The sequence below is a fragment of the Mya arenaria genome, chromosome 1 (genome assembly GCF_026914265.1).
Source record: "Mya arenaria isolate MELC-2E11 chromosome 1, ASM2691426v1".
In the NCBI taxonomy this organism is placed as follows: Eukaryota; Metazoa; Mollusca; class Bivalvia; order Myida; family Myidae; genus Mya; species Mya arenaria.
The window spans coordinates 13153412-13730127 of NC_069122.1; the positions used below are offsets into that span (position 1 = coordinate 13153412).

Consider the following 576716-nt stretch of genomic DNA (forward strand, 5'->3'; position numbering starts at 1 on the left):
CTACGTTTAACAGTTTCCTGCTTACTTGACCGAATGTTGCTTTGTTCAATTATTTAATTGATTACTTGTATTGCTCAGCTAGAAAATGAGTTGTTGACATTTATTTGTTGTTGTTTTTTTGTTTTTTTTTAATGGGATTACGAATTTGTCCCTTACATATTGTTTTCGTATCTATCTCAAATGTTTGCCGATTTTTCTGCCAAAGCCCTGACTGCCGGCAAAGCATGGAGTCAAAATTTGGCCCAACTTCGGCTCAGCATTTTCAAGGTATTTGGCAAAATGGATATCATTCTAGTTTTATTTTTCATTGAGCCATGATTGGTAAACTTTAGAATTCCTGGAAACTTTTGATAAATTGCAATTACGGCATTTTGACATTTTTTTAAACAGATGTCGATATCTTTATTGTTTGAGATGTTCTTCCAACTTAGATGTACATTTGTAAAAATATAACTTCTTAAACATTGTAAGATGCTACCAAAATATAAGAATAAGTCATTAATTTTATTTCACCAAATGAAAGTTCTTGAAATATGCAACCTGTCTGACCCCGCCCAATTAAAGCAGTGATAACGATATGAACAGTTTGTACACCCGGCATAAGATAATATCGGTCGGTTGTTCACAATAAAAATATAGGGATTAAATTTTGCCTTCGCATTAATCCGTTTTATGGAACGCTATGAATAGGAACTCCAAGCAGAGTGGTGATTTCTGTGACTGGCGATAACCGTAGTTGTTGAGTTCCAATCTCTTTATTTATGCCTACTTTTTAATTGTCTTACTTGGGATTGAGACATCTTGCCGGGATCATGAACAGCGTATTTGTGCCTCTCGTTCTCATGTAAAATGCGTGGCAGGGCGTTTTCGCTACTTGAGTTGGACGATGACTTGCTCTTAATTTTAGATCATCGTTCGTCTTGAAAGATATCTGCGTTGCTGAATAATAATATTTGTCATGTGTTTCCGTTCCGGATAGAAAAAAAACGACCCGAGGTCCCCTCGTTGCCAGGTAACGGGGCTTGTCGGTGTGCTAGAAATGAGGTTCTGCTTGGGCTCATAATTTGGTGGCCGTTTCAATAAAGATCATAGTCGAAGTCAGTTGTAAATTGCAATCATCTCTTTGTCACAGTTTCATTTTTTTGCTACATGTTTAAGCGAATTGAGTCAGTATTCAAAATGATCACTAAATAAAGAAAATCGATTTCTTGCCATTGGTGATGTTTATACAGAATTAAGATTAATGTATTTACGACTAGAGACTAGAGATTTCTATTGGAACGAACCCTAGAAGTACCATCGGTGAAGGAACTGTTGAAAATTCCAGAAATATTCCGCATGACCACGCCTTAAACGAGAAATGCCGCCATTTTAAAAACTAATCAACCCTCTTGTTTGGTGTAGTTTATTTCAAATATCAGTTCTTCATTATATTATTATGTTATATTATTATACTCAAAAGGTTATTTGGACAATTTAATGCTTCAAAATATGGAAAAAATAAATTTAAAATACTCTTACACAGCTACAGTATCAATAGAGAAGGTGGCATTATTGCAATTGGAATTTTTGTTTAATATGTAAACGACAGACGCGAGTTGTTGGGTGGTACGCATATGGTATACATAGGCCTTTAATTAGACGTTGCCACGCCATCATTACATCCATTTAACGTTATGTGAGACTCTAGGCGTGATTCCAAATCATACTGACATTTTAATAAAGTACTATCCATCGCTGATTTAGAAACCAACTTGATTTAATAACCTTAAGCATATGATGTGAAGCATTCTTTAATTACTCGTTTATCAAAATGTAGTCTATTTTTTTCTGGTATGTGGTCAATAGACGGGCCTCGATCACGACAAATTTTGAGCTGGTAATCTACTGTGAAATATACGCGGTTGCATCAGCATGACTTTTGAATAGTCGTTTTAGATCTGGAAAAACAATGCTTCGTTCATCTTTAAAAACAATCGCAAGCATTTGGCAATCGGCAAAGTCGGGACGGTAAGAATCCATCTTAATCGCAATATTGACTTACATATTATTTATCATTCTTTTAAGTAAATATTGATTTAATATGTTTCAAGATGTAGCGTATTGTTTATCCTGGTACATTTAAGGAGTGATATTCCCTCGAATGATAACTAAATGCTTTCTACTTATTTAACGGAAGTAAACATTCAGCTATTAAAAACGTGGCCATCTTTTTACGCCCTATTGAACTTGATAAGATCCGAAATACATTCTTATTATAATCGAATTCACTTGTACGATGTTAAAATAAAAACACACTACAACGACATCTGAACAAATATGACGCATAAGAACAATTTTAAAAGAAATTCATCATCTTGTTACATTTTAGAGACCATTTTGGACGCAATTTTGATGTTGATTGTGTTCAAAATGTAGTGAATAATTAAAACGGTATTTTTATTTAAAGAAGAATTATTGAGGGAATGTTTTAAATACCATGAAAGCACATGGAAAATTTCAGTGTATTTTATATTTTTTGTAAATTTTGCAGGCATCTTAAACGCTTTTTAAAATATTAATCCTATTTTTTAATAATCTCTCTAACAAATCCATCATTTTAAAACATGTTATGAAATCCGACCAAATGACAAGGTGCATGCACATACGAAAGATGATGCGAGGCCATCATAGTATCCTGAATTTAGGAAACAAATATTCTATCCACCACGTGTGTTGCAGGGTGCCGAACTAAAAGGTAATTCATTCGATAGCTAATAAATTAATTGAAGTCAAGGTGAAATTACAGACGATGCTGACGTTATTGAAGTGTTAGTCTAACGACACCATTTACGTATGCCGTTTCGTATCATGTTGAACTTATCGAATGCTAGATGTTCGGCAAAGTCTTCCCAGACATTAATAAGAGCGAACATAGAATAACGAAATTACAGATTTTAACATAACTGATATGCGCAAAGACATTTTCAGATGAATTTTATGTGACATATAACGGAAGCATTTGAATCCTAGAACTAAATTCAAAATATTATCTTTTGTATTTAGTTAGTTCTTAGAATTGTAAAGATGTCATGTATAAATACGTTGACTTGGTCAAGCTGAGATATCCTTTTTGACACTGTTTTAAGGAAATACGTTAAAACATAATGAACGCATCAATACTTGACACTGTACATGAAGCTATGGAAGAAGTAAGCAATGACACTGTTGCCGATTTGAATACTACTTTGCTAGATGGAGGACTTAGCATGAAGGAAATTATAACGGCTTTGGTTGTGGGAGGACTGGGAGTCACAGGTGAGCAAATTTTGTTGTGTTAATTGATTGTATTTATGTATAATATACTTTTATTATAGGAATAAAAGCATGTTCATTTGTAACCTCTGCTTTATTGGAATTGAATTTGCTAAAACTTTGTTCGGGCAGTTCCAAGGAAATTTTACTATACCGATGAGTTGAAGAGAAAAGTTTTCTTACAAAAAATACCCGTTCCTTTCAACTCCTATACTAAACTGTTATCGTGTTTATTCTACATCAAAACATGTTGGCAAATATTTTTAAAAAAAATATGAAATAAAGGAGGGCGTTGTTTTCACAAATGACAAGCATTTCGGAAAAGTAAAGAAATGTAATAATATAGAACACAAAAAATCATAAAAATTCTTATTTGTACGGGTACATGATAGATATATTGAACGTTGGCAGGAACGTTGGTTGGATAGATCCGATTGGGCGGATTTTGGGCCCGTTCGGAATGAAAACTTAATTGAAAATAAAATCATATTAGTGTCAAATATTCGTTATTCTGATTTATACTCGAGTAAATTGATCCATAGCCAGTATTTAAGAATAACACAACACTATTGAAATGAATCAACCAAGGTATTTTCATATTTCACGTTTAAATACATTAAAGATTATTGAAACTATGACCAGGATGTTTTAAAGAAAACGTTACCCTGGATCTTTGTTCTATCATATTATTAAAGTCAGATCTATGTTTTTGCATTTGATAACATTCTTGTCTAAATGTATATTTGTCTTTTGCTATATATATAGATATTTCTTCCACCTCAGATAAGTAGATACAATAATTTAACCATGCTAGATATTTTTATCTTGCCCACGGGCGAAGATAAAATGCCCGTATGGAACTCCTTTTAATGGTCACCACATTGTAATGACCTCCCTTGTTAAAGACTAACGTCTGTAGCATCATGGAAACCTTGTCTTGTGGCAATATCTAGAACGCTAGTTAATTATTTCTCGCTTCGAATGTCACCATAAAACAGTTTTCACGCACAATTCAAGAAATAATGCTTCACTCCCCTGAGGACTATTTAAAGACCGATTTGACTATAAATATAGTCGGAATCACTGCGCGCATATCAATGACAACCACGAACTATCGTATATCCATACGCAATCATTTTCACTAAGCACAAAAGAGTTCCAGCAAAAAACACATGTTTACTTAATTATTTTTAACTGAGGTGGCAGAAAAAGCATGTACCATAGCCACTCGTGTAAGATAGTTTCATCCCGACTCGGTAAACCTCGTTTCCGCAAAACACCCCACGATCGGGTCGGAATGAACCTTACACACTTATCCATGGAAGATAATTATAATTTCGGCAAGGGGTGCTTAACATAAACAACCAAAATATGTACAGTGAATATAAAGAAATATTATAAATATGTGTATGTTGATAATATTTGACATACACGCCAGCACCAAGGATAATACAAAAAGGGTTCCGGCAAAATATCAAATCCATTGTCTTACTGTTGGTGGCATAACATAGAGAAGCTAGCCTAAATTAAAAAAGGTTCGGTTATAAATAACTTTTAGTTGTATTACATTAAATTAGTATCACAGTATGTTATAAAAGTACACTGTTTGTATATTTATTTCTTCCAAAGCATACCAGGACTGGTATTCAGTATTGCTTTTAACTGGATCTAAGAACGATGTAGCTAGTCGAATTACTTGTTATTAATAACTGACCAATAGTGTGAATACGGTCGATGATGTATGACCATAAAATGGACTTAAGTTGCATATTGTATTCCACCCCAGAGCTTCACTTAAGCATACTTATTCAAAATAACAGTACATGTATATCATAAGAGGTACATGATAAGATTGATAAGTAACAACAAATTATTTTAGAAAATGCCCTTACCGAAAATGTTTGAAAGACTTCTTTTATAATATAAACTGTTTTTTCAGATATGTATGCACTTGAATTCTTCGTATCATATGGATTGCTGTTGTGTTTGGACAATTGCAAATCACACAAGAAACAAACAACGCCCCGACATTCAAGGCGCGCCAGCCTTGTTTGAGTTTTGCCACCGCCGATTTCCAAAACTTTGATAAAGCAATGTTGAATGTTCAGGGATAGAAGTTAATAAAATTTAGTCATTTATTCATTTGGTTGTAGATTGCTCACAAACCTGTTCAGAAATAGTATAACGGAAAATCCGGTCGAATATCAATTTATTTTTGATGGGTCCACTTCATTCGCGTTCTGTTCGAAAATCCACTCTTTGATCCGTGTGAGATTTTGTCATCTGCGGTTCAGTTAGTGGCGTTCGTATTTTTGTTCAGTCCTTTTATATTAATGTCTGATTGTATACAGTTTCTAGCCACATGGTTAATTCGTTAGTATGCTTGTTAACCTGTATAACTGCATGCTTTCTGGTGTTCATGCAAAGTAGAATGTTGTTTATTTAGACCAATAAACTAATTTCCACCTTTTTTGTCAACTCGCTATCATCTATTGACAGCGTCTGATCAATGAATTAATGTCTTCACGTTCATTTGTGTGTATTTTCATGGATGTACTTAATATAGCAGTGCTCGCTATCACCTAACGTCGGAAGTCCAAAAAATTGTACGTTGACGGATTATTTTACGATTTTGATATGGCAAATCATTCACGTAAAATTGTTTCTTTTAACCAAAAGTGGGTAGTTATTCCGATCGGGATTCCGGGTTAAAGCAAATTGCGTCAGTAAGATATCATAAAAACAGGAACTATAATCAGATAATGTTATCTTATATTTAGTTCAGTACACAAAAACATAAAATCCAGCGACAAATTAGTTTGATGTGGGGGGTTTTCATTTCGTACTGTCAAAACATAACGATATATATACATGAAGGGCAACTGCATGGCTGCGGTTCACTGTTTTACAACAATCAGAACACCTCGGAGATAGCCGAGTTGATACGATTGTATTTATGAGGTATTTCGCGAAACTTCCCGGTAATGGCCGAGTTGTTACGATTGGCATAATTGTTGTTTGTTTCAGTCAAGTTTCGTTTTATTGCAAAGGTAAATCCTGTGTTTTAATGCTTTTAAAGCTAATATTGCTATTCTTTTAATCACTTTTTTCAATAGCGGCTGATCAATAAGCCAATTATTCACACTGTTTATTGTGTGTTTATTTAATATGTATGGATGTGTCGGGATATAGCAATACTCGCTATCACTTTGCAACAGCGGCTGATCAATTAGCCAGTTACTACCGTGTGCCTGTGTTTTTTCAAGCATGTGTCTGAACAGGGTTATTTTCTCTAAAACCTACCAACAGCGGCTAAATAATAAGCCATTTTCTACACTTAAATGTGTGTGTTTTTCAAGGAAGTGTCATATCCACTCACGACCACCGATGATTACTGAAACTATTTCAACTCATATTTATGTGTGTGTTTTCAGGAATGTGTCTAAATATAACAATACTGGTAATCACGTACCAAGAGCGGCTCATCAAAAAGGACTACCGAATGTTGTATTACTCCTTCATCACGCTCGGAGACCTCATGTTCTCCACACACGCTTTCCAAGTCTCCGTGAACACCCTTTTTCGGTAACGTATATATTCAGACTAATGTACGTACTATTAACTCGATCTGCCAGGTAATTTGAAACCCCTTGTGACAACTGATCCTAGTTTAAACATAATAAATACAAAATAATAGTATACAAGTCTTGCATGTATATTTTATACATTACATTACATTATTCGTAGGCTAAAGAATTTAACGGCTACCCTGACAATATGGTACACTACAGTAACTACACCTAACCATTATGATTGAAATTACACAGAAATCACAATTTGCGTTTACTATGTATATTTTCTCTACCTTGGGCACTCGGTGCATTACTATTACATATTTAATGAAAAACAATCAAAAGATCTCCAATTTACAGGAATTTTTATGTGTTCCGCCTATCCGCTGTGTGCTTGCTGTTCCAAATCGTGTTGGGTGTGATTGCCTACCAATGGTCTGCCATGTGCATCATTTTTCTGCTCGTTGACCTCGTTTGGAGCATTAAAAATCCCTTCAGCAGCATTGGACCCAAGAGATTCTTCTCTCAAATCACATGCATTGTCATGTTCATCATAGGTAATGTCATTCGGAACACCGCGGCCATTTTCCATGGTTTAAATAAAAGTATTAAGTAAATGTAGTGTTTTAACGTGGATGATGTCTATCTGAGTTTTAATTGGTTGCCAGTGAAGTGGTAAATTGCTTAAAATGTAAGATTCCGAAGAATAGAGTCATTAAATTTAACTGCTAGATTAAAATTAGTATGCGATGTACTTGCAGTCCAATTAAATGTAAAGATTTTTGACATTGTAAACCGGCAATATACCTCCATAGGTGTTTTCAATAGGAAATGGCCGAGGAGTTCCGAAAGAGGCAATGTTCATTCCAGTTAACATATATATCAACTTAGTCGGGCAGACAACTACAAAATGTTATAAACTGCATATAGATAATGATAAATAACAAGCCTTATGGTAGTTTATTACGAAAATTTTCATTGAGTTCGAACGCACGACCTTTGGTGGAGATTGTTTTCTTTATTTCCGTGTATTCACTTGTTCTTAAAGTAAATCAGTTACCAGTACTACCAAAATGTCTACACCGTCGTTTCTTTTCACTGTTTTCTCGTATCTTAAATGTTACTTATAAACTATCTTAGAATTGTGTGTTCAGTCCAATAACTGACTATCTGAAGACATTTTTTTTAAAAAAACAACTACAGTTATATTATAATTATTTGTTAAAGACCAGGCCCCTTTGTATTTATAACAATATCAGGAACAAATTCTTTCTAAATTACAGTTGGTATATTTGTCTTAAGAAAAGCTACGTTATTCAAACTAATTTTCCAAAAGTATTAATATGATATTAATGAGCCTTACTGTGTTTTAACTAGCGTGTGGATGATTATCAATATTATTGGTACAAACCGATGACTATTAGCTATTCCCATCCCCCCTCCTGTTGACTGTGTAGATATAATAGGAATACAACATCATATATGAATTGCAGTTTTGAGTTCTTGTTTATTTGAACCATGTTTATGATGGACGTGGGCATCTCTCCCTCTCCGACCACACACACAACCTAACCCTTTAATTTTCTATTACAATTCAAGAGCAATCTCAATTAAATCAACATGTATTGTGTGCCTCTGCTGAACCAGCCAGTGTATATATCTTTACGTACATATTTCTAGGGGTGACGATGGCGATGGCCCCATTTATGATCTGGGATGACCTGCCCCGTGAATTAGAGTTCTGTTCTCTTGCCAACGTGTATGGCGTCCATTGGGACGTTTATTTACACCAAGCGATCATAATGATCAGTGTTCTAATTGCTACAATGATTGCAGTCAGCTGTGCGCTTCTGTGGAATATATACAAGTAAGTAATAGTTAGATGACCTGAAGTAAATTCTGAATGAAGAAGAGTGGGCGGAGCAAACGTGGCGAACGAACCCGTCTTATTCATAAGGAAATTACCTCAGGTCATCTAACTGACTTAGAATACTACCTCATTGGCTTATACATTGACCACGTAAACTTTGTCGCAGGGTGTGTGTATCGGATGAGTGGCGGTAGACCCATGAAAGGTTATATCCTTAATAATTAAGTCTAATACTAATTGGTTGCCTATCTGAACTTTTATTGGCTTAAACGTGGATTATACACAAGTAAGTACGAGTTAAACGATACTCGAAACCTGGCGAACTTCGTGTGTTTAAGGCGACAACATTTTCAGTGTACAAAAACATGTAAATCATTGAAAAGTGTACATCAGTAATTTGTCATATGCGTTACTATTTCATAATCCATTAATCAGCCATCAATGAGTTTAAGATATGTTTTATCAAATAATCATAAAAATGGCAAGCATAGGTATCAATTACAACGTAAAACAAAATTTCATGCGGTATATTAAAGTGATATATCATTTTAAAGGTTACGTCATTACAAACTCAAATATGCATATTTGTTAAATATCCATCAATTTTTGACAGAATTATGGCCCTTTTAATTTTACATTTTTATCATTTTTTTCTGCCAAAATAGGTCAATTTCAAAACTTCGGAATTAAAATGAAATAAATAATGTCAAACAACACATTTTGTTTATTTTCTATAAATTTAAATCACATTCCTAAATATCAGAACTTAAACAAAGTTTTAAGCAAATTATTTCACTTTAAAAAAAATATGAAAATACGTCCATTTTTATGAAATTTTAAAAATGCTGTATATTTTGAAGAATGAGCTTGAAAAAGATAAAAGTCAAAGAACATTTACATTCTTCCATTCACTGCTTGACCGTTGCATTTTTACAATTAATAGTATTATAAATAGGAAGATTAAAGGCAAACAAAAATTAGTTGCCATGGTAACCATTCAATAAAATACAAAAACATGCTTTAAACATCGCTTTTTGTTAAAAAGAAGAATTATGTATATCTTGCATTGATTTGCCTGACAATTGTAAAAAAGGTGAACTTCAACCCATCTAGCAATTCTGAATATTTCAATATTAGTATGAGATTGTTAACATTTTTTAAGGTTAATTATAAATAAAATTGTATACAAAGTATGACCAAATGAATAACAAATAACAGAAATATTTCATTGACTGAAGCGGACATGCTAAAAAAGTATCACTTTGAAAATACTAAGGTTTTTAGACAACAATTTCAGTTTCTTAAGAAAACTAGACAATAGTTACCATGGCAACTGTTTAAAGTGACACTCTTATTCAATATCAATGCATACGCATGTATAACAAACATATACTTTGACTGTTAACCCATTAACAACTTACTTAATAATTCATTTATGGACAATATTCAGTATTGATAAAATATTGTAACCGTGTATTCAATAGCTGAAAACGCAAACATATTAAATGATTGGTGAATTGAATGCATAAAGATTTACTGTGATCTACTATGATCTCAGATGGTAGAAATACTGTCATTTATGCATATTTCCTTCAAGTAAAAATAGGTATCCTTCATTAGAACCATTGTTTTCAACATTTATTCATCCTCTTTGGAACAATAAAACAAAATAATTAATTGTGGTAAATCTTATGCGGGAGTAAGAGTGCATCTTTAAAAGAACTTCTTTTTTTTAAATTGACATGGAAACTATAAACACGAATAATACCAGTTACTGTTTAGAAACAAACAAAAGGACAATATTTCTGTTTCAAACCAAATGTAAAATACTTTTGTGGTAAATTATTTGAATCAAAATGTGCATAGATTTGAAATCATATTGTCCATGCATGTATTTGAAACCATTCATAACAAGTTTTACACATAAAAAGACAACATTTTATATGGAAACATTTTCACTCCATAATCACTCAAAAAATGAAGGAACTGTTTATGCTGTACAGGTATATTTGGAAATGCAGATACTGCAAAAAAAATAATCCTCTTTGCACTACACTGTAATCTTGGATATTGCAGGAATTGAGAGAGAATCTGTGAGACACTTCTTGGTATGACTGTTGCATGATAGAACCACTATCAAATACTGAAAAATACTGTCAAATACACTAAGCTGTTTTTTCTCAGAGACCATCATGAGCCTGAAAATATAACAAAGGAATGTGTTGATTTCAATACACATGTTCACAAAAGAAACTACATGCATTCATTTTATATGGCAACATACATATTCAGATGTATACATAGAGTGTAAAAAGGTGTTATCATAATTAGTTAAGGAAATACATTATACAGTAGAAACTCACTAAACCGGAACTCTACAAAACCGGAATCCTCCGGATACCGGATTTTTTTCAGAGTCCCGGTTTTCCCCTTCTATTTTCAATTTAAAAAAATCCCTACAAAACCGGAACCCAGGAATTCTGGATACCGGACAAAAAATCGAGAAAATTTGTTAGTTGTCAACGTAATTTTACCTCACAAAACCGGACATATATTTGTTCCAACATGTCAAAATGATTTTGTGTATAAGGAATTTGCGAATCGCGTGTCACTTTGTTTTGACAGCCGGTGCGTCGTTAAATATTGCAATAGGTTTCAAGTTACTTGAACCATTGCTGATGTAAAAAAAAAAATATTATCTTTATGTGTTTTCATTTTATTCCAGTTTTCAACTTCCCTTTAAAGGTTAACTAAGTTAATATTTTGAGTAAACTTACTCCGTACATCAAATCCTCACTAAACCGGAATCCTTACTAAACCGGAATCATCACTAAACCGGAATTTTTGCCCAGTCCGGACCTTGTGCGGTTTAGTGTGTTTCTACTGTATTACCAGATGTTATCTTAATAAAGTTGACATACATACAGAGAGAAATAAGGACTTTCTAATACAAAACTTTCAACATTTTTATACTGTTCAACATTTTTGTCCACTTTTTGTACATGGCAAATTACTTTTTCTTGATAATAATTTATTTTTCCTTTCAAAATTATTCCTCAAAAAGGTCAACATAAGTTTAATAGAGCAAATAAATACAATTTGACAAAAAGTGCATACAATTAGGTTACTGAATCTGCATCAGTCAGGTGAGAGTGAAACTGAAAGTAAACAAAAACATATTAATGATAATTATGTATTATTCAGAGAGGGACAACTATGTATATATATGTAATGAGGATTGATGTCTATACACAGTTTGGTTTTTATCAGAATTAATTTAAGAATTAATTCAACATTACAGCTCAAACAAATGTCAAAAGCATTATTTATTTTACGAATAATAAAATATGTCATCATACAAAATGTCACAGTTTATAATGAGTTCTCAATAACTTAAGGCATAGTTCCAAAGAAAATTAAGCAAATGGCATGTTCATGAGATATTTTCTGGTAAATATGCATCATAGTTCTAAGTTACCTCAGTTCTGCAATCCTTCCCATCATTCTGACTGGCTGAAGTTGAGTGGCATGAATGTTTTCTATGGCTTTATTTCTCACTGAAAGGAAAAAAAAAAGATTAAATAAAAAAGGGAAAAAAGACCAATAAATGACAAAACTGACTACCCATGAATTGACAGACTTACTAATGTGTAAAAATACTCACAATATTTAGTCAAAAAGTAAGAACAGCCATTTATGGAATGTGAAGTTTAAAATAATTTTAAATGAATAATCACAACATTGAGTTGAAAATTAATGACAGCAATTGAAATCCTATCTTAACAGGAATTCCAATAAATTTGAAGACTAAAGATGTTTGAAAGGTTGAATAATTTTTACAGAGAGTGATTTTATAATCCAAGAAACTATACAGAACATAAAAATGTTTCCTGAAATTTACACCTTAATACATTGATATGTTGAAATTTGAAACTTTCCCATTATTATTTAAACATTAGTTACTTGGTGATAATGTATGATCTATAAACAACTTAAATTGGTAGGCATCCAATTAACTGTTTAGAAGATGAAAAAATGCTAACTTTCTTAGTTTCAATTGTGATTGCCTATATATATAAGCTAGCCTGCATTTTTCTTATTAACCAATAAAACACTAAATGGAAACTTGGCCTTGTAATTTGATTAATTGGGTTTTGGTTGTCGAGCTCCTTTAAGTTATTTAATATGAATTTGTCGGACAATGCCCGTGGCAGAAACATGCGCATAAACGATAACAAACTTCAGCTTGACAGATTCTTAATTAATAATTTAGAATGGCTTTAATAAAAAATAACTGCCAATTATCCATAAGTTTATTTACATTTTTTTAAACCAAAAGTGACCAGAACCCTGACCAGATCCCTAAAGAACCCGGTCTGTTGATTTCATTTAAACCAATCACAATATCCAAAATAAAAACAATTGCAAATGTCTTATTTATTTAAATTATAAAATATTTGACCAATTTCCATGCAAAAGAATTGGCAACCCCTAATAAATAGCATTCTAAATATAATAAAACAATGATATGCATAAACCTACCTCAATGTTACTATTTACAGAGGTTGGCATTTTAAAAGTAAACAAAAAATACTTCCTGGTTATTCGGATACTCTCGGCTTTTAAGGTTACATGCCTTATGAGTCATCAAATTGTTATTTTTTTGGCCACTCTCAGAAACTATGGTTTATAAATAGCCCTTGCTGGAAAAAGCGACAGATTACTGAATCAAATGGATAGTATCACTGTGTAGATAAATGAATCAATATTTAGAAATTCGATGATGCATTGTTGTTCTTTTTCGATTTGGATCTGTAATTCAGCATGTGTTATCCCCTGTTTCAGTTTTTGTCAAAATAAAAGCAGAAAATATACATAAGAATTCATTAAAGTTATACTCACCGATGCAAGAGACATCAATGTATTCTTGTTAAGTCATTGACAATCAAAACAAATCTTAAAGTATCTGAAATCGGAAGTATAAAATGTCAGTCAAAACGTCCCAAGACCGGCAGAAAAACGACATATTACAAAAAATGCTTGTGAAACTTTTTGCTCGTTTTATTTTGTTTCACATAATAAGATAAAACCCAGTACTACAGTCGATAGATAATTTATCCATGATTATTTTGGTACCATTTTCGGTAGTAAGTATAAATGTATGCAGGAGTAATATCCATTGGAGTGAGGAGTGGTATTAGCATTGTGCAGAATAAGGAAGTGTAAAAAACGACGTTACGTTGTTACTGCTAGCATAGGGACATATACTGAGCATTATATCTTTATATGCAACATAATTGTTGTAGAAACAAGAGCAAGCTTAATGTAACTGTTCGGATTTTGAACTCTTTGGTATACATGTCACCTTGTTATGATTTGGACGACACACACATGTATTATTTTTTTTACTTAAATTAAACTCAGTGCCATCATGTACGTATTTGTAAAAATATAAAAAATAACAAATAACTTTATTTTAACATACATATATTAAAACCTTCCGTCAGGTTAACATATAAATGTGTTGGCTTACCGCAATGGAGCTATTGAATTGTCTTCATTGACTATTGACTTTTGATTATTAATACTTGAGATGACTTTCATAATTGTGGACCTTGGCCCTGTGCCCTTGAACGGGTATTTTTTGTTTAAGTTTTCGACTACTGGGTCCGTATTACAGTAGCATCTAAAGAAATGTTTTAACTTATTTTATTTAAAAAATATTTTTTTTCTTTAAAATGGAGTTTTCCTTTCTAAGAACTTAGAATTGTCAATATTTTAATTGCAGAATGTATAATAATCATTTGAACAATTTCTTCCAACGAAATAAATCAGTTAAAGAAATTTCTGAATTTGAGGAAAATGTAAATATTAATTAAGGATGCGTCTGGTATATGGCCCTGGACTTGTTCCTGTAGTTTTTCATATAGATTCTGAGTCTATATTCAAATTTTGAGTTTTTCATCAAAATAGAACAAAACTGTATTATTTTAAATCTTTTAGGACCCACACTCCGGAAACAAAGAAGAGGGATTACTCATCGCAGTCCAGGGTACAGCCTTGCGAAACAGACTTACCTCAAGGTAAAATGGAAGAAATTGGGTTGACGCTAGTCAGGTTTTTAAATCAAAAGATCTGTCTAATTGAAGCAGATGTTTTTGAAAAAAAGTGGTTTATTTGAGTTAAAATTATAATGCAAATGAATAGGAAAATCAAGAAAATCAGTATATTCAACCTTAATAATACCAATTATCAAAAGCAAACAACAACAAAAAAGCCAAGGGTAAAGGTCAATTTATCTATAATATTTGATGTACATTCCTGTTTTAACATTACCACTTTAGCTGAAATAATGATTTGTTTTGATTGTGAAATGGGTAATAATGAAGGCAGCAGACCACACCAACTTTCTTTTTGTTCAATTGCATGTGTGTAAGAATGTTTCCTACTTCAAATAACATTATAAAGAGAATGTACATACATGTTGGAAGCATTTCGTGCTCAGTATGTCGGAACTACAGAAGTAAAAAACAAACATTCATGAATATCAATTTCATTTTAAGACGTTTCAACAATTTCTGGGAAACAGAATCCTGCCTTCGTAGCGGAAGAAGACGGCATCGACCTTACCCTCAAAACCGTCAGGAACAGCCAGACACCACGGGCACAAGGTATGCCTTGTTAATTGTTTGTTTTTCAAAACAATATTGATTACTTATGATTCTGTTGATAACAGATATATGTCATAATCGTAATCAACTTACCAGACCATGGCATAAAAGTATGGTCGTCACCTATATTCGCTAGCAATAGACTGGATAGCTTGGGGTTCTTGAGTGAATGTGACCCTTTTACTTTTTTGAGTGCGAAAAGCGAGACAGTTTGTATTTTAAACAGTCTCAGAAATAGAATACAAAAAACTAACAATGATTTTCTTTTAGTCGAGCGACCAAATAACACCAGAACGGATCGTTGCGAAACACAACGCGAAGTTCGGCGACGGGAGTTTATCCGTGCCAGTAGAACGGTGGCAGTATTCATGGTGGCCTACCTTGGTACCTGTACACCCTATGTCATCATGTTGGGCCTAGGTAACAGCATCTTTAGACTCGAATCTTCATACGCGTGTAAAGACTGCCAGGGTCCGTATATGCTAACGCAATAAGCCTGAATTTCAGAATCATGATTAGAACATTAAAATCTTTATTGTTTCAAAATATATTTATTTACAAAAATATCATATTAGGTTTGTTTGATTTTAGAACAGATTAAGAGGTACATTACTCGTGAGCATCTTTGCTCCTACAATAGAATGTTATGACACAATGATCTGTTGTTTTAATGAATCTGTATCATATGTGGATCCAGGTGTTGGATCGTAAACGGCGCAAACCCCACGCACACCCCACCCAAAATAAAATGAAAAAATAAAATAAAATAAATAAATATATAAAATAAAGAGAATCGTCCAAGTTAACATTTTATTTCAACATAGGAGGAAAAGGTAAAAATAAGGCTCAAAATGCATCATTACGGACCATCAATTGTTCTTTAAATCTAGGGGATTACATCTTATAACAAGAAAAATAATTCCAAGGGAGAGTAGCAAAGCAAATGGTAGCAACCCTAAATTACGCTCCTCTAACATCAAATCCTGGATTCGCCCCTGAGTATTGCAATTCAGACACAAAACGTAAGAGAATACGGACCCTGTGTTATCAGAAATGTAGCTATACCCTAAGGGGCTTACCGTGGAAGCTGCTAGTAACATTGCATCGTGTTGAAACATTATCACATTTCATATATCAAAGTTAGATAGGATGATGTGACGATATCAATTCTGCTATTACACTCTTTTTTCTGTTGTTTGACATCAGTACACGCCTTGGTACGACAATATAGGATCATTTCTGCCATATCACTCTGGTATTTTATGTCGTATGCCATCAGGACAACCCTTAAGATTACAATATACGCTATAATATCCTGGTATTTTCTGTTGTATGATATCAGCCTTCATTTCAGTGATAATATCCTGATAGCTTCTGTCTTTAGCCCTCAAAACGGACCTTTTCTGTTGAATGCCATCAGAACGGTCTCTGCTTATGACACATGCAACTGTTATCAACGTTATGTTATCTCTCAAGGCTCGCGTTCGCGTTACCTCCCTTTATACTTTTAACGCGTGGCACGTGAAAAGTCCGATTGTATTTTATTATTTCAGGCATTGGGTGTGGAAATTCATGTCGGACGGATACAATCGAAAGCCAGGTATTCCGAGCTCTGATGTCGACAGGCGTCTATTGCCTGCCTATCATTGACCCGATCCTATATACCAAGCGTTTCTTGGTCTTCAGGCAAGCCCTGAACGCCTTCGTCAACAAAGTACGTTGCTGCCACGCTGAGGATGCGGACGCCAACGTTGTCGTTGACGTCAACCAGGCTGTCGAGTCTACACGCAGCTTTTCGCACAGCAGAAATGACAAATAATAAGAATTCTCTGAAGGCATGTTTTTATAAAAAGGAAAATTATGATTCTGATGTAATATTGTAGTCAAATAGTATAAATACAAGACTTAAGTAAATGTTGTGCTATACATGCAGTTTAGAAATATGTTGATTCTTTGTTGTGCTTTGTTGTAAAATACGTATGTTTGTGTTCAAGAGATGTACACAATGGTTTAGTTTACCCTAGGGTAAAACGTTTGTCGATAATCATTGAAACAATGAGAAAGCTGAGATAAGTTGACAATCAAAACCATATGTGTTTCATTTTCATACGAGTGTTCACCGTATGTTTGTTGTGTTACTGTAACATGGCTTAATTGCATTTGTCGTGAGGATATTTACGATGTACGCAATACCTTAGCAACTTTTGCAATTACTAAAATCGAGTACAGTTACCGTCCCACGTTCCGTTCGTGCCTTTATATTTGTCTATATTTACTAATAAAGAAACACATTACATGTTGAATTAAGCACCAAGAAAACTTCTTGTTAACACAAAATAACAAGATAACAAACATTGTCGACAAAAATGATTACTTTCTTCTTAAGCAGGTTCATTTCAACCAGCACAAATCTTTAAACGTTGACAACTTTTGTTCCAGCTTTTACATTATTGCGTCACAATTATTCATTTTTTTTGTATTTACTAAAAAACATCTAATCCCAATACATGTTTACAATTGAGTCAAATATTTTTCCCCAATCCTGATTAAACTAATTAAGAAACATTCGAGAGATTTGGGCCTGGACCCATACTGACTGACATCTGAGTTCGAGCCTTAAACTCAGAAAATTGAATTTTAAATTAAACAAAGCGTCATTAATATAATCCATAAAACTAATATTGAATAACACAAGTTGTTATTTTACAAAATAAATCAAAATGCCTCTAAAATTTGTAAATATAAACCCAGTAATAAGGGATGAAACAAACTTGAAATGAAAGGTTTTCAGCTGTGTGCAAATGTTCTAGCCGAATTGTATAGGTGATGCCTTACTTGCTTTTGACAATTGAGTGAAAGGTGATTTCATAATTATGTACATGAGTGTCTGCTTATGTTGAACTGTATTTTAAATTATATCATAATGTCGATTGTTTATTGGAAAGTAATGGTGAATTGTATCCATATAAATTTTATATATATATTAATTTTGATAATAAAAATGATCTCATGATCAAACAAATAATGTTGGCAAAAACAATCGTAAAATTCAACGTGTGTTGGTTACTTGGTGAAATATATTGCAATATTACTCTGATACAAAAATGTATGCTCTATATAATCTATATAAATATCCGCATTCTGATGTGTTTATGATACTGTCTTATTACATGCTTGTTGTGGATGGCGAAATAAAGTGTTTGGTAGTTTCTGTTCTTTGAGTTAAGTTTTTTTTATTTGACAATATTATATGATGCGGGGTTAGTGAGTGACTCGATATGGGATATACGGGGCAATGGAACCATATCGAGAGCGAAGACTTGACTTTGTGTTTAACTCTTGCTCTAGCATATTTTTTATTTATAAGTTATTGCACAATGGTGAAGGGCTTACTTAATCTAATGCTGCTATATTGCACCATTTAATCATTTGCTTATATTTTCAAATATATTGATATAGCTTATGTTAAGAAATTATAATGCAAGTTGAATATCAGACCTTTTATAGCCCCCCCCCCCCCTTCCATGTTATTAATCCCCAAACACCGGCTTCATTTTCACACACAATAAAGTATAAGGAAATCAAAATAGATGTGTATTCCGGTAGTCAAATTTATACCCTCTCAACCACTACATAGCCCCTCACACACAATATGGTATGAATCCATGCCTCCCCCATTGAACACTCATGCATCTGTCAACTTTAAATTAGAGCTTATTGGATTTACAGAAAAAAAAAGATGTCGAAATTTTATGTCCGGGTACTTGCAGAAGTTGTACCGAGCCTTCTGGAAAGTGTTAAAGCATGTACGTATATACCTAAAGTGTTTACCGGGTGTTTCGGTTTTTCGGTAAATCCACCAACGAAGGTACCAATTAGACCCGTTTTAAATTGGGATTTCTACAAATATGATTTTTGTACCCGTCCCCAACTAACAAAGAAATAGTAGATCTTTTATTTTAAGAGAAATGTGTTTGTAATCAAAAAAGGCGAAGTATTAGTTGCACAAAGCGTCCAACCGAACCGTTTTACTTTACCCACTTAACAGTCTTGTGCACTCAAGCGTTCAAAGGAAGTAAAACAGTTGAAAAATCATTGATTAAAACAACTGGATTGAAAACAGTACCTTATGTGGCTTCCTCAAATTAAATTAAGCTACAGCTCCGGAAATAGGAATGTGAGTTGGTCTAAAATACTTGTCACATTGAAAGTGCATTTGTGGAAGTATTATCTATCATCAACTACTCCATGTCGAATTCATAGCATAAACAGTAATGGTAAATAGCAAAATAAGTTGCAATATTGTACATCAGTGTGTGTTTCAATTGTCAAAAGGGAACATAATTTTATAAACAGACATTGTAATAATGTCTGTACTTTATCTAGCCAACAAACCACTAAAGAGCTATGAACAAATATTGTTGTTTTAAGATGCACTATTACTCCCAAATAAGTTTTACCACAAATAACAGCTATTTCAATATACCAAAAAGGATAGATAAATGTTGAAAACAATGGTTCTTATGAAGGATACCAGGTTGAAATTGAACAAAAGGTGCAGAAAATATGGTATTTCTATATTATTAGACTATAAAAGATCACAGTATTTTTTTAGCACTCACCAATCATTTAATAGTTTGCGTTTTCAGCTGTTAAATACACGGTTACACTCTTGTTATAAGAATTTGATATTTTCTATAAATGCATTATCAAGTAAGTAGTTAAAGGTTTATCACTCAAAATTTATGTTTATAATACTTTTTTATGTATTGATTTTGAAAAAGAGTGTCTCTTTAACTTCAATTTTCTGCCAATTTGCAACCTCCCGTTTACATTTAATTTAGGTTTGGAGGTAAGTTAAGTTTAACGGTAGGTTTGACCCGTAAATCAGGCTTTTAAAGTTATCAGGTCTTTTATGCAACCCATCAGAAATGAAGTTAAAACCGGCCCCTGACCGTTTCTTGACCCCTACGGCAATGTTATGGCAAAATTCTTGAAAATTGCTGAGTGATAACATTCTAGTTTATGTGCGTATTGAGGTAAGCCACAATTTTTGTTTTCTCTGATGTTTTTTATTAACTTTCAAATTTGAACTTTTGAAAAACGTTTGATCAAATGACAGCAAATTGTAGAGATGAATATTTATTTTGCTGCTGTAGTTTTGTATCTACAAATAGGAACATTTCATCATTTATATTGACACGGAAATATTGAACTTTGATAATGTTTGATTTCGAGATAAATAGCACTATTTGAAATGCACACCTTTAATTGTTTCAAATACTCTACTAAGAAAACAAATACTGTATTATATACGATAAAGCTTATTAACGTTGTAGAATGCAACCACAGTATAAGAAGGGTTTGGATTTTACCTCCCCTGATATAATAATTTGAAATAATTAGTTACAATGTTCGAGCCGCAGGTTTTCTACAACCATGTCTACAGTTCCTACACCCGACTCGGACGACATCGGACGCTTTTGACCAATATGACTATATAGGAAATTAAGTTCGCATTTGCGACTGGCCTGTGATTTCGTTTGCTGCAAGTTACCAAAGTTGTTCTATGCCAAACTCTAAATTTAAAACTCCTTATTACCGATCTTACCCTGGGGTGGGATCAAATATTTAACTTAAGTTAACATTTGATCATACATCATTGACTTCATTAACGCTATCGGTCAGTTATTTAATAACAAGTAATCCGATTAGCTATATCGCTCTCATATCCATTTAAGACCAATATTGAACACAAGACCTGACCAGTATCTGGAACAGTGTATTTGTGTCTCTTGTCCAGCTATATTTGTGTCTCAGTACGCCGGTCGTACTATTTTGGCTTTAATGATAACAGGTTTTATATTTTAGAGCTCGTTCGTATTGAGTGGGAAATATTTTTGCGGATATCTGCGTTGCTGAATTAAGTTGCTGGTTGGTTACACAACATGGAGTGCAATCAGGGGAGGTACTGTGGATGAACCCAGAAACATTGCGCCTAACTTGATATACCACGCTCATGACAACACACCTGTGGACACGATCATAAGAGTTAGATAAGCATGTTCACAACATTGTTTGCACTGAGTTTGGTGCAACTTAAAACGATTAAAATTCGATACATATTAAATGATTCCTCATGGGAGAGTGTCAGTTGCGCGTGCATTCATAAGATATATATAAAATTGATGATTCAACACTAAACATCGTGCACTGATTTATCACATTATCCTAATGCCTTCTGTCATATTTTTTGCACAGCGTGCATAGACAAAAAAAGATAGGTTTTGCAATAATTGGCAATGCTCTTTGCATATGAACTTATGATAAAATAGGACGAATGATAATAATTTCATAGGATTGCAAAAACGGAATTAGGTTCATTTTAAAAGTATGGCATTATAATACGACGCCGGCAACATAACAGTCATACAATACGTTTATTAAGGCGTACGACATAACAACATCGTCGTAAACACATGCTCATTGTTATGAAATTATGTCAAGAATTATGTTTATGAAGATTGGAAGTGAGAAAACAGTCATACATTTTGTAATACTTCAACAAGGTATAAAACGTATTTAAGCTATAAATATTTGCATATCATTACAAAAACATGCGGACTAATAGTTACTGCAGAGCTTTAACAGCTCATATTTATGAACAGTGTTTTTTGCTGGTGGTTTTTAAACACAGAATGACGTACATAATAACGTTTTATGACAACCAATGCTACCACAACACCTCGCTTCTTCGCAACTCAGACAGGCTTAACCATATGAGCATAAGATATGATAAGACACATTTTATTTGCGTTGCCAAAATGCGCCACGTAGCGTGGAGAACAAGAGAAAACACTACCAAGCAAAAAAGCAGCCCCCATACGTATGCGATAAGTTTCTTCACCCTCAACTAGATAAACAAAGTAAAATACATATAATTGTATGTGGCATAAGAGCCTGTTGACACGAGAGATGAATTTTATATGCACCTATTACCTGTTACCTGTACTGCCGAGATTTATTTATGAGCCAAATGAATTACTAGGGAAATGCATTGATCATTCAAGGGTGGGTTCCATTATTCATTAAACGAATCTTTTGACAAGAGACATCAAAGAAGTTGCGCATAAGAAAATGTCTGGTCTGAGCCGTTTTGCCCTATTACAATATCAATTGATCTGGCCTAAGACAACAGGTTTTTTTTCACTAACCCAGCTTTTAACTTTAAAACAGCCTCAATTGAAAAACAAAAAAATGGCTGCTGTAGAACAATCCGCAACACAAAATTTAATCACAAGAAGAAATGTTGACCTATTCGGTGTCTGTCAAAATTGAGTAGAAATACATAACCCTAATGCCATGAAGTGAATATGCTACAACCAACCAATTTACAGACTTTCACAGGCTACGATTTTTCCAATATTTACACTGGAAACTAACAATTTTGGAAATTCTGTGTCAAATTATGTCAAGTTCTAGGCACAAAGATTACCTGTTTCATCTCTTTAATTCAACTTTAATGAAAATTGATATTTAATCAAACGCACTCTTCTTTCTGTGTTAACAACCGGACCTTGAGCCATATAAGCTGCAGATTCTACTGACTAATACATAGTTTGGGCATGACTCCCAGCTTCATTATATATATCAATAGAAATCATCACCGTCCAGACTTTGAGTCCAAGAATATCCATGTTTCCTTTCATCGCGCTGTTGTCTTTCGTAGTTCTTGTTCATGATCGTATTAGATAAACACTTTACTGATCAATGTCAGTACAAATGCAATGCAAAGCGCTTAATATCAAGTATTAGGCCGGTTTGTTGATACCAAACTAGCTTCAGTTTTGATTTCAAGGGTCTCACGGCAGTTTGGATACCTGTATCGAAAGTTTTGTTTGAAGTTACAAATGCATTGTTTTGTGAACAGTTTCAACAACATGGCTGAGCATCTGCATGTAGCCATTATTTCTGAACTTCTTCAAAACAATGATACGGTAGATGGTCGTTTGTCTGTTTTATCTAAATGGTGTTTCAACACACATGTTGGATTACTGACCACCATGTTGTTTTTCACAGTGAACTAGTTTTCAGATGGAACAAACCGACGAAACCGCACCGGAGGGGGTTTCAATTGTAAAAAAAACAGTTTCGGTTTTGTTAAACACACGATTGAACTAGATTTCATTTTTAAGTGATAAGGATACTGTGGTATGTGCATCATGTGTGCATGACATGTTTCTCCTTCAGTGTTTGACTTGCTATGCTTCTTGTGGCTTGAGAAGGATCTTTGTCAAATGAGAGCTAAATGGGCTCGTTGCTGTTTTTCCAATTCCTTTATTAACTGGAGTTGTTCCTTTGCTCGCATAAATACAAGTAACAAAACCAAAAACAAAACAAAAGTTACAACAATAGAACATCGCATTTAAAATATCATCATCCATTTTATGCCCAATTGATACAATTACTATACAAAATATAATGTTTTGCATTATTTGCTGTATGAAGATAGAATTACAAGAAAAATAATAACAGTCCCTGGGATGACCTGTTGTGGAACCAAGCAATTAATGTATACTTGGTCATATTACCAGTTTCCTAGTCTAGCACTTTTTGAGTTTTTTTTTTCAGTTTTGAGGAACAATTTATCCAAGAACGTTAATTAATAAAGTAGTGAATATATCACTCAGAAACAATAGTCAGTGAAGAGTAAAATACTCAAATTGCAACTTGTCAACGTGTGGCAAGTATTATCCGAAGGTTGACAATATGTGCTCTCACCCTTAAGGCAGCCAATATCTGTTTTATTATAACGAATATAATGTGGAATTGATTGTGTTCACCGAGATAATCCCGAAATAGAGCAACAGCCTTTGTTACGTATAATCCATCGTGTATTGTCTGAACTTTCGTCTCGGTCGACAGTATGAACCGCAGGCTAACAATATGCCCTGTCACCCCCCCCCCCCCCGAAAAAAGAGTCAATATCTATTTTATCATACCGCACAAAAACTGTAGAATTTATTTTCTTAACCGGGATAATCCCGCAATAGAAATAGAGCAACACCCTTACATACAATCACCTGAATTATCTGATTTTTTTATGTTTCTAGTGTCAATAAATCATTCTCACTGACAGCTGCAAATCTAGTTGCCATTAATGCAGCAATTTTCGACTGTTAAACAAAGCACTAAAGTGATGCAATTATAATTTTTACAGAAAAATTCACGAAGGCGGCGTATTCGGTTTGGGCAATTTAGAATAAAATATAAAATATATGTGTGTGTGTGTGTGTGTGCGTGCGTGCGTGCGTGCGTGCGTGCGAGCGTGTGCGTGCTTGTGTGCCCGCGTGCGTGCGTGCGTGTGTATGTGTGTGATGTTCCGTATATTCACTGAATTCATCTTTAGGAGATTAGTGTCAATAAATCTGTGAAAAAATAATCCTTGCTGGACCATTATCGGTTATTATTTACTTCAAAGTGTAGTGCGTTATAACATATTAACTAAATTTTCGCAATTACGAAGTACTTTTCCGTTATAATTGAATATCATTCCTTTATAACGAAATGATTTTTTCTATTTCGATCAAAATGAGTATATGTGTTTATGACACTCCAGGGACTCCGTATAGCCACAATTAATTGTATCCTATACGTATATCTGAATCATTTTAAAAGTACAAAAAATATTATCTACATTGTGGTGGGAAATAGAACATATTATCTTACGAAACAGTAATCTTACAACGTCATCAATAGTAATACCATTCTGTAAGAATGCAGTATTAAATGGTGATAAAATCCAAGGAGCACTCATACAGGATAATATCATGATGGATTATCACATGTTTTGATTGTTTGACGTATTCTAAAAACAAATTGTTATTTGGTGTTTAGCTTTACTCATAGTGGTGTGCTCGAGAACTCGTTTTTGTTTCTAATGCAGTGTACATGTTCAAATATATTTGAGTTTGTACACTCGGTCTGATAAAATTCTAAATGCATTTTATACCCTTTTAACATTAAAATCAAAGCGCTAAAAGCGTTGACAGGCTTTCGAACTGCTTTGATTTGTGAGAACAGTCATGTAATGCCGAATGGAACGAAAATTTTGTAAACATTTCAGAGACAATATGAGACTCTCTCATATTGTCTCAGTAATTTCATGATAGAGTGTTAAGCATACATTGCATATGCATATTTATAAACCACTGACATTAATCTGGGTTTTATTCCACGAGTAACATAAGCTGAGGGCAATATTAAGATACATCAGTACATATAGTATAGGGAATAAATAGTATGTGGGTGACTCGATCCAGATAAAATTTGCGCGAGGATCCTGTCATTTTTAAAAGAGCCCTTAAACATGAATTTTATTAACATGCTCTGTGTGTATTGTTCAATGCACTTTGTTGGATGCATTTGGTTAAGCGTGCATACCCTGATAGTTTATGAAATACAACTCAGTCATGTTTGAAATTTTGAGTAAAGGTTACTCAAAATATCAAATGCTTTATCTTTGTCAGTGCACTGTTTATGAATAAAGTTTCAGATGAGGTTTCATATGCAATCGCGTATTTCTCCATACCTTTTTAATCATTTGGTTATTCCACACATAACAGCATCCGGATTAAGTTTGCAAATCCGGAATTTTTGCAAACTTATTTTTTTTATTTTTCACCCAATGTTTTTTATTTTTGTATTTTTAAAATGTGTTAGGTAATACTAATAAGAGATATTTTTTGTTTCCTGAAATTTAATTTAGAAATATGTTTTTTTGGCATTTAAAGTCAACTTTTCCAATGGGAGTCCCATTGGAAAATGGCCTTCCCATTGGAAAAATGGTTTTTCCAATTGGAAAATCAGCCCAACATTTTTTGTTGGAAAATTCTCCCACATTTTCAAAAAAGGAATTAGTGATTAATAACAATCATTATCATTAATGGTTATAATGTTATCTAGAAAAAGTGCGTTTATAGTACTTTTTATCATTTTTTGTAAAAAAAAATCCCGTCGACCATTTTTTCCAATTGGATATTTCCCACAATTCAATATGGGAAAAGTCAGGAAATTGGAAAACTCCAATTGGAACATTGTCCCATTGGAATCTTCCAATTGGTAACATTGGCAATGGGCTTAATCCAATTGGAGGTTCTGGCAATAAATTTTAATGGGAAAATATTTCAACTTTCCTAAATCTCTTAAAAGAACACCTATTTATTTATTTAGGAATATATTTGAAGTTTTGTTTTATTGTTTACCTGTGTCCTGACATTGTATCCATCCAATTCCAAGCTAATACTTCTGTGCTGATATCTTAGCGATAAGATTTAAGCATCTTTTAATGAATTTGAATGCAATAAATCATATCAAAAATTACCTCAACCAGTGACACAAATTCCATTTTTTAAATATCTTTACACTAGTTTCATCTCCTCAGACGCCATTTTTAATCGATTAAGTTGTGGTTACAAACGACTAAGAACTTATTCATTTTTTCAAAGCTATACTCACTTTTACGCTTGAAAATGTTATTTCGGTTGTCAGTACCTTTACACAGAAAATGTACCATTTTCTTGATTTTTAATGAAGATGTAATTAATTGATGGAAATCCATATGAAATGTTTTACCTAAGATAATAGTTTATTTCATACACACTGTTCTGCAGGGGAGCAGGACCTTTCAACCCCAAGAGGCTTTTTAACCCTTCTAAAAAAGAACACTTTTCAGTTTTCAACCCTTAGACTTTTAAACCCCTATTTCAAAGACTTTTCAACCCCTACCTGTTTGGACTTTTTAACTCCTATAACAAAGACTTTTCAACCCCTAGTTGAATTATTTTAATAACCATATTAAAGACTTTTTAACTCCTAAACCAAAGACTTTCCAACCCCTATTATTTGGTTTTGAGCTGGTCCAAGCTAAACACCATTAAAAATGCTACAAGGCATTTTAGAATGTTAACATGCATCATGTGCCAATGCCTTCCTCAAACAGTAATACTAGTATATGTTTTAGAAAAAAATATCGAACTGTACAAACATGTAAGGCTGGTGAATTTTGCATTACAAAATAAACGCTATTGGTAATTAATGCCATGTTGTCACTTTACTACATACCCGGTAGTAGTATATAAGCCAGTCATCCTACAAGATAGCAGTGAAGCAAAAATACACATATGATGATTACTTGTAAATCATCTTGTATATGTGGAAAAAATTAACTTGTTATCTAGCTGATTGTAAAAACACTTTGTCATTCTTAAAGGGACTCGTACCTCATTGGCACCAAATAATCATTTTCCAGGTAATGTGTCTGAAATAATTAGTTAACTCTTTGATACTGAAATTGCAGAACAAAATACAATGAAAGTATGAAAATAAAGTCTTGCTTTAATCAGGGGTGAACCTACGCTTTTTACGTCATGGACAAATAAATAGCATAACCACTCAGCAAAAGGGACTCATACATAATTTATGGATATTTTGATCATGCATACCTTGGAAGCAACACCTTTTATTTCGTATTTAAAACAAATTTGCTAAAGAACCACATTTTACAAACTACGAGCTATAACTTATACAATAAACTCATACCTGGTTGAGCATTTTTGATGTAGAAATGAGGCACCCAAAATGCCAACAAGTACATATATGCATGCATAAATATTGAAGCAATGGTTAACATCGTCGCTTAAGTATATCCCTCACGCATCAAAATTAATTTTGCAATTGCACTAGTGGCCAGAAGGAGGGGGGGGGGTGACCCCCCCCCCCCAACCACAACATACCGATGTCGTCCAAGTTAACTTTTCGTTTCGAGGCAGGGGATACAGGGTAATCCAGAAGAACTGGAAAAAAGGTTGTGAAATTGCGTAAATTTGTTTATTTTTTGTTTAGTGACACTGTTATTCAAAATCAATACATACACATATATAACAAACATCAATTGTGACTGATAAACCTTTAACTACATACTAAATAATGCATTTATTGAAAATATTTATTACTGATAACAAGATTGTAACCGTGTTTTTAATAGCAGAAAGCGCAAAAAAATATTAAATGATTGGTAAATGCTAAAAGATTTATTGTATTCTACTATAGTCTCATAAGGTAGAAATACCGTGTGTAATGCTCATTTCTTTCAAATTTAACTCGATATCCTTCATAAGAACCATTGTTTTCGACATTTATTCATTCTTTTAGGAATATTGAAACAACATTATTAATTGTGGTAAACCTTATCTGGCAGTACTTAAGAGTGCATCTTTGACTTTATTACTCGAGTGAATGCACCTTCAAACCGGTTTAACACCAACATGTCACAGTAATCAATACCATCTGTGTTAAGATGTCGGGAATCAAACTCCGCGCAGTGTTACTTCCCTTGCAGTACAGTAATTACTGTACTGTTTTACAAAGGGAAGTAACCCTGCGCGGAGTTTGGTCGGGAATGTGTTAGACGAATGATTTTGTTTTATGGAGCTTTGAAGAGCGATGAATGGCACTAAAGTGGTGCCAAATGGATATCTCAAACACCCATTGGTAAGTCATTTATTTTTTTCCATTTAATTTTTTGTCTTGATTTTTGAATATATAAAAAGTCAATAAGTAGGACATCTCGTAAAGAACGTTCACTTGAAACAGTCCTCTTCTTATCCACACTTCGACAGGGAGTGGGGCTACTCTGCCTAAATAGCCGTCAACGAGTATTTTAAGAAATATCCAAAATAATAAAAAATGGTGTCCCAGTGGTTGCACCAGTCAATTGCAACCATGCCCCCCCCCCCATAGTCCACCTAAATGACCGTCAATGGGTCTTTTGACGATTTTAAGACTATGGCAGTTACAGGGATACACATGAAATGTCAAAATAATAAAAAAAAGTATCCCTAATCGCTTATTATTGTAGCTCCCCCCCCCCCGCCCCCCAGTCTAAAATTATAGACGTGTAATACATTCTTCCAATCCTTACTGGTTGACGGTACATTTCCTAACAGGGCACAAATCCTGAACACCGGCTAAAACACGCGTTTGTTTACCGTGATCGATTATTCGATGATCTAGATCAATACAGAGGCTTGCCTTGGTCACACTTGCGAAGTTTCATCTTGTTTTGTTAAGCATTTTTCTAAAAAATGCCATTTATTTATTATAGCATACTTTTTAATTATAATTGTATGACCATGTATTTTCGCTTTTCAAGTGTTCGGTATTTTTGCCCTCCATAGCGTATTTTGAAGGGTGATTTACTATCCATAAAATTGAACGATTTTCGACATAATATTGACGAGATCGTGAATCTGTACTTTGACAGCTGTTTTCACATGAACCAAAGATGTTTCATACGAAAGTTTAACTTACTACAACATAAACTCTCCAAGATAATTGTAAAAAACATCAGAAAGTGTTCGGATTTGTGACCTTAGCCAGTAACGTCTAAACGGGCTTGTGCAAAAACCGGGGGTGTTTTGAAAAATATTGAAATTGTATGAAGTGAAGTATTTTATGGTTTAAATTGATCATAAAGGTTTATATTCATACTTTACCATGTAAGTGAAAAGTTATTTTGCATTAAAACACATTATTTACCTTTCCAATAAAACAAAAGTTGACTGACACAGACAACAATTATGCCAAGCGGAACAACTCGACCCAATCGTAATAACTCGGCCACCACTGACAAGCTTCTAGATAGACCTCGTAAATACAATCGTAACAACTCAGCCATGGCCGAAATGTTCCAATTGTTTAAAAATTGTGCCCTGAAGCCTTGCAGGTGCCCTTCATGTATATATCGCTATGTTTTGACAGCAAAAAATGAAAAATAAACGTCAAACTCATAATTATTCATAGGATATGACATTTTTATGTATGGAACTGATATAAAATTACATAATCTGGTAATATTTCTTGTTTTATGATATTTTTGAGATGTTAAATGCTTTAACCCAGAATCCCGATCGGAATAACTACCCACTTTTGATACTAAACAATTTGTATGTGAAGGATTTGCCATATCAAAAAAGATACAAAAATCCGTAAACGTACAATTCTTTGGTCTACTAAGATTTAGCTTGTGAATGTCATTTTACAGCGAAATCAATAAGTTAAAAAAATACTCATGACCTGTTCCTTATCAATATGAAATATCTTTAAACTTTTAGGAACATTATGCAAAAAAAAACAACAGTATGTTTTACCTTCGGTATAAGAAAATAACTATTTTCTAATAAAACTACTGTTGAAAAATGTAAGCTAATGAAATGGAAAATAAAAAGATGCTTCCAAACATGCCATATTTTCTTGAGACCATTCAGGGGGATTAATGTTCAAAAGTCTGAAAATTCAGGGGGATTTTGGTAGTATTCAGGGGTTTTTTTAGCAGGTCTAATTTGACAAAATTTCAGAGTATTTTAAGACGCAAGTACAAAAAAACAAATTGCCATAATTTTGAAAGACTCCCGAGGGGATTATGTCCAGAATTTAAGGGGATTTGGGTCACATACCAGAGAATTTTCATCATCGCCATGTAGCATTACGGGCATGACACACGTGCCAATTTACCTTGTCTACCCCTTTTTCCAGCACTTCATCTATATTTTAATGAGACACAGCCATATTGCATAATAAAAGCACGCACTTGCAAAATAGAATACTTCACAGAAAAATATGTTTAAAATTGGATACAAAATCTGCTCATTATGATCATAAATGATGACTTTCAGACTAATAGAGAGAATGGAATGATTTATCAATATTTTTCATTTCAATTCCCAAATAGTCAGATTTGTTTGCTTCTGATAAAAAGCAAATGCATAATTTATTGTTTAAGTTCATAAACATATCATCTTTTGGCATTCATCAAAAAATAAAAAACATCACCACCATAATATTAAAATAAATAAAAGTCATTTCATCCGAATTGTCTACTTTCAGTTTCTCTTCTGGAAGTTCTGTTATTTTCCGATATTTGAGATGAAGGTCATGTCATGTATGTAAACATATTAGTGGGTCATTACAAATAACAGCATTGTCTATTAGTTATTTTAATCCTTTTCTTTACCAAATAATGTACTGTCACCTTTAAATCATAAATCATTTTGATGACAATGACACATGTTTAAACACTTTAATTTGTTACATCCTCTCTGATTGGATAAAACCTATAGTTTTAACCAATGAAAATCGTCCTTTTATCTGACATGTCTAATTGACATTTCTTATGCAAATTCTGACAGTTTCAATCAAAACAATGCATGAAATGTGCCCTGCTGACTTATTAAGTGTCACCCAATTGGTGTTGTTAAAACACACCATCAGATGATAATCCAATTAAGACAAGAAGGGCATTATAACTGCAAACAGGCATATATAATTAAACCCTGTGATAATTTTGCGTAATTTTAAACACACTTCTTTTAATTTCGGGGGATTTTCATCCCCCTCCGGGAGACCGGGGGATGGGTCGAAATTCCGGGGGATTTTCCCCCCTCCGGGGGATATGGCATGTATGTCAGCTTCTGGGTTGCTTTGAAGTTGAACTGCTCACATGAACCCACAAAAGATGTGTAGGTATGTGCTTAACAATAAAGGATAAAACATTAAAATGAAGCATTTCAAGTGGAGGTTTTCATTAGGGTAGTGCTACATTAAACACACACTTTACAATTATTTTTTTCTCTTTTTTAATCTATTTTCTTTAACCAATGGACTATACAAACAGTAGGGTCAGTCCCAGTATACAGGACAATTATTCAATAAAATGTTTATCCTTTTGATATCATAATTGGTAAAAAAATATCAAAATGTAAAGAAAAAATAACAGAGACCGGGTTCAAACTGTGGTCGCCAAAATTGCAGTCCAGTGTTGTATCCACTGCTATGAAAGTTTACATTTGTTTATTTGATTTAATATATACCTAGCTTGGTAACATTAAGTGATAACATCGACTAGCCAATCACACATAAAAATTAATTATACTAGGTATACCCACCTAGTAATCTTTTTTAATGGAAAAAAAAATGTGAAAAATCAATTAATTGTAAACTATGTGGTACTTCAGTTAGTTAGTTTCAATGCATTGTACACATTGATACCAAATTCATGTCAGTTTTCGACAATTTTCTCTTCTTTCGCTATTTCATCATACGGTGTATAGCCCCTGAATAAAGTTTCACTCTGTTTCATTGAGTATATTTCTTAAAAATCCTTTCTTTGTTCTAATCTGCTAAAAGGTCAAAAAGGTCACAGTCATGTGAGCATCTTTGAGGCCTCTCAGTTATTATAACCAATGCACCAGTCAATTGTAACGGTTACTAACCACGCACACCCCCCGGTCTGGGGGTATACTGGGAATAGTCGGGAAATGGGCCGTGTTTTTACTTTCTATGTGGCCACGCAGGGCCGGGTGACCGCAGTGGTTTTGTCTTTGAGCCAAATTTAGCTGAGATTGGGCCTTATATAGAGTCTCTGGTGTGCAGGGGCATTTGGCCGGGGTTTTACCATCAGTTCGTTCCCGCAGGGGAGGGGATTAGACCCAGGGTTGGCTGGACCGAAAGTCAAAGTCCCCGCTATTCCCTGGACCTGGGGGCGCCAGGGTTACAATTGACTGGTGCACAACATATAAGATATTTATAAAATAAATAAAAGTACAGTTAATCAATAAATTTTAATGTGGTAAATTAACAAAGAATTAGATAGATGCTTTATGCAAAATCTCACAAAGATGTAAAAAAATACAAAGGAGTTCAGGTTTGCTAGTTTGTAAAAATATTTCATGGAATCATGGTAAATTGTTATATTATATGTCCAATGACAGCCCATATATTTTCTAACTACTTGAACCTTTCTTGTTATAATTCTTATTATTTTTTGTTTTAGTTGATGTGTGATGCTGATAATACAGAGACAGCTAGAGTGACAGAGTTTGATGAATAAACTTAAATTAAAAAACAGTGAGTACAATAATCTATTTTAACATGTCTTGTGTGTAAAGTGTGATTCCGAAGCAGTAAATATATATATATATATATATGTATCTTTAAGTTTTGAATCACAAATTTAGATCAAAGATCTATTATCACACAAAACTTAAAGGATATATATGAAAAGTCATGTGAATTGTGCAAGTCATATAATATAAAATTTATATTGATCAAGTCAAGCCATGCCATGTAAAAAAAACTGACATCATATCAAAGATTGTATGAATCATTCTCAGAGCTATTGAAAATATTTAATTGGTTGTAAGCGGACCATGCACGGTAATTTTGAGTAACCCCACCAGCCAATACAATATGGCTAAAAAGGCTTTGATAATATTTTTTATCTAATGTTTATCTTTCCTAAAATATTTATATTTATAAATCTATTTACCAGTATAAATCTGTATTTATTTATTTATTAATGCATTTATTTGCTCACTAATATATACAATACACTTATCGTTGTATATTGTCTAGCTAATACATGTATACAAATATGCATAATATGCATAATTATGGGGGGGGTCATAATTACCTATGGTGTACTGTCTTGTTCTTACGAAGATATGATTTTGACTAAAATCCTTACTGAAAAGGCAGTGCAGACTGGCCTGTTTAAATAATTAATTAAATCTTAATGGGTTTAAATGTATTTTATTTTATTTTTAAAGATATTTTAGAGTTTAAAAGGAAGAGAGTCTGTTTTAAAGACTAAATAATTATATAGTCAGGATAAAAAATAATTATTTTTCAAAATCAAGTTCAAATAATTTTCCATTATTTGGCAAATGGAAAAAAAATAAATATATATTAAGAATGTTTTACTCGATAGAAAGTAGGCCCAGTATCTTTTGCATTGCAACACTAAGAAAGTAAAAATTTATTTTTTGTCTTTTACCAATTCCATCAAAGTCTGTGAGTGGCTCATGATGCTTAGGCCTGCCAATTTAATGGTTTTCGAAATCATAAATTGAGACAACTTATAACTTTTGTATAAAATCTTCAAAGCTTTCAATAACTTAACATGTCATCCACCTTATTGTCTCAATTTAAAAATAGTTTTCACTCAACAACTTACTTATTAATCAGGATAATAATTTGATAATGACTATCACTATCATTCTGTAAGATAATGTACTGGTACATAAATTTAATCCCCAATATGTCAGATGAGTGTGATAGTATATGCTCTTAATAGTTGTAGCAAGGAATTATACGTAGGAAACAATAGAGTCATTGGACTGTTACACGAATTTCAATAGCTCGAAATTCGCCTTTTATTTGTACCAGCATGGGAAAACCCTGTTATGTTAATACATATAGCCCGGAAGTAACAAATAAAAGGTGAATTTCGAGCTATTGAAATTCATGTAACAGTCCAATGACTCTATTGTTTCCGAAGTAATGTTTGTATATTACAACGGTTTAATTTTGTTTGTACCGGAGGATTAGGTCGGAAAAACTAGAATAGCTATAATTCCGGGCTACAACTATTCCGGGCTATATGTATTAATATATATATATATATATATATATATATATATATATATATATATATATATATATATATATATATATATATATATATATATATATATATATATATATATAAATGCACGAAATCAATGTGGGATTTTCATTAAGTTTTGGTTAAACCATCTTTGTAACAAATTACAGTTACTTCCAAATTACATCTTATTCTACATAATACAAACTGGAGGACAGTTCTTTTTATTTGGTAATGTTAAGAGACTTGAAGACAAAAAATAATGTTTAAATTCAGAAAACCTTACACAAAGTAGAAACCTTCTATTAATGTCATTATCTTGAAAAAATGAACATGCCTTTTAGCAATTGTATCAATCTGTGAAAATCTACATTTTGCCTTCGACATGTTATACAATTTAAGGATATTTACATGGAAATTAAGTTCAATTCTAAATTGACAGTCATGTATTTCTTCCAAAATTTTCATAGTATAAGGAACATGAATTTTTTATGAATTTAAGTGCATAACTGCAGATAATGATCATAATCTTAAATCAATTACAATCATCATAGTCATGCATATAGCCGCCTTTTCAAAATATGATAGTGATTGTCTCAAATGACCAGTCTTTCTCTGTGGGGGGTGGGGGCTGTCAGTCATAAGGAAACCTTTAAAAGGCATATTCATTCAGCCAATCAGATGTCAGGTTCAGTGAAAGGGGCGATGCCAGGTCAAGTAAAAGGGGTGGAGCTAAAATAAATACTGACATTCAATGAAGATAGATCCCCCTTTGGCCTCACAAATATGTTTCAGTCACACTAGGGGGTGTGACAGGGTCAAGCCATAATGGAGCCATAGGCAAGCAGACTTTTATTAACCCAACAACAACAACAACAGGTGTAATTCTTACCAACTGAGGAAAAAACTTTAGAGGTTTTATTATTGCTCATTTTTTATACAAATTAAATATCTAACAATGACAAATATAAAATATGATCATTCAAGCATAATATTGACACCAAACATGACACATCTTGCAAATGGTCTTGAATAAAATTCCTACACTTTTTATAATGATAATACATGGGACCAATATCAAAACCATTATCCTGTTAAATAGGACAATGGATTTGATATTGGTAATTCGCAGACAATACAATGTAATTAAGTAAAAAAATACACAGTATGCACATGCACACTGGCTTCAAACAAAAAATGTTGCTTAGGCCAAAAAAAAGTATTCATAGTTTCCAGTTAAATATCAAAAAAGGTAGGCATACGGTAACTGTTGTTTTTTTAGGACCATGTTTCTTTGGCAAACTGACCTATATCAGGGAATTATTAAGGTCTTTACTAAAAAAGCACATATTGATCAAAACACCAAAAACAAAAAAGGATCAGAAGGATAAAAACAGGGTCAGTTGGGCGGAAACAAAGATTTTTGAATCCTTATTTTGTCAATGATGTCATGTCAGTGATCAAAATGATAACACAAGTTAAGCCCTGCATTCTGGAATGTGGGGCTAAATTCTTGATTGTGTTATAGTAGGGCCAAAAATAAAATGATTTGGTTAGGGTTACATCCTTTTTAAAAACAGAAAGAGTAAAAAGTATAAAGGATTACATTTTTAAAATACATAATATATATGCGTTTTCACTTTGAAATACATGCATTGTTACAGTCTTGTTTTCAGTAAGTAACTTTTCCTTAAATGCATTCTTTGGAAAGTAATTTAAGGTTTATTATTCAAAATATATGTTAGTCAACTTGTGTATGTATTGATTTCCAACTTTTTTATTTTTTGTTTAAACTTTATGTATTAGAATTTCTTTGTGTAAATACCTGCTTATGTGATAAAAGACTGCTGACTAAAGATTAGATTTCAGATTTTGATATTTCCATTCCAAATTTAATGTTTTACAGCTTAAACTGCTACTAACAGTTTAAGAAAAATGCATAAAACATCAATTTTGGATGGAAGTATGAAAAGCTGCAATCTGATATTTTGTCAGCAGTCTTTTATCGCTGGTTTGCAGATATTTACGCAAAAATTCGCTTGTTCGAAGACAAAAATTTTAAAAAAAGTTGTCAAAACGTTCAATCTGTGAGGTTGCAGCTTTAATATAAGACTAACGTAAATATTAAAAACAAATGAGGCCCCTTTAATATTAACATGTCAATATCAAAAAGAAGATGAAAACTATGAGAAAGTGTTTTTATAATTAAAAATAAATTGCTTAAAGCAAATATCTGAAATTAATAATTGTCAGGCAAAGCAGCCTGTAATGAATATGAATATTAGATTTTGGCCTTGAACACCTTTTTAAGAAGAGTGTTTTGAAGTAAGGATTATCATAATGCTGAACTTAATATTGTACTGTAGCTTTGTAGCAAATCCTTATGATTAAAGTCACTGTGTCTTCCTTATGCTGTGATAAAGATCTCCATAGTAACATTTCTAAACCTAATAAATTAAGTGAAAAAGGGTGTTTATTGGGGGTAATAAAACACATCTTGATAATGGCCAATTAGTTTTAATCTTTCAAGTGTTGGTAGGATGGGAGGGGGGTCTTAACTTTTTGAACTGCCAATATTTTCCTGGTTATTTTGTCCACCATGTCAAAATGATCTGGGTTGTTTTGTCAACCCTGTCTAAATGGGTTGGACGTGTTTTGTCCCCTTAGTCAAAAATGACATGGGATGTTTTGTCCTACATTTTTATAAAGGAGTTCAGAATAAATAACACATTAGTTTTCGTGCTTATGTAAAATAAATGCAAATGACTTTCATTATAAGTTTAAAAAATACTCTTAACGCTGCATTCTCACAGATTTACCATTTTTACAACTTTTTTATTTTTGTCTTGGAAAGAGCAAATTTTTGCGTAAATATCTGCAACCCATTGATGTAAGATTGTTGATAAAAAAACAGATCTTAGATTTTCATATTTTCGAAAATGTTAGAGCTTAAAACCTTACTAACGGTTTAAGAAAAATGCATAAAACATCAATTTATGAACTTAAATATAAAAATCCGCGATCTAATTTTTTGTCAGCAGTCTTATTAACTGGTTTCCATGGATTGTAGCAAAAATTGGCTTGTTCCAAGACAAAAATTAAAAAGTTGTCGAAATGTTTAATCTGTGATAGTGCAGCTTTAATTATGGTAGCTTTTCAGTCATTTGCCTATATATGTCTATTTGATTCAGTAAATACTTCATAATATTAAAGCTAGGCTTATTAGGATATGCTTATTTTTCATTGGGTTCTATTTTTAGCACATAACAGCTTCATTACAAGAATATATTAATTATTATTAAAGCTGCATGCACTCTCACAAATTTACCGTTTTTATAACTTTTTTATTTTTTTTGTCTTGGAAAGAGCAAATTTTTGGGTTTAATAGTATCTGCAAACCAATGATAAAAGACTGCTGACATAGATCATATCGCAGATTTGCATATTTTCGTTTGAAAGCCAATGTTTTGTGGGTTAAACTATTACTAACAGTTAAAGAAAAATGCATGATCTAATTTTTTGTCAGCAGTTTTATATCACTGGTTTTCATGGATTCTTGAAAAAAAAAATACTTCCCTGTTGGCCAATTGAGAACAAAATCAAGAGGTTTTGGGTTTTGCTGTTTATATGTTCTGGAATTTTTCAAAAGCATTTATTTATAGGACTTATGAATTTTATGTACAGCATTCTGTATATTGTCAAGTGTCCTATTTTTTAAATTATATACAACATGTATAAATTTAATGTTTCAGGAAATAACCACCATCTCTCTCAGAGGTCATCTTTCTCATTATTGTGGGGAAACCTCAAAGGGCATCAGGAAAACCTTCATCAACCTCTTTGTGCCCAGTGGCTTGTGCAACAGTGTTTCAGAAGTATAAATACCTTTTTAATTTGTGTATATCATTTGTATAATGACTTGTTTTTATATATTAAATATATATATATATATATATGATTTATTATATATATATAGATGGTTAATCTTATGACTTCCTGATAGTATTTAAGTTGTGAAATATTAAATAATCTAATCATAAAAAATGCTTGGAAATGACAATAAAAAAAAGATAATTTTCGAATAGAAAGTTTCACCTGTCCTGTTTATATTACAAATCATTTTAAATCAGACAGAAAATTCAATATACTTGTTGTATCTCACTGTTTATTTGTCTTCACATTTTGTATTGTCACATCAAGCCTGTTTGAACATCCTAGAGAAGATAAGTGTATAGAAGTGGATATGATATAATAAATATGCATATAAATGTGCTTGGGATTATTTTCAGATTATCATTAAAATGGGGATAATGGATGACTGGCCACACATATGGGGCTATGGACAAGCTTCAGAGCAGGCTGCCAGGTGGTGGTGTTAGTAGTTTATACTCCGGGTCCCGGCGTGAGCACATTGAAGGGTCCCAGAGTGACAGTTCAACCACCGCACACCTATCCTGGGCAGAACCAGTACTAGGTGCCTTCACCTCTGCAAGGAACTGACAGCTTCTGTACATGCCAGGTGCAGTGGTACAGTGCGAATGGTCGTAGAAAGGATTTCATAACCAATCACAACAGAGGTGACCTGGTCCGCCCGGGAATCGAACCCGGGATGTCCAATTCAGAGTCCAACGCTCTACCGATTGAGCTGACCGGGCGGACATATTAGCTACATTAGATGACAAGCCATCTATGCTGGACATTCTTCACAATAAAATGTGATGTCACAGGAGCTGTCTATCTCAACAGCTCACACTGTCCGTATTTGACTAAAGGAATGAATGAAGTCACTGCAGAAGTTAGATTGCGGAATGTCCATGTCACTACCCATCATTTGGAAGGAGTTGGATAAAAAAAGTGTGGCCTATGTATTGAAACAGGTCCGATTTCCAGTTACGGACAGTCTTGATTTGTCTGATTACATTTTTGACCAACATGATGGTCTAAAAGAACACTTACTGGTAACTGGTAAAATCATGGCCCAGTTGTTCCAAGAGGCAGGCGAGTGGGAAGTTACTAGACTCCATTTCTTTATGGGTTGATCTGAGGTTCCAGTTCAGTTAAAGTACTGATAGAACACCAAGTGTTTGCCATAATACAGCAACATTTGATTTGTAACTATGTATTTGTTTGAATTGTTGAAACAGTACTGTTTACTAAATAATGTGTATGTATATGAAGAATAATATTATAAATAATTTGTAAGAACCTGATATTAAGTAAAATGTCGATAAGTCTAAATATGTATCTGCGAATCATTTTTGTATATCTGTAAAGATTACATTGTCTATATTCCTCAATTTATATTTTTCTTTTAGCCAGTCAATAACTTTTCTTAAGTTCTATCTTCAAAATTGTCGGGACAGGGATTATAGCACTTAATTAACCCAAATATGTAACATTCAATGCAAAATTTCTAATTGGCTGCATTTAGGCAGTTCAGATGCAGGAACAAACATCACTTGGGTCCTTAATAATAGCTTTCCATCTGACATTGAAGATCCAATAAAAGGAATTTGTAATGTGACTGTTTATTAACTCTCAATTTATTGAAAGTGAAATTACTTACATGATTTGTAAGAACTAAATTATAATGATATCAAATGATTGTTTAAAGTAAATAAAATAGATGATTACATACATGAACTATTTTTATTTTTTGTTTGTCAATATGAAGAGTAATGCAATGGCTTTTGAATTTCATAAAAAAGGATGGAAAAATGTATGTTTATTGTTTAAGCAATTAATTAAGTAATAAAAGTTTTTTTTTTGTTTTTTTTCAAATTATGCTATCTTATAATACAGATTGTTATTTGTTTAATTTTTGTACAAATGAAGTATATAAGGTATGTCTAATGTTACAAATAGCAAAAATTCAAATGCAAATCATGGTGACTTGACTAAATGTGAATGCTAATTGAATCAAAATAGTTAATAAATAATAATGTTCATTTGAAACAATTGAGAGTATAAGTTTGGTTTGTGTATGCCATATATTCCCGGGGGGGGGGGGGGAGGGGGGGAATGAAAAAATGAAAAGTATATTACTATGCGCAGTGCTATAATAATTAATAAGTAAATGTTTTTAGCTCACCTGTCACATAGTGACAAGGTGAGCTTTTGTGATCACAATTTGTCCGGCGTCCGTCTGTCGTCCGTCCGTCCGTAAACTTTTACTTTAAACGACATCTCCTCATAAACCGCTTAGCCAAACTTTACAGGAATGTTCCTTGGGTGGTCCCCTTTGAAAATTGTTCAAAGAATTGAATTCCATGCAGAACTCTGGTTGCCATGGCAACGGAAAGGAAAAACTTTTAAAAATCTTATTTTTCAAAACCACAAGGCCTAGAGCCTTAATATTTGGTATATAGCATCATCTAGTGGTCCTCTACCAAAATTGTTAAAACTAACCCCCTGGGGTCAAAAATGGCCCTGCCCCGGGGGTCACTTGTTTTACATAGACTTATATAGGGAAAATCTTCTTCTCAAAAACCACAAGGCCTAGAACCTTGAAAATTGGTATGTGTCATCATGTAGTGGTCCTCTACAAAATTTGTTCATATTATTTTCCTGGGGTCAAAAATGGCCCCGCCCCAGCCCTAGTTTCATTACATAGTGTTATATAGTAAATCTTTAAAAATCTTCTCCGAAACTGTAAGGCCCAGGGCTTAGATATTTGGTATACAGCATCATCTAGTGGACCTCTACCAGATTTGTTCAAATTATTGCCACAGGGTCAAAATTGACCCCGCCTAGGGGGTCCTTGTTTTTACGTAGTGTTATATAGTAAATCTTAAAAAAATATTCTTCTCCAGAACCGTAAGGCCAGGAGATTAGATATTTGGTATACAACATCATCTTGTGGACCTCTATCAAAGTTGTTCAAATTATTGCCACTGGGTCAAAATTGGCCCCGCCCTGAAAGTTATTTGTTTTTATATAGTCTTATATAATAAAACTTTAAAAATCCTCTTCTCCAAAATATAAGACCTAGAGCTTTCATATTTGGTATATAGTGTTACCTAGTGGACCTACACCAAAGGTATTCAAATTATTGTCCCAGGGTCAAATTGGCCTTGCTCAGGGGTCATTTGTTTTTACATTGTCTTGTCACTGAACATCTTTTCCTCTGAAAGTAAAGGTCAGAATGACTCCATACTTGATATGTAGCATCCTTACATGGTCCTTTCTCAACTTTGTTCAAATGGTTTTGTTTGGCCCCTTTTAGGGGTCACCAGAGCAAAAAATAGAAAAACCTTTAAACAACTTGATCTTATTAACTGCTTGATGGATCTTCAAGTCTGAAGCATCCTAGCATGGGCCTCTGTCAGGTCTTTTCAAATAATTTTGTTTGGCCCCTTTTAAGGGCCACCAGAGCTAAAATTAGTAAAAAAACTTAACATTTTCTTCGCATGAACCCCTTGATAGATCTTCAGCAAATTTGGTTTGAAGTGTCCTTGCATGGACCTCTCTTAAATTTGTTCACATAATTTTGTTTGGCCCGGTTGCTATGGCAACCTAAAGGAAAATGTCAACAATTGGTTATAATCATCTTCTTCTCCTAAACCGCTTTGACAATTTTGATGAAACTTCATAGGAATGATCCTTGATTGGTGCTTTTTCAAAATTGTTCAAAGAAATTAATTCCATTTAGAACTCTGGTTGACATGGCAACCTAAAGGAAAAGTGTCAACAATTGGTTACAATCATCTTCTCCTAAACCGCTTGGACAATTTTGATGAAACTTCATAGGAATGATCCTTGGTTGGTGCTTTTTCAAAATTGTTAAAAAAAATTAATTCCTTGCAGAACTCTGGTTGCCATGGCAACCTGAAGGAAATTATAGGCTGTCGTGTCCGCGCTGTGACTTTCTCTTATATGGACAGATTTTAAAATGAAAATGCCATATGTTTTCAACATACCAAGACAATGTGTCGTGTGCAAGACCCATGTCCCTACCTCTAAGGTGAAAGAAAGTGTTTATTCACAATGGAATGCTGAATATGAGGACATAAAGAGTGTTGGCTGTCATTTAGTATGATTGTTTTTTTTTTTGCTCAGAGGCAATTTAATATAACTTGCAATATGTATTTGACACATACAGGCAAGATAAACTTTTTATACGCCCGAAGGGTCGTATTATGTTATGGCCTCCATCGTCTGTCCGTCTGTCTGTCCGTCTGTCCGTCCGTTAGCAATTCCGTGTCCGGGCCATAACTTGGTAACTAATAAAGCGATTTTCAAATAACTTTATACAAATCATCACTACATTAAAAGGATGTGTTGCGCGCAATTTCCAGGTCCATACCTTAAAGACTAGAATCACCATGGGGGTGCGTTAGCAATTCCGTGTCCGGGCCACAACTTTGTCACTAATAAAGTCATTTTCAAATAACTTTATACAAAGCATCATTACATTAAAAGGATGTGTCGCGCGCAATTTCCAGGTCCATACCTCAAACACTAGAATCACCATGGGGGGGCGTTAGCAATTCTGTGTCCGGCCACATCTTTGTTACTAATAAAGTGATTTTCAAATAACTTTATACAAATCATCACTACATTCAAAGGATGTGTCACATGCAATTTCCAGGTCCATACCTCAAAGTCTAGAATCACCATGGGGGGCCGTTATCAATTCCATGTCCAGGCCATAACTCAAAGACAAGAATCACCAATGGGGGGCGTTAGCAATTCTGTGTCCTGGCCACATCTTTGTTACTCGTCCGTTAGCAATGGGGGGACGTTAGCAATTCCATGTCCAGGCCATAAATCAAAGACTAGAATCACCAATGGGGGGCGTTAGCAATTCTGTGTCCTGGCCACATCTTTGTTACTCGTCTGTTAGCAATTCCGTGTCCAAAAGGATGTGTCACGCGCAATTACCAGGTCCATACCTCAAAGACTAGAATCACCATGGGGGGGGGCGTTAGCAATTCTGTTTCCGGGCCACATCTTTGTTACTCGTCCGTTAGCAATTCCGTGTCCGGGCCATAACTTGGTAACTAATAAATCGATTTTCAAATAGCTTTATACAAATCATCACTACATTAAAAGGATGTGTCGCGCGCAATTTCCAGGTCCATACCTCAAAGACTAGAATCACCATGGGGGGGGGGGGCGTTAGCAATTCTGTGTCTGGGCCACATCTTTGTTACTAATAAAGTGATTTTCAAATAACTTTATACAAATCATCACTACATTAAAAGGATGTCACATGCAATTTCCAGGTCCATACCTCAAAGTCTAGAATCACCATGGGGGGGGGGACGTTAGCAATTCCATGTCCAGGCCATAACTCAAAGACTAGAATCACCATGGGGGGGCGTTAGGAATTCTGTGTCCGGGCCACATCTTTGTAACTCGTCCGTTAGCAATTCCGTGTCCGGGCCATAACTTGGTAACTAATAAAGCGATTTTCAAATAACTTTATACAAATCATCACTACATTAAAAGGATGTGTTGCGCGCAATTTCCAGGTCCATACCTCAAAGACTAGAATCACCATGGGGGGCATAAGCAATTCTGTGTCCGGGCCACATCTTTGTTACTCGTCCGTTAGCAATTCCGTGTCCGGGCCATAACTTGGTAACTAATAAAGCGATTTTCAAATAACTTTATACAAATCATCACTACATTAAAAGGACCTCAAGCCGAATCTTTTTCGGGCGTATAATGCTCCGTTTCGCGGTGCTCTTGTTATGTACTTGTTCATAGATCAATGTCACATTGGGGGGCATTTGTCACATACTTTGACAGCTCTTGTTCAATATTCTTTGAGAAACAAGCTATATTAATAACAAAGGTTAAACTCTTTTACTCAGGGCCATCATGGCCCTCTTGTTTTATGTATTATTTATTTATCATATGCATTGACAATTGATTAGAATTTCATAATATATTATTTATTCTTTTATTGTATGTATTCTAGATCATTAAATAAATGTAAGTAAATATGCATTCAAATTTCTGTATTTAGTCTTAAATAATAAATGTTGATATTGTTAAGACCAAAATCCGCTGGACTTTAGACCAATATTCCCTGGAATTCAGACTAAAATCCACTGCAAAGCCTCTCAAAAGTATGGCATGCATGTATTTGTGTCTGTCTTTTACCTTAAAGGTTGTACCCACCAGGAATACTTTTTGTATCCTCTCAAAATTCAGACTAGGAAACTGACTTGAGGTTGAATATATATAAGATTATGTTTTTCATCATCTTCAGACAAATAGAAAATAGCTATCAGCTAAAATCTTATTCAACAATAAATGTTTTAGAATGCTAAATATTAGCAGTACACAGGGTATAAATCTTGTGAAACACATAGCAATAACGTGCTAAATAATGCACGTGAATCTAGGTAACTTGTAGTAGTAGAAGTCAAGTATCATCTTGGTTTATTACAGCAGAACCAGTGATTACGAACTTCGTAATCACAGCCCCAGAAACAGAAGCGTTTTTATTAAATCTCCCAGGTTGCGGAAACATGGCACATCGCAGGTGCGGATCCAGGAATTGATGTTAGAGGGGTAGTAACTTAGGGGCGCAACTTTTGACATGTGCTCCTCCCTCAGAACCGAAAGTATATGGCATAAACTGTTTTACGGGAATTTGAGGTTACTCCCTCATGTATGTAGTCGGAAATGGTGCATTATGAGCTTATTTTATTACCTTTGTTTCTCCGATATTGATGAAAACAGTAAACTTCGATTATTTTAGAGGTGGCGCACGCCGGGCGCTTAAACCGCTAGCGCTTCGACCAAATTCCCTGAGCTACACAGTCGGTCCAAGGCCAATTCCCCGCTATTTTGGCGCGAACACAAAACCACCGACTGTCCCCCCGGACCTGGGGTGGGGGGGGATGCTTACCATTGACTGGTGCATTACTTTAGCGACAGCGATAGGTTTTCATATTACTTTTTCCCTGTTTGAATGTAATATCTTAATTGTCTGTTAATATGTTCACTGATAAAACTTTTGCGGCCTGGCACATTGCATCTCATTAGTCATGGCAGTATTCTTCAAGTTCAGGCTTCTTTTTTTTCAAAATTCAAAATGTTTATTTTTTAAACCATTCATTGATTTATCAACACCATATTCACACATTCTCATTCACAAGAGGTTTGATAGTGATAAATCAAATGTGTAACGCATGGCACCATCACTCTGGTGAACGAGAATAATTTCATATAGCACAATGTACATGAAATAATGACAGTATGGCGAGTCGTTCCTTCACTATTTTTACCCATAAATACCATAAATTAAGCCTTTTCATACAATAGATCTCCATCACCTCTCCGACTCCTTTATAATTTGTGTAAATATATGAACATAATCATGTGGTCTTTAACAAAGATAGAAGTGTAAAAAAGTTTATATCTTCGACTTCAAAGAACTTCATTAATGCTTGTTCTTGACCAAATTTTAGTTGCCTTTAACCTTGAAAATAATCGGTTAAATGGCAAGATGTTTGTAATCAAGCTTAACGACAGCGTTTTTGTGACATTGATGAAAGATGGATTTTTTCATTCGGAACTCCTCGGCCATTTTTTCAAAAACAACCTCGGATGTATATGGACGGTTTACACACTTAAAAAAGTGGTACGTTTAAGTCCGCTGCAAATAGATCGCGTAGTAATCTTATTTAGTAGTTAAAATTTATGACTTAACTCTTGGGAATCGTAATTATGTTTGCAATAATACACTTCACTGGCAATCAATTTAAACTGAGAGCAATGAATACAACTCTTAAACACTACATTTAATTAATGATTTTATTCAAAAAAATACGGACTACTTCAACAGATGTACCGGCATACATCCGAGGTTGTTTTTGAAAAAATGGCCGAGGAGTTCCGAATGGGATTTTTTTTGTTTGTCTTTTTTTTCAATCGGATAAAAAATTGTACTAGTATCTGATACAGGGTCAATGAAGCAATACGATGGTTAGACGTCATGCTAACCATTGTATAGTATAGCAGCGATGAGGAATATGGATAAGTCGACAGTTGACAGGTAAGGACATTGTAAGAAGTGTCATTTTGCTAATTTTTGCTTTAAATATGGCAATATTTTTCTTTATTCCCATTTCCTACATGTTCCCATTACAAAATCTTACCTGTCCTTCCAATTGGAAATTTCCCATTTTAAAACTGAACTTTATTCTCCAATTGGAATGTTCCCATTAACCAAATATTCCAATTGGAATTTTCCAATGTTCATACTTTCCCACTTTGAATGTGGGAATCCTCCAATTGGAAAGATTCACTCATGGGAAGGATTCGCAAACAAATGCCTTAAATGAATCTATCGGTTCTTCATTTTTAATGAATATATTATTTTTCATGTAGTGAGTGTAAAATATTCTTAATTAAACAGTCAATTTCAATTTTAAAAATTATGTTCCAAATTCTCCCACAATTTTAATAGAGCCAGTTTTCCAATTGGAAAAGCTTGAAAAAGCCATTTTCCAATGGGAAGGCCATTTTCCAATGGGACTCCCATTGGAAAAGTTGACTTTAAATGCCAAAAAAACATATTTCTAAATTAAATTTCAGGAAACAAAAAATATCTCTTATTAGTATTACCTAACACATTTTAAAAATACAAAAATAAAAAACATTGGGTGAAAAATAAAAAAAATAAGTTTGCAAAAATTCCGGATTTGCAAACTTAATCCGGATGCTGTTGACATTAAATGAGTATTTCAAGTGACTGATTCTCATTTGATTTGATAGAGTATCATCATCTTTTTAAGTATTTCCGATATAATTCATAAGCATGCATATACTATATTTAGATTTTTATGTTAATTTGTTTAATTACATGACTATTTTTACAAAACGTAGCAGGCCGAAAGCCTTTAAATGCTTAAAGCGTTTTGATTGTCCGACTTCTTTCCGACTTTTCTGATATCTTCCGGGTAGTCTATGTCAACAGCGAATCGGGTACCAGCGAGATACCGGGCGTATTTTATGACAGTGTCAACACCATATGCGTATCTAAAGCTGTTTATAATCTGTATCCTGGAGATGTTGTTGGTTTTTTTGGCGACTGATGATTCCGTGACGCTCAGCATTGTCAATATATAACTCACAGGATCTAGGTTCATATGATCAAACAAGACGTCTGGCCTTCTCGTGTTGCTAGATCTATGATTTTAAACGTCAACGCCATGATCCTTTCGTCATGTTCATCAACTTTCTTGCCTATGGTACTGACCCTCAACAAAGTTAAATTAGGAAAATTGCACGTTCAGTTTCCCATCAACGGCAGTACACATTCCAGGCCTACCGTATCAGTAGAATGTAATTTCCTTTCCCTGTTTACAGTATTCTAATCATCTACGCCGGCGGTGCCGGTTGGAGCGGGCTGACCTGGTGTTTCTGCGCAAATCTAATATGCATTCTCTATCCCATGAAAAGCATTTAATAACTGTGAGAAACTTTGAGATTCACTGTATGATCCATAATGTTATATAAAGGACAATCCAAGTATCAAATCAATCTCTAGTCCTTAAAAACACTAAATCAATACAAACATATGAGATACACCTATGAAACTTCAACTTGAGTGTTCATCACTTTAAAATTATTAGAAAATGTTAACAAATTGTAGTCTGAAATGGTGCATTTTGAGCGTATTTGGAGCCAAACTCCGTTAATATGTTACATATAGCATTGTTAATTGAAAGTTAATCGATCCAAACACTCTAATTTATAAATATGAGGATGTCATCCCCCTCATCGATGCGCCGAGACATTTTGGAAGTTATTCCGGATGCCAAGGTAAGGTACAGTTGACTGCATTTATAGAGCAACTTGAATTCGGATTCCGTAGTCATATACTTTTAACATTAAAGTAAAATCCGGATTTAATGAAAAAAGCAAATGCAACTCAAATAATGTTTAATTCTGAACAAAGTATAATTGTACAAAATGATATCATTTGCAAATCTTAAACAGTATGTAAAGATTCTAACTCTAATAAGGAAGGGAAGTAAAGAGAACGAGGAGGAAAGAGAAGTGCCGTTATTTTCCAATACCCGCTTTCAAAACAAATCTGCAATCGAAGGCCAATCCCAATAAGCAAACGTTCCGATAGAGAGTATACGATATTGCACAAATACCTTCGTAATAATTTTCTATAACATTGTAAAATGGATTGTTAAAACAAATTCATTAATGTCAGGTGATATCTAAAGACACGAACGTACACAAATACAAACATTGGTTATAAATTTGTATCTCTTATATTGAATTATCATTGTTGGTTTAAATGAGCCAAAAAAACACATCATCATATTAATCTAAATCAAGGCTTGTTGGACTTCAAGGTGTGTTCAATGTGGCTTAAGTTTTAATCTACTTTTAAAACATGAACGTGCATAACAAATAGAGTAATTTATTTATGAATATATGAGTATAACTGTTAAGTACCTAATTACCTAATGAAGTCTCCATTTCGTCAAGAGGTTGATTTTCTCATCATTGACATATTGCAGTGTTCTAGCGATATTCCTAGATAATCCTAAAATGATTCCAGCTTAATAGTGTGGAGATTTAGTTGAAATAATTAATTAAAGCTTTGATAAGATTTAAGCATACAGCCAAAGGTGTGTATCCTAAAATAGTTTTGTCAAAATCACTTTCATATCACATTTCATAGTCAGACTAATGGGCCACATTCTAATTGGCTAATAAATATCATTCGGTAAAAATCTTAATTTCTGGGCATTCTCCTCCAATCTTGGAACTCCGTTTTATGAACTGCCGATGAACAGTTATAGTCACCAGGGCAAATAGTGGGGATTTCAAGACAAGCATTGATCAGATCTAGACACTAATGTGCTACTGCAATTACAAGGGTGAATTCAGATATCAAGCTGGTGTAACTGGGAGTTAAAACTGGAAATTTAAAGCAGAGTTCTAACTAAAACTTGATTTTAGCGTAAAAAATACATCGTTTAAATGCACTGAAAATACGCAGAAAAACCCTTAAAAGACGGTGCCAATACCACTGCGTTTAATGCAGATTCAATGCGAATCTAATGGCATTTAACACATATTTTTGAGAAGGGTATTGTCCTAACTTCTGAAAAAAGGCTGTCAACCTACTTTTGAATAGCACGAAAAATAATAATCTGGCAACACATTGAACCATAATTATCCTAGCTTCTGTCTAAGCTGACACTTCACTGGCTATAACTGACACAATCAACTTATATAAGTATGGATAACAATAACCTACTTTGACTTAAACTGGATATACACTGGCAATGACTTTTTCATTCTCTTTAGTCTCATGCAAAACATATGCCAACTGCATAATGTCAAATGTATATGAATGGCCAAAAGAAGTAACCTACGAGATTATCAGCATAACACAACATTGTGTATTGTAAATATAAATGAAATTTTTCGTGTCACACGAACAATGTGTACATTGCCCTTAATGGAGTGCACCAACCGCCCTGCTAGCGCAGATGGTGGAGCAGTGTAACACAAATGTTCGTTATGCATATGGAATTCACTATTGAGCAAACTCAACTTCGTTAAAAGCACCATCAATGATTTTATTGAACAATATGTACTTGACATTCCCTTCGCTGATGAGTGAAGAATAACATTTCTTTTGATTTGTTCAATATTAAAAATACGTGTGTTGTTAACAGGAGCGCTGGCATTACCACTTAAAGATGCACTATTACTCCCAAATAAGATTTTATACATCTTATACAATTGTTTTAGTATACGAAAAAGGATGAAAACATGTAAAATGAAAACATGGTGATTATGAAGGATAACGAGTTTAATTTGAAAGAAAGGTGCAGAAAACACGGTATTGCATACCTACGAGACGATAGTAGGTCGCAGTAAATCTTTTAGTATTCACCAATCATTTAATAAGTTTTGCGCTTTCAGCCATAAAATATACCGTTATAATATTGTTTCCAGTAATTAATATTTTCCATAAATGCATAATTTAGTACGGTGTTTAAGGTGTATCAATCAAATTTAATGTTGGTTTAACATGTGTATGTATTGATTTTGAATAAGAGTGTCGCTTTAAGTGAATACCGAACAATACTCCTACAAAAAGCGCATGCAAGAACGAACGTTCATGTGTTTGAGATTTTATCGTTTTGTCTAAAATGCCGTGAAAAAGTCGAATTGAAGTAAACTATGGTAACTCGAAACAATGACACGATTCTACTGTTATTAGAACGATAAATGTTCCTTAAAAGGTCATTAGTCCATCTGAACAATAACTAATAGTGTTTAGATTAAACGCACACATTAGTATGATAAATGTTTCTGAAGAATCCCGCTTTCAGATTCCCCTTATATTGATAATTTGTGTAGATGAACTGCCTTATTGTCCATTAAATCCCCATAAATAAAACAAATTTGAATCAGTATAATCTACGCTCTCGTTTGATATTATTTAAGTAAAAACCTGAACGTGTTTTTCCTGAAGGAATCAGTTAAACAAAGGCTACAATTTGTCTTTAGAAATAAAATGAGATCTCCATTAAATTCAATTAGCTCAAAGTTCTGAACTTTCGTCATCTTTTTTTCTTTGTTTCCAAATTATTCCTCTTTTTGTTTCATCTTTTTCTTTGTTCTGAAATAACTTCTTTATTTGGCTAATTGATAAGTAGATGTTTGAAATTGCATCATATTTAACAAATCCTACACTATATAAAAGGAGAAAACGAACGTTCTGTGTAGTGTTGAATTTGTCAAAAAAATATAATTTGTTATACCGATAAAGTTTGTTCAAATTCACCAGGCGCAATGAAATACAGTTTTTTTCTCCTACTACTGATCATGACAATGTTTTGTAATGGCTTTCTAAATCAGGAAAACCTTATACTTAACAAATACAGGAAACGCGAGTTCTTAAACAAGGCAGTCGCCATTTGTACCAGCAACAGAAATTTTACGGAACCTTTAAAATTCTTTGAAGCTAAAGAACACCGAAGAGAGTGCGCATGTAAGTAGTTTCTTATTCATATATCCATTTGTTAATTAATTGATGTATCTGTGTATTTGTGTAGTTAATTCATGTACTCGCTTGAGTCGCGTGAGCGTGAAGTTTTCAAGGTGGGTGTTGGAGCTAATGGTAATTGTTCGGTCACCGATAGACCTGTGAAATAGCATAGCATGAAGTGTTGAGGTTGAGCGTTACAGCTGATCGAAACAATTCGGAAATCTCCGGCACGCTCAGACTAGACCTGTAATATCACAGAGCTGATCGCAGCTATTCGACAATCTCCGGCACGCTCAGAATAGAACTGTGATATCACAGAGCTAATCGCAACTATTCGGCAATCTCCGGCACGCTCGGAATATACCTGTGATACCACAGAGCTGATCGCAGCTATGCGGCAATTTGCGGCACACTCAGAATATACCTGTGGTACCACAGAGGTGATCGCAGCTATTCGGCAATCTGCGGCACATTCAGAATAGACATGTGATACCACAGAGCTGATCGCAACTATTCGGCAATCTCCAACACTCTCGGAATAGACCTGTGATACCACAGAGATGATCGCAACTATTCGGCAATCTCCGGCACGCTCAAATAGACACTTGATACCACAGAGCTAATAGTCATAATAGCCTAAAAAATTCAAATCACATTTGCACAAATAAGGGAATTTAACATTATTCCGCTAATTCTGATTATTACATTGAAGCACATTTTATCAAATGTTAAGGCAATGGTGTTTGCATGGTATAAATCAGCTTAAGGGTTGAGCTATGGGTTTCTTCGAATTATATGTTTATAAACAAATTTAGGCCAGTGCCAATATAATATGTGAAGGAGCGGCTTACATAGATCAAAAATACGAAATAGTATTCCGATTATTTTTATTTATTAAACTTTAGTTTTTTCTATTTTTTTTATTTTTTATTTTTTTTTGTGGGGGGGGGGGGTGCATTTGTATGAACTATTTTTGTTTTGGTTTATTTCTATATATTCCAGTCCCTGTTTGTGTTAATCGTACGTGCAAGCATGATTTGTTTTAATATTTAAAGCGGTCTTGATACGGTTCAAGTATAAATTTATTTTTAAATAAAATATACTAGTTAGCGTCCTCTTTACTCCCAGAAAGGATTTGTTCGGGTATAACTTGGATAAATGAAATCTATTTGAATGTACTTCACACACAGACAGGTAGGCTCTTCCGACAAGTACGAACTTACCTGCAAACCCTAGAATTTCAAAAATCACGGTAAACAAAGGAACAAGCAGGAGCAGAAAACATCTGCCAATGAATGTCGCAACGGAATGCAATATTTTATACTTTTGACAATAATTGGGCGAAAAAAACGTCGCTTCCCAGTAGCATTCAAGTTAACTAGAGATTTGGATCATTGTGTACCAGGATTGCCTATTGATATTAATCATTAATTGAATAAGTATTTCAATGTTGATTGGCATTCTTAATTCATTTAACCAAATATCGCTCATTCCGCATTCATGTGTACGGCCTCTAAACGTCTTCCTTACCCCTTTTATAAATATGTGTCTCCCTATCCGTAGGCGACTGAAGACGTTAACAAGATTGGTGAAAGCATTAAAAGGCTGTACGCGCGACAAGCGTGATTTTGTTTCATTTACAATTCTGTTCAAAGGTAATTAAATCGAAACCGAAACATATTTTAAGTCGACCAAAACTGTAACCGATGTTAACCGACTATCAGCTTGTAACATAATACAAATGTAATAACTGATAAGCCTATATGTAATAGATATACGAGCATTGCTTTATATCGCAAGTTTATTGGTAGTGTAAAGTTAATTTAATGAATCCCACTATTGGCTGAGGACGTTTTGACCATTTATACAGGTAAGATAAGGCAGGGTCTTTGAGTAAACACATCTGTGTTAATGTCTATAACTGTCTTTTCTCCTCGATTCTTGGCAAACATTTTTTTACCATTCTTATCCTTGCTTTCGATCCCTGATTTTGATTTTCAGTACTTAAATCTGAAGGCCTGCAGTCTTCAGGTGTCAGCCTATAATATGTTTATCGCCATACATTATCAAGTGCTTGTATTGGTGATGGGCGATGTCCAGGAGTCATAGAGAGCACCATGTTATTCATTCGGTCTCATTCCCGTTTAGCCGATGCCGCTTGATGTTAAAATCGGCCAGATTCCTCGCAGCTTACAATCAAAATATTGTAAAACATGTTTTACCCATACTTCCACAAATCATATTTTAATACATATATGAAGAACGCGACAATTATTCAACAATTGTCTTATGATTTTGGTGAAATTGTTCTTCATCTCGAGTGTCTGAACAATAATGTTCATTAATTTACTTAAAAAGTTGTCATAAATGTTCCGTCTTTCGGGGTTATGTTCCGTCATTTCTATCAATTCTGTCATTTCTATCTCATTCAGTTTGCTCGGATGATGCAGATTGCGGCAAATCACATGCATGCTGCTTCGAAGAAGATGATACTTTCAAGTTAACAACAAAAACTGAATACGAATGCATTAGTAATCGCTTTCCCGCAGAAGGGTTTCTAGCCTATAATATGGTTGTAGACGATGGACACTGCAAAAATATTCCAGGTATAAATCATAATGGTCTGTATGTATTTCTTGACTAGAACCCAGCAATCAGCAATCCGCGAGATACTATATGTATTTTGGCAGGGGCTCTGTACTACTCTTGTCCATTTTCAGAATTTTCTGTCAGATTGTTAATGAGAAAAACAACACTGCAATTCATTTGGATGTTTTTTTTGTATCAGAAAATGTAACAGTGTTGTATGTGTGACAGTTGACAAGTGTGCACTGACTAACAGTCCAGTCTGCAGCAGCCCATGCATACAAGCTCACATGTGCAAATATATTGCAAGTGTGCTTAATGGTGTCTATTTTAAGCATGTATGTTTATGATATTATGATATAGGCTTGTTGTCATGGTTGGTGTATTCATTTAAGGATTAAAAATTCGACATCTTTGATTTTATTGGGGTATGGTACAGGGCTTCTAAAAGTTTTACAGCATAAATTGTGGTTCAAATAATTCAGCAATTCATTTGTTAATAGTTGTTAACTTGTTATGAATAATCATATCATCATTTATCAATTTAATTAAGCCATCTTTTAAGTAACGCGTATTTATACAACAATAGCAACTGGTACACGGAATTTGCTCGCGAGCCCTACAGCAAAAACGAAAGTAAAAAAGGGATCAATACTTATATTTTCATTTTAAATAATTATTCATTATGATTTAAAATAGAATCAACTTCTGCAATTCAGTATGTATTTTTACAGATTCTGAAATGTAACCTACAACATACATTTGTTTAAAAGAAAAGCTTAGGTTTGTAAAGTCGTATATCATTGGTTAAACGACGTAGCGCTAATCCAATCGGAGCACAATATTAAAATAAGCAATGACGTCATAAATCCTTGCGTTTTATATAATATAAATGTCAGGGTTAACATATACAAAAGATTGACGAATGAAAATGATACTAGATATACAACAAAAGTTACTGGTATCGTACGTATTTTACAGGTCACGTTCCTTGTAAAGAGCGCAATATGTCCGTTCTTGGGAGCGTGCACCCTGTTACGTCAACAAAGACAGGTAATGTTTACAAGAATGAAATATGCGCTCAGTGTAACAACGATGCGGGCAGTCTGATTGCCTGGGGTATGTTCTTTACATGTAAATCGGAAAAGGCAAACAATTTCTTCACGCTATTGGATACTATCAACAACTACGGCAATGAAATCTTTAAGAACTTTGACTGTGCTGTCACACTGCGTTCACCAACATTGGCTGATACTGATTCAAAACACTCCCAGCAGTGTTTTAGACATTTGACAAGCGATTGTTCCGGGCCAATGCCTCCGCCGTACGATTCAGGTCTAACACAAGCATATATAACTAATTCATGTGAGGGCGATTTTTTTAATCCGTGCATTTACAACAGAATTGTTTACAAGAATATTTATTGTGCTCTTTGCAATTTTGTCTCAACGCCTTATGCACAATCTTTCTGTCAACCCATCTACACGAGTTCCCAGACAACTCCTAATGATTTCACTGTCCTTCTTCAACCAAGAAATCTTGACGACATGGTTAAAACTAGCGTTGGTCTTAAGATTGGTGCCCAACTAGAGAATTCAACGGTAAGTAAGTTATTCGGTTGTCTTTGAATATATTGGCGTGCATGTGTAAATGCAGTTGTATGTCAACTAATATTGATAGATACAATCACGTTTCTGATAAGCCATAATTTTACAAATATTGTTTAAACAGTCTTAAATTAATTCTTAGTTGAGCATATTTTCTATATTTGGTATCAAACATGTATTCTTATTTAATTCATGTAGATAATTTGTCTTAATCCAGCCACCTTTAAAAATCAAATTTACCTGAGCACTGAGCACATTTTTATTGCACCAGTCGTATTACATTCGACTGTTATTTCCTTTCATATCTATATGTTTTAACCAAATTTAAACATAAACTTCAGAATGTATTCATTCTTAGAACTGTCAACATTGTCATGCCCAATTCCAGAATTGGTATAGGCAGTATATAGTTGTTGCATGGACATTTGAATTACAGTCAAATCTGTTGTCCCGGGGGGAGCGGAAGACTTCTAAAGTGTCCTTAGGGCGAGAGAGCGAAAACTTCAGTTTAGAATGTCATCCATGACACAAATGCCCATGCAATAACTGTGTTATTACCTGATTATATATTTTTGTTCAAACACGGAAAAGACAAATACTTAACGTCTTCATATCGCGACATTGTTTGTATACGTCTGATATTGATTTGTTAACGCCTTGTAATGATCTTGAGCATATAGACGTTTGAGCGCTTGAAATTTGTTCGGTATTCTCCGTGAACCATTTAAAATTGCAAATCAATACCGGAATTTCACGAGTTTAAACGATATGCAGTTTATTTTTAGAATCTCGGTAAAACCCATGACGTACCTATGACGTACCCTCACGCGGGTAACAGTTCATACTGTTTACCGGTCAACAGTTCAAAGCATTGTAATGTTGATAACTAATTGTAAAACAGTCGAAAATAGTGAGTTAAATTTATATACGGCATCGGGTAATTATGTAAACTAAAGTAGTAACATCATGAACAGTATTTTAATCACCAGAATCTTTGTTTTTTCAGTCCTCCATGTCGTGTCGACACCTTCATTGTCCTACAGGTAAACAAAGGCTCGGAAACGGAGAATGCGCAATGGTGTATCAGCACACAAATATCAATGTTTTAACTGCATTTTTCACATTTACGGTTGATTCTGCACTATCAAGCGAATTTGGCCAAGTGGCTACACCAGATACGCTTAAGAGTATGTATGGTGAAATTGTATTTATTGGAATAGACGACGCTAAATCAACCAGTATGTTCCTTGGTAAAATGTACCGTATGGAACTGTCTGGTGACACGATTGATGAAACAATTCAGAAAGTTGAAAAAGATATTGAACTAGGAGTTGATATCAATCTCAACAGAACATCAGTACAGGCAAACTTAACGCTTGTAGGCAAGCCTTTACCTTGGTATGTCAATGCGTCACTTGTCGTTGACTTTGATCATGAGGCTCTATTAAATGCATCTCAAGACTACACGACATACAAACCACTGTACGTTCATGCTCTGTTTTTCCAACAGAAGCAGATGAAACGTCTTACAACACTGGAGTATGGAAGCTTATACACCTCTGATCAAGTCGATTTGAATCAAGATGAATTCATTCTCCACAAGGGCGCTGAAAAAGGAGTCATTTTATACAACAGGTATACACAGATCTATCTGATGAGCAACGCATTTTACTTAATTCAAAACAAGGACGGGACTGACGTCAAAGCGCGAGTAGCTCTTGCAGAGAGTGGTTTTGAAAAAGTAGTTTGCAGCAGTGCAAGAAAGGTTTCATGCCATTTGGGACAGGTTCTGTCAGTACTTTTAACAGTCACTAGTATCAGATATTGGTAGTTGCATATCAACTATAAATGTGCACAGTTATGTTCATTGTTCCAAAAACAATTGTATCGAGCCAAGGATGTTGTTGAAATAATTTCTTTGTTAGAAATGCAAAGATGTGTTGTATATGCTTATTGTAATAAATCCTAGCAATCGAGACGAATATTACTCTATATCTGGAGTGTAAATCGCTTTGGTATTCCTTTTTTTATTTGTAAGATAATCAAAAAATTCTTTGCAAGGGTTAACATGAATCTTGATCTTGATTTATGGGTTTTTAGTAATTTCCTTTTTCAGCATATCTTAGCGAGAAACAACCACAAGCATACGAATTGGTTGACCATCTGAGTATTGCGAGTTACCTGCAGTAAATAATATATGTATACAGTCCGTAACATATAAACTATGAATATAGCACGGCCGTAGTATTATTAATAATTTTACATAGTCCTTCAACTTGAAATTTACGCATATTTTGTATAAAGTAACACCTAAGCATTTCTATATCTGTATTTATAAATGTGAGATATTTAGCATAAATATATAAAGTATTAATTCCCTGTAAAGTACCCTAAATACATTGCAAAAATGAAAACGCTGATGAAAGGATGAAAGGTGTAGGGGCGAAAAGATTTATGTTACGTTTTTGAAAATCTGTTAACGGGCAATTAAATTTGAATCTAAAAATAATTTTGGGCTAGCCCCAAACTCTAGCCGATGAGTACCTATGATTAGCTAAGAATAGATAAAGTCAGTTGATTTTTGTGCAGTTAGCTCGTTTCGTAGCGTACCCTATTTTTAACAACACAATACTTTCCTTTTTGTAACCCGGACGCATTATTTATTTTAACTTGTCATGTGAAAAAGAAGATCTAATGATACCTGATTTTGCATTACGGTAATAAAGTCAGAAAGGCTGTTGGCATCAGCATTGGAGACACAAAAAAAACTATCACAGCGACTACTTCCACCAAGCGATGGCTGCAGGTAAGATACCACTAAATTTCATATATTTTATATAGTAGACTATTGGGCGGAAATGGTTAAGCTCCCACCAGGGGCTATTTAGTAGACCATAATTTTATGAAAGTTTATCATATTACATGTATAATCATTTTAAGACATGTGTACGGTTTGGCTGTTGGAGCGTTTGAAAACTTTAGCATTTTAAAAATCGTTATCAATAATTTATATATTTCGAACATATTTTTTTCACTTAAAATACTACCATTAAATGAAAGAGAAAGAACATCAAACGGAATAAATTCTTTAATATATGACGTAACATTTCACATCAATATCTTTCAGCTAAAATAAAATATGTTTCATATCTCAGAATACTGCAATTTACTTCCCTTCAAAACTTGCAATATTTTATGTTGAACAACAAGCACCAAACGAATACGAATCGATTTGTGGATACAACTTTAATAAGACATAAAACTTCAGACATTACTGATGAGTAAGACATAATGAATGGTTTCACTGTTGAACTTTCACATGTATTTAACGTCTTATAACCAGAAAAATATGTTTATACATATGAAACAAATAACGCTTACAGTGAGCAGTTGTCGACAGTTTGCTATCATATCTATACCATGATCCTTGGTCACGCCACAAAAGCAAACTTTATACGTTATTAAGAAATTCTTATGAATGTGCATGTAGAATATGTTACAAAAATATTAAAGTAAAACAGGACAGTCTAAACTCATTGAAGTAACACTTTTCTCATCACAGGTCTATTCTGTTGTGCATGCTTTAATGGCCAAACATGGGCAACACTAATTATTTAGCATAAATCGCAAAAAACATGGGTGATATACGGCCATTTTTTAAATGTTTAGACACATTTAATGTTTGCTGTGGACGTATTATGAAGTTTTGTTCATTGCAGAATCAGAATAAGAGTGCGTTTAAAAAAGTTTAATTAAGACACGAGCCTTAACACATTTTAATGATTATATCAAAGGGCACTTTTTTACCCAATTAGAATGTCTAGCTCTTCATATATATGTGCGCATTCAGTTATCACACTTTATAGCTTTGTAGGAACTCTCGGTGTAATACAACGTCTTAAAATATGGCAAATAAAAGCATATCAGTTTGATACTATTCTACAACGAAAATAATGAAAATACAGGTGCAAGAATTCACTAAAATTTAGCTAAAAAGGTAAAACAAATGGCATATTTTGATTCAAAACACAGTTTCAAGTGACGCAATTTTCAATTCGTAAACAAACAATCGCTAAGCTAATTCATTCAATAGATTTATTATTTAGACCTCTAAAATTACGTACAATTCCGAAAAAAAGTCAACACGTCTGGCCTCTGGGTAGCGAAAAAAGTGATAACTAGCTTACCAGGTCAAAATATCCTTTAATATCACCCAATTAATCAATAGATCCGCCATTTTGTTCCGCATCGAACATGACTCTCACTTAAGATTCCGCAAAAATAATTTACGTTGGACCCCCCCCCCCTGTTATAACTAACGCCATCTGGCAGTCAACATTGAATGTCTACAAGTCTAGTTGTTTTTCAAAACATTACGGATATGAATAGTAAGTTAAAGTGACACTCATTTCTAAAATCAATACATACATATGTATAACAAGTATGCATTTTGAATGATAAACCTTTAAGTACTTACCAAATCATACATTTATGAAAAATATTAATAACAATATTGTAGCAGACTGTTTTTACTAGCAGAAATCGCACAAATATTAAATGACTGGTAGGTCGTACATGGTTTCCAGTATTCAATCATAATCTCATAAGGTAGAACTTCTGTGGTTTCTGCACCGTTTTCAAATTAAACACGGTATCCTTTATTAGAACCATTGTTTTCAATATTTACTCATCCTTTTCGGTAAATTAACACAGTTGTACTAAGTGTGGTACTGTTTATTTGGTAGTAAGAGTGCATCTTTAAATTTATTACTTTGAAAACTAAGTTGATGAGTCAACAATAGAACATCGCATTCATAACACCTTAGTATATATTTTGTCGACATTTTTTATAATTTATGAATAGAATATACTTTGCAATATTTGCTGTAGCTACATATGAATACCAGAAATTAAATTCAAGTATCAGACCCCTGAATTGACGTATAGACAAACCTTGCAGTAACAAGGTTGTCGACAATTCAGTGGTGGGGCTGTGCCCTATGTTTACATGAACAAACGTGAGTATGATTTATATTTTATTTGATAATTTCATTTAAAGGACATATTTCGAAAATCGGAGAATGTGGTACCGTGTAAGAACACTTCTACTGTAGGCTGGTTACTATTTCGTTTCAATATTGTGCAAACTGTGGTGCCAGGAGCTTTCCTCCCGAATCGGACTTGGGCATATTTTGAGATCTGATTGCATAGCAAGTACATTTCGGTGCTTACACACCCCGTAAGAACATTCTCACGCATGCAAACATAACTGTAATGTATATTACCTATGCCGGAACACAACAAAACTAATAAGCACGTTTGTTCATGTAAACATAGGGCACAGCTCCACTACGGAAGTGTCGACAGCGCTCTTGTTCTTTGCACCACCGTATAGTGGTCGAGCTGGCGTTTAGAGGCCGTGAGTAAACAAACACTGGTAATGGAGATTTGTTTTGTTAATGTTAATAAGAAAAGTTTAGATATTAAGATGTTTAAGTATACTTTATAAGAATAAAATCAAACTATATCAAATAATTCTCGGCAAATCACGATATTCCACAATTTAATTTTGTTTTAATTTAGCCAATGCTGAACATCAAGCTGGACATTGATGGTAAATGCTGTTATATGTTGAAATGTCAAAAGTCTGTTATTCACTAATAAATATTCTAGTTAAATAATACTTTTCTATCACAATATCAAAGGGCTGTTATAAATAATTATTCTATTTTGACCATGCCGGCGTTAAATATGAACACTTGTCGATATGATTGTATGAATGGTTCCATAAATTCATTGAATTTAAGGTGTTTTAGTTGACACCAAACTAGCTTCAGTTTCAGTTTCAAAAGGTTCGGGGGTTGGAAACTTGTTCCGAAAGTTTTGCTTGAAGTAGCAAATGCATCTTTTTTGTGTTCAGTTTCAACAACATGATGGAGTTTCTGCATGTAGTTATTATTTCAAAATTTCTACTAAATAAGATATCCGATAAAACTGCCTCCATATGGGGATTTCGATAGTTTAAAAAAAAAGTTTTGGTTTTAGTACAACAAACGATAAAACTAGTTTTCATTATATTTGAAACTTGCACGATAAATGTACAGTTCGTGAAACCGATTTAAAACCAAAACTAGTTTATTACCAACAAAATATGCCCTAAACTTATGGTTGCCGAGAAAAAGCCTGGGCAAAAACATGCAAGACCATGCAAGGTAGTTTTAAATCACTCGCGCGAAAGAGAAATATTACTTTCAAACGTATCGTGGTTTAATAGAAAAAAATATTTAATTTGTAATTACAAAATAAGAAACTATTACCGGTTTTAACTCAATATCACTTCTTGATAACGAAAGATTTTTCTATTACAACGATTTTTCCTCAACCATTTGTGTGTGTGCACTTCAGGGTCTCCGTAAAAAAAGACAAATTACTTAGAAACAATTTATTTTATCCTATAAACATTAATGATGTAATAAAACTGTGTTAAATGTTGATAACATGAAAACAATCCAAGGGGCCCTTGTACAGGATTATATGGTGGATTATAACAACTTTTATTGTCTTACATATTCTGAAAAGAACATATTTGTTCGAGTACCTCCAAGTTAGTTGGTACATGTGGTTGTTCTTATTGACGTACCCGCAAACTCGCTTTTATCTAAAACAAATGTACATGTAACATGTAAGCATATCTTTCAGCTTGTGGACAAGAGGTCATAAGCGGCTGATGTTTTTTATTGCTTTTAACATGTGGTTTTTCATATTGGTGTGCTCGCAAACTTGTTTATATCTGAACAAATGTACATTTTACAAGTAAGCATATATTTCAGTTTGTGGGCAACAGATCTTGTGCAGCTGATGTTTGTTTAGAGTGCTTATTGTACACGACCTCTATCTAAATACTAGAATTGGTTAGTAATCAAATTAGCGCAATGTGGCTTTTGTCCTCTTGATGTATAGCTACCGTTGTAGTGCTAATGCCAATCAGTAACATGTGAGATGAAAATATGAAATGTGTTTGCGCCTCCTAGCATAAGATTCACAATTCGCTCTAAAACAGAGAAGGTATTCCAACAACCGTCATGGTTTCTTGGTCAGTATTTCTCTAGAGTCTGGGTATGAGATCGGAGATTCTTGCTCTGAAAAAATACACAATTGGTTATTTCATGTTCGATTTCTAAATTCTACATTAGAAGAAATAGTTACGGCACCTACAAACCGAGTTATCATTAACAGCAATCAGAGTAAACCCGTCTCTTCGACAGTCATGACCGGCAACTTTTGACACGGTTTTAATAACTGTAAAAAATGTCGAACTTTGAGAGCATACACTAACAGTGTATGTATACCACGTAATAAATTGCTTCATAAATGCTATGTCAGACTTTAGAAGACTCTAAACAAAGCTAACTTCACTATTTCTTCGCCCTTTAAATGAAACATAGCGCAGTCTACGCCGCTTAATGAGCCCCGCCTATAGTATTTTACCAGAGTTTGATTGAGATTTTAGTTTCTTAAAACACTTCGACAAACCTTTTCACAATACGGCCGTTTGACGGGGCACTGTCAAACTATTATTTTGGAAACAGGTTTGTCCAAGTGTTTGATGAAACTAATCATCTTATCAAAATTCGGTTATATGACGTACTATATCACGTGGTATACACACGCTGACTAAAGCTTTATTGTGAGTATATAATTTCAATCCCGGGGGTTGCAGGTGACGTAGCTGTTCTGAACCATGTTGTCAAGGACAACGTTCAATAAATAACGTGCAGTATTAGTGAAATTTGTTATACTTTATTCGTAGGATAGTTTTAGAACGGAAACGTACTTGGATGTTGATAGTAAGTAGACTAAAGCGAAGGAAACACCCACGAATATGACACAATTTATAGATATAAAGCATAGCCGCGCACTATACTTTTGGTAAAATGTGACAATATGATTGTCGTCAGTTAATTTTAAAGTGGAACTCTTATCTAAAATCAGTACATACACATACATAAGATAAATTTTGGGTAATAAACCATTACGTACTTACAAAATAATGCATTTATGGATTACATTAATTAATGGTAACACGATTTTAACCTTGTATTTCATAGCTGAAAACACACACATATTAAATGACTAGTAGGTCCTTAGAGATTTACAGCTCATAATAATAATATCTGTCATGTGTTCCCGTTCCGGATAGAAAAATCCGACCCGAGGGCACCTGCACTGCCTGGTAACGAGGCTTGCCGAGTTACCGGCTACGCAGCGTGCCCGAGGGTCGGATTTTTTATCCGGAACGAATACACATGATAGATATTTTTCTAGCATACCTTAATTATTTTTTTGTGAAGAAACTGCATAAAAAGCTCATTTTTGTACATTTCACCAAAAAGCGCGTGCGATAATGTTTACTGACGTCATGACGCGCAGTAATTTTTATTCACTGTCAACGTCAATAAGTTCCTTCGATATCAAGTCTTTGAAGGGTTATTTCGTTTTGTTGTGAAGATATATGTTTGCAAAGTTAATGTTTATGAAACTCATCTATTGAAATATCATAATTATGGTTACTTAAAGTATATGATAAAAGAAATAAAAAGTATTACGTCACAGCGCGTGACTCATCTGGCATGGGGGGATGCCAGATGGGATTTTCCAGCACGGCTGACGTCACCGGAAATGTATATCCGGTGTGCTAGAAGGTGAAATACCGTTGCCTTCATCATTCTTCTAAATTAAACACGGTATTGTTGAGAGAACAATTGTGTTTGATATGGATACACCTTGTTCGGTAAATTCAAAAAATTATATTATGGTGGTACTGCTAATTTTGGGAGTTAGCATGCATCTTGAAACTGATTTTTCTCACTCACCTATCAAACTCTTTTGAATGATAGCATTTTTTTCATTGGGTTACCCGGCATTGTGGAGTATGGGACTTTACGAGGCAACACTCAATCATGGATGGAACACCTTAAAGCTGGACTCTCATTGATTGAACGTTTTGACATCTCTTTTTATCTTGGAACGAGACCATTTGTGCGAAAATGCATGAAAATCAATGATATAAGACTGTTGACAAACAATCAGATCGCATGCTTTCATATTTGTGAAAAAAGAGATTTTTATGCAGTTTCCTTAAAGCCTGAGTAACGCTTGTAGCCATAAATTATTATTTTTCGAAACTTAATATATGAAAAACTGCGAGCTGAGGTTTTGTCAGCAGTCAGCAGTCTTATTTATATTTGCACAGCCAAGTTTCCGCAGTTCATTTGTGACAAGAAGGAAAAAGAAGAGTAACTCCGAAATGGTTAAAAGATATAGGTTTTGCCAGACGGATTTAATTGTTAAGTTTCAAATTAGAAAACAAGTGTGTAAGTTTAAAAGCGATCACATCGTTGGACGGCAATAGTCCCCAAATAAAATGTATGCAACAAGTAGCATCCAAAACGAGGCTAATTTATGACAGAGGTTATGTCGCACTATACAATGTGCGGTTACACTAAACTAATTAAGTTGCGATATCTCCTACCTCCAAGGCAAAAATACAATGAGGAAAATCATAATAAAATAATGTCTCGCAAATATAAAATACTTTATAAATGGCTTGTAAAATATCATTTTCACTGTTTTCATCGATATCTACGCAAAATAGCTCTTTCAAAGACACAAAATATTAACAAGTTATTAGAACGGTAAATCCGTGAGAGTGCAGCTTTAAAATTAACCCTCTCTGATTGATTCCGCTTCGCTTGCCGGTCAAAGTAAAGCCTCCAGGTGCGATACATTAGGGAGTCATCATTGTAACGATAAGTGTTAATTAGTGACATACCTTGGAGTAACTAACGAAAACATTCAATTAAGCAAATACTCTGATGACGTCAATAATATACATTTGTTACATTGTATATTTTGACCGCGTTTCGTGTTTCGAATAACTGGTTAGTTTCCGCCTATCTTAACAAATTTACTATGTGTTAGGATTTTTCTTATGATTGTAATTTTCCTTTAACGAAATCTATATATTTATTGATTAGAAAAAACAACAACATTCTATATTTATAATGCATTGGTTGGAATGGGAGATGTTTGTTGTAAATATACGCTTGCCGGATGTTCAATAAAATACTAGCATTTCCTTTTTTCAAACAGATAATATTGAATTGATATTGTTCACTGTACTGTTTTGAATTTGTAGCCCGTTCTGAAATTCAAGTCAAATTTAAACAGGCACTGGACTGGACACAATTTCAACTGCGTAATTTTCAAAAAGGCGTTACGTGCGCATAACAATTTGCGCGTTTTTTTATTCTAATAAAATGTATTTGAATATCTTTTAAATCGAATCTTGGACGTATCATGAAAGTAAGAAAATGATTGTTTCAGTATAAATTAACAAATTATTTCACCTCCCGAACATCGAAGTGAATATTTTACCCGTTGCTAAGCAAGTGCTTAACAATAACTTTTGATCCTCACTAGGTGAAATATTTCACGATCTTACATGGACACTATATTCCCACCAAAGTGACGGATATTTTACGGAGACATGGTTGACGAAGAATGAGAAAGATTGCCATTACAGAATTCGACATAGCTTGGACTTTTGACTGCATAATAACACACACACACTGAATAAACCATTTAGCTACACAAAGCCTATGATTGCTGGGATATGAATTTTACTTTGGTTCCAGTCGGTCCTTGCGAGGGTGGGGCTTGTAAAACCAACCCAACTGTTTGTTTTTATCCGTTTATATTAAAAAAGTTATTCGTATAAAATCTAATATATATGGTTTAATGACATTAAAAGATAACTAGTTTTCATTTTATAAGTATAGACTGAAGGGCATTCGCTCACGATGTATGGGGTCAGGCAACGAAGTACGAACGTTTTATACATTAATACGGCTAGACACCAGATGATACAACTGCAAGAAAAAACGAAAATCGTCAATAAATTACAAAGAATTGACATCGTTGTGTACAACGCATTGAATCTTACTAACTGATGTATCACTTCGCTTACAACACATGCATCTTTCACAGTTTTTGCACATTTTTTCCACTTTTAAATTTACTAGGGTTGTCCACAATGTCAATCCCAGTAAGTTTTAAAAACAGCGTCGGTATATTTATCTGTACTTATAAACAGATGCCATTTATACCAGGAAACCATTAAAACCACTATTTTAAACGGGGAAACACAGATGAGACAGCAACATCATTGTTGTGTTTAATATTTCATACATATTAAGTGGTGTATTATCGGCTTCTTATTAGCTCACATCGCGATTCTATGCTTGTTTTGAGGAAATACAAACTTTGCCGATTTCTGGACCATCTTGTGTCAAGCCCCTTTAACAATGTGAAAAAATAGGCTTTAAAGGCCTTGTTTAAGCTTTCTATAAGTGACCCCCCCCCCCCCAAACCGTGTATTTGTACACAACCTCTGTTAATTGGTCTTAATCTTATTGCCTAATTGTCTTAGCAGATCTCCAGTCTGAGTATCCTGCTGTGCAATTTCGATGTTTTATTATATAAATGGATCCTAAATGGCCCTGGGCCAATAAACAAATACACAGGAAATTCGCCCCTACTGTGACGCCAGTGCAATTAACAGGAGATGCACAGCAGGGGATTACCATGCCAAACATGCCTTAAACAATGCCGTGAACCAATGATAAAAAATCATTAAACGAGTTTTTAGACATGCGACAGAAAGCCCCTATGGTGCTGAAAAGCGTTAGACACACAATTGAAAAAATAAATATTATGCAATACACTACTACAAAAACTGCTTTTTTAACAACTGGATATATAAAAAAAACTAAGCTACACATATTTGGATTTATCATTATTTTTGGCTTTAAACAAACGAAAAAGGCGCTGAGTACTTTTAGCTCTTGGGATATATGTTGTAACTTGGAATTAATCACAGAAAATATATGAATGGAATCAGTATAATTAAAAAAATATACAATTATGTTCAAATGAGAATACAACGATGCATGGCAAAATACAAGAAGAAGTGAAAGGAATAAATTTTTTTAGATTAAAACAATACAAGAAGATTCAAAAAGAAAAATTGGAGATATACAAATCGAAATCAAAGTGTGATATAGTCATTTAATTTATGGAGTCATGAAATGTTATTTAATAAAAAGGTTGAGTTCCGTTCTGTGTTCGGATATTTACGATATTCAGTTGAATATTAAAACTTCGTTCAGCCACGTTTTTTAACAGGTTAATCTGTGTTGGCCAATGTTCTATATGTATACTATGACTATTACATTTCATTGGTGGTTTGGTGTCAGTTGTTAATAAAAGTAAGTAAAATAACCCAATTTCAACAATGTTTAAAATCAAATCTAGGAGAATGAGTGGCTTTAAAAATCCTCCAAAGCCTTAAGAACGTTGACATCCCGATTCCGTGCACTTTCTGTAATATATTTTGAGAGCGCACAACTGTCTTTGATTTGGTTGGCTTCCAGGTTTTTTCCATCTTAACTTACCGTACCTAATTCTAACAGTTAATCTGCAATAACATTGGTCGCTAATTGAGCATAGCCTGGAATAAACAAACAAACTAGAAACAGAACTGAATACATTTACTGTGTATAAAAAAGCATTCCTACAGAAGATTTTGATTCTTTCTGCAGCTTGTTATGAGAAACAAGTGTAGTCAATCGCGGCATGAGTCAAAATCCTGACAAAGCAGTGTTAGAACATATGTCTCTGATCAACTGTTTTCGGATTGCTATTAGTTAGACTGTCATTTAACATTGTGTGTGTATGCAATCTGTGTGAATAACGGTTTGGTTTGTGCATGTATTGCATATGCTGCAAATGCATTTATATGAAAAACAAGTATTGCTGCTAGTAATCACGTTACGAAACAATATAGGAAATATACAGTCGAAACTCGCTATGTCGAACTCTGTCCTCTCGATGTTGCGGTTATATTGAACTGTTTTTCGAATATTTTGGATTTAATTAGAAATGTTTTGTATTTCGGTTATGTCGAATATTCGTTATCTCGATTTCTTCCCGAGGTCCCAATGACTTCGACATAGCAAGTGTTATCATAAGAAAGGTTTTACGTATGCAGAAAAAGAGTTTTTGGCTTTCACCGATTGCAATTGATATCTTTACATTCGATATGAATTTAATAAGGATCAGAATTAAATATGCAAACTGTAACAACTTTATGTATGATGTACACTTGATTATTTATTTAAGTATCAGTTAACAAATACCTTTCAAAATTTAACAACAATACATTGGGAATCAATGCATCAAAATTAAAATGGCTGTGGATGAAGCTACCAGCGAACTAGCCCCTTTGAGGGTCGGATTGCTTAACTACGCGTAAATGATGTTTATAAACATCTGTATTGAGGGATTTCTGCATTTCTTGTGATCAGATTTTCAATAAATTTAATAAGCTGGGTTATGACAATATTTTCCATTGATGAAATAGATGAAATGAAATGTTCTGAAATAAAGTTCTGTGTTCTGATATTAACGATAATCAGTTGAATATTGAAACACCGTTCCGCCACATTTTTAACAGGTTGGACTGTGTTTGCCAATGCATGTTCTTTATGTATACTATAATAACCTCTCGTAAATGGCACCGTACCACCGTATGGGTTTTCTCTGTTGAAACATGTGGCTGCGGTTAGCAAAATCATTGTCTCTTATGATTGCCATTATCCCATAATACCAGTATTATTAGGACTCTACATTCTGTAAGCCCCAAACTGTTATGGTTATACACGAGAAGCTCAAAAAAGATTCGAACACAACATTTTTTATCTTCATTGTTTATTGAGATAATTTATGATAAGTTATGATGATTGAAATAATACCAGCAGCCTAATTATACCTAGCAAATACTTAATGATTAAGAAAAATATCGTTTATAATTGAAAAATAATTTTGTCAGAAATGCATCGTTTTGATCCCTATGGAAGCATGCATGTCTCTGAATGATAAAACAGAACGTTTGAATTAATCCATCAAGTAGAAACCTTATTAAATGCAAGGATTATTGACATTTGCGAGACAGGGATGTCTTGGTATGTTATTTTAGACAATTATTCCTGTCGTTATTTCTATCATTATACCATATTGGAGCTCAGATATGGGACGTAAGATGCCAAATATCTGTGAGAAAATCTCTTCACCCGTTGTAATGACCAGCAAGAAACTCCTTCGATTGGCAGAAATCCAGGGAACTGACGCGTCCTATGTCTCATTTGACGAACGGCCTTATGAAAGAGTTTAAGATCGTCTGGTTTTGTGAAATAAAAACGTTGTTGTCAAATCCATGATGTCGTTTTTAGCTGTGTCATCGGCGTTGTTGCTAAGCACAAAAACAAAAGATGCACTCTTACTCCCACTCTTACTCCCAAATAAGATTTACCACAATTATTTCAATTGTTTCTATTTACCAAAAAGGATGGCTAAATGTAAAAAAAAAATTGTTCTTATGAAGGATACCGAGTTTTTTTGAAAGAAAGGTTCAGAAAACATGATATTTCTACCTTATGACACAATAGTAGACCGCAGATAATATTTTAGCAGTCACCAATCACTTAATATTTGTGCATTTTCAGCTATTAAATTCACGGTCACAATTTTGTTATCAGTAATAAATATTTTCTATAATTGCATTAGTTAGTAAGTAGTTTAATATGTATCAGTAAAAATTAATGTTAGTTATACATGTGTGTGTGTTGCTTTTGAATAAGAATGTCGCTTTCAAGATTGACTATTATCGGGGTATTTCCATGGAACCTAGTACTCGTGTTACAGTTCCAAACAAACATATGTATTAAAGGCTCGTGACCAAGACTTAAATTACAGTTAAGTAACGCCCCTTTTAAGGCCTAGTTCAAGCCTACTTTAAGTGCCCCCCCCCCCAAATCTGTGTACAGTACACAACCTCTGTGTATTGATCTTAATCTCTTTGCCTTGATCCCCCCTACCAGATCTCCGATCTGAGTATCCTGCTGTGCAGTTTCTGTGAGCTCTGATCCAATAAACAAATACACTGTAAATTGGCTCCTACTGTGACACCAGTGCAGTTAGCAGGAGATGCACAGCAGGGGATTATCCTGCCAAACATTCCTTAAACTAGCCTTTAACGACTTGAAAAAGACGAGCGTTTTTTCTATCCGCTTGCTCACTGTTTATTGATTGAAACGGGAAGACATCATAATAGACCCAGAACAGATATAATTTGTTCTTACGAGCATAGCAATAGAAATGTCATTGAAGACGAATATAATTTCCTCCTTGTTTGTCTCATGTATTATAATCTAAGGACATAATACTTTAAAACTTATTTTTGCCATTGGCATTCAACACAAACGTTTATAACTTTGATGTAATCAGATTCTAGAAAAGAATACGAAAATTTATATGTAAACGATCACAAACCTAATAAGATATTGATCACAATGCCATTTTTGCTACTTATATGCAATTTTGCGGAATCTCTCTACTGACTATGTTTTTGCTTTTTACAACAATGTGGTATATAATTTATATTGTCTTTTATTGTTGTGAACTATAAAGCCGAATAAATTTTACGTTATGTTTGTTATGTTATGTTTTTATTTGTAATAGCGAAATCAAAGAGATCCCTAATACCCGTACACTTTGAAGTGTCCCGAATGCGGAAAAAAAAAAACGTGATGATATGAAAATGTTCGTGATTTTTCTCTGATAGGAAATTCATGGTATGTGCTCATCATCAAGAAGAAATATTAATAAAGCTGCATGAAGAATACTCAGAATTCTTTTTCAAAGAAAAGTTACCATCAAAACAAGTTCTTAGCATGCACACAGTAATATATCTACAGAACAGGATTGTTCAGGGCCGAAAATCACTCCCGCCTTGAGTCTGAGTTCTAGTTTGACTCAAAACTGCGCAATTATATCCATGTTGTTATAAAATTTATCCTTCAGGTTGAATATTGCTTAAAAGTGCTGTATTTGTTAAAAAAAAATACAATCAATTGAACATCAATTGTATAAGTTAGTAAAAACAATTTAAAGACATTTGAGTCTATTACTACACATAGGCTCAATACATTAGTGAATATGGGCCACTGGGCCATATTGCAGAGGCATAATAAAGGCATAGTTTAATCCTTCTAAAAGTGACCCCCGCCCTCCGCCCCCCCCCCAAAAAAAAAAAAAAACACACAAGAAAAACAACAACAAAAACTGTATTGTACACAACCTCTGTGTACTGATCTAAATCTAATTGCCTAATTGTTTTCTCAGATATCCGGTCTAAATATCATGCTGTGCAACTTTTGAGATTGTATTATATAAATGGACCCTAAATGGCCCTGAGCCAATAAACGAATAAACAGGAAATTGGCCCCTACTGTGACCTCAGTGCAATTAGCAAGAGATGCACAGCAGGACATTGGCATGCCAAACATTCTTTAAACTAGGCCTTTAAGTTATAATTGAACCTTGATTTTAACCATTTCCTTAACCCTTTCGTTCCACAGGAAGAGAGTGTTACATTTGTTTTGTATATTCTAGAATTATAATATGAGAACTTAAGTGGGTTTTTTAAATAAAAACACAATTAAAAAAGTTACTTTTTTGAAGAAGAAAATCTTTTTTTAATTATATGGGAAATCCCCACTATTCTAATAACTATTTTTTTTGCAGAAAAATAACAATTCTTAGCTTAACACTTACGTTAAAATATGATATTTTTTTCTTAAGAGGCTTCTGTTATACTGGCCATAAACTTTGTTCAAGTTGAAAACAATGCTAGCTGTGTCCTTGAATTTTTAAAGCTTATATATTTTACGATGTGGTCATGTATTGTAACACAACACAAGAAGCTAAATCAGCCACCAGTAAACATGTGTTATGCTGTACGTCATGCCATACTTGGGTTAATATGTTTCTGTTTCTTGAGATACTTTCCCCGATTATGTTTTCATTATTTGTGGAAGACTTAGAATTTTATTTACAAAATAGAAACGATTGTGGTTTAGCTTTACGTGATATTTCTTTGATTTTATTGTTATTTGCTGATGACATGGTTGTTCTTGGTGAAACCCCGGAAGACTTACAATTGTCGTTAAACCGTTTATATAGTTATTGTAATACCTGGGGCTTAGAGGTCAATATTGCTAAAACTAAAATTGTAATTTTTCGCAAAAGAGGTGGCACAAAACGTAATGAAAAATGGTTGTATGCAAACGAAGATGTTGACGTTGTAAATGATTTTAACTATCTAGGAGTAACTTTAAATTATACTGGCAATTTCAGCCTGAATACCCAAACATTATATGGTAAAGGTTTAAAAGCAGTAAACACATTGCTGTCAAATCTTAAAAAGTATGAATGTAAACCTAGGGTAGCTTTGCAATTATTTGATGCCTTTGTTTCATCTATAATTACATACGGGTGTGAAATTTGGGGATTTACGAAGTCTACACAGCTAGAAAAGATACATTTAAAATTTTGCAAAGCCGTACTAGGCGTCAGACAATCGTCTTCAAATGTTGCTGTTTACGGTGAATTGGGTAGATACCTATTGTATATAAATAGATATGTACGTATTGTAAAATACTGGTTCAAACTTAAGAAAAGTGACAATATAATTACTCAATCTGTCATAGAAGACGCAATGTCGAATATTAATAACAATCAGGATAATTGGTTCAATAAGGTTAAGAACCTTCTCACCAGATATGGCTTTTATGATGTATGGTGTAATGATACACAGCTAAACGAAAACCAGTTCATTTGTATTTTTAAACAGCGTCTGATAGACGAATATTTACAACAATGGCATGGAAGTGTTAATGAAAATGGTGTCTTAATAGTTTATAGAGTACTTAAAACTGCATTCGAGTTTGAATCCTATTTAGACAATATTATGTCAAGAAATCTTAGAATTGCTATCACAAAAATACGTATATGTTCGCATAATTTAAGAGTTCATACTGGCAGATATGATAGATTAGAACGCCACTTACGTCTTTGTCAAGTATGTGACTCGAACGAAGTAGAAGACGAATTTCATTTTATATTTAAGTGTACACCTTATGTCCAATTAAGACAAACTTATATTAAAGGTTATTATAGAATAAGACCTAGTATGTTTAAACTTGTGCAACTTCTTAATACACAAAATACATCTGAAACATTTAGGTTAAGCAAATATATATCGGAAGCATTTAAGCTGCGTTCTACTTTATTAATGAATCAATAATTATAAGCCTTGATACACATTTTTATCTCAAGCAGTGGTATGCTTTGTTAACATTTGTAACCATTGGTTACTATTTATGTTGATATATACTATGTGAGTCTGTTTTATTGTTAGAAATTGATCAATTGTATCATTTGTTCCAACATATACTAGTATATAAAAAGCAAACTATTGGTTATTGTATTGTATACTATTATAGTTTGATTGATTCGTGTTTTCTATTCCAGTTCATCCTTAATAATAGATTAATTATAATATTTATTTAATATTTCACACTACATTGTATAATTGTAATTGTAATTTATAAAATATGTATATGAAACACAAAAAAACTGTATAGTTTACGTGTAATAAAAATTCTGTTCTGTTCTGTTCTGTTCTGTTCTGTTAATTGAAACTAGTTTCATAATTTCAACGTGTCTCTATTTACAAATTAATGTTTTGTTAGGTGTTTTACATCTGTAATTTGAAATATGCAACTGTGTTTGTGACAGGTTAGCAAACGCCAATGATTTAGGATGTTGCTAATTGCCAAACAAAGGAGGTGTCAGTCGAAGCCATATTCAACTCAACTCAACTATACTTTATTGTAAATGAATGCCTCCGGCCCAGAATACAACATAACATTGTAAAAAGTATAATAATTGAAACAGTGCCCCCTTGCTATCTCGATTATCTATCGGTTTTCAATAGCAATTATTATTTTTGAAACATAGTATGCTACTTGCTTTAAAGTGTATGCATCTTGGGAACTCATTAAGTTAATAAATGTTGACTGACATGTCTGACCATTGAACCAATTAAAAAGGTAATTTGCTCTTATTTCCCCGTATTGAGGACACTCAAAAAAGGCATGATACTCATTTTCAATGATCTGTACGTTCAGACGTGTGAGACAATAAAAACAGATGCGATCATTACGCTGAACATTATAATGTCTGCCTAATTCTATATTTAGTTTATGGTTAGAGCATCTAAATCGCGCTAGTGATCGCCTTATCTGAAATGGTATGTCAATGAATAAGTACTCTTCAGGATTCAATAGCGATTTAAAGCATTTATAAGTATCGCAGCGCGAAGAGCTATCGATATCGTTATGCCAACTTTGCGCCATACAGTCTGTATCGCGCTGTTTGAATGAATATAAAAACATGGTCATGTCCCCGACATCTTGTGCAACCCAAACATACCCAAACCCAAACCTAAACAGCAAATCTTTAATACAAGTTGCTCATGTTCGTCTTCCAATGTCATCTAAGGATTTCAACATTAAATAACAGTTTACTGGAAATCTATGGTTTGGCATTTGCAGCAATGTACACCAATATTTGATACATTTAAAATAATATATAGTGCAAAGTGGAAGACGTCCGCATTCACCCAATACCATGCTATTATTTATACTAGAATTAACACCCAAAAAGTATCTGCAAAACTCTACATGTGATCGTTCAATTATTTCACTGTGTTCATAGCCCCATATTTCAGACCCGAAGGTGAGTATTCGGGTGACCATACTATCAAACAATTTAAAAATATCGGAATGGGTAAAATATCCAAGTGGTTTTTGGTATTGTCTGATGGAGAGGCTAGCCTTACGAGCCTGTGATGCCAATTTTGTTTTAGCTTCGGTCCATGATAATTTTGGTGTAAATAATAAGCCCATGTATTCATAAATTGACACAGTATTGACTTCTTCACCGTTTAAAAACCATTTCTCGTAATTGCGCAATGGCCCCCCATTCCTAAAGACAATAATTTCTGTCTTTTTTAGGTTTACTTGCATGCCGGTATCATGGCAAAAACTTGAAAGTGCATTGAGTTGTAATTGAAGGTTATTTGCTGTATCCGCACAGTTCGCTATATCGTCAGCATACATGAGACAGTAAATATCTGGAATATTATTTGTAATGAAAATGCCATTCCTGCATTTTTCTCTTATATAGGCAACGAAATCATTAATATAAAGAGAAAATATTATCGGAGAACTCAAATCACCTTGTCTAGTGCTTATATTACATAAAAATCCGTGAGTAATAGTATTTCTGTCAATTTTAACATGTGCATGTAGTTTCGAGTACATGGATGTTAGTACTACTAATAATTCCCCATTCATACCTTTCCCTGCCAAACTAGATAACAACTTAAAGTGTACTTATGAATCAAACGCCTTTTTAAAATCGACGTAAAGAACATAGAAACGACCACGTGGCCTTGTAATATACTTTTGAACCATACTTTGTTGGCAAAATAAGTTATCCACGACCGAATACCCCCACCTAAATCCCGCCTGTGATTCCTCAATACTATTCTGAGTATCCGCCCAAGCATATATGCGGTCGTTTATTATACTTGCGAATACTTTATACATAACATTTATTAATGATATGCCCCTATAATTGTTTGGGTCTTGCTTGTAACCTGATTTAAAGATCGGAACAATAATACTTTCACTCCAAGAATCTGGAAATTCACCTGTGTCTAGAATGCGATTGAATAACATATTGAAAATCGGTGTTATACTAGGGATAGTGTTTTTATAGAATTCTGCCCCTATTCCATCTTTACCGTGTGATTTGCCTATTTTTAATTTCTTTAAACTTTTCTCTATCTCGTCATTTGAAATAGGACGATTTAAATGGTCGTTGACGGCAGCGGTCTTGTTTGGAATACTATCAGAAATAATATTTTCAATCGGTACCTGATTTTCCTTGTATAATAACGATTTAAAGTACTTTGTCCATTCGTTGGATGAAATAACATTACTCTCCAATGAATGCACTTTTGAGCATTTTACTAACCGCCAAAATGTCTTAGGATTATCTCTAGACCGTATAAGTGAGGCGCGTTTATTTCTCTTATAAGCAACTTTTTTGCCGTACATAGATTTTTAAATCTACGCGCCTTATAATTAAGAAAATCTGTATTATTATTCGTCCATCGAAAACGTCTCAAAGATGAATATTTATCCCTCTTTGCCTGTGTACAACTTAAATCCCACCATGCTGGTTGGGAACAGCTAAACTTTTTTCCCGATCCACAACGCATATTCAGAGCGGACATCGTATATAAATGTACTATTTTAGCTATCGCATCATTAATATTCCCCCTTATTGAATGTATAATATCATCTTTCAAAGTATCGAAATTGTTTTGAAATATTCGCTTAAAATTATCCGACGCACGCTCCCGCCAGAAGTAGCGATCAAACGTTATAGTATCATCCCCTTGTTGTGCGCCATCAATTGGCTGCTTCTCAACAAATGCTAATTTCGAGTATAATGGATAGTGGTCAGATATATCATAGGTTTCAACATTAAAATATGCGATACATTCAAATAATTTTGAAGAGACTATGTGGTAATCAACAATACTATGGCCTTCGTTTGCAATACAAGTGAAATTGCCAACACAATCGCCGGGTAATCTACCATTTACCAGGTGTATATTATGTGTACAACATACATCAATTAAAGTCATACCAAAACGGTTGACCTCCGTATCTTTACTTTTACGTGGCAAGTCAAACTCATCTTGACCATAATCAACTTCCATATTATACAAATAATTTAAGTAATTTAAGTTATATACATATTGACGTTACCTTACTGTTTTATTGTTTCTTCTTTCGGAGGTGGTTTTACCACAGCCCAGCAAACAATAGCGTTGTCGCTGTTGTACAATATATTTGGTGTTAATTTTTTGACTACACACACTGTGTTATTACATCAAGTAAAGGAAAGTTCAACATAATAATATCGTGAAAAGAACTTGGTGTCGTGAAAAGGATTTTGGTTTGGACGTGAAAGCTAATTCCCCATTGGTGCTCCAATCTACTGGTTTATAGTTAAAAAAATCCACGGCACAACACATGTCTGCGGCGAACGTCTGCTGTTTGGCTCCTCGTTTGCAGTGTATACTCTGCGTTGCAAAATGGGTACAGAATAAAACAGATTGCTTACGTTAGGGAACAGCTCGACCTACTGAACGCATTGCAGTTTTGTAAATGTTTATTAGAAGTAGTGCATATTAACTTTGTGTCCATGTATTTTTCAGAGTAATACAAGGACTGTTTACTCTAAGATTTCATGTAGGCAACATCTGTTCATCATGAACAATTTTAATTGAAAATTTTAATGGTATTCTCGTTTAGATTAAGGCTAATATTGTCCACTTGAACGTTTTTTTTGTAAAAGTCGGAGTTAAAATAAGAAAAGAATACACAAGAACACACTGTTCTGGACTACACATAGCAATGACTTTTTTGGGTGAGGATCACCAACTCACACCTGACCACGATATTACCATATAATCTTCGGTTTGGAGCAGAAGCATGTGCCCAAAACACGACGCTAACGAGAACGAGACATTCTCAAACAACAATATTTTGAACGGTCCGCGAAAAAGGATAGAAGTTCACCATACGACGTTAAGCCGTCCTTAAACATATCTTTAATTATTTGCAGTATCTGACCGATTCAACGAATATTGCATCGAACTCGTTTTTGATAACTCAGTAACAATGCAAAAAGTGTGCGGTCAGTATTAAAATATCCCTTAGCCATATCTGCCTGTTCCATGTAAAGTATCGGGTCGATTAAACCCAAACCCATTACTAAGCATGGCCAAATAAATACTCGTCTTTTAATCCGATAGTTATTCTTCAACTTAACAAGACGATTGTTACAGTGTAATATTTACACCTCAACTTCCATTCCTTAAATGAACTGCCTTTCGGCAATTGCGTTCATCAACCGATGCACGCAACATCTTCGGATATGTCCTTCGGACTTCACTCACTTAGACCAGCCCAATTGCGTTCATACCCCGATAATGACATCAACCCCACAATTCATTCCTTAAATAATTACAAAATCTGTCATGTTCATTTTCAGCGGGACACCCATAATTCATTATCGTTTAAACCATTTATGAATTTTAATTTGCAAATATTTAACTGTTAACTTTTAACTGTTACTTTAACAACTGAAAACATCCAATAATTAAGGTTCAAATGCATTCGTCATTATTTTTGGCTTGTCGACTTTCAGTGGGACGCTTAAAGTACATGTTTTATAAACAAACGAAAAAAACGCCGTGTACTCTTAGTTCTTGGCATATATGTTATAAACGTAATTTGACAGGTAGATGGGATAAATCACAGACAATATCTGTATGGAATTAGTATAATTGCATTGTTAATACATTGCCGTCATTTTCGTTGGTTGTTAAAATTATAAGTATCTTCCATGGCCGAGAGTGTAAGATAGGTTCATTCCGACCCGAGCGTAGGGTAAACCTCGTTTCCGCAAAACACCCTGCGCGAGGGTCGGGATGAACCTATCTTACACGAGCGGCTATGGTAGATGCTTTTTCTTCCACCTCAGTTAAACATAATTTAGTTAAAATGTATTTTTTTGCTGGAACTATTTTGTGCTTAGTGAAAATAATTGCGTACGGATATGCGATAATTCACGGTTGTCATGGATATTCGCGCAGTGATTCAGAGTGTGTTAATGGTCTGATCGGTCTTTAAATAGTTCTAAGAAGAGTGAAGCATTATTTCTTGAAAGGTGCGTGAAAACTGTTTTCTGGTGACATTTGAAGCGAGAAATAATAAAATAGCGTTCTAAATTTTGCCACAAGACAAGTTTTCCATGATGCGCTACAGACGACAGTTTTCAACAAGGGAGGTAATTACAATGTGGTGACCATTAAAAGAAGTTCCATACGGGCATTTTATCTTCGCCCGTGGGCAAGATAAGAATTTCTAGCATGGCTAAATTAATGGATCTACTTATCTGAGGTGGGAGAAAAATGAAACCGCACAGAAATGACAATCAAACGTGCATGAAATGTTGAATAGTATCCCTTTTTAACCTAAATGCACTGACTCTTTTTTCTTCTCTGATCATTTTTGTGCTTTTACGAACCCATTTATCTTAATAAATGCAGATAAAAAATAGTCGTTGGACTTGCCTATGCTACTTAGGATCCACATATTTCACCTAAATGCACTGATCTTGTTTTTCTTTGAACATACCTGTGCTTATTAGGACCGGTTATCTAAATAAATGCACATGAACATTTTTTGTTGGACTTGTCTATGCTAATTAAGACCCCCTTTATTACACCTAAATGCACTGAACTTTTTATTTAAACGTCCCTGTGCTTATTGGAACTCATGTACACATGTATTTTAAAGTGACTCGCTCATTTTTTGGACCCCAAAAAAAGTTTTCCCGGTAATGCATCTGAAGACACGTATTGTATCATAGTTTTACTCTATGATATCGAAATTGCAGAAAAAGAACTGTTACAGCATAAGAAAGTATTTTGGTTTTAGTGAGGTTCTAACCCACGCCGGTTAAGTCAAGAAAAAAGTAGAAAATAGCCGGCTAGTTCACACGGCCAACGGGACCTGTTAAATATACATTGATAACATCAACTGATAATGTCAATCAACCAATCACGCAACATCACAGACGTAATTAATTTCCAATCGCGTTATATAGAATCCGTATATTTCAATCAATTCAAGAACACATTTACATTGGACTCGCCTGTGCTAGATCGAACCCTTAAATTTAAATAAAAAAGTGACATATCTTTGGTTGTATTTGCCTTTGCTAAGTTAAACCCGTTAATTTCATTACACTCAGTTACATATTTTTCGTTGAACTTGTCTGTGGTAAGTCGGACCCGTATGTTTTACATAACTGCACTTTTTGTGGTAACGTCGCGATGAATGTCTAATTCAAGCATACGTGTGTAACGAAAGTCTGGCACATTTGTTACAAATGCATGCTGTGATACTTCAAGATCATGAGAGCCGTTATATCATACATTATTGTTACAACTACTTTGCAATGCAATCAAATCTAGTACTTTGGCGGTGGAGTTTAGCACTTAGAAATATACAAGGTTGCAAAGTTCTGCCTTTTTGTGTTTTTTTGCATTTCCGCCACTCAACTTGGCGCCTTTTAGCATTGACGCCCTGTCACTTAGCGCATTTAAAGCGACTAAACACCACAGGCCCCAATTTCTCGAAGCTTCTTAAGGTTAACAGGTTTAAGTAGCTTAGTTCAACAAGCCAAAAACATACTTGAATTTGATTTTGTTAAGTAAAAATTGTTTATTCTAAATATCATAAAGATTATTACTATTTAAAGTCTAAAGTAACTATAACACAAATTATAGAAAAACAAAAATAGTGAGCTTAGCTTAATCCGGTTATAAAAGACTTAAGAAGTTTCGAGAAACTGGGGCTTGATGATACCATTGCAAGAAAAAAAATGGTCAAAAACTTACACACAATTGATATCGTTGTGTATAACGCATTTAATCTTACTTACTGGTGTATATCATATCGCTTACGGCCTTGTATCAAACGCTGTTTTTGTGTATTGTTCTTTTGAAATATATTTGGGGGAGGGGGGGGTTCTTACACGTAAACTTTCACATGCTAAATATGAACCCCGTTGTCTTGAACTCGTTTGGCTCGAATTCCTCGTTGGCTCGAATTCCTCGTTGGCTCGAATTCCTCGTTGGCTCGAATTCCTCGTTGGCTCGAATTCCTCGTTGGCTCGAATTCCTCGTTGGCTCGAACTGGATGTAAATGACCAATTTCTTTATAGTAAATTATACTGAATGTAAGCAATCCCGCGGGATTTGGCTGTACTATAAACTAGGAAACCATTATGTGCTGTTTTTGAACGGGTGGATTCAGCTGAGACAGCGACGAAATCTTATTTTAATCAAGCAAAATGATGTTTTATTGGCCTCATACAAGCGTGTTTTGATAATTATAGGCTTGTTTTGATGACATGCTGTATTTGCCGATGTTCGGACCTGCTTGTGTTTAGCCCATTTAAGATTTACGCTCCGCTTTGCACTTTTTCGCATTGTCACATTTTCGCCCTTTCGTCACGAAATGAAAAATAAGAAATGTATAAGCCGATGTATCAGTGAAGTTAAGTTCGATAAATTATTAATAATAATAATGATAATAATAATAATAATGGTTATAATATCAAAATAATAATAGCAATCAGGTTCATTATTTTAACGCGTAATTTGAATTACTATATGAAGTGTATAACTGCATAACTATTAAAGATTCTTAAGAGTAAAGTCCTGTTTATGCTGGTTTTTGAGCGGTATTCATAAAACTTCTCAAGTTATTTCTTAACTTAAGTCAATTTCTTAAAATGTTCTTAGTCATAAGTGTTTTTAACAAATAAGTTTTTTTTTCAAAAAGGTCAATAGAAATAACTCATTTTGGAAATTCTCTATTTTTTATTTCATTTGACTAAAGAGATAATAAAATTAGGAAAGTGACTTAAGTTAGGAAATGACTAAAGAAATTTATGAGTATCGCCCCAGGGGTTTAACTGCTAAATTGAAATTACTCCGCGATCTTCATGAAGCGCAGGTAAATCATTCTGACATTCCAACCGTCCATATCCATCCGAGGTTGTTTTCGATCTCAAATGACCACGGAGTTCCAGTTGGCTTTACCACTAGCACAGTACTTTAACCGCAGTAAACAACTGCTCACTAAAAAGACTTCCATCATTACTGTTGATGCGTCCATTTCTTACAGGACCCACAAAATCCCATTTCAAAATACACGAGTAAAAGACACACAAATTCAAACAGTGCTTTTTATCGATGTGTTCGACAAATTTCCAGTTTAATTGTGAAGCACTGACGTCATTTCTATTAGCTTTCAAAACAAATTAACCGTTAAGCGAGTGAAATTCGAATCATACAAGAGTACGCATTACTTGCTGTTTAATACTTATTCTGGTATGTTATAGTCATAAAAGCATCAGACTAAGATAATAATGGCTATAGTAAATAACTCGTGTTATTGTGCAACTTTTTTATCAGATCTAAACTATAATTATTATATTTTAAGGTGTCCGATGAACAATCATTTGACTTAAGGACGTCTGATGTTCCAATATTTTTGATATTACTCGAAAATTAATTCATGTTTAAAGAAAGAATATGGTTAGCAACTATTACACACAAGCCATTCAAATTGCAAAACATACAATTTCATGTCCGACTTCAATTGAAACAAAGCGCAAAACTGTATAAAATATAATGACTTCATCTATAATGATAAAGCTATTTCACTATAATCGACACACGGTATGTCGAACTCTGTTATCTCGATATTCTGTTTTTTTTATTTTTTCGAAAAAAAAAAATTAAGTAAGAAATATTTGATATTTCCGCTAAATCAAATGTTTGTTATCTCGAAGTATTTCACGAGGTCCAAACGACTTTGACATCACAAGTTTTTACTGTATTACATTTTAGTAAGGATAATACTCGGATTAAGATACCCGAATGGTAAGGGTTCAGCAGGCAATAGAATTAAGCGTTATGGCCAACATAACGACAAGATTGGAAAGATAAAGATGATTTGTAAATCGGATATCTTAAAATGATTTGGTTTCCAACAAATAAATGAATAAACATGTATATTTAAACACCGCAACATGTTGGTATCTTGTAGACTACATTGCAATCTTCACGTAATTGATATTTTACAGCACTAATAATTTGCGAACGCTGTCATTTCTAAAAATTGTTAATCCGAAATAGCGTTATTCCGAATGTTTAATCTGGGACCGGACTTCGGATAAATGGTAGATGAGTGTCATCGCTACATATAGATTTTAATCTACTTGCCTTGATCCCTCTTTGGTTGTCCCTGTCGATTTTTGTGTTTTAAGTCCTAGTTAAATCCCTCTATAAATGATCCCCCCCCCCTAAAAAAAAACCGCGTTTTGAAATTTTATTACAAACAAGGACCGTTTATGGCCCTGAACCAATAAACGAATACACAGGAAATCGGCCCCTACTGTGACACCAGAGCAATTAGTAGGAGATGCACAGCAGGGGATTATCATGCCAAACTTTCCTTAAACTAGGCCTTTAAGCTTTGTACGACGAGTATAAGTACCATATGGATAATTACTGTATCTGTATCATACTTCTGTAAAGAATAACCACGTGTGTAATATATGTTATATGATGTTGATTCAATTGTAAATGTGGCGGAGACTTAATAAACTATCAACTATATTTCTATGTGTACCAATAATGAATATGACGCTCAATTCGGAATACTGGGCCTATAAGTAACAAAATTGCTGCCGTCAGCTCGAAATTATCGATATACGCCAGCAATTGACCCATTCTATGGAGGGGCATTGAAACAAAAGTTACATCTTACATTCTGATTTGTACAAACATTGACAAGCACTTTGTAATGAGCCACGATGCAACATCCCAGAGGTTGCAAGTTCGGAAAGTTGTACGTAAACAGACGGAAACTATCGACATAATCGTCAATCGGAACACCTTGGCCATTATCCAACAGATTAATAGCCTGTCAGAAATGGCCGAGTTGTTACGATTAAAGAAACTCAAGTAAGTTACCAGCGCCACCTGGTGTCATAATTTTAGACACTCGTATATATGACGAATTACATCATGTGACTTAATTAAGACAACAATGAGAAAAATAAGCCATCTAAAATTATAACTAAAATGTCAACGCATCCTTTGGTCTTAAATAAGTTTTAGAATTTAAAAAGTGAGGCAACTCAGGATTCGACAACAAAGAGGTCGGTTCATATAATTTTATACGTATGCAGACTGGACAAAACGCCCTGTTCTCAAAACACATTCGCGTCAAAGAACTGTCCGTGAGTCTTCCTCATCCTTTTAAAAAAACCAAATTTACAATAGTTCAAAATTTTAAGACACGCGTGCTATACATCTCTAAATTACAACAAGTTAAGACCAAAATAAATAAAACCATATCCAATAGACAGAGCTGTGGGACCACTTTAGATGTCATTCGTCGTAGGGCCTGCGGCATTTGGGTTTCAAAATTACTAATTTTGCGATTATCCCACAAAAAGGTGGGAATAAAACTCCCCCTTTGGCATCACAAATGTGTTTCAGTCACACTAGGGGATGTGACGGGGTCAAGCCATAATGCAGCCACTATAGGGCGCGGGCAGACCTTTATAAACTCAACAATAAACACAAACAAACGTGAGTAAATTAGGCTGCGTGGTATATATCCCGATGCTTGCTAACATTTCTAATTTAAGTTGAGTATTGGAAAACTAAGCTAGTAAAGAAAGTGAGCTAGGACGTAAGCTATAAAGATAGCTATAGTAAAAGATAGCTTAAACACGATTATTTCTAAGATTTAGAAATAAACTTTTAACATGCTAGCAATACAGTTGCTCGAATAACGAATACATGATGCAATGAAGCAAGATGTACAAGTGAGAAAGAAATATGTACAATTCAGAATGCAAGATGTCATTTTTTGCTACAATGCCCAACCGTACATTTTACCTGAATCATGTGCCAAATAATTTCCTAAACTGTTCATTAATGTTCTGACATAATTGACGACAAGGCGTTTTCGCTTTCATGAAGCATTCAAAGACTTGGCTTCCCCTGTATGCATTAATTTCTACTTGGCGAAGAGATGCACATTTGCATAAGTGCTGTGCATACCATTTTATAGCCTGCAACTCAGTATTTCACATTCTGCTTTATCGCTCTCCTCTCATCGACAGCAATTACATGTCGTCTCCTAAACGAATATTGTAGGTATAAAAGCCCACATAAACTCATTTAAAACCGTTTTGTGATATGAGTTAAATGCTTAGCAATTAAACTTGACATTCATGACATGCAAAAACATATCACTACGTCGAACTTAAATGTTTTGAAAATTAAAGGTAGTTGATCTGGGGGGTTTTGCCTTATTTTTTTTTTTTTTTTTTCTCTCTGTTTATGTTTTTCATAACGGTGTCCCAGACATTACAAAAGAGCTAAACTCATAGGTAGGCTTCCGGGGCGCCGTCGATAGTCTTATTCCTTAACTTCATAGTTGCTCTTTTTTATGCCACGACCGATTCATTGTATTTTTGTCTTACTTGTGCCGTTTTATTATCGTGCGCCTATCGTACTACATTCACGCGACATTCTTACGAAACATGTTTGGAATACCGAAAGTTTGGTGCAGATCATGCGACAATTTTACTACAATCGCACGACGGCCCGGTCTGTCATATGTTTTATGCCAAGTTACTTTCTTGTTATTTTCGTCATTGTTTATGTATTAAAGGCCTAGTTAAAGGAATGTTTGGCATGATAATCCCCTGCTGTGCATCTCCTACTAATTGCACTGGTGTCACAGTAGGTGCCAATGTCCTGTGTATTCGTTTATTGGCTCAGGGCCATTAAGAGTCCATTTCTGTAATAAAACTTCCAAACCTGCACAGCAGAATACTCAGATTGGAGATCTGATAAGGGATCAAGGCAAGTAGGTTAAGATCAATAAACAGAGGTCGTGTACTGTACACAAGTTTTTTTTGTAGTTTTCTTTCTTGTTTTTTTCGGGGGGGGGGGTCATTTATAGAAGGTTTAAACTAGGCCTTTTACAAGGGGGCTGTATTCAATAACCACTTTAGACTCCATGTAATGTTAAGATAAGAATCCAAGTGTTTTATTGGACTATAAAAATAACTTAGGAAAATAATAAGATCGATATTGTATACGACACAAGGCGTGTAATGGATCCGTGGTCTAGTGGTAACACACTTGACTGTCAATCAAGGGGTCGCTGGTTCGATTCCCCGTCGCACAATTAACAGATTTTAATCGTCTTCCGGGAGGGACGTTAAATGGGGGTCCCGTGTGACAATGCAAAACACTTGTTCACGTTACGGAACCACGGTAGCTCTAACCAGACTTACATTCTGTGTGTGCACTATTATGCTCCAACAACCTAAAATGACCAACAATCTTATCGGAACACTCGCCGAATGGAAAAGGCCCGAGTGCGAGAATAAATAAGCTTACACACCACCACAAACCACACCCAAGGCGTTTTCGCTTTCATGGAGCATTCAACGATTTTTCTCTCCCTGTACGCATTACTTTCTACGTGGCGGACAGATTCACATTTGCATAAGTGCCGTGCATGCCATTTTATTGCTTGCAGCTCGGTAGTTCACATCCTGCTTTATCGTCCTCATCTAAAATAATTTCATGTTGTCTACTGAACAAATTATCGTAATTAAAAATATTGCAGGTAAAACGTTTTGTGATATGAGTAAAATCCTTTCCAATTTTACTTGACATTCATTACTTGCATAACAAATCGCTACGGCGAACTTGAATGTTTTCTTAATTAAATGTGGTTTGTCCGTATTTGCCCTGCCGTTTTGATTTTTCTTTTTTCGTCGTGCTGTTTCCACGTCCTGTGATCGGGTTATCAAATTTGTATGGAAAACATAACATATAGATATAATCATGTGTAAGCTTCCTCTGGTGTTCTACTCCAAAAGTATGCCATGGCTTGAAATTCGTTCCTCCGCATTTTATGCCACGACCAATTCATCGGCTCTTAGCTTTGAAGTGTCGTTTTTAATGTCGTGCGACAACCGTACATTCGTACGAAAAATGACATGTCGCGGATGACAAACGTTTTGGGTGTAACTCGTGGGACAATTTCATGACAATGACACGACATTCGCAGTGTGTGTGTGTGTGTGTGTGTGTATACCACGTGATTAATTGCGTCATAAATGCTTCGTCGGAAGGCAATGTTTTGCTTCGACTGAAGACTTTAAACAAAGATTACTTCATTATTTCTTCACCATTTTAAATGAAACATAGTGCAGTCTACGCCATTTAGTGAGCCTCGCCTTCGGTATTTTACCAGAGTTTGATTGAGAATTTAGTTTCTTAAATCACTTCGACAAACCTTTTCACAATACGGCCGTCTGACGGAGCAATATAAAAACATTATTTTGGAAACAGGTTTGTCGAAATGTTTGATGAAACTAATCACCTTATCAAACTTCGGTAATAAAACGAAGGCGCGGCTCTTAAAGCGGCATAGACTGCCCTTTGTTTTATTTAAAATGATGTAGTAAAAGAAAAGTTATGTTTCATTTAAAGGCCTAGTTTAAGCCTTCTAAAAGAAACCCCCTCCCTCCCCCCACCCCCACAAAACCGTGTATTAGTACACAACCTCTGTTAATTGATTTAAATATAATTGCCTAGTTGGCTTATCAGATCTCTGATCTGAGTTTCCTGCTGTGCATTTTTCGATGCTTTATTAAAAAATGGACCCTAAATGGCCCTGAGCCATTAAAGCAATACACAGGAAATTGGCCCCTACTGTGACACCAGTGCGATTAGCAGGAGATGCAGAGCAGTGGATTATCATGCCGAACATTCCTTAAACTAGGCCTTTAAGAATTCAATTTAAGCAAAATGCTGCCTTCCGACGTAGCATATACGACGTAATTTATCACGTGGTATACACACTGATTCGTGAGATTGTGAGATAATCCCTCGAAGTTCATACGAAATTAACAAATAGCATAATACTCGCAAGTTACACTTGTGTGACTTGTACGTTTTCCGTGAGTTATTCTTCAATATCTGCGACATAACAACGACATGTTATGCCTTCTCTGTCTGTTACTGTGATGGAATCCTCTAAACACTAACTTGTCTACTTCAACAACTTTGATAAAGTCTTACGCAATTTCAACCCCGACTGAAAAATGTATACTTCGTACGACAAAATTCTCGCGGGTTTTATTGTGGCTGAAGCTTAAATTGGAATCCTGCCGAGACGTGTCGTGTATTTATCGTAGATAACCACAGGCCATGAGATGTGTGTAATAGTAATAGGTTGTTGAACTGACAGCCAGGCAAAAAAGTGATGCGTTACTTAGTTGATAGAAATGCTAAACATACGTACAATGCGCATAACCATGTGGAACAATAAAGCATAAAGCGGCGTCCTTGAGCAATTTACCTAGCACGGATTGCGCACCCGGCATCCTTCACCCATCCCCATTCAAAGCATGTGTCGTCAATACCAGGAGAAAATAAATAAATACATACATTGAATTTCATCATTTCTGATTTTTAGTTTGACATTCAAAGAGACTCGCTCATGTTTTTTTTTTGTTTCATGTCAATGCATCTGAAACACTTATATTATGAATAATTATTTTACTTTTTGATACCGAATTTGCAGAAGAAAATACAATTTAACTATAAAAAAACTCGTTTTCGTGAGGGCGAAACCATGCTCGCCCCCAAGGAATCTTACATCACCTGGGGGATAGTTTAACGTTTAAGCCTTTTGTTGAAAAGCGTCACTTAAAAGTTATTCAAAATCGTGAACTTCAAAGTCAATATTTCAGCATAAAATATCATAATTAGAGAGTTCCAGCCATCAGTCTATACATTTTAATATTCCTATTGATTTGCAACACTTTATTTTGTCATCAAAACATGGGCGAGTCCCTTCAAGTCAGATATTATAAAACAATCTTTGTTGATCTAAGTAACAATAGAGGCTCTTGGTGTTGTCCCTTTCGATTTTTGTGTTTTAAGGCTTTTTTAAGTGACCGCGATCCCTGCCCCCCCCCCCCCCCCCCCCCCCAAAAACAAAAACAAAAAAAAAACAAAAAAAACAACAACAACAACAACAAAAACAAACAAACAAACAACAACAACAAACAAAAATAACAACAAACAAACAAAACGTGTATTGTACACTCCCTCTATGTACTGATCTTAATCTAATTGCCTTATTGTTTTATCAGATCTCATATCTGAGTAGCCTGCTGTGCAGTTTGGGAGGTTTTTATTATAGAAATAGACCCTAAATGGCCCTGAGCCAAAACACATATCCACAGGAAATTGGCCCTACTGTGACATCAGTGCAATTAGCAGGAGATGCACAGCAGGGGATTGTCATGCCAAAAAATCCTTAAACTAGGCCTTTAACTTTCAGTACAAAATAGTTAGTTTATCTATTGAATTTGTCTAAGTCCGCATGTGTATCAATCAAATGCAATGGACATACAAACAATTTGTTTTTGTAATATATATGTTGTTTTCGTAAAACATGACAGTACTATACCTAGAGCATGGAAAAAGTCCTACAATAGTTTATGCCTAACAACAACTACAAGGACAAACGTTGCGACCATGAGCATGTCCTACATGCTGGATCTGGCAACTCTACTGTCACTGCGTAACACATTCGCACTTATTGTTAAATAGAAACGTATGCACAGAATATATTAAGGTAAATAACTTCCGTTTTTGTAGAAAAAATATCGTTACGTTTATAGCAAAACTAATAAAGGTATAGTAGGGGGAGTATGCCAGAAACAATAATGTACGCCTAACGACAACTTCAAGAAATCTTTTGATGCATAGCTTCAAGTTGGCGCAATAAAACTGGATGGAAAAAGCATGCATCTAGATCAACACTGGAAAGGTTGTGTGTTCTTCAATGTTAAAGTATTCAGTATAATACTGTCTTGTATTCGAAGGACATTATTGTTGATAATATTGTAACAACGTTGTTTTTTTCTGTGAACACACTTTACTATTATATTAAAGACACACTCTTATTCAAAATCAATACATACACATGAATAAGAAACATCTTTTTTCACTGATAAACTGCAAAAAAATTAAATGATTGGTGAATGCAGCTAAAATATTTTACTGTGATCTACTATTGTCTCTTGAAGGCCTAGTTCTAGAATGGGGGGTCAGTTAAAGAAGGCTCCTACTGTGACACCAGTGCAATCAGCACGAGATGCACAGCAGGGGATTGTCATGCCAAACATTCCTTGAACTATCCCTTTTATCAGATCTCCAATCTGAGTATTCCGCTGAGATGCTTTGGAGGTTTATTATATAAATGGACCCTAAATTGCCCAGAGCCAAATACACAATAAAATGGTTCCTACTGTGCCACCAGTGCAGTAAACGGGAGATGCAAAGCAGGGGATAATCATGCAAAACATTCCTTAAACCTGGCCTTTAAGACACACCGTCAATCACATTGTATTGAAAGTATCAACAATATTTAAATGCAATTAATTAACCGGTACCTAGTCGGCCCACTTATGATATTGAACGCGTTTGTTTCGCCTTGTACATTCTAAATATATGTAAAAGTTTAATTTGGGCGATCTCCAGAAAATATAGCAGGCGTGTCTCGGCCGCAGGCTAACTTATTTAGTGTGTGTCGGTGCATTTTTGCTCAAAAAGAAGCCAAATCGTACACATACCTGTTGACGTTACGGACATAAAGTAGCTCACCCGTACAAGTAGAACTTTGCAACCTCTCCATTGTTTATTAGGGCTTTGTAAATAAGGGTTTAAGATTTATATTCTTTAAAGACATGAAGTACTTATATCTTAAATCAAATAAACATGAAAACAAGATGTTTGTATTAAATTAAGATTTAATTTAATTTTTTCATACATTATCATTTATCATTTTACTCTTTTAGTACACGTATAATAAGGTATATCACTGTAAGTGACAAATGCGCCTGAGATACCGATAAATCATTGGTTTACGCCTACATTCAGGATTAGTTTACATGAATTATTAACACATATGTAGCACCGAATGAATGTCAGTTGTGTATAGGAGCGATAAACTTAGAGGTAGAGACCTGAGATTTGCTCGCGTCACACCCAGAGATACCAACCGACACACCAAGACATAAGGACCTGTGTGCTGCACCCGGCATATCACCTGTGTGAGACAGCTATGTTTGCATGCTACAGTGGGAATTTTGGAACATTTTACCAGAAGGAATACGTAAATCGAACACGGAAAATACATTTAAAGCCTGCTGCAAGAAGTTCTTTTTACATCATCATTTGCAAAAACAGTTCTAAGAATTGTACGCATAACTCCTTGACTATTGTTTTTACATTATGTATATCTCGAGTAAGGTGTTAAATACATGTGTGACTGTCCTTCTTACTCAGTGAATTGATTTTTAATGATATTTTTGGTTAACTTTTAGGTACAAATTGATGTATTGTTCGGCATTGATGTATTAATTAATGTACTATATTCATGTTTCTTTATGTTTTCGTATAACATTTGAATACGTACGATTTTGAAATAACATAAATTTATGCTTGCGTTTTCATTCTAAGCATTTATGTGTGTGTGTGCGTGTCTGTGTGTATGCTCTTTCAGAAGGCCACATTGTAAATAAGTCGTGTGTTATATTTGTTATAATATGATGCCTATGTCTTAATGCGTTACCTTCTTTCAATAATTAAAAGTTATTATTATTATTATTATTATTATTATTATTATTATTATTATTATTATTATTATTATTACCATATTTATATTTTAATCCCCCTCGTGACATACGTTTACACAAGTTATAGCCCGGACAAGAAAATAATAGAACGGAAGGATGAAATGACGCACGAACGCATGCAAAGACGTACGGACGGATGATGCGATTTTAATGTTCCCATCTTTGGGGTAATAATACAAACAATTAAAGAAAGAATAATATGTACACTAAATGTATTTAGGATTGCCCAAACAGAGTGCATAGACGAGTCTTTCCTTAGATACAATTCTTTGATGTAATATACTTTTCGAATACACGACGGGCAATCATTGGAGCCATAACATTTTGTTATGTGTTGAAAATGCTCCAACGCGTCTTCCGTTATAGTGCCAATGAGTGGAATATGGATGTAAACAGCGAGTATGGTTTCTTATTTTCATTTTTAGAGGTTTTTACGAGTAAAAATAAAACAAATGGAGAATGTAGTTCCACGTAGGAATGGCTATGAGTTGTCCTAAAGGTAAAAGTTCTGAATAAATTTAAAATCAGATCCTCTAGAATTTGCATAACTTGCTAGACGTTAGTGTTGGCAACGTAAAAACCGTTGGCACTATAACGGAAGACGCGTTGGAGCATCTTCAACACATAACAAAATGTTATGGCTCCAATGATTGCCCGTCGTGGAAATGGTAAGAATCACGGGTAAAAATTTAATCGCTACGAAAACGGTAAGTACGAAAATACCGGAAATGTTCGTTGAACTAAAAAAATACCCAATATGACAGCCTTTCTTGACTAACTGTATTTTCAAAACTTACATTCACCTTCAGGTGACATTGTAAGCTGTCGGAGCATTGGTGTCAATGTCCGTGAATGGGGATAATCCTTAAAATGGTTTGTTTCCGGGTTTTTTTTTAATAATGTCAGATCTCTTTAAAAGCAGTTTTAAGCTCAGATGACAAGTTATTAGTCTCTTTTCTGGACAAAAGTGTGTCCCCTGAGAGGCCAGAAGAAATAACAAACTCGCTAAAGCGAAAGGCAGACACATCCAAACTAGCACTGACTTTTTAATGTTGTTTTCGGGTAAACCAGTTCATATTTTAGCATCAGCCATCATTTGTTAGCTGCCTAAGATATCCTGTGAACCTGATAAAGATTTATGTGACAAGCTTTCCTACATGTGCCCTGGGGTCCCCGTGCACTAAGGTAGTATGCATTAATGACTGACGTGGAAAATTGTGCAAAAAAACGTGCAACTTTGATACGATGCAGGTTAAATTGCCAGTCCATGTTTACAGCAGCTTCAGAATTATTTTGGTTTGGTAGACTTATGAATGTCCAACTGTTAAAAAAATCCCTGAACGCTTAAAGTGACACTCTAATTCAAAATCAATACATTACACAGGTATAACAAACATTAACCTTTAACTCAGACTTACTAAATAATTCATTTATGGAAAATATTTATTACAGATAAACGCATATTTAATACTTAGTAGCTGAAACGCAAATATATTAAATGATAGGTGAGTGTTAAAAGATTTACTGTGATCGACTTTGATCTCATTAGGTAGAAATAGCCTGTTTTCTGCACGTTTTTTCAACTTAATTTCGCTTTCCCTCATGAGACCCATTGATTTCGACATTTATTCATCCTTTTTGATATATTTAAACAATTGAATTGATTTTGGTAAATCTTACGTGGGAGTAAAAGCGCATCTTTAATATTGTGACTGTAGTTTAATAGCATGATACAGAGTGTGAGTAAAAGCTGAAAGGTACATAGAAGCAGTGTTCAGTATAGTACATCTATAGCCAGAAGTTGTAGAAAATACATTTACATATGATTAAGATTATAAGCTATTTAATGCAACGTTAAAGTATAATCGGCCATTTGAACCGCATATACATTCCGTTGCACATTTTTAACAATTACTGCTAAAATTCAAAACAAGTATAATTGCAGTACTTTTGATCATAGGTTGTTTATGGATTTCAAGAAATATTTATATAAAAAATGTGAAAAAAAACACCAAATGGTTCATTCAGTATTGAAGCATCGACCGGATGATTTGGTCAAAATAAAATGCAATCAGATAAGTATTATATAACACAGCAAAACAGAACAGAACGGTCAGTGTTAACTTGAACATGTACAGTAAACCGTCGTTATTACAATATTGCGGTGCGTCCAATCTGATAAGTATGCATGTAATGAATAGCATGGAGCGAGGAATTGGTTCCCAGAAACCCCACAAGAGAGATCACATGACCATAAATTGTGAATAAGGAGGCGCTAGCAGTAGTTTGTCTAAATGCAATTAAGAAGCTTTATTAATCATAAACACACAGCTTGACAATAGCAGTTATATGCGAGAGCGAAAAAGGCGATCTCGCGGAACACCCGGAGAGCTAAGCCCGGGTAGCCCGGCCGCTTCGTCGGTGCAGGCAGGTAAACAGGCAGGGCTAATTATATGCGTACGTATCAGCAATTATTCAATAAAAAATCTTGTAATCCTGCCGAGATGATTATTGTTAGATTGTCGATAAAATCTCTCACACTATTATTAGTGGTCAATCTCACCTCACAGGATTACATGATAAAATTCAGGAGGCTTATCAGTTTCCATTCATGTTAATGGCTTTCACGGTCATATAACTACTAATGATTCCATCGTATGATATAAGATAATTAAATCTAGATGATTTGATATAATAATCTAAATTGTTTTTGTTAATTGTCTTTTTTGTTACCAGCTGATTGGGGCTTTGATTGCCTTAAATAAAGATCTTAGTCAATCGTAAATTAAAATGATCGTTATGTCATATTTTGTTGTTTTGCTACATACCTGTGTGAATTGAACATAAGCTAACAAAAAGTTGATGAAATAAACTAATCAACTTGACGCTTAAATGCCTACCTTAAGCCTTCTATAAGTACCCACCCCTAAAATCCGTTCACAGTACAAAATATATGTGTAATGATCGCAATCTTTATTACCTTGTGCTCTCTATCAGATCTCCGATCTGAGTATCCTGACGTGCAATTCTGGAGGTTTTGTTAAAGAAATTATTGTTGTTGTTTTTTTGTTTTTTTCAAATAATAATATTATAAAAATGAGTTTTTAATACTATTGGTTGTTTGTTTAGTTTATTCATACTCGCAATCAGGCCAGGCCCATTCGGCGAGTGCGTTTTAATAATAGTTTGAAGTATTATTCCCATTTATAACGTTTGCGTATCGTGAAACACTAGAATTCAATTGTATTTTGCGTGCAAACCTTTCAACACACCATATAGAATACAGAGAATTTATTGAGTGGTATGTAACACGTTTTTCTTGAACCTTAAATACGGTAGAAAATAAATGCATTTATTATCGAAATTGATAGGTTTAATACGGTAGTGCTTGTATATTTGAAGCGGTACGATTGGTCATTTAAAAAAATGAATTTTCCTCTGGGAAAAACTAGTATTTAGTGATCTGCTGATTTGGTCAATCATTCGACTAGCAATCAGAGTGTAGTACACATCGATGTTGTAAAATAATTGTGTTTTTGTTATCCAAATTATGATAAAGTGAGGATGTTTTTTGAGTATAATTAACATTAATTTAAAATCCTCGTTCAGTTTGTTACGCTTTCCGTTTCAAATGTACGCGTGCGAAGTTTATTCTTGTTGAGAGCTATTTGCGGCATTGATTCCGGTTATTTCCAAAATGCACAAGCATGAATCCACTTTTTATGGGAACTTTGTGCCATTCATCAAGTTTGGCTTCTTTAATATTCAGAGGAATCAGTGCCTGTGTGCAATGGTTTGAATTGCAATGACATATAATAGCATACATGTCGGTAAAAAGCTATACATAGCTTATGTTTCAAATATTATGTGTGGAATCCGACAATAAACAAATATTGATTTAACTTGACTTGATATAGTATAAAATACAGTCGAATTCCGTTGGCTCGAACTCGTTTGGCTCGAATTCCTCGTTGGCTCGAACTGGATGTTAAGAACCCCTTTCTTTATACTAACGGAAATAATTCCCGCTTGGCTCGAATTTTCCGAGGCTCGAGGTTATCTAGGTCCCTAGGATTTCGAGCGAACGGGGTTCGACTGTACCCTGCTTGTAGGACCACCTACACTGTGACCATCTGTTTATTTAACCCAAGGTTAAGGTTATAAATATTTTATGTTAGGCATAAATGAAATAAAATAGAAAACAAAAGTGCATTTTCTAAGCGAATCTTTTTCATGCATTATTTTATTGTGTAAAACAGATGTTATATCAACAGTTCGTTTCTCTGATATAAAGCACATTCAGTAATAAATTGCATTGTTAAACACCTTAAATCCGATTTCAATACTGTTTGCTGCTCTGGTATGTGGCGCGCAATGATATGATTTTTGGATGTTTTGTGAGCCATATAACTTTGGTACAATTTGACAGGTGTTAAGATGCATGCAAAGAATATGAAAAGCTCATACTTAAACTAGTTCTATAAACATGTTTATTGAGCCTTGATATTTGCCGAATATACCATTACACTTCCGATTTCAAATGAAATAAAGACCAAACGAAAATCAAACTACGATAACCTTATATTATTACATTTTCAGACTTTACTTTTAAATATATGTAAGTATCCAGCCACTCTCTTTCAAATAAAACCAGAAGTATATGGTGCTACCAGGTACGGAATTCATAAAACATCTTAAGTCATTTCCTTACTTAAAAGTCAATTTGATGAAGTTAAGTTAAAGTAATAGTAAATTTATTATGCTTTTTCTACATAAAATGTGCATTTTGAATTAAGTTGATGAAACTAAAGAAGTTTTGACATTTTAAACAAAAAAATATCACATGACTAAGTTAAGATATGGCTTATTCAAGATGCTTCATAAATACCGGCCAAGGCATCAAAGGTTAATATATCACCAAAAAAATAAGGGAGGTAGGTAGGCATATTCTTTGAGAACCGGGATTCTATACCAAACCAACCTATACTAAGTTATATCACTTTAGTAGAACATTTTAAATATCAACGGGACAAAATATGACATGTTCACTCAAAACATGCACATGTTTTAGGAAAAATGATTAAAATTCAACGCAACGGCATAAAAAGTGTAGGGTCGGTTGGAAAAATAGCGTCGGTCGTGTTTGAGGAAAAAGATACGCGAACGTATTTATTAAGCAGTACCCTTGCAAAGAAAACGCGAAGTATGTGATGATACCGGGTGTCAAGAATTAATAGAACAAATCAGAACACAAGTTTATTTCCACACACAACATCAAACATATATGCATAAATGAAGTAAACAATGATGGCCCATGAATAGTACGGCCTTTGGCACGACCATTCAAAACTGTATACATAAACGGGAAAGCTTAAGTTATGAATAAAGGATATTCCCAAACAGAGACGAGTGTTGATGTTCATTAAACGGCAACATTAAAGGACACAATACAGGTCGACGCCCACATTTCTTTTCAATGCACTATCATGTTTAATCTTTTGACTTAAATGATAAAACAAATAAATTATTTAGGTACAAATAAAACGCAATATTTTGGCGCTTTTCAACTGGGGAATATGTGGCCACGTAGCTATTAATAAAACAAACACATGAAGGCTAATAGTGTTTTATCAGTACATAAATCATCTGCTTTTTATAATCTTAACTACATTCGTTTGCATTTTTGTATGTTCCAGAACGTGTTTTCTTCTTATTATTATTTGAAAGCTGCACTCTCACAGATTGAAAGTTTTGACAACTTTTTAATTTTTTGTCTTGGAAGGAGCCAATTAATGCGAACATGCATGGAAACCAGTGATATAAGACTGCTGACAAAAGATCAGATCGCAGATTTTCATATTACAGTTCAAAAATTGATGTTTTATGCACTTTTCTTAAACCGTTAGTAAAGCTTTTAGCCATAAAATATTATTTTTCGATCGGAAATATGAACATCTGCGATCTGATCTTTTGTCAGCAGTCTTATATCTAATAATCACTGGTTTGCAGATATTTAAGCAAATATTGCCTCATTTATAGAAAGAAAAAAAGTTGCCAAAAGGGTACCTCTGTGAGAGTGCAGCTTTAATAGCTAGATCGTCGCTACCAATAAACTAATAGAATCATGCAAAACTCAGCGTTTCCAGGTCGTCCGCAATTGCCGACAGATTAATGATCAGTATCACATAATCTATACCTATCGTCTCCCATCTGTTTTTTATTACACCCTTACTGCTAGATATTATACGAATACACCTTTGTATCGTTTAACTTACATGGCAATGTGAGCGAGTGATCTGTGTATGACGCGAATGACGTCATCGATTTTTGAGCACATGCGCAAGGATTTGAGCTCGTGCCCAGCGGAACAACGGCCACTCTCATAAAAGCAGGCGACACGACAGAAGGCTCACTTGTTCTCTTGTGTGAAAATTCGATTGGTCTTGGACTCATTTCTCGTGTGGAAAAGACAACTAACTAAAGGTATGTCTACATTAACAACTTTGTATAGAATATTATTAGCGCTATATCTGTAAATCATTGATACTAAAGCCAAAGAAAATATATTTATAACTTCAATATAAAATACTTATGACTTGAATACTTAATATTTGTCGTGTATATTTTTCCATCGTATTATATATAATGTTATTGTTTTTTCTTTCGTAATAGTCTAAATTGCAGGCAATACAATATTTTATTATCACTTTTCTGTATTTGCAACAGTTTTATTTGTTGGAAAGAGTAGTATCCGATTGGAAAGTACAATTCTTCATTATAATATAATACCTTCTTTTTATAATATGATTATTAAGATTTGGTCAATAATTTTTATTTCATTTATATTTGTTCCAAATAGAAGTATATTTGAAAACTCTTCGTGATTATAGACAATTTTCTATTTATATTATGATTTATAAGGTTTTAGTATACATTTGTTTTCACCCTATTTATATTATATTTAGAAGAGAGATATATTGCAAAATGTATTTCTTCATGATCATAAAATATATTAGACTTGTGTCATATTGCTTAGGTTTGAGTGAATCCATAGTCTATTTTAGAAACTGCGATGCTGAATATTCTTAGATACTTGCTTAAGTTGCATTGATTTAGAAAGAAAGACGTTGGTTACCGACTATATAATATCGCAGTGTTGTATTACCATCTTTATCACAGTTCATGAATACAATACACATGTATAGAAACATATTTTATAGTTATGCAGTCGCATATCCACCGTATATTGTTGTTCAGAATGTTATTCATTTGGGTTTATGTTCATAATTTGTAATATATCATAATAACATACAATTATATTGCACAGTCGAAACCCATTGGCTCGATATCGCTTGGCTCGATTACCTTGTTGGCTCGATGTAAATGACCGTTGTATATACTCATTGTAAAAATATCCGCTTGACTCGATACTCGCGAGGCTCGAAGTATTTTTACCTGTCCCTGGGATATCGAGCCAACCGATTTCGACTGTATACGTTAGTTTAATACATAGACATTTTGTTATGAAGTTTTTACATTTTCGTGAATTTTCGGAGACAATTAAACGACGCGAATATATAAAGAAGGTATAATACGAAAGTCTGAAGGACCATCGGAAATTCAATAAACTGTTTTACGTCGATATTGTAAAATGAGTTACGATATATTGTCATAAAATAGATATTATACAGAGATGAAAAAACAGCAACAAAATCTTACAGTGTTTTAGTTGTGCTCATATTGTTAATCATGAACTCATTTTTAGGCAAGATCAAGCAACATGCTTTAGTATGGTGCTATAAGATCGATATCCCCTGAGTAAACTTTATGAGAGTAATTTGCCAGCAAATTTCAACCCTCTTTCTTTGACATTAATTGGATTATATTAGTTAAGGTTCCGCAATTATTCCAAGTGGAAAATATTACCACGATACAATTAAACATTTTCTCATTTTTCACATTGCGATAATATCCCAGAATTTTGGAATACAAAATTAAGTTAAGTTCGTAAACTTTTGTTTTATGAAACGAAATCAGTGAATGTAATTGTTGGAATAATCGTAACAACTTCATTCTACAAAACTGCAATAAATGTATAAAAAATACATAAAAATACTGAAATTCCATTGGACGAAATATAATGTCGAGCACTTAATTGATTATCATGAATTCATACGCAAGTTTTTCAATTGAATAGTAACCTAGACTACATAATGTTATATCCCTGTTAAACACGACTTTCACCCTTTTAACGCAAAATGCCTTTTCAAATAAGCATGTTTAAAGAAAACCTACTTAGAAATACGCTAGTTCTTTGATAGCCCTTTTAGCCATTACATTTAGTATAGCAAAGCCTTTATACGAATTTAAGGTGTCGGATACCCCAAATGATGAACTTTGACTGCCTGATAGGCCCACATAATTTTGATATCATTTTAAAGGCATATGCTTGCCTATTACGAGTATGTAAAATGAATGACCAAAAACTGCATTATATTTAAAGTTATTTCAGTTAACATTTTTTTCTTTATTAAATCTGAAATCGGACTTAAAATGACCTACATTGCGACCAATCGAGGTAAAAAAAATCCATATATCAATTTAAGTAAATTAGTTTTGCAATTTCTTTTTGCTGCGCATGAAATAAATGATATCAAACGAAAATGAGGTAATTATACCTGTGAATCGGACACCTTTAACTCGCATACAAGTTTTGCGGTTACTAAAATTTACACCGTTCGACCTACAACATCGTGTATGTCAGTGAGTCCTAGAAAAAGAATTAGGAACACAATTAAATAAACGCTGAGTAATCATTAATCAAACATTATGAAGACGTTCATGATAAGAACTTCTGAGACAATAAGTCCCCCATTCTTTGATGTAAAAAAATTCTAACATTTGCCTTACATACGTAGCTACATTTACGATAACAATAAAATATGACTGGAAGTATGTTTAACATTAACAGCGAATTAGTGAGAGATAATTTATTGTTATTGCACTCATTCCTTGCCAAAGACTTTCGCGAATAATTGCGATAGAGTAACTGTCAGGATTAGTGGAAACATATGTCACAGGTTCTAAGATTACACTTACCTGTTTAACCTATCTGAAGGACGAGGTGATTGATACTGTATACTGGCTCAGGTCTTGATTTGGGAGAGTTCATTACGTGTGCAAAAATAGGTATTTCAGGTCGAATTCGTGTTTAAATAGAAACATAGGGTGAATTCTTGGGTCCTTAGAAGTTTTTTTTATGATTACCTTACGAGTTCAACCAGTACATGCTTTCAACACGGTATGGAAGTCATATTTATCTATTAGTACAACAAGTAAATGTCGCCCACTCCTGAATTAATAATAGTCAAACTTACACTAGAAATATAATCCATTAGAAACATCAGGTGTTCTTGATGTTATGCAATAATATACAGGCGATGAATTAACATTTTAATAAAAAGTACTAAAATGTAAACGCGACATTCGTCTGCTGAAAAGTGTTCTTCATAATAAAATCAAATGTGGAATAAAGCATACAGTCGAAACCCGTTGGCTCGATACCGCTTTGCTCGATTACCTCGTTGGCTCGAACTTGATGTAAATGACCGAAACTTTTTAATCATCGAAATATTCCCGCTTAGCTCGATATCGCTTTGCTCGATTACCTTATTGGCTCGAACTTGATATAAATTACCGATTTTTTTACTCATTGTAAACATTCCCGCTTGGCTCGATAAACGCGAGGCTCGAAGTATCTTGGCCGGTCCCTGGGATATCGAGCCAACGGGTTTCGACTGTACGAGATTCTTAATTTCTTAAATAAAACGAACACCTATAATATTTCTTAACCATAAATAGTTTATGTAAAAACGTACAGTGGAAAGGTCTGCTTTGTCCTTTTAATCAAATATCAAACTTTTCTAAGAAATTTGAAATTCTTAATTTGTAAGATTTTTTTTTTGAATTAGCAGATTGAACTATATCGCGTTTATCATTTGGTATTCTTATGAAGAATTTCCAAAAAAAATCCAATTTATTCCTTTTCCCCTTTGATATTCAAGATCATTTTTTACAACCCCAGATTTCTTATAATCCTACTTAAAGCCATAATAGTACTTATCATATTAAACGCAGACTTGGTGGCCGTTGTAGGTCGTGCTATCTTATTGCTATACGATGGGATTAGAGTTCTGAAACATTATAGGCCTCATGGTGCCTTTTCTTAGAGGTTATTGTCATAATAAACTACAATTACCTGATGGCTGAATCATGTAATTGCCTAAGAGGATCTCTTCAAGGAAAGAATCGAAAGTAAAATATGTTATGTTTTTCACTGACATACATGTATATAGCCTAAAATCAAAGCACTGATAGTTCCAAAATTTTCTTCATTTTACAGCCGCTAGAATTTTAAATATACAATACAAAACTCGAACGATCAGATAAACATTACTAAAACTGATTGCTTCTTAAGTCAGAGTCTGTCCATGCAATTTTGATAACGATTTTATAAAGATTGCTATTTAAAATGTTGTTTTATATTAGCAGTTAAACTGATTTTGAATCTTGATCTAGAAACTATAAATGCCAGTCACTTGTTACTGATATGGGGCAGTCACTTGTTACTGCTGTTGCTAGTAAAGATGACAACGTTTAAAATGTTGACAAACATTTCGAGTATCATCAAAAAGTGACACCTCAAAATACAAATGGTCATAATACAGAACACCATCATATGCCAAAAACGATAAATCTTTATCATAGATATGATATCATGCATTTAAAATGAAATTAGGTGACCGTCCATCCTTTATAACATTGCAATATATTATACAAACTTGTCTGTGCATCCAATTCGTAAAATATTATTAGGAAACTACATCTTGTAAGTTTTTGTTAATTTATGCTTGTTGAAATAAATACTATAATATTATGTCAATACATAAAGCTATTATAGTTAGTGATTTTATCAGGATTATTTTACATTTTGATACCACTATTGAAAAGTTTTTCTCTCAGAAAAGGCTTTATATAGACACTGTTTTCATCAGTTTGTTAATATTATATTTACAAGTTTACATAACAAAATACCAGAAAAAAATAACTGTATGTCTGAACAACTGTGTTTATATGAAATAACAGTTTGTATACGGGCTTAGGCAAATCTTGTGCTACAGCTGAACAATGAGTAATGCTATAAAATAGATGTTAATAGAAGGAATACCTGAGACCGAAACAGTTCTGTGATGTGATAATTATGGTGAAGCTTCCTGCAGGATAACCGTCTTTATTCTGAACTCAATCTTCGTGGCGGTTCTCCCAGGCATGGGGGTGGGGTGTTCAAACTAAACACTGTATACATAAATACTTTATTTTTACCATATTGTACCATAATTAACAATGAATTGCAGTTAAAAAGCAATAGTATAATTTAAAAGTAATTAAATGTTTTATGGCAACTTAAACATAAGTAAGATGCCATTGTTTGTACAGCAGTGCCCGGGATGAGTTTACATAAAAAAAACGTCCCAAAAAGTGTGTTATTGCGAATCGTTATTTACGCTTATGTTTCGTTTCTTTTTTTTTGGGGGGGGATGCAGTAAAATGCAATAAAAGCTAAAACAGTATTTAATCATCTAAAAATAAACGTAAGAAATCGTTATTCAATCGCAACAATACGCGCATGTTTACTGATATAATCTCGTCATTAAAACATCTGTTAGTATATCGATTAGCCTTGGCTGAAGATTTGATAAGCGGCAGGCTTCATATGTAAAGAAACAACAAATAAATAAATAATAGTGTTACCAATAACAACTTTTAAATCAAGTTTGTTCATTTGTTGACTCAACTTGTCTTTAAAAAAGCATGTATACGAACTTATAATCTGCTACTACATGTACAATTGTCTTATAAATATAATGTTACTATTTATAAATGGCTTTTGTTGTCTCAGCAAGTCATACGATCAACAGTACGATAAACCAGATACAAGAGCGATTATGTTATCACAATTATACATGTCCCTACACATAGCTTGCATATTTTGCGACAACCGATAAGCCTTATCTGGCTCGATGGCGAACGGTTATAAACGCCAGGTAGTGACAGATACACGGGAGGTACGCGGGTGTTTTAACACCTCTTTAATTATGGCCGAGATAATGGCCTCATTAAGTACCCTTGATGTTTAATGATCAGGGCAATTATGACTACCAAGGTTATAGTATTCTCTTGATATTTCAAGGTTTTTAGTTGCTTATTTCGTCCATTTCTCCGTAAATACGAACACAATTTATGACAGCCATACAACTAGGCGTAGATATATTTGTTTATTTTTATATTAACAGTTTGCGAATAAATCATAAATATACTTAATCAACCGTTTAGAAAAAAAAAAACGTTTTAAAAATTAAATTTAAACAACATGAAATATAGACACCAATTGTTTATTATAAACAGTCGCGAGCGTGTAATAGAAATTCCTTCGGTGTTTATAAGGGGCAGAAAACTCACTGTTTTTAAATGATAACGGTTAACAATAAAAAAATGTACTTACTTAAAATGAGCAGTAATATAAATTATGTATTTAATAATGCCAAGCAATCTCAAGGTTAAAATAACTACATCGCCATTTACAACGATAAATCAACCATTAATTAAATGAAGTAAAAAGTTAAAGTTATTGTTTTGTACTGGAATGAAACCAAGTGTCTCATCTTAAATGTAAACGTTTATGGAATTGGTTTTCAATGAGTACACACAATGAAATATTACAGGTATCTAGAAGAAAATAACTGTAATAATTCTTGCAGGGAATCATCAATGTCAAGATGGAAAATGTCGACGAGGCAAATTCTGTCACGCTGTTTTATATTGGTTGAGGTCCTGTAGAAAAAAAATGCTTAGATGAATATAAATCCATGGGGAATATGATATATGATACCCTTGACAATTCTAGTACAGACCTTATTAGCCATAACTTTCTAGAAAGTAGACTTAGCAATTGAAACTAGCTAACAAATCGTAAATGAAATGGACTTCAGTGATATATTTCCCTGTAAACTACACCCTAGACTCCAACAAATCAGCTTACAGAGTCTATGGGCAGTTTGATCTTATTCGTCTCTGGAACATAATTCATAATACTGTTCAGGTTTTGCAGACGCATTTACCCAGTTCGATGACTTTGCAGAAATATGCCACTGTACCGAGGAACAATATTTTTACCATTTATTAAATGATTTTATTATTCGCTTTTTGCTCTCAGTGCAAATAAGTTAATATAACAAATACAGTTTTTGTGTGGTAAATGAATAATGGAAAACATATATTACTCTGAAGAGCGATGTAAGTGCATGCTTAAGTATGTAATTATTTGCTGATATGAAGAGTTGCATTTTTGCACAATAATATGAGAAAAAATATCTTACACTGCAAAAAAGTTCATCGAAATGACTTACATTCCATGGTTTCTATGACAAGATTTTCTCTGATTAGTAACATATGGTTTTGATAGTTTTTCCTGGAATACTGTCGAAAGTGCGAGCAGCACTTCGAGGTTGATTACTAGCCGCGGGTGTTACTAATAAATAGTCCGTCTTTACTTCGTAGGAATTTGGTTCATCGTTGTACGGCGCTATCTAATTTGAATTGTGCGTCCTAGGTAGTTTGTTAACTGATATACCAGACTATTGACATTTATCAAAATGTTATGATACAGTATCATACAATTACCAGCCTAGGTTATGAAATTGCAGATAGTTGGCGGTGTGCGCAGCTGGGCCGGTATTTATAAAAGATATTAAGTCGGTTTTCAATTGAAGTCATTTTTTTCATAGATTTTAATAAAAGTGCTTTTTGAAATTATAAAGCTATAGTTTGAAATGACCAGTGAGACACTAAATTTAAGAATTTGACTTAAGTTAGGAAATGACTTTAGATGTTTTATAAATACCGGCCTTCATCTGTTCCAATGCCAAGTTGTGGAATTATTACGGTTTTAATATTATTTTAACTTGATCTTACTTCAATTGGGAAATAGCTATGCATATATTTAATAACTAATCACGCTTGAACCACTTCTTAGGATAAATTTTGTTATGAAAATATAGTAGTTTAGCTTCTGGAAAATGGCAAGATGGGAAAGTCTAGACTACCTCGATGGATTATCGTTATAATATCGGAAGTTTCCGCTCGGCTACGATGAGTTCCTTATATGGTAAGCAGTTCACCGAGTTTCGTGGCTGCTTGTGCTTTTTGAATAATCTTAGACTATAGCTTGGAGTTTGTACTGTCATGGCGCCTATGCTAGTGCAGAAAATACCTAGTGCATATTTGCTTTAAGCTGAGATAAGCTTTCCCCTTACGACATTTTTGCATCATGTTAGCTAAGCATATTGTGAAACTGTAACATACAGCATAGAAAGTTTATCTTTACCATTTCCCGGCATTGACTTTTTGTTGATAAACGAAATGCTTTCGACAGTGTACCGCTTGACTGATAATATAGCATGTCAATGGAAAACATTTTTTTTCTTTTCTAAGAATTTGCCATGCTTTTAAAACATATAAAAGAAACCTGTTCCTTTCTTCGAAAATGGAAACTGGCCTGATAGTGGTTTAGAGAACAGTTTTGTTTGATAGTGTAGCTATATAGAATGTTTTTGAGATTTGTATGCAGATTTATTACAATCTGAAGCATGAATAATTTCCCCTATTTCCTACCCAATTTACAGGCATGTACTACTAGCATATTACCATAAAACCTATAAGTAAACACTAATCACAAATATAATTGTAATTTCAACAAACTGTCAGATGAATCCTTCTTTCGTCATGTTTCTGTTACTATTTTTATCAGGAAGAGTGTGCGCATAACAGCTATTTAAGAAATTGTTTTCAAGTAGTCCTGTTAGTAGTGCAGCGCATTAGTTTCAATTAAAACAATCGATGTAGATATATCCAAATATCGAAAAACTTTGACGTTTTTTTCTTTTCTTTTTTAATCACTAAATGATAATCTTATTCATAAAATCACATACAAATCATGAATAGGACAATTAATGAACAAGAAGATCATGATATACAACTATTTCATGTTAAAACATTGCATATGCACGAGATAAATATAATTTCATTTTTAACATTATATTCTTAGTTGCTTTTAAAATTCATAATGGATTTCTTTGAGAAAAAAAGACAGCTCGAAATACGACCTAATAAGTCAATACCTAAACATACCTGAGTCAATATGTGTTTTATGTGCACTAATACGGCTCTGTGTGTTGGAGATAGTATATTAACATCTAGACTCACATTAGAAATAATTAGAATCAGAATGTTTGCATGGTTTGACATAACAAAATCGAGTGTTTCAGTTTCTGATACTAACCCATTCAAAAAACATACTTTTTAACCGTTTGTAAGTAATTAAACATTTAAACCAAAATTAACTTCTATATTCCTATCAACAGTCAAACACAATAACTATCCTCTTTAATCCTGAACACCAAACAAGGTGTCCTAGTCTTTCAAAGTCTAAAACGTATCTCCTGTAATTGGTGTTGTAACTATTCCCATATCTGCAATCCTAATTAAAAAAATAGTCCCTTAATCACTCCCATTCATATCTTTATTAAATAACTAAAAATGTATTTTTTTGTTTAATTGTAATTATGTATTTCCGTTCTTTCAGAATTAAAATGGCCAATGAATTTCTTGTCGCCAAATGGAAACTCTGGTACAAATCCCTGGATGTGAACCATGACGGGAAAATCTCAATCGAAGATGTAGAGGAATCAAGGTCAGTTGTTTTAACTGTTGACTATGAACGTCTGGGTCCAATGTTCACAAACAATCTGAATGAAACAAGGAAAATTATAGGGACAAGACCAGTAGGTTTTGTTAAATATTGACCCTGTTGAGAGTCACATAGCTAGGGCCAAAAGTACTGAACGAGAGACGCAAGCGTACAAACACCACACACAGATAAAACATGCATAAAAAGTCCACTGGAACACAAGTGGATTCGTTCAAATAACTATAATATAGCTCATCCGTTGCATAACCCTTGTTCTACTGAGTCCGCTTTTAATATAGAATATTTAAGGCTAATTTCATGTATTAGCCTAACATATTTATGTTCGAACATTTTTGAAAAAAAAAGCAATTGAATCATTATCTTAATCACTCTTGTTGGAACGACGTTATGCGAGAGTGTGATCTTTTTTGTCTCATTTATTTTTTGCATAGCATTTATTTCAACAAACAGTTCAAATACAAATTTATAAAAAAAAATCTATGCGTTTTCTATATGCGCAAACGCACACGCGCACACACGTGCGCTAACAAACCATACACACGCGCGCACACGCACACGCGCAGACACACAGACACACAAGCATACATTCTTGCTCTCCCCTATGGATTGTATGAGTATTATGATGTCACAGAGAGTAGAAAAACAGCTACTTATGGTTTGTGCTATTATTGCTGCGATATTTAGTGTGGTCTTGTGTTATGGGGAAAACCAGAGAAGCCGGAGAAACCCACTTGCCCGATTTCTTGACCAAACTCATATACACCCAGGCTGAGAATCGAACCATAGATATAAGGGAGTGCGCTAACCACTACAATCAGCGGACAATCAAATAAACAACATGCCATTTATTCGTTCATCCATTAGCTTCATTAGCTTTATGTCCTTCAAATATTTGGCTACTTATCTTATCCCTGTAAACCATGTACAATTGTAAACAATAGCGTTTTACTTTTAGATTTACATGTCCTGTTAAGCATACAGATTTTCTTAAAATTAAGATGAAATACAGATTAAACATTTAAAATATCGACTTATGAATCATATGTCTAATATTCAAGCGATTTATATAGTGTTTTGCTTCGTAGAAAAGTCGTAGATCATCTTTTTGATCATCACAATCTATTTGATACGAAGAAATGTTTAACAATAACTATAGTAATGCGAAAAATAAATAATTATAAATTCATCAGGTTAAAATCTAAACATGGCTAACGATAAATCAATTGTAACAAACGCATCCAGTATGATGAGTATGGTAAAGATATATTATCAGATGAAAATGAATTAATTTGATAAATGTCAACTATGATATGTTTATCTGTTTTGATAGTCATATCACAAGTTTTAATGTGACACTCTTATTCAAAACCAATATATACAAATGTATAACAAACATAAATTTTGACTGATTTAACTACTTACTTAATAATGCCTTAATGGAAAATATTAATTTCTGATAACAAGATTGTAGCCGTGTATAGCAGAAAGAGCAAACATATTAAATGATTTGTGAATGCTACACGATTTACTATGGTCTACTACTAGACTCGTAAGGTAGAAATACCGCGTTTTATGTGCATTTCTTTCAAATTAAACTCGGTATTCTTCGAAAGAACCATTGTTTTCGACATTTATTCATCCGTTTTGGACTATTTAAACAATATCATTAATTGTTGTAAATCTTATCTGAGGTTAAAAGTGCATCTTTAATGAAAACAAAATACATTTTTGACAGTCTTAAGCAATGCAATTCTAAAAAGGTAGAAGGCTTTCATGTTAGTCTACATGAGAACAGAACGGTTCTGCCAAGGACAGCACCCTTCCATAACTCTTCCATGTTAGTCTACATGAGGACAGAAAGGTTCTGCCAAGGACAGCACCCTTCCATAACTCTTCCATGTTAGTCTACATGAGGACAGAACGGTTCTGCCAAGGACAGCACCCTTCCATAACTCTTTCATGTTAGTCTACATGAGGACAGAAAGGTTCTGCCAAGGACAGCACCCTTCCATTACTCTTCACCTAAAACCCTTAATTGAGTGCTATGTCTTGTAAACTTATATGGAGACTGCTATTTAAGATTATCAGCATAGTTATTATTTAATTTTTTTAAATCAATTGGCCTTATTTTATCAAAATATGTTGAATGTTCATAGTTATAGTACTTTGTATTTCATACATATTTGTTCGCTTATTTTGTGTTGGTGTATTTTGTTTTTAAGCAATACATACAAATATCGGCTTCAAAATATCCAAATACATGTGATAATGACTATGATCATTCAACACACTTTGAGGGTTGCGATGTACAAACAAGATTTTCGATTTATCATGCCATTGTTTATTGGTCGTTATCTTAACGTTGGATGTCTGGGGACAACATATAATTGAAGTACCATTTTAAGTAATACATTTTGAAGAAAAATAAACTATGTGTAAAATAACTGACCAAAAAATCATACAACAGATTATCGCATTTGTAATTTTGAGTTAGTTCAACTGAATTCGGACGTGTCCAATTCCGCAATCTTCCAAGGCTATCTTTGTATCAAAATAGAGTTACGAGTCTCGTGAGCAGACCCCTTGAATAATTTGTGCAAGAAAGCGACTGCATTTAGAATGAATTTATGTAATTTAAGTATTATCAAAAGATATATGTGTTTTAAATGATCAGTTATTTCCATTTCTGCTATATCACGAGCTCTATTTCCAAACAATGTATTAAATATTAGATTTTGTTCTTATTATAGGAGCAAGTTTTCTGACCTGCACAACCTTGATGCAGATAAAGCCAAGACCGTCCAGGACAACTTCACAAAATGGTGGAACGATTTTGTCTTCCGCGGCAGGACTGGCGAGATCGAAGAAGCGGAGTTTATTGATTCGCTCAACAAGGACTTCACCACTGACAAGGTCAAATTCATTGAAGGAATGACCACCTGCTTCAACACCTTCTTTGATGTGATCGATACCAACAAAGATAGGTCCATCTCCGAAGACGAGTTTCTTATTGCCTTCAAGGCTTACGGGCATGAAAATGTAGTTCTAGATACCAAATTCTTTCAAGCCTACAACCCGAAGGACGGACTCGTATCTCTTCGTCAGATTGTTGATTCCTGGATCGAATTTGTCACCAGTGAGGATGCGAGCAAAGGCAGCATTGTCAAGGCCGCCTTTGAGTCCGGTGTATAAACCAAGAGAATAAGACAATTTGCTCATAAGATTTCAGTTAACACAGTTTTTGATTGTTCGTGCATGGTTGGTGGGTTTAAAAGTTGTTGTAATTTGAAAGCGTTTGTGCTGGTAGCTGCTTTATTGTAATGACTGTTTGTCCCTTTGGACATTTGAGCATTTTCACACAAATTATAATATAAATAAAATAGGCAGTACGCCGATAATATTATGCAATCAGTATCATAAAGGAGACTATATGCGCGGGACTCGGGTTTGTAATTCAGAAAATTGCTCGGTGTTCAGGGAAACAGTGTGTCAGGAATGAACATCAGAAAATCGTCAGGATCAATTTATCTTTCATGTTGATTTGTGTTTCTTAGATTACTTGTTTCGATGTTAATAAAGTATCCCAAAATGTTATTTTGATATTTGTTTTGTAGCGAAGACTGGTTAAACTTTATGGCTGTAGTTTTAAAACTTCTAAAATTATTGTTGCCGGAAACGGTAAAAAATGTTAAAATACCAGGAATGGTATTTTCGTGACCCCAAATTTACTAAAACGTAAACTATTCAAGATTCAAGATAATTCCACAGAAAGGTTGCCACAAATACTTGGAGTGAACGTCCTTAGCTTAGTTCAAATAATAACTGTAGAACTGACATCGACAAAGAGAGCATATGGTCATTTTACAAAGTGCACTTTTTCTGTTCAAAAGTGTAATATGATTAAAACGTATATACCTAAACCACACGTATAAACACTGAATCTAATCTTATTATTTATAAGTTGGTTGAATACTCGTAAGAAAAAAGAAAGGTACATGTCAATCTTCATGATACACGTTATAGTCATTACAAGCTAAGCGATATTTAAGTACGAACACATGCTGGTAGTTAAGTATAAGGAGTTTCCGTACGACGTTAAGAATAATGTTTTTAGATGACTATTTCTTATTACTCCAAACCATTTTGAGTTATTCGACCCACAAAAAAGCTTTCTATGTAGGTACGATATAACTAAATGTCAAGTACCCGGATGCGGTCTAAAATGCACTCTCTATAAATAAGATTAAACATGCTACTTCAGATTGCTGTTTTGTTTCAATCTGAGTAATCTTATACTTCGCTTACATTGAATTCTGTCCAATACCTGCAATAGCAGAGGTCAAACTCATGAATGCCTCAGAGATTAAAAACATTTTCGCTGGACTAAAACTGTGCTTACTTCCTGTCTGATGCAGAATGGATAACTTTACATAATAATGGTGTGTGAATTTTCATAGGAGAAACGCGACGTACCATGAAATATCAATTGGTTGTGAACTGAATTTCAAGGAAATACCAAACGCTAGAAATGTAATTGAGTGAATATAGCAGCCTGTTAACATTGATTTGTAAAGGGAGGGATACAAATTGTTTTAAACATACCTGTGACGATATACACAATTTTGTTAACTTATGATATCTGGTGACCTTAGATCGAGTCGTTTAAAAGAAAATATCTACAAAACCTAACTATGTTTTTGTCAAAAAGGTTATTTTCGCAAAAACAACTTTATTTTCGCCAAAACTAACCATATTTTCAGATTTTTATCAAAATCTTACTTTCCCGAAAATAACTTTATTTTAGCCATGTTTAGATAAAATAATATAATCATTTAAAACTTGTACCAGAAGTGTTATGTCACTACCGCAACGATTCAATTTATTTCCAATTATAAGACTGTCACTTGACAAACAATGTGGAATAAACGAGTATACATGTATATACCAAAAATGAAAGTTAATACTTTACAACAAATTCGGTAACTATTGTTATTGTTATAATATATCTTTATGTTTATCTGTTGCAATTTTAGAATAGTTGATGAATGATTTTGATGCATGTATATGTAAATGAATGTGGGTCTTTTGTCGCATTGTTAAAACGTTGTATACGTAAATTTTGTTGTAGTTTACACTACTTTATAAAAAGACACTGATTAACCATGATATGTAATTTTAACAGGATCTTCTTCTTTCTTTTCTTCTTCTCATTCTCTGTATTTTCCTTCTTAATAGTATGACTATTGCATTGGTCAATAATTATTTCTTCGTTGTCATCAAAGTAATTACAACTACAATTCTATATTATATGTTCCCTTAAATACTGAACGTCATCGTTTTTCTATTTATTTAACGTATTTCAAAATCTTAACGAAATGCTTCAGTCACAGAAGCTTGAACAGGTCAATACATTTCATAATATGCAACCTCTTTCGAATCGCGATGAACAGATGCTTTTTGAGATTTTGGAAAGAAGTCTCCAAGCGTCCTTGAGAGCGGTAAGAACTCTTATTGTAACCCAATTTCCGATCGAATGACGCCTGAAATATTTTTAATTTTCTACCTTATCCAATATATATACTCTTTTGTCACTCTATTGTACATTTAACATGAATTCCTGTTTGAATGCATTGTTCACAAGTCACAAATTTCGCACAGAATGATTTGTGTCTAATATATGTTAACTACAAGATAAATTCAAAAATGACAAAAAAGTGATTTGCGATAAAAAAAAATGTGATAAAAAATACCCGTACAGCTTAGCTGCACCATTTTCCCAGCTCCTACATATTGAAAGCCTCTCAAACCAAAAATCACATGAAACCTCGTACGTAAATTTCCTAGCCCCTACATTATGAACGCCCCACAAACCCTCTGCCTTACCAAACCTTACACATACTTTTCCCAGCTCCAAGATCATGAAAGCCCAACTAACCCAACACCATATCAAACCTGATTCATAATTGTCGATGCTCCTTCATTTTGAACGCCCCTCATTACCTATACCATACCAAAGATCATATATCATTTTCCAAGCTCCTATATTTTGAACGCCCCTAAACCCCTCATTCCAATATCAAACCAATCCTCATTCATCATTTTACCAGCTTCTACGTTTTGTACGCCATCCAAACCCTCAACCATACCAAACATCATACATTATTTCTAAGCGTCTTCATTTTGAACGCCCTTCAAACGTGAATCTTACAGAACCGCATTACGCATATAACATTTTATTTGTGTCATTGAACATTGTGGTATTTTGTCGCTTTTTATGTGCTTTTTTGGTTTTGAAAAACCGCCATTAAAACGTCTTGAAAGCATTACGTGTGATAGTATTGTGTTTGTACTACTGTTTTCAAATAATCTAAGCTAAACGTGCTGATCAACTGGTTTAAGAAAGCAGTTGCAAAGAGGAGTACTAAAAATGAGGTCAAGAGTTATCACCAAAAGCCGCCGAAACGCATTCGCAATTTTGCCTGCTGTTGGCTGTCAGTCATATAAGCGGTACACTCAAATGGTCACAATATCAGTTTCTAGCTTCAAATTTATCAGTTATGTCATCTGATTCTTTACATGACTGTTGGTATTTTGATATTACCGCAACATAATTTGTTCAATTTGAAGCTGAGTAAACACTCCAATTTTGTAACTATTCAAATCTTTGGAACGCTAATTTCATTTGTTAACGGTAGTATAAATGCTAATACCAAACGTACTGAAAGTAAATTGTTATACTGTATGTGAAATGTCCTGAATGCTATGCTATTAAAATGCTGAATGACTTAAACGCTTGCCCCGGTTTCTCGAAATACCTAAAACAATAATTGAAAATTTACCTAACTAATTTTACCACCGAACAGCCTAGCATGATTTCAAATTCATATTATTTTATATATTGATAAAGACTGATTGGCTTTTGAAAAAAAAAACGTTTTGGATAAAAAAATAACAAACTGTTCTTACATTATAACTCAAAAAGAAAATGTGTATTCAACTGTTTTTATTCTCATATTTCATGGCCTTATAATAACAGTATAAGTACAAATTTGATTAAGATGTTAAAACATATATATGAATACAAAATTCCTTTCTTTTTACAATATACATAGAATTTAAACAGAACATAAAGTTGAGAGATAACTTGAAATTGTTCGAGGAACTGGCCCCTACTAATGTCCCAGTTGTTTTTCTACACTTGTTAGTATTAAAAAAGTTGAATGTATTTGGGAGGCCTGGTGACCGTTAATAACGTTCAATTCAAAGGATGCATTGTGTAAAAATAACTTGACAATCTTTATCCTGTATTATGAGTCGGCAAAACAGGTCCAAATTCATTTAAAAAACAACAACAATAAAACACTAACTTCAATAATTTTGTCTTTGGTGTATTTATGACATTTTTTAAACATATTATTTACCTGAAAGCACTACCTTTTCAAAAGATACCAATTGTATACAGGGTCACTAGGCATCAGTATAATCTTTATTGCAAAGTTAACGTATTGTCCTAAAATTGTCAACAGTTTTCAGAAGCTATGACTATCTATTAACAAACCTCAGACTATTTATATCTAAAACGTTAAATATAATTATTGCAATATTTCAGACGATGGCCAACGAGTTCTTGATGACCAAATGGCGTCTCTGGTATCAATCTCTTGACGTCAACCATGATAAAGTGATATCCCTTGATGACGTCGAGGAATCTCGGTAGGTATTAAACGGACGTAAAACAAATGACGTCATCATAATTGTATGGTGTGGCAAAAAATGACACCGAAGTTTCAACTTCAAACATATTCCAACTTAACATATTGTAACTTGAACATGAAACTTAACTTGTCGCATTTGTTTGTATTTACAATGGATGGATTACCTTAACCTTAAGGCTGCTGAGCATTTTCTTGTTTAAACATTATATATTTAACAACGATTGTGAACAAAGTTATGATAGTTTACACTAAGTCACTCTCGTCGGCACAATGTTGCGCGAGAGTGTGGTCTTGTGTTGTGGGGGAAACCGGTGTATCCTGAGAAAAACCCACTTTTCTAGCTTAGTGACCACTGATCAAACTCACATGCGCCCAGGCCGGGAATCGAGCGCTAACCACTGCGCTAACCGGACAACTAAATAAAGCTTTCCAATACAAAGTACCAAAAACGTGAAAGAAAAAATATTCAACACATCCCCGTGGATCTAATAGAATTTCGCGTTTAAACTCACCAGTGTCACTGACGACGCTCATTAAGTAGCGTGTGGCATAAGTGAAAAGCGTAACACTCTAGTTCCTGAACCAATAAAGTCCGCCCATCTAGCTACCGTTAAGATATGGACATTCATGCTAAGACGAAAACAAGGGAAACTCATTCAAACAGGCTACTATGTAACATAAACAGAAACACTGAGACTAAACATATACAATGTAAATACTGATTCATTAATACTATGCAAATTACGTAAACAAGCATAGCAGACAGAATCCTTATTTAAAAGATGAAAGTGTAAATCGCAAATTGATAGAAAAAAATGACCAGCCAATCTCATTACCACCCACCCACACACCAAAAGCGACGTATGCGCAATACAAAATATGGTTTACCTTTACAGCATAAATACATTTTAACAACAACTAAATACCAACAATTAGTTCATTACCTTAACATCGCCACTGTCATCCAGATTCAACATCTCCGACTAATTCTTCTATATAAGAGTTCACTTTCACTGACGGGTACAGCCACCTTTGATTTACTATCTCTGTCGCAAACTGCCACACATGGTTTCACAATCTCTGACCAAAGTTGCAACCTGTGATTTCACCCTTTCTCGCGGAAACTGACACACATGGTTTCATAATCGGTTACTGATATTGTAACCAATGGTTTCACTATCTCTAGCTAATATTACCACCTACGGGTAAGGCATTTCACACTGATGCTGTAATGTAAGGATAATAATATGTGGCTAAAACTGTCACCTATGGGTTCACCATCTGTTACTGATACCGGCATTTACTGAAATTGACACCTACGGTTCACCATCTCTGACTGATACTGTATTCAATGGTTTAGCCATTAGACTGAAAGTGTATTCTTCGTCTTCACCATCTCTGACCGATACAGTCACCTATAGTTCCACCATCTCTGACTGACACTGCATCCTATTGTTTAGCCATCTCAGACTTATATTGTATTCTTCGTCTTAATCATCTCTAACTGATACGGTCACCTATGGCTTCACCATCTCTGACTGATACTGCATCCTATGGTTAAGCCATCACAGAATGATACGATCACCTATGGCTTCACCATCTCTGACTGATATTGCATCCCATGGTTTAGCCATCTCAGACTTATATTGTATTCTTCGTCTTCATCATCTCTGACCGATACGATCACCTATGGCTTCACCATCTCTGACTGATATTGCATCCCATGGTTTAGCCATCTCAAACTTATATTGTATTCTTCGTCTTCATCATCTCTGACCGATACGATCACTTATGCTTTCACCATCTCTGACTGATACTGCATCCCATGGTTTAGCCATCTCAGACTTATTTTGTACTCTTCGTTTTCATCATCTCTGACTGTTACGGTCACCTATAGTTTCACCATCTCTGACTGATATTGCATCCCATGGTTTTGCCATCTCAGACTTATTTTGTATTTTTCATCTTCATCATCTCCGACCGATACGATCACCTATGGCTTCACCATCTCTGACTGATATTTCATCCCATGGTTTAGCAATCTCAGACTTATATTGTATTCTTCGTCTTCATCATCTCTGACCGATACGATCACCTATGCTTTCAACATCTCTGACTGATATAGCATCCCATGGTTTTGACATCTCAGACTTATTTTGTATTTTTCGTCTTCATCATCTCCGACCGATACGATCACCTATGGCTTCACCATCTCTGACTGATATTGCATCCCATGGTTTAGCAATCTCAGACTTATATTGTATTCTTCGTCTTCATCATCTCTGACCGATACGATCACCTATGCTTTCAACATCTCTGACTGACACTGCATCCCATGGTTTAGCCATCTCAGACTTATTTTGTATTCTTCGTTTTCATCATCTCTGACTGTTACGGTCACCTATAGCTTCACCATCTCTAAGTGATATTGCATCCTATGGTTTAGCCATCTCAGAGTTATATTGTATTCTTCGTCTTCATCATCTCTGACTGATACGGTCACATTTGGCTTCACCATCTCTAACTGATACTGCATCCTATGGTGTAGCAATCTCAGACTTATATTGTATTCTTCGTTTTTATCATCTCTGACTGATACGGTCACCTATGGCTTCACCATCTCTGACTGATACTGCATCCTCTGGTTTTGCCATCGCAGACTTATATTGTATTCTTCGTCTTAATCATCTCTGACTGATACGGTCACCTATGGCTTCACCATCTCTGACTGATACTGCATCCTCTGGTTTTGCCATCGCAGACTTATATTGTATTCTTCGTCTTAATCATCTCTGACTGATACGGTCACCTATGGCTTCACCATCTCTGACTGATACTGCATCCTCTGGTTTTGCCATCTCAGACTTATATTGTATTCTTCGTCTTCATCATCTCTGGTTAATACCATAACCTATGGTTTCTTCTTCTCCAACTGATACTGCAGTATATTATTTAGCCATGTCAGACTGATATTGTCACCTTGTCTTTATCATCTCTGACTGATAAAGTTACCTATGGCTTCACTGTCTCTGACTGATATATCATATATGAGTTCACCATCTCTTATTGAAATTTCCACCTGTGGTTCCTATATCTCTGACTGATACTTCAACAAAAACCTACCCAATCTCTGATTTTGCCACGTATTGTTTAGCCATCTCTGACTATCTGACTGATTATGTCACCTATGATTTCATTACCTCTAACAGATACTCCAGCAAACAATTTCGCAATATCTGACTTATACTGCCACCTATTGTCTAATCTTTTCTGACTGTCACTGCCACATATGGGATCGTTATCTTAAACTGATACTACAACGAACAATTTCGCAATATGCGACTTATACTGCCACCTATGGTCTAGCCTTAACTAACTGACATTGCCACCTATATTTTCACTATTTCAAACAGATACAGCAACGAACGATTCCGCAATATCTGACTTATACTGGCGCCTATGGTCTAGCCTTTTCTGACTGACACTGCCACCTATATGATCACTATCTCTTAACAGATACAGAAACAAATGATTTCGCAATATCTGACTTAAACTGCCACCTATGGTATAGCCTTTTTTGACTGACACTGACAACTATCGTATCACTATCTCTCACAGATACTGCAACGAGCGATTTCGCAAACTCTGACTTATACCTCCGCCTATGGTCTAGCGTTTTCTGACTGACGCTGCCAAGTATAAGATCACCATCTTTGACTGATAGTGCCACCTACTGTTTCACTATAATTTACATATTCTGCCTCCTATGTTTTTATCATCTGTGACTGATACTGCCACCTATGAGTTGATTCTGGACAGAGTAAAAATAAGGACTTAAACGTTTACAAGTAATTATTTTATCTTTGAACCAACGTTTTGATTAAAAGTCGTGTTCATTTTTACACAGCTCCCGTCTTCTTATATATAAATATGGCTCTGTTGTTTCATTAAACACCGTTGAAGGTCGGTCGTTGGGACAAGGCGTGCGATGTCGCCCACAAATTGAACTGGTGGCCTCGTTTGTGTTTTCCTAACCTTCGATTATTAAAAAGAAATTCAAAAATGCTTTTATATATAAGATTTGATTTCTAAAGTAAAGGGTTTATGCTCTAGTGCTTAACGTTACAATGCTACAACACGGCATATGAATTGGTTGTCTTAGAGCAAACCAAATCATAATTGGTATGATAATATATATACGGCATTGAATTGTTAATGCTTATTTCAGGAAGAAATTTTCTGAGCTTCATCATCTTAGCGCTGAAGAGAAGGAATCAACCATGAAAAGCATTGAGCAATGGTGGGAAAAGTACATCTTTCGAGGCAGTTCAGGACAAGAAATAACACAGGAGCAGTTCTTGAACCGACTGAACGCCGAATTCAAAAGCAACAAAGAAAAGTTTATTAAAGACAAGAGGGATTGTTTTTCCACTATCTTAGGAGTGATCGATATCAACCATGACAAGTTTATCGATCAGGATGAGTTTGTCTTATGTTTTCGCGCTTACGGTCATGAAAATTTAACCGCCGATACCGATTTCTTTAATGCATACAAACCGGTCGATGGTAAAGTTCCGGTGAAAGTGATCGTAGATAGTTGGACGGATTTTTTGAGCAGCGAAGATTCATCTAAGGAGTCAATTGAGAAAAAAGCCTTTGAATCGGGTGTTTAATCTTAAACATTATTAACAAGAAACCAAGTAAAAGTTTTGTCATAGACAATATGAATTTTTATAACGTAATTCATCAATTTCATTATCCTTGGTCGAATAAGAACCAAAAATCGGCAGCCGCTTTCAGTGATATCGAAAATAATTTAGTTTGGACTTATTTTTTGAAACAAACTATGGTTCAACGATAAAGTTAAAGTAATCTTCTCATTGTATGGTCAGTGTTTACACTAAAAAACTATAAGGTTTGAACAGTAAAGAAGTATAAACCCGCCACCGTCCATCCCTCTCCCATCCCTGACAAAAAAAAATGTTCTCGTTATGAATCGATTTATCCGCTATTGTAGCGGTCATTTTTTGGTCTTACCAAACATGTGTACAAATTAACCAAATGTTGCATTTTTAACCTCTATTTGATCTTTATGTGTTGCAATGTCAAAACGATCTGATTGTTTTGTTGTTTGGTAGACATTATTAGTTATTAAATTATCAGAAACTCTTTTGATATATCTGTTTTCCTTTTCAATAATATGAAATAATAATAATGAAAGACGGTAGTCCAAACCTTTCAGATTCTCCTTCTAAGGCTCAAAGGAAGTCTCCATCGTAACATCTCGGCAATATCCGGCAAACCTCGGGATAGACCTCGTAAACTGGCTTCGAGATATACGACAAAGTGATGGGCTGCTTGCTATTAAATTAATTATCATTAGTGTATCGATTCGATAACGTTGACAATTCACTGAAATGTATGATTTTGACTCGTGTCTTAATAACGCTTTGGAGAAATTGAAAATAAACTCTCATTAATATTATAATATCACTCCCACTCATCCATTAAACATAAAATATGTCCCCTTACGGTTGGAAAAACATACAATACGTATCCAAATTGGCACAGCAATGATAGACTCTTTTTACCTTCCCGTTTTATTTTCGTGGTCAATCTGTTTATCATTGAAAGAGGTATTCCGACAAAGATCTCTAAGAAAAAATAAATAGCTGAACTCAACTGCCTCCTGACTGAAATTCAGACACGATTGTATTCGAAAGCATTGCATCACATTTTTTATTGTGTAAGATAAATGTGATTTCTTCTAAAATGCTAGGTTATAATAATTCTAATCTTTGCCTGAAAGTTTTGGAAAACATCAACTACTCACCATTTTGTTTTATATTGTAGCCGTAGAGGTTATTAAATTCAAAAACCTATGACCCTGTATCGTCCACAACAATCATAACTTTATTTATTATCATAGCTCATAAAAGCAAATATAGACCTTTATCTGTTTACCTGGATCTTACAAGAGCGGGAATGTTTTTTTTTCTCTCACCTCAGTTAAACAAAATATAGTCAGAATGTAGTTTTGCTGTAACTCTCAAGTGCGTAGTGAAAAAATTAATACCATACTGGCACATTTTTATCTTTGCCCAGGGACAAGACAAGGATTTAGAGCATGGCCAAATCTCTATTCATCTGGGGTGGGAGAAAATCGAAACTTCAGAGCTAAGCACACAGCTTTTGTTTTAAAAAATTAAGAATTGGAAGCACGAAATACCTTATAGTTACTGCATCCACAAAAGGGGTTTGTGAAATTATACACGAGTGTATAATTTTAATTAGGTGAAGTGGCAGTTTTGTATCATGTAAACAAGGACAACGATCAAAAATAAAGTGTGGTATATGAAGTTGTAATTGATCCGCATGATAGTTATAACATGGTTTAGCTTTGTTTGCTTTTCACCGTTCCGATAGGGGAGATAATGCAGAGACGAAAACAAAACAAAACTCTCTCTAGCTTGGTGCTTTTTAAAACTATGAAACCCGCACTTTCGAATTAATTGATAGTGTTCATTTGCAGCTTATTGCGCGTAACACTAAGTATATCGCTAATATTCAAAATGTATTCCTTACGTAATCATTGAATATAATCCCGATATCAGAAATAATTAACTACACTGTGGACGATGTACAGATGATCGATATACAACTGATGCTCGTTAAAATTGGATAATTATGTATATTAAAAAAATAACAGAAATACAGATATACCTGCAATATAATTAGTGCTCATTCGCCGTTGCATCTTAATAATATTACTCGTTATTTATTTGTTGAAATATTCTGTACAGTGACTTTATTTAGCCGATTCAGCCGAATAAAGAAAGTGTCATAGAAAAAAGTAGTTCTCCATTCTGGCATTTGACTACAGTAGGCGTGTTGTGTTTCATCATTTTAGAACGGCGCTCATTCAAAGGCTAGTTCTTCTTTCTGGTATTTGACTACACTTAGCGTGTTGTGTTTCATCATTTTAGAACGGCGCTCATTCAAAGGCTATTTCTTCTTTCTGGTATTTGACTACAGTGGGCGTGCTGTGTTTCATCATTTTAGAACGGCGCTCATTCAAAGGCTAGTTCTTCTTTATGGTATTTGACTTGAATAGGCATGGTTTGTATAATTTCTGACTATTACTATTGTGTTTATCCAACGGCGTGTTTTTCATGCCTGTATTTGACAATTCTATGCGTACTGCCTTCTACCATTTCTTGCTGCTAGAGCGCTCATACACTGGGTTGTTTTTCTTAAGTTTCTGGTATTTGAAAAGACTAGGCGTGCTGTGTTTTATCATATCTAATTTTGAGAACTGTCTTCATTCAATGGTAAGTTGTCCATTTGGAATTTGTAGCACTTGACGTGCAGGTCTTATTACCACTTTATGACTTTTTAGTTTGACCTTCAGTCAACGGCTAATTGTTTTGTCTGATAATTGACTAAACTAGGCATACTTTATTTTACCATTTTTCTGACTGGTAAATGGTCCTCATCTAACGCCTATGAAGTATTTGATAAGACTAGGCGTAGTGTTTTTTTTCCTTTTTCTGACTTTAAGAATGATCTTCATCCGATCGTCCTTCGTGGTGTCTTTTATTATATTATGACTGATCAAATGGTCCTTATCCAACGGATATATGTCAATTCTGATATTTGAATAGCCTAGGTGTTTGCTTTTTACCTTATTTGCATTGTTAGAATGGTCTCCATCCGATGGCTGGTTGTCCTTAGTGTTATTTGACAAGACTAGACGTACTGTCTTGTATCGTTTCTGGCCTTGGGGACGGTATTTATCCGACGGCTAGTTCACATTTCTTGAATTTGACTACACTAGACATGTTTTTATTTTACCATTCTCTAACTTTTAGAACGGGTTTAACAAGATTGAGCGTGTTGTCTGGTGTAATTTTGAATTGTCCTTATCTGATAAAAAGTTACCCTGTGTATTGAGTGACTGTTTGAATCGTCGTTAGTCATTGATCATTATATTTTTTGTGTGACCTTATTAGTATAGACAAAGTGTATATAGTAAATGTCATAGCTGTTTAATGGTCTTTATCCGGAATCTACTGGTTCTTGGTGGCATTGAACAAGCATAAGTGTGGTTTCTGTTCACAGCTCAGCTCTCGTTGTAAGAGGTCATGAAATAATTCTGAAGATCGGATCTTTAAAGTATAACTATATGTTCCACGTGTACAAATGATCCCAAATTTGATTTCATATTCACACTCAGAAAAGCGATTATGTTGGATGACAAAAAATCACTGTCATTTACCTGAATGTTAGTAAAACCGTTGGAATAACATTGTGTCTTGGCTAAGTCTCGAAACCGTTCCGTAAGCATGGGCACTGGAATTAAATATTATTCTTTAATTTGTAGTACAAACTGAAATAGACGCTATTGTATCCTTTCAGTTCGCCATGGCCAACGCTTTCCTCGTCTCGAAGTGGAAGATCTGGTACAACTCTCTTGATGTGAATCACGACGGAATGATTTCGTTTGAGGATGTTGAAGAGTCTAGGCAAGTCACTTTTTCTACTCAAATTAAAGTTATAATCATCCTTACATTCAGGTGCAAACAAGGATCAAATGTACACCTTTTTTGGAAGGCTTTCTGTCAGGCGTTAAAGTTAAATTTAGCATTTAATTTCAACAGCTCGGATCTAAACTTAGTTAAAGATCGCTTATGTTAGCTGGATTAATGTTGTTTTTGATGTAGCTTACACTATATTCGTTTAATATCTTGTGCAACTGTCTGAATCGGTGACATTGTAGATAAAATGTTACGCAGTGCGATACAATTTCATTTTAGTGATATTTAGTAAACTTATTATTTTAGATATATTTATATAACACTATTGTTAAAATTTCTCACACATGTGTATTTAAAAGTAAAAAAAACAACACTTCGATTAGAATACAATCTACATTTTCAGCCAATGAGAATGCAGATAGGCAGCCATTAAGTAGTAGACTTAATCATTTATAATTTCAACGTTCGCGCGTGTTTAAAGGTCTGCATACTGCCAATCATGACCCCTGCGTCGGATTTTGCGTCGACAATATGCCGGCCAATAGGATGGTATTCTAACTCAGTTATATGTCATCAAGTGAATTCTTAGTGATTAAGAAGGACTCGTTCGTTACGATCACTCCGCCCATTCTTAATCATTACGGATTCACTTCATGTCATCTAACTGTGACATGAAATTCTAGTAAATATTTCATCTTCAACCTTTCATTTGACCTTTTATTAAAATAAATATAAATCAGAGGGATTTGTCTCCTATTTTTGCTCGGTGATTGTATATATTGTGGCATCATCTTGGAATGATATTTGTGTAAATCAGTATAAGATCGGCGTATGTTTTATTAAGTGATCACAAAAAGCATTATAAGCTTGAGCTTACAAGTGATATATATCTTGATATAACATCGATTGTTTTGTGCTTTTGCTCAAAAACCATTTCAACCCGGCATTGAAATCATTGTTACTTTTATTACCAAGTACGGAAACCATAATATTTAAAAGCAGTGAGAATATTTCATCACCAATGTTTTTTCATTTGTACATGCATTTCAAAAAAAGAATGATTACGGTAAACTTTGGCTATGTCCTAACATTACTCACGCTCAATTCATATCATTGGACGCAACATAGAACTGGTATGCTCAAATGAGGGCAAGAGAGCGCACACCTCTTTATTTAAGGGATGGGGTGGGCGTGGCGACCCAATCCCGTTTGATAGTAGTTCGTAGCTCAATGCCAACGGACATTTTACAGGCCCATATCTACATTTTTTTTTTCAATTTTATTTAAATTAAATTACAGGAACAAGTTTTCCGAGCTTCACAATCTTGACGCGAAACAGAAAAAGGATGTTATTGAGAACTTTGAAAAGTGGTGGAACCAGTATATCTTCAGGAAGAGGAAAGGAGAGGAGATATCGGAGAAAGAATTCCTTGACATGCTGAACAACGACTTCAAAACAGACAAAGCCAAATTCCTATCAGAAATGGAAGCATGCTTTAAAACGCTTTTCAATGTAATTGATACCAACCAGGATCGATCAATCTCCGAAGACGAGTTTCTGATCGCTTTCAAGGCATACGGACATGAAAACGTTGCATTGGATACGAAGTTCTTCAAGTCTTACAATCCAGATAAAGACGGATTGGTGCCCTTGATGAATATTGTCAATTCGTGGATCCAGTTCACTACCAGTGAAGATGAATCAAAGCCGGACGTCGTCAAAGCCGCATTTGAATCTGGGGTATAAGAGACAATGGTGTAGGTCCATGTTCACCACACTTTAACCCTGACCAATCAATAGCGCCACACGTGACTGGTGACGCGCGTTTTGTTTATTCAACAGCGCGGACTTTTATGGATGATTGACACAAGACCATCGCTGATTGCTGCAGTTTTTATAAAATTGATATGACGTATAACTTGAATCGAGCACGTGACATTGCGGGACTCGGGGACGGATAAATAAACGTGTTAGTAATTCACGTCATATATCTATTTTAGCCGGCTATTGTTTAAAATGTCCAATATACCTTTTTCACCACCAATGTGTTGCTTTTTTCTCAGCCATACCTTTGCACATTCTGTTTATCCGTAGACATAATGAAAATGACAGTACTAAAGACAATAGTTATATTTAAAGGGGCATAATATGGGTTGATAATTGTTAACTTATAATACATTATTGTTTTTTACTCATCAGACTAAAAATATCAATACAAAAAAGCATCGTGTGTAGATAGACAAATAGTCATATCAGTGTTTGATTGTTGATTAAAAGCTACGTGGCCATAATTTTACAATTTAAAAAAGTTACAAAATAGCGCTAATAATTCGTCTAACTGTTCACAAACCAAAGGCTTTATTTATTTTAATCAATACAGCCAAAATTGTACCAACCTTCATTGTGACCCTTTAAGATGGTTCCTAATTTTCACTAGTCATACAGGCACATAAGGCCCATCTTTATATTCTAAGACATTTCTTAACTAAAGTTGATTTCTCTTAGTCAAAATAAAAGAAAAGTAATACTATGTATTCTCAATATAATCAATGGATATAAAGTCCTATTGATTATATTATGTTATTCTATTAAATTACCAATGAGAACCTTAAAATCGAAAACTGATTTGAAACGTTTAATAAAAGACGACTGGGTCTAGCTTAATACATTGTGAAAAAAGTTAAACCTATTACTTTTTTCTAATGTATGTTTAGAGTAACAGCGAAAAGAAAATCACGCATCTGGATGGTAAAGTTGCAAAATAAACGCATAGAAGTTAGTTTACAAAATTTGTTTTGTCAGATAACTATGCATTCATGTCTTTGATAATACAAATAAATTAAGCCAACATGGAATGAATCATAGTGTAGATTCAATTGTATCAGTGTGAATTATCTGTACAGCAAAACTCTGTATATCTTCAATAACTAAAACGATGAGTGTGAGAAGCATTAATTGAATGTGTATGGTGTTGCTTTTTAGTTTATTAAAACGATGTTATGGGAAAAGAAGAACAAGGTAACATTGATTTGAATTTAAAATTGATCAATTTGCTTTTAATATGCATTTTTGTGTCGCCTTCAAAGTATGGCAGACACTGGGGAATCATTTCATTGTCGTCACACTCGCTCTTGAATACCCTATGGAAAAGTCACCCGGCAATGTTTACAGTATGCGCTTTGCGCATGGCCAGTTGTTGCTCCTATTGATTTTAGCGTCGGTAGTTTAAAGGTTGGGGTCGTAGCAACCTTAAATACAACAAGAGCGATCACAGAACCTCGCATGTAAAGTTGTCGATAAAGGGACATAACCTGGCAATTGCAAATGTCTGAGATATTGGCGTATGTTTGAAGAGCGGTTTTTGTACTAAGTTTCATTCTGAAAATCTTGAACACATTTGAAGTATGTCCTTAAACAAAGTTTTGCAATTTCTCTCGAAAACAGGACATAACAATTACTTATCTTAAAATTATGGGAATATTTTCTTTGGCAACATGTACAGCAATATTAGTTTGATGACCCATAAAGAGCCAAGATTGAAAGGTTCTTTTTTACTTACTGTATCGAAAATAAAACATAAGGCATAAAAACATGAATATGCCATAATTCGACAGTTACTTATAAAGTCAGAGTTATTACATTGCTATACACGGGTGTAGATTGGTACCAAATTTCATTCGATGTTTGACGTGAAAGTGGTTGTAGAACAAGGACGCCGACAACGCCGACGACGACGACATTAAAACTACCCATTTTCTCTGAAACGCTGACCAGCTAAAAACTGTTTCGGATCAATTACTTGTTAATGATACCTAGTGTCGATTTCAGATTTCTCAAAACCACGAGTCAATCTCATTCTTTACATTGCTTACGTTATCGATAGGATCTACTTAGCGTAATGATACTTGAGTTAATCGCCGGCGGCCTCATCACATTTTCGTATATCTTGAATCCTATTTATGAGGTGTATCACGATCCCGAGTTATTACGATTGGTCTCTGAGTTGAGCATAACTAGGCAAACTGAGCTTGAATAAATGATCTCATTGTTGTTCAATATATTTTGTTTATCTGTTTTTCATAAAACACTCGAGTTGTTTGGCATTACTTGTAATATTATTATGTGCGACAAATGGTCAAATAATTTGACTAGAGCAAGGCCTGTAACGTTCACATAAACGCACGCAAAAAGGATATTCTCGACCAACTGAGCTTTGGTGCTCTTTTTACAATTGCTCGTGTGATTGATAATGCAAATATGAATGTGCTCAAATGTTGGAGTAAACAAACCTTGAGGCACTGGTATTGGTGTTGCTTTATAACGTATGAACAAAGCATTATGTATAAATCTTACTCCTTACACTCATTAAAAAAAACATAAACAGAGAACTTTTCAAAAAGATTCCTTCAAGAAAAACAGTTATTTGTGCCCGAAAGCTCACCTTAAGCCGATGACCACGAACGTACCGGAAGTGGCGGAAAAAGCGAGTTTTCAAAAGCACGCTTCCAGAAGAAAGTAAAGCTTTCATGCCTCGAAGCATGTGTCCTGGCTCATCCTAAGGTAACACAATCAAATTAACCTACATGTGTGTAAAAACGGGTTATAATTACGCACCTTTAACTCACAATAACGTTCTAAGTTTATTTGTGTTTTTATTTTTAAAAAGTCGTTTTCTTGTGAAATCGTTGTTACTATATCTTTGAATAACACCCATATGTTGGTTGAAAAGGGATTTGCTTCCGGTTTAAAAGTTCGGTTTTCATTTTTTATAAAAATATGTTCATTAAGTCCAGGATTTGTTTAAGAGAATCTAAGTGAGTTTTTAATACAAAATTCATCATTTATTATTCCTCTAGATTTTCTTTTTGAAAGGGTTTGACATGATATCATAGTTTACTTAAATCTTCTTCTCAGTATACATAGTTTACCAATAAACGTTTCGCAACAGTTTACGCAACGTTTAACGGTATTTGAAACGCTTACGTTTTGTGATGTAGCTGGACAATCCAATAGGAGCTATAGAAGTAATACGGGTAAATAAATACATTAAATATTTAAAGAATTAGTTAATCTTTGTTTAAAAATTTTTGGTCATTGAATGATGCTGAAAATACATATTGACAAAATATTCAAATAAACAGTAATGGCTTTACAGAGATTGCATAAAACTTTTGAAACGCTGTTCACTTATACATAGAAGATAAACAAAATATTGAGACTAAACATGATGTATCCTTTTATTTTCAATACCAAACACATTTACTTAATTACAAAATCAAAATAGGTCTCAATAGAGATAAACATCATGTTCTATATATGATGTCATTAACTGGAAGTCCTGCACTTAGTATCAACGAGATCCGTCCACGGCAGTCGGCCCTCCACTGGTAACATTTCACGAAGGCTGTCGCGTACCTGTACATTACATTTAAGTAAAACCACCTGATTATACTGATAATAGAGAATCACAGAGCACATATATGCAGTTGCTAGCATGTAATCTGGCTCTTTGTAAGGACCATGTGGCATTTGACCCTGACCCTAAGCTGTCTGGTACATGCAGGATTGAAAATAAACAACTGACAGAGCATAAGAAAAGAAAATATGAGTGCAATTATCAGCTGCTGGTCCTTCACGTGTATTTGTATGCAAAACATTTACCCTTCTACAGTTATTCGCTTTGCGATATCTTACTTGCAATTTCGAAATAATGCTGTCTTCATGTAAGTATCGCTCACACGAACTGCTGTTACAATTCCATTCCAAAATATTTTAACTTATTTTCAAATTTACATCAACCAAAGAATACCCTTTTAAACTGAAAACACATTTTTTGACAATTTCGCTCCGTCCAACGTTAATACAATCTTAAGATTTCTAAATGGTTATATAAATCAATAAATACTGAAGAAAAAATAAAATAAACAAGCATTACCTTTTCCACCTCACGGAACACTCGAAGTACATTTCTTCCCGCTAGTTTTTGAAGGTCAATATCACTCCAGCCACGCTTAACCAGCTCGGCAAACAGATCAGGGTATTTCGACACGTCCTCTAGTCCAACTGGAAAACTTCAATGGAAAATATGTGAGACCAAAATCTTGTACTGTGGAAGGAAGACTACAATTGACCCCAAACATACATCTGTAAATGCGCATTCAGTCTTACATGGGTTACTGCTTATTTACCCCGTGTTGCGATCATGTATTCCGAATATTACAACCATTAGAAATCATTCAATATCAAATATATTCCTTAACATTGCACATGTATACAATGATTTCTTATCTTCATTCACATTCAATCTCATAGTGTATACAACAACCATATACCAAAGCATCCAGTTTGCTCTCTTTTGACTGCTACAAAAATGCACAAATTTGAAAAATGTTATAAAATAGTAGTTGTAGCAAATTAACCTCGAACATCACTTTAGATACATAATATTCCCTTTAACCCATTTAAGGGTTAACATGCATCCATTCACATACGGAACAATGCTTTAGTTATACAAAAGTAAACGGTTAGTTTTTTTTATTTTATACTAACCTTTCAGCACCGTCATAGTCAGCACCAATACCAACATGGTCAACTCCAATCAAGTTCTTGATGTAGTCAATGTGGTCTAGAATATAGGAGGCAAACGAGTGTATAGCCTAACATTGCAATTTTCTGAACAAATCATCATTGTAATTTGGTAACAGAAATGCTCTTAGTATTACAATCATGAAGATAATACACCTGCAAATATATTCGGACACTAACCATTGTTCTAACAATGGACTTCGCAGAATAGTTGGTAGTTACTTCAATGAAGACATTTTGATGTCCACTTCTCCATTAGAGATAAACAGAATGGCCTTACATTTACAATAATCGTGTCCTAAACTACATAGACATTCTTCATTTTTTTACAGTTGAAGTTGGTGGTCTAATAGAAAAAGAAATACATATGATAATATTGTTTTCTTTATGCTACAGTGTACCATAACGTTGAAACAGCAGCGACGCAACAAAGCATACGGTTTGCTAATACGCTAAGTCGATCCTTGTACACCAAGCGTAGTTCTTGTGGTATATTGAACATCATAAACCGTATTCTATATTTGAGACGGACGACAAAACACCCAACAACACTAGTACCATGTTTAAACTTAACTATACGGTAATTACATATGAACAAAGTGAAATACTAAAATTTTGATAATTTAATTCCAAACAAACATAGAGGTACACAAACACACGAATAGGTATACCTGCTACATCTGTAAGCTCTTGGGTCGGTTTGTTGTTTGGTGGACACACTACAAAGGGAGTGTAGAAGTTCACCATCACGACCCCGTCTTTCTCTTTCTGCAGATTAAATCGTATCATGACCAGCAGTAGTATATTTTAATACACCTATTCGGTTATTCGCCAACAAGGCATGTTTCCTTTTACAGTTAATTGTACAAAAAAATCAGTAATGCAATTATCAACGCAAATGTGGCTGTTCACCATCAAAACAATTCTTCAGTTATTAAAAAAGCTAACGCTATTAAGGTAGACATACAATTTTTTGATCTTCATTCACGAACCTGACTTGTTTTTCCACAACGTGAATAATATAACACACCATTATCCACACTTGTTTGGTTATTTTCTTTTATGTCCCTCCTCTTCCGTTTATTTCTCTGTGTTCAATGATGTCAAGTTATACTCTTACCGAAATATATTTTGTTATTCACCAGTATGACCTTTCTCCCCCACTGGATAAATTGAACACTATGCTGCAGTTATACGTATATCACCATATGTTTAGTAATTCGACAACACTACCCATTCCCACATTGCCTTCCTCTCGAGCAGAGGGAAGTGCATAATAAGCTATACGTTTTTATTCACATATTTGGTTATATACAATAAAGTCTCCGCTTTACTCATTCGACAGGCTATATTTATTTATTTAAAGAATAAGTTCCAGTCAAACACTTGTCCACACATATTTGGTAATTCACCATCAATAGTCAATACTACACCTTTCTCAGTTTACGATGTAAGGATACAATACACTAAAGAAAACCTCTTATAACCACACACAATGGGTTATGTTTTGACGTCATAAGTTGTGTATACAGTTGACATGTGAACTGAACATAGTTGTTTTGAATGTAATAAAAGATTCATATCTAACAAGTTCCGCTCATTTAGACTTAGCAATTCGGTACTTAACATTTATTAGATATGGTAGCAACTGTTATCAACATAGCTTTGTTATAATTCAATGTTCATGTAATTGTATGATTTTCTTATCCATGGCCAATAGTATATAAGTGGTTTAATAGCAAAAGCAGGTTACCAAAATAGCTCACTGCCAGTTACATCAATGTTTCACGCCCAATATGGCATGGTTGTGTCTTCGATTTAATTCTAAATTCCAACTGCTTAGGGCAGATGATTTGAAATGAATTCACTTATCATTATGCATTCTAAATCAGTTACCGTTTTGACAAGAACATCATCCTGAACGTTGCGGTGATGATTGCAGAGCCGGAAGGCGGAGGAATGGGAAAATATGATTGGAGCACGTGAGACTTCTAAGGCAGCCAACATGGTGCTCTTGGACACGTGCGAAAGGTCCACGATTATTCCCAGTCTGTTCATCTCTAATATGACTTGCTGTGCAAAAAAAATTTCCCTTTAAGATAAACATGACAATAACACATGTTTTAGTTTTTATCACAATATTTTAGTCAAATGTAATTCAGTTCTGTTTATTAAACTATATATCTAATGACAACATTCAAGCAAGTGATAACTTATTGATAATAAATATATGTTAACTATAGAAGCAATGACAAACTGTACATACTGTTCTGTCAATAATCTTGCCATTTTATTTACAAAAAACAACATTTCGCATTAATCGCTTCTTCATTTGAAACGAAAATTTTACAAACAACGTGTCGATCACTTAAATCAAGTAGATAAGGGGTTACACCAAGCAACTTACGTAGTTCAAAGTAATGCTAGTCAAATAATCGATACAATAAGGATAAATCCAGTAGCCGTCAATTCAAGCATGGTATTGTATAAGGGAGAGACATAAAACGTCAAAAGACAAAACACAGATACAACATATGCTCTGCAAAAATATAAGAACCACATAAAGAAACAAGTATATCTGAATTGGTATATGTAGTTGTTCGTTTCATTTCAGTTAGTTTACTCATACAATACATTCATTAGTTTACTCATAACATTCGCAACTGATCTGAATAACAGAACATAAATTTAGCCCATCAAGCAGCAAATTGATGAACGAATCGTAAAGATCGTATGTTTACAGTTAAGTGCTTTCGGTCATAACAAAGGTGTATCTTGGAGCGAAGCAATCATTAACCTATAAAACTAATTTTGCAATCGAGTAGTGGAGTTCTGATTTCACCACATCCGGCAGCGGAAACTATTGGTGTAAATGATTACAATGAGGAAAGGCGCCCACTGCATATTAACAATTAATTGCGTTTGAGCGATTCATTACACGTGCTCTGACAATTGATAATCACATAAGATTGCAAGACTCCTTTCCATTTGATCTTCCCGGACAAATTTGATAATGCTCAAGCTAAATTTGCCCTATTTGGTCGAGCTTTGCTAGTCACCAAAACAAATGACAGCCGTCGCAACATGTCAATAGACGTGGAGAGCATTTTCAACTTTAATTCGGTAACTAATCCAAGTCATATCGCATTGCCCTATAAAACGTGCATTGCTAACGTCAACCATAGCTACCAAAGAAGGAACACCAAGCGGGACGTACTCAAAAAGACGAACATCGAGAACCATATTTTTTTGGCAAACCCATCCTCTCCTACATATTTAATAGATATGACATCATATAAGAAACGCAATGTTTCTGCATTTCCTGTAAACTTTAGACGAGTTTACCTGTGCCCTATCCATAAAGGCGAACCTTCAACCGATCTTAAAGCGCATCAATCATCACGAATGTTTCGTTCTCTTTCTTTTAGAATGATGATTGCAAAATAATACCTCCTTGTCATGCACTGTTTATCTTAAGGACGATAATAGTGTTTTCTCTATAAAACATAAAATAACCTGTCAACTTTACCTTATTGTTAACAAAATCATTAGGAGGAATTTCTGTCGTTTTGCTGAACATTTCAAGATGATTTGTACCCTACACATTGGGTCACAATCATTGCATTTTGATTGGTAACTGAAATTGTATCTAATACACAATCACTGTTTTGCTTTTGCTGTTTACATCTCTTTTCACATGTAAATAATACTTTCATCTGTGCAAATTTGATTGACATGTAATTTATTACCAATATCCAAATGTGGTCCTTGAAATATTTTGAGGAGCATATTATACAAAAGGGTTTAAATATAAATAAAATATGGGGTGAATGCATTGGAACTGTCAGTTAATACCGAATTTCACTTGTGGCTTAAAGCGGTTTTCTAGTTCAACCTCTTTATTATCAAACCTTTACCTATACGAGCAAATCACAATATAGATTAATGCAAATACAATGTACAATTATTGTATTGGAATATACCTTCCCAAAGTCAGTAAGTCCTCCCAGCACAGTTCCGTTATATCCGGGTTCATCTACGTGCCAGTTATCTGCCCTTGATATAAATATGTTTCAACATTTATATATAACACTTGATTGTTTTATGATTAAAATCCAAACTAGTACAATAGCAACATTTTTCTTCAACAAAATTATATGCTAGGTTCCCTCTGTAAAACATAAGGACCCAACGAATGTGCGCTGTTGTCACCGCACAATATATTACCCACGTACACAAACACATGTTCAAGCCTACCAGTCATTGTATTAATGTGTCTCGGTGTTCCGAACATCTTAATAAGCACGGGCAACTATTTATCAAATGACATTTCCATATCGTTTTGTGACTACGAACTGAAGAGAATACAAATAGTTTGTAAATTTATATGACTCCACCACTTTAGTTTGTATTAGTTATGGAATGATTCTGTTACAGCAGAATAGTTTCTCCATTTTCCTTGTCAGAATACTACTGTTTTCACATCAAATTAAATTAGCATTTAGAGGTTATGGAGTGTGCTCTTATCAGCTACTTGACGAGCACGCTTTGCTAACTGTATTTGCCAACAGTACACTAAAAGTCCACTACTCTTTCATTTACAGTGGAAGCCTTCTGTATAAAACAAGATGCATTTGCCATCCATCGCAGTGGCCGTGCTATTACTTGAAGGCTTTAAATATTTCATTTTGGTAAAGGCCATGATGTTTTTTTTTTATCAGTCAACTTTGCATGTATAAGTTTCGATTAAATTGACAATAAAATGAATAAGTATGTTATTAGAGTCCTAAAGTGCTTATGTCATTACATACTCGTATATCTTATAGTGACAAGTGTTCATGATATATTACTTCATGTTATTTTTTATAAAAAATACCATTTATTTATACGTGTCTCTAGGTTTCTATACAAAAAAGCTTATTCGATATGATTCAGCTATAATGGCAAAAGTATGAAGGACACTTTTTAACATAATTATGTTCCCTCGTAGCTCATAAAGTGCATCAGAGTTTAATAGACTAGCTCAAGCGAATTTCAGTGGTCTGTTTATGAACATGTATGTGCGGTCTTATTACAGGTGCATAATTTACTGTAATATGAGTATATACAAGACATAATTGATACTTTTCTCGCAAATGTAATATTATCAATTTGTGGAAAAAATGACGTACAAAATGCGTTTTGGCACAATTTCGCCAAAAAGTGCTTGCCAAGTTTTTATTGAAAATTAAATTTGATTGATATTGCACTTGAAATGGCTTAATGTACATTACATAAACCATACAATTCAAAACCAGAATTAACGCGTTCTTGTGCCTATCTCATCATACTTTGGGGCGGGTATTTCCAGCACTGGTCATATGACCGGAAGCACACATTCGGTATACAAGAATACACACAGTTTATGCGTAAATCAGCATATTACCTCACAATACATATTTCAAATACTTACCACGGCGTATTACAGCTGTGTGTGACGGTCATGTATCTGACACCTAGATCATAGTACATGCGCAGTGTTGCTAAACTGCTATCAATCGAATGCCCTCCTTCTAGTCCTATGATGCTTCCTATCTTGCCCGCATCGAATGCATCAATTACACCTACATAGTATACAAAACGTAATTTAGATCCGTAAGGTTTTAGGCAACCCAATATATCAACACAAATTGATAATTAAGCGTTTATGATTCATTAATTATCAAAGTCATCTATTTTCAATATTACAAAGCTTAGCTGGACATGATTTATATGGCTATTATATAAACGTTACTCCTTTGAAAGTACTTGCCTTTTGAAGATGAATTCCTTAAAGAAAATATAAAGTTGAATAAAGCGTCCTGACTTTACTAAACTTTCAGTCCTTTGATTGTATGAAAGTTTTGCAGATTAAAGTTATCTCAAACCGTTTTGGGCTGACTAGGAATGTTCCGATATGTGACTTCCCTTTCTTCAAATAGTTTACATAACTAAACATTTGGAAGAAAGGTTGAGCTAACACATGTCGTTTTTATTCTGAACCATGTTTTTTGCATTTGTTCCTAATTATTGTTCAATGATGCTTTTAATTATGAAACCGTATGATCACACAGTCTTAACCCTTTAATTTTCTAAGGCAGACTGTGTGTGATGCTCATATTTTCAAACAAAAACTGCATCGTATCTTTGAAATGTTTTTGCACTAAGTACTTTTAATTGTATTCCTTTGTCTGCAGATAAGAGTTGTGATCCCTAATTATTGATTTTCTTGTGGTTTACCTATTAGTTAATTAGTATTTGATTTATTATTAAGTTTCCTCAAGTTTATGCAATATTTGATAAGATTTACCTTTTACGTTTAAACTTTATTCAGGATTGTGGTACCTAACATTTCTTGATAAATATACATAGTTTTTTATATATAGTATGTATGCACTGTGCTGTTTGTGGAGTTTTGTGCTGTTCTTCCATGTTTCTTGTTTGTGATTTTATGTTCTATGTCTTTGGCGTTAACCCAGTGCCATTAAACCCGGTTTATGGTTAAACTTTTTGCTACTGAACTTGTTTCTGTAGCTTTTTGCATAAATATTATTAGGAAAAGAGTGAGGTTTATGCACGTAAACTGGTTTAAATCCCCAGTTTTTTTTATTATATACCAATCATTAATCCACACGCAATACACATCGCAAAATATGGTGGTCCGTATTCCACTCCAGTGCAACACTGCCGTCTTCCACTCTTGTGACGTCACGTCATAACAAGTATCGTTGCGCAATGTTAAAATGACGTCATTAAACAAAACAGTGCGTCGATAAAATGACATTTAATATGAAACCATGTGGCTCTCAAGTGATCTAACCAGTTACGTAAATAATAAAAGGGTTATTAAAACTGAGTTTGTTCCGGAATGTCGTATTCGACTCTCGTGGATATTTGCAAATTTTGATTTCACTCGGCTTGCGCCTCGTGAAATCCGAAACTGCAAAACTCCCATCGAGTAGAATACAACCTCCCAGATCAAAACGCAGTACTAATATCCATATTACAGTTTACTGACCGTTCAAAAAATCCAAGTTGAACGTATTTAGCAAATATAAATGTCGGTACAGTTATAATCGTATGATTATACTTTACTTAAAAAAGCAGTTACTAACATTTATTAGGAGTAGGTGTATTTAACATTAATTAAGGCCGTTACATAACAGATTCAATGCCGTTCTATATTAGATATACACGTTTAATAAATTCGTTCGACCCTACAAGTTTGTTGTACATAATACTGCTTGAATCATGTTTTCTTGTCCATAATCATACAGTATTGTGCAGGTAAGAGTTTATACGACAAAAATTAAGATGGTGGCATTTGAAAAAGACGCTGCTGTTAAGTTCATACAAAACAGGGTATACCACATGCAACATCAAACATACATAACTAAAGCATAAATTTAAGCAACTTCTTTGTGGAAACATCAAACTGTACCTTGTGCTGTATCGGCATACTGGAAGGTATCTGGGTATTTCTTTATAAAACGTTTTATTGTATCCAGCTGTTCGAGAGTCAATCGTACTGCATCCACGTACTGAGAATGACACGTCACCCAACATGACCAAAACTAGAATAAGACCAGGTATCTTAAATTTTAATAATAAGATAAGAAAAAATAATTGGCTGAGATCGGTGGCAACAACTTAAATATGATGTGAGGTATCATCATCGAATCTCTGTGGCTAATGACAGTACATGTTTGACCCGTGATCTTGTTCCGTATACTTACATATTCTATAAAAAAACAGGTAATTCCATTCACATTAAAAATAATATCACTGATGTATTCTTAATCTCAACAGGTTTCTCAAAATCAATATATGTCCTTTAAAACAGGATCAAGTTCACTTTCGTTTCGGCATTAAATGTGTATATACTTATCTCAAATTTAAGGGTTTTAGTACACATAAGTAATGGTTAAATAATACACTTATAAAAATGAAATGCGACGCAGTCACACGACTGATTATCCTGTATAAGTAAAACAATAACAATCCCTTAGGTTTAAGTGGTCTGCATTATTTGATTATGACTAACTTGGTCATGCACTTTTTATATCTACCGCCTCACCGGATTTTAATCAATAACGGATGACTGCTATTTTACTGAAATAAATGAATTGAAAAAACTTGAGAAATACTGAGTTCTCAATGGACAATATATAATGTTGACCACTTAATATAATTTTATTTAGGAAAAATCAGATAAATTATTGTTTTAAATCTGTAAAATCAAATAATTAGGTGAAATGAATTAACATTCTTAACTTGTTTCGCTTAACACATTGCGGCAAATTTGGGTCAGTGCCTTTGAAAACAGGCTATAAGTAAGGTCACAAGAGCTTACCTGAGCACCCAAGAGTCCCTGCTTAAGTCTTGGAATGTCTGTCTGTGCCAACACTTTGTCCCAGGTAAGACGTAGGTCGGAGGTCAGATCTACAGTGTTTACGGAATCGTTTGCGTACGCCAGGTAAAGTTCAGCAAGGTCGTTATGCCTAAAAGAAAACAAGTTATTATGGAGTTGTTCAAAAATGAATATCAAGATCCCGAGTGTTTGTCGTTACAATGGGGACAAACAAGCTAGAACATAAACGCCGTAAAAACAGTGCTATGAGTTAATTTATGTACGAATGTTTTTGTCTCCTCATTGAGCGTTAAAATGTTTTTTGAAACGTAATGTCACATAATCCAGATATGAGGCTCAAGTGATGTTAAAGCTGACAGTCAAACACGTTAGCTGACGTTAGCAAATTGTTGTGTGTTGTATTCCTATTGCATCGCAGCGCATACATTTAAGACGGGGAACTCATTGCCAACGTTAGAGGCAAACATATTTTCTGATGGCTGGGTAGGTAACCATCTATTAAATGTTGATTAAAACGTTATATTTTGTGTAATATTGTGTAAAAATACCTGTTATTTTGCAGGTACCAGTATATTTTCATATTTTTATTTACACTGAAGATATGTTTAGTTTTGTTTTATAAATCAGGTTTTCTAATAATATTATTTCGTTAATTGAAAAGCAAATAATGGATACCCATCAATAAGCGGGTATGACTGGAGGACGCATCTTGCTCTGTCTAGGTCGGGATGTGGTGACTTTGGGTTCACACTACAGTGGGGAAGGTGGGTTGTCGGCATTGTTACTGAAATACATGCAATGATAGTTTCCCAGGGAACTGTTTCATTAAAGTTCTAGGTTACAATTAATATGATTATATCTGTTCTTTATTTTCAATACTTCATTTGATACATTTTTGAGTAGATCTTTAGTATCTTAGTTGGAAATACAGTCAAGTGATCAGATCAAAACACATGTTTTAGTTAAAAAACACACCATTTATTTAAACGCTTATCCATCCTAACCCAAAGTTTGCATAAATATACAATTAGCAATAAATTCGGTCGTGAAGATTTTTGGAAAATGAATTTTCTAAAAGAAGGTGATGAAAATATGCTTAAAATAACAATTATTAAAATTACTTGTGTCTATGTTTCTACATTAACAGTTTCAGTTTAAATAAACATAATGTTATGTTAAGGGCCATTTGGACCCTTGATGCCCTTTTCCGTTATTCAACTCAGATGGTAAGATATTTCGACAGCACTGTATCAATTTAGTATTTTTTCTCTGAGAGAGTTGCTTTCGCATTTTCTGCTGACTCAAATCTTTTAATATAAATATATATGATATTTTGGACTTACTAGGCTACTATGTAAGTATGCAAAGTAGTTAAAAAGGCATTTCATACCATTTGTGTAGCTTTGATCGTCGATTATAAATCTATCGGAAACAGTGTTACCATTCACCGCCACTATGACAATGCAGAGGTAAAGCAGCATTCTAAAATGGACAAATGCATTCAATGGATGTCAGACAATGGGAGAATTATCACACCATACGAACAATAGGGACATCTTATCAATTATTACAAAGTTCAGGCGGTACAAGAGCAAGATTGTCTGGCAGATTTGAGATAATTATGAAGTGAATGTCACCAATAAATTTGAAAGTTCAACTTGAAAACCCAAATTATGTTTGCCTTTACTGGTTCATAAAGTTATTATATTTAAAATACACTGATAGGTAGAATGTGCTTTGAAATTGCAATTAATGCACAACTATTTGTTATCGTCGAAATTATGTTCAGCTCATTAAATAGTGAAACATTGTTGCATGGTTGCATTTAATCGTTTAACGAAATAAGTTTTCGAAGTACATGCATATTTATATTTAAATATCTCTGAGTATATTGAGAAATAGCGAAGATATGTTTAAAAGAGAAGTATTTATTGAAAACCAAACAAGTTATGTATTTAGTGCAAATCTATGAATATTGAATGACATAATGTTGTTTATTTAAAAAAAGTTCAGTTATAAGATCACTAAGCCAATACCTGCCACAAAGTATATCTTCCCACGGCTATATATTCTAATTGCCCTTTGAAAATAAACTTATCTTTCGTACGAACCAGCATACTATATACAGTTCATTATCACTGGGAGGCCTAGTGACTTAATTTGTATGTGTATATGGCGTATTGTTATAGTTTAAGGGACCTATGTTGAGATAAACAAATCATTTCGCAACAACGCACAAACGTACTATATAATGTTGAGACAAACTGCTTCAGACCGTTCACTGCATGTATCATTATATTGTGGTATTGTGATTTCTAGAAGATATAAATAAAGATATTAAGCAAATTGTACAGCTAAAATTAGCCCATGAGTCATATTGCAATACAAGTGCGTATTGCTAGCCATTTTATGTGTACAGATGTTTGTTTTATTGGAATGCAATAGTTAAAGGAATAGTTTATATAAACGAACCGTTTTGCAATAAAACACAAACTGCAATCACTGCAACTAAGCAGATCAATATAACGTGACGTCATTCAAACATTTTATGTTTTGTCGACAAAAATCGCTGCGAAGGAGGATGCAAAACTCCCGATGAAGATGGCTTTGATATTCAGATCAAACTCGTTAACCGACAGGCCGAGGGAACATGATGAATACAGTATACACTCTTACCCAATGAACAAAATGTCATTTCTAAGATGTGTTCAAATCCATTAAAGAGTATTGTGAACATTTTGACTTTAATTTAGTTAACTGTGTAACTGTCTCTAAGCCCTAACTTAAACTGTATAAGATCTGGAAAAAAGTTTGTTTACTGTTGTTTATGGTCAGGTATTAAGTATGCGTGTAATGTTGTGAAATTCCATGTTACAAAAGGACCACTTCATTTGTACTTTAAATACAACTATGATGGAGATAACGATTATACGAGAAACGACGATGGTGATAAACATTACAAGTCGAACCCGAATAACAGTGGTTAAAATAAATATCAATACATTCGAGACAACAACGACAGAATGGATACATATGTTGACAAAAAAGACAACAACGCAACTACCGCATCGTTCGACATGATTAGGAGAAATGACGTTAACAGTCAAGCAGCTATTTTTATTTAAAGATAATTTAACAATCAACGAATTGTTAAGCCTTTAATAATCTTTTGACTATAGACTATGCCAATTTGGTAAACAAACCTTTACAAATCTTGAATGTTTGACGTGTTAATCAACAGCAATAGGAACACTTCCGTACAGGGAACACAATCCGGGACAAATGCCATATCTAAATGTCTTGTATATAATTGATAAGAGCACTGTGGAACACGCAGACATTATATTTACTTTAGTGTACGCTTATCTTATGAAGGCCTCACAAAATAACTGTATTTTACAACTTAAACATGCAGACAATTAACATCATAACCTTCGTTGTGACATTATGTTTCTTGGCACGAGACACTTTCGCATTTGTATTGGTGCACCAGGCGCCTCGGAACGTATCAAAGGTGCTAACGGTGGATAATGGGGGGCAGTGGGAAACCTGGCGTGACCCTCACTTCTGTGCTGAGGGGGCTTTTGCCGTTGGATACGATATGAAGGTTGAAATTTCTTACTCAAAAGTTTGTGAATTTAGCATGACTTCTTACCTTTGCTCTGAGGTACCTTTGTCTAGAGATAAAACACGAAGCTGTTGCTCAGCCTTTCCTGTCCATAAACTCGAAGAGAGGCATTGTCTTGAGTTATGTCTTGTCCATTTGTCGTGTCAAAAGAGGTTGCGGGGAAAAACAACGGGAATTTTATCTCGCCCATTTTGTGTTTAGGGACGTTGCCAGGAGAGATAAGGTGACGTCCATTTTGTGCCGTTTGAGATGTTTCAGTAGATATAACGCGTTTTTATGTCTGGTTAATTTCGTAAAATAGAACTTTGCTAGAAGATGCAACATGAAGTTATAACTAACCTTTGTTATTGACTGAGGGACGTTGCCAGGATATATAACATTGATTTATCGCTTAAGAAATGCGACATGAATTAGGTCCTACTTACTCCTCCGGTTGGTGATATAACGTGAAAGTGTTTCTGAGAAAACAAGTTATTAATGGACCTATTTCTAAGGAAGGTTTCATGAAGGTTCAACTACTAACCGAATGCTTAAATATTAATTGCTGTTAAGCAAAATATATTTTCCATCTCTAATCATTAAAACACACTTAAAAGTACTGCCACACGATATATTTTAGATGTGCAGTAGTCTTTCAAAAATATAACATAAAAATCAAATTAGTTCGATAAAATCTGTAGCTTCTATATATTTGTCGTTAAAGATAGATAAATGTAGTTATGAATCATTTACATGATCTCCAGGATTGTGGACTTTTACATGGAGTATAACACCAAGTTATAATTTCACCTTGCGTAAATGCCCTACTGTTGTGCAAAATCAAGATTTATTTTCATTATATACAACTTCCGGATTAAAGATCGAGAGCGACTCAGCGTCCGACGACACTGGGATGAACGGGATCCGGCTGGAGTGCCACTTCAAGTCAAACGGACACTTCGGGGGCACAGTGGGTTCTGGGGTGGCCCCTTATGGAGATTGGCTCGGATTGACGCGCTGTGATAGTGGTCTCGGGGTCGAACACTTTCTGGTATCCTTTTCTCTTCAGGTTGAGGCAGAGGTGAGATCAAAACGCTCGCTTTAATTGTTTTTCAACGTTTGAGACAGACTCTTTCTATGTACTCGACCTCAATATATCAAACTGAACTGTTATCGTACAATTTTATATAGGTATCTTATACTTCGCGATTATTTTCTCATATGGTACTTTAAAATAGTGCTCTTTCTAGGATTAATTACTATTGAAGGCCAATAGTAGGGTCGATCACAATACACAATTTGACTAGATTCGCCATATTTAGTAAATACCAACATGCGAAATTTGGTTGAATTGACTGACGGAAAAAGTTTTTTCAAATTCTGTTTTATGTCCATCAGTTAAACTTAAGATTCCTTAGTTTCCAAGCATTGAGTGCATATATTTTAATGTTATAAGAATAGGATGCGTTTTGGTGCCGGAATAGTCGACAAAATCCGTAAAAAACATTACATCCATTGTGTCCTGATTGGGATTGTTTCTATTTGAGAAACACATCTACAATTGAAAACATACGAAATAGACCGAATTAAGTACCTAAGTTTATTCAACATTTTTTGTTCATATATGTGTTTTGGAAGTCGAGATCTGTGAAGTTTACCTTCCCAACCCTCTTTTACATTAAGCCGTTGACGTTCATATTGTGTAAGGGCTTTAAACTAGCGTTCATTTACCTAGACGACGGACGACACCGCTGCCAACTACGCAAAGTTCATGTGCAGGGATTTTGCGGGAGACAGCAGCCCCTACGAGATTGTTCATAAGCCCGGACACGGTTATTGGGGCACATGGGGATCATTCAGGTATATGACGTTATTGTTGGTGTGGATTATTCCAGCCTATATGTTCCGTAAGACGGATAGGCATTCTACCATATCAACACTAAAATACAGTGATTCGGAGGATGTTAAACGGGATTCTTGTGTGTAAGGACTAAACTCGCAGGCCAATCGTGACGGATAGTCCTATACTGTCGTTAAATACTTACATTTAGCTGTTTGAGACTAAGCGTTAACAATGTCAAACGATTTCAACTATTGGTTATTTAAGCACCAACTTTTTATTTATGACCAGAATAATGCGTAACTGGTCTCGAATAGTCTTTTTGACTTCAAATAAATATGACTGTCATTAATTTATTTCAGCGAATTTTGTGATCCGGACAGCGCTATTTGCGGTATCAGCACAAAGATAGAAGATGACACCTGGGACGATACAGGGCTGAATGACGCGAGATTTTACTGTTGCCCCTTTTAAACCTGAACATCTAAATAAATCAGTTTGTCTATGCTGCTTTTGTTGTTGTTGTTGTTGTTGTTGTTGTTGCTTGCTGTTGTTGATGAGTATGATTTGGATATAAACAAAATGGTCATGTCTTGATGATGATGATGATGATGATGATGATGATGATGATGATGATGATGATGATGCTGATGAGAAAGATGATGATAATGATGATGATGATGATGAAAATGATGATGATGATGGTGATGATGATTTGGTCTAACATTTTTCAATGGGAGTAAAATACGACTCCTACTGTGAATATCCTAGTTCAAACATATATAAATACATTACTGTACAGTTTCGAATTTTAGACATAATTAAAAATACACTTCTCACGTGGCCATTATCAATTTTCAGTACGAATACGTTTTGCAATAAATTGAGAGTGCCATCAAGTAAGTATATAACATTGTATGGGTTGTATCGACCAAGGTGGTCAACATATGTTGCAGTGCCCTTGACATCAAAATGTTGATTCATGACAACTGGTAATATATTGATCGACTACTTTAGCATATTCACTTCAATTATCTGCTTATTTGTTTACTTGTTTAAAACTGTTTTCATCTAGCCTTGGTTTTCGCAAATGAAAGTCTTCATATATATTTCTTTACCAGAGCTTTCATAAAAGTAAGTATCATACATATTTTTGTATAGGATATGCTATTTTTGCATTAGTTTACGTACCGATAAAAAACTATGTTCTAGTGTTAAGTTGATGGTTAAATAGCATATATTCACATTTTCTCGGGCGTGGACATCTATGGTCTAATGTGTGGTAGTGACCTTAAGAAGAACGCATTCGTGTACTGAATAAAATATAAGATCATTACGCCACACTGGCCCAAAAGTAGTTTTTCACATGTTGTTTGAGAAACCGTTTTACATCATGCGAGTGACTGCATCCTTTACCTTCATAGTGATACGACCCAAGGATTTGAGTGTTCGATATGAAATGAAAATCAGAATCCCTACCGCATTGATTCTGACTGTTGTTCCAGATGGGGGTTAAAACACAAAGAACCATTTAAATGTTACACAGTTTAGATTTGTATAGTAAATTATCACTGCCATATGAGGTTATATTTTTCCGATATTTTTCAAGGAATTTCAATAACTATTTTGTAACGTGAAAGCTCAGCATCGATAATGCTTGCATGTTATTTTTGATATTTCTAATGTTATGCAGTAACATATATTTGAATAAATTAGTTAATTTTTCATTTAAATCTCAATGGGGCTAGAAACCCTATAGTCCAAAAATGGTACAGTATTTCCTCAAAACAAGCCAATAAATTTCAATGCGAGCTAGTATAAAACCGATAAAACATCATTTTACATGATTAAAATGATAAACGCAACATTCATGAGGAAGTGTTATATTTCATCTTGATTTCACGACTCTTTGTGTTTTTAACAGGAACTGACGTCATGAACATATAATGTGAGCTCATCCATTAAGGTGGGACTTCATCAGTTAAAATAAAGTAAATTGCGTTGATAGAATCGACTTTATTTTGTTATTTATATTATTGTTACTTATATATATATATAGTTGTTTGATGTGTAAATTCTCACTTCAGACAAAAGTAAAATAAAATAAGCAGTAAGAAATCATATTGTATTTATTTAAATTGTAATCATAGAAAATCTACATTGTAAATAAATCAATACGATTTTACACCAATTTCAAAATATATCGTCTATTTCTCACTCACGCTTTGTTGAAAATGTTGAGCAGTTCAATACCCGTGGGACGCCCCTCACGCAAAATTATAGCTGTCAAATCTATTTCCGCTTCGTGAATCAAATGTGCTACGATATTTTTTTTATTCACTCATTTTTAAATGCAAGCATTTAATGAACATTAATCAATGAACTTTTATTAATTCATCTGTGTTCCAAATAATAACAGTTAATAACACGTGTTGCAAGAAATTAAAATCCCAACTTGTCCTAAAACGTTAACCTGTACTAAAGTGTTAACCTTATATTCTAAGTCAATAAAGGACCGCCATTTATTGAATTTCTAGTTATAGAGCGGACAAAAAGTGCGACGTTATCAATTACCATACCAAAGATATTTTTGCAATCTATTTTTATTAAAAGTTAATATGCAAAATTGTATCCACATCTAAAAGCACATGCGACACAAATACTGGCTGAAGAGTTAAACAAATCGCAAATAAGTATTAGCATAATATGTATACAACGTAATAAAGGTAAAAAACATCAATTACAAACAACACAGAAAATCAATAACATGCCATTACTTAGTCTTTAAGGTAAATTTATTTACAGCAATTCAAACGACACATTAAAAGGCAACAACAACCATACGAGGGGTTTTCTTGAAAACAAATAGAAAAAAAAGACAACAGTGAATTAAAATTTGTTCACATATAAGATAAAGAGGTAATTGCACTGTATTGAAAGTAAATATTCAGATTGCAAGATAATCTTTTACGGCCATTTATATGACTGAACTAACATCTAAGTAGGAGATCATTCCAAAATTTGTTTGCGATCAATCGGCGTTTGAGAACTCATGACTATTAAAGGAAATGTAGGGTCTTTTTGAACGTGTATACCTATCAATATAATAAGTTTCACTCCTTAATCATGCAAATTCACATCTTCTGTATGAACATATGTTGACGCCGTTTCAATGTGTGTACCTTCGGGCTTCCTACTAGGAAAACAACTCAAATTTTATCCGAAATTTATCATAATAATCATATCTATATATATAATGGAAATTCAAAATGTTCATGTTAACGGAAATATAAATGTTCAAACCATATAACTTTATTATAAAATACTACATAAAAAAATAATCGTCAAATAACGAAGCTAACACGTTTCGAAGACGGGAGAGAACTTGCCTGGAAAGAACAAACTTACTATAAACCCGTTTGTAGACAAAGAGATCAACCCTACAAACACAGTCTATAATATCATGAAATACCGGGTACAGACACAGACAATTTCTTGTATGTGTCTATGTGCATAAATTGACGTATTTTATGTTACCAACCACGAGGTAGCAGTGAGTCTCGGTGATCGTAAACGTACTCTTTAATGTTCCAGTCGGTGATATTTTCTTCACCTGTTTCATTGGCATCACCAGTATATCAAACAATGAATATCGCAACATCAAAGGCAATCTTAAGGTTAAGCATAGTAAAAAAAACAGTAATTTATTGAATGCCTTGCTTACATGGCGCCAGGTTATATCCACAACTTTGTTTTTGCTATGTTTATAAAGTTCTAAATCGTCACCATCAATTGGTATTCAAATTTGCTTTTCACCTGCTGATATGTTTTTCATATTTCTCTTGGCGCAGCAGACTCGCCTTGTGAACGACACTAGCCTTTGAAGACACACTGGAACCATTGAAGTTTCACTCTTGTAATATACTTTAAAATTCAGCAAAACAAGGGCGACAATCAATGCACTGTATATGTACCAGAGAAAAAACAAACTGATTATTATATGAAAAGGGTCAGACGTATCTGGAAGCTTATCCGCAATAAGGCTCATATACACTGATGTTGCCAATACAATACGTGAGCAACACAAGTACAAACAACGGCAGTACGAAAATAAATGCGGGTCTCATTGGGTTCGTTCAAATACAAATATGATTCTTGCATGAATCAATAAATCTTAATAATCAATACATTGATAAACACTTTGATGAATGAACTTCCAGTTTCCCTTTTTTAACTCTTCTTTGTTAATTGAATGCTTCAACTTTTAAAGCAAGCATACTATATGGCATGTTAAAATTAGGTTCAACGTAACACACTTGTCGATCAAATGGATAGTATCTTGTGTCTATCTAACATCTCGTTTCTATAACTTTGGTAAATCTCCACACTAAAAGTCCTTCCGGATGTGCATATAAAAATATTGAACCTTTGAAAGATAGCATTTGATATATACGAATAGAGACAGCCAATACTTACTTTCAGGTACCAATGGAATTATACATTAGTGGTAAGTATTGAAGTTCTTTATTTGTATTTATTTATTTCATTTGTAAACTTATCAAATTGACTGATGGCAAATATATCTAACAAATTTAACAGTGCTATGCTGTCAGGTGGTAGAAATGGACTTGTCTATACGTCATTCTCATATGCGTGTTGGCCTCCATTTTGGTAAGCCTGGTGACTTCTCAAAATGAGCAAAAGTACAAGTGTGTGCACAGCCAACCTCTTTAAATACCGTTGCAATATTTACATTAGGCTCATGTATGTTTTTTTTTTATTTCGAAGGTTATCTGAATGCATTTATTAAACTAATCAAAGTAGCATAGGAAATGCTGTTAAATTTTATGCTTACACTTATGCAATCCTTGTTAGAAGAACGCAGTGTCTAGTGTGGGTTTGTGGTTTGTAAGTCCGGTTTCCAAACAATATCTTCATCTAACGGTATGCCTAAAGGAGGCAATTTAACTTCTCTCCAATATTTAGGCTTATACCTCAGCCTCTCATCCGCCCACAGACAAGCAAACTTCATTATGGTCGACATTCGATCTTCCACTTCATTTATTTCTACTAAAGCCATCGATTCTATTCCCACAGATATAATTTGGAATTCTTCAATAGTACCGATGGCTGGACTAAGAGCTTTGTTGTATCCATTCATCATGTTTGTAAATATCTGTCGAAACATATCTCTCTTTTCGATCTATTGCTCAATAATGAAACTGAAATATACTCAGACCAATACAACGACAGTGTATCAGCTTTAAATCAATATCGTGATATCAAATATTATTACGTTTGGTGTTATGAATGCCCTGATGACTACAGAGGGCGTTGAAGCAAGCCAAAAGTAATACAAAAATGGTGTGCCCTTAACGGGGGCATTATTATAATCATAGTCAATGGATGTACACTAAAATAAAATAAACTACATTCCAGGAAAATGTTTGTATTTAGCCCCTTAATGTTTTATTGTACATTTCATAATGACCAGCGTGCATACCGAAGAGCGTGATCACTTTGCGTTCGATACTTTATTGTATCGCCAAATCGGTCGAACCACTATATGCAAAATAGTGCTCCAGTTGTTCTTTTAAATTATGTAAAATGTGTTGATAAAGAATACGAATACTTTGGTAATTTAGCACAGATATAATATCGTCATCAGATTATGTATATTTTGGGTGAAATAAAGTGTGTATTTACTTTGTAATAAAAGATATACACAGGATTCTCTAACATTCGAAAGGAATTTCATTACTTTTTTCATTATGGATTAAATAATACACATCAAAAATGCGTAAATTGTTGATCTGACATTTAGGCAAAATTAAAGCTATTAAAGCTACTTTTTACCGATTTGATTTCGACGATTGTCAACCAACAACTGAGCTGGTCCCGTATGGTACAAGAGTGATTGACTTAAAAAAACACAATTTGACAAAAACTTATGAACAATTAAAATTAAGAGATGTTTTTGTTCTTGCAGTGGCTGAGTGAGAGACTGTGACATAAAGCATGGACGGGAAGATGCTTTTAACACTTTTCATCCAACTTAATGGCTGACTGAGATATTCTAAATAAATCATGGATGGGGAGGGTGCCAGCAAGAAAAAGTTGTTCGTGAAGCACCATGTAAAGTAACGAAATGTTTTGATTAGCTGAGTTTTAGTGATGATTATAGTTACTGCAGCGAAATTAAAGAAAATGTTTAATCCATGTTGTTTTTTTTTAAATTGAACATAAGGAAGTGATCATACAGGCGACAACTGGCATTCAAATGCTTGTTTAATTTAATTGGTTGTATCTGGTCTTAAACCGACCTATAGTTGAGCGTTGAAAAAACTGTTCTCACTTGACTTGAGTGTGTGTGTTTTTTTGACACAGCAGAATCCAATTGTGAAAACAATTTAGTCTCATACACCAGTAACCGAAATACGCACTTATTGTTAGTGGCCTGTTTTTTTTCATTTGAAGGAAACACGGTCGATATATTATCAAAGTATTGTTGATGTTGTCGTCGGCGTTGTTGTACAATATGTTACACTATAACCGAAACATTCAACACATTTTTGTTAAACAATTGATGTTATCATATTTTAAGACGAATCAAACAACAATACCCGACACAGATAACTTGCGTTGCATAAAGTCGTAACATATTGGCTTATTACATCGACAATGGTTAATGGTATCAAAACATTGCGAAACAAATGATGAAAATAGCGAAACAAAATGTTGATATTTTCATATTCTAAACATCAACCATTTGGGAAATATCGAAATGGACGCGTCATTGATCTTACATTTATAACCATGCTTCGAAAATACATTTAAATCAGAAACTTTGTATAAGATCACTAAAGGCGTCTAAGCAGCATTTACGATAGGGCATACCTTTTATACACGTAAATGAGATATACGGTTATTCAAATATGCGTGGCAGAAAATATAACTTCACTCAGTCTGATTGCTTTTCGTATTTACAACATATTAATGTATGTACTGCAGGACGGCTTCCTTGATATTTATAAAGAGCACATGGGCTTCCTCCCTGTATTCCAGTCTCCCCGCATCACTAGACACAGCCGTATTATAGTATTCAAACGAAAGAGAATAAAACGGTGTATTATTTGTTACAAAACAATGTTTCACAATCGTTGTAAAATACCACCAGTTTAAACAAATAATAGATTATTGCTATTTAAAGCCCTAATGGTCATTTCATTTTGCGGACATTACCCGTCGCATTTTGAGTTTTTTTTGTATTAATATGTTTGCTGAGGGTGAAATGTGACAGGTTATAAACCACTTCCTATCGATCGTCGCCGAGCAATAATTGCAGTTTTAAATATGTGTTTCCTGGAAAATAAATGACAGACTGTCGACATAAATTGGACCGTTGTTCGTTCATTGCGTAGCAGTAATTGGTATTATGCCGAAACACACTCGTTTGTGATCGCTTCATTATATAAAAATAAAACCAGCAATATTTCGGTAGCGAAACAGTTTGGTGACAGGTTGCTTACATCATTTTCTGAACGTTGCGCTATATATAAGCCTATCGCCGAGAGATCCATTTAACCAACCAGAGACGTAACATCCTTTGCCGTGAGCGTGTATTTGTTGAAAATAAAACTGTTTGTTTTTTAAAACTTTTCCACACCAAGCTTTTGATTATTCAGTTGAAGGGCGAATAGATGATCATAATTCAATCGATATCAAGCCATATAGTGTGTGTCGACGATGGTGCTGTACAAGCCGTGTAATGCACACATGGCAAATATGATGATATAGCCATAATAGAATAGACAGGATTTTTATTCATACATGCCTATTATTGAACTTCACTAAATAAAGAGCAATATTTGAAATTAAATTCAACCAAATTGACAACTACACCACACACAACTACTGTATCGCTCTACGTATTTAGCCAAAAATATCGTGAATAACATGCAAAATAAATGTTTATATGGGTTTTTTTTAAACGCCGGCTCTAATTTTACAATAAAACGGTTTTATAAAGGGAGTTGTGTTTTTGATTACTCTTATAAGATATAATAAAGTTGCAATGATTAAAGATGAACATTCTTAATGATAATTTTAATCTAGGAAAATATTATACGGCAGCTTTTGTGTTGGAATGGAATAAAAATAATATTTATATCCCGCTCTCTCTTTAGATTTTTCCCGACAAAATCCTTAATACAGAAACAATTTTCTGGCAATACCTGCAAACAATTTATGCTATAATATGCTATTATTTATTTGATCATACAGATGACTTTATAAATACAAAGTCACTTATTGCAAATATATAGCGATATAATTTCCATCAAATTAAAACAATTCGGGACCATTACTGATTTCTTTTAAATGTATTGTTGATTATTGTTTACATGTTGAGATATTATGAAGATGTTACTAACGCTAAAAAAATCATACATGCATAACAGTTATAACAGTATTTAAATTAACATTTTGAAGACAAGTTCAAAGAAAAAAATATTGAATAAACGGAATAGGTAACTTGCCTTTGTGTATGAATTTTCCAAAGTTAACACAACATTACAGGTTATGGACAAAAATAACACTGCAAAAAATATTCAACAGCTATATATCGTGAATGTCATAACAATTAGCTTCATAGCCATACGTTGGCTATCGGTTCTTGTTCGCTATGAGATTGAATTGTTTTGAAAAATCCAATACGTCACTAGACAGGAAATCAATAATACGATAATTGCAAGCATATTTCATTAATATGGAATAATCGGTTTAGCTTTTTATAGTAATTAATCTTTTGTGGGAAAGCATATATAATGGGGCGTCAAGGATGAAACCTTCGTTTCAGATATTTTACGGAAACTCGAAGAGCCTCGTTTTCATGGGATATTACTTCACTTAAATTGGGATTCATTTTGAATGCAAACCGAAATTAATGTTCAGCTCCAGTGACCAGTTTTGGAAAAATCAACTCCATTGAATATGAGTAACGCGCAACCACTCTTCAATTTAAAACAGTTAAATAGTTTATTTTATACCCTCATCCACACTGCAAAGAATGGTAGTCTTCGACCCATTGAATATACTTATATAATATTTACATATATATATATATATATATATATATCAAAACTACTTCAAACCAAATATACTGGATACTAGCTTACGCTACCTTGGTTGGGAAGATAGCTACAATTTGATATGAACCACTTTCTGTATGTTTACAGTACTAGGTGAAAAGAGGATTAGATTCATTTTTGAGAGGTTGTAGAATGTGGTCATGTTTTATAACACGTGTATACATACAGGAGAATACTACTGTAAATAGTACTCCATACTAGTGTTTAAAAAATGGACTCCATTTGCTATCGATAATGGAATCGAATCGGACCAAGCATTTCGATTTATTATCGGACGATACTCGAAAGTTCATAATAATTATCAGTAAGGAATGCATTCTTTAACCAGTATCATCATAATCATTTAAATGGTAAACCTGGAGTCAGTACATGAAATGCTATAGTCATGCTTTTGGCAACAGTAAGTATTTTTTCATATCATTTCTTGTCATTAATAACTTAACGAATAAAAAATAAAGTAAGTAATCTTAGCACTTATCCATGTAAAAACATATTAAATATTTGGAAAACAGCATAATATTCAATAACGTGTTATATTGAACATTTTATTAGAATATCTTAGTTTACCAAACAATACCAAATAAGGTTTCAAAAACAGAATGCATCGAGCCGTGATTCCCGGTATTTGCAGGTATGACCGGACCCACTACACCATAGGTTATTGAAGAACGTTTTATGAAATAAATAACAATTAAAACAATTTGTAATTTTGGCAAAAGAGTTTACATTCAGTGCATTTGTGTAAGAGTGTGACCTCTCTTGTTAAAATAATCTCACCGATAATTTACCTGAATGTAAAATTGACATTTACTCGACTTTTACCAAAAAACCTAAAAAAACCACATAGTTACCGGAAGTAGCATTAGCGAGACCAACCACTATCGAGTGTCTCCGACAAAGCAGAGAGGATTTATCGATTGTACTCGATAATCGTTTCATCACTATACAATTCTATTAAATTTTAAACAGGCATATTATTATAAATGCGCTTTATAATTAGATTAATTTGGATACTTACGTTAAAAGGATATAGCTAATTATTTGTAACATAAACAGACGATAAAACTGTAATGTACATTATGTCTTCAATACTAATCACAGGCAGGTTGATATATATACGCGATTCTACCGTAATAAGAATAATATCGTAATAAGGATATATTTATTATTTATGCGTCTCATTTACAAAACTATACAAAACTAGAAACTACAAACTGCAATAGATTATCAATACTTGTAAAATGTATAAAATCAATGTTCGACAGGAAATTTCAACGTGAACGTGGCAAAGGTAAATGGCATTGTCAAATGGATATCCATTTTTTTTGTTTATATTAAATTATATTCTTTTAAACATACAAGGAAACGATTTAATTAAAGTCAAATAAAAGTGTAATATAAATTACCCGACAAACTATGGAAAACGTCTCAATTTCATTTTTAAAATTACCTTGCCATTTAAACTTAAATAATTATATTATGCCAAACAAACCTTTCAAATATATTCTGTGGTTCTGTGGAATTAAATTACAAAACGTAATGTTTTATGTAAATCGTGCATCATCCTTATAAGAGAAAGTATGTTTGTTTTCTCTCATCGTATTGTAGTTTGATTAGTCAGTGAAGTTATTGTTCAATAGTACAGTTTCGCCTTTGGCCGCGATTGTGCAGGCTTATCGGTAACAATTCAATTTTCTATAATCATCAAATATGTTTTCTTTGACTATCTCTGTTCGACTCACATTTAGAGAACACTCTATACTTTGTCCTAAATCTTGATCTCTATTAAGCATTTCATAGGGTTCCCCCGCAACTGAATGGATATAATTCGTTTGGAATTGTTCTAAATCAAAACGTGTTTCCTCCAAAGTTTTAGCAGCTAGCTTTTCCCTGTGTCCAGCCTTGGTCGTTTGACTAAGTGCTTCAAGGTCCTTGCACATAATGGTGCTATCAGATTTGACGACTCTACGTCGGGGCTTAACTTCGTTCGCATTATCTGTCTTACATACATGACCAAGATAACCATCAGATTGTGTGACGCTGTGCAAGGATTTAGTTTCATCAGTACTGTCAATTTTATTTTTACCTTCAGATTGTGTGATTGCACGTCCGGAAATATTTCCATCCGTAAGTTCATTTAAAGGCATGATTCCAACGTTGATTTTATTACAGTGATGTAATGGGTCTTGCTCACAGGTGTATAAATAATTTTCCATGGTTTCTATGATAATTAAAAAGGATCAAACTGTAAACAATTCGTAAGCAAAACAAGCTTATAAAGACTAAACATCAGATGGTCCTTAAATCAGAAAATACAGAATTTCATCAAAACTTGTAATTAAGGGCTATTATGTGGCCGATGAACCATCTGTTTACATTATTTAAAGAATAAACGTAACCAAAATCGAACAAATTATGTCAAATCTGACAAGAAAACACATTTACATTATGTCTAATGTGAAATTTAAATAAATGGAATAAATGAATACGAACCTTCATTAATTTCGGTATAAACTGTTGATCTTTGCCGTCTATGATACCGGGGAGATTGCTGTCCTGGTGAAACTCCAACTGGAAATACTCTACAAGGTTCCATTCGTAGATTATGCTGTCGTTTAAACATGCATATTTACCAACATAAGTCATTTTTGAACCCTTTAAGAAAACTGATACAGATTATGTGTCATGTTAAGTCAGTGTGCATTGCCATTCAGTTATGCTACGATAACTAAATAGCATGTGTTTCGCTTAAATCTCAAAGAAATAAACAAAGAAGCGAACAAAGAACTTCCAACATGATGTTCTGATGCCTTTTAACTTATCAAGTTTGTAACTCACAATATAACGCAACTTTTATATATAAAAAATAACCAGTGCCAATTGTAAACCAATTGTTATACGGAAAAGCAAACGTCAAAAATGTGTTATTATCCTGCAGTAGCAGAATATACTACAATGTACCAAAAGCCTTCTGTTTACTCCCAACTTCAATCTTAACGTGTGAATTTTAAGAATGCCACTGACTAAGAGTTTAGAATACGTTCGTGCATCCCAAAACATATTTTGTGACACAAACACGTTATCGTTTCCTCTTTTCTCTCAATTTCTACCTCTTTCGGGCCAACAACAAGAAGATACTCCTGACAAGGAAGACAACCACGGTGAAAACAGCAGCAATGACTATCAAGGTTGTCTTAGAAGAGTTGACGTCCTCTTCATCAGTCAGTTCTGTAGTCGTAGTTGGCAAAACATAATACAAAAGAGAGTTCTATAATAAAGGGAAGAGAAATGGCATTGGAGGCAAAATAAACATAAACTTGAAATGAACATGCAACCTTTTGTGGAATGATAGGTATTCAACCCACAAGGACGTGACTTTAAGAAGCCTGTTGATCCAATATTTGTTTGGTATCAGTCGAAAGGTTTATATGTACAGAAAAAGAAATGTAAAAATGAAATTCCGAAAATAATACAGTGAAATTATGGCTAGTAAAAATTGAAAACTATTTCAAAAACAAAATCCGAATATGTTAAACTAAATAGCAAATATACAATCCGTAAATTTTATATGAACAATGTAGTCTGGGTCCTTTCTTTTACAAATTTGTTTCCAGTAGGCAAATACTTTTCAAATCATACCAACATCGTTTCGAGCAATCAGCTATTGCAAATGAACATTTAGGTTAAAGGAGCTTACATAGAAGTGGATTTTAAGTACCTGATAAAATAGTGTTTACGAATAACTATTTTAAATAAAATAATGTTGAGGCGCTGCGTTGAACATCATAATACGTTATCATATCAGATTTAAAGCATGCAATATAAACACACTTCATTGGTCGTCTATTGTTAAAAAAGGCAGTTAATACTTTGAACTTAATTCTTACCCACGCAGAATACACCACTCCACCCACGTGTACAGCCATTAATACATTTCCCCGTGAATGAATTACAGCGGTTTCCATGTTAGTCACCTTGACAGTTAACACTACATTTAGTTTTGCAGTTCTTGTCCCAATAATCGTTCTCACATCCAAACAAACATACACTGTTAATATCGCATATAACGTTGGACGAATTTATTTTGCAGTGTCTACATGTTTCGTTGCAATTATGTTTATAATGATACAGATAACAGCTTTCAAGCATTTGCCACTTTGTCTGTCACATTGTGGGAAACCGTCTCTTTCTAAACATTCATCGCCACATTTTAATGTACAATTTTCTGAATACGTTCGTGTACAGTCCTTACAAATTCCACTTGATCTATTACATATTCCATTTGTACATTCTTTGGAACATGTTTTCACGTAATGCTTTCCATAATAACCAAGTGTACAGTCCTTACAAATTCCACTTGAGCTATTACATATCCCATTCAAACATTCTTTTGAACATTCTTTCTCGCAATACTTGCCAAAATAACCAGGTTTACATTGACCTACGCAGCCTTCGCGTAAGGACCTGTTTGATTCACACTGCTTTTTTAGAGCTGAAAACCAAAACAGTTTTACAATATTTTATTCTGTTTTACTAAATAAGGGATGGAAATATTAAAAATGTTCACTGAAAATATCGTTTAATGCGGAATGTTTTATATTTTATTGTTTCTGTTATTCAGATGCGCTTTTGTATACAAATCGATACAAAGGCGAAACGATAACTAGGGATATCTAATGATAGATACGTGCACGCATGCGTTAACTTGTAGGCTACTGAGCTTGTTCCTGCAGAGGCCAGTTGTTTATTGCCAAGGCAAATCATAACATTCCTTTCGTAATAGAATTATTGAATATTCAGATGTTATGCTAAGAGGTCAATGCAAAACAGATCCGCTTTGAGGAGAAGTGTTTGACAAACAAATGATACTAACGATACACTACTACAAAACATGACTATAAAATAATCAAATAATTCAATAAAAACAACATTATGTTCATGAGCACCATCCACTAAAACCTGTCAACTTGTTGTACGATAAAACTTGAGCGATACCTCCAAAACTCTTAAAGCAGTTCTTGAACAGTAAATGTGGTACAACTCATGGATAACAAGCAAACATAGTGGGAATGTAGAATAAATATTATGTAAATATATTTGAAACTGTTGGGGGTTATTGTAGCCCAAATGTTTTACCACATTCAATGATACGTTTATTTATGACCAGATGGATGAAGGAAGTTGAAAGAGAGAGAGAGAGACATTCATGGCGAACGATGTATAGCGATGGGCAAACGACATTCAAAGTAGCTCACCATGTGCAGGTGATATTAAAACATGCATTATAATGGATCGCAAATGACATAGCAACAAACTGCAATACACGCTTAAGTATTTACCGCAGGCGAAAGTGTGTTCATCTTCACCATCGTGGCAGTTGTCAATTCCATCACACAGTTCATGTACAGGGATGCACTTTAGGGACGTGTTGCAATACACTTGCCCGTTGGCCAGGCATGTTGTAGAACCTTAATATAAAAAATAAAACAATAATAATAAGAAGAAGAATTATAACGGTATAACCTGTAACAGGAACATTGAATAGAATGGATTTTTTATATTTTTCTTCAGAACGTGTCATTAAAACACGTGATAGACCTTTTTCGCCAATTGGAACTTTAATACTGAAGAAATTGCATTTACATTTGCCATCCGTATTCGGATAAAATCAATAACACACAGGTACTGGTTATTATATTATTTCTTTAAATTCCCTTAATTGACACAAAACAAAAAATATGTTTTTGTAAATAACGATGACCTACCGAGTTTACCGAGCTGAATTTAGCGATCTTGGGCGCTGGAGATCCTATCGGTTTTATTATTTGATATATTGTAGTAACGATATAAACAGTTTATGTCTTACAATTGTCATCATTGTAAACTATCTTTCTAAAGTAGTCTAAGAATTAAAAAAAAACCACAAGAATAAAAAAATATTCTCGTAGTCTAAATGTCACCATATTATTTCTGCTATCAGTCGTATAGCTTCATATTATTTTCTACGGCAAAATGCATAGTGTCCGTGTTAAAAACGTTTCAATCGGATATAAATGAGACAAAGTGACCTTTTAAGGCCTGGTAAAGACATGTAAAGAACATTAAGTGCTGTCCCAAGACGGCCTTCTGGTCAGGCTGACGAAAACCTGACCTCAAAGTACTAGAAAACATAGTTGGGTAGAATAACTTGAACGGACGATGGGTGGTTGTTTATCCAAGAATAATTCAAAGTGACCCATTGAGACCGGTTAACTTGCATGTTCATGGCATCAAGGGTTAACCTAGGCACCGCAAAATTAATTACGGCCATCTTGATGTCAGGTTGACTAAAACTGAACTCCCACACCCGCGGTTTTGGTTAACTAGGCACATGAACCAATGCTTGGTGGCTGGTAGACAAAACAGGTGATGTGACCCCTGAATATCGGCCTTCTGTCCGCCATGCTGTTAACTTCACGCAGCAAGGACGCCAGACCGATATTCATAACAAATCAAACGTTCAAAGATGTACAAAATACAAAATAAATGTCATGTTGGTCTGTAGCTGGCTAGACTGAGCATTATACATGAACATCGACCGAGTATTTTCACTGAAGTAACGGATAATGGACATTGACTTGTGTTGATTTGGATTTATGTGGCTATAATTCTTTATAGATGCAGTGTTCTTTTAGCATAACTTCATTGTTGTCATTCAATTTCTGGACGTGGTATTTTCTGGCGCTATGGTAAAAGAGCAGTTCGTTTGGATTGTTCTTTGACTTCGTCGCCATTCGTTTCATCGTGGAGTTTTTATTCTTTTAAAACATTGTATTACACTAGTAACTTTGTATGTATGACAAATAATACACGGTTATATCACTCTTGTGTCGTAAGTTATGCTACAGATAACAGATAAAGCTTAAAACATGCCTTACATACACTTATCAACACATAAATAATAGTCGACACAGATGTCTTACTGCAAGAAGGATGAACTTCATCTTCACCGGTTCGACAATCTTTGTATCCGTCACATAAAGTAAACTTGTGGATGCACTCCCGCGACGTGTTACAGAAGAATTTGTATTGTTTATGGCACGCATACATGGCTGCAATGATCAAGTAAATTGTTACATATAATACCTAATTAGTGAAAATATATGCGTTCAAATTGGTACACAAATATGACCATTTGCTATTTCCGGTTTTAATGGTAGAATCATTTGTATCCATGGCTACAGTGTAAAAACCAAACCTAACTTTTAGCATAGTAAGTGGTCAATGAGCCTAAACACTGCACATATAGTAACTACATGAGTGACATCTAATAACAAAAAGCAAGAAAACATATACACAACCTACATACTTATTTATTTGTGTATAGTTGTCAATGCTTCTAGGGAAAAATGGAATGAAAAAACAACAACAAAACATAACTGACCATTCAGACTTGCATTTACCCTAGAGTTATGTTCAATTAATTCATCGTTAACTAGTGAAATATCCAGTTATATTCAGGAGTATTTCTATACATATATTTTGAAATGGCAAGAGGTTTCTCATGCGAAGGTTTTCATATAGCTTAAAACGAAAAACGAAAACTAGCTCCTCTCCTACTCAACCACAAGTTTTACAAAGGGATTTTAAACACTCTTAATAGCTCTTGAGCACTTTTTGCAAAGATAAGCTTTAAAAAGCCAAACGTCAATTTCATTTACCTGAATCAGAGTCGACCCATGGAAGTAGAAATGCCTTAAACAGAAAATAACTTAGGTGTTATACACCGAAAAGCCACTTAAGAGGCCATTACATTATCGATGTAAATAACAATGGTATTGATTAGGCTTTGTGTGAGTCATGCATAAACATATTAAGATCCATACATATAAAAAAAAATGAAATAAAAGCCTATTAGAAATTATTAATAAAAGCGGGTAATAGAAATAGTTAAACGTTTGACTGTAATAATATCATTTGTATGTCAATTACTGAGACTGTTCAGAATAAAACAATATGTAAAACTCATTCTACGAGAAATATTTCCACTAGCTAAATCGCTAATTTGTTTGAAAAACAAACAATTTTGTATGTTTCATAAGCTTTACTAGATCGCGTGTGGCACAATCTACGTTTAAATACAAATCATATGATAAACCAGTAACGCTGGTACTACAATTGGGACTTTTTTATTGGTATTGAGCAATGTGTTAATCGACGTCTATAACATATATTGGATGAAAATGATCTAGTACAACATATAATTTAGCATATTTTGTATTTTCTTAAGATATTTATCAGACAAAATAGGCTGAAATAAATCTAACTTCCTGTGAGGACACAGTTTGATATATTTGACTGCATGAACTATAAATTCCAGTCTGCTCTGACCAGTAGATAGTTTCCTATTTAAAAATGGTATCACCGCCTCGCTATTATGATGAATGATCCAACTACATGTGTTCCTATTTTGAAATAAATCGAGATTAAAAATGTAGGGTTTGAGAACAGTATTGTTTATGCAAAACATCTCAACATTTTTTTGCAATATTTTTTTGTAACGTAGTTGGCTGTATTTAAATAATAATTTAGGATCAAGAATGAATGGTAAACTCGTTTTTAAATTTAAAACAAAAAACATGAGAAAAGTAACGTTCTTTGTAAAAAAAACAACAATTTCATAATGTTCTTGTTAAGACCAGTTTGTGTCAATGATATTGCACATTGAATCAGTTGACGGATAAACGACGTTTTCATTTGCCAGTTTAGGACATATAACAGTCTGGAATATATGAGAGCGTGATATTTTAGTAATAACATGATCCTTTGATATTTCATTGACTCTTCTAGGGTCACAATACACGACTAAGCCGATTTCGGTAATACATATATGTCCATTGGACTGCAAAAAACATGAAGAAGAGTGTTGAACTCAAGCGACGATCAATATTGATATCAATGGATATTCTATAATACTTTCTGTACAAATTTAGAGAAAACAGTGTTAGATGGTATTGCAAGATTATCAATGTGCCAACGTTAAAGAATGTTTTAAAGTGAAGGATCTTTTAAAAAAGACTTACAATGAGGCAAAACAGTATCCAGGCCATCATGTCGAACACACTTTCAATTGTCTTGTTAGGCCTAAAACTTCTGACTATAATATTGCAATTTGAACGCGCAGATCAAACGCAATCAGTTCACTGAAAAAAAGCTGATTTCCGCAGTAAACTTAAGACGACAATACAAGAATTACTTCAAAGGCATTCTCTCATCTATATGTTTCGTCCGTTTTTAAGTGCAGGACATAAAGAAAATGCATAAAATAACCCCTTTACTTGAAGACTGAAATACTTGGGGCCAGTTTCATCCCCAAAACATATCTTTTACTTGAGCTATAAATTGAATTAAAACATGTTTTTGTAAATCAGTTGTATAACTTATATTGAGCAATACCTTGAGGTTCGTTACAAAATATTATCTTAATCAAAATATGGTAAATACATACAACAGCCCATATTAAACCATCAATGGAGACAGTTTGAGTCTGTTATGTGTTACAGGAAAATTATCAAATGACGTTTAGTGAGATATGTTTTTGGGTCAATATTGAATCTATCATTATTTGTTCTTTCTGTCGGTAGTGCCGAAAACTGAAAGCCTATAGCATCTCTCTCGAGTCTGTTTCCTGTGTAGAAGCCAGAACTGATGCCCATTCTGAGATACCATTAGAATGTCACCCGGTTGAAATCGAACCCATAACCACTTGGGTTAAAGGCATACACCTTAACAACTTGACCGACCTCAACATCAATGTTCACATTTACCATGGATAAGGCGATGCTAATTCCCTCCTTTCACTAAGCGTATCCAATTGTACTCATGTATGTTCCTCATTTGTTTGTATGCTTAATTTCAGATATTACAACACTGCCAGGAACCAATTATTGTTGTCAAATTATTAAATTATTACTCATTCTTTTGTATATTGTGTTGTCAAAGACCTCTTGTTCAAAAATGAATCACAGCAGTCTCTTAGATGTAAGTTACAATTATATAAACAATACAATGTAACATAATAATAGATGGGAATTTTAATTTATGTGTATGAAACTTCAAATTGTCATGAAAAAATAAAACGCATATTAATTTTTTGATGATATTTAGACGTGGTACAATGCAATTGTAACCTGATGAAGAATAGTTGCAGTGAATGATTTGAGGTTGAACTCGTTTCTTGCAGTTTTTACTTATTTGATGTGTTTGTACCAGATCCTTTAACCTACTCCTGTATTGTTAGAGAGCAATCAGTAAATATTGGAAACAAAAAAACGAATATTCTCTAATATTGCATGGTCTTATTGAAGTATTTTTTTCATTCTATAAGGAGTAATCAAAAGAAGTAAAGTTTATCACAAAATCAACCAAATTTAAAGAACTTCGTGACAATGAGGATGTTGTCTAACCTATTCGATTAAATTTTAGTCATACAACTGAGCATACCACGAAGTAAAGAAGTACAGAACGTTAATAAGTAATTCTTATATAAAATTAGTAATAATGAGTCCATCTTAAATCATAAGGCTTCTGATGAATCGATAAATAATCGCGAATCTGACGCAGTTGTAGATATTGTCTCTGTTTTAGGTTGCATGCAAGTTCCAGATCTAAAAGTGATGCGGAAATTAATTGTTTCCATTGATATTCCTTTGAATCATCAATTCATATATTACTGTCATAACTTATTAATTGTACCTAATCATAGATATTAACTTAATTTCCCTTTAATTTGGGTTTTACTACAGAAGAGGTTCGAAAGTAGAAAGTGGAATTCGATTGATTATTGTGAGATATATCTATCGAGACTGTCAATAAAAACAACGTATAATTATATAGTTTTCAGTGTTTGATTAACAAAGTCCTTGTTCATCACCGAGGAATCCTCTGTGAGGCCTTGATAAAGTGTTTTTGTAGATGTTTGTAAGTCGAAAGCAATAAGCCGTATCCACTGATAAGACAAGTGCCTGGATAAATCAGCTAGTATAGCCCATACGTATCAATGACGGATTTAGTGGTATTTATACGGTATTTATAATTCACCAATTATGACTTGCTTTCATGTATTTATTGAAAATGTGAATATCCAAATGAAGAATAAATGTTTACTTTCTAGCTTCCGGAAATTTAATACTTACTTAAAATGTCAACATAAAAATGCTCGTTAGGAAAATTATGGCCGAAGTGTTTCATTCTTTAAAAGTCAAAGAAATGAAACACTAAAACGCTAAACGAGACTTAACAGTTTATATAAAGTAACTATCAGGCAACGTAGAATGAATGGCTGTCATGCACCTTACTTTATTCTATTTCATTGAGGAAATGATGGCAATACAATGTTTTTTGGCCTTTTCCCGAACTTTGCTAACTCTCGCAACTAATTTTAACTTAATACCCTTATAATGTTTCAAATACATCTAGCCGGACGATTTGAATTGCAATTGAATTAATCAAAAAGAACAGTGATACGGATATATCTCAGTGTGAGTATTAAAAAACGTTTTATTGTGTAACTTTGCTTTAGAAAAGTATGATATCTTTGATACCTTTATCTTAAATGCAATTTTACAACAAAACCAACATGCGGTTATTTTTTTATCAGCAAAAAAGACATGTTATGATCTAAGCCTGTGAGGTTGAAATTAATTAAATATGTCGACATACGATCTTAATACATTATAGCCTAGAATGTGTGATCGGTAATGGTAATATGAACTAAGGCGCTGCCTCTACGGGCTTGAAGTGTTATTGCCGGAATCGTAGTTCTTTTTATGAAACACATGTTGTACAATACATCGCGACCGGTATTTTTGGCCTCTCGGGTCATCAAAAACAACCAGCTGTTTTATATAAACAAGTCGCAAACCTTTCAGTACTTGTTCTTTCAAGTTAAGCACAGAGCCTTAATTTATGAATATTCATATGGCAAGGACGAAGAGGCTTTTTTGAATTTGTTTTTCAGCTGTATAATTATTTTTATATCTGGTCTACAGTCCAGTACAGTCCATACTTTCAGTGTGTGTATACCACGTAATAAGTTGCGTCATAAATGCTATGTCGGAAGGCAATATTTTGATTTGAAAAAAAATCTTTAAACATAGATAACTTTGCTATTTCTTCACCATTGTAAATAAAACATAGCGCAGTCCACGCCGATTACGGAGCCCTACCTTCGTTCTTTAACCAAATTTTGATTGCGAGTTTAGTATCTTAAAACACTTCGACAAACCTTTCAGCCGTCTGACGGAGCATCGTCAAAACATTATTTTTTACCTCATCAAATTTGAAAATAAAACAAATGCGGGGCGCTTTAAGCGGCATAGGCTGCCCTTTGTTTCATTTTAAATGGTGTTGTTAATGAAAAGTTATCTTTGATTTAAGTCTTCATTTTAAGCAATTTTGCCTTCCGACGAAGCATATATATAACGCAATTTATAACGTGGTATATACTAGTGATGGGCCGATGATCGCCGATAATCAATTATATCGGCAGACATTCGTAATTTGGCGATCGGCGACCTCATCGTTCCATAATCGAATAATCGAAAAAAAAGTTTGCTTGAATTCAGTTGAAATTTCCAACTTTATATAACGCAGTAACTTAGAGCTTAGGGAAGTAACCGATACTTTGAGTTTTAACAGAACTTTCATTTAGTTTTCTTTGCGTTCAAATAGCTTTATGATATCGGTCGTCCAGGTGCTGGACAAGTGCAAATTATTCCAGCGAAATGGTTAGGGTCATTCAAGCCCAGATTCTTATGAAACTAGGCTTGATCCACCCCAGCTGTGCTCACATATTGAAATGAACGTCAAGATCAATGTAAAAACTGTTTGAAGAATGGAAATGTTTGTCCAACTCCGAGAATACGTGAGAAAAGTTTTGCTTATTGAATTTCCAATTACTCGTTATTTTTAATAGCTAATGCCGTCCAAAACCAATGTGTTATGTCTCATTTTTCTCAATTTAATTTTCAAAACTGGTTTAATTAATGCACCAGTCAATTGTAACCAAGCACCCCCCCCCCCCCCATTATTCAATATGCCAGAAATAATACCTGTTTTCTGACTGAGGCATTAGAAATGAAAACTAAGGTCCTTATTGATATATACATCAGAAAGGCTATCCCCGGTATATCCCCGGACCTGGGAGGGGGGGGGGGCGGGGCGTGGTTACAATTGACTGGTGCTTAATTAAGACCATAGTGAAAGAAATCGGCTAAGTAGTGTGAAGGAAATTGTTCCTATTACCAGATGTAAATCATTGTAATTATTGGTCTTTCACACCTTCCATAAAGCAAGCAATAAGTATTTCACAGTTTATTTATGAGTCCTTAATTTACATAGATACACTATCTACATACATTTATATACTAAAGCTATAAAATATAAGATAATATGCACATGGCCATTGTAAATGAGTAATGTGAAATGCATACAGTTATGTTGCAGTAGACAAATTATCAAATATTATTAACAAAAACTAGGTAGCATATAATTATAATGAGGATAAAACATGAGCATTCAGCTGATACTGAAGACATTTTAAAAAAGAGAGTAAAAGATGAGTTGATATTCTTGTAACAATAACATTCAATACTCATATTTGAAGATTTAACTTCAACACTATCCATTTCATAAAATATGTTGATTTAACTGCAGCATCAGTAAAACATTCCTTTGACCAAATGCATGAGTATAATCCCTTATTAACAGTAAATAAAACAATTATTTTTAGTATCACATGCCAAAAGCATTATCACATTTGAAAAAAAAACTACATTGTTTACACAGAAAAAAATACAAATAAAATAAAAGTTAAGGAAGTTTTTTGTAAAAAATATGAATGCAATAAATTGCCCATTGAAGGAAGGGTCAAACATAAGCACATTACTCAACTTCATTTTTTCAAACCAAAAGATTTAAGGGGTTTACTTTCATCTTCAAAAACTAGTAACTAGTATATTTTTTAAAGCACATTTCAATATCTGCAATATATTTCCATCCCATAAGTGTTTTGTTTATAGTATAATTGTAGAATAAGTCTGTAATTAGAAAATAAGTATTTAAAAAAGTAACAGAAAAAATGCATGATTTTTTTTTAATTGAAAATGAAAACAAAAGTGAGCCTTAGTTTCAAATGTTTTATCATTTGAATGTGGAGGGCAACATAAGTGAATGAATAAGTTAATGCTATAATATATTTAAGGCTTATACTAAGAATAACTGATAATCTATTGAAAAAGAATGGATTGAAAGTTACTGCTACATGGTCTTAATTAAGCAGTGTAATGTACATGATTGTCAAGTTTAGAAGTTGTTAATAACTTTCCTGCTTATACATGAACAAAAGCAAGTACTTTTTGCTTTTGATTGTTTTCCTTTAAAGCATTGATATAAAATAAAGAAAAATCCACTTATTTGAGGTTGTCATTTCTGCACAGGATTGATTATGGAGGAACATATCAAAATGCAGTAAAAGTTTTGCTGTTACTTAAAGCTGCGCTCTCACAAATTTACTGTTTTGACAACTTTTTTTTTAATTTTTGTCTTCGAATTAATTTTTTTGTGTGTAAATATCTGCTTACCAGTGATGAAAGACTGCTAAGAAAAGATCAGAACGCAGATTTTCATATTTCCATTCCAAATTTAATGTTTTTTGGCTTAAACCGTTACTAACGGTTAAATAAAAATGCATAAAACATCGTTTTGGGGACGGAATTTGAAAAAAGTTGTCAAAACGTTCAATCTGTGAGAGTGCAGCTTTAACATCAGAAATCACAATAAATGAAAATAAAACAGGTATCACACATGTCAGAAAATTACATAAAAAGCTGTTTAATTTCTGATAAAAATAGGATAGAAACTCTATCCCTAAACTATTACAAAAACAGTGCTATTACTACTTCTTAAGCATATATGTACAATTTTTTTGTCCTGAGTAATATGCCAAAATATGTCATTATATAAATATTTACCCGAATGTTGACAATATGTACTGTCACACTGGAAACCATGCAATATTCATTTTATTATACCGAACACAGTTACATTTATATACATATATAAGATTTTTACCATGACACAACTTTCAAGTTTAATCAATTTATTCTGTTATTATTGTTTGTTCACATTTAATAGCTGTCATTTTGTTGCAAATGTCGTTTAGAAATAAGGCAAACACCGGTTGTAACCAGATTCACAATACATTTTAATAAGCGCTTACCACCTCAGACTTGGGGAAACCAAAAAAGCCTAGTTTTAGAATCGCATGCTATGTGGTGTGAGACCACAGTTATTTTTGATATATGTTTCATTTAGACACCAACCTGGATTCTTACTTTAATACAGTCCCAATTGAAAAACAAGTAACTGGCTGCTGTAGAACAATCCAAGACACAAAATTTAATAACAAGAAAACATAGGGTGGACTATTGCGTTTTCTCACAAAATTGAGTAGTAAGACATGACCCTGAGGAATAAGGCTACAAACAACCAATTAACAAAGTTCCACAGGCAATGATTTTTCCAATTTTTACACTGAAAACTATCAGTTTTTGCAATACAGTGTCAAATTATGTTAAGCTCTATGCAAAAAAGGCCACCGGTTTCTTCTCTTTCATTTTTATTCAATACTTTAATTTTACAATACAACACAACGAAGTACACAATCGCACAGTTAACAGTTAGTTTGGCATGTATAGTGATGAGTCATAAATTATGACCTGAAGGTCATATTATCTGGATACCGATTGCATCAATTTAGCTTGTTCCTTATCCGTAAAAAAACAACGTTATGTCATTATGGTGTCCAAACAGCAACGTATGAACGATTGAATTTACAATAACAAGTATAATTCTTAGTACAACTCACCGTGAAAGCAACGTTAAATCCGTGTTATTGCATCATGATGAAAGTTTCAATATAATAGACACATTGAAGGAAGACATCACGCGCACCTGCAATGTGCCTATATGCAAATCATTGTTTACATCAGCTGTCGTAAAATGCGATAAATACATTTAACTTAATTATTTAGATTTACAGTTTAAACGGTATTTTTTAAGATGTGGGGTAAAAAAAAACACAATTGTTATGACAAACCCTGTTCGTTTTGTATTATTATTGCAGAGTTATGAAATATAATTTCCGTTCAAAAGTAGTACTCTTTAGACGTGTATTCATTATATGTGTTCTCCACTCCTTTTATGGAAGTGCCGAAGGTGGATTGTACATGTAACTCGGGTATTTCCGTATTGATTTTCATTGGTTAACGGAGGTCAAACCCCGCCCCAAACATAAACAATTTGCTTGCCGGCATGCACGCGCTTTATATGAACAATGTATGACGAGCTCTTCTGGTTCTCATTTTCACGGTTTACGTACAAACCGTAAGAGGGCTTGTACAGCTCGTATTACTCATCCTAATTTCTAGCTATAATCTCGAAAAGCTATGTAAACTTAAAATGCTTCCTCGAAAAGACCAACTGATCGGCGGAATGACAATACAATACTTATTTGACCACAGGCTATAATGTGATTAACTAAAATATCTTAGTTAAAATGTTCATCTCATTACACTGTGATGTAAATTGACTAATATTTATGAAGCAGAAAAAACATATGCTTCAATACAATATCCGGACAGAATGTTCATCGCCATTTTTAGCCGGGCCGGGCTTTGGCGTCCGCGCAATGTTTTTCTGACACAAAAAGTATGTTTTTAAGATCAAAGTCAGTACGAATAACGACGCCATACGACACATATATGAGATAATGTTCATGTGGCTTTTTATTAATTAAGTTTTTATATCCGAATGAATTTCAATTTCTGTAGGCTCCTGATTTTTCCAATTTTGCTTTATCTTTAGACTATAAGAAGACATAATTTTACACCTTGAATTTGCTATGCCAATATATGTCCGATGGTGGTATCGAAAGGATTGTATCGGATCTTGCAAGCGTTCAACTCAAATAAATTATTTTTTTGTCTTAAACTATGCTGGCTGATTTCTGAAAATGACTTAAAAACATATATCGCCTTTTTCCCCTATTATAAGATTTAACAAAAATAAGAAAAAATAGAATAGGTCGAAAATCACCAAAATATATACACATTTTTCATTGGTTTACAGTTAAATGACTGGGATACGTACATGAAACTTCTTTCCTACACCGAACCAGGATATCCGTCCATGTCAACCACTTATCTCAAAGGAAAAAAGGACACGCCTGTTTGTACGTGACTATGTTTAGCTGACGGCTGTCACACAGCCGTCCTAATTGCGTTAAATATATTTCATAAGTGTATCCAATGAGAATTTTTTTCTACGAATTATCATCACACTTACATCGGTGTCATATTCAAAAGACAGGATATAACTGTCTGCTATGCCTTCATATTGTTTGTCAATTGAGTAGTATTTACATTCATGTGTTCAATCGTGACAAACCTGAAATAAACGTATTTCATATCTCTAATGCCTGGACAAATTTTCGCTCTGATACAGTAGCATGAATACCCTGGGATCTGAAAAAGCACCAACAACGTGTCCTTATTGACGAATCATTCTATATGTAAGTGTATGTTTATTTCGGGTAATATGCGTTCCTTATCCGGACAATAAAGAATCAAGATATTTAAAGATTTATTTACAAAATATGAAGATATATTACATATTTTACAGTTGAATCAATGGACATTTTATGCAAAGTAAACACATAGAAATAATGTTATATATACAGATATATATATTACGTTCTGTTAATTGTAATTATTACATGCCAGTTACGAAGAGTTTTATTTGCTATCATGTATGTCAAAAAGCGCTGAAAGCGTTGAAAGCCTGTAGGCGCGACAGGTGTGATTTTACATTTTTACATTAACTTTTCACAGTCCAAAAATTCTAATCCAAAATATATTTTCAGTGACTCCAAACTAATACCAATAAGTCTCATTTTAAGAAAAGGTAACGTAAGTTAATGAATTATTAATACAATTTGCTTGTTACATCACAGTTACTGATAAAACTATATATACTACGATAAATATACATAATAATTGCTTTAATCTCCGAAGTTAATTTATAAAGTTAAGTAAATTAAATGAAAACAAAAATTGGCTAAGGAAATTTTGAATATTTGTAGGTAAAGTAGGTAAATTAAAATAGAGTCTTTTAACCAACACATTTCCATTTTCATCGTAATTGTCTATCAATATTTATCTCTCGGGTCCACAACTATAATTATTTTAGGTTATTTGGCTTACTATCCAATTCACATAAACGTTGCACATTTTGACGGAATTTATATAAAGTGGTATATTAATATTATTTCGCACTTTTTTTAAACCACATAACCTTATATTATATCCCAATATGCAAACCCCGGCGCATTAATTGTTTGAACATATATTGTCAAAAAGAAGATCTGACGATACATAATTTCGATTTGCAGTAATAAATCCCGCAGCCTTCAGCTTAAACGCTATAAAGTAGTTTATATCATCAATACTTCTAACAGGCAAGCTGGTTTGAATACGCGTGTATACATAGCCATTAAATTATTCATAAGTCACATTTACAAAACCTAGAACTAAAAAGTTTTAAATATCATCAATACGTCTAACATCAAATTTTGTAAGCGCGTTTACGGATAAATAATTATGTCATAGCAAATCAATTTTTCAAACGGCATATTAAACAATAAAGGGAAGAAAATACATGAAAAAGCCAAGTAATTCAAGTGTATAATAAAAAATTAAGGGGCAAAAGGCAAGTGTTTAAACAATACTGAAATTTAGACACAAACGTCCATATACCACAAACAAACACCACAAACCATTTATAAATCAAAAAAGCCTCTCGGATAAATAAAAAATACTGCCTTTGAAATTATGCCAGACACATCTTTTTAATACTCTCTTTAAGTTCTGTGAATTTTTAATGTCATTATTCAAATACCAAACGAACTATTATGACAATATTATCATGCCACACCGACAAAAAGTAAAGTGTGACCTTTTGCTTTTTAGCTAACGACCTGAATGTCATGCATGACACATCCTTCCATGATGCTCTAGAATTGTGATGAAAATCTCAATAATAATAGCTTACTTTTGGCCGAGATATGGGTTATATAGAACACATATATGGAGCGACAGTCAGTGCTATAAACATTTATATCACTTTCTGGGACTTAACTAAACAATATAAAATCAAATTGCCAAATTGAATAATGCGTAAGCTTTATACGAAAATGTCGTTTCGTTTCAGTTTATCTCTTTGTCGTTTGCTTTTGCCTTTTGGTGCGTGTTTAATCATCCACTTTTGCTTCGTGTTGAGATTAAAAAAGCAGTTGGGTAATATTCAAGCTTCTATTATCTTCACAATATATTTCTCCGACTAGAACCTGATGCATCATTTATAGGGAAGACTCTATTGTTTGTTGATCTAATTCATTATCACAAACTTCCCTTGCAATAGCATGAATATAATCCACTTGATATTGTCCTAAATCACCAAATATTTCTTCCCCCTTCTCGCTATCTCTTGCAGCTGGTAGTTCAAAACTGTTATTAGATTCTGCGATGCTATGTCGAGGATTAAGTTCGTTTATATTGTCCGTCTGACAGGCATGATCAAGATCACTATAAGAATGTGTGATGCTCCGCCTCGATATTGATTCGTCACTAATTTCAAGTTCATTCTTGACATTCGTGATGCTCTGTGGGGAATTACTGTCGTCCGTGAATTCATTTGAAGGCATAACTCCGATATCACGGTCATATTCTGTGGCGTTGATTTCATCATTTTGATCAGGTGAGTTTTGTTCACAGATGTAATGAAATTGTTCCATGGTATCTATATTAATTGAAAAAAAAGCAAACATTTAAACCAATTTAGTGTAGTCAGCTTCATTCTTAATCTCCGATTTCGTTACAAGACAAGATTCAAATATTTGTGAGGGATAATCATACTTATTAACATTTTGTTTTAAATCTTTTTGTTATTATTTCCAATGTTAATATGAGTAAACTGATGACATTAGTATGTACCTTCGTTGATATCGGCATACAGGGAAGAACTTTGCGGTCCCCGAGGACAGGTGGGTTGTTGCCATGGTGGAACGCCAACTGGAAATGCTTGTCCTGGTTCCATGCGTTCATTCTGCTGACGGGTAAACCTACATATACGAACAAAGGGAAGCATGTTTGCAAAATAGTTAAATAGTTAAAACGCAAACTAACCAAGCTACATGTAGAACCAAATAACATGCAATATGATGTTATGGTGTCATTTAAGCTATTTAAGCGATTTTTTGATATAATTTTCTTTTAACCAGCGCAAAATATATACTTATTATTTAAAGCGATACAAACATTAAAAATCGTTATCCTGCAGTAGCAGAGTATACTGTTACATATAAAAAACGGTCTGACTCCCCTTTTCAATCCAAACGTGTGTATCTTTAAGATGTCGCTAATGAATATTTCAGAATATGTTCGTGCATTCCAATACATATCTAATTATACCATCATTATCCTTCATAAGCAGGGTGTTATATTAAATATAAAAAAACGGACTCCAACTAACAATCTAAACGAGTGTATTTGAAGGATTTCACTTATGAATACTTCAGAATATCTTGTTAAATTGCATGTATTTGTTAATTCGTTTCCCTCGATATGTACCTTTTTCGAGCCCATACGTAGCAGATAATCCCGACAACAACGACAACCACAGTGGATATAACGATAGAGGTTATCTTTAAGGAGCTGACGTTTTCTTTATCGGTCGATTCTAAATACAATGAAGCGTTATAATATAAATGGCTGGGGAAACGAAATAGCCAAAACCTGAATTTAAACAAGCAATGATTTCTAGAACAACCATACGATATCCGGTCCACAAATATGGGATTGATAAATAACTGGTGACCTTAAATTATTTTTGTATTATTTGAACAGGTCTTGTGTACAGAAAATGAATATGTAAATAAAAACATACCGAAAATAAAATAGCCAACAAATTTGCAAAAATATTTTACGTCATTTTTCAGTTTACTATTCTAACAGTAAATCATTTATGTACGATGTACTTAAGGTCATTTATTCAAAATGAAAGTAATCAGTAAGCAAATTCTTTTATATTGAGGCCAATACCGAATGGGGCAACCAGGCATCAAATATTAGGATTAAGACTAATGGAGCAAGCAGAGAACTAGCTTCAATTGAGACCAATATCGTATGGGGAAACCAGGCGTCAAATATGAGGTTAAAGACTAATGGAGCTAACGGTGAACTAGCTTCAATTGAGACCAATATCGTATGGGGCCACCAGATATCTAATATAAGGATTAATATTAATTAGACTATTTTGTAATTCATCAACAGTTTTACCAAAAACAACCATATCATCAGCAAATAACATCAGTATAATCGTAAGTCCGCATAGCGGGTCACCTTCTAAAAATAGCTCATGATCATTAACGAAAAGGGCAAATAATATCGGGGACATTATCTCCCTTTGCTTAAGGCCGACAGCACACTCAAGATATTCGGACAGCGAACTACATTTTTTTACCCATAATTTGACATTTGCATACATATTCTTAACAACTCTGAGCATTTTTCCATCAACTCTTGATCTATATAACTTTAACCAGAGGCTATTTAAACTAATGCAATCAAAGGCACGTTTCATATCAATAAAGGCACAGTACAATCTTTGATTATCATTTTTTGCACAATTGCATTGAAAATAAAAATAGCATCTGTAGTAGACCGACCCTTTCGAAATCCAAATTGAGAATCGCTCATAATGTCATTATTTTCTGCCCAGGTGTTTATTCGTTTATTCAAAATACCGGTTAAAATCTTGTGCAAAACAGCTGACTAGCGTTATATCCCGGTAATTACTTGGATTGCAAGGGTTGCTCTTTTTATAAATTGGTACGATAATGCCTTTAGACCACTCTAGGGGGAAATGACCCGAATCGATAATAGCATTACATAAATCAACAAGATGTGACACCAAAATATCCACTGACTCGATAAAATAATCATTTAATAATTGATCGCCTCCAAAATCTTTTCCCCTCTTAAGGGATTTTGTAATACGGTTATCTAGTTCCTCAAGCCTACAATTTAAATTTTCAAAATCATGGTTGTTGATAAAATCGCCCGCCTCATAGTTTTCAGCAGAAGGTATATCATTTAGCAACGATGAAAAATAACTGTAAAAATCTTCAATATAAACATTGTTATCTATAGCTTTTTAAATAATGAAAGTAAATGATCTCGTCTCGTGAAATAACCGACCGTTAGCTATACGCCAGGCAATGGATTTACATAAATCTAACAATTTTAACCCAAATTGGTTATTAACATTATCAATAGAACTTCTGGACAAGCCAGAATCGGGTACATAATCTTCATAATCTATTAAGTTGACAAATCTATCACACACAATATAGTCACGTTTATTTCCCACTCTCGCATTCCAGTCACCTACTTATAAAACTCTGCCTTGAGATTGAAAAGTCCCAATAACTTGTTGAAGTAAATCGAAAAGATCAATATTAACAATATTATATGAAGGTGAATTTTCGGGCCATATGTAAAGCCCAGCTAAGTATATATCACTATCTAAACAAAAAAATCTTTAGATAGCCTTAACCACACAATAGTATCGTGTCTATTCAAAACTCATGTATAATACGAGACCGCCATTACATCGTTTAGCCCGCTTATGTTGAAACTTTCTGTAAAAATTCAAACATTTATAACCTTCAATATCATATCAAGAGTCTAAATTGTCCCATGAATGGCCATGATTCATATAAAAATATTACATTATAATTGCACAGCTTAATCGAAAAATCTGAATCAGTTAATTTATCACGTGTAAGGCCGAAAGGACATGCAAATGGACGAAAGGATTGATGGATGAACAACAGAATGTACGAACAAACAAATGCGCACACGCACGCATGCTCGAACGGACGAACGTAAGAATAAACAAAAAGAAATATTGTAATAAAAGATCAACTGAAAAAAGTGTGGTTAACAAACTGAAAATGATTTTGTTTCCTGTCTCAATTAGTAGTAGATTTGTTTCATAATTTGATTCTTTAAATTATTTCCTGCTTTTATTGTTAACTATAATGACTTTCATTTAAACAATATTCTTTGTGTTTAAGGGAAGTTAATTATTTTATTCAATTGAAAATCGACTTTAGTTGAAGTAATAAAATGTTTTTTTTTATCCTACCGTAGATATTTGCACTGTGTGTCCTCTTAAATTCAACATACATAATCACATATAACTTTCTAGTTACAAATGCAGTATGTTACTCTTACATCGAAACTTAATAAAGAAGCGATAAAGGGACTGTGTCACAGATTGGCACCAAAAAAAAGTTGTTTTCTGTAACGAATCTCATGACGATTATCTAATAGAATGTGTTACGCTTTGATATCATAATTGTAAAAAAAGGAGTACCAAAATGTAAAAATAAATTGTGTCGGATACCGGGTTCGAACCCACGTCGCCAAAATTGTAGACCTGCGGCTTACTCACTGCGCTACAATGGCTTATTCTAATCGGGTGACATAATTAAGCTATACACCTATCTCGGTAATATCACGTGATAACACCGACTAGCCAATCACGCTTAAGGAATGAATTCTACCTGGTAGACGTACCCAGTAAACTTTTTAAATGGAAAAATACGAAATAACTGCTAAAGTTAAATTGTAAACTATGTGGTACTTCAGGTAATAAGTTTCAATGCATTGTACACATCGATGCCAAGTTTATGTCAGTTTTCGACAATTTTCTTTTTTTTCCCGCTATTTTATCATACGTGAGACAGCCCCTTTAAGCGTGATTTTGTAAGTAAAATCTGAGGCAGGTATGTAAGATTGCCATATCTGCTGGTTTGTATAAGTTAAATATTTAAACCATCGGAATACAAATGGAATAAAAAAACACCTTTGAGAAAAAAACACGCTTAAATCTTGTACAGTGCATGTACACAATAGGTGTCATAAAGGTGATAATTAGTCCTTCACAACATGTAATTTCCGTAGCACATGGAGCGCAGGCTGTTCAACTTTTATAGGAAAATCAATTTTCAAGGTTTCTACACGTTTATGAAAAATGTTTATGACATCAAAATGCCAGATGTTGAAGTTTTACACAAACAAAACCGATTTACTCAAATTGTACATTTTCAATTACTCGTATTTTTAAAAAAAAATATGTGACACATTGTGTGAATGAATGAAGTTTGACAACAACGCTTAAGAGACAGTTACACATTCCATTTCTGAAGCATTTGAACTGTGATACATAGATAATGATACATCAATGATACATGCTTGTAAGCAAGCCAGCATATTGTATTGTCCTGGATTATGCTGTTATTGATGTGTATGAGGCATTTAAACGAGTTATTGACGTCGCATGGAAAATATGTTAATGTTGTACCATGGAGGGTCACGTGATCAATTGGATCAACCAACATTATAATTGTAAAAATAAACTTTAACATATGTTTGATAAAAAACAAATTTTATGAACAAAAAATTGTATTAACTGATCACAGAAAAAAGAAAGAATCAATATACAAAGGAACATATGTTTCATACCGTTTGTACAAACTTTTCGACATACATAATGGTGTTTATTAACCTGTCCCCAAATTTAAAATCCATGGAGCTGTGGATGTTCGAGCAATCAAAGAAACTCGGTTTTAACAACTTGTTAAGGTCATTGTCAGACTCGTCAAAAGACCCGTATTAATATTCTATGGCCTCGGAAGAAACATGTATGGTTTAATGCATTTATTATTACAGTTATTACATTAAAGCATCTAATTTATAGGGGTTTGATAACCCCTATAACGTCGTCCATAATTTTAAATATAGGTTGAACGGCCGTTTCCATCTTACTGTGAATATTTTCTACCTGAGCTTAGTAAGCTACGCAGGTAATCTTTACTCTTTAAGGTTAAATCTCACAGCTACATAAAACTTAGGTATAATTGCACGTCAAAGATTCCAAGCTAAGTTTGATAAATGTATGCGATCGAAGTGCAATTGGACATGAAGTCACAAGGCATGTGAAACGTTTAATACAAATGCAAATTTCACAAAACTTAATGTTTTCCATGGTAGTTTTTATTTAGTTGCATATTTTACTTTCACTGTCAAGCGGCGATATTCACCCTAATCCAGTTCTCAGGGTAAAACACGACACTTTCCGTGGTAGTTCACATAGCGATATGTCCACTTAACTCAACTTTTCTTTGTTGTCCCAACTACCTTTCTGTTATGCACTATAATATTCAAAGTCTTCTACCGAAACTAGATTTATTGTCAACTGAAGTTCTTTCGATATCTTTACTTTTTCTGAAACTTGGTTAGCTGATGCAATCACAGACGACCATATTCTCATCCTTGGTTCTCAAAACGGTATCACTTTGAAAAGAAGGAATGATTTGGAGTTGATAGCGCTACAGTGTCTCTGGTTAGAAATAAAGATACGCACATTTAAAAGTTTACTAAGCGGTGTGTTCTATCGTCCTCCTAACTCTGATAGTAACTAGTATAGCCTTATTGAGGATTCTTTAGATTTGGCGAGAGAAAGCGTTTTAAAGGATATTATCATTACAGGTGATTTCAATCTGAACACTTTAGTCGATAGTCCGGGGCGCATAATAAACTCTTTATCACAACAGTTTGCCATTGAACAATGCATCTCATATCCAACACACATTACAGAAAATTCTTCGTCAATTATCGATAGTTGTGTATTTCCAGCTCGAACTCCTTAGTCTATAGTGGAGTTGGAGTGTTATTTCTAGATCAAAACATTCGTTTTCCTTGCCATATTTTTGGATTTTTTAGATACCATAAACCGGTAAAGAAGGTAACTCGGCGTAGACTATGGAAACATGACAATGGGAACTATACGCCACTTTGCCAGAAGCTTTTGGACACTGATTGGTCACTAGTTAGGATTTGTTCACCTCTAATTTTACTAATCAATTGTTGATATTTCCAACAGCTGTATTCCTAACAAGGTTATAACTATCAATCCTCTTTAACCTCCTTGGATGAATAGTGACATTAAAATAAAAAATCGACAGCGTAAAAGGGCTTATAGAAAGGTCAAACACACTAACAATCCGATAGACTGTATTAAGTTTCGCAAATTGCTTAACGATGTTGTTGCTCTGATTTGGAGTTCAAAGTTGAAATACTTTGACTCTCTTGCTTTGAAACTTAAATACAGTGAACTTAGTTCAAAGGACTGGTGGAAAATACTTAAGTCTTTTATCACTCCGGTTAAATCACGAGGTATTCCTCCACTACTCAACCCATTAGATGGTCAGTGCGTTGAAGACGACCAAGTCAAGGCCGAAATCCTTAATGACTTCTTTGTCCTTTAGACCTACGTTAACGATTCAACTCAAGTATTACTTGAACTTGATTTAACTAATGGTGATGCTAAACTTGATTCGATTGTTATCGTACCTTCCGAAGTCAAAGATGCTATAAGTAGTCTCGCGGTTGGTAGATCACCTGGGCCTGATGGCATTGATAATTGTATTTTACTTGAAGCTTCTTCAGAACTTAGCCAACCTTTGTGTGATTTGTTAAATGCTTCGTTAACTTGTGTTATTCCATCTAATTAGAAATATTCAAATGTTTGCGATGTCTTTAAAAAGTGGGATCCTTCTAACCCATTAAAACATCGCCCGATCCCTCTTTTGAATACTATGGAGAAGGTATTTAAAAGAATTATATTTAAACATGTATTCAACTTTCTTCGTGATACAAGGTTTTTTACTCGATCCCAATCCGGCTTTCTGCCAGGTGATTCTACTGTCAACCAGCTTAACTACCTCTGTAATAGTTTATGTGAAGCTCTCGACAACGGTCTTGAAATACGAGTTGTTTTCTTTGCAATAAGTAAACCATTTGAAAAAGTTTGGCATCGTGGTCTACTGTATAAACTCGAAAAAGCAGGCATTTGTGGTCACTTACTATCTTGGTTTTCCAACTACTTAGAGAATAGGCGCTAAAGTGTGGTAATTCCGGGAGCCACTTCTACATTAAAATCAATTGAAGCTGGAGTTCCCCAGGGCTCAATTTGGGGTCCTCGTTTGTTTCTTATATACATTTATGACATAGTGAACGAGAAAGAATCACAGGTTTAACCTATTTGCTGATGATACAAGTCTATTTTTTATAGTGGACACCCCCCAGAGTGCAGCTTTAAAACTACAGACAGATATAAACAAAATATATATCTGGGATGATAAGTGGCTTGTTAAGTTCAATCCCAACAAATCTGAATCAATGGGCATATCTCTGAAACGAAACAAAACCATTAATCCGCCAGTGTACATGTTTGACACTGATATCCCGTTTGTTAAATCTCATAAACACCTGGGTATTTTTCTTTATAATGAAGGCAATTCGCATACTCACATTAACTATATTAAAGAAAAAGCTTGGTCTAGAGTTAAAATCATGAAACGTCTACGCTATCAACTTGGTAGGAGGTCTCTGGAGGCGATTTATCTATCTTTTTTTAGGCCAATCTTGGAGTATGAGGATGTCATCTGGAATAATTGTACATAGTATGAAAACAATTTTTGACAGAATTCAAAACGAATGCGAACACATTGTAACTGGTTGCACTCGCCTTGTTTCTCTGCGTCTGCTTCACAATGAATCTGGTTTTGAAAGCTTGGAAACAAGGCGTGAAAAACACAAGCTTTTACTCTTTTACAAAATGAAAAATGGTCTCTCCCCTGATTATCTTTCAAGTTTGGTTCCTCAGACTCTTGGTCAACCATCAACAAGATCACTTCGAAACGCATCCAATATCTCTAGCTTTCGTACACATACGTCACGTTATACGAATTCATTCCTTCCTTCATTAATTTCAGCATGGAATAGTCTCCCAGCTGAAGCACAAAACATTGACACTGTTTCGGGTTTTAAAGCGTACCTTAATTCGGATAGTTCCATACCAAATACTCTGTTTTATTATGGAAAACGTCGATTACAGGTCATTCACGCTCGCTTACGATTCGAATGCAGTTCATTGAACCATCACCTTTTTGTTAAAAATAGTGTTCCCTATCCATCTGTGCGTGTGGAGTTCAGGAAACAACGTATCATTATCTTCTTATCTGTCCCTTTATACTGACCAAAGGAGACTTCTGCTTAATTCTGTGGAGGCTTTGACTGACGTAACGCTTCTCAATTTATTATACGTTGACAGTCTGCCCTAACAGAAGAAAAAAATAAGACACAGTTCACCTCTTTATTCAAATGACAAAAAGATTCGATACCCAGTGACAGTCACTTCCTACTTCTAATAACTAACCCCACCCAGGATTGTCTCATATTCTGTAAACATGTGATATTTAGCACTACCAATCAGGGCTCAGTGAAGAATAAGCACAGGAAGTAATTGATTAAAACCAACCACCCTACCCTCTTTCTTCTCTCTTATCCTCTTGTACCTTCTTATTCTCTTCTCAAACAGAATTAACGACTTTTGTATTCGATTGGTGAAAATAAACTAAGCTTACTACAGCATTGTTAATCACACAAAATGTTTAACTTTTAGCTACTGTCTTGTCTGTAAAAATCTTCAAATATTTAATAATATTAAATAAAGCCAAATCAGGTTTAACACTGCCATGATTTCAATTTAACAATATCAATATCATTATGTCATCTTCATTGAAAGCTGTAGAAATGTCCGTCATTAAATATGTACTTTTGCTAAGGTTTGGAGAAGAACATTTTAGGATGTATTTATCTTTCGTTCTAATCCTTTTCTAGATTGTACATGTCTTTATTATATGTGTGTATACGATGATGAATAAAATATGTTTAAACTAAACACGATATTAATTGCCATAAAAATACAACTTAATGTTTTAAATGTATTTCATGAAAATGTCTGATTTTTTTCCGGTCAAAGTATATCGACCAATAACAGTTCGTCTCTGTTTACACGTGCTCTCTAGTCTTTGTCTTGTCCAATCAAAAACATCCTTGGAGTTCCTAAGGGAACGCACACAGTCAGTGATTGGAGGTTCGGTAGACCAGTTGTAGCTGTTGTTACAGAACTTGTTGCTTGGAAAATTGGTCAAACCGAGGTAAATAAGCTCAACGGCTCACCCCAAAGGGTAAAGATGAGCTAACCCTTGGAACTGCGGGCTTTGGCAAACAAAATGATGAAAGCGATGATTCTGTAAGCCACCAGCATTGCACAAAGAAGGCTGACGTCCAGCAAGACGTTGTCCTTTCGGGGAGAAACAAATAAAAGAGTTGTAAGAACAAATTTATTTGATTTTTTTTCAAATTTTAAAGTTGAAAAAAAAATTAAGTTAATTTATATATTATATTAACAGTTAGCGCCATTAGTTGTCAAAATTTTGTTTTATCCAGATACTAAAATAAATTGTGATTTAATTCAAGATCATCACATCATTGTTTTAGCAGTTCGCGTTGACTAAAACGCAGGAATTTACCATGAAAACATTGAGATGGATTAAATATAAAATCACCATTAAGTATAACGTTATTATAAAATAAATCGTTTTAAAATATACCCTAATATATCAAACTCTGGAAATTTCAAGATCAAAGTTCAGGTAATTTAAAACAGAATCAATTTATGTAATTTTTATGCACCAGTCAATTGTAACCACCGTCCTCAGGTCCAGGGAATAGCGGAGACTTTGACTTTCCGTCCAGCCAATCCCGGGTAAAATCTGCGCCCTGTGGAACCGAACTGCTGGTAAAATCCCCGCCAAATGCCCCCGCACCCAGGGACCCCATGTAAGGCCTATCCCCCGCTATTTTTTGGCGCAAAGACACCGGAAGGTAAAAATACGGCCCATTTCCCCGGGTTTTCCCGGTATACCCCAGGACCTGGGGGCCTTGGTTTCAATTGACTGGTGCATTAAATGACCATCAAGCAGGAATAAACACAGGGTGCTCACCTGGTCATAGTTGAGATAGCTCAGAACCGAGTCGCCGTCCTTGTACAGGCATTTTGTGTTGTTGCCGTTGCTAGAACATTCTAGAAAAAATGGTTAAAAAATTGAACAACAAGTTTTATTGTTCTAGGATAATTCCGTACTAGTTCTGAAATACTCTTTTTGTATCTATGAATTGTATCAAGCATAAACATTGAATACACTAAGAGATATTAAAACAAAATACCAAAGCAAAGGGCGTTAAGAACATGTTAGTTACTGCTTACACTCACAAATGCTGTCAATGTTCTGCCATCGGTCAACAAGGGCGTTTAGAGTATGTTAGTTACTGCTTACACTCACCAATAATGTCGATGTTCTGCCATCGGTCAACAAGGGCGTTTAGAGTATGTTAGTTACTGCTTACACTCACCAATACTGTCGATGTTCTGCCATTGGGCAACAAGGGCGTTTAGTGCATGTAAGGTACTGCTTACACTCACCAATACTGTCGATGTTCTGCCATTGGGCAACAAGGGCGTTTAGTGCATGTAAGGTACTGCTTACACTCACCAATACTGTCGATGTTCTGCCATTGGTTAACAAGGGCGTTTAGAGCATTTTAGTTACTGCTTACACTCACCAATACTGTCGATGTTCTGCCATTGGTCAACAAGGGCGTTTAGAGCATTTTAGTTACTGCTTACACTCACCAATGCTGTCGATGTTCTGCCATTGGTCAACAAGAGCGTTTAGAGCATGATAGTTACTGCTTACACTCACCAATGCTGTCGATGTTCTGCCATTGGTCAACAAGAGCGTTTAGAGCATGATAGTTACTGTTTACACTCACCAATACTGTCGATGTTCTACCATTGGTCAACAAGGGCGTTTAGTGCATATTAGTTACTGCGTACACTCACCAATACTAACGATGTTCTGCCATTGGTTCACAGGGGCTTTTAGAGCATGTTAGTTACTGCTTACACTCACCAATAATGTCGATGTTCTGCCATTGGTTCACAAGAGCGTTTAGAGCATGTTAGTTACTGCTTACACTCACCAATACTGTCGATGTTCTGCCATTGGTCAACAAGGGCGTTTAGAGCATTTTAGTTACTGCTTACACTCACCAATACTGTCGATGTTCTGCCATTGGTCAACAAGGGCGTTTAGAGCATTTTAGTTACTGCTTACACTCACCAATGCTGTCGATGTTCTGCCATTGGTCAACAAGAGCGTTTAGAGCATGATAGTTACTGCTTACACTCACCAATGCTGTCGATGTTCTGCCATTGGTCAACAAGAGCGTTTAGAGCATGATAGTTACTGTTTACACTCACCAATACTGTCGATGTTCTACCATTGGTCAACAAGGGCGTTTAGTGCATATTAGTTACTGCTTACACTCACCAATACTAACGATGTTCTGCCATTGGTTCACAGGGGCGTTTAGAGCATGTTAGTTACTGCTTACACTCACCAATACTGTCGATGTTCTGCCATTGGTTCACAAGAGCGTTTAGAGCATGTTAGTTACTGCTTACACTCACCAATACTGTCGATGTTCTGCCATAGGTTCACAAGAGCGTCTAGAGCATGTTAGTTACTGCTTACACTGACCAATACTGTCGATGTTCTTACATTGGTTCACAAGAGCGTTTAGAGCATGTTAGTTACTGCTTACACTCACCAATACTGTCGATGTTCTGCCATTGGTTAACAAGGGCGTTTAGAGCATGTTAGTTACTGCTTACACTCACCAATACTGTCGATGTTCTGCCATTGGTTAACAAGGGCGTTTAGAGCATGTTAGTTACTGCTTACACTCACCAATACTGTCGATGTTCTGCCATTGGTTCACAAGAGCGTTTAGAGCATGTTAGTTACTGCTTACACTCACCAATAATGTCGATGTTCTGACATTGGTTAACAAGAGCGTTAAGAGCATGTTAGTTACTGCTTACACTCACCAATAATGTCGATGTTCCGCCATTGGTTAACAAGGGCGTTTAGAGCATGTTAGTTACTGCTTACACTCACCAATACTGTCGATGTTCTGCCATTGGTTCACAAGAGCGTTAAGAGCATGTTAGTTACTGCTTACACTCACCAATACTGTCGATGTTCTGCCATTGGTTATCAAGGGCGTTTAGAGTATGTTAGTTACTGCTTACACTCACCAATACTGTCGATGTTCTGCCATTGGTTATCAAGGGCGTTTAGAGTATGTTAGTTACTGCTTACACTCACCAATAATGTCGATGTTCTGCCATTGGTTAACAAGGGAGTTAAGAGCATGTTAGTTACTGCTTACACTCACCAATAATGTCGATGTTCTGCCATTGGTTATCAAGGGCGTTAAGAGCATGTTAGTTACTGCTTACACTCACCAATAATGTCGATGTTCTGCCATTGGTTATCAAGGGCGTTAAGAGCATGTTAGTTACTGCTTACACTCACCAATACTGTCGATGTTCTGCCATTGGTTAACAAGGGCGTTTAGAGCATGTTAGTTACTGCTTACACTCACCAATAATGTCGATGTTCTGCCATTGGTCAACAAGGGCGTTTAGAGTATGTTAGTTACTGCTTACACTCACCAATACTGTCGATGTTTTGCCACTGATAACGGCAAGAACTTCGTTGGCGTATTTAAACCAGGACAGGTACTCTAACCAGATGAAATATACCGGGATGGAACTGAAAGAAATAAAGTACTATACAACATAGGGGTAATACACTTTTTCGAGGGCGTAAACATCTGTGGACGCCCCCGAAGAACGTCTATGCCAGAGTGTACAGCACCAGGTCACAAATTTTACGCCAGAGAAAAAGAGCATTTTCGCTTTGACTGCATACTATTTCGCTATTACTGCCTTTAATAAAGACGGAAATATATTGTTGTTTTGAAACGTAAACATCTTTTAACAGTGTTCCGTTTTTTTTAAAGACACCGTGTTTGATAATAATTTGATGACGTCATCAATTCAGTTTGACACCAATAATGAAACGAATGCGGGGCTCTTCAATGGACATAGACTGCCCTATGCTTCGTTTAAAATGGTGGGAACAAGAAAAGTAGTCTTTGTTTAAAGTCTTCATTCGAAGCAAAATGCTGCCTTCCGACATAGTATTAATGACGTAATTTATCACGTGGAATAAACACACATGTCTTACGCAACAAAGATGTACTAAAGGCATTTGCAGGGTAATTTTCAAAGTAATTTTTATCATAATTGGAATATAATATCTTACTTATCAAAATGGTCAATCAGAATATTATTGACAACAGGTTCATGATTGTTGGTAAATGCTACAGTTGCCATTTGCCGTCCGATAATATCAAAATATACCCACTCGGAGTTTAAGAAGAATCCTCCGAACATCATTAGCGGAATCATGAGAGGCGGGGAAATAGCCAGAGCCGTGGTTACAGAATTGGCCGCCGCTGACACAATGTAGCCTGTAAAGGAGAGATGACAGTGTGATAAATAGAGAGGGAACAATGAGGGGATTCATAAGGGGCGAAGCTATAGCCAAAGCTGTGGCTGTGGTTACAGAGTTGGCCGCCGCTGACCCAATGTAGCCTGTAGAGGAGAAATGACAGTGTTATAAATAGAGAGGGAACTGTGAGGGGATTCATAAGGGGCGAAGCTATAGCCATAGCCATGGTTACAGAGTTGGCCGCCTCATACACAATATAACCTGTAGAGGAGAGATTACAGTGTAATAAATAGAGTGGGAAAACTAAAAGAAAAAAGAAAAAAAAGGCGGAGCTATAGCCAGAGCTGTAGTTACAGAGTTGGCCGCCGCATACACAATATAACCTGTTGAGGAGAGATGACAGTATAATAAATAGAGTGGGAAAACTAAAATAAAAAAGTGAAAGTGTAAAAGTGAAAACATAGTGTTATAAATAGAGAGGGGAGAAAACACAAGAGGGGAAGCTTTAGCCAGTGCCGTGGTAACAGAGTTGGCCGCCGCAAAGATATTGCAGTCATGCGCTAACAAGCAAGTGGTACGAGAAGAATACTGTGAAAAGGAGCGCATCTTAGTGAAAAGCAAACGTTAATCTGTAGTTTTTTTATGAACTGTGCGTATAACTGTGCGGGGGGGGGGGGTAAACAGTAACTTAAGTCAGAGGTGTGTGCCTTGCTAGAAATGTTTATATTATCAATGGTAGGATGGGTGATAAGTTTCGTTTAAACGGCATTTGAGCAATGGCCAGGTTGTTTGCTAGACGACGACGAGAACACCAAGGAAATCATAAATCCTCGATGTTTTTTTTTATCGAAAAACAGATGCGCTTATTACAAAAAAAACAACAACAAAGGAAACACCATTATATGAAAAATAAATCCTAAGCACAATAGTATGTGTTTAAGCGATGTAAACATTATTCACCGTTCATGTATGTTAACAATCAATAACACAAACATTACTCACCGAAAGACACAGCAATGTTGGCGACCAAGAGGAGAACACCCGTAAACACACAGAACGCCTCGAAGGACGAATAAAGACCTTAAATAGAAATCACACAATTATTTTTAAAGCTGCAATCTCACAGATTGAACATTTTGACAACTTGTATTATTTATTTTTCTTAGAACGATCCCATTTTGCGGAATGGTAATCAGTGATTTAAGACTGCTGACAAAACATCAGAAAGCAAGTTTCGATATTTATGTGAATGATGTTTTTATATGCATTTTTCTTAAATGTACCGCTTTTAGCCATAACTCATTAATTTTCAAACGTAAATATCAATAACAGTGATCTGATCTTTATGTCAGCAGTCTGATATTGAAGGAAAAGTGGCTCATTCCAAAACCAAAAATAAAAAGGTGTAAAAACGGTAAAACTGTGATAGTGCAGCTTTAAAGTGATGTCACCGTATTTAGGGCGTTCGCTTTGATCTCTCAAATTCGGCAAATTGCGATTTAGCGCGAAACTGTGGTCTTGTGTTGTGAGTGAATCAAGCATACGGAACTTCTCGGTCATTTTCCATCAAAAACAACCTCGGATGTATGTCGGTACATCAGTAGAAGTAGTTCGTAAAATGTAAAATTAAAGTATTAATTAATTGTAGTGTTTTAACGTATATTTTGTTTATCTAAGATTCAACTGATTGCCAGTGAATTGTATTAGTGCATAAAATAATTAAGATTCCCAAGTTTTTAAGTTTAACCGCTAACTTTAAATTACTACGCGATCTACTTGCTGCGTACTTGTATATAAAGATTTCTGATATTGTAAACCGTTCATAGACATCCAAGGATATTTTCGCTGTGAAATGGCCGAGGTGTTCCGAATGGGATAATTCGAGGTACCCGGAGGAAACCCACTTGTGACGCTTGGTGACCACAAACCAAACTCATATGCGACCAGGCCGTGAATCGCCTTGGTGGGAAGCGAGTGCGCTAACCACTGCGCTAACCATACGACCCACAACATAGAAACTCAACGTGTCTTACCAACCATCCAGTACGTTATAGCACAAAATATCATCGGTATAAAGATGAACGACGGCAACTGAAAACAGACAACAACAAAATTAGTTGAGCAATATAAGGAGCTGGGGTCGTTTCACTAAAGAAACATTCGATATAACCGAAATATTACGCCAATACATTCGAAAAAGGTTCGACATACATGAAACATCGAGATAACAGAGTTTGACAAAGTGTGTTTTGACTGTATGTTAATTGTGCAAAATTAACCAGTCGCTCATTTCAACTTAGTAAGGAATCCGTTGACCAGTTATAGAGTCAGTCTCTCAGCAGAGGGCAATACAGATTCCTATACACGGATAGGGTGGGTCACTTATAAAAGGCTTAAATAGGTTTTTTATCTCCTTGAACTTTGAACTATGTACAATACTTTATTTGTCGCTCACCTCCGAGAAAGTTTTGCAGAGGAAGTAGATGTCCACACGGTAGAGTCCGATACCATATTCTCGCAGGAAAATCGGCATCTCAAGTGGAAACGACTGAAAAGGGGTTAACATGAATTTATTGATTTAAAATCACTGCAGCAAATTTAATAACGAAGTATAAAACAAAACAAAAATGCTTTATATAACATTTATGGTTACAGTCGAACCTCGTTGGCTCGAACTCCAAGGGACCGGCGAAAATACCTCGAGCCTCGGATATTCGAGCCAAGCGGGATTGAGAAAACATTTAAAGTGACACTCTTATCCAAAATCATTACATACACATGTATATCAAACATAAAATTTCAGTGATAAACCTTTAACTACTTACTTAATAATGCATTTATGGAAAATATCAATTACTGTTAACAAGATTTTAACCTTGTATTTAATAGCTGAAAACGCAACAATATTAATTGATTGGTGAATGCTAAAATATTTACTGTCATCTTCTATCGTATCATAAGGTAAAAATAGCGTGTGTTCTGCACATTCCTTTCAAATTAAACTCGATAGCCTTCATAAGAACCATTGTCATCGACATTTATTCATCCTTTTAGGTAAATTAAAACAATTGTATTACTTGTGGTAAATCTTATTTGCGAGTAAAAGTGTATCTTTAAAACAAACAGAACACAATATGATATATGCAACGAGTGAAATATTCACTTTTGGTGTTCACGAGGTGAAATATATTACTATCTCACACGGACACCAAAAAAAATTTTTTTTATTATATACCTTAAATCTGAGATAAAATTGGATTATTTACACCTTTTAGATATAAAACGCGTCATTGTGTATGCGTACTAAACGCCTTTCGAAAAATACGTCGAAATTATGTCCCAGCCCTGTGCGGGCTGACGTTTGATTTGGAACCGAAAGCGGGCTAGAATTTCAAAACAGTGAAAAATATCAAAGTGATATTTTCACTGTTTGTTGGAGTGAAATATCAATTTCATTTCGCTAATCAATCTCTTCAAACCATCGGATGAAAAAAAAAAAATCAAATATGATATATGCGAGAAAAAGTTTTAGATTTAATATTTTTTTTAAAATAAGCAGAATCACACTTACTTTGAGAACGCCGAAAACGTTGGAGAAAGTCATGTTGGTAAGCATCAGGAAAAGGACACCGTTGATGTTCATAACGCCTTCTTGATTGATGTCCAACTGTAGATAGATCACGCCCAATATCAACCCCAACATCTACAAGTGAAATGAGAAGATATTAAAATTGATGTTCATAACGCCTTCTTGATTGACGTCCAACTGTAGATGGATCACGCCCAAGATCAACCCCAACATCTGCAAGTGAAATGAGAATATATTAAAATTGATGTTCATAACGCCTTCTTGATTGACGTCCAACTGTAGATGGATCACGCCCAATATCAACCCCAACATCTGCAAGTGAAATGAGAAGATATTAAAATTGATGTTCATAACGCCTTCTTGATTGATGTCCAACTGTAGATGGATCACGCCCAATATCAACCCCAACATCTGCAAGTGAAATGAGAAGATATTAAAATTGATGTTCATAACGCCTTCTTGATTGATGTCCAACTGTAGATAGATCACGCCCAATATCAACCCCAACATCTGCAAGTGAAATGAGAAGATATTAAAATTGATGTTCATAACGCCTTCTTGATTGATGTCCAACTGTAGATGGATCACGCCCAATATCAACCCCAACATCTGCAAGTGAAATGAGAAGATATTAAAATTGATGTTCATAACGCCTTCTTGATTGATGTCCAACTGTAGATGGATCACGCCCAATATCAACCCCAACATCTGCAAGTGAAATGAGAAGATATTAAAATTGATGTTCATAACGCCTTCTTGATTGACGTCCAACTGTAGATGGATCACGCCCAATATCAACCCCAACATCTGCAAGTGAAATGAGAAGATATTAAAATTGATGTTCATAACGCCTTCTTGATTGATGTCCAACTGTAGATGGATCACGCCCAATATCAACCCCAACATCTGCAAGTGAAATGAGAAGATATTAAAATTGATGTTCATAACGCCTTCTTGATTGACGTCCAACTGTAGATGGATCACGCCCAATATCAACCCCAACATCTGCAAGTGAAATGAGAAGATATTAAAATTGATGTTCATAATTCCTTCTTGATTGATGTCCAACTGTAGATAGATCACGCCCAAGTTCAGCCCCAACATCTGTGAAATGAGAAGATATTCAATTTGATGATCATGACATCTTCTTGATTGATGTTTAACTGGAAAAACTAATCGAAAATTCCTACCCTAGGGCCCGCTGCGTGGCCGGTAACGCGGCTAGTCTCGTTACCGGGTTACGCGCGTGCCCTCGGGTCGCATTTTTCTATCTGAACCGGAAACACATTATCATCATCATCATCATCATCATCATCATCATCATCATCAGCAGCAGCAGCAGCAGCAGCAGCAGCAGCAGCAGCAGCAGCAGCATCACCATCACAATCACCATCACCACTACCACTACCACAACCATCATCATCATCATCATCATCATCATCATCATCATCATCATCATCATCATCATCAAGTATAATCGTTGTTATAATCATCATACACTTTTTGGTACTGCTTCATATTAAACATAATACAGAGTACTCTGTTGTCCAACTCGTATAATTTCTATAATTTGAATTAAGCCATATCCAAGTGTTTTTCAAATACTAAATTCTCACAAGCGTTTGAGCGACTCTGACTCTGACCACCATAGGTTCTCTGATCATGGTCTTCCAGGAGCGCGCAAACACTGCGCGAAACTGGGTGAGAAAACTGGCTTCATATCGCGAGGTGTTGGAAAACGCTTCGTCAAACTGGAATTCAAAACAAACAAAAAACGCATAAAATATAGAGTTTATAAATATTTGATGAACAGTTGAGCGGACATGTGTTTGGGATTTTTTAAAGCTGCACTCTCATAGATATACCATTTTTTACAACTTTTTTATTTTTTTGTCTTGGAAAGAGCAAATTTTTGCGTAAATATTTGGAAACAAATGATATCAGATTGCTTACAAAAATTCAGATCGTATTTTTTCATATTTCTGTTCGGATATTAATGTTTTATGGCTTAAACCGTTACTAAGCGTTTAAGCAAAATGCATAAATCATCATTTTTTTTAACTTAAATTGAAAAATCTGCGATCTATTTGTTTTGTCAGCAGTCTGATATAACTGGTTTCCATGGATTTTCGCAAAAATTTACTCGTTCCAAGACAAAAAATAAAAAAGCTGTCAAAACGTTTTAACTGTGTGAGTGCAGCTTTAAATGTGCAAATCTGTAAGTCGTAAATCAGCTTCTCTTGAGTGATTCACTTTCAATATTGCATGACATTGGGCAGATTGTTTAGAACTGATTTTAAGTTAACAACGTAGTCTATAATAAGATGAAATATTTATTAATAAATCTACAGTCGAACCCCGTTGGCTCGAACTCGCTTAGCTCGAAATCTTCGTTGGATAGAACTGGATGTAAAGGACTGATTTCTATACACTGAAGGTAAGCATATCCGCTTGACTCGAATTTTCCAAGGCTCGATAAATTTTATGTTTGATATACATGTGTATGTAATGATTTTGAATAAGAGTGTCACTTTAAATGTTTTCTCAATCCCGCTTGGCTCGAATATCCGAGGCTCAAGGTATTTACGCGGTTCCTGGGAGTTCGAGCCAATGGGACTCGATTGTAATATGATAATTTCAATGTACTTACGATGATGCCAGTTTCCTTGGGGTTTTCACCTATACGCTTGATATCAGTAAGCATAGTATTGCTTTCATCTGAGGACTGGAACTTGTCGCATATGGACTAAAAATGATATAGAAAATGAATATCAGTTTTACATAAAATGTCACAATTTGAACGATAACGTGGTAAATAATAAATATCGTTTTCGTGCAACAGGTCGAAAATCAAAATGTTATGGAAAAGATTGTGCGCACGTAAAATGTCATTTCGGAAATAAAGTTGTTGAAATTGTGTCCCAGCCCTGTGCGGGCTGACATTTGATTTTAAACTGAGAGCAGGCTAAATTTCCAAAACAGTGAAAAATATCAATTTGATATTCAATATTTGAAACAGTGAAATATCAATTTTATTTCACTGATAAATCTCTATAAGCCACCGGAAAGCATTTAATAAATATATATATATTCATTTTATACCCATAAAACTTGACTCGAACTGATAGGCCTACCTCGATTTGCGCTTTACATGCTGTTTCCTTGCCTGGAATTACAGCCATCGTGTGGATGTAGAAATCTGCGGGGTTGAAGTTTACTGGACACGGGAATCCGGACCTGGAAGAAGGTAGAAGTACATGTATACATCATTAATTATCACTGTTATGTTTTACGGTGAAATATCATACAATTTCACTGAAAATATCATCTTTTATATTCTCACTGCTCTTTTAGAAATTGGTCTTCGCTTTGCTTGATTAAAGTATTATAGCGTTCTATCCGCCGGGTGGGACACATCTGAAATGACGTCACCAGAATGACGTCACAGATTTTACTTTCTGTGATAATTCAATGAAATACATTTCGACCTTACACCGAAATTCAAAAAATATATTCTGCTTATTTCAAATTTTAAAATATAAATTCATAATGAGTGTGCGAACATCTGTATAAGAAGTTGCCATCATGCGACGTCGGGCATAACATGACCCACTGAATCTAGTAGCGCATTTTATAATTCTCTTAGTGAAGTAACAATTCATTAATCTTACTCATTCTGTTTATAATGTTTCTCTATAAATAGCTCATTTCTGGATGTGCAACTTATGCTTCATGATCATAATCTGTGATGCAAATACATTCGAAGCCTGTTGGCTCGAACTCGCTTGGCACGAAATCCTCGTTAGCTCGAACTGGATGAAAAAGACCAATTTCTTTATACTGAATGTAAGCATTCCCGCTTTGCTCAAAATTTCCGAGGCTCGAGTTATTTTCGCAGGTCCCGGGGAGTTCGAGCCAACGGGGTTCCACTGTATTCAATTTCTTACCGTTTGAAGACCTCTAATGCATGTTTCATTTCTCCCATAAACGCCACCCGGCCTTCAGCCATTATCAGCAAGCTGAAAGTACAATACGGATATGTTGAAAATACTGAAGATACTGCAGGGGACGGGTGGAAACAAGCTGAGAGCACAAGGGCATGTTGAAATCAAAGTGCTGAAGGTACTGCGAGGGACGGTTAAAACAACATGGACATCTTGAAATCAAAGTGCTGAAAGTACTGCGAGAGACGGTTAGCAACAACATGGGTATGTTGAAATCAAAGTACTTAAGGTACTGAAGGGGATGGTAGGCGTATTACTAAGTGGTCAAACAACTCAAACATCTCAGATGGGGGTTGATAAATGGTGCAGACAGCCTACCATACGCGAATGACTAACTGGCCAATCAGCGTGAACATCTCATATTAGGGTTGATAAATAGTGCAGACAGCCTAACCAAACTTGTATTACTTAATGGTCAAACAGCATCAAAATTTCAGATAAAAGTTGATAAATGGTGCAAACAGCCTACCATACGCGTATTACGTTCTGGTCAAACAGCAAGAACATCTCAGATAAGGGTTGATCAAGTGTGCAGACAGATTACCTCAAGAGTATAAGTACTGGTCAAACAGCATTAACACCTCAGATGAGGGTTGATAGATGGTAAAGACAGCCTACCATACGCGAATTACTTACTGGTCAAACAGCATGAACACCTCAGATGAGGGTTGATAGATGGTAAAGACAGCCTACCATACGCGAATTACTTACTGGTCAAACAGCACGAACATCTCAGATGAGGGTTGATAGATGGTAAAGACAGCCTATCATACGCGAATTACTTACTGGTCAAACATAATGAACACCCCAGATGAGGGTTGATAAATGGTAAAGACAGCCTACTATACGCAAATTACTTACTGGTCAAACAGCATGAACACCTCAGATGAGGGTTGATAGATGGTAAAGACAGCCTACCATACGCGAATTACTTACTGGTCAAACAGCATGAACAATTCAGGTGAGGGTTGATAGATGGTAAAGACAGCATACCATACGCGAATTACTTAATCGTTAAACAGCATGAACATCTCAGATTAGGGTTGATAAATGGTAAAAACAGCCTACCATACGCGAATTACTTACTGGTCAAACAGCACGAACATCTCTGATTAGGGTTGATGAATTGTGCAGACAGACAACCACAAGCGTATTCATTTCTAGTCAAACAGCGTAAACACCTCAGATGAGGGTTGATGAATTGTGCAGACACATAACCACACGCGTATTACTAACTGGTCAAACAGTGCAAACACCTCAGATGTGGGTTGAGGAATTGTGCAGCTAATAACCACAAGCGTATTACTTACTGGTCAAACAGCACAAACACCTCGGATGAGGGTTGATGAATTGTGCAGACAAATAGCCACAAGCGTATTACTTACTGGTCAAACAGCGCAAACACCTCGGATGAAGGTTGATGAATTGTGCAGACGATGGTCTTTCCTTTGTCCGCCATGCCTTTAAGGGTCTGCACAATTTTTTCCGCCATGAACGAATCCAAACCGGAAGTCGGCTCGTCACAAAACAGAAGAGGTGGGTTAGTCAGAAACTGTAAAAAAAGAATCGATATCACTTTTAGGCAATTGTTTTATCGTTGGCTGATTGGTAAATTGTATTACTCTTATTTTGCATAAAAATGTTTGTGTCAAAATATGACCAAATTTCTCAAAACTTCATAAGCTTAACAGGCTTAAGTAGCTTATCCCAATCAGCCAAAACACATACTGAAATTGAATTTTGATAAATGAAAAATGGTTTATTGTGAATATCATCCTCATAATTCCTATCTTAAGTATAACAACTTAATAATAAGAATTAAATATAACCCTCATCATTGAAAAAAACACAAAGTGAACATAGCTTAATCCTGATATAGGGGACTTAAGAAGTTTCGAGAAAATGGGACCATTTCACTCGGGTTTGATTAAGATGTGTTCATACATGTACAACGTTACTGTCCAAGCAAAATGTGTAAATTAAAGAAAACATGACGCAACAAACACTCAACCCTCAAAAATGACTAAACTCTGAAGTTAACGAAACCATTTGCATCTCTACGCCGGAAATACCCTATCGCCTTACAGGATAGTCAATAGTGCATTGATCGGAACGTTTCCGCATACACATATTTTTTTAACCATTAGCTGATACAGGAAGGGTGTCACCAGCCCCCCCCCCCCTCCAAACCCCTTTAAATCGCCTAAGCTTATTTTTTTATTTCAAATATAGTAGATATAAATGACAATAAAACACGCCAACAATGCACCTTCTCGGATAAGACATTGGTAAAATGTTATTACCAACACTTCAAACCAAATAAATTTCGGTTATGAGGGAGGGCGCAATAAATAAAGATAAGTATTACCCCACTAAGTTACGCCCCCTCTTACATCAAATGAGCTCCTCGGAGGGAAATGAAAGGTAACATATTACCCAGCCGGAAATGCTCTTAAGGCCCTGGAAGCTAGCAATGTTACCCTGTAGCCGGCTTTCGACAAATATCATCAACACTATAACCATCCCATAAAAACATAATTACCTCGGAGGCAAATGACAGGCGTCGCATCTCCCCACCGGAAATCCCCTTAAGGCGGCCGGGGTCGCCAATCATGTTGTCCTGACACTTGGTCAATCCAAGCTCCTTGATCACTTCCTGCACACGTTCCAGACGTCGCGACCGCGAGACCTCATTCTCCATCCGCAATAGCCCCTGAAATACCCAAATGTAGATTCATAAAAAAGCGCTTTAATGACACAGATCTATAAAAATATAAAGAATGTTAAATATCGACACCGTATGTATGAATAAACGTCGTTCCCGGCCAGTACCGGACTGATACGCAAATTAAGAGCCCAGCTAAATATTTATATTTGAGTCAACATAAAATAAAAGGCGGCGGAAAAAAGAGGGGCGGGCGGGGATGATAACCTAGCAAATAATTTATAGTCGCCAAAGCGTATTTAAAAGATACTCTTGATCGAACGAAATAAATGTATAACCTATCAATAAATAGCGCCTGTTACTGTTTACTGTTTTACATCACATACCCTGAAGGTCAAGTGTTCTTTAACTGTCATTGTGGCTATAAATAGATCATCCTGTTGAACGTAAGCCGAGATGTTCCGAATGCCGGAACCGACGTCGACGCCGTTAACTCTTATAACACCGGAAGCCGTCAAGGACTGACTGTTTATACGTTGTGTGATGGTATTCAGGAGTGTTGTTTTTCCTGAACCACTGAAAAGTGGAACATATTCTGTTTTCTTTATGTAAACTGTTTTCATTTTGTCTTAAAGTGACACTCTTATTCAAAATCAATACAAACACATGTATAACAAACATAAATTTTGAGTGTTAAACTTTTAACTACTTAATAAATAATGCATTTATGGAAAATATCAATCATTGACAACAAGATTGCAACCGTGTATTTAATAGCTAAAAATGCAAACGTATTATACGATTGGTGAGTGCTACGGGATTTACTGTGATCTACTATCGTCTCATTAGGTAGAAATACCATGTTTTCTGCACATTTGTTTTCAAATTAAACTCGGAATCCTTCATGAGAATCATTGTTTTTGTCAATGACATTTATTTATCCTTTTTGGCATGTTAAAACAAAGTGTTTATTGTGGTAAATCTTATTTGGGAGTGCATCTATAATGGATGATGTTTTTCGATACCAAATAAGGTAGTCCCTCTACGAACTTGTTGACAGATCTTGACAGAAGTTATAGCCGTGGTACTTACCTGGCACCGATAATGGCCACGTGAGTTCCTGGCTTCATTATGCCGTACACTGAAACAGAGAATAAACATGCTACACTGAAACAGAGAATAAACATGCATGGTCTATAAATAGCGGCTCAATTGGTATCCGTTGAATCAATAACAAAAATATGTTAGCGCAGTCGTAGCTGGGACAAAACTATTGACGTCATTTTCGACAAAAACAAATAATCCGGAGTAACGCCGAAAATAACGGCATACAGGGAATTTCAGAATACTTTTTTTTAAATCACCCTTCTTATTTTTATATGAGATTTGAAATAAAGGGTTGCTATTCATGCTAAAACAACGTACCGTCACGAAGAACGTGTTTAGGGGTTACGCTAGGGTCGGGACCCCGGCAGCACGCGCGGTTTACGGGGTTGACGTGAACGTTAACGTTCTTCCAGGATAACGTCACTGTCTCCATGGAATCTACCATACTATGGTGCGCATCATTCCTGAAAATAGACGGATACAGAATTGAAAAGTATTTAGGTGAACTGTTTCACTGAAATGAATTGCTTGATTGCATATCTGGAGTTTATTTACTTATTCGACGTCTGAGATTATATTTCCTTCTTTTCTGTGACGCCTTATGCCCTTTTTTGTAAAACTGTAGTCCATTTACTGCAACACTGCGACCTCTTCAAGAACGATTACTTGGACTCTATAGCCTATTGTCAATCGTACTTTTATTATAGGCGATGGACCAATCAAATTAACCGAGAGCGAGGTTTACCAAAATCGCGTCGACTCCTGAGAATTATGTGTAGACGTCATCATATTTTTAAACAAGATAAAGGTTAATTTTCCCATATTCCCTTTAACACATTTAAAGTATTTGAAGTGCAGACCTTCATTTTAAGAATAAGTGAAACAATATGATTCCTTACATTATTGGCGCATCCATTTTGGATTTGACAGACACAATGACCGGATGTGACGTCAGAGACGTTCACGCCGTGTACGGCGTCAAAGCGCGCCAATTTAAAATGTGTTACCTATTTTTCCGTAGAATCTGTTCGAATGTCACAAAAAAGATACTTATTATAGACCGATGTTGAGGCGTATATACATATATATATATTATTAACATAGTGGTTCAGACCTCATGTGACACTTAATATTCCTATACCTTTCTTTTTTAATGTAAAAATACAAGTCTTAAATCCAAGGGACATTAATGATTGGAGGCCATTTTTTCACGGTCACTCTGGTTGTCTCCCTTGACCCGAGTTGGTTCCCTGCTTCCAGTATATTAGTGTTAACTAAACTGATCCAATAGTTTACATGTATACATGTATATTTAATCCACATCCACGTTGACAATCAGAAGACTTTCGTTTACTTGTACTACAATACTTTTTACTTTAGCACAGGAAATGTCTCATTTTAAACAATGTCTAGAATAATTATACAGAACACAATGTATGTACATACATGTATAATAATTATACAGAACACAATGTATGTATATCCATGTATAATAATTATACAGAACACAATGTATGTATATACATGTATAATAATTATACAGAACACAATGTATGTATATATATGTATAATAATTATACAGAACACAATGTATGTATATACATGTATAATAATTATACAGAACACAATGTATGTATATCCATGTATAATAATTATACAGAACAGAATGTATGTATATCTATGTATAATAATTATGAATTTGAATATGTTGTTTTATACAATGTATGCATAAATTTCTGAATGTTTATATTATGCACCAGTCGATTGTAACCACGCCCCCTCTCCCCCTCCTCCAGGTCCGGTGGAATACCGGGGACAGCCGGGGAAATGGGCCGTGTTTTTACCTTTCAGGTGGCCTCGCAGTGCCGGATGGATGCGGTGTTTTGTCTTCGCGCCAAAAATAGCGGGGTGAATTGACCTTACTTAGAGTCCTATGGGTGTGGGGGATTTTGCGGGGATTTTACCAGCAGTTCGTCCCCGCAGGACGGGCAATTTACCCGGGCTTGACTTGACCGACAATCAAAGTCCCCGCTATTCTCCGGACTCGGGGGGTCGTGATTACAATTGACAGGTGCATTATCAGTATTGTTTTATTTCGTAGCCATCGCGACTGCCACCTTAACAATAGCTTGCTTTTCATGTTGTATCATACGAGCATACCGTGAATAAAATTATCTCTGTTAGGTATAAAAGTATTGTGTTCACACACGTTATTAAGTAAAGGTCAGGCTGTTGTTAGTTGTAGCTATATTATAGCCGTCCATTTATTCTTATTTTTGTTTTCATTTTGTGCACAAACTTGCGAATAACTTTAAACAAACCTAAAAACTTATCAAGACATACATGGATTTCCCCATAGAATACGTTTAAGAAGGTTACCAAAATAAATGATTTAATAGGATGCATCTAATTATGGTTTGTTTCCAAAGTCAAACTTTAGACACACACGCACAGACAAACACTATTATTAAATAACAAATAACTAAGAATCATGTTTTAATTTATTCCATTCGTTTTACAAACATAAATAGTGTGAAAGATGGTATAATTTCGAAAGGTAATGGAAATTAGCAAAAATTGATCATCACACCTCAAATAAAAAGTTGGAGTAAAATGAACATTTGCAGTTTTGCCACTAGACTTGCGACTGTTCGTATTCATTGCCCTCGTGCAGCTGGTGTTTAAATCGGAAAACCGCTGATACATCAAAATAAACGTATGGCCCATTTGAAAAATAGTGCCATCAACATAGGACAAAATATAATTTCGACCACTATAGCATGTTTTATGACCAGAGTTCGTGTATACAAACAAAAATAATTATAAATGTTCAAAGCAAATGCTGGAATAGTAGCAAAATTTCGTGAAGATTTTGGTATTGTTGTTCAGAGACAGCCGCTTTTAACATCGCCAGCTAAAATACACAAGAATTAGCATTTAAAAGACTAACATTAGCCAAAAGGTTTTGGAGGGGAGGCCTTAACCTCCTTTCCAAAAGCGGGGTGGGTTGGGGGGGGGGGCTGTAAGTATCCCTATAGCGTCTATTAAACACATTCAGTGCACTGTTTTACATGCTAGATTTCATCCATTTTTTAAAAAATGAGAGCGGGGAGAGGGGTGACTTATTTATTTTTTATTTATCTTAGAAGACTGGTTCAATTGAATATGTGTTCATGCTCTTTTTTATTGCATAGGAGACCATATACGCGAATTTCTTGACGGACCATAAACACGATCGTAACCATTCTTCCATTTTTACAGGTAAATGATACATGTAGGTATGAATAAACGCCGGTCCCGGTCAGTACCGGACCGGTACGCAAGTACAGATCATAGTTCATTATTTTCATTAAAGTCAACAAATTTAAGGGGCGGTGAAAAAAGAGGGGGCGTGCGGGGATGAAAATATAGCAATTCATTTCAGTAGTCGCCCAATAATGCTTGCGCTCGAGAGATAAGCTGAATAACTTTAAAGTCACCGTCCGTCATGACATAGGAGTGATTACGAAACACTCGGTCCTATTCATTTATGTTCCAGCAATCGATAGTTGGCTAGTATTTGTATATATTACAACGGACTTATAAACCGTGATTTTACTTAGAATTTCTTCTTGTTATCGGGAAATTACAGGAAACAGATTTCTGCGCATTTCTCTCACCCGTACATCCGTATATAAACATCTTAACGTTCAACTAAGAATAATAAAACTGTCTTAACCTGCGTGTAAATGGATGTTACTGCCCATTGTGTTAAGAGGTGAATGTGAAAAGGTTCTAAGTGACATTAAATAAACAAGCAGATAGAACATTTTCCCTTACACCTCTCGATATACAATAATGTACCAATCAGTTGTAACCACGGGTCCTCCCAGGTCCGGGGGTATCCCGGGGGTAGCGGGGGGAAACGGGCCGTGTTTTTACCTCTCAGGTGGCCCCACAGTGTCGGGTAAATGCTGTGGTTTAGTCATCGCGCCAAAAATAGCGGGCAATGGGCCTTATCAGGGCCCCTGCGGTGCGTGGGCATTTGGCAGAGATTTTACCAGCAGCTCGTCCCCGCAGACCGGGATTTTTACCCGAGCTTTGCTGGACCGAAAGTAAAAGTCCCCGCAGGTTCCCCGGACCGGGGGGTCCATGGTTACAATTGACAGGTGCATAACGCATGAAGGTGTTCGTATGTTGTTGATATAAAAACTTGAACAAAGTATGGTGTGTATACAGTACAAAACAATTTCTCAAAACGTACGCACTGTATAATGTAGTGTGTAATAGAATAATTATGTCAACTTAAACTTATCAAAACAGAAAGAGTTTAAGCAATAACTTTTAAGACCGTTACCGTAACAACGAAGCGACTTCCGGAACAGTGCCATTTCTGTCATCATGCTTGTTAAGGTATTCCGCAAAACATTCCACTTTTCGTTCAACTGGATTATGATACATGTTAATCCCTTCAACGTGATTTTCATCCGTGTTTAAATAATGGGTTAATTAACCTAAACTACTAGCTACACACGCACAAGGAGATTTTTACTTGTTGCTAGTTTAAATTCGTGCTAACGATACTGGTAGTATAATCTTGAATCAAATGATAAAACACAGGTTTTCGTTATCCAGAAAGCAATAATCTTTAACTCGTAATGTTAATTAACACTGCGCGAATGAAATGAGATATTTTACATGCAGCGTCACAACCATATTTACAATGTTGTTTCATTTTCCGTGAAGCAATCACATATTCCCCTTATATATTTTAGGAAACTCTCGCTGTTAAAAATCCTTCCCATAGTAAATAAACTGTTAAAACTGACAGGTCGCGATACCATCCTACTTTTTAACCATTTTAGCAATACATGTATACATATAAACACCAATACAACAGTAACATCCTACAGCCAGCAACACATGTTCCTTAAGGAATGACGTCACCATTACGTCATATGTACTTCCGTTGTGTGGAAAATTCTCAAAAAAAAAAAAGTTCTTATGATTGATAGACATGATTTCACATGCTCAATACACTGTAAATCAAAACTATCATTATTCCTGAAACTTTTATACCTTAAGTATCTATTCTTGCTTGATTTATCATTTAGAGTAGAGATTAAAGCATAAACCGCTGCCCTATAGTTGAAAGGTCATTTTGGAAGATCTGTCATGGCGGACGGTGCAATTTTTAGAGTTTGTTTTTCAAGTGGAGTGATTATTCTTAGGAATAACTTGACCCCCCCCCTTTTTTATTGGCTTAAAAGGTAATTTAAAGCTTGTACTTTAAGAATATATGTGGTTATCATAGCCTGCATTCGCTCGAAATGCCTTTAAATGTTGTCTAAAAATTATAATTTTTCATTGAATTATATAGGGAATAACAATGGTGGTGTGTAACCTTAATATAGGCGTTCCATCTTTTAACCTTGCGTGAACTGTCTTGTTGCTTGGCCGAAGGGATATTGATGATCAATAGTCAAATTTTCATGAATATTCATATGCTACATCAATGAACTAATTAATTAACACCACCTGTTGTTGGAAATAATCATATAGACGATGCGATGTTTAAAGTTCAGCATATTCATAAAATATAGATTTATAAGATTATTGATATTAATAATCCTTCCTCATCTCATGAATTATAAAATGATACACTAGCGGATCCAAGAGGGACGCAAACGCCGCCCCCCCCCCCCCCCTTAAGAATTGTCCAAGTAATAATATACGCCCAAAATGTACCATTTCGGACTAGAAATTGTTAAATTGGGGGAGTACTCCATAACCGCCCTGCCAACACTTTAAGCCAAATATAATTCCGTTCTGAGGGAGGGGCGCACGTCAAAAGGTTATGTCCCTAAGTTACGCCCCTCTAGCACCGAGTCATGGATCCTACCCTGAGCTATTTCATTTATCGAATTTTGTATTTGTTAGATTTTCGTCAATGTTGATTGATTGGTGTTTATTCAGATTGAAACACACCAAATATAAACACAGTGTTTGCACTCAGAGTACATTAAACAATAGACATTAGGCTAAAGGATGGTTCATAAAGCTTAAACCCTAATTTTATTAAACTCAAATATAAAACACTAACTCATACATCAAATACAAGTTTCATTATAATGCTTTTAGAAACATATACGGTTGACAACACAGTTTCACGGCGTCAAAAATATTTGCATGTTTATCTGGCTTCGTGATCTATCATTCATTCACAGCAATGTTTCCCGCTTTTTAAGGGGAGGGGTTGGAGCGGGGGATCTAGCATTAATTTACAGCAATGTTTTTCGCTTTACAAGGGGGAATATCATTCATTCACAGCAATGTTTTCCGCTTTTTAAGGTCGGGGTGGGGGGTGGGGGTGAAGGGGATGATTTGGGGCAGAAATGTTCTCATGAAATTAATATGAATACTTATTCAATAATTAACACATACAAGAATACATTAAATTGTTGCTCAGCAATTAGCTCGATAAAAATGTGTCATGATCACGTAAGGAGATCCAGGTCTTCAGTGTTTAATAAGAATATGTGATGGAATTAAATAAAACCGCGGCCCCTTTGAACAAAAAATGGTAAACATGGGAATTCAAGCTGAACTCTCATAGATTGACTGTGTTGCCACCTATTTGTTTAGTCTTGGAACGACCAAAAATTTACATTAATATCTGATGTGATATCAGTGAAATACAACTGCCGAGAAAAAATCAGATAGAGGTTTTTCCTATTCACATTCAAAAACTGACGTTTTATTGCTAAAGGTGTTACTAACGCTTTTAGTAAAATTAAATATTTGTCAGTTTACCAAACGATTGATATCTTTTCAATTGTGAGTTATCTTATAAAACTGAATTGAAGAGACTGGTGCCAAAATCATCTGATTCTGGGACAAAAATATGCAAAAACGGTTAATCTGTGAGAGTGCAACCTAGCATGAGCAACCTTGCCCAACAACTTTCTAAACTATCTAAACCAGTTAAGGTAAATAGTAAAAGACTCAATTCGACTACCTTGATCACTCATTTGACACGAACCAGTGGCGGGTCTTTTGTGGGTGGGACACAATGGCCCGTGCTTACTCACCCCCTCCTCCCTCCACCCCCATCCCCTTGCCCGACAAATGAACCCTAAACAAACATCTTATTATAGCTTTAAATAGACATTTTAGACATTTTTACAATAAAACGCTGATATGTAAAGTATCGCTAAGGGCAGTAAATCTAACATTACTATAGTTCTGTTGACGCATCATCGTTATTCTCCCTTTCTCCTCCATTCCATTATTTTCGCAATGGGCAGTAAATATAACATTACTATAGTTCTGTTGACGCATCATCGTTATTCTCCCTTTCACTTCCATACCGTTATGTTCGCAAAGGGCAGTAAATCTAACATTACTATAGTTCTGTTGACGCATCATCGTTATTCTCCCTTTCTCCTCCATTCCATTATTTTCGCAAAGGGCAGTAAATATAACATTACTATAGTTCTGTTGACGCATCATCGTTATTCTCCCTTTCACTTCCATACCATTATGTTCGCAAAGGGCAGTAAATATAACATTACTATCGTTCTGTTGACGCATCATCGTTATTCTCCCTTTCACTTCCATACCGTTATGTTCGCAAAGGGCAGTAAATCTAACATTACTATAGTTCTGTTGACGCATCATCGTTATTCTCCCTCTCTTCCATACCATTATGTTCGCAAAGGGCAGTAAATATAACATTACTATCGTTCTGTTGACGCATCATCGTTATTCTCCCTTTCTCATAAAATGCGTTCGTATTACTTGGTGCAAATCATTCGGAGCTCCTCGGTCATTTTTTTTAGAAAACAACCTCGGATGTATGCCGGTACATCAGTTGAAGTAGTTTTTAATATTTTTTTTTATTATTTTAATCATTAATTATAAGTAGTGTTTTAGAGTTGTATTAATTGACTTAGTATAATTGATTGCCAGTAAAGTGTATTATTGCAAAAATAATTAAGATACCCAACAGTTAAGTCATTAAGTTTAACTGCTAAATAAAATTACTACGCGATCTACTTGCAGCGGACTTAAACGTATTGCTTTTTGAGTAAGTAAGCCGTCCAAATAAATCCGAGATTGTTTTCGATAAATATGGCCGAGGAGCTCCGAATGGATGCAAATACATTCATTTGGGTATATACACACCGACCTAGCTGGTCTTTCTAAATTTAACATATCCCTTAACCCCCCCCCAAAAAAAAACAAAAAAAAAAACAACTACCACCTACAGTATGACAAATTTGGCAAGGCCTTATAAAGTCTAATCAAAGGGCAGTAGCTGTAGTATATAAAACATTACTACAGTGTGTAGTGTGTGCTATACCCCTGACCTAGGTGTGGGCTACAGGCAAATATCCCGCTATTCCCCGAACCTGGGGTGCGTGGGTACAGTCAATGTCCCCGCTATTCCCCGAACCTGGGGTGCGTGGCTGCAGTCAAACTCCCCGCTATTCCCCGAACCTGAGGTGCGTGGGTACAGTCAAAGTCCCCGCTATTCCCCCAACCTGGGTGCGTGGGTACAGTCAAAGTTCCCGCTTTTCCCCTGACCTGGGTGTGTGGGTACAGGCAAAGATCCCGCTATTCCCCGAACCTGGGGTGCGTGGGTACAGTCAATGTCCCCGATATTCCCCGAACCTGGGGTGCGTGGATACAGTCAAAGTCCCCGCTATTCCCCGAACCTGAGGTGCGTGGGTACAGTAAATGTCCCTGCTTCTCCCCGAACCTGGGGTGCGTGGGTACAGTCAAAGTCCCCGCTATTCCCCTGACCTGGGTGTGTGGGTACAGGCAAAGATCCCGCTATTCCCCGAACCTGGGATGCATGAGTACAGTCAATGTCCCCGCTTTTCCCCACACCTTAGGGCGTGGATACAGTCAATGTCCCCGATATTCCCCGAACCTGGGGTGCGTGGGTACAGTCAAAGTCCCCGCTATTCCCAGAACCTGGGGGCGTGGGAACAGTCAAAATCCGCGCTATTTCCCGGACCTTGGGTGCGTGGTTACAGTCAATGTCCCCGCTATTCCCCGGACCTGGGGGCGTGGGTAAAGTCAAAGTCCCCGCTATATCCCGGACCTTGGGGCGTGGGTACAGTCAAAGTCCCCGCTATTCCCCGGACCGGGTGTAAGGGGAGGCGTGGTTACACTTGACACTTGTGCATTATAAACAGTGAGGTCTCCTATGTCGATTTCTATATGTTAGTCCAATACTTAAACATGAAAAATAGATTATATTTAATGGATAAAACATGTATAAACATATTGTAAAGTATCTTATTTTATTTGTTTTAATTGACGATATGATGAATAAATATATATTTTGCAAAGCTTTTGTCATGGTTATGTTTCATTCAGTGACTACCTTACTAAAATATTACGTTTTGAGCATCTGAAATGTAAACATGCTGGTAGTTTGTTTACGTATTTAAATAGCGTATCCGATTACACACATCAAAGTTATAACAGGAATATATAATAAATCATCACAGTGTCTTAGCTTGCGCAACACTGATCACGACGATTTTGAAAAATAATAATATAATTTGTTTAAGCTAAGGCCAATAAAAAATAATTCCTAAAAGATTTTAAATTATTCTCTTTTTAAATTCGGTCGAGGGGTTGGGGAGGGGGGAGGGGGTTAGTTATGTTTAATAAAAAAAAAATTCTTTTTTTTAATGACTGTTTCATCAATGTTCTGATGTTTTCATGCTATTTCTTATTGCATATTTATGTTTTTTCTTGACGAACTAGGAACAGCATCGTAACAATTCACTACTTTTACATGTAAATGTTTATATTGACACCGGATGGTATGAATGAATGAAATCCGTTCCGGGACAGCATCGGTCCGATACGCAAATACAGATCCCAGTTGAACATTTTTATTTGAGTCAATAAAATTTCAGGGGCGGCGCAAAGAAAGAAAGAGCGGGTATGAAAAACTAGCTATAAATTGAAGGTCGCCTACCAAAATGATTTATAGATCGTTTATTGGATTACATGCCGTCCCATATTTAATGCTGCACTCTCACAGATATACCGTTTTTACATTTATTTTGTATTTTTTGTCTTGGAAAGAGCAAATATTTGCGTAAAAAATCGGCAAACCAATAATAAAAGATTGCTGACAAAAGATCAGATCGCAGATTTTTATATTTCCGTTCGAAAATTAATATTTTTTCACTTTCAATATTTGAACAACTGTAGCCTTTATGCCTTTAGATAACATTGTGCATAATTCCTTTATATAACAGAAACAATCAATCGGACGAGTTCTACCTTTTAACCTCCAATATTTATGCGTCCGTGAAGTAATGTACCCGTATTAGTTAAGGGTATTTTATTTCAGTCAGCGCGACATCATATCGGATTTCAAGTCGTATGTTTCCAAACTTAAGTCATAAATTTCATCATATCCAATGACACCGTTCCAGAATTTAACCATAATCTAGAACATCAAGAAACGGCACTTCTGTTATCATATAACGGCTTACAAAGTCTGCTAGAGGCTTAGATGTCTGTTTAAATGTCAGGCATATCCACAAGGAGTTTTGCTTATAACTTATTGAAAGATGCACTCTTACTCCCAGATAAGAGTTACCACAATTTATAATATTGTTTTAATATTCAAGAAAGGATGAATAAATGTCGAAAACAATGGTTGTTATAAAGGATGCCGAGTTTGATTTGAAAGAAATTAGCATAAAACACGCTATTTATACCTTATGAGACTATTGTAGATCACTGTAAATCTTTTTACATTCACCAATCATTTAATACTGCTGCGCTTTCTGCTATTAATTAAACTGTTACAATCTTGTTATCAGTAATTCATAGTTTCCATAAATGCATTATTTAGTAAGTAGTTAAAGGTTTATCAGTCAAAATGGATGTTTGTTATACATGTTTATGTATTGATTTTGAATGAGAGTGTCACTTTAATATTGCTGGGTATAAACTGCGCTATAGCACTGGATTTCCGTTTCTGCTTATAACATTCAATCATTGTGGTGCTATGTTTAATAACCCATGTTTTACTAGAACAACTTGGAAATCAGTTTAGTCTTGAGTGTAATATATAGTATATTGTATATCTTCCCACCCCAGAAGTAGATACAAAAAATTGGCCATGCTGGAAAGCTTTGCATTACCAACGGTCAAAGATAGAAAAAAGTAATCACATGGAACTACTTTTTGCACTACGCTCAAAGGGGTTCCACCGAAAATATACATTTTTACCTTATTTTGATTAACTGAAATGGGAGAAAAAGAACGTACCATGGCCGATCGTGATTGATTTGTTTTGCGCAACCCATCGCGCAGGTTGTTCACAGGAAACTCGTTTAACCTCGTTTTCGAAAAAAAAAACTACGCTCGTTTCGGATGAACCTAGCTTACACTCACAGCCATGGCATATACTAATACACTGTAATAGTTTGATATATACGGATAATAAACATCACCGATAGACAGAAGCTATATTTATAATGTTACTGAGTGTTGCACTCGAAACAAACTGCATGAATTTATTATAATTTACTTTTTGAAACGTCTCGTAAAAAACAGTGTTATTATTTGCTTTATCGATAAAATCATTGACATATTTGTCTACTAGCTACAAAACAAAATTATGTCATTTATGATGTCAAAACAATCAGGATATCCTTTATTATTAAAAGGCCGAAACAATGTATGTTGACACACAATTTGACTCTGGTTGGCCTGCCTTATGTTAACGAACAACTCGGCTATGGTGGGCCTGCCTCATGTTAACGAACAGTTCGGCTGTGGTGAGCCTGGCTCATGTTAACGAACAACTCGGCTATGGTGGGCCTGCCTCATGTTAACGAACAACTCGGCTATGGTGGGCCTGCTTCATGTTAACGAACAACTCGGCTATGGTGGGCCTGCCTCATGTTAACGAACAACTCGGCTATGGTGGGCCTGCCTCATGTTAATGAACAGTTCGGCTATGGTGGGCCTGCTTCATGTTAACGAACAACTCGGCTATGGGTGGCCTGCCTCATGTTAACGAACAACTCGGCTATGGTGGGCCTGCCTCATGTTAACGAACAACTCGGCTATGGTGGGCCTGCCTCATGTTAACGAACAACTCGGCTATGGTGGGCCTGCCTCATGTTAACGAACAGTTCGGCTATGGTGGGCTTCCCTCATGTTAACGAACAACTCGGCTATGGTGGGCCTGCCTCATGTTAACGAACAACTCGGCTATGGGTGGCCTGCCTCATGTTTACGAACAACTCGGCTGTGGTGGGCCTGCCCCATGTTAACGAACAGTTCGGCTATGGTTGGCTTCCCTCATGTTAACGAACAACTCGGCTATGGTGAGCCTGCCTCATGTTAACGAACAGTTCGGCTATGGTGGTCCTTCCTCATGTTAACGAACAACTCGGTTATGGTGAGCCTACCTCATGTTAACGAACAACTCGGCTATGGTGGCCTGCCTCATGTTAACGAACAACTCGGCTATGGTTGGCCTGCCTCATGTTAACGAACAACTCGGCTATGGTGGGCCTGCCTCATGTTAACGAACAGTTCGGCTATGGTGGGCCTGCTTCATGTTAACGAACAACTCGGCTATGGTGGGCCTGGCTCATGCTAACGAACAATTCGGCTATGGTGGGCCTGCCTCATGTTAACGAACAACTTGGCTATTGTGTGCCTGCCTCATGTTAACGAACAGTTCGGCTATGGTGGGCCTGCCTCATGTTAACGAACATTTCGGCTATGGTGGGCCTGCCTCATGTTAACTAGCAACTCGGCTATGGTGGGCCTATCTAATGTCAAATGCTCATGTTTTTTATAATACGGGGACGTAAACTCTCCAGATTGCGGACGGGTTCGTTCATAGCTGTGTCATTTAACGAATAAAGAACAATATTTGAGCAACCGTCGAAAGCAACATTCAATAAAACAGCATTGTCATTTTGCGAACATAAAAACCGTGCATAGGACGATATTTGAGCGCCTTAAAGGAGACAATTTTTTTTAATTGAAATTGGACTCTATTTAATAAAATGTTTAAAACATGGAACGGGTTTATATTTTTTTATATAAACATGGAAAAAGTGGTTTGCTAAGCATGATGACATGAAATCTTAAACCGAGTTACATAAACTTAAGACCAGAAATAGAAATAATTATCATAATAATCCAAACTTTTATAAGCCATTCTAAAATAACAATGTTATCTTAAAAAGACTCGCTCATGTTTTTGTAAAATGCACTTTTTTGTATGACAAATAAATTGTGGCTGATCATTAGGAGTGTTAAAACTAAGATACTGACGACTGGAACCCTTCAACAAATGTTGATATATGCTCTAATATTGTCTTTGAAGTCCAATATTCGTTAGTAACGCTTTCTAACCAAAGGCTTAAAGGTTAAGTTATTCTTATGTTTGTGTATGAGTCCCTGTGGGCGTTTGGTTTTGATCTCAGTTGTCTTATACTTCATTGACTGTGCAGCCGTGGGTACGATCCAAGCTAAACTCAGAATATTATTTTATACTTGAAGTGTACTTTTTCTTAAGCTTCTGTATCAAAGAGTTAAATAAATATAATATTGTAAAAGTGTTTTCAGATGTATAACCTGGAAGAATTGTATTCAAAAAGTTGTATATGTTTATAATTAGTTGTGCCCCCCCCCCCCTCCCCATTTAGAAAGTTCTGGATCCGCCACTGATTGTAATAGTGTTTTCAGATGTATTATCATATATATTGATATCGACTTATGATGTTGAAATTGTGACAAAACATGAGCGAGTCCCTTTAAGGACAAACATGTTCTCTTATACTTAATATATTTATTTAGGTATTCATATTCGAACAGTGTAAAATTAAACGTTTAGTACTAAGAGAAGAGATAGTTTAATCTAAAAGGTATTTTTCTACTTCTCCAATTGCATTCACTGCATCATCATTATCATCATCACCACAACCACCACCACAACAACCACCAACACCACTATCACCACCACCATCACCACCACCACTACCACCACCACCACCACCACCATCACCACAACCATCACCACCACCACCACGACAAATACCAGAACCATCATCACCACCACCATCACCATAACCACTACCACCACCACCATCACCACCACCATCACCACCCCCATCATCACCACCACCATCACCACCATCATCACCACCACCACCACCCAACACCATCACAACCACCACCGCCACCACCACAACCACCACCATCACCATCACTACTACCACCACCACCACCACCACCACCATTGCCATCACCACCACCACCCCCACCATCATCACCACCATCACCACCATCACCACTACCACCACCACCACCACCTCCTTCACCACCACCACCACCACCACCACCACAACCACCACCATCACAAGCACCACCATCACCATCAACAATACCACCACCATCACCACCACCATCATCATCATAACCACCATCACCACCACCATCAACACCACCACCATCACCACTACCATCACCACCAACACCACCACCACAACCACCACCATTACCAGCACCACCAGTACCATCATCATCACCACCACTTCAACCACCAGCACCATCACCACTACCATCACCACCACCACCTACGACAATTTTCGTTGAAACGTGTTTCCGTACCCTAGTTGACCATACCTATTGCTTACAACTCGTTTGCTACAATACACAACGGAATGCCGTGAGAGCCATCGCCTGTGATTGTGTTGATCTGTAACGCGATACTCGATAGTTCGATATTGAAAACGCGAAATCATGAAACTACGAAAACGCGACAGTACGATGATAAAAACGCGACAGTACGAATACGAAAACGCGAAAATACGACAGTACGATGATAATAATGGGATATACTATCGTGTTTTCACCATCTTATTGTCGCATTTTCCGGCCATCGTGATATCGTGATTTCGCGTTTTCGTTATCGTTATATCGTACTGTCGGGTTTTCATAACCGTATTATCGTGTTATCGTACCGTCGGGTTTTCATCACCGTATTATCGTGTTTTCGTTATCGTACTGTCGGGTTTTCATCACCGTATTATCGTGTTTTCGATATCGTACTGTCGGGTTTTCATCACCGTATTATCGTGTTTTCGTTATCGTACTGTCGGGTTTTCATCACCGTATTATCGTGTTTTCGATATCGTACTGTCGGGTTTTCATCACCGTATTATCGTGTTTTCGTTATCGTACTGTCGGGTTTTTATCACCGTATTATCGTGTTTTCGTTATCGTACTGTCGGGTTTTCATCACCGTATTATCGTGTTTTCGTTATCGTACTGTCGGGTTTTTATCACCGTATTATCGTGTTTTCGTTATCGTACTGTCGCGTTTTCATCATCGTTCTATAGAGTATCGCGTTTCAGATCAACACATTCACAGGCGATGGCCCTAACGGCATTCCGTAATACACCGCCATTAAAAGTGTGCTTACGTGACTACAAGTAATTAGTGCACCAAGTTTGAACAGGAATGGGAAAGAGGAATTTCTCGAGACATCTTAAAGCTGTACTCTTATTCAAAATCAATACAAACACATGTATAACAAACATAAATTTTGACTGATAAACCTTTAACTACTTACTTAATAATGCATTTATGGAAAATATAACTTACTGATAACAAGATTGTAACCGTGTATTAAATAGATGAAAACGTGCAAATATTAAATGATTGGTGGATGCTAAAATATTTAGTGTGATCTACTATCGTCTCATAATGTAGAAATACCATGTTTTTTTGCACCTTTCTTTCAAATTAAACTTGGTATTCTTCATAAGTACCATTGTATTTGGGAATAGAAGTGCATCTTTAGAGCTGCACTCTCATAGATTAACCGATACGACAACTGTTTATGTTTTTTTGTCTCAGAATCAGCTAATTTTGACATCATTGCATTCAAATCAGTCATATATGATAACATAATATTATAATAGTACAGATCTCTATTGTTTCGAAAACTGCCGATTTTTTTAAGCGTTAGTGACACTTTTAGCCATAAAACCTAATTTTTCGAGCGTAAATTTTAAAAACTGCAATTTGATTTTTTTATCAGCAGTCTTATTTCGCCGGTTTTCAGACATGTTCGCACAATTTGGCTCATTCAAAGACAAGAACTTTTAAAAAAATGTCAAAATGGTCAATCTGTGATAGAGCAACTTTAAGCCTCTTATAACAGGATTAAGCTGGTTATATGTTTTTTTGATTTCTTTGATCCTCCCATTTTAAAAAGTCTTTCTCAGAAAGCAAGTTAAAAGATAATTCTTAAAAACTTCTTTTTTAGAAAGAAATCGAGTAAATGTAATGTATTTGTCTTAATTATATAAGGAACTTAAGTCTGTTATAAAGTTTGAAAGTTTTTATTAGACAAGGCTCATTTTGAGCTTCTGACAAAAATTCAATGAACAATATAAACACTAAAACATGTTTTAAAAAGAATAACAATGATAATGATAATGGGTAAGGAGGAATATACGAGATTATTTTATTCAAAGATGGAGAATGATATTATTATGATTATAAAATATATAATGTGAACAAGGAACACTGGCATAAAATATTATCTAAACAAAGACATTATATTTTTTTTACAGAATAAAGATAATCTTAACAAAGTTAGTTTATGTGTACTATTCATAAGCTGATCAAATTTTTAAGTGTTAGGATTATTGTAATAATAAGCGGCAATCTATTTTTTTTATCTGAATTGAAAAATGGACATTAGAAGATGTAGTGAAATTCATCATCTATGACATCGTGGTTGACATTGCATAAATTGCAAGTTCTACTATTTCTTTATATATTAAAAAATCTTCTTTTTTCAATGAGCAGTTTATGATTAACAATGCTTAAGAAGTTTCGAGAAATTGAGGAAAAGGTTTTTCCCCTTCTTTCATTGTCATAAGAACATATGCGTTTATTTTCAAAGACTGATTTTGAAATATAACTGATAACACGTGGGAAAGAATATAAGTATCTTCCATGGCCGAGAGTGTAAGATAGGTTCATTCCGACCCGAGCGTAGGGTGTTTTGCGAATACGAGTTTTACCGAGTTTCCGCAAAAAACCCTGCGCGAGGGTTGGGATGAACCTATCTTATACGAGCGGCTATGGTAGGTGCTTTTTCTCCCATCTCAGTTAAACAAAATAAAATAAAACTGTATTTTTTGCTGGAACTCTTTTGTGCATAGTGAAAATAATTGCGTATGTATATGTGATAATTCGTGGTTGTCATGGCTATGCGCGCAGTGATTCAGATTATGTTAATAGTCAAATCGGTCTTTAAATAGTTCTAAGAAGAGTGAAGCGTTAATTCTTAAAAGGTTCGCGAAAACTGTTTTATGGTAACATTTGAAGCGAGAAATAATTTATTTATTAGCGCCTTAAATATTGTCACAAGACATGGTTTCCATGATGCTACAGACGACAGTCTTCAACAAGGGAGGTAATTACAATGTGGTGACTATTAAAAAGGAGTTCCGTACGGGCATTTTATCTTCGCCCGTGGGCAAGATAAGAATTTCTAGCATGGTTAAATTATTGGATCTACTTATCTGAGGTATTCCATAAACGCATAAACATTTAAAGCGACTTTGCTAAAGGGAGACAATTCAAACACTGTATTACTTCAACTAAACAATGTGTTTACTTCCCTTTAAACAATCCTATTCTCTTCATGGAGTTTTAGATCAATACCAGGGACGGTTCCAGAATTTGAGTTCAGAGGGGGCGTAACTTAGGGGCAGAACCTTTTGACATCCGCCTCTCCCTAAGAACCCCAATTTAAGTAATTTAAAACCTTGGCTGGGGTGTGTGGGTGGAGGTCGGGGTGGGTGTGGGGGTTCTCCTCCGAGGATGTTTAACAATTTCTAGTCCGGGATTGTGCATTTTAGCGTAGTTTATTAATCTTTTTCTCTCAGACATTGACACGCGCCGCCCTTGAATCCGTTAGTGAATACATTCATACATAATTACACATTATTATATAATACAGGAAAACTATTGATGTCACGCATCACAAGGGTGCCATGAAAAGCTATCGTTAAGTAAGAAACAGAAATAAAAGAAAAATCATGTTGTTTCAAAATATTCAAAATAAATTAAAAATGTATAACCTGTCAGAGCTAAATAATAGCATTGTTCTATTTTCGTTTGCCTGCTTTTGTATTGATAAAATACACTTGTTAAACAAGTCGAATGACTAAATTTTTAACTGCGGTGGGGAGATGGTGCGAGCGTATTTGAAATGACAAAATGGAGATTAGTGGTCAATATAGTATTTTGTCCAATGTGAAGGCGGTTTTTCTTTTTTTTTCCAACCAAGAACAACAGCCTTATAACTATTTAGTCTTTTAGTGATCTACATTATATCGTGATAACCACACACTAACTGGATCATCCATTCTTTATATCTACCACTTGACTAAAAGCAATATCAACTGACTGTTGATTTACGGAAATAAATGTATGACAAAGCTTAAGAAATACTGCCTTCTCATTGGACAAGTTATAATGTTTATCAATAAGTATATTTTCAGTACATTCGACTAAATGTTGTACTCATGCAAATTTGATTTCAATTTATGAATATCAAGGCTACGATTGTATTCAGATAATTTGTATAGCAATGCAGATTCCATCATAGTCTACATAAATTACCTAAACAAATATTTTTACAACAGAGCCAATTGTGTTTACAAAGTTCGACTAATACAAATATGGCCTTAACCGCATTCAATATTCCATAATGATTTATCGCAACACACTACCGACAGAACAACCAAAGTCGTGTGCAAATATTCCATTATGATATATCGTAATTATGCAGAACTCAGCTACTGACTAAACGACCAAAGTCGTACGCAATATTCCATTATGATATATCGAAAACTGCAAAACTCAACTACCGACTGGTCGACCAAAGTCGTACGCAATATTTCATTATGATAAATCGAAAAATGCAAAACTCAACTATCGACAAGACGACCAAAGTCGTACGTAATATTTCATTTCATGGTAGCTCTCCTCCGAGAAAATTTTAACAATTTCTAATCCGAAATGGTGCATTTTATAAGTAGTTTATTCCGTTTTTTTCTCTCCGATATCGACAAAAAGTAAACTTGGCGCAGTGAAATGAGTATGAGTTAAGCATGCTAAAATCGATTTAAGTTAAATTATAAATATATTGTTTAAAAGTAAGAATCACAAATAAACGAAACAATCATATAGTATTTCGAAAAAATGCAGACCTCAACAACCGACTGAACGACCAAAGTCGTAAACAATATTCCATTATTATATATCGTTATTATGAAGAACTCAGCTACTGACTGAACGACCAAAGTCGTACGCAATATTCCATTATTATATAACGTAATTATGAAGAACTCAGCTACTGACTGAACGGCCAAAGTCGTAAACAATATTCCATTATTATATATCGTTATTATGAAGAACTCAGCTACTGACTGAACGACCAAAGTCGTACGCAATATTCCAATATTATATATCGTTATTATGAAGAACTCAGCTACTGACTGAACGACCAAAGTCGCACGCAATATTCCATTATTATATATCGTTATAATGAAGAACTCAGCTACTGACTGAACGACCAAAGTCGCACGCAATATTCCATTATTATATATCGTTATTATGAAGATCTCTATAACTCGCTGAACGACCAAAGTCGCACGCAATATTCCATTATTATATATCGTTATTATGAAGAACTCAGCTACTGACTGAACGACCAAAGTCGCACGCAATATTCAATTATTATATATCGTTATTATAAAGATCTCTATAACTGACTGAACGACCAAAGTCGCACGCAAAATTCCATTATTATATATCGTTATAATGAAGAACTCAGCTACTGACTGAACGACCAAAGTCGCACGCAATATTCCATTATTATATATCGTTATTATGAAGAACTCAGCTACTGACTGAACGACCAAAGTCGCACGCAATATTCCATTATTATATATCGTTATAATGAAGAACTCAGCTACTGACTGAACGACCAAAGTCGCACGCAATATTCCATTATTATATATCGTTATAATGAAGAACTCAGCTACTGACTGAACGACCAAAGTCGCACGCAATATTCCATTATTATATATCGTTATAATGAAGAACTCAGCTACTGACTGAACGACCAAAGTCGCACGCAATATTCCATTATTATATATCGTTATAATGAAGAACTCAGCTACTGACTGAACGACCAAAGTCGCACGCAATATTCCATTATTATATATCGTTATTATAAAGAACTCAGCTACTGACTGAACGGCCAAAGTCGTAAACAATATTCCATTATTATATATCGTTATTATGAAGAACTCAGCTACTGACTGAACGACCAAAGTTGTACGCAATATTCCATTATTATATATCGTTATTATAAAGAACTCAGCTACTGACTGAACGACCAAAGTCGCACGCAATATTCCATTATTATATATCGTTATAATGAAGAACTCAGCTACTGACTGAACGGCCAAAGTCGTAAACAATATTCCATTATTATATATCGTTATTATAAAGAACTCAGCTACTGACTGAACGGCCAAAGTCGTAAACAATATTCCATTATTATATATCGTTATTATAAAGAACTCAGCTACTGACTGAACGGCCAAAGTCGTAAACAATATTCCATTATTATATATCGTTATTATGAAGAACTCAGCTACTGACTGAACGACCAAAGTCGTACGCAATATTCCATTATTATATATCGTAATTATGAAGGACTCTATAACTGACTGAACGACCAAAGTCGTACGCGATATTCGTTAACGCTCTAATTTTGTTATAATATGAAAGAGAACACGCATAATATTGTTTTAACAGTCCACTCAAACTGTTTATATCTACCGAATTATGAAACCTATAACGGCTGACTGCTGATTTACTGAACTAAATGAATGCCAGTTTGGCATTTTTGATGCAAACTGTCTTTTCAATAGACAAAATATAAATGACGGGCATATACAATAACCGTTTAGAGGAAGTATTCAATATGTAACTTAAATCAATCTTATGGCTATACATCATTGACTTCATTCACTCTATAGGTCAGTTATAAATAACCAGTAATCCGATTAGCTACATCGTTCATATATCCAATTAAAACCAATATTGAATACCAGCCCTGATGTTGAGGAAATTAATTTGATTTCAAACATGATAAGATGAATAATGTTATAATGATAATTCATTTGAACCAAAGGAAAGGTTTTCCACGTCCTTTTTATCATCATAATTTTTATATACAGTCGAACTCGCTTGGCTGGAATTCCTCGTTGGCTCGAACTCGCTAGGCTCGAATTCCTCGTTGGCTCGAACTAGAGGAAAGGACTGATTTCTTTATACTGAAGGATAACATTCCTGCTTGGCTCGATTTTCCCAAAGCTTCACGTATTTTCGCAGGTCCCTGGGAGTTCGAGCGAACGGGGTTTTACTGCATAAGCAAATGCTACCAATATCAGAATATTTCAAAATGCTTTAAAATAACTTAAGTAAAAAAAAAGAATACGTATGTGAGGTCTCATTGTATCAAATGTTTCTTGGACGGTGGGAGTTATTTAGTAATAATGCATATCTAAACTTCATTACAGAACTTTCATTCCGTTGCTATGTTATAATTAAAATTGTCAGAACAAAACTGTTATTATTATTATTAGCAAGACACAAGAAAAAATAAGGGAGCAACCAAATGTGTCCCCCAACTGCGGCTCGAATCGACGCTGTATAAAGTAAAGAAATGTTTTTCATGTCTATAGGTAAACAGTGTGATAATATAACATTAACGATATGGTTGTTTATTGCATGACAAGAATTCTAAAAGAGTCGGGTTTAAATGAAATAGACATATGTTTTATTAAACCTTTTAGCAATACTTAATGTTATAAAATGAAACACCAGTCGCCTTCAAATGCCCAAAATTTGAAAATGTATCCCAAAAGTATACTATGTTTTGGCATGACAAAATCTTCGATCTATCAAAATTTCATTACGCAACTGCATATTTGCGCAGTCAGCTACGCGCCTGAAAGCGTATACATATATGTAAAATATCATTTCTTATTTATATGATAGGCAGATTCATATAGAAGATGACCGACGTCCTTTCTGAATCTTTTTTAATCTTTTTTGTGTTCTAAGTCTTTGGCGTTTACCCTGTGCCATCAAATGGGGTTTATGTTTAACCCCATTATCTACTGAGCTTGTTTCTGTCGTTTTTCATATAAAAGCTGCTATCGAGATTATTCAAAACACATAATCAGAAAATAGAATTATTTACAATCAAGCACCACAAAAATAAAACATACCTGTAAAACGCCTTTTGTCGTTGCTCATGGGACGTCTGTGACCTAAAGCTAGGCCTACGGTTCTCCCCATCCGTCTTATCTGATCCGAACCCGCCGTTTAAAGCGTTTGTTGGCCCCGATCGCTGATAAGAGGCGCTTGACCATGTTTGACCGGAAGTTGATCTTGAAAGAAGTGGCTCTTTTTCATCGCTCATTTTTGCGAGTTTTCAACTATAAAACACAGATTGAAATAATTGCAAGTTCGTCGAAGAAATTGTCACTTACAGTTGTCTTCAAACAATTGGGACGAGACTTTAACAGTCGGTGGAATAAACCGTCACACTATTTTGATTAATCTTTGGCACGTTTTTGATAAATCAGAAATAACACACTTTTTCGTACACCAATACAACTGAAAGTTATTGTATCCGATTTGCGTTTTTAATAATCATTTACATGTATGGAGTTGAATAAGGTTGTTCAAATAATAATTGGCAAACAGAAGGTCTTCTTCTTCTTCCATTTCCATGAGAGCAACCTGCTGCAGAAGTCTCAGTCTAAGAGCAGCATTCATGGTGGACCGGTCAAAGTACTGTCAATGAATGACACACACACACACACACAAGTTATACTCCATACGTGAGCAGCTCAGCCGAATCTGGAAACCCACGCATCTGGAATCCTACAACTGTCGCCATATTCGGGATGATCGGGACACTGCCGGAACGCAATCCTATTACAGTCTGCTGTACCGCATTGTACACGCCTTTGTCTTGACTCAGTCGTATTGTGTTCTGTAATTGTCGTGACTCTGACGTGGGTATTATTGCCGAATTTCGTATTAATTACAGAACTGTTCCGGAACGGATTCGGCAAAGACGGTTCGCATTCGGCAAGATCTGGATGCAATCTGGACTCAATCGGCAAGAAACGGCAATGCAAAATTTCTCCATATCATGCCCGTTCCACAGGACATTGTTACGATTTTGATCCGATACAGCAGAATCTGTCACGACATAGTCACGATTGCAATCCGACTAGACAAAATCGGCTGAGTTTCCCGAATGTTACGGGACGCACCTAACTGTCGGGAGTGTTTGGCCGACCTCTCCGGACCATTCCCGATCCGTAGGACTCTGTTACAAACATATACGACTGCGTTCAGACAATGATAGGACATTCCAGATCATTGAGGATAGTAATCCGACTTTTTCGCTTTTCGTGTCGTAGCGCTGTCTAATCTCAAACGGGGGCCATAATCGGCACTGTGTGAACGCCGCATTAGGACGAGACTTTATCAGTCGGTGGAATAAACCGTCACACTATAATCATTAATCTATGGCACGTTTTGATATATCAGAAATAACTAACCTTTTCGTACACCAATGCAACTGAAAGTTATTGTATCCGATTCGTGTTTTTAATAATCATTTACATGTATGGAGTTGAATAAGGTGTAATTTTAAAATCTTAGATGAAAAAAACATTCAAAAGTCTTCATTGAAACGCATCCTCAATCTTTTTAATAATGTTTGATCCGACTATTCATTATACAATATTCAAAGTAATATCCCATTTTCTTCACAAAGCATACTATCATTTTGTCTAAATTATATAATTTTAAAAAGTAAGATCAAATACATATTTAATTCTCATTCAAAACACATTTCAAACGCTATTAACAAGTTTGAATTCAAATCAATTCAAATTCAATATAATATCCGAGCCGTATATAAAAGCATATTATCTATTTGACTAACTTGTTTATGTTGAAAATGTATAAAATAAAAGTTTATATTCACACAAAATGTATCCGCTTTAAAGTGATAGTATATACCCCCAATTAAATCATACTGATTAAATCTTAATGTAACCAGTTAAATACAAAACCAAATTAGACTTTATCTTCTTAATTATATATATCACACCTGAATAACAAATGACGCGACGCCATTGGTCCAGAACTGGTCACGCGGTGACCCCATATTTTTCCATATTTTGTCACTTATTTTTATATCGTTCCAAAAAGGGCTCTTTTTCCGATTCCGATGAACAAAAAACATTTGCTATAAATTGACCAATGTAAAAACAGGTTGCCCAACGTGATATATACGTCACCGGTTGGTAGTTGACCATATATAGGATATACGGGCCGCTTACACCTACTAACCCCGTTACTTGTATCATCATTATCTCTTTTGTCCTTTACGTAGGTGACCATATGGGATATACGGGACGCTTACACCTACTAACCTCGTTACTTGTATCATCATTATCTCTTTTGTCCTTTACGTAGTTGACGATATGTGGGATATACGGGACGCTTACACCTACTAACCTCGTTACTTGTATCATCATTATCTCTTTTGTCCTTTACGTAGGTGGCCATATATGGGATATACGGGCCGCTTACACCTACTAACCTCGTTACTTGTATCATTATTATCTCTTTTGTCCTTTACGTAGTTGACGATATGTGGGGTATACGGGACGCTTACACCTACTAACCTCGTTACTTGTATCATCATTATCTCTTTTGTCCTTTACGTAGGTGACCATATATGGGATATACGGGACGCTTACACCTACTTACCTCGTTACTTGTATCATCATTATCTCTTTTGTCCTTTACGTAGTTGACGATATGTGGGGTATACGGGACGCTTACACCTACTTACCTCGTTACTTGTATCATCATTATCTCTTTTGTCCTTTACGTAGGTGACCATATGTGGGATATACGGGACGCTTACACCTACTAACCTCGTTACTTGTATCATCATTATCTCTTTTGTCCTTTACGTAGTTGACCATATGGGATATACGGGCCGCTTACACCTACTAACCCCATTACTTGTATCATCATTATCTCTTTTGTCCTTTACGTAGGTGACCATATATGGGATATACGGGACGCTTACACCTACTAACCTCGTTACTTGTATCATCATTATCTCTTTTGTCCTTTACGTAGTTGACCATATGGGATATACGGGCCGCTTACACCTACTAACCCCATTACTTGTATCATCATTATCTCTTTTGTCCTTTACGTAGGTGACCATATATGGGATATACGGGACGCTTACACCTACTAACCTCGTTACTTGTATCATCATTATCTCTTTTGTCCTTTACGTAGTTGACGATATATGGGATATACGGGCCGCTTACACCTACTAACCCCATTACTTGTATCATCAGTATCTCTTTTGTCCTTTACTCCATGATTATATCATGCTTTAGTTTATCTTCATCATTTACACCAATCAGCAATCAAAACTCTCGATAATGTATCATAATCAAAGCACTGAAAGCGTTGAAAGGCTGTAGGCGCGACAAGCCTGCGTGATTTTACCTTTTTACTATTCTGTCCACCGGCAATAAAAATCGAACCTAAAAGTCTTTGGAGTTGCCCCAAATTTTTACCGATACATGTTTTTCAATACCTGAGAATATGTTATCTAAATTGAGGAATGTTTAATACAATTAGCTAGTTTCATAACAGTAACTGATAAACCTATATGTACTAGGAAATTATGAATAATGCTTTCATCTCGGAAGTGCGATTGGTATCAAATGAATTAGTAAATGACGATTACTCTTAAAAACTAAACGAGTTTCAAAGTGTGTTTTAACTTTTTTGTGACTTTAGCTGATAAAGATAAACACTCAGCAGACAGCAACCATTCCAGTCAACAGAACGATGGTTCCAGTATCGCATGTGAAACACGGAAATCTTCTCCCAAAGCGAAAGGACATGTTTTGGATCCATCTGAAAAATTGCCTAATGGCTTAAAGGAGAGAAAACATATCATGATATCCTACAATAAGTACAGTAGAGAGATCCTGGTGAAAATTAAAGCTGAAATATGTCGACATGGCTATACGGTACCTAGAAAGAACTTTCACTTCATTCCATACAATTTAAAAACCATGACTATTATGACAACTGCCGAACGCTGTTGGTTCAAACTCGCTTGACTCGAGTTCCTCGTTGGGTCGAACTAAGTGCAAAGGACCGATATTTTATATACTGAAGTTAAGCATTCCCGCTTGGCCCGAACTGTCCGAGGCTCGAAATGTTTTCGCCGGTCCCTGTGAGTTCGAGCCAATGGGTTAGACTGTATTATGTATAATCGTGTTATTATGATCGAACATAAAAATAAAGAGTACTTAATGGGATAGTGATTAAGTGATGTCTCAAAACTCCTGTAATTGTTCAACCTATTCGTCTAATGATTCCCATTTTAAGACATGAAAGTGAAAAGGTTCTATCTAGTACTATTTTCGATACCAATCAGAATAATTGTGCGTTCTCATTTAGGTATGGATGGACGTGGACAACATATCAGGCTCCACTATGGATGCAATGGCTTGTGCTGTAGAAGAGGCCGAAATTATACTGATTTGCATGTCGCAAATGTACAAGGACAGCAATAACTGTCGTGCTGGTACAGTAACTTGTGTTGCAAAGGTGTGAGAGTGGTTGAGTGGAATAGGTATCCGCCTCTTACCTAAGAGGTTTTGGGCTCGATCCCCACCAGGGATAATTTCTCATGTTCTCTCAAAAATGACAGAGTACTGGTTTATGCCCAGGAAAAGGACTCGAAAGTGACCTTATAACCTTATATCAGCTTTCGTTAAATCGAGCTTAAATAAATTAGCATATACTAAACTTGTGTTCCTCCTATTTTCTTAATAGTCATTTTTCGTTATTGACATTCATTGATTAATTTTGAAACCCTTGTGTATTTATGTATGGCCGTTCTTAATCAAACTAAATGGTACCTGTGATTTAGCCTGATTCACTGCAACGATATGACGACTAGACTTACTGCTGCGGTTTCCTTTGCTACTATATTTAACATTATGTTCAGCTTGAGAAAACAATGTCCATAATACCACTTGTTTTTTTAACAGTTTTAACGAACTCTTACCTGATATTGCAGAAGCCGAGTATGCCTTCAAGCTGAACAAGAAGATTATCCCATTGTGCATGGATATGAACTACAAACCCGATGGCTGGCTTGGGATCATGATCGGTACCATGCTGTTCTTTGACTTCAGCGGCAAATATAAATTTTCAGACAAAATGGGAGATTTGCAAAACGAGATTGATAGAATGTATCCAAATTCATTTTTAAAAGTGCAGGTAAGCTCTATGTCTTCTATAGCAATAATGGTTCAATGGCATGAAATAGAACTTCATAAATAGTCGTGTCTGTGTAACAAGCTATTTGCCTCAAGTATATTCTACATTTATCGTATTTAGCAACATGAAGTGCATATTGAAGCATGAAAGTATATATATATATATATATATATATAACGATTGAAATTTCATACAAAGGCAAAATATATATAGTTCTTTGGGGCGTTCGTGTATTCATGCTAAGTTTAATAACATGATCTTAGCCATTAAGATGGTGCCTTTGCATACAATGGTTGCAGTGGACGTCGTAGATGTGGCCGCTCCTATTTTCTTCTTGATTCTCTAGAAAATGACATGTTTCAGCCAATCGAAGAAGAGCGACTGCAAGCTGTAGTTGCGGTGGATGGCTTGGATGCGGCCGCTCCTGCTGGTCACCAGAGATCTCCAACAGAATACGCATATGCGCGACAATCGAATCCTGGGATTGCATGCAATCTGACAAGAGAATGTATTGACTCTTGGTACAAAACACATTTACTTAAAGGGTAGGTGTATTAGAAATTAATACTACCATGAACGTTTAAGTATATTGTCAGCTTAAATGCACAACGCAATAACACAAACGAAGCCGATATGAAAATGGTACCTTTTTGCACTGACCAATATGATTGTAGAACGATCAAAATGTTTAGGGTATAAAGGTATCATAATTGATGGCCACACTTCCAAATGTCGAAGATACACAATCCAATAATTTGGGTAGCATATTTTACTTATTTAATCTTGGTACTTTGATCACACATTTGTTTTACAAAATGCCGTAGTTACAAATTTTGTAGTTACAAATTTGAAGGTTCGGCATTTTTGCTTATCTGTATCATGTCCAATCATTGCTCGACATTTTGATCACATGATACAACACCATTTTCTCATTGGCCTATTTACTCGGCATTTTGCAGTTAGATGCTGCTGGCCGTTATGATTGTAGTGATGTAAGAACTGCGAAACAGAACAAATTCAGCTTCGGTATTTGAAAAAGAGGCCATTTATGTCATATGGCACCTTTTTGCATTCATTTAAAAAGAACACGCTATATTCTAAAGCTACAATATGTCATATTGCAACTTTTAGTATTCAGTAAATGAAAATATGCTTCATTATTAAGGTACCATATGTCATATTGCAACTTTAAGCATTTAGTTAATAAGAATACGCTTTATTATAGAGGTACCATATGTCATATTGCAACTTTAGGCATTCAGTTAATAAGAATGCGCTTTATTATAGAGGTACCATATGTCATATTGCAACTTTAAGCATTCAGTTAATATGAATACGCTTTATTATAGAGGTACCATATGCCATATTGCAACTTAAGGCATTCAGTTAATAAGAATACCCTTCATTACAAAGGTACCATATGCCATATTGTAACTTTTATCATTCAGTTAAATATGAATACGCTTCATTATGAAGGTACCATATGCCATATTGCATTTTTAAGCATTCACTTAATAAGAATACGCTTCATTATTAATTTAAGGTACCAAATGTCATATGGTTCCTTTGTCTACTATAAATTCACAAAATGATTTAATGCTTAAAAGTACCTTAACAAATATAATCAGATATGCATATTCTTAGGTATACAAAAGAACACCAGTTCTACAACCATGAAATGTTTTATTGCAATACATTTATATTCTAGAACGTAAAACATTAAAATGCGATCATCTCGAGCCATGAACAACTCTCATTGCACTTAGGATCGGGAATACGTACATATATCACAATTATACAGGTTTTGCCTTTTTATATTTATTTCACTGTATAATAAAAAGTTTATTCAGGTAAAGCTGTACTGTCACATATTAAAGTGACACTCTTATTCAAAAGCAATACTTACACATGTATTACATACATGTATTCTGACTAATAATCCTTTAACTACTTACTGAATAATGCATTGATGGAAAATATTAATTACTGATAACAAGATTGTAACCGTGTATTTAATAGCAGAAAATGCAAAATGATTAAATGATTGGTGAATGCTAAAAGATTTATTGTGGTCTACTTTAATCTCATAAGGTAGAAATACCGTGTTTTATGCTCATTTCTTTCAAATTAAACTCGGTATCGTTCATAAAAACCACTGTTTTCGACATTTACTCATACCTTTTGGAATATTAAAACAATATTATGAATTGTGGTAAATCTTATTTGGGAGTAAGAGTGCATCTTAAACCGTTTTGAAGACGTATTTTATTAAATGTCTTTTTGTTAATATCTAACAACCAATGCTATCAGACTGCTGACAATAGATCAGATGGCAGATATTCATACTTCCGTTCGAAAATTAATGTTTTATGACTGAAAGGATTACTAACGCTTAAAGGAAAATGCATAAAACATCATTTTTTGAACATAAATATGGAACCCTGCGATCTGCGTTTTTGTGAGCAGTATTATCACCGTCGTCCATACATTAGCGCAAAAATTGGCTCGTTTGAAGACAAATAATGAAATGAACATTCAAAACGTTCCATATGTCAGCGTGCAGCTTTGAAGCTGTAACGGTTTTGGTCAATATAGTTAAAAATCACGTTACTGCTTATATTGGGCCTCTGTACCTTTCTGCATATATCGGGCCTTTGTACCTTTTTCTCTGTACCCTGTCCCTCTGTCTGATCGCAAAAAAATGTTTTCAGAAAGATATATTTATTCTAAAGAATGTTCACCTAACCTGTAAAACATAAACACCGTCAATAAGGTAATTACAAATTTTCCTTTAATGATTAAATATCCCGATATACCTACGAGCTGGGATTTTCGTGTCTCATAACACCCGTAAAATATACTAGTATATGTTTCTGTAATCCGGTGGTTTCGTTTTCCTCTTACCAGCGCAGAGAACCCGAGAACGAATCATGCTGTTGATCTAAACTTTATTTGGTTTCTTCTATTTTTTACTTCAAATAGCTGTTAAACTAACTAATAATTAAGCAGCATATTGAAAACTGGTTTCTTTGATAAAAACTTTATTTTTGCAGTTGCATTCCCGCCACCGTTTGTGCCGATGAACTGACGATGCTCGTACACATGAGACAAGAAGCGCCGGAATTTTTCTACAAGTGCCTTTGTGATATGTACAAAATTAGAGACCCTGTTAAACTGGCCAAAGTTATTAAAGCTCTCCGAGAACTTCATGTATAACGTGAACAATTCGAATAATCATATTTTCATTATATGTGACATGTTCGTATTGATGCATTCCAATGACACAACACTTCATGTGTTTGTTTTATGTTGTACGCTAAACAATTATCGATGGCCTCACTTCCAAATGTCGAAGCTACAAAATCCAATGTCTAAGTAGCAAAGTGTTTTAGTATTTTATCTTGGTATTTTGATCACACATTTTATTTTAAAAGATGCCGATGTTTCACTTTTTGTAGGTACAATTTCAGAAGGTTCGGGATTTTCGCTTCTCTGTGATTTCCAATCATTCCTCGACATTTTGATCACATGATGCAACACAATTTTCTCATTGGACTACTTACTCGGCACACCTTTATTATTTGAGTAATGTTAAAAATCCGAAAAAGAAAATTCAATCCGATTCGTCATTTTGAAGTGAGATCATCGTTATGCTGGTTGGGCCTTAGGCCTTTTTTACCATTTAAATAATTGGCCTGAGTAGACTATAGTAATGAAGAACATTGTCTAAACCTAATGCTATAATTTAATGGCAATTATTACCTGATTTGTTTAAACGAGTTATGGAGTTGTCCCAGTGTGGTGACGTATATGAGGTGGAAAGTGCATGTGTTCCCTACAACGCCTATTAGGAAGTACTCCGCCTACGTCTCTGTAGTGAGTACCAGACCAAACTGGAAAACGGTTTTAGTGTCGATTTTTGGCCAAATTTGCAAGTGGTTTAAACGAGTTAACGAGTTTTTTTCCAGTATGGTGACGTAAATGAGGTGGTAGTGCATGTGTTCCTTATAACGCCTACTAGGTGGTACTCCGCCTACGTCACTCTAGTGAGTACCAGACCCATCTGAAAAACGGTTATTGTGTCGATTTTTGTTGGATTTTGGCCAACTTTCCAAGTGGTTTAAACACATTAACCAGTTTTTTTCCCAGTATGGTGACCTATGTGTGGTGGAAATTTCATGTGTTCCTTACAACGCCTAATAAATGGTACTCCGCGTACGTCACTCTAGTGAGTACCAGACCCATCTGGAAAACCTTTTTTCGATGTTTATTGGATTTTGGCCAACGTTCCAAGTGGTTCAAACGAATTAACCAGTTTTCCTAATAGAGTGAGCTATATTGGTTTGTAGGTTAATGTGTCCCCTGCAATGCCTTCTGGATTGTATTCCGCCTACGTCACTCTAGTGAGTACCAGACTCAGCTGGAAACGGGTTTTGTGTCGATTTTAGCTGAATTTTGGCCAACTTTGCAAGTGGTTTAAACGACTTAACGAGTTTTCCTAGTATGGCTATATACATGAGGTGGTAGATGCATGTGTTCCTTACAACGCCTACTAGGTGGTACTCCGCCAACGTCACTCTAGTGAGTACCAGGCCAAACTGGAAAACCGCTTTTGTGTCGATTTTTGTTGGATTTTGGCCAACTTTCCAAGTGGTTTAAACGAATTAACCAGTTACCCAGTATGGTGACCTATATGGGGTGGTAGGTTAATGTGTCCCCTGCAATGCCTTCTAGATAGTACTCCGCCTACTTCTCTGGAGTATGTACCAGACTCAGCTGGAAACGGGATTTTTGTCGATTTTTGTGGAATTATGGCAAACTTTGCAAGTGGTTTAAACGAATAAACGAGGTTTTCCCAGTATGGTGACCTATATGGGGTGGTATGTGCATGTGTTCCCTACAATGCCTACTAGGAGGTACTCCGCCTACGTCACTCTAGTGAGTACCTGACCCAGGCGGGAAAAGTTTTGTGTCGATTTTGGTGGAACTTAACGAGTGGTTCAAACGAGTTAACGAGTGTTCCTAGTGAATTGACCTATATGGGGTGGTAGGTGTATTTGACATTGATGGGGTAAATGGCTTAATAAAGTATTCCGATCGAAAAAAATATTCTCGTGCCGGAGATTACATTGTCGTGGTTGCACATGGTGCGTGAAGTTGGCCAGAGAATAAAGTTTCCGCCCGTAGAAGAAAACTTTATTCTCTGGCCGGAAACTTTATTCTCTAACCGAAAAACTTCTCCCGCTCTCCGGCCAACTTCACGCACCAAATATGCGCGTTCACTTTTGATTGGCTTTTATAAAACTTGGATAAGTAAATAAAACATTTGTCTCCTTCACCGGGTCATAATGTTTGGGTCATGTCAACCATTCCCGTGAGTAAATATAAAACACCTTGGTGTAGGGAACTACTTCTTGTCGACCGTTGTCACACATTCGTCTTTACTACAATACATTTGTCATATCTATAGAGACGGGATGTAATTGCAAAAGATGCCGTCGTATTGTTTGTAATATATAGCTTTACCTTAATGTCTGTCACACCAGATATTGCGTCTATAGAACGTAACGTATCTTATTAATGTTCATGGATTTGCAGACTTCGCTCCAATACAAAAACATTTTTATCCTAGTAATTAAAAATGTTGCACCAATCACGTGCCCTCATTGACTCATCTTATTTCCGGGATAATGATTTATATACGTGAATATGTATTTCGGGTATGCTTCCCAAATTCGGACAATAAGGATACAAGATAGTTCAAGATTTATTTACATACTATCAATATACATTACAGTTTTTACAGTTTAAGCAATGAACAATTTATTCAACAATAAGAACACAATACTATTTATACAAATATATATTACCTCAATTCATTAAAACAAAAAGAACACACTATGTACAAATATGTATTAACTTCTATAAACTTTTAGTATTACGAGTAACATTGATTAATTTGATATCGTGTATGTATACATTGTCAGTTACAAGGTTAGTAGGTGAAACGAATACGGTTGAATGCGCCCCATACATCCAATATCGGGTCACCTACTAACCCCGTAACGTATATATCACGTCAACGACATTGATAAAGACGCCAACACTTTTTGAGAAATGTTTCATTTATTTATCGGCATATGAAAAGATAGGCCATTTTGGTACGATTTAACGATAAATGACCCAATATAGACACATTTGGGGTCACCGCGTAACCAGTCCTGGACCAATGACGTTGCATCATTTATGTTGGAGGCGTGATATATACATACATTTATATAGTGAATCCAAATCACATACTCAATGTCTGATACACTATATTGAATTGGTAATGCTATTTTATTTTAAGTCCTGACAAATAGGTTCATCATCATCATCATCATCATCATCATCATCATTGTCATCATGTATGTTTGTGTCTTTTTTATTTTAAGGATACATAGTACCACGATAGCTACTACAAGTGTATGCTAGTTAATAATAAAGGGAGCCTTAGGAAAATAACTTAACATCAATGAATTTCAGTAAATTATAATCTTACCTGAATAAAATAGTAAAAAAAGCTTATATCAAATATTAAGTCAAAATATAATCGATTTAATATTATATTTAATAATGTTAATTGATGATTTTCTATTTATAGGAAGCATTTATATTTTTAAAATCCAATTTGTTTTAGGTAAGATATACTATACCAAGGTATGTCGCAAATTTCTTAATGAAAATACAATTTATGTACAATTTAGGTTTAATATGTACAACATCAATTATATGTATACGTCTGTACATGAATGAAGAAATATTTATAAACATTTCTTAGAGGTTAATAAACGGTGCAGGTGTGCCGTTTGTCCATAATGGCACACCTGGTCCGTAATGCAGACCAGGTGTGTCATTATGGACAGACGGCACACTGGCACCGTTTTTTTAACCTTTTTATTGCATATGTTGTTTTTTTATTTCATTTTATAAGAAAAACAAAACATTTCGGCCTTGACTCTACAATAGTTATTCATTGATTGTTTAATTGGACAATTATCAAATATCGCACTGATTGACCTATGACGCAGCTATTGCATTCGTGACGTCATCACAGTCATTGTTTCAATGTCAAAATAGTGGTGTGGAATGAAAAATACTGAATAAATTTAAGATATTTCCTAAGGTAAGGTCATTTAAAACATAGATATGCTATATATCTATGGTATGTTTAAGCATCATCAAAATCACACCACCGCGTGTTGGCGTCTAATGAATACTATTTTAAATTGTATTATTTACCGTAGCGGTTCTAAAAAAAATGGATGACTAAGATATGTCGATGACATATTCTTGACAACTGTCAATGTAGAACTTGGAGTAATATAAATGAGAGGTACGATCATTTGATGCAAAACGCCACTGCTTGGTTTATGTATCATTTTGTCGTTGATTACACTACTGGTAGTCATCGTTTACTTATACTGAAAATGGCAGTGGAAATGATGGTACAAAATATGTTTCTGTAAGCATACTGTAAGGTAAAATTTCGTTTACATTGATATTATTTCTTAATTAAATAACTCGCAAATCAGGGGCTTGCCATGCAAGCAACCTTTCTCCGGCCATGTTTGCGTTGATTAGTACGTCGAACTCTGCCGTCAGCTGTTCAGGTGGGCGTTTTTCCGGAAGTAGTCTCATTATGGATTTTTGGCACACCTCAAGATGTGCCGATTATGGATAATTAGCACACCAGCCATTACGGCAGCGGAATCCATTCCGTATTGACCCATTTTCGGCCTAAAATGTTACTATATATAGTAACATATGCAATAAAAGTAACTATCTGACATCAATATGTTTAAAACGTACCATTGAAGTCAATAAGCACTGAAAAATAATATCAAGCTCTGGTTTAAGACGAATGAATGTAAGCTGATCTAACTAAATGCATTGTAAACTTAGATAGCGTTTGTAACAAATCGTCTTCATCAAAAGTGCACAAACTTTTGCATATTTGTTCTACGTTCATAAAATAAACGTGCATACTAACATCATCTAGTATATGTTACTAATTGCTAAAAATTGATAGTATATTTTCTGCGCTCAACAGATATTATGGTGTGCCATGCCAATATTTCACGCTTTAGTCCATGATGAGGTACACGTTACTGCCATGAACCAAATCGGATCTATTTTTACATTAAACCTTAAAAGGTTGAGGTTAACAACATCTCTTATAAAAACAATGATCTATTAGAATCTTTAATCTTCCTTCCCAGTTTTGGAGAAAAATACCAGAACTAATATATCATTTCCTACATCTTGATAACAGCTAAACAATATAAACAAATTAAAGTCAAGCTTAACAAATATTGTAATAATGAACACTAATATATTAAGTAGGGTATATTTTACTAACCTTCAATACGGTTAAATGAATTGTTTTATTGTACTTATTATCATTTGTATGTAACATCTCAAGTCAAAACTTAACGACTTTTATCATCTATAATTGCCTAATAGTTTAATCATCCAAGCTCGCCATGGATTTACTCATTATATGTACTTTATTAAAAACTCAAAATGTATACGGATATCCAGCGCATTTGCAAGTCGATATCAGAAGGACTATAAAAACTAGAAACGCCACAATGCGCCGAAACCAGGTTCCTTATATTGGCAATCAGAAATTATAGCCAATTATTTCTTGTATGAGTTAAGAAAACGTTAATGCGTAAAAAAATCGGCATAAACCATGGTTCTATTTTAGGTATAAGGTTTTATTGGGCGTAAATTATTTGTTGTAGTTTTAGATACAGTAACCTTCCCCTTGACCCCACCCCCTGAAAAGCAATCCCAGGCTAGATACAAATCGTAATTTTATGTCATTCTTTTCACGGGAAAAAAGTTTAACATTATGTTTTTAGTTGACAACTCGAAATTTTGGTACGACACAGTCATCCATAATGCTCTACTGATCTGCAGTTTTAATGAAATCCCATTCAAAATATATAATGTATGGCCAAGACATCGGTTGTAACGAACAGACGGCTTGTTCCGACATAAATAACTATTAACAGATATCTTTATTTGGGGGGGGATAAAGAATATTAAAAAGTAAATTGCCATCATGAAACCTGCATCGTCTTTTTAAGAGGGTATCAGTTTGTTTCATTGCATCACTTCGCCTATCAGTGTCCTTTGGGTCGTCTATTTTTGCATCGTTTTGTGATTGAGCAGGTTGCTGTTCATAAATGAAGTATTTATCATTTGCCAAACAGCTGTCTTCAATTTGTTCTGATTGACCTATTACTACGGAAGACTCTACATGTTGTCCCAGATTTAGATGATCAAGTTCAATATTCAGCTCTTCATATTCTTCCCTCTTAATAGCATGAATATAATTCTCTTGAAATTGTCCTATGTCACCAACAAGAGGCACATCAGTGCCTGTGCTCCACTGGCCAAAAGGTTCAAGCAAAGACCACCTAACGAACATTTTCGTCAAGTTTCATAGAAATACAATCATCAATTTTTGAGGAGAAGTTATTTAATTTTATTTTTTACTTTAATAGCTCTGGCTGCCATGTTGTGCAGTGGACCGAAATGATTTGGGCAATTTGAGTAAAGGAGCACCAAACAAACATTTCTGTCAAGTTTTATCGAAAAAAGGTCATCGGTTTCGACGACAAGTCGTATAAAGTTTTTTTTAGTTTTTAGCTCTGGCAGCCATGGTGTGCAGTGGACTGGAACCATTTAACAAAGTTTGGTTAATGACCACCCAAGGAACATTTCTGAGGAGGCAAAATAGTCGGACTACTAGATTGTCATTCGGACTAGTAAAATATGCCATTATGCTAGTCCAACTGGCTAGTAGGTTAAAATGTTTTTCGTGAAGACTGCGGACGAGAAGTCCTTAAAGGTTTTTCTATTTTCAACTCTCGCAGCCATGTTGTGCAGCGGACCGGAACCATTTGGGCAATTTTGGTTAAAGGGCATCCCGATGAACATTTATGTAAAGTTTCATCAAAATCTGATAATCGGTTTCTGAGAAGATGTAGTTTAACGTTTTTTTCTATTCTTAGCTCTGGTGCCCATGTTGTGCAGCAGACCAGAACTGTTTGGGCTATTTTGGTTAAGGACTACCCAAGTAACTTTTCTTTCAAGTTTAATTGCAATACGATCATCGGTTTCTGAGGAGAAGTCGTTTAAAGGTTTTTTCTATTTTTACCTCTGGGGGCCATCTTGTGCAGTGGACCGAAACCATTGAAGCAAATTTGATAAAGGACCATCCAAGGAACATTTCTGTTAAGTTTCATCAAAATCTGATCATCGGTTTCTGAGAAGATGTTCTTTAAAGGTTTTTCTATTTTTTTGCCCTGGCAGCCATGTTGTGCAGCGGACCGGAACCATTTGAGCAATTTTGGTTAAGGACCACCCAAGGAACAATTCTGTCAAGTTTCATCAAAATCTGCCTATCCGTTTCAGAGGAGATGTCGTTTAAAGATTTTGCTATTTTTAGCTGTGGCGGCCATATTGTGCAATGGACCAGAACCATTTGAGCAATTTTAATAAAGGACCACCCAAGGAACATTACTGTCAAGTTTCATCAAAATCTGCCGAACCGTTTCAGAGGAGATGTCATTTAAAGATTTTGCTATTTTTAGCTCTGGCGGCCATATTGTGCAATGGACCGGAACCATTTGAGGAAATTTGGTAAAGGACCACCATAGGAACATTCCTGTGAAGTTTTGTCAAAATCTGCTTATCAGTTTCAGAGGAGATGTCGTTTAAAGTAAAAGTTTACGCACGCACGCACGCACGCACGCACTCACGACGGACAATCTGTGACGACATAAGCTCCATGGCCTTCGGCCAGTTGAGCTAAAAACTTCTTCACCCTCGTCGAAATATTTAGCAGCTAACTTTCGCTTATCTTCAGCCTTGGTTTTTTGATAAAGTTCTTCAAGGTCCAAATATTCGTGAGTGCACATAAGTTCAATACTGCTTTTAGATTTTGCACCGCAAGGTCGGGTATTAACTCCATTCCTGTTACTTGTCTTACACACATGACCAAGATCACCGTCCGAATATGAGACACTCCTCCGGGGTTTACATTCGTCGGTACTATCAAGTCCATTTTTGCCGTCAAACTTTATGATGCTCCGTCGGGAATAACTATCGTCCGTTATTTCCTTTGTAGACAAGATTCCACTATCACAGTCGTTTGTTGTGACGCTGCTTCGGGGGTTTAACTCACTGTTGCTTATGTAGCTGTGACTACTGCTTCTCCTTATACTTCCATCGGTAGCATAAGGCTCCACAAAAGTCGTATTGGGAGACCCCGAGGAACTTCTATTTAAAATAGGGTCCACCCTCTCCCGAACGCATGGAGGACAGATACATGGTTTTCGATCTTTGATTTTATCATAGTGATCTGGAGGGTTTTGCTCGCAGATGTAATGCTAATGTTCCATGGTTTCTAAAATGATTGAAAACAAAAACAAAACTGTTAATCATGCTCAGTACACTGCACCTAACAAACAATTACCTGCAATCAGCATCACGAAAACAGAATCATAACATTCGTAGTTTTTACATATATCCGTGCATTATGGAAAACGGTATATTACTGTTACAAAAATGCAATACATAATTTAAAATGAATATGGTTTAATTATCCGGTTTATTACAACATGAAAATACTAAGATTCAAATTCATGTGAGCAATAAACAAGCTTATTTACATTTGAGTGTCTAATGTGAAATTAAATAAACTGATTACATGAATATTTACCTTCGTTGATGTCGGCATACAGGGCAGAACTTTGCCGTCTCCGAGATCTAGAGGGTTGTTGCCTTGGTGCATGAAATACTCGACGCGGCTCAATGCGTTCATTCTGCTGACGGTTTAACCTACATAATTAAACAACATCAAGGATAATATAACCTTTTCAATCATCATCGAATGATGCGACATTAACTAAATAGCATTGGTTTCCCATAAAACGCACAATAAACCAAATAGAATTTTTAAACAAATAACTTGCAACATGATGTTCTGAAGTCCTATTTTGGAACCTCAAAAAATAAAGTCTCTGTGTTTGACTGTTCTCTTTTATCCAGCGGTTATTAGTTTTTTATTGTTATAAAGAGAAGCAAACATCAAAACATGTCATAATATCCTGTAGTAACAGAGTATACCGTAACGTATCAAAAACGTACTCTTTAACGCGCACCTTTAACCTAAACGTGTGTATCTGAAGGATAGCACTTATAAATACTCAAGAATATATTCGTCCATTCCAACACATACCTATTTTCACATACATTTATTTGCTACTTCGCTTCTCTCACCTTTTTCGTGGCCATAAATAGCAGATAATCCCGACGACTACGACAATCACAGTGACAATAATTGGTATGACGATAAAGGTTGTCTTTAAGGATCTGACGTTTTCTTTATCGGTCGATTCAGTAGTCGGTGTTTGCAAAATGCTCAAATCTAAAAAAGAAATGGATTGTTATTATATAAATGGCCGTGAAAACGAAATAACCAAAACCTGAAATTAAATTAGTACCCAATATATACCAATTCATGAGTGCGGACAGACGGACGGACGGTGCGATTTTGATATGCGCACCTTCGGGAGCATAATAAAATATAAATGACTGAATATCCTAAATAAACAAAACCTGAATTTGATTGTAATGGATTTTGTTAACAGAAAAAGAATATCTAGAATAGAAATAAAATGAATATTGGGCCAGTAAAGAGGGCAAAATATGTGCATTAAGTTCCATTATGTTACACTAAAGAGCAAATATATAAACTGTAAGTTTTCTTTATACGATGTCATTTGTTGTAAATTAAAATACAAGGCCACTGGGAATTAGAATTTAACATAAAGCTTGATTTTGCTAACAGAGGGTCGGATATTTTTAACATAATCAAAACAAGCGCACAATTTTATTTCGAAAAGTACCAAGACCTTTAAATGAAATTAAACATTGATATTTATAATAAACATTTTGTTTATTTTATTTTTGTCAACACAACTTGATGAACGTAATTGAGTTCAATAAAAAACAAGCTTATATTTAATACTGCCACGCTTTATATCTCTCGTAGAAATTTGGCCTGGTAATCTTGATTTGAAAGATTTGAATACTCTTCAAAATTAAGAATTGTAACAATCATGAAATAAAATTTGATGCACTTCGATAACCTTACATTATTACTTCAGTGCTATCTAAAACCGTTGGAAATATATAAAATTTTGACTTTTTTCCTGCACAAAACACCTTTTCAAATGCGTTGTTCATCTTTAAATGAACTTGTAAAGGTGTTGACACTTTTCAACATAAATCTTACCCTCACAGAATATACCACTCCACCCACGAGTACAGCCGTTTATACACTCCCCTGTGGATGAATTACACCTTTGTCCGTATGCGTCACCTACACAGTTGGTACTGCATTTAGAGATGCACTTCTTGTCCCAATAACCGTTCTCACATCCATAAAGACATACACCGTTATTATCACATAGGACAAGTGAGGAATTTCTTTTGCATTTTCTGCATGAAACGTTGCAATAGTTTCCGTAGTGATTTAAAAAACATACATTCAAGCATTTTCCACTTTGTCTGTCACACTGCGAGAACCCGTCTTTTTCTCGACACCCTTGGCTACATTATAATGAACAGTTTTCTAAATACGTTCGTGTACAGTCCTTACAAAGTCCACTTAATCTGTTACATCTTCCATTTGCACATTCCTTTGATCATGTTTTCTCGTAAAAAGTGCCAAAATAACCAGTTGTACAGTCCTTACAAATTCCACTTGATCTGTTACATGTTCTTTTTGTACATTCTTTTGAACATGTTTTCTCGAAATTCTTGCCAAAATAACCAGTCGTACAGTTCTTAGAAATTCCGCTTAAGTTATTACTTAGCCTGTTCATACATTTTTCTGAACAAGGTTGACAATAATTGCCAAAATAACCAGGTGTACAGTACGTACATATTCCACTTGAGCTATTTCATGACCCATCAAAGAATTCTTTTGAACGAGTTTTCTCGCAATACTTTACAAAGATACCAGGTTTACATTCACCCAAGCAACCTTCGCCTGAGGATAACTTCGAAACACAGCATCGTTTCAGAGCTGCAAACGAAAACAGTTTTGCTATTTTCTATTCAAACTTTCATAATGATGAATGAGTAAACTATACAAACTATAATTGTAGGTATTCTTTTATTGCGTTTTTTTTAGTGTAACGGCGAAATAATCACTTGAATGATGACAATCATGCCCTTTAACGCTACTGAGTTTGTCTCTGCAATTCCTCTGCTTTATTGCCAGGGCAAATATTGACATACAAATCATTATAGTATTCCTGAATATTATATGGAATTATTTGGTTCTGCCACAAGGCCAATGCAAAATAATAACTGGAAGACAGGTTGTTCTTACTTTACCAAAATAATGAAAAGACTGGCACTACTAAACATAATTATGACAATGTGCTACAGGACTCAGAGGACTCAGAGGGATTTCTTTAATTATAAGAGAACAAATCGCTCGACAAGCTTCAAAATATACTATGTTTAAAAAGAAGATATGAGCTCCACAAACTGAAATATAAAAAAAATACATTTGTATTAAAATGTGTAAAGCAATGATGTCCCATGGCTAAAAATTGACAAATAAAATTGACAAGGCAAGTTTGGCTTAGTCTTCTTTACACACCAGAACGATTGCATATAACTTCAATTATCATTTTTGCGCATGAAACAATAGAATAACGTTGTAAATCAATGCTTTATTATATGCTTTGTGGGGGTTCATTGAGATTTATTGGGGAAGTAACAATAATATTTCACTATTTACAGTAAATAAACAATTCAAAAATGATTTCATTCTTTGTTTTGGAATTTTAGCCAACTCTCAATTCGAATTCATACGTTAACGCGCACAGGGCTTGACCACAAAACCATCGACGTCATTTCCGACAGAACATTACTTTAGCATATTATTTGCACACTTTTCGAAAAAAACAACAACAATAAACTCTCAATAACCTTTAGACCAAAAATAAAACGAAAGTGTGTTCGTTTCATTGTAAGATCGCAATTTATTTCACTTGTGAAATTCAAAAGTGAATATTTCACTCGAAGCTACGACACTTGTCCAATATTGCTTTTGGGGCACTTTTGGTGAAGTGTAATTCGATCAAACATCGAAACAAACAATTATCCTCTATTTCTTCATTTATTGCATATTTCGAGAAAAAAAAACACCCTGAATGAAAGCATTTTCAATTTTAGTTGGTATATCTTCTCTAAGATGTTCGTCCATTTGCCCGGACTGATTGATTAGAGACTGAATGTACGAACAAATTCGCACTCTCGCACGCATACTCGAACGAACGAATGAACGTAAGAATAAACAAAAATGAAAAATCTTATGAAAGATAAACTGAATAGATATCGCGCTCCCACATCAGTGGATTATATTTATAAACTGATAATGTTTTCCTGGTCTGAATGAGTATGTGATTTGTTTCATAATTTGTTTCTTTTATATTATTTCCTGTTATAATTGTTCACTAGAAGGACTTTCATTTAAACAATAGTCTTTATATTTTAGGGAAGTTAATTCTTTCATTCAATTGATGATTTAAGTTATATTTCTTTTGAAAGAATATTTTCTTCTATATGTTGTTGTTTCTTATCCTACCATAGATATTTGGACTGTGTGTCCTGTTAAATTCAACAAACATTACCATGTATAACTTGCTAGTTACGTATGCGGTATGTTACTCTAACCTTTTATTTACATCGAAACTTAATAAACAAGCGTTAAGCTTGATTTTCTACAAAAAGTCTGAGTAAAAGGCAAGTTTGTATGTTTTCCATCTCTGCTGGTTTGGATTCTTAAAATATTTAAACCATCCAAATAAAATGGAAGTAAAAACACCTTTGATAAAACAATTTAAACGCACGCATGTAAACAAGCGGGCCATAAAGGTGATAATGAACAGAGCAGAACAGAACAGAACATAACATTTATTGTTAATTTGATCATATACAGTTCATCGTTATTACAAAAACATAACACATGGCATGGCATTAATTGATAAATGCGAGAGTGCATATACATATATATATATATAAATTATCAACATGTTAAAAGCAATAAAGTTAAGCATTATTATTCAAAGCATTATATCGTAGTTTAAAAGCATGTTTGCAATACAAAGCTAGTTGACATGCAGTATTTTCCGAGTTTAATAATTAGATAAAGTATACATGATCGGTCTTGCATAGCAAAAGTTATTTACGTATTTTTTCCTAATATCATAACATTGCGAAATAATCAAAATAATAAGACAATGCGTCCCTCACGACATGTAAATTTCGCAGCACATGGAATGCAGGGTATTTAGAGTTTATAAGAAAGTCAATTTACAAGGTTTCTTCACCTTTATGAAAATTGTTATTGACATCAAAAGGCCAGATGATGAAGTTTTACGCAAACAAAACAAAAAAGTACTTTATCGTATTTCATTAAACTGCTTATCATTTGATTGTGAAATGTATGTTAATTTTACAAAACCGATGTCGCTTCTTTAATCTGTTTAAGATATGTTTGCAGGCTATTATCTGATGTAAGTCATGCTAATGAAGACAAGCATTTGACCTGAATACCTCTATGATAATCAACTATATTACTAAGGGTTGAAGTTAAAAGCGGATATATATTTAAGAGTGGAAAATTCATCAAATGCATTTACATTTAAACACAAATGTGTTACAATATCAGAAACAGGTTAGCAATGTACTGTGGTTTTGCGTTATTGCTTCATTTGAAATAGAAAATAGAAAATATTTGCTTTATAGTAACCAAGAGGTGAATTTAAAAAAAGTAATATTGTATTGCATAACTATTTTACTTGACAGAATGTGATTTTTGAATACTGAATGGACAGTCAGAAATAGTTTGCCAAAACAAACCATACTCACATTGCCGAAATACTGTTCTGGACCAAAAATAGTTTTTAACAATGATCGGGAAAATGATTCCTTCGTAAAATTTGCTCAGATTCTGATTGCACGAAAATATTCTGCATTTTAACTTTATAAAAATATATTTACTACAATACAAACCATTCAATTTTTGAAACGTTTTGACCTTCTTACCCTACATTAGAACTGTAGAAGGCCCTTTACTTGTAACTCCTTTACTACTACTGGTATATATGGAGTTTTGTTTTATTTTACGCTACAACCTCGATTACCTAGCGGTTGAGCGTTGACTTCAAGTCCGCAGGTTCGATCCACGGCCGCGTCATACTGAATAAATTACTAATTCAGAACATTAGAAAGGTATTTTAATTTAATTTAAAAAAAAACAAAAACAATATGCAAAACGTTTTTTTCAAAGCCCTTTATTTGAATTATTTTAAATTTAAATTTTATCAGTTGGGAACCGGTCACCATAGCTTAATTATCAATTAAATTGAATCGTGAAATATTGTTTTTTTTTTCTTTTTTACGCTGAAGGTTTAAATCTGATATCATTTTCAACAGAAAGTATTTCAAGTGCTGTTTTTAAATATAAAATTCTTTAGAATGGATTAGAACGAAGTCCTGTTAAACCCCCCAGATGACTGCATCATAATTCATGAAATTGAAAAGATCTGAATTCGGTCTCATTTTTCAGACATGAAGTCTGGGTCATCAGCGAATTATTTTTTTATTTTCTTCAGTTTGTGTAAAGTGGAAATATTTATTTCGGAGTCTATTTTAGTTTCTAGATAAGTGTCAGAACGCGTATTTGGTCATTCCTCTAATTAATGTTATGTGTGTAATTGCATGTGTGTTATTGCACGTGTGTGTGTATGTGTGTGGGTGTGTGTGTGTGTGTGTGTGTGTGTGTGTGTGTGTTCGTGGGTGTGCGTGCGTGCGTGCCTGCAGATATGTGTGTGTGTGCAGATGTGTGTAATAATGTGAAATGTTTTGACCTCGGCTAAGTGCCTTTAAACTGTGTTTTATATTTGTTACGACTGCTTGCCAATTCCCTGCAATTTTAGTGATATAAACGTGTAAGTTAATTAAGATATTCTAATTGCTAATACAATGATTACTTCCTTCAGAAGTACAGCTGACCTTGAAGGCTTCAGCCAGCACATCCTATATATATCGATAAAATGTCAGAATTTTTATTAAGATTGTTAAGAATACACATAAATGAAACATGTTACCTCGACAACAATCTAAAAAGAGGGCGTGTTTAAAATTGTAAATATGTGTATTTAACCTTCTCGGCTTTTGTTTTTAAGACTTTATGAAGTGTACTGATGTGATCAAATCTAATTCAGTAAATGAAACATTTTGTTTTGTTTTGTTTGCAGACTAAACCGTGTATGGACAAAAAAGTAGAGGCTGTAAATATTACCCCTAATATACCCAGTGAAAGAACAAAAAATACTTATCTATACAAAGAGTCTCTGAAGAAACATATCTGGATGTGTCACTTGACCAACAATTTCGGTATGGGAAAAAAGGCTGTTATAGAGAAGCACGACCCTCGACAAATCTCTAGCCTCTTTGGACAGTTATCTCCGAAACCAAGCAGGGAATAATACAGCGAGCAAGAATCTAGATTTAATAAGTGACATATATGGATGTTGACTATGTGCTCAAATATTCATGAAACTTAATGACAATGGTTACATTGTTGACTAGTTTCATCTGTTTATATTAACTTTCATAATATAATAAGCACTTCAGGGACAATTGTCACATACCAGCACATCATACTTGCTGACCATTCCGAACAACTCTTCAGGAGCATAGAGTGGCAGCTCTTCTTTGACAATTTTGCTTGAACAATTTATCGGATACATCAAGTTTTAATTCAAGAAAAATTCAACAAACTGTGGGAACTTATGGTTTTATATCAGTTATTTACCTGTTCTTTGTGGGGAAAAGGTTTATTGCATAAATCATCTATTGTATACTTAAGAAATGGGCTGTATCAGAATCGAGCCTTTTATTGAATAAACTATCATTCACAAAAGTATTAAAAAATGACATGGTTATTATGTTTTTATGATTATGATATTTTAATATTTTAAAAATACATGGAGAATCGTTGTGTTCATCTACTGAACCCTTCTTGGCACAAAGCATGTGTTTTGTCCATATGGATCCGGGAGGTTTCCTAGACTCTCTATACACAACATAAGGGAATTACCTTCCTGTCACCAGCACCTAAATAACCATATGACCACAATTTTAGTTGTCTGGAAGCGGTTCGCTCGACCCAGGTCCCCTCTCTACTGAACACGAGGATATCCCGCCTCATCAAACGGGCAAGGGTTATCACCCTTCTCTCTCTCTTTTGAAAACAAGGAGGTCAGAGTCCTGAAAGAGGAAAGGTATATCAAAAGCCAGTGACAAAAATCAAGGATCCTTAATTTAAGATATACAATAAAAAATGTCCAGGGATGTGATACTTTAAGTCATACTTATTTCAGTACAAATTTCCAAGGCAGTAATCAGCAATACTTAGCAACTAAGCAAGAGTACCTGTGCTTTTAATACTAAGTATAGAGACAAACATTACCAGCTTTTAAAATACATATTGATAGCACACAAAATTCAACTGTTTATGCAAGAACACTGCCCATATTTCATACATGCCAACAGTTCAATTTGTTTTATCTGTCTGTGAGAGACGTTAAGCACGTATATGCACGTTAAGATGTTTTAAACCATAATGGTATTACTTGGTATGCTGTTGTTTTATAATACATCAGACTACTTAAAAAGTAATCAGTACAAACACGAAAGTGGGTTCTCTAGTAACCATTTCCCAGTAAAAAATTTCAAGAACTGACCAGCTGTATTAAATAATGTACATCAATCTTATACATTCACATTAAATCTTATAAAATTGTTCATTAATACCTACTTTATAAACCATTTAGATACACTTATGTCTAATATCAATGTTGAATTTTAGTTTCTATAAGTTTCTTACAGCAATTTGAGAAAGTGAATGAACCGATTGATTTTTGATTTTATTTTTTCAAATGTATTCCATTTGAAAACAAAAATTTTTGATATCTACTGATATACAATATTTTCCCTTTCAATAATTAACAAATATTCTTAAAACCATAGAATCATTGTGTTTCGCCGATATGATAATTACAGTTGATTTCGTTCTAATTGTATGTCATTGTTTTTGACAGCTGCAAGAGCATGTGAAACATATCTATTAATCAACAATAGGATATTACTTTCCTTGTCATGTCGCGGTTTCTTTCTGAGTGTATAAATGGATATTCCTTCTTTGTTTGAAATCTATGATTGTTAATATTTTTTTATCATAAAATGAAACAGGCAGTTTCTATGTACCGTATACTTTGGGTTTCAGAAATAAACTTCCTTACAACAGTAAAAGGTTATTTACTTATTTATGCGTGGTTAAATTCCTACCAATTGTGTTTTACGTTTTAATCATCGTTGTGCTTTTTTACAATGAATAAATAAACCTAAATTTGAACATTGACCTGTTTCATGGTAAAAAAGAATCACCACAAATCAATATTTGATAATATTCATGGAAAGCTGTGTGCTTAAGTGTAAGGGGCAATTTTAAAACATGGTATTCATTTTATTACATGGACGATGAAGCCAACCGTGGCATCAATCAGTTGAAACAACGCGGGTGAACCCGATAGCATGGAATCTTCTATAATAATTGAATATAAAGCAAGGGTTCTCAAGTATGGATAAAGGAGCTTGTTTCTGTTGTTTAATGTTCAAATATTCGTTTACATCCCTAGTAGTTTTTCATATCAATATGAGTCGTCAAATCAACCTTGAGATGATTTAACTTCATACTTTTGCATTGTTCTTCAGATTTTATATAACTTATTCTTGCTCGTCTGTTTTTGTATCGAAACAGAAGGAAATGCATCAAAATGAATATGAATGTTGACACATCAGGCGTTTAATCTCCTTTCATCCTGCTTTTGGCATAGATCCCTCATACTCAAACAGACATCGGGGTGTTTTTTTTCTTTTTTATTGACAGTTATTAACTGCTAGAGCCCCGCATATGAATAACATAATTGATAATGATCATATTGTCCGACGTAACATTTTTATGTCCGACAAGATTTGTTCAACACATTAGGCCACTACTTCTTTATAAATTGGTCTACAAAACCGGCGGGCCTAATTTTCAGAAAAGTGCAAACAAATTAAAAAATGAATTTCAATTTATTTTTCAAAATTATTTCCCGACCGTATTGATTTTGGTGCGAAACAAAAGAAAAACGAACAGATAAGAGTATGCAGTAGATCTAGACTGGTTTGTTGTTCCGTAGCCGTATTCGCCAATTTATAGTGGTAGCATGTGTGCCAATCAACTGCTATGGTAGCGCCGTTGGCAATGGAGGAAGTGACTATAGCAGTCATTCTTTGTATGGGATAATTTATCAAAATATGCAGGAGTTGTTAAAATAACAAAAGCAATAAACATTGGCAAATTTAACAGCCGACACAAACAATAACTGTCACATGATTGTTGTTTTTCCCCGCCAATTTAGGTCATGAGATAGTGTTGTTTATAGATCAAAAATAAAAGTGTCAGCGGCTGCCATCAAATTAGTAGACACAAATATCTGTAAAGTATGTGTAAGAAAAACATTTTATAACATTTTATGGTTAAGTATCAAATAACAGTGCACTAAGTGTGAGTGGTGAAATCGAAAGTAAAATTTCTAAATTTCAAAATCGAACTAGGTGACCTAGTTTTTAAAAAAGTTCGGTCGGTGGTGTTTATGGATTTTAAATCACAGAATGGTTTGGAAATACTTGTCATTGAGTCAATTTAGGGTTGTGTTTATTCTAGATTACATGTGTATTCATGTTCGGGTTAAAAGTAGAGTAAACACAATGAAAGAGTTGAACACATGTGTCAATGACATTTACTAATGCCGGGAGTTGTTACTGTGCAAATCATTTGGATAAAACAACACGGAAAACTATCTTGAATAAGTCCATTTCAATTTGTAATGAACTTGATACTTCACTTTAAATGAGATTTGTTGTTGTAACCAAGGAATACTCTTTAAAATGAAAAATAAACAAGCAGGTATAGATGTCCTGTGAACTCATGTATACACAAAATGGCGGAGTTGGGAGAAGATGAAAATAGCCGATATATAATTATGGATTTCTCTGTCAGTTAACTAGCATTGGTGCATAAAGTTGAGTGCTAGATTTATTATTTTTCTATGTGATTTTTATGTACTGATGTGGTTATTTGCTGCATGATTTGAATGTTAAATGGTTTTGGTGAACATTCCGGTCCGAAAATATCCAGACTTAGCATGCAGCTGGATACACACAATAATGTTGATGTGGCTTTTGATTAATTAAGTTTTTGAATGAATATCAATTTCTGTAGGCTCCTGATTTTTACAATTATGCTCTATTTTTAGACTATAAGAAGACATAGTTTTAAACCTTGAATTTGCTATGCCAATATATGTCCGATGGCGGTATCGAAAGGACTGCATCGGATCTTGCAAGCGTTCAACTCAAATAAATTATTTTTTGTCTGAAACCATGCTGGCTGATTTCTGATAATGACTTAAAAACATATATCGCCTTTTTCCCCTATAATAAGATTTAACAGAAATAAGAACATATAAAATAGGTCGAAAATCCCCAAAATATATACTCATTTTTCATTGGTTTACAGTTAAATGTCTGGGATACGTACATGCAACTTCTTTCCTACACCGGACCAGGATATCCGTCCATGTCAACCACTTATCTCAAAGGTAAATAGGACACGCCTGTGTGTACGTGACTATGTTTTGCTGACGGTTGACACACAGTCGTCCTAATTGCGTTAAATATATTTCATAAGTGTATCCAATGAGAATTTTTTTCTACGAATTATCATCACACTTACATCGGTGTCATATACAAAAGACAGGATATAACTGTCTGCTATGCCTGCGTATTGTTTGTCAATTGAGTAGTATTTACATTCATGTGTTCAAGCGAGGCAAACGTGAAATAAATGTATTTCATTACTCTAATCCTGGTCAAATTTTCGCTCTGATACAGTAGCATGATTATCATGGGATCTCAAAAAGCACCAACAACGTGTTCTTATTGACTTATCATTCTTTATGTAAGTGTATGTGTATTTCGGGTAATATGCGTTTCTTATCCGGACATTAAAGAATCAAGATATTTAAAGATTTATTTACAAAATATGAAGATATATTACATATTTTACAGTTGAATCAATGGACATTTTATGCAAAGTAAACACAAAGAAATAATATTCTATATACAGATATATATATTACGTTCTGTTAATTGTAATTATTACATGTCAATTACGTAGAGTTTTATTTGCTATCATGTATGTCAAAAAGCGCTGAAAGCGTTGAAAGGCTGTAGGCGCGACAGGTGTGATTTTACTTTTTTGCATTAATTTTTCACAGTCCAAAAAATCTAATCCAAAATATATTTTCAGTGACTCCAAACTGATACCAATAAGTCTCATTATTGCCTAAGAAAGGGTAACGTAAGTTAATGAATTATTAATACAATTTGCTTGTTACATCACAGTTACTGATAAAACTATATGTACTACGATAGATATACATAATAATTGCTTAAATCTCCGAAGTTAGTTTCTAATGTTAAGTAAATTAAATGAAAACAAAAATTGGCTGAGAAAAATTTGACTATTTGCATGTAAAGTAGGTAAATTAAAATAGAGTCTTTTAATCAACACATTTCCATAATTGCGTAATTGTCTATCAATATTTATCTCTCAATTTTGAAGGAATTTAAATAAAGTGGAATCTTAATATTATTTCGCACTTTTTTAAACCACATAACCTTAAATAATATCCCAATTTGCAAACCCCGGCGCATTAATTATTTTAACATATCTTGTCAAAAAGAAGATCTGACGATACCTAATTTCGATTTGCAGTATTAAATCCTGCAGCCTACAGCTTAAACGCTATAGAGTAGTTTATATCATCAATACTTCTAACAGGCAAGCTGGTTTGAATACGCGTGTATAAATAGCCATTCAATTATTCATAAGTCAAATTTACAAAACCTAGAACTAAAAAGTATTAAATATCATCAATACGTCTTACATCAAATTTTGTAAGCGAGTTTATGGATAAATAATTATGTCATAGCAAGTGTTGAGATTAAGAAAGCAGTTGGGTAATATTCAAGCTTCTATTATCTTCACAATATATTTCTCCGACTAGAACCTGATGAATCATTTATAGGGAAGACTCTATAGTTTGTTGATCTAATTCATTATCACAAACTTCCCTTGCAATAGCATGAATATAATCCACTTGATATTGTCCTAAATCACCAAATATTTCTTCCCCCTTCTCGCTATCTCTAGCAGCTGGTAGTTCAATACTGTTATTAGATTCTGCGATGCTATGTCGAGGATTAAGTTCGTTTATATTGTCCGTCTTACAGGCATGATCAAGATCACTATAAGAATGTGTGATGCTCCGCCTCGATATTGATTCATCACTAATTTCAAGTTCATTCTTGACATTCTTGATGCTCTGTCGGGAAATACTGTCGTCTTTGAATTCTTTTGAAGGCATGACTCCGATATCACGGTCATATTCTGTGACGTTGATTTCATCATATTGATCAGGTGAGTTTTGCTCACAGATGTAATGATATTGTTCCATGGTATCTATATTAATTGAAAAAACAACAACACTTAAACCAATTTAGTGTAGTCAGCTTCATTCTTAATCTCCGATTTCGTTACAAGACAAGCGTAATTAGATTTAAATATTTGTGAGGGATAATCATACCTATTAACATTTTGTTTTATATCTTTTTGATATTATTTCCAATGCTAATTTGAGTAAATTGATGACATTAGTATGTACCTTCGTTGATCTCGGCATACAGGGAAGAACTTTGCGGTCCCCACGGACCGGTAGGTTGTTGAATTGGTGGAACGTCAACTGGTAATACCTGTCCAGGTTCCATGCGTTCATTCTGCTGACGGATACACCTGCATATACGAACAAAGGGAAGCATGTTTGCAAAATAGTTAAATTGTTAAAACGCAAACTAACCAAACTAGATGTAGAACAAAATAACATGCAATATGATGTTCCGGTGTCATTTAAGCTCTTCTAGATTTTTAAACCCCAAAGTAAAGCGATTTTTGATATAATTTTCTTTAAACCAGCGCAAAATATATACTTATTATTTATAGCGATACAAACATTAAAAAATCGTTATCCTGCAGTAGCAGAGTACCATGTTACATATAAGAGACTGTCTAACTCCCCTTTTCAATCCAAACGTGTGTATCTGTAAGATGTCACTAATGAATATTTCAGAATTAGTTCGTGCATTCCAATACATATCTTATTATACCATCATTATCCTTCATAAGCAGAGTGAAATATTAAATACCAAAAAAACGGACTCCCACTTACAATCTCAACGAGTGTATATGAAGGATTTCACTTATGAATACTTCAGAATATCTTGTTAAATTGCATGTATTTGTTAATTCGTTTCCCTCGATATGTACCTTTTTCGAGCCCATACGTAGCAGATAATCCCGACAACAACGACAACCACAGTGGCAATAACTGGTAAAACGATAGAGGTTGTCTTTAAGGAGCTGACGTTTTCTTTATCGGTCGATTCTAAAAACAATGTAGCGTTATAATATAAATGGCTGGGAAAACGAAATAGCCAAAACCTAAATTTAAACAAGCAATGATATCTTGAAAAATCATAAGATATCCGGTCCACAAATATGGGATTTATGAATAACTCGTGACCTTGAATTATTTTTGTATTATTTGAACAGGTCTTGTGCACAGAAAATGAATATGTAAATAAAAACATACCGAAAATAAAAAAGCCAACAAAAATTGCAAGAAAAGGATATTTTTCATCCCTTTTCAGTTTACTATACTAACTGTAATTCATTTATGTACGATGTATTTCAGGTCATTTATTCAAAATGCAAGTAATCAGTAAGCAAATTATTTTCAATTGAGGCCAATATCGAATGGGGCAACCAAGCATTTAATATGAGGATTAAGACTAATGGAGCTAGCAGAGAACTATCTTAAATTGAGACCAATATTGTATGGGGCCACGAGGCATCAACTATGAGGATTAAGACTAATGGACCTAGCTGTGAACTAGCTTCAATTGAGACCAATATCGTATGTGGACACCAGGCATCAAATATGAGGGTTAAGACTAATGGAGCTAACAGAGAATTTGCTTCAATTGAGACCAATATCGTATGGGGCCACCAGACATCAAATATGAGGATAAAGACTAATGGAACTAACAGTGAACTAGCTTCAATTAAGACCAATATCGTATGGGGCAACCAGACATCAAATTTGAGGATTAAGACTAATGGAGCTAGCAGAGAACTAGCATCAATTGAGACCAGTATCGTATGGGGTCACGAGACATTAAATATGAGGATTAAGACTAATGGAGCTAACAGGAAACAAGCTTTATTGAGACCAATATCGTATGGGGCAACCAGACATCAAATATGAGGATTAAGACTAATGGACCTAACAGTGAACTAGCTTCAATTGAGACCAATATCGTATGGGGCAACCAGACATCAAATTTGAGGATTAAGACTAATGGAGCTAACAGAGATCTAGCATTAATTGAGACCAGTATCGTATGGGGTCACGAGACATTAAATATGAGGATTAAGACTAATGGAGCTAACAGGAAACTAGCTTTAATTGAGACCAATATCGTATGGGGCCACTGGCGTCAAATATGAGGGTTAAGACTAATGGATCTAACAGTGAACTAGCTTCAATTGGGACCAATATCGTATGTTGCCACCTGGCACCAAATATGAGGATTAAGACTAATGCACCTAACAGTGAACTAGCTTCAATTGGGACCAATATCGTTTGGGGCCACCAGATATCAAATATGAGGATTAAGACTAACAGAGAACTAGCTTATGTGGGGGTCGGATTACATAAGTGTTTCAAAACATGATCGTGTTTTGCAGATTATCATTTATTTTTAAAGTAGAAAAGTTCTAATTCTTTTAAATAAAATTATCTTTAGAAAAAAACATAAGGGACTTTTATTTTGTTAAACCAACTTTAAGTTTGGCTAAATTTGCTAACATACTAAAGTTACGCTTAAGATATTTCGTTAAGACTGGGCCTGGTAGTTTTTTGGACAGTTTAAATACTCTTAAAAAAACACATATAAATAATTATGATACGTATGTTGGTGCCATGTGTAATATTAAAGCACTTCGCTTAAATGCTTCGATAAACATAACGGTACATTATCATATCAGTTGTATATCAGCCATCTGATAAAACATATAGTATCACCGCTAATCCTTCATCTTAAATTTGAATGGCGGTTTATATTTTGAACATTAATCTTACCCCCACAGAATTTACCACTCCATCCACGAGTACAGCCGTTTATACACTCCCCTGTGGATGAATTGCACCCTTTTCCATGTTCGTCACCTTGACAGTTGGCACTGCATTTATAGTTGCACTTCTTGTCCCAATAATCGTTCTCACATCCAAACCGACATACACCGTTGATATCACATGGACTATTTGAGGAATTTCGTTTGCAGTTTTTACATGTATTGTTGCAGTAGAATCCGTAGTGATAAAACTTACAGCCATTCAAGCATTTGCCACTTTGCCTGTCACATTGTGGGAAACCGTTTATTTCTCGACATCCCACGCCACATTCTTGTGAACAACTTTCTAAATACGTTCGTGTACAGTCATTGCAAAGTCCGCTTGATTTATCACATATTCCATTCAAACATTCTTTTGAACATGCTTTATTGCAATACCCACCAGTATAGCCAGATGCACACTTGTTACAAATGCCACTTGATTTATCACATATTCCATTCAAACACTTTTCTGAACAAATATTCTCGCAAAAATCGCCAAAATAACCAGGTGTACATTGTCCCAAGCAGCCGTGTATTAGAGAACGGTTCGATTCACATTGGTGTTTGAGATCTGCAAAAGGAAACAGTTTTACAATATTCTAATTGATCAAAATAATTATATGAAGAAAGAATGTGTTTACTATACAAATGATGAAAGAAAACAAATTCGAACTTCGTCATAACTTTGTGAATAATGTTTTGTAATAATTGTAACTTAGTAAAGGCTTTCGTTTTGAATTTAACTCCTTTTTTATATACATATATATATATATATATATATATATATATATATATATATATATATATATATATATATATATATATATATATATATATATATATATATTGCTTCATGCAATATAATTGATTACAATATACATGTTGGTCATGTGGCATGTCTCTGTTCGTGATAAAAAGAACGCACATATTTTGCTTAATGTTTGTTTGTCCTTCCTTAATTTTAACTTTATATAATGATTATATCTTGTGATAATTTTATACATGTCGTGTCTCACATTCAAACCTATTGTATTATCATTGTAAATATGAATAATTGAATTAATATTTTGTAATAAGGAATACGTTTGTATGACACGCATCCACGTGTTAGCTTTAAGACTGCTGGGCTTGTTCCTGTAGTGATGACATTCATTCACATTTTAGCTTTAAGGCGGCTTGTTCTTGTATTAATGGCACGCATGCATGTGCTAGCTTTATGGCAACTGGGATGGTTCCTGAAGTGATGACACGCATTCACTTGTTAACTTTAAAGCTACTCGGCTTGTTTCTGTAGTGATGACACACATGCGCGTGCAAGTTTTAAGGCTACGAACCCGGGTCGCCTCATTTTTTATGATATTATGATAAAAACACTGACAAATTATTATACAAAACCAAATATTCAGTGTTTAACTTAAATATTTAATTACGCCTAGTCTTTTTCTTTGAGAATATTTGATATTCATATTGTATTACACGCTAACGGTATTGACGTCATTTTCTATTTCAATAATACACTCTGATTGTATGATCATTGAACCGATGATGTTCTATATTACAATTGTTTGACTATTACTTTTTGTTGTCGCTAGCCATTTTCTAACAATAAAAATACAGCTGCAGAATATTGTACTCATCTTTAATCATGATGCATTATATTAATGAAGTTTAAACAGAAAGACTGGCTGCATTTGTTCGTATGCTCATATAAATTTACCTTTACAATTATACAGAATGAAAAACACACAGGTGTACATTTTCTTGAAAAAAAAATATTATGAATTCAGTTTAAACTGTAAATATCAAACCATGAGGTTGATCAGTCGGTTAATGCCAATACACTGCTGATTTATATAGGAACATGACTTTCACATTATCATATACATGTTTCTTCAATCGAGAGTGTTAAGTTAGAAAAATCCTCGTGATTACGCTGCACTGATTTGCATCGGTTTAATATAATGTCTTATTGTATCATGGTGGGAACAGAAGCAAACAAAATAATCATACGACTAGCTCAACAAAATCTGTACCATAGATTACGTCATACATTATCGTAAATGAAAAATAAACAGAATACTATGATAGATGCGATGGATATATGATCAAATTTGTTCAACATATCTTTATTACAGATCTATAAAACTACTAGCTGAAAAAACAGTATACCTGGTAAAACTAAGCTTGAAGAAGAATGTCCCTGTTATAAATAAATTTATCATACTCCGTTCCAGTTCAGATACTATTATTATTAATAAACAAACAGAGATAAACATTACTTGTATCTGCTCCATCTTGAATATATAGAAACAATGGAACATCTCTTCAACAAATGTAGAATCATGACAGTTTTTGGAGCAAGTTAAACAATCTATTCCAATATATTGATATCTTAATCTGTTTAAACTTCATGTCTATATAATATCTCAAAACTTCTTAAACCCTTTACAACATGATCAAGATAAGCTAATTATATAAGTCGACCTGCAATTTGGGTAGTATCTACTTCTTTTATACTTTAAAAATGTGTTATCTTCGCGATAATCAAAATCAACATTTTTTTCAATTTTTCATTTTTAAAAAAAATAAAATGTTAGTATGTTTTTTTGCCACTTGAGATAAGCTTCTTTATGTGAAGCTTTGTTTCTGCCTGTTAAGAGAAGCTGGGGCAAGAACTATAGGGTGTTTTTTATGGACAGCACTTGTTTTCCAGCCAACATAACATGCTTATTATATTTGTATACGATAAAAAGTTATTTGATATACTTAATAATATATTGTTATATAATTTATTATAATAATATATAGTATTATTTTGATTAATAATGTTCTAAGTAAAGGCTACTGCACCGACAACCCGTGTTGTTAAACGCGAAGAGTTTTATTATTTCAATGAAATGGGTAGTGTCTCTAGCTACTGTTGTGTATCAACAGTATCATATCATCATGGAAATGGTCTAAAAAGTAGCATTCGTATAAGTGAATAATGTTATAATTTACCCGCACGCTATTACTTGCACGGTAAGAGCTCTGATTCGTGTGACCGTTCTGGGGATTATTAATGAACGAGCGAAACTTTCTAGAATGGTATTCTTATATTTATCATCATCATTATCAATAATATCCATATTATCGTTATTATCATGAATTGTAGTAATTATATGTGTTAATACGTGTATATAAAAAAGTGTATAAACTATTTACATCATACATCATTTTGACGTTTTTGAATACGCTACAAGGGATTCAATGATTAAGAATTGGTGCTCTTATACAAAGAAAACTAATATCATTCTAAGAGGCGGGGTTAATTTATTCCAATAACTCTATTGTTCATTAGTTTTGTCTCGGTATCCTTATAACATGAATCCATAAATCCGTTTAACATGAGGGTAAAATAAATTCAGCTTTTTCTAATAGCTACAAGTTGCTTTCGTCGTGTTCGCTAATTGTTTCTGTGGCCACATCTTAACAAGAAAGTAGAATGTGTATCTTAGTCAGCGAGGATATAGGTAACTATTAAATGTATAAAGGTTACATTTTCTACTCTAAATATTTGCGATCATTAACCACCTTATACACTGTCGCATATACTACAGTAATTTCTATTGTAATATTGGTATCATATATTATTATGTATACCTTATAAGAAGATGTGTTGCTTTATTTTAGCTTAGAAATCATATTTGCACTGTTTTTGTCTATGAAGAAACAGTAGATGCGATACAAGCACGACTTACTGCAGGGCCTATCGAACTCATCTTCATTATATAGACAGTTCCTAGCTCCATCACACAACCCACTAGTGGAGATGCACTTGCCATTTAAACATAAGGCCCGGTCTCTTCGAAAACATTCATCCATGGCTGTAATACAGGAAATAAACTTATGTGTTAGAACAGAAAGATCGTTTTCATTTGATACATATGATGTTTATACACCGTCACAAATATTAGTTTACAATATGAATCAACCTGCATTTTTTGTTATTATAGTAGTAATGGTTGTAGTAGTAGTAGAAGTAGTAGTAGTAGTAGTAGTAGTAGTAGTAGTAGTAGTAGTAGTAGTAGTAGTAGTAGTAGTAGTAGTAGTAGTAGTATTTGAAAAAGAGAAGAAGACATTATCATTCGATATAAACGATTTCAAGGGTATTAAATGCTTTGATCGTTCGGGATTAATCCCTTCAGCGTTGAAACATTTTGTGACAATAACAAACCGTATAAACCGGCGAAAATGATCATTTGAAATAAAATCATACATTTTATATAGTCATTATACATTTATTTTAATCAACCGTCACTGTGTTCAAGATGATCCCTTTACCGTAAACATTGCGTTCATCAAATTTCAAATATACCATCCTTTATACAATTAGAGATTAAGTAGTACAATAATAAAATTGTATTGTACATTATTCGTCTTGCTTCATATATTTCTATTTACTTGCAATGTCCACTGAATTATTAATCGTATAAACAAGGCATATTCGATAGTCGACAGAAGTTCACTGGTGAATTATCATCATTATTAAGGCAAAAAAAGAGAAACAAAATATGTCACTCTAAATTGGCATATGCCCTAGTGTCACGGATGAAACATATATGTTATAATATTTTCGTATAATATACTGCAGGGCCTCATTTAGGCACATTCAGCAAAATAAACGTTATGTTAATTAGGGATCAATTTCGTAGATTGTTATAGTTGATATAGTTACTGTTGATAAAGGAGTTTTGTTTTTATAAATGTTTGTTCATCATTTTGTTGTTCTAATAATTTTAAGCATTTTCATTTGACGATGTTAAGTGTATCGCTAATCTTTTAATACTAAAAAGATCTATGTTTCTAGCTTGCCGGGCCTCTTATGTAACACGCTGTGATTATGTCCTGTTAAGCACTTATTAGTCAATATTGAAAGATTTTGTTTAGGTTTAAAAGTGAATTGTTGCTTTAATATAACAGTTTTTGATAACATTATATAAGCGAGGAGGTAGCGTAAAATATATTTTTTATTGTACTTGTTTTGAATATAGTGGTAGTTGTTTTGCTTTATCAAGCTTTCCTACGGTTATACTCATAAGGCATTTAATGGTGGTGTCGAAGGCAACGAAAATCATTTTATACCGTTATATGGACGTGGTATGTTATATTGTGCTGACAAAAAAACACGGTATGTGCAATGAATTTGTTTATGTTATTTACGAAACAAAAAATATTGGGATGAAAGTAGTCCATGGAGGCCAAATAAAATAGAGCAGTTAATATATGTCATATTTTGTAGCCGTTCTGGATTGGGTAAGACGTGTGGCACGTAGACATCGGGACAAGCACGCACATCGAGCGTGATGCCATTGTTATCAGAGCAACGTCCGGTCTACACCGAGACATGCCCGTTGACAACGCCGATGCTACCAAGGCCATATCGAGTTACCGCGCATGGGTACTCGATCATTGGTATACGTGGTATACTAGGGCACGGGCAAACGACCTACAAGTCCCAGCATATGGCGTTTGTATAAAAACCGGCATAGGCCGGGCACTTGACTACTTCGGTCGTTGGTATACGAGGGCACCCGCAGACAGCCGGCACTTAAGGACATCGTTCGTTGATAAACGAGGGTAGCGATAGACGATCAAAACTTGAAGACATTGGTCGTGGGTATACGAGTGCAGCAGCATACGACCGGCACTTTACAACACCGGTCGTTTGAATACGTTGGAACCGGCTAACAGCCGGCATTTGACGACATCTATCGTTGGTAAACAAAGGCTACGGCAGATGACCGACACTCTTCGATATCGGTCTTTTGTTTACGAAGTCACTTACAGACGACGGACACTTGACGTTGTTTACGAGGGAACCGGCAGACGGCCGGCACTTGACTACATCGGTTTTTGTTAAACAACGGCATCGGCAGACGGCCGGCACTCGACGACCTCATTCGTTGTATACGTAGGAACCGGGATTCGGCCTTTTCTTCGACATCTGTCATTCGTATACGAGGAAACTGGTAGAAAACCTGCACTTGACGAAATCATTCGATGGTATACAAGGGAAGCCGCCGACGGCCAGTAGTTGACGACAATGGTCATTCGTATACGAGGCCAACGGCAGACGACCGGCACTTTACGACATCGGTCATTCTCAGACGAGGGCAATGACAGACGGACGGCACGTTACGAAATCAGTCGTTGAAATACTAGGACACTTGGAGACATCGGACGTTGATATAAGAGGGCACCGAGTGAAGTCCCGCACTTTACTTGATCTTTTTTTGTATACAAGAGAACCGGCAGAAGGCTGGCACTTGACGTCATAGGTTAATGGTAAACAAGGTCGCTGGTATACGAAGACATCGGAAGACGGCCGGTTTTTGACGACTTCGGTCGTTCTTATACGAGGGCACCGAAAATCAGCCAGAATTTTACGACATCAATCGTAGGTATCCCAGAGTATCTACAGCTTGCCGGCACTTGACGACATCGATCGGTGGTATACGAGGGCACCGGCTGACGGAAGGCACTAGACGACATCATTAGTTGGAATACTTGGGCACTGGCAACCGACTGACACTAAACGACATCGGTCGTTGATAAAAGAGGTCACTGGATGACGACCCGCACTAAACAACATCGGTTTCTAGAATACAAATGAACCGGAAGAAGACTTGCAATCGAAGACATCTGCCGCTGGTATACGACGGTACCGGCAGACGGCCTGCACTTGACCTCATCGGTTAATGGTATACGACAGCACCAGCAGGGGGCCATCATATAACGACAACGGTTGTTGGTAAACAAGGGCACTAACAGAAGGCCGAAATTTGACGACATCAAACGTTGGTATACGACGGGCACCGGAAGTCGGCCGGTACTTCACAACATTGGACGTTGATACACAAGGGCAACGGCAGACAACCGACATTTGACGATATCAATCGTTGGTATACGAGGGCATGGTCAGACGGCCGGCACTCCATATAACATATGTCGTTTGTATGCCAAGGAACTGGTAGTCAGTGGGCACTTGACGACATCGGTTGTTGATAAACGAGGGAATCGGCAGACGGGCGGCCGTTTACGAACATCGGTCGTTTGTAAAGAAGGGCAGCGGCACACGATCAGTACTTGACTACATCGGTCGTTGATATAACGGGTTACCTGCAGACAGCCGGCACTTGACGATATCCGTCGTTGGTGTACGAGGGAACCAACAAACAGCCGGCACTTTATGACATCGGTCGTTGATGTAGAAAGGAACTGGAATACAGTCGTCATTTTACGACATCGGTCGTTGGTTTACGAGGGCAACGGAAGACGGCCGGCTTTTGACCACATATGTCGTTGTTCTACGAGGGAACCGGGAGTGAGTCGGTACTTCAAAACCAATAGCGGTAAACAGCGGGCACTTGAATTACATCGGTCATTGGTATACTCGTGCACCGGCGGACAACTGGCTCGTGGGTATAGGAGGTAAATTGAACATAGAATTCCGATAGAAGTTTTGATAGTAAAATTACTTCTGGGCATATGTCCTGGAAGCGCTTCAAAGACAGCTGGTCTATTTCTACTTCACACCGCAATCTACATACGAAACTGTTTTATCAGTGATTTATATAGTACATTTTGTACTCTAAATTCGATCTTTTAGGAAAGTCTTTAGCATTTTTTGACAATGTGTGTTTGTTTCTGTTGACTTATTAGAAATAATGTCTTTTGTAAATAAAACCTGATTAAAATGTTAAAATTGATATATTTTGTGTTGGCAAGTTATACTCGTAGTTATCATCATACTGCAAATAACCTGGCGTTTCACCCTGAAGTGTTAGTATGACACTAAATATGTATGTTTCCAAGGTAAATAACATCAGATAAATAATCAGCAAATTGTTTAACTAAATTTTATAATTAACTACCTTCTACAATAGTAATACCCTCATATCCATTACTCTCTATCATGTATAACGGTGATTCCGTTTTTATTCTTAAGGTAACTGCGAATTTGAGTTTCACGGGCCGAAGCTTTCTTCGGAAACTGTTTTTCAGATCAATGTCAACGCGGCCTAAACATTTGACCTTATGACTTCAAATTAACAGGCGTCATCTGCTGCACATGGATAAACTTGCGTTTGAGTTTCCGTGGCTCACTTAATTTTCTGTTATTGAAACAGATGGAAAAAGTTTTATTTGTGATATGTATCTTTAATGTTTGATTGACTGTATAACAAGTATCCAAGTACAAAAATCATGTCACCCATATGTCAGGTAATTACCGTCCCAAGTATGCATATGTACAGACAAAAACTATACGTTTACGGGATGTTTATTTCTTTGAATAATATACAATTTCTTCCCGATATTGTCATTTTTTGCACATTCCTCAAAAACAACCCTAAAACCGAAAATTTGTGGTCAGATTCAAAATAAATTTCATGATAAGCAATCTTTAACCGTGTATTTAGTTTGCTCCAGATACTTTACTCTCAGGTAAGTAAAAGGTTGAAGAGTGTATCGCCTTTGAGCGACTTTGTCGGAGCTATTTAATATATATTACGTACGGTTTACCTCATGATATTGTAAAACAAAATTCTAAAGCCATACAATCGCTCGCGCAACTAATAAATATAAATGTATACTTTTTAAGTAAACTCCATGGTAATCATGTTAACCCTGTTTACGAATGATCTGTACACTTAAGACTTTGTTTAAGTCACTCATATTGACGAACAGACTGCGACACTAAACCGCCGGCCAACAATATTTATGGTTAAAAGATGGTTACTTTATATTTATATTTTTATTTTAATCATAAAAAGGATGATCCACAAGTGCTAGGTTTGAACTATGTACGGTTAGTATTTTAATGACTGTCTACAGCAACAACAGCAGCAACAACAACCGCTTGACGCATCATTTGAAAGAATTTTCGTAGGTATGCGAATATCTAATATTTTATATCAAATATAGACGAACAAAACGGAAAGAGCACAATAAAATATATTGCATTCACATTGAACCAAAAGCTAAGTTGAAACGTTTTGCGTCCATTTACAAACCGTATTTACCGTCGCAACTACGTAAAGTATATAATGACATACATTTATCGGATTTGTTTGCTTAATAAATTTTAATCAGTATCCTATGTGCACTACATTATTATTCTCATCACCAACAAATAAGTTTAAGTCGACAGATATGACTTACTGCAGGCCGGAGCATTCTCATCTTCAGCCTCTATGCAGTTGGTAATTCCGTTACAAACATTATTCGTGAGGATACACATCCGGGAACTATTGCAATAAAATCCGCCCCTTTGCAGGCATTTATCCATGTCTGTAATAAAAAGGAAAATGGCTGCATCGAATGTCACAAATGTCACAAATGTATGAAATATATTTATGCGATGTAAATAACACAACCAAACACATTGTCAATAGATATATATGATTTTAATGGTCTTAAGTACTTAAATCGTTTTAGAATAACCCCTTTAGCGATGAAACATTTTGTGACAATTACAAACCGTTTAAACCGTCCCAGATGCTAGTTTTTTTTAAATAAAAACATATATTATGTATAGGATTAGTTATGATAAATATATTTCAATCAACCTTAACTGTTTTTAAGATTAACCCTATACTGTTGACATTATTTAAACGTTAAAACAAAAATATATCGTCGAAAATACAGTGACACCTTAAGTTTTAAAATAAAAACATTGTATAATACATTATTTATTTTGCTTCGTATATTTAAAAATCCGTACAATGTACACTGAATAAATATAAGTATTAGAAAGACACATTCGAAAGTCAATGGTGAATAACCATTATTATCAATGCACAAAATAAAAAAGATGCCAATCTTAAATGGCATATGCCGCGTGTCACGGATGAAACCTTTATTATAATAGGTTTGTACGTAATACTGCAAGATTTGGGCATATACAACAAAATGAACGTTATGTTAATCATGGATCATTTTGTAAGATTGTTCTAATTATCGATAAAGAATTCTTGTTTATAAATATTTGTTCATCCCTTTGTTGTGCTCATGATTTCAAGCATATTCATTCTAATCTGACTAAAATCCGATAGGTATTGACTGCGTTAAGTTTATCATTAATATTTTATATAAATAAATCTATGTTTGTAGTTTTACGTGCCTTTTATGTCACACTAGCTAGCTATGATAAGGTCATATTAAACAATAATTGGTCAATCATGAAAGTTTTTGATTAGGTTTAAACATGAAATGCTTCTTTAATATTACGGTTTTTGATAAGAATTTAAAATTCAGGAGGTAGCATAAAAGAAAATCTTATATTGTAATTATTTTAAGTAAAATTTTCGATAATGGTAGTTATTTTTTGCTATTTCTATATATCTTACTGTTATATTCATCATGCATTAAGATATTGCGAATTGTTTTAGGACAAAATAACATATGAATTAGTGTTTGTTTAATGCATATTACGAACCCATACCAGCTATCTCTGTTCTTGATATAAAGATTGTTTAATTATGGCGCCGTATATAATGGAAATGATTTATATAGCTTTATATACGCGTGGTATGTTATATTGTACTGATAAAAACAGTGGTAAGTGAAAGTATTTACTTATGCTATTAAATAGTAAAATATGTTGGAATGAATATAGTCCATGGAGTACAAATGAAAAATAGTAGTTGATATGTGTCATAGTTTGTAGCCGTTCTGGGTAGGGCGAGACTTGCGTCACGTAGACGTCAGGACAAACATGCAAAGATAGCGTGACGCCATTGATATAAAAAAAATGCGGCCGGTCTAACACGAGACTTCCCGTTGACAAAGCCGACTCTACCAAGGAAATATCAAGTAACAGCGCTTTGGTACATCGTACCTGCAGACGGCCGGCACTTGACGATATCGGTCATTGATTTTAATAATACATGTGGTTCTACTTAGTTTAATTAAATTCCATTAAATTATCAATGATTTCATTTTGAGATTTCTTTCTGGAGTAGATAAATCAGCAACAGATATAGTTAAACTTATATTTTAAATATACATTACGATCCAGTGGCGGGTCGCTCAATACCTCCCCCCCTCCATATCAATATGGTATGGGACCACTCCCGGATAATGTGATACGGCCGACACATGGACCTTCAGGGACAATGTCGTAGTAATGCGTATATAATTTGTACTGATGACTACATTATGAGCATACAATGATCGCTGCATAACCATTATCAAGAAATAAACGATGAGAATAGATGACTTACCACAGGCTGGGGGAGATTCTTCTTCCCCGTTTTACACAGTCCTTTTGTCCGTTACATACTAAATAGTTGCTAATGCACTGCATGAAAACGTTACAGAAAAACAAAGCAATTGACCGTTCTAATGTCACAAATGTGTGAAATGAACTTATTCGTTAAACGAAGAATACATGCATTATTATTCGAAATATACGATTTTAATTATTTTGAATTATATAAAGACATTTAAAAAAAAAACATTCAATCCAATGATCATACATACACCCGCACTACTATGTTATTTCCAAGACACATTATGATGGGATTTATTGTTATGAAACGATCATGCTATTTTTTTATAGAATTTAAATGAATGTTATGATTTTTCTGGATACAAATAACTCGCTTTTTATGTTGAATATGGATCACATTAGGTAAAAGTTCACTAGATCAAATGTCCGTCATAAACTCAACAGTTTTCATCCAATTGTACACGTTCGTATTACTAATAATATCTTAGTCACATACGATAATCATATTTTAAATATAAGATGTAATATATACAATTTGTTCAGAACCTTTAAACCTTTGTCAATTTGTTTGCTAGAGATATGCTTCAAACAATTACATCAATGGTACTTAAACCCAATTTTAAATTACTGCCCACTAACAAAACATTTGGTTGCAATGCGGCGTACCGCATTGGTCTGTTGTTTCTTTCATAATTTGAATCCTGTTATTACACTGCGTGGCTTATGGGCAGAAAAATGGAATCCAAGACAAATAATACCTATAGTTCTGCTCCAAACAAAATCCATAAAAATAATAAAACATGTTCTAATTACTTTCCACATACAATACATCCTATTGAAAAATCAGCATTATTAAAATAAAAAATCAGCTAAAATTCAGCGTTCCTCTTTAGCCCTTGTATATAAATTGTCATTTTGAAATGTCCCAAGCACCAGCAACACAACATAAAATAATGATTTATTTCTTTTATACGGAAGCGTGTACCTATGGTCTGTATCACTCAATATCAAAAGGTTTGATACATTAATTGATTTATTGCAATGTTTTAACAGTTTGTATTACATAACATTATGATTATTAGTAGTATTATTATAATTATAAGTATTATATGTTAAGTGGTGTAAGTATTGCGAATCCCGATTAGACGCTATGATGCTGGAACGATATTTACAAAAAATATCAAAATTTAAATTAGCCACAACAGGTAAAATACCAATAGAAATAAAAGTTAAAATGCTATGGTTATTAGTATTATCTCTGTAATCAATGACCTGGCAAATGCTTCATTTGGTGTATGAGTGATAACATTGGCGCAAAATAGATAACATAGCATGAAAATAGTGACCGCGAGCTTGTAGCAATCAATTTAAAAAGGATATATCAATTTTTAACAATTTGTATTACTATCAACGTTTTATCAACATCATGATGTGTAGTAGTAGCATGGTATTATTAGTATTACATGTTAAGTATTATTAGTACTAAATGCCCCGGTTTTTTGCTATGCCGCTGGTCCGACATCTAGTTGTATTTATATTAATATATTTGTATGAGCATACAATAATCGCCGCATAACAATTATCAAGAAATAAAAGATGAAAATACAAACATGACTTACCACAGGTAGGGAAAGATTCATCTTCCCCGTTTACGCAGTTCTTTTCTCCGTCACAAATGTCATATCTCCTGATGCACTGCATGGAAGTGTTACAATAAAAATGACCTTTTTGATGGCATACATCCATGCCTGTAATAACGAAGCAATTGGTCGTTCAAATGTCACAAAAGTGTGAAATGAATTTATTCGTTAGAAGCAGAATACACGCACTATTTTTCGAAATATACGATTTTAACAATTGTTAATTAAATAAAGACATTTAAAATCAAAAACTTTGATTCAATCCAACGATCATACATGAAGCCACACTACTATGGTATTTCAAAGACACATTGTAATGGGATTATTGTTATGAAACGATCATACTACTGCTTATGCACTGCATGGACAGGTTACAGTAAAAACCGCCATTTGTATGGCATATATCCATGTCAGTAATAACGAAGCAATTGGCAGATCGAATGTCACAAATGGGTGAAATATACTTATTACTTAAAAGAAGAATACACGCATTATTATTCGAAATACACGAAATTAACAATTTAGAATTAAACAATGACATTTAAAACAAACATCAATAATCCATTCCAATGACCATACATAAACAGATACTACCATTGTATTTCCAAGACACATTATGATGAGATTTATTGTTATGAAACGATCACACTCTTTTTTTTTTATAAAAAATAAATGAATGTTATGATCTTTCTTAATACAAACAACTTGCGAATATTTAAATATGAATCACCTTAGGTAAAAGTTCACTAGGTAAAATGTCCTTTATAAATTCAGCAGTTGTCATCCAATTGTATTGCAATTTAATGTGGATACCTGTATGCATGTTGCCTTGAACAGTTACAAATATGGGTCAGCCAAGGTCAGCTCTAGGGCACTAGGTCACATTTCTTTAAACAAATCCTTGTCATTAAGTCTACTTTATCTTATCAATTGTTAATTTAAATTGTACACGTTCGTATAACGTATAATATCTTAGTCGCATATGATAATCATATGTGATCGTAAAAAACTATATGTTTTTCTATGACACTCGTGAAATATAATACAATCTTACACTAAACAAACAAATTTTCTGTTTCTTTTATGCTTATTTCCGGAGTTTTATTAGTGTTTTAATTGATTTCTTAATAACCCTCTTTTTGAAAAGGGTGTTATTTACGCCGCTACCCGTTGGGCGCCCCTCACGCAAAATCATAGCTGTCAACTTTTCTACTTCCGGTTTGTTGAGTTAATGTTATCTGCTATTCATTGTTATAGTTTATTATTCGCTCGTTTCTTAGTGCAAAGCTTTAATGAACAGTAATCAATGAAGTTTTATAAGTGTACATATGTTCCATAAAGTAACGAAAACACTTTTATTTTAAGCGGGGCATGGATACATAATCAAATTACTACGCCGCGATTTAATGAATGAAATTCTGAAAGGTCCATTGTGTTAGCAAAATAAATGCGGATAATCATTGGATTTTAAACATTTTTCTTAGTTTTAGAGTGTGTTTTATGATACTTGGATATAAGTCATCTTACTGTCAGAGACCAGTCTGTTTTGCTTGAAGACAGGTCGTTTTCAAGATCATGATGAGGACCACGCTAGTTTGTTAACATATTTTGAGGCGTGGGTGGGGTAAATATATCAGATTATCTGTAAATTGTTGTGTTAATTTTTTCGGGAAGCTTGTTTTATGTATTACAACGACAAACAGAACAAAATACATTTGAACGATGATATAACATTCTTTTTATATTCGAACAGTTGTTTTCGTCTGTAATTTGTTTGGAATGAAAGCAAATGTTCGAACATTCAGATTCAAGATCAAGAAAACATTTGAAAAACGTGATAACCTGAAATAAACGGTAAGTTGTTAATTTCCAAATATATATTTATTTGAATGTATATAATATTTCTTTAAATTTGTCAGTATTTTCTGCTTCAAACTGAAGTGTTCTGTTTTGATCAAAAGGAAGTGACTACAAAGAATTTTAAAAGTAGTTCTGAAAGTTGATATTTTCGCTCCTTATTTTCCAGTGAAAATATCAACTTGATATTTTCACAGTTTCTATTCTAATGATAAAACCCCATTTTTCATCCAAAAGCATAAAAGAAATACAATTTATTCAGAAACTTTAAACCTTTGTCAATTTGTTTTGCTAGAGATATGCCTCAAATAATTACATTAATGATAAGAAAATAAAACCTAAATTAATGCCTACTAACAAAACAATGCGTACCTCATTTCCCTATTGTTTCTTTTATATTTTGAATCCTTCTATTACACTGCGTGGCTTATGGTCATAATAACTGAATCCGAGACAAAAAATTACCAATAGTTCTGCTTCAAACCAAACCCATAAATTGTGATAAAACATGTTCTAATTACTTCCCACTTACAATACATCCTATTGAAAATCAGCATTATCAAAATAAAAACAGCTAAATTTTAGCGTTCCACATTGGCCCTTGTATATAAATTGTCATTTGGAAATGCCCCAAGCACCGACACCACAACGTATAAGACTGATTTAATTCATTTATACCGAGGCGTGGTCCTATGGTTTGTATCACTCAATATAAAAAAGTTGGAAACATTAACTGATTTATTGCAATGTTTGACCAGTTTGTATTACTATCAACATGCTATCAACATTATGATTATAAGTAGCATTATAAGAATGATTAGCATAATATGTTTAGTGGTGTGAGTATTGGGAGCCACGATTAGACGCTATGACGCTGGACAGATATTTACAAAAAATATCAAAATTTAAATTAGCCACAATAGTTAAAATCCAGTAGATATAAAAGTAAAAATGCCATGGTAATTTGTAGTTAGCTCTGTAATCTATGACATTGCAATGCTTTAATTTGTGTATAAGTGTAAACATGGCGAACACGAGATAAAATATCAAAAGAAAAGTGACTGCGATGTTGAAGCAATCAATTTAAAAAGGATAGATAAATTTATTAACAATTTGTAATACTATCAAGATTTTATCATCAATAGGATTAGTAGTAGAAGCATAGTATTATTAGTATAACATGATAAATACTATTAGTACTAAATGCCCCGGTTGTTCGCTTTGCCGCTGGCCCGACATCTAGTCGTATTTATATAAATATATTTGTATGATCATACAATGTTCGCTGCATAATCAAATATCAAGAAGAAAAAGATGAATATACAAAGATGACTTACCACAGGCTGGGGGAGATTCATCTTCCCCGTTTACGCAGTGCTTATATCCGTCGCATACTATATATTGGAGAATGCACTGCATGGAAGCGTTACAATAAAAATGACCATTTTGATGGCATACATCCATGTCTGTAATAACGAAGCAATTGGTCGTTCAAATGTCACAAATGTGTGAAATGAATGTATTCATCAGATGAAGAATACACGCACTATTTTTCGAAATATACGATTTTAACAGTTGATAATTAAATAAAGACATTTGAAGACAAAAGCTTTGATTCAATCCAATGATCATACATGGACCCACACTATTATGGTTTTTCAAAGACACATTATAATGGGATTAATTGTTATGGAACGATCACACTATTGATAATGCACTGCATATACACGTTGCAGAAAAAAAGCCATTTTGATGGCATACATCCACGTCTGTAATAACGAAGCAATTGGAAGATCAAATGTTACAAATGGGTGAAATATACTCATTATTTAGAAGAAGAATACACGCACTATTATCAAAATAAACGTTTTAACAATTTAAAATTATATAAAAACATTTAAAAACAAAATCATTGATACAATCCTATGACCATACATAAACAGACACTACTATGGTATTTTCAAGACACATTATGATGGGATTTATTGTTATGAAACGATCACACTATTTTTTTATAGAAATGAAATGAATGTTATGATCTTTCTGAATACAAATAACGTGCGTATTACTTTGAATATGATTCATCTTAGATAAAAGTTCACTAGATCAAATATCAGTCATAAATTCAGCAGTTGTCATCCAACTGTATTTAAAATTAATTAAAAAAAACAAAAACTTGTATGCATGTTGTTTTGAACAGTTACGAATATGGTTCAGCCAAGGTCAGCCCTAGGGCACTAGGTCAAATTTCTTAAAACAAATCCTTGTCATAAAGACTGACTTATTTTATCAATTGCTAATTTCAATTAAACACGTTTGTATTACGTATACTATCTTAGACACATATAATACTCATGTTAAATATAAGGTGTAATATATTCAATTTGTTCAGAACATTTAACCTTTGTCAATTTATTTTGATAGAGATATGCTTCAAAAAATTACATTAATGGTAGTAATACCAAATTCTAAATTACTGAGCACTACTAAAGAAATTGGTTGCAATACGGCGTACCGCATTGCACTATTGTTGCTTTCATAATTTCAATACTTTAATTACACTGCGTGACTTGTTGTCAGAATAATGGAATCTGAGACAAATAATACATATCGTTCTGCTCGAAACAAAACCCATAAATTGTAATAAACGTTTTTAAATGGCTTCCCACTTAAAATTCATCCTATTGAAAAATCAGAACCATTATCAAGAAATAAAATATGAAAAGACAAGGATGACTTACCACAGGCAGGGGGAGATTCATCTTCCCCGTGTAAACAGTCATTTAATCCGTCACATACGCGATTTTTGCGAATGCAAAACTTGTACTCGTCACAGAAAAAACTATCTTGAGGGCATTCATCCTTATCTGTAATAATGAATCAATTGGCCGCTCAATTCTCACAAATGTGTGAAATGAACTTTTTCGAAGAAAAATACACGCATTATTTTTCAAAATATACGGTTTTAACAATTTAGAATTATATAAAGACATGATCATACATAAACACATACTACTATGGTATTTCCATGAGACATTATAATGGGATTTATTGCTATGAAACGATCACACTATTTCTGTCATATAAATTAATACATGTTACGACATTTTTGAAAGCAAATAAATTGTTTATTTCGTTGAATATGGATCATCTAGATAAAAGTTCACTAGATCAAATATCCGTCATCAAATCCCCAGATTTCATCCAATTGTATTGAAACTTAATTTGGATACCTGTATGCATGTTGTCTTGAACAGTTGAATAAATATGGGTCAGCTAAGGTCAATCTAGGGCACTAGGTTTAATTTCATAAAACAAATCCCTGTCATGAACTCTTTGTTTCGAAATAAACGATTTAAAAAAATATAATTATATTTAGACATTTAAAAACAAATCATTGATTCAAACCAGTGATCATACATTAATTAAATCAATATAATAACTTAAATTATATACATACCATGCATTCCATAACTGAAACGAGACTAACTGAGCTAAAAGGCTGACCAATTGACAATGCAAACTAGAGGAAAACTGCTTAACATTGCTATGTACCTTTATATAACTCAGATTCTAGGTACGATTATAGCATATACTTCCGTAAAGTACACTTTGAAAAAGAAATGGATTGTGACGAGATGATGGAGAAAAGTTTAAGGTGTATAAAATTGTTTACCGTTAATCTACAGCTAATTGTCTTACAATATAAGGAAACATTTGATGTTACGAACATTTTCATTGAACAACACCCGATTTTAGTTAGCATATCCGTTTTTGGTACTCTATTTTGCTGTTTATTGCGGTAAAACACATAAAACAATTAAAGTGTGAGAAATTTATTTCCTAAATTGATTTCTCCCGTTGGCCACCAAATGGAATTAAGGTCCCCATCGGGAGTTTGGCAAACTTCAATTGGATATTTTCCATATCAGGCGAAACTTAGGGAAAAATCCAATATTTGGAAAAAAACACATTTGACTTTGGAACAGAAAATAATATTTCTACATATGTTTTCAGTACTAGATTATAAAACATGTTTTTTTCTAAAATTCCAATTTTGTCAAAGGATATTTCTATAGCCAATTATTATCGAAAATAATAATATTAGCCACTAATTAGACATTACAGAAGTTGGGGACCACAGAAGTTTGAGATAACAGCTATAGAAGCATAATAAAGTATAACAGCTGGAGGGGGAAATAAAGTTGGGATGTATAAATGTCCACATAATATTCATTATTAATTGTATAATGTAGATTAATCAAGTAAATAACAATGTTAGATGTAACCTTTTTTCGCATCTACCGTCGGCATTTTCACTTGTGAGCAATCAAAAGCAATTTCAACATCATTATCAATAACTCCGTCTGATGTTTGTTCTAAATATACATATTCTGAAAACTGTTTAAACCAAATGCATATTTCACCTAGAAATTTGAAAAAAAGAAAGAATCAGACCACTCGCTTAAATGTTTCAATTCTTCATTAACCTCACTTAGTTTAAAGGTTATAGCATACTGAATGTTTGTATTCTTTAGACATATCGGTCAAGGATAACCCGTGAAAGTGCAAGCACTTATATTTATATGAACAACTACGGAAACAAGCTCAGTAGCCAAAAATATATACGTAAACCCCCTTTTTTACCAACATGGTCCATTGCCTTTGGTAAAGGGACAACGTGAGGAGGATACAATGATGGGATTCAAGGAAGTCCTTAGCTATTTTCGAAGAGACTTTATGGTTCTTTTAAATGCTCAGTGGTAAGTACCAATACACTTCGTACAACTTTTGTGGGTTTAACAAGTTCTGAGTACTACACTTTTCCAAACACTACCCTTTTAAAACCAAACATCAGGCAAGGGAGCTACTTTTATTAACTTTTTTCGGTATGACGCAGTCAGGGAACGAACCCAAACCACACGCTCCCTAGGCGGGCGCCTTAGCCAAGACACGGAGAAGGTATTAATGCATATAATCATTAGCGGATTCTGAAATATGTTTTTTTTAATCAAATGCATCATTGTTTAGGGAGGGGGCACTTTTTTAAAAATCAAATCTATATTGAGGATGGGACGAGTTTCAAATGGCTGTTAACTTTAGTAACAACCCTTCATACGTCCATTTCTGGATTTGCCCCCTGGTACTTGTAATTAGATTGTTGAGTAATACTAACATAGTACATTGAATGTTAAAGGGTATTTTTGACATCAAAATTAAGCGTTTTAGGTGCAATTTGAATGAATTCTGTTTACAGCGTTTAAGCTATGTGACAAACAGTGCATCTGCCAAAACTTGGCCATTTAAAAGGACTCGCGTATGTTTTTGGATAATTAATCGTACAACGTCTGAAAACACATATAATATAATCATTTACTCTTTGTTAGCAAAATGAAAGAAAAAAATACAATTAAAGTTTCAATAAACAACAGTGTTTTAGTCGGGGGCAAACCCACGCCGGAACAGTACAGAAAAAAATAAAAAATCGAACGCTTATTCACTGGTCAAACAGAGACCCAAACTAATGTGATGAATATTTAAACCGTTATTGAAAATATTGGTAGCATCACTTGACAATAATCCTGTTACCTCATTTTGATAAATCACTATAGTCTAGCATTTAAAAAGTGTGGACTTCAAAGACAAGTTTGAGCATATATCAACATTTGTTGAGGGGTAACAGCCATCAATATTTTAGCTTTAACACTTCTTATTTGCCTAACTTTTTGCCGTTAGAAAAAAACAACAACTTCAGTAAAAAGTGCATTTTAATCATTTTCGATTCGCTTATATGTCATAACAATTAAGCCAATCAGATCCCCTTTAAGCACTGATGAAAACGGCTGGAGGTTTTACATACTTTGGGAGATTCTTAATATGTAAATCTCTAATAAATCTGCCAATTTTAATCCAACATGTAAACAGCTTACACATAACGTATTCTATGTATAATATTGCATTTCATTTCTAAAAGGATAAAGCCAGTTTAATTGAGTTAAAAAAGTGTATGAAAAAGTGCAATTTCCGCGGAAAGGGAAAAACATGCAATAATGCACGTTCTTCTCTCTCCGCGGAAATTGCACTTTGTTCATACTCTGTGAAACTATGTGTAAAGTTGATATTTTCTTATAAATTGGACATACTTTAACAATGATTGTATTTGATAGGATAGATTGCCGAATTTGAATTGATTAACACTTCTAAATAAAAGTGGAAATTGGTCCGCATGTATTATACTCAAGAATATTTGTTATAACCCGGATAAGTACAAAATCCTCGTGTTCAACGAAACAAATAAATCTCCCATATGACTAGGGTTTTGAATTTGGATTTGACAAGATCAACGAATGTGACAGCTATACCCACTTGAGAGTAATAACAGACTTTTTTTTTGTCGAAACAAGCAATGTGCGAAGTGCGTAATAAATTATGAAGAACGAACTTGAATGTGCTAAATGTTGAGTTACAGTAACAGTAGTATTAGTAGTAGTGGTAGTAGTAGTAGTAGTAGTAGTAGTAGTAGTAGTAGTAGTAGTAGTAGTAGTAGTAGTTGTAGTAGTAGTTGTAGTAGTAGTAGTAGTAGTAGTAGTAGTAGTAGTAGTAGTAGTAGTAGTAGTAGTAGTAGTAGTAGTAGTAGTTGTAGCAATAGAAGTAGTAGTAGTAGTAAAAGTAGTAGTAGTAGTAGTAGTAGGAGGAGGAGTAGTAGGTCATGTTTGCTGTTTTTGAATTATTTTCAATGACGGGTATACATCGGGTTTAGCCTTTGAGTCCTGGTCTTGATTCAGCAATTTAAAAACTGAATGCCACTGTTTACTGGAATATGTCTATTATAAAGTAGTAAATAATGAACTTGTGTCCAATTATTTATATGATATACAAATGAAAACCAGGTCCTTCATAGGCATAAATTGCTTGGTAACCCCTCCTAAATGAAACAAATATTCATGAATGAAACATTTTTAGTGTGTCAAAAATAGAGTTTCTGCATTTACCTACGTAACTTCGTCTTGCCGTTACCTGTATATATTCCATTTTGAAAAAAAACCTTTCTGATCAAATATTGAGCTATATTGACGATTGGAAATGTATATGTAACTCGGGTATTTGCGTACAAATTTGCATTGGTTGGCGTCGGTCAGACCCCGCATTGAACATTAATTCTATATTTACCGGCCTGATCGTGCCGTATATGAGCAATGAATGACAAATAGTTCTGGTTCCCAGTCGCTAAACATAAATGTTGATAATCATCATAATGATACCCGCAAATAGAAGAAATAGTCCCTTTCTCAAATGATCCGTAAAAGGACTTAAACGTCTTCAAACTCAAAAAAAATATGTGATTGCTATGAAAGTGTATGGTATGAAAACAGGTAATTAAGATATTGTCTTACAAATGAATTGCAATTATAACAGTCAATATCTCAGATCTGGGCATTAGCGTTTTGGTTAAAAGGATTGCTACATATTTGCCTATGTAAGTCAATGCAAAATAAGTGACATACAGGACAGGCCAGAACAGGTGCTTTATTTGAACGTTTAAGGGCCCTTTGACAATAAAAATTGCCAAATAACTTAGCTCTTGACCATGCAGCTGTTGCGAAAAAATACTTTAAATATAAGTAGTTCCTCCCTCTGGTGGCCTTGTTCTAAACAAACTTACTTTACTTGAATAAATTTGGTAAATAGTCACACAAGAAACCGTTTTTGAGAGGTATCTGACAAAATGTTTTTTTTAAGTTGTTCAAACAATCATATTGTGATCACTATCACCGCCCAACTGGCAGCCATTATGCTTACGCACCAACATAAATGAAATTAATATTCCAATCAAGATATTTTGCAATATGTATATCGGTACCAGGAGAATATTTTCAAAAACATCTACCCCAGCCACCAGGCGACCATGTTCTTTTTATTACGAAACAACATTGCTTGAAGGAATTTGGACGGATGACGGACAGTGAATAGTCATAATAACTCACCCTTGAACATTTTTCGTTTAGATGAGCTAAGAAAGAACTTTATTTACCTGATACAAATTCCATTGTCTGCAATATCCATGGAAATAGAAATGCCTTCAACAGAAAAAAACAACATTTGTGACATAACTATATAAACCAATCAACCCAGTGATGCAGTAAAACCTTACATCGATATCAACAAAGGTATTGCAATCAAGTTGAAACACGTTTGATGGATCACGAGTGAAACAAAAGCCTATTTAGCATTGTCTAATGCAAATGGGTTAAAGAAATAGACAAAACCTAAATAATCCTGACAGATATGTAACTTGAGAAAATAGTTTTTAACGAAGGCCCTTATGTTTATTATACTTTCTGTGTTAATTCGTTCTAGATTACTGGAAACATTTTTATTATTTAGCCAGACATATTGTTTATTACAAACATATATATGTAGAAACACCTGTGATACAATCTATGTTCAAATGCTACTCATACGACATATGGACAATTGACGCTGCTATGGACTTGGAAATGATCTGACTTGATATTTTTACAATGTGGGCGTTTTCGTCTAAAATGGTATTTACAGTTATTTTTGTCAATTTTATTGTGTAAGACAGAAGAGGCTTAAAATAACTGAATCTTGAAGCTATCTTTATTAGACGATTTCAAAAGACTCCCGTATGTATGTACAAAACAATTAATGTTTTGTAAGGATGTATTGCTCAACACATCTTTTAAAACCATCGTTTTAATTTTTCGTTTAAGGCTTAGTGATGGAAAAAGTACTGATACAAAATAAAACGTTATCTTCATTTTTGAAGGAATTGTAATTGTGTTGCAATTGGGGAACAATGCAACGAGGTGAAATAAACAATTTTCAAAATAATGTTTGAATCCAGTTATAAAATATGTTGGTATTCAATTGAAAACGTGCCCTGTGTTGATGATTTTTTTTTTTTCGTTAAACGGCGTCCAAATTTGAGATTATACGGAAAATAGGCATGTGATTTAGATTACTTTAAACAGTAACAAACACAGGCAAACACAAACATTCAAAACGTATTTATTTAACCTTAATACTATAACAATGTATTTTCGAGGTACAGGAACATAGGTGGGTTTGATTTCAGTCAAGACAAATGTTGTTTGAAAGTGTTCATTTCATGAACATCTAGAAGTGTTTGCTAATGCTAAGATTTGGTGACTGTGCAATCAAAATGTCGATTTCACATTATTCCTAACATTGTAAACATTAAGCCTTGAACAAAATGCACTAGGGCATTGCATTTCCGAATAAAGTAACTGTTGTTTAGGGAACGCCAAGCAATTACATGCAACTCATTGTTTTGAAGGATCCTTCCATACTTTTCCGCTTAAATATTTCCGTTTTTTTCTCACCAAAGCACATCTACCATGCCAAAAGAACACAGCCAAAAATCACAACTTTGCAAGGCCAGTTGTTTTATTCCCTCTCAGTCTAAATGATATTATCTTTAAAGTTCTTATTAAACAGAGGAAACTGTACTATAAGGCTTCCTAAAATTTATTTAATTTCTGGCATTATTGGTGCATTTGTATACATTCACATGGCAACATATGTTTGTCTCTCTTCTCAATGACGAATTCAAACCCAAAACAAAAACTAACAAAAAGTAATATGTTTCCATTGATTTAATATCGTCATACTTTCAAAAAATCAACATATTTATATTATCTTACAGAAACTGTATTAACGAAATAAATAATATCTTAAATGTAATAATCTATTTTATAAAACTTACAACGAGAAATATATGTATCCAAGCCATCGTGACGAATTAATTTCACTGGTCCTGTCAGGCTTAAAACTATGTTATTTTAAATTTATTACAGCAAATTAGGAACCAACAGAACGAACTCAAGCCGTTAACTGCAAGAGTGACTACAGAAAATATCTAAAATAACAATGAAACAATGAAAGTTAAAGGATGCACTCGCCTAGCGTTTGCGTCCGTGTTTCAATGCAGATTGTTGGTCGGTTTATCATGCACGCATACGAAATAACTGCAGTGATCTCAATTCAGACTTGTTTAATAATCACATTAGAGACTATCCGTTATGTGGTCACTGTAATACTGAAGAAAATGCCGAACATTACTTCTTTAACTGCTCACTATTTAAAGTCGAAAGCCAGAGACTTTTTCGTAGCACTAGACATTTCATCTTCTGAGCACTAACAAACTACTTTACGGATCTTCTAACCTCTCTAATGATGATAATGTTGTAATATTTTCGGAAGTGCATCACTATATAAAGTACAGTAATCGCTTCTTAGACACTCCACAGTAAGCACAAGGAGCACTCCACCTCTCTCATCTTTCACTTTTTCTCTCTTGATTTCTCTAGCTCTCTCTCTTCAATCTTATTTCTTACACTTAGCTAAACTTCTATTTTATCAGTTATTATTTATTGCATTATATGATTTATTAATTAGAAATATTTTGTATCGTAGTTATTTGACACATTATTCTTATTCCTTTGTATATGAACATTACATAAATGCATGAAATATTACATTTGGTTTCATAGTTTATGTGACAACGCAATCGTTTTTGCTTTTCATGTGACATTTTGGGAAATGGCCGTAACTGATGTTGGTAAAACTCGTGGCCCAATCCCTTTGAATGCCCTTTTTATATGAACGTAAGCTTTTGTTACATTGCACTGTTTCTGTTTCTTTGTTGTTATCATCATCATATAATGTGTAAATGTATCGTCATGCAATAAAATATGTTTAAAATGCAGATTGTTAAGCGTAATCTGAGTTTCAGACTAAAATTATAACTTACGTTGTTAATTGACTATGGTATAAGTGCAATGATAAGTAACCACAGTTTTAGTAGACGCTATTCTCATTGTTATATCAAATGCATTGTATTAAAACAAAAGAAAAAGAATACTGGTATGCAAGTACATAAATTTTGTCATGTGAAAACGAATGATTATCGATTATATGATGCCACTTATTCTAAGTTTAAAACATTTTGTCACATGATAAAACAGTATTTTAGCGCACTGTTTCAGATTGAAAATAATCATTTGTACAAATATGTTTTTTTTTAAGTATTTACATTATCAATGCGTTTCTATAAGATCAGGTCGCCTGAGAAGGTGTGGACACAAATATCAATGACCTCGTGTACAGACAAAAGTCAACCAAGGAATGGTATGATATTGTTTATTAAACTGTATTCTGTCAATTAAAAATGAAAGTTTGTCTTGCATTTGAATAGCAGTTTACATATTTTAATTGTTAACGTTTGCCTTCGGATAGAGTTAAAAAACGTTACTCGAGCCCGTGGATCCAAAAAAAAATATCATTCCAAATTGCCAAAATAAACTCAGAAGTTAAGTAATGTGGCAGTGAGAAGTAGTTTGTACGAAAGCCTTTACTGAAGTTAAACTATCACAACTAACGTTGCAGATTGTTGAACGTTTCAAGGTTATTGCATGTTGCGTTTTTGTAGGTCATAATACATAATTTGAAAAATACCAACAAAGAACACATTCTTATTTTGACAGAATATAGTCACACATTCGGCAGATACAGACTTTTCTACTAAAACCTGTTTGTAACCTCATCTGTTGAACTCTTTATTGGTTATAGGACTCCGTTCCGTATTTAACGTATTTGAACTAATTTTCCAATATTATATTATTTCAATGAATGTTCAAATAATTGATTGTCAGAGGAAACAGTAATAGGGTCTGATTAAGGGTCGGCAGCGATGCAAAAGTCGATTGAGGGACCAACATTTTAGATTTAAAAAAATCAACTTCTATTTAGTTTTGCAAGCATGACTCATATATCCGATACGAGATGAAAAGCTGTAGTAGTAGAGCATTTTTTACGATAAAGTATTCTATCAGATTTCCAATTAAAAAATATTTACGCTTTCCTGATATGTCTTAATACAAAAGAATATGTTTGTGAGAATTGATCGGAACGTTGTTGGCGTTGTTGAATAAGTAGTCTAGGGGCATTTTGACATAAAAACGAAGTACTAATGTCGACAGACATTTCTGTAATAATGTGTATGCTTTTTGATCCAAAATCTGTTAAAAATAATTGTAAAATTTGTTGAACTCCTTACTAACCCAAAACATGTCACCAAGAATTATAGTTCAGCCCCTAAAAAGATCGTTCCTCAAACTAAATAAAACATGTCTTTTTTAAACGTTTCAGTTTTTAACCCACTTTTGCATCGCCACCGGCCCTTAAGATAGAATGTGCCTATGAGCGAATTTTCAAGTTAATGTCTGAAAATTAGTATACGAATAGAATCGCATATGCCTAGTTAGGGAAAGTTTTTTTTTTCTTTTTCAATATTCGGACCAGTTTTGAAACTACGAGTCTTCAAATTATGCCACTGGCGTCAATTTTGAGACGTCTGTCATATTTTTGCGTTCCAGCTTCAATTAACCGATATTTTCATGAATTCTTCGTTTATCGCTATGACATTTAAACCTCAAGTGCGTCTTGTGAAAACGTACACGCACATATATTTTTCGTTCTCTTGTTTTACGTTTAATATTTTAAATTCGTCTATAACGTCATTTTTCGCGGGAAAAACTGCGTCGTGTTTCGCCAAAAAAAGTGCGTCTTTCTTTAATTTTTGAACATGCTCGTTTATTTTTTTTATTTTTTTAAAAACATGTATTCAATGTTTTATTACAAATCGCCTGATATCAAGAAAAGTGTACCTTACCGACTTCGTTTTTGCGCAGTATCAAATAATCTAACCCCTATACCTGTTTTTTTACGTATTGTATCTAAACGTTTAGCATGACGTTAATCGAACTTTGGCTTTTGATAATTAAATGAAAATATTAGAAATCTTAGAGTGGCTGTTAAGTTTAATGTTAGGGATATCTGTTATTCTTGTTGTACAAATTATCTAATACCACACAAGACGGGCGTTGAATTACCAGCTTTATAAATCAACGGATGACTTAAATATGGCGGCTATTTTAATGAGAGGTTTTCTAAATTATTAAGCAATCTCATTTGCCGAATTATAATATTTTGATAATACACATCAATAATTGTTCAAGTCATGGGATTATAGTGATAAGTGCTGTGTTTTCATATATTCACCTACAGTGATAACACAACAACAAACAGTTCTACTACTTTTTTACTTTTTTAGTTATTTTCTTTTATAAGTATCAGTAGAGATCTGCAGTTATAAGGCTCTAAACTAAGCATAGTAAATCCACTTATTCCATTCACAAACTATAACTTAACACCAAAATATGATAATCGACAGAAATCTGCATTGCAATAAGCAAAAACGGATCCAGGCACAAGAGGGGGTGCAACAGTCCCCCCCCTTCAAATTAATATTATTGACTAAGTTTGGTAGTGGCACCCACACAAACTCTCACACACAGTGAACTCTTGAACAACTTCCAACGAGGGTCATTTGTTATGCAACGGTTGGGGGAGGGTTGGGGATGTTCAAGTCTTAACGAATTTAAAATATTAACGAAGAAGTAACTGAGGTTTGTGCAGCCGCTAGGGAAAAGGAAATTGTTTATTTGTGGTATGTTCCTGAAAGACTAGAGAATAAAAATGAAAAAAAAATCCGCATTAGGCGAATAATGCACATTGATAACACATGTTGCATATATCTGTAAAAGTTCAATTTCAAAGATAAACAAATTAATTATTTACAACTAATATCTTTATAAGCGCCAACATATTTTGATTTGCCTTAGAGATACACATTATTGTTTTCTTTCAAATGTTGTGACAGTGTCCAATTAGTTGGCAATTGCTCCATGATAATTATAATTTTGGAGCTCATTTATTGAAAATTTCAAACTAACTAAGATTATTTTGAAAGGGAAACATGCGCAAAAATTGCAAAAGATGCATATGTCGTTAACAATGCGATACATCAGTTATTAAGATGCAATGCATCGTACACAACGATATAAATTTTATGCAAGTTTTTGAAAATTTTCTTTTTCTTGCAATTGTTTATCTGGGTATAGTCCATTTAAGGCAAATGTTTTCAATATTGGTGAGAAGTTTTGCCTTGGTCAATATTCGAAAAGCTTTGTCATCTAGGAGAAACATTTTTGTGGGCGAAATTTGTTTTCTTCATCCGATCATTGTCAAACTTGATCAGTCGAAACGGCAGTGTACGCGGGTAATTTATGTAGGACCATCATCACGTTCTTTTAATATTATACATGTGTTAAAACAAATATGAGAAAAGATGTTGTTCATGTATGATAAAAGCAAAGCTTTCATTTTGGTACTGCTTTATTGTATGCCAATATGCGTACAACACAAAGAACACATAAATACTGTTAGTAACCTGTTTTTAAAATCCAGTGCTTTCAAATCCATTCTTTTGTCAAAATCTTGGATTAAAATCCTTGTCAAAATCCCCTAAACCCTAAGAACCCTTAAATCATACAAAATGACGAAATGATAGTGTATAAGTGCTTATTATTTTTATTGTTGAGATATAAGTGGTTTTAATACGATTTTCTATACAGACAATATGAGTCTCACTTATATTTGACCTTCGTTGTGACCTAATATATCATGTTTGAAGTTAGAGCAAGATATATTTAAAATTTATAAATATATAGTATTAAAAGATTTTATCTAAGTTTTCACTTTAAAGTACGAATTTGAATCACTGGTAATCTAGGAGTATTCCCATCAGAAATCATCGCACCTCTTAGAGGAGTAGATGGTTTAAAGATGTTATTTGGTTGATTGCTTATGACCAATTGTCACATGTTTATATGGCAAAATGCTAAGCCAACATCAAATATTATGCGAATATGGGACATTCATTTCCAATAACGCACCCCAACAATAACGAGAACTGCAATTGTGTTATTTGCGTTGCAATCATTTTAAAAAAAGTTAGCTCAATTTTATTTAAACAATATACGCTGCATTTGATGCATCAATTTTAACCAGTAAACAGGAGACGAATTCATTATATTTTGAACCCAAAACAACACACAAAAAAACAACGCTTTTCAGTTAAAACTAATTAATGAATTAAATAACAGACAGGCGGACTAACGGCAGAATGACCAAACGTTTGAACGAAAGGACGAATGAACGAAAATACGATAGAGCAAATGCTTGCACGAACAAACGGAAGGCCGAAAGATAAAAAAATATGAAAAACAAAACAAAATGAAGATCACGCTCCATGCTCAGTCGATTTTTTAAATATGCCTGCAAAAATGAATTATTTTTTTTCCGGCATCAATAAATCCCTACGTATGTGATATGTTTATAATAATTTCCTTCTCACAAATTATTTCCTTTCATAATTGTTAGCTGGTATGACTGACATTTGAACACTATTCTATGCGGTTTGGAGGAAGTTTATGATTTTATTCAATTGATGGACTAAGTTTCGATTTTTGTAGGAAAGAATAATATGTTGTATTGTTGCTGTCTTTCGACATACAAATCATTTTATTCTGTTCTAGAACATTGTACTTTGTGCTCTGTTCAGTATAACATACATGATCAGTTATAACATACTGCTAGTAACGTATGAAGTATGGGATTTTAATTTTTCTTAACATCGTAAATAGATAAAGCAGCATCAAGCGTGATATTTTAAAGATGATCTGAGACATACACATGAACATCCGAACTAAGAAAAGAAACATTTATTTTGAGAAATTCGAAAAAAGACTCCCTTGAAACGAAGTGAATGAACACACGTCTGTGAAAAGTCGATCTTGAATCTGTCTCGACAGGTATTGATTTCAGCTCATAGTACGCGTTGTTGTTAAACTTTCAACAGAAACTAAATTAAAAAGTAATTTTAAACGTTAAATAAATGTCGTCATCATAATTGTGGAAAACAGTGACACCGAAGTTTAAACTTTAAACATATTCCAACTTAACATATTGTAACTTGAAAATGAAACTTAACTAGTCGTATATGTTTGCATTAACAATGGATGGATTACCTTAACCTTAAGGCTGCTGAGCTTTTTGTTGTTTACACATTATATATTTAACAACGATTGTGAACAAAGTTATGATAGTTTACACTAAGTCACTCTCGTTGGCACAATGTTGCGCGAGAGTGTGGTCTTGTGTTGTGGTGGAAACCGGAGTATCCTTAGAAAACCCACTTGTCTAGCTTAGTGACCACTTATCAAACTCACATGCGCCCAGGCCGGGAATCGAACCTTGTAGAGAAGCCAGAGCGCTAACCACTGAGCTAACCGGACAACCGAATAAAGTTTTCCAATACAAAGTACAAAAAAACGTTAAAGAAAGAATATCCAACACATCCCCATGGGCCTTATATAAGTCCGCACTTTAACTCACCAGTGTCACTGACGACGTTCACTAAGTAGCGTACGGCATAAGTGAATAGCGTTACACGCTAGTTCGTGAACTGATAAATTCCGCACATCTAGCTACCGTTAAGATATGGACATTCATGCTTGGACGAGAGCTGTGTCAAAAGGGAAACTCATTCAAACAGGCTACTATGCAATATAAACACAATCACTGAGACTAAACATATGCAATGTAAATACTGATTCATTAATACCATAAAAAAAACTTGAACAAGCATAGCAGACTGAATCCTTGTGAAAACGTAAATACTTATGCGACAAGCTACAGAAACAAGCTCAGTAGCAAAAAGTTTAAACATAAACCCTGTTTAATAGCACTGGGTAAACGCCAAAGATATAGAACATAAAGTCACAAGCAAGAAACATAGAAGAACACCACAAAACTCCACAAACAGCATAGTGCATACATACTATATTTACAAAAAACAGGTATATTTATCAAGGATTGTTTGGTACCGCCTTGGAACGGTCAGTAAAATAAAAATGTACTGGAGGTTTTAACCAGTTTGTGTGCACAACATTACTGTTATCCAAATAATAATAATGACAATGGTAAGATAGAAAAAGCCAACCAATATGAAACAGCCTCATTACCACCCACACTCACAACCAAAGCAAAGTATGCTCAGTATAAAAATATGGTTTACCTTAACAGCATGACTACTTTCTTACCACAACTAAATACCACCAAATAGGTCATCACATTTTCATCACCACTGCCATTTAGTTACACCATCTCCGACTGATTCTTCAACATAAAAATTCAACATCTCTGACGGGTACAGCCACCTTTGATTTCATATCTCTGACGCAAAATGTCACATATGGTTTGTGATTTTGTGTTCTATGTCTTTGGCGTTTGATCAGTGCCACTAAACCGGGATTATGTTTTAACGTTTTGCTACTGAGCTTGTTTCTGTAGCTTTTTGCATTAATATTCCAATCTTTGACTAAAGTTGCAACCTTTGATTTCATCATCTCTGGCGGAAACTGTCACATATAGTTTCATAATGTGTTTATGGTACTGCTACCAATGGTTCCACCATCTCTAGCTAATATTACGTCCTACGGGTAAGCCATTTCAGACTGATGCTGATAACAATCTGTGGCTGATACTGTCACCTGTGGGTTCACCAGGTATGATTGATACGGGCATTTACTGAAATTGACAACGATGGCTTCACCATCTCTGACTGATATTGCATCCTATGGTTAAGCCATTCAGACTGGAAGTGTAGTGTTCGTCTTCATCATCTCTGACTGATACGTTCACCTATGGTTCCACCATCTGTTACTGACACTGGTATTTACTGAAATTGACACCTGTGGTTTGACCATATTTGACTGATACAGCATCTAATGGTTAAACCATCTCAGATTTAAACTTTATCCTTCGTTTTCTTCATCTCTGACTGATACGGTCACCTATGGCTTCACCAGCTCTGACTAATAGTACATCAAACGGTTTTACTTTCTCTGACTGAAACAGCACCCATATCAGCCATATCAGACTGAAAGTGTATTATTCGTCTTCACCATCTCTGACTGATACGGTCACACATGGCGTCACTACCTCTGACTGATACGGTCACCTATGGCTTGAGCATCTCTGACTGATTCGGACAACTATGGCTTCACCAACTCTGACTGATACGGTCATCTAAGGCTTCAACCATCTCTGACTGATACGGTCACCTATGGCTTCACCATCTCTGACTGATACAATCGTCTAAGGCCTCACCATCTCTGACTGTTACGGTCACATATGGCTTCACCATCTCTGACTGATACGGTCACATATGGCTTCACCATCTCTGACTGATACGGCCACCTATGGCTTCATTATATCTGACTGATACTGCAATAAACGGCTTCACCATCACTGACTGATACTGCAACAAACGGCTTCACCATCACTGACTAATACTGCAACAAACGGCTTCACCATCTCTGACTGATACGGTCACCTATGGCTTCACCATCTCTGACTGGTACGGTCATCTATGGCTTCACCATCTCTGACTGATACGGTCACCTATGGCTTCAAAATCTCTGACTGATACTGCAATAAATGGCTTCACTATCTCTGACTGATACTGCATCCTATGACTAATATTGTATTTTACGTCTTCACCATCGCCTCTGACTGATACGATCACCTGTGGCTTCACCATCTCTGACTGATACTGCAACAAACGTTTTCACCATCTCTGACTGATACTGCATCCTACGATTAAGCCATCATAGACTTAAGTTGTATTCTACGTCTTTACCATCGTCTCTTACTGATACGGTCAGCTATGGCTTCACCATCTCTGACTGATACTGCATCCTGTGATTTAGCCATGTTAAACTTATATTATATTCTACGTATTCAACATCGTCTCTGACTGATACTGCAATATATTGTTTAGCCAAATCAGACTAACATTGACACATCTGTCTTCATCATCTCTGACTAATAAAGTCACCCATGGTTTCACCGTTTCTGACTGATAATTATAATTCATTATATGCCTATCAAATTCCTTTTCCATATCAAACAGTGAAAATACAGCACGCCGTATTTAAAAGCCGTTTCATGATACTGTCAGTTTCTGATTCCTTATCATGCAAGTACCGTGTGTTTTCTCGGAACTACTTTTGCGTTGCTAAAAATAGAGTGACCATTCTCTAGTGCTTAACGTTACAATGCTCCAACACGGCATTTGAATTTGTTGTCTTAGATCAACCCAAATCATAATTCGTATGATAATATATGAATGTCATTGGATTGTAATGTTTATTTCAGGAAGACATTTTCTGAGATTCATCATCTTAGCGATGAAGAGAAGAAATCAACCATGAAAAGCATAGAGCAATGGTGGAAAAAGTACATCTTTCGAGGCATTTCAGGACAAGAAATAGCACAGGAGCAGTTCTTGAATCGACTGAACCAAGAATTCAAAAGCAATAAAGAAGAGTTCATTAAAGACAAGAGGAATTATTTTTCAACAATCTTGGGAGTGATCGATATCAATCATGACAAGTTTATCGATCAGGTTGAGTTTGTCTTATGTTTTCGCGCTTACGGTCATGAAAATTTAACCGCCGATACCGATTTCTTTAATGCATACAAGCCGGTCGATGGTAAAGTTCCGGTGAAAGTTATCGTAGATAGCTGGACGGATTTTTTAACCAGCGAATATTCATCCAAGGAGTCAATTGAGAAAAATGCCTTTGAATCAGGTGTTGAATCTTAAACATTATAAACATTAAACCTAGTACAAGTGTTGAATATGAGTTTGTATACCGTAGTACATAAATTTCATTATCTTTGGTCGAATACAAACAAAGATCGGCACCCTCGTTCAGTGATATCGAATTTATTTAGTTTGAACTAATTTTTTGAAACAAACAATCTTTCAACGATAACCTAAAAGTAATCTTCTCATTGTATGGTCAGTGATTACACTAAAACTATAAGGTTTGAACAGGAAATATGTATAAACCTGCCTCGGTCCATCCCCCCTCCTATCCCCGAAAAAAAGAAAAATGTTCTAGTTCTAAATCGATTTATCCGCTGTTGTTGCGGTCATTTTTAGGTTTTACAAAAAATGTGTACGAAACAACAAAATGTTGCATTTTTGTTTAAACTTCTATTTGATCTGTATGTGTTGCAGTGTCAAAACGATCTGATTGTTTTGTGTTTTGGTGTAGACATTTTCAGTTATTAAATTATCAAAAACTCTTCTGTTTACCTCTTCAATAAAATACAATAAATTTATAGCCGCTAGTCCAAACCTCTCAGATTCTCCTTCTTCTAAGGCTCAAAGGAAGTCTCCATCGTAACAACTCGGCAATATCCGGCAAACCCCGGGATGGACCTCGTAACTGGCTTCGAGGTACACGACAAAGTGATGGGATGCTGGCGATAATAAATTATCATTAGTATATCAATTCTGTAACGTTAAAAATTCTCTGAAATGTATGATTTTGATTCATGTCTTAATTACGCTTTGGAGAAAAAAACACTCAGGACTGGTATAATATCACTCCATTTCATCCATAAAACATTAAATGTGTAGATTATGGTTGGAAAAACATACAACACGTATCCAAATTGGCACAGCAATGATAAACACTTTTTACCTTCCCATTTTTTTTCGAGGTCAAATGTTATCACTGACCGAGGTATTCCGACTTAGGAACTCTAAGAAAAATAAATAACTGATTCAGAACTCAACAGCCTCGTGGCTGAAATTCAGACACGATTGTATTCGAAAGCATTGTATTACATTTTTCACTGTGTAAGATAAATTTGATTTCTTCTAAAATGCTAGGTTATAATAACTCTGATCTTTGCCTCAAAGTTTTAAAAAACATCAGCTACTTACCATTTTGTTTTATAGTGTAGTCGTAGAGGTTATTAAATTCAAAAACCTATGACTCTGTATTGTCCACAACAATCATTACTTTATTTTTTGTTATAGCTCATTAAAACAAATACAGAACTTTATCTGTTTACCAGGATCTTACAAGAGCGGCAACGGTATTTGTTGTTTCTCTCACCTCAGTTAAACAAAAAATAGTCAAAATATTGTTTTACTGTAACTCTTAGGTGCGTAGTGAAATAATAAATACCATACGGGCACGTTTTTATCTTCGCACAGGGACAAGACAAGGATTTCGAGCATGGCCAAATCTCTACTTCTGGGTTGGGAGAAAATCGATACTTCAGAGCTAAGCACACAGCTTTTGTTTTGAAAATTTAAGAATTGGAAGCACGAAATACCTTATTGTTACTGCAGCCACAAAAGGGATTTGTGAAATTATACACGAGTGTATAATTTTAATTAGGTGCCGTGGCAGTTCTGTATCATGTAAACAAGGACAACGATCAAAAATAAAGTGTGGTATATGAATTTGTAATTTATCCGCATGATAGTAATAACATGGTTTACCTCCGTTGGCTTTTCACCATTCCCATAGGGTAGATAATGCAGAGACAAAAATAAAACCAAACTCTCTCTAGCTTGGTACTTTTTAAAACTATGAAAACAGCACTTTCGAATTAATTGATAGTGTTCATTTGCAGCTTATTACGGGTAACACTGTGTATATCGCTAATATTCAAAATGTATTCCTTACGTAATCATTGAATATAATCCCGATATCAGAAATAATTAACTACACTGTGGACGATGTACAGATGATCAATATACTACTGATGTTCGTTAAAATTGGATATGTATATTAAAAAACGAACAAAATTACAGATATACCTGCAACATAATTAGTGCTCATTTGCAGTTGCATCTATATAATATTACTCGTTATTTATTTGATCAAATATTCTGTACAGTGACTTTATTTAGCCGATTCAGCCGAATAAAGAAAGTGTCATAGAAAAAAGTAGTTCTCCATTCTGGCATTTGACTACAGTAGGCGTGTTGTGTTTCATCATTTTAGAACGGCGCTCATTCAAAGGCTAGTTCTTCTTTCTGGTATTTGACTACACTAAGCGTGTTGTGTTTCATCATTTTAGAACGGCGCTCATTCAAAGGCTATTTCTTCTTTCTGGCATTTGACTACAGTGGGCGTGCTGTGTTTCATCATTTTAGAACTGCGCTCATTCAAAGGCTAGTTCTTCTTTATGGTATTTGACTTGAATAGGCATGGTTTGTATAATTTCTGACTATTACTATTGTGTTTATCCAACGGCGTGTTTTTCATGCCTGTATTTGACAATTCTATGCGTACTGCCTTCTACCATTTCTTGCTGCTAGAGCGCTCATACACTGGGTTGTTTTTCTTAAGTTTCTGGTATTTGAAAAGACTAGGCGAGTTGCGTTTTATCATATCTAATTTTGAGAACTGTCTTCATTCAATGGTAAGTTGTCCATTTGGAATTTGTAGCACTTGACGTGCAGGTCTTATTACCACTTTATGACTTTTTAGTTTGACCTTCAGTCAACGGCTAATTGTTTTGTCTGATAATTGACTAAACTAGGCATACTTTATTTTACCATTTTTCTGACTGGTAAATGGTCCTCATCTAACGCCTATGAAGTAGTTGATAAGACTAGGCGTGGTGTTTTTTTCCTTTTTCTGACTTTAAGAATGATCTTCATCCGATCGTCCTTCGTGGTGTCTTTTATTATATTATGACTGATCAAATGGTCCTTATCCAACGGATATATGTCAATTCTGATATTTGAATAGCCTAGGTGTTTGCTTTTTACCTTATTTGCATTGTTAGAATGGTCTCCATCCGATGGCTGGTTGTCCTAAGTGTTATTTGACAAGACTAGACGTACTGTCTTGTATCGTTTCTGGCCTTGGGGACGGTATTTATCCGACGGCTAGTTCACATTTCTTGAATTTGACTACACTAGACATGTTTTTATTTTACCATTCTCTAACTTTTAGAACGGGTTTAACAAGATTGAGCGTGTTGTCTGGTGTAATTTTGAATTGTCCTTATCTGATAAAAAGTTACCCTGTGTATTGAGTGACTGTTTGAATCGTCGTTAGTCATTGATCATTATATTTTTTGTGTGACCTTATTAGTATAGACAAAGTGTATATAGTAAATGTCATAGCTGTTTAATGCTCTTTATCCGGAATCTACTGGTTCTTGGTGGCATTGAACAAGCATAAGTGTGGTTTCTGTTCACAGCTCAGCTCTCGTTGTAAGAGGTCATGAAATAATTCTGAAGATCGGATCTTTAAAGTATAACTATATGTTCCACGTTTACAAATGATCCCAAATTTGATTTCATATTCACACTCAGAAAAGCGATTATGTTGGATGTCAAAAAAGACTTAAATAATCGATTTATTTCAAAAATAATTACCTACATTAAATTGCAAATATTCAGCAATCCTCACTGTCATTTACCTGAATGTTAGTAAAACCGTTGGAATAACATTGTGTCTTGGCTAAGTCTCGAAACCGTTCCGTAAGCATGGGCACTGGAATTAAATATTATTCTTTAATTTGTAGTACAAACTGAAATAGACGCTATTGTATCCTTTCAGTTCGCCATGGCCAACGCTTTCCTCGTCTCGAAGTGGAAGATCTGGTACAACTCTCTTGATGTGAATCACGACGGAATGATTTCGTTTGCGGATGTTGAAGAGTCTAGGCAAGTCACTTTTTCTACTCAAATTAAAGTTATAATCATCCTTACATTCAGGTGCAAACAAGGATCAGATGTACACCTTTTTTGGAAGGCTTTCTGTCAGGCGTTAAAGTTAAATTTAGCATTTAATTTCAACAGCTCGGATCTAAACTTAGTTAAAGATCGCTTATGTTAGCTGGATTAATGTTGTTTTTGATGTAGCTTACACTATATTCGTTTAATATCTTGTGCAACTGTCTGAATCGGTGACATTGTAGATAAAATGTTACGCAGTGCGATACAATTTCATTTTATTGATATTTAGTAAACTTATTATTTTAGATATATTTATATAACACTATTGTTAAAATTTCTCACACATGTGTATTTAAAGGTAAAAAAAAATACACTTCGATTAGAATACAATCTACATTTTCAGCCAATGAGAATGCAGATAGGCAGCCATTAAGTAGTAGACTTAATCATTTATAATATCAACGTTCGCGCGTGTTTAAAGGTCTGCATACTGCCAATCATGACCCCTGCGTCGGATTTTGCGTCGACAATATGCCGGCCAATGGGATGGTATTCTAACTCAGTTATATGTCATCAAGTGAATTCTTAGTGATTAAGAAGGACTCGTTCGTTACGATCACTCCGCCCATTCTTAATCATTACGAATTCACTTCATGTCATCTAACTATGACATGAAATTCTAGTAAATATTTCATCTTCAACCTTTCATTTGACCTTTTATTAAAATAAATATAAATCAGAGAGATTTGTCTCCTATTTTTGCTCGGTGATTGTATATATTGTGGCATCATCTTGGAATGATATTTGTGTAAATCAGTATAAGATCGGCGTATGTTTTATTAAGTGATCACAAAATGCATTATAAGCTTGAGCTTACAAGTGATATATATCTTGATATAACATCGTTTTGTGCTTTTGCTCCAAAACCATTTCAACCCGGCATTGAAATCATTGTTACTTTTATTACCAAGTACGGAAACCATAATATTTAAAAGCAGTGAGAATATTTCATCACCAATGTTTTTTCATTTGTACATGCATTTCAAAAAAAGAATGATTACGGTAAACTTTGGCTATGTCCTAACATTACTCACGCTCAATTCATATCATTGGACGCAACATAGAACTGGTATGCTCAAATGAGGGCAAGAGAGCGCACACCTCTTTATTTAAGGGATGGGGTGGGCGTGGCGACCCAATCCCGTTTGATAGTAGTTCGTAGCTCAATGCCAACGGACATTTTACAGGCCCATATCTACAGTTGTTTTTTTTCAATTTTATTTAAATTAAATTACAGGAACAAGTTTTCCGAGCTTCACAATCTTGACGCGAAACAGAAAAAGGATGTTATTGAGAACTTTGAAAAGTGGTGGAACCAGTATATCTTCAGGAAGAGGAAAGGAGAGGAGATATCGGAGAAAGAATTCCTTGACATGCTGAACAACGACTTCAAAACAGACAAAGCCAAATTCCTATCAGAAATGGAAGCATGCTTTAAAACCCTTTTCAATGTAATTGATACCAACCAGGATCGATCAATCTCCGAAGACGAGTTTCTGATCGCTTTCAAGGCATACGGACATGAAAACGTTGCATTGGATACGAAGTTCTTCAAGTCTTACAATCCAGATAAAGACGGATTGGTGCCCTTGATGAATATTGTCAATTCGTGGATCCAGTTCACTACCAGTGAAGATGAATCAAAGCCGGACGTCGTCAAAGCCGCATTTGAATCTGGGGTATAAGAGACAATGGTGTAGGTCCATGTTCACCACACTTTAACCCTGACCAATCAATAGCGCCACAGGTGACTGGTGACGCGCGTTTTGTTTATTCAACAGCGCGGACTTTTATGGATGATTGACACAAGACCATCGCTGATTGCTGAAGTTTTTATAACATTTATATGACGTATAACTTAAATCGAGTACGTGACATTGCGGGACTCGGAGACGGATAAATAAACGTGTTAGTAATTCACGTCATATATCTATTTTAGCCGGCTATTGTTTAAAATGTCCAATATACCTTTTTCACCACCTATGTGTTGCTTTTTTCTCAGCCATACCTTTCCACATTCTGTTTATCCGTAGACAGAATGAAAATGGCAGTACTAAAGACAATAGTTATATTTAAAGGGGCACAATATGGGTTGATAATTGTTAACTTATAATTCATTATTGTTTTTTACTCATCAGACTAATATTATCAATACAAAAAAGCATCGTGTGTAGATGGACAAATAGTCATATCAGTGTTTGATTGTTGACTAAAAGCTACGTGGCCACAATTTTACAATTTAAAATAGTTACAAATTAGCTCTAATAATTCATCTAACTGTTCACAAACCAAAGGCTTTATTTATTTTTATCAATACAGCCAAAATTGTACCAACCTTCATTGTGACCCTTTAAGATGGTTCCTAATCTTCACTAGTCACAGGCACATAAGGCCCATCTTTATTTTAACATTTTAAGACAATTCTTAACTAAAGTTGATTTCTCTTAGTCAAAATAAAAGAAAAGTAATACTATGTATTCTCAATATTATCAATGGATATAAAGTCCTATTGATTGTATTATGTTATTCTATTAAATTACCTGATTAAATTAGACTGATTTAAAACGTTTAATAAAAGACGACTGGGTCTAGCTTAATACACTGTGAAAAAAGATAAACCTATTGATTTTTTTCTAATGTATGTTTAGAGTAACAGCGAAAAGAAAATCACGCATCTGGATGGTAAAGTTGCAAAATAAACGCATAGAAGTTAGGTTACAAAATTTGTTTTGTCAGATAACTATGCATTCATGTCTTTGATAATACAAATAAATTAAGCCCACATTGGAATGAATCATAGTGTAGATTCAATTGTATCAGTGTGAATTATCTGTACAGTAATCTGTATATCTTCAATAACTACAACGATGAGTGTTAGAAGCATTAATTGAATGTGTATGGTGTTGCTTTTTTGTTTATCAAAACGATGTAATGGGAAAAGAAGAACAAGGTAACATTGATTTGAATTTAAAATTGATCAATTTGCTTTTAATATGCATGTTTGTGTCGCCTTCAAAGTATGGCAGACACTGGGGAATCATTTCATTATCGTCACACTCGCTCTTGAATACCCTATGGAAAAGTCACCCGGCAATGTTTACAGTATGCGCATTGCGCATGGCCAGTTGTTGCTCCTATTGATTTTAGCGTCGGTAGTTTAAAGGTTGGGGTCGTAGCAACCTTAAATACAACAAGAGCGATCACAGAACCTCGCATGTTAAGTTGTCGATAAAGGGACATAACTTGGCAATTGCAAATGTCTGAGATATTGGCGTATGTTTGAAGAGCGGTTTTTGTACTAAGTTTCATTCTGAAAATCTTGAACACATTTGAAGTATGGCCTTAAATAAAGTTTTGCATTTCCTCTCGAAAACAGGACATAACAATTACTTATCTTAAAATTATGGGAATATTTTCTTTGGCAACATGTACAGCAATATTAGTTTGATGACCCGTAAAGAGCCAAGATTGAAAGTTTCTTTTTTTATTTACTATATCGAAAATAAAACATAAGGCATAAACACATGAATATGCCATAATTCGACAATTACTATTAAAGTCAGAGTTATTACATTGCTATACACGGGTGTAGATTGGTACCAAATTTCATTCGATGTTTGACGTGAAAGTGGTTGTAGAACAAGGACGCCGACAACGCCGACGACGACGACATTAAAACTACCCATTTTCCCTGAAACGCTGACCAGCTAAAAACTGTTTCGGATCAATTACTTGTTAATGATACCTAGTGTCGATTTCAGATTTCTCAAAACCACGAGTCAATCTCATTCTTTACATTGCTTACGTTATCGATAGGATCTACTTAGCGTAATGATACTTGAGTTAATCGCCGGCGGCCTCATCACATTTTCGTATATCTTGAATCCTATTTATGAGGTGTATCACGATCCCGAGTTATTACGATTGGTCTCTGAGTTGAGCATAACTAGGCAAACTGAGCTTGAATAAATGATCTCATTGTTGTTTAATATATTTTGTTTATCTGTTTTTCATAAAACACTCGAGTTGTTTGGCATTACTTGTAATATTATTATGTGCGACAAATGGTCAAATAATTTGACTAGAGCAAGGCCTTTAACGTTCACATAAACGCACGCAAAATGATACTCTCGACCAACTGAGCTTTGGTGCTCTTTTTAAAATTGCTCGTGTGATTGATAATGCAAAAATGAATGTGCTCAAATGTTGGAGTAAACAAACCTTGAGGCACTGGTATTGGTGTTGCTTTATAACGTATGAACAAAGCATTATGTATATATCTTACTCCTTTCACTCATTAAAAAAAACATAAACAGAAATTTTTTCAAAAAGATTCCTTCAAGAAAAACAGTTATTTGTGCCCGAAAGCTCCCCTTAAGCCGATGACCACGAACGTACCGGAAGTGGCTGAAAAAGCGAGTTTTCAAAAGCACGCTTCCAGAAGAAAGTAAAGCTTTCATGCCTCGAAGCATGTGTCCTGGCTCATCCTAAGGTAACACAATCAAATTAACCTACATGTGTGTAAAAACGGGTTATAATTACGCACCTTTAACTCACAATAACGTTCTAAGTTTATTGTGTTTTTATTTGTAAAAAGTCGTTTTCTTGTGAAATCGTTGTTACTATATCTTTGAATAACACCCATATGTTGGTTGAAAAGGGATTTGCTTCCGGTTTAAAAGTTCGGTTTTCATTTTTTATAAAAATATGTTCATTAAGTCCAGGATTTGTTTAAGAGAATCTAAGTGAGTTTTTAATACAAAATTCATCATTTATTATTCCTCTAGATTTTCTTTTTGAAAGGGTTTGACATGATATCATAGTTTACTTAAATCTTCTTCTCAGTATACATAGTTTACCAATAAACGTTTCGCAACAGTTTACGCAACTTTTAACGGTATTTGAAACGCTTACGTTTTGTGATGTAGCTGGACAATCCAATAGGAGCTATAGAAATAATACGGGTAAATAAATACATTAAATATTTTAAGAATTAATTAATCTTTGTTTAAAAATTTTTGGTCATTGAATGATGCTGAAAATACATATTGACAAAATATTCAAATAAACAGTAATGGCTTTACAGAGATTGCATAAAACTTTTGAAACGCTGTTCACTTATACATAGAAGATAAACAAAATATTGAAGTTAAACATGATGTATCCTTTTATTTTCAATACCAAACATATTTACTTAATTACAAAATCAAAATAGGTCTCAATAGAGATAAACATCATGTTATATATATATGATGTCATTAACTGGCAGTCCTGCACTTAGTATCAACGAGATCCGTCCACGGCAGTCGGCCCTCCACTGGTAACATTTCACGAAGGCTGTCGCGTACCTGTACATTACATTTAATTAAAACCACCTGATTATACTATAATAGAGAGTCACAGAGCACATATATGCAGGTGCTAGCATGTTATCTGGCTCTTGTAAGGACCATGTGGCATTTGACCCTCGCCCTAAGCTGTCTGGTACATGCAGGATTGAAAATAAACAACTGACAGAGCATAAGAAAAGAAAATATGAGTGCAATTATCAGCTGCTGGTCCTTCACATGTATTTGTATGCAAAACATTTACCCTTCTACAGTTATTCGCTTTGCGATATCTTACTTGCAATTTCGAAATAATGCTGTCTTCATGTAAGTATCGCTCACACGAACTGCTGTTACAATTCCATTCCAAAATATTTTAACTTATTTTCAACCAAAGAATACCCTTTTAAACTGAAAACACACTTTTTGACAATTTCGCTCCGTCCAACGTTAATACCATCTTAAGATTTCTGAATGATTATATAAATCAATAAATACTGAAGAAAAAAAAAATAAACAAGCATTACCTTTTCCACCTCACGGAACACTCGAAGCACATTTCTTCCCGCTAGTTTTTGAAGGTCAATATCACTCCAGCCACGCTTAACCAGCTCGGCAAACAGATCAGGGTATTTCGACACGTCCTCTAGTCCAACTGGAAAACTTCAATGGAAAACATGTGAGACCAAAATTTTGTACTGTGGAAGGAAGACTACAATTGACTCCAAACATACATCTGTAAATGCGCGTTCAGTCTTACATGGGTTACTGCTTATTTACCCCGTGTTGCGATCATGTATTCCGAATATTACAACCATTAGAAATCATTCAATATCAAATATATTCCTTAACATTGCACATGTATACAATGATTTCTTATCTTCATTCACATTCAATCTCATAGTGACATACGACTATATACCAAAGCATCCAGTTTGCTCTCTTTTGACTGCTACAAAAATGCACACATTTGAAAAATGTTATAAAATAGTAGTTGTAGCAAATTAACCTCGAACATCACTTTAGCTACATAATATTCCCTTTAACCCATTTAAGGGTAAACATGCATCCATTCACATTCGGAACAATGCTTTAGTTATACAAAAGTAAACGGTTAGTTTTTTTTTTATTTTATACTAACCTTTCAGCACCGTCATAGTCAGCACCAATACCAACATGGTCAACTCCAATCAAGTTCTTGATGTAGTCAATGTGGTCTAGAATATAGGAGGCAAACGAGTGTATAGCCTAACATTGCAATTTTCTGAACAAATCATCATTGTAATTTGGTAACAGAAATGCTCTTAGTATTACAATCATGAAGATAATACACCTGCAAATATATTCGGACACTAACCATTTTTCTAACAATGGTTAATGGACTTCGCAGAATAGTTGGTAGTTACTCCAATGAAGACATTTTCATGTCCACTTCTCCATCAGAGATAAACAGAATGGCCTTACATTTACAATAATCGTGTCCTAAACTACATAGACATTCTTCATTTTTTTTACAGTTGAAGTTGGTGGTCTAATAGAAAAAGAAATACATATGATAATATTGTTTTCTTTATGCTACAGTGTACCATAACGTTGAAACAGCAGCGATGCAACAAAGCATACGGTTTGCTTATACGCTAAGTCGATCCTTGTACACCAAGCGTAGTTCTTGTGGTATATTGAACATCATAAACCGTATTCTATATTTGAGACGGACGACAAATCATCCAGCAACACTAGTACCATGTTTAATCTTAACTATACGGGAATTACATATGAACAAAGGGGAATACTAAAATTTTGATAATTTAATTCCAAACAAACATAGAGGTACACAAACACACGAATACCTGCTACATCTGTAAGCTCTTGGGTCGGTTTGTTGTTTGGTGGACACACTACAAAGGGAGTGTAGAAGTTCACCATCACGACCCCGTCTTTCTCTTTCTGCAGATTAAATAGTATCATGACCAGCAGTAGTATATTTTAATACACCTATTCGGTTATTCGCCAACAAGGCACGTTTCCTTTTACAGTTAATTGTACAAAAAATTCAGTAATGCAATTATCAACGCAAATGTGGCTGTTCACCATCAAAACAATTCTTCAGTTATTAAAAAAGCTAACGCTATTAAGGTAGACATACACTTTTTTGATCATCATTCACGAACCTGACTTGTTTTTCCACAACGTGAATAATATAACACACCATTATCCACACTTGTTTGGTTATTTTCTTTTATGTCCTTCCTCTTTCTTTTATTTCTCTGTGTTCAATGATGTCAAGTTATACTCTTACCGAAATATATTTTGTTATTCACCAGTATGACCTTTCTCCCCCACTGGATAAATTGAACACTATGCTGCAGTAATACGTATATCACCATATGTTTAGTTATTCGACAACACTACCCCTCCCCACACTGCCTTCCTCTCGAGCAGAGGGAAGTGCATAATAAGCTATACGTTTATATTCACATATTTGGTTATATACAATAAAGCCTCCGCTTTACTCATTCGACAGGCTTTATTTATTTATTTAAAGAATACATTCCAGTCAAACACTTGTCCACACATATTTGGTAATTCACCATCAATAGTCAATACTACACCTTTCTCAGTTTACGAGGTAAGGATACAATACACTCAAGAAAACCTCTTATAACCACACACACTGGGTTATGTTTTGACGTCATAAGTTGTGTATACAGTTGACATGTGAACTGAACATAGTTGTTTTGAATGTAATAAAAGATTCATATCTAACAAGTTCCGCTCATTTAGACTTAGCAATTCGGTACTTAACATTAATTAGATATGGTAGCAACTATTATCCACATAGCTTTGTTATAATTCAATGTTCATGTAATTGTATGATTTTCTTATCCATATAAGTGGTTTAAAAGCAAAAGCAGGTTACCAAAATAGATCACTGCCAGTTACATCAATGTTTCACGCCCAATATGGCATGGTTGTGTCTTCGATTTAATTCTAAATTCCAACTGCTTAGGCAGATGATTTGAAATGAATTCACTTATCATTATGCATTCTAAATCAGTTACCGTTTTGACAAGAACATCATCCTGAACGTTGCGGTGATGATTGCAGAGCCGGAAGGCGGAGGAATGGGAAAATATGATTGGAGCACGTGAGACTTCTAAGGCAGCCAACATAGTGCTCTTGGACACGTGGGAAAGGTCCACGATTATTCCCAGTCTGTTCATCTCTAATATCACTTGCTGTGCAAAAAATGTTTCCCTTTAAGATAAACATGACAATAACACATGTTTTAGTTTTTATCACAATATTTTAGCCAAATATAATTCAGTTCTGTTTATTAAACTATATATATAATGACAACATTCAAGCAAATGATAATTTATTGATAATAAATATATATGTTAACTATAGAAGCAATGACAAACTGTACGTACTGTTCTGTCAATTATCTTGCCATTTTATTTACAAAAATCAACATTTCGCATTAATCGCATCTTCATTTGAAACGAAAACTTTACAAACAACGTGTCGATCACTTAAATCAAGTAGATAAGGGGTTACACCAAGCAAATTACGTAGTTCAAAGATATGACATTCAAATGATCGATACAATAAGGATAAGTCCAGTAGCCGACAATTCAAACATGGTCTTGTATAAGGGAGAGACACAAATGGTCAAAAGACAAAACACAGATACAACATATGTTCTTCAAAAAATATGAACCACATAAAGATACAAGAATATTTGAATTGGTAAATGTAGTTGTTCGTTTCATTTCAGTTAGTTTACTCATACAAAGTTCTCATAACATTCGTTACTGATTTTAATAACATTACATAAATTAAATCCCATCAAGCAGCAAATTGATGAACGAATCGTAAAGATCGTATGTTTACAGTTAAGTGCTTTCGGTCATAACAAAGGTGTATCTTGGAGCGAAGCAATCATTAACCTATACAACTAATTTTGCATGTAAATATACCTCAATCGAGTAGTGGAGTTCTGATTTCACCAAATCCGGCAGCGGAATGTATGGGTGTAAATGCTTACAATGAGGAAAGGCGCCCACTACATATTAACAATTAATTGCTTTTGAGCGATTCATTACATATGCTCTGACATGTGATAATCACATAAGTTCGCAAGACTCCTTTCCATTTGATCTTCCCGGACCAATTTGATAACGCTCAAGCTAAATTTGCACTATTTGGTCGAGCTTTGCTAGTCACCAAAACAAATGAAAGCCATCGCAACATGTCAATAGACGTGAAAAGCATTTTCGACTTTTATTCGTTAACTAAGCCAAGTCATTTCTCTATAAAACTTGCATTGCTAACGTCATCCATAGCTACCAAGGAAGGAACACCAAGCGGGACGTACTCAAAAAGACGAACATCGAGAAACAGATTTTTTTACAAAACCCATCCTCTACCACATATTTAATAGATTAGACATCATAAAAGAAACACAATGTTTCTGCATTTCCTGAAAACTTAAGACGACTTTACCTGTGCCCGATCTTAAAGCGCATCAATCATCATCACGAATGTTTCGTTCTGTTTCTTTTAGAATGATGATTGCAAAATAATACCTCCTTGTCATGCACCGTTTATCTTGAAGACGATAATAGTTTCTTCTTTTTAAAACATAAAATGGATTGTCAACTTTGTAAACAAAATCATAAGGAATATATGTCGTTTTGCTGAACATTTCAATATGATTTGTACCCTACACTAAGGGTCACAACCATTGCATTAAGATTGGTAACTGAAAGTGTATCTAATACACAATAACTGTTTTGATTTTGCTGTATACATCTCTTTACACATATAAATAATACTTCCATCTGTAAAAATTTGATTGACATGTAATTGATTGCCAATATCCAAATGTGGTCCTTGAAATATTTTGAGGAGCACATTATACAAAAAGGTTTAAATATCAATAAAATATGGGTTGAATGCATTGGAACTGTCAGTTAATACCGAATTTCACTTGTGGCTTAAAGTGGTTTTCTAGTTCAATCTCATTGTTATCAATCGTATACCCATACGAGCAAATCACAATATAGGTTAATGCAAATGCAATGTACAATTATCATAATGGAATATATACCTTCCCAAAGTCAGTAAGCCCTCCCAGCACAGGTCCTTTATATCCGGGTTCATCTACGTGCCAGTTATCTGCCCTGGATATAAATATGTTTGAAGATGTATATATAACACGTGATTGTATTATGAGTATAATCCAAACTAGTACAATAGCAAAATTGTATGCTAGGTTCCGTCGGGAAAAAACATAAAGACCCAACGAATATGCGTTGTTGTCACCGCACAATATATTACCCACGTACACAAAACTATGTTCAAGCCTACCAGTCATTGTATTAAAGTGTCCCAGTGTTCCGAACATCTTATTAAGCATGGGCAAACTATTTATCAAATGACCTTTCTTTATCGTTTTGTGACTACGAACTGAAGTGAAGACACATAGTTTGTAAATTTAGATAACTCCACCACTTTAGTTTGTTTAGGTTATGGAATGATTCTGTTATAGTAGAATAGTCTCTCCATTTTCCTTGTCAGAATACTAATGTTTTCACATTAACTTAGCATTTAGAGGTTATGGAGCGTGCTCTTATCAGCTACTTGACGAGTTCGCTTTGCTAACTGTATTTGCCAACAGTACACTAAAAGTTTACTACTCTTTCATTCACAGTGGAAGCCTTCTGTACAAATCAAGATGCATTTGCCATCCATCGCAGTGGCCGTGCTATTACTTGAAGGCTTTAAATATTTCATTTTGTAAAGGCCATGATGTTTTTTTATCAGTAAACTTTGCATGAATAAGTTTCGATTAAATTGACAATAAAATGAATAAGTATGTTATTAGAGTCCTAAAGTGCTTATGTCATTACATACTCGTATATCTTATAGTGACAAGTGTTCATGATATATTACTTCATGTTATTTCTTATAAAAAATACCATTTATTTATACGTGTCTCTACGTTTCTATACAAAAAAGCTTATTCGATATGATTCAGCTATAATGGCAAAAGTATGAAGGACACTTTTTAACATAATTATGTTCCCTCGTAGCTCATAAAGCGCATCAGAGTTTAATAGACTAGCTCAAGCGAATTTCAGTGGTCTGTTTATGAACATGTATGTGCGGTCTTATTACAGGTGCATAATTTACTGTGATATGAGTATATATAAGACATAATTGATACTTTTCTCGCAAATGTAATATTATCAATTTGTGGAAAAGATGACGTACAAAATGCGTTTTGGTACAATTTCACCAAAAAGTGCTTGCGAAGTTTTTATTGAAAATTAAATTTGATTTATATTGCACTTGAAATGGCTTAATGTACCTTACATAAACCATACAATTCAAAACCAGAATTAACGCGTTCTTGTGCCTATCTCATCATACTTTGGGGCGGGTATTTCCAGCACTGGTCATATGACCGGAAGCACACATTCGGTATACAAGAATACACACAGTTTATGCGTAAATCAGCATATTACCTCACAATACATATTTGAAATACTTACCACGGCGTATTACAGCTGTGTGTTACGGTCATGTATCTGACACCGAGATCATAGTACATGCGCAGTGTTGCTAAACTGCTATCAATCGAATGCCCTCCTTCTAGTCCTATGATGCTTCCTATCTTGCCCGCATCGAATGCATCAATTACACCTACATAGTATACAAAACGTAATTTTGATCCGTAAGGTTTTAGGCAACCCAATATATCAACACACATTGATAATTAAGCGTTTATGATTCATTAATTATCAAAGTCATCTATTTTCAATATTACAAAGCTTAGCTGGACATGATTTATTTGATTATTATATAAACGTTACTCCTTTGAAAGTACTTGCCTTTTGAAGATGAATTACTTAAAGAAAATATAATGTTGAACGAAGCGTCCTGACTTTACTAAGCTTTCAGTCCTTTGATTGTATGAAAATTTTGCAAATTAAAGTTATCTCAAACCGTTTTTGGCTGACTAGGAATGTTCCGATATGTGACTTCCCTTTCTTCAAATAGTTTACATAACTAAACATTTGGAAGAAAGGTTGAGCTAACACATGTCGTTTTTATTCTGAACCATGTTTTTCGCATTTGTTCCTAATTATTGTACAATGATGCTTTTAATTACGAAACCGTATGATCACACAGTCTTAACCCTTTAATTTTCTAATGCAGACTGTGTGTGATGCTCATATTTTCAAACAATATCTGCATCGTATCTTTGAAATGTTTGTGGAGTTTTGTGCTGTTCTTCCATGTTTCTTGTTTGTGATTTTATGTTCTATGTCTTTGGCGTTAACCCAGTGCCATTAAACCCGGTTTTTGGTTAAACTTTTTGCTACTGAACTTGTTTCTGTAGCTTTTCGCATAAATATTATTAGGAAAAGAGTGAAGTTAATGCACGTAAACTGGTTTAAATCCCCAGTATTTTTTATTATATACCAATCATTAATCCACACGCAATACACATCGCAAAATATGGTGGTCCGTATTCCACTCCAGTGCAACACTGCCGTATTCCACTCTTGTGACGTCACGTCATAACAAGTATCGTTGCGCGATGTTAAAATGACGTCATTAAACAAAAAAGTGCGTCGTTAAAATGACATTTAATATGAAATCATGTGGCTCTCAAGTGATCTAATCAGTTACGTATATAATAAAAGGGTTATTAAAACTGAGTTTGTTCCGGAATGTCGTATTCGACTCTCGTGGATATTTGCAAATTTTGATTTCACTCGGCTTGCGCCTCGTGAAATCCGAAACTGCAAAAATCCCCTCGAGTCGAATACAACCTCCCAGATCAAAACGCAGTACTAATATCCATATTACAGTTTACTGACCGTTCCAAACAATCCAAATTGAACGTATGTAGCAAATATGAATGTCGGTACAGTTATAATCGTATGATTATACTTTGCTTAAAAAAGCAGTTACTAACATTTATTAGGAGTAGGTGTATTTAACATTAATTAAGGCCGTTTTATAACAGATTCAACGCCGTTCTATATTAGATATACACGTTTAATAAATTCGTTCGACCCTACACGTTTGTTGTACATAATACTGCTTGAATCATGTTTTCTTGTCCATAACCATACAGTATTGTGCAGGTAAGAGTTTATACGACAAAAATTAAGATGGTGGCATTTGAAAAAAAGACGCTGCTGTTAGGTTCATACAAAACAGGGTATACCTCTTGCAACATCAAACATACATAACTAAAGCATAAATTTAAGCAACTTCTTTGTGGAAACATCAAACTGTACCTTGTGCTGTATCGGCATACTGGAAGGTATCTGGGTATTTCTTTATAAAACGTTTTATTGTATCCAGCTGTTCGAGAGTCAATCGTACTGCATCCACGTACTGAGAATGACACGTCACCCAACATGACCAAAACTAGAATAAGACCAGGTATCTTAAATTTTAATAATAAGATAATTTAAAATAATTGGCTGAGATCGGTGGCAACAACTTAAGTATGATGTGAGGTATCATCATCGAGTCTCTGTGGCTAATGACCGTACATGTTTGACCCGTGATCTTGTTCCGTATACTTACATATTCTATAAAAAACAGGTAATTCCATTCACATTAAAAATAATATCACTGATGTATTCTTAATCTCAACAGGTTTCTCAAAATCAATATATGTCCTTTAAAACAGGATCAAGTTCACTTTCGTTTCGGCATTAAATGTGTATATACTTATCTCAAATTTAAGGGTTTTAGTACACATAAGTAATGGTTAAATAATACACTTATAAAAATGAAATGCGACGCAGTCACACGACTGATTATCCTGTATTAGTAAAACAATAACAATCCCTTAGGTTTAAGTGGTCTGCATTATTTGATTATGACTAACTTGGCCATGAACTTTTTATATCTACCGCCTCACTGGATTTTAATCAATAACGGATGACTGCTATTTTACTGAAATAAATGAATTGAAAAAACTTGAGAAATACTGAGTTCTCAATGGACAATATATAATGTTGACCACTTAATATAATTTTATTTAGGACAAATCAGATAAATTATTGTTTTAAATCTGTAAAATCAAATAATTAGGTGAAATGAATTAACATTCTTAACTTGTTTCGCTTAACACATTGCGGCAAATTTGGGTCAGTGCCTTTGAAAACAGGCTATAAGTAAGGACACCAGAGCTAACCTGAGCACCCAAGAGTCCCTGCTTAAGTCTTGGAATGTCTGTCTGTGCCAACACTTTGTCCCAGGTAAGACGTAGGTCGGAGGTCAGATCTACAGTGTTTACGGAATCGTTTGCGTACGCAAGGTAAAGTTCAGCAAGGTCGTTATGCCTAAAAGAAAACAAGTTCTTATATAGATTTGTTCAAAAATGAAGATCAAGATCCCGAGTGTTTGTCGTTACAGTGGGGCCAAACAAGCCAGAACATAAACGCCGTAAAAACAGTGCTATGAGTGTATTTATGTACGAATGTTTTTGTCTTCTCATTGAACGTTAAAATGTTTTTCGAAACGTAGTGCCAGATATGAGGTTCTAGTGATAATAAAGCTGACAGTCAAACACGTTAGCTGACGTAAGCAAATTGTTGTGTGTTGTATTCCTATTGCATCGCAGCGCATACACTGAAGACGGGGAACTAATTTGCTAACGTTACCGGGCAAACATATTTTCTGATGGCAGGGTAGGTAACCATCTATTAAATGTTGATTAAAACGTTATATTTTGTGTAATAGTGTGTAAATGTAGGTCGTATTTTGCAGGTACCAGTATATTTGCATATGTCTTTTTACATTGAAGATATGTTAAGTTAGGTTTGATATATCAGATGTTCTAATAATATTATTTCGTTAATTGAAAAGCAAATAATTGATACCCATCAATAAGCGGGTATGACTGGAGGACGCATCTTGCTCTGTCTAGGTCGGGATGTGGTGACTTTGGGTTCACACTACAGTGGGGGAGGTGGGTTGCCGGCATTGTAACTGAAATACATTCAATTTCCCCGGGACGTGTTTCATTAAAGATCTAGGTTACAATTAATATGATTATATCTGTTCTATATTTTCAATACTTCGTTTTATACGTTTTTGAGTAGATCTTTCGTATTTTAGTTGGAAATACAGTGAGGTGATCATATCAAAACACATGTTTTAGTTAAAAACACACAATTTATTAAAACGCTTACCCATCCTAACCCAAAGTTTGCATAAATATACAATTAGCAATAAAATTCGGTCGTGGAGATTTTCGGAAAATGAATTTTCTATAATAATTATTAAAATTTCTTGTGTCTATGCCTCTACATTAACAGTTTCAGTTTAAATATAAAAGAAAAAAGTTATGTTAAGGGTCATTTGGACCCTTGATGCTCTTTTCCGTTATTCAACTCAGATGGTAAGATATTTCGACAGCACTGTTATCAATTTAGTATTTTTACTCTGAGAGAGTTGCTTCCGCATCTTCTGCTGACTCAAATCTTTTAATATAAATATATATGATATTTTGGACTTACTAGGCTACTATGTAAGTATGCAAAGTAGTTAAAAGGCATTTCATACCATTTGTGTGGCTTTGATCGTCGATAATAAATCTATCGGAAACACTGTTACCATTCACCGCCACTATGACAATGCAGAGGTAAAGCAGCATTCTAAAATGGACAAATGCATTCAATGGATGTAAGACAATGGTAGAATTATCACACCATACGAACAATAGGGACATCTTATCAATTATTACAAAGTTCAATCGCGTACAAGTGCAAGACTGTCTGGCAGATTTGAGATAATTACGAAATGAATGTCACAAATAAATTTGAAAGTTTAACTTGAAACTCAAATTATGTTTGCCTTTACTGGTTAATAAAGTTAGTATATTTAAAATACACTGATAGGTAGAATGTACTTCGAAATCGCCATTAATGCACAACTATTTGTTATCATCGAAATTATGTTCAGCTCATTAAATAGTGAAATATTGTTGCATGATTGCATTTAATCGTTGAACGAAATAGGTTTTCGAAGTACATGCATTTTTTTATATTTAAATATCTCTGTGTAGATTGAGAAATAGCGAAGATATATTTAAAAGAGTAGCATTTAATGCAAACCAAACAAGTTATGTATTTAATGCAAATCTATGAAAATTGAATGACATAATGTTGTTTATTTTAAAAATAGTTAAGATCACAAAGCAAATACCTGCCACAAAGTAAATCCTCCCACGACTATATTCTAATTGACCTTTGAAAATAAACTTATCTTTCGTACGGACTTGCATACTATATACAGTTCATTATCACTGGCAGGCTTTAACGCTGATAACAGCTAAAAGTAAGTCCATGAGAAATGTTATAGTTTAAGGGACCTATGTTGAGATAAACAAATCATTTTGCAACAACGCACAAACGTACTATATAATCTTGAGACAAACTGCTTCAGACCGTTCACTGCATTTATCATAATATAAAACACAAACTGCAATCACTGCAACCACGCATATAAATATGACGTCAGTCAAACATTTTATTTTTTGTCGACAAAAGATCGCTGCGAAGGAGGTTGCAAAACTCCCGATGAAGATGGCTTTGATATTAATATCAAACTCGTTCACCGACAGGCAGAGGGAACATGATGAATACAGTATACACCCTTCCCAAATGAACAAAATGTCATTTCTAAGACGTGTTTAAATCCATTTGAGAGTATTGGGAACAATTTGACTTCATTTAACTGTGTAACTGTATGTAAGCCGTGACTTTAACTGTATAATATCTGGAAAAAGTTTGATTACTGCTGTTTATGGTCGGATATTAAGTGTGCGTGTAATGTTGTAATTTTGCATGTTACAAAGGGACAACTTCATTTGTACTTTAAATACAACTATGATGGAGATAACGATTATACGAGAAACGACGATGGTGATAGACATTACAAGTCGAAACCGAATAACAGTGGTTAAAATATCAATACATTCGAGACAACAAGGACAAAATGGATACATATGTTGACAAAAAAGACAACAACGCAACTACCGCGTCGTTCGACATGATTAGGAGAAATGACGTTAACAGTCAAGCAGCTATTTTTATTTAAAGATAATTTAACCAACAATAAATTGTTAAGCCTTTAATAATCTGTTGACTTTATAATATGCCAATTTCGTAAACAAACCTTTATACATATATAAATCTTAAATGTTTGACGTGTTAATCAACCGCAATCGGAAAACTTTCGTACATGGAACACAATCCGGGACAAATGCCATACCTAATGACTTGTATATAATTGATAAGCGCACTGTGGAACATGCAGACATTACATTTACTTTAGCGCTTATTTACCTAGACGACGGACGACACCGCTGCCAACTACGCAAAGTTCATGTGCAGGGATTTTTCGGGAGTCAGCAGCCCCTACGAGATTGTTCATAAGCCCGGACACGGTTATTGGGGCACATGGGGATCATTCAGGTATATGAAGTTACAGTTGTTGTGGATGATGCAAAAAAGTATGTTCCGAAAGAACGCACCACCAGAACAACACTAAAATACAGTAATTCGGAGGATGAAAACGGGACAGTATGTCAGGACTGAACTCGCAGGCCAATCATGACGGATAGTCTATACTTTCGTTAAATAACGTATACGCACATTATCAAGCAACTACGTTTAGCTGTTTGAGACTGTGCGTTAATAATGTCAACCGATTTCAAATACGGGTGATTTCATTTAAATGTTGCTTCCGGGTGCTTTTGGTATTGGTAATTTAAGCACCAACTTTTTTCCAGAATATTGCGTCAAGTATCTCGAGAAGTCTTCTTGAATACAAATAAATATAACTATCTTTAATTTTATTTCAGCGAATTTTGTAACCCGGATAGCGCTATTTGCGGTATCAGCACAAAGATAGAAGATGACACCTGGGACGATACAGGGCTAAATGATGCGAGATTTTACTGTTGTCCCTTCTAAGTTTAGCTAAGGTTCGCTAAATAAACGACTTCGTCAATGCTACTGTTTGTTGTTGTTGTTGTTTATTGTTGTTGATGTGTATAATTATGATACAAATAAGCACGGTGATATATACGATTAATAAGGGTCTCCATGATGATGCCTATCGTGTACGTCCCTTTTCAAACATATAAATACATAATTGTACAGTTTTGACATGTAGATAAAGGAAAATATACACTAAACACGTGGACGTTATCAATTTTCAGTGCGAATACGCATCACAATAAATTGAAAGTCCCTTTAAGTTAGTAACATGTTATTGGTTTTATCTATCTAGATGGTCATTATATGTTTCAATGCCCCTTGATATCAGAGTGTTGATTCGTGATAACAGGTCACTTATTGATCGAATATGATATCATGAATGTCATATTTACTTATATAGTATGATTATTTGTTTGGCTTGTTTTAAGGAATGAATTGCGGGATTGATGTCATTATCGGGGTATGAACGCAATTGGGATGGTTAAAGTGTGTGGAGTCCGAAGGACTCCACGCGTACTTTGACCATCCCGATTGCGTTCATATACCCGATATTTACTAATATTAAACTTTATTACTTATATTTACACCAATAGTTCATTTTTTCATTAAAAATAGTTTAAAAAAAACTTCCTTTCATTCCTTAAAACCATTTCGGTAATTCTTCTTACCCTTTCCATAAATAGAACAACCCGACCGGTTAACGCGTTTTTTGTTACCGTAAAAAATAGTTCTAAAATATAACTAGGTTTTTACGTGAAATGGAAACGTTAATGGCAAAAAGTAATTTAACAAAACATAAGGTAACACTTTTAAACATACATCCTCGTCTGCTCATATAATTCAATCAATAACAAGAAATACACATTTCAATGTCAAGTTTGTGCTAAGAACGAAGTGTGCACATGTCGGATGGGATTATTATTCATTTTATTGTGTCATTTATGGATTGCTATTTGAATGCTGCAGTTATTGAATGTGCCATTGGTGAAAATCTGAGCAAGCTGGGACGATTCATCAGATTCATATCTAGGGAATGGCGCAGTGGCAGTGGCAGTCGGACGTCCCAACAATGAATTAGTGGGTGGGGAAAGAAAAGCTTGGACGACTGGTCCAGATGAATTTGATGCAGCTCCGGCGTTCATGCCATGTAGGACATTGCTCATGAAGCCTTTTTGATCGGCGCTTGATTCCCTGGTGTATGACCGCAGGGAGGCTTCATTTCGATGACCAGACATGTACATTATATGTCTGGTATCCAGACCAGTGTCACTGAGCTGTTGGATGGCAGTAGCTCTTAGACTATGTGCAGTGTAGGTCACACTTGTGCGTGCTTGCTTGCACATATCTCCCATAAAGAGGCTGTATGTTCTGGCCGAGAGCGGTGATTTAATATACCAGATGGAAGTTGTGGCGGGTGACACCAAAGCATTCTTATTGCATGAATTAAAAAGATATTATGCAGATGGATCTGTCTTCGCAACAAGAGCCTTCAGTAGCAGGACCGGGAATGCCTCAGACCCAGTGGCGTACATCCACCTGTCAGAAGGCGCTTCATCCTTGGTAATTCCTCCCTGGAAGTTTTTCTGCTGGGTTTCATGTGTAAGCCGCGCATATTTCAAACAATCTTCATCAAACAGAAACTTAAACGAGTCCCGCTTCAGTTGTTGATGGAACTCCAAGCTCCTGCTGACAAAATGAATCGCAAGGTTATACCAGATTGCATGCCTGTGTTGAAGTGAAAGTCTCGGCTTTGCTGCAAATAATAATGGGTATATTTTCACAATTTTGCAAAATGATTTATTAAATAGGACATAATATGCTAATATTGAGATATATTGTATGTTAAATCATATTTATTTAGCAATTATTATACTTAGTGTCATTTTTATAACAGACTTAATGCGTATTTTTTATATACCCGAATTAAAACAGAAAACAACGAAATCTGCCATTTCAGACTGTAAAATTGAAATCCTATAACCGCCCTTGGGTATGCTAGAATTTTTACCTGATATAATCAGCAAGTCTTGACAAATCACCATTGCTGATAATACTTTTGTGCTTTGTAGGTATAGATAGGCCTTCCCGTATCTGGGTTTTGAGGAGACCATTGAGTGTGCGGTTTGCTGATTTGAACAGTTGGCCATGGACAATATCTATATTGCTGCCTGCAAGATTAAAAAAAGTCAGGGTTTTCGATGCCGGATTTAGAAATAAAACAAGAACATCTCTTAAAAAATAAATGTTACACAAACTAATAACAAAGTAAATAAATTTAATTTGATTAAAAAAGTGTTATTATTGAAAATGATTTAGTATAAGTATGTTTAAGTCATACCAATATCGCTCAAGTGACGATTGAGAGCAGCCCTGATGTTTTTCATGGTGTTTTTGCGGTAAACCTTCAGTTGCAGTTCAGCAGACTTGCTTTTCTTCTCCTGAGGTGCTACCTCGGAGTAAAACCTCCTCAACAGGTTGTTAAGACGTTCCTCCTCAACTGTGGCCAAATCAACGACATCCCCATGTAGAAAGAATCATGTACTATTTTGATTAAATAATTTTAGTGGAAGTGTGTTATTTTAAGCAAGCTTTAGGAACTTCTGTAATAAAAAAATTGCCATAGAATCACATAAAATGTAAGGCAACAGTGAAAGGAAAACAAAATAAGTTTGATGTGTGTATATTTCTTTTTATCGTTTAATCAAATGTGCACACAAAGTTGTAAACATTAAAAAAATAAAACACATACATGCAAATATTTATTGTGAACTTTATAAATCTGTCAGTGAAATGAACCTTGAAATATTTTGAGGCCCCATTGAGTATTTTACTTTGTTTTAGCTGCATGGTTTTTGTCTTCAATGTGTTTAACCTCTTCTTCTGTCTTTGGTTTCAATCGACTGAGTGACCCAGTTTCAGTTTCACTTTTAGTTTCACTTTATGTTTCGCTTTTGGTTTCCTTGCCTGTGTGTATGGCGTCTACATTTTCGAAGCCGGTAACTTCATTCAAAAACCAATGGAAGATCTAGTTCTGATAGCATATTAAACAAAACGACATCAAATGTGCCGAAATCAGTGTCAAATGTGCCGAAATCAGCGTCAGCCATTTTAATCGTCTGCAGCAAAACTTTTCATTCATAAAAGTAGTACGCTGTTAATATTAATACGCGATGATTCACGATCCGAACATATCCGAAGATGTTGCGTTCATCGATTGATGAACGCAATTGCCCAAAGGCAGTTCATTGAAGGAATGGAAGTTGATGTGTAAATATAACCTGTTTAAATTTCATCTAGTCTTGGTTTTCGCAAATCAAGTGTTTCATATATTTTTTCTTTATGATAACTTTTATAAAACTAATTATCATATATGATTCAAAATAGGATATACTGTTTTTGAATAAGTTAACGCACCAACACAAACTATGTCCAAGTCTTTAGTTTATGCTTAAAAAGCATAAATTCACATTTTGTGGGCGTGGACATCTGTGGTCTAGTGTGTGGTAGTGACCTTAAGAAGACTGCATTCGTGTACTGAATAAAATATAAGATTATTAATCGACAATGGCTCAAAAGTAGTTTTCACATGTTGTAGGAGAAACTGTTTCACATCATGCGACTGACTGCATCCTTCACCTTAATAGTAATACGACCCGAGGATTTGAGTGTGCGCGAAGAAATAACAGCTAATTTTCCAACAGCAGGGATTCTGACAGTTTGTGGTAAAAAAGGCTAAGAAACGTTGAAATGTTACACGGTTAAGAGTTGTATAGTAAACTATCACTGCCATATGAAGTTACTTTCTTTACATTATTCCAATATTTCACTAGGAATTTCAATATGTATTTTGACTTCGTAAGTTTAGCATAGACAACGCTTTAATGTTATTTAGAATATATATAATGTTATGCATAACGATATATTTGAATGAATTATTGTTTCATTTAAATCTTAAAAGGGGCTAGACACCTGCCCAAAAATGGTACAGTATTACCACAAAACAAGCCTTTTAATTTCAATGCGATCTAGTAGGAGCCCGATTAAACATCATTTTACATAATTAAAATAATATAGAGGATATTTCTTTTTATTTCATGCATTTATAGTGTTTATAAAATATTTCCCAGCTGGAGTAAATTTTGTTTGACGACACTCCCTTTCTGTGGCCTCTGTGTGAAGGGAAGTTACTGCGGCCTAACCGCTATGTCTACGCTATCTCCTTTTCGCGCGAGCAGTACGTGCACTAAAAAAAAGTTCCAAACTTTATGGAAATGGTTGTTGGAATTGAAATTATTTTTAGATATAACCCTTCTTCCAATAACGAAACCTATCATTTTTAACATGTATTGAGGCACAAAACAAGTATTTAAACAAAAGCATTTCAGAAATATAAGAATATATCGCGTAGAAATACAATTAAATGAAACTTGAGTATGTGGCATTATTTGTACAATTAATAACAAATTTAACAGATTTAAATTAACAAAGATGGATTTAAAAACTGTATTCGTAGAAGCAACGGAAGCCGAGTCTAGTGTTTTTCGTAGTGTATATCTATTCACTGTCGCTCTCGGACTCTGGATCTTGCGGTATTTTTTCTGTGTGAATTTATGCTCAGTGCAGCCGAAGGATGTTTTGTTGTTGAGACAGCGAATTAGTTTCATATCCATTAAAGTTGAATGTCACATTTCCGTTAAATTTTGGGTTTAGGAAAATCCCAGAGGAAATGTCGAGAATATGCCCGAAGATGCTTTTGACAAGGATGGAGCGCAGACTTTGAACGTTTTCTCGAGAAGATGTCGAAAAATACCATAGCCTAGTAAGGCTAGTTGGTTTTCAATCTGCTTTAATTGTTTAGGTTTTTATGGCCGATGATCTGAGCTATTTGATAAGGCTTGACTCCTGTATAGTTCGGCTTTTGGACAAGCCTTAGTGAGCATTATTTAAAAACAAATGAATTGTTGAACTGATGAAGGTAAACACTTGAAGGAAATTGGTCAAAATCAAAATGCTTGTGCATACATGTACGCGGTCAGAGTTTGCAGGAAGAAATGATCTATCAACTATATTACTAGCACATGTGGCCAAGTAAAATTCAACCGATACCTACCAAGCGGGTTAATGCTTACAGTATGTACCTTGAAATAGTTCATACTTAAATTGGTTTGTTCTTTTTTAATAGTTATAATCAATCGTAAAAATGTTGTTTTTTTTAAAAAAAATAAAATGATTTTGACAATTTTATACGATTCGGCCAATGTGTCTTTTACTGCACTACAGTACAGCCGACAACAAGCATGTACTCAACTTGTTACATGTATGTACTTTTCGAAGTCAAGGGAAGCAAATCTAATAAAAAATGGAAACAAAATAGTTTCGAGTTGTTTGTACTGCACATGAGTGGAATGATCAAATGTGAATAAATTAAAACGCAATATTCATTTTGTTTTGCCCTCCCCATTTTTGATATAGCCCATAATGGTTTCCCAGTTATAAAGAAATCTTTTTATGAGTACAGAAAAGTATAACGACGCTATCTTTAAACTCACTGGGATTAACGACCGAAGTAAATTTTGAATATTAAAAAGGCGCAAAAACTTAAAAAAAAATGCCGTAAGCAATGCGAATGTGCCGTAAGCAATGCGATACATCGGTGAGTAAAATTCCAAGCTTTGTTCACAATGATTTCAATGTTATGTTGTTTATTGATCATGTTGAATCATCTGGTTTCCAGCCCATTCAGAGGAAGTTGTATTTCATCTTGATTTCATGAATTTCGCCATCTTTTGTTATTGAACAGGAACTGACTCCATGCACATAATACAGTCTGAACACTTCTTTTACAAATAACAAACACCTTTGCCGGGGCAGGACATGCGATTTATTGCTTGAAACAGCGTGAGCAGTTCACTGGTATAGTACGTACAACATCGTTACAATAATATACATCTGATCAAATCGTTTTCTACGAAATATTTGCTTACAATTATAGCGTTCTGTTAAACAACCAACTATATGAAAAGATATCATGGGTCAGATTAAAAACCAGAGATAAACTTCGCCCCAACAATAGAGTGTAAAATGCTCTGGAAAACTGTTCCCACTATATCTTAAGACTTGCGAAATAATATACTTAACATACCACATACAATATGCGAGTATTATTGTGTCATGCTTTAAGACAACATTGCCATATATCTGTACATTTCTCTTACAAAATCATTTCTAATATTGTAAAACAACATAAACTTGAACCTGATTGCCGGAAAAGTTGACCGTTCAGATCGCTGTCGAGCATAGAACTAATCGCCACGAACATTATCCCACCTAAACCGCCAACCAATAGCCATTGGTCACCTGACTTTTACACCCGATTAAACCGCGCACTAATATTTGCGCGCCAAAATGTTAAGACAAAAGTTCTGCGCTATGCTACGTAACGCACAGAACTAGTAAGTCTGAACACTTCTTTTACAAATAACAAACACCTTTGCCGGGGCAGGACATGCGATAGAATTTACAAATGTTAGTGAAGTCGGCAATCAAATTCAAATCGTGAAACATTCATAATTTAAGTTGTTTTGTGATGAACATTTTTTTCTCTAGACAATCATCCACATAGCCGTCTTTGGCCGTATCTGTCTTCCATCGACCGTGTCTCTTTAAACACCGGTCTGAAACTCCGTCAGCATTTGCTGCTACAGTAGCTCCACTTGCTCTTAAAGAATGAGTCCCCAAGTTTAATGTTGGAGCGACTAATTGTAACTTTGAAACCATGCATTCTCTAGCGCGGGTATAATTGATATTTTTGTTCTTTTTAACAGAAAACATTTTTTTGCCTGATCTGCATGCTGGCCTGAATAAGAACATATCTTAACCGATTACTAACCCGGCGCATTTCATGTAACGCTCCAACATAAAAACTGGACAAGCCGATGTCGAACCCTTTGCAATTAAAACCTCTTTTCTCCCACGATAAATGTCTGTTTTGCTCTTCTTTATGCTAATAACTAAGTGTTCACTTTCAAATTTAACGTCATGACAAGTCAGTGCACTAAGCTCATCAAAACGTAAAAATCCAGCATAAGAGAGAAGAATCATTGAGAGATCCCGTAGAACTATCACATCCGTTGATTTAATAAACATGTCACAAAGCTTTATCAATTGCTCAGAATTTACAACGTCTTTTTTCTTAATGGGTTTTGAGTTTAAACGCTTTGCACATTCAAGCATTGATTTTACTACACTATTCTCGGTTGGATCTGTAAAATCATTTACAGAGTAGTACCACTTGATGGCATAAAACACTGCCGAAATAACACTGGCAGATTTGTTATTGTCTATCAATGATGATAAATACATTGCAATATGAATGGAATGCGCTGGTCTATATTCGAATCCTTTCTCTATACAAAAGTTTATAAATCCCTTTGCTTGGTGGTGATATTTCAAAACGGTGTTGTCCGCCCTAGCAGCTAAAAGGTGGCTTGCCATTCTGTCGACCACATGTTCAGAATTGTCAATAATCGCCCCGGCTTCCTCGAACTTTCGTTTCAGCGTTTGTCTCAAGCCAATAGCTGCAATACGTATGTATCATGATACAACATGTACGTGTTCCGTATTCGCTTATGATTTAGATACGCGTACGCCAGTCTGTACCTGTAAAACCGTAATCATGACGTTTCTTGTAAACGTCAAGTATATCACAATTTAGCGCCAATAATCTGAAACTCAAGGGATCGTGCATAAATATCCCGTTTTTCCCTTTTCCCTGTAAGACTGCGCCTGTAAGGGAAATCGGCGGTGGAACAATCCAATTCATCTCTCCTACCCAGCTTTACGTAAAGCAATATATGGCTGCCGTACCTGGTAGCCACCACCTTGAATTGAAACGATCACATTTATTGTTATAATGTGACGCAAATCTATCAACTGTAAATGGTCCCCATTTTGTGTCTAAAATATTAAAATTAGTATCACTTATTGACCAATCATCTAAATCTAAGCATCTGCTTAAATGATCTGCTTCTGCGTTATCCTTCCTCGGAATCCATTCTACAAACAAAATGATGTGGTTAACATCGCATATACGATGAATATCAAGACATATTTCGTGTAAATCGTCTTTATTGCTTCCTGAAATCAGAATGTACTTTACATTTTTGTTATCTGTGTAAACCAGAACATTTTTACCCACAAAATTGTGCAGATTACTAAGCATGATTCGACGTACAGCTTCCAATTCCCGTCAGGTAGAACTTTTTACCTTCTTTGCATCAGACCAAGTCCCGTGTACTTTTGAATTTTCAGCTACATCAGGAACTTTAATGTGTGTATTCATTTGCGATAAATCTAAACATTTAGACTCACATTCGGGAGCCTCGAATATGGGAACATGTCTTTGAGACGGAAACCGTCTCTCGCTATCATAGCGAACATACTCACTTCCGGGAGCATACCTCTGAGACTCAACCGATCTCGCGCTATCTGAGCGCACCTGCCCACTTCCGGGAGCATACCTCTGAGACTCAACCGGTCTCGCGCTTTCTGAGCGCACCTGCCCATTTCCTGGGGCTATGTTCGAATAAACTAAGCAATTATTCTGAAAATACCTCTTTTTCGAGAGCCAACCATCGCAAACCCACTCTGTGCGTGAGCTGCAATCCGTTTCGTCATCTGATGACGTCACTACCACATCAACTAGTAAACCTGAGGTACGATTACCATCATGATAGAAATCTACACGTGAACCCTTACCAGAAACTACTTCACTAATCACGAATCCGCCGTAGCCCAAACTGCTTGCGTCTGACCAATGACTAAACTCAGTGGTTTTGTCATATACCAAAGACTTGCCTTCTATGTTTAATCGTCTTACATTTTCCCGCCAAAACGTCAATTAATTTATGGCGTTTTCGTTTACCTTGACTGGAGCATTCCAACTAGCTCTACTATCAATACAACGATGCAAATATCTGGTCATTCTACAAACGATTTTACCGAGCACGCTTTGTAATGAAACAATTTGGCCAACGATACCTGCTAAAAACGCACTCTGACAAGATCCAGCTTATCGCTTTCGAGCTGAAACTTTATAGAGTCTATCGCTATTTCTAGCCTATCTATCCGTTCACAAGAAATGAAAATTCTATTTGATTCATAGTCTAGCGTGTGACCTAACCAGTTACCGATGCGTTTCGGGTACCAACTGCATTTGTCTTCTGCCAGCAAAAAAACAAATTCCCTTACTGACTGGCGAATGAATGAACTTGCTAACATTGCCTTTGTTCGGTGAATGTGGCCGCCTATGCCGTCATCAAGGAACATAATAATCTTGTGACCTAGAGATCTCCAATATTTGACCAACACCCTTAAAGTTTTACTAAAAATAAACCCAGCGGTGGAAATACCGAATGGCAAAGATTTATATACATACCATTTATCCTCCCAACAAAATCCGATATATATACAATGATCTGGGAAAATATCGATATGGTGATAGGCGCTTTTTAAATCAAATGTGAATATGTATGTGCCTTTTTCAAATAATGTTTCTGCAACCTTAATGTCCTCGTATTTCATTCGAAGCAGATGCAAACATTTATTAATGTGTCTACAGTCTAAGACGAGTCTAAGCTTACCATTTCTATCATACGCTACTGTAAGAGGATTCACTATATGAGGTTTCTCTTTAACCTCTGAAACGACACCCTTTCTAACCAGGGAAGCAATTTCTCCCTCTACAAAACTGGGATTAGTCCTAGCAGACTTATTATTTCTCAGCTCGATTCTCTCTGGAATAACCTTAAATGGTAACTTATAACCATTGGCAACCACGTCTAAAATGTATTGATTATCGGACGTTTCCGACCACTTACATAGGTGTTTCTTTAAACTACCGACTGGAGTTACGTCATTTATGCTAGAGTCCACCCTATCTTCTTTTAAAGGGTTGATGTCTATAGAAGGACTTACTTGCCTCTCCACTTCCGCTTGAGTAGGTTCCGGATGATTCGTACCTGAATCTTTTACGTCAGTAACCAACCAATTCATAAAACTACTTATCTTGTTATTCTGCTGGCTTGTGTTCTGCGGGTACTCCATTTTCCAATGGCCAGATTTCCCACACATGAAACACAGTCCGGGACGCTGCCTGCTCGTCTGTGCGATGTGCAACGCCTGTTGTAATCCCGGCTGCTGCTCCGGTCGGCGATACGGCCAGTTTTTACGCGGCCGCTTCTTGTCCGACTTGGCCTTCTTACTGGCTCGAGCTTCGGCCTTGTATATGCGCTTCTCGTCATCGCTGTCGTCTGCAATGAGATTGGCCTCGTACTCCGAAACAACACGCCAACCCAACTCGGACGTGTCTGCCAAAAGCACCAGTTTCTGGCAGTGTTTCAGCAATTCAGTAGCTAGAAAAACACAACATAATTGGCGTAATAATGCGCTTTATATGAAGTACTTATTATTTATACATGTGTATATTGACTAAGATGCGCAATGCTTCCAATCTTATAAATGACCATGCATGTGGTCACTATAATCCGTGTTATGTACACAGATAAAATATTATCGAAAAAGAAAATATCGATGTTATGTTTACTTTGAACAATAGCCTCGTGTGCGGCGGTTAAATGTTGCGCCTGGACGTGCGACCCTGCCTTTTCAATTTTCTCTAATACCCTAGAATTAATCTTGTACTGCTCCTCGTTACTTTTCCTTTTAAATTTAGGAATGTCAAGTAAAGACGAGGGTTTATCACTTATCTTAGAAATCATCCCGCTGATGCTTCCGAGTAACTCCTGGTTGTTTGTCCTCATCACTTCCATGACTTTTTGTTCAATCCTTATGTCCATAACATCTGACATTTCGGACGTCGCCATGTTTCAAGCAAAAGTTGACCGTTCAGATCGCTGTCGAGCATAGAACTAATCGCCACGAACATTATCCCGCCTAAACCGACAACCAATAGCCATTGGTCACGTGACTTTTACACCCGATTAAACCGCGCACTAATATTTGTGCGCCAAAATGTTAAGAAAAAAGTTCTGCGCTTTACTACGTAACGCACAGAACTAGTAATGATTATGAGGTCATACATCAAGAGGCTTCACCTTTTAAAGTAAAGTAAATTTTGTTAAAAGAATTGATTTTATTTTGTTACACAAATCATGAAAGAGAAATAACGGATATTTAATGAAAGTGTAAAATCGTATTGGTTTGAATACTATGTTGATTCTCTATGGTTAAGATTGAAATAAAAAAAACAATCTTACGATTTCGTTATGCTGATTTAATTTACTTATATCGGAATACCCCCTTTTTTAACGCCGCTACCCTTGGGACGCCCCTCACACAAAACTAAAGCTGTCAAATCTATTTCCGCCTCTTGGATGAAATGTGCTACGATATTTCTTTTTATTCACGCATTTTAAAATTCAAACCTTTAATGAACATTAATCAATGAACTTTTAAAAATGCGTCTATGTTTCAAATAATAATATAATAATAGGTAACGACAGATAATGCAAAACATTATAATCCCAACTTGCCCTAAAACTTTAATCTGCCCTTAAACTTTAACCTTATATTCTTAATCAATCATTAGGACAGAAGGACCGCCATTTATTGAATTTCGAGATATAAAGCGGAAAAGTCGAGCGACGGTATCATATATCATAACAAAGATTTTTTTTGCAATATATTTTAATTGAAAGTAAAAAATGGCAATTTGTTTTTATACCTTAAAGCACATGCGACACAAATACTGGCTGAAGAGTTAAACAAATCACCAAGTATTACGACTATATTGATACAACGTAAATAAGGCAAACACATCAATTACAGTCAACATACCAAAAAATGGTAAAGCGCTGTCTGGTAGAGCAACAATAAATAACGACTACCATAACTAGTAAATGTCTATAAAGGTGTATTTTAATAAAAACAATACAATCGACACATTAACGAGTAACAACAACCATACGAGGGTTTTTCCAGAAAAATATAGTAACAAGACAACTGTTAATTCAAATTTGTTTGCATATAAGTTTTAGATTAGGTAATAACTGTATTGAACTGTAAATGTTCCGATTGCAAGATTACATTTCACGGCCATTTATATGACTGAACTAACATCTAAATAAGGGGTCATTCCAAAATAGACATTGTTTGCGTTCAATCGGAGTTGGAGAAGTCATGACTATTGAAAGGAAATGTAGGTGTTTTTTTTTTTTTTTTTTTTTTTTGTATAACTATCAATATAATAGTTTTCACTACTTATTCATGCAAATACACATCTTCTGTATGAATATATGTTGACGCCGTTTCAATGTGTGGGCCTTCGGGCTTCCGACTACGAAAAAATGCAAATTCATTCCGAAATTTATCTTAATCTTTATCTATAATGGAACTTCAAAATGTTCATGTTAAAATGTTCATGTTAACAAATATATGAATATTAAAACCATATGTATTGATAATAAGATACTACATAAAACATTATCGTCAAATAATGATGCCAATAAGTTTGGAAGACCCGAAAAATCTTGCCGTGAAAGAACAAACTTACTAAAAACCCAGTTTGTAGATAAAGAGATAAACCCTACAAACGCAGTCTACACTATCATGAAATACCGCGTACAGACATTGACAGTTTCTTGTCTTTGTCTATGTCGACGTATTTAATATTACCAACCATTAGGTAGCAGTGAATCTCGGCGATCGTAAACATACTCTTTAATGTTCCAATTGGTGATATTTTCTTCACCGAAATTTTTGCCATCGCCATTATATAAAACAATGAATATCGCAACATCAAAGGCAATCTTAAGTCCAAGCATAGTAACTAGCAGCAATTTATCGAATGCCTTGCTTACATGGCGCCAAGTTAAAACCATGACTTTGTTTTTGCGATCTTCTAAATCGTCACCATCAATTGGTATTGAAGATTGCTTTCCACTTATTGATTTTTTTTATATTTCGCTGTGTGCAGCAGACTCGACTTGTAAACCACACTAGCCTTTATGGGCTCACTGGAACCATTGAAGTTTCACTCTTGTAATATACTTTCAAATTAAGCAATAAATGTATCTGCAATAAGGCTCATATTCACTGATGTTGCCAATAGCATTTGTTTGATATATACGAAAAGAGACAGCCAATACTTATTTTCGTTCAGAAAACAAAGGGATAAAACATTAGTGATAAGTATTGAAATTCTTTATACTAATTTATTTAGTTCATCTGTTAAATTATGAAAATGATGGATGGCAAATATATCTAAGTAGTTTAACGGTGTTATGCCGTCAAGCGGTAGGAATGGGCTTGTTTATAGTCATTTCCATATGCGTGTCTCCAGTTAGGTAACTGTCTGGTGACTTCTCAAAATGAACATCAGTACTGTTGTGTACACAGCCAACCTCTATCAATAACGTTGCCATATTAACATTAAACTCATGTATGTTGTTTTACGTCGAAGGCTATGTGAATGCATTTATTAAACTAACCAAAGATGCATAGGAAATATTGTTAAATTTGTTTCTTACACTTATGTAATCCTTGTTAGAAGAGCGTCGTGTCTCGTGTGGGTTTGTGATTTGCAAGTCCGGTTTCCAAATAATATATTCATCTAACGGTTTGCCAAATGGAGACAATTTAACTTTTTCCCAATATTAAGGCTTATAACTCAGCCTGTCATCCGCCCACAAACAAGCAAACTTCATAATGGTCGACATTCTATCTTCCACCGCATTTATTTCTACTAAAACCATCGATTCTATTCCCACAGAAATAATTTGGAATTCTTCATTAGTACAAATGGCTGGACTCAGGGCTTTGTTATATCCATTCATAATGTTTTTAAATAAATGTCAAAAATATCTTTCTTTTCATTTTTTATTGTTTGGGATGTCTGCATGTGTTTTTTTAACATCCACCTCATATTGGTTGATGTCAGCAAGAAAACCGTAATTCAATAACATTGAACAGTAGGAGTATAAGTTGTCGATCAATTCCTGGAAAACAAACTATAGCTTTTACTGTTTAATATGATGCTAAATAATGAAACTGAAATATTCTGCCAACCAACCGAAATGGCTGGATAAGAGATTGCGACTAAAAATGACCGGAGTCATATCTACGCATTTCAACTGTAACGCATTGATATTACATATATAATGATCTTCATATTTAGTACTTTTTATCTTTTAAGAGAAGTTGTAACGGTCATTTAAAACAAAACGAAGAAAAGGTAGTTTGTTAAGCAGCATGTACTGTAACGCAATGTTTTGATGAGCTGAGTTTTACTGATGAATAAAGTCACTGCAGCAAAACGAAAGATAATGTTTAGGTCCATGTATTTTAAACCGAACAAAAGGATATGATCATACAGGCGACAACTGGCATTTAAATGTGTGTGTGTTTTTTTTTTAATTTGTTGTATTTGGTCTTAAACCGACCTATAGTTGAGCGTTTACAAAAAACTTTATCACTTGACTTGTTAGTTTTTTTAGACAGCAGAATCCTATTGTGATATATATTTACTCGCATACACCAGTAACCGAAATAAGCATTTATTGTAAGGTGATCTGGTTTTTCATTTGTAGGAAAACACGGTCGAGATTTTATCAAAGTACTGTTGATGTTGTCGTAGGCGTTGCTGTGCAACATGTTAAACCGTGACCGAAACATTCAACATATTATTGTTAAAAAAATGATAATATTATTATATTTCAAGACGAATCAACAATACACGACACAGATAACTTGCATAAAATGCATAAAGTCATAACATATTGGCTTAATAAATACACTATTTTGCTTGTGTTAAAACTCAAAACGGACATTAGTATATCGACAATGGTGAATGGTATCAAAACATTGCGAAACAAATGATAACAATTAACAAAACAAATTGGTGATATTTCCATAATTTAAACATCAACCATTTGGGAAATATCGAAATGGACGCGTCATTGATCTTGCATTTTTAACCATGCTTCGGGGATTCATCTATATTATTAATTTTCTAAAGGCGTCTAAGCAGCATTTACGATAGTGCATACCTTTTATACATGTAAATGAGACATACGATAATCTAAAGTGCGGGTCAAAAGAATTACTTCACTCAGCCTGATTGTTTTTCGTATTAACAACAAATATGTGTATGTACTGCAGATTGCAGAACGGATTCATTAATATTTATAAAGAGCCATGGGTTTCCTCCCGCTTTTCCAGTCTTCCAGCATCCCAAGATACCGCCGCACTACAGTATTCCAACAAAAGAGAATAAAACGGTGTATTAGTTGGTAATACTATGTATCACAATCACTGTAAAACACAACATGTTTAAACTATTAGTATATTTATGTTATTTAAAAGCACTAATTGTCATTTCATTGTGCAGACATTACTTGTCGTATTGAGAGTTTTTGTATTCAATATTTTGCTGGGGGTGAAATGTGACAGCAATAATTGTAGTTTTAAATATATTTTTCCTGGAGGAAATATGACAGACTGTCGACATAAAGTGGACCGTTGTTCGTTGCGGAGCAGTAATTGCTATTATGCCGAAATAACACACTCTTATTTGATCGCTTTTTTATATAAAAAAACACCAGCAATACTCCGGTAGCACTCTTAAACAGATTGGTAACAGGTTAGGTTGCCTACTGTTTCATCATTTTCTGAACGTTGTACCATATATAAGCGTGTTGCCGAGAGATTCATTTAACCAAACAGGGACGTAACATCCTTTGCCATGAGAGTGTTTATTGTCGATAATAATAATGTCTGTTTTTTTTAAACTTTTCCACATGAAGTTTTTGATTATTCAGTTGAATGGCAAATAGATGATAATTCAATTGATATCAAGCAATATAGCGTATGTGCCGATAATGCTGTATATGCACAGAAAATGCACAAAAGACAAACAGGGTGATATAGCCATAGTAAAATAGATAAGAATTTTATTCATACATGTGTGTTTTCAATTTCACTAAATAAAGAGCAATATTTTAAATTAAATTAAACCAAATTGACAACTACAGAACACACAACTTCTGTATCCCTCGACGTATTTAGCCAAAAAATACTTAAAGAAATTGCAAAATAAATGGTTATTAGTGTTTTAAGCGCCGGCTCTAATTTTACAAAAAAAAAAAAAAAAAAAAAAAAACATCGAAAAACGACCAAACGTAATATCTGTAAAGCTATGTTGCATTGAACCACACAATATGTTTTGTAATATATGACTCTGACTATGCCTGGGAGACGGAAACGGTTTTATAAAGGGAGTTGTGTTTTTGATTACTCTTATAAGATATTATAAAGTTGCAATTATTAAAGATAAGCATTCTAAATGATCATTTTAATATAGGAAAATATAGTACGCCAGCTCTTGTGTTGAAAAGAAATGGAATAATAATAATATTTATATTCCGCTCTTTATTTTCGATTTTTCCTACGAATACAAAAACAATGTTCTGGTCATATCTGCAAAACTTATGTTCTGAAATATGGCATTTTATTCATTTGATCATATTAATGACTTTATAATTACGAAAGTCACTTATCGCAATTGTATGCCATAGCGATATAATTTTCGTCAAATTAAAACAAATCGCGACCATTTCTGATTTCTTTTAAATGTTTTTTTTAATATTTGTTTACATGTTGATATATTATAAAAATGTTATTTACGCTTAAAATGAATAATCATACATACATAACTGAACAGTTATTACAGTATTTAAATTAACATTTTGAAGTTCCAATGAATAAAGTATTGAATAAACGGAATAGTTAACACAACATGACAGCTATGAATAAAAATAACACTGCAGAAAATATAAAACAGCTATATATCATGACAGTCATAACAAATAGCTTCAAAGCAATGCGTTGGCTCTCGGTTCTTGTTCGCTATGAGATTAAATTGTTTTGGAAATCCAATATGTCACTAGAAAGGAAATAAATAATACGATAATTGCAAGTATATTCTATAAGTATGGAATAACCGATTCAGCCTTTTAGGAGCAATTAAACTTGGTGGAGGAAAGTGTAAACAATTGGGCATCGAGGATTAAATCTTCGTTTTAGGTATTTTACGGAATTTCGAAGAACCTCGTTTTCATAAGATATTACTTCACTTAAGTTAGGATTTATTTTGAATGCAAACCGAACAAAATGTTCAGCTCATGTGACCAGTTTTGGAAAAATCAACTCTATTAAATATGAGTAACGCGCAACAACTCAATTTAAAACAGTTAAATAGTTTATTTTATAACCTCGTTCACACTGCCAAGAATGGTTGTCTTCGACCCATGGAATATACGTATATAATATTTACATATATGTATCACAAAACTACTTCAAAGCAAACATACTTGATACTAGCTTACGTTACCTTGGTTGGGAAGATAGTTACAAATTGGTATGAACCACTTTCAGTATGTTTACAGTACTAGGTAAAAAGAGGAATAGATTCATTTTTGAGAGGTTGTAGAATGTGGTCATGTTTTATAACACGCGTATACATGCATGAGAATACTACTGTAAAAAGTATACAATACTATTACATTTTAAACAGGCATATTATTATTAATGCGCTTTAAAAAGCTTTGACCTAAAAAACGCTTTTCACAAGTATTGTAGAAAAACATATTTTCGCTCGTGGCTTCGCCACTCGTGAAAATATAGTTTTTTCTATGACCACGAGTGAAATTAAATACGATCTTACACTGAAATTAAGAAATTTGCTTATTTATTTCTTAATTACCAACTTTTTTAAAGGGTGTTATTTACGCCGCTACCCGTGTGGCGCCCCTCACGCAAAATTATAGCTGTCAACGTTTCTATTTCCGGTTTGTTCACTGCTATTAATTATTTTAGCTTATTATTCGCTCGTTTTATAAGTGCACATATGTTTCAACAAATAACGAACACACTTTTAAGTGGGGCATGCATATATAACCACATTACTACGCCACCATTTAATGAATGAAAATTTGGAAGGTCAAATGTGTAAGCGAAACAAAATGCGGATACCTAATAAATGAGTATTCAGTCATCTTACTGTCAGAGACCAGTTTGTTTCGCTTGTTTTGCTTGTTTATTTTCACTCCTTTTTTTGCAGTGAATTGATATTTTTACTGTTATTATTTCACTGTCAAAACTCCATATTTTATCGAAAACATGAAGGAAATAATTATCATTTTTGAGTCACATATACACAACAAGAAACTACAAACTGCAATAGATCATCAATTCTTCTAAAATGTATAAAATCGATGTTCGACAAGAAATTTCAACGTGAACGTGGCAAAGGTCCGGAAAAGGGCATTGTCAAATGGATAGCCATTTCTGTTTATATTAAATTATATTATTTTAAACATACAAGGAAACGATTAAATTAACGTTAAATATCAGTGTAATATAAAATAACCGACAAACTATGGTAAACGTTTCATTTTCCAAAATTTGAATAAATGAATTAAATGAATACGAACCTTCATTAATTTCGGCATAAACTGTTGAGCTTTGCCGTCTATGATACCGGGGAGATTGCTGTCCTGGTGAAACGCCAACTGGAAATACTCGACGAGGTTCCATTCGTACATTCTGCTGTCGTTTAAACCTGGATATTTACCAACATAAATCATTTTCGAACCCTTTTAGAAAAATGATCCAGACTATTTGTCATGTTAAGTCAGTGTGCATTGTCATTCAGTTATGCTACGAGAACTAAATAGCATGTAATGTGTTTCGCTTAAATCTCAAAGAAATAAACAAAGAACCGGTTATACGGAGAAGCAAACGTCAAAAATGTGTTATTATCCTGCAGTAGCAGAATATACTACAACGTACCAAAAACCTTCTGTTTACTCCCAACTTCAACCTTAACGTGTGCATTTGAAGAATGCCACTGATTAAGATTTTAGAATACGTTCGTGCATCCCAAAACATATTTTGTGACACAAACACGTTATCGTTTCCTCCTTTCTCTCAATTCCTACCTCTTTCGAGCCAACAACAAGAAAATACTCCCGACAAGGAAGTCAACCACGCTGAAAACAGCAGCTATGACTATACATCTTTGAAGAGTTGACGTTCTCTTCATCAGTCAGTTCTGTAGTCGTAGTTGGTAAACTGTTCACATATAAAAACATAATACAAAAGTGGGTACTATAATAGAGGAAAGAGAAATGGCTTTGGACGCAAAATAAACATAAACCTGAAATAAACAGGCAACATTTTGTGGAATGATAGGTATTCAACCCACAAGGACGTGACTTTAAGAAGCCTGTTGATCCAATATTTGTTTGGTATCAGTTGAAAGGTTTATATGTGCAGAAAAAGAAAATTAAAAAAAAATTCTGAAAATAATACAGTGAAATTATGGTTAGTAAAAAATGAAAACTATTTCAAAAACAAAATCCGATTATGTTAAACTAAATAGCAAATATACAAGTCGTATAATTTTTATATGAACAATGTAGTTTTGGTCCTTTCTTTTACAAATTTGTTTCCAGTAGGCAAATACTTTTCAAATCATACCAACATCGTTTCGAGCCATCAGGCATTGCAAATGAACATTCAGGTTAAAGGAGCTAACATAGAAGTGGATTATAAGTACCTGATAAAATAGTGTTTAAGAATAACAATTCTAAATAAAATAATGTTGTGGTGCTGCGTTGAACATAATAATACGTTATCTTATCAGATTTAAAGCATGCAATATAAACACACTTCATTGGTCGTCTGTTCTTAAAAAAGGCAGTTAATACTTTGAACTGAATACTTACCCACGCAGAATACACCACCCCACCCACGTGTAAAGCCGTTAATACATTCCCACCGTGGATGAATTACACCGGTTTCCATGTTTGTCACCTTGACAGTTAACACTACATTTAGTTTTGCAATTCTTGTTACAATAATCGTTCTCACATCCAAACAAACATACAATGTTAATATCGCATATAACGTTGGACGAATTTATTTTGCAGTGTCTACATATTTCGTTGCAATAGTGTTCATAATGATACAGATAAAAGCCATTCAAGCATTTGCCACTTTGTCTGTCACATTTTGGGAAACCGTCTCTTTCTAAACATTCACCGCCACATTCTTATGAACAATTTTCTGAATACGTTCCTGCACAGTCCATACTAATTCCACTTGAGCCATTACATATCCCAATCAAACATTCTTTTGAACATGCTTTCTCGCAATGCTTGCCAAAATAACCAGGTTTACATTGACCTAAGCAGCCTTCGCGTAAGGACCTGTTCGATTCACACTGCTTTTTTAGAGCTGAAACTGAAACAGTTTTACAATAGTTTATTCTGTTTGACTAAATAAGGGATGGAAATATTAAAAATGTTCACTGAAAATATCGATTTATGCGGAATGTTTTATATTCTATTGTTTCTGTTATTCAGATGCGCTTTTGTATACAAATCGATACAAAGGCACGAAACGATAACTAGGGATAACTAATGATAGATACGTGCACGCATGAGTTAACTTGTAGGCTACTGAGCTTATTCCTGCAGAGGCCAGCTGTTTATTGCCAAGGCAAATCATAACATTCCTTTCGTAATAGAATTCTTGAATATTCAGAGGTTATCCTAAGAGGTCAATGCAAAACAGATCCGCTTTCAGGAGAAGTGTTTGGCAAACAAATAATACTAACGATACACTACTACTCAACAAGGCTATAAAATAATTCCAAAAAAACAACATTATGTTCAAGTCAAAACCTGTCAACCTGTTGTAAGATAAAACTTGAGCGATACCTCCAAAACCCTTAAAGCAGTTCTTGAACAGTAAAAGTGGTACAACTCATGGATAACAAGCAAACATAGTGGGAATGTAGAATAAATATTATGTAAATATATTTTAGAGAGAGAGAGATATTTTCATGGCGAACGATGTATAGCGATGGGCAAACGACATTCAAAGTAGCTCACCATGTGCAGGTGATATTAAAAAATGCAGTATAATGGATCGCAAATGCAACAGCAACAAACTGCAATAAACGCTTAAGTATTTACCGCAGGTGAAAGTGTGTTCATCTTCACCATCGTGGCAGTTGTCAATTCCATCACACAGTTCACGTACAGGGATGCACTTTAGAGACGTGTTGCAATACACTTGCCCATTGGCCAGGTATGCTGTAGAACCTTAATATAAAAAATAAAATAATAAAAATAATAATAATAACGGTATAAACTGTAACAGGAACATTGAATAGAATATCTTTTTAATATTTTTCTTAAGAACGTGTCATTAACACACGTGATAAACCTTTTCCGCCAATGTGAACTTTAATACTAAAGAAATTGCCTTTACATTTGCCATCCGTATTCGGATAAAATCAATAACACACAGGTACTGGTTATTATATTATTTCTTTGAATTCCCTTAATTGACACAAAACAAAAAATATGTTTTTGTAAATAACGATGACCTACCGAATTTACCGACCTGAATTTAGCGATCTTGCGGGCTGGATATCCTATCGGCCTTATTATTTGATATATTGTAGTAACGATATAAACAGTTTATGTCTTATAATTATCATCATTGTAAAACTATGTTTCTAAAGTAGTCTCAGAATTAAAAAAAAACAACACAAGAATAAAATAATATTCTCGTAGTCTCAATGTCACCATATTATTTCTGCTATCAGTCGTATAGCTTCATATTATTTCCTAAGGCAAAATTCATAGTGTCCGTGTTAAAAAAAATTCAATCGGATATAATGAGACAAAGTGACCTTTTAAGGCCTGGTAAAGACAGGTAGAGAACATTCAGTGCTGTCCCAAGACGGCCCTCTGGTCAGGCTGACTAAAACCTGACCTCAAAGTACTAGAAAACATAGTTGTGTAGTTATTAACTTGAACGGACGATGGGTGGTTGTTTATCCAAGAGGAATTCAAAGTGACAGATTGAGACCGGTTAACTTGCATGCTCATAGCATCAAGGGTAAACATAGGCACCGCAAAATTACTGCCATCTTAATGTCAGGTTGACTGAAAGTGAACTCCAGCACCCGCGGTTTGGGATAACTTGGCACATAAACCAACGTTTGGTGGATGGTAGACAAATCAGGTGATGTGACCCCTGAATATCGGCCTTCTGTCCGCTATGCTGTTATTTTCACGCAGCAAGGACGCCAGACCGATATTCATAACAAATCAATCGTTCAAAGATGTACACAATACAAAATAAATGTCATGTTGGTCTGTAACTGGCTAGACTGAGCATTATATATGAACATCGACGGAGTATTTTCACTGGAGTAACGGATGCTGGACATTGACTTGTGTTGATTTGGATTTATGTGGCTATAATTCTTTATAGATGCAGTGTTCTTTTAGAATAACTACATTGTTGTCATTCAATTTCTGGACGAAGTATTTTCTGGCGCTATGATAAAGGAGTAGTTTGTTTGGATTGAGCTTTGTCTTCGTCACCATTCGTTTCATCGTGGAGCTGAGTTGTTTTCTTTTAAAACATTGTATTACACTAGTTACTTTGTATGTATGACAAATAGTACACGGTTATAACACTCTTGTGTCGTAAGTTATGCTACAGATAACAGATAAAGCTTAAAACATGCCTTGCATACACTAATCAACACATAAATAATAGTCAACACAGATGTCTTACTGCAAGAAGGATGAACTTCATCTTAACCGGTACGACAATCTTTGTATCCGTCACATAAAGTAAACTTGTGGATGCACTCCCGCGACGTGTTACAGAAGAATTTGTATTGTATATGGCACGCATACATGGCTGCAATGAAAAAGTAGATTGTTACATATAATACCTAATTGGTGAAATAATATGCGTTCAAATAGGTACACAAACATGACCATTCGCTATTTCCGATCTTAATGGTAGCATCATTTGTATCCATGGCTACAGTGTAAAAACCAATCTTAACTTTTGGCATAGTAAGCGGTCAATGAGCCTAAAGACTGCACAGATAGTAACTACATGAGTGACATCTAATAACATAAAGCAAGTAAACATAAACACAACCTACATACTTATTTATGTGTGTATAGTTGTCAATGCTTCTAGGGAAAATGGAATGAAAAACAACAACAAAACATAACTTACCACTCAGACTGGCATTTACCCTGGAGTTATGTACAATAAATTCATAGTTCACTAGTGAAATATCAAGTTATATTCAGGAGTATTTTTATAATAATATTTTGAAATGGCAAGAGGTTTTTCACGCGAAGGTTTTCATATAGCTTAAAACGAAAAACGAAAACTAGCCCCTCTCCTACTCAACCACATGTTTTACAAAGGGATTTTAAACACTCTTAATAGCTCACCCTTGAGCACTTTTTGCAAAGATAAGCTTAAAAAAGCCAAACGTCAATTTCATTTACCTGAATCAGAGTCGATCCATGGAAGCAGAAATGCCTTAAACAGAAAATAACTTAAGTGTTATATAATAAAATATTATTTATTTTATATAAACACCGAAAATCCACTTACGCAGCCATTACAATATCGATGTAAATATAACAATGGTATTGATAACGCTTTGTGTGAGTCATGCATTTACATATTAAGATCCATACATATATTATGGATCACAATTGAAATAAAAGCCTATTAGAAATTATTAATAAAAGCGGGTAATAGAAATAGTTAAACATGTCACTGTAATAATATCATTTGTATGTCTATTACTCAGACAGTTCAGAAAAAAGAATATGTAAACTCATTCTACGATAAATATTTCCACTAGCTAAATCGCTAATTTGTTTGAAAAACAAACAATTTTGTATGTTTCATAAGCTTTACTAGATCGCGTGTGGCACAATCTACGTTTAAATACAAATCATATGATAAACCAGTAACGCTGGTACAACAATTGGGATTTATTGGTATTGAGCAATGTGCTAATCGACGTCTATAACATTTATTGGATGACAATGATCTAGTCATTTTAGCATATTTTGTATTTTCTTAAGATTGTTTTCAGACAAAATAGGCTGAAATTAATCTAACATCCTGTGAGGACACAATTTTTGAAAAGTATTTTGACATATTCGACTTTGCATGAACTATATCACTTACGTTTGGTAATGATGTATTGTTTAAAACATATATTAAAACGATTTGGTTTTAATTTCTTCATGTACGGTTTGATGATCGTAGAAGTATTGATAAGTTAATATGACATAATCTATGAATTTTGTAGGAAATGGATACAGTATATGTTCAATGACAGAACATGCTACTGTGATTTTATAGTACATTTGAAGCATTGGTGGTTTAAATATCAGTGGTGTCAGCTACATACCATGACAAATGTAAAAAAACGCCCTTGATAATGTGGTTAAAATTATGTTATAATTACATAGTATTTGGTACTCATATTGACATGTTTTGATGAAATATAAAAGGTTAATTCAAACTGAAGTTATGCTTGCGTCACGTTTATATTTCAAAACCTATCTACCAGGACCAAATTAACACACAAATTCAAGAACAAAAAGAGCGAACTTTTTACTTGAATATCGCTCGGGCAAATATCACACTGAATGAGGCATTAAGACAATTTTAAAAGTTTTGTGTTAACCTTTTAAATAATAAAAGGCATTTGTTTAGAAAGGCTTTACACTTGCAAAATAATAAATAACAAAACTGTATAGTTGCATTGTTTATAATTTACTTCGATTTACATTTTATTTTAATCTAGCTGCGTAAACGAATTATTCTTTCTTTATATTGTAAATCTATAGGTGGCTTTCTCGAATATCGTATACGTACGTCAGGCGAAGGTAGACAGAGAAATATATGTCATGGCCAAAGTATTACATCCTTGACAACTTTGTGTATTAGTTTGCATGATTTGCTCTAATCTGTAGGAACTCAACTACACCTTCAAAGCTCTGTATATTTGGTCAAGTATTAACGTCACCCAAAGCGTCGTTTCAATTCCAGACTGTTCTGACCGGAAGAGTTTCCTAACTTAAAATGATATCCAACGCGTCGCTTTAATTCCATAACGATCCAAATGTTTTTCTATTAACATTTAAACTCGAACATAATAAATCGAGTTTAAAAATGTAGGGTTGAAGAACAGTATTGTTTATGCAAAGCATCTCAACAGTTGTTGCAATATTATTTAGTTACGTCGTATTTAAAAAAAAATAGGATGAAGTAAGAATGAAAAACTCGGTTTAAAATTTAAAACAAAAATACTTTATAACAGTAACGTCACTGGTAAACAATAATGAATTTCATAATGTTCTGATTAAGACAAGTTTGTGTCAATGATATTGCACATTGAATCAGTTGCCGGTTTTGGATGCTTTCATTTGCCAGTTTAGGACATACAACAGTCTGGAAGATATGAGAGCGTGATATGTTTAGTAACAACATGTATGAATAATTAATTATCCTTTGTTATCTCACTGACTCTTCTAGGGTCACAATACAAGACAAAGCCGATTTCGGTGATACATATATCTTCATTGGACTGCAAAACACATGAAGAAGAGTGTTGAACTCAAGCGACGATCAATATTGATATCAATGGATATTCTATACTACTTGCTGTACAAAATGAGAGAAAACAATGTTAGATGGTATTGCAAGATTATCAATGTTCCAACGTAAAAGAATGTATTTAAGTGAAGGATCTTTTAAAAACGACTTACAATAAGGCAAAATTGTATCCAGGCCATCATGTCGAACACACTTTCGATTGTCGTGTTAGGCCTAAAACTTCTGACTATAATATTGCAATTTGAACCCGCAGATCAAACGCAAATAGTTCACTGAAAAAAGCTGATTTTCGCAGTAAACTTAAGACGACAATACAATAATTTCTTCAAAGGCATTCTCTCAGCTATATGTTTCGTCCATTTTTGAGTGCAGGACATGAGGAAAGGCATAAATTAACCCCCTTTACTTGAAGACTGAAATACTTGGGGCCAGTTTCATCCCCAAATCATACCTTTTACTTGAGCTATGAATTGTATTGAAACTTACTCATATTTTGAAAATCAGTTGTATAACTTAAATTAAGCAATACCTTGAGGTTCGTTACAAAATATCATCTTAAGTAAAATATGGTAAATATATACAACAGCCCATATTAAACCATCAATGGAGACAGTTTGAGTCTTTTATGTGTTACAGGAAAATTATCAAATGACGTTTAGTGAGATATGTTTTGGGGTAATATTGAATCTATTAGTATTTGTTCTTTCTGTCGGTAGTGCCGAAAACTGAAAGCCTATAGCATCTCTCTCGAGGCTGTTTCCTGTGTAGAAGCCAGAACTGATGCCCATTCTGAGATACCATTAGAATGTCACCCGGTTGGAATCGAACCCATAACCACTTGGGTTAAAGGCGGACACCTTAACAACTAGACCGACCTCAACATCAATGTTCACATTTACCATGGATAAGGCGCATGATCATTACCTCCTTTCACTAAGCGTATCCAATTGTACTCATGTATGTTCCTCATTTGTTTGTATGCTTAATTTCAGATATTACAACACTGCCAGGAACCAATTATTGTTGTCAAATTAATAAATTATTACTCATTTTTTGTATATTGTGTTGTCAAAGACCTCTTGTTCAAAAATGAATCACAGCAGTCTCTTAGATGTAAGTTACAATTATATAAACAATACAGTGTAACATAATATTAGATGGGAATTTTAATTTATGTGTATGAAACTTCAAATTGTCATGAAAAAGATAAAACACATATTAATTTTTTGATGATATTTAGACGTGGTACAATGCAATTTCTTTTGTAACCTGATGAAGAATAGTTGCAGTGAATGATTTGAGGTTGAAAACGTTTCTTGCAGTTTTTACTAATTTGATGTGTTTGTATCAGATCCTGTAACCTACTCCTGTATTGTTAGAGAGCAATCAGTAAATATTGGAAACAAAAAACGATTATTATGTAAAATTGCAAGGTCTTAATCAAGTATTGTTTTCATTTAATAAGGAGTAATGAAATAAAAAATAAAGTTTATCACAAAATCAACCAAATTTAAAGTACTTCGTGACAATAAGAGGGTGTTGTCTAATCTATTCGATTGAATTTTAATCATACACTTGAGCATACTAGGAAGAAAGAAGAAGTACAGAATCCTAACAAGTTATTCTTATATAAAATTAGTAATATTGAGTCCATCTTAAATCATAACGCTTCTGATGAATCAATAAATAATCGCAAATCTGACGCAGTTGTAAATATTGTCTCTGTTTTAGGTTGCATGCAAGTTCCAGATCTAGAAGTGATGCGGAATCTTAAATTAATTGTTTCCATTGATATTCCTTTGAATCATCCTTTCATATATTACTGTCATAACTTAATAATTGTACCTAATCATACATATGAACTTAATTTCCCTTTAAATTGGGCTTTACTACAAAAGAGGTTCGTAAGTAGAAAGTGGAATTCGATTGATTATTGTGAGATATATCTATTAAGACGGTCAATAAAACAACGTATAATTATACAGTTTTCAGTGTTTGATTTACCAAGTCCTTGATCATCACCGAGGAGTTCTCTGTGAGGCCCTGATAATGTGTATTTGTAGATGTTTGGAAGGCAATAAGTCTTATCCACTGATAAGACAAGTACCTGGATAAATCAGCTAGTATAGCCTATACGTATCAATGACGGATTAAGTGGTATTTATACGGTAATTATAATTCACCAATTAAGAATTGCTTTCATGTATTTATTGAAAATGTGCATATCCAAATGAAGAATAAATGTTTACTTTCTAGCTTCCGGAAAATAACGACTAGAAACAATAATGAAGTATACTATAATAATGAAAAAAGCATGTAATACTTATTTAAAATTTCAGCATAAAAAAGCTCGTTTGGAAAATTATGGCCGAAGTGTTTCATTCTTAATAAAAATCAAAGAAATGATTCCTAAAACGCTAAACGTGACTTAACAGTTTATATAAGGTCATTATCAGGCAAAGTAGAATGAATGGCTGTCATGCACCTTACTTTTCTATTTTAGTTTAAAAAATGATTTGGCAGTACAATGTTTTTGGCCTTTTCCCCAACTTGGCTAACTCTCGCAACTAAATTTAACTTAAGAGTGGGTTTGCTCACCGTCGTCAAACATGAAGGCAATAGGAAAACAATTGGAGTGTATATCATCGTTAAAAAAGTATAGTGAATTTAAAAAAGAAAAACATCATATGTATTAAAGAAGTTGATACATTGCGGAACCAGGCCAGTGCGTGATAATTGGCCCCTCGTGATCATAATGCCCCACGATTATACTTCGGGCCGTTATGAGACACTCGAACCACTCATCCCGCAACCTCCCGGCTCCGCCATGTATTTAACACTAAATAATATACTTGAAAGCAGTGCCAGAACTGTTAAGCTGTAACACATACATACAAGAATGTATCGATGAAATTTTGATATTTTTTCAAATGTCTTCCATTTGAAAACACGTATTATTATTGCATACTGATGTACATTAGTTTCCCTAACAATAATTAACAAATATCTTAAAACCATAGAATCATTGTGTTTTGCCGATGTCATAATTACAGTTGATTTCTTTCTAATTGTATGTCATTGTTCTTGACAGCTGCAAGATCATGTGAAACATATCTATAAATCAACAATAGGACATTACTTTCCTTATCGTGTCGCGGTTTCTTTCCGAGTGTATAAGTGGATATTCAGTCTTTGTTTGAAATCTATATTTTCTTTATATTATCTATCATTAAATGAAACAGGCAGTTTCTATGTACCGTATACTTTGGGTTTCAGAAATATACTTCCTTACAATAGTCAATTGTTGTTTACTTATTTATACGTGATTAAATTCCTGCCAATTGCGTTTTTATCATCGTTGTGCTTTTTTACAATGAATACATACACCTAAATTTTAGTATTGAACTGTTTCATGGTGAAAAAGAATCACCACAAATAAATGTTTGATAGTATTCATGGAAGGCTTTGTGCTTCAGTGTAAGGGGCAATTTTTAACCATGGTATTCATTTTATTACATGGACGATGGAGTTAATCGTGGCATCAATCAGTTGAAACAACGCGGATGAACCCGATAGCATGGAATCTTCTATAATAAATTAATATAAAGTAAGGATTCTCACGTATGGATTAAGGTGCTTGTTTCTGTAGTTTTTCATATCAATATGAGTCGTCAAATCTGCCTTGACATGATTGTACTTCATTCTTTTGCGTTGTTCTACATATTTTATCGAACGTATTCTTTCTCGTAATTTTGCACCGAAACAGAAGGAAATGCATTTAAAGGTATATGAATTTTGACACATCAGGCGTTTAATCTCCTTCCATCTTGCTTTTGGCATAGATCCCTCATAGTCAAACAGACATCCGTTTTTTCTCTTTTTTATTGACAGTGATTAATTGCTAGCACCCCGCATATGAATAAGATAAATGACAGTGATCATATTGTCCGGCGTAACATTTTTATGTCCGACAACATTTGTACAACACATTATCTATCCATTTTGATGAAAATTAGTAACATTGCGTATCGGCGTGATTATCAATCAACAGTCCGATCGCGCTATGAACGCCAAGTATATGGCACTTGCACAATAAAAATTTGACAAAGTTCTGCTCATTGAGTTGCGTGTTTTTTTATCAAATCTTTACCAAATCTGACTTCAATGGATAAGGGACTTATATCTCAACAAGTCTGATCAACAACCATATCACCCAAAAATCAACCAAATCAGTATTCGCTCTGGAATTATGACCCTTAAGTTGACACTATTTGACTCGATTCACATCATATATAATATATCTTTTCTAATTCTTAGCAAACTTGCACAGATGATCATTATAAGAAGCTACCATATCACTACGGTTAGCCGGGCGATTTTAATTGAGATTGAATTAATTTAAGAACAGTGATGCGGACATATCTTTGTGTGAGTATTAAAACACTAGCTTTTGAACATTATTTGTATTGTGTTACTTTCCTCTAGAAATAGTATGATAACTTTGATACTTCTTTCAGATGCAATTTTACAAGGAAACAAACATGAGGTTATATTAGGTCAGTAAAAAACATGTTACAATCATACAGACTTACTGATCGCGGAATAACATTACAATACTTATTTGAGCCCAGGTTATAGCGTGTTTAAGAATTATCTTAAAGAAACAATAACATTCATCGCATTACACAGTGACATTAATTAACTAATATTTATGAAACTGAGGAACTTATGCTTCAATAACATAGCCCGAGAGAATATACCCCCACCATTTTAGCCGGGCCGGGCACGCATTGTTTTCCTGACACAATGAGTATGTTTTTAAGATCATAGTCAGAAACAAAACGCCACTAGCTGCCTCGTAAATCAAAGAATGATCATGTGTTTTTTGTTCAATTAAAAATTGATATTTAAATGAAATCCAATTTATATATGCTCCTGATTTTTTACAAATAAGCTTTTATGATAATACAACTACATGGTTTTGAAACATTGAAATGGGTAAGGCAATATATGTCCAATGGCTGTATCGAAAGAACTCCATCGAACCTTTTTAGAGTTCAACTCAAATATATTATTTCTGGTCTGACACCTTGATGGTTGGTTTCTGAAAATGACTATTTCAAAAACATCCTACGTTTTGAGTCAATATTATTTGATTAACCAGTAATAAGAAAAACTAAATTAGGTCGAAAATCACGAATATAAGTCAAGTGACTGGGAAAAGTATAACAAACTTATTTTCTACAACCGCCAAGGATAACGTTCATGTCAACCATTTACTCCAAAGGTAAAGAGGAATGCCTGAATGTAAAGGATAATGTTTTGCTGACGAATGTCGTACAGTCGTCCTTTATTCGATAAATAAATTTCGTTTCATAAGTGTATCCAAAAAAAATAATATTTTCGACGAATTATCATCACACATACATCGGTGTCATATTCATAGAGACGGCATATAACTGCCTGATATGCCTTTGTATTGTTTGTCATACGATTAGTATTTACATTTAAGTGTTCACACATTGTAAACATGAAATAAACGTATTTCATGACTCTTATGGCTAGACAAATTTTCGCTCAAATACAATAGTGACATCATCCTGGGATTTGAAAAAGCACCAACAACGTGTCCTCATTGACTAATCTTTCTATATGTAAGTGAATGTGTATTTCGAGTAATATGCGTTCCTAATCCGGACAATAAAGAATCAATATATTTCAAGATCTATTTACAAAATATCGAGATATATTACATATTTTACAGTTAAATGAATAGACATTTTTTGAAAATTAAACACATAGAAATTGCAAGTGTTTAAACGTACTGAACTTGAGACACAAACGTAAATACTTCACATACACATGTACAAACAACCATCACAAAACGACTATATATGCATCAAAACAGCCTTACGGACAAATGCAACATACCGCCTTGGAACGGTCAGTGTAACTAGAGTTCGCTGGGATACGATTCTACGGAGGGAATACATTATTCTGTACAGCAACAACGGCATAATGTTTTAAAAATATTTAATAAGAAAAAGAAGTTAGATTAAAAAAATGTTGAAGCTTACTTGGGATTTTTATGATCATTACATTTATACTAAAAGAAAGCAAATTATGCCCGACACTCATTTTCTATTTACACATTAAATGTTATTCTTTAAATACAAAACGTATTGTTATTACAATATTATCATGCAAAATTGACCTAAAAGCGTGACCTTTGTTTTTGAGAAAACGACCTGATTGCAATGCATGACACAGCCTTCTATAAAGCCATAGAGCCCTGGAGAAAATCTGAATAACAATATCTTACTTTTGACTGAGATATGGGTTATAAAGAACGGATGGATGGACCGACAGTTAGTGCTATAAACAATTATATCTCTTTCTGTGACATAACTTAAATATTTAAAATCAAATGGCTATCTTGTCCCATTTGTCAGCTTTATACGATAATGTCCTTTCGTTTTCATTGACTGTCGTTTGCTATGGCCCTTAAGTGTCATGTTTGATCATTCACTTTTACATTGTGTTGAAATTATAGAAGCAGTTGGGTAACATTCAAGTTTCTATTATTTTTACTCTTTTATGACTCATTTAAAGGGAAGAGTCTAAAGTGTGTTGATCTTTTTCGTTTTTACGTTGTTCGATTGCAATAGCATGAACATAATCCACTGAAAATCGTCCTAAATCACAAAATATTTCCCCCCTTTTCGCTTTCTCTAGCAGCTGGAATTTCAATGATTCTATTAGATTCTACGACGCTACGTCGAGGATCAACTGCAATAGCATTAATATAACCGACTTGAAATTGTCCTAAATCACCAAATTTCTTCCCCCATTTTGCTATCGCTAACAGCTGGCAGTAAACAGAATGAGTGACTCTCCGCCTGGATATTGATTCGTCACTGTCAAGTTCATCTTTGCCTTTAGACTTTGTGACGCTCCGTAGGGAATTACTATCGTCCGTGAGTTCATTTGAAGGCACAATTCCGATGTAAGAGTAAATTAATAATCTGGAAGTTTTGTATTAACTATGTCATTTGTTTTCAATATAAGCATTGGGTAGGCGAATATATTTTAAATGAGCTTACAGACTATATTGGATATATAAATATATATATTTAGTTCACATTTAACTTATTTCTGACCCTTTCTAAAACGCTGTTAAAAACAGGTGTTGACATTTGAACATAAATAAAACTCTTACCCCCACATAATATTCCACTACACCCGCGAGTACAATCGATTAAAAATTCCCTGGTGGATGAATTACAGCGATTTTCATATGCGTCACCTGGACAGTTGCACTTCTTGTCCCAATAACCGTTGTCACATCCATACCGACATATACCGTTATCATCGCATAGGACAACCGAGGAATATATTTTGCAGTGTATGCATGAAACGTTGCAATATATCTACTAGATAATAGTTTCCGTAATGATTTTAAATACAGCCATTCAAGCATCTGCCACTTCCTCTGTCACATTGCGGGAAACTTATTTTCTCGACACCCTTGGCTACATTATTGTGAACAGTTTTCTAATTACGATCGTGTACAATCCTTACAAATTCCACTTGATCTATAACATATTCCATTTGTTCATTTTTGGACATGTTTTCTCGCGAACGTACCAAAATAGTCAGGTAGACAGACCTTTCAAATTCCAATTAACATTTAGCAAAGTCATATTCTATTTTTACATTCTTTTGGATTTTTTTCTCACAATAAGTGCCAAAATTACCAAGTATACAGTCCTAACAAATTGAAATAAAAGTGTTATTAGTTCTGCGTCTTGATCGGATAACTCCTCGTGTAATCCGAATTTGCAAAAATCCACTAGAGTCGAATACAACCTCCCGGATCAAGACGCAGTACTAATAACCCTATTTTAGTAATTTTGGACGAAAATGGTCTTGCACAGCATATCATTTTAATATAATCTTATACATTCTAAAGACTGTTATAAGACAAAATAGGCTAAAAGGGTTCTAGCGTCATGACACAATTTTTGAAGATTTTTTAAAAAAGATTAGAGTTTGTATACTATATTACTTATGTGTGGAAACGATGTATCGTTTTTTCTTATGTACGGTTTGATGATGACAGAAATATTGATACACTAATAAGACCAAATCTATATAGCGTGTTGGAAATAGATACAGTATAAGCTAAATAGCTGAAAATGCTACTGCGATTTTACATTAAATTTAAATCATTGGTAGTCTTAATATACGAAATGTTGTCAGTTACCATGACACAGGTAAAATTAAAAATGTTATTTTTTCATTTAACTTTAGTAAAATATAGTATCTAAAATACAGGAGGGTCATTCCATTTGTCTGTCAGAAGTTGTCCTTTGAGGTTCCCTTGAGTGAATGGTAATAGCATGTGAATGTTGACTGAAAATACAGGCCTTTTGAATTGATGTGCAATGAGGCAACTGGTTATGTAGGTGATTAAGCACAGTTGACATAACTAGAATTAACTACTAAATGTGTACTTGATAGCTACAAGATCATGAGAACTATATTTACAAACAACAATAAAACATTTGCTTTCCCGGTCGTGTTTCGGTTCCATTGTTCGTATTCTAATTTCAGTAGATTATTCATAATTAAATGAAACAGGCAGTTTTTATTTTCCGTATAATTTTGCTTTCAGAAATATACTTCCTTATTAATGTCAGCGTTTAAAAGAATGCTCATTCACTTATGTTTACGAGACTAAATTCCTGCCGATGTGTTTTGCGTAATTATTGACGCAATTGTTTTATTTCACAATAAAAAAAAACAAAAAACAACATAAACCTACATTTTGACGTTGATCTGCTTCATGGTAAATTGAGTCTCATCACAATTCAATGTTTAATAGTAATCATGAAAGGCTTGGCGTTTTAATGTTAGGATCAACTCCAAACCCGGGTATTCATTATAATACATGGCCCGTAGAGTCAAGCATTGTATCAACTGTTTGAATGTACGCGGGCGAACCAAATAGCATGGAATGTTCAATAATAATTTTATACAACCCAGGTGATCTAAAGTAAGAGTTAGTCCTCAAATCAGCCTTGATATGATTTAACTTATTTTTATAACATACTTTTGCATAGTTGTCAGATTTTTATATGACTAATGTTTGCACGTCTTTTAGCATAGAAACAGAAGTAAGTGTATTACAAATGAATGAGGCGTTTCATTCCCTTCAACCTGCTTTGGGCATTGATCCCTAATATTCAAACAAAAATCAGGGTGTGGTTTGTCATATTGACAATTATCAGCTGCTAGAACCCGGATAAGAATAACATAAATGATAGAGATAATGTTGTCAGGCTTAATATTTTTATATCCGACAATATTTTTTATAAAGCATTTGCAATTCAATTTCTATCAAACTTATCAGAGTAACATATTCAATCAAAAGCCATATCGCACTATGAACGCCAAGATATGGCCCTTTAATTATCAACATTTGACAGAATTCTGCTCCTTGACTTGCGCTGTTGAACCTATCTTTATTAAATCTTGTTACATTGGATACGGACCTTATATCTTAACAAATTTAATCCACAACCATATCACCAAAATATAAAACGAAATAGTAGTATTTGCTCTGAAATTATAGCCCTTTAAATGACACTATTTGACTCTTTTCATATTATCTTTTAGCTAAAACTGTAGCATTTTTTTTTCGAATATTAAGTAATTTGAACAAATGATCTTCATGCAATGCTAATATGCCATTGCGTTAATGACCTTATATTGTTTCAAATACATTTAGCGGGAAGATTTGAATTCCAATGGAATCAATCTAAGAACAGTGATACGGATAGTTTTGTGTGAGAGTTAAAACACTTTAACGTTTGGACATTATTTTTATTGTGTAGCCTTTCTATAGAAAAGTATGATTACTTTAAATTGATACTTTTATCTCAAATGCAATTGCATAAGGAAACGAACATAAGTGCTATTATTAGGTCAGCAAAAAACATGTTATAATCTAAGCCAGTCAGGTTATTTCGTTTTGCTAAAGCGTAATGGGTCTAAATGTCTTCTTGTTTTACAATTAAGCACGGTTAAGATGAATAATAAGCACTGACATTTAACTACAAACTAGCTAGAGTAATGAGTCCACCAAAAAGACTTACTGATCTACATAACATTACATTACTTATTTGAACCCAACTTATAACCTGTTTAAATAAACTAGATAAATAAATATCCTAGAGAATAAATAACGGTAATCCTATCACACTGTGACAGTAATTGTCTAATATTGAGGAACATATGCTTCAATGAAATAGCCCGATTGTATAAGACCATCCATTTATAGCCGAGCCAGGCTTTGGCGTCCGCGCATTGCTTTCCTGACACAAAGAGTATGTTTTAAAGATCATAGTCAGTAAAAAACGCCACCAGCTGCCTCGTAAGTCAGAGAATGGTCATGTGGTGTTTGTTCAATTTAGTATTGATATAATAAAAAAAATCAATTTCGAGTATGCTTATAATTGTTACAATTAAGCTTTTATTATAAGATTATATAAAGACATAGTTTTAAAATCTTGAAATGGATATGGCAATATATGTCCAAGGGCTGTATTGAAAGGACTGTATCGAACCTTTTTAAAGTTCGACTCAAATATTACTTTTGGTCTGCCACCTTGCTGGCTGGTTTCTGAAAATGACTATTACAAAAACATCCTACGTTTTGAGTCCTTATTATTTGATTAACCAGTAATACGAAAAACTAAATTAGGTAGAAAATCACGAATATAAGTTAAGTGACTGGGGAAAGTACAATAAACTTCTTTCCTACACCGGACCAGGATACCCTTTCATGTCAACCATTTACCCCAAAGGTAAAGAGCAATGCCTGGGTGTTAGGGAGTACGTTTTACATACGGATGTCACACAACCGTCCTTAATTCGATAAATAAATTTCGTGTTATAAGTGTATCCAATATAACAATATTTTCTACTAAATTGAATCACACATACTTCGGTATCTTATTCATAGAAATGGGATATAACTGCCTAATAATTTTTTTTCATACGATTATTTTTTTTCGCTCAAATACAATAGTGGTAACACACTACTATTTGAAAACGCACCAACAACGTGTCTTCATTGACTTATCTTTCTATATGTAAGTGAATTTGTATTTTGGGTAATATGCGTTCCAATACCGGACAATAAAGAAATCAATATATTTCAAAATTTATTTACAAACTATCAAGATATATTACATATATTTACATATTTAACAGTTAAAACAATGGACAGTTTATGCAAAATAATCTCACAGAAATAATTGTCAATATATACAAACTTTTGTTATCTGTGAATATTACATTCACGTTACGTAGACTTATTTGCTGTCGTGTATGTCGAAAAGCCCTGAGAGTGTTGCAAGGCTGTAGGCCTGTGAAGCGTGAGTTTACTTTATTACATTTATTTTTCACAGGCAAAACAATCTAATCCAAAATATACTTTCAGTGATTTCAAACTGATTTCAATAAGTCTCCGTTATTGCCTAAGAAATAGGTAACGTAAGTTAATAAATTCTTAATACAGTTTGCTAGTTGCATAACAGTTACTGACAAAACTTTATGTACAACGATACATATGCATAATAATTGCGTTCATCGCCCAAATGTATTTATAATGTTTAGTTAATTAAATAAAAACAAATTTTGGCTAAGTAAGATTTTACTATTTGTAGTAGGTAAACTAAAATAAGGGTTTTTATTCAACACATTTACATTTTCAGCGTTATTCTCTACTAATATTTATTCATCGGTTCCACAACTATAATACTATTAGATTGATTGGCCTGCTATAGAATTCACATTAACGTTGCAAATATATGAAGGTATTTTTGGAAACCCCACACATTAATTCTTTTAACATATGTTGTCAAAAAAGTAGATCTAACGATACCTGATTTTGATTTGTATCAAATCCTGCGATTTACAGACTATACGCTATAAAGTAATATATCTCATCAATACTTCTAACTGACAAGCTAGTTTGAATACGCCTTTATACATAGCCATTCAATGATTCATAAGTCACATTAACCAAACCTAGAACTAAAAACGGTTATATATCATCAATACATCTAACATCATATTTTCAATGCGCGTTTATGCATAAATAACTACTAGTATGTCATAGCAACTCAATTTTTCAAACGGCACATTAAACAATAATGGAAAGAAAAAACTGGAATAAGACTATAAGTATCTGCCATGGCCGAGAGTGTAAGATAGGTTCATTCCGATCTGAGTGTAGTGTGTTTTACGGAAACGTGGTTTACCGAGTTTCCGCAAAACACCCTGCGGGTGGGTCGGGATTAATCTATCTTACACAAGCGGCTACGGTAGATATTCTTTTTCTCTCACCTCAGTTAAACAAAATAAAGTAACAATGTATTCTTTTGCTGGAACTCGTTTGTGCTTAGTAAAAATAATGCGTTTGGATATGCGATAATTCTCGGTTGTCATGGATATGCGCGCAGTGATTTAGATAATGTTAATAGTCAAATCGGTTTTTAAATAGTTCAAAGGAGAGTGAAGCATTATGTCTTGAAAGGTGCGTGAAAACTGTTTTTGGATGACAAATAAAGCGATAAATAGTTTATTAGCGTTCGAAAAAAATGCCTTAAGACAACGTTTCCATGATGTTACATACGACAGTCTTCAACAAGGGAGGTATTTACAATGTGGCGACAATTAAAAAGGAGTTCCATACGGGCATTTAATCTTCGCCCGTGGGCAAGATAAGAATAACTAGCATGGTTAAATTATTGGATCTACTTATTTAAGGTGAGAGAAAAGTAACTCAAATATATAATATAAAATAAAGCGGCAAAATGCAAACGTACATACTTCACATACACACGTACAAACACCACAAACCGACCATATATGCTTCAAAACAGTCTTACGGATAAATGCTAAACACCGCCTTGGAATGGTCAGTGCAACTACAGTCCGCTGGGACACGATTCTACTGAGGTAATTAACTATTCTATACAGCAACAACTGCACAGTGGTTTAAATATTTAATATTAATTAGGAGTTAGAAAGAAAAAAAATGTTGAAACTTACTTTGGATATTTATGATCTTTACATTTAAACTGAAAGAAAGCAAATAATGCTCGACATATCTTTACAAAATACTCTTAAATTCTGTGATTTTTAAATGTTATTCTTTAAATACAAGACGTACCGTTATAGCAAGGTCATCATGCCACATTGACATAAATATTTACGCAAAAAGCTACAGAAACAAGCTCAGTAGCAAAAAGTTTAAACATAAACCCGGTTTAATGGTACTGGGTAAACGCCAAAGACATAGAACATAAAATCCCAAACAATAAACATAAAAGAACAGCACACAACTCCACAAACAACACAGTGCATGCATACTATATATATAAATAACTAGGTATGTTTATCAAGAATTGTTAGGTACCGCCTTTGAACGGTCAGTTAAATGTAAATGTACTAGGGGTGTAAACAACTTTATGTGCACAAACCTCCATTTTATCCCAACAATTCTTAATAAAGATAAAACGCAAAAGGTAAATCTTATCAAAGTATGCATTAACTTAAGGAAAATTATCAATAAAACAAATAATATTAAACGTATAGATAAACCCCAAGTACTTCTATGATTAGAGATCGCGACTCTATCTGCAGACGGAGGAATACAATTTAGAGCACCTAATGCAAAAACTGTTCAAAGATGCGATGCAGTCCTTGTTTGAAACTATAAACATCAAACACAGTCTGCCTTATAAAATAAAATGTTTAAAACTGTGTGATCATAGAGATTCATAATAATAGCGTGACCTTTGTCTTTGATATAACGACCTTAATGTAATGCAGAACACAGCCTTGACGTACGTTCTATAATGCTATAGAGCCCTGGAAATAAATCTGAATAATAATATCTTACTTTTGGCCGAGAAATGGGTTATAAAGAACGGATGGATGGACCAAAAATCAGTGCTATAATCAATTATATATGTTTATGGGACATAACTAATCTATCAAAAATCAAAATGCTAACGTGTCCCATTTGTCAGCTTTATACGATAGGGTCCTTTTTAATCCATTACACTGTCGTTTGCTATGGCCTTTTAGTGTTAATTTGTTCATCCAATTTTACTTTGTGTTGAGATTAAGGAAGCATTTGGGTAATGTTCATGTTTCAATGATGTTCAAGCAAATATTTACCGACTTTTCTATGACTCATTTATAGGGAAGACTCTATAGTTTGTTGATCTATTTCCTTATCACATTGTTCGCTTGCAATAGCATGAATATAATCGACTTGAAATTGTCCTAAATCACCAAATATTTCTTCCCCCTTTTCGCTATCACTTGCAGCTGGCAGTTCAATACTGCTATAAAATTCTACGACACTAACTCCATTCAAATTGTCTGTGTTACAGGCATGATCAAGATCACTATAAGGATGAGTAACGCTCCGCCTGGATATTGATTCGTCACTAGTGCCAAGTTCATCTTTAGATTCGGTTACGCTCTGTACGGAATTACTATCGTCCGTAAATCCTTTTGAAGGCACAACTCTGATATCACGGTCAAATATTGTGACGTTAATTTCATCATAATGATCAGGTGTGTTTTGCTCACAAATGTAATGATATTCTTCCATGGTATCTATATTAATTGATAAATGCAACACACTTTAAACCATTCGTAAGTCAGTAATACCTTGCAAATTAATGTAGTCAGCATCATCATAAATCTCCGGTTTCGTTACAAAAAAAGCGTAATAAGATTAAAATATCTATGAGTGATAATCTTACTTATTAACATTGTGTTTTATATTTTTTTTTAATAATTATGTATTATGTGTTAAAAAATGTACCTTCGTTGATGTCGGCATACACGGAAGAACTTTGCCGTCTCCGAGACCCAGAGGGTTGTTGCCTTGGTTTTAAATCAACTGGAAATACTTGGCCTGGTTCTATGCGTTCATTCTGCTGACGGATAAACCTGCATATGCAAACAAAGGGAAGCATGTGCGCACCTTAACAAAACAATTATACAAGCTATTTTATATGACGTAAGTGTGCAACATCATCCAATAATGCGACAATATATATATATAAAAACGGTCTGAATTCCTTTTTCAATCCATACGTGTGTATCTGACAGATGTTACTTATGAATATTTCAGAATAAGTTCGTGCATTCCAAAACAAAGTCATCCAGTTATACCTTCATGATCCTTCATAATCAGAGTGTACTATTACATGTAAAAAAAACCCGTATTGCTCCCACTTTCGATCTAAACGTATAAATAGGTATTTGCTTCTTCTTTTTCCTAAACCCATACCTTTTTCGAGCCCATACGTAGCAGAAAATCCCAACAACCACAGTGAACATAGCTGCTATGACTATCAAAGTCGTCTTTATGGAGTTATCGGTTAATTCTGAAATCATAACTCACATCTAACGAAACATGACGCAAAAACCACAAAAGAGGTTTATGATAAAATAAAAATGCCTGGACAAGCGAAATAAACAAAACCTGAATTTGAGCAGGTCACTATTTCTTGAACAAATTTTAGATATTCGACCTACAAGTATGTGAATTTAAGATGTCTGTTGATCCCATATTAGTTTGTTAGTATTTGAATGGATTATGTGTGCAGAAAAAGAAAGTGTTAAACAGTAAATACCGAAAATAGTAAAAAAGGTATTTGGCCATAATGTTTAATGTCTATCTGATTTCATTTGTATTATATATAAGAAACGAGTAAGCAAATACATTTAAATGATAGTAAAGGGTCACCGGGTATCAGAGTTTAACAAAAAGGTTGACATTACTAACAGAAAATCAGATACTTATAACATAATCAAAATTAGCACATTACTTTCATTCTAAAGAGTTCCAAGACCTTAAACAAAAATTAAGCGTTGATATTCATGATGAAAATATTTCGTTAAGATTACGTCAATTTGATGAACGTATTTGAGTTAAATGTAACAAAAATCATTAAACAAGTAATATTGCAACGCTTATACCTTATTTATTCAGTGTAATATAATACTATTTGATATATATATATTTAATGAATATTTCAAGTTGAAACTTTTACATTTTTCCTGCAAAGAATACCCTATCAATTGCGTCTTTAATAGAAAAGGTTTTGACATTTTCAACATAAATCTTACCCTCACAGAATATACCACTCCACCCACGAGTACAGCCGTTTGTACATTCCCCCGTGGATGAATTACACCGGTTTCCATATGCGTCACCTTCACAGTTGGTACTGCATTTAGAGTTGCACTTCTTGTCCCAATAACCGTTCTCACATCCATACAGACATACACCATTTGATCTATTACATATTTCATTTGTACATTCCTTTGAACATGTTTTCTCGCAATTCTTGCCAAAATAACCAGATGTACATTCCTTACAAATTCCAGTTGCGCTATTACATAGCCTGTCTACACATTTTTCTGAACAAGGTTGACAATACTTGCCAAAATAACCAGGAGAACAGTACGTACATATTCCGCTTGAGCTATTACATGACCCATTAAAGCATTCTTTTGAACAAGTTTTCTCGCAATACTTTCCAAAATAACCAGGTTTACATTCACCCAAGCAACCTTCGCCTGAGGACATCTTCGAAACACACCATCGTATAAGAGCTGCAAACGAAAACAGTTTTGCAATTTTCAAACTTAAAAATGGATGAATTAATAAACTATACAAATTATAATTGTAGGAATTTTCTAATGAGCTTTTAAGTGTAACAGCGAAATAATCACTTGAATGATGACAATCATGCCTTTTTACGCTATTTAGTTTCTCCCTGCAATTCCACTGGGGTTTTTTGCCAGGGGGCAAATATTGATATAAAAATCGTAACAGTATTCCTTAATATTTTATGGATATTATTTGTTCCTGCCACAAGTCAAATGCAAAATAACAACTCGAAGACAGGCAGTTTTTACGTTACCAAAAAAAGAGACTTGCACTACTTAACATAATTATGACAATAAGAAACAGGACTCAGAGGGAAATTTTTAATTATAATAGAACAGATCGCTCGACATACTTCAAAATATACAATTTTGAATAAGAAGATATGAGCTCCACCAACTGAAAAAAATAATAAAATGTGTAAATAATGATGTTCAATTGCACAAGTGATTTCTTGTCATGTAATTGACAAGGCATGTTTTTCTAAGTCTTCTTTACGCGCCAGAACGATTTGCATGTAATTTCAATTATCTTTTCTTCGCATGAAACAATAGAATAACATTGTAAGGCAATGCTTTAGCATTCGCTTTCCGGGGGTTATAGAGATTTATTGGTGAAGTAACAATACTAATGCACTATTTAAACAGTAAATACACAATTCAAAATGATTGTTTTCTCTGTTTTGCAATTTTAGCCAACTCTCAATTCCAATTCATACGTTAGCACGCATAGAGCTGGAAAATGAATGCATCACTTCTGAAATAACGTTACATTAACATATACTTTGTGCGCTTTTCGTAAAACAACAATAAACTGTCATTTAATATACATTTTAGGCATAAAATTAAACGAAGTTTGTTCGTTTCATTGTAAGATCGAAAAATTTTTCACCTCGTGCAAACCAAAAGCTACGACACTTGCTTAATATTGCTTTTGGTGCTCACTCGGTGAAATATAATACGATATAACCCTGAAACGAATAATAACCCTCTAATGCTTCATTTATTGCACATTTCGAGAAAAAAACACTATTAGTAAGGAATATTAATTTTAGTTGCTTTGTTTTATCCAGCTTGTTGGCAAAAGCAGAATGCTTCTATGGGAGAACCGACATGACCTCACATCATGTCCACAAATCGCCCATTTATCTATAACAACGTTCGACTATAATATCAGACATTTTACAAGTCAGTGAAATTAATCCTTAACACTTTACACACCCTGTATTAACAGTTTAAACACCCAATATCAAACTGAAAAATAATTCATGTTCACATTTATAGAAATACATACTGAAATAAATTATCGTTTCAATATATAGCACAATAATATATAAAAACTATATTGGCGTTAATCATAGGTGACAGCTATCGATTTGTTTGGCGTCAATACGTCGACAAAAATATTTCATATTTGCTATTAAAGTCTTAATGAAAAATGATATATACCGTTACAGTAAAATACATTTGTTTTGTCCCAGTGACCGCTGGCAAGGAAAACGAAGGACCCCAATACGATAACATTCTACTACACCAATAGCGAATTGGGTTTGGGTGCGTTTCATAGACGATCTCAAAGATACTCGATGTGTGATTTATGTTGTACGACCAAGTTGACCGAACGACACCATTTTTGATACAAAACTGTACCTGCCTTCTGCTGATTATCACTGTTAACCTACAGATGGTTGAAGGCCCTAGTAAACTTAACTATCAAGATGGTGGGTGACGGTTTTTTCCACATCAATGTATATTTTCGCATATTTTTATCAATATTTGATGTTAAATATATTGCTAGTGTGGACTTTTCAAACAATTTCTAAAAATGGCTCATAACAGTAGGAAAATGAAACGTGTTAATTCCACAGATCTGTCGGGTGGATTATTTAACTGTAAAACATGTAAGTTTTTTGTTGATGTACTAAAATGTTATTCATCTTAAACATAAACTATGCTATAGAACTGCCATTTGGTTCGATTGTTCTTTAATATGTCCTGTCAAACCACTTCGTGATTTTAATATATGTCGGAGGGTTTTGAAAAAAAAATGCCTGTACAATAAACAGATTGCAATTTATATTACCGGCCCTTGTTGCATGTAATACGTGAATTAATAATATTAACATTAAATCATATCATGATGTAACATTTTATAAGTTGTCTTAGTATTACATTTCTAAAACAGAGTACTAGTGCAAAATATGTAGATTATTTGTGATCAACTACATTAAGAAATCTGTTACAACAAATTAGTTTGCCCATACAAAATATCGGGCCGCAATGTAATCATGTTTATCCTTGTCTACTTATGAAGGCCAGTTGTTTTTACAAAGAAGTTTATAGTTTATATATTCAAATGACAAAAGTTACATCATATAATAAAATCCATACCATTCGATACAGTTTTACAATACTTACTAAAATGAATGACAACACAGTGTCATCACTTTGATGGAAAATGCTCTGCGCCTGGAAGATCATTGCCATTGGCCTTATAATGTTATTGTAAAGGAACACAATTGTTTATTGCTTAGATGAATGAAAGTAGACGTAAAATGAACAAATGAACACATTGTCACAAGGATTATTGTAGAAATTCATTTGCAAAACAATATTTTGTATTAATTTACAGACTGTGTGCGGATGCTAATTTATATTTTATTTCCACTTGTTTTTTTTTCAGTGTTTTTTGGATCGTTGATTTTTTAATTGTTTGATTATTTCAGGCTGATGAGGGAAAGCGTTTATGAATGCGTCAAGCTGGGAATGGAAGGTATTTCAAAATAAGTGAGAAATAGTAAAATAAGTAAAAATGAATGGTAAAAGGTTATACAAATTAAACAAAAATACATTAAGACCAGAATGTTGTGGCCCATGTTTCTTACCTAAAATGGTTCATCGTTCAACCCTAGACTGTGCTTAAAACTGGTGATCAACTTTTAAACAAGAAATAAGACACAACTTTAATATGCTTTCTATTCATTTTTTTTTCTGATTTTAATGATTAAATTCGAAACATCAAGTGTAACGAAAAGATATATTTTTAAAAGGTATCTTCAAACATACACTGGAGATACCAGACCCGGAACGAAAAGTAAAAAAAAAAACAACCATATTTATATATGGACACAAATCCCGCAATTCATTGCAAATTCCAACGCAGCGTAATACTTATAGTGTTTAAAAGGAAGAACGGCATTTGTGTTAACCTTGATAAGTAAAAATCTAAATTCGTTTTGTTTCTCAATCTTTAAATTTGTTTTTAATTTCAACACTTTAACCATAGTACTTTACCTTTGGTCGGAATATTAAATCCAAGACAAAAACTACTTATTGTTCTGCTCCAAAACACCCGCAATAAATGGTAATAAAAATGTTTTGTTTTCTTTCCACTTACAATACATCTAACGTCATTGTCATAATGAAAAACAATCGGCTAAAATACAGCGTTCCGCATTTGCCCATCTATAATAAATGTCATTGGAAATGTCCCAAACAACAGCAACACAACGTATTATAAAACTCCGAAGCTGGGTCCTAAGGTTGCCCTTTCAGTCAAAAAAAGGCAAATCCCGGATGTAGTTATACTATTAATAGAAAAACAAAAGCAGCAAAAAAAATCAATCGGAATAGAGACGTCGAGTTTGTAACAACCAATATATAAATGGTGAATGATGAATTCATTCATTGATTTATCATAATGTATTAACAGTACGTATTAGTTAGATTAGACGCTACGCCGCTACACCGATATTTACAAAAATATAAAACAAATAATTTAGCAAAACAAAGAAAAAGTACCAATGCAAATAAAAGGTAAAATGCCATGGTTATTCGTATTTAGCTCTGCATTCAATAAAAGTTGCAAATGCTTTTATTGGTGTATAAATATTCAAATTGGCGAAAAAGAGAGATCAATCATGGAAAGTTGAGTAGACCACGGAAAAAAAATCATTTTTCGCACTTTAGCTAATGATAACAGTGATGTATTGCTACCATATCTGGACAAACCCATGCCGCCTGCTTTGCTCCTAGTGGTATGCAACTTCTTCGTCGTGGTCCAGTTCACTAATTTGGGCCTTTCAAGAAGTGAGCCTTGCGAGCTAGTAGATTTGAAATGAATCTACTCCGCATTGACTTGTTTGGTTTATTTCGTACGTAAACATGTAATGCTTTGTAAATCTGCTTTCTAGCAGACGCTCAAACAAGTAAATTCCAAATAAGTAAACTCCCCTAACGACGAACATCTTACATACTACTACGGTTAATTTACTGTCCCAACCATTTTACAGCTGCGTATTTATGGTGCTAGCCCTTTAACAGTTGCCTATTTGGTACACACTTTTTGGGGTCCCAAATACATACTACCATCTTTTAAAATAAATAATGGCATAATTTAAAATAGAAAATGTAGAACAACTTTTGACTTGTGAGAAAATGTGACACCAATGTCATCGTTTTATGCATTTTCAAACTTCCAAAAATAACTAGCCGAATACTGGAATGGAACCCGAATTTAAAGATTACCACAGCTGACCAATCTCGCCAATAGAGGCATATGATCCAATGAGGTTCTCGGATAATTATTTAAATGTAACGTGCAATCAATATTGGTAGTTTAATTTTACCTGTGCGTTTAATATATTCCAGCTTTTTCATGATACATGGTAGTGTGCAATTTCGGTTTCCCAAAAATGAAAATGCGACACCGGTGTCATTTTTTGTATACAGTGACAGTATAGTATAAAATGAATTGGGCCAGTGCTTAAATAAATACTTGTATTGGATTTGATAAACATTTATTCGACTATGTTATGCCGCAAAGTTTAAAAATGATTGCTTAAATTTTTCAATATTTGTTGTTTTTTATTAAATATATTAATATTATGGACTCTTTCTCTCTTGTGTGTGTTATTTCTGTTCAGAGACTGGAGTTGTGGGCTTATTCACTCATTCCTTGATATGCTATCCTAAACGACTTAAGTTCTTGATTTTTTTCAGATTGGAGTTGTGGGCTCCTTGTTCACTATAATTGTAATCAGCTTTGTCGTTCATGTAAATTTTATTTTTCTAGCCAATGATTGTTTCTACATCATTTCTCATAGTCACTCTCTTATCGCGAATGAGTTTAGCTTGGGGTTTCTCATGGCGTTTCATTTACCCCCAACTTTGTCTCGGACATGTATATTGTTCTTTTGTACCGATCTACGTCATTTAATTTGAATAAATGACCTTTTTTTCATCCTTGCTTATCAATTACTCGAAACAAATGAACTCAACTCATATTTTTTAGAGAGTACTCATAAAATTTAATCTTTATAAAAAATAAATGTATTTATGATACTTTTAAGGGATTTAACTCATTACGCAGTAAATTATTAGTACCGAGTTTCCAATTTTGACAATATTATTTCACCGCCTCGTCTCGCCGATCTTACAACTTAATAATTTCACAGATATATATGCAAACCCGGATTACGCAGTATTTTCAAAAGCTTTAATTCCCGATATACCTCACCCAATATATAAGCCATTGCAATTTTACTGTATCATACCTAATAAAGTTTTTTCAAGTTTTGCTTACCAGCCATGCCTGTTTATGTTCATATTATTTGTAATCCTTTTTTTCATGTTGTACATATTTTATTGTTCACACTATCAGTCATGCTTTTTTACATTTTGCTATACGGTTATCCTACCATTTGTCTTATATCATGCATTTTGTATTATTCCATATGTTCTATTGGTGGGCGTTTAATTTACCTCCAACTTTGTTTCGGACATTTAAATTGTTCGTTTGTAACGATTTACGTCATTCAATTTGAATAAATGACATTTATCAATTTCTATCATGGTTTGTCTATTACTCGAAACAAATGAACTCAACTCATACTTTTAAGAGAGTACTCATAAATTAGTATAAAGGAAATTCCGAAGTATGACGTTAATCAAGCACATGACTCTTATGGAACTTCACGACTACATAACACAGTCTTGTTTTAATTTATTGATATCTAACAATTATAGTGGTTCTGGGAAGACTAATTCCCTTCTTCATATTTTATTAAAACCATTGATTATGATAAGATCTATTTGTATGCAAAGGATTTGGAGCAGTCAAAATATTAGCATTTTATTAACGAAATGGATACTATTGTAAGAAATAAAGTAAACAAATAAGTAAAAATGCTTAAAGGCATGAAAAACACATAAAGCGATGTAATATTACAAATATGAATTGTGAATTCTGCAGAATGTAGTAATATTTAATGATTACATTTGCGAGGAAAATAAAAACAACATAATTAATTACTTTCTTCATGCATTTAAATTGTTGCTTTTTTTCTTTCTCAATCATATTACAGGACACAAAAAGACATGATATTAAATTGTTCCCATTACATATTAATTTTCTGCATCCCCATCGCACCGAGAGACAATTAGTGTTCAGAGCAAAGTAATGATGAATCTCTACTCCATTCTGCATTTAAAGTACCTTTTGATGTTATTTATTTAGACAAACGAAGAAAGTTAGATAAAATAAAGTATTATGGAACAATATAATATAATGGGGTTATCTAATATCATTTCTGGAGAATCACAAAGCAACCAGACAACTTCAAGTACACACAGTATTTTATTCACGACTTTGTGTTCTATGTCTTTGGCGTTTGCCCAGTGCCACTAAACCGGGTTTATGTTTAAACTGTTTGCTACTGAGCTTGTTTCTGCAGCTTTTTGCATAAATGTTGTGCTATCAGACTATGTTACAAAGAGGTATTTAGTTAACCACCTTCACAAGGGAACAGACCGGGTAAATATTTTACACAGTGATATTGAAATGCATAATAATAAAATAGAAAATCTTGGTGATCCTGAGGAACCATATGTGTGTGTAAACAAACGCTACGTGTTTAAGCAAATTCACAAATCCTTAAAACATTATTGAAAAGTTACCAGGTATGATTGCGACTTTAACACAAAAGACAAATAATGACATATCACAACTTGAAGCAATTACACAGTCTTTCAGATGGACTATTTTGGAAACACAGGCAAACAAACAGATGGGCTAGTTTAAGCACACACGAATTTTAAAAAAAATCTTACAAAGCTTCTGAAAAGAGTTTAGTTTAAGAATATAAAAAATAACCACTGGGATAAAAACATCGTAAGAGAACATGTTCAACAAATGGCGGACGAACTAACTGACACAGATGAGTTACTCAGCGAAAAGCTCAATATAATGCTTGAGACATGAAAGTAAATGCTAATGAGTCTAAAATACAACATGTGAAGTAAGTGATTATGTCACAGGGTGAGAAAAGTGTGCAGCTAGACCGGGGCTCGAACCCGGAACCCCTCGCTAACAGGGCAAGTGCTCTACCGACTGAGCTACCGGACCGCTTACACACCTCCTCACCATGTGTAGGTATCGGTACCGTGACCATTAGTAAGGGGGACAAACAATTAAATAAGCTTCGTAAAATGGTTAGGAAACAGAAGAACGCTAAAGATGAATTGGTTTAACTTTACGACAATATATTATCATCAGCAAATACTGCCGTTCTTTTAGCATTAGAAAGGGAAAATATTAATGAAAATATTTGTGAAATGTTTATTGAGGTGTACGTTTATCAATTATTTTATTAGTCCTTAGATTATATTGTTTGACTTTTGGTCAGAATATTGGAATCGAAGACAAACATACCTATCGTTCCTCTCCAAACACGCCCAATAATTGGTAATAAGAACAAGTTTAAGTAACTTTCCACTTACGTATCTTTTGATACACTGTGTATGTTTTGTTATTCATATCGCAAAAATAGCTCTTTAGGCTAATGTTAACTAATTATTATAGACCAGACTTTCACACAAAATAATTTTTTCATGTATCTTGTATATTTGTGATAAACCTGAAGGTAAACTTAATTGATTTAAACTGGTCTTTACTCAAACGGAGATGGTCAAGTATGTATACCATTATGCTTGTGTTTGTGTTTGTGTTTAAATCTTAGTTTAGTTTTTTTCTTGCATTGGAGGAATTCAACAACACAAATAGTTTAACCATTTTAAATGTACATAACGATCCAGTGGCGGGCCGCTCAAATTCCCCCATGCCCTCCTAAAATTGTCGAAGTGACCTTTTCATATCAATATGTTCTCAGAACACATCCGAATAATGAGATACGGCAGACACATGGACCGTCAGGGTCAATGTCGTAGTAATGCGTATAGGATTTGTCTTGCTGACAATATTTGTATGAGCATACAATGTTCGCTGCATAACCATTATAAATAAATAAAAGATGAAACGACAAAGATGACTTACCACAAGCATGGGGAGATTCATCATAGACGGGGATGATGAATCTCCCCATGCTTGTGGTAAGTCATCTTATTCGTTTCATCTTTTATTTATTTATAATGGTTATGCAGCGAACATAGTCGTTATCTCCGTCACATACGCAATATTTGCTAATGCACTTCATAGAAGAGTTACAATAAAACCTCTCGATTTGATGGCATACATCCATGTCTGTAATCACGAAGCAATTTGTCCTTCAAATGTCACAAATGTGTGAGATGAATTTATTAGTTTGAAGAAGAATACACGCACTATCATTCGAAATATACGATTTTAACAATTTAGAATTACATAAAGACATTCAAATACCAATTCATTGATTCAATCCTATGACCATACATAAACATCCACTACTATGATATTTCCAAGACACAATATGATGGGATTTATTGTAATGAAAAGATAACACTTATTTTTTATTGTAATGAAACGATCACACTTTATTTTTATAGAAATTAAATGAATGTTATGTTCTTTCTGAATACAAATAACATGCTTATTACGTTCAATATTAATCACATTGCGTAAACCTTTACTAGATCAAATGGCCATCACAAATTCAACAGTTTTCATCAACTTCTTTTGAAACTTAGTTTGAAAAACCTGTATGCATGTTCTTTGAACAGTTATGAATATGATTCAGCTAAGGTCAGTTCTAGGGCACTAGGTTGAATTTCATAAAACAAATCCCTGTCATAAACTCTACTTTAACTTATCAATTATTAATTTCAGTTGTACACGTTCGTATTATGTTTAATTTCTTTCATGCTTTACGATGAAGAATGGGGTTTTAACAGTGAAATAACAACAGTGAAAATATTTGATATTTTCACTGCAAAATTAGGAGTGAAAATATCAATTTTCAGAACTACTTTTATAATCCTTTGTTGTTACATGTACTTGCCTTGGTCAAAACAGAACACTGGACTTCAGTAAATTTTGTCAAAAAATGTTAAAAAAAAATAAAGAAATATTTTATAAATTTAAATAAAAATATAATTGGAAATTAACAACTTACCGTTAATTACTGGTTTTCCCGTTTATCAAACATTTTACTGATCTTTGAAGCTGAATGTTCGAACATTTGCTTTCATTCCAAACAAATTACAGAAAAAAACAACTATTCGAACATAAATAAAATTTAGAAATTCTATCTTTTGGTTTTTCAACATGAACCCAAAATATAGAGACTAACTTTTGTGTAGTTTTCGTTTACAAATACTAACACAATTAACATGGCTGATAGTCCATATGTTTTTAAACATCGGACAATGGCAACATCAATGTATTTTGTGCCAAAGCAACATTTCTGAAAGGGCTTACTAGTCAAACTAATATACAGTCTAACAATAACATTGGCTATATATGATTGGAAGAAGATTTGAAGAGGTTTGATGATTTGAAATGACTTCCAATGGCAGTTGTTATAAGCTTGTTATATGATGGTGAAGGCATGACATAGACCCTTCTAAAACATATGGCTAAATGGCACAAAATGTGTAGATTTTTTAAACAAACTCAAATTACAGCGGATTGAAAAAAGATTGAATTCTTAAGACCAAAATAGTGAAAACGACCAGTGCTAACCAACGCCATCGCATTGAAATTGCCGGTCTGAAAGCTCTTGGTAATTGGTTGATATAAAATGGCTGGACAAATGTAGCAACGGCCTTATATTGTATTTATTTTATGTACAATTTTCGATAATGGTAGCTATTTTTTGCTATTTCTAGATACCTTACTGTTATATTCGTCTTGCATTAAGATATTGCGAATTGTTTTAGGACAAATAACATATGAATAAGTGTTTGTTTAATGCATATTACGAACCCATACCAGCTATCTTTGTTCTTGATATAAAGATTGTTTAATTGTGGTGTCGTATGTAATGAACATAATTTATATAGCGTTATATACGCGTGGTATGTTATATTGTACTGATAAAAACAGTGGTATGTGAAAGTATTTACTTATGTTATTAATTAATAAAATATGTTGGAATAAATATAGTCCATGGAGTACAAATGAAAAATAGTAGTTGATATGTGTCATAGTTTGTAGCCGTTCTGATTATGGCGAGACTTGCGTCACGCAGACGTCAGGACAAACACGCACATATAGCGTGACGCCATTGTTATCAAAAAATGCGGCCGGTCTAACACGAGACTTCCCGTTGACAAAGCCGACTCTACCAAGGAAATATCAAGAAACAGGGCTTTGATACATCGTACCTGCAGACGGCCGGCACTTAACGATATCTGTCATTGATATAATCATACATGTGGTTCTACTTAGTTTAATTAAATTCCATTAAATTAACAATGGAGTAGATAAATCAACAACAGATATAGTTAAACTTATATTTAAAATATAAATTACGATCCATTAGCGGGTCGCTCAATACCTCTCCCCCCACCCCTCCATATCAATACATCAATATGGTATGGGACCACTCACAGATAATGTGATACGGCCGACACATGGACCTTCAGGGACAATGTCGTAGTAATGCGTATATAATTTGTCTTGCTGAACATATATGCATAATATGATCGCTGCATAACCATTATCAAGAAATAAATGATAAGAAGACAAAGATGACTTACCACAGGCTGGGAGAGATTCATCTTCGCCGTTTACACAGTCGTTGTTTCCGTCACATACGCGAAAGTTCATAATGCACTTCATGGAAGCGTTACAATAAAACCTCCCCTTTTGATGGCATACATCCATGTCTGTAATAACGAAGCAATTGGTCTTTCAAATGTCACAAATGTGAGAAATGAATTAATTCGTTAGAAGAAGTTAACCCGCACTATTATTCGAAAAATACGATATTAACAATTTAGAATTACATAAAGACATTCAAATACCAAATCATTGATTCAATCCTATGACCATACATAAACATACACTACTATGGTATTTCCAAGACACATTATGATGGGAGTTATTGTTGTGAAACGATCACACTTTATTTTTATATAAATTAAATGAATGTAATGATCTTTCTTAATAAAAAAAAAACTGTTTTTTACATTCAATATTAATCGCATTAAGTAAACGTTCACTAGATCAAATGGCCATCATAAATTCAACAGTTTTCATCCAATTCTATTGAAACTTAGTTTGAAAAACCTGTATGCATGTTCTTTGAACAGTTATGAATATGATTCAGCTAAGGTCAGTTCTTAGGCACTAGGTCGATTTCATAAAACAAATCCCTGTATGAACTCTACTTTATCTTATCAATTATTAATTTCAGTTGTACACGTTCGTATTATGTTTAATGTGTTAGTCACATATGATAATCATATGTTAAATATAAGGTGAAGTATATACAATTTGTTCAGAATTTTTAAACCTTTGTCAATTTGTTTTGTTAGATGTATGCTTTAAACAATTACTTTAATGGTACTAAAACCAAATTCTAAAATACTGCCCACTACCAACACATTTGGTTGCAATGCGGCGTACCGCATTGAACTATTGTATCTTTCATAATTTCAATACTTTTATTACTCTGCGTGGCTTATGGTCATAATAGTCCAGTCAGATCGTCACCAGAATATTTCAGAAAATGGGAAAAGCACTAAGTTTTGAACCCACCATCTAAAGAACAAACTGAAAAAAATGAGCCAGTGACCCACTCTAAAAATCCAAAATGGCCGACAAAATCCAAAATGGCCGCCATACATGTTTTGGCATTTTAATTATTCATCAAAAAAATATATCGATACAATTTTAGACCATTTGAGTTATTTTTCAATAAAGGAATTGATCTTTATTTAATAAATGAATCATTTCGAGTAATTTATTTTGATTAAAATAAAAAGGTAATCCCCCTTGTTTTAAATTTGGCATTTGCAGTCGATTTTTTTTGATGATGCATACTTCTCTGCTAATTTAAATGAATTTATGCCTTAAACTTACTGCATTGTTTCATTATGTTAAGAGTTAAGCTATGATATTTACCATAAGGCTAAAATAGTAATTAAAGAAGTACCAATTTTTAAAAAAGAATGCCAATTGGTGCTGAGACTACATAGACTGTTTGGTCAACGTTTATATTTAATGTTGATCAATGATAAACTTTTATAGTGATAACATTTAATGAAGCATATTGTTTAGTTTGTAAAACATCATTAAATGTTATATTTACTAAATTTGGATAGAACTAGCTTTGTAATTTTCAAATGACATACCGTATTTAGAAATTCTATCTTTTTTTTTTACATGAACCCAAAATATAGATACCAACTTTTGTGTAGTTTTCGTTTACAAATACTAACACAAGGAACATGGCTGATAGTCCATATGTTTTTAAACATCGGACAATGGCAACATCAATGTATTTTGTGCCAAAGCAACATTTCTGAAAGGGCTTACTAGTCAAACTACTATACAGTCTAACAATAACATTGGCTATATATGATTGGAAGAAGATTTGAAGAGGTTTGATGATTTGAAATGCCTTCCAATGGCAGTTTATATAAGCTTGTAGAATGATGGTGAAGGCATGCGAGAGACCCTTCTAAAACATATGGCTAAATGGCACAAAATGTGTAGATTTTTTAAGCAAACTCAAGTTACAGCGGATTGAAAAAAAAAAAAAGATTGAATTCTTCAGACCAAAATAGTGAAAACGACCAGTGCTAACCAATGCCATCGCATTGAAATTGCCGGTCTGAAAGCTCTTGGTAATTGGTTGAAATAAAATGGCTGGACAAATGTAGCAACTGCTGGTACTGCAGATTCTTTTCTAAAGGCAGCACATGTCTCTGCAAATCAGGTAGCAGCATTGTTGTTGTGTTAGAAGTTTATACTCCGGGTCCCGGCGTGAGCACAGTGAAGAGTCCCAGAGTGACAGTTCAACGCACACCTATCCTGGGCAAACTATCAGGCGGTTAACCAGTACTAGGTGCCTTCACCTTTGCAAGGAACTGACAACTTTTGTACATGCCAGTGGCAGTGGTACAGTGCGAATAGTCGTAGAAAGGATTTCGTAACTAGTCACAACAGAAGTAACCTGGTCCGCCCGGGAATCGAACCCGGGTTGTCCGATTTACAGTCCAACACTCTACCGATTGAGCTAATCGGGCGGACAGGTAACAGCATGTGCCTCGTACTGCCTTATGTATCGGGTGTTTCTTGTCAGAGAGCAAGAATTTCAGGATAGCACGTTTGAAAATTGGAGATCTCAAACGGAAGTGTTTCCACGTCATTTCTGTTTTGGTCTATCACACTGAGGTTTGAAATGACTTTCATGCTGTTTGTGGAATCATTGCGTGAAGGTAGTTGCGCGTTGTACAAAGAAGGTCTCCTGTTGCTTGTCCTGTAGTTTTTTGCTCTTGACCATCCAAATTACGCTCGTTGGCTGCCCGTGCACATTCGTGGCATGGTTGTCCTTGAACACTAAAACCTAGAGTTGCCACCAAGTTTGCACAAGGCAAATAATTGTTCACAAAACTCAACAATCATTCTCTGCAATTGCACTCGACGGTGCACATGACAAAAATAATACTCTCATCAAAGGTGATGGTGGAGCTGTAGGGTTCACTGAAAGTGCCAGTCAGCTGCTGCACCGGATGGTTTCTGATCCTGAACTAGCAAGAGTTGTGCAAGAACTTCTATCGTTCATCAATCAATTGAAACAGGAGCAAAGTTAATTAAAGGGCCTGAAATTCGTCACCATGAACAACAGAGCTTTGCTCAAACTAGGTTTGCAACACATGTCATTTCATTGACAGATACCACTGCAGATATGGGAAACTAGTTTAATGTCCACTCTTAGATCTTAGGTCTAAGACAGTAGGAATATTGTAGATTCAAGTGTCGCTGAAACAGTGTAACATCGAACAGGTTGGAAAAGGCCAGTAAAACACGTTTGTAGCTGAGCGGTTATAAAAGAGTGACACACGGCTGCGTATTCTATTAAAAAACCCATTTTTCCTCTTTTTCGTAGACAAACTCCCAAACAGGTCTCCAAAGAAAGGCAGCAGATTAGCTACCTTAAAAAGGATTGTTCCCTCTTTTCTAAACTGTATGTTTTATGTCAAATACGATACGGAAATCTTGGATAATTGTTTGCTTACGAGAACAATACTTTCCTTTCTTCTTTGTCCCTATTTTGGAAGCCTCAGATTTGGTACTAAGTCTCATCTGTATCTTGCCTAGAGCATCATTCACAGCCCATTCTTGAACAACCTCATGTGAATGCATTAGCTTGGACAGAGCAGTCATAGTCAACATGCTGAATCCAACAGGCTGTCAAAAATTTCAAGACCATGCCAGCAAGGTTTTCAGTCCATATATACGCCGCCAGCTTTCAAATGTCGAAAGGTTGGATGTTGTTTCGGATGTATATGATCCTGAAAGTTTGAAGTCTTGTACATAAGGTTGCATAGAGGAAAGGGGTCAGATGAAGGGTATACCAGAAACAAAAATACCAGGTAATTGGGACTCATTTTTGAGGGTAAATGAAAACAAAACTGAACTATTCAAGTAAGTGACAGATCAACTAGAAAATGTGGATCATGACAAACTAGTAGTAGCTACATGTGACCAACATGTTATTTTTTCTCTACAATATGACTGTAAGGACCTTGCTCCTTGTAGCCATGAAGAAACCGATGTCAAAATGATGGTTCATGTATCAGATATTGCAGATCAAGGCCTACATAAGATAATGTTACAGACTGTTGATACCGACATGTTGGCTCTGGCTGTAGCAATTTATCCCCAAATTGCAGTTGATGAGTTGTGGGTAACTTTTCGGGCTGGCAAAAACCTTAAGTATATAGCTGTTCATTTCATTGTCAGACCTCTAGGTGAGATGAAGGCCAAGGCTCTACCATGTGTTCATACATTGACAGGCTGTGACCAGACATCTGCCTTTTGTAGTCGAGGTTAGAAAACCGCTAGGGAAACTTGGAATCTCTTCGATGCTGTCACAACTTCATTCCTTGCTCTTTCTGCATCCCCTTCTGTCAATTCAGTTCTAGAAGAAATGCCAACAATATATTTGTTTGTACTTATGTATGACAGAACGTGCATGGAAAATGATGTAAATGATGCTCGAAAATACTTTTCACTCAAAAGGGTAGACTTTTTTAATCTATTCAAACAACTTCTGTGGCGCTATTGAAACACACAAAACGTGCGGTTTTCTAAGCTTGACATATTTGGGGACAGGCTTTAACGTGGTGTCCCAATGTGCCAAACCCAGCAGATTGGGGGTGGGTTAGAGAAAATTCAAAATGGGAATCTTTCTAGTCTTCACATTCAAAGTCATCGGTCTCTTGTCAGGAGCTGCTTAAATGCGGTTGTAATCCTGAAAAAGGTTGTCGTGGCAGATGTAAATGCATCAAAGCTGAAATGCTACACACTGCCCTTTGTCGGTGTGAGAAAAATTGTGACAAGGACTGAAACGTTCCTATAGGTAGTTCAATAAAGGACATGCATTGCTAAAGTTAGTTTATATCTATTATATAATATTTTATCTTTTTTCTTGCATCATTATGTTAGAAACAACAAAGTTTATAAACAATGACGTTTAATATGTCTTAAAACATTGTTTTTAGCTAGATATTTAACAATTATTTGAATTTGCATAAGTTCAGGCGGCCATTTTAAAAATTACAAGATGGGTCTAGGTTTCAAATTTTTTGTAACTTAGTTCTTCATATTTGTGCCAAGTTTGGTGCTTTTCCTATTTTCTGAAGTGTTTTGGTGTTTTCAATGACGATATGACTGGACTATAATGATGGAATCCGAGACAAATAATACCAATATTACTGCTCCAGACAAAACCCATAAATTGTAATAAAACATGATCTAATTACTTCCCACTTACAATACATCCTATTGAAAAAGCAGCATTATCAATATTTAAACAAGTCCGCTCAAATACAGCGTTCCTCATTGGCCCTTGTATATAAATTATCATTTGGAAATGTCTCAATCACCAGCACAACAACGTAAAAGACTGATTTATTTCTCTTATATCGAGGCGTTGTCCTCTGGTTTGTAACACTCAATATAAAAAGGCTGGATACATTAATTATTTTGATCTATTACAATGTTTTAACTGTTTGTATTACTATCAACACTATGATTATTAGGAGTATTATAAGAATGATTAGTATAATATGTTAAGTGGTGTAAGTATTGCGAGCCACGATAAGACGCTATGATGCTGGACCGATATTTACAACAATATCCAAATTTTAATTAGCCACAATAGGTTAAATACCAATAGAAATAAAATTAAAAATGCCATGATTATAAGTATTAAGCTCTATAATCAATGACATGGCAATGCATTATTTGGTGTAAAGGTGTTCAAATTGGCAAAAACGAGATAAACTATCATGGGAATAGTGACCGATAGTTTTTGGCAATCAATTTAAAAAGGATATATCAATTTATTAACAGTTAGTATTTTATCAACATTTTATCAACATTATGATCAGTAGTAGTAGCATGGTATTATTTGTATTACATGTTAAGTATTATAAGTACTAAATGACCCTGTTGTTCGCTATGCCGCTGGTCTAGTTGTATTTATATTAATATATTTTTATGAGCATACAATGTTAGCTGCATAACCATTACCAAGAAATAAAAGTAGAAAAGACAAAGATGACTTACCACAGACAGGGGGAGATTCATCTTCCCCTTTTACACAGTTCTTATAGCCGTCACATACGTGAATATTATATACGCACTGCATGGAAGCGTTACAATAAAGCCTATTATGATGATGGCATACATCCATGCCTGTAATAACGAAGCAATTGGTCGTTCAAATGTCACATATGTGTGAAATTAATTTATTCGTTAGAAGAAGAATACGCGCACTATTATTCGAAATATACGATTTTAACAATTTAGATTTACATAAAGACATTCAAATACCAAACCATTGATTCAATCCTATGACCATACATAAATATACACTACTATGGTATTTCCAAGACACATTATGACGGGATTTATTGTTATGAAACGATCACACTTTATTTTTATAGAAATTAATTGAATGTTATGATCGTTCCGAATACAAATAACTTGCTTATTACTTTGAATATTAATCACAATAGGTAAACATTCACTAGATAAAATGGCCATCATAAATTCAACAGTTTTCATCAAATTCTATTGAAACTTAGTTTGAAAAATATGTATGCATATTCTGTGAACAGTTATGAATATGATTCAGCTAAGGTCAATTCTAGGGCACTAGGTCGAATTTCATAAAACAAATCCCTGTCATGAACTCTACTTTATCTTATCAATTGTTAATTTCAGTTGTACACGTCCGTATTATGTTTACTATCTTAGTCACATGTGATAATCATACTTTAAATATAAGGTGTCATATATACAATATGTTCAGAACCTTTAAACTTTTGTCAATTTGTTTTGTTAGAGATATGCTTCAAACAATTACACTAATGGTACAAAAACCAAATTCTAAATTACTGCCCACTAACAAAACAATTGGTTGCAATGCGGATTGTGATATTTTCTAACAGACGAATCGCAATTGTTGCAGTAAATATCTCAGGTCTGTGCATTTAAGTTTTGGTTAAAAGGATTGCTACATATTTCCCTATATAAATCAATGCAAAAGAAGTGGCATACAGGACACGCCTAACATTGACCACGGGTGCTTCATTTGAATGCATATGGTTTAGGGCAATTTGACAATAAAACTTGACAAAAAACTAATCTCTTGACCATGCAGCTTTTGCGAAAAATACTTTAAATATAATTATTTCCTCCCTCTGGTGGCCTTGCAAACTTATTTTACTTGAAGGAATTCGGTAGAGGGTCACACCTTTTGTACCGATTGTTTTATAATTATTTGAGAGGTGTCTGACAAAATGTATTTTTAAGTTATTCATACAATCATTTCGTGATCACTAGCCCCGTCCCCTGGCAGCCATTATGTTTACGCACCAACATAGATGAAATTATTGTTAAAGGCTCCTCGATTTAATAACTGTATTTAAAATATAAATTACGATCTATTGGCGGGTCGCTCAATAACTCTCCCCCCCCCCTCCATATCAATACATCAATATGGTATGGGACCACTCACAGATAATGTGATACGGCCGACACATGGACCTTCAGGGACAATGTCGTAGTAATGCGTATATAATTTGTCTTGCTGAATATATATGCATACAATGATCGTTGCATAACCATTATCAAGAAATAAAAGATGAAAAGACAAAGATGACTTACTACAGGCTGGGGGAGATTCATCTTCCCCTTTTACACAGTCGTTGTAACTGTCACATACGCTAAAGTGCCAAATGCACTTCATGGAAGCGTTACAATAAAACATCCCCTTTTGATGGCATACATCTATGTCTGTAATAACGAAGCAATTGGTCGTTCAAATGTCACAAATGTGTGAAATGAACTAATTCGTTAAAAGAAGTTAACACGCACTATTATTCGAAATATACGATTTTAACAACTTAGAATTACATAAAGACATACAAATACCAAACCATTGATTCAATCCTATGACCATACATAAATATACACTACTATGGTATTTCCAAGACACATTATGATGGGATTTATTGTTATGAAACGATCACACTTTATTTTTATAGAAATTAATTGAATGTTATGATCGTTCTGAATACAAATAACTTGCTTAGTACTTTGAATATTAATCGCAATAGGTAAAATTTCACTAGATCAAATGGCCTTCATAAATTCAACAGTTTTCATCAAATTCTATTGAAACTTAGTTTGAAAAAAAACATGTATGCATGTTCTTTGAACAGGTATGAATATGATTCAGCTAAGGTCGATTCTAGGGCACTAGGTCGAATTTCCTAAAACAAATCCCTGTCATGAACTCTACTTTATCTTATCAATTGTTAATTTCAGTTGTTCACGTCCGTATTATGTTTACTATCTTAGTCAAATATGATAATCATATGTTAAATATAAGGTGTAGTATATACAATTAGTTCAGAACCTTTAAACCTTTGTCAATTTGTTTTGTTAGAGATATGCTTCAAACAATTACTTTAATGGTACTAAAACCAAATTCTAAATTACTGCCCACTAACAAAACAATTGGTTGCAATGCGGATTGTGATATTTTCTAACAGACAAATCGCAATTGTTGCAGTAAATATCTCAGGTCTGGGCATTTAAGTTTTGGTTAAAAGGATTGCTACATATTTCCCTATATAAGTCAATGAAAAAGAAGTGGCATACAGGACACGCCTAACATTGACCGCGGGTGCTTCATTTGAATGCATATGGTTTAGGGCAATTTGACAATAAAACTTGACAAATGACTAAGCTCTTGACCATGCAGATTTTGCAAATACTTTAAATATAATTATTTCCTCCCTCTGGTGGCCTTGCAAACTTATTTTACTTGAAGGAATTCGGTAGAGGGTCACACCTTGTGTACCTTTTGTATTTGAGAGGTGTCTGACAAAATGTATTTTTAAGTTATTCATACAATCATTTCGTGATCACTAGCCCCGCCCGCTGGCAGCCATTATGCTTACGCACCAACCACCAACATAGATGAAATTATTGTTCAAGGCTCCTCGATTTAATATAACTGTAAAGAAATTCTGCAATATGTACATCGGTACCAGGAGAATATTTTTAAAAACATCTGAATAGCCTAAAGTAATACATACCCCAGCCACAAGGCGGCCATAATGTTTTCACAAACCAATATTGCTTGAAGGAATTTGGACAGATGACGGACAGTGAATGATCACAATAGCTCACCCTTGAGCACTTTTTGTTTATATAAGCTAAGAAAGAGTGTTATTTACCTGAACCAGTAGCTATTGTTTGCAATATCCACTGAAGTAGAGATACCTTCAACAGAAAATAAATTGTGTGGCATAAATATTAAAACAAATAAACCAAGTGACGCAGTAAAACCTAACATCGATATCAACAAAGGTATTGCAATCAGGTTGTAACACGTTTGATGGATCACGAGTGAAACAAGCCTATTTTTCATTGTCTATTGCAAATGGGTTAAAGAAATAGGCAAACCTAAATAATCCTGACAGATATATAACTGGAGAAAATTGTTTTTAACGAAGGTCTTTATGTTCATTATACCTTCTGTGTTAATTCGTTCTAGACTACTGGAGACATTTTTATTAGGTAAGCCGACATATTGTTTATTACAAATATATATGTAGAACCGCGTGTGATACAATTTATGTTCAAATGCTACACATAGGATAGATAGACGCTGCTATGGACTTGGAAATGATCTGACTTGATATTTTCACAATGTGGGCGTTTACGTTTATAAATGGTTTTTACAGTTATTTTTGTCATTTCTATTGTTTAAGTCAGAAGAGGCTTAAAATAACTAAATCTTGGAACTGTCTTTATAAGACTATTTCAAAAGACTCCAGTATGTATGTACAAAACAACTTATGTCTCATGGGAATGTATTGCTCAACGCATCTTTTTAAACTATCGTTTTAATATTTCGTTTAAGGTTTTATGATGAAAGAAGTTTTGATAAAAAATAAAATAAGATTTTTTTAAAGGAATGTGAAATGTGTTGCAATTGGGGAACAATGCTACGAGGTGAACTATCATGACTGTCAAAATAATGTTCAAATACTATATCAAAGTCTTTTCGAACAGGTACAGGAACAAAGATGGGTTTGATTTCAGTCCAAACAAATGTCGTTTAAAAATGTTCATTTCATGAACGTCTAGAAGTGTTTTGCTAATGGTAAGATTTGATGACTGCGCATATCAAAATGTCGATTTCACATTGCTAGCATTGTAAACATTGTGCCTTCAACAAAATGCACTAGGGCATTCTATTCCCGAAATATATAACTGTTGTTTGGGGAACGCCAATCAATTACAGGCAACCACATTTTTATTGAGAAACCTTTCATACTTTTCCGCTTTAATATTTTCCGTTTCTTTTCACCAATGCACATCGACCATGCCAAAAGAACGCAGCCCAAAATCACAACTTTGCACAGTCAGTTGTTTTAGTCTCTGTCAGTTTAAATGATCCATTTTCTTTAAAGTTCGTATTAAACAAAGAAAACAGTACTATATGGCTACTTAAAAATCATATAAGTTTCTGGTATTATTGTTGAATTTGTAAACACGCACTTGTCAACATATGTTTGTCACTCTTCTCATTGACGAATTCCAAGCATAAACCGAAACTAACAAAACGTAATTTGTTTTCATTAATTTTACGTCATCATACTTTTAAGAAACCAACCTCTTACAGAACATATACTAACGAAATCAGCAGAAATTATAAATGTCTTGAATGTAATAATATATTTAGTAAAACTTACAACGAGAACATTTTGTATCCAAGTCATCGTGACAAATGAATTTTCACTGGTCCTGTCGGGCTTCTAACTATTGTATGATATCTTTATTATAACGAATTGGAACGCGCAGAACGAACTCAAACCGTATACAGAAAGAGCTGATTGTCGCAATCTGCATAACATGACAATGAAACAATGGCAGTTAAAGGATGCTTTCGTCTAGAATTTGCGTCCGTATCTCAACGCAGATTGTTAATTGTATTCTGAGTTTAAGACATAAATTACTACTTACATTCTAAATTGACAAAAATATTAGTGCAATAGTATATAACCGCAGTCTCAGAAGACGCTATGCTCTTGTTCATATATAAATTATGCATTATATCCAACAATAAAAGAAGAATACTAGTATGCATGTACATAACATTTGTCATTTAGAAACTCGCGTTCATCGGTCATGTGATGACACTTAGTCTTAGTTTAAAAACTTTTGTCACACGATGATACATTATTAGATTGTACTGTTTAGAGGTTGAAATTAAACATATATGCAAATAATTGTTGTAGCATTTCCATAATCAATGCGTTTTTATAATATCAGGTTGCCTTAGAAGTTGTGGACACAAACATCAATTACCTCATGCACAGATGAAGGTCAATCAAGGGACATGATAATATTACATTTCTAACTGTATGTTGACCTAGTTAAAAATTGGAAATGTATCTCGCATTTTTATGCCTTAAGTTAAGAGCAGCAGATACTGATGTTTAGATTGATGCTAGTAGCATTTGGTGCTAAAATTGTTGACTGTAGATATGCTTTACTCATTTGATCGATGTTTGAAAATGGATTCAAATAACAACCTTGGTCATACGATTTAATCTTAAAAAATGCTAACAGTGGTCACAATTTAAGACAACTGTTTTAAATATTGGTCCGAGTGTTTGCCGTCATGGCGTTCTTTTGTACATTCTTCATGCTTGAAGGCTACATGCCAACAATGCCGCGCCCTTCGCTATCAAAATTATGAAAATGTTATACGGAAACTAATAGACCTTAGATCTATAGGAATACTTTATACATATTTCTTGTTCGCGACATGCCATCTTTTTGTACTAAACTAATGTACCTAGTTATTTTAAAATCCCACAATCCTTGACCAAGATACAGATCGAACAAGCATAAACCGGACAGACGCGCGCACTTACCCACGCATAGACGGAGGGAAGCACAGACACCGAACCGCCATTGTGAGGCTATATCGAGCTCACCCAAAGCAGTGTTAAAACAATATTAATAAAATACATTGAAAAAATTTATCATTGTGCTTATTCCTGATGTATTCATTTTCAAAATGATATGTTTGCCTCATGTTTATTAATTTAATGCAAATTTGAGGATATAAACAAAAAGCACTCTCAGCCGTTATTTTTGCATTTTGTTATATTATATATATTTAACTGATAAGTAAGTACAAACTACAAAGTTTGAAAATAATATGTAAATAAGAGTATTTTAAAGCATGCACATGTATCAATGTTTGTCTAGGAGTATTTCAGTCAGAAATCATCGCATATCCTAGTAGAGGTGATACTCCCTATATGTTTATGCTAATCCTGCTTACCAACACAATCTTGAAAATCTGCGCACAACTATTTTTTTACTGTTTTATTCTGTTTACTGAGCTCCATATTAACAACGTACTTAATGTTCATTTTAAAAACATTATAGAGTCATTTAACTCTCCTCGCCCCTTTTCAAATTGGTATTCGTGTTTGGTATTAAATTCTTCTCTTAAGCTCAAGCTTCATAATATTTTGGAGGAATGCTTCATATTTTGTTTGCTTTCTGTTAACACCAAAATTCCAATTTACATATGAGCTTTCAGCCACGACATTTTTTTCAACGCCCTTCAGTTGATCAGATATTTGAATTGTTTGATTGTCTATGACCTGTTTGCACATATTTATATGGCTAAACGCGAAAAAGCCCACATACAAAATAATCCGAATTATCACATCCAATTCCGCAAACCACAAATCACGCACAGAACTCGCAATTCAGTGTAGCTATGTTTGAATTGGCATTAAATACGTGTTGTTTGAAAAATGGGTGTGTAGGTGGGTGGGTTTTGTGGTGAGTGAGTGAGTGAGTGAGTGAGTGAGTGAGTGAGTGAGTGAGTGAGTGAGTGAGTGAGTGAGTGAGTGAGTGAGTGAGTGAGTGAGTGAGAGAGTGAGTGAGTGAGTGAGTGAGTGAGTGAGTGCGTGAGTGAGTGAGTGAGTGAGTGAGTGAGTGAGTGAGTGAGTGAGTGAGTGAGTGAGTGAGTGAGTGAGTGAGTGAGTGAGTGAGTGAGTGAGTGAGTGAGTGAGTGAGTGAGTGAATGAACTAAAAAAACAAATAAACAAAGGAATGAATGGATAATTAAATTAATTAATTCATTCATCAATAAAAGAAAGATTGAGTAACTTAATAAATGAAAGGACAGACAAACAGAGTTGTTTATTGTCGAATACATGTTAACAACAGTTTCTTGACAAAACATGATATATAGTCATAATAATAATAAGTCGAATAATAATTATTATGGTCACAATAATACATGGCAAAATAAGATCGAAAAGAGAAAAAAAGATAAACACAGATAAAAGAGATTGATATATTTTATTACAAATGGTTAACATCTCAATTAAATGTAAATGCTTAATATATGCATTACCAGGATGATAGGGATTTGGGAGGCTAATACGATATATTTCGATATAGACTAGAGCATATTATTGATCACAGAATTTCTTTTCAACAAATTTGAACATATTTGGGTGTATAACATAATATCTTTCTGATATTGTTATACACAGGGCATATTATGACAAAGTTGTATTCGTCTTCTACATCGTTAGAATTACACACAGTACACTTACGATCAGCCCTTTTAATTCTATTACGTCCATATCCTCCTGTTTCAATATGTAATTGATGTGACAACAATCTTAGCTTAGACATAGCCATTCTTATTTTTTTTGGTAAAACATCAAGTGTTCCTTAAGGCATTTTTAAGTATATAGGTTATTATTCTTGTTAACATTTTCAAACCATGATTGTTTAAATACAACGAGCACTCTATTTTTAATAACAATAGGGAAATTTTTCAAATTAACAGAGTTTGGGTTTAACCACTAATAAGAAAAACCATAGTTATCTAACAAAGTTTTTACATCATTAGCCCTATTATTTCGGTTAGCAAGACTGCCTAACATATCATTGTATAGCTTATTTTTAGTAATATTATCTGACGAAATTGTTTTCCACCAAATTTTATAATTCTAACATATATATTTACACATAATGGGTATCTACCTAGTTCACCATACTGGCCATATTGCATGAGCTTGTTTTAAACCCAATTATGTTTTTGCAAAACTCTAAGTGATTACGCTCAATTTCTTTTAATTTGGAAAACCCCCACACTTCACATCCATAATTCAACGTGGCACTTTCAAAAGCGTCAAATAATTGACAAAGAACACTAGGTTTGAAATTATAATATCTAGTATTATTAATAAGTACATTTAGTGCCTTAAGACCATTCCCTGCAATGGTTTCTTGGTTCAACACAAAAGATCCAGTAAAGTTAAAAACAGTACCAAGATAATTAAAATTATCGACCGTTTCAATGTACTTATTTTCATATAGCCAATTTTCATTGTTGTATACTCTGTCCATTTTACGAAAATCCATGACCATTGATTTATCTATATTAACTTCTAGGCCCCATTTGATACAGTATTCATGTAACGTATTTAGACTATTTTGTAATTCATCAAAAGATTTACCAAAAACAACCATATTATCAGCAAATAACATCAGTATAATAGTTATATCGTCAATCGTAAGTCCGCATAGCGGGTCACCTTCTAAAAATAGCTCATGGTCATCAACGAAAAGAGCAAATAATATCGGGGACATTATCTCCCCTTGCTAAAGGCCGACAGCATACTCAAAATATTCGGACAGCGAACTACATTTTTTTTAAACATGATTTAAAATTTGCATTTTTCCATCAACTCTTGATCTATATAATTTTAACCAGAGGCTATTTAAACTAACGCAATCAAAGGCACGTTTCATATCAATAAAGGCACAGTACAATCTTTGTTTATCATTTTTTGCAAAACAAAAATAGCATCTGTAGTAGACCGACCCTTTCGAAATCCAAATTGAGAATCGCTCAGAATAGCGTTATATCGCGGGAATAACTTGGATTACAAGAGTTGCTCTTTTTATAAATTGGTACGATAATGCCTTTAGACCACTCTAGGGGGAAATGACCCGAATCAAGAATAGCATTAAATAAATCAACAAGATGTGACGCCAAAATATCCACTGACTCGATAAAATAATCATTTTATAATTGATCGCCTCCAAAATATTTTCCCCTCTTAAGGGATTTAATGACCTTTAAAATTTCATCATATGTAATAGGGTTATCTAGTTCCTCAAGCCTACAATTTAAATTTTCAAAATCATGGTTTTTGAAAAAATCGCCCGCCTCATAGTTTTCAGCAGAAGGTATATCATTTTGCAACGATGAAAAATAACTGTAAAAATCTTCAATATAAACATTGTTATCTATAGCTTTTTAAATAATAAAAGTAAATGATCTTGTCTCGTGAAATAACCGACCGTTAGCTATACGCCAGGCAATGGAGTTACATAAATCTAACAATTTTAACCCAAATTGGTTATTAACATTATCAATAGAACTTCTGGACAAGCCAGAATCGGGTACATAATCTTCATAATCTATAAAGTTGACAAATCTATCACACACAATATAGTCACGTTTATTTCCCACTCTCGCATTCCAGTCACCTACTAATAAAACTCTGCCTTGAGATTGAAAAGTCCCAATAACTTGTTGAATTAAATCGAAAAGATCAATATTAACAATATTATATGAAGGTGAATTTTCGGGCCATATGTAAAGCCCAGCTAAATATATATCAATATCTAAACAAAAAAAAATCTTTAGATAGCTTTAACCACACAATAGTATCGTGTCTATTCAAAACTCATGTATAATACGAGACCGCCATTACATCGTTTAGCCCGCTTATGTTGAAACTTTCTGTAAAAATTCAAACATTTATAACCTTCAATATCATATCAAGAGTCTAAATTGCCCCATGAATGGCCATGATTCATATAAAAATATTACATTATAATTGCACAGCTTAATCAAAAAACCTGAATCAGTTCATTTATCACGTGTAAGGCCGAAAGGACAGGCAAATGGACGAAAGGATGGATGGATGAAAAACAGAATGTACGAACAAACAAATGAGCGCACGCACGCATGCTCGAACGGACGAACGTAAGAATAAACAAAAAGACAAATCTAATAAATGATCAACTGAAAAGTGTGTGGTTAATAAACTGAAGTTGTTTTAGTTTCCTGTCTCAATTAGTAGTAGATTTGTTTCATAAATTGATTCTTTAAATTATTTCCTGCTTTTATTGTTAACTATAATTACTTTCATTTAAACAATATTCTTTGTGTTTAAGGGAAGTTAATTATTTTATTCAATTGAAAATCGACATTAGTTAAAGTAATAAAATGTTGTTTTTTTATCCTACCGTAAATATTTGCACTGTGTGTCCTCTTATATTCAACATACATAATCACATATAACTTTCTAGTTACAAATGCAGTATGTTACTCTTACATCGAAACTTAATAAAGAAGCGTTAAAGGGACTGTGTCACAGATTGGCGCCAAAAAAGTTGTTTTCTGTAACGAATTTCATGACGATTATCTAATAGAATGTGTTACGCTTTGATATCATAATTGTAAAAAAAGGAGTCCCAAAATGTAAAAATAAATTGTGTCGGAGACCGGGTTCGAACCAGCGTCGCAAAAATTGTAGACCTGCGTCTTACTCACTGCGCTACAATGGCTTATTCTAATCGGGTGACATAATTAAGCTATACACCTATCTCGGTAATATCACGTGATAACACCGACTAGCCAATCATGCTTAAAGGCCCGGTCACACCGCCCGAACTTTCTTGGAGCGTTCCTTGAACGGTAGGGAGAGGGGACCGAATTTCGACAACCCTCGTCACCGCGCACAAAATGGGAAAAAAATCGAAAACAAGGGCGTTGCCTTAGCGGTGAACCGCTGAAGCCGGCGTTGCTATGGCGTTGGCCTAACGGTGGCGAGCGGTAGCGAGCGTTGGTTTATTCTGGTCCCGCTCCGACACCTCCATACCAACGCCAAACCAAAGTTCATCATCGCAATGGATCGCTGCTTCAACGCCCGGCACCGATCCAGCAATCCCGTGTCCGCGCGTAAAACGCTTATAACCGCTCCACCAAAGTTTGTGCAACGTTTAATCACCGCCCGGGCAAAGCTGGCGAAGCAGCGGTGGTCCAGCGTTCAAGATTTCTGCGTTGGCCTAGCGGACCCAAGCGTCCACGAACTTGCGTGTAGCGGTGCCAAACTTTGACTGGGCGTTGTTTGAACGGTGGTGAACTTTGTCGGAGCGGAAAATTGCCCGCTCCTCACCGCTCGCAATATGTTGTGCAGCTCAAAACTTTCGGAGCGGTAGGAAGGACCATAAGCGTTGCCTTAACGGGGGCCAACTTCTGGTGAACGGTAACGAGCGGTGATGATTATTTTTCACCGCTCCAGGAACGCTCCAGCAAAGTTCTTGCGGTGTGACCGGGCCTTAAGGAATTAATTCTACCTGGTAGACGTACCCAGTAAACGTTTTAAATGGAAAAATACGAAATAACTGCTAAAGTTAAATTGTTAACTATGTGGTACTTCAGTTAATAAGTTTCAATGCATTGTACACATCGATGCCAAGTTTATGTCAGTTTTCGACAATTTTCTTTTTTTTTCCCGCTATTCTATCATACGTGAGACAGCCCCTTTAAGCGTGATTTTGTAAGTAAAATCTGAGGCAAAGGCAAGTATGCAATATTGCCATATCTGCTGGTTTGTATTATTTAAATAGTTAAACCATCGGAATATAAATGGAATAAAAAACACCTTTGAGAAAAAAAACATTTACGCACGCACATGTAATTTCCGTAGCACATGGAGCGCAGGCTGTTTAACTTTTATAGGAAAATCAATTTTCAAGGAGGTTTCTACACGTTTATGAAAAATGTTTATGACATCAAAATGCCAGATGTTGAAGTTTTACACAAACAAAACCGATTTACTAAAATTGTACATTTTCAATTACTCGTATTTTTAAAAAAAAAATATGTGACACATTGTGTGAATGAATGAAGTTTGACAAAAACACTTAAGAGACAGTTACACATTCCATTTCTGAAGCATTTGAACTGTGATACATAGATAATGATACATCAATGATACATGCTTGTAAGCAAGCCAGCATATTGTATTGTCCTGGATTATGCTGTTAGGCCAAATAAAAAAATAGGTCTGTTTCAGGTTACCCGACCGACCCTATTTTTTCCCGCCGACCCTAACCTATTTTTCCCTGAAAACAATGTGATTTGGGTACGAAAAGCATTTGTTACGAAATGTATGTACGTAAAGTTGACAATATTAGAGTTGGATTTCTGAATGTATTTACCGTACTTCACCATAGAGCTCGGACACCTTAAAATAATTAATTTTTCGCTCTACGAATTCATAGAAAATAACCATTTTTACATTTTATTTACATGTATGGTAAACCTGCCTTTTTTCTTCATGTCTGCATTGTACCACTTATTAATTTATCCGTAGTTATCAATGGTTATTACGCCTATAAGTCACTGTAGCTCCTTCATCAAGATAATTAAAATCCCATTCAACACCATTTTATAAATGCATTGAAATGAATAAACACCTTTTATCGGCTTCAGATCAAACAGTCACATTGTGTGACGTCACATAACTCAGTTATACCCACGAGGATCTCATGGAGAGCATGGATATTGTTATGCAGGATTAATGTGTCTGGTGTTTTTTTTTTTTATTGTAACTTAAGTATTGCATTTATAACTTTAATTCATCACATTTAATAGTTACCTGTATCATTGAATGTGTTGACTTTATTGTTTTCATGCCAAGAAATCCTATCCAATTTTTCGATTAAGAAGGAAACCTCTGTATGCCAGCATATACCTGGATTTTAGCAGCATATGCATTTTGTTCCATTCAGTGGTTTTGTGCTAAGGGTTAAAGGGCTGACTTGGTTCTCCATGAAATTTTTATCAGTTATCTACTGTTACAGCTAATTCATTTCATTTAATGGCCATTACGACCAGCATGAAATTCAGGGCAGCAATAATTTTGGTCATTTTTCGGAAAAATCTTTCTATAGTGCAAGGTTCTTAGATTTAACGCTTCATCTCATTTTGTTTATTACGACACTTGTCAAAAATAAAAATAAAAATTCAATAATAGTTTATTATTAAGTATTAACATGATTTTCTTAACTATAAAAAATATAATTATTAATTAACTAAGCTAAGCATTACATCTTTGATATTGTTTATGAACAATCTCCTTGAAAACAATATTTAACTATCTAAACCACACTCTTGTTATTATGTTTAATTATGTTTAAAGATTGAAAACATCAAGTACAAATGTACTTATTAATTTCTTAGTTCCCCGACAGCTAAATATTTTTCTCACGCCGGCCAAATCCTAATAGCCTCTTATAGAACAATACCGTAATCAAGTCGTTTAATTTAACAACTTGAGTACGGTATTGTTCTATAAGAGGCTCTTAGGATTTGGCCGACGTGAGGATGTTTTTTGAAACAAATAGAATCACAAACCCCAGTCAAACTTATCAACTTCCGGCTCAAAATGTTATGACTCATGTATTTTGCATAAAATGATACCGGGGAGTTGTTTATCTGTGGATGTCGAAAATCTGCTTAAAGGGGCTATACTCCGTATGATAAAAAAGCGGAAAAAAAGAAAATTTTCGAAAACTGACATAAACTTGGCATCGATGTGTACAATGCATTGAAACTTACTAACTGAAGAACCCGGTCTCCGACACAGTTTTTTTTTACATTTTGGTACTTTTTTTACAATTATGATAAAGCGTAACACAGTCCATTAGATAATTGTCCTGAGATTCGTTACAGAAGAAAACGTTTTTGGTGCGAATCTGGTGTACAGTCCCTTAAAGGGTTCATTGTACTTTGCGCTCATAATAAATAGATAAATGAAAGGTCTTCGCATTGATACAAAAAGCTTAGTTCCTTCATTCACAGCAACATATAGTTGATTAACGCAAGATTAGCAGCATCAGTAGAAGTTATATGATAGTTAGTAGAAGGAATAGTAGTAGCTGTTGTTGTAGAAGTGGCAACAACAACAACAATAATTCAGCAGGAGCGGCAGTAGTTTTAGGGGTATCATCATCATCATCATTATTATCATCATCATCATCATCATCATCATCATCATCATCATCATCATCATCATCATCATCATCATTATCATCATCATCATCATCGGTGGTGATGGTGGTTGTGGTTGTGGTGGTGCTGACGGTGGTGTTGTGGCGGTGGTGTTGACATTGGCAATAGCAGAAGCAGTAGTGGTAGTATCAACAACAATAGCTGCAGCATTACCCCCTGTATTACTAAGACTTAAGAGCACACGTATTAAATGACCAACATAGTCGGTTCTGTTCGGTGGGGTTAAATACCTTTTTCAGTAACGATCGTTCTGAGTCATGTTATTATTTGGGGTGGGGGGATATTGATGTGTATGAGGCATTTAAACGAGTTATTGACGTCGCATGGAAAATATGTTAATGTTGTACCATGGAGGGTCACGTGATCAATTGGATCAACCAATATTATAATTATAAAAATAAACTTTAACATATGTTTGATAAAAAACAAATTTTATGAACAAACAATTGTATTAACTGATCACAGAAAAAAAGAAAGAATCAAGATACAAAGGAACATATGTTTAATACCGTTATTACAAACTTTTCGACATACATAATATTGTTTATTAACCTGTCCCCAAATTTAAAATCCATGGAGCTGTGGATGTTCGAGCAATCAAAGAAACTCGGTTTTAACAACTTGTTAAGGTGATTGTCAGACTCGTCAAAAGACCCGTATTAATATTCTATGGCCTCGGAAGAAACATGTATGGTTTAATGCATTTATTATTACAGTTAATACGTTAAAGCATCTAATTTATAGGGGTTTGATACTCTACAATATGGTTGCTCTTTGCATATGTTTACACCTAACATAAAAACATAACTGCGACAACTATGCCCAAGATCGTATTAAATGTTTTGTTTGGAATGGAGAGAACAACTTATCAACTAAATCACGTTGACTGTGATTATGTGATAAGAACCAGGTCTCATATCCTACATGTATGTTTCATTATAGCTATATAGGTTTTCATACTAAGGTTTGACGCTAAACATAAAAGAAATGATGTGGCATAATGGTTAAATGCTATTAAAATATTGTTAAAATGAACTCAACCACAACAAACTATTAAATGTGACGTATTACAGTCATAAGAGCGTTTTGGGGTTGATTTTATAACTTGTGCTAATGTTGATCGCTGGAAATATTGAAAATACATTTTAAACAGGTACAACATATATAACAATATGTATGCGAAAAGCTACAGAAACAAGCTCAGTTGCAAAGTTTTTAAACATAAACTCGGATTAATGGCACTGGGTAACTGCCAAAGACATAGAACATAAAATCACAAACAAGAAACATGGAAGAACAGCACCAAACTTTACAAGCAGCACAGTGCATACATACTATATATTAAAAACTTGTTATGTTTATCAACGATTGTTAGGTATAGCCTTGGAACGGTCAGTAAAATGTAAACAAATAATTATAAAGTACTTCTATGATAAGAGATCCCAACTCTATCTGCAGACAGAGGAATACAATTCAGAGCACCTTAAACAATTATTTTTAAAGATACCATGAAGTCATTGTTTGAAACTATGAATATAATACAATTTAAATATACCGGGACCAATTGTCAAAACAATTTATAATACACGCAGACGAAATATACACTCATGGCAATAAAATGGCAAAACTGGATATTGGATACTGGTCGTCAGACGGATCAGTTCTTGTAAGGGTCATTAACGGTGATTCCTTCGTTGACTGTGTCGACGACTTAAACCAGTTTAAATCTAACGCAGATATTGCGAGGTCGCCTGCACCAGTGGGGGCTTAACTTTTTACCTGAAGTATACTGTCTGCACATCCATACGGCTTAGTGACTCGATTCAGTTTAATTTATTTATCTCGCCTGTTTGTATAAGAGCCTTGCATCCTGACTAGCAAATACCTTATTTGGTTACTTTTACATATATCATATAAACGTTACTTAAACTAAAACATTACCTTTAAAACCATAATCTATTGAAGCCTTTTAAAATTTTAAAATCTCATTGTGTTTTTAGCTTTGCGGCTTCTTAAACAGAAATTATTAATAAACTACGATACAAATTGTTTTTGTAAGATATGTTCCATGATTTAACAATTTATGCTAGATAATTAAAGAATGTTCAAAGTCCAATAAAATAGAAATATTATATACATGAAAGAATGTGTTTACTGTTAATATGATAAATTACATGCTCGCATATTGTTGCATGAAAATGATCATTTACATAGACTGATGTACTTACTTTTCGTAGTCATCTAGAACTACTTTTTTTCTTGTATCTTCCTAAACTTATAAAATTAATTGATAAGGAACTCATTTGATTTGTTAATATTTACCGTGTTTAATTAAGAATTGGAGTTAAAAATGTAAACATAATTTGTAAAATGTTGTATTGAAACACAGTCAACAAAGTAATGACATATGCGTTTTGTTTATATGCATGCTACGGAGCAATATTCATTTGCATTACGTTATTGTTTGTCCATTGATTTTTTGTCTAAAAATTATTGTCATTAACATGAAACACACATTTAATGTCTACTATTTAATGTCATTCCTCTTCTTAGGCATTCTTATTTTTCTTTTTACATAATATACTTGACTACACTCCCCACACCCAATACGTTTTTCGTCTGTTTATTTGTTCTTCAGACTATACGCGCTCTTTAAATTTTGTCAAATGTACTCATATAGATCTATGAACATACGCAACTTTCTTCATAGCTGATACAAAACAGATATACTATGTTCTCCATACACACTAGCATACGATAACTCATATACATGCTCATTGCTTTCTTTGTACTCTCTCTTTCTTTCACGTTCAGTGTAGTGGTGGTGTAGTTCTTGATATTTCATGTTCTAGTGAAGAAAGATCTTAGTCGTACCTTGTTTGTAACATTGCATCGCCGATAATACTAGCATATTTCATTTTTGTTAGTTCAATTACATGAATAGGCAAACAACAATAAACGTCGTCCATAATTTTAAATATAGGTTGAACGGCCGTTTCCATCTTACTGTGAATATTTTCTACCTACTGAGCTTAGTAAGCTACTCAGGTAATCTTTACTCTTTAAGGTTAAATCTCACAGCTACATATAACTTAAGTATAATTGCACGTCAAAGATTCCAAGCTAAGTTTGATACATGTATGTGATCGAAGTGCAATTGGACATGAAGTCACACGGCATGTGAAACGTTTAATACAAATGCAAGTTTCACAAAACTTTATGTTTTACATGGTAGTTTTTACTTAGTTGCATATTTTACTTTCACTGTCAAGCGATATTCACCCTAATCCAGTTCTCAGGGTAAAACACGACACTTTCCGTGGTAGTTCACATAGCGATATGTCCACTTATCTTTCAACTTTTCTTTGTTGCCAACTACCTTTTTATTATGCACTATAATATTCAAAGTCTTCTACCGAAACTAGATTTATTGTCAACTGAAGTTCTTTCGATATCTTTACCTTTTCTGAAACTTGGTTAGCTGATGCAATCACAGACGACCATATTCTCATCCTTGGCTTCTCAAGATAAGTTCGGCTTGATCAGCAAGGAGATTCATATGGCGGTGTTATCAAAAACGGTATCACTTTGAAAAGAAGGAATGATTTGGAGTTGATAGCGCTAGAGTGTCTCTGGTTATAAATAAAGATACGCACATTTAAAAGTTTACTAAGCGGTGTGTTCTATCGTCCTCCTAACTCTGATAGTAACTATTATAGCCTTATTAAAGGTTCTGTAGGTTTGGCGGGAGAAAGCGGTATTGAGGATATTATCACTACAGGTGATTTCAATCTGAACACTTTAGTCGATAGTCCGGGGCGCAAAATAAACTCTTTATCACAACAGTTTGCCATTGAACAATGCATCTCATATCCAACACACATTACAGAAAATTCTTCGTCAATTATTGATAGTTGTGTATTACCAGCTCGAACTCCTTAGTCTATAGTGGAGTTGGAGTGTTATTTCTAGATCAAAACATTCGTTTTCCTTGCCCTATTTTTGGATTTTTTAGATACCATAAACCGGTAAAGAAGGTAACTCGGCGTAGAATATGGAAACATGACAATGGGAACTATACGCAACTTTGCCAGAAGCTTTTGGACACTGATTGGTCACTAGTTAGGAATACAAATATTGATTCGTTCACCTCTAATTTTACTAATCAATTGTTTCCAACAGCTGTATTCCTAACAAGGTTATAACTATCAATCCTCTTTAACCTCCTTGGATGAATAGTGACATTAAAATAAAAATTCGACAGCGTAAAAGGGCTTATAGAAAGGTCAAACGCACTAACAATCCAATACATTGTATTAAGTTTCGCAAATTGCTTAACGATGTTGTTGCTCTGATTTGGAGTTCAAAGTTGAAATACTTTGACTCTCTTGCTTTGAAACTTAAATACAGTGAACTTAGTTCAACGGACTGGTGGAAAATACTTAAGTCATTTATTTCTCCGGTTAAATCACGAGGTATTCCTCCACTACTCAACCCATTAGATGGTCAGTGCGTTGAAGACGACCAAGGCAAGGCTGAGATCCTTAATGACTTCTTTGTCCTTTAGACCTACGTTGACGATTCAACTCAAGTATTACTTGAGCTTGATTTAACTAATGGTGATGCTAAACTTGATTCGATTGTTATATTACCTTCCGAAGTCAAAGATGCTATAAGTAGTCTCGCGGTTGGTAGATCACCTGCGCCTGATGGCATTGATAATTGTATTTTACTTGAAGCTTCTTCAGAACTTAGCCAACCTTTGTGTGATTTGTTTAATGCTTCGTTAACTTGTGTTATTCCATCTAATTGGAAATATTCAAATGTTTGCGCTGTCTTTAAAAAGTGGGATCCTTCTAACCCATTAAAACATCGCCCGATCCCTCTTTTGAATACTATGGAGAAGGTATTTGAAAGAATTATATTTAAACATGTATTCAATTTTCTTCGTGATACAAGGTTTTTAACTCGATCCCAATCCGGCTTTCTGCCAGGTGATTCTACTGTCAACCAGCTTAACTACCTCTGTAATAGTTTCTGTGAAGCTCTCGACAACGGTCTTGAAATACGAGTTGTTTTCTTTGCTATAAGTAAACCATTTGAAAAAGTTTGGCATCGTGGTCTACTGTATAAACTCGAAAAAGCAGGCATTTGTGGTCACTTACTATCTTGGTTTTCCAACTACTTAGAGAATAGGCGCTAAAGTGTGGTAATTCCGGGAGCCACTTCTTCATTAAAATCAATTGAAGCTGGAGTTCCCCAGGGCTCAATTTTGGGTCCTCGTTTGTTTCTTATATACATTTATGACATAGTGAACGAGAAAGAATCACAGGTTTAACCTATTTGCTGATGATACAAGGATATTTTTTATAGTGGACACCCCCAGAGTGCAGCTTTAAAACTACAGACAGATATAAACAAAATATATATCTGGGATGATAAGTGGCTTGTTAAGTTCAATCCCAACAAATCTGAAAAAATGGGCATATCTCTGAAACGAAACAAACCCATTCATCCGCCAATTTACATGTTTGACACTGATATCCCGTTTGTTAAATCTCATAAACACCTGGGTATTTTTCTTTCTAATGAAGGCAATTCGCATACTCACATTAACTATATTAAAGAACAAGCTTGGTCTAGAGTTAAAATCATGAAACTTCTACGCTATCAACTTGGTAGGAGGTCTCTGGAGGCGATTTATCTATCTTTTATTAGGCCAATCTTGGAGTATGAGGATGTCATCTGGAATAATTGTACATAGTATGAAAACAATTTTTGACAGAATTCAAAACGAATGCGAACGCATTGTAACTGGTTGCACTCGCCTTGTTTCTCTGCGTCTGCTTCACAATGAATCTGGTTTTGAAAGCTTGGAAACAAGGCGTGAAAAACACAAGCTTTTACTCTTTTACAAAATGAAAAATGGTCTCTCCCCTGATTATCTTTCAAGTTTGGTTCCTCAGACTCTTGGTCAACCATCAGCAAGATCACTTCGAAACGCATCCAATATCTCTAGCTTTCGTACACATACGTCACTTTATACGAATTCATTCCTTCCTTCATTAATTTCAGCATGGAATAGTCTCCCAGCTGAAGCACAAAACATTGACACTTTTTCGGGTTTTAAAGCGTACCTTAATTCGGATAGTTCCATACCAAATACTCTGTTTTAGTATGGAAAACGTCGATTACAGGTCATTGAACCATCACCTTTTTGTTAAAAATAGTGTTCCCTATCCCTATGTGCGTGTGGAGTTCAGGAAACAACGTATCATTATCTTCTTATCTGTCCCTTTATACTGACCAAAGGAGACTTCTGCTTAATTCTGTGGAGGCTTTGACTGACGTAACGCTTCTCAATTTACTATACGTTGACAGTCTGCCTTTACAGAAGAAAAATATAAGACACAGTTCACCTCCTTATTCAAATGACAAAAAGATTCGATAGCCAGTGACAGTCACTTCCTACTACTAATAACTAACCCCACCCAGGATTGTCTCATATTCTGTAAACATGTGATATTTAGCACTAACAATCAGGGCTCAGTGAAGAATAGGAACAGGAAGTAATTGATTAAAACCAACCACCCTACCCTCTTTCTTCTCTCTTATCCTCTTGTACCTTCTTATTATCTTCTCAAACAGAATTAACGACTTTTGTATTCGATCAGTGAAAATAAACTATGCTTACTACAGCATTGTTAATCACACAAAATGTTTAGCTTTTAGCTACTGTCTTGTCTGCAAAAAATCTTCAAATATTTAATAATATTAAATAAAGCCAAATCACGTTTAACACTACCATGATGCAATTCAACAATATCAATATCATTATGTCATCTTCATTGAAAGCTGTAGAAATGTCCGTCATTAAATATGTACTTTTGCTAAGGTTTGGAGAAGAACATTTTAAGATGTATTTATCTTTCGTTCTAATCCTTTTCTAGATTGTACATGTCTTTATTATATGTGTGTATACGCTGATGAATAAAATATGTTTAAACTAAACACGATATAATTGCCATAAAAATACAACTTAATGTTTTAAATGTATTTCATGAAAATGTCTGATTTTTTTTCCGGTCTATCGACCAATAACAATTCGTCTCTGTTCACACGTGCTCTCTAGTATTTGTCTTGTCCAATCAAAAACATCCTTGAAGTTCCTAAAGGAACGCCCACAGTCAGTGATTGGAGGTTCGGTAGACCAGTTGTAGCTGTTGTTACAGAACTTGTTGCTTGGAAAATTGGTCGCACCGAGGTAAATAAGCTCAATGTCTCACCCCAAAGGGTAAAGATGAGCTAACCCTTGGAACTGCGGGCTTTGGCAAACAAAATGATGAAAGCGATGATTCTGTAAGCCACTAGCATTGCACAAAGAAGGCTGACATCCAGCAAGACGTTGTCCTTTCGGGGAAAAACAAATAAAAGAGTTGTAAGAACAAATTTATTTGATTTTTTTTTTCAAATTTTAAAGTTGAATAAAAATTTAAGTTAATTTATATATTATATTAACAGTTAGCGCCATAAGTTGTCAAAATTTTGTTTTATCCAGATAGTAAAATACATTGTGAATTAATTCAAGATCATCACATCATTGTTTTAGCAGTTCGCGTTGATTAAAACGCAGGAATTTACCATGAAAACATTGAGATGGATTAAATATAAAATCACCATTAAGTATAACGTTATTATGGAATAAATCGTTTTAAAATATACCCTAATATATCAAACTCTGGAAATTTTAAGATCAAAATTCAGATAATTTAAAACAGAATCAATTTATGTAGTGCAATGTTTATGCACCAGTCAATTGTAACCACAGTCCTCAGGTCCAGGGAATAGCGGAGACTTTGACTTTCCGTCCAGCCAATCCCGGGTAAAATCTGCGCCCTGTGGGTATGAACTGCTGGTAAAATCCCCGCCAAATGCTCCCGCACCCAGGGACCCCAGGTAAGGCCCATCCCCCGCTATTGTTTGACGCAAAGACACCGGAAGGTAAAAACACGGCCCATTTCCCCGGCTATTTCCGGTATACCCCCGGACCTGGGGGCCGTGGTTTCAATTGACTGGTGCATTAAATGACCATCAAGCAGGAATAAACACAGGGTGCTCACCTGGTCATAGTTTAGATAGCTCAGAACCGAGTCGCCGTCCTTGTAAAGGCATTTTGTGTTGTTGCCGTTGCTAGAACATTCTGGAAAAAATGGTAAAAAAATTGAACAACAAGTTTTATTGTTCTAGGATAATTCCGTACTAGTTCTGAAATACTATTTTTGTATCTATGAATTGTATCAAGCATAAACAATGAATACACTAAGATATATTCAAACCAAATACCAAAGCAAAGGGCGTTTAGAGCATGTTAGTTACTGCTTACACTCACCAATGTTGTCGATGTTCTGCCATCGGTCAACAAGGGCGTTTAGAGTATGTAAGTTACTGCTTACACTCACAAATACTGTCGATGTTCTGCCATTGGTTAACAATGGCGTTTAGAGTATGTTAGTTACTGCTTACACTCACCAATACTGTCGATGTTCTGCCATTGGTCAACAAGGGCGTTTAGAGCATGTTAGTTACTGCTTACACTCACCAATACTGTCGATGTTCTGCCATTGGTCAACAAGGGCGTTTAGAGCATGTTAGTTACTGCTTACAGTCACCAATACTGTCGATGTTCTGCCTTCGGTCAACAATGGCGTTTAGAGTATGTTAGTTACTGCTTACAGTCACCAATACTGTCGATGTTCTGCCTTCGGTCAACAAGGGCGTTTAGAGTATGTTAGTTACTGCTTACACTCACCAATACTGTCGATGTTCTGCCATTGGTCAACAAGGGCGTTTAGAGCATGTTAGTTACTGCTTACAGTCACCAATACTGTCGATGTTCTGCCATTGGTCAACAAGGGCGTTTAGAGCATGTTAGTTACTGCTTACACTCACCATTACTGTCGATGTTCTGCTATTGGTCAACAAGGGCGTTTAGAGTATGTTAGTTACTGCTTACACTCACCAATACTGTCGATGTTCTGCCTTCGGTCAACAAGGGCGTTTAGAGTATGTTAGTTACTGCTTACAGTCACCAATACTGTCGATGTTCTGCCTTCGGTCAACAAGGGCGTTTAGAGTATGTTAGTTACTGCTTACACTCACCAATACTGTCGATGTTCTGTCATTGGTCAACAAGGGCATTTAGAGTATGTTAGTTACTGCTTACAGTCACCAATACTGTCGATGTTCTGCCATTGGTCAACAAGGGCGTTTAGAGCATGTTAGGTACTGCTTACACTCACCATTACCGTCGATGTTCTGCCATCGGTCAACAAGGGCGTTTAGAGCATGTTAGGTACTGCTTACACTCACCAGTACTGTCGATGTTCTGCCATTGGTCAACAAGGGCGTTTAGAGCATGTTAGGTACTGCTTACACTCACCAATACTGTCGATGTTCTGTCATCGGTCAACAAGGGCGTTTAGAGCATGTTAGTTACTGCTTACACTCACTGATACTGTCGATGTTCTGTCATTGGTCAACAAGGGCATTTAGAGTATGTTAGTTACTGCTTACAGTCACCAATAATGTCGATGTTCTGCCATTGGTCAACAATGGCGTTTAGAGCATGTCAGTTACTGCTCACACTCACAAATACTGTCGATGTTCTGCCATTGGTCAACAATGGCGTTTAGAACATGTTAGTTACTGCTTACACTCACAAATACTGTCGATGTTCTGCCATTGGTTAACAATGGCGTTTAGAGCATGTTAGTTACTGCTTACACTCACCAATACTGTCGATGTTCTGTTCTGCCATTGGTTATCAAGGGCGTTTAGAGCATGTTAGTTACTGCTTACACTCACCAATAATGTCGATGTTTTGCCACTGGTTAACGGCAAGAACTTCGTTGGCGTATTTAAACCAGGACAGGTACTCTAACCAGATGAAATATACCGGGATGGAACTGAAAGAAATAAAGTACTATACAACATAGGGATAATACACTTTTTCGAGTGCGTGAACATCTGTGGACGCCCCTGAAGAACGTCTATTCCAGAGTGTAGAGCACCAGGTCACAAATTTTACGCCAGAGAAAAAGAGCATTTTCGCTATGACTGCATGCTATTTCGCTATTACTACCTTAAATAAAGACGGAAATATATTGTTGTTTTGAAACGTAAACATCTTTTAACAGTGTTCCGGTTTTTTTATAGATACCGTGTTCGATAATAATTTGATGACGTCATCAATTCAGTTTGACACCAATAATGAAACGAATACGGGGCTCTTCAATGGACATAGACTGCCCTATGTTTCGTTTAAAATGGTGGGAACAAGAAAAGTAATCTTTGTTTTAAGTCTTCATTCGAAGCGAAATGCTCCCTTCCGACATAGTATTAATAACGTAATTTATCACGTGGAATAAACACACATGTCTTACGCAACACAGATGTACTAAAGGCATTTGCAGGGTAATTTTCAAAGTTAATTTTTTTTATAATTGGAATATAATATCATACTTATCAAAATGGTCAATTCAGAAGATTATTGACAACAGGTTCATGATTGTTGGTAAATGCTACAGTTGCCATTTGCCGTCCGATAATATCAAAATATACCCACTCAGAGTTTAAGAAGAATCCTCCGAACATCATTAGCGGAATCATAAGAGGCGGGGAAATAGCCAGAGCCGTGGTTACAGAATTGGCCGCCGCTGACACAATGTAGCCTGTAAAGGAGAGATGACAGTGTGATAAATGGAGAGGGAACAATGAGGGGATTCATAAGGGGGGAAGCTATAGCCAGAGCTGTGGTTACAGAGTTGGCCGCCGCTGACACAATGTAGCCTGTAGAGGAGAAATGACAGTGTTATAAATAGAGAGGGAACTGTGAGGGGATTCATAAGGGTCGGAGCTATAGCCAGAGCAGTGGTTACAGAGTTGGCGGCCGGTGACACAATATAGCCTGTAGCGGTTGTTGTTGTTGAGTTTATAAAGGTCTGCCCGCGCCCTATAATGGCTGCATTATGGCTTGACCCCGTCACATCCCCAAGTGTGACTTAAACAGAATTTTGAAGCCAAAAGGGGAGTTTTACCCCCATCGGTTGATGGGATATTCGTCAAAGGAGTAATTTTTTAAACAAAAAGGCCGCGAAACCTGCGATGAATGACATCTAGGGAGGTCCCACAGCTCTGAATATTGAAATGGTTTCATTTCTCCAGTCTTGTATCTTAAAAAACATTTACGTGTAAGAATGGTATTTTTTTTGAAGGATGGGCAAGACTCACGGTCAGTTCATTGACAAGAAAGTGTTGTGAGAACAGGACTTTTTGCCCACTATATGTATTAATATTTCTAATATATATATGAACTGACCACTATGTTGTCGATGCCCGACTATTGCCTCACTATTTACTTATTGGAAATTCTTCAAGACCAGAGAGTGCGTTGACATTACTTTGCCTACATGTTTTTTAAATGTACATGTACATATATAGAGAGGGTTATTATGGTTGTTTTTAAAAATAATAATGATTAATAATATAGGTTTTTTTGTTTTTTTGTTTTTTTTTGCCTGCGCCCGATTTTTTCCATTTTAATATGTATGTGCGGGATAAAAAAATACATAGTATACTTTCTATATACAGGTATGTAGCCCCTGGTCCAGTGCCTTCTCTACAGCCTGTAGAGGAGAGATGACAGTGTTATAAATAGAGAGGGAACTATAAGGGGATTCATAAGGGGCAGAGTTATAGCCATAGCCATGGTTACAGAGTTGGCCGCCTCATACACAATATAACCTGTAGAGGAGAGATTACAGTGTAATAAATAGAGTGGGAAAACTAAAAGAAAAAAGAAAAAAATAGGCGGAGCTATAGCCAGAGCTGTAGTTACAGAGTTGGCCGCCGCTTACACAATACAACCTGTAGAGGAGAGATGACAGTGTTATAAATAGAGAGGGAACTATAAGGGGATTCATAAAGGGCGGAGCTATAGCCAGAGCTCTTGTTACAGAGTTGGCGGCCGGTGACACAATATAGCCTGTAGAGGAGAGATGACAGTGTAATAAATAGAGTGGGAAAACTAAAATAAAAAAGTGAAAGTGTAAAAGTGAAAACAAAGTGTTATAAATAGAGAGGGGAGAAAACACAAGAGGGGAAGCTTTAGCCAGTGCCGTGGTAACAGAGTTGGCCGCCGCAAAGATATTTCAGTCATGCGCTAACAAACAAGTGGTACGAGAAGAATACTGTGAAAAGGAGCGCATCTTAGTGAAAAGCAAACGTTAATCTGTAGTTTTTTTATGAACTGTGCGTATAACTTGAACAATATGTGAGTTATAGGCATAATCTTCGGTTTGCCTTGGGGGGGATAAACAGTAACTTAAGTCAGAGGTGTGTGCCTTGCTAGAAATGTTTATATTATCAATGGTAGGATGGGTGATAAGTTTCGTTCAAACGGCATTTGAGCAATGGCCAGGTTGTTTGCTAGACGACGACGAGAACACCAAGGAAATCATAAATCCTCGATGTTTTTTTATCGAAAAACAGATGCGCTTATTACAAAAAAACAACAACAAAGGAAACACCAATTCATGAAAAATAAATCCTAAGCACAATAGTATGTGTTTAAGCGATGTAAACATTATTCACCGTTCATGTATGTTAACAATCAATAACACAAACATTACTCACCGAACGACACAGCAATGTTGGCGACCAAGAGGAGAACACACAGAACGCCTCGAAGGACGAATATATCCTTGAATAGAAATCACACACTTATTTTAAAGCTGCACTCTTACAGATTGAACATTTTGACAACTTGTATTATTTATTTTTCTTAGAACGATCCCATATTGCGGAATGGTAATCAGTGATTTAAGACTGCTGACAAAACATCAGAAAGCAAGTTTCGATATTTATGTGAATGATGTTTTTATATGCATTTTTCTTAAATGTACCGCTTTTAGCCATAACTCATTAATTTTCAAACGTAAATATCAATAACAGTGATCTGATCTTTATGTCAGCAGTCTGATATTGAAGTAGAAGTGGCTCATTCTAAAACCAAAAATAAAAAGGTGTCAAAAAGGTAAAACTGTGATAGTGCAGCTTTAAAGTGATGTCACCGTATTTAGGGCGTTCGCTTTGATCTCTCAAATTCGGCAAAGTACGATTTAAAGCGAAACTGTGGTCTTGTGTTGTGAGTGAATCATGCATACGGAACTTCTCGGTCATTTTCCATCAAAAACAACCTCGGATGTATGTCGGTACATCAGTAGAAGTAGTTCGTAAAATGTTAAATTAAAGTATTAATTAATTGTAGTGTTTTAACGTGTATTTTGTTTATCTAAGATTCAACTGATTGCCAGTGAATTGTATGAGTGCATACATAATTAAGATTCCCAAGTTTTTAAGTTTAACCGCTAACTTTAAATTACTATGCGATTTACTTGCTGCGTACTTGTATATAAAGATTTCTGATATTGTAAACCGTTCATAGACATCCAAGGATATTTTCGCTGTGAAATGGCCGAGGTGTTCCGAATGGGATAATTCGAGGTACCCGGAGGAAACCCACTTGTGACGCTTGATGACCACAAACCAAACTCATCTGCGACCAGGCCGTGAATCGCCTTGGTGGGAAGCGAGTGCGCTAACCACTGCGCTAACCAGACGACCCACAACATAGAAACTCAACGTGTCTTACCAACCATCCAGTACGTTATAGCACAAAATATCATCGGTATAAAGATGAACGACGGCAACTGAAAACAGACAACAACAAAATTAGTTGAGCAATATAAGGAGCTGGGGTCGTTTCACTAAAGAAACATTCGATATAACCGAAATATTACGCCAATACATTCGAAAAAGGTTCGACATACATGAAACATCGAGATAACAGAGTTTGACAAAGTGTGTTTTGACTGTATGTTAATTGTGCAAAATTAACCAGTCGCTTATTTCAACATAGTAAGGAATCCGTTGACCAGTTATAGAGTCAGTCTCTCAGCAGAGGGCAATACAGATTCCTTTACACGGATAGGGTGGGTCACTTATAAAAGGCTTAAATAGGTTTTTTATCTCCTTGAACTTTGAACTATGTACAATACTTTATTTGTCGCTCACCTCCGCGAAAGTTTTGCAGAGGAAGTATATGTCCACACGGTAGAGTCCGATACCATATTCTCGCAGGAAAATCGGCATCTCAAGTGGAAACGACTGAAAAGGGGTAGACATGAATTTATTGATTAAAAATCACTGCAGCATATTTAATAACGAAGTATAAAACAAAACAAAAATGCTTTATATAACATTTATGGTTACAGTCGAACCTCGTTGGCTCGAACTCCAAGGGACCGGCGAAAATACCTCGAGCCTCGGATATTCGAGCCAAGCGGGATTGAGAAAACATTTAAAGTGACACTCTTATTCAAAATCATTACATACACATGTATATCAAACATAAAATTTCAGTGATAAACCTTTAACTACTTACTTAATAATGCATTTATGGAAAATATCAATTACTGTTAACAAGATTTTAACCGTGTATTTAATAGCTGAAAACGCAACAATATTAATTGATTGGTGAATGCTAAAATATTTACTGTCATCTTCTATCGTATCATAAGGTAAAAATAGCGTGTGTTCTGCACATTCCTTTCAAATTAAACTCGATAGCCTTCATAAGGACCATTGTCATCGACATTTATTCATCCTTTTAGGTAAATTAAAACAATTGTATTACTTGTGGTAAATCTTATTTGCGAGTAAAAGTGTATTTTAAAACAAACAGAACACAATATGATATATGCAACGAGTGAAATATTCACTTTTGGTGTTCACGAGGTGAAATATATTACTATCTCACACGGACACCAACAAATTTCTTTTTTATTATATACCTTAAATCTGAGATAAAAGTGGATTATTTACACCTTTTAGATATAAAACGCGTCATTGTGTATGCGTACTAAACGCCTTTCGAAAAATACGTCGAAATTATGTCCCAGCCCTGTGCTGGCTGACGTTTGATTTGGAACCGAAAGCGGGCTAGAATTTCAAAACAGTGAAAAATATCAAAGTGATATTTTCACTGTTTGTTGGAGTGAAATATCAATTTCATTTCGCTAATCAATCTCTTCAAACCATCGGATGAAAAAAAAAATAATCAAATATGATATATGCGAGAACAAGTTTTAGATTTAATATTTTTTTTAAAATAAGCAGAATCACACTTACTTTGAGAACGCCGAAAACGTTGGAGAAAGTCATGTTGGTAAGCAACAGGAAGAGGACACCGTTGATGTTCATAACGCCTTCTTGATTGATGTCCAACTGTAGATAGATCACGCCCAATATCAACCCCAACATCTACAAGTGAAATGAGAAGATATTGAAATTGATGTTCATAACGCCTTCTTGATTGACGTCCAACTGTAGATGGATCACGCCCAAGATCAACCCCAACATCTGCAAGTGAAATGAGAAGATATTGAAATTGATGTTCATAACGCCTTCTTGATTGACGTCCAACTGTAGATGGATCACGCCCAAGATCAACCCCAACATCTGCAAGTGAAATGAGAAGATATTAAAATTGATGTTCATAACGCCTTCTTGATTGACGTCCAACTGTAGATAGATCACGCCCAAGTTCAGCCCCAACATCTGTGATATGAGAAGATATTCAATTTGATGATCATGACATCTTCTTGATTGATGTTTAACTGGAAAAACTAATCGAAAATTCCTACCCTAGGGCCCGCTGCGTGGCCGGTAACGCGGCTAGTCTCGTTACCGGGTTACGCGCGTGCCCTCGGGTCGCATTTTTCTATCTGAACCGGAAACACATTATCATCATCATCATCAGCAGCAGTAGCAGCAGCAGCAGCATCACAATCACAATCACCATCACAACTACCACTACCACAACCATCATCATCATCATCATCATCATCATCATCATCATCATCATCATCATCATCATCATCATCATCATCATCAAGTATAATCGTTGTTATAATCATCATACACTTTTTGGTACTGCTTCATATTAAACATAATACAGAGTACTCTGTTGTCCAACTCGTATAATTTCTATAATTTGAATTAAGCCATATCCAAGTGTTTTTCAAATACTAAATTCTCACAAGCGTTTGAGCGACTCTGACTCTGACCACCATAGGTTCTCTGATCATGGTCTTCCAGGAGCGCGCAAACACTGCGCGAAACTGGGTGAGAAAACTGGCTTCATATCGCGAGGTGTTGGAAAACGCTTCGTCAAACTGGAATTCAAAACAAACAAAAAACGCATAAAATATAGAGTTTATAAATATTTGATAAACAGTTGAGCGGACATGTGTTTGGGATTTTTTTAAAGCTGCACTCTCATAGATATACCATTTTTTACAACTTTTTTATTTTTTGTCTTGGAAAGAGCAAATTTTTGCGTAAATATCTGGAAACAAATGATATAAGATTACTTACAAAAATTCAGATCGTATTTTTTCATATTTCTGTTCTGTTAATGTTTTATGGCTTAAACCGTTACTAAGGGTTAAAGCAAAATGCATAAATCATCATTTTTTTAACTTAAATTGAAAAATCTGCGATCTATTTGTTTTGTCAGCAGTCTTATATAACTGGTTTCCATGGATTTTCGCAAAAATTGACTCGTTCCAAGACAAAAAATAAAAAAAAGTTGTCAAAACGTTTAAACTGTGTGAGTGCAGCTTTAAATGTGCAAATCTGTAAGTCGTAAATCAGCTTCTCTTGAGTGATTCACTTTCAATATTGCATGACATTGGGCAGATTGTTTAGAACTGATTTTAAGTTAACAACGTAGTCTATAATAAGATGAAATATTCATTATTAAATCTACAGTCGAACCCCGTTGGCTCGAACTCGCTTAGCTCGAAATCTTCGTTGACTCGAACTGGATGTAAAGGACTGATTTCTATACACTGAAGGTAAGCATATCCGCTTGACTCGAATTTTCCAAGGCTCGAGAAATTTTATGTTTGATATACATGTGTATGTAATGAATGTGAGCATTCCCGCTTTAGTTTAATTTTCCAAGGCTCGAGGTATTTTCGCGGTTCCTGGGAGTTCGAGCCAATGGGGCTCGATTGTAATATGATAATTTCAATGTACTTACGATGATGCCAGTTTCCTTGGGGTTTTCACCTATACGCTTGATATCAGTAAGCATAGTATTGCTTTCATCTGAGGACTGGAACTTGTCGCATATGGACTAAAAATGATATAGAAAATGAATATCAGTTTTACATAAAATGTCACAATTTGAACGATAACGTGGTAAATAATAAATATCTTTTTCGTGCAACAGGTCGAAAATCAAAATGTTATGGAAAAGATTGTGCGCACGTAAAATGTCATTTCGGAAATAAAGTTGTTGAAATTGTGTCCCAGCCCTGTGCGGGCTGACGTTTGATTTTAAACTGAGAGCAGGCTAAATTTTCAAAACAGTGAAAAATATCAATTTGATATTCAATATTTGAAACAGTGAAATATCAATTTTATTTCACTGATAAATCTCTATAAGCCACCGGAAAGCATTTAATAAATATATATATATTCATTTTATACCCATAAAACTTGACTCGAACTGATAGGCCTACCTCGATTTGCGCTTTACATGCTGTTTCCTTGCCTGGAATTACAGCCATCGTGTGGATGTAGAAATCTGCGGGGTTGAAGTTTACTGGACACGGGAATCCGGACCTGGAAGAAGGTAGAAGTACATGTATACATCATTAATTATCACTGTTATGTTTTACGGTGAAATATCATACAATTTCACTGAAAATATCATCTTTTATATTCTCACTGCTCTTTTAGAAATTGGTCTTCGCTTTGCTTGATTAAAGTATTATAGCGTTCTATCCGCCGGGTGGGACACATCTGAAATGACGTCACAGCTTTTACTTTCTGTGATAATTCAATGAAATACATTTCGACCTTACACCGAAATTCAAAAAATATATTCTGCTTATTTCAAATTTTAAAATATAAATTCATAATGAATGTGCGGACATCTGTATTAGAAGTTGCCATCATGCGACGTCGGGCATAACATGACCCACTGAATCTAGTAGCGCATTTTATAATTCTCTTAGTGAAGTAACAATTCATTAATCTTACTCATTCTGTTTATAATGTTTCTCTATAAATAGCTCATTTCTGGATGTGCAACTTATGCTTCATGATCATAATCTGTGATGCAAATACATTCGAAGCCTGTTGGCTCGAACTCGCTTGGCACGAAATCCTCGTTAGCTCGAACTGGATGAAAAAGACCAATTTCTTTATACTGAATGTAAGCATTCCCGCTTTGCTCGAAATTTCCGAGGTTCGAGTTATTTTCGCAGGTCCCGGGGAGTTCGAGCCAACGGGGTTCCACTGTATTCAATTTCTTACCGTTTGAAGACCTCTAATGCATGTTTCATTTCTCCCATAAACGCCACCCGGCCTTCAGCCATTATCAGCAAGCTGAAAGTACAATACGGATATATTGAAAATACTGAAGATACTGCAGGGGACGGGTGGAAACAAGCTGAGAGCACAAGGGCATGTTGAAATCAAAGTGCTGAAGGTACTGCGAGGGACGGTTAAAACAACATGGACATCTTGAAATCAAAGTGCTGAAGGTACTGCGAGAGACGGTTAGCAACAACATGGACATCTTGGAATCGAAGTGCTGAAGGTACTGCGAGGAACGGTTGACATCAACATGGGTATGTTGAAATCAAAGTACTTAAGGTACTGAAGGGGATGGTAGGCGTATTACTAAGTGGTCAAACAACTCAAACATCTCAGATGGGGGTTGATAAATGGTGCAGACAGCCTACCATACGCGAATGACTAACTGGCCAATCAGCGTGAACATCTCATATTAGGGTTGATAAATAGTGCAGACAGCCTAACCAAACTTGTATTACTTAATGGTCAAACAGCATCAAAATTTCAGATAAAAGTTGATAAATGGTGCAAACAGCCTACCATACGCGTATTACGTTCTGGTCAAACAGCAAGAACACCTCAGATAAGGGTTGATCAAGTGTGCAGACAGATTACCTCAAGAGTATAAGTACTGGTCAAACAGCATTAACACCTCAGATGAGGGTTGATAGATGGTAAAGACAGCCTACCATACGCGAATTACTTACTGGTCAAACAGAATGAACACCTCAGATGAGGGTTGATAGATGGTAAAGACAGCCTACCATACGCGAATTACTTACTGGTCAAACAGAATGAACACCCCAGATGAGGGTTGATAAATGGTAAAGACAGCCTACTATACGCAAATTACTTACTGGTCAAACAGCATGAACACCTCAGATGAGGGTTGATAGATGGTAAAGACAGCCTACCATACGCGAATTACTTACTGGTCAAACAGCATGAACAATTCAGGTGAGGGTTGATAGATGGTAAAGACAGCATACCATACGCGAATTACTTAATCGTTAAACAGCATGAACATCTCAGATTAGGGTTGATAAATGGTAAAAACAGCCTACCATACGCGAATTACTTACTGGTCAAACAGCACGAACATCTCTGATTAGGGTTGATGAATTGTGCAGACAGACAACCACAAGCGTATTCATTTCTAGTCAAACAGCGTAAACACCTCAGATGAGGGTTGATGAATTGTGCAGACACATAACCACACGCGTATTACTTACTGGTCAAACAGTGCAAACACCTCAGATGTGGGTTGAGGAATTGTGCAGCTAATAACCACAAGCGTATTACTTACTGGTCAAACAGCACAAACACCTCGGATGAGGGTTGATGAATTGTGCAGACAAATAACCACAAGCGTATTACTTACTGGTCAAACAGCGCACACACCTCGGATGAAGGTTGATGAATTGTGCAGACGATGGTCTTTCCTTTGTCCGCCATGACTTTAAGGGTCTGCACAATTTTTTCCGCCATGAACGAATCCAAACCGGAAGTCGGCTCGTCACAAAACAGAAGAGGTGGGTTAGTCAGAAACTGTAAAAAAAGAATCGATATCACTTTTAGGCAATTGTTTTATCGTTGGCTGATTGGTAAATTGTATTACTCTTATTTTGCATAAAAATGTTTGTGTCAAAATATGACCAAATTTCTCAAAACTTCATAAGCTTAACAGGCTTAAGTAGCTTATCCCAATCAGCCAAAACACATACTGAAATTGAATTTTGATAAATGAAAATTGGTTTATTGTGAATATCATCATCATAATTCCTATCTTAAGTATAACAACTTAATAATAAGAATTAAATATAACCCTCATCATTGAAAAAAAACACAAAGTGAACACAGCTTAATCCTGATATAGGGGACTTAAGAAGTTTCGAGAAAATGGGACCATTTCACTCGGGTTTGATTAAGATGTGTTCATACATGTACAACGTTACTGTCCAAGCAAAATGTGTAAATTAAAGAAAACTTGACGCAACAAACACTCAACCCTCAAAAATGACTAAACTCTGAAGTTAACGAAACCATTTGCATCTCTACGCCGGAAATACCCTATCGCCTTACAGGATAGTCAATAATGCATTGATCGGAACGTTTCCGCATACACATATATTTTTAACCATTAGCAGATACAGGAAGGGGGTCACCAGCCCCCCCCCCCAAACCCCTTTAAATCGCCTAAGCTTATTTTTTTTATTTCAAATATAGTAGATATAAATGACAATAAAACACGCCAACAATGCACCTTCTCGGATAAGACATTGGTAAAATGTTATTACCAACACTTCAAACCAAATAAATTTCGGTTATGAGGGAGGGCGCAATAAATAAAGATAAGTATTACCCCACTAAGTTACGCCCCCTCTTACATCAAATCAGCTCCTCGGAGGGAAATGAAAGGTAACATATTACCCAGCCGGAAATGCTCTTAAGGCCCTGGAAGCTAGCAATGTTACCCTGTGGCCGGCTTTCGTCAAATATCATCAACACTATAACCATCCCAAAAAAACATAATTACCTCGGAGGCAAATGACAGGCGTCGCATCTCCCCACCGGAAATCCCCTTAAGGCGGCCGGGGTCGCCAATCATGTTGTCCTGACACTTGGTCAATCCAAGCTCCTTGATCACTTCCTGCACACGTTCCAGACGTCGCGACCGCGAGACCTCATTCACCATCCGCAATAGCGCCTGAAATACCCAAATGTAGATTCATAAAAAAGCGCTTTAATGACACAGATCTATAAAAATATAAAGAATGTTAAATATCGACACCGTATGTATGAATAAACGTCGTTCCCGGCCAGTACAGGACTGATACGCAAATTAAGAGCCCAGCTAAATATTTATATTTGAGTCAACATAAAATAAAAGGCGGCGGAAAAAAGAGGGGCGGGCGGGGATGATAACCTAGCAAATAATTTATAGTCGCCAAAGCGTATTTAAAAGATACTCTTGATCGAACGAAATAAATGTATAACCTATCAATAAATAGCGCCTGTTACTGTTTACTGTTTTACATCACATACCCTGAAGGTCAAGTGTTCTTTAACTGTCATTGTGGCTATAAATAGATCATCCTGTTGAACGTAAGCCGAGATGTTCCGAATGCCGGAACCGACGTCGACGCCGTTACCTCTTATATCACCGGAAGCCGTCAAGGACTGACTGTTAATACGTTGTGTGATGGTATTCAGGAGTGTTGTTTTTCCTGAACCACTGAAAAGTGGAACATATTCTGTTTTCTTTATGTAAACTGTTTTCATTTTGTCTTAAAGTGACACTCTTATTCAAAATCAATACAAACACATGTATAACAAACATAAATTTTGAGTGTTAAACTTTTAACTACTTAATAAATAATGCATTTATGGAAAATATCAATCATTGACAACAAGATTGCAACCGTGTATTTAATAGCTAAAAATGCAAACGTATTATACGATTGGTGAGTGCTACGGGATTTACTGTGATCTACTATCGTCTCATTAGGTAGAAATACCATGTTTTCTGCACATTTGTTTTCAAATTAAACTCGGAATCCTTCATGAGAACCATTGTTTTTGTCAATGACATTTATTTATCCTTTTTGGCATGTTAAAACAAAGTGTTTATTGTGGTAAATCTTATTTGGGAGTGCATCTATAATGGATGATGTTTTTCGATACCAAATAAGGTAGTCCCTCTACGAATTTGTTGACAGATCTCCGTCTCCGTGGCCTAGTGGATAAGCGTCCGCCTACGGAGCGGGAGGTCGTGGGTTCGATACCTGGCCGCGCCATACCGATAAACGTTAAAAGTTGGCACAAATAGCTCCCTTGCCTGGTGCTCGGCATTTAAAGGGTAGTGCTTGGAAAACTGGTGTACTCAGTACTGGTTTAACCCAGGAAAGTTGTACCCCGTGTATCGGTGCTTTACACCGAGCACGTAAAAGAACCAAGGGGTCTCTTCGAAAAAGAGCTAGGGTCTCGCACCCGGACTTCCTTGTATCCCACCACTGTCTCTTCAGCGTGCTGTCCCTTCAGCAAAAACAAAGGACCCCGTTGGAAATAAGTGCTTGCACTTTCACGGGTTATCCTTGATCGCAAGGTCTAAAGAAAATACATACAGACAGAAGTTATAGCCGTGGTACTTACCTGGCACCGATAATGGCCACGAGAGTTCCTGGCTTCACTATGCCGTACACTGAAACAGAGAATAAACATGCTACACTGAAACAGGGAATAAACATGCATGGTCTATAAATAGCGGCTCAATTGGTATCCGTTGAATCAATAACAACAATATGTTAGCGCAGTCGTAGCTGGGACAAAACTATTGACGTCATTTTCGACAAAAACAAATAATCCGGAGTAACGCCGAAAATAACGGCATACAGGGAATTTCAGAATACTTTTTTAAATCACCCTTCTTATTTTTATATGAGATTTGAAATAAAGGGTTGCTATTCATGCTAAAACAACGTACCGTCACGAAGAACGTGTTTAGGGGTTACGCTAGGGTCGGGACCCCGGCAGCACGCGCGGTTTACGGGGTTGACGTGAACGTTAACGTTCTTCCAGGATAACGTCACTGTCTCCATGGAATCCACCATACTATGGTACGCATCATTCCTGAAAATAGACGGATACAGAATTGAAAAGTATTTAGGTGAACTGTTTCATTGAAATGAATTGCTTGATTGCATATCTGGAGTTTATTTACTTATTCGACGTCTGAGATTATATTTTCTTCTTTTCTGTGACGCCTTATGCCCTTTTTTTGTAAAACTGTAGTCCATTTACTGCAACACTGCGACCTCTTCAAGAACGATTACTTGGACTCTATAGCCTATTGTCAATCGTACTTTAATTATGTGTAGACGTCATCATATTTTTAAACAAGATAAAAGTTAATTTTCCCATATTCCCTTTAACACATTTAAAGAATTTGAAGTGCAGACCTTCATTTTTAGAATAAGTGAAACAATATGATTCCTTACATTATTGGCGCATCCATTTTGGATTTGACAGACACAATGACCGGATGTGACGTCAGAGACGTTCACGTCGTGTACGGCGTCAAAGCGCGCCAATTTAAAATTTGTTACCTATTTTTCCGTAGAATCTGTTCGAATGTCACAAAAAAGATACTTATTATAGACCGATGTTGAGGCGTATATACATATATATATTATTAACATAGTGGTTCAGACCTCTTGTGATACTTAATATTCCTATACCTTTCTTCTTAATGTAAAAATACAAGTCTTAAATCCAAGGGACATTAATGATTGGAGGCCATTTTTTCACGGTCACTCTGGTTGTCTCCCTTGACCCGAGTTGGTTCCCTGCTTCCAGTATATTAGTGTTAACTAAACTGACCCTATAGTTTACATGTATACATGTATATTTAAACCACATCCACGTTGACAATCAGAAGACTTTCGATTACTTGTACTACAATACTTTTTACTTTAGCACAGGAAATGCCTCATTTTAAACAACGTCTAGAATAATAATACAGAACATAATGTATGTATATACATGTATAATAATTATGCAGAACACAATGTATGTATATACATTTATAATAATTATACAGAACACAATGTATGTATATAGTACATGTATAATAATTATACAGAACACAATGTATGTATATACATGTATAATAATTATACAGAACATAATGCATGTATATACATGTATAATTATTATACAGAACACAATGTATGTATATAGTACATGTATAATAATTATACAGAACACAATGTATGTATATAGATGTGTAATAATTATACAGAACACAATGTATGTATATACATGTATAATAATTATGAATCTGTTGTTTTATACAATGTATGCATAAATTTCTGAATGTTTATATTATGCACCAGTCGATTGTAACAACGCCCCCTCTCCCCCTCCTCCAGTTCCGGTGGAATACCGGGGACAGCCGGGGAAATGGGTCGTGTTTTTACATTTCAGGTGGCCCCGCAGTGCCGGATGGATGCGGTGTTTTGTCTTCGCGCGAAAAATAGCGGGGTGAATGGACCTTACTTAGAGTCCTATGGGTGTGGGGGATTTGGCGGGGATTTTACCAGCAGTTCGTCCCCGCAGTACGGGCATTTTACCCGGGCTTGGCTTGACCGAAAATCAAAGTCCCCGCTACTCTCCGGACCTGGGGGGCCGTGATTACAATTGACAGGTGCATTATCAGTATTGTTTTATTTCGTAGCCATCGCGACTGCCACCTTAACAATAGCTTGCTTTTCATGTTGTATCATACGAGCATACCGTGAATAAAATTATCTCTGTTAGGTATAAAAGTATTGTGTTCACACACGTTATTAAGTAAAGGTCAGGCTGTTGTTAGTTGTAGCTATATTATAGCCGTCCATTTATTCTCATTTTTGTTTTCATTTTGTGCACAAACTTGCGAATAACTTTAAACAAACCTAAAAACTTATCAAGACATACATGGATTTCCCCATAGAATACGTTTAAGAAGGTTACCAAAATAAATGATTTAATAGGATGCATCTAATTATGGTTTGTTTCCAAAGTCAAACTTTAGACACACGCACAGACAAACACTATTATCAAATAACAAATAACTAAGAATCATGTTTTAAATTATTCCATTCGTTTTACAAACATAAATAGTGTGAAAGATGGTATAATTTGATCATCACACCACAAATAGAAAGTTAGAGTAAAATGAACATTTGCAGTTTTGCCACTAGATTTGCGACTGTTCGTATTCATTGCCCTCGTGCAGCTTGTGTTTAAATCGGAAAACCGCTGATACATCAAAATAAACGTATGGCCCATTTGAAAAATAGTGCCATCACCATAGGACAAAATATAATTTCGACCACTATAGCATGTGTTATGACCAGAGTTCGTGTATACAAACAAAAATAATTATAAATGTTCAAAGCAAATGCTGGAATAGTAGCAAAATTTCGTGAAGATTTTGGTATTGTTGTTCAGAGACAGTCGCTTTTAACATCGCAAGCTAAAATACACAAGAACTAGCATTTAAAAGACATTAGCTAAAAGGTTTTGGAGGGGAGGCCTTAACCTCCTTTCCAAAAGCGGGGTGGGTTGGGGGGGGGCTGTAAGTATCCCTATAGCGTCTATTAAATACATTCAGTGCACTGTTTTACATGCTAGATTTCATCCATTTTTAAAAAATGAGAGCGGGGAGAGGGGTGACTTATTTATTTTTTATTTATCTTAGAAGACTGGTTCAATTGAATATGTGTTCATGCTCTTTTTTATTGCAAAGGAGACCATATACGCGAATTCCTTGACGGACCATAAACACGATCGGAACCATTCTTCCATTTTTACAGGTAAATGATACATGTAGGTATGAATAAACGCCGGTCCCTGTCAGTACCGGACCGGTACGCAAGTACAGATCATAGTTCATTATTTTCATTAAAGTCAACAAATTTAAGGGGCGGTGAAAAAGGGGGCGTGCGGGGATGAAAATCTAGCAATTAATTTCAGTAGTCGCCCAATAATGCATACGCTCGAGACATAAGCTGAAAAACTTTAAAGTCACCGTCCGTCATGACATAGGAGTGATTACGAAACACTCGGTCCTATTAATTTATGTTCCAGCAATCGATAGTTGGCTTGTATTTGTATATATTACCACGGACCTATAAACCGTGATTTTACTTAGAATTTCTTCTTGTTATCGGGAAATTACAGGAAACAGATTTCTGCGCGTTTCTCTCACCCATACATCCGTATATAAACATCTTAACGTTCAACTAAGAATAATAAAACTGTCTTAACCTGCGTGTAAATGAAGGTTACTACCCATTGTGTTAAGAGGTGAATGTGAAAAGGTTCTAAGTGACATTAAATAAACGAGCAGATAGAACATTTTCCCTTACACCTCTCGATATACAATAATGTACCAATCAATTGTAACCACGGGTCCTCCCAGGTCCGGGGGTATCCCGGGGGTAGCGGGGGGAAACGGGCCGTGTTTTTACCTCTCAGGTGGCCCCACAGTGTCGGGTAAATGCGGTGGTTTTGTCTTCGCGCCAAAAATAGCGGGCAATCGGCCTTATCAGGGTCCCTGGGGTGCGTGGGCATTTGGCAGAGATTTTACCAGCAGCTCGTTCCCGCAGACCGGGATTTTTACCCGAGCTTGGCTAGACCGAAAGTAAAAGTCCCCGCTATTCCCCGGACTTGGGGGATCCGTGGTTACAATTGACTGTTGCATAACGCATGAAGGTGTTCGTATGTTGTTGATATAAAAACTTGAACAAAGTATGGTGTGTATACAGTACAAAACAATTTCTCAAAACGTACGCACTGTATAATGTAGTGTGTAATAGAATAATTATGTCAACTTAAACTTATTAAAACAGAAACCATTACACGTACATATAAACACCAATACAACAGTAACATCTTACAGCCAGCAACACATGTTACTCAATATAGGCGTTCCATCTTTTAACCTTGCGTGAACTGTCTTGTTGTTTGGCCGAAGGGATATTGATGATCAATAGTCAAATTTTCATGAATATTCATATGCTACATCAATGAACTAATTAATTAACACCACCTGTTGTAGGAAATAATCATATAGACGATGCGATGTTTAAAGTTCAGCATATTCATAAAGTACAGATTTATAAGATTATTGATATTCATAATCCTTCCTCATCTCATGAATTATAAAATGATACACTAGCGGATGCAAGAGGGACGCAAACGCAGCCCCCCCCCCCACCCCCTTAAGAATTGTCCAAGTTTACTTTTTATTTCAATATAGGATAAAAGTAATAAAATACGCCCAAAATGTACCATTTCGGACTAGAAATTGTTAAATTGGGGGAGTACTCCATAACCACCCTGCCAACACTTTAAGCCAAATATAATTCCGTTCTGAGGGAGGTGCGCACGTCAAAAGATTATGTCCCTAAGTTACGCCCCTCTAGCACCGAGTCATGGATCCTACCCTGAGCTATTTCATTTATCGAATTTTGTATCTGTTACATTTTCGTCAATGTTGATTAATTTGTGTTTATTCAGATTGAAACACACCACATATAAACACAGTGTTTGCACTCAGAGTACATTAAACAACAGACATTAGGCTAAAGGATGTTTCTTAAAGCTTAAACCCTAATGTTATCCAACTCAAATATAAAACACCAACTCATACATCAAATACAAGTTTCATTATAATGCTTTTAGAAACATATACGGTTGACAACACAGTTTCACGGCGTCAAAAATATTTGCATGTTTATCTGGCTTCGTGATCTATCATTCATTCACAGCAATGTTTCCCGCTTTTTAAGGGGAGGGGTGGGGGGATCTAGCATTAATTCACAGCAATGTTTTCCGCTTTTAAAGGGGGACTATCATTCATTCACAGCAATGTTTCCCGCTTTTTAAGGTCGGGGTGGGGGGGGGGGTGTGAAGGGGATGATTTGGGGTAGAAATGTTCTCATGAAATTAATATGAATACTTATTCAATAATTAACAAATAAAAGTATACATTAAATTGTTGCTCAGCAATTAGCTCGATAAAAATGTGTATGTGTCATGGTCACGTAAGGACATCAAGGTCTTCAGTGTTTAATAAGAATATGTGATGGAATTAAATAAAACCGCGACCCATTTGAACAAAAAATGGTAAACATGGGAATTCAAGCTGAACTCTCATAAATTAACTGTGTTGCCACCTATTTGTTTAGTCTTGGAACGACCAAAAATTTACATTAATGTCTGATGTGATATCAGTGAAATACAACTGCCGAGAAAAAAATCAGATAGAGGTTTTTCCTATTCACGTTCAAAAATTGACGTTTTATTGCTAAAGGTGTTACTAACGCTTTTAGTAAAATTAAATATTTGTCAGTTTACCAAACAATTAATATCTTTTCAGTTGTGAGTTATCTTATAAAACTGAATTGAAGGGTCTGGTGCCAAAATCAGCTGATTCTGGGACAAAAATATGCAAAAACGGTTAATCTGTGAGAGTGCAACCTAGCATGAGCAACCTTGCCTAACAACTTTCTAAACTATCTAAACCAGTTAAGGTAAATAGTAAAAGACTCAATTCGACTACCTAGATCACTCATTTGACACGGACCAGTGGCGGGTCTTTTGTGGGTGGGACACAATGGCCCGTGCTTACTCACCCCTTCCTCCCTCAACCCCCATCCCCTTGCCCGACAAATGAACCCTAAACAAACATCTTATTATAGCTTTAAATTGACATTTTTACAATAAAACGCTGATATGTAAAGTATCACTAAGGGCAGTAAATCTAACATTACTATAGTTCTGTTGACGCATCATCGGTATTCTCCCTTTCTCTTCCATACCATTTTTTTCGCAATGGGCAGTAAATATAACATTACTATAGTTCTGTTGACGCATCATCGCTATTCTCCCTTTCTCATACATGCGTTCGTATTACTTGGTGCAAATCATTCGGAGCTCCTCGGCCATTTTTTTTTAGAAAACAACCTCGGATGTATGCCGGTACATCAGTTGAAGTAGTTCGTATTTTTTAAAAAAAATTTTTTTATTATTTTAATCATTAATTATAAGTAGTGTTTTAGAGTTGTATTAATTGATCTTAGTATAATTGATTGCCAGTAAAGTGTATTATTGCAAAAATAATTAAGATACCCAACAGTTAAGTCATTAAGTTTAACTGGTAAATAAAATTACTACGCGATCTACTTGCAGCGGACTTAAACGTATTGCTTTTTAAGGTTGTAAGCCGTCCAAATAAATCCGAGATTGTTTTCGATAAATATGGCCGAGGAGTGGATGCAAATACATTCATTTGGGTACATACACACCGACCTAGCTGGTCTTTCTAAATTTAACATATCCCTTACTCCCTTACCCCCCCCCCCCCCCCCCCAAACCTACCACCTATAGTATGACACTTTTGGCACGGCCTTATAAAGTGTAATCAAAGGGCAGTAGCTGTAGTATATAAAACATTACTACAGTGTGTTTGAGTCACCGTCCATATTCTCACTAACTCATAAATACTTTTGTGTTAAATCGTAGACTGTGTACAGGCAAAGATCCCGCTATTCCCCGGACCTAGGGGGCGTGGACAGTCAATGTCCCCGCTATTCCCCGGACCTTTGGGCGTGTGTACACTGTACAGTAAAAGTCCCCGCTATACCCCTAACCTGGGTGTAGGGTACAGGCAAATATCCCGCTATTCCCCGAACCTTGGGTGCGTGGGTACAGTCAATGTCCCCGCTATTCCCCGAACCTGGGTGTGTGGGTACAGTCAATGTCCCCGCTATTCCCCGAACCTGGGGGCGTGGCTACAGTCAAACTCCCTGCTATTCCCCGAACCTGAGGTGATTGGGTACAGTCAATGTCCCCGCTATTCCCCTAACCTGGGTGTGTGGGTACAGGCAAAGATCCCGCTATTCCCCGAACCTGGGGTGCGTGGGTACAGTCAATGTCCCCGATATTCCCCGAACCTGGGGTGCGTGGCTACAGTCAATGTCCCCGCTATTCCCCGAACCTGAGGTGCGTGGGTACAGTAAATGTACCCGCTATTCCCCGAACCTGGGGTGCGTGGGTACAGTCAAAGTCCCCGCTATTCCCCTGACCTGGGTGTGTGGGTACAGGCAAAGATCCCGCTATTCCCCGAACCTGGGATGCATGGGTACAGTCAATGTCCCCGCTATTCCTCACACCTTGGGGCGTGGATACAGTCAATGTCCCCGCTATTCCCCGAACCTGGGGTGCGTGGGTACAGTCAAAGTCCCCGATATTCCCAGAACCTGGGGGCGTGGGAACAGTCAAAATCCGCGCTATACCCCGGACCTTGAGTGCGTGGTTACAGTCAATGTCCCCGCTATTCCCCGGACCTGGTGGCGTGGGTAAAGTCAATGTCCCCGCTATTCCCAGAACCTGGGGTGCGTGGGTACAGTCAATGTCCCCGCTATTCCCCGAACCTGGGGGCGTGGGTGCAGTCAATGTCGCCGCTATTCCCCGAACCTGGGGTGCGTAGGTAAATTCAAAGTCCCCGCTATTCCCCGAACCTGGGGTGCGTGGGTACAGTCAATGCCCCGCTATTCCCCGAACCTGCGGTGCGTGGGTACAATCAATTTCCCCTCTATTCCCTGACCTGGGTGTGTGGGTACAGGCAAAGATCCCGCTATTCCCCTGACCTGGGTGCGTGGGTACAGTCAAAGTCCCAACTATTCCCCGAACATGGGGGCGTGGGTACAGTCAAAATCCTCGCTATTTCCCGAACCTGGAGTGCGGGGGTACAGTCAAAGTCCCCGCTATTCCCCGGACCTTGGGGCGTGTGTACACTGTACAGTAAAAGTCCCCGCTATTCCCCTGACCTGGGTGTGTGGGTACAGGCAAAGCCCCCGCTATTTCCCGGACCGGGGGTGAGGGGAGGCGTGGTTACACTTGACACTTGTGCATTATAAACAGTGAGGTCTCCTATGTCAATGTCTTTATGTTAGTCCAATACTTGAACATGAAAAATAGATTATATTTAATGGATAAAACATGTATAAACATATTGTAAAGTATCTTATTTTATTTGTTTTACTTGACGATATGATTAATAAATATATATTTTGCAAAACTTTTGTCATGGTTATGTTTCATTCAGTGACTACCTCACTAAAAATATTACGTTTTGAGCATCTGAAATGTAAACATGCTGATAGTTTGTTTGCGTATTTAAATAGCGTATCCGATTACATACATCAAAGTTATAACAGGAATATATAATAAAACATCACAGTGTCTTAGCTTGTGCAACACTGATCACGACGATTTTGAAAAATAATAATATAATTTGTTTAAGCTAAGGCCAATAAAAAATAATTGCTAGAAGATTCTAAATTATTCTCTTTTTAAATTCGGTCGAGGGGGTGGGGAGGGGGTTCGGGTTAGTTATGTTTAATAATATTTTTTTTCTTCTTTTTTTTGAATGACTGTTTCATCAATATTCCGATGTTTTGATGCTATTTCTTATTGCATATTTATGCTTTTTCTTGACGAACTAGGAACAGCATCGTAACAATTCACTACTTTTACATGTAAATGTTTATAAGGACACCGGATGGTATGAATGAATGAACTCCGTTCCGGGACAGTATCGGTCCGATACGCAAATACAGATCCCAGTTGAACATTTTTATTTGAGTCAATAAAATTTCAGGGGCGGCGCAAAAAAAGAAAGAGCGTCAAAACGTTCAATGTGTCAGAGTATCGCTTTAAACACGTCATATTAAAGCAGGTCAATGCGTAATCTGTTCAGTTTAAACGTATGGTTATTTAATGACACATGTTCAGTAGTTGCCACTCAAACTTGAAGGATTTAAAACGATAAAGGCAAAGAATGTTATCACTTCTTTACGTCTTCTATTTTGTATATTGACCCGTGACGTCACAATTAGTTCTCTACATGACTAAGTTCATCGAGTAACAACTATAAGTCGCTTATTGGTCTTGTATTGCAAATTCATCAAACTTATTTATGCTGTCACTGCCGCTCCCTTCGATTCAATTAGTTTAATTCGAAATGCATCTTTAACCTTTATATAACCACAAATGAAAAACTGTTTATGCAACAAGAGTGCAGTCATAATGTAATTATGACGACGAGTTATTCATGACGTCATCACTACGTATTAGCCATGTACCAAAGGCTCTTAGCCTATCAAAAAGTAATACTATGGGAACGTATTATGGCGTTTTGTTGTGGTTAAACTAGTTTTGGTTTTATATCAGTTTCATGAACTGAATATATGTTGTAACAGTTTCAAATGTTAAAATGAATTTTGAAAATTTCGAAAATCCCTCCGCATGCAGTGTCATCGTTTCGTTCCATCCGAAAATTTGTTCACTTTTAAAACCAACAACATGGCGAAAATGACATTTAGTTAAAACAGGCAGACAACCATCATTCAGAAATAATGGCAAATAAGGGCAAATCCATGATATTTAAACTGTACACAAAACCATGCATTTTTAATTTATTACTTCAAGCAAAACTTTCAAAACACGTTTCAACACCGCCGAAACCTTTGAAACCCAAACTGAAACAAGTTTGGTACCAACAAACACACCCTCAATGACCCGCCTCATGATCTGTAGAAGAATACAATACCCCAAAGTACAACAAACAAACACAATAATAGACCACAAAAAGGACTATGGTCGTGAGCTAAAAATATTACGTCGTATGACACACAGCTGTCGAACACTTATAAAAAATAAAAAAATGTTTCTACGTGTGGTGGCAAGTGTGATTAAAAGATCCATTTTTCTCATGGTGATGGCTGTCAAACGCAGCGTTCCCGTGTGTAGACGTCCCTGGTGGAAGCGGTAGTGGCACTACGTCTTTCTGTGGTGTTTTTGACGTCCATATGACCACCGTTATGGCCTCGATGGTCGGTAGCAAACGAATTGTCCATAATAAACACAGCATTGTCAGTCCCAGTGGCGCCATAGTTTCCTTCTCCGGGTGAAATTGTGTGTGTGTTCACTGCTTATGATTATAAGCGGAGGTTTATAGCTTTGTGTAAGGACCACACTAAGTTCGGCTAAAGATAAGAGCATACAATTTCACCGATGTTTACGGTTTCACAAACTATTTCATACTCTCACGATTGTAGTTGATATGTTCGCCATACTACTTTAAAAAAGACAATATATATTACATGTTTTATGTAATTCATAAGCCACTGGTTTCTATCAACATATTGCTATTTCTTTTTTAATCTATCTGCATGTAAAAGTATAAGCTTCTCTATTCCGTTTTTTAACAAATCTGCCATGTAAAAGCATAAGCTTCTATTCCGTTTTGTAACAATTTCATGACAATGGGTGTCACATGGCAAATTCCGTTGTAACCCAGAAGTCATAATCCGAACGAGTTCCATCTTTTAACCTGTTTACATAATCGTTTTATGGTCACCTGTGGCCGTATCCAATAACCGAATTTAATCCAGTGTCACGTAATGCCACCGTTCACTTAACTTTCGTGATAGTTCGTTCAGTAACCAACCAACAACTGTTCAATTATTCTAAGTCTTTATTGTTCAACGTTCTTTCTAAGTATAATAATCAGTATATAATACAGCATGACATTTAAGGTAATCCCACATCCTAACTGCCGTCCATTAAGGACCCAAGGCCGCGTTGCTTGCCTTGCCTAAGTCAACTCTGTCTTTTTACATCCAAAATCATTTCTCTTATACTAATTTGTGGTCTGAATATGACAGCTTTACAACCCAAGGAATACACGTTTTTGTAATTAACATGACCATTTTGTACATTTGTACCAGGTCGGCTGTCAACCATTTTCATATTCAAATGACAATCAAATATGCCCTACATTACTAAACATACAGTATGTAGACACATATCCATTTAATTAAATCTTAATTATATCTTAAATATAACGTATTACGTCACATTCTATACGTAACTCTTTGTTACGTGACATTCGTCCCTTTTTTATCAAGATTTTTAAGAAAATCTTTGCGTCAACCCCAAACAATGGTTTTAATTGAATAGATAAATAAAATCGTAAGTAAATATGTTTCTCAACCCCAAACAGGTAAATTAAAAAAAAAGTAATTCCGACAAAAAAAAGATACGCAAAAGTAAATCTGTGCCTAAGTCTCAAATAATGATGATCAAATTGTATAGATACGTAGATCTTTTCGTAAGCAATAAGCAATAGAAAGTAAACTGACACCATATTTGTCAAAATGTCTGACATAATATAGACTAATTGGTAATTAGCCCTCACGTAATTAATAAACATAGTTAACAATTAGAAAATAACACTGCAGATTGAGTACAATTAATTAACACTGACAGTACTGTTGTCAAATTTGGTATTTAGTCAATGTTTTATGTAGCGCTGCTTGTCATGTTATCATTCTGAAGACAGGGAATCATCGTTGTTGTTGTTGCTGCTGCCGTGTTGTTGTAGTTGTAGAGTTTATAGCCAAGGGGTTGTTTGATTGTAGAATGTCCCAACCGACTCGAAATGTTATCCCATTATACGACTGCTAATTCTTGAAGTGTACTTAGATAGATGTGTGCAAGTGTTCATGTTATTGAAGATGCTAACGATCTCAAGTTGGTGTTGTCCATCACACAGGAATCATCACGGTCCTAAAGACTTGATCATGTGACGTCAAGCCGAGCACAGGTCATACGAGAATGTGTGCTTAGCTCCTCTGGATATTCCGAAGTGTAACCAATTGGTTAGCACATCACATACGCAATACCAGAATATAGTTTGATCCTTTATGAACACCGATGACCACTTAACACCATATCACCACTAGGTATATTATCTCGATATCCGCTGAAGAAGTATGTTGACATTGACTGTTCGTATCACGTGACATATTACTTGTACTTCTAAAACCTTTTATTGACATAGGTGTTGCTATTACCATGAACTTTTGTGTTGATATTTTCAAGCAGGCTTATATTTTGAAAGTGGCCCCATTTATAATTAATTACTGTATCTGTGCGTAAGTGTTCGTATGTTAGATTTAATGAATGTTTGTCCTAAGTTTTCTGTGAACGTTTTATTTTCATGAACAGCGTTTTTATCTTAATATTCAGAACACATTTTCTTTTTATGCAATATTTTACAAAGCTTATATGTTACCTTTACCACACTAAAACACCCTTTCATTCAGCATGTGCATTAATTCCGTTCTGTCCTGCTTATCAGCAGATATCTAACACAGTTATTTAGACCCAGATTGAAGATTCGGTATGTTTATCATTTGACAACTTTTAATCTCATAATTAGTCCATTATTTTAAGAAAACTAATACATAAGTGATCCAATTAATTTATTAAATAACTCACACCCTAATGTGACTTCACAGGAGTCCAACAATTTTGTTGAAATTCAATATCTTAAACGTATCATCTCCAATCACTTTTAAGAAACCTGGTCTTTCTTGACCACTATCTTTGTTTATCTTTGTACAACTTTGTACATCTTCATAGTTATAAGAAAGCTAAGCTCTAGATTAACATGTTACCGTCATGCTTATCATCTGATAACTTACAACTTTATAATTGATTCATTAGTTTTACCAAACTAATCTGTGAGTTACTTAAATAATTTAATTAAATTACTTACTACCTTACTACCTAACAAACAATTTTATTAGTGATTTCGAAATTGAAAATTAGTTGCCGTATTCAGGCGATACACTTATATAATGACATCTAAGAAATTACTTTTCGTTTTGCACGCTTTCTCTCTCAGACCTTACTATGATCCAAACAATGATTTATTTATATGATTTTTTAAAACTTTAAAACCATCACCAATTTACTCAAAATAATATAATATAAAATGATACATTGACAAAATACTACAATTATTTACACTACTATAACCTTACTTAATTTTAATGATTTCACATCATTAATGTCAAGTTAATTACAGGTAACATTGAATTCATTTACCTATCTGATTTGTTTGACAATGACTTACAGTTACATGACAACTGAAGTAATGAAACCTGCCATTTGTCTCCTTCTTCGACATAAAAAATATCTCATTTTGTATTATCTTCAGTGTTTGCACTAAACCCTGAGTATAAGTCATTATTTTTTGTATTTATGCAACTTTCATTAATGTTAGACCTGCTAAATAAGTTTACTCAAACTTCTTTTTATTACATTTCTTTCCATGTTAATTATTCAATTAATGTCCTTAAATGACTTAGTTTTCGTTTTCATCTAGTTAGTCAATAATGTACTTAAATGATTTAGTTCAATACATGACAAGCTCTTCGTTTGCATTTAACGTTGTTAAGTCAGAAATTAGATTACTTAGGGGTTCTTTCAAAAGAACAGCTTGACTCTGATTGCATTTATTATCCAAAATTTTAAAATTTTGCCCTGTTAAATATCCCAAAATTATAGCAACACATGTCATATCTAGGCAAGAAATACAAAGTAATAAAACGTCACTAACTTTTGTCCCGTGGCCTGGTCGCGCTGCAATGTCCATAGTCACTCGAACCGCAGTTGTCATCATGTACCTTTTTCTTCTTCATTTCAAATGTGATCCAAGTGTTGTCAGTACTTCGCCGTTGTGTTCCACGTCAACCCTGTTCTTGAATACCTTCGGTCAGCAGGCGCCAAACTTGTACGTGTCACGTAACGCCAACGCTCACTTAACTTTCGTGATAGTTCGTTCAGTTACCAACCAACAACTGTTCAAGTGTTCTAAGTCTTTATTGTTCAACGTTCTTTCTAAGTATAATAATCAGTATATAATACAGCATGACATTTAAGGTAATCCCACATCCTAACTGCCGTCCATTAAGGACCCAAGGCCGCGTTGCTTGCCTTGCCTAAGTCAACTCTGTCTTTTTACATCCAAAATCATTTCTCTTATACTAATTTGTGGTCTGAATATGACAGCTTTACAACCCAAGGAATACACGTTTTTGTAATTAACATGACCATTTTGTACATTTGTACCAGGTCGGCTGTCAACCATTTTCATATTCAAATGACAATCAAATATGCCCTACATCACTAAACATACAGTATGTAGACACATATCCATTTAATTAAATCTTAATTATATCTTAAATATAACGTATTACGTCACATTCTATACGTAACTCTTTGTTACGTGACATTCGTCCCTTTTTTATCAAGATTTTTAAGAAAATCTTTGCGTCAACCCCAAACAATGGTTATAATTGAATAGATAAATAAAATCGTAAGTAAATATGTTTCTCAACCCCAAACAGGTAAATTAAAAAAAAAGTAATTCCGACAAAAAAAAGATACGCAAAAGTAAATCTGTGCCTAAGTCTCAAATAATGATGATCACATTGTATAGATACGTAGATCTTTTCGTAAGCAATAAGCAATAGAAAGTAAACTGACACCATATTTGTCAAAATGTCTGACATAATATAGACTAATTGGTAATTAGCCCTCACGTAATTAATAAACATAGTTAACAATTAGAAAATAACACTGCAGATTGAGTACAATTAATTAACACTGACAGTACTGTTGTCAAATTTGGTATTTAGTCAATGTTTTATGTAGCGCTGCTTTTCATGTTATCATTCTGAAGACAGGGAATCATCGTTGTTGTTGTTGCTGCTGCCGTGTTGTTGTAGTTGTAGAGTTTATAGCCAATGGGTTGTTTGATTGTAGAATGTCCCAACCGACTCGAAATGTTATCCCATTATACGACTGCTAATTCTTGAAGTGTACTTAGATAGATGTGTGCAAGTGTTCATGTTATTGAAGATGCTAACGATCTCAAGTTGGTGTTGTCCATCACACAGGAATCATCACGGTCCTAAAGACTTGATCATGTGACGTCAAGCCGAGCACAGGTCATACGAGAATGTGTGCTTAGCTCCTCTGGATATTCCGAAGTGTAACCAATTGGTTAGCACATCACATACGCAATACCAGAATATAGTTTGATCCTTTATGAACACCGATGACCACTTAACACCATATCACCACTAGGTATATTATCTCGATATCCGCTGAAGAAGTATGTTGACATTGACTGTTCGTATCACGTGACATATTACTTGTACTTCTAAAACCTTTTATTGACATAGGTGTTGCTATTACCATGAACTTTTGTGTTGATATTTTCAAGCAGGCTTATATTTTGAAAGTGGCCCCATTTATAATTAATTACTGTATCTGTGCTCAAGTGTTCGTATGTTAGATTTAATGAATGTTTGTCCTAAGTTTTCTGTGAACGTTTTATTTTCATGAACAGCGTTTTGATCTTAATATTCAGAACACATTTTCTTTTTATGCAATATTTTACAAAGCTTATATGTTACCTTTACCACACTAAAACACCCTTTCATTCAGCATGTGCATTAATTCCGTTCTGTCCTGCTTATCAGCAGATATCTAACACAGTTATTTAGACCCAGATTGAAGATTCGGTATGTTTATCATTTGACAACTTTTAATCTCATAATTAGTCCATTATTTTAAGAAAACTAATACATAAGTGATCCAATTAATTTATTAAATAACTCACACCCTAATGTGACTTCACAGGAGTCCAACAATTTTGTTGAAATTCAATATCTTGAACGTATCATCTCCAATCACTTTTAAGAAACCTGGTCTTTCTTGACCACTATCTTTGTTTATCTTTGTACAACTTTGTACATCTTCATAGTTATAAGAAAGCTAAGCTCTAGATTAACATGTTACCGTCATGCTTATCATCTGATAACTTACAACTTTATATTTGATTCATTAGTTTTACCAAACTAATATGTGAGTTACTTAAATAATTTGATTAAATTACTTACTACCTTACTACCTAACAAACAATTTTATTAGTGATTTCGAAATTGAAAATTAGTTGCCGTATTCAGGCGATACACTTATATAATGACATCTAAGAAATTACTTTTCGTTTTGCACGCTTTCTCTCTCAGACCTTACTATGATCCAAACAATGATTTATTTATATGATTTTTTAAAACTTTAAAACCATCACCAATTTACTCAAAATAATATAATATAAAATGATACATTGACAAAATACTACAATTATTTACACTACTATAACCTTACTTAACTTTAATGATTTCACATCATTAATGTCAAGTTAATTACAGGTAACATTGAATTCATTTACCTATCTGATTTGTTTGACAATGACTTACAGTTACATGACAACTGAAGTAATGAAACCTGCCATTTGTCTCCTTCATCGACATAAAAAATATCTCATTTTGTATTATCTTCAGTGTTTGCACTAAACCCTGAGTATAAGTCATTATTTTTTGTATTTATGCAACTTTCATTAATGTTAGACCTGCTAAATAAGTTTACTCAAACTTCTTTTAATTACATTTATTGCCATGTTGACTATTCAATTAATGTCCTTAAATGACTTAGTTTTCGTTTTCATCTAGTTAGTCAATAATGTACTTAAATGATTTAGTTCAATACATGACAAGCTCTTCGTTTGCATTTAACGTTGTTAAGTCAGAAATTAGATTACTTAGGGGTTCTTTCAAAAGAACAGCTTGGCTCTGATTGCATTTATTATCCAAAACTTTAAAATTTTGCCCTGTTAAATATCCCAAAATTATAGCAACACATGTCATATCTAGGCAAGAAATACAAAGTAATAAAACGTCACTAACTTTTGTCCCGTGGCCTAGTCGCGCTGCAATGTCCATAGTCACTCGAACCACATATCCATTTAATCAAATCTTAATTATATCTTAAATATAACGTATTACGTCACATTCTATACGTAACTCTTTGTTACGTGACACCAGGTAGAATTTAAGTGTATGGATTGAAGTGTAAAAAACCTAGCCATTAGATTGAATGGACTCACTGGAGCATATCTAAGGTTTAAACAAGTTTATGACGTCATCCATTGTTCTTTTTGTACTCATATAGGGCTATTGGACTGCGTTCCGTACTTCATTTCTACTTAAACTGCCCAATATCTGAAGAATGGACTGTCAGACAATAGAAATAAAAGTTTATCAAATTGTGTACATCTATGCACTTATCTGAAGGAAAATAACTTTAAAACCCTGTTTATTAAAGCTGCATTCTCACAGATTAAAGGTTTTGACAACTATGTTTTTTTTTTGTCATGGAACGTGCCAAATCAATGCGAAAATGCATGGAAACCAGTAATATAAGACTGCTGACAAAAGATCGAATCGCAGATTTTCATATTTAAGTTAAAAAATGATGTTTTATGCATTTTTCTTAAACCGTTAGTAATGGTTTTAGCCACAAAACATTAATTTTTAAACGGAAATATGAAAATCTGCGATTTGATTTTTTTGTCAGCAGTATTGTATTACTGGTTTGCAGATATTTACGCAAAAATTGGCTCATTGCAAGACAAAAAATAAATAAAAAAGTTGTCAAAACGGTAAATCTTTGAGAGTGCAGCATAAAGATTTAATTATAAAATTCCATTTTTAGGTCGTAACAACTCAATGCCGATTGAAGATGTGACTGAGTGTTGTGCAGCCGTTAGGGAAAAGGAACATGTTGATTTGTTGTATGTCCCTTTAAGAGTAGAAAAAAATAGTGTACGTATTAAGCGAATATTGCACAATGTTTACACATTTCGCTCATGCTAGAAGTTTAATTTTAATGATGTTTATTTTAAATACTAACAAAAATAACTATTTACAATTTATATGTATATACGCGCAAAAGTATTTAGATTTGTCTAAGAGATTGACATGATAAGTATCTTTTCAATGGATGTGACATTGTCCAATAAGTTGACAACACAGCGCCATGAAATTCATGATTTGGACCGCGTTGTTTACATGTTTTAAGAGTTAAGTGAAACGCCTCAAACTGTCCATTAAGTCAGCGAAAAAAAGCCTCGGCACTGTCTGCCTCGGACTGTTCTTTCCCTGACATAATGGACAGTTTTCGGCCTTTCACCCTAATACGACTATACCCATAGCAGAGCTATTGAAAAAAGTTTCTTCGTACGGTTGTTAGTGGACTGTGCACGAGAATTTCGAGTAATCCCACTAGCCGTTACATTGTATTAAGAAAGGCCATGATAAAAATCTAATGTTTATCTTTCGGAAAAAAATGTGTATGTATCTGTTAATAAACATGTATTTATCTATTTATTAATGCATTTATTTGCTCACTAATATTGAAGTCAGATACAGTTACTCGTTCTTTCTTCAAACGTGTCCTCTGACAGACGTAAGAAACCGTTTCGCTAGGACGGCTCCAATTGTAAGAGGATACTTTTGAAGAAAAGAAACCGTATATATTACATAATGAATGGAATATTATTGACGGCTACTCCATCATCTCTAGTCATGTGTTTTCAAAGCATATCCAACACTATCTATATAAGGCCAAGGCCAAAAAAAATGTTTGTTTAGGTTAAACTTCTCAAAAATTCTAGGTAGGGTAGGTAGGGTTTTTTTCTGTTTGTTTTTTTTTTCAAAATCTGTCGTAAGTTCAGAATGATTGCTTACACATGGCAGTCTTTCCTACATTACTGTCATTGCCCGACTTTGTTTTATCATATAAACAATAATTCTGATTAAAATCTGCATTTATCCGCCCTTTGCTCAGAAACGGAAAAAAATAGTCAGGGTCGGCACATTTTTATAGGTAGGGTCGGGTTACCCGAAACAGACATATTTTTTAGGCCCAATATATAATAATTGTAAGTTATTCAATGATGCAGAAATTTACAAACTACAGAGTCGTGGCAAAGGCATGAATTGATGTAACATTAAAGATGCACTCTTACTCCCAAATAAGATTTAACACAATTAATACTATTGTTTTAATATTCCAAAAAAGATGTATAAATGTCGAAAACAATGGTTCTTATGAAGGATAGCGAGTTTAATTTTTAAAGAAATGTGCATAAAACACTGTATTTCCACCTTGTGAGACTATAGTAGACCACAGTAAATCTTTTAGCATTTACCAGTCATTTAATATTTTTAAGTTTTCTGTTATTAAATGCACGGTTACAATCTTGTTACTAGTAATTAATATTATCCATAAATGCATTATTTAGTAAGTAGTTGAAGGTTTATCAGTCAAAATTGATATACATGTATGAAAAGATGTTGATTAAGAGTGTCACTTTAACAAACAATGCAAACACGAATTTAAATGTATGCAAAATAAAAAAAACAGTGTTTGATGTAACTAAAGCAATACATTTCATCATGTTCTAAAAAATAACCACAATGAAATAGTTCGAGAATTTAACCATTTTGCTTATCGATGTAAAACTTTAGCGCGCTGTGTTGATTTGCAAAATACCACCACATGGATCAATCCTTTAATAAACATGTTTTGTAAAATTGACAAAAAGCCTTCATGTGTTTGTTCTCAAGTCATAGAAAATATTAATCTTTAAGTATTGTGCTAACAAATATTCCATAAGGTTCTTATGTACTTAACTTCGGAAGTTAATATAAACGTTTTTCGGCTTCCGAGTCATTCAATGCAATCAGAGTACCTCGACCACTTTCCTTCGATTATCATTATTTTTATAATTATTATTTTTATTAATATTGTTATTATTATTATAAGTTTTATAATGAAAAAAAAAGATGAATATTTTTATTATTATTTTTATTATTGTTATTTCTGTTATTATTATCATTATTTTTAATATCATCATCATTATCATCATCATCATCATCATCATCACCATCATCATCATCATCATCATCATCATCATCATCATTATTATTATTATTATTATTATTATTATTATTATTATTATTATTATTATTATTATTATAATTATTTATGTACAATTGCTCGGTCGGAAAGGCACCGGCATACCTAGAAGATCTGTTGACAGTAAAGCAACCACCACGCAATCTTCGTTCTTCGCTATCCAATATGGGGTGTTACGTCGTACCAACAAACATAAAACATTCTCTGATCGCAGTCTTAGTACCATTGGCCCAGCCCTGTGGAACGATTTGCCATCTGATATACGAACATCGAAATCGTTAGAAGTGTTTATGAAGAACTTGAAGACACATTACTTTCGAAAATTTGACATGTTGTTCTAAAAACAGTGACTGAACAATGAACAGTGGAAAACTAACTGTGATAAATTAGCATGCGATGATTGTTTATTTTATGTTTTATATTCAGTTTATTTTTAGATATTTTAATTTATCTTACTTCATGTCATGTGTTTTATTTGCTTTAACGATGTATTTAGCTTAATTATTTTTTTTTGTTTATTTCAAATTAAGTATGTTTGATGTCTAGATAGTATTATATCTTTAAGTTATTTAAAATATTTTATCATTGTATTGTACAACGCCATTGAGTATTTTATGTAAAAATAGGCGTTTAATCAAATAAACAAGTTTCAAGTTTCAAGTTTCAATTATTATTATTATCATTATTATTATTTTTATTATTATTACTATAATTATTATTATTATTATTATCATTATTTTTATTTTTATTATTATTATTTTTTTATTATTATTTTTATTATTATTATTAACTTAATGAACTGCTTTTAGTTATGCATCGTCATACATCCGTGACTCGTCGTATGGCGAAGATGGCCGAGGTGTTCCGATTGCAAGAAACGGAGCGGTTGGGCAGGACAACATTAAAGCTGCACTCTCACAGATTCATCGTTTTGACATTTTTTTAAGTATTTGTCTTAAATGAGCCAATTTTGGCGTAATTGTCTGGGAAAACAGTGATATAAGACTGCTGCCAAAATATCAGATGACATTTTATCATATTTAGGATCGATGTTTGATGTTTTATGGCTAAAAGCGTAACTATCGCTTGAAGAAAGATGAAATTTCGGCAATGTACCAAACAATTGCGATCTGTTCTATTGTGAGTTATCTAATATGATTGAATTGAAGGCATTGTTGTCCAAATCAGCCGATTCTAAGACAAATATATATAAACGTGTCAAAACTGACAATCTGTGAGAGTGCAGCTTTAAAGGCCAAGTTTAATCCTTCTATGAGTGACCCCCATCCCCCCAAACCATGTATTTGTACACAACCTCTGTGCATTAATCTTTATCTAATTGCCTAATTGTCTTATCATATCTCTGATTTGAATATCCTGCTGTGCAGTTTTAGAGCTTTTATCTATAGAAATGGACCCTAAATGGCCCTGAGCCTATAATGGAATGACACAGAAAATTAAGCCCTACTGTGACACCAATGCAATTAGCTGGAGATGCACACCAGGGGATTGTCATGCCAAACATTCCTTAAACTAGGCCTTTAAGGCATAATCATTTCTGTTTTATCTTTGTTTCTATTTAAAACTGATAGTAATGTCCTAGATAAAATCACAAATAGCTAGTAATGATACAACTAATCCAAATTGATCCTTTAATTTTTTTGAATGTGTCGGCTGCAGATCAAACGGTACAATTTATGACGTCAGAGCACGAGCGATAATTAGATCAAAGGCGCGTGGCAATGGTTTCTTTTTAAATCGGTCATTCGGATACCATATGATCCGATTTTACTCCCACGATTTCGTCAAGGCTGGTTAGAAAATACCATACGATTGAAAAATAATAATCAATAATCGTCGTCTTGAAACTTTCAAAACATATTTGAACTCACTACAAATATGAATGAACCTTTGACTGTACGAAAATAAGATACGTAAAATAAATCCATGACCGCACAACCTTGTTCTATTACTAACCTACCTCCACATTAGAGAGCTCTCAGTAAATCCATGACCGCACAACCTTGTTCTATTACTAACCTACCTCCACATTAGTGAGCTCTCAGTAAATCCATGACCGCACAACCTTGTTCTATTACTAACCTACCTCCACATTAGAGAGCTCTCAGTAAATCCATGACCGCACAACCTTGTTCTATTACTAACCTACCTCCACATTAGAGAGCTCTCAGTAAATCCATGACCGCACAACATTGTTCTATTACTAACCTACCTCCACATTAGAGAGCTCACAGTTGACAAAAAAATCGGCGATTTTCTTCAAGCAAATGAACAAATATAGTTGGTAATTGACTGTTTGGCTTGAACATTATCACAGACTTGGAGAAATTAAAGTGTTGGACATGCTTTAAAAATCGACGCCATCTTATAATCGAGTCTGTACAAAAACACCATATTTCATGGGAAAATATGGTAGTCGAAGGAAAGGTTATGATTTTAGACAAGTAACAATGCTGTTTTTTTCCCTGACTTTTTGTGAATTATAAAACGCTTAAATATAAGATAGTTGATATGATGCAACAGAATAGTGCAAGATCCTGTAACTTGAAATCGAACCTGTAACAAAAAAGACCGACCTACCCTTTTTTCACCGTGTACCCGGGAACACAGGTATTATGTTTTCGGCCAAATGTATGTCAATCAACCTTATATATGGTATAACATTCAGTCGATATCAACTTTAAATATGTCGATCAACCAAATTTACGGCTTGACATTAAGTCGATTAACCTAATATATGCCAATCAACCTGATATATGGTATAATATTCAGTCGATATCAACTCAACACAATTATGTCGATCATCCCTATATATCGTTATTATTCAGTCGATTAATCTTATATATGTCTATTAAGCTAATATATGTTTTTAAATTAACATATGAACTCGATAAATTTAAAATGTGTTAGTTCCATTTCATGCATACATATATATAAAACATGTTTACTTTCAAAATGATTTAACATATTTTTGAAAAGACACTATTAATTCTTAAGCCATGCTTAGTGGTCAACAATATATTTTCTCCAATGAGAAAGGCAGTATTTCTCAAGTTTTTAAATACATTTATTTCAGTAAATTAGCAGTCAGTCTGATTTTATTTGAAGCAGGTGAAGCAGTAGTTATAAACAGTGGCTGGCCCAGTTATTGGGTGGCTTACACATTATAATGTAGACCACTTAAAGCGTAAAAAATGTTACTATGTATTTACACAAGATAGATGGCTTTGCCACCGCCTCGCATTCTCATTCGTCAGAGGTTTGACATTGATAAATCTGATGTACCTATGCCATCATCGCTTTGGTGTTCGAGAATGCTGCGTCGCATCAAACAATTTTTTGTAAGTACATACTAACACTATTAAACCATTACATAGAGGCCTTTAAATCAATACATTACACTTCCAAAATGCATTGGAAACGTTAATAATGCATCGACACGTGACCAAAACTGTTATCTGTACACCTTAAGGCATTTTACATAAGTATTTGCCGAACGAACTTGAATTAACATTCCCCCTATTCGGCCTTGTCGGACGGACAGCCAAAATAACAATTAGAATCAATCTTAATACATGTATTTGCATTTCTCCTGGTTTATTTTTTTGGTGATAATAATGATTGATGATAATGATTTTAGATATATGATTTTCGCGTTTATTAAGAAAATTATTAATATTTTTCTAGTCATGTTTTACATATGCTTTACCTAGGTATTTCTTGCGAAACTTCTCCTGCAGTGGTCTAGAAAGGTCGACCAGTTCATAAAAATGAACGTCAATTTTATCGTACAGAAAATGAATCGTGAATGTAAATATTACAGTCGAAACTCGTTGGCTCGAACTCCTAGGGACTTGCGAAAATACCTCGAGCTTCCGAAAATTCGAGCCAAGCAGGAATGCTTACATTCAATCTAAAGAAATCGGTCCTTAACATCGAGTTCGAGTCAACGAGGAATTCGAGCCAAGCGAGTTCGAGCCAAAGGTGTTAGACTGTATAAGGTTAGGAGGAACATCCTTTCAAGACTGTGGATATAGTAAGAATAGCTGTTGACCAGCAGTTCTTAATACTGTTACAGGGGGTGATGCAGTATGTCCAGTTAAACACATCTCCTTTGTGAATTAGTTAAATGGAAAATAATGGTTTAAGGGCAATCTGCAAGTGATGCTTATATACAGAGAGCTACTTAAAGGTCACCAAGATGTTTATAGCAAGTCTGAAGACCGTCCAAACGATTTATTTATAATGTACGGATAAGGTTCAAATGTTCACGGTCACTGTGAAATTGACCTGCTGACCTCAAATTCAATAGTGACTCATCTTCATGTCATGCCCAACGTCTCTACTAAGTTTGATGACCGCAGGCCAAAGCATGATATAGCTATCAATCGGAGAAGCTTTTTAGTGTTTAATTTCACTGCAACCTAGCTATAGGTTTGTGTCCTACTGACCCCGAATGACCAACGACCCTACCAAGTTGAAGGACCTTAGACCCCAGATATATCTATTAAACAATCGGGCAATGTTTTGACAAAATAATAGTTCACAAAAATGCGTATATATTGTCAGGCCGCGTGAGCTACGTACATCTGTCCGTTTTAAAGATTTTGGAAAAGACATAAATAAACAATTATAATAAAGAAAAGTCAAAAGGTCCTACGTGTAATTATATTTGTGGTGACCAACCCCATGCTTCTCATGATGTTGATCGTCAAACGCAGGGTCCTGATGTGTCGGCGTCCCTTGTTGATGTGAAAGTGACCCTACACCATTCTTTGCTGTTATCGCAGCGTCCCCTGCCCCACCGTTCTTGGTACTATCAGCAAACAAATTGTCCATAATAAACACAGCATTGTCTGTTCCTGTGTCTGTTTGCGCCATATTTTCCTTTCCCGGTTGAGCTTTATTCACTAAGGATGCTAGTATTCCTAAGTAAGTGATCACCAGTTATGATGATAAGGGAGGTTTTATGAAAGCTATGTGTCCTTCTTCGCCCTGTCAACCATTTAGTTCCTCTTGAGAAAAGACCAGAAAAGTCAACGATTTCGATGTAAATAGTTGTATACAACTTTAAAACAGTCTTCACTACATCAGCAAATTCATGAATAACTGGATCATTTACGTGTCTTTAAATTGTTTCACTTTCAATATTTGAACAACTTCAGCCTTTATGCCTTTAGATAACATTGTGCATAATTCCTTTATATAACAGAAACAATCAATCGGACGAGTTCTACCTTTTAACCTCCAATATTTATGCGTCCGTGAAGTAATATACCCGTATTAGTTTAAGAGTATTTTATTTCAGTCAGCGCGACATCATATCGGATTTCAAGTCGTATGTTTCCAAACTTAAGTCATAAATTTCATCATATCCAATGACACCGTTCCAGAATTTAACCATAATCTAGAACATCAAGAAACGGCACTTCTGTTATCATATAACGGCTTACAAAGTCTGCTAGAGGCTTAGATGTCTGTTTAAATGTCAGGCATATCCACAAGGAGTTTTGCTTATAACTTATTGAAAGATGCACTCTTACTCCCAGATAAGAGTTACCACAATTGATAATATTGTTTTAATGTTCAAGAAAGGATGAATAAATGTCGAAAACAGTGGTTGTTATAAAGGATGCCGAGTTTGATTTGAAAGAAATGAGCATAAAACACGCTATTTATACCTTATGAGACTATTGTAGATCACTGTAAATCTTTTTACATTCACCAATCATTTAATACTGTTGCGCTTTCTGCTATTAATTAAACTGTTACAATCTTGTTATCAGTAATTCATAGTTTCCATAAATGCATTATTTAGTAAGTAGTTAAAGGTTTATCAGTCAAAATGGATGTTTGTTATTTATGTTTATGTATTGATTTTAAATGAGAGTGTCACTTTAATATTGCTGGGTATAAACTGCGCTATAACACTGGATTTCCGTTTCTGCTTATAACATTCAATCATTGTGGTGCTATGTTTAATAACCCATGTTTTACTAGAACAACTTGGCAATCAGTTTAGTCTTGAGTGTAATATATAGTATTTTGTATATCTTCCCACCCCAGAAGTAGATCCAAAAAAATGGCCATGCTGGAAAGCTTTGCATTACCAACGGTCAAAGATAGAAAAAAGTACTCACATGGAACTACTTTTTGCACTACGCTCAAAGGGGTTCCACCGAAATTATACATTTTTACTATATTTTGTTTAACTGAAATGGGAGAAAAAGAACGTACCATGGCCGATCGTGGATGATTTGTTTTGCGCAACCTATCGCGCAGGTTGTTCACAGGAAACTCGTTTAACCTCGTTTTCGAAAAAAAAACTACGCTCGTTTCGGATGAACCTAGCTTACACTCACAGCCATGGTATATACTAATACACTGTAATAGTTTGATATATACGGATAATAAACATCACCGATTGACAGAAGCTATATTTATAATGATACTGAGAGTTGCACTCAAAACAAACTGCATGAATTTATTATAAATTACTTTTTTGAAACGTCTCGTAAAAAACAGTGTTATTTGCTTTATCGATAAAATCATTAACATATGTGTCTACTAGCTACAAAACAAAATTATTTCATATATAAAACAATCAGGATATCCTTTATTATTAAAAGGCCGAAACAATGTATGTTGACACACAATTTGACTCTGGTGGGCCTGCCTCATGTTAACGAACAACTCGGCTATGGTGGGCCTGCCTCATGTTAACGAACAACTCGGCTGTGGTGGGCCTGGCACATGTTAACGAACAACTCGGCTATGGTGTGCCTGGCATATGTTAACGAGCAACTCGGCTGTGGTGGGCCTGGCTCATGTTAACGAACAACTCGGCTATGGTGTGCCTGCCTCATGTTAACGAACAACTCGGCTGTGGTGGGCCTGCCTCATGTTAACGAACAACTCGGCTGTGGTGGGCCTGCCTCATGTTAACGAACAACTCGGCTGTGGTGGGCCTGCCTCATGTTAACGAACAACTCGGCTGTGGTGGGCCTGCCTCATGTTAACGAACAACTCGGCTATGGTGGGCCTGCTTCGTGTTAACGAACAACTCGGCTGTGGTGGGCCTGGATCATGTTAACGAACAACTCGGCTATGGTGTGCCTGGCACATGTTAACGAACAACTCGGCTATGGTGGGTCTGCCTCATGTTAACGAACAACTCGGCTGTGGTGGGCCTGCCTCATGTTAACGAACAACTCGGCTGTGGTTGGCCTGTCTTATGTTAACGAACAGTTCGGCTATGGCGGGCCTGCCTCCTGTTAACGACCGGTTCGGTTATGGTGAGCCTGCATCATGTTAACGAACAACTCGGCTATGGTGGGCCTGCCTCATGTTAACGAACAGTTCGGCTATGGTGGGCCTGACTCATGTTAACGAACAATTCGGCTATGGTGGGCCTGCATCATGTTAACGACCAGTTCGGCTATGGTGAGCCTGCATCATGTTAACGAACAACTCGGCTATGGTGGGCCTGCCTCATGTTAACGACCAGTTCGGCTATGGTGGGCCTGCCTCATGTTAACGAACAGTTCGGCTGTGGTGGGCCTGCCTCATGTTAACGAACAACTCGGCTGTGGTGGGCCTGACTCACGTTAACGAACAAATCGGCTATGGTGGGCCTGCTTCATGTTAACGAACAACTCGGCTATGGCGTGCATGCCTCATGTTAACGAACAGTTCGGCTATGGCGGGCCTGCCTCATGTAAACGAACAATTTGGCTATGGTGGGCCTGCTTCATGTTAACGAACAATTCGGCGATGGCGGGCCTGCCTCATGTTAACGAACAACTCGGCTATGGCGTGCCTGCCTCATGTTAACGAACAGTTCGGCTATGGCGGGCCTGCCTCATGTAAACGAACAATTCGGCTATGGTGGGCCTGCCTCATGTTAACGAACAACTCGGCTGTGGTGGGCCTGCTTCATGTTAACGAACAACTCGGCTATGGTGGGCCTGCCTCGTGTTAACGAATAACTCGGCTATGGTGGCCTGCCTCATGTTAACGAACAGTTCGGCTATAGTGGGCCTGCCTCATGTTAACGAACAACTCGGATATGGTGGGCCTGCCTCATGTTAACGACCAGTTCGGCTATGGTGAGCCTGCTTCATGTTAACGAACAACTCGGCTATGGTGGGTCTGTCTCATGTTAACGAACAACTCGGCTATGGTAGGCCTGCCTCATCTTAACGAACAACTCGGCTATGGTAGGCCTGCCTCATGTTAACGACCAGTTCGGCTATGGTGAGCCTGCCTCATGTTAACGAACAACTCGGCTATGGTGGGCCTGCCTCATGTTAACGAACAATTCGGCTATGGTGGGCATACCTCATGTTAACGAACAATTTGGCTATGGTGGGCCTGCCTCATGTTAACGAGCAACTCGGCTATGGTGGGCCTATGTAATGTCAGTTGCTCATGTTTTTTTTATAATACGGGGACGTAAACTCTCCAGATTGCGGACGGGTTCGTTCATAGCTGTGTCATTTAACGAATAAAGAACAATATTTGAGCAACCGTCGAAAGCCACATTCAATAAAACAGCATTGTCATTTTGCGAACATAAAAAACGTGCATAGGACGATATTTGAGCGCCTTAAAGCAGATGCTTTTTTTTAATTGAAATTGGACTCTATTTAATAAAATGTTTAAAACATGGAACGGGTTTATATCGTTTTTATATAAACATGGAAAAAGTGGTTAGCTAAGCATGATGACATGAAATCTTAAACCGAGTTACATACATTTAAGACCAGAAATAGAAATAATTATCATAAGACTCCAAACTTTCATAAGCCATTCTAAAATAACAATGTTATCTTAAAGAGACTCGCTCATGTTTTTGTAAAATGCACTTTTTTGTATGACAAATAAATTGTGGCTGATCATTAGGAGTGTTAAAACTAAGATACTGACGGCTGGAACCCTTCAACAAATGTTGATATATGCTCGAGTATCGTCTTTGAAGTCCAATATTCGTTAATAACGCTTTCTAACCAAAGGCGTAAAGGTTAAGTTATTCTTATGTTTGTGTATGAGTCCCTGTGGGCGTTTGGTTTTGATCTCAGTTGTCTAACCTTCATTGACTGTGCAGCCGTGGGTACGATCCAAGCTAAACCCAGAATATTATTTTATACTTGAAGTGTACTTTTTCTCAAGTTTCTGTATCAAAGAGTTAAATAAATATAATATTGTAATAGTGTTTTCAAATGTATAACCTGGAAGAAATGTATTCAAAAAAGTTTTATTTGTTTATAATTAGTTGTGCCCCCCCCCCTCCCCATTTAGAAAGTTCTGGACCCGCCACTGATTGTAATAGTGTTTTCAGATGTATTACCATATATATTGATATCGACTTATGATGTTGAAATTGTGACAAAACATGAGCGAGTCCCTTTAAGGACAAACATGTTCTCTTATGCTTGATATTTTTATTTAGGTATTCATATTCGAACAGTGTAAAATTAAACGCTTAGTACTAAGAGAAGAGTATTTTTCTACTTGTCCAATTGCATTCACTGCATCATCTTTAACATCATCACCACAACCACCACCACAACAGCCACCAACACCACTATCACCACCACCATCGCCACCAAAACTTTATTTGGTTTCTTCTTTTTTTTTTATTTCAAATAGTTGTTAAACTAACTAACAAATGTCTAATTAAGCAGCATATTGAAAACTGGTTTCTTTGATAAAAACTTTATTTTTGCAGTTGCATTCCCTCTACCATTTGTGCCGATGAACTGACGATACTCGTACACATTAGACAAGAAGCGCCGGAATTTTTCTACAAGTGCCTTTGTAATATGTACAAAATTAGAGACCCTGTTAAACTGGCCAAAGTTATTAAAGCTCTCCGAGAACTTCATGTATAACGTGAACAATTCGAATAATCATATTTCCATTATATGTGACATGTTCGTATTGATGCATTCCAATGACACAACACTTCATGTGTTTGTTTTATGTTGTACGCTAAACAATTATCGATGGCCTCACTTCCAAATGTCGAAGCTACACAATCCAATGTTTAAGTAGCAAAGTGTTTTAGTATTTTATCTTGGTATTTTGATCACACATTTTATTTTAAAAGATGCCGATGTTTCACTTTTTGTAGGTACAATTTCAGAAGGTTCGGCATTTTCGCTTCTCTGAGATGTCCAATCATTCCTCGACATTTTGATCACATGATGCTACACCATTTTCTCATTGGACTACTTACTCGGCACACCTTTATAATTTGAGTAATGTTAAAAATCCGAAAAAGAAAATTCAATCCGATTCGGCATTTTGAAGTGAGATCATCGTTATGCTGGTTGGGCCTTAGGCCTTTTTTACCATTTAGATAATTGGCCTGAGTAGACTATAGTAATGAAGAACATTGTCTAAACCTAATGCTATAATTTAATGGCAATTATTACCTGATTAGTTTGAACGAGTTATGGAGTTGTCCCAGTGTGGTGACATATATGAGGTGGAAAGTGCATGTGTTCCCTACAACGCCTATTAGGAGGTACTCCGCCTACGTCTCTGTAGTGAGTACCAGACCCAGCTGGAAAACGGATTTAGTGTCGATTTTTGGCCAACTTTGCAAGTGGTTTAAACGAGTTCACGAGTATTTTCCAGTATGGTGACGTAAATGAGGTGGTAGGTGCATGTGTTCCTGACAACGCCTACTAGGTGGTACTCCGCCTACGTCACTCTAGTGAGTACCAGACCCAGCTGAAAAACGGTTATTGTGTCGATTTTTGTTGGATTTTGGCCAACTTTCCAAGTGGTTTAAACGAATTAACCAGTTTTTTTTTCCAGTATGGTGACCTATGTGTGGTGGAAGTTTCATGTGTTCCTTACAACGCCTTATAAATGGTACTCCGCGTACGTCACTCTAGTGAGTACCAGACCCATCTGGAAAACCTTTTTTCGATGTTTGTTGGATTTTGGCCAACGTTCCAAGTGGTTCAAACGAATTAACCAGTTTTCCTAGTATAGTGAGCTATATTGGTTTGTAGGTTAATGTGTCCCCTGCAATGCCTTCTGGATTGTATTCCGCCTACGTCACTCTAGTGAGTACCAGACTCAGCTGGAAACGGGTTTTGTGTTGATTTTAGCTGAATTTTGGCCAACTTTGCAAGTGGTTTAAACGACTAAACGAGTTTTCCTAATATGGCTATATACATGAGGTGGTAGGTGCATGTGTTCCTTACAACGCCTACTAGGTGGTACTCCGCCTACGTCACTCTAGTGAGTACCAGACCAAACTGGAAAACCGCTTTTGTGTCGATTTTTGTTGGATTTTGGCCAACTTTCCAAGTGGTTTAAACGATTTAACCAGTTTTCCCAGTATGGTGACCTATATGGGGTGGTAGGTTAATGTGTCCCCTGCAATGCATTCTAGATAGTACTCCGCCTACTTCTCTGGAGTATGTACCAGACTCAGCTGGAAACGGGATTTTTGTTGATTTTTGTGGAATTTTGGCCAACTTTGCAAGTGGTTTAAACGAATAAACGAAGTTTTCCCAGTATGGTGACCTATATGGGGTGGTATGTGCATGTGTTCCCTACAATGCCTATTAGGAGGTACTCCGCCTACGTCACTCTAGTGAGTACCTGACCCAGGCGGGAAAAGTTTTGTGTCGATTTTGGTGGAACTTAACGAGTGGTTTAAACGAGTTAACGAGTGTTCCTAGTGAATTGACCTATATGGGGTGGTAGGTGTATTTGACATTGATGGGGTAAATGGCTTAATAAAGTATTCCGATCGAAAAATATATTCTCGTGCCGGAGATTACATTGTCGTGGTTGTACATGGTGCGTGAAGTTGGCCAGAGAATAAAGTTTCCGCCCGTAGAAGAAAACTTTATTCTCTGGCCGGAAACTTTATTCTCTAACCGAAAAACTTCTCCCGCTCTCCGGCCAACTTCACGCACCAAATATGCGCATTCACTTTTGATTGGCTTTTATAAAACTTGGATAAGTAAATAAAACATCTGTCTCCTTCACCGGGTCATAATGTTTGGGTCATGTCAACCATTCCCGTGAGTAAATTGAGTAACATTTTTCATATCTATAGAGACGGGATGTAATTGCAAAAGATGCCGTCGTATTGTTTGTAATATATAGCTTTACCTTAATGTCTGTCACACCAGATATTGCGTCTATAGAACGTAACGTATCTTATTAATGTTCATGGATTTGCAGACTTCGCTCCAATACAAAAACATTTTTATCCTAGTAATTAAAAAAGTTGCACCAATCACGTGCCCTCATTGACTCATCTTATTTCCGGGATAATAATTTATATACGTGAATATGTATTTCGGGTATGCTTCCCAAATTCGGACAATAAGGATACAAGATAGTTCAATATTTATTTACATAATATCAATATACATTACAGTTTTTACAGTTTAAGCAATGAACAATTTATTTAACAATAAGAAAACTATACTATTTATACAAATATATATTACCTCAATTCATTTAAACAAAAAGAACACACTATGTACAAATATGTATTAACTTCTATAAACTTTTAGTATTACGGTACCATTGATTAATTTGATATCGTGTATGTATACATTGTCAGTTACAAGGTTAGTAGGTGAAACGAATACGGTTGAATGCGCCCCATACATCCCATATCGGGTCACCTACTAACCCCGTAACGTATATATCACGTCAACGACATTGATACAGACGCCAACACTTTTTGAGAAATGTTTTATTTATTTATCGGAATATGAAAAGATACGCCATTATGGTACGATATAACGATAAATGACCCAATATAGACACATTTGGGGTCACCGCGTAACCAGTCCTGGACCAATGACGTTGCATCATTCATGTTGGAGGCGTGATATATACATACATTTATATAGTGAATCCAAATCACATACTCAATGTCCGATACACTATATTGAATAAGTAATGCTATTTTATTTTAAGACCTGACAAATAGGTTCATCATCATCATCATCATCATCATCATCATCATCATCAGCATCATCATCATCATCATTATCATCATGTATGTTTGTGTCTTTTTTATTTTAAGGATACATAGTACCACGATAGCTACTACAATTGTATGCTAGTTAATTAGAAAGGGAGCCTTAGGAAAATAACTTAACATCAATGAATTTCAGTAAATTATAATCTTACCTGAATTAAATAGTAAAAAGCTTATATCAAATATTAAGTCAAAATATAGTCGATTTAATATTATATTTAATAATGTTAATTGATGGTTTTCTATTTATAGGAAGCATGTATATTTTTAAAATCGAATTTGTTTCAGGTAAGAGATACTATACCACGGTATGTCGCAAATTTCTTAATGAAAATACAATTTATGTACAATTTAGGTTAAATATGTACAACATCAATTATATGTATACGTCTGTACATGAATGAAGAAATATTCATAAACATTTCTTAGAGGTTAATAAACGGTGCAGGTGTGCCGTTTGTCCATAATGGCACACCTGGTCCGTAATGCAGACCAGGTGTGTCATTATGGATAGACGGCACACTGGCACCGTTTTTTAACCTTTTTATTGCATATGTTGTTTTATTTTTATTTCATTTTATAAGAAAAACAAAACATTTCGGCCTTGACTCTACAATAGGTATTCATTGATTGTTTAATTGGACAATTATCAAATATCGCACTGATTGACCTATGACGCAGCTATTGCATTCGTGACGTCATCAGAGTCATTGTTTCAAGGTCAAAATAGTGTGGTGTGGAATGAAAAATACTGAATAAATTTAACATATTTCCTAAGGTAAGGTCATTTAAAACATAGATATGCTATATATCGATGGTATGTTTAAGCATCATCAAAATCACACCACCACGTGTTGGCGTCTAATGAATACTATTTTAAATTGTATTATTTACAGTAGCGGTTCTAAAAAAAATGGATGACTAAGATATGTCGATGACATATTCTTGACAACTGTCAATGTAGAACTTGGAGTAATATAAATGAGAGGTACGATCATTTGATGCAAAACGCCACTGCTTGGTTTATGTATCATTTGGTCGTTGATTACACTGCTGGTAGTCATATTTTACTTATACTGAAAATGGCAGTGGAAATGATGGTACAAAATATGTTTCTGTAAGCTTACTGTAAGGTAAGGTTTCGTTTACATTGATATTATTTCTTAATTAAATAACTCGTAAAACAGGGGCTTGCCATGCAAGCAACCTTTCTCCGGCCATGTTTGCGTTGATTAGTACGTCGAAATCTGCCGTCAGCTGTTCAGGTGGGCGTTTATCCGGAAGTAGTCTCATTGTGGATTTTCGGCACACCTCAAGATTATGGATAATTAGCACACCAGCGGCACGGATCGACCCATTTTCGGCCTAAAATGTTACTATATACAGTAACATACGCAATAAAAGTAACTATTTGACATCAATATGTTTGAAACGTACCACTGAAGTCAATAAGCACTGAAAAATAATATCAAGATCTGGTTTAAGACGAATGAATGTAAGCTGATCTAACTAAATGCATTGTTAACTTAGAAAGCGTTTGAAACAAATCGTCTTCATCAAAAGTGCACAAACTTTTGCATATTTATTCTACGTTCATAAAATAAACGTGCATACTAACATCATATAGTATATGTTACTAATTGCTAAAAATTGATAGTATATATTCTGCGCTCAACAGATATTATTGTGTGCCATGCCAATATTTCACGCTTTAGTCCATGATGAGGTACACGTTACTACCATGAACCAAATCGGATCTACTTATACATCAAACTTTAAAAGGTTGAGGATAACAACATCTCTTATAAAAACAATGATTAGAGTCTTTAATATTCCTTTCCAGTTTTAGAGAAAAATACCAGAACTAATATATCATTTCCTATATCTTGATAACAGCTAAACAATATAAACAAATTAAAGTCAAGCTTAACAAATATTGTAATAATGAACACTAATATATTAAGTAGGGTATATTTTACTAACCTTCAATACGGTTAAATGAATTGTTTTATTGTACTTATTATCATTTGTATGTAACATCTCAAGTCAAAACTTAACGACTTTTATCATATATAATTGCCTAATAGTTTAATCACCCAAGCTCGCCATGGATTTACTCATTATATGTACTTTAATAAAAACTCAAAATGTATACGGATATCCAGCGCATTTGCAATTCGGTATCAGAAGAACTATAAAAACTAAAAACGCCACAATGCACCGAAACCAGGTTCTTTATATTGGCAATCAGAAATTATAGCCAATTATTTCTTGTGTATTATGAGTTAAGAAAACGTTAATGCGTAAAAAAATTCGGCGTAAACCATGGTTCTATTTTAGGTATATGGTTTTATTGGGTGTAAATTATTTTTGTAGTTTAAGATACAGTAACCTTGATCTTGACCCCACCCCCTGAAAAGCAATCCCAGGCAAGATACAAATCGTAATTTTATGTCATTCCTTTCACGGGATTTGACCTCAAAGTTTAACCTTATCTTTTTAGTTGACAACTCGAAATTTTGGTACGACACAGTCATCCATAATGCTCTACTGATCTGCAGTTTTAATGGAATCCCATTCAAAATATATAATGTATGGCCAAGACATCGGTTGTAACAAACAGACGGCTTGTACCGACATAAAGAACTATTAACAGATATCTTTCTTTGGGGGGGGATAAAGAATATTAAAAAGTGAATTGCCATTATGAAACCTGCATCGTCTTTTTAAGAGGGTATCAGTTTGTTTCATTGCATCACTTCGCCTATCAGTGTCCTTTGGGTCGTCTATTTTTGCATCGTTTTGTGATTGAGCAGGTTGCTGTTCATAAATGAAGTATTTATCATTTGCCAAACAGCTTTCTTCAATTTGTTCTGATTGACCTATTACTACGGAAGACTATACATGCTGTCCGAGATTTAGATGATCAAGTTCAATATTCAGCTCTTCACATTCTTCCCTCTTAATAGCATGAATATAATTCTCTTGAAATTGCCCTATGTCACCAAAAACTTCTTCACCCTCGTCGAAATATTTAGCAGCTAACTTTCGCTTATCTTCAGCCTTGGCTTTTTGATAAAGTTTTTCAAGGTCCAAATATTCGTGAGTGCACACAAGTCCAATACTGCTTTAAGGTTTTGCACCGCAAGGTCGGGGATTAACTCCGTTCCTGTTATTTGTCTTACACACATGACCAAGATGACCGTCCGAATATGAGACACTCCGCCGGGGCTTACATTCGTCGGTACTGTCAAGTCCATTTTTGCCGTCAAACTTTATGATGCTCCGTCGGGAATAACTATCGTCCGTTATTTCCTTTGTAGACAAGATTCGACTATCACAGTCTTTTGTTGTGACGCTGCTTCGGGGTTTTAACTCACTGTTGCTTATGTAGCTGTGACTACTGCTTCTCCTTATACTTCCACCGGTAGCATAAGGCTCGACAGAAGTCGCCATTAAAGACCCCGAGGAACTTCTATTTAAAATAGGGTCCACCCTCTCCCGAACGCATGGAGGACAGATACATGGTTTTCGATCTTTGATTTTATCATAGTGATCTGGAGGGTTTTGCTCGCAGATGTAATGATAATGTTCCATGGTTTCTAAAATGATTGAAAACAATAACAAACTGTTAATCATGCTCAGTACACTGCACCTAACAAACAATTATCTGCAATCAGCATGACGAAAATAGAATCATAACATTCGTAGTTTTCACATATATTCGTGCATTATGGAAAACGGTATATTACTATTACAAATATGCAATACATTATTTAAAATGAGTATGGTTTAATTATCCGGTTTATTATAACGTGAATATACTAAGATCTAAATTCATGTGAGCAATAAACAAGCATATTTATATTTGAGTGTCTAATGTGAAATTAAATAAACTGATTACATGAATATTTACCTTCGTTGATGTCGGCATACAGGGCGAAACTTTGCCGTCTCCGAGATCTAGATGATTATTGCCTTGGTGCATGAAATACTCGGCGCGGCTCAATGCGTTCATTCTGCTGACGGTTTAACCTACATAATTAAACAACATCAAGGATAATATAACCTTTTCAAATGTCATCCAATGATTGACTAAATAGCATTGGTTTCCCACAAAACGCACAATAAACCAAATAGAATGTTCAAACAAATAACTTGCAACATGATGTTCTGAAGTCCCATTTTGGAACCTCAAAAAATAAAGTCTCTGTGTTTGACTGTTCTCTTTTAACCAGCGGTTATTAGATTTTTTATTGTTATAAAGAGAAGCAAACATCAAAACATGTCATACTATCCTGTAGTAACAGAGTATACCGTAACATATCAAAAACGTACTCTTTAACGCGCACCTTTAACCTAAACGTGTGCATCTGAAGGATAGCACTTATAAATATTCAAGAACATATTCGTCAATTCCAACACATACCTAGTTGCACATACATTTATTCGCTACTTCGCTTCTCTCACCCTTTTCGAGACCAAAAATAGCAGATAATCCCGACGACTACGACAATCACAGTGACAATAATTGGTATTACGATAAAGGTTGTCTTTAAGGAGCTGACGTTTTCTTTATCGGTCGATTCAGTAGTCGGTGTTTGCAAAATGCTCGAATCTAAAAAAAGGAATGGATTGTTATAATATAAATGGCCGTGAAAACGAAATAACCAACACCTGAATTTGAATAAGTACCCAATATACCCGTTCGTGTGTGCGGACAGACGGACGGACGGTGCGATTTTGATATGCCCACCTTCGGGAGCATAATAAAATATAAATGACTGAACATCCTAAATAAACAAACCCTAAATTTTATTGTAATGGATTTTGTCAACAGAAAAAGAATATCTAGAATAGAAAAAAAATGAAAATTGGGCCAGTAGAGAGGGCAAAATATGTGCATTAAGTTCCATTATGTTACACTAAAGAGCAAATATATAAACTGTAAGTTTTCTTTATACGATGTCATTTGTTGTTAATTAAAATACAAGGCCACTGGGAATCAGAATTTAACAAAAAGCTTGATTTTGCTAACAGAGGGTCGGATATTTTTAACATAATCAAAACAAGCGCACTATTTTCATTCCGAAAAGTACCAAGATCTTTAAATGAAATTAAACATTGATATTTATCATAAACATTTTGTTTATTTTATTTTTTTTCAACACAACTTGATGAACGTAATTGAGTTCAATAAAAAATAAGCTTATATTTCATACTGCCAAGCTTTATATCTCTCGTAGAAATTTGGCCTGGTAATCTTGATTTGACACATTTGAATACTCTTCAAAATTAAGAAATGTAACAATCATGAAATAAAATTTGATGCACTTCGATAACCTTACATTATTACTTCAGTGCTATCTAAAACCGTTGGACATATATAAAATTTTGACTTTTTTCGTGCACAAAACACCTTTTCAAATGCGTTGTTCATCTTTAAATGAACTTGTAAATGTTGACACTTTTCAACATAAATCTTACCCTCACAGAATATACCACTCCAACACGAGTACAGCCGTTTATACACTCCCCTGTGGATGAATTACACCTTTGTCCATATGCGTCACCTTCACAGTTGGTACTGCATTTAGAGTTGCACTTCTTGTCCCAATAACCGTTCTCACATCCATACAAACATACACGTTATTATCCCATAGCACAAGTGAGGAATTTCTTTTGCAGTTTCTGCATGAAACGTTGCAATAGTTTCCGTAGTGATTTAAAAAAAACATCCATTCAAGCATTTGCCACTTTGTCTTTCACACTGCGAGAACCTGTCTTTTTCTCGACACCCTTGGCTACATTGTAATGAACAGTTTTCTAAATACGTTCGTGTACAGTCCTTACAAAGTCCACTTAATCTATTACATCTTCCATTTGCACATTCCTTTGATCAAGAAAAATTCAACAAACTGTGGGAACTTATGGTTTTATATCAGTTATTTACCTGTTCTTTGTGGGGAAAAGGTTTATTGCATAAATCATCTATTGTATACTTAAGAAATGGGCTGTATCAGAATTGAGCCTTTTATTGAATAAACTTTCATTCACAAAAGTATTAAAAAATGACATGGTTATTATGTTTTTATAATTATGATATTTTAATATTTTAAAAATACATGGAGAATCGTTGTGTTCATCTACTGAACCCTTCTTGGCACAAAGCATGTGTTTTGTCCATATGGATCCGGGAGGTTTCCTAGACTCTCTATACACAACATAAGGGAATTACCTTCCTGTCACCAGCACCTAAATAACCATATGACCACAAGTTTAGTTGTCTGGAAGCGGTTCGCTCGACCCAGGTCCCCTCTCTACTGAACACGAGGATATCCCGCCTCATCAAACGGGCAAGGGTTATCACCCTTCTCTCTCTCTTTTAAAAACAAGGAGGTCAGAGTCCTGAAAGAGGAAAGGTATATCAAAAGCCAGTGACAAAAATCACGGATCCTTAATCTAAGATATACCATAAAAAATGTCCAGGGATGTGATACTTTAAGTCATACTTATTTCAGTACAAATTTCCAAGGAAGTAATCAGCAATACTTAGCAACTAAGCAAGAGTACCTGTGCTTTTAATACTAAGTATAGAGACAAACATTACCAGCTTCTAAAATACATATTGATAGCACACAAAATTCAACTGTTTATGCAAGAACACTGCCCATATTTCATACATGCCAACAGTTCAATTTGTTTTATCTGTGTGTGACTACATGCACGTTAAGATGTTTTAAACCATAATGGTATTACTTGGTATGCTGTTGTTTTATAATACATCAGACTACTTAAAAAGTAATCAGTACAAACACGAAAGTGGGTTCTCTAAGTGAATGAACCGATTGATTTTTGATTTAATTTTTTCAAATGTATTCCATTTGAAAACAAATATTTTTGATATCTACTGATATACAATATTTTCCCTTTCAATAATTAACAAATATTCTAAAAACCATAGAATCATTGTGTTTCGCCGATATGATAATTACAGTTGATTTCGTTCTAATTGTATGTCATTGTTCTTGATAGCTGCAAGAGCATGTGAAACATATCTATTAATCAACAATAGGACATTACATTCCTTGTCATGTCGCGGTTTCTTTCTGAGTGTATAAATGGATATTCCTTCTTTGTTTGAAATCTATAATTGTTAATATTTTTTATCCTGCTCAGTACGAGAGGAACCGCAGGTTCAGACATTTGGTTTAGGTGCTTAAAATGAAACAGGCAGTTTCTATGTACCGTATACTTTTGGTTTCTGAAATAAACTTCCTTACAACAGTCAAAGGTTATTTACTTATTTATGCGTGGTTAAATTCCTACCAATTATGTTTTACGTTTTAATCATCGTTGTGCTCTTTTACAATGAATACATCAACCCAAATTTGAACATTGACCTGAATCACCACAAATCAATATTTGATATTATCCATGGAAAACTGTGTGCTTAAGTGTAAGGGGCAATTTTAAAACATGGTATTCATTTTATTACATGGACGATGGAGCCAACCGTGGCATCAATCAGTTGAAACAACGCGGGTGAACCCGATAGCATGGAATCTTCTATAATAATTGAATATAAAGCAAGGGTTCTCAAGTATGGATAAAGGAGCTTGTTTCTGTAGTTTGATGTTCGAATATTCGTTTACATCCCTAGTAGTTTTTTTCATATCAATATGAGTCGTCAAATCAGTCTTGAGATGATTTAACTTCATACTTTTGCATTGTTCTTCAGATTTTATATAACTTATTCTTGCTCGTCTTTTTTTGCATCGAAACAGAAGGAAATGCATCAAAAAGAATATGAATTTTGACACATCAGGCGTTTAATCTCCTTTCATCCTGCTTTTGGCATAGATCCCTCATAGTCAAACAGACATCGGGGTGTTTTATTAACTGCTAGAGCCCCGCATATGAATAACATAACTAATAGTGATCATATTGTCCGACGTAACATGTTTATGTCCGACAATATTTGTACAACACATTAGGCCACTACTTTTATATAAATTGGTTTACAAAACCGGCGGGTGTAATTTTCAGAAAAGTGCTAACAAATTAAAAAATGAATTTCAATTTATTTTTTAAAATTATTTCCCGACCGTATTGATTTTGGTGCGAAACAAAAGAAAAACGAACAGATAAGAGTATGCAGTAGATCTCGACTGGTTTGTTGTTCCGTAGCCGTATTCGCCAATTTATAGAGGTAGCATGTGAGCCAGTCAATTGTTATGGTAGCGCCGTTGGCAATGGAGGAAGTGACTATAGCAGTCATTCTTTGTATGAAATAATTTATCAAGATATGCAGGAGATGTTAAAATAACAAAAACAATAAACATTGGCAAATTTAACAGCCGACACAAACAATAACTGTCACGTGATTGTTGTTTTTCCCCGCCAATTTAGGTCAGGTGTTGTTTATAGATCAAAAATAAAAGTGTCAGCGGCTGCCATCAAATTAGTAGATACAAATATCTGTATAGTATGTGTTAGAAAAACATTTTATAACATTTTATGGTTAAGTATCAAATAACAGTGCACTAAGTGTGAGTGGTGAAATCGAAAGTAAAATTTCTAAATTGACACCGGTGACCTAGTTTTTACAAGTTCGGTCGGTGGTGTTTATGGATTTTAAATCATGGAATGGTTTTGAAATACTTGTCATTGAGTCAATTTAGGGTTGTGTTTATTCTAGATTACATGTGTATTCATGTTTGGGTTAAAAGTAGAGTAAACACAATGAAAGAGTTGAACACATGTGTCAATGACATTTACTAATGCCGGGAGTTGTTACTGTGCATTCAGATAAAACAACACGGAAAACTATCTTTAATAAGTCCATTTCAATTTGTAATGAACTTGATATTTCACTTTAAATGAGATTTGTTGTTGTAACCAAGGAATACTCTTTAAAATGAAAAATAAACAAGCAGGTATAGAAGCCCTGTGAACGCATGTATACACAAAATAGCGGAGTTGGGAGAAGATGAAAATATCCGATACATAATTATGGATTTCTCTGTCAGTTAACTATCATTGGTGCATAAAGTTGAGTGCTAGATTTATTTTGCTATGTGATTTTTATGTACTGATGTGGTAATTTGCTGCATGATTTGAATTTTAAATGGTTTTGGTGAACATTCCATGGAAAATGTCCCGGTCCGAAAATATCCAGACTTAGCATGCAGCGGGATACACACAACTAGGACCCCGCATGGTAAGGTTTATTAAACCTCAAATGTAGGTCTAGTTTGGCTTCTTGTTTATCAGGAATTGATTTTACATAATTAAAGCTCAAACTTCTTCTAAAAATATTAATTTAATTTACAAAATTGGTAATTATTTCACTTTATTGACTTTTTTCCAATATTGGAATAACTGAAACATCGTTTAGAAAATGTAATGTCTTGTTTTAATACAGTGCAATTTTTGTGTATTTTAATGCGTAAATTTCTTTTTTCAATTTAATATTGGTCAGTTTTTAAGTGTTCTGCATTCACTTTTGCTTTAGCAATACTGCATACCCTTAAAGCTAAACAAATGTCTTACTGAGTGATATTCAATGTATCTTTGATAATAAGTGTAGTTTATGCATGTAAACATGTTTTATATTCAATTACTTTGATGTTTTTTTATGTACAGTATGTAAGATTTAAACTGTGTGTTTAATTAGAACGTTCAAACTTTGAGTGTTTTTAAACATGCATTAATAGCAGTTTGAGAATTTAAAATGTCAAGTAAATGATATTAATTTTCAATGTTTATGTTGTTCTCTGATTTTCACTCTTTAAGAGTATGTTATGTGACTTGTTTCCTTTTTTTTCGATGGACATTTTTCCAAAATGTCTTGTAAACCACAAAATAAAAAGGAGTGGCCTTAGCTATCCTTTTTTTATCAAAATTAGTAACACTGCTTATCGGAGTGATTATCATTCAACAGCCCGATCGCACTATAAACGCCAACGATATGGTTTTTGAACTATGAATATTTGACAAAATTCTGCTCATTGACTTGCACTTGTTTATCAAATCTTTACCAAATCTGACTACAATGGATAAGGGAAGTATATCTCAACAAGTCTGATCAACAACCATATCACCCAAAAATCAACCAAATTAGTATTCGCTCTGGAATTATGGTCCTTAAGTTGACACTATTTGTCACGATTCACTTTATCTGTCATCTCAAACAATAGCATTTCTTTTCGATTTTTAGCAAATTTGCATCAATGCAGAATGTGTGATCGGTAATGGTATTACTCATCCTAATTTCTAACTATAATCTCGAAAAGCTATGTAAACTTAAAATGCTTCCTCGAAAAGACCAACTGATCGGCAGAATGACATTACAATACTCATTTGAGCACAGGCTATACTGTGATTAACTAAAATATCTTAGTAAAAATATTCATCTGATTACACTGTGATGTAAATTGATTAATATTTATGAAGCAGAAGAACACATGCTTCAATACAATATCCGAACTATATGTGCACCGCTATTTTGAGCCGGGCCGGGCTTTGGCGTCCGCGCATTTATTTTCTGACACAAAAAGTATGTTTTTAAGATCAAAGTCGGTACGAATAACGACGACAGTCGACACTTATATGAGATAATGTTCATGTGGCTTTTGATTAATTAAGTTTTTGAATGAATTTCAATTTCTGCAGGCTCCTGATTTTTACAATTTTGCTCTATTTTTAGACTATAAGAAGACATAGTTTTAAACCTTGAATTTGCTATGCCAATATATGTCCGATGGCGGTATCGAAAGGACTGTATCGGATCTTGCAAGCGTTTAACTCAAATAAATTATTGTTTGTCTGAAACCATGCTGGCTGATTTCTGATAATGACTTAAAAACATATTTCGCCTTTTTCGTCTATAATAAGATTAAACAGAAATAAGAACAAATAAAATAGGTCGAAAATCCCCAAAATATATACTCATTTTTCATTGGTTTACAGTTATATGTCTAAGATACGTACATGAAACTTCTTTCCTACACCGGACAGGATATCCGTCCATGTCAACCACTTATCTCAAAGGTAAATAGGACACGCCTGTGTGTACGTGACTATGATTTGCTGACGGTTGTCACACAGTCGTCCTTAATGCGTTAAATATATTTCATAAGTGTATCCAATAAAAATTGTTTTCTACGAATTATCATCACACTTACATCGGTGTCATATTCAAAAGACAGGATATAAATGTCTGCTATGTCTTCGCATTGTTTGTCAATTGAGTAGTATTTACATTCATGTGTTCAAGCGTGGCAAACGTGAAATAAACCTATTTCATAACTCTAATGCCCTGACAAATTTTCGCTCTGATACAGTAGCATGATTACCCTGGGATCTGAAAAAGCACCGACAACGTGTCCTTATTGACTAATCATTCTATATGTAAGTGTATGTGTATTTCGGGCAATATGCGTTCCTTATCCGGACAATAAAGAATCAAGATATTTAAAGATTTATTTACAAAATATGAAGATATATTACATATTTTACAGTTGAATCAATAAACATTTTAAGCAAAGTAAACACATAGAAATAATATTCTATATACAGATATATATATTACGTTATGCTAATTGTAATTATTACATGTCAGTAACGTAGAGTTTTATTTGCTATCATGTATGTCAAAAAGCGCTGAAAGCGTTGAAAGGCTGTAGGCGCGACAGGTGTGATTTTACTTTTTTACATTAACTTTTCACAGTCCCAAACATCTAATCCAAAATAAATTTTCAGTGACTCCAAACTGATACCAATAAGTCTCATTATTGCCTAAGAAAAGGTAACGTAAGTTAATGAATTATTAATTCAATTTGCTTGTTACATCACAGTTACTATTAAAACTATATGTACTACGTTAAATATACATAATAATTGCTTTAATCTCCGAAGTTAATTTCTAATGTTAACTAAATTAAACGAAAACAAAAATTGGCCAAGGAAATTTTGACTATTTGTAGGTAAAGTAGGTAAATTAAAATAGAGTCTTTTAATTAATACATTTCCATTTTCAGCGTAATTGACTATCAATATTTATCTCTCGGGTCCACAACTATAATTATTTTAGGTTATTTGGCTTACTATCGAATTCACATAAACGTTGCGAATTTTTGAAGGAATTTATATAAAGTGGTATATTAATATTATTTCGCACTTTTTTTAAACCACATAACCTTATATTATATCCCAATATGCAAACCCCGGCGCATTAATTGTTTTAACATATCTTGTCAAACAGAAGATCTGACAATACCTAATTTCGATTTGCAGTATTAAATCCTGCAGCCTACAGCTTAAACGCTATAAAGTAGTTTATATCGTTAATACTTCTAACAGGCAAGATAGTTTGAATACGCGTGTATACATAGCCATTAAATTATTCATTCTCAATACTAATAGCTTACTTTTGGCCGAGATATGGGTTATATAGAACATGTATATGGAGTGACAGTCAGTGCTATTAGCATTTATATCACTTTCTGGGACTTAACTAAACAATATAAAATCAAATAGCCAAATTGAATCATGCGTAAGCTTTATACAAAAGTGTCGTTTTGTTTCGGTTTATCTCTTTGTCGTTTGCTATTGCCTTTTGGTGCATCTTTAATCATCCACTTTTGCTTCGTGTTTAGATTAAGAAAGCAGTTGGGTAATATTTAAGCTTCTATTATCATCACAATATATTTCTCCGTATAGAACCCGATGAATCATTTATAGGGAAGACTCTATAGTTTGTTGATCTAATTCATTATCACAAATTTCCCTTGCAATAGCATGAATATAATCCACTTGATATTGTCCTAAATCACCAAATATTTCTTCCCCCTTCTCGCTATCTCTAGCAGCTGGTAGTTCAATACTGTTATTAGATTCTGCGATGCTATGTCGAGGATTAAGTTCGTTTATATTGTCCGTCTTACAGGCATGATCCAGATCACTATAAGAATGTGTGATGCTCCGCCTCGATATTGATTCACCACTAATTTCAAGTTCATTCTTGACATTCGTGATGCTCTGTGGGGAATTACTGTCGTCCGTGAATTCTTTTGAAGGCACTCCGATATCACGGTCATATTCTGTGACGTTGATTTCATCATATTGATCAGGTGAGTTTTGCTCACAGATGTAATGATATTGTTCCATGGTATCTATATTAATTGAAAAAAAAAGCAAAACACTTAAACCAATTTAGTGTAGTCAGCTTCATTCTTAATCTCCGATTTCGTAACAAGACAAGCGTAACTAGATTCAAATATTTGTGAGGGATAATCATACTTATTAACATTTTGTTTTATATCTTTTTGTTATTATTTTCAATGGTAATTTGAGTAAATTGATGACATTAGTATGTACCTTCGTTGATCTCGGCATATAGGGAAGAACTTTGCGGTCCCCACGGACCGGTAGGTTGTTGAATTGGTGGAACGTCAACTGGTAATACCTGTCCAGGTTCCATGCGTTCATTCTGCTGACGGATACACCTGCATATACAAACAAAGGGAAGCATGTTTGCAAAATAGTTAAATAGTTAAAAACGCAAACTAACCAAACTACACGTAGAACCAAATAACATGCAATATGATGTTCCGGTTTCATTTTAGCTCTTCTAGATTTTTAAACCGCAAAGTAAAGCGATTTTTGATATAATGTTCTTTTAACCAGCGCAAAATATATATTATTTAAAGCGATACAAACATTAAGAATTGTTCTCCTGCAGAAGCAGAGTATACTGTTACATATAAAAAATGGTCTGACTCCCCTTTTAAATCCAAACGTGTGTATCTGTAAGATGTCACTAATGAATATTTCAGAATATGTTCGTGCATTCTAATACATATCTAATTATACCATCATCATCCTTCATAAGCAGAGTGTAATACTAAATATCAAAAAACGGACTCCCACTTACAATCTAAACGAGTGTATATGAAGTATTTCACTTATGAATACTTCAGAATATCTTGTTAAATTGCATGTATTTGTTTATTCGTTTCCCTCGATTTGTACCTTTTTCGAGCCCATACGTAGCAGATAATTCCGACAACAACGACAACCACAGTGGCAATAACTGGTATAACGATAGAGGTTGTCTTTAAGGAGCTGATGTTTTCTTTATCGGTCGATTCTAAAAACAATGTAGCGTTATTATATAAATGGCTGGTGAAACGAAATAGCCAAAACCTGAATTTAAACAAGCAATGATTTCTCGAGATATCCGGTCCACAAATATGGGATTTATGAATAACTGGTGACCTTAAATTATTTTTGAGTTATTTGAGGTCTTGTTTACAGAAAATGAAAATGTAAATAAAAACATACCGAAAATAAAATAGCCAACAAAGATTGCAAAAATAGGATATTATACGTCATTTTTCAGTTTACTATACTAACTGTAATTCATTTATGTACGATGTACTTCATGTCATTTATTCAAAATGTAAGTAATCAGTAAGCAAATTTATTTTCAATTGAGGCCAATGTCGAATGGGGCAACCAGGCATCATATATGAGGATTAAGACTAATCGAGCTAGCAGATAACTATCTTCAATTGAGACCAATATCGTATGGGGCCACCTGGCATCAAATAGGAGGATTAAGACTAATGGACCTAGCTGTGAACTAGCTTCAATTGAGACCAATATCGTATTGGGCCACCAGGCATCAAATATGAGTATTAAGATTAATGGAGCTAACAGAGAACTAGCTTCAATTGGGACCAATATCGTATGGGGCCACCAGACATCAAATATGAGGATTAAGACTATTGGACCTAACAGTGAACTAGCTTCAGTTGAGACCAATATCGTATGGTGTCACCTGGCATCAAATATGAGGATTAAGACTAATGGACCTAACAGTGAACTAGCTTCAATTGGGACCAGTATTGTATGGGGCCACCAGGCATCATATATGAGGATTAGGACTATTGGAGCTTATAGAAAACTAGCTTAAATTGGGACCAATATCGTATTGGGCCACCAGATATCAAATATGAGGATTAAGACTAATGGACCTAACAGTGAAATAGCTTCAATTGAGACCAATATCGTATGGGGCCACCTGGCATCAAATATGAGGATTAAGACTAATGGACCTAACAGTGAACTAGCTTCAATTGGGACCAATATTGTATGGGGCCACCTGGCATCATATATGAGGATTAAGACTATTGGAGTTTATAGAAAACTAGCTTCAATTGAGACCAATATCGTATGTGGCCACCTGGCATCAAATATGAGGATTAAGACTAATGGACCTAACAGTGTACTAGCTTCAATTGGGACCAATATCGTATGGGGCCACCAGATATCAAATAATTTATGAGGATTAAGACTAATGGAGCTAACAGAGAACTAGCTTATGTGTGGGTCGGATTGCATAAGTCTTTCAAAACATGATCGTGTTTTGCACATTATCATATATTTTTAAAGTAGAAAAGTTCTAATTCTTTTAAATAAAATTATCTTTAGAAAAAACATAAGAGACTTTTATTTTGTTATACCAACTTTAAGTTTGGCTAAATTTGCTAAAATACTTAAGTTACGCTTAAGATATTTCGTTAGGACTGGGCCTGGTAGTTTTTTGGACAGTTTAAATAAACACATATAAATAATTATGATACGTATGTTGGTGCCATGTGTAATATTAAAGCACTTCGCTTAAATGCTTCGATAAACATATCGGTACATTATCATATCAGTTGTATATCAGCCATCTGATAAAAGATATAGTATCAACGCTTACCCTTCATCTTTAATGTTAATGGCGGTTGTTATTTTGAACATTAATCTTACCCCCACAGAATTTACCACTCCATCCACGAGTACAGCCGTTTATACACTCCCCTGTGTATGAATTGCAACCTTTTCCATTTTCGTCACCTTGACAGTTTGCACTGCATTTAGAGTTGCACTTCTTGTCCCAATAATCGTTCTCACATCCAAACTGACATACACCGTTGATATCACATGGACTATTTGAGGAATTTTGTTTGCAGTTTTTACATGTATTGTTGCAGTAGAATCCGTAGTGATAAAACTTACAGCCATTCAAGCATTTGCCACTTTGCCTGTCACATTGTGGGAAACCGTTTATTTCTCGACATCCCACGCCACATTCTTGTGAACAACTTTCTAAATACCCTCGAGTACAGTTATTGCAAAGTCCGCTTGATTGATTACATCTTCCATTCAAACATTCTTTTGAACATGTTTTATTGCAATACCCACCAGTATAGCCAGATACACACTCGTTACAAATTCCACTTGATTTATCACATATTACATTCAAACACTTTTCTGAACAATTTTTCTCGCAAAAATTGCCAAAATAACCAGGTGTACATTGTCCCAAGCAGCCATGTATTACATAACGATTCGATTCACATTGGTGTTTGAGATCTGCAAAAGGAAACAGTTTTACAATATTCTAATTGATCAAAATATATTAAGAAAGAATGTGTTTACTATACAAATGATGAAAGAAAACATTGTTTACTTCGGACTTTCCTAAATACTATTCCATTCTATAATGTTTGTAAAATGTAAATGTATTTTTAAAGGATTCGAACGTCATCATAACATTGTTAATAACGTTTTGTAATAAATTTCACTGAGTAAAGGCTAATGTTTAGAATTTAACTCCTTTTTTATATACATATATATCTTGCTTCCTGCAATATAATTGCATACAATATACATGTTGGTCATGTGGCATGTCTCTGTTCGTAATGAAAAGAATGCTTCGATAAACATAACGGTACATTATCATATCAGTTGTATATAAGCCATCTGATAAAACATGTAGTATCAACGCTAACCCTTCATCTTTAATTTGAATGGCGGTTATTATTTTGAACATTAATCTTACCCCGACAGAATTTACCACTCCATCCACGAGTACAGCCGTTTATACACTCCCCTGTGGATGAATTGCACCTTTTTCCATGTTCATCACCTTGACAGTTGACACTGCATTTAGAGTTGCACTTCTTGTCCCAATAATCGTTCTCACATCCAAACTGACATACACCGTTGATATCACATGGACTATTTGAGGAATTTCGTTTGCAGTTTTTACACGTATTGTTGCAGTAGAATCCGTAGTGATAAAACTTACAGCCATTCAAGCATTTGCCACTTTGCCTGTCACATTGTGGGAAACCGTTTATTTCTCGACATCCCTCGCCACATTCTTGAGAACAACTTTCTAAATACGTTCGTGTACAGTCATTGCAAAGTCCGCTTGATTGATTACATCTTCCATTCAAACATTCTTTTGAACATGTTTTATTGCAATACTCGCCAGTATAACCAGATGCACACTCGTAACAAATTCCACTTGATTTATCACATATTACATTCAAACACTTTTCTGAACATTTTTTCTCGCAAAAATCGCCAAAATAACCAGGTTTACATTGACCCATGCAGCCGTGTAATATAGAACGATTCGATTCACATTGGTTTTTGAGATCTGCAAAGGGAAACAGTTTTACAATATTCTAATTGATCAAAATATATTAAGAAAGAATGTGTTAACTGTACAAATGATGAAAGAAAACATTGTTTACTTCGGAATTTCCTGAATGCTATTCAATTCTATAATGTTTGTTAATGTATTTCTAAAGGACTCGAACGTCGTCATTACATTGTTAATAATGTTTTGTAATAAATTTCACTTAGTAAAGGCTAACGTTTAGAATTTTACTCCATTTTTATATACATATATATCTTGTTTCCTACAATACAATTGCTTACAATGTATATGTTGGTCATGTGGCATGTCTCTGTTCGTGATAAAAAGAACAAACGTATTTTGCTGAACGATTGTTTGTCTATCCTTAATTTACTTTAATAATATTCAATACAAATTTAATGTGTAAAATACTTATTATAACTTGTGATAATTTTATACATGTCGTGTCTCACAATCAAACCTATTGTATTATTATTGTTCATATGAATAATTGAATTAATTTTTTGTAATGAGGAGTACGTTTGAATGACAGACATCAACGTGCTAGCTTTTAGGCTGCTGGGCTTGTTCCTGCAGTGATGACATTCATTCACGTTTTAGCTTTAAGGTGGCTTGTTCTTGTAGTAATGACACGCTAGCTTTAAGGCAACTGGGATGGTTCCTGAAGTGATGACACGCATTCTACACGCTTGTTTCTGTAGTGATGACACGCATATACGCATATACTTGCATGCTTTAAGGCTACTCGGCATGTTTTAGAAATGATAACACATGTACACGGTTACTCGGTTTGTTCCAGAAGTGATAATGCATGGATGTGTTAGCTTTAAAGCTACTCGGCTTGTTTCTGTAGTGATGACACGCATATACGCATATACGTGCATGCTTTAAGGCTACTCGGCTTGTTTTAGAAATGATAACACATGTACACGGTTACTCGGTTTGTTCCAGAAGCGATAATGCATGAATGTGTTAGCTTTAAAGCTACTCGGCTTGTTTCTGTAGTGATGACACACATGCACATGCAAGTTTTAAGGCTACGAACCCGGGTCGCCTCATTTATTATGATATTATGATAAAAACACTGTGTTGGGGAATAACAATAACGCAATATGTATTCAACAAAATAATTGTGTGTTTTTAAATTAAACTGCTGCTAAAAATAAACGGATGCTTGATAATACGTCTAATTTGTTTATGACAAATTATTATACAAAACAAAATATTCAGTGTAATACCTAAATATTTAATTACGCCTAGTCTTTTTCTTTGAGAATACTTGATACTCATATTGTATTACACGCTAAAGGTATTGACGTCATTTGCTATTTCAATTATACACTCTGATTGTATGATCATTGAACCGATGATGTTCTATATTACAATTGTTTGACTATTACTTTTTGTTGTCGCTAGCCATTTTCTAACAATAAAAATACAGCTGCAGAATATTGTACTCATCTTTAATCATGATGCATTATATTAATGAAGTTTAAACATAAAGATTGGCCGCATTTTTTCGTATGCTCATATAAATATACCTTTACAATTATACAGAATGAAATACACACAGGTGTACATTTTCTTGAGAAAAAAAACATTATTAATTCAGTTTAATCTGTAAATATCAAACCATGAGGTTGATGAGTCGGTTAATGCCAATACACTGCTGATTTATATAGAAACATGACTTTCACATTATCAAATACATGTTTCTTCAATCGGGGGAGTTAAGTTGGAAAAATCCTCGTGATTACGCTGCAATGATTTGCATTCGGTTGAATATAATATTAGCAAATGTATTGTATCATGGTGTGAACAGAAGCAACACAATAATCATACGACTAGCTCAACAAAAACTGTACCATGGATTACGTCATAGATCAACGTAAATGAAAAATAAACAGTATACTATGATAGATGCGATGGATATATTATCATATTTGTTCAACATATCTTTATTACAGATCTATAAAACTACCAGCTGAAAACCAGTATACCTGGTAAAACTAAGGTTGAAGAAGATTGTACCTATTATAAATAAATTTATCACACTCCGTTCCAGTTTAGATAATATTAATATTAATAAACAAACAGAGATAAACATTACTTGTATCAGCTCCATCTTGAATATAAAGAAACAATGGAACATCTTTTCAACAAATGTAGAATCATGACAGTTCTTGGAGCAAGTTAAACAATTTATTCCCTTATATTGATATCTTCATCTGTTTAAACTTCATGCCTAAATATCTCGAAACTTCTATAGCCCCTTATAACAGGATCCAGATAAGCTAATTATATAAGTCGACCTATAATTTGGGTTGTATCTACTTCTTTTATACTTTAATAATGCGTTTTCTTCAACTTTATTTTTAAATAAAATGTACGTATGTATTTTGGCCACTTGAGATAAGCTTTTTTATGTGAAGCTTTGTTTCTGATGTTAAGAGAAGCTATGGCAAGAACCATAATGTATTTTTTATGGACAGCACTTGTTTTCCAGCCAACATAACATGCTTATTATATTTTTATACGATAAAGGTTATTTGATACACTTAATAATATATTGTTATATAATTTATAATAATAATATATAGTATTATTTTTATTAATAATGTTCTAAGTAAAGGCTGCTGCACCGACAACACGTGTTGTTAAACGCGAAGAGCGAGTTGTATTATTTCAATGATATGGGTAGTGTCCCAAGCTACTGTTGTGTATTAACAGTATCATATCATCATGGAAATGGTCTAAAAAGTAGCATTCGTATAAGTTAATAATGTTATAATTTACCCGCACGCTATTACTTGCACGGTAAGAGCTTTATCAATAATATCCATATTATCGTTATGATCAGGAATTGTAGTAATGATATTTGTTAATACGTGTATATAAAAATTATTATAAACTATTTAAATCATACATCATCTTGATGTTTTTGAATACGCTACAAGGGATTCAATGATAACGAATTGGTGCTCTTCTACAAAGAAAAATAATATCTCTCTAAGGGGCGGGGTTAATTTATACCAATAACTAATATGATAATAATAAAGTTGTTCATTAGTTTTGTCTCGGTATCCTTTATTACATGAATCCATTAATCCGTTTAACATGAGGGTCAAATAAATTCAGCTTTTTCTAATAGCTACAAGTTGTATTCTAATTGTTTCTGTTGCCACATCTTAACAAGAAAGTATAATGTGTATCTTAGTCAGCGAGGATATAGGTAAATATTAAATGTATTAAGGTTACATTTTCTACTCTAAATATTTGCGACCATTAACCACCGTATATTCCGTCGCATATACTACAGTAAGTTCTATAGTAATCATGGTATCATATATTATTATGTATATTTCATTAGAATTTGTGTTGCTTTATTTTAGCTTTGTAATCATTTTTGCACTATTTTTGTCTATGAAGAAACAGTAGATGCGATACAAGCACGACTTACTGCAGGTCCTATCGAACTCATCTTCAACATGTACACAGTTCCTAGCTCCGTCACACAACCCACTAGTGGAGATGCACTTGCCATTAAAACATAAGGCCCGGTCTCTTTGAAAACATTCATCCACAACTGTAATACAGGAAATAAACGTATGTGTTTGAACAGAAAGATCGTTATCATTCGATACATATGATGTTTATACACCGTCGTAAATACTAGTTTACAATATGAATCAACCTCCAATATCCGCTGCATTACTTTATTTATTATCATTATTATTATTATCATTATTATTTTTATCTCATTATTATTATTATTATTATTATTATTATTATTATTATTATTATTATTATTATTATTATTTTATTATTATTATCATAATAATCATTATTATAATTATAATTATCTCATTATTATTATTATTATTATTATTATTATTATTATTATTATTTTTAATTTTTTATAGAATTTTTTTTTTATTATAGTAGTAGTGGTAGTAGTAGTAGTAGTAATAGTAGTAGTAGTAGTAGTAGTAGTAGTAGTAGTAGTAGTAGTAGTAGTAGTAGTAGTAGTTGAAAAAAAACGAAGACATTATCATTCGATATAAACGATTTCAATGGTATTAAATGCTTTGATCGTTCAGGATTAACCCCTTCAGCCTTGAAACATTTTGTGACAATAACAAACCGTATAAACCGTGAAATAAAATCATATATTATATATATTCATTATACATATATTTTTATTAACCCTCACTGTGTTCAAGATGATCCCTTTACCTTAAACATTGCGTTCATTAGATTTAAAATATACCATCCTTAATACAGTTATACATTAAGTAGTATAATAATAAAATAGTTTTATACATTATTCGTCTTGCTTCATATATTTCAATTTACTTGCAATGTCCACTGAATAATTAATCGTATAAACAAGGCATATTCGATAATCGACAGAAGTTCACTGGTGAATTATCACCATTATTAATGCAAAAAAGAGAAACAAAAGGTGTCACTCTAAAATGGCATAACCACAGTGTCACGGATAAAACAACTCTATTATTATATTTTCGTATAATATACTGCAGGGCCTCGTTTGGGCAGATTCAGCAAAATAAACGTTATGTTAATTAAGGATCAATTTGGTAGATTGTTATAGTTGATATAGTTGCTGTTGATAAAGGAGTATTGTTTTATAAATGTTTGTTCATCATTTTGTTGTACTAATAATTTTAAGCATTTTCATTTTCATTTGACTAAAGTTTTGACGATGTTAAATGTATCGCTAATCTTGTAATACTAAAAAGATCTATGTTTCTAGCTTGACGGGCCTCTTATGTAACACGCTGTGATTATGTCCTGTTAAGCACTTATTGGTCAATGTTGAAAGTTTTTGTTTGGGTTTAAAAGTGAATTGTTGCTTTAATATAACAGTTGTTGATAACATTATATTAGCGAGGAAGAAGCATAAAATACAATCTTATATTGTATTTGTTTTGAATAAAGTGGTAGTTGTTTTGCTTTTTCAAGCTTTCCCACGGTTATACTCATAAGGCATATAATTGTGGTGTCGTAGGCAACGAAAATAATTTTATAGCGTTACATGGACGTGGTATGTTATATTGTACTGACAAATAAAGTGGTATGTACAAAGTATATGCTTATGTTATTTACGAAACAAAAAATGTTGGGATGAAAGTAGTCCATGGTGGCCAAATAAAATAGAGTAAGTAATATCTGTCATATGTTTTAGCTGTTCTGGATTGGGTAAGACGTGTGGCACGTAGACATCGGGACGAGCACGCACATCGAGCGGGACGCCATTGTTATTAGAGCAACGTCCGGTTTACACCGAGACATGCCCGTTGACAACGCCGATGCTACCAAGGCCATATCGAGTAACCGCGCATAGGTACTAGATCATTGGTATACGTGGTATACGTGGGCACCGGCAAACGACCCACAAGTCCCAGCATATGGCGTTTGTATACAAATCGGCATACGCCCGGCACTTGACTTATACGGTCGTTGGTATACGAGGGCACCCGCAGGCAGCCGGCACTTTAGGACATCGGTCGTTGATATACGAGGGTAGCGATAGACGATCAACACTTGAAGACATTGGTCGTGGGTTTACGAGTGCACCGGCATACGACCGGCAATTTACAACATCGGTCCTTTAAATACGTTGGAACCGGTTAACAGACGGCATTTGATAAACAAAGGCTACGGCAGATGACCGACACTCTTCGATATCGGTCTTTTGTTTACGAAGGCACTTACAGACGATGGACACTTGACGACATCTGTCGTTGTATACGAGGGAACAGGCAGACGGCCGGCACTTGACTAGATCGGTCTTTGTTAAACGACGGCGTCGGCAGACGGCCGGCACTCGACGACCTCGTTCGTTGTAAAACTAGGAACCAGAAGTCGGCCTTTTCTTAACGACATCTGTCATTTGTATAGGAGGAAACTGGTAGACGACCGGCACTTGACGACATCGGTCATTCTTAAACGAGGGCAATTACAGACGGACGGCACGTGACCATATCAGTCGTTGAAATACTAGGGCATTGGCAGACGGCGGAAACTTGACGACATCGGTCGTTGATATAAGAGGGCAACGAGTGACGTCCCGCACTTAACTATATTTTTTGTATACAAGAGAACCGGCAGAAGTCTGGAACTTGGCGTCATAGGATAATGGTAAACTAGGGCACCGTCAGATTGCCGACACATGACGACATCGGTCGCTGGTATACGAAGGCATCGGAAGACGGCCGGTATTTGGCGATTTTGGTCGTTCGTATACGAGGGCACCGAAAATCAGCCGGGATTTAACGACATCAATCGTAGGTATACCAGACCATCTACGGCTTGATGGCACTTGACGACATCGATCGGTGGTATACTAGGGCACCGGCTGACTGAAGGCACTAGACGACATCATTAGTTGGAATACTTGGGCACTGGCAAACGGCCGATACTAAACGACATCGGTCGTTGATAAAAGATGTCACTGGATTACGACCCGCACTTAACAACATCGGTTTCTAGAATACAAAGGAACCGGAAGCAGACTGACAATCGAAGACATCTGTCGCTGGTATACGACGGTACCGGCAGACGGCCGGCACTTGACCTCATTGGATTATAGTATACGACAGCACCAGCAGGGGGGCGTCATAACACGACAACGGTTGTTGGTAAATAAGGGCACCAACAGAAGGCCGAACTTTGACCATATCTAACGTTGGTATTCGACGGACACCGGTACTTCACGACATCGGACGTTGATACACAATGGCAACGGCAGACAACCGACATTTGACGATATCAATCGTTGGTATACGAGGGCACAGTCTGGGGGCCAGCACTCAATAACATATGTCGTCTGTATGCCAAGGAACAGGTAGTCAGTGGACACTTGACGACATCGGTTGTTGATATACGAGGGAACCGGCAGACGGGCGGCCCTTGACGAACATCGGTCGTCTGTAAAGGAGGGCAGCGGCAGACGATCAGTACTTGACTACATCGGTCGTTGATATAAGAGGTTACCTGCCGAGAGCCGGCATTTGACGATATCCGTCGTCGGTGTACGAGGGAACCGACAGACAGCCGGTACTTTATGACATCGGTCGTTGATGTAGGAAGGAACTGGAAGACAGTCGTCATGTTACGACATCGGTCGTTGGTTTACGAGGGCAACGGAAGACGGCCGGCTTTTGACCACATTTGTCGTTGATCTACGAGGGAACCGGGACTGAGTCGGTACTTCAAAACCAACAGCGGCAAACAGCGGGCACTTGAATTACATCGGTCATTGGTATACTCGTGCACCGGCGGACAGCTGGCTCGTGGGTATACGAAGTAAATTAAATATAGAATTCCGAAGTTTTGATAGTAATATCACTTTTTGGCATATGTCCTGGAAGCGCTTCAAACACAGCTGGTCTATTTCTACTTCACACCGCAATCTACATACGAAACTGTTTGATTAGTGATTTATATAGTACATTTTGTACTCTTAATTCGATCCTTTAGGAAAGTCTTTAGTATTTTATGGCAATGTGTGTTTGTTTCTGTTGACTATTAAGAAATATGTCTTTTGTAAATAAAACCTGAATTGAAATGTTAACACTTGATATATTTTGTGTTGGCAAGTTATACTCGTAGTTATCATTATACTGCAAATACCCTGGCGTTTCACCCTGAAGTGTTAGTATGACACTAAATATGTATGTTTCCAAGGTAAATAACATCAGATAAATAATCATTAAATTGTTTAACTAAATTTCATAATTAACTACATTCTACAATAGTAATACCCTCATATACATTACTTTCTATCAGGTATAACCGTGATTCCGTTCATATGCTTAAGGTAACGGAGAATTTGAGTTTAATGGGCCGAAGCGTTCTTTGGAAACTGTTTTTCAGATCAATGTCACCGCGACCTAAACATTTGACCGTATGACTCCAAATTGACAGGCGTCATCTGCTGCACATGGATAAACCTGCGTTTGAGTTTTTTTGGCTCAAGTATTTTTTCTGTTATTGATCGGAAACAGATGGAAAAAGTTTTATTTGTGATATGTATCTTTAATGTTTGATTGGCTGTATAACAAGTATCCAAGTGTAAAAATCGTGTCACCCATATGTCAGGTAATTACCGTACCAAGTATGCATATGTACAAACAAAATCTAGACGTTTACGGCACGTTTATTTCTTTGAATGATATACAATTTCTACCCAATATTGTCATTTTTTGCCCTTAAAACATTCCTCAAAAACAAACCTAACACCGAAAATTTGCGGTCAGATTCAAAATAAATTTCATGATAAGCAATCTTTAGCCGTGTATTTGCTCCAGATACTTTACTCTCAGGTAAGTAAAAGGTTGAAGAGTGTATCGCTTTTAAGCGAAATTGTCGGAGCTATCAAATCTATATTACGTACGGTTTACCTCATTATATTGTAAAGCAAAATTTCAGAGCCATACGTTGGAAAGTGAAGCAATCGCTCGCGCAACTAATACATAATAATGTATACTTCTGAAGTTAAAATTTAAAGGCACATTGCGTTTGAACACCTCAGCCGAAGCCCACGAAATTTTCTATGATAAGTAAACTCCATGGTAATCATGTTTACCATGTTTCAGAATGATCTGTACACTTAAGACTTTGTTTGAGTCACTTACATTGACGAACAGACTGCGACACCAAACCCCCGGCCAACAATATTTCTATAAAAATATAGAACAAAAAGGAAAGAGCACAATATATATTGCATTCATATTTTATCAATCATATTGAACCAAAAGTTAAGTTGAAGCGTTTTGCGTCCATGTACAAACCATATATACCGTCGTAAATACTAGTAAAATATATAAACACATACATTTATCGGATTTGTTTGCTTAACAAATTTAAATCAGAATCCTATGTGCACTACATAATTATTCTCATCACCAACAAATAAGTTTAAGTCGACATATTTGACTTACTGCAGACCGGAGCAGTCTCATCTTCACCCTCCTCACAGTCGGTAAATCCGTTACAAACAAGATCCGTGAGGATACACCTCCGGGAACTATTGCAATAAAATCTGCCCCTTTGCATGCATTTATCCATGACTGTAATAAAAAGGAAAATGGCTGCATCGAATGTCACAAATGTATGAAATATATTTATGCGATGTAAAACACAAAAAAACTCATTGTCAATAGAAATATATGATTTAAATGGTCTTAAGTACTTAGATCGTTTTAGAATAACCCCTTTAGCGATGAAACATTTTGTGACAATAACAAACCGTTTAAACCGTCCCAAATGCTAGCTTTTAAAAATAAAAATATATATAATGTATAAGATTAATCATGATAAATATATTTCGATCAACTGCGTTTATGATGAACCATGTACTGTTAACATAATTTAAACGTTAAAACAAAAATGTATCATCGTAAATACAGTGACACCTGAAGTATTAAAATAATTGCATTGTATAATACATTGTCTATATTGCTTACAATGTCCAATGAATTAATATAAGTATTAGAAAGTTACATTCGAAAGTCGATGGTGAATTACCATCATTATCAATGCACAAAATTAAAAAAAAATGCACAAAATTAAAAAGATGCCAATCTTAAATGGCATATGCCGCGTGTCACGGATGAAACCTTTATTATTATAGATTGGTACGTAATACTACAGGACCTCATTTGGGCATATACAACAAAATGAACGTTATGATAATCATGGATCATTTTGTAAGATTGTTCTAATTATCAATAAAAAATTCTTGTTTTGTAAATATTTGTTCATCCCTTTGTTGTGCAAATGATTTCAAACATATTCATTTTAATCTGACTAAAATGCAAAATCTAGGTATTGACTGTGTTAAGTTTATCATTAATATTTTATATAAAAAAAAAAATCTATGTTTGTAGCTTTACGTGCCTTTTATATCACACTATCTAGCTGTGATTAGGTCCTATTAAACACTTATTGGTCAATCATGAAAGTTTTTGATAATGTTTAAATTTGAAATGCTTTTTTAATATTACGGTTTTTGATAAGAATTTAAGAATCAGGAGGCAGCATAAAAGAAAATATTTTATTTTATTTATTTTAAGTACAATTTTCGATAATGGTAGTTTTCTTTGCTATTTATAGACATCTTACTGTTATATTCATCATGCATTAAGATATTGCGAATTGTTTTAGGACAAAATAATATTGCGTTCGTTAAATTCGAAATATAACATCCTAAATACAGTTTTACCTTAAGTAATACAATAACAAAATTGTAGTATACATTCTTCTTCTTGCTTCATATTTACTTTATTGTATTTTATTTTTCAATTTACTTCCAATGTCCACTGAATTATTTTCATTTTCATTTGACTAAAGTTCTGACGATGTTAAATGTATCGCTAATCTTGTAATACTAAAAAGATCTATGTTTCTAGCTTGACGGGCCTCTTATGTAACACGCTGTGATTATGTCCTGTTAAGCACTTATTGGTCAATATTAAAAGTTTTTGTTTAGATTTATAAGTGAATTGTTGCTTTAATATAACGGTTTAAGATATAGAGGATATTTGTTTATTTCAGTGTAAGATTGTATTTTATTTCACGAGTGTCATAGAAAAACATGTTTTCACGAGTGGCGAAGCCACGAGTGAAAATGTAGTTTTTTTATGATCACTTTTTAATTTTCTGTTTCTTTTATGCTTATTTTCGGAGTTTTATTTGTTTTTTATTTATTTCTGAATTACCCCCTTTTTTGAAAAGGGTGGGCTTTACGCCGCTACCCGTGGGGCGCCCCTCATGCATAGTTATAGCTGTCAACTTTTCTACTTTCGGTTTGCTGAGAAATAATTCTCTGCTATTCATTCTTATAGCTTAATATTCGCTCGTTTTTTATTGCAAAGCTTTATGAACAGTAAACAAAGAAGTATTATTAGTGCACATATGTTCCAAAAAATAATGAAAACACTTTTTATTTTAAGATGGGCATGAATACAAAACCAAATTACTACGCCGCTATTTAAAGAATGAAAATTTGGAAGGTCAAATGTGTTAGCAAAACAAATGTGGTTACTCATTGGATTTTAACCATTCTTCTTAGTTTAAGACTGCATGTACACGTGTTTTTATAGTAAGTTAATATTCAGTCATCTTACTGTCAGAGACCAGTCTGTTTCGATTTAAAATGTTTGTTTTCCAGATAAAGAGTAAATGCCACGCTAGTTTGTTGACACATTTTGAGGTGTGGGTGGGGTAAAACATATCGGATCTATCTGTAAATTGTGTGAATTCTCCAGGAAGCTCATTTTACGTACTACAACGGTTAACAGTTCAAAATACATTTGAACGAGGATATACAATTTTATTTATGTTCGAACAGTTGATTATGTCTGTAATTTGTTTGGTATGAAAGCAAATGTTCGAACATTCAGCTTCAAAGATCAGTAAAATGTTTGATAAACGGCATAACCGGTAATAAACGGTAAGTTGTTAATTTCCAATTATATATGTATTTAAATTTATAAAATATTTCTTTCTTTTAACATTTTTTGACATAATTTACTGAAGTCCAATGTTCTGTTTTGATCAAGGCAAGTACATGTAACAACAAAGGAATTTAAAAGTAGTTCTGAAAGTTGATATTTTCACTCCTTATTTTGCAGTGAAAATATCAAATTGATATCTTCACTGTTGTTATTTCACTGTTAAAAACCCATATTTCATCGCAAAGCATGAAAGAAAAAAATGTATATGCGAGAAGGTAGCATAAAATATAATCTTAAATTGTATTCGTTTTGAATAAAGTGGTAGTTGTTTTGCTTGTTCAAGCTATTCTACGGGTATACTCAAAAGGCATTTAATTTTGGTGTCGTAGGCAACGAAAGTCATTTTATAGCGTTATATGGACATGGTATGTTTTATTGTTCTGACAAATAACGTGCTAAGTATTTGCTTATGTTATTTACGAACAAAAAATGTTAGGATGAAAGTACTCCATAGTGGCCAAATAAAATTGAGTAGTTAATATCTGTCATATTTTGTAGCCGCTTGGATTGAGTAAGACGTGTGGCACGTAGACATCGGGACGAGCACGCACATCGAACGTGACGTCAATGTTATCAGAGCAACGTCCGATCTACACCGAGACATGCTCGTTGACAACGCCGATGCTACCAAGGCCATATCAAGTTACCGCGCATAGGTACTCGACCATTGGTATACGTGGTATACGTGGGCACCGGCAAACGACCCACAAGTCCCAGCATATGGCGTGTGTATACAAACCGGCATACGCCCGGCACTTGACTACTTCGGTCGTTGGTATACGAGGGCACCCAGAGACAGCCGGCACTTAAGGACATCGGTCGTTGATATACGAGGGTAGCGATAGACGATCAAAACTTGAAGACATGGGTCGTGGGTATACTAGTGCACCGGCATACGACCGGCACTTTACAGCATCGGTCGTTTAAATACGTTGGAACTGGCTAACAACCGGCATTTGACGACATCACTCTTTGGTAAACAAAGGCTACGGCAGATGACCGACATTCTTCTATATCGGTCTTTTGTTTACGAAGGCACTTACAGACGATGGACACTTGACGATGTATACGAGGGAACCGGCAGACCGCCAGCACTTGACTACATCGGTCTTTGTTAAACGACGGCATGGGCAGACGGCCACAATCGACGACCTCGTTCGTTGTATACGTAGGAACCGGAAGTCGGCCTTTTCTTTACGACATCAGTCATTCGTATACGAGGAAACTGCAAGACGACCTGCACTTTTGTCATTTGTTGGTATACAAGGGAAGCCGCAGACGGCCAGTAGTTGACGACAACGGTCATTCGTATACGAGGCCACCGGCAGACGACCGGCACTTGACGACATCGGTCATTCTCAAACGAGGGCAAAGACAGACGGACGGCACGTGACGAAATCAGTCGTTGAGATACTAGGGCACTGGCAGACGGCGGACACTTGACGACATCGGTCGTTGATATAAGAGGGCACCGAGTGACGTCCCGCACTTAACTAGATCTTTTTTGTATACAAGATAAAAGATGGCACTTGACGTCATAGGTAAATGGTAAACAAGGCCACCGTCAGATTGCCGACACATGACGACATCGGTCGCTGGTATACAAAGGCGTCGGAAGACGGCCGGTATTCTTATACGAGGGCACAGAAAATCAGCCGGGATTTAACGACATCAATCGTAGGTATACCAGAGCATTTACAGTTGCCGCACTTGACAACATCGATCGGTGGTATACGAAGGCACCGGCTGACTGAAAGCACTAGACGACATCATTAGTTGGAATACTTGGGCACTGGCAACCGGCTGACACTAAGCGACATCGGTCGTTGATATAAGAGGTCACTGGATGGCGAGCCGCACTTAACAACATCGGTTTCTAGAATACAAAGGAACCGGAAGAAGACTGGCAATCGAAGACATCTGTCGCTGGTGTATGCGTAACCGGCAGACGGCCTGCACTTGACCTCATCGGTTAATGGTATACGAAAGCACCAGCAGGGGGGCCGACATACGACATATACGGACAACGGTCGTTGGTAAACAAGGGCACCAACAGAAGGCCGAAATTTGACGACATCAAACGTTGGTATACGTCGGGCACCGGAGGTCGGCCGGTACTTCACGACATCGGACGTTGATACAAAAGGGCAACGGCAGACAACTGACATTTGACGATATCAATCGTTGGTATACGAGGGCACCGTCAGACGGCCGGCACTCAATAACATATGTCGTTTGTATGCCAAGGAACTGGTAGTCAGTGGACACTTGACGACATCGTTTGTTGATAAACGAGGGAACCTGTAGACGGGCGGCCCTTGACGAACATTGGTCGTTTGTAAAGGAGGGCAGCGGCAGACGATCAGTACTTGACTACATCGGTCGTTGATATAAGGGGTTACCTGCAGACAGCCGGCACTTGACGATATCTGTCGTTGGTGTACGAGGGAACCGACAGACAGCCGGTACTTTATGACATCGGTCGTTGATGTAGGAAGGGACTGGAAGACAATCGTCATTTTACGAAATCGGTCGTTGGTTTACGAGGGCAACGGAAGACGGCCGGCTTTTGACCACATATGTCGTTGTTCTACGAGGGAACCGTGAGTGAGTCGCTACTTCAAAACCAATAGCGTCAAACAGCGGGCACTTGAATTACATCCGTCATTGGTATACTCGTGCACCGACGGACAGCTGGCTCGTGGGTATACGAGGTAAATTGAACACAGAATTCCGAAGTTTTGATTGTAAAATCACGTATTGGCATTTGTCCTGGAAGCGCTTCAAAGACAGCTGGTCTATTTCTACTTTACACCGAAATCTACATACGAAACTGTTTGATTAGTGATTTATATAGTACATTTTATACTCTAAATTCGATCCTTTAGGAAAGTCTTTAGTATATTTTGACAATGTGTGTTTGTTTCTGTTGACTATTTAGAAATATGTCTCTTGTAAATAAAACCTGAATTGAAATGTTAAAATTGATATATTTTGTGTTGGCAAGTTATACTCGTAGTTATCATCATACTGCAAATACCCTGGCGTTTCACCCTGAAGTGTTAGTATGACACTAAATATGTATGTTTCCAAGGTAAATAACATCAGATAAATAATCATTAAATTGTTTAACTAAATTTTATAATTAACTACCTTCTAAAATAGAAATACCCTCATATACATTACTCTCTATAAGGTATAACCGTGATTCCGTTTTTATGCTTAAGGTAACGGAGAATTCGAGTTGCATGGGCCGAGGCGTTCTTCGGAAACTGTTTTTCAGATCAATGTCACCGCGACCTAAACGTTTGACCTTATGTCTTCAAATTGACAGGCGTCATCTGCTGCACATGGATAAACCTGCGTTTGAGTTTCCGTGACTCATGTATTTTCATGTTATTGATCGGAAACAGATGTAAAAAGTTTTATTTGTGAATGTATATTTAATGTTTGATTGGCTGTATAACAATTATTCAAGTGTAAAAATCGTGTCACCCATATGTCAGGTAATTATCGTACCAAGTATGCATATGTACAAACAAAATCTAGACGTTTACGGCACGTTTATTTCTTTGAATGATATACAATTTCTACCCGATATTGTCATTTTTTGCACTTAAAACATTCCTCCATAACAAACCGAAAATCTGAAAATTTGCGGACAGATTCAAAATAAATTTCATGATAAGCAATCTTAAACCGTGTATTTAGTTTTCTCCAGATACTTTACTCTCAAATAAGTAAAATAATGAAGAGTGTATCGCTTTTAGGCGACTTTGTCGGAGCTATCAAATATATATTACGTACGGTTTACCTCATGATATTGTAAAACAAAATTTCAGAGCCATATGTTGGAAAGTGAAGCAATCGCTCGCGCAACTAATACATATTAATGTATACTTTTGAAGTTAAAATTTAAAAGCACATTGCGTTTGAACACCTTAGGCGTAGCCCACCAAATTTTATATGATAAGTAAACTCCGTGATAATCATGTTTACCTTGTTTCAGAATGATCTGTACACTTAAGACTTTGTTTAAGTCACTTATATTGACGAACAGACTGCGACACGAAACCGCGGGCCAACAATATTTATGGTTGAAAGATGGTTACTTTATATATTTTAATTATAAAAGGATGATCCACAAGTGCTAGGTTTGAACTATGTACGGTTAGTATTTTAATGACTGTGTACAGCAACAACAGCAGCAACAACAACCGCTTGACGCATCATTTGAAAGAATTTTCATAGGTATGCGAATATCTAATATTTTATATCAAATAAAGACGAACAAAAAGGAAACAACACAATAAAATATAGTATTATATTTTATCAATCATATTGAACCAAAAGCTAAGTTTAAGCGTTTTATGTCCATTTACAAACCGTATTTACCGTCGCAAATACTAGTAAAGCATACATTTATCGGATTTGTTTGCTTAATAAATTTGAATCAGTATCCTTTGTGCACTACATTATTATTCTCATCACCAACAAATAAGTTTAAGTCGACATATATGACTTACTGCAGCCCGGAGCAGTCTCATCTTCAGCCTCTTTACAGTTGGCAATTCCGTTACAAACATTATCCGTGGGGATACACCTCCGGGATCTATTGCAATAAAATCCGCCCCTTTGCAGGCATTGATCCATGGCTGTAAAAAAAGGAAAATTGCTGCATCGAATGTCACAAATGTATGAAATATATTTAAGCGATGTAAAAAACACAAACAAACACATTGTCAATAGATATATATGATTTTAATGGTCTTAAGTACTTAAATCGTTTCAGAATAACCCCTTTAGCGATGAAACATTTTGTGACAATAACAAACCATTTAAACCGTCCCAGATGCTAGTTTTTTAAATAAAAACATATATTATGTATATGATAAGTCATTATAAATATATTTCAATCAACCTTAACTGTGTTTAAGATGAACCCTGTACTGTTAACATTATTTAAACGTTAAAACAAAAATGTATCGTCGAAAATACAGTGACACCTTCAGTATTAAAATAATAACATTGTATAATACATTATTTATTTTGCTTCGTATATTTGAAATTACTTACAATGTCCACTAAATTAATATATGTATTAGAAAGACACATTCGAAAGTCGATGGTGAATTACCACCATTATCAATGCACAAAATAATAAAGATGCCAATCTTAAATGGCATATGCCGCGTGTCACGGATGAAACCTTTATTATAATAGGTTTGTACGTAATACTACAGGGCCTATTTTGGGCATACACAACAAAATGAACGTTATGTTAATCATGGATCATTTTGTAAGATTATTCTTATTATCGATAAAGAATTATTGTTTTATAAATATTTGTTCATCCCTTTATTGTGCTAATTATTTTAAGCATATTCATTTTAATCTGACTAAAATCCGATAGGTATTGACTGTGTTAAGTTTATCATTAATATTTTATGTAAAAAATTCTATGTTTGTAGCTGTACGTGCCTTTTATATCACACTAGCTAGCTGTGATTAGGTCCTATTAAACAATTATTGGTCAATCATGAAAGTTTTTGATTTGCTTTTTTAATATTACGGTTTTTGATAAGAATTTAAAATTAGGAGGTAGCATATAGAAAATCTTATATTGTATTTATTTGATGTACAATTTTCGATAATGGTAGTTATTTTTTTGCTATTTCTAGATATCTTACTGTTATATTCATCATGCATTAAGATATTGCGAATTGTTTCAGGACAAAATAACATATGAATTAGTGTTTGTTTAATGCATATTACGAACGCATACCAGCTATCTTTGTTTTTGATAAAAATTGTTAAATTGTGGTGTCGTATGTAATGGACATGATTTATATAGCGTTATATACGCGTGGTATGTTATATTGTACTGGTAAAAACAGTGGTACAGTATTTATTTATGTTATTAAATAGTAAAATATGTTGTAATGAATATAGTCCATGGAGTACAAATGAAAAATAGTAGTTGATATGTGTCATAGTTTGTAGCCGTTCTGGGTATGGCGAGACTTGCGTCACGTAGACGTCAGGACAAACACGCACAGATAGCGTGACGCCATTGTTATAAAAAATGCGGCCGGTCTAACACGAGACTTCCCGTTGACAAAGCCGACTCTACCAAGGAAATATCAAGTAACAGCGTTTTGGTACATCGTACCTGCAGACGGCCGGCACTTGACGATATCTGTCATTGATATAATTATACATGTGGTTCTACTTATTATAATTAAATTCCATTAAATTAACAATGGAGTAGATAAATCAACAACATATATAGTTAAACTTATATTTAAAATATAAATTACGATCCAGTGGCGGGCCGCTCAGTACCCCCCTCCCCGCCTTCATATCAATATGGTATGGGACCACTCACAGATAATGTGATACGGCCAACACATGGACCTTCAGGGACAATGTCGTAGTAATGCGTATATAATTTGTCTTGCTGAATATATTATGAGCATACAATGATCGCTGCATAACCATTATCAAGAAATAAATGATAAGAAGACAAAGATGACTTTCCACAGGCTGGGGAAGATTCATCTTCCCCGTTTACACAGTCGTTATCTCCGTTACATACTAAGTAGTTGCTAATGCACTGCATGGAAACGTTACAGAAAAACAAAGCAATTGACCGTTCAAATGTCACAAATGTGTGAAATGAACTTATTCGTTAAACGAGGATACACGCATTATTATTCGAAATATACGATTTTAACAATTAAGAATTATATAAAGACATTTAAAAACAAATACATTCAATTCAATGATCAAACATAAACCAACACACTACTATGGTATTTCCAAGACACATTATGATGGTATTTATGGTTATGAAACGATCTCACTATTTTTTTATAGAATTTAAATGAATATTATGATATTTCTAGATACAAATAACTCGTTTATTACGTTGAATATGGATCACATTAGGTAAAAGTTCACTAGATCAAATGCCCGTCATAAACTCAACAGTTTTTATCCAATTGTACACGTTCGTATTACTAATAATATCTTAGTCACATATGATAATCATATGTTAGATATGTGTAATATATACAGTTTGTTCAGTACCTTTAAACCTTTGTCAATTTGGTTTGTTAGATGTATGCTTTAAACAATTACATTAATGGTACTAAAACCAAATTCTAAATTACTGCCTACTGACAAAACAATTGTTTGCAATTTGGCGTACCGCATTGGTCTATTGTTACTTTTATAATTTGAATCCGTTTATTACACTGCGTGGCTTATGGTCAGAATAATTTAATCCGAGATAAATAACACCAATAGCCCTGCTCCAAACAAAACCCATAAATTGTAATAAAACATGTTCTAATTACTTCCCACTTACAATACATCCTATTGAAAAAACAGCATTATCAAAATAAAAAATTCAGCTAAAATTCAGCGTTCCTCATTGGCCCTTGTATATAAATTGTCATTTGGAAATGTCCCAAGCATCAGCACCACAAAGTATAAGAATGTTTTATTTCTCTTATACCGAGGCGTGGTCCTATGGTTTGTATCACTCAATATAAAAAGGTTGGATACATTAATTGATTTGTTGCAATGCTTTAACAGTTTGTATTACACAACATTATGATTATTAGTAGTATTATACGAATGATTAGTATTATATGTTAAGTGGTGTAAGTATTGCGAGCCACGATTAGATGCTATGACGCTGGACCGATATTAACAAAAAAAATCAAAATTTAAATTAGCCACAATAGGTAAAATACCAATAGAAATAAAAGTCAAAATGCCATGGTTATTTGTAATAAGCTCTGTAATCAATGACATGGCAATTGCTTTATTTATTGTATTAGTGTTTAAATTGGCAAAAACGAGATAAACTTTCATGAGAATAGTGACCGCTAGTTTGAAGCAATCAATTTAAAAAGGATAGATCAATTCATTAACAATTACTATTATTATCAACATTATGATTACAGTAAATCTGCGGTCGTTCAAACAATCGGTCGTTCGAGAACCGGCATTTTCTCGAGGTCAGAGCTTTGTCCCGAGCATTTTTCCTTCTATTTTCATATAAACTATACGTACGCTGCATCGAAATCTAATTTTGTCGAGGATTCGAGCAATATTCTTGGTCCCAAGTACACAAATCATGCACAAATACTTGTGTCTCCCTCGAGGAAATAATTTCACACTTTTTTCCGAACGTGTGTTCCAAAATAAACAAACAATTGCTGGTATCAAAATTTTCACAAGTTGTAAAAATTGCAATGACAGTTGAAAGGCAATTGATAAGGTGTGAAAAACCGTTTAACACTGTTAACGCATGACCGATATTAGTTGATATGAGCATTTTAGAAGAAAATTATGAGAAGTAAATGACGAGAAGTTAATTGTCAGAAATGTAAATGAGTAATAAAAATATGAATAAACACTACCATATCGATCCAACATCGGAATCTCTGAAAAGAATAACTTGTTGTCACTTTGCTTTGCAATATGTCATTTTGTAAAAAAAAATCGATTTATTGATATTTCTTTCACATTTTGTATTTAGTATACATATAGTAAACGACAGCCTTTGAACATATGAGCGATTTCCACAACGCAACACATAATTGGTGTCTTAGTAAACAGACTACTTCATACTTGAAATACACTAAAATATATTTCATAACAGACTGGAAAATTGAAAATCGGGTCGTTCGAAACATCGGTTCCCTCGGGGTTTGGGCTCGATCCCCTGCGACGTCGACCGATCGCAGTTTTACTGTAGTAGTAACAGCAAAGTATTATTAGTATTACATGTTAAGCATTATTAGTACTTTATGCCCTGGTTGTTCGCTATGCCGCTGGTCCGACATCTAGTTGTATTTATATCAATATATTTGTTTGAGCATACAATAATCGCTGCATAACCAATACCAAGAAATAAAAGATGAAAATACAAAGATGACTTACCACAGGCAGGGGGAGATTCATCTTCCCCGCTTACACAGTCGTTATCTCCGTCACATACGCGAAATGTATTAATGCACTGCATGGAAGCGTTACAATAAAACCTCCACTGTCGATGGCATGCATCCATGTCTGTAATAACGAAGCAATTTGTCGTTCAAATGTCACAAATGTGTGAAATGAATTTATTCGTTAGTAGGAGAATACACGCATTATTATTCGAAATATACGATTTTAACAATATAGAATTACATAAAGACATTCAAATACCAAATCATTGATTCAATCCTATGACCATACATAAACATACACTACTATGGTATTTCCAAGACACAATATGATGGGAGTTATTGTTATGAAACGATCACACTTTATTTTTATAGAAATTAAATGAATGTTATGATCTTTCTGAATACAAATAACTTGCTTATTACGTTCAATATTAATCACATTAGGTATACGTTCACTTGATCAAATGGCCATCATAAATTCAACAGTTTTCATCAAATTCTATTGAAACTTAGTTTGAAAAACCTGTATGCATGTTCTTTGAACAGTTATGAATATGATTCAGCTAAGGTCAATTCTAGGGCACTAGGTTTAATTTTATAAAACAAATCCCTGTCATGAACTCTACTTTATCTTAACAATCGTTAATTTCAGTTGTACACGTTCGTATTATGTTTAATATCTTAGTCACATATGATACTCATATGTTAAATATAAGGTGTAGTATATACAATTTATTCAGAACCTTTAAACCTTTGTCAATTTGTTTTGTTAGATGTATGCTTCAAACAAATACATAAATGGTACTAAAACCAAATTCTAAATTACTGCCTACTGACAAAGCAATTGGTTGCAATGCGGCGTACCGCATCGCCCTTTTTTCATAATTTGAATCCGTTTAGTACTCTGCTTGGCTTATGGTCAGAATAATGGAATCCGAGACAAATAATACGAACAGTTCTGCTCCAAACATAACCCATAAATTGTAAAAAAAACATGTTCTAGTTACTTCCCACTTACAATACATCCTATTGAAAAAACAGCATTATCAAAATTTAAACAAGTCAGCTAAAATTCAGCGTTCCTCAGTGGCCCTTGTATATAAATAGTCCATATTTCTCTTATACCGAGGCGTGGTCCTATGGTTTGTATCACTCAATATAAAAAGGTTTTATACATTTATTGATTTATTGCAATGATTTTACAGTTTGTATTACTATCAACATAATGATTATTAATAGTATTATAAGAATGATAAGTATAATATGTAAAGTGGTGTAAGTATTGCGAGCCACGATAAAACGCTATGACGCTGGACCGATATTAACAAAAATTATCAAAATTTAAATTAGCCACAATAGGTAAAATACCAATAAAAATAAAATTAAAAATGCCATGGTTATTTGTATTTAGCTCTGTAATCAATGGCTTGGCAATTCCTTTATTTTGTGTATAAGTGTTCAAATTGGCAAAAACGAGATAAACTATCATGAATATAGTGACCGCGAGTTTGTAGCAATCAATTTAAAAAGGATAGATCGATTGATTAACAATTTGTTTAACTAACAACATTTTATCAACATTATGATAAGAAGTAGTAGCAAAATAATATCAGTATTACATTTTGAGTATTATTAGTACTTAATGACCCGGTTGTTCGCTATGCCGTTTTCTAGATGAATTTATATTAATATATATTTTATGCGCATACAATGTTCGCTGCATAACCATTACCAAGAAATAAAAGATGAAAAGACAAAGAGGACTTACCACAGGCAGGGGGAGATTCATCTTCCCCGTTTACACAGTCGTTTTTTCCGTCACATACGCGAGAGTTCCGAATGCACTGCATGGAAGCGTTACAATAAAACTTCCACCGTCGATGGCATGCATCCATGTCTGTAATAACGAAGCAATTGGTCGTTCAAATGTCACAAATGTGTGAAATGAAGTAATTCGTTAGAAGAAGTTAACACGCACTATTATTCGAAATATACGATTTTAACAATTTATAATTACATAAAGACATTCAAATACCAAATCATTGATTCAATCCTATGACCATACATAAACATACACTACTATGGTATTTCCAAGACACATTATTTTGTTTAATATCTTAGTCACATATGATAATCATATGTTAAATATAAGGTGTAGTATATACAATTGGTTCAGAACCTTTAAACCTTTGTCAATTTGTTTTGTTAGATGTATGCTTCAAACAATTACTTTAATGGTACTAAATCCAAATTCTAAAATACTGCCCACTACCAACAATTTGGTTGCAATGCGGCGATCCGCATTGAACTATTGTATCTTTCATAATTTCAATACTTTTATTACTCTGCGTGGCTTATGGTCATAATAGTCCAGTCAGATCGTCACCAGAATACTTCAGAATATGGGAATAGCACTAAATTTTGAACCCACTATCTTAAAAACAAACTGAAAAAAATGAGCCAGGACCCACTCTAAAAATTCAAAATGGCCGACAAAATCCAAAATGGCCGCCATACATGTTTTGGCATTTTAATTATTCATCAAAAAAATATATCGATACAATTTCAGACCAATTGAGTTATTTTTTAATACAGAAATTGATCTTTATTTAATAAATGAATCATTTCGAGTAATTTATTTTGATTAAAATAAAAAAGGTAATCTCCTCTTGTTTTAAATTTGCCATTTGCAGACGATTTTTTTTTTAATAATGCATACCTCTCTGCTAATTTAAATGAATTTATGCCTGAAACTTACTGCATTGTTTCATTATGTTAAGAGTTAAGCTATGATATTTACCAAAAAGCTTAAATAGTAATTAAAGAATCACCAATTGATAAAAAAGAATGCCACATGGTGTTGAGACTACATAGACTGTTTGGTCAACGTTTATATTTAATGTTGACCAATGATAAACTTTTATAGTGATAACATTTAATGAAACATATTGTTTAGTTTGTAAAACATCATTAAATGTTATATTTTCTAAATTTGGATAGAACTAGCTTTATAATTTTCAAATGACATACCGTATTTAGAAATTCCATCTTTTGGTTTTTCAACATGAACCCAAAATATAAAGACTAACTTTTGTGTAGTTTTCGTTTACAAGTACTAACACAGGGAACATGGCTAATAGTCCATATGTTTTTAAACATCGGACAATGGCCAAATCAATGTATTTTGTGCCAAAGCAACATTTCTGAAAGGGCTTACTAGTCAAACTACTATACAGTCTAACAATAACATTGGCTATATATGATTGGAAATTTTTTTGAAGAGGTTTGATGATTTGAAATGCCTTCCAATGGCAGTTGATATAAGCTTGTTAGATGATGGTGAAGGCATGCCAGAGACCCTTCTAAAACATATGGCTAAATGGCTCAAACTGTGTAGATTTTTTTAAGAAAACTCAAATTACAGCGGAATGAAAAAAAGATTGAATTCTTCAGACCAAAATAGTGAAAACGACCAGTGCTAACCAACGCCATCGCATTGAAATTGCCGGTCTGAAAGCTCTTGGTAATTGGTTGAAAAAAAATTGCTGGACAAATGTAGCAACGGCCTTATATTGTATTTATTTTATGTACAATTTTCGATAATGGTAGTTATTTTTGGCTATTTCTAGATACCTTACTGTTATATTCATCATGCATTAAGATATTGCGAATTGTTTTAGGACAAATAACATATGAATAAGTGTTTGTTTAATGCATATTACGAACGCATACCAGCTATCTTTGTTCTTGATATAAAGATTGTTTAATTGTGGTGTCGTATGTGATGGACATAATTTATATAGCGTTATATACGCGTGGTATGTTATATTGTACTGATAAAAACAGTGGTATGTGAAAGTATTTACTTATGTCATTAAATAGTAAAATATGTTGGAATGAATATAGTCCATGGAGTACAAATGAAAAATAGTAGTTGATATGTGTCATAGTTTGTAGCCATTCTGGGTATGGCGAGACTTGCGTCACGCAGACGTCAGGACAAACACGCACAGATAGAGTGACGCCATTGTTATCAAAAAATGCGGCCGGTCTAACACGAGACTTCCAGTTGACAAAGCCGACTCTACCAAGGAAATATCAAGTAACAGGGCTTTGGTACATCTTACCTGCAGACGGCCGGCACATGACGATATCTGTCATTGATATAATCATACATGTGGTTCTACTTATTTTAATTAAATTCCATTAAATTAACAATGGAGTAGATAAATCAACAACAGGTATAGTTAAACTTATATTTAAAATATAAATTACGATCCATTGGCGGGTCGCTCAATACCTCTCCCCCACTCCATATCAATATATTAATATGGTATGGGATCACTCACAGATAATGTGATACGGCCGACACAATGGACCTTCAGGGACAATGTCGTAGTAATGCGTATATAATTTGTCTTGCTGAATATATATGCATACAATGATCGCTGCATAACCATTATCAAGAAATAAAAGATGAGAAGACAAAGATGACTTACCACAGGCTGGGGGAGATTCATCTTGCCCGTTTACACAGTCGTTGTTTCCGTCACATACGCGATAGTTCTCAATGCAATGCATGGAAGCGTTACAATAAAACCTTCCCGTTTGATGGCATACATCCATGTCTGTAATAACGAAGCAATTGGTCGTTCAAATGTCACAAATGTGTTAAATGAATTAATTCGTTTGAAGAAGTTAACACGCACTATTATTCGAAATATATGATTTTAATAATTTAGAATTACATAAAGACATTCAAATACCTAATCATTGATTCAATCCTATAACCATACATAAACATACACTACTACGGTATCTCCAAGACACATTATGATAAGAGTTATTGTTATGAAACGATCACACATTTTTTTTATAGAAATTAAATGAATGTTATGATCTTTCTGAATACAAATAAACTGTTTTTTACGTTCAATATTAATCACATTAAGTAAACGTTCACTAGATCAAATGGCCATCATAAATTCAACAGTTTTCATCATATTCTATTTAAACTTAGTTTGAAAAACCTGTATGCATGTTCTTTGAACAGTTATGCATATGATTCAGCTAAGGTCAGTTCTAGGGCGCTAGGTTAAATTTCATACAACAAATCCCTGTCATGAACTCTACTTTATCTTATCAATTATTAATTTCAGTTGTACACGTTCGTATTATGTTTAATATCTTAGTCACATATGATAATCATATGTTAAATATAAGGTGTAGTATATACAATTTGTTCAGAACCTTTAAACCTTTGTCAATTTGTTTTGTTAGATGTATGCTTCAAACAATTACTTTAATGGTACTAAAACCAAATTCTAAAATACTGCCCACTACCAACACATTTGGTTGCAATGCGGCGTACCGCATTGAACTATTGTATCTTTCATAATTTCAATACTTTTATTACTCTGCGTGGCTTATGGTCATAATAGTCCAGTCAGATCTTCACCAGAATACTTCAGAAAATGGGAAAAACACTAAATTTTGAACCCACTATCTTAAGAACAAACTGAAAAAATAAGCCAGTGACCCCCAAATCCAAAATGGCCGACACAATCCAAAATGGCCGCCATACATGTTTTGGCATTTTAATTATTCATCAAAAAATATATCGATACAATTTCAGACCAATTGAGTTATTTTTCAATACAGGAATTGATCTTTATTTAATAAATGAATCATTTCGAGTAATTTATTTTGATTAAAATAATTAAGTTAATCCCCCCTTGTTTTAAATTTGCCATTTGCTGACGATTTTTTTTTTATTATGCATACTTCTCTGCTAATTTAAATGAATTTATGCCTGAAACTTACTGCAATATTTCATTATGTTAAGAGTTAAGCTATGATATTTACCAAAAAGCTGAAATAGTAATTAAAGAAGCACCAATTTTTAAAAAAGCATGCCACATGGTGTTGAGACTACATAGACTTTTGGTCAACGTTTATATTTAATGTTGATCAATGATAAACTTTTATTATGATAACATTTAATGAAACATATTGTTTAGTTTGTAAAACATCATTAAATGTTATATTTTCTAAATTTGGATAGAACTAGCTTTATAATTTTCAAATGACATACCGTATTTAGAAATTCTATCTTTTGGTTTTTCAACATGAACCCAAAATATAAAGACTAACTTTTGTGTAGTTTTCGTTTACAAGTACTAACACTAGGAACATGGCTGATAGTCCATATGTTTTTAAACATCGGACAATGGCCAAATCAATGTATTTTGTGCCAAAGCAACATTTCTGAAAGGGCTTACTAGTCAAACTACTATAAGTCTAACAATAACATTGGCTATATATGATTGGAAGAAGATTTGAAGAGGTTTGATGATTTGAAATGCCTTCCAATGGCAGTTGATATAAGCTTGTTAGATGATGGTGAAGGCATGCCAGAGACCCTTCTAAAACATATGGCTAAATGGCACAAAATGTGTAGATTTTTTTAAGCAAACTCAAATTACAGCAAATTGAAACAAAGATTGAATTCTTCAGACCAAAATAGTGAAAACGACCAGTGCTAACCAACGCCATCGCATTGAAATTGCCGGTCTGAAAGCTCTTGGTAATTGGTTAAAATAAAATGGCTGGACAAATGTAGCAACTGCTGGTACTGCAGATTCTTTTATAAAGGCATCACATGTCTCTGCAAATCAGGTAGCAGCATTGTTGTTGTGTTAGTAGTTTATACTCCGGGTCCCGGCGTGAGCACATTGAAGAGTCCCAGAGTGACAGTTCAACGCACACCTATCCTGGGCAGACTATCAGGCGGTTAACTAGGTGCCTTCACATTTGCAAGGAACTGACAACTTTTGTACATGCCAGGGGCAGTGGTACAGTGCGAATAGTCGTAGAAAGGATTTCGTAACTAGTCACAACAGAAGTAACTTGGTCCGCCCGGGAATCGAACCCGGGTTGTCCGATTCACAGTCCAACACTCTACCGATTGAGCTAATCGGGCGGACAGGTAGCAGCATGTGCCTCGTACTGCCTTATGTATCGGGTGTTTCTTGTCAGAGAGCAAGAATTTCAGGATAGCACGTTTGAAAATTGGAGATCTCAAACGGAAAGTGTTTCCACGTAATTCCTGTTTTGGTCTATCACACTGAGGTTTGAAATAACTTTCATGCTGTTTGTGGAATCATTGCGTGAAGGTAGTTGCGCGTTGTACAAAGAAGGTCTCCTGTTGCTTGTCCCGTGGTTTTTTGCTCTTGACCATCTAAATTATGCTCGTTGGCTGCCCGTGCACATTCGTGGCATGGTTGTCCTTGAACAGAAAAAACCTAGAGTTGCCACCAAGTTTGCACAAGGCAAATAATTGTTCACACAACTCAACAATCATTCTCTGCAATTGCACTCGACGGTGCACATGACAAAAATAATACTCTCATCAAAGGTGATGGTGGAGTTGTAGGGTTCACTGAAAGTGCCAATCAGCTGCTCCACCGGATGGTTTCTGATCCTGAACTAGCAAGAGTTGTGCAAGAATTTCAATCTTTTATCAATCAATTGAAACAGGAGCAAAGTAAATTAAAGGGCCTGAAATTCGTCACCATGAACAACAGAGCTTTGCTCAAACTAGGTTTGCAGCACATGTCATTTCATTGACAGATACCACTGCAGGTATTGGAAACTAGTTTAATGTCCACTCTTAGATCTTAGGTCTAAGATAGTAGGAATATTGTAGATTCAAGTGTCGCTGAAACAGTTTAACATCGAACAGGTTGGAAAGGGCCAGTGCAACACGTTTGTAGCTGAGCGATTATAAAAGAGTGACAGTAGTTCTATTAAAAAACAAGTTTCCTCTTTTTCGTAGACAAACTCCCAAACAGGTCTCCAAAAAAAGCAGCAGATTAGCTACCTTAAAAAGACTTGTTCCCTCTTTTCTAAACTATATGTTTTATGTCAAATACGAGACGGAAATATTGAATAATTGTTTGCTTACGAGAACACTACTTTCCTTTCTTCTTTGTCCTATTTTGGAAGCCTCAGATTGGATACTAGGTCTCATCTGTATCTTGCCTAGAGCATCATTCACAGCCCATTCTTTAACAACCTCATGTGAATGCATTAGCTTAGACGGAGCAGTCATAGTCAACATGCTGAAACCAACAGGCTGTCAAAAATTTCAAGACTATGCCAGCAAGGTTTTCAGCCCATATATACGCCCCAGCTTTCAATTGTCGAAAGGTTGGATGTTGTTTCGGATGTATATGATGCTGAAAGTTTGAAGTCTTGTAGATAAGGTTGCATAGAGGAAAGGGGGTCAGATGAAGGGTATACCAGAAACAAAAATACCAGGTAATTGGGACTCATTTTTGAGGGTAAATGAAAACAAAACTGAACTATTCAAGTAACTGACAGATCAACTAGTAAATGTGGATCATGGCAAACTAGAAGTAGCTACATGTGACCAACATGTTATTTGTTCTCCACAATATGACTTTAAGAACCTAGCTCCTTGTAGCCATGAAGAAGCCGATGTCAAAATGATGGTTCATGTATCAGATATTGCAGATCAAGGCCTACAGAAGATAATGTTACAGAATGTTGATACCGACATGTTGGCTCTGGCTGTAGCAATTTATCCCCAAATGGCAGTTGATGAGTTGTGGGTAACTTTTCGGGCTGGCAAAACCCTAAAGTATATAGCTATTCATTCCATTGTCAGACCTCTAGGTGAGATGAAGGCCAAGGCTCTACCATGTGTTCATACATTGACAGGCTGTGACCAGACATATGCCTTTTGTAGTAGAGGTTAGAAAACCGCTAGGGAAACTTGAAATCGTTTCGATGCTGTCACAAATTCATTCCTTGCTCTTTCTGTATCCCCTTCTGTCAATTCAGTTCTAGAAGAAATGCCAACAATATATTTGTTTGTACTTATTATGACAGAACGTGCATGGAAAATGATGTAAATGATGCTCGAAAATACTTTTCACTCAAAAGGCTAGATTATTTTAATCTATTCAAACAACTTATGTGGCGCTATTGGAACACACAAAACGTGCGGTTTTCTAAGCTTGACATATTTGGGGACAGGCTTTAACGTAGTGTCCTAATGTGCCGAACCCAGCAGATTGGGGTGGGTTAGAGAAAATTCAAAATGGGAATCTTTCTAGTCTTCACATTCAAAGTCATCTGTCTCTTGTCAGGAGCTGCTTAAATGCGGTTGTAATCCTGAAAAAGGTTGTCGTGGCAGATGTAAATGCGTCAAAGCTGAAATGCTACACACTGCTCTTTGTCGGTGTGGGGGAAATTGTGACAGGGACTGACAAGTTCCTATAGGTACTTCAATAAAGGACATGCATAGATAATGCATATTCAATTGTATAGTGATTAATGTGAATGATGTAATGTAAACTTAATATAAAACAATATTAAATGTGCATTGATCAAGTTTAACGATAAGGAAAAGAGCACGTATAATACATTATTTGATTAAAATGTTAACATGAGTCTTATTTTGTGTTATTTAGTACCAACATTAAAATTTAAGTGTTATAACTGTTGATCAATTTATTTGTTAACAGTTTGCTTAAATCTATATTTGATAATTTTTATAATATAAGGTTCCAAATCATGATACATGTATACCATTCAATCACTAGACTGATCCGTCGGACATTGATTTTTGTTCGTTTCTATGAAAATAAATGATATGTATTACTAAAGATAGTTTATATCTATTATATAATAATTTATCTTTTTTTCCTGCAACATTATGTTAGAAACAACAAAGTTTATAAACAATGACCTTTAATATGTCTTAAAACATTGTTTTTAGCTAGATATTTAACGATTATTTGAATTTGCATAAGTTCAGGCGGCCATTTTGAAAATTACAAGATGGGTCTAGGTTTCAAATTGTTTGTAACTTAGTTCTTCATATTTGTGCCAAGTTTGGTGCTTTTCCTATTTTCTGAAGTGTTTTGGTGTTTTCATTGACGATATGACTGGACTATAATGATGGAATCCGAGACAAATAATACCAATATTACTGCTCCAGACAAAACCCATAAATTGTAATAAAACATGATCTAATTACTTCCCACTTACAATACATCCTATTGAAAAAGCAGCATTATCAATATTCAAACAAGTCAGCTCAAATAGAGCGTTCCTCATTGGCCCTTGTATATAAATTATCATTTGAAAATGTCTCAAGCACCAGCACAACAACGTATAAGACTGATTTATTTCTCTTATATCGAGGCGTTGTCCTCTGGTTTGTAACACTCAATATAAAAAGGCTGGATACATTAATTATTTTGATCTATTACAATGTTTTAACTGTTTGTATTACTATCAACACTATGATTATTAGGAGTATTATAAGAATGATTAGTATAATATGTTAAGTGGTGTAAGTATTGCGAGCCACGATAAGGCGCTATGATGCTGGACCGATATTTACAACAATATCCAATTTTTAATTAGCCACAATAGGTTAAATACCAATAGAAATAAAATTAAAAATGCCATGTTTATAAGTATTAAGCTCTATAATCAATGACATGGCAAATGCACTATTTGGTGTAAAAGTGTTCAAATTGGCAAAAACGAGATAAACTATCATGGGAATAGTGACCGATAGTTTTTTGGCAATCAATTTAAAAAGGATTGATCAATTTATTAACAGTTAGTATTTTATCAACATTTTATCAACATTATGATCAGTAGTAGTAGCATGGTATTATTTGTATTACATGTTAAGTATTATTAGTACTAAATGACCCTGTTGTTCGCTATGCCGCTGGTCTAGTTGTATTTATATTAATATATTTTTATGAGCATACAATGTTAGCTGCATAACCATTACCAAGAAATAAAAGTAGAAAAGACAAAGATGACTTACCACAGACAGAGGGAGATTCATCTTCCCCTTTTACACAGTCCTTAAAGCCGTCACATACGTAATTTGTACGTATGCACTTCATGGAAGCGTTACAATAAAACATATTCTTTTGATACCATACATCCATGTCTGTAATAACGAAGCAATTGGTCGTTCAAATGTCACAAATGTGTGAAAATAACTTATTCGTTAGAAGAAGAATACACGCACTCTTATTCGAAATATACCATTTTAACAATTTAGATTTACATAAAGACATTTAAATACCAAACCATTGATTCAATTCTATGACCATACATAAATATACACTACTATGGTATTTCCAAGACACATTATGATGGGATTTATTGTTATGAAACGATCACACTTTATTTTTATAGAAATTAAATGAATGTTATGATCGTTCTGAATACAAATAACTTGCTTATTACTTTGAATATTAATCACAATAGGTAAACATTCACTAGATCAAATGGCCATCATAAATTCAACAGTTTTCATCAAATTCTATTGAAACTTAAATGAAAAATATGTATGCATGTTCTTTGAACAGTTATGAATATGATTCAGCTAAGGTCAATTGTAGTGCACTAGGTCGAATTTCATAAAACAAATCCCTGTCATGAACTCTACTTTATCTTATCAATTGGTAATTTCAGTTGTACACGTCCGTATTATGTTTAATATCTTAGTCACATGTGATAATTATACGTTAAATATAAGGTGTAATATATACAATATGTTCAGAACCTTTAAACTGTTGTCAATTTGTTTTGTTAGAGATATGCTTCAAACAATTACACTAATGGTACAAAAACCAAATTCTAAATTACTGCCCACTAACAAAACAATTTGTTGCAATGCGGATTGAGATATTTTCTAACAGACGAATCGCAATTGTTGCAGTAATTATCTCAGGTCTGTGCATTTAAGTTTTGGTTAAAAGGATTGCTACATATTTCCCTATATAAGTCAATGCAAAAGAAGTGGCATACAGGACACGCCTAACATTGACCACGGATACTTCATTTGAATGCATACGGTTTAGGGCAATTTGACAATAAAACTTGACAAATAACTAAGCTCTTGACCATGCAGGTATTGCAAATACTTTAAATATAATTATTTCCTCCCTCTTGTGGCATTGCAAACTTACTTTACTTGAAGGAATTCGGTAGAGGGTCACACTTTTTTGTACCGATTGTTTTATAATTCTTTGAGAGGTGTCTGACAAAATGTATTTTTAAGTTATTCATACAATCATTTCGTGATCACTAGCCCCGCCCCCCTGGCAGCCATTATGCTTACGCACCAACATAGATGAAATTATTGTTAAAGGCAATATGTACATCGGTACCAGGAGAATATTTTTAAAAACATCTGAATAGCCTAAAGTAATACCTACCCCAGCCACAAGGCGGCCATAATGTTTTCACAAACCAATATTGCTTGAAGGAATTTGGACAGATGACGGACAGTGAATGATCGCAATAGCTCACCCTTGAGCACTTTTTGTTTAGATAAGCTAAGAAAGAGTGTTATTTACCTGAACCAGAGGCTATTGTCTGCAATATCCACTGAAGTAAAAATACCTTCAACAGAAAATAAATTTTGTGGCATAAATATTAAAACAAATAAACCAAGTGACGCAGTAAAACCTAACATCAATATCAACAAAGGTATTGCAATCAGGTTGAAACACGTTTGATGGATCACGAGTGAAACAAGCCTATTTTACATTGTCTATTGCAAATGGGTTAAAGAAATAGGCAAACCTAAATAATCCTGACAGATATGTAACTGGAGAAAATAGTTTTTAACGAAGGCCTTTATGTTCATTATACCTTCTGTGTTAATTCGTTCTAGACTACTGGAGACATTTTTATTAGGTAAGCCGACATATTGATTATTACAAATATATATGTAAACCCGCGTGTGATACAATTTATGTTCAAATGCTACACATAGGATGGACAATTGACGTTGCTATGGACTTGGAAATGATCTGACTTGATATTTTCACAATGTGGGCGTTTACGTCTATAAATGTTTTTTTACAGTTATTTTTGTCAATTATATTATATAAGTCAGAAGAGGCTTAAAATAACTAAATCTTGAAACTGTCTTTATAAGACGATTTCAAAAGACTCCAGTATGTATGTACAAAACAAATAATGTCTCATGAGAATGTATTGCTCAACACATCTTTTTAAACCATCGTTTTAATATTTCGTTTAAGGTTTTATGATGAAAGAAGTTTTGATAAAAAATAAAATAATATTTTTTTGAAGGAATGTGAAATGTGTTGCAATTGGGAAACAATGCAACGAGGTGAACTTTCATGATTGTCAAAATAATGTTCGAATAATATATCAAAGTATTTTCGAACAGGTACAGGAGCAAAGGTGGGTTTGATTTCAGTCCAAACAAATGTCGTTAAAAATGTTCATTTCATGAACATCTAGAAATGTTTTGCTAATGCTAAGATTTGGTGACTGTGCAATTCAAAATGTCGATTTCACATTGCTAGCAGTGTAAACAGTGTGCCTTCAACAAAATGCACTAGGGCATTCTATTCCCGAAATATGTATTTGTTGTTTGGGGAACGCCAAGCAATTACAGGCAACACATTGTTTTTAGAAACATTTCATACTTTTCCGCTTATATTTTCGGTTTCATTTCATCACAACTTTGCACAGCCAGTTGTTTTAGTCCCTGTCAGTTTAAATGATCCATTTTCTTTAAAGTTCGTATGAAACAGAGAAAACTGTACTATATGGCTTCTTAAAATTGATATAAGTTTCTGGTATTATTGTTTAATTTGTAAACACACACATGGCAACATATGTTTGTTTCTCTTCTCAATGACGAATTCAAACCATAAACCAAAACTAACAAAACGTAATTTGTTTCCATTAATTTTACTACGTCATAATTTCAGGAAACCAACCTCTTGGAAGAAGATTTACTTACGAAATCAACGCAAATTATAAATGTCTTAAATGTGATAATATATTTCGTAAAACTTACAACGAGAACAATTTGTATCCAAGTCATCGTGACAAATGAATTTTCACTGGTCCTGTCGGGCTTCAAACTATTGTATTATAACTTTATTATTACGAATCAGAACGCGCAGAACGAACTCAAACCGGATACAGAAAGAGCTGATTGTCGCAATCTGCTTAACATGACAATAAAACAATGACAGTTAAAGGATGCTCTCGTCTAGCATTTGCGTCCGTATCTCAACGCAGATTGTTAATTGTATTTTGAGTTTCAGACATAAATTACTACTTGCATTCTTAATTGACAAAAATATAACTGCAGTAGTATATAACCGCAGTCTCAGAAAACGCTATGCTCTTTTTCATATATAAATAATGCATTATATCAAAACAATAGAAGAAGAATACTAGTATGCATGTACATAACATTTGTCATTTAGAAACACGCTCTCATCGGTTATGTGATTTCACTTAGTCTTAGTTTAAAAAAAATGGTCACACGATGATACATTATTGTATTGTACTGTTTCGAGGTTGAAAATAAACATATATGCAAATGATTTTTGTAGTATTTCCATAATCAATGCGTTTTTATAATATCAGGTCGCCTTGGAAGTTATGGCCACAAATATCAATTACCTCATGCACAGATGAAGGTCAATCAAGGGACAGGATGATATTACATTTCCAACTGTATGCTGACCTAGTTAAAATTGGAAATGTATCTCGCATTCCTATGCCTTAAGAGCAGCAGATACCGATCATTAGATTGATGTAAGTAGCATTTGATGCTGAAACCGCTGACTGTCGGTATGCTTAATTTATTTGGTCGATGTTTGAATATTGGCTCAAATAACAAACTTGGTCATACGATCTAATCTTAAAAAATGCTAACATTGGTCATAATTTAAGACATTTTTTTTTAAATATTGGTCCGAGTCTTTGCCGTCATGGTGTTCTTTTGTACATTATTCATGCTTGTAGGCTACATGCCAACAATGCCGAGCCCTTCGCTATCAAAATTATGAAAATGTTATACGGAAAGCTGATTGACCTTACAACTTTAGGAATACTTTATACATATTTTTTTTTTGTTCGCGACATGCCATCTGTTTGTATTAAACTTATGTACCTAGTTATATTAAAATCCCACAATTCATGACCAAGATACAGCTGGAACAAGCATAAACCGGACAGACGCGCGATCTTGCGCACGAATAGACGGAGGAAAGCACAGACACCGAACCGCCATTGTGGCGGCTATATCGAGCTCACCCAAAGCAGTGTTATAACAATAAAAATAAAATACATTGAAAACGTTGATCATTGTGCTTATTCTTGATGTATACATTTTCATTTCAAAATGAAAGGGTATTAAGTTTGCCTCATGTTTGTTAATTCAATGCAAATTTGAGGATATAAACAAAAAGCACTGTCAGCCGTTATTTTTGCATTTTGTTATTATATATATTAAACTGAAAAGTACAAACTACAAAGTTTGAAATGAATATGTAAATAAGAGTATTTTTAAAGCATGCACATGTATCAATGTTTGTTTATGAGTATTTCAGTCAGAAATCATCGCATATCCTAGTAGATGTGATACTCCATATATGTTTATGCTAATCCTGCTTACCAAAACAAACTATTTTTTTACGTTTTTATTCTGTTTACAGAGCTTCATATTAACAACGTACTTAATATTCATTTTAAAAACATTATAGAGTCATTTTACTCTCCTCGCCCCTTTTGTTAATCGGTATTCGTGTTTGGTATTAAATTCTTGTCTTAAGCTCAAGCATCAAAATAGTTTGGAAGAATGCTTCATTTTTTGTTTGTTTACTGTTAACACCATAATTCCAATTTACATATGAGTTTTCAGCCACAACATTTAATTTTCAATGACCTTGAAGTGATCAGATATTTAAACTGTATTGATTGTCTATGACCTGTTTGCACATATCTATATGGCTAAACGCGAAAAAACCCACATACAAAATAATCCGAATTATCACATACAATTCCGCACACCACAAATCACGCAGAGAACTCGCGATTCAGAATAGCTATGTTTAAAATGGCATTAAATACATGTTGTTTGAAAAATGTTTGATCAATTGATATGACATGAATTCATTTAAGAAATAAATTGAGGAATTTATGTCATTATTTGGGGATGAAAGAATGAATAAATAAATAAATGCATGGATGAATGAACGAACGAGCGAACAAACGAACGAACGAACGAGCGAACGAACGGACGGACGTTCGGACGGACGGACGGACTGAGTGATTGAGTGAGTGAGTGAGTGAGTGAGTGATTGAGTGAGTGAGTGAGTGAGTGATTGAGTGAGTGAGTTAGTGAGTGAGTGAGTGAGTGAGTGAGTGAGTGAGTGAGTGAGTGAGTGAGTGAGTGAGTGAGTGAGTGAGTGAGTGAGTGAGTGAGTGAGTGAGTGAGTGAGTGAGTGAGTGAGTGAGTGAGTGAGTGAGTGAGTGAGTGAGTGAGTGAGTGAGTGAGTGAGTGAGTGAGTGAGTGAGTGAGTGAGTGAGTGAGTGAGTGAGTGAGTGAGTGAGTGAGTGAGTGAGTGAGTGAGTGAGTGAGTGAGTGAGTGAGTGAGTAAAGGAACAAAGAAATGAATGGATAATTAAATTAATTAATTCATCAATAAAAGAAAGATTGAGTAACTTAATAAATGAAAGGACAGACCGACAGACAAACAGAGTTTTTTATTGTCGAAAACATGTTAATAACAGTTTCTTGACAAAACATGATATATAATCATAATAATAATAAGTCGAATAATAATTATTTTGGTCACAATAATACATGGCAAAATAAGATCGAAAAGATAAAAAAATAAACACAGATAAAACAGATTATTATACTTTTATACAAATGGTTAACATCTCAATTAAATGTAAATGCTTAATATATGCATTACAAATTTGTACATACTTGGTTGTATAACATAGATTGTTTTTATGAACCCCTCCCTGATATTGTTATACACAGGGCATATTATGACAAAGTGGTATTCGTCTTCTATATCGTTAGAGTTACAAAAAGTACACTTACGATCAGCCCTTTCAATTCTATTACGTCCATAACCTCCTGTTTCAATATGTAATTTATGTGACAACAATCTTAGCTGAGACATAGCCATTCTTATTTTTTTGGTAAAACATCTAAATAAAATTCAATTCCAAAGTGTTTCTTAAGGTATTTATAAGTACATAGGGTATTACTGTTGTTAACATTTTTAAACCATGATTGTTTTAATACAACAAGCACTCTATTTTTAAATACAATATGAATTTTTTTCAAATTAACAGAGTTTGGGTTTAACCACAAATAAGAAAAACCATAGTTATCTAACAAAGTTTTTACATCATTAGCCCTATTATTTCGGTTAGCAAGACTGCCTAACATATAATTGTATAGCTAATTAATATAACTGACAAAATTGTCTTCCAACAAAATTTTATAATTCTACCATATCTATTTACACATAATGGGTATCTACCTAATTCACCATAAACGGCCATATTGCATGAGCTTGTTTTAACCCCAAGAATGTTTTTTTGCAAAACTCTAAGTGATTACGCTCAATTTCTTTTGATTTGGAAAACCCCCACACTTCACATATATAATTCAACGTGGCACTTACAAAAGCGTAAAATAATTGACAAAGAACACTAGGTTTGAAATTATAATATTTAGTATTATTAATAAGTACATTTAGTGCCTTAAGACCCTTCCTTGCAATGGTTTCTTGGTTCAACACAAATGATCTAGTAAAGTTAAAATAGTACCAAGATAATTAAAAGTATCGACCGTATCAATGTACTTATTGTCGTATAGCCATTTTTCATTGTTGTGTACTCTGCCCCTTTTACGAAAAACCATGACCTTCGTTTTATCTATATTAACATCTAGGCCCCATTTGATACAGTATTCATGTAATATATTTAGACTATTTTGTAATTCATCAACAGTTTTACCAAAAACAACCATATCATCAGCAAATAACATCAGTATAATCGTAAGTCCGCATAGCGGGTCACCTTCTAAAAATAGCTCATGATCATCAACGAAAAGGGCAAATAATATCGGGGACATTATCTCCCCTTGCTTAAGGCCGACAGCACACTCAAGATATTCGGACAGCGAACTACATTTTTTTACCCATAATTTGACATTTGCATACATATTCTTAACAACTCTGAGCATTTTTCCATCAACTCTTGATCTATATAACTTTAACCAGAGGCTATTTAAACTAATGCAATCAAAGGCACGTTTCATATCAATAAAGGCACAGTACAATCTTTGATTATCATTTTTTGCACAATTGCATTGAAAACAAAAATAGCATCTGTAGTAGACCGACCCTTTCGAAATCCAAATCGCTCATAATGTCATTATTTTCTGCCCAGGTGTTTATTCGTTTATTCAAAATACCGGTTAAAATCTTGTGCAAAACAGCTGACTAGCGTTTTATTCCGGTAATTACTTGGATTGCAAGGGTTGCTCTTTTTATAAATTGGTACGATAATGCCTTTAGACCACTCTAGGGGGAAATGACCCGAATCGATAATAGCATTAAATAAATCAACAAGATGTGACGCAAAAATATCAACTGACTCGATAAAATAAACATTTAATAATTGATCACCTCCAAAATCTTTTCCCCTCTTAAGGGATTTTGTAATACGGTTATCTAGTTCCTCAAGCCTACAATTTAAATTTTCAAAATCATGGTTGTTGATAAAATCGCCCGCCTCATAGTTTTTAGCAGAAGGTATATCATTTAGCAACGATGAAAAATAACTGTAAAAATCTTCAATATAAACATTGTTATCTATAGCTTTTTAAATAATGAAAGTAAATGATCTCGTCTCGTGAAATAACCGACCGTTAGCTATACGCCAGGCAATGGATTTACATAAATCTAACAATTTTGACCCAAATTGGTTATTAACATTATCAATAGAACTTCTGGACAAGCCAGAATCGGGTACATAATCTTCATAATCTATAAAGTTGACAAATCTATCACACACAATATAGTCACGTTTATTTCCCACTCTCGCATTCCAGTCACCTACTAATAAAACTCTGCCTTGAGATTGAAAAGTCCCAATAACTTGTTGAAGTAAATCGAAAAGATCAATATTAACAATATTATATGAAGGTGAATTTTCGGGCCATATGTAAAGCCCAGCTAAATATATATCACTATCTAAACAAAAAAATCTTTAGAAAGCTTTAACCACACAATAGTATCGTGTCTATTCAAAACTCATGTATAATACGAGACCGCCAATTACATCGTTTAGCCCGCTTATGTTGAAACTTTCTGTAAAAATTCAAACATTTATAACCTTCAATATCATATCAAGAGTCTAAATTGTCCCATGAATGGCCATGATTCATATAAAAATATTACATTATAATTGCACAGCTTAATCAAAAAATCTGAATCAGTTTATTTAGCACGTGTAAGGCCGAAAGGACATGCAAATGGACGAAAGGATTGATGGATGAACAACAGAATGTACGAACAAACAAATGCGCACACGCACGCATGCTCGAACGGACGAACGTAAGAATAAACAAAAAGAAATATTGTAATAAAAGATCAACTGAAAAGAGTGTGGTTAATAAACTGAAAATGATTTTGTTTCCTGTCTCAATTAGTAGTAGATTTGTTTCATAATTTGATTCTTTAAATTATTTCCTGCTTTTATTGTTAACTATAATGACTTTCATTTAAACAATATTCTTTGTGTTTAAGGGAAGTTAATTATTTTATTCAATTGAAAATCGACTTTAGTTAAAGTAATAAAATGTTGTTTTTTATCCTACCGTAGATATTTGCACTGTGTGTCCTCTTAAATTCAACATACATAATCACATATAACTTTCTAGTTACAAATGCAGTATGTTACTCTTACATCGAAACTTAATAAAGAAGCGATAAAGGGACTGTGTCACAGATTGGCACCAAAAAAAGTTGTTTTCTGTAACGAATCTCAGGACAATTATCTAATAGAATGTGTTACGCTTTGATATCATAATTGTAAAAAAAGGAGTACCAAAATGTAAAAATAAATTGTGTCGGAGACCGGGTTCGAACCCGCGTCGCCAAAATTGTAGACCTGCGTCTTACTCATTGCGCTACAATGGCTTATTCTAATCGGGTGACATAATTAAGCTATACACCTATCTCGGTAATATCACGTGAAAACACCGACTAGCTAATCACGCTTAAGGAATGAATTCTACCTGGTAGACGTACCCAGTAAACTTTTTAAATGGAAAAATACGAAATAACTGCTAAAGTTAAATTGTAAACTATGTGGTACTTCAGGTAATAAGTTTCAATGCATTGTTCACATCGATGCCAGGTTTATGTCAGTTTTCGACAATTTTCTTTTTTTCCCGCTATTTTATCATACGTGAGACAGCCCCTTTAAGCGTGATTTTGTAAGTAAAATCTGAGGTAAAGGCAAGTATGTAAGATTGCCATATCTGCTGGTTTGTATTAGTTAAATATTTAAACCATCGGAATACAAATGGAATAAAAAAACACCTTTGAGAAAAAAACACGCTTGAATCTTCAGGAAATGCAGTGCATGTACACAATAGGTGTCATAAAGGTGATAATTAGTTCTTCACGACATGTAATTTCCGTAGCACATGGAGCGCAGGCTGTTCAACTTTTATAGGAAAATCAATTTTCAAGGTTTCTACACGTTTATGAAAAATGTTTATGACATCAAAATGCCAGATGTTGAAGTTTTACACAAACAAAACCGATTTACTAAAATTGTACATTGAATGAAGTTTGACAACAACGCTTAAGAGACAGTTCCATTTCTGAAGCATTTGAACTGTGATACATAGATAATGATACATCAATGATACATGCTTGTAACCAAGCCAGCATATTGTATTGTCCTGGATTATGCTGTTATTGATGTGTATGAGGCATTTAAACGAGTTATTGACGTCGCATGGAAAATATGTTAATGTTGTACTATGGAGGGTCACGTGATCAATTGGATCAACCAACATTATAATTGTAAAAATAAACTTTAACATATGTTTGATAAAAAACAATTTTATGAACAAAAAATTGTATTAACTGATCACAGAAAAAAGAAAGAATCAAGATACAAAGGAACATATGTTTCATACCGTTAGTACAAACTTTTCGACATACATAATGGTGTTTATTAACCTGCCCCCAAATTTAAAATCCATGGAGCTGTGGATGTTCGAGCAATCAAAGAAACTCGGTTTTAACAACTTGTTAAGGTCATTGTCATACTCATCAAAAGACCCGTATTAATATTCTATGGCCTCGGAAGAAACATGTATGGTTTAATGCAATTATTATTACAGTTATTACATTAAAGCATCTAAATTATAGGGGTTTGATAACCCCTATAACGTCGTCCATAATTTTAAATATAGGTTGAACGGCCGTTTCCATCTTACTGTGAATATTTTCTACCTACTGAGCTTAGTAAGCTACGCAGGTAATCTTTACTCTTTAAGGTTAAATCTCACAGCTGCATTAAACTTAGGTATAATTGCACGTCAAAGATTCCAAGCTAAGTTTGATAAATGTATGCGATCGCAATTGGACATGAAGTCACACGGCATATGAAACGTTTAATACAAATGCAAGTTTCACAAAACTATGTTTTCCATGGTAGTTTTTACTTAGTTGCATATTTTACTTTCACTGTCAAGCGGCGATATTCACCCTAATCCAGTTCTCAGGGTAAAACACGACACTTTCCGTGGTAGTTCACATAGCGATGTGTCCACTTAACTCAACTTTTCTTTGTTATCCCAACTACCTTTCTATTATGCACTATAATATTCAAAGTCTTCTACCGAAACTAGATTTATTGTCAACTGAAGTTCTTTCGATATCTTTACCTTTTCTGAAACTTGGTTAGCTGATGCAATCACAGACGACCATATTCTCATCCTTGGCTTCTCAAGATAAGTTCGGCTTGATCAGCAAGGAGATTCATATGGCGGTGTTATCAAAAACGGTATCACTTCGAAAAGAAGGAATGATTTGGAGTTGATAGCGCTACAGTGTCTCTGGTTAGAAATAAAGATACGCACATTTAAAAGTTTACTAAGCGGTGTGTTCTATCGTCCTCCTAACTCTGATAGTAACTAGTATAACCTTATTAAAGATTCTGTAGGTTTGGCGGGAGAAAGCGGTATTGAGGATATTATCATAACAGGTGATTTCAATCTGAACACTTTAGTCGATAGTCCGGGGCGCATAATAAACTCTTTATCACAACAGTTTGCCATTGAACAATGCATCTCATATCCAACACACATTACAGAAAATTATTCGTCAATTATCGATAGTTGTGTATTTCCAGCTCGAACTCCTTAGTCTATAGTGGAGTTGGAGTGTTATTTCTAGATCAAAACATTCGTTTTCCTTGCCCTATTTTTGGATTTTTTAGATACCATAAACCGGTAAAGAAGGTAACTCGGCGTAGTATATGGAAACATGACAATGGGAACTATACGCAACTTTGCCAGAAGCTTTTGGACACTGATTGGTCACTATTTAGGAATACAAATATTGATTCGTTCACCTCTAATTTTACTAATCAATTGTTGATATTTCCAACAGCTGTATTCCTAACAAGGTTATAACTATCAATCCTCTTTAACCTCCTTGGATGAATAGTGACATTAAAATAAAAATTCGACAGCATTAAAGGGCTTATAGAAAGGTCAAACGCACTAACAATCCAATACATTGTATTAAGTTTCGCAAATTGCTTAACGATGTTGTTGCTCTGATTTGGAGTTCAAAGTTGAAATACTTTGACTCTCTTGCTTTGAAACTTAAATTCAGTGAACTTAGTTCAACGGACTGGTGGAAAATACTTAAGTCATTTATTTCTCCGGTTAAATCACGAGGTATTCCTCCACTACTCAACCCATTAGATGGTCAGTGCGTTGAAGACGACCAAGGCAAGGCTGAGATCCTTAATGACTTCTTTGTCCTTTAGACCTACGTTGACGATTCAACTCAAGTATTACTTGAGCTTGATTTAACTAATGGTGATGCTAAACTTGATTCGATTGTTATATTACCTTCCGAAGTCAAAGATGCTATAAGTAGTCTCGCGGTTGGTAGATCACCTGGGCCTGATGGCATTGATAATTGTATTTTACTTGAAGCTTCTTCAGAACTTAGCCAACCTTTGTGTGATTTGTTAAATGCTTCGTTAACTTGTGTTATTCCATCTAATTAGAAATATTCAAATGTTTGCGATGTCTTTAAAAAGTGGGATCCTTCTAACCCATTAAAACATCGCCCGATCCCTTTTTTGAATAATATGGAGAAGGTATTTGAAAGAATTATATTTAAACATGTATTCAACTTTCTTCGTGATACAAGGTTTTTTACTCGATCCCAATCCGGCTTTCTGCCAGGTGATTCTACTGTCAACCAGCTTAACTACCTCTGTAATAGTTTCTGTGAAGCTCTCGACAACGGTCTTGAAATACGAGTTGTTTTCTTTGCTATAAGTAAACCATTTGAAAAAGTTTGGCATCGTGGTCTACTGTATAAACTCGAAAAAGCGGGCATTTGTGGTCACTAACTATCTTGGTTTTCCAACTACTTAGAGAATAGGCGCTAAAGTGTGGTAATTCCGGGAGCCACTTCTACATTAAAATCAATTGAAGCTGGAGTTCCCCAGGGCTCAATTTTGGGTCCTCGTTTGTTTCTTATATACATTTATGACATAGTGAACGAGAAAGAATCACAGGTTTAACCTTTTTGCTGATGATACAAGTCTATTTTTTTATAGTGGACACCCCCCAGAGTGCAGCTTTAAAACTACAGACAGATATAAACAAAATATATATCTGGGATGATAAGTGGCTTGTTAAGTTCAATCCCAACAAATCTGAATCAATGGGCATATCTCTGAAACGAAACAAACCCATTCATCTGCCAGTGTACATGTTTGACACTGATATCCCGTTTGTTAAATCTCATAAACACCTGGGTATTTTTCTTTCTAATGAAGGCAATTCGCATACTCACATTAACTATATTAAAGAAAAAGCTTGGTCTAGAGTTAAAATCATGAAACTTCTACGCTATCAACTTGGTAGGAGGTCTCTGGAGGCGATTTATCTATCTTTTATTAGGCCAATCTTGGAGTATGAGGATGTCATCTGGAATAATTGTACATAGTATGAAAACAATTTTTGACAGAATTCAAAACGAATGCGAACGCATTGTAACTGGTTGCACTCGCCTTGTTTCTCTGCGTCTGCTTCACAATGAATCTGGTTTTGAAAGCTTGGAAACAAGGCTTTTACTCTTTTACAAAATGAAAAATGGTCTCTCCCCTGATTATCTTTCAAGTTTGGTTCCTCAGACTCTTGGTCAACCATCAACAAGATCACTTCGAAACGCATCCAATATCTCTAGCTTTCGTACACATACGTCACTTTATACGAATTCATTCCTTCCTTCATTAATTTCGGCATGGAATAGTCTCCCAGCTGAAGCACAAATATTGACACTATTTCGGGTTTTAAAGCGTACCTTTATTCGGATAGTTCCATACCAAATACTCTGTTTTATTATGGAAAACGTCGATTACAGGTCATTCACGCTCGCTTACGATTCGAATGCAGTTCATTGAACCATCACCTTTTTGTTAAAAATAGTGTTCCCTATCCCTCTGTGCGTGTGGAGTTCAGGAAACAACGTATCATTATCTTCTTATCTGTCCCTTTATACTGACCAAAGGAGACTTCTGCTTAATTCTGTGGAGGCTTTGACTGACGTAACGCTTCTCAATTTACTATACGTTGACAGTCTGCCCTTACAGAAGAAAAATATAAGACACAGTTCACCTCTTTATTCAAATGACAAAAAGTTTCGATAGCCAGTGACAGTCACTTTCTACTACTAATAACTAACCCCACCCAGGATTGTCTCATATTCTGTAAACATGTGATATTTAGCACTAACAATCAGGGCTCAGTGAAGAATAGGAACAGGAAGTAATTGATTAAAACCAACCACCCTACCCTCTTTCTTCTCTCTTATCCTCTTGTACCTTCTTATTCTCTTCTCAAACAGAATTAACGACTTTTGTATTCGATCAGTGAAAATAAACTATGCTTACTACAGCATTGTTAATCACACAAAATGTTTAACTTTTAGCTACTGTCTTGTCTGCAAAAAATCTTCAAATATTTAATAATATTAAATAAAGCCAAATCACGTTTAACACTACCATGATGCAATTCAACAATATCAATTTCATTATGTCATCTTCATTGAAAGCTGTAGAAATGTCCGTCATTAAATATGTACTTTTGCTAAGGTTTGGAGAAGAACATTTTAAGATGTATTTATCTTTCGTTCTAATCCTTTACTAGATTGAACATGTTTTCATTATATGTGTGTATACGCTGATGAATAAAATATGTTTAAACTAAACACGATATTAATTGCCATAAAAATACAACTTAATGTTTTAAATGTATTTCATGAAAATGTCTGATTTTTTTCCGGTCAAAGTCTATCGACCAATAACAATTCGTCTCTGTTCACACGTGCTCTCTAGTATTTGTCTTGTCCAATCAAAAACATCCTTGAAGTTCCTAAGGGAACGCCCACAGTCAGTGATTGGAGGTTCGGTAGACCAGTTGTAGCTGTTGTTACAGAACTTGTTGCTTGGAAAATTGGTCGCACCGAGGTAAATAAGCTCAACGTCTCACCCCAAAGGGTAAAGATGAGCTAACCCTTGGAACTGCGGGCTTTGGCAAACAAAATGATGAAAGCGATGATTCTGTAAGCCACCAGCATTGCACAAAGAAGGCTGACATCCAGCAAGACGTTGTCCTTTCGGGGAGAAACAAATAAAAGAGTTGTAAGAAGAGTTGTAAGAACAAATTTATTTGATTTTTTTTCAAATTTTAAAGTTGAATAAAAAAGTTAATTTATATATTATATTAACAGTTAGCGCCATTAGTTGTCAAAATTTTGTTTTATCCAGATAGTAAAATACATTGTGAATTAATTCAAGATCATCACATCATTGTTTTAGCAGTTCGCGTTGATTAAAACGCAGGAATTTACCATGAAAACATTGAGATGGATTAAATATAAAATCACCATTAAGTATAACGTTATTATGGAATAAATCGTTTTAAAATATACCCTAATATATCAAACTCTGGAAATTTTAAGATCAAAATTCAGATAATTTAAAACAGAATCAATTTATGTAGTGCAATGTTTATGCACCAGTCAATTGTAACCACCGTCCTCAGGTCCAGGGAATAGCGGAGACTTTGACTTTCCGTCCAGCCAATCCCGGGTAAAATCTGCGCCCTGTGGGTATGAACTGCTGGTAAAATCCCCGCCAAATGCTCCCGCACCCAGGGACCCCAGGTAAGGCCCATCCCCCGCTATTTTTTGACGCAAAGACACCGGAAGGTAAAAACACGGCCCATTTCCTCGGCTTTTCCCGGTATACCCCCGGACCTGGGGGCCGTGGTTTCAATTGACTGGTGCATTAAATGACCATCAAGCAGGAATAAACACAGGGTGCTCACCTGGTCATAGTTTAGATAGCTCAGAACCGAGTCGCCGTCCTTGTAAAGGCATTTTGTGTTGTTGCCGTTGCTAGAACATTCTGGAAAAATGGTAAAAAATTTGAACAACAAGTTTTATTGTTCTAGGATAATTCCGTACAAGTTCTGAAATACTCTTTTTGTATCTATGAATTGTATCAAGCATAAACATTGAATACACTAAGAGATATTCAAACCAAATACCAAAGCAAAGAGCGTTTAGAGCATATTTGTTACTGCTTACACTCACCAATGCTGTCGATGTTCTGCCATCGGTCAACAAGGGCGTTTAGAGTATGTTAGTTACTGCTTACACTCACCAGTACTGTCGATGTTCTGCCATTGGTCAACAAGTGCGTTCAGAGTATGTTAGTTACTGCTTACACTCACCAATACTGTCGATGTTCTGCCTTCGGTCAACAAGGGCGTTTAGAGTATGTTAGTTACTGCTTACACTCACCAATACTGTCGATGTTCTGTCATTGGTCAACAAGAGCGTTTAGAGTATGTTAGTTACTGCTTACAGTCACCAATACTGTCGATGTTCTGCCATTGGTCAACAAGGGCGTTTAGAGCATGTTAGGTACTGCTTACACTCACCAATACTGTCGATGTTCTGCCATTGGTCAACAAGGGCGTTTAGAGCATGTTAGTTACTGCTTACACTCACCAATACTGTCGATGTTCTGCCATTGGTCAACAAGGGCGTTTAGAGCATGTTAGTTACTGCTTACACTCACCAATACTGTCGATGTTCTGCCATTGGTCAACAAGGGCGTTTAGTGCATGTTAGTTACTGCTTATACTCACCAATACTGTCGATGTTCTGCCATTGGTCAACAAGAGCGTTTAGAACATGTTAGTTACTGCTTACACTCACCAATACTGTCGATGTTCTGCCATTGGTCAACAAGGGCGTTTAGTGCATGTAAGTTACTGCTTACACTCACCAATACTGTCGATGTTCTGCCATTGGTTAACAAGGTCGTTTAGAGCATGTCAGTTACTGCTCACACTCACCAATACTGTCGATGTTCTGCCATTGGTCAACAATGGCGTTTAGGACATGTTAGTTACTGCTTACACTCACAAATACTGTCGATGTTCTGCCATTGGTTAACAAGGGCGTTTAGAGCATGTTAGTTACTGCTTACACTCACAAATACTGTCGATGTTCTGCCATTGGTCAACAATGGCGTTTAGGACATGTTAGTTACTGCTTACACTCACAAATACTGTCGATGTTCTGCCATTGGTTAACAAGGGCGTTTAGAGCATGTTAGTTACTGCTTACACTCACAAATACTGTCGATGTTCTGCCATTGGTTAACAAGGGCGTTTAGAGCATGTTAGTTACTGCTTACACTCACCAATACTGTCGATGTTCTGTTTTGCCATTGGTTATCAAGGGCGTTTAGAGCATGTTAGTTACTGCTTACACTCACCAATACTGTCGATGTTCTGTTTTGCCATTGGTTATCAAGGGCGTTTAGAGCATGTTAGTTACTGCTTACACTCACCAATACTGTCGATGTTCTGTTTTGCCATTGGTTATCAAGGGCGTTTAGAGCATGTTAGTTACTGCTTACACTCACCAATACTGTCGATGTTCTGTTTTGCCATTGGTTATCAAGGGCGTTTAGAGCATATTAGTTACTGCTTACACTCACCAATAATGTCGATGTTTTGCCACTGGTTAACGGCAAGAACTTCGTTGGCGTATTTAAACCAGGACAGGTACTCTAACCAGATGAAATATACCGGGATGGAACTGAAAGAAATAAAGTACTATACAACATAGGGATAATACACTTTTTCGAGGGCGTGAACATCTTTGGACGCCCCCGAAGAACGTCTATGTTAGAGTGTACAGCACCAGGTCACAAATTTTACGCCAGAGAAAAAGAGCATTTTCGCTATGACTGCATGCTATTTCGCTATTACTGCCTTAAATAAAGACGGAAATATATTGTTGTTTTGAAACGTAAACATCTTTTAACAGTGTTCCGTTTTTTTATAGTCACCGTGTTCGATAATAATTTGATGACGTCATCAATTCAGTTTTACACCAATAATGAAACGAATACGGGGCTCTTCAATGGACATAGACTGCCCTATGTTTCGTTTAAAATGGTGGAAACAAGAAAAGTAATCTTTTTTTTTAAGTCTTCATTCGAAGCAAAATGCTGCCTTCCGGCGTAGTATTAATAACGTAATTTATCACGTGGAATAAACACACATGTCTTACGCAACACAGATGTACTAAAGGCATTTGCAGGGTAATTTTCAAAGTTATTTTTTTTTATAATTGGAATATAATATCATACTTATCAAAATGGTCAATTCAGAAGATTATTGACAACAGGTTCATGATTGTTAGTAAATGCTACAGTTGCCATTTGCCGTCCGATAATATCAAAATTTACCCACTCGGAGTTTAAGAAGAATCCTCAGAACATCATTAGCGGAATCATAAGAGGCGGGGAAATAGCCAGAGCCGTGGTTACAGAATTGGCCGCCGCTGACACAATGTAGCCTGTAAAGGAGAGATGACAGTGTGATAAATAGAGAGGGAACAATGAGGGGATTCATAAGGGGGGAAGCTATAGCCAGAGCTCTTGTTACAGAGTTGGCGGCCGGTGACACAATATAGCCTGTAGAGGAGAGATGACAGTGTAATAAATAGAGTGGGAAAACTAAAATAAAAAAGTGAAAGTGTAAAAGTGAAAACATAGTGTTATAAATAGAGAGGGGAGAAAACACAAGACGGGGAAGCTTTAGCCAGTGCCGTGGTAACAGAGTTGGCCGCCGCAAAGATATTTCAGTCATGCGCTAACAAGCAAGTGGTACGAGAAGAATACTGTGAAAAGGAGCGCATCTTAGTGGAAAGCAAACGTTAATCTGTAGTTTTTTTATGAACTGTGCGTATAACTTGAACAATATGTGAGTTATGGGCATAATCTTCGGTTTGCCTTGGGGGGGGGGGGGGGGGGGGTAAACAGTAACTTAACTCAGAGGTGTGTGCCTTGCTAGAAATGTTTATATTATCAATGGTAGGATGGGTGATAAGTTTCGTTTAAACGGCATTTGAGCAATGGCCAGGTTGTTTGCTAGACGACGACGAGAACACCAAGGAAATCATAAATCATCGATGTTTATTTATCGAAAAACAGATGCGCTTATTACAAAAAAACAACAACAAAGGAAACACCAATTCATGAAAAACAAAATCCTAAGCACAATAGTATGTGTTTAAGCGATGTAAACATTATTCACCGTTCATGTATGTTAACAATCAATAACACAAACATTACTCACCGAAAGACACAGTAATGTTGGCGACCAAGAGAAGAACACCCGTAAACACACAGAACGCCTCGAAGGACGAATAAAGACCTTAAATAGAAATCACACAATTATTTTTAAAGCTGCAATCTCACAGATTGAACATTTTGACAACTTGTATTATTTATTTTTCTTAGAACGATCCCATTTTGCGGAATGGTAATCAGTGATTTAAGAGTGCAGCTTTAAAGTGATGTCACCGTATTTAGGGCGTTCGCTTTGATCTCTCAAATTCGGCAAATTACGATTTAGCGCGAAACTGTGGTCTTGTGTTGTGAGTGAATCAAGCATACGGAACTTCTCGGTCATTTTCCATCAAAAACAACCTCGGATGTATGTCGGTACATCAGTAGAAGTAGTTCGTAAAATGTAAAATTAAAGTATTAATTAATTGTAGTGTTTTAACGTATATTTTGTTTATCTAAGATTCAACTGATTGCCAGTGAATTGTATTAGTGCATAAAATAATTAAGATTCCCAAGTTTTTAAGTTTAACCGCTAACTTTAAATTACTACGCGATCTACTTGCTGCGTACTTGTATATAAAGATTTCTGATATTGTAAACCGTTCATAGACATCCAAGGATATTTTCGCTGTGAAATGGCCGAGGTGTTCCGAATGGGATAACTCGAGGTACCCGGAGGAAACCCACTTGTGACGCTTGGTGACCACAAACCAAACTCATATGCGCCCAGGCCGTGAATCGCCTTGGTGGGAAGCGAGTGCGCTAACCACTGCGCTAACCATACGACCCACAACATAGAAACTCAACGTGTCTTACCAACCATCCAGTACGTTATAGCACAAAATATCATCGGTATAAAGATGAACGACGGCAACTGAAAACAGACAACAACAAAATTAGTTGAGCAATATAAGGAGCTGGGGTCGTTTCACTAAAGAAACATTCGATATAACCGAAATATTACGCCAATACATTCGAAAAAGGTTCGACATACATGAAACATCGAGATAACAGAGTTTGACAAAGTGTGTTTTGACTGTATGTTAATTGTGCAAAATTAACCAGTCGCTCATTTCAACTTAGTAAGGAATCCGTTGACCAGTTATAGAGTCAGTCTCTCAGCAGAGGGCAATACAGATTCCTATACACGGATAGGGTGGTTCACTAATAAAAGGCTTAAATAGGTTTTTTATCTCCTTGAACTTTGAACTATGTACAATACTTTATTTGTCGCTCACCTCCGCGAAAGTTTTGCAGAGGAAGTATATGTCCACACGGTAGAGTCCGATACCATATTCTCGCAGGAAAATCTCAAGTGGAAACGACTGAAAAGGGGTTAACATGAATTTATTGATAAAAAATCACTGCAGCATATTTAATAACGAAGTATAAAACAAAACAACAATGCTTTATATAACATTTATGGTTACAGTCGAACCTCGTTGGCTCGAACTCCAAGGGACCGGCGAAAATACCTCGAGCCTCGGATATTCGAGCCAAGCGGGATTGAGAAAACATTTAAAGTGACAGTCTTATTCAAAATAATTACATACACATGTATATCAAACATAAAATTTCAGTGATAAACCTTTAACTACTTACTTTATAATGCATTTATGGAAAATATCAATTACTGTTAACAAGATTTTAACCGTGTATTTAATAGCTGAAAACGCAACAATATTAATTGATTGGTGAATGCTAAAATATTTACTGTCATCTTCTATCGTATCATAAGGTAAAAATAGCGTGTTTTCTGCACATTTCTTTCAAATTAAACTCGATAGCCTTCATAAGAACCATTGTCATCGACATTTATTCATCCTTTTAGGTAAATTAAAACAATTGTATTACTTGTGGTAAATCTTATTTGCGAGTAAAAGTGTATCTTTAAAACAAACAGAACACAATATGATATATGCAACGAGTGAAATATTCACTTTTGGTGTTCACGAGGTGAAATATATTACTATCTCACACGGACACCAAAAAATTTATTTTTTTATTATATACCTTAAATCTGAGATAAAATTGGATTATTTACACCTTTTAGATATAAAACGCGTCATTGTGTATGCGTACTAAACGCCTTTCGAAAAATACGTCGAAATTATGTCCCAGCCCTGTGCGGGCTGACGTTTGATTTGGAACCGAAAGCGGGCTAGAATTTCAAAACAGTGAAAAATATCACTTTGATATTTTCACTGTTTGTTGGAGTGAAATATCAATTTCATTTCGCTAATCAATCTCTTCAAACCATCGGATGAAAAAAAAAAAAATAATCAAATATGATATATGCGAGAAAAAGTTTTAGATTTAATATTTTTTTTAAAATAAGCAGAATCACACTTACTTTGAGAACGCCGAAAACGTTGGAGAAAGTCATGTTGGTAAGCATCAGGAAGAGGACACCGTTGATGTTCATAACGCCTTCTTGATTGATGTCCAACTGTAGATAGATCACGCCCAATATCAACCCCAACATCTACAAGTGAAATGAGAAGATATTAAAATTGATGTTCATAACGCCTTCTTGATTGACGTCCAACTGTAGATAGATCACGCCCAAGTTCAACCCCAACATCTGTGAAATGAGAAGATATTCAATTTGATGATCATGACATCTTCTTGATTGATGTTTAACTGGAAAAACTAATCGAAAATTCCTACCCTAGGGCCCGCTGCGTGGCCGGTAACGCGGCTAGTCTCGTTACCGGGTTACGCGCGTGCCCTCGGGTCGCATTTTTCTATCTGAACCGGAAACACATTATCATCATCATCATCATCATCATCATCATCATCATCATCAGCAGCAGCAGCATCACCATCACAATCACCATCACCATCACCACTACCACTACCACAACCATCATCATCATCATCATCATCATCATCATCATCATCATCATCATCATCATCATCATCATCATCATCATCATCATCATCAAGTATAATCGTTGTTATAATCATCATACACTTTTTGGTACTGCTTCATATTAAACATAATACAGAGTACTCTGTTGTCCAACTCGTATAATTTCTATAATTTGAATTAAGCCATATCCAAGTGTTTTTCAAATACTAAATTCTCACAAGCGTTTGAGCGACTCTGACTCTGACCACCATAGGTTCTCTGATCATGGTCTTCCAGGAGCGCGCAAACACTGCGCGAAACTGGGTGAGAAAACTGGCTTCATATCGCGAGGTGTTGGAAAACGCTTCGTCAAACTGGAATTCAAAACAAACAAAAAACGCATAAAATATAGAGTTTATAAATATTTGATGAACAGTTGAGCGGACATGTGTTTGGGATTTTTTTAAAGCTGCACTCTCATAGATATACCATTTTTTACAACTTTTTTTTATTTTTTGTCTTGGAAAGAGCAAAATTTTGCGTAAATATCTGGAAACAAATGATATAAGATTGCTTACAAAAATTCAGATCGTATTTTTTCATATTTCTGTTCGGATATTAATGTTTTATGGCTTAAACCGTTACTAAGGGTTTAAGCAAAATGCATAAATCATCATTTTTTTAACTTAAATTGAAAAATCTGCGATCTATTTGTTTTGTCAGCAGTCTTATATAACTGGTTTCCATGGATTTTCGCAAAAATTGACTCGTTCCAAGACAAAAAATAAAAAAGCTGTCAAAACGTTTAAACTGTGTGAGTGCAGCTTTAAATGTGCAAATCTGTAAGTCGTAAATCAGCTTCTCTTGAGTGATTCACTTTCAATATTGCATGACATTGGGCAGATTGTTTAGAACTGATTTTAAGTTAACAACGTAGTCTATAATAAGATGAAATATTCATTATTAAATCTACAGTCGAACCCCGTTGGCTCGAACTCGCTTAGCTCGAAATCTTCGTTGACTCGAACTGGATGTAAAGGACTGATTTCTATACACTGAAGGTAAGCATATCCGCTTGACTCGAATTTTCCGAGGCTCGAGGTATTTTCGCGGTTCCTGGGAGTTCGAGCCAATGGGTCTCGATTGTAATATGATAATTTCAATGTACTTACGATGATGCCAGTTTCCTTGGGGTTTTCACCTATACGCTTGATATCAGTAAGCATAGTATTGCTTTCATCTGAGGACTGGAACTTGTCGCATATGGACTAAAAATGATATAGAAAATGAATATCAGTTTTACATAAAATGTCACAATTTGAACGATAACGTGGTAAATAATAAATATCGTTTTCGTGCAACAGGTCGAAAATCAAAATGTTATGGAAAAGATTGTGCGCACGTAAAATGTCATTTCGGAAATAAAGTTGTTGAAATTGTGTCCCAGCCCTGTGCGGGCTGACGTTTGATTTTAAACTGAGAGCAGGCTAAATTTCCAAAACAGTGAAAAATATCAATTTGATATTCAATATTTGAAACAGTGAAATATCAATTTTATTTCACTGATAAATCTCTATAAGCCACCGGAAAGCATTTAATAAATATATATATATTCATTTTATACCCATAAAACTTGACTCGAACTGATAGGCCTACCTCGATTTGCGCTTTACATGCTGTTTCCTTGCCTGGAATTACAGCCATCGTGTGGATGTAGAAATCTGCGGGGTTGAAGTTTTCTGGACACGGGAATCCGGACCTGGAAGAAGGTAGAAGTACATGTATACATCATTAATTATCACTGTTATGTTTTACGGTGAAATATCATACAATTTCACTGAAAATATCATCTTTTATATTCTCACTGCTCTTTTAGAAATTGGTCTTCGCTTTGCTTGATTATAGTATTATAGCGTTCTATCCGCCGGGTGGGACACATCTGAAATGACGTCACCAGAATGACGTCACAGCTTTTACTTTCTGTGATAATTCAATGAAATACATTTCGACCTTACACCGAAATTCGAAAAAATATATTCTGCTTATTTCAAATTTTAAAATATAAATTCATAATGAGTGTGCGGACATCTGTATTAGAAGTTGCCATCATGCGACGTCGGGCATAACATGACCCACTGAATCTAGTAGCGCATTTTATAATTCTCTTAGTGAAGTAACAATTCATTAATCTTACTCATTCTGTTTATAATGTTTCTCTATAAATAGCTCATTTCTGGATGTGCAACTTATGCTTCATGATCATAATCTGTGATGCAAATACATTCGAAGCCTGTTGGCTCGAACTCGCTTGGCACGAAATCCTCGTTAGCTCGAACTGGATGAAAAAGACCAATTTCTTTATACTGAATGTAAGCATTCCCGCTTTGCTCGAAATTTCCGAGGCTCGAGTTATTTTCGCAGGTCCCGGGGAGTTCGAGCCAACGGGGTTCCACTGTATTCAATTTCTTACCGTTTGAAGACCTCTAATGCATGTTTCATTTCTCCCATAAACGCCACCCGGCCTTCAGCCATTATCAGCAAGCTGAAAGTACAATACGGATATGTTGAAACTACTGAAGATACTGCAGGGGACGGGTGGAAACAAGCTGAGAGCACAAGGGCATGTTGAAATCAAAGTGCTGAAGGTACTGCGAGGGACGGTTAAAACAACATGGACATCTTGAAATCAAAGTGCTGAAGGTACTGCGAGAGACGGTTAGCAACAACATGGACATCTTGAAATCGAAGTGCTGAAGGTACTGCGAGGAACGGTTGACATCAACATGGGTATGTTGAAATCAAAGTACTTAAGGTACTGAAGGGGAGGGTAGGCGTATTACTAAGTGGTCAAACAACTCAAACATCTCAGATGGGGGTTGATAAATGGTGCAGACAGCCTACCATACGCGAATGACTAACTGGCCAATCAGCGTGAACATCTCATATTAGGGTTGATAAATAGTGCAGACAGCCTAACCAAACTTGTATTACTTAATGGTCAAACAGCATCAAAATTTCAGATAAAAGTTGATAAATGGTGCAAACAGCCTACCATACGCGTATTACGTTCTGGTCAAACAGCAAGAACACCTCAGATAAGGGTTGATCAAGTGTGCAGACAGATTACCTCAAGAGTATAAGTACTGGTCAAACAGCATGAACACCTCAGATGAGGGTTGATAGATGGTAAAGACAGCCTACCATACGCGTATTACTTCCTGGCCTAACAGCAAGAACACCTCAGATAAGGGTTGATCAAGTGTGCATACAGATTACCTCAAGAGTATAAGTACTGGTCAAACAGCATGAACACCTCGGATGAGGGTTGATAGATGGTAAAGACAGCCTACCATACGCGAATTACTTACTGGTCAAACAGCATGAACACCTCAGATGAGGGTTGATAGATGGTAAAGACAGCCTACAATAACCGAATTACTGACTGGTCAAACAGAATGAACACCCAAGATGAGGGTTGATAAATGGTAAAGACAGCCTACTATACGCAAATTACTTACTGGTCAAACAGCATGAACAATTCAGGTGAGGGTTGATAAATGGTAAAGACAGCATACCATACGCGAATTACTTAATCGTTAAACAGCATGAACATCTCAGATTAGGGTTGATAAATGGTAAAGACAGCCTACTATACGCAAATTACTTACTGGTCAAACAGCATGAACACCTCAGATGAGGGTTGATAGATGGTAAAAACAGCATACCATACGCGAATTACTTACTGGTCAAACAGCATGAACACCCCAGATGAGGGTTGATAGATGGTAAAAACAGCCTACTATACGCAAATTACTTACTGGTCAAACAGCATGAACAATTCAGGTGAGGGTTGATAAATGGTAAAGACAGCATACCATACGCGAATTACTTAATCGTTAAACAGCATGAACATCTCAGATTAGGGTTGATAAATGGTAAAAACAGCCTACCATACGCGAATTACTTACTGGTCAAACAGCACGAACATCTCTGATTAGGGTTGATGAATTGTGCAGACAGACAACCACAAGCGTATTCATTTCTAGTCAAACAGCGTAAACACCTCAGATGAGGGTTGATGAATTGTGCAGACACATAACCACACGCGTATTACTTACTGGTCAAACAGTGCAAACACCTCAGATGTGGGTTGAGGAATTATGCAGCTAATAACCACAAGCGTATTACTTACTGGTCAAACAGCACAAACACCTCGGATGAGGGTTGATGAATTGTGCAGACAAATAACCACAAGCGTATTACTTACTGGTCAAACAGCGCAAACACCTCGGATGAAGGTTGATGAATTGTGCAGACGATGGTCTTTCCCTTGTCCGCCATGCCTTTAAGGGTCTGCACAATATTTTCCGCCATGAACGAATCCAAACCGGAAGTCGGCTCGTCACAAAACAGAAGAGGTGGGTTAGTCAGAAACTGTAAAAAAAGAATCGATATCACTTTTAGGCAATTGTTTTATCGTTGGCTGATTGGTAAATTGTATTACTCTTATTTTGCATAAAAATGTTTGTGTCAAAATATGACCAAATTTCGCAAAACTTCATAAGCTTAACAGGCTTAAGTAGCTTATCCCAATCAGCCAAAACACATACTGAAATTGAATTTTGATAAATGAAAAATGGTTTATTGTGAATATCATCATCATAATTCCTATCTTAAGTATAACAACTTAATAATAAAAATTAAATATAACCCTCATCATTGAAAAAAACACAAAGTGAACATAGCTTAATCCTGACATAGGGGACTTAAGAAGTTTCGAGAAAATGGGACCATTTCACTCGGGTTTGATTAAGATGTGTTCATACATGTACAACGTTACTGTCCAAGCAAAATGTGTAAATTAAAGAAAACATGACGCAACAAACACTCAACCCTCAAAAATGACTAAACTCTGAAGTTAACGAAACCATTTGCATCTCTACGCCGGAAATACCCTATCGCCTTACAGGATAGTCAATAGTGCATTGATCGGAACGTTTCCGCAAACACATACTTTTTTAACCATTAGCAGATACAGGAAGGGGGTCACCAGCCCCCCCCCCCCCAAAAAAAACAACAAAAAAACCTTTAAATCGCCTAAGCTTATTTTTTTTTATTTCAAATATAGTATATATAAATGACAATAAAACACGCCAACAATGCACCTTCTCGGATAAGACATTGGTAAAATGTTATTACCAACACTTCAAACCAAATAAATTTCGGTTATGAGGGAGGGCGCAATAAATGGAGATAAGTATTACCTCATTAAGTTACGCCCACTCTTACATCAAATCAGCTCCTCGGAGGGAAATGAAAGGTGACATATTACCCAGCCGGAAATGCTCTTAAAGCCCTGGAAGCTAGCAATGTTACCCTGTGGCCGGCTTTCGACAAATATCATCAACACTATAACCATCCCAAAAAAACATAATTACCTCGGAGGCAAATGACAGGCGTCGCATCTCCCCACCGGAAATCCCCTTAAGACGGCCGGGGTCGCCAATCATGTTGTCCTGACACTTGGTCAATCCAAGCTCCTTGATCACTTCCTGCACACGTTCCAGACGTCGCGACCGCGAGACCTCATTCTCCATCCGCAATAGCGCCTGAAATACCCAAATGTAGATTCATAAAAAAGCGCTTTAATGACACAGATCTATAAAAATATAAAGAATGTTAAATATCGACACCGTATGTATGAATAAACGTCGTTCCCGGCCAGTACCGGACTGATACGCAAATTAAGAGCCCAGTTAAATATTTATATTTGAGTCAACATAAAATAAAAGGCGACGGAAAAAAGAGGGGCGGGCGGGGATGATAACCTAGCAAATAATTTATAGTCGCCAAAGCGTATTTAAAAGATACTCTTGATCCAACGAAATAAATGCATAACCTATCAATGAATAGCACCTGTTACTGTTTACTGTTTTACATCACATACCCTGAAGGTCAAGTGTTCTTTAACTGTCATTGTGGCTATAAATAGATCATCCTGTTGAACGTAAGCCGAGATGTTCCGAATGCCGGAACCGACGTCGACGCCGTTAACTCTTATATCACCGGAAGCCGTCAAGGACTGTTTATACGTTGTGTGATGGTATTCAGGAGTGTTGTTTTTCCTGAACCACTGAAAAGTGGAACATATTCTGTTTTCTTTATGTAAACTGTTTTCATTTTGGCTTAAAGTGACACTCTTATTCAAAATCAATACAAACACATGTATAACAAACATAAATTTTGAGTGTTAAACTTTTAACTACTGAATAAATAATGCATTCATGGAAAATATTAATCATTGACAACAAGATTGGAACCGTGTATTTAATAGCTAAAAATGCAAACGTATTATACAATTGGTGAGTGCTACGGGATTTACTGTGATCTACTATCGTCTCATTAGGTAGAAATACCATGTTTTCTGCACATTTGTTTTCAAATTAAACTCGGAATCCTTCATGAGAACCATTGTTTTTGTCAATGACATTTATTTATCCTTTTTGACATGTTAAAACAAAGTGTTTAATTGTGGTAAATCTTATTTGGGAGTGCATCTATAATGGATGATGTTTTTCGATACCAAATAAGGTAGTCCCTCAACGAATTTGTTGACAGATCTTGACAGAAGTTATAGCCGTGGTACTTACCTGGCACCGATAATGGCCACGAGAGTTCCTGGCTTCACTATGCCGTACACTGAAACAGAGAATAAACATGCTACACTGAAACAGAGAATAAACATGCATGGTCTATAAATAGCGGCTCAATTGGTACCCGTTGAATCAATAGCAACAATATGTTAGCGCGGTCGTAGCTGGGACAAAACTATTGACGTCATTTTCGACAAAAAAAAAATAATCCGGAGTAACGCCGAAAATAACGGCATACAGGGAATTTCAGAATACTTTTTTAAATCACCCTTCTTATTTTTATATGAGATTTGAAATAAAGGGTTGCTATTCATGCTAAAACAACGTACCGTCACGAAGAACGTGTTTATGGGTTACGCTAGGGTCGGGACCCCGGAAGCACGCGCGGTTTACGAGGTTGACGTGAACGTTAACGTTATTCCAGGATAACGTAACTGTCTCCATGGAATCCACCATACTATGGTGCGCATCATTCCTGAAAATAGACGGATACAGAATTGAAAAGTATTTAGGTGAACTGTTTCATTGAAATGAATTGCTTGATTGCATATCTGGAGTTTATTTACTTATTCGACGTCTGAGATTATATTTTCTTCTTTTCTGTGACGCCTTATGCCCTTTTTTTGTAAAACTGTAGTCCATTTACTGCAACACTGCGACCTCTTCAAGAACGATTACTTGGACTCTATAGCCTATTGTCAATCGTACTTTTATTATAGGCGATGGACCAATCAAATTGACCGAGAGCGAGGTTTACCAAAATCGCGTCGACTCCTGAGAATTATGTGTAGACGTCATCATATTTTTAAACAAGAAAAAGGTTAATTTTCCCATATTCCCTTTAACACATTTAAAGAATTTGAAGTGCAGACCTTCATTTTTAGAATAAGTGAAACAATATGATTCCTTACATTATTGGCGCATCCATTTTGGATTTGACAGACACAATGACCGGATGTGACGTCAGAGACGTTCACGTCGTGTACGGCGTCAAAGCGCGCCAATTTAAAATTTGTTACCTATTTTTCCGTAGAATCTGTTCGAATGTCACAAAAAAGATACTTATTATAGACCGATGTTGAGGCGTATATACATATATATATATATATTATTAACATAGTGGTTCAGACCTCTTGTGATACTTAATATTCATATACCTTTCTTCTTAATGTAAAAGTACAAGACTTAAATCCAAGGGACATCAATGATTGGAGGCCATTTTTTCACGGTCACTCTGGTTGTCTCCCTTGACCCGAGTTGGTTCCCTGCTTCCAGTATATTAGTGTTAACTAAACTGACCCAATAGTTTACATGTATACATGTATATTTAAACCGCATCCACGTTGACAATCAGAAGACTTTCGATTACTTGTACTACAATACTTTTTACTTTAACACAGGAAATGCCTCATTTTAAACAATGTCTAGAATAATTATACAGAACACAATGTATGTATATACATGTATAATAATTATACAGAACACAATGTATGTATATACATGTATAATAATTATACAGAACACAATGTATGTATATACATGTATAATAATTATACAGAACACAATGTATGTATATACATGTATAATAATTATGAATTTGAATCTGTTGTTTTATACAATGTATGCATAAATTTCTGAATGTTTATATAATGCACCAGTCGATTGTAACCACGCCCCCTCTCCCCCTCCTCCAGGTCCGTTGGAATACCGGGGACAGCCGGGGAAATGGGCCGTGTTTTTACCTTTCAGGTGGCCTCGCAGTGCCGGATGGATGCGGTGTTTTGTCTTCGCGCCAAAAATAGCGGGGTGATTGGACCTTACTTAGAGTCCTATGGGTGTGGGGGATTTGGCGGGGATTTTACCAGCAGTTCGTCCCCGCAGGACGGGCATTTTACCCGGGCTTGGCTTGACCGAAAATCAAAGTCCTCGCTATTCTCCGGACCTGGGGGCCGTGATTACAATTGACAGGTGCATTATCAGTATTGTTTTATTTCGTAGCCATCGCGACTGGCACCTTAACAATAGCTTGCTTTTCATGTTGTATCATACGAGCATACCGTGAATAAAATTATCTCTGTTAGGTATAAAATTATTGTGTTCACACACGTTATTAAGTAAAAGTCAGGCTGTTGTTAGTTGTAGCTATATTATAGCCGTCCATTTATTCTCATTTTTGTTTTCATTTTGTGCACAAACTTGCGAATAACTTTAAACAAACCTAAAAACTTATCAAGACATACATGGATTTCCCCATAGAATACGTTTAAGAAGGTTACCAAAATAAATGATTTAATAGGATGCATCTAATTATGGTTTGTTTCCAAAGTCAAACTTTAGACACACACACAGACAAACACTATTGTTAAATTAAATTATTCCATTCGTTTTACAAACGTAAATAGTGTGAAAGATGGAATAATTTCGAAAGGTAATGGAAATTAGCAAAATTGATCATCACACCTCAAATAAAAAGAGTAAAAAGAACATTTGCAGTTTTGCCACTAGACTTGCGACCGTTCGTATTCATTGCCCTCGTGCAGCTTGTGTTTAAATCGGAAAACCGCTGATACATGAAAATCAAAATCATCAAAATAAACGTATGACCCATTTGAAAAATAGTGCCATCAACATAGGACAAAATATAATTTCGACCACTATAGCATGTTTTATGACCAGAGTTCGTGTATACAAACAAAAATAATTATAAATGTTCAAAGCAAATGCTGGAATAGTAGCAAAATTTCGTGAAGATTTTGGTATTGTTGTTCAGAGACAGCCGCTTTTAACATCGCCAGCTAAAATACACAAGAATTAGCATTTAAAAGGCATTAGCTAAAACATTTTGGAGGGGAGGCCTTAACCTCCTTTCCAAAAGCGGGGTGGGTTGGGGGTGGGGGGGGGGGGGGGGGCTGTAAGTATCCCTATAGCGTCTATTAAACACATTCAGTGCACTGTTTTACATGCTAGATTTTCATCCATTTTTAAAAAATGAGAGCGGGGAGAGGGGTGACTTATTTATTTTTTATTTATCTTAGAAGACTGGTTCAATTGAATATGTGTTCATGCTCTTTTTTATTGCATAGGAGACCATATACGCGAATTTCTTGACGGACCATAAACACGATCGTAACCATTCTTCCATTTATACAGGTAAATGATACATGTAGGTATGAATAAACGCCGGTCCCGGTCAGTACCGGCCGGTACGCAAGTACAGATCATAGTTCATTATTTTCATTAAAGTCAACACATTTAAGGGGCAGTGAAAAAAAGAGGGGGCGTGCGGGGATGAAAATATAGCAATTAATTTCAGTAGTCGCCCAATAATGCATGCGAGCGAGAGATAAGCTGAATAACTTTAAAGTCACCGTCTGTCAAAGAAGTGATTACGTTTTGCCTCGAAACACTCGGTCCTATTATCTTTCAACAATCGATAATTGGCTAGTACTTGTATATGTTACCACGGACCTATAAACCGTGATTTTACTTAGAATTTCACCTTGTTATCGGGAAATTACAAGAAACAGATTTCTGCGCGTTTCTCTCACCCATACATCCGTATATAAACATCTTAACGTTCAACTAAGAATAATAAAACTGTCTTAACCTGCGTGTAAATGGATGTTACTGCCCATTGTGTTAAGAGGTGAATGTGAAAAGGTTCTAAGTGACATTAAATAAACAAGCAGATAGAACATTTTCCCTTACACCTCTCGATATACAATAATGTACCAATCAGTTGTAACCACGGGTCCTCCCAGGTCCGGGGGTATCCCGGGGGTAGCGGGGGGAAATGGGTCGTGTTTTTACCTCTTAGGTGGCCCCACAGTGTCGGGTGAATGCCGGGTTTTGTCTTCGCGCCAAAAATAGCGGGCAATGGGCCTTATCAGGGTCCCTGGGGTGCGTGGGCATTTGGCAGAGATTTTACCAGCAGCTCGTCCCCGCAGACCGGGATTTTTACCCGAGCTTGGCTGGACCGAAAGTAAAAGTCCCCGCTATTCCCCGGCCATGGGGGATCCGTTGTTACAATTGACTGGTGCATAACGCATGAAGGTGTTCGTATGTTGTTGATTTAAAACTTGAACAAAGTATGGTGTGTATACAGTACAAAACAATTTCTCAAAACGTACGCACTGTATAATGTAGTGTGTAATAGAATAATTATGTCAACTTAAACTTATTAAAACAGAAACCATTACACGTACATATAAACACCAATACAACAGTAACATCCTACAGCCAGCAACACATGTTACTCAATATAGGCGTTCCATCTTTTAACCTTGCGTGAACTGTCTTGTTGTTTGGCCGAAGGGATATTGATGATCAATAGTCAAATTTTCATGAATATTCATATGCTACATCAATGAACTAATTAATTAACACCACCTGTTGTAGGAAATAATCATATAGACGATGCGATGTTTAAAGTTCAGCATATTCATAAAATACAGATTTATAAGATTATTGATATTCATAATCCTTCCTCATCTCATGAATTATAAAATGATACACTAGCGGATCCAAGAGGGACGCAAACGCAGCCCCCCCCCCCCTTAAGAATTGTCCAAGTTTACTTTTTATTTCAATATAGGAAAAAAGTAATAAAATACGCCCAAAATGTACCATTTCGGACTAGAAATTGTTAAATTGGGGGAGTACTCCATAACCGCCCTGCCAACACTTTAAGCCAAATATAATTCCGTTCTGAGGGAGGTGCGCACGTCAAAAGATTATGTCCCTAAGTTACGCCCCTCTAGCACCGAGTCATGGATCCTACCCTGAGCTATTTCATTTATCGAATTTTGTATTTGTTACATTTTCGTCAATGTTGATTGATTTGTGTTTATTCAGATTGAAACATACCAAATATAAACACAGTGTTTGCACTCAGAGTACATTAAACAACAGACATTAGGCTAAAGGATGTTTCTTAAAGCTTAAACCCTAATGTTATCCAACTCAAATATAAAACACCAACTCATACATCAAATACAAGTTTCATTATAATGCTTTTAGAAACATATACGGTTGACAACACAGTTTCACGGCGTCAAAAATATTTGCATGTTTATCTGGCTTCGTGATCTATCATTCATTCACAGCAATGTTTCCCGCTTTTTAAGGGGAGGGGTGGGGGGATCTAGCATTAATTCACAGCAATGTTTTCCGCTTTTAAAGGGGGACTATCATTCATTCACAGCAATGTTTCCCGCTTTTTAAGGTCGGGGTGGGGGGGGGGGGTGTGAAGGGGATGATTTGGGGTAGAAATGTTCTCATGAAATTAATATGAATACTTATTCAATAATTAACAAATAAAAGTATACATTAAATTGTTGCTCAGCAATTAGCTCAATAAAAATGTGTATGTGTCATGGTCACGTAAGGACATCAAGGTCTTCAGTGTTTAATAAGAATATGTGATGGAATTAAATAAAACCGCGACCCCTTTGAACAAAAAGTGGTAAACATGGGAATTCAAGCTGAACTCTCATAGATTGACTGTGTTGCCACCTATTTGTTTAGTCTTGGAACGACCAAAAATTTACATTAATGTCTGATGTGATATCAGTGAAATACAACTGCCGAGAAAAAATCAGATAGAGGTTTTTCCTATTCACGTTCAAAAACTGACGTTTTATTGCTAAAGGTGTTACTAACGCTTTTAGTAAAATTAAATATTTGTCAGTTTACCAAACGATTGATATCTTTTCAATTGTGAGTTATCTTATAAAACTGAATTGAAGGGTCTGGTGCCAAAATCAGCTGATTCTGGGACAAAAATATGCAAAAACGGTTAATCTGTGAGAGTGCAACCTAGCTTGAGCAACCTTGCCTAACAACTTTCTAAACTATCTAAACCAGTTAAGGTAAATAGTAAAAGACTCAATTCGACTACCTAGATCACTCATTTGACACGGACCAGTGGCGGGTCTTTTGTGGGTGGGACACAATGGCCCGTGCTTACTCACCCCTTCCTCCCTCCACCCCCATCCCCTTGCCCGACAAATGAACCCTAAACAAACATCTTATTATAGCTTTAAATTGACATTTTTAAAATAAAACGCTGATATGTAAAGTATCGCTAAGGGCAGTAAATCTAACATTACTATAGTTCTGTTGACGCATCATCGGTATTCTCCCTTTCTCCTCCATTCCATTATTTTTGCAATGGGCAGTAAATATAACATTACTATCGTTCTCTTGACGCATCATTGTTATTCTTCCTTTCTCATAAAATGCGTTCGTATTACTTGGTGCAAATCATTCGGAGCTGCCATTTTTTTTAGAAAACAACCTCGGATGTATGCCGGTACATCAGTTGAAGTAATTTTTAAATTATTTTTCTATTATTTTAATCATTAATTATAAGTAGTGTTTTAGAGTTGTATTAATTGATCTTAGTATAATTGATTGCCAGTAAAGTGTATTATTGCAAAAATAATTAAGATACCCAACAGTTAAGTCATTAAGTTTAACTGCTAAATAAAATTACTACGCGATATACTTGCAGCGGACTTAAACGTATTGCTTTTTAAGGATGTAAGCCGTCCAAATAAATCCGAGATTGTTTTCGATAAATATGGCCGAAGAGCTCCGAATGGATGCAAATACATTCATTTGGGTATATACACACCGACCTAGCTGGTCTTTCTAAATTTAACATATCCCTTAACCCCCCCCCCCCCAAAAAAAAAAAAAAAAAAAAAAAAAAAAAACCTACCACCTATAGTATGACACATTTTGCACGGCCTTATAACGTGTAATCAAAGGGCAGTAACTGTAGTATATAAAACATTACTACAGTGTGTTTGATTCACCGTCCATATTCTCACTAACTCATAAATATTTGTGTTAAAATTTTGTGTTAAATCGTTGACTGTGTACAGGCAAAGATCCCGCTATTCCCCGGACCTGGGGGGCGTGGACAGTCAATGTCCCCGCTATTCCCCTGACTTTTGGGCGTGTGTACACTGTACAGTAAAAGTCCCCGCTATACCCCTGACCTTGGTGTGGGGTACAGGCAAATATCCCGCTATTTCCCGAACCTGGGGTGCGTGGGTACAGTCAAAGTCCCCGCTATTCCCCGAACCTGGGGTGCGTGGCTGCAGTCAAACTCCCCGCTATTCCCCGAACCTGGGGTGCGTGGGTACAGTCAAAGTCCCCGCTATTCCCAGAACCTGGGTGCGTGGGTACAGTCAAAGTCCCCGCTTTTCCCCTGACCTGGGTGTGTGGGTACAGGCAAAGATCCCGCTATTCCCCGAACCTGGGGTGCGTGGGTACAGTCAATGTCCCCGATATTCCCCGAACCTGGGGTGCGTGGATACAGTCAAAGTCCCCGCTTTTCCCGAACCTGAGGTGCGTGGGTACATTAAATGTCCCCGCTATTCCCCGAACCTGGGGTGCGTGGGTACAGTCAAAGTCCCCGCTATTCCCCGGACCTGGGTGTGTGGGTACAGGCAAAGATCCTGCTATCCCCCGAACCTGGGATGCATGAGTACAGTCAATGTCCCCGCTATTCCCCACACCTTGGGGCGTGGATACAGTCAAAGTCCCCGCTATTCCCCGAACCTGGGGTGCGTGGGTACAGTCAAAGTCCCCGCTATTCCCAGAACCTGGGGGCGTGGGAACAGTCAAAATCCGCGCTATTCCCCGGACCTTGGGTGCGTGGTTACAGTCAATGTCCCCGCTATTCCCCGGACCTGGGGGCGTGGGTAAAGTCAATGTCCCCGCTATTCCCCGAACCTGGGGTGAGTGGGTACAGTGAATGTCCCCGCTATTCCCCGAACCTGGGGGCGTGGGTACAGTCAATGTCGCCTCTATTCCCCGAACCTGGGGTGCGTGGGTTAATTCAAAGTCCCCGCTTTTCGCCGAACCTGGGGTGCGTGGGTACAGTCAATGTCCCCGCTATTCCCCGAACCTGCGGTGCGTGGGTACAATCAATTTCCCCTCTATTCCCTGACCTGGGTGTGTGGGTACAGGCAAAGATCCCGCTATTCCCCTGACCTGGGTGCGTGGGTACAGTCAAAGTCCCCGCTATTCCCCGAACCTGGGGTGCGTGGGTACAGTCAAAGTCCCAACTATTCCCCGAACCTGGGGGCGTGGGTACAGTCAAAATCCTCGCTATTTCCCGAACCTGGAGTGCGTGGGTACAGTCAAAGTCCCCGCTATTCCCTGGACCTGGGGGCGTGTGTACAATGTACAGTAAAAGTCCCCGCTATTCCCCGGACCTTGGGTGCGTGGGTACAGTCAAAATCTGCGCTATTCCCCGGACCTTGGGGCGTGGGTACAGTCAAAGTCCCCGCTATTCCCCGGACCGGGTGTAAGGGGAGGCGTGGTTACACTTGACTGGTGCATTATAAACATTGAGGTCTCCTATGTCAATGTCTTTATGTTAGTCCAATACTTGAACATGAAAAATAGATTATATTTAATGGATAAAACATGTATAAACATATTGTAAAGTATCTTATTTTATTTGTTTTACTTGACGATATGATTAATAAATATATATTTTGCAAAGCGTTTGTCATGGTTATGTTTCATTCAGTGACTACCTTACTAAAAATATTACGTTTTGAGCATCTGAAATGTAAACATGCTGATAGTTTGTTTACGTATTTAAATAGCGTATCCGATTACATACATCAAAGTTATAACAGGAATATATAATAAAACATCACAGTGTCTTAGCTTGTGCAACACTGATCACGACGATTTTGAAAAATGATAATATAATTTGTTTAAGCTAAGGCCAATAAAAAATAATTGCTAAAAGATTTTAAATTATTCTCTTTTTAAATTCGGTCGAGGGGTTGGGGAGGGGGGAGGGGGTTAGTTATGTTTAATAAAAAAAAAATTCTTTTTTTTAATGACTGTTTCATCAATGTTCTGATGTTTTCATGCTATTTCTTATTGCATATTTATGTTTTTTCTTGACGAACTAGGAACAGCATCGTAACAATTCACTACTTTTACATGTAAATGTTTATATTGACACCGGATGGTATGAATGAATGAAATCCGTTCCGGGACAGCATCGGTCCGATACGCAAATACAGATCCCAGTTGAACATTTTTATTTGAGTCAATAAAATTTCAGGGGCGGCGCAAAGAAAGAAAGAGCGGGTATGAAAAACTAGCTATAAATTGAAGGTCGCCTACCAAAATGATATATAGATCGTTTATTGGATTACATGCCGTCCCATATTTAATGCTGCACTCTCACAGATATACCGTTTTTACATTTATTTTGTATTTTTTGTCTTGGAAAGAGCAAATATTTGCGTAAAAAATCGGCAAACCAATAATAAAAGATTGCTGACAAAAGATCAGATCGCAGATTTTTATATTTCGGTTCGAAAATTAATATTTTTTGGACTAACGGTTTAAGAAAAAGGCATAAAACATCAATTTTTGAACTTATATATAAAAATCTGCGATCCATATTTTAGTCAACAGTCTTATATGACTGTTTTGAATGCATTCTCGCAAAAATAGCTCGTTCCAAAAAAAAAAAAAAAAAAAAGTTGTCAAAACGTACAGCTTTAAACACGTCATATTAAAGCAGGTCAATGCGTTATCTGTTCAGTTTAAACGTATGGTTATTTAATGACACATGTTCAGTAGTTGCCACTCAAACTTAGGATTTAAAACGATAAAGGCAAAGAATGTTATCACTTCTTTACGTCTTCTATTTTGTATATTGACCCGTGACGTCACAATTAGTTCTCTACATGACTAAGTTCATCGAGTAACTATAAGTCGCTTATTGGTCTTGTATTGCAAATTCATCAAACTTATTTCTGCTGTCACTGTCGCTCCCTTCGATTCAATTAGTTTAATTCGAAATGCATCTTTAACCTTTATATAACCACAAATGAAAAACTGTTTACGCAACAAGAGTGCAGTCATAATGTAGTTATGACGACGAGTTATTCATGACGTCATCACTACGTATTAGCCATGTACCAAAGGCTCTTAGCCTATCAAAAAGTAATACTATGGGAACGTATTATGGCGTTTTGTTGTGGTTAAACTAGTTTTGGTTTTATATCAGTTTCATGAACTGAATATATGTTGTAACAGTTTCAAATGTTAAAATGAATTTTGAAATTTTCGAAAATCCCTCCGCATGCAGTGTCATCGTTTCGTTCCATCCGAAAATTTGTTCACTTTTAAAACCAACAACATGGCGAAAATGACATTTAGTTAAAACAGGCAGACAACCATCATTCAGAAATAATGGCAAATAAGGGCTAATCCATGATATTTAAACTGTACACAAAACCATGCATTTTTAATTTATTACTTCAAGCAAAACTTTCAAAACACGTTTCAACACCGCCGAAACCTTTGAAACCCAAACTGAAACAAGTTTGGTACCAACAAACACACCCTCAATGACCCTCGTCATGATGTGTAGAAGAATACAATACCCCAAAGTACAACAAACAAACACAATAATAGACCACAAAAAGGACTATGGTCGTGAGCTAAAAATATTACGTCGTATGACACACAGCTGTCGAACACTTTTAAAAAATAAAAAATGTTTCTACGTGTGGTGGCGAGTGTGATTAAAAGATCCATTTTTCTCATGGTGATGGCTGTCAAACGCAGCGTTTCCGTGTGTAGACGTCCCTGGTGGAAGCGGTAGTGGCACTACGTCTTTCTGTGGTGTTTTGACGTCCATATGACCACCGTTATGGCCTCGATGGTCGGTAGCAAACGGATTGTCCATAATAAATACAGCATTGTCAGTCCCAGTGGCTGTTTGCGCCATAGTTTCCTTCTCCGGGTGAAATTGTGTGTGTGTGTTCACTGCTTATGATGATAAGCGGAGGTTTATAGCTTTGTGTAAGGACCACACTAAGTTCGGCTAAAGATAAGAGCATACATTTTTTACCGATGTTTACGGTTTCACAAACTATTTCATACTCTCACGATTGTAGTTGATATGTTCGCCATACTACTTTAAAAAAGACAATATATATTACATGTTTTATGTAATTCATAAGCCACTGGTTTCTATCAAGATATTGCTATTTCTTTTTTTAATCTATCTGCATGTAAAAGTATAAGCTTCTCTATTCCGTTTTTTAACAAATCTGCTATGTAAAAGCATAAGCTTCTATTCCGTTTTGTAACAATTTCATGACAATGGGTGTCACATGGCAAATTCCGTTGTAACCCAGGAGTCATAATCCGAACGAGTTCCATCTTTTAACCTGTTTACATAATCGTTTTATGGTCACCTGTGGCCGTATCCAATAACCGAATTTGATCCAAGTAGAATTTAAGTGTATGGATTGAAGTGTAAAAAACCTAGCCATTAGATTGAATGGACTCACTGGAGCATATCGAAGGTTAAAACATGTTTGTGACGTCATCCATTGTTCTTTTTGTACTCATATAGGGCTATTGGACTGCGTTCCGTACTTCTTTTCTACTTAAACTGCCCAATATCTGAAGAATGGACTGTCAGACAATAGAAATAAAAGTATATCAAATTATGTACATCTATGCACTATCTGAAGGAAAATAACTTTGAAACCCTTTTTATTAAAGCTGCACTTTCACAGATTGAAGGTTTTGACAACTTCGTTTTTTTGTCATGGAACGTGCCAAATCAATGCGAAAATGCATGGAAACCAGTAATATAAGACTGCTGACAAAAAATCGAATCGCTGATTTTCATATTTAAGTTAAAAAATGATGTTTTATGCATTTTTCTTAAAATATTTACGCAAAAATTGGCTCATTCCAAGACAAAAAAATAAATAAAAAAGTTGTCAAAACGGTAAATCTGCGAGAGTGCAGCATAAAGATTTAATTATAAAATTCCATTTTTAGGTCGTAACAACTCAATGCCGATTGAAGATGTGACTGAGTTTTGTGCAGCCGTTAGGGAAAAGGAACATGTTGATTTGTTGTATGTCCCTTTAAGAGTAGAAAAAAAATAGTGTACGTATTATTAAGCGAATATTGCATAATGTTTACACATTTCGCTCTTGCTATATGCATGTACCCTAAGAAGTTTAATTTTAATGATGTTTATTTTAAATACTAACAAAAATAACTATTTACAATTTATATGAATATACGCGCAAAAGTATTTAGATTTGTCTAAGAGATGTCACATGATAAGTATCTTTTCAATGGATGTGACAGTGTCCAATAAGTTGACAATACAGCGCCATGAAATTCATGATTTGGACCGCGTTGTTTACATGTTTTAAGAGTTAAGTGAAACGCCTCAAACTGTCCATTATGTCAGCGAAAAAAAGGCTCGGCACTGTCTGCCTCGGACTGTTCTTTCCCTGACGTAATGGACAGTTTTCGGCCTTTCACCCTAATACGACTATACCCATAGCAGAGCTATTGAAAAAGTTTATTCGTACGGTTGTTAGTGGACTGTGCACGAGAATTTCGAGTAATCCCACTAGCCGTTACATTGTATTAAGAAAGGCCATGATAAAAATCTAATGTTTATCTTTCGGAAAAAAAATGTGTATGTATCTGTTAATAAACATGTATTTATTTATTTATTAATGCATTTATTTGCTCACTAATATATGCAATGTATACTCTTACCGTCGTTGAAGTCAGATACAGTTACTCGTTCTTTCTTCAAACGTGTCCTCTGACAGACGTAAGAAACCGTTTCGCTAGGACGAACTCCAATTGTAAGAGGATACTTTTGAAGAAAAGAAACCGTATATATTACATAATGAATGGAATATTATTGACGGCTACTCCATCATCACTAGTCATGTGTTTTCAAAGCATATCCAACACTATCTATATAAGGCCAAGGCCAAAAAAATTGTTTGTTTAGGTTAAACTTCCCAAAATTTCTAGGTAGGGTAGGTAGGTTGTTTTTTTTTCAAAATCTGTCGTTAGTTCAGAATGATTGCTTGCACATGGCAGTCTTTCCTACATTACTGTCATTGCCCGACTTTGTTTTATCATATAAACAATAATTCTGATTAAAATCTGCGTTTATCCGCCCTTTGCTCAGAAACGGAAAAAAATAGTCAGGGTCGGCGCATTTTTATAGGTAGGGTCGGGTTACCCGAAACAGACATATTTTTTAGGCCCAATATATATTAATTGTAAGTTATTCAATGATGCAGAAATTTACAAACTACAGAGTCGTGGCAAAGGCATGAATTGATGTAACATTAAAGATGCACTCTTACTCCCAAATAAGATTTAACACAATTAATACCATTGTTTTAATATTCCAAAAAAGATGTATAAATGTCGAAAACAATGGTTCTTATGAAGGATAGCGAGTTTAATTTGAAAGAAATGTGCATAAAACACTGTATTTCCACCTTGTGAGACTATAGTAGACCACAGTAAATCTTTTAGCATTTACCAGTCATTTAATATTTTTAAGTTTTCTGTTATTAAATGCACGGTTACAATCTTGTTACTAGTAATTAATATTATCCATAAATGCATTATTTAGTAAGTAGTTGAAGGTTTATCAGTCAAAATTGATATACATGTATGTAAAGATGTTGATTAAGAGTGTCACTTTAACAAACAATGCAAACACGAATTCAAATGTATGCAAAATAAAAAAAACAGTGTTTGATGTAACTAAAGCAATACATTTCATCATGTTCTAAAAAATAACCACAATGAAATAGTTCGAGAATTTAACCATTTTGCTTATCGATGTAAAACTTTAGCGCGCTGTATTGATTTGCAAAATACCACCACATGGATCAATCCTTTAATAAACATGTTTTGTAAAATTGACAAAAAGCCTTCATGTGTTTGTTCTCAAGTCATAGAAAATATTAATCTTTAAGTATTGTGCTAACAAATATTCCATTGGGTTCTTATGTACTTAACTTCGGAAGTTAATATAAACGTTTTTCGGCTTCCGAGTCATTCGCAATCAGAGTACCTCGACCACTTTCCTTCGATTATCATTATTATTATAATTATTATTTTTATTAATATTGTTATTATTATTATAAGTATTATTATGAAAAAAAAGATGAATATTTTTATTATTATTTGTATAATTATTATTATTATTACTATTATTATTATTATTATTATTATTATTATTATTATTATTATTATTATTATTGTTATTATTATTATTTTTAATATCATCATCATCATCATCATCATCATCATCATCATTATCATCATCATCATCATCATCATCATCATCATCATTATTATTATTATTATTATTATTATTATTATTATTACTATAATTATTATTATTATTATCATTATTATTATTATTATTATTATTATTATTATTATTATTATTATTATTATTATTTTTATTATTCTTATTTTTATTATTAACTTAATGAACTGCTTTTAGTTATGCATCGTCATACATCCATGACTCGTTGTATGGCGAAGATGGCCGAGGTGTTCCGATTGCAAGAAACGGAGCGATTGGGCAGGACAACATTAAAGCTGCACTCTCACAGATTCATCGTTTTGACATTTTTTTTAAGTATTTGTCTTAAATGTGCCAATTTTTGGCGTAATTGTCTGGGAAAACAGTGATATAAGACTGCTGCCAAAATATCAGATGACATATTATCATATTTAGGATCAATGTTTGATGTTTTATGGCTAAAAGCGTATCTAACGCTTGGAGAAAGATGAAATTTAGGCAGTGTACCAAACAATTGCGATCTGTTCTATTGTGTGTTATCTAATATGATTAAATTGAAGGCATTGTTGTCCAAATCTGCCGATTCTAAGACAAATACATATAAAAGTGTCAAAACTGATAATCTGTGAGAGTGCAGCTTTAAAGACCTAGTTCAATCCTTCTATAAGTGACCCCCCCCCCCCGAACCGTTTTGTACACAACCTCTGTGCATTGATCTTAATCTAATTGCCTAATTGTCTTATCAGATCTCTGATCAGAATATCCTTCTGTGCAGTGTTAGAGGTTTTATCTATAGAAATGGACCCTAAATGGCCCTGAGCCTATAAACGAATGAAACAGAAAATTTACCCCTACTGTGACACCATGCAATTAGCTGGAGATGCACAGCAGGGGATTGTCATGCAAAACATTTCTTAAACTAGGCCTTTAAGGCATAATCATTTTTGTTTTATCTTTGTTTTTATTTAAAACTGATAGTAATGTCCTAGATAAAATCACAAATGGCTAGTAATGATACAACTAATCCAAATTGATCCTTTTATTTTTACGAATGTGTCGGCTGCAGATCAAACGGTACAATTTATGACGTCAGAGCACGAGCGATAATTAGATCAAAGGCGCGTGGCAATGGTTTCTTTTTAAATCGGTCATTCGGATACCATATGATCCGATTTTACTCCCACGATTTCGTCAAGGCTGGTTAGAAAATACCATACGATTGAAAAATAATAATCAATAATCGTCGTCTTGGAACTTTCAAAACATGTTTGAATTCACTACAAATATGAATGAACCTTTGACTGTACGAAAATAAGATACGTAAAATAAATCCATGACGGCACAAACTTGTTCTATTACTAACCTACCTCCACATTAGAGAGCTCACAGTTGACAAGAAAATCGGCGATTTTCTTCAAGCAAATGAACAAATTTAGTTGGTAATTGACTGTTTGGCTTGAACATTATCACAGACTTGGAGAAATTAAAGTGTTGGACAAGCTTTAAAAATCGACGCCGTCTTATAATTGAGTCTATACAAAAACACCATATTTCATGGGCAAATATGGTAGTCGAAGGAAAGGTTATGATTTTAGACATTTAACAATGCTGTTTTTTCCTGACATTTTGTGAATTATAAAACGCTTAGATATAAGATAGTTGATATGATGCAACAGAATAGTGCAAGATCCTGTAACTTGAAATCGAAACTGTAACAAAAAAGACCGACCTACTCTTTTTTCACCGTGTAACCGGGAACACAGGTATTATATTTTTGGCCTAATGTATGTCGATCAACCTTATATATGGTATAATATTCAGTCGATATCAACTTAAAATATGTCGATCAACCAAATTTACGGCTTGACATTAAGTCGATTAACCTAATATATGCCAATCAACCTGATATATGGTATAATATTCAGTCGATATCAACTCAACATAATCATGTCGATCATCCCTATATATCGTTATTATTCAGTCGATTAATCTTATATATGTCTATCAAGCTAATATATGTTTTTAAATTAACATATGAACTCGATAAATTTAGAATGTGTTAGTTCCATTTCATGCATACATATATATAAAACATGTTTACTTTCAAAATGATTTAATATATTTTTGAAAAGACACTATTAATTCTTAAGCTATGTTTAGTGGTCAACAATATATTTTCTCCAATGAGAAAGGCAGTGTTTCTCAAGTTTTTAAATACACTTTATTTCAGTAAATTAGCAGTCAGTCTGATTTTATTTGAAGCAGGTGAAGCAGTAGTTATAAACAGTGGCTGGCCCAGTTATTGGGTGGCTTACACACTATAATGTAGACCACTAAAAGCGTAAAAAATGTTACTATGTATTTACACAAGATAGATGGCTTTGCCACCGCCTCACATTCTCATTCGTCAGAGGTTTGACATTGATAAATCTGATGTCCTATGCCATCATCGCTTTGGTGTTCGAGAATGCTGCGTCGCATCAAACAATTTTTTGTAAGTACATACTAACACTATTAAACCATTACATAGAGGCCTTTAAATCAATACATTACACTTCCAAAATGCATTGGAAACGTTAATAATACATCGACACGTGACCAAAACTGTTATCTGTACACCTTAAGGCATTTTACATAAGTATTTGCCGAACGAACTTGAATTAACATTCCCCCCTATTCGGCCTTGTCGGACGGACAGCCAAAATAACAATTAGAATCAATCGTAATACATGTATTTGCATTTCTCCTGGTTTATTTTTTTGGTGATAATAATGATTGATGATAATGATTTTAGATATATGATTTCCGCGTTTATTAAGAAAATTATTAATATTTTTCTAGTCATGTTTTACATATGCTTTACCTAGGTATTTCTTGCAAAACGTGGTCTAGAAAGGTCGACCAGTTCATAAAAATGAACGTCAATTTTATCGTACAGAAAATGAATCGTGAATGTAAATATTACAGTCGAAACTCGTTGGCTCAAACTCCTAGGGACTTCGGAAAATTCGAGCCAAGCAGGAATGCTTACATTCAATCTAAAGAAATCGGTCCTTAACATCGAGTTCGAGTCAACGAGGTATTCGAGCCAAGCGAGTTCGAGCCAAAGGTGTTAGACTGTATAAGGTTAGGAGGAACATCCTTTCAAGACTGTGGATATAGTAAGAATAGTTGTTGACCAGCAGTTCTTAATACTGTTACAGGGGGTGATGCGGTATGTCCAGTTAAACACATCTCCTTTGTGAATTAGTTAAATGGAGAATAATGGCTTAAGGGCAATCTGCAAGTGATGCTTATATACAGAGAGCTACTTAAAGGTCACCAAGATGTTTATAGCAAGTCTGAAGACCGTCCAAACGATTTATTTATAATGTACGGATAAGGTTCAAATGTTCACGATCACTGTGAAATTGACCTGCTGACCTCAAATTCAATAGCGACTCATCTACATGTCATGCCCAACGTCTCTACTAAGTTTGATGACCGCAGGCCAAAGCATGATATAGCTATCAATCGGAGAAGCTTTTTTGTGTTTAATTTCACTGCAACCTAGCTATAGGTTTGTGTCCTACTGACCCCGAATGACCAACGACCTACCAAGTTGAAGGACTTTAGACCCCAGATATATCTATTAAACAATCGGGCAATGTTTTGACAAAATAATAGTTCACAAAAATGCGTATATATTGTCAGGCCGCGTGAGCTACGTACATCTGTCCGTTTTAGCGATTTTGGAAAAGACATAAATAAGCAATTATAATAAAGAAAAGTCAAAAGGTCCTACGTGTAATTATATTTGTGGTGACCAACCCCATGCTTCTCATGATGTTGATCGTCAAACGCAGGGTTCTGATGTGTCGGCGTCCCTTGTTGATGTGAAAGTGACCCTACACCATTCTTTGCTGTTATCGCAGCGTCCCCTGCCCCACCGTTCTTGGTACTATCAGCAAACGAATTGTCCATAATAAACACAGCATTGTCTGTTCCTGTGTCTGTTTGCGACATATTTTCCTTTCCTGGTTGAGCTTTATTCACTAAGGATGCTAGTATTCCTAAGTAAGTGATCACCAGTTATGATGATAACGCCCTGTCAACCATTTAGTTCCTCTTGAGAAAAGACCAGAAAAGTCAACGATTTCGATGTAAATAGTTGTATACAGCTTTAAAACAGTCTTCAATACATCAACACGTTCATGAATAACTGGATGATTTACGTGTCTTTAAACTGTTTCACTTTCAATATTTGAACAACTTCAGCCTTTATGCCTTTAGATAACATTGTGCACAATTCCTTTATATAACAGAAACAATCAATCGGACGAGTTCTACCTTTTAACCTCCAATATTTATGCGTCCGTGAAGTAATATACCCGTATTAGTTTAAGGGTATTTTATTTCAGTCAGCGCGACATCATATCGGATTTCAAGTCGTATGTTTCCAAACTTAAGTCATAAATTTCATCATATCCAATGACACCATTCCAGAATTTACCCATAATCTATAACATCAAGAAACGGCACTTCTGTTATCATATAACGGCTTACAAAGTCTGCTAGAGGCTTAGATGTCTGTTTAAATGTCAGGCATATCCACAAGGAGTTTTGCTTATAACTTATTGAAAGATGCACTCTTACTCCCAGATAAGAGTTACCACAATTTATAATATTGTCTTAATGTTCAAGAAAGGATGAATAAATGTCGAAAACAGTGTTTGTTATAAAGGATGCCGAGTTTGATTTGAAAGAAATGAGCACAAAACACGCTATTTATATGAGACTATTGTAGATCTTTTTACATTCACCAATCATTTAATACTGTTGCGCTTTCTGCTATTAATTAAACTGTTACAATCTTGTTATCAGTAATTCATAGTTTCCATAAATGCATTATTTAGTAAGTAGTTAAAGGTTTATCAGTCAAAATGGATGTTTGTTATACATGTTTATGTATTGATTTTGAATGAGAGTGTCACTTTAATATTGCTGGGTATAAACTGCGCTATAACACTGGATTTCCGTTTCTGCTTATAACATTCAATCATTGTGGTGCTATGTTTAATAACCCATGTTTTACTAGAACAACTTGGCAATCAGTTTAGTCTTGAGTGTAATATATAGTATATTGTATATCTTCCCACCCCAGAAGTAGATACAAAAAATTGGCCATGCTGGAAAGCTTTGCATTACCAACGGTCAAAGATAGAAAAAAGTAATCACATGGAACTACTTTTTGCACTACGCTCAAAGGGGTTCCACCGAAAATATACATTTTTACCTTATTTTGATTAACTGAAATGGGAGAAAAAGAACGTACCATGGCCGATCGTGATTGATTTGTTTTGCGCAACCCATCGCGCAGGTTGTTCACAGGAAACTCGTTTAACCTCGTTTTCGAAAAAAAAAAACTACGCTCGTTTCGGATGAACCTAGCTTACACTCACAGCCATGGCATATTCTAATACACTGTAATAGTTTGATATATACGGATAATAAACATCACCGATAGACAGAAGCTATATTTATAATGTTACTGAGTGTTGCACTCGAAACAAACTGCATGAATTTATTATAATTTACTTTTTGAAACGTCTCGTAAAAAACAATGTTATTATTTGCTTTATCGATAAAATCATTGACATATTTGTCTACTAGCTACATAACAAAATTATGTCATTTATGATATCAAAACAATCAGGATAGCCTTTATTATTAAAAGGCCGAAACAATGTATGTTGACACACAATTTGACTCTGGTGGGCCTGCCTTATGTTAACGAACAACTCGGCTATGGTGGGCCTACCTCATGTTAACCAACAACTCGGCTGTGGTGAGCCTGGCTCATGTTAACGAACAACTCGGCTATGGTGGGCCTGCCTCATGTTAACGAACAACTCGGCTATGGTGGGCCTGCTTCATGTTAACGAACAACTCGGCTATGGTGGGCCAGCTTCATGTTAACGAACAACTCCGCTATGGTGGGCCTGCCTCATGTTAACGAACAGTTCGGCTATGGTGGGCCTGCTTCATGTTAACGAACAACTCGGCTATGGGTGGCCTGCCTCATGTTAACGAACAACTCGGCTATGGTGGGCCTGCCTCATGTTAACGAACAACTCGGCTATGGTGGGCCTGCCTCATGTTAACGAACAACTCGGCTATGGTGGGCCTGCCCCATGTTAACGAACAGTTCGGCTATGGTGGGCTTCCCTCATGTTAACGAACAACTCAGCTATGGTGGGCCTGCCTCATGTTAACGAACAACTCGGCTATGGGTGGCCTGCCTCATGTTAACGAACAACTCGGCTGTGGTGGGCCTGCCCCATGTTAACGAACAGTTCGGCTATGGTGGGCTTCCCTCATGTTAACGAACAACTCGGCTATGGTGAGCCTGCCTCATGTTAACGAACAGTTCGGCTATGGTGGTCCTTCCTCATGTTAACGAACAACTCGGTTATGGTGAGCCTACCTCATGATAACGAACAACTCGGCTATGGTGGCCTGCCTCATGTTAACGAACAACTCGGCTATGGTGGGCCTGCCTCATGTTAACGAACAACTCGGCTATGGTGGGCCTGCCTCATGTTAACGAACAGTTCGGCTATGGTGGGCCTGCCTCATGTTAACGAACAACTCGGCTATGGTGGGCCTGCCTCATGCTAACGAACAATTCGGCTATGGTGGGCCTGCCTCATGTTAACGAACAACTTGGCTATTGTGTGCCTGCCTCATGTTAACGAACAGTTCGGCTATGGTGGGCCTGCCTCATGTTAACGAACATTTCGGCTATGGTGGGCCTGCCTCATGTTAACGAGCAACTCGGCTATAGTGGGCCTATCTAATGTCAAATGCTCATGTTTTTTATAATACGGGGACGTAAACTCTCCAGATTGCGGACGGGTTCATAGCTCTGTCATTTAACGAATAAAGAACAATATTTGAGCAACCGTCGAAAGCAACATTCAATAAAACAGCATTGTCATTTTGCGAACATAAAAACCGTGCATAGGACGATATTTGAGCGCCTTAAAGGAGACAATTTTTTTTAATTGAAATTGGACTCTATTTAATAAAATGTTTAAAACATGGAACGGGTTTATATTTTTTTATATAAACATGGAAAAAGTGGTTTGCTAAGCATGATGACATGAAAACTTAAACCGAGTTACATAAACTTAAGACCAGAAATAGAAATAATTATCATAATAATCCAAACTTTTATAAGCCATTCTAAAATAACAATGTTATCTTAAAAAGACTCGCTCATGTTTTTGTAAAATGCACTTTTTTGTATGACAAATAAATTGTGGCTGATCATTAGGAGTGTTAAAACTAAGATACTGACGGCTGGAACCCTTCAACAAATGTTGATATATGCTCGAATATTGTCTTTGAAGTCCAATATTCGTTAGTAACGCTTTCTAACCAAAGGCTTAAAGGTTAAGTTATTCTTATGTTTGTGTATGAGTCCCTGTGGGCGTTTGGTTTTGATCTCAGTTGTCTTATACTTCATTGACTGTGCAGCCGTGGGTACGATCCAAGCTAAACTCAGAATATTATTTTATACTTGAAGTGTACTTTTTCTTAAGCTTCTGTATCAAAGAGTTAAATAAATATAATATTGTAAAAGTGTTTTCAGATGTATAACCTGGAAGAATTGTATTCAAAAAGTTGTATATGTTTATAATTAGTTGTGCCCCCCCCCTCCCCATTTAGAAAGTTCTGGATCCGCCACTGATTGTAATAGTGTTTTCAGATGTATTATCATAGATATTGATATCGACTTATGATGTTGAAATTGTGACAAAACATGAGCGAGTCCCTTTAAGGACAAACATGTTCTCTTATACTTAATATATTTATTTAGGTATTCATATTCGAACAGTGTAAAATTAAACGTTTAGTACTAAGAGAAGAGATAGTTTAATCTAAAAGGTATTTTTCTACTTCTCCAATTGCATTCACTGCATCATCATTATCATCATCACCACAACCACCACCACAACAACCACCAACACCACTATCACCACCACCATCACCACCACCACTACCACCACCACCACCACCACCATCACCACAACCATCACCACCACCACCAGAACAAATACCAGAACCATCATCACCACCACCATCACCATAACCACTACCACCACCACCATCACCACCACCATCACCACCCCCATCATCACCACCACCATCACCACCATCATCACCACCACCACCACCCAACACCATCACAACCACCACCGCCACCACCACAACCACCACCATCACCATCACTACCACCACCACCACCACCACCACCACCACCATTGCCATCACCACCACCACCCCCACCATCATCACCACCATCACCACCATCACCACTACCACCACCACCACCACCTCCTTCACCACCACCACCACCACCACCACCACAACCACCACCATCACAAGCACCACCATCACCATCATCATCACCACCACCATCACCACCACCATCATCATCATAACCACCATCACCACCACCATCAACACCACCACCATCACCACTACCATCACCACCAACACCACCACCACAACCAACACCATTACCAGCACCACCAGTACCATCATCATCACCACCACTTCAACCACCAGCACCATCACCACTACCATCACCACCAACACCACCACCACAACCACCACCAGTACCAGCACCACCAGTACCATCATCATCACCACCACTTCAACCACCAGCACCATCACCACTACCATCATCACCGCCACCTACGACAATTTTCGTGGAAACGTGTTTCCGTACCCTAGTTGACCATACCTATTGCTTACAACTCGTTTGCTACAATACACAACGGAATGCCGTGAGGGCCATCGCCTGTGATTGTGTTGATCTGTAACGCGATACTCGATAGTTCGATATTGAAAACGCGAAATCATGAAACTACGCAAACGCGACAGTACGATGATAAAAACGCGACAGTACGAATACGAAAACGCGAAAATACGACAGTACGATGATAATAATGGGATATACTATCGTGTTTTCACCATCTTATTGTCGCATTTTCCGGCCATCGTGATATCGTGATTTCGCGTTTTCGTTATCGTTATATCGTACTGTCGGGTTTTCATAACCGTATTATCGTGTTATCGTACCGTCGGGTTTTCATCACCGTATTATCGTGTTTTCGTTATCGTACTGTCGGGTTTTCATCACCGTATTATCGTGTTTTCGATATCGTACTGTCGGGTTTTCATCACCGTATTATCGTGTTTTCGTTATCGTACTGTCGGGTTTTCATCACCGTATTATCGTGTTTTCGATATCGTACTGTCGGGTTTTCATCACCGTATTATCGTGTTTTCGTTATCGTACTGTCGGGTTTTCATCACCGTATTATCGTGTTTTCGTTATCGTACTTTCGGGTTTTCATCACCGTATTATCGTGTTTTCGATATCGTACTGTCGGGTTTTCATCACCGTATTGTCGTGTTTTCGTTATCGTACTGTCGCGTTTTCATCGTCGTTCTATTGAGTATCGCGTTTCAGATCAACACATTCACAAGCGATGGCCGTAACGGCATTCCGTAATACACCGCCATTAAAAGTGTGTTTAAGTGAATACAAGAAATTAGTGCATCAAGTTTATACAGGAATGGGAAAGAGGACTTTCTCGAGACATCTTAAAGCTGTACTCTTATTCAAAATCAATACAAACACATGTATAACAAACATAAATTTTGACTGATAAACCTTTAACTACTTACTTAATAATGCATTTATTGAAAATATTACTTTCTGATAACAAGATTGTAACCGTGTATTAAATAGCTGAAAACGTGCAAATATTAAATGATTGGTGGATGCTTAAAGATTTAGTGTGATCTACTATCGTCTCATAATGTAGAAATACCATGTTTTTTGCATCTTTCTTTCAAATTAAACTCGGTATCCTTCATAAGTACCATTGTATTTGGAAATAAAAGTGCATCTTTAAAGCTGCACTCTCACAGATTAACCGATACGACAACTGTTTATGTTTTTTTTTGTCTCAGAATCAGCTAATTTTGACATCATTGCATTGAAATCAGTCAAACCGGTTGTAACCAGATTAACAACACATTTTAATAAGCGCTTACCACCTCAGCCTTTAATTAATTATTAAGTATTTTATTAATTAACTATTACCATTTTGGTTAAAAACATTCTTATAACTTACCTTTAGTTCACATTGAAGCCGTATTTATCCCTTATTCATTCATGGTGTCTGCTTTTCTAGACTTGACTTTGCTGATTTTGACATGGATCCTTAAAGTGACATTGCACAAACTTATGAATAAAGCACTGTACATTGTAAGGAAGCATGTCTTTTCGCCTTGATTTTGTAAATCGTTTGCCAACACGTCAAATGTTTCACCTTCGTCATCCATTTTGTCGGCTTACACAATCATAATAGTCGTAAAATTCACCAACGGGTTAAATACAACTGTTATATCAAACCGTACAAAGTGGTTCAATCATTCAATGGGTTTAAGTATTCCAAATAGGTTTATACAAAGCACGAACTTTTCAATACAGTTGGAAACGGAAAACAAAATGGCTACCTTTAAAATTAATCTCCAGCGTATTTCTCATATAAGGCGAGTTTCGACAGCCAATGGAAATGGCTCATTTCTCAAATCCTATATTAGGCGAGGTTTCCAGCCAATGAAAACGGAGGAAACTCATATTAGGCGAGTTTTGTTGATATTGGCCGAGTTTGGTCGATATTGAACGAGTTCTGGCATATACTGTCTTCAATTGTCTGGTATTGGTACCGCAATTGTCTCTGTATCTCGTCAAATACGTAATAGTTGATTAATAATATCGCCCGGTAATGTTGACTGGCAGAGTAATATCACATGCGCAGAAAAGATGTGCGTGCGCTTTAGAATTCTTAATGGCCGCATTAATGATAAGAGCTGATGCCCGCACAATAAATAAAATTGCATAACAAAATGGTTCAAGTCATCGACTACGATATGAAAAAAAAAGATAATAATATTTTTTTCAAGACATCAGAGGCAGTGGAAACAGAGACCGATGGAAATACATCAGTTGAGTCTATAAAAATTCTTAAAGTACAAAAAGGTCTAAAAATAGGCATTTTTGGTTTCACAAGGCTGCGGTGGTAAGCGCTTATTAAAATGTGTTGTGAATCTGGTTTTAACCGGTGTTTGCATTATTTCTAAACGTCATTTGCAACAAAAATACAGCTAATAATGTAAATAAACAATAAATTTACAAAAAATGATTAAATTTGAAAGTTGTGTAATGGTAAAAATCTTATATATGTATATACATGTAACTGTGTTCGGTATAATAAAATAAATATTCCATGGTTTCCAGTTTGGCAGTACATATTGTCAACATGAGGGAAATACTGTTACCCGAGGCGAACTCTACTACCAACTAAACGACATTACATTGACATACACTATAAAAATAGTTATTCTGATATGAAAATTGTAAAGACACACACCATGGGGACAGGGATTTCAGGGATAGACATTTCATTGACATACATTATAGGAATAGTTATTCTGCCATTATCATTGTAACAACAAATGCCATGGGGACAGTTATTCAGGGCCGACATTACATTGATGTATACACTTTTATAAGTACTAGTTATTTTGACATATTAACATTTTAAGACAAGCGCCATGAGGACTGAGTTATTCAGGGACAGATGTTACATTGACTAGACTTAATTGACATACACTATAGTTATAGTTATTCTTACATGAACATTGCAAAGACACACACCATGAGGAGACTTATTTATGGACAGACATCACACTTGACAATAACCATATACTAATAATTATCCTGACATTTACATTACATAGAATTGAACCATTGGGACAGTTATTCAGGGACAAACATACATTGACTAAATGACATTATACTATAGTAATAGTAATTCTGACATGTACATTGTAATGACACACCCAATGGTGACAGTTATTCAGGGACGGACATAACATTGACACACACTCCAGAAATTGGTATTCTCAAATGTACCTACAAAGAATCTCACCATGGGGTCAGTTATTCAGGGACAGGCATTACAATTACATACAATATAGTATAAATAGTTATTCTAAAATGTACTTTATAACAAAAAATGACACTATAGTGACATTTATTCAGGGACGGACATTACATTTGACTTTTAATATATAGTAATAATCATAATAGTCATTCTAAAATGTATGGTACATTACAAAGACACATGCCATGGGGTCAGTTATTCAAGGACGAACATTACACTGACACATACTATAGTAAGAGTTATAAGGACATTTAGTACAATGAAGAGATACACCCCATGGGAACAGCTATTCACGAACAGACATTACATTCATGTATACAACTTACAAATGAATAATTCTGAGGACAGGTACATTGAAAGTAATCACATTTTTGAAACAGTTATTTAGACCAATATAACAGTGACATATACTATAGTCATAGTTATAATGACATTTACATGGAAAAACACACACCATGGATACATTTTTTCTGAGGGAAGAATTTACATCTAACAAGCACAACTATGCTACCAGAAAGTCCAAACAGTAACAAAAATATGTGAAAACATGCACATACTGAGTCAGTCATTCAATTAGACTTTTTTAGGTACAAGCCCGACTTCTAACACTAATGCTTGGCATTAATTTTTCTATCAAGCCCTGCTAAATAAAATTTGGGCTGGTGTCAATTTTGACCACTGCAGTCAGCTAAATATGCCATTAATATATAATAATCATGCGCCAACCTGCAGATCATATATAGGCAAAACTGTTGTCTGTGTCATAAGAAGCTTACTAAATCTGAAATCTGGGGGCAGATCATGACAGTTTATATTGCATTTGGATGTTGAATGCGCAATTACAGGCAAAAGACTTTCATGAAAAGAATAAATACTTTTAATAATAATATTGTTTTTTCTCACCGTTTTTTTAGGAGGGTGGGAAGGCCATGAATACCGGAGGCCTTACCTAGGGTCCTTGGGGTACAAGTCTAAAATAATAGACGTGTTATACGGATTTCTTCCAATCCCTAATGTCTAAACGGGTTTGTGTAAAAACCAGAGGTGTTTGAAAAATATTGAAATTGTATTAAGTGTAGTATTTTATGGTTGAAATTGATCATAAAGGTTTCTATTCATAATTTACCATACATGTAAAAGAAGTTATTTTGCACAAAACAAGCATTTAATGCATTAAAACACATTTACCTTTCCAATAAAATGAAAGTTGACTGACACAGACAACAATTATGCAAAACGGAACAACTCGACACAATCGTAATAAGTCGGCCACCTCCGACAAGCTTCGAGATAGACCGTCAAACTCATAATTATTCGTCGGATACTTATTTTTTGTGTACGGAACTAATATAAAATAACATAATCTGGTAATATTACTTGTTTTTATGATATTTAATGGACGCAATATGCTTTAACCCGGAACATCTACCCACTTTTGGTACAAAACAATTTGTACATTAAGGATTTGCCATATCAAAAATCATAAAAAAATCTGTCAACGTACAATTATTTGGACTACTTGGGGTACAGGATCATTTGGCAGGGATTTTATCGGCAGTTTGTCCCCGCAGGACAAGGATTTTACCCGGGCTTGGCTTGACAGAAAGCCAAAGTCCCCGCTTTTCTCCGGACCTGGGAAGGCTGTGATTACCGGAGGCCTTACCTAGGGTCCTTGGGGTACGGGATCATTTGGCAGGGATTTTACTAGTCTAAAATAATAGACGTGTTATACGGGATTCTTCCAATCCCTAACGTCTAAACGGGAATGTGCAAAAAACGGGGGTGTTTTAAAAATATTGAAATTGTTTTAAGTGAAGTATTTTATGGTTGAAATTGATCATAAAGAGTTATATTCATATTTTACCATGTAAGTGAAATGTTATTTTGCACTAAACAAGCATTTAGTGCATTAAAACAAGTTGTTTACCTTTCCAATGAAACGAAAGTTGACTGACACAGACAACAATTACGCGAAGGGGAACAACTCGATACAATCGTAATAGCTCGGCCTCCTCCGACAAAGCTTCGAGATAGACCTCGTTATACAATCGTAACAACTCGGCCATGGCCGAAATGTTCCGAGCGATTTAAAACTGTGCCCTAAAGCCTTGCAGGTGCCCTTCATGTATATATCGTTATGTTTTGACAGAATGGAATGAAAAAAAGCCGTCAAACTCATTATTATAAGTTGGATATTTATTTTTTTGTGTACGAAACTAATATAAAATAACATTATCTGGTAATATTTCTTGTTTTTATGATATTTTATAGACGCTATATGCTTTAACCCGGAATCCTGATCGGAACAACTACCCACTTTTGATACTAAACAGTTTGTACGTGAAGGATTTGCCATATCAAAAATCTAAAAAAAATCCGTCAACGTACAATTATTTGGACTAGGATTTTACCGGCAATTCGTCCCTGTAGGACAAGGATTTTACCCGGGCTTGGCTGGACAGAAAGTCAAAGTCCTCCGGAACTGGGGAGGCCGTGATTACCCGAGACTGGGTGTATACCATTCCCTTGTCTGGGGTGGGGGCGGTTACAACTGACTGGTGCATTAACCAAGAGTTGTCCTATTTCTTAGCCACAGGTGCAAGTCACATAATCAATAAACGCCTTATATATGGGATAAGTGTATGAAGATATTCTTATTAAAATTGTTTGTGTCAAGTAGATCTACCTAGCTGATACATATTCAACAAGCCACACAAAAATGCAATAGAATAAAATATATATGACTTACCATGGAAGTTAGGGATATATCCATTTTGCAAAACTTAGTGTCATTCAGTCATTCTGATTCATCGTTCTGCAAAGCTCGATGATTTTGTTTATCTTCTATGAAAAACAAAATAATTCGTCTGACACATTCGTAATTTTCCAGCATGATACATGTACCCTGGTATTGATTATTCTAATTGTATGTTTGTGTTAAACCGGTTTAAAGTCAGATTCAAGTACAATAATTAAACAATTTTAAGTACCAATAATTAAACAATTTTAAGCAATATCATCTTTTTAACGATACAACTCTTTAACGTCACGTATAATTTTCATTCCTGCAGTATTTTTAAAGACGGTTAAAAAAGGAAATTTAAAAAAAAAAAAAAAAAGGCTACATTACACTAATTCATAAGTTTCGAAATTAGTTAAATTACCTTTAATAATATCATTTACATAACTAACATGGTTGTTATATTAAACATATAAGATACATATGTAGTAACATTTGTTTTTGCTTTCAATGAAGTGCAATAATCGCGTTTTAAATCATAAATAGTCAAAACAGGTTTTGCTGGGTTTTTCTCCCGTAAAAAACATTCAAAAAAATTTATGTTGTTCTTTAAATAAAAAGCAAGTATTTCAAAATCCTTAAACAAGTGATAATTAACATCATAACAATAATATAATAGATTAGAAGTGGGTTTTTTACGGATTTTGAATTATCGGTAAAATCTTGGAGTTTTATCCCGCAGGAGAAAAACCCCGTACTGAAAAGCGGTTTTTTTTTTGTTTCGCGTTATTTCACTTCCGGTGTCGAAGCATAATGCTCCTTTTGATATAAGATGTTGTTTTGAGCTAAAATAACTTGAATCGTGTATTATTGAAACCCCGCGGGATTTTTCCCCAGCTTTTGAAAAACGAGAGAAAAATCCCGCGGGATAGTGAAAAACCCCGTGTTTTTCTGCGAAAACCCCGCTGGGGCCCGAAGTTGGCGGGTCAATTAGACAAACTTCCAAAAACATTTCGCAAACAAAAAACACCGAAATCATACCTTAATGAAGCCTTCTAACTAAAGTATAGGCCAGTATTCGATTACACCGTATTTAAAGGGTACTTGAGTTTGCGAAATCTAGGATTTGCAAACACAAATTGGAGGTCGTTACATGCAGAACTCTACTACCAACTAAACGACCAAAGTCGTATGCAATAGATCATTGTTACATGCAGAACTCTTCTACCAACTAAACGACCAAAGTCGTATGCAATAGATCATTGTTACATGCAGAACTCTACTACCAACTAAACGACCAAAGTCGTATGCAATAGATCATTGTTACATGCAGAACTCAAATACCAACTAAACGACCAAAGTCGTATGCAATAGATCATTGTTACATGCAGAACTCTACTACCGACTAAACGACCAAAGTCGTATGCAATAGATCATTGTTACATGCAGAACTCTACTACCAACTAAACGACCAAAGTCGTATACAATAGATCATTGTTACTTGCAGAACTCTTCTACCGACTAAACGACCAAAGTCGTATGCAATAGATCATTGTTACATGCAGAACTCTACTACCGACTAAACGACTAAAGTCGTATGCAATAGATCATTATTACTTGCAGAACTCTACTACCAACTAAACGACCAAAGTCGTATGCAATAGATCATTGTTACATGCAGAACTCAACTACCAACTAAACGACCAAAGTCGTATGCAATAGATCATTGTTACTAACAGAACTCAACTACCAACTAAACGACAAAAGTCGTATGCAATAGATCATTGTTACTTGCAGAACTCTACTACCAACTAAACGACCAAAGTGGTATGCAATAGATCATTGTTACTTGCAGAACTCTACTACCGACTAAACGACCAAAGTCGTATGCAATAGATCATTGTTACTTGCAGAACTCTACTACCAACTAAACGACCAAAGTCGTATGCAATAGATCATTGTTACTTGCAGAACTCTACTACCAACTAAACGACCAAAGTCGTATGCAATAGATCATTGTTACTTGCATAACTCAACATATATTATGGTGTGCCATGCCAATATTTCACGCTTAATCCATGATGAGGTACTTATTACTTCCATGAACCAAATCGGATCTACTTATACATCAAACTTTAAAAGGTTGAGGTTAACAACATCTCTTATAAAAACAATGATTAGAGTCTTTAATCTTCCTTTCCAGTTTTGGAGAAAAATGCCAGAACTTATATATCATTTCCTACATCTTGATAACAGCTAAACAATATAAAAAAAATAAAGTCAAGCTTAACAAATATTGTAATAATGAACTTAATATATTAAGTAGGGTATATTTTACTAACCTTCAATACGGTTGAATGAATTGTTTTATTGTACTTCTTATTATTTGTATGTAACACCTCAAGTCTAAACTTAACGACCTTAATCATATATACTTGCCTAATAGTTTAAACATCCAAGCTCGCCATAGATTTACTCATTATATGTACTTTAAAAAAACTCGAAATGTATACAGATATACAGCGCATTTGCAATTCGATATCAGAAGAACTATAAAAACTAGAAACGCCACAATGCGCCGAAACCAGGTTCTTTATATTGGCAATCAGATATTATAGCCAATTCATTTCTTGTATAAGTGAAGAAAACGTTCATGCGTAAAGAAATTCGGCGTAAACCATGTTTATATTTTAGGAACAAGGTTTTATTGGGCGTAAATTATTTTTTGTAGTTTTAGATACAGTAAACTTGACCTTGACCCAACCCCCTGAAAAGCAATTCCAAGCTAGATACAAATCGTAATGTTATGTCATTCCTTTCATCTGATTTGACCTCAAAGTGTAACCTTATCTTTTTAGTTGACAACTCGAAATTTTGTTACGACACAGTCATCCATAATGCTCTACTGATCAGCAGTTTTAATGAAATCCCATTCATAATATATAATGTATGGCCAAGACGTCGGTTGTAACGGGCGGACGGCTTGTACCGACATAGAGAACTATTAACAGATATCTTTCTTTGGGGGGATAAAGAATATTAAAAAGTAAATTGCCATCATGAAACCTGCATCGTCTTTATAAGAGGGTATCAGTTTGTTTCATTTCATCACTTCTCCTATCAGTGTCCTTTGGGTCGTCCATTTTTGCATCGTTTTGTGATTGAGCAAGTTGCTCTTCAACAATGAAGGATTTATCATTTGCAAAACAGCTTTCTTCAATTTGTTCTGATTGACCTATTACTACGGAAGACTCTACATGCTGTCCGAGATTTAGATGATCAAGTTCAATATTCAGCTCTTCACATTCTTCCCTCTTAATAGCATGAATATAATTCGCTTGAAGTTGTCCTATGTCACCAAAAACTTCTTCACCCTCGTCGAAATATTTAGCAGCTAACTTTCGCTTATCTACAGCCGTGGCTTTTTGATAAAGTTCTTCAAGGTCCAAATATTCGTGAGTGCACACAAGTTCAATACTGCTTTTAGATTTTGCACCGCAAGGTCGGGGATTAACTCCGTTCCTGTTATTTGTCTTACACACATGACCAAGATCACCGTTCGAATATGAGACACTCCGCCGGGGCTTACATTCGTCGGTACTGTCAAGTCCATTTTTGCCGTCAAACTTCATGATGCTCCGTCGGGAATAACTATCGTCCGTTATTTCCCTTGTAGACAAGATTCCACTATCACAGTCTTTTGTTGTGACGCTGCTTCGGGGTTTTAACTCACTGTTGCTTATGTAGCTGTGACTACTGCTTCTCCTTATACTTCCACCTGTAGCATAAGGCTCCACAAAAGTCGTCCTGAAAGACCCCGAGGAACTTCTATTTAAAATAGAGTCCACCCTCTCCCGAACGCATGGAGGACATATACATGGTTTTCGATTTTTGATTTTATCATAGTGATCTGGAGGGTTTTGCTCGTAGATGTAATGATGATGTTCCATGGTTTCGAAAATGATTGAAAACAATAACAAACTGTTAATCATGCTCAGTACACTGCACCTAACAAACAATTATCTGCAATCAGCATGACGAAAACAGAATCATAACATTCGTAGTTTTCACATATATTCGTGCATTATGGAAAACGGTATATTACTGTTACAAATATGCAATACATTATTTAAAATGAGTATGGTTTAATTATCCGGTTTATTACAACGTGAATATACTAAGATCCAAATTCATGTGAGTAATAAACAAGCGTATTTATATTTGAGTGTCTAATGTGAAACTAAATAAACTGATTACATGACTATTTACCTTCGTTGATGTCGGCATACAGGGCGGAACTTTGTCGTCTCCGAGATCTAGAGGATTGCTGCCTTGGTGCATGAAATACTCGGCGCGGCTCAATGCGTTCATTCTGCTAACGGTTTAACCTACATAATTAAACAACATCAAGGTTAATATAACCTTTTCAAATGTCATCCAATGATGCGACATTAACTAAATAGCATTGGTTTCCCACAAAACGCACAATAAACCAAATAGAATGTTCAAACAAATAACTTGCAACATGATGTTCTGAAGTCCCATTTTGGAACCTCAAAAATAAAGTCTCTGTGTTTGACTGTGCTCTTTTAACCAGCGGTTATTAGTTTTTTATTGTTATAAAGAGAAGCAAACATCAAAACATGTCATACTATCCTGTAGTAACAGAGTATACCGTAACATATCAAAAACGTACTCTTTAACGCGCACCTTTAACCTAAACGTGTGTATCTGAAGGATAGCACTTATAAATATTCAAGAACATATTCGTCCATTCCAACACATACCTAGTTACACATACATCTGTTCGCTACTTCGCTTCTCTCACCTTTTTCGAGACCAAAAATAGCAGATAATCCCGACGACTACGACAATCACAGTGACAATAATTGGTATAACGATAAAGGTTGTCTTTAAGGAGCTGACGTTTTCTTTATCGGTCGATTCAGTAGTCGGTGTTTGCAAAATGCTCGAATCTAAAAAACGGAATGGATTGTTATAATATAAATGGCCGTGAAAACGAAATAACCAAAACCTGAATTTGAATAAGTACCCAATATATACCCATTCGTGTGTGCGGACAAACGGACGGATGGTGCGATTTTGATAAGTCCACCTTCGGGAGCATAATAAAATATAAATGACTGAACATCCTAAATAAACAAACCCTGAATTTGATTCTAATGGATTTTGTTAACAGAAAAAGAATATCTAGAATAGAAAAAAAATGAATATTGGGCCAGTAGAGAGGGCAAAATATGTGCATTAAGTTCCATTATATTACACGAAAGAGCAAATATATAAACTGTATGTTTTCTTTATACGATGTCATTTGTTGTTAATTAAAATACAAGGCCACTGGGAATCAGAATTTAACAAAAAGCTTGATTTTGCTAACAGAGGGTCGGATATTTTAACATAATCAAAACAAGCGCACTAAAGTCCCAAGACCTTTAAATGAAATTAAACATTGATATTTATCATAAACATTTTGTTTATTTTATTTTTGTCAACACAACTTGATGAACGTTATTGGGTTCAATAAAAGAAGAAGCTTATATTTAAGAGATTTAGATGATCAAGTTCAATATTCAGCTCTTCATATTCTTCCCTCTTAATAGCATGAATATAATTCGCTTGAAGTTGTCCTATGTCACCAAAAACTTCTTCACCTTCGTCGAAATATTTAGCAGCTAACTTTCGCTTATCTACAGCCGTGGCTTTTTGATAAAGTTCTTCAAGGTCCAAATATTCGTGAGTGCACACAAGTTCAATACTGCTTTTAGATTTTGCACCGCAAGGTCGGGGATTAACTCCGTTCCTGTTATTTGTCTTACACACATGACCAAGATCACCGTCCGAATATGAGACACTCCGCCGGGGCTTACATTCGTCGGTACTGTAAAATCCATTTTTGCCGTCAAACTTTATGATGCTCCGTCGGGAATAACTATCGTCCGTTATTTCCTTTGTAGACAAGATTCCACTATCACAGTCTTTTGTTGTGACGCTGCTTCGGGGTTTTAACTCACTGTTGCTTATGTAGCTGTGACTACTGCTTCTCCTTATACTTCCACCTGTAGCATAAGGCTCCACAAAAGTCGTCCTGAAAGACCCCGAGGAACTTCTATTTAAAATAGGGTCCACCCTCTCCCGAACGCATGGAGGACATATACATGGTTTTCGATCTTTTATTTTATCATAGTGATCTGGAGGGTTTTGCTCGCAGATGTAATGATAATGTTACATGGTTTCTAATGGACAGACGGACGGACGGTGTGATTTTGATATGCCCACCTTCGGGAGCATAATAAAATATAAATGACTGAACATCCTAAATAAACAAACCCTGAATTTGATTCTAATGGATTTTGTTAACAGAAAAAGAATATCTAGAATAGAAAAAAATGAATATTGGGCCAGTAGAGAGGGCAAAATATGTGCATTAATTTCCATTATGTTACACTAAGGAGCAAATATATAAACTGTAAGTTTTCTTTATACGATGTCATTTGTTGTTAATTAAAATACAAGGCCACTGGGAATCAGAATTTAAAAAAAAGCTTGATTTTGCTAACAGAGGGTCGGATATTTTTAACATAATCAAAACAAGCGCACTATTTTCATTCCGAAAAGTACCAAGACCTTTAATGAAATTAAACATTGATATTTATCATAAACATTTTGTTTATTTTATTTTGGTCAACACAACTTGATGAACGTAATTGAGTTCAATAAAAAACAAGCTTATATTTAATACTGCCACGCTTTATATCTCTCGTAGAAATTTGGCCTGGTAATCTTGATTTTACAGATTTGAATACTATTAAAAATTAAGAAATGTAACAATCATGAAATAAAATTTGATGCACTTCGATAACCTTACATTATAACTTCAATGCTATCTAAAACCGTTGGGCATATATAAAATTTTGACTTTTTTCCTGCATAAAACACCTTTTCAAATGCGTTGTTCATCTTTAAATGAACTTGTAAAGGTGTTGACACTTTTCAACACAAATCTTACCCTCACAGAATATACCACTCCACCACGAGTACAGCCGTTTATACACTCCCCTGTGGATGAATTACACCTTTGTCCATATGCGTCACCTTCACAGTTGGTACTGCATTTAGAGTTGCACTTCTTGTCCCAATAACCGTTCTCACATCCATACAAACCTACACCGTTATTATCCCATAGCACAAGGGAGGAATTTCTTTTGCAGTTTCTGCATGAAACGTTGCAATAGTTTCCGTAGTGATTTAAAAAAAAAAAACATCCATTCAAGCATTTGCCACTTTGTCTTTCACACTGCGAGAATCTGTCTTTTTCTCGACACCCTTGGCTACATTGTAATGAACAGTTTTCTAAATACGTTCGTGTACAGTCCTTACAAAGTCCACTTAATCTGTTACATCTTCCATTTGCACATTCCTTTGATCATGTTTTCTCGTAAAAAGTGCCAAAATACCCAGTTGTACAGTCCTTACAAATTCCACTTGATCTGTTACATATTCTTTTAGTACATTCTTTTGAACATGTTTTCTCGAAATTCTTGCCAAAATAACCAGTCGTACAGTTCTTAGAAATTCCACTTAAGTTATTACTTAGCCTGTTCATACATTTTTCTGAACAAGGTTGACAATAATTGCCAAAATAACCAGGTGTACAGTACGTACTATTCCACTTGAGCAATTACATGACCCATCAAAGCATTTTTGAACGAGTTTTCTCGCAATACTTTCCAAAGATACCAGGTTTACATTCACCCAAGCAACCTTCGCCTGAGGATCACTTCGAAACACACCATCGTTTCAGAGCTGCAAACGAAAACAGTATTGCAATTTCCTAGTTTCCATTCAAACTTTAACAATGATGAATGAGTAGTGTAACGGCGAAATAATCACTTGAATGCTGACAATCATGCCCTTTTACGCTACTGAGTTTGTCTCTGCAATTCTTCTGCTTTATTGCCAGGGCAAATATTGACATACAAATCATTATAGTATTCCTGGATATTATATGGAAATTATTTGGTTCTGCCACAAGGCCAATGCAAAATAATAACTGGAAGACAGGTTGTTCTTACTTTACCAAAATAATAAAAAGACTGGCACTACTAAACATAATTATGACAATGTGTAACAGGACTCAGAGGAATTATAAGAGAACAAATCGCTCGACAAGCTTCAAAATATACTATGTTTAAAAAGAAGATATGAGCTCCACAAACTGAAATAAAAAATACATTTGTATTAAAATGTGTACAGAAATGATGTTCCATGGCACAAAAGTGACAAATAAAATTGACAAGGCAAGTTTGGCTTAGTCTTCTTTACACACCAGAACGATTGCATATAACTTCAATTATCATTTTTGCGCATGAAACAATAGAATAACGGTGTAAATCAATGCTTTATTATATGCTTTGTGGGGGTTCATTGAGATTTATTGGGGAAGTAACAATAATATTTCACTATTTACAGTAAATAAACAATTCAAAAATGATTTCATTCCTTGCTTTGAAATTTTAGCCAACTCTTAATTCGAATTCATACGTTAACGCGCACAGGGCTTGACCACAAAACCATCGACGTCATTTCCGACAGAACATTACTTTAGCATATTATTTGCGCACTTTTCAAGAAAAAAACTACAATAAACTCTCAATGACCTTTAGACCAAAAATAAAACGAAAGTGTGTTCGTTTCATTGTAAGATCGCAATTTACTTCACTTGTGAAATTCAAAAGTGAATATTTCACTCGAAGCTACGCCACTTGTTCAATATTGCTTTTGGGGCACTTTTGGTGAAGTGTAATTCGATCAAACATTGATACAAACAATTATCCTCTATTTCTTTATTTATTGCATATTTCGAGAAAAAAACCCACCCTGATAAGAAAAAAGTTTCAATATCAGTTGCTATATCTTCTCTAAGATGTTCGTCCATTTGCCCGGACTGATTGATTAGAGACTGAATGAACAAATTCGCACTCTCGCACGCATGCTCGAACGAACGAATGAACGTAAGAATAGACAAAAATGAAAAATCTTATGAAAGATAAACTGAATAGATATCGCGCTCCCTCATCAGTGGATTATAAACTGAAAATATTTTCCTGGTCTAAATGAGTATGTGATTTGTTTCATAATTTGTTTCTTTTATATTTTTTCCTGCTATAATTGTTCACTAGAAGGACTTTCATTTAAACAATAGTCTTTATGTTTTAGGCAAGTTATTTCTTCCATTCAATTGATGATTTAAGTTCTATTTCGGTTGAAAGAATATATTATTCTATATGTTGTTGTTTCTTATCCTACCATAGATATTTGGACTGTGTGTCCTGTTAAATTCAACAAACATTATCATGTATAACTTGCTAGTTACGTATGCGGTAAGTTACTCTAACTTTTTATTTACATCGAAACTTAATAAACAAGCGTTAAGCTTGATTTTCTACAAAAAGTCTGAGACAAAGGCAAGTTTGTATGTTTTCCATATCTGCTGGTTTGTATTCTTAAATTATTTAAACCATCCAAATAAAATGGAAGTAAATACACCTTTGATAAAATAATTTAAACGCACGCATGTACACAAGCGGGCCATACAGGTGATAATGAACAGAGCAGAACAGAACAGAACATAGCATTTATTGTTAATTTGAACATGTAAAGTTCATCGTTATTACAAAAACATAACACATGGCATGGCATTAATTGATAAATGCGAGAGTGCATATACATATACATATATAAATTATCAAAATGTTAAAAGCAATAAAGTTAAGCATTATTATTCAAAGCATTCTATTGTAGCTTAAAAGCATGTTTGCAATACAAAGCTAGTTGACATGCAGTATTTTCCGAATTTAATAATTAGATAAATTAAACATGATTGGTCTTGCATAGCAAAAGTTATTTACGTATTTTTTTCTTAATATCATAATATTGCGAAATAATCAAAACAATAAGACCATGCGTCCCTCACGACATGTAAATTTCGCAGCACATGGAACGCAGGGTGTTTAAAGTTTATAAGAAAATCAATTTACAAGGTTTCTTCACGTTTATGAAAATTGTTATTGACATCAAAAGGCCAGATGATGAAGTTTTACACAAACAAAACAAAAAAGTACTATCGTTTTTCATAAAACTGCTTATCATTTGATTGTGAAATGTTTGTTAATTTTACAAAACCGATGTCGCTTTTTTAAATCCGTTAAAGATATGTTTGCAGGCTATTATCTGATATAAGTCATGCTAATGAAGACAAGCATTTGACCTGAATACCTCTATGATAATCAACTACATTACTAAGGGTTGAAGTTAAAAGCGAATATATATTTAAGACTGGAGAATTCATCAAATGCATTTACATTTAAACACAAATGTGTTACAAGATAAGAAACAGGTTAGCAATGTACTGTGGTTTTGCGTTGATTGCTTCATTTGAAATAGACAATATTTGCTTTAAAGTAACCAAGAGGTGAATTTAAAAAAAATATATATATTGTATTGCATAACTATTTTATTTGAGAGAATGTGATTTTGGAATACTGAATGGACAGTCAGAAATAGTTTGCAAAAAAAACCAAACATACTCATATTGCCGAAATACTGTTCTGGACCAAAACATAATTTTCAACAATGATCGGGAAAATGATTCCTTCGTAAAATTTGCTCAGATTCTGATTGCACGAAAATATTCTGCATTTTAACTTTTTAAAAAGATATTTACTACAATACAAACCATTCAAATTTTGAAACGTTTTGGCCTTCCTACCCTACATTAGAACTGTAGAAGGCCCTTTACTTGTCACTCCTTTACTACTACTGGTATATATGGAGTTTTGTTTAATTTTATGCTACAACCTCGATTATCTGGCGGTTGGGTGTTGACTTCTAGTCCGCAGGTTCGATCCACGGCCGCGTCATACTGAATAAATTACAAATTCAGAACATTAAAAAGGTATTTTAATTTAATTTAAAACAAACAATATGCAAAACGTTTTTTCAAAGCCCTTTATTTGAATTATTTTAAATTTAAATTTAATAAGTTGGGAACCGGCCACCATAGCTTAATTATCAATTAAATTGAGCCGTGAAATGTTGTTTTTTTCTTTCTTTTTTACGCTGAAGGTTTAAATCTGATATCATTTTCAACAGAAAGTATTTCAAGTGCTGTTTTAAATATAAAATTCTTTAAAATGGATTAGAACGAAGTCCTGTTAAACCCCCCAGATGACTGCATCATAATTCATGAAATTGAAAAGATCTGAATTCGGTCCCATTTTTCAGACATGAAGTCTGGGTCATCAGCGAACTTTTTTTTTTATTTTCTTCAGTTTGTGTAAAGTGGAAATATTTATTTCGGAGTCTATTTGAGTTTCTAGATAAGTGTCAGTAAGCGTGTTTGGTCATTCCTCTAATTAATGTTCTGTGTGTAATTGCATGTGTGTTATTGCACGTGTGTGTGTATGTGTGTGTGTGTGTGTGTGTGTGTGTTCGTGGGTGTGCGTGCGTGCCTGCAGATATGTGTGTGTGCAGATGTGTGTAATAATGTGAAATGTTTTGACCTCGGCTGAGTGCCTTTAAACTGTGTTTTATATTTGTTACGACTGCTTGCCAATTCCTTGCAATTTTAGTGACATAAACGAGTAAGTTAATTAAGATATTCTAATTGCTAATATAATGATTACTTCCTTCAGAAGTACAGCTGACCTTGAAGGCTTCAGCCAGCACATCCTATATATATCCATAAAATGTCAGGATTTTTATTAAGATTGTTAAGAATACGCATAAATAAAACATGTTACCTCGACAAAAAGAGGGCGTGTTTAAATTGTAAATATGTGTATTTAACCTTCTCGGCTTTTGTTTTTAAGACTTTATGAAGTGTACTGATGTGATCAAATCTTATTCAGTAAATGAAACATTTTGTTTTGTTTTGTTTGCAGACTAAACCGCAATATTACCCCCAGTATACCCAGTGAAAGAACAAAAAGACTTATCTATACAAAGAGTCGCTGAAGAAACATATCTGGATGTGTCACTTGACCAACAATTTCGGTATGGGAAAAAAGGCTGTTATAGAGAAGCACGACCCTCGACAAATCTCTAGCCTCTTTGGACAGTTATCTCCGAAACCAAGCAGGGAATTATACAGCGAGCAAGAATCTAGATTGAATAAGTGACAAATCTGGATGTTGACTATGTGCTCCAATATTCATGAAACTTAATGACAATGGTTACATTGTTGACTAGTTTCATCTGTTTATATTAACTTTCATAATATAATAAGCACTTCAGGGACAATTGTCACATACCAGCATATCATACTTGCTGACCATTCCGAACAACTCTTCAGGAGCATAGAGTGGCAGCTCTTCTTTGACAATTTTGCTTGAACAATTTATCGGATACATCAAATTTGAGTTTTAATTCAAGAAGAATTCAACAAACTGTGGGAACTTATGGTTTTATATCAGTTATTTACCTGTTCTTTGTGGGGAAGAGGTTTATTGCAAAAATCATCTATTGTATACTTAAGAAATGGGCTGTATCAGAATTGAGCCTTTTATTGAATAAACTATCATTCACAAAAGTATTAAAAAATGACATGGTTATTATGTTTTTATAATTATGATATTTTAATATTTTAAAAATATCTGGAGAATCGTTGTGTTCATTTACTGAACCCTTCTTGGCACAAAGCATGTGTTTTGTCCATATGGATCCGGGAGGTTTCCTAGACTCTCTATACACAACATAAGGGAATTACCTTCCTGTCACCAGCACCTAAATAACCATATGACCACAATTTTAGTAGTCTGGAAGCGGTTCGCTCGACCCAGGTCCCCTCTCTACTGAACACGAGGATATCCCGCCTCATCAAACGGGCAAGGGTTATCACCCTTCTCTCTCTCTCTTAAAAACAAGGAGGTCAGAGTCCTGAAAGTGGAAAGGTATATCAAAAGCCAGTGACAAAAATCACGGATCCTTAATCTAAGATATACAATAAGAAATGTCCAGGGATGTGATACTTTAAGTCATACTTATTTCAGTACAAATTTTCAAGGAAGTAATCAGCAATACTTAGCAACTAAGCAAGAGTACCTATGCTTTTAATACTAAGTATAGAGACAAACATTACCAGCTTTTAAAATACATATTGATAGCACACAAAATTCAACTGTTTATGCAAGAACACTGCCCATATTTCATACATGCCAACAGTTCAATTCGTTTTATCTGTGTGTGACTACATGCACGTTAAGATGTTTAAAACCATAATGGTATTACTTGGTATGCTGTTGTTTTATAATACATCAGACTACTTAAAAAGTAATCAGTACAAACACGAAAGTGGGTTCTCTAGTAACCATTTCCCAGTAAAAATTTTCAAGAACTGACCAGCTGTATTAAATAATGTACAACAATCTTAAACATTCACATTAAATCTTATAAAATTGTTCATTAATACCTACTTTATAAAACATTTCGATACACTTATGTCTAATATCAATGTTGAATTTTAGTTTCTATAAGTTTCTTACAGCAATTTGAGAAAGTGAATGAACCGATTGATTTTTGAATTTATTTTTTCGAATGTATTCCATTTGAAAACAAATATTTTTGATATCTACTGATATACAATATTTTCCCTTTCAATAATTAACAAATATTCTTAAAACCATAATTGTATGTCATTGTTCTTGACAGCTGCAAGAGCATGTGAAACATATCTATTAATCAACAATAGGACATTACTTTCCTTGTCATGTCGCGGTTTCTTTCTGAGTGTATCAATGGATATTCCTTCTTTGTTTGAAATCTATGATTGTTAATATTTTTTTTTATCATAAAATGAAACAGGCAGTTTCTATGTACCGTATACTTTGGGTTTCAGAAATAAACTTCCTTACAACAGTCAAAGGTTATTTACTTATTTATGCGTGGTTAAATTCCTACCAATTATGTTTTACGTTTTAATCATCTTTGTGCTTTTTTACAATGAATACATAAACCCAAATTTGAACATTGACCTGTTTCATGGTAAAAAAGAATCACCACAAATCAATATTTGATATTATTCATGGAAAGCTGTGTGCTTAAGTGTAAGGGGCAATTTTAAAACATGGTATTCATTTTATTACATGGACGATGAAGCCAACCGTGGCATCAATCAGTTGAAACAACGCGGGTGAACCCGATAGCATGGAATCTTCTATAATAATTGAATATAAAGCAAGGGTTCTCAAGTATGGATAAAGGAGCTTGTTTCTGTTGTTTAATGTTCGAATATTCGTTTACATCCCTAGTAGTTTTTCATATCAATATGAGTCGTCAAATCAGCCTTAAGATGATTTAACTTCATACTTTTGCATTGTTCTTCAGATTTTATATAACTTATTCTTGCTCGTCTGTTTTTGCATCGAAACAGAAGGAAATGCATAAAAAAGAATATGAATTTTGACACATCAGGCGTTTAATCTCCTTTCATCCTCCTTTCGGCATAGATCCCTCATAGTCAAACAGACATCGGGGTGTTTTTTTTCTTTTTTTATTGACAGTTATTAACTGCTAGAGCCCCGCATATGAATAACATAATTGATAATGATCATATTGTCCGACATAACATTTTTATGTCCGACAAGATTTGTTCAACACATTAGGCCACTACTTTTATATAAATTGGTCTACAAAACCGGCGGGTCTATTTTTCAGAAAAGTGCAAACAAATTAAAAAATGAATTTCAATTTATTTTTCAAAATTATTTCCCGACCGTATTGATGTTGGTGCGAAACAAAAGAAAAACGAACATATAAGAGTATGCAGATCTAGACTGGTTTGTTGTTCCGTAGCCGTATTCGCCAATTTATAGTGGTAGCATGTGAGCCAATCAACTGTTATGGTAGCGCCGTTGGCAATGGAGGAAGTGACTATAGCAGTCATTCTTTGTATGGGATAATTTATCAAAATATGGAGGAGTTGTTCAAATAACAAAAGCAATAAACATTGGCAAATTTAACAGCCGACAGAAACAATAACTGTCACGTGATTGTTGTTTTTCACCACCAATTTAGGTCATGAAAATAGTGTTGTTTATAGATCAAAAATAAAAGTGTCAGCGGCTGCCATCAAATTAGTAGACACAAATATCTGTAAAGTATGTGTAAGAAAAACATTTTATAACATTTTATGGTTAAGTATCAAATAACAGTGCACTAAGTGTGAGTGGTGAAATCGAAAGTAAAATTTCTAAATTTCAAAATCGAACTAGGTGACCTAGTTTTTAAAAAAGTTCGGTCGGTGGTGTTTATGGATTTTAAATCACAGAATGGTTTGGAAATACTTGTCATTGAGTCAATTTAGGGTTGTGTTTATTCTAGATTACATGTGTATTCATGTTCGGGTTAAAAGTAGAGTAAACACAATGAAAGAGTTGAACACATGTGTCAATGACATTTACTAATGCCGGGAGTTGTTACTGTGCAAATCATTTAGCTAAAAACAAAACCGAAAACTATCTTGAATAAGTCCATTTCAATTTGTAATGAACTTGATACTTCACTTTAAATGAGATTTGTTGTTGTAACCAAGGAATACTCTTTATAATGAAAAATAAACAAGCAGGTATAGATGCCCTGTGAACGCATGTATACACAAAATGGCGGAGTTGGGAGAAGATGAAAATATCCTATATATACTTATGGATTTCTCTGTCAGTTAACTATCATTGGTGCATAAAGTTGAGTGCTAGATTTATTATTTTTCTATGTGATTTTTATGTACTGATGTGGTTATTTGCTGCATGATTTGAATTTTAAATGGTTTTGGTGAACATTCCGGTCCGAAAATATCCAGACTTAGCATGCAGCTGGATACACACAATAATGTTGATGTGGCTATTGATTAATTAAGTTTTTGAATGAATATCAATTTCTGTAGGCTCCTGATTTTTACAATTATGCTCTATTTTTAGACTATAAGAAGACATAGTTTAAAACCTTGAATTTGCTATGCCAATATATGTCCGATGGCGGTATCGAAAGGACTGCATTGGATCTTGCAAGCGTTCAACTCAAATAAATTATTTTTTGTCTGAAACCATGATGGCTGATTTCTGATAATGACTTAAAAACATATATCGCCTTTTTCCCCTATAATAAGATTTAACAGAAATAAGAACATATAAAATAGGTCGAAAATCCCCCAAATATATACTCATTTTTCATTGGTTTACAGTTAAATGTCTGGGATGCGTACATGAAACTTCTTTCCAACACCGGACCAGGATATCCGTCCATGTCAACCACTTATCTCAAAGGTAAATAGGACACGCCTGTGTGTACGTGACTATGTTTTACTGACGGTTGTCACACAGTCGTCCTTATTGCGTTAAATATATTTCATAAGTGTATCCAATGAGAATTTTTTTTCTACGAATTATCATCACACTTACATCGGTGTCATATACAAAAGAAAGGATATAACTGTCTGCTATGCCTGCGTATTGTTTGTCAATTGAGTAGTATTTACATTCATGTGTTCAAGCGAGGCAAACGTGAAATAAATGTATTTCATTACTCTAATCCTGGTCAAATTTTCGCTCTGATACAGTAGCATGATTATCATGGGATCTCAAAAAGCACCAACAACGTGTTCTTATTGACTTATCATTCTTTATGTAAGTGTATGTGTATTTCGGGTAATATGCGTTTCTTATCCGGACATTAAAGAATCAAGATATTTAAAGATTTATTTACAAAATATTAAGATATATTACATATTTTACAGTTGAATCAATGGACATTTTATGCAAAGTAAACACAAAGAAATAATATTCTATATACAAATATATATATTACGTAATGTTAATTGTAATTATTACGTGTCAGTTACGTAGAGTTTTATTTGCTATCATGTATGTCAAAAAGCGCTGAAAGCGTTGAAAGGCTGTAGGCGCGACAGGTGTGATTTTACTTTTTTACATTAACTTTTCACAGTCCAAAAAATCTAATCCAAAATATATTTTCAGTGACTCCAAACTGATACCAATAAGTCTCATTATTGCCTAAGAAAAGGTAACGTAAGTTATTGAATTATTAATACAATTTGCTTGTTACATCACAGTTACTGATAAAACTATAAGTACTACGATAGATATACATAATAATTGCTTAAATCTCCGAAGTTAGTTTCTAATGTTAAGTAAATTAAATGAAAACAAAAATTGGCGAAGGAAAATTTGACTATTTGCATGTAAAGTAGGTAAATTAAAATAGAGTCTTTTAATCAACACATTTCCATAATTGCGTAATTGTCTATCAATATTTATCTCTCAATTTTGAAGGAATTTAAATAAAGTGGAATCTTAATATTATTTCGCACTTTTTTAAACCACATAACCTTAAATAATATCCCAATTTGCAAACCCCGGCGCATTAATTATTTTAACATATCTTGTCAAACAGAAGATCTGACGACACCTTATTTCGATTTGCAGTATTAAATCCTGCAGCCTACAGCCTGAACGCTACAAAGTAGTTTATATCATCAATATTTCTAACAGGCAAGCTGGTTTGAATACGCGTGTATAAATAGCCATTCAATTATTCATAAGTTACATTTACAAAACCTAGAACTAAAAAGTATTAAATATCATCAATACGTCTAACATCAAATTTTGTAAGCGCGTTTATGGATAAATAATTATGTCATAGCAAATCAATTTTTCAAACGGCATATTAAACAATAATGGGAAGAAAATACATGAACAAGCCAAGTAATTCAAGTATATAATATAAAACTAAGGGGCAAAAGGCAAGTGTTTAAACAATACTGAAATTGAGACACAAACGTCCATTCACCACAAACAAACACAACAAACCATTTATAAATCAAAATAGTCTCTCGGATAAATAAAAAATACCGCCTTTGAAATTATTCCCGACACATCTTTTTAATATTCTCTTAAGTTCTGTGAATTTTAAATGTAATTATTCAAATACTAAACGAACTATTATGACAATATTATTATGCCATACTGACAAAAAGTAAATTGTGACCTTTTGTTTTTTAGCTAACGACCTGACTGTAATGCATGACACATCCTTCAATGACGCTCTACAATTCTGATGAAAATCTCAATACTAATAGCTTACTGTTGGCCGAGATATGGGTTATATAGAACATGTATATGGAGCGACAGTCAGTGCTATAAACATTTATATCACTTTCTGGGACTTAAGTAAAAAATAAATCAAATAGCCAAATCAAATCATGCGTAAGCTTTATAGGAAAGTGTCGTTTTGTTTCAGTTTATCTCTTTGTCGTTTGCTATTGCCTTTTGGTGCATGTTTAATCATACCCATTTGCTTCGTGTTGAGATTTAAAAAGCAGTTGGGTAATATTCAAGCTTCTATTATCTTCACAATATATTTCTCCGACTAGAACCTGATGAATCATTTATAGGGAAGACTCTATAGTGTGTTGATCTAATTCATTATCACAAACTTCCCTTGCAATAGCATGAATATAATCCACTTGATATTGTCCTAAATCACCAAATATTTCTTCCCCCTTTTCGCTATCTCTAGCAGCTGGTAGTTCAATACTGTTATTAGATTCTGCGATGCTATGTCGAGGATTAAGTTTGTTTATATTGTCCGTCTTACAGGTATGATCAAGATGTGTGATGCTCCGCCTCGATATTGATTCATCACTAATTTCAAGTTCATTCTTAACATTCGTGATGCGCTGTGGGGAATTACCGTCGTCCGTGAATTCTTTTGAAGGCATGATTCCGATATCACGGTCATATTCTGTGACGTTGATTTCATCATATTGATCAGGTGAGTTTTGCTCACAGATGTAATGATATTGTTCCATGGTATCTATATTAATTGAAAAAAAAGCAAAACACTTAAACCAATTTAGTGTAGTCAGCTTCATTCTTAATCTCCGATTTCGTTACAAGACAAGCGTTTTTAGATTCAAATATTTGTGAGGGATAATCACACTTGTTAACATTTTGTTTTATATCTTTTTGTTATTATTTCCAATGTTAATTTGAGTAAATTGATGACATTAGTATGTACCTTCGTTGATCTCGGCATACAGGGAAGAACTTGTTTGCGGTCCCCGAGGACCGGTAGGTTGTTGAATTGGTGGAACGTCAACTGGTAATACCTGTCCAGGTTCCATGCGATCATTCTGCTGACGGATAAACCTGTATATACGAACAAAGGGAAGCATGTTTGCAAAATAGTAAAATAGTTAAAAGGCAAACGAACCAAACCTCATGTAGAACCAAATAACATGCACTATGATGTTCCGGTGTCATTTAAGCTATTCTAGATTTTTAAACCGCAAAGTAAAGCGATTTTTGATATAATTTTCTTTTAACCAGCGCAAGATATATACTTATTATTAAAAGCGATACAAACATTAAGAATTGTTCTCCTGCAGTAGCAAAGTATACTGTTACATATAAAAAATGGTCTGACTCTCCTTTTCAATCCAAACGTGTGTATCTGTAAGATGTCACTAATGAATATTTCAGAATATGTTCGTGCATTCCAATACATATCTAATTATACCATCATTATCCTTCATAAGCAGAGTGTAATATTAAATATAAAAAACGGACTCCCACTTACAATCTAAACGAGTGTATATGAATAATTTTACTTATGAATACTTCAGAATATCTTGTTAAATTGCATGTATTTGTTTATTCGTTTCCCTCGATTTGTACCTTTTTCGAGCCCATGCGTAGCAGATAATCCCGACAACAACGACAGCCACAGTGGCAATAACTGGTATAACGATAGAGGTTGTCTTTAAGGAGCTGACGTTTTCTTTATCTGTCGATTCTAAAAACAATGTAGCGTTATGATATAAATGTCTGGGGAAACGAAATAGCCAAAACCTGAATTTAAACAAGCAAAGATTTTTCTAACAATCATAAGATATCCGGTCCACAAATATGGGATTTATGAATAACTGGTGACCTTTAATTATATTTTGTATTATTTGAACAGGTCTTGTGTACAGAAAATGAATATGTAAATAAAAACATAACGAAAATAAACTAGCCAACAAAGATTGCAAAAATAGGATATTATACTTCATTTTTCAGTTTAATATAATAACTGTAATTCATTTATGTACGATGTACTTCAGGTCATTTATTCAAAATGTAAGTAATCAGTAAGCAAATTCTTTTAAATTGAGGCCAATATCGAATGGGGCAACCAGACATAAAATATGACGATTAAGACTAATGGAGCTAGCAAAGAACTATTTTCAATTGAGACCAATATCGTATGGGGCCACCATATATCAAATATGAGGATTAAGACTAATGGAGCTAACAGAGAACTAGCTTAAATTGGGACCAATATCGTATGGGGCAACCAGGCATCAAATATGAGGATTTGGTCTAATGGAGCTTATAGAGAACTAGCTTCCATTGAGACCAATATCGTATGTGGCCAACTGGCATCAAATATGAGAATTAAGACTAATGGACCTAACAGTGAACTATCTTCAATTGGGACCAATATCGTATGGGGCCACCAGATATCAAATATGAGAACTAAGACTAAAGGAGCTAGCAGATAACTAGCTTATGTGTGGGTTGGATTACATACGTATTTCAAAACATGATCGTGTTTTGCACATTATTATTTATTTTTAAAGTAGAAAAGTTCTAATTCTTTTAAATAAAATTATCTTTAGAAAAAACATAAGGGACTTTTATTTTGTTAAACCAACATTAAGTTTGGCTAAATTAGCTAAAATACTAAAGTTACGCTTAAGATATTTCGTTAAGACTGGGCCTGGTAGTTTTTTGACAGTTAAAATACTCACATATAAATAATTATGATACGTATGTTGGTGCCATGTGTAATAATAAAACACTTCGCTTAAATGCTTCGATAAACATAACGGTACATTATCATATCAGTTGTATATCAGCCATCTGACAAAACATATAGTATCACCGCTAATCCTTCATCTTTAAGTTGAATGGCGGTTTATATTTTGAACATTAATCTTACCCCCACATAATTTACCACTCCATCCACGAGTACAGCCGTTTATACACTCCCCTGTGGATAAATTGCACCTTTTTCCATGTTCGTCACCTTGACAGTTGGCACTGCATTTAGAGTTGCACTTCTTGTCCCAATAATCGTTCTCACATCCAAACTGACATACACCGTTGATATCACATGGACTATTTGAGGAATTTTGTTTGCAGTTTTTACATGTATTGTTGCAGTAGAATCCGTAGTGATAAAGATTACAGCCATTCAAGCATTTGCCACTTTGCCTGACACATTGTGGGAAACCGTTTATTTCTCGACATCCAACGCCACATTCTTGTGAACAACTTTCTAAATACGTTCGTGTACAGTCATTGCAAAGTCCGCTTGATTTATTACATCTTCTATTTAAACACTTTTCTGAACAATTTTTATCGCAAAAATCGCCAAAATAACCAGGTTTACATGGTCCCAAGCAGCCGTGTATTACATAACGATTCGATTCACATTGGTTTTTGAGATCTGCAAAAGGGATCAGTTTTACATATCCTAATTGATCAAAATATATTAAGAAAGAATGTGTTTACTATACAAATGATGAAAGAAAACATTGTTTACTTCGGACTTTCCTAATTGCTATTCCATTCTATAATGTTTGTAAAATGTAAATGTATTTTTAAAGGATTCGAACGTCGTCATAACATTGTTAATAATGTTTTGTAATAAATTTCACTTAGTAAAGGCTGACTTTTAGAATTTAACTCCTTTTTTATATACATATATATCTTGCTTCCTGCAATATAATTGCTTACAATGTACAGGTTGGTCATGTGGCATGTCTCTGTTCGTGATAAAAAGAATGCTTCGATAAACACAACGGTACATTATCATATCAGTTGTATTGTATCAGTTGTATATCAGCCATCTGACAAAACATATAGTATCACCGCTAATCCTTCATCTTTAAGTTGAATGGCGGTTTATATTTTGAACATTAATCTTACCCCCACATAATTTACCACTCCATCCACGAGTACAGCCGTTTATACACTCCCCTGTGGATAAATTGCACCTTTTTCCATGTTCGTCACCTTGACAGTTGGCACTGCATTTAGAGTTGCACTTCTTGTCCCAATAATCGTTCTCACATCCAAACTGACATACACCGTTGATATCACATGGACTATTTGAGGAATTTTGTTTGCAGTTTTTACATGTATTGTTGCAGTAGAATCCGTACTGATAAAGATTACAGCCATTGAAGCATTTGCCACTTTGTCTGTCACATTTTGGGAAACCGTTTATTTCTCGACATCCCACGCCACATTCTTGAGAACAACTTTCTAAATACGTTCGTGTACAGTCATTGCAAAGTCCGCTTGATTGATTACATCTTCCATTCAAACATTCTTTTGAACATGATTTATTGCAATACTCGCCAGTATAGCCAGATACACACTCGTTACAAATTCCACTTGATTTATCACATATTCCATTCAAGCACTTTTCTGAACAATTATTCTCGCAAAAAGCGCCAAAATAACCAGGTTTACATGGTCCCAAGCAGCCGCCCATTACATCACGATTCGATTCACATTGGTTTTTGAGATCTGCAAAAGGGATCAGTTTTACATATCCTAATTGATCAAAATATATTAAGAAAGAATGTGTTTACTATACAAATGATGAAAGAAAACATTGTTTACTTCGGACTTTCCTAATTGCTATTCCATTCTATAATGTTTGTAAAATGTAAATGTATTTTTAAAGGATTCGAACGTCGTCATAACATTGTTAATAATGTTTTGTAACAAATTTCACTTAGTAAAGACTAACTTTTAGAATTTAACTCCTTTTTATATACATATATATCTTGCTTCCTACAATATAATTGCTTACAATGTACATGCTGGTCATGTGGCATGTCTCTGTTCGTGATAACGCTTGTTTGTCCATCCTTAATTTTAGCTTTAATAATATTCAATACAAATTTAATGTGTAAAATAACTGTTATAACTTGTGATAATTTTATACATGTCGTGTCTCACATTCAAACCTATTGTATTATCATTGTAAATATGAATAATTGAATTAATATTTTGTAATAAGGAATACGTTTGTATGACACGCATCCACGTTCTAACTTTAAGGTTGCTGGGCTTGTTCCTGTAGTAATGACATTCATTCACGTTTAAGCTTTAAGGCGGCTTGTTCTGGTAGTAATGATACGCATGCATGTGCTAGTCTAAGGCTACTGGGCTGGTTCCTGTAGTGATGACATTCATTCACGTTTAAGCTTTAAGGCGGCTTGTTCTGGTAGTAATGATACGCATGCATGTGCTAGCTTTAAGGCTACTGGGCTGAATCCTGAAGTGATGACACGCATTCACGTGTTTGCTTTAAAGCTACTCGGCATGTTTCTGTAGTGATGATACGCATGCACGTGCAAGTTTAAAGGCTATTCGGCTAGTTTCTCTAGTGATGACACGCATGCACGTGCAAGTTTAAAAGCTATTCGGCTAGTTTCTCTAGTGATGACACGCATGCACGTGCAAGTTTAAAAGCTATTGGGCTAGTTTCTGTAGTGATGACTTGCATGCACGTGCAAGTTTAAAGGCTATTCGGCTAGTTTCTCTAGCACGTGCAAGCTTAAAGGCTACTCGGCTAGTTTCTCTAGTGATGACACGCATGCATGTGCAAGATAAAAGGCTATTTGGGTTGTTTCTCTAGTGATGACACGCATGCACGTGCAAGTTTAAAGGCTATTTGGCTTGTTTCTCTAGTGATGACACGCATGCACGTGCAAGTTTAAAGGCTATTCGGCTAGTTTCTCTAGTGATGACACGCATGCACGGGCAAGTTCAAAAGCTACTCGGCAAGTTTCTCTAGTGATGACACGCATGCACGTGCAAGTTTAAAAGCTATTCGGCTAGTTTCTCTAGTGATGACACGCATGCACGTGCAAGTTTAAAAGCTATTCGGCTAGTTTCTGTAGTGATGACACGCATGTACGTGCAAGTTTAAAGGCTATTGGGCTAGTTTCTCTAGTGATGACACGCATGCACGTGCAAGAATAAAGGCTACTCGGCTAGTTTCTGTAGTGATGACACGCATGCACGGGCAAGTTTAAAGGCTATTCGGCTAGTTTCTTTAGTGATGACACGCATGCACGTGCAAGTTTAAAGGCTATTTTGCTAGTTTCTCTAGTGATGACACGCATGCACGGGCAAGTTTAAAGGCTATTCGGCTAGTTTCTCTAGTGATGGCACACATGCACGTGCAATTTTAAAGGCTATTCGGCTAGTTTCTGTAGTGAAAACACGCATGCACGTGCAAGTTTTAAGGCTACTAACCCGGGTCGCCTCATTTATTATGATATTATGATAAAAACACTCTGTTGGGGAATAACACTAACGCAATATGTATTCAACAAAATAATTGTGTGTGTTTAAATTAAATTGCTGCTAAAAATAAACGGATGCTTGATAATACGTCTAATTTGTTTAGGACAAATTATTATTCAAAACCAAATACTCAGTGTAATACCTAAATATTTAATTACGCCTAGTCATTTTCTTTGAGAATACTTGATATTCATGTTGTATTACACGCTAAAGATATTGACGTCATTTTCTATTTCAATAATACACTCAGATTGTATGGTCATTGAACCGATGATGTTCTATATTAAAATTGAATTACTATTACTTTTTGTTGTCGCTAGCCATTTTTAACAATAAAAATACAGTTGCAGAATACTGTACTCATTTTAAATCACGATGCATTATATTAATGAAGTTTAAACATAAAGATTGGCCGCATTTGTTAGTATGCTCATATAAATATACCTTTACAATGATACAGAATGAAATAAACACAGGTGTACATTTTCTTGGAAAAAAAAAATATTAATTCAGTTTAATCTGTAAATATCAAACCATGAGGTTGATCAGTCGGTTAATGCCAATAAACTGCTGATTTATATAGGAACATGACTTTCACATGATCATATACATGTTTCTTCAATCGGGAGAGTTCAGTTAGAAAAATCCTCGTGATTACGCTGCACTGATTTGCATCAGTTGAATATAGTATCTTAGCAAATGTATTGTATCATGGTGTGAACAGAAGCAAACAAAATAATTATATGACTAGCTCAACATGGACTACTTCATACATCATCGTAAATGAAAAATAAACAGTATACTTTGATAGATGCGATGGATATATTATCAAATTTGTTCAACATATCATTTTTACAGATCTATAAAACTACTAGCTGAAAAACAGTATACCTGGTAAAACTAAGCTTGAAAAAGAATGTCCCTGTTATAAATAAATTTATCACACTCTGTTCCAGTTCAGATTATGTTAATATTAATAAACAAACAGAGATAAACATTACTTGTATCAGCTCCATCTTGAATATATATAAACAATCCCTTATATTGGTATCTTCTTCTGTTTAAACTTCATGCCTAAATTTCTCGAAACTTCTTAAGCCCCTAATAACAGGATCAAGATAAGCTCATTATATAAGTCGACCTAAAACTTGTGTAGTATCTACTTCTTTCAAAGTGTTTATACTTTAAAACTGCGTTATCTTCACGACAATCACAATCATTTTGTTGTTGTTTTTTAAATAAAAAGTAAGTAAGTATTTTGGACAATTGAGATAAGCTTCTTTATGTGAAGCTTTGTTTCTGCCTGTTAAGAGAAGCTAGGGCAAGAACCATAAGGTAATTTTTATTGACAGCACTTGTTTTCCAGCCAACATAACATGCTTATTCTATTTTGATACGATAAAGGTTATTTGATATACTTGATAATATATGGTTATATAATTTATAATAATAAAATATATTATTATTTTTATTAATAATGTTCTAAGTAAAGGCTACTGCACCGACAAGCCGTGTTGTTAAACGCGAAGAGCGAGTTGTATTATTTCAATGATATGGGTAGTGTCCCTAGCTACTGTTGTGTATCAACAGTATCATATCATCATGGACATGGTCTAAAAAGTAGCATTCGTATAAGTGAATAATGTTATAATTTACCCGCACGCTATTACTTGCACGGTGAGAGCTCTAGTTCATGTAACCGTTCTGGGGAGAATTAATGAACGAGCGAAACTTTCGTGAATGGTCATCTTATATTTATCATCATCATTATCAATAATATCCATTTTATCGGTATTATCATGAATTGTAGTAATGATATTTGTTAATACGTGTATATAGAAATTATTATAAACTATTTACATCATATTGCTGTTTTTGAATACGCTACAAGGGATTCAATGATTAAGAATTGGTGCTCTTCTACAAAGAAAATTAATATCCCTCTAAGGGGCGGGGTTAATTTATTCCAATAACTCAGTTCATTAGTTTTGTCTCGGTATCCTTATTACATGAATCCATAAATCCGTTTAACATGAGGGTAAAATAAATTCAGCTTTTTCTAATAGCTACAAGTTGTATTCCTCGTGTTCGCTAATTGTTTTTGTGGCCACTTCTTAACAAAAAAGTAGAATGTGTATCTTAGTCAGCGAGGATATAGGTAAATATTAAATGTATTAAGGTTACATTTTCTACTCTAAATATTTGCGACCATTAACCACTGTATATAACGTCGCAAATACTACAGTAATTTCTATAGTAATATTGGTATCATATATTATTATGTATACTTCAAAAGAATATGTGTTGCTTTATTTTAGCTTAGTATTCATATTTTGCACTATTTTTGTCATTTTTAAGAAACAGTAGATGCGATACAAGCACGACTTACTGCAGCTCCTATGCGACTCATCTTCACCAAATGGACAGTTCCTAGCTCCGTCACACAACCAACTAGTGGAGATGCACCTCTCATTAATACATAAGGCCCGGTCTCTTCGAAAACATTCATCCACGGCTGTAATACATGAAATAAACTTATGTGTTTGAACAGAAAGATCGTTATCATTCGATACTTATGATGTTTATACACCGTCACAAATACTAGTTTACAAAATTTATATGAATCAACCTGCAATATCCGCTGCATTACTTTAATTATTAATGTTATTATTAACATTATTTTTATCTCATTATTATTATTATTATTATTATTATTATTATTATTATTATTATTATTATTATTATAGTAGAAGTGCTAGTAGTAGTAGAAGTAGTAGTAGAAGAAGTATTTGAAAAAAACAACAGAAGACATTATCATTCGATATAAACGATTTCAATGGTATTAAATGCTTTGATCGTTCAGCATTAACCCCTTCAGCGTTGAAACATTTTGTGACAATCACAAACCGTATAAACCGTCGAAAATGATAATTTAAAATAAAATCATTCATTTTATATAGTCATTATACATATATTTTAATTAACCGTCACTGTGTTCAAGATGATCCCTTTATCGTAAACATTGCGTTCATTAAATTTCAAATATACCATCCTTAAAACAGCTATGCATTAAGTAGTACAATGATAAATTTGTGATATACATTATTCTTCTTGCTTCATATATTTCAATTTACTTGCAATGTCCACTGGTGAATTATCGGCATAAAGAGAAACAAAAGATGTCACTCTAAATTGGCATATGCCCCAGTGTCACGGATAAAACTTATAATATTTTCGTATAATATACTGCAGGGCCTCATTTGAGCACACACAGCAAAATAAACGTTATGTTAATTATGGATCAATTTGGTATATTGTTATAGTTGATATAGTTACTGTTGATAAAGGAGTATTGTTTTTATAAATGTTTGTTCATCATTTTGTTAAACTAATAATTTTAAGCATTTTCATTTTCATTTGACTAAAGTTTTGACGATGTTAAGTGTATCGCTAATCTTGTCATACTAAAAAGATCTAGTTTTTGTTGAGGTTTAAAAGTAAATTGTTGCTTTATTATAACAGTTTTTGATAAAATTATATAACCGAGGAGGTAGTATAAAATATAATCTTTTGTTGTATTTGTTTTGAATATAGTTGTAGTTGTTTTGCTTTTTCAAGCTTTCCTACGGTTATACTCATAAGGCATTTAATTGTGGTGTCGTAGGCAACGAAAATCATTTAATAGCGTTATATGGACGGTGTATGTTATATTGTATTGACAAATAACGTGGTATGTGCAAAGTATTTGCTTATGTTATTTACGAAACAAAAAAAAATGTTGGGATAAAAGTAGTCCATGGTGGCCAAATAAAATAGAGTAGTTAATATCTGTCGTATTTGGTAGCTGTTCTGGATTGTGTAAGGCGTGTGGCGCGTAGACATCGGGACGAGCACGCACATCGAGCGTGACGCCAGTGTTATCAGAGCAACGTCCGGTCTAAACCGAGACATGCCCGATGACAACGCCGATGCTACCAAGGCCATATCGAGTTACCGCGCATGGGTACTCGATCATTGGTATACGTGATATAGGTTGGCGCCGGCAAACGACCCACAAGTGCCAGCATATGGCGTTTGTATACAAACCGGCATACGCCCGGCACTTGACTACTTCGGTCGTTGGCATAGGAGGGCACCCGCAAACAGCCAGCACTAAGGACATCGGTCGTTGTTATACGAGGGTAGCGATAGACAATCAAAACTTGAAGACTTTGGTCGTGGATATTTGAATGCACCGGCATACGACCGGCACTTTACAACATCGGTCGTTTGAATACGTTGGAACCGGTTAACAGCCGGCATTTGACGACATCACTCGTTGTTAAACAAAAGCTATGGCACTTGACCGACACTCTTCGATATCTGTCTTTGGTTCACGAAGGCACTTACAGACGACGGACACTTGACGACATCTGTCGTTGTATACGAGGGAACAGTCAGACGGCCGGCTCTTGACTTAATCGGTCTTTGTTAAATGACGGCATCTGCAGATGGTCAGCACACGACGACCTCGTTCGTTGTATACGTAGGAACAGGAAGTCGGCCTTTTCTTAACGACATCAGTCATTCGTATACGAGGAAATTGATAGACGACCGGCACTTGACGAAATCATTCGTTGGTATACAAGGGAAGACGCCGACGGTCAGTAGTTGACGACAACGGCCATACGAGGACACCGGCAGACGACCGGCACTTGACGACATCGGTCATTCTCAAACGAGGGCAATGACAGACGGAGGGCACGTGATGAAATCAGTCGTTGAAATAATAGGGCACTAGTAGACGGCGGACATTTGACGACATCGGTCGTTGATATAAGAGGGCACCGAGTGACGGAAGGCACTAGACGACATCGATCGGTGGTATACGAGGGCACCGGCTGACGGAAGGCACTAGACGACATCATTAGTTGGAATACTTGGGCTCTGGCAAACGGCCGACACTAAACGATATCGGTGGTTGAGATAAGAGGTTACTGGATGACGACCCGCACTTAACAGCATCGGTTTCTGTAATACAAAGGAACCGGAAGAAGTCTGGCAATCGAAGACATCTGTCGCTGATAAACGACGGTACCGGCAGGCGGCCTGCAGTTGACCTCATCGGTTAATGGTATACGACAGCACCAGCAGGGGGGCGTCATATAACGACGACGGTTTTTGGTAAACAGGGGCACCGACGGAAGGCCGAAATTTGACGACATCAAACGTTGGTATACGACGGGCACCGGAAGTCGGCCGGTACTTCACGACATCGGACGTTGATACACAAGGGCAACGGCAGAAAACTGATATTTGACGACATCAATCGTTGGTAAACGAGGGAACCGTCAGACGGCCGGCACTCAATAGCATATGCCGTTTGTATGCCAAGGAACTGGTAGTCACTGGGCACTTGACGACATCGGTTGTTTAAATACGAGGGAACCTGCAGACGGGCGGCCCTTGACGAACATAGGTCGTTTGTAAAGGAGGGCAGCGGCAGACGATCAGTACTTGACTACATCGGTCGTTGATATAAGAGGTTACCAGCAGAAAGCCGGCACTTGACGATATCCGTCGTTGGTGTACGAGGGAACCGACAGACAGCCGG

General features: G+C 34.9%; 10 protein-coding genes, 1 long non-coding RNA gene and 1 pseudogene across 13 annotated transcripts in view; 5 read left to right on the top strand and 7 right to left on the bottom strand.

The window, feature by feature from the left end:
• The first annotated feature begins 28857 nt into the window (after positions 1–28857).
• On the top strand, positions 28858–40181 carry LOC128237999 (uncharacterized). The gene is made up of 4 exons (XR_008261630.1): positions 28858–28958; positions 33298–33371; positions 38661–38783; positions 39198–40181. It is a non-coding gene; the product is annotated as an uncharacterized LOC128237999 (long non-coding RNA).
• Positions 40182–98927: 58746 nt separating this feature from the next.
• On the top strand, positions 98928–126723 carry LOC128231455 (sarcoplasmic calcium-binding protein-like). 2 transcript variants are annotated; one of them, XM_052944296.1, is made up of 3 exons: positions 98928–99087; positions 124564–124670; positions 125982–126723. In XM_052944296.1, the coding sequence occupies exons 2-3, from the start codon at positions 124570–124572 to the stop codon at positions 126427–126429; spliced, it is 549 nt and encodes a 182-aa protein (XP_052800256.1). In that variant the 5' UTR covers positions 98928–99087; positions 124564–124569; the 3' UTR covers positions 126430–126723. The 2 variants fall into 2 exon arrangements, with proteins under 2 accessions (XP_052800256.1, XP_052800266.1); XM_052944306.1 differs by lacking the exons at positions 124564–124670; positions 125982–126723 and adding exons at positions 116040–116143; positions 120374–121314 and having other exon boundaries at positions 98930–99087.
• Positions 103421–112024, top strand: LOC128231459 (sarcoplasmic calcium-binding protein-like). Of its 2 annotated transcripts, none has more exons than XM_052944320.1 (3): positions 103421–103492; positions 108305–108412; positions 111181–112024. In XM_052944320.1, exons 2-3 carry the CDS (start codon positions 108312–108314, stop codon positions 111620–111622), a joined length of 543 nt encoding a protein of 180 aa, XP_052800280.1. In that variant the 5' UTR covers positions 103421–103492; positions 108305–108311; the 3' UTR covers positions 111623–112024. The 2 variants fall into 2 exon arrangements, with proteins under 2 accessions (XP_052800280.1, XP_052800290.1); XM_052944330.1 differs by lacking the exon at positions 103421–103492 and adding an exon at positions 106380–106828.
• A 3200-nt stretch (positions 126724–129923) lies between the features above and the next one.
• LOC128235296 (dipeptidase 1-like) lies at positions 129924–140436 on the bottom strand. The gene is made up of 10 exons (XM_052950113.1): positions 140333–140436; positions 139640–139787; positions 138728–138860; positions 136721–136871; positions 135252–135324; positions 133165–133341; positions 131940–132036; positions 131233–131308; positions 130619–130754; positions 129924–130098 (listed from the first exon to the last, which is right to left on the bottom strand). The coding sequence occupies exons 1-10, from the start codon at positions 140434–140436 to the stop codon at positions 130009–130011; spliced, it is 1185 nt and encodes a 394-aa protein (XP_052806073.1). The 3' UTR covers positions 129924–130008.
• A 2630-nt stretch (positions 140437–143066) lies between these two features.
• Positions 143067–145578, top strand: LOC128223616 (vitelline membrane outer layer protein 1-like). Its single transcript, XM_052932921.1, has 4 exons — positions 143067–143285; positions 144145–144345; positions 145000–145124; positions 145467–145578. Exons 1-4 carry the CDS (start codon positions 143067–143069, stop codon positions 145576–145578), a joined length of 657 nt encoding a protein of 218 aa, XP_052788881.1.
• A 37389-nt stretch (positions 145579–182967) lies between these two features.
• LOC128229569 (protein white-like) lies at positions 182968–432190 on the bottom strand. The gene is made up of 18 exons (XM_052941352.1): positions 431907–432190; positions 199439–199584; positions 199106–199154; positions 198400–198589; positions 197891–198061; positions 196734–196900; positions 195292–195363; positions 194479–194581; positions 193995–194090; positions 192961–193095; positions 191327–191458; positions 190211–190303; positions 189789–189846; positions 188758–188835; positions 187669–187774; positions 186912–187011; positions 184333–184412; positions 182968–183629 (listed from the first exon to the last, which is right to left on the bottom strand). Exons 1-17 carry the CDS (start codon positions 432125–432127, stop codon positions 184353–184355), a joined length of 1977 nt encoding a protein of 658 aa, XP_052797312.1. The 5' UTR covers positions 432128–432190; the 3' UTR covers positions 182968–183629; positions 184333–184352.
• On the bottom strand, positions 249920–278919 carry LOC128229521 (multiple epidermal growth factor-like domains protein 10). The gene is made up of 11 exons (XM_052941348.1): positions 278723–278919; positions 277004–277049; positions 271713–271838; positions 270309–270437; positions 267094–267222; positions 263404–263532; positions 257940–258065; positions 254165–254770; positions 252289–252406; positions 251630–251757; positions 249920–251427 (listed from the first exon to the last, which is right to left on the bottom strand). The coding sequence occupies exons 1-11, from the start codon at positions 278747–278749 to the stop codon at positions 250988–250990; spliced, it is 2004 nt and encodes a 667-aa protein (XP_052797308.1). The 5' UTR covers positions 278750–278919; the 3' UTR covers positions 249920–250987.
• On the top strand, positions 292324–294531 carry LOC128229553 (sarcoplasmic calcium-binding protein-like). The gene is made up of 2 exons (XM_052941351.1): positions 292324–292480; positions 293790–294531. The coding sequence occupies exons 1-2, from the start codon at positions 292380–292382 to the stop codon at positions 294235–294237; spliced, it is 549 nt and encodes a 182-aa protein (XP_052797311.1). The 5' UTR covers positions 292324–292379; the 3' UTR covers positions 294238–294531.
• Positions 297707–308575, bottom strand: LOC128229537 (dipeptidase 1-like). Its single transcript, XM_052941349.1, has 11 exons — positions 308488–308575; positions 307803–307911; positions 307115–307262; positions 306204–306336; positions 304443–304593; positions 302996–303068; positions 300942–301118; positions 299730–299826; positions 299021–299096; positions 298407–298542; positions 297707–297900 (listed from the first exon to the last, which is right to left on the bottom strand). Exons 2-11 carry the CDS (start codon positions 307904–307906, stop codon positions 297811–297813), a joined length of 1185 nt encoding a protein of 394 aa, XP_052797309.1. The 5' UTR covers positions 307907–307911; positions 308488–308575; the 3' UTR covers positions 297707–297810.
• Positions 432191–453017: 20827 nt separating the features above from the next.
• On the bottom strand, positions 453018–461363 carry LOC128223691 (protein draper-like). The gene is made up of 6 exons (XM_052933044.1): positions 461246–461363; positions 457177–457782; positions 456102–456707; positions 454314–454431; positions 453660–453787; positions 453018–453454 (listed from the first exon to the last, which is right to left on the bottom strand). The coding sequence occupies exons 2-6, from the start codon at positions 457733–457735 to the stop codon at positions 453018–453020; spliced, it is 1848 nt and encodes a 615-aa protein (XP_052789004.1). The 5' UTR covers positions 457736–457782; positions 461246–461363.
• Positions 461364–503195: 41832 nt separating this feature from the next.
• LOC128223759 (protein white-like) lies at positions 503196–536044 on the bottom strand (annotated as a pseudogene).
• Positions 536045–564914: 28870 nt separating this feature from the next.
• The window catches only part of LOC128238213 (multiple epidermal growth factor-like domains protein 6), a 13942-nt gene continuing 2140 nt past the window's right edge, over positions 564915–576716 (bottom strand). Inside the window, exons 2-7 of the mRNA XM_052953879.1 lie at positions 573513–573638; positions 568724–569329; positions 567732–568241; positions 566423–566540; positions 565764–565894; positions 564915–565559 (exon numbers count right to left, since the gene is read on the bottom strand). Coding sequence (XP_052809839.1) covers positions 565132–565559; positions 565764–565894; positions 566423–566540; positions 567732–568241; positions 568724–569329; positions 573513–573638 — 1919 coding nt within the window. The 3' untranslated portion in view covers positions 564915–565131. The remainder of the gene's footprint in view (positions 565560–565763; positions 565895–566422; positions 566541–567731; positions 568242–568723; positions 569330–573512; positions 573639–576716) is intronic.

Coding starts and splice junctions, on each gene's coding strand:
- LOC128231459 (XM_052944320.1), top strand. CDS start 108,312: ATGGCCAATGAATTTCTTGTCGCCAAATGGAAACTCTGGTACAAATCC. Junction 108,413..111,180: donor GAAGATGTAGAGGAATCAAG/GTCAGTTGTTTT, acceptor TTCTTATTATAG/GAGCAAGTTTTCTGACCTGC.
- LOC128231455 (XM_052944296.1), top strand. CDS start 124,570: ATGGCCAACGCTTTCCTCGTCTCGAAGTGGAAGATCTGGTACAACTCT. Junction 124,671..125,981: donor GAGGATGTTGAAGAGTCTAG/GCAAGTCACTTT, acceptor ATTAAATTACAG/GAACAAGTTTTCCGAGCTTC.
- LOC128235296 (XM_052950113.1), bottom strand. CDS start 140,436: ATGCCGACAACCCACCTTCCCCACTGTAGTGTGAACCCAAAGTCACCA. Junction 138,861..139,639: donor AGGGACTCTTGGGTGCTCAG/GTAAGCTCTTGT, acceptor GTCTTATTCTAG/TTTTGGTCATGTTGGGTGAC. Junction 136,872..138,727: donor GTATGCCGATACAGCACAAG/GTACAGTTTGAT, acceptor TATACTATGTAG/GTGTAATTGATGCATTCGAT.
- LOC128223616 (XM_052932921.1), top strand. CDS start 143,067: ATGCAGACAATTAACATCATAACCTTCGTTGTGACATTATGTTTCTTG. Junction 144,346..144,999: donor CTCTTCAGGTTGAGGCAGAG/GTGAGATCAAAA, acceptor TCATTTACCTAG/ACGACGGACGACACCGCTGC. Junction 145,125..145,466: donor GGCACATGGGGATCATTCAG/GTATATGACGTT, acceptor AATTTATTTCAG/CGAATTTTGTGATCCGGACA.
- LOC128229521 (XM_052941348.1), bottom strand. CDS start 278,749: ATGGCTTGGATACATATATTTCTCGTT. Junction 271,839..277,003: donor GACAATGGAATTTGTATCAG/GTAAATAAAGTT, acceptor TCATTATTACAG/ATAAGGATGAATGCCCTCAA. Junction 251,758..252,288: donor TACGTATGGGCTCGAAAAAG/GTACATATCGAG, acceptor TCGTATATGCAG/GTGTATCCGTCAGCAGAATG.
- LOC128229553 (XM_052941351.1), top strand. CDS start 292,380: ATGGCCAACGCTTTCCTCGTCTCGAAGTGGAAGATCTGGTACAACTCT. Junction 292,481..293,789: donor GCGGATGTTGAAGAGTCTAG/GCAAGTCACTTT, acceptor ATTAAATTACAG/GAACAAGTTTTCCGAGCTTC.
- LOC128229537 (XM_052941349.1), bottom strand. CDS start 307,906: ATGCCGGCAACCCACCTCCCCCACTGTAGTGTGAACCCAAAGTCACCA. Junction 306,337..307,114: donor AGGGACTCTTGGGTGCTCAG/GTTAGCTCTGGT, acceptor GTCTTATTCTAG/TTTTGGTCATGTTGGGTGAC. Junction 299,097..299,729: donor AGAGCTTACAGATGTAGCAG/GTATTCGTGTGT, acceptor CCTATATTCTAG/ACCACATTGACTACATCAAG.
- LOC128229569 (XM_052941352.1), bottom strand. CDS start 432,127: ATGGCGCAAACAGACACAGGAACAGACAATGCTGTGTTTATTATGGAC. Junction 198,590..199,105: donor GTGGCCATTATCGGTGCCAG/GTAAGTACCACG, acceptor TCCACTTTTCAG/TGGTTCAGGAAAAACAACAC. Junction 194,091..194,478: donor CATGTAAAGCGCAAATCGAG/GTAGGCCTATCA, acceptor TATCATTTTTAG/TCCATATGCGACAAGTTCCA.
- LOC128223691 (XM_052933044.1), bottom strand. CDS start 457,735: ATGGGTCAATGTAAACCTGGTTATTTTGGCGATTTTTGCGAGAAAAAA. Junction 454,432..456,101: donor GAGTGGTAAATTCTGTGGGG/GTAAGATTAATG, acceptor CATTGTTTTTAG/AATCGACCGATAAAGAAAAC. Junction 453,788..454,313: donor TACGTATGGGCTCGAAAAAG/GTACAAATCGAG, acceptor TTGTATATGCAG/GTGTATCCGTCAGCAGAATG.